The 536,491-nt window shown below is 44.8% G+C and overlaps 1 protein-coding gene across 1 annotated transcript; it reads left to right on the forward strand.

Annotated features, from left to right (window-relative positions):
- Positions 1-94,823: 94,823 nt before the first annotated feature.
- On the forward strand, positions 94,824-485,798 carry IGF2BP2 (insulin like growth factor 2 mRNA binding protein 2). Its single transcript, XM_086955447.1, has 16 exons — positions 94,824-95,578; positions 97,514-97,574; positions 239,899-239,947; positions 275,097-275,148; positions 325,905-325,968; positions 341,259-341,543; positions 343,710-343,844; positions 352,708-352,830; positions 387,025-387,160; positions 390,574-390,699; positions 394,645-394,713; positions 403,137-403,253; positions 429,877-429,951; positions 446,100-446,231; positions 476,217-476,330; positions 484,833-485,798. The coding sequence occupies exons 1-16, from the start codon at positions 95,389-95,391 to the stop codon at positions 484,929-484,931; spliced, it is 1,827 nt and encodes a 608-aa protein (XP_086811573.1). The 5' UTR covers positions 94,824-95,388; the 3' UTR covers positions 484,932-485,798.
- Positions 485,799-536,491: the final 50,693 nt, after the last annotated feature.

The raw sequence follows: 536,491 nt of genomic DNA on the forward strand, positions 1-536,491 counted from the left end.
AAACCAATACTAATGGAGAAAATGACGGAGTGAGATTCATCACTGACTATCACTCCCAAACCCAAAGAGTGAGAGGGGCACTTAATAAGTATTGGAGCACCCTTAGGACTGATAAGGATATCTCTAGTACTATTAGAGACCACCCCCAAATCACGTATAGAAAACCTATGTGCCTCAAAGATAAAGTCTGTCAAACATTGATTATGAACAAAAAGAGATCGAACCCAGTTGTGGGATTCTATGTATGTGGGAAGTGCAAGGCGTGCAAATTTAGCCACAATACTAAGGAAGTTAGACTGTCTGGAGGGTGTGAGCCTTTCATAATTACAAAACATTTGAATTGTCATACAGATCATGTGGTGTACGCACTTAAATGCCCGTGTAACAAATACTACGTGGGCAGCACCATAAAACCAGTCAAGGAGAGAATCTTGCAACACCTGAGAGCCATCAAAAATCAGGATAAGCAGTACCCTATGGCTAGGCACTTTATGTCCCACCACAGCAGCAACAACAGCCTCCTCTCCTATGTGGCACTAGACCAAGTGCCGATAAGAGAAAGAGGCGGCAATAGACTGCAGGAACTCAGACGCCTTGAGTCGAGGTTCATAATTAAATACCAACTGCTGCAACCCCAAGGACATAACTGCGATGAAGGTTTAGGTGTGCACCTGGGCTGAGCATGTGCACACAGAATTCTGTTAGAACTGCTTTCAATTCTTTTGGAATTTTAATATGAGAGTATGAAAGATGTGACATGTTTAAATTTATTTTAACATTGTTTTATTTTGCCACAGGTACCAAACAATGTGGGAGAGTTTGACAAGGCGCCAGTCCAGATTATGTGTGGAAGTATGCTTCATGATGCCGAAAATGAACGGGCAAATCACTGTGATTGATGATTATCACGCAAGAGTCAAGATTCAAGTATGGTGTTAATGGACGTTTGATATAATGGTTATGCCCACTGGGGCGTAATCCCATATTCACGTATGCTAAATGTGAAAGCACTAAAGTGTAAACTGCAAAGCCTCAGACCATGAAGGCCACTGTCAAACATGTACAGTACGATGTTAAAGAGCTAATGTGATTGAAGTTAACGCTAGCTCAAACATTAGCGCGAGCACCCAGCTATTTAGAGTGTATGCCTGACCGTGGGTTCGAGGCTGCTAAGCGGCTGCGTAAAACAGAAACCTTTGGATTCATTTATTTACTTTTAAATGACGGATGTTTAAGTATGATTTTATTATTTAAACAGAGCAGCAGTTGTTTAGATTATCCTCGCAATTCGTAATGTTTTAATTGTGAAGAGCAAAGCAAGGGTGCATTTAAGACATGAGATACAATGTTTTTACAATGCTCCGTGAACAATGATCGTCCAATGCACAATATAGATAACACTGATAGATTGAAGCATTCAACTATTGTAACATGATTAAAGCATACCAAAGCACAATAATCGTAAAATAAGGCGCAGTACATAGCTCCAGACATATGATGTGTTGATAGTCTGTTGGCTATGTTTATCATGCAAATTAAGTCATGTGATTTTCTTTAAAAGTATGGATGTAACTGACCAATGTACTCGTGACAAAGGGAAGGCTTTCCCGAAACGCGTCGAGTGGGATGTGAAATAAATCCAATTTTGCATACAACTGAGGCTTGGACATCGTTCTTTGACCTGTGGACGAAAAGTTGGAATATATACATATATATATATATATATATTCACTGAGAAAACCATAGGTTTGACACCAGTTATAGTTAGCTGGAATTTTAATGACATAAAACCATTGAAATTCCCACGTTATAGTTAGTTGGACTCACTATAACTTGCGCGCCTGCAATGCACTAGTGATGACGTCACATATTACATCACTCATGACATGGTCAGTGACATCACTCATGACATCACTGATGACACCATCCAGTGAATGTGTGTCTTTCTGAAAAATAAATATGTTTTATATATGTATTTGTAAAGGTCGATGGAAGAATACATTTTTAAATAAGTGTTTAAATGAATGTTTTTAGTAAAAAAAATTGATTGGTTAACTGGCTTATTAAGTGTATCTTAGTGAATACATATATTAGCGAGTAATGTTTAAATACTTAAATATATGTATCAGTGTTTCACTTTGTGTATAAGTGGCTGCATGGGTTGGTGAGTAGCTACATGTGTGTGTATATGGGTTATTAGATGTTTTTTTAGTATCAGTATGAGTGTCTGTGTGGTTTGGTGGGGGTATTACTTAGCACATAGATGCATCAATGACTGACTCACTGTTTGTATGTGTTTTGAAGACAGCATATGTGCAGGACTGTATGGGTGGATGAGTGTGTATATGTGTGTGTTAGTGAGTGAATGACTGTCTCACTAGTGTCTTTATCAGTAACTACATATGTTTGAATTTAGTATATGTGAGTATTGATGTATATAAGTGAGTATATGTGAGAGTGAGAGATTGTAAGAGTTCCTGTTTAAATAAGTATGTGTTTCTGTAAGTGATTGTTTTAGAGAGTAAGTATGTGTAAGTTTCCTTAGAAGTAAGGTGGTAGTGTGTGTATAGATGTATATGCAAATAAATGGATGCTCAATAGTTTATTTGCATGTGTGAGTATGTGTGTGAGTAACTTTTGGATGACTGTCGGTGTGTAACAGGATGTATAGGTGTATCACTACATATGATGAGTGAGTATATGTATGAGTGACTATATAGAACTGTTGGTGAATGAGTGGATGTGTATATAGATGGTGGAATTAATGAATTGGTTGTTGTAACTGGTATGGGTATCTCCATTTTTTTTTAAATGTTAGTTTCTATTTTTGAATGTGTGTTTCAAGGGTTACATTACACTGAAAGGAGGTCTGTCACTCTGTCACAAGGATGGTGTCATCAGTGATGTCATGAGTGATGTCACTGACCATGTCATGAGTGATGTAATATGTGACGTCATCAGCAGTGCATTGCAGGCGCGCAAGTCATAGTGAGTCCAACTAACTATAACGTGGGAATTTCAATGGTTTTATGTCAGTAAAATTTCCAGCTAACTATAACTGGTGTCAAACCTATGTTTTTTTCAGTGAATTTAATAGGTTTTTTAAATGCTAATTCCTAACTATATATAGGGCCTCAAACCTATGTTTTTCTCAGTGAATTTCAAAGTTTTTTTAATAGCAAATTTTTATTGCTATCAAATATATTTTTTATAATGAATCCTATATCATATATTTATGTAATACTATTTTTATATGTATATATATATATATATATATATATATATATATATATATATATATATATATATATATATTTATTTATTTTTGCCCTGTAGCGCTCCCGGTGCGCGTACCGGTGTGCGCACCGGAAAGCGCAGTCTTGCGCCGCGCCCCAGTGCGCATACCGGTGAGCGTCCCTTGATATTGCCACGAACGAAAACATCATCGTGATGTATCACGTAGCCGTGTCCGCGTGATACGCGCGGCATAAGCGCAACCGGAAGCACCCGAGCGCATACGATCGCGCTACGTAAGCGTGTCGGGTCATGTGACCTAAAAATAACACTTTTCATTGGTTCAGGACAGTTTTGTTTTCCAAATGATGAAAGCCCTGTTCATGTGACCTGAAAATAACACTTTTCATTGGTTCAGGACAGTTTTGTTTTCCAAATGATGAAAGCCCCCACCTTTTTTCCTCATTCTCACTTTGTACTTTGAGTGTGGAAGACCTGTTTGCAAACCTATTTGTACCTATTTGTACTGAGAAATGGCTACAGTAGCAGCAGCAGGAGCATCTCAACCACCACCACCACCACAAGGACCACCACAAGGACCACCACAACACTACAGTGGTGGAGATGAAGAAGAGGAGGAGGAGGAGGAGGAGAGGTGGTTCCTGCCTGAAGATACTACCCCCTATAGGCCAAAGGAGCACATAGTCTGGGAGTTTTTTTTAAATCCCCAGGGGCCTCAAGAAAGTTAATGCGCCAAAGGTTCCTTGTCTGATCTGTGGCACTGTACTTTCCAGGGGGAACCCTGCCAAAAAGTATTCTTTTGGCAACAACACCATGATTCGCCACATGCAACGCCGGTACCCAAACAGCTATGCTGTGGCAGAGGTCAGAGAACTGACCAGAAACCCTCCCCAATCTTCTCCCAGCACCTCCCAAAGTAAACAACCCACTCCATCAGGTCCAGAGACAAGGGAGATGGTCCCAAACATCCAACCCCAGTTTGGAGATTTTAAAATAGTTTGCAACTTTTGCGGGACTACAATTTGCTATGGAGAGCAAAGTATTAAACTCATCAACCGTGCTGGAGACAAACACAACTGTAAAAAGAAACCTTAATTTTTTCCTGTTTTTTTTGCTCCAGTTGAGCCATTTACAATTCCCTGTTTTTTGTTTGTCCCCATAAAAATTACAAAAAAATATAAAATTGTTCATAAAAGCTAAAAAAAGTAAAAAATGTTCCAAAAAACAATAAAAAAAATATAAAACAACAAAAAGAATTTAAAACAAGTTCTTTTTAGAACTACCTCCAATTTCAAAAAAATGCTAAATTTTTAAAAAACTCGGTCATTCTTTTTTCCCCATGGTACGCTCCCCGGTACGCTCCGCAGTGCGCGTACCGGGCTCTCCCCCCGCGCAAATCAAAAAAAAATGTTTTGCCCCGCGGGGCCCTTTTATGGCCCCCACATCAAACCTAGGGGGTCAGGGGGGTCTACCCTGCCCCCTTTTGGTCATTTCCCCCTTTGTTTTTGCCACCTCTTGTGTCTCGATCATACCAAGACACAAGATGGCGGCCGCTCCGGACTGTTTGGAATGTTGACAGACACCCGAGAGCCAATTAGCTTTCCGCTCGCGAACTCGCGTAGCGCGCTGGAGCGCGCCCCGGTGCGCGTACCGGGGCGTGCTTATAGATATATATATTTTTTGGAACCAAAATTACTCAAAATCCACTGGAGCACATATCTTGAGACATAGCAAAGGCACATCGGGCTACCAGTCCCTACAATCTTGCCAAGTTTGGTGGAAATCCATTCAGCCGTTCGGGCTAAAAGTGAGTCCAACCGCCCTATGGAAATTAACATGGGGAAAACACGTTTTGGGATCCCCCTTTTATCTCGGCCCCTGCTTGACGAATCCCCCCCAAACTTTCAGGAAAGGAGCGGAGCTCAGCGAGGCAAATTTAAGGAAAATTACAGGCAGATCCCTAAATCGGCGCCAAAGTTATTCCCAATAGATTGTTGCGGATTTCCTATGGAAAACAATCCTAACTATAACTACCTACTGGCGACCGCCAGTAGGTAATATATATATATATATATATATATATATATTTATATATATATATATATATATATATATATATATATATATATATATATATATATATATATATATATACATACATACATACATACATACATATATATATATATATATATATATATATATATATATATATATATATATATATATATATATATATATATATATATATATATATATATATATATTCAAAAGTACATTTCTCCATTTGGAAAAAACTTCGCCAACACACGAAAAGTTGCTGTGCACGGTAAATTTAATAGGCAGGAAAACAACGCGTTTCGCTTTGCAGCTTGATCACGTTTACAGTGAAACACCAAACAATTGTCCTTTTACAGTTTCTTCACCTCTAGAGAAAGGACAAACCACCAAGTGTCTAAAACATAGGTATTCTCATGGCAGCCATGTTTGAAAGGTTAACATTTGCTTTATGCGAATCAAATCATGCATTAGCTGGTTTAATATCAACATAATACAGAAATTTGCAGAAAAAAATATCAGATCCACCAAGCAATGCGTAGATGTTAAATGCATTTTGTAATAATTGCGTGCTAGTGTCCAATTTTATATTTGACCATGAAGAGTACTTAAAGTGCAAAGTAACCATCGTGGACCTTCATGGGTATTAAACTATTAGAACAAATAGAAAGTTTACTAGTCGAAATAAGTGCTCTTATGACCAAAGAGGCATTGGATGCGCACCTGAAACAATTGGAAACAAAAATGACAAAATTGGAGGAGGAAATCACGATGAAAAAACAGCGCAAATTTCTACGTGATTTTAAAGACTATCAATCAGGGCGCACATTAACTTTCCATCGCAAATACGACCATTTATTTGATAAATCCAATCCATCCAAGACCAGCAACCTCGTTCCGGCGAGTCCGGTGGAAGTAGTGGAGAGTGACGCATCGGAGGGTAGTCTATCTGACATCTCCCCGTCTGGATTGGATCAAAGAATTGCTGAAGATGCCCAAAAAACAAAGAAGAATTTTTTATTGCAATTCCAAGTCCTAAATCAGGGACGAACGGAGGCCCAACAGGATCAGGGGAGTCAACGAGGAAGAGGCAGAGGAAGTCGGGGAAGGCCCAGAGGAACAAACAAGCCAAAGCTCGACAAAAACGCAGAAAAATTGCCCGTGGGAGTAATGACAAGGGGCAGCAAGGCTCGAGTATGACGGTAATTAACCTTTCCTTAAGACCATTAACTGTTTGTGAAAGGGTGGTACTGTCTCTAGGACTATCCTTCTGCCCCTCAGCTAACCTGAACTATGCGCAAACCAGAATAGACTTATTTTATTTTTCAAGAAAGTTGAAATTGAAAAAATGGTTTGAAACGCATCCAGCCAGACCTCCATCTGACACTGATTTAAACATTGTGAATGACTTAAATTTGAATGATGTAGAATTGATGGAAGTAATCTCCTCAGGTTCCATTGCAACTGAGCATTACCTAAATGATGTTGAAATTGATACCAATGTAAACCCTGGGAGCAACTTTAAAACTAAATCTAGATTCCTCCCGCAAATTGCTTGTGAGTCAGTTGAGGTTTTTGAGAAATGTGTGCTAAATGATATAAAAAAACTAAGGTCCAAACGAATTCCCAATAACATGAAAAACCTATCTTGGGAACAAAAGCTGGCTGTTGACAACTTGAAAGCTGATCAAACTATAGTGATACGCAATGCGGACAAGGGAGGGAATGTTGTGGTTTTGGATAAGGGGAAATACCTTGCAGAAGGGCATAGACAACTAAGTGACACCACATGTTACCAGATATGCAATCATTCTGATCTCAGAACATCAAAAAATTGCTTTGATGATCTTTTACAAGACTTTAGGGACAGAGGATTATTGGAGTGGGAGGAATACAAATACTTGAAATGTGACCATCCCAAGACTCCCATCCTATACCTGCTCCCCAAGCTCCATAAAAGCCCCACTGATCCCCCTGGACGACCCATTGTGTCTGCCATAGGGTCACTGTTGGAAAATACATCCCAATATATTGACCATTATCTAAGACCTTTTGTTGTCGCACTTCCTGCTTACTTAAAAGACACAACCCATTTTCTCAAAATCATTGAAGGTATACACTGGGAACCCACATTTGTCTTGGTCACTCTGGACGTAAGCAGCCTATACACCTGCATTAGGCATGATCTGGGACTCAAGGCTGTTCAACACTTCCTCAAGTCCAGATCGATCTCCTACACTGGTCATTCCCAAATGCTAATCACTCTCATAGAATTTTGTTTAACCAACAATTTTTTTATGTTTGATGATAAGATGTACCGACAGTCACAGGGCACGGCCATGGGCACCTGCTTTGCCCCCAGCTATGCCAACCTATTTATGGGCTGGTGGGAGCAGCAGGTGTCCAAGGAATTGGCCGAATTTGACAACGAAGTGGCCCTGTGGCTTAGGTACATAGATGATATTTTTATGATTTGGAATGGGAGTGTGGATGCAGCCAGGGACTTTGTAAAGACCTTGAATAGAAACACTTTCAACCTGAACTTTACAGAAAATATCCAGAAAACCTCAATTGAGTTCTTGGACATTAAAGTTTAGATACAGGGCGACACAATCACTACTAGCCTTTACCGCAAACCAACTGGCGGTAATAGTCTGCTGAATGCCAGAAGCGCTCACCCCCACAACCTAGTAGACAGCATCCCATATGGTGAGCTATTAAGGGCCAAAAGGAACTGTAGTACTATGGCACATTATGAGAAAGAGAAAGGAAGTCATGTGCAACAGATTCCGTGAACGAGGGTACAAAAACAAAACAATCACTGAGGCCTGTGCAAAAGTAGATGGTAAATCTAGAAATGAACTACTCAATCCCAATAAGATCAGGGAAAATGATGATAAAGTCAGGTTCATCAGTACATACTCTGCACAATCACAAGATCTACGCAAAATTCTGAACAAACATTGGAGTATCCTTATGACAGACCAGCACCTGAAACCATATCTAGGGAAAAACCCACAGATCACCTTCAGAAAAGGTAAATCTCTGAAGGATGACCTGAGTAAAAATGTTGTGTTGGATAAAATAGAAATAAGAGACACCCCAGGTTTCAGATGCTGTAGATCTTGTAAGGCTTGTCGGAACAGCAGTAATTGTAAGGAACTTATTGTTCCGACGACAGGCAGTAGGTTTGCGATTAAAAAGAACCTTTCCTGCAACACCACACACTGTGTGTACGTTCTCATTTGTCCCTGCAACCTCTGGTATGTAGGCAGCACTATTTTAAAAGCTAAAGAACGAGTGCTGCAGCATTTGAGGGCGATCAAGAACCTCAACCTACAATATCCAGTGGCTCGCCATTTCTCTAGCCATCATTTTCAGAATGAGAACTTGGTAAGGATGGTGGTGATAGATAAGGTTGCCCTAGGCACACGAGGGGGCAATAGAAAACTGGCCTTACGACAACTTGAATCTCGATATATCATTGACTTTGAGAGTATGACCCCAAATGGATTAAATCTGCATGAAGAACTGGCAGTACATCTTGCTGAATGAACTTACAATTGTAATTAGATTAGAGTATCTGTATAGCATTTCAAGCTTTTAAATTTCCCCCCCCCTTTCTTCTTATTTATTGCTTAGGTACCTCATGACTCGCCATGAAAAGCCATACTAATCCGAGCATGCGAAACATGGAAATCAATGCAGTGCTCATTGTCCTTACCAAAGACACATGAATGATGATGAGATACATGCGAGTTTGCCCACTGGGGCGTGGACTTTATTCAGAATCGTGGTTTGCAACTTTACTTAGAATCATGGCTATTTTGCCCACTTGGGCTAGATTTGTGTATGACGCTTGAATCTTTGGTCATTGCCCACTTGGGCTAGATTTCTGCACACTAAGATCGATGTGGACAATAATTGAGTATAACAATGACAGTAGTTATAATACCCATGAAGGTCCACGATGGTTACTTTGCACTTTAAGTACTCTTCATGGTCAAATATAAAATTGGACACTAGCACGCAATTATTACAAAATGCATTTAACATCTACGCATTGCTTGGTGGATCTGATATTTTTTTCTGCAAATTTCTGTATTATGTTGATATTAAACCAGCTAAGGCATGATTTGATTCGCATAAAGCAAATGTTAACCTTTCAAACATGGCTGCCATGAGAATACCTATGTTTTAGACACTTGGTGGTTTGTCCTTTCTCTAGAGGTGAAGAAACTGTAAAAGGACAATTGTTTGGTGTTTCACTGTAAACGTGATCAAGCTGCAAAGCGAAACGCGTTGTTTTCCTGCCTATTAAATTTACCGTGCACAGCAACTTTTCGTGTGTTGGCGACGTTTTTTCCAAATGGAGAAATGTCCTTTTGAATGGATTGGGTGACCGGTAGCCCTACGCCGACCCGCCCGTGAGCGAGACTGAGTACTAACCGGAACTTGGTGTTCCATATATATATATATATATATATATATATATATATATATATATATATTACCTACTGGCGATAGCCAGTAGGTATATATAGTTAGGATTTTTTCTCTATGGAACTTTTGAAAATTCTATGTCTAATAACTTTGGCGTTTGTGGACGGAATTGGCTGAAATTTTCAGGAAAATGGCACATTTTGTTTCTGAGCAGCCCCTGAAAATTTGGGGGGGGTCGTCAAGGGGGGGCGAGAAAAAAGGGGGGTCCCAAAACGCGTTTTTCCCATTCATTTTTCCATAGGGCGGTTGGCCTCACTTTTAGCTTGAACGGCTGAATGGATTTGCACGAAACTTGGCAAAATTGTAGGGACTGTTAGCCCGATGTGCCTTTGCTAGGTCTCAATATATGTGCTTCAGTGGATTTTGAGAAATTAACGTTCAAAAAAAGATATATATCTGTAACAGCGCTCCGGGCAGCGCTCCGGTTCGCGTACTTTTCGCGTAACGGAACTTTGCGATGCGAAGCTGATTGGCTCTCCGGTGTCTGTCAACATTCTAAACAGTCCGGAGCGGCCGCCATCTTGTCTCTCGGTAGGATCGAGAGACAAGAGGAGGCCAAAACAAAGGGGGAAATGAAGGAAAGGGGGCAAGGTAGACCCCTTCTGACCCCCTAGGATTGATGAAGGGGGATATTATAGAGCGACGCGGGGCCCAAAAAAAAGAAAAATCTGATTTTTTCGCCGTAGAGACGCGTCTTGGTACGCGAACCGGGCAGCTAACCGGGAAGCTAACCGGCAGTGTAACGGGAGTCTGAGGAGTAGCTGATTGGCTGTCAACATTGTAAACAGTCCGGAGCGGCCGCCATCTTGTCTCTCGGTAGGATCGAGAGACAAGAGGAGGCCAAAACAAAGGGGGAAATGAAGGAAAGGGGGCAAGGTAGACCCCTTCTGACCCCCTAGGATTGATGAGGGGGATATTATAGAGCCACGCGGGGCCCAAAAAAAAAAAAAATTCTGATTTTTTCGCCGTAGAGACGCGTCTTGGTACGCGAACCGGGCAGCTAACCGGGAAGCTAACCGGCAGTGTAACGGGAGTCTGAGGTGAAGCTGATTGGCTGTTAACATTGTAAACAGTCTGGAGCGGCCGCCATCTTGTCTCTCTGTGGGATCGAGAGACAAGAGGTGGAAAAAAAAAAAGGTGTAAATGAACGAAAGGGGTAAGGTAGACTCCTCCTGAACCCCTAGGATTGATGAGGGGGCTATTAAAGTTCCCCGCGGGGCAAAAGAAAAAAAAATTGCGATCGCGGTTTTGTTTGCGCTGCAGAGACGATACGTCACGGTTATGCGATGCATCATGAGGCGTCTCACGGGCTACGTGATACGTCACGTAATAAAGAATATATTTTACAGCTATAGATATTAGCTTTTAAAAAACCAATGAAATTCACTGAAAAAACCATAGGTTATAGACCATATATAGTTAGGAATTTGCATTTACAAAACCTTGAAAATTCACTGAAAAAACCATAGGTTATAGACCATATATAGTTAGGGATTAGCATTTACAAAACCTTATTTTATTCGCACAAAACCATTGAAATTCCATATATAGTTAGTTGCACTAACTATATATCGCGGACCCGCAATCCACTGCTAATGATGTCACATATTACATCATTCATGACATGGTCAGTGACATCACTGATGACATCACTGATGACATCTCAAATGACATCACTGATGACATCACTGATGACATCTCAAATGACATCACTGATGACATCACTGACATCTCATTTAACATTATTGATCACATCACTGATGATATCATTTATGTGATAATACAATGAACATCTTCAGACTGTAATATAACCTTAGATACACTCAAGGTAAACAGACACTCACAGACTGTCACACATCCATGGAGTTACTCACACACCTAGTCAGTCATGCAAAGAATCAATCACACCTCCATTTCCTCAACTATACAGTTATACACACCTTACTTATTCAAACATATACTAACACATATTTACTCTCTTATACAATCCCTGATACAAGTTCACAATGATCCATACAGCCACTCTCACATTCACTGGCTCTTATGTTCAGTTATTTATATATGTCAACTCTCACATGGACTGTGTTTTACATATGTACTTACTTTGACATGTAGCACTGAGATATCCATTCACTCACCAATACACTCATGCACACAGTCAACTGTCCATACAGCTGTTTCTACATGCACTTTTGAACCCATACACCTAGGGAATCAACTGCTCACACATCTATGCACAGAGTCATACACCTCCCAGCCACCCACACACATACTCAGTCTCCCATACAAATACTTGGGCAACCATTCAATAACCCATATAGTTACTGATATATCTACTGATTTAAACATGCAGCAGTTTACAGAACAACATATATAATGATTGCCAAATTAAGACACTTTAGTCACTAACCCATGCACTCAGTGAGACACATTTAATCATTCTCTCATACAGTCATTCATGCACCTACTAAATCCTTCATCCAGATCCTACATCCACTCATTCTTCAATATGTAAGACATATTTTAACTTTACAGAAACATACAGTCACTGGGTGTTGTCATCAGTGATGTCATCAGTGATGTCATTTGAGATGTCATCAGTGATGTCATCAGTGATGTCACTGACCATGTCATGAATGATGTAATATGTGACATCATTAGCAGTGGATTGCGGGTCCGCGATATATAGTTAGTGCAACTAACTATATATGGAATTTCAATGGTTTTGTGCGAATAAAATAAGGTTTTGTAAATGTTAATCCCTAACTATATATGGTCTATAACCTATGGTTTTTTCAGTGAATATATATATATATATATATATATATATATATATATAGGAACCTGGGAGTGACTTTTGATGCGGATCTCAACTTCATTGCACATGCGAATAGAGTAGCGGCAACAGCCCATCACAAATTAAGACTGATTAGAAAAAACATCCCATTTTTGCCAAAGGTAGCTGCTAAAACATTGGTCAGCTCTTTAGTGTTATCATCCCTTGACTATTGTAATGGCCTATTTTTAAATGCCCAGGTTCAGGTAACCAATAAGCTTCAGACAATCCAGAACGCAGCAGCACGTCTGCTTTCTGGAACACCCACGTTTTCGCCCATATCAGACACCATCAAGACATATCACTGGCTGACGATCCGTAATCGGATCAAATTTAAATCACTTTGCATAGTATACAAGACACTTCATGACCAAGGACCACATTATTTTAAGGACCAGCTGATACCCTACAGACCTGCCAGACAGCTTCGATCCGCCACTCTCAACCAACTTGTGGTTCCACGGTCAAAAACAGTTTCATGGGGTGATCGCCGCTTTTTAGTCGCTGCACCCAAATTATGAAACACCCTGCCGCAGCATATCGGGACAAGCCCCTCACTTCTCCAGTTTTGCAAAAGACTGAAGACCTGGCTTTTTAATCAGTAATATTGACAATTAACCTCAGGGTCCGTTTTATCGGGAGAAAATTAGGTGAATAATCTAGCGCCGAGACACCTACGGGTATTCGTTCGCGCTTAAAAAAATAAAAAAAATTATATATATATATATGCCAATTAATTGTGTTGGACATTACAAGTTTGTACACCATCATAGAACACCGGCATGGCCTGGAGGCTCTACAGCACTTCCTGAACTTAAGACAATTAAGATTTACAAAGCATAATACTATGATCCTCGAATTTACTGAGTTCTGCTTGAACAACAACATTTTCTTGTTCCAGGATCAATTGTTCAGGCAGGTGTCTGGAACGGCGATGGGTACCTGCTTCGCTCCCAGCTATGCGAACTTGTTCGTTGGCTGGTGGGAGGAGCAGGTACCCAGGAGCTGTAGCGTGGATGGGTCAGAGGGCAGGACAGAGGGTTGGTTTCGGTACATCGATGACCTGTTTATTGTCTGGCGGGGTACATCTGAGACAGCACAGGCCTACATCAATTTGCTTAAGGAAAATGATTACAATCTGCACTTTTTGGGGACAGTGAGTCCGGTGGCAGCGGACTACCTTGACCTGAAGGTGTCCCCTGACAACAACCAAATACACACAGCTCTATACAGAAAAACCACTGCTGGCAATTCCACACTTTTTGCCAGCAGTAGTCATCCCTCGCAACTCATCAAGAGCATCCCTTACGGAGTGCTACTCCGACTCTGGAGAAATTGCTCGAGATTAGAAGACTTTGAGGCAGCAGCGGTGGAGTGTGTGAGTAGGTTTTTGGCCAGGGGATATGGTGAAGTTCTATTGAGCAATACCCTGAAGAGAGTAAGGGCCATTCCTAGAGACTCCCTGCTGACACCGAGATCCAACAGAAGGAAGGATCCGAAAGCCCTATTGGCTGACAGTGGGAAGTTCAGATTAATAACCCCCTTCTCCGCTGGGGCAGGTGACTTGAGGGCCATGCTTCGTAGAAACTGGCACATTCTCCAGACTGATAATGTGCTCAGGGAGGATTTACCAACTCACCCACTCATCACCTTTAGCAAAGCCAGATCACTTGGGGACCATCTAGTGACCAGTCATTTAGAAAAACCTCCACCCAAGAGCAACACTCTAAAAACTATGGGCGGGTTTTACCCATGTGGCAAGTGCAGGGCCTGTGCAGGTAGCAGAAGGGTGTTGTCCGTTGTGGTTCCTGACACAGGCAAAAAATTGCAGATTAAGCAATTTATCACATGTAGCACGCCCCTAGCGGTCTATTGCCTAACCTGCCCATGTGGTCTCCGCTACATAGGGAGTACCATTAACATGCTGAAACTACGGATCTTGGAACACCTCAGAGCGATTGATAAAGCAGATCCATCCTATCCAGTCGTCCGGCATTTTGCCGAGAAGCATAACAAAGACCGTAGTCAGCTACAATATTTTGGCCTGGATACCATCAAAAACAGTGCCAGGGGAGGAGATCATCTACGACGACTACGCAGGCTAGAGTCACGATATATTATAGATCTGTCCACCAAATGGCCTAGGGGAATGAATAGTGGAGAAGAAATGGTATTCCATTTAGGCAAATAATGTAACACGTCTTCTGTAGGTCCCATCTTGTGTGATTAACTTTCTGGAATTTGGATATTGCCCCAGCATGTAATATAATTCAGCACTTTGCGGCTGAAGTAAAAATATTATGCTTTTGAATGGTTGGGGCACGATGCATCATTATGGATCAACTGTATGAATTGTATGTTTTACGTGCTATGACCAACTATTGGGACATATTGTTTGATGGTATTTGATTATGTTTTCAAAGCCTCATAGACACTGTGTACATTAGTGACCATCTATGGTATAGCGTATTTCTCTATGACGAACTTTAGGTTCAAAGGGCTCTTTGATTCCTAAACAGGAGAATACTATGAACTATAGCACATGTAACTCCATTTAAGTATGACAAAGATATGCACTAATTTCCTGTTGGTTCTCTTTTCAGTTTGTCTACGCTTATACAGACATCCTTTTCTTTAATTTCGGGCATATATCCCGATTCGTGCAAGGGTTGGACTCACTAATTCTTATCCCTTAATAATGTGTAGTCTTATTTGGCTCTGGTGGGCTGTATAATATATCAGAGGACAATTGCCGATCCACGGCCATATGTTATGTGCATTTTTAGCACAGTGATGAATTACACCTTCCACTACAGCGTTTGTACCTATCTGCAGGTTGAATAATGTTACACTGCATGTGTTTTGAGTTTTGTATTATGGTTTATATTTACCATTACAAAATGGAGCTCGCAGTTGATGGGAGGGACACAGTCCTCTGTCTATGCTCACTACTGTGATGTCACCCTTACACGAATTAGATGTTGATATATATGTACCTGGGTTGTGCGTGTGGACACACACACTGAAGAAGGCAGATCGCCGAAACACGTCTGTGGTGTAGCTTTTTGAAAATAAACTAACTCTGTGACGAGGAACCTCCCGAGTGCTGTTTTCATTCTTGGTGACCAGCTAGGAATTGACGAGCGCAATATATATATATACACTTGGACTTCTATCGGAACATTCCTCAGAGTCCTGGTAGTCAATTTTACTTTATATTTTTTGAGCACTGCACTTTTCTCATTCACATCACTTCAGGATGTCACAACAAAGACTATGTCCTTGTCAACTCTTCCCGTATCGACACTATATGGTCGTACCTGGGATGGGAAGATCAGTGATTCCCAGATGACGTAAATTCCACCACATGGGTGGTCTGATGAGAATTACTTTAGCCTTTTTGTGACTAATAGTCTCAATTTTTACAACCCTTCGTCTCATGCACTCACCACTAGTGCCACACGGCCGCCATTGCAGTTACACACCGTTTCTAGACCTTGTCTGCTCTTTTGTGTGTTTTCTACCTTGGTATAGGGGAGTGAGCAGAAAGGTCATTAAATATTTCCCCTCGACCCTCCACACACCTGTTTTGTTTTTTCGGTGGCTGAGGAGGCCCATATATGTAAAAAAAAAACCTTTTTTCTTCAAATTTTCGCACGGTTAGCGCCCGGTCCGCGCACCGGGTAGCGTTCCGGAAAGCGTAACAAGGGGAAAACCAAGGGAAATAGTAAAATAATATTTTAGAGTGCTTTGAGGTAGGGTAGCTCTGAATAGAGCTGTTGTGTTGTCTGGGTGATGTAAGTACCAACATGTAGGTACCAAAGAAGAGTCTAAAATTCAATGTACACCGTCTCTTCTGTAGATATTTTGTTTGTTCTAATATGGGTTATTTAAATGTAAATGTGTGGAAAAGCACTTCATGCTTTAAAGCAATTGTCAAGTCAAGTCAAGTCAAGTCAAAAAGTGCTTTATTCGAGTTATTACTCATAAAAGCATGGTATACACAGAAAATTAAAAATGAATTCAATTTTTCAGTCAAACACAATGACAGAGCACTACATATAAAAATACATTCAATTAAAAAGATTTTTTCATTACAATAATTGATAGAGGGTTAAAAAAAGATTAATACATTTAGTAAAAAGTTTTTCATGATATAGAACGCTGGTAATCTAAAAGCAGTAATACAAGTACAGAAAAACAGATAATACAGACAGAGAATAGTATCTAACTAGCAGTCTCTGTCTGAATACAAAGTCATTAAAAGATAAAAAGCAGTGATTTCAGATTCATGGGGACCATTTTTTCAGACAGAGAATAGTTATTTAACTAGCAGTCTCTGTCTGATGGCCCACGCCCAGCCAAGATATTTTGCTGTAGCTATCACAATCCAAGTAACTGGGCTCGTACATATGATTCGCATAGCTACAGAACTACATGTTGTCCCGAGGTTCCTTCACATAGGTGCTAACCAAACGCGTCTTGGCTCGGCGTAAACCTTACAAGAAAACAAGAAGTGGCCCAATGACTCCTTCCCCGTCCCACAAGCTGGGCAAATGTTACTTCCACCTGTACCCCATTTAGCAGTCAATGTTCTTATAGGGAGTGCACCAGCTCTCAGTTGAAATAAGAGCTTCCTGTCACCTGGCTTTGAGATAATATCCCAATATGATTCCAAGGCTGGATACATTTTTGCCTCAAGGAAGTATATAGACATGGACCCAGTGCTGGAAGTGCTTATGATCTTATTAGCAGCATTTTCCCAAAAGATATTTTTTAAGACAAGCTTAGCGGGAAATAAAGCGCCTGCAGGGTCCAACCATAAAGAACTCAACCCAAGCTCAAATAATATAGCTTTCAGTGAATTAAGCCAGCTTATTTTGTGGAAGCCATCAGCCTTGATGACATCCACAAAACCCGCGGCATAATGCGAGAGCTCGGGAGTAGTCCAGAGTCTGCGCCAGTACAATATCGGGTGTAATCTGGCTAGATCCTTGATTTGTTTCCTGCCGAGATCGTATAGTAGAGGTAACAACGGAGTGCTTTTAGGAGTACCAGTGAGTGCCCGTAAAAATTTGTTTTCTGAGGCTTGCAAGGAATTAAGGTTTTCAAAGCCCCACATTTCTGCGCCGTAAAGTGCAGACCCAATAGCCTTTGCTTCATAAACCAATAGGGCTGGTTTGACAGGTTTAGTTAGGGACTTCCTGTGCTCTGAGTTGATAGCGCCCGCTATTTGCTTATGCCGCAATGTAGCAATGTTTAAGTGCTGGCTCCACCTGTTGTTATCGGCGATTTGGATACCCAAATAAGTAAATGAGTTGACTAACTCTAGAGGCCGGCCGCTCATCATAATTTTGGACTTGAAGCTGCGATGCGGCTTAGAAATCATAAGTTTAGTTTTAGTGGTATTCACCTCAAGTCCGTGTTCCCCACAAAAATTCTCAAAAATCAGCAGAGCACGTTGCAGGCCACTAGGGGTTTTTGATAAAATTAGCGTGTCATCCGCAAACATTAGTATGGGGATTTTTAGGCCTGAAAGAGAGGGAGCGTCAACTGTCGCAGGTACCAATCGGGAGACTACACCATTTATAAACAATGTAAACAAGGTAGGAGCCATTGAGCACCCTTGTCTGACTCCTCGCTCAACACGGAAATCAGCTGTGACCATCCCGTGACCACCCCATTGGATTTTAGCAAAGTTAGACTCGTGGAGGCGCAAGATCATTGTTAGTAATTCGTTCGGGACCCCCAAACTATGCAAAACTTGCCACAGCTTGGCCCGCGGAACTAGGTCGAAGGCAGCCTGCAAATCGACAAATGCCGCGTACAGGCTGCCTCCCCCCAGCACCACGGTCTTCCACTGTAGCAGTTGAAAGCGGAACACTTGGTCAACCGTGCTAGTTGCCCTTCTGAAACCTGCTTGGAAGGGAGATAAAATGTTATTATCCTCTGCCCAATCGAGGAGCCTATTAACCACCACACGACCGACAATTTTTTGCACAGTGTCAAATAGGCTAATTGGCTTGTAGTTACATGGCTGAGCACGGTCCCCCTTTTTGTACACAGGGATGATCACAGCACCTCTCCATGAATCAGGGACATCAGCTCCCTGAGCAATAGAATTGATGAGCAAATAGATATATTTGCACCAGCGTTCCCTATAATTTAAAAAGATATCAGCGGGTACTCCGTCTAAACCAGGAGCTCGCCCTCGTTTTACTGCGCAGATAGCAGACATAATCTCTTTGTGAGTGAAGAGGTTCTCTTCAGAAAACGTCATGGTGAAACTATCATCATCTGTAACCAGGGTATTAAGAGTATATTGTGAGCTAAAGAATTTTACCCATGCCTCTTGTGAGACATTATTGTTTGGAGACTCTTCAGCTCTCTCAGAGCCCCATTTTACGAGGTTCCAGAATACTCTGGAATCCTTCCTGTCGCTGGCTTTTTTCAGTTTGCACCAGTGTAGCTCGTCCCACTCCCTCTTGGCTTTTGCTATACATGCTTTATATTCCTTTCTTGCAAGACAAATAGATACACAGTCTCTCCTCTTAATTGCATGACCAAGGGCGAGTCTTGCCTTCCTACAATCAGTGTTATACCATCGTGCGTCTTTACAGACCATAGCCCCCTTTCGCTTATCAGATTTTAAAAAGTGCACCCTGATCTTGGCAAAGAGGGTATCGTGAATTTTGACCACGTCCCCCAAGCCAGAAGAAGAGCCACTAATCGATTCCATAGCTAAAATGGCTTGGTCAGTTTCATTATTGATGGTATCTATAGCCTGTTGATTATTAACTACAGTATCCCATCTTAGCCTACGCATATTATTCTCAGGGATGATCAACGGTGGAGCAAGGTCGTTCGTACAAGTAGAATTTATCTCCGTAGACCACCATTTATGAGTCACACATAGGGGGTTGTGGTCACTCTCTGGTCTCACGGTAACCTCCATGTTACAGAGGGTGGGCCACAAAGGCAAACTACAAATTACATAATCAATTCTACTTTTGTGCCTCCCATTATCAAAAGTTACAGAGCCATTTTTGTCCCTCGTTGTTCTTCCATTCATGGCTCTCAGGCCTTTTTCAAGACACATTGCATTAATGGCTATTATGTCCTCAGTCCAGCGAGAGACTGGTTTCAGTTGTAACTCAGGGACGCCCCAGAGAGAGTCCTCTTCAGCTCCAGTGAAGGCCTCTCCCGCAACCAAAGGCTCAAACATCTGGTTAAGGTCGCCTGCTATAACAATGTTATTCTCTTGGGAGTGTTCATCAAGGAAGTTATCCAAGGCTGATAGTAATTCGGATCGGCCACTTTTAGCACTCCTAACATAAATGTTATAGATATCAAGAGACCCAAGGGTGTCAGTAGTTATCCTTATCAACTGTATGTCGTTGTGGCTGGTAGCTATGCTTTTAGCTGAGAGGTTTAGCGACTGTCGGATCTAGATGGTAAGCCCCCCCATAGGTCTACCTTTTGGACCCTTTACAGCTGGCACAGAAAAGTTCAAATATCCTAATATGAAGACAGGTTCACATGCTCAAGTCTCCTGGAATATGCAGATATCAAATTGAGTAACAAAACCAAGCCAGTCCCCACAATCAAGTTTAGAGGTCAGACCGGCTAAATTCCAGGAGATTAGATTAGCAACCCCAGACACACGGCCCTCTAATACACCAGGTGGAGGTTTCTTTGAGTGGGTCTCACCTTCTACTAAGACAGCCAAGTTATTCTTTAAACCGTTATTAAGACAGATATCATTCTGGACAGGCAAGCCAAATAAAATTTGATCCACACTAGCTAGGGGTGCTGCACTTTTACCCTTGGGGAGTCAGTCACAGTCATTTAGGTTAGAAAGGGCTGAGAACCTATTTTCCAAATTTAGACCCCACTCTGTCGGCTCTGCTACCCTCCGCCCTTTCGTAGGAACAACATTCCACTTCGTCTTTAACATAGACTTATCAGAAGCCCTCCCTCTACGATGATAGAAAAAATCTAATGTGAGCGGGATGATTTCAGTAGATCTTCGCTGTGGGGGTAGGAGGTTGGGCAAGATGTTGGCCAAGACCTCCGGGTCAGAGAAATGTAAAACAACACAGTCACCCCGGAACTTCTTTACACTATTTCCTATCTACTTCACCGTCCTGGCCTTAACTAGTTCTTCGGCCAACTGATGCTTACCCCAGGGAGTTATTATCATATTATTTGTTAACCAATATAGGGCTTTAGCCAACAGGGATGAAGTAGATTCTTCTTGCCCAGGCGGCAATAGAGGAACGTTAGCTAAGACCAAAACCAAAGGAGAAGCCTCAACTATCAACTCCACCGAGCCATTTACAGGTTCTGGAGCAGAGGATACAGCGGGAGGGACATCTTTCTCCTGCACGCCATCCGATGTAGAAACCTGGGGAGCTATCAAATATTCAGTTAGAGGGAGAACCCCACCGCCTACCGAAATGGAGGAGGCCTTATTTAGCTCAACCCTGCTGGAAACGGCATCAGGCAATTTGCCTACTTCAGCTAAGGTGTGGTTCAATAAATCCCCTAAACGATTGACCTCTTTAGTGAGCTTCTCTATTCTGCCTAACAACGGCTTGACAATTCCCTGTATCTTAATGTCTATCATGTCCAACAAGTTCTTAAATTGTCCACTAGATATAGACGTACAAGCGTCCTCTAATGATCCGTCGTCCTCCACCAAGGTTTTACTAGGAGGGGATGCTATTTTTTTTCGACCTGATCTTAGCCCACCACGCTTTGGCTGAGTCTTTCTGGCACCTCTAGTAGTGCGTGGTGCAGGCACCGGAGTGGGGGCTTTATCCTCCGATAAGTGTTGGTCAGCCTCCTCCTCGTTTTCGCTGTCTGACTCTGCATAGACTGACTGAGTCATTGTGGTGTTGTTAGCGTGGTCAGAAACAGCAGCGGGAGCACTACTGGAGCTGTGTGGCTCAGGGGATTGGGCCAGGGCTGGTACCGGCGATGTTGGTGTGTTTGGGTTAGGTGGTGTACACAGCCCAAGTGAAGATCTCCTGTCATTGTTAATTTTGGCAACTACCTGGAGTAGATAGTTGTCCATAGTATTTTTAACAGGGGATGCCTTTTTGCCAGACATGACACACCGTAGAGCTATGGACAGAGCCCTCTCGGAAGCGGTTGGTAAACAAAGCAATATTCTCAAAGCCACAGAACTCCTGGACAGGAACTGTAATACTAATTAGCCCCCAGCTATAACAATGACTCACCTCCTGAAAACCTGATATCGGGCAGAGTGACTGGCCCAGCCCAGTCTCTGCCTGTCTCGGACTATCTTAGACTGTCCGCCCTTAGTCCGGGCTTCGTCCGGCGCGTCCCGCGCGCCTCCTCGCGGGGTGAGGGCCCTACCGGTGCTTTATGCGCCTCCTGGCGCGCAGTTAGCAGGCGTCGTCGTCACAGTGCCCCTAAGGATGCTGAGGGATGTGGTTCGGCCGGCGGAGCCAAGCCCGGCCGGTCGGTTGCTGGTAGCGTTGATGGCGGAGCCAAGCCCGGCCGCAGAAAAGGAAGTTCAAAGCCTCAGGTAGGGCAGCAGCGTAGGGCAAGAAGGAACAAGGGGCTCAGCCCCTACCGGTGCTTTATGCGCCTCCTGGCGTGCAGTTAGCAGGCGTCGTCGTCACAGTGCCCCTGAGGATGCTGGGGGATGTGGTCCGGCCGGCGGAGCCAAGCCCGGCCGGTTGGTTGCTGGTAGCGTTGATGGCGGAGCCAAGCCCGGCCGCAGAAAAGGAAGTTCAAAGCCTCAGGTAGGGCAGCAGCGTAGGGCAAGAAGGAACAAGGGGCTCAGCCCCTACCGGTGCTTTATGCGCCTCCTGGCGCGCAGTTAGCAGGCGTCGTCGTCACAGTGCCCCTGAGGATGCTGGGGGATGTGGTCCGGCCGGCGGAGCCAAGCCCGGCCGGTCGGTTGCTGGTAGCGTTGATGGCGGAGCCAAGCCCGGCCGCAGAAAAGGAAGTTCAAAGCCTCAGGTAGGGCAGCAGCGTAGGGCAAGAAGGAACAAGGGGCTCAGCCCCTACCGGTGCTTTATGCGCCTCCTGGCGCGCAGTTAGCAGGCGTCGTCGTCACAGTGCCCCTGAGGATGCTGGGGGATGTGGTCCGACCGGCGGAGCCAAGCCCGGCCTGTCGGTTGCTGGTAGCGTTGATGGCGGAGCCAAGCCCGGCCACAGAAAAGGAAGTTCAAAGCCTTAGGTAGGGCAGCAGCGTAGGGCAAGAAGGAACAAGGGGCTCAGCCCCTACCGGTGCTGTATGCGCCTCCTGGCACGCAGTTAGCAGGCGTCGTCGTCACAGCGCCCCTGAGGATGCTGGGGGGTGTGGTCCGGCCGGCGGAGCCAAGCCCGGCCGGTCGGTTGCTGGTAGCGTTGATGGCGGAGCCAAGCCCGGCCGCAGAAAAGGAAGTTCAAAGCCTCAGGTAGGGCAGCAGCGTAGGGCAAGAAGGAACAAGGAGCTCAGCCCCTACCGGTGCTTTATGCGCCTCCTGGCGCGCAGTTAGCAGGCGTCGTCGTCACAGTGCCCCTGAGGATGCTGGGGGATGTGGTCCGGCCGGCGGAGCCAAGCCCGGCCGGTCGGTTGCTGGTAGCGTTGATGGCGGAGCCAAGCCCGGCCGCAGAAAAGGAAGTTCAAAGCCTCAGGTAGGGCAGCAGCGTAGGGCAAGAAGGAACAAAGGGGTCAGCCCCTACCGGTGCTTTATGCGCCTCCTGGCGCGCAGTTAGCAGGCGTTGTCGTCACAGTGCCCCTGAGGATGCTGGGGGATGTGGTCCGGCCGGCGGAGCCAAGCCCGGCCGGTTGGTTGCTGGTAGCGTTGATGGCGGAGCCAAGCCCGGCCACAGAAAAGGAAGTTCAAAGCCTCAGGTAGGGCAGCAGCGTAGGGCAAGAAGGAACAAGGGGCTCAGCCCCTACCGGTGCTTTTGCGCCTCCTGGCGCGCAGTTAGCAGGCGTCGTCGTCACAGTGCCCCTGAGGATGCTGGGGGATGAGGTCCGGCCGGCGGAGCCAAGCCCGGCTGGTCGGTTGCTGGTAGCGTTGATGGCGGAGTCAAGCCCGGCCGCAGAAAAGGAAGTTCAAAGCCTCAGGTAGGGCAGCAGCGTAGGGCAAGAAGGAACAAGGGGCTCAGCCCCTACCGGTGCTTTATGCGCCTCCTGGCGCGCAGTTAGCAGGCGTCGTCGTCACAGTGCCCCTGAGGATGCTGGGGGATGTGGTCCGGCCGGCGGAGCCAAGCCCGGCCTGTCGGTTGCTGGTAGCGTTGATGGCGGAGCCAAGCCCGGCCACAGAAAAGGAAGTTCAAAGCCTTAGGTAGGGCAGCAGCATAGGGCAAGAAGGAACAAGGGGCTCAGCCCCTACCGGTGCTGTATGCGCCTCCTGGCACGCAGTTAGCAGGCGTCGTCGTCACAGCGCCCCTGAGGATGCTGGGGGATGTGGTCCGGCCGGCGGAGCCAAGCCCGGCCGGTCGGTTGCTGGTAGCGTTGATGGCGGAGCCAAGCCCGGCCGCAGAAAAGGAAGTTCAAAGCCTCAGATAGGGCAGCAGCGTAGGGCAAGAAGGAACAAGGGGCTCAGCCCCTACCGGTGCTTTATGCGCCTCCTGGCGCGCAGTTAGCAGGCGTCGTCGTCACAGTGCCCCTGAGGATGCTGGGGGATGTGGTCCGGCCGGCGGAGCCAAGCCCGGCCGGTCGGTTGCTGGTAGCGTTGATGGCGGAGCCAAGCCCGGCCGCAGAAAAGGAAGTTCAAAGCCTCAGGTAGGGCAGCAGCGTAGGGCAAGAAGGCAATTGTATTTTTGAACTGATTGTTCTTTCCTCTTAGTCCTCCTCTTTGTTTTTTTTTCCCCACACTCTTCTTCAGCATGATAGTTGATAAATTCGTTCCCTCAAAAAATTTATATACATAAAAAAATTATATTAAATACATATAAAATATATTTTTCCTTTAAAAGAAGAATACATTTTACAGCTTTTGATATTTGCTATTAAAAAACCATTGAAATTCACTGAAAAAACCATAGGTTATAGACCATATATAGTTAGGAATTAGCATTTACAAAACCTTGAAAATTCACTGAAAAAACCATAGGTTATAGATCATATATAGTTAGGAATTAGCATTTACAAAACCTTATTTTACTCACACAAAACCATTGAAATTCGCATATATAGTTAGTTGCACTAACTATATATCGCGCACCCGCAATCCACTGCTGATCATGTCACATATTACATCATTCATGACATGGTCAGTGACATCACTGATGACATCACTGATGACATCTCAAATGACATCACTGATGACATCACTGATGACAACATCCAGTGACTGTATGTTTCTGTAAAGTTAAAATATGTCTTACATATTGAAGAATGAGTGGATGTATAAGTGTCTGGATGAAGGATTTAGTAGGTGCATGACTGACTGTATGAGTGAGTGATTAAATGTGTCTCACTGAGTGCATGGGTTAGTGACTAAACTGTCTTAATTTGTGCATCATTGTGTCTTTTGTTCTATAAACTGCTGCATGTGTTGATCAGTAGCTATATGAGTAACTATATGGGTTATTAATTGGTTGCCCAAGTATTTGTATGGGAGACTGAGTGTGTGTGTGGGTGGCTGGGAGGTGTATGACTCTGTGCATAGATGTGTGAGCAGTTGATTCACAAGATGTATGGGTTCAAAAGTGCATGTGGAAACAGCTGTATGGGCGGTTGACTGTGTGCATGAGTGTATTGGTGAATGAATGGATATCTCAGTGCTACATGTCAAAGTAAGTACATATGTAAAACACAGTACATGTGAGAGTTGACATAAATAAATAACTGTGCATAAGTGCCAATGAATGTGTGAGTGGCTGTATGGATCATTGTGAACTTGTATCAGGGATTGTAGAAGAGAGTAAATATGTGTTAGTATATGTTTGAATAAGTAAGGTGTGTATAACTGTATAGTTGAGGAAATGGAGGTGTGATTGATTCTTTGCATGACTGACTAGGTGTGTGAGTAACTCCATGGATGAGTGACAGTCTGTGAGTGTCTGTTTACACTGAGTGTATCTAAGGTTATATTAGAATCTGAAGAGGTTCATCGTATTATCACATGAATGATGTCATCAGTGATGTGATCAGTAATGTCAAATGAGATGTCATCAGTGATATCATCAGTGATGTCATTTGAGATGTCATCAGTGATGTCATCAGTGATGTCATTTGAGATGTCATCAGTGATGTCATCAGTGATGTCACTGACTATGTCATGAATGATGTAATATGTGACATGATCAGCAGTGGATTGCGAGTGCGCGATATATAGTTAGTGCAACTAACTATATATGCGAATTTCAATGGTTTTGTGTGAGTAAAATAAGGTTTTGTAAATGCTAATTCCTAACTATATATGGTCTATAACCTATGGTTTTTTCAGTGAATTTTCAAGGTTTTGTAAATGCTAATTCCTAACTATATATGGTCTATAACCTATGGATGTTTCAGTGAATATATATATATATATATATATATATATATATATATATATATATATATATATATATATATATATATATATATATATATATATATATATATATATATATATATATATATATATATATATATATATAGTCTTACAAAGGCCCAGATGCTTGTTTTCCATTTAAATAAACCGGATGGTATCTTCAGCGGTGGGTGCGTCCTCATTGCTTTGGGGCACTTTGGTTGGAATAAATTACACGGCAGCCCTGCCGTGGAGGATGCACCATCTACATAATTGACAAGAGGCTGAGAGCGAGGAACTGTGCCTACGTTCTTACAGCACTGCTGAAGTGGACAAATATAAATTGCTCGGCAACATGGCCCACTGGAGGGCAACAAAGAGAAACATTCTCATTTACAAAGCGGAGCCCACTAACGGCAAAACAGTAAAGAACTCTGAAACGGACTACAAGTCCTAGCATGCAACTACAATTACGTAGGCATTAAGCACGGTCCACCAAGGGTATCCAAATGAGGCATGTTAAGAACAATCAGAGACATATGCAGAGTGAATGCTCATTTACCTATGACTAAGAGGCAGGAGCCTCGAAATGCGTTAGGTTGGAGAATCTTTCATGTAATGCCGATGCTTGTTTTCCATTTAAATAAACCGGATGGTATTTTCAGCGGTGAGTGCATCATCGTTGCTTTGGGGCACTTTGGTTGGAATATATATATATATATATATATATATATATATATATATATATATATATATATATATATATATATATATATATATATATATATATATATATATATATATATATATATATATATATATATATATATATATATATATATATATATATATATCCACAAATGATCACCTCCCAAAGGAAAAGACCAGAGGACACAGCAGGGGAAATTTCGGCAGCCATTTATTCACAAAGTGCAGGCATGATGCATTTTGGCGAGTGTGCCTTCCTCAGTTACCTGTTGCACTGAGACTCGCTCTGTGCCTCCTTTAAAACTCGGCCCTCCCATTGGCGGGAGTTCAGCTTGCTCCGCTGCTGATTGTTGACAGCTGCAGTCCCGATGTCAAAGACTCCAATTACCAGCATACTTTGCTCCAGTGAATGTCAGTAGCGGAGACATATACACTGTAGTCAGCGCTGTAGTGCCTTGAGTAAAGGAGGGAGGGGTTTGATAATAACCAAACGAGTTCCCAAAATAGACGTGTTGGTGGTCGCCTTGAATCCCCAACGCCTCAGCCACAATTCTGGGTCCAAGTACGGCCGTGACGCAAAAGTACAGTTACCGTGCGTCTCCATGCAGTGACAGACTGCTAATAGCAGCGGCCACATTCCCAAATCCTTTCATGTGGCGGGCCCGCAATCTTCCAATACCTTGGATGCTACACAACTTTGCCAGTATTCTTGCAGGCCACTTGATGAGGCGGGTCCTCTCACACGTGCTACTGGCCAGCACGCGAAAATACCCACAAACGATCACCTCCCAAAGTAAAAGACCAGAGGACACAGCAGGGGAAATTTCGGCAGCCATTTATTCATGAAGTGCAGGCATGATGCATTTTGGCGAGTGTGCCTTCCTCAGATGCTTGTGGCACTGAGACTCGCTCTGTCCCTCCTTTAAAACTCGGCCCTCCCATTGGCGGGAGTTCAGCTTGCTCCGCTGCTGATTGTTGACAGCTGCAGTCCCGATGTCAAAGACTCCAATTACCAGCATACTCTGCTCCAGTGAATCTCAGTAGCGGAGTCATATACACTGTAGTCAGCGCTGTAGTGCCTTGAGTAAAGGAGGGAGGGGTTTGATAACAACCAAGCGAGTCCCCAAAATAGACGTATATATATATATATATATATATATATATATATATATATATATATATATATATATATAAAAGCTATACCCTGCAAAACAAGAAGCAGAGAACTCTGGGTAGTTCCCAGGTTTTTGTGGAGAGCAGCTTTTGTAAAGAGCACCCTATACCACTAGAAACAAGCTGAATCTTCTCACCTCAAACATCTGTTTTTTTAGAAAAGCGTTTAAGCATAGGATTAGCACAGTGCCATCATCACCAAGCTAGAAAGGGACAAAGTATTTTGCCACTTCTACGGCAAAGCCTTAAAGCATAGGTCAATTAGCACAGTGCCATCCACGCCGCATTGTAAAATGACAAAACCCTTTTACCACTCCAGTCACAGTATTATGGCTTCAGATTGGTAAAATAACAGAAAAGTCAACCTAGAATGAAAAAAAGCAACCACTGACACGTAATTCGATGTCATTGCAGCTCTTACGAGAGAAACTCTTTACCACAGTATTGTAATCACTATTAATATGTATTATTGTAACCTCCCTCATCTGTACTCATTCTGTTGGCTCTAAAGTGAGCGATTGGTTGGCGGCAACAATATTTTATTTTCTCCTACATTACTGCGAATGAATGGAGAGCCTACTTTCAAGCTACGCCTGTTAGCCAAGTGTATTGGTTTAAAAGAAAGGCAAGCAAGATCAAGCAGTGCTTAAGTTGTGAAACAAAATAATAAGTATATGTACACAGGCCAAAGTGTATCTTAAGAGCCAGCCACCAGTATTGCAGAATGCAGGGGTTGCCAAGTTCCAAGATTGCACATCCTGCCTGTTTTCTTCACTCTGTTTACCTATTGTTCTCTGCCTCCATCTTTCTTCATTTTCTGTCTTTCTTTTTCGCTTGGTCAAAGTCTGATGACGAAAAATAAATCCTAGTCTGTTAAGTTAGTGTAATACCTATTACCCCCAACCACCTTGGTACACATTGAGAACGGGTGTCAATGGACCTGCTAAAGAGATCTATGTGTAGCCTGTAATTTTCAGCCCACAACACTACTAAAATGTCTCAGTTGCTTAATGCACCTGCTGAAGAAACCAGTCTGTAATCTGCAGGCCACAGATTCAAAACATAAAACGCTTGGAGGGTTAATGTGCCTACTCCGAGAGAACATCGTGTAACTTGCTGATCACTGGTTTGAAGTTTTGCTCACTGAGCTTAGGAGTTTGTTGCAGAGATCTCTATACAATTCATGTTCAAAGCTCCAGCTCAGTGGGTAATAAGGCAGCTGCAACCATTTTCATGCGCATATGTTTGAACGTGTCTATGGCTAACTCAAGCTATCTTTATTTTCAGATCCCTAAATAAAGAATTCTAGATGGGTAACAGTGATTTACTGGGATGTTTTAACCAATCGCCCACAAAATTATTTGGCTGGTATTCAACTTCTATGCAGGCAGAGGACTAACGGGGGAGCTATGCATAACGCGGCCTTCCCTCCCAGTCCCACGTTAAAAACAAAATATACAAGGTACTTCCACCTACCCACCACATCTACATCATCCCAGTGAACAGCTGGAATTAGACTTCAGTTATTCACACTAATGGCTCGCTATGAAAGCAATTCATAATAAATAGAATTATTGTATTGAGCAGCAGGTAACACTTATTATGGAGCGCCACTAAACAATTGAGCTTCTATTTATTTTCTATTTAAAATTATTTATACAGCGCACGTACACCAGCGGTTTCATGGCGCTAAACTGACAGAGAGCTGGACATGAGGGCGGAAGCTAAGTGGGGACAGGAGAGAGAAGTAGAATATTAGTTAAAGAATTTAGCAAAAAGATGTGCCTTGAGCTGTTTCCGGAACAGTAGGTACGAGGTTGAAGCTCTGAGCTCCAAAGGCAGTGAGTTCCAGAAGATCGGAGCAAGGGTCGCAAATTTAGAGCCTCCCCATTTCTTTCTCCGGAACCGTGGGACCGTAAGAAGGGATTGGGTAGAAGACCGCAGTTCCCTAGCGGGAACGTAGGGGATAATCTCAGATGAGATGAAAGCCGGAGCCGTGCCCAGTCGTGCTTGAAAGGTGATAGAGGCAAGCTTGAACTGGACACGGGCACAGACAGGAAGCCAGTGTAGGGACTTTAGGAGGGGAGTGGTATGGTGAGATTTAGGAAGTTTGAACACCAGGCGCGCCGCCTGGTTTTGGATCTGCTGCAACCGCCGAAGACTATATGCAGGAATACCTGCATATAGGGCGTTGCCGTAATCCAGGCGGGAGTCGGGACACAACCATGGCGAGGGTAATCAGTTTTAGTGCATCAAATGAGAAAAAACGGGACACCTTGCGTATGGTACGCAGTGCCAGAAAGGAAGAGGAAACCACAGAGCTGACCTGGGAGTGAAGGGTGAGTTGGGAGTTGAGTTTGATGCCGAGAGTTTTAACTGAGGTAGAGGGGGCAGGGGGGGGGGACCAAGGGAAGGGGGCCAGAAGATGGGGGACCAGGGGCTGGATGAACCACCCGTCAACACCAGCTCTGTTTTGTCTGGGTTGAGTTTAGGATGATTGTGGTTCATCCAGTCACGGATGTGAATCATGATAGTTTGAAAGTTAAGAGCAGAGTCGGGGGAGGAGGAAAGGTTAAAGACAAGCTGGAGGTCGTCCGCATAATTAAATACGGCGACCTCCATTTGTTGCAGTGAAAAAATAAGAGGGGAGATGTATAGGTTAAATAAAAGGGGGGAAAGGGAGGAGCCTTGGGGGACCCCGCACTGAACATTACGGAAGTCCGCAGTGAAATCACCCAGGCGGACAGCCTGGGTGCGGTCCCTCAGGAAGGAGGATAACCAGACCAACGCCGTGCCCCCGATCCCCGCCGCCCTGACACGGGAAAGCAAGATGGAATGATCCACTGTGTCAAACGCGGCTGAGAGATCGAGGCGGACCAAGGCCTGAGGTTGATTGGTGTCCATACCCTCCCTGAGGTTGTCAAGGACCGAAAGCACTACGGACTCCGTAGAGTGTGCGGGGCGAAACCCGGCCTGGCGGGGGCGAGGACCCCATTCTTCTCCACGAAAGAACTCAAGGCAGAAGTAACATGGCGCTCGAGAACTTTCGCCAGAAACGGCAGGAGGGAAATGGGGCGAAAATTGGCTGGGACTGAGGGATCAGCGCCCGGTTTTTTCAGTATCGGGACAATGACAGCGGATTTGAGTGAGTTAGGTACCACGCCCTGAGAAAGAGAGCTGTTAAGAGCGTGGAGGGGAGGGTCAGGACAGCTAAGGAAGATGTGACGGAGAATATGGGCCGGGCAGGGATCTAGTGGGGAACCAGATTTGACGAGTGGGATTATAGCAGTCAGAGATTCTTTAGTTAGAAGTGGAAGGGCAGTGAGGTGTTCCTTAGGGGGAGGGCACTGAGGGTCCGCAAAAGAGGGGGAAGGAAGGGGGATGTTAGCTTTTATAATGGCGATTTTTTGAATAAAGAAGTTATTGAGGGAGTGACAAAGTTCCTGGGAAGGAGTAGGTTTGAGGGAGGTTCTGTCCGAAAACGCCAAATTATGGACGATCGAAAAGATTTCTTTCGATTTGTTTTCGGCTGCGAGAATTTTGGAGGAGAAATAGATGGTTTTTGCCTCCAAGATGTTTTTTTTGTATAGAGTCAAGATGTTGATGAACTCTAGTCGCAAAGAGGGGCAATAGTTTTTCCTCCAGGCTCGCTCCGCTCGACGAACCGCCAGTTTAGTGGTTTTTAGATCTTGATTGAACCACTGATTGGCATCCTTCTCTCGTTTGGTTGAGACTCGCTTCAAGGGGGCAATAGAGTCACAGCCTGCAGAGAGCCATTGACCAATGGCCGTGACCTGGGAGTGGGTAGGCAGGTTTTTCAGGGAGGGAAGGGAAGTGGTAAGTAGGGAAGCTAGACTATCCGGGTCCACTCGGCCCCATGCACGCACCCAGATGTTTTTCGGGAGTGAGGGCTTGACCTGGGGGTGGATAGAGAGAGAAAAAGAAATCAAGTGATGGTCAGACCAAGTGCAGGGCGAGACAGAGGGGGACTCTACTGGGCAGTTTAGGGACCAAATCTGGTCAAGAGTATGACCCTTGATGTGAGTGGGAGAGTGAATATGAGAAATTCCCTACTCGGGCATTACGCTCAGCTGACTGCAACTTTTTAAGAGTGCCCCGATTTCAGCGAGTATGTTTGGGAGGCCAGTCGCTTGCTGTCACCGCGGCGAGGACTTGGAATACTCTCCCCCACTCCCTGAGATTAATTGAAAATGTTGTATCATTTAAAAAGGCACTTAAAACACATCTCTTCAGAACTGCTTATTAGCTTATATAAAATACTGGAAATAATAAAAACAAACATGAACTTCATCCTTCTTTCTTTTTGGTCACCTGCTTGTTTTTCTCTTCACGCGCCAGGACACTCTGGTAGTATCTGAGCGCGCTATAAAACAGCTAAAATAAATAAATAAATGAAATTAAGAGAGTGGAGGGTGTCTGAGAATTCTTTAGAAGATGGACATTCGGCTGGATCAGAGGGCCAGAAATTAAAATCACCCAAGAGCAAAATGGAAGAATTGTTGACTGTAGCAGTGGCTAAAACTTCCAGAAAGTCCGGGAGAAACGATAAAGCGGATTGAGGGGGACGATAGATGAGTATGCAGGTAAGAGGGGGCGTGATGGAGGTAGTACGGATGGCTAGATACTCCGTTGTGGCAATATCTGGTAAGGACAGGGTTTGAAAGGGAAGGTCGGTTCGAGCAATGACTGCCACCCCACCCCCGGCTCTGCCATTTAAACGATCTGCGCGGATAGCGTAATATGGCGTTGGAAGAGTAGCCAATAGGTCAGGGAGGGAGTCATCGCAGAACCAAGTTTCCGTTAAGAAAAGCAGGTCGGGGGCATGAAGATCCAGTAGAACCGAAAGCTCATGGGTGTGGGCTACTGCAGACCTAGTGTTTAAATAAAAAGCAGTAAGAGCTCTGGGGGTAGCAGGAGTGACGCTACCTCTGGAAGGAGGAGAGGGGGCAGGTTGGGGAAGAGGAATAGCGGAAGGGACGGGTGGAGATAGGCCAAGAGACATAATGCGTGAGCGAGTGGAGGCAGGTAATGGCCAAGGGCCCTGGAGGCAGCGTAGTAGGGAAGAGGAATAGCTGGTAAGGCGAGCAGAGTGGCATGCCCCTAGCCCCGGCCGGTCGCGGACGAGCGCAGACGAGCTTGCCTTAAGCGCGCCTTCGGCGCGCAATCGTCGCGCCCGCTGCGCTCGTCCGCTGCGCTTCCTGCCCAGGCACATGATTTATGATGGGTGGAAGGGGCGTTGGAGGGGGTGTGGCCAACAGAGGTGGGCGTGTCTCGTGGCGCACCTCGCCCTCGAGAATGGCGACCAGGAAGTAGGGAATCGTTGCAGCGTAGGACCGCTGTTTACAAAGTGCGAGGAAGTGCAAGAAGCTTGGTGAGTTTTAAAAGCAGAGTATCACAACAATTTTAAAAAAGCTTTTGCGCTCCCGGCTTCCGCCTCAGGAGTCGCTCGTCAATATCAGTGTCGCGCCTTAGAGCTGCGGGCACTATTTATACCATTGGTGAGGGGGCGTGGCCAACAGAGGTGGGCGTGTCTCCTGGCGCACCTCGCCCTCGAGAATGGCGACCAGGAAGTAGGGAATCGTTGCAGCGTAGGACCGCTGTTTACAAAGTGCGAGGAAGTGCAAGAAGCTTGGTGAGTTTTAAAAGCAGAGTATCACAACAATTTAAAAAAAGCTTTTGCGCTCCCGGCTTCCGCCTCAGGAGTCGCTCGTCAATATCAGTGTCGCGCCTTAGAGCTGCGCGCACTATTTATACCATTGGTGAGGGGGCGTGGCCAACAGAGGTGGGCGTGTCTCGTGGCGCACCTCGCCCTCGAGAATGGCGACCAGGAAGTAGGGAATCGTTGCAGCATAGGACCGCTGTTTACAAAGTGCGAGGAAGTGCAAGAAGCTTGGTGAGTTTTAAAAGCAGAATATCACAACAATTTTAAAAAAGCTTTTGCGCTCCCGGCTTCCGCCTCAGGAGTCGCTCGTCAATATCAGTGTCGCGCCTTAGAGCTGCGCGCACTATTTATACCATTGGTGAGGGGGCGTGGCCAATAGAGGTGGGCGTGTCTCGTGGCGCACCTCGCCCTCGAGAATGGCGACCAGGAAGTAGGGAATCGTTGCAGCGTAGGACCGCTGTTTACAAAGTGCGAGGAAGTGCAAGAAGCTTGGTGAGTTTTAAAAGCAGAGTATCACAACAATTTTAAAAAAGCTTTTGCGCTCCCGGCTTCCGCCTCAGGAGTCGCTCGTCAATATCAGTGTCGCGCCTTAGAGCTGCGCGCACTATTTATACCATTGGTGAGGGGGCGTGGCCAACAGAGGTGGGCGTGTCTCGTGGCGCACCTCGCCCTCGAGAATGGCGACCAGGAAGTAGGGAATCGTTGCAGCGTAGGACCGCTGTTTACAAAGTGCGAGGAAGTGCAAGAAGCTTGGTGAGTTTTAAAAGCAGAGTATCACAACATTTTTAAAAAAGCATTTGCGCTCCCGGCTTCCGCCTCAGGAGTCGCTCGTCAATATCAGCTTGTATTGTGCACTATGTAAATGGTCATTATTAGATTAGTTATGCATGTAGACCTCGTAGTACCACACCTTGCATCTACTGTGCATTGAATATGCACTAATGTTCTTGCCTATGCTGGAGGCATGAGGAAACATTTCTTCCACATTTGCCGCTCTTCGTTATGTTTTAAATTCCTACTACTCGTCACACACAATTTCTTTATTTTTTCGATGGAAATTGTTTGCTTTTTGAAAGAGCTTTAGATTCTGGAAGCATTTGGCTACTCCATAACTACAAGAACACATTGTAGTAAAGGAAGGACTGGGGGATAAGCAATCTTGCCTTAGGCGAGACAGGGGCACTGAGTCACAGCACTTCAAATTAATGGCCTTATAGGAAGGAGATGTGACAGGACCTCTCTGCAGCACTGAGTACTAAAATACAATTAAATTATGAGGCAGATCATATCAGAAGTAGTTGTGCTGTCTGCTCTGTCGCATCATGGAACATTTGTTAGAAAGATCAAACACATATCTGACTATAAACCAAAATAGACCAAAGTTTCTTCACTGGGGTATGAAGATGTCACCACTATGGATGTTTGGATCAGGAATGGAGGAGAGACCCATCCTCTTGACTGCAGTTCAGCACTACATCCGGAAGTAAGTGATGTGTGATGTTACTGAAGTGTGAATGTGACACTCATAATTCTTAACCAGATGGAGATTGTATTGTCTTATCTTTCCAACCCACATAAATATGCTTAATGTACTAAAAACTCTATTGACTCCATTTGCAATATGTTCTTTGCTATTGCTGTATACAAATTCTACGTTTGTGAACGATCTGCACTAGCATTTGTGCCCGTGGTAGATGTATACACTTTATCGTTTACAAAAAATAAAAATTGGTTTATTTAAAAAAAAAAAAAGAAGTTGGGGTAGCGGAGTTGGCAGAAAAATTATTTGACTCATTCTTGAGTACAGTCTCGGAATAGTATGTGTAATAGAATCCACATATTCTCCTGAAAAAATGAACTCTGAAGTACTTCCGGGCTCCTGGCAGACTCTCATCTTACTTAAAATGTATTCCAATGCACTACACTCCCTCCTTGATCGAATCATAGTGGAATTCCATAAATGTGCCTATGACATTCAAGTGGTGTTCAACAAACTTAAGATGTGGACACAGACAAGAAGAGTTATGATGGGATTTTCTACAAAATTGGAGGGACATGAATTATCAATGTTTTTATATAAGGAAAAAACTGAATTCCTAATGGTCAGCTGAGCGGTTTTGTAAAAAGGGTAGTGACATGCTACCCAAACTTTAATGGTTATTCTTGAAAAATAAACCAACAAAGTCAAAACTATCGGTAATCAAGTTAGCTCCGCTATCGCGTCATAGAAATATCACTTATTACTGAGGATCATCATGAATCATGTGTAGGCATTTTGCATCCTCTCCTATAACAATAGCAGAGGCTAAGTACAATTATAATAACATTGCTTGTTGTAGTGGCTCTAAAATAGTGGTCAAGAAGCTCTGGATCATACAAAATTAGTCAGTGACTGACACACCATCTTACACCTTACTACCCTGGTGTTTTGTGATGCCAGTTCAAGAACATAGCTACATAAATTGATGCGCAAGGAGTTGCTGAAGTATTTAATGAAAATGTTTCAAATGTAAACGCAAACAGAAATGTAATGTCTCTGCATAAGATGTTCTTAATGCGTCCTAAAACTGTTCCAATGAGAGCAGGAAAAGGAACAATTTGTGGAACAATCTAATGCACTCTGGAACTCCATTGCAGAAAATCTCAGATTTTTACTAGAGTCTACTACCTTTTAGAAGGAGATAAAATCCTTTCGACTTTGTACACAAGATAGCCCGGGTGCTCGAGGAAGAGTGTAGCACTATATACATATCTGTATTATGAGTAAATAGTAGTAGTTATGAAGATAAATGTTCATCAACAAGTGCTCTTACCAACCATCAGTTTCCCCCTTGGCGTTGAACAATACATATGTCTAAAAATTTAGAAGCACCCTCTACAACAATTTCTACTTTAGTTCATGTGTTTGATTGTCCACCAGGCAAAGTAAAGTAATGTAACACAGCAAGTATATATTCAAAGCACTGACCACAAATCCAACTCAATCAGAATTTCACAGCAGCAAGCCGCTTTCTCAAGACTAAATATCAAATGAATTCAAGAGAATGTATTACTCATCGTAGTTTTGACAAGGTATCAATGTGGCACACTCTTTCCAAATATATCAATCCAATATGCGTCTCAAGGTAAGGAGGATAATAGATCACTAAAGTGGTGACTCCTCATTTATCACTAAATTCAAGTTTATGCAAGCGGTGGAAAGGCACAATACAGTTCTGCTCAATTCAGAAACTCTGTTGGTAGAATTTGAGCTAATTTTCCACCACTAGCATGAATTTGAAATTAAAAATCGATGACATCGGTGCGCCTTAGGCTCATCCAATTTAAATACCTGCTTAGGACGTATTATACGAGGGAGAAATTGTGGAAAGCGGGTTTGATTGCGTCACCGGATTGTCTGAGGTGTGGTAGAGAGGTGGGTACCTTGTTTCATACGGTGTGGGCCTGTGAGGGCTTGCGTGGGTTTTCGAAGGGGGTGTGGGACTATTTGTCTGAAGTGCTATGGTGGGACCTCCCCCGTACCCCCAGATTAGGACTCTTACACGTGTTGGAGGAGGTAGAGGAGAATGTATCTAAGAGGCATCTCCTGCTGTTGGGCCATACTACCGCCAAGCGGGATGTAGCCCAGGCCTGGAAAGGTATGCGAGCACCCCCAATAACGGTATGGAAGAAGAGATTGGATTTTTGTATGGGGTTGGATCGTCCTGTATTTGAAGCCCGGGGATGCCTTAGAAAACACTACAAAATATGGAAGAGATGGGCAGATTATAGAGGCCTTGAACTGGATCCACCGGCGAAACCTCAGGATGTTGCTGAGGGGGAGGCTGGAGGTGGAACCTGAGGAAATGTATACACAGTATTGTTTGGTGCCATGTTTAGGAACGGAGACGTACACGTGCAACGGGCTGGGGTGAGATCCGGGTGGGGGGGAAGTTGGGGAACTGGGAGGGTAGAGAAGGGTTGGGGGAGTTCAAATGTGATCAGTGTTGTGGAACAATTGATATCTCTTGACTTGCTTGCAGCTGTCTCCTGACTGTGGAGTGCTGCACTTGTGTTGCACCTGATCATTACAAGAAATAAAGAAAAATTATGTTTTGAAAAAAAAAATCGATGACATTTCTATAATGATGATCAGAGTGGGCTTTGTGCCCTTATTCTTTCTTTCTCTAGTCATGGATCAGGTCAGTGCTTGTCTAATGTTCCAGGTGACAGACCAAAACCCATCCAGGCTTCCGTCCAGCCAGAGATACCGTATTCACATTTGTTGAGCAGGTCAACTGGATTTCAAATTTTGAGGCCAGCTTTCGGTATGCCACTCTCTACATGTGACCTGTGAACCTTTGCCTCGTCTGAAGTACATTTATGGGTGTACGCCTTTTGGTTCTAACCTCGTCTTGTCCCTATCGGAAATTTTAGATGTTCCTTTGTATACTATTGCAATTAGAGTCCCACCTCACCTGGAGACCATGCTATAGTGGAATATTGTCAACTCATTTATTCACTATTTCTACTGATATGTGCTTCACTAACAAGTGTGATCTACAATGCATTTGATTTTAATAGTGATTCCCTGATTAACTAAAGCAATGCACATGTAATACTTCCAATAAGCTTGGAGCATAGGACATTACAGTGCCTATATTGTCACTGTCCTATAAAAGCCTGAAATCAACATTTGCGCATATGCTTTATCCTGGTAGCTTTTAGCAGTACGTATTATGACAGGGGATTGGAGCGGTTTCTGGTATTGCAGTTCTCGCGTAGCATGTACCGTAGCGAAATAACTGTCCTATAGTCTCAATCCCTGCAGTATCCCAATCATGTAGATGTTGGAAGGGGGCTACGTTGCTGCAATATGATCAGGAGCACCTTCAAGGGTATTGCTGGTGCATACGCTCGAACGAGCCTTGGGTAAGAAATACTCCACCTGAAGCACCCTAGTCCTGACCTAACAAGAAGTGGACGGTCTTTCCTGGGTATATTAGGCAGCATTAACAATAACAGGGTCTGTAGCACTCTCTCATGAAGACATAGCTTTGTGATTCCTGTTTCATCTAGGTGGCAATCTGCCTACCACAGTGCTACCTACTGTAATTGAGCTGCTATATGGTATCATCTAAATTCCACCCTTGTCGTCTGCAACTTCAGCTTCGCCAGTGCCACTCTCCAGCTCCCCGTCCTCCATATTACTGTTCCCAATAGTGTATACAACTCCGTAAAATGTCTGCGTTGCGGCTAGGAGTATAAATGGTATAATTGCAAAATAGTACAATAACAGCATAAACATTACCATTATAACTGCTGATTTTCTCACCACCACGGACAAAGATAGCGTGGACCAAAAGGCTGTAGGAAGGTGGAATCTTGCTGCATGGATACCCCCACTTTTTGCCTGGTGTTTTGCTGGTTTTCGACTTAGTTGGACTGGGACCCTGCTATTCAGGGCCCCAGTCTATCTGCTTTCTCTATAAAATGGACTCCATGTACATTAGGTACATAACAGATTGGCTACTGGATCACCTTTGTGAGTCCCTGTATATGGTATCTTAGGTACCCAGGGCATAGGTAACCCAGAGGCCTATCAGGGGCTGAAGCATGTATTGTGCCACCCCTGGTTAGCCTTCCAAATTAACACCACAGGTCTGCACTTGCAGCCTGGGTAAGGTGGTGTAAACACCCCTTACTTAGATATAGTATACCTATATCTACGTTTATAGTAACCTATGTCACTCCTATGGCAGGCCTTGATAATCCTGAAGGCAGAGTGCTTGGTTTTGTGGGAGAGGGTGCCCTAGCATGAGCTGAGCCCCTCGGCAGCTTTCGGAACCATCTCCTTTTAGCTGTTCTATGATATAGCCATACAATATACTCTTAAGTGCATTATAATCCTCACTGTTAATGTTAACTTTGGTTTGGCTTTATCAAAACATGTTGTGTAAGGTGTCAAACACTTTGAAATACTACCCCACCACCCACCAGTCCTGGTGGTGGTGGTAGCATTCCACCCTTCTAGAGGGAGAAGACATGTACACACTGGTTAACCCAGTTAAAGTTAAACAGAGCCCCAGCATCACAAAATGGTTGTTGCTGCCACAGACACGAGTCTGCCCTCCTGCTGCTGGATGAAACTCCAGCAGGGGAGGCCTGGATAATAGGTTTCCTGTCCAGGGAGGTGCTAGCACCTCCAGAGACAGGCTTTAGTGTATTGGGGCAGGGTGCGTTGCATTCAGTGAATGATTTTCAGACACTGCCTGGGGCACACAAGGTGCTCCATGCATTTCCCAGCTCAAACCGGTTGCTGGGGCACTCAGCCCCAGCTCTGGCGTGAAACTGGACAAAGGGGAAGGGGTGTAACCACCCCCTCCCCAGGTCCACCCATAGGAGGGACCTTAGAGTTAGTCCAACCCCTAAACTTGCTATATGAATAGGATCCCAGTCCCTAGGACTTTAGATTACCCTGGACAAAACTCTGCAACATATATCTTGGACCTTCAACATTCCATATCGACTGCAAGATGGCAAAATCTCCCTTGTGGTCGAGGGGTGACCACCCTGTTCAAACAGGCAACAATAGCATCTTTGCTTGTCTGCATTTTCGAGGCTCCCGCCGGATCCTGAAGTATCTGTGACAAAGGACATGGACTTCCAGACATCTCTGAAGCTGAAACGAGATCCCAGCAATGCTGAGACCCGTAGCTGACATGAGAGACCTGGGACGGGAACTCCTGGACATCCTGCATTTTTGCACCTGCACCTACTTTCCGAGGTAGCCCAAAGTTGTGCATTGAAGTATTTTAAGCCCCTGCCCTGAACACCTTTTACACTGAAGTACAGAGGCCAGCACTCCACGAGTGACCCATGAGTCCCATTTCTTCACCGCAGCTCAAGGCCCCTTTGTGGTTCCTAGTCCATTGGCTAGTGAGCCCCCACGAAGGCCAATCCTTGATTTCTTACATTTTCCTGGTTTCTCCAGACGTGTTCTGACTCCCCTCCAAAGGAGGAGTCCCCCGGACCTTGCTAGTCTGAACCGAAGCCAATCTTGTCATCTTGCGTGGGTTGCTGTTGCCAAGGCTTGTTGGGTCCAATCCATATTTCGATACTGCAGCACTCGACATCCTTTGTGGAACAGCTTGAATCCAGCTCCTGGTTGTCATCGACACCTCCTGGTCCTCGTGGCTGAAGAGTCAAGCTTCACCTCTTTCACCTGAAACCACCCGACATTATTTGGCATCTTCCCATCTCCATCCTGGTCACTGGCTAGTGACCCAGACACTGTCCCCTCTGGTTTGAAGTTTCTTCACAGCTCCGATCCATTCTTGGATCCACACGGACACTTTTCCTCTGGTCGCCTGCATCATTTCTTTGCAGCTCTCCATAGGAATTGACGACGAAACCCGACACCAAAAGACTTCTATGCACCGACTTCCCTGGGTGAAGTACCACGAGTACTCCGGTGCTCCTGTGGGTCTTTACTCTCGAAGAGTCCAAGTCTAAAAGGGTTACATCATAGTTTACCTCTAAGTGCCCTTAATCTTTAAACTGTAACCTGCTCGTTCTCCATTGAAAGTCAACGGTGATCCGCTGCTATGTTTAGACACTGCACGCGTCCCCCTTGGGCCTCCTGTGTCCCTACCTTGGGCGGTTTCTGGTAGCCCCAGCGGTTCTACCGGCCCTAGGCCTGCTTTCTAGCCTTCACGTGATTCTTATACCACTATTTTAGTATATGGTTTGTGAGGCCCCTAGGGCATAACGTATACTGTGCAACTTATCGTATGCTAATTAAGTTCCTTGTATTGTACTTTTACCTCTGACCTCATAAAGAGTCCAGAGGGGTTGTGTTTAGAAAAAAATACATATATATTTGATATATACCTTGTGTGGTGTGCTTTCATTTGATCAATCAAGATATTATAATTGGTAAAACAATTAGCTTAACTCGTCTCTAAGTCTTAGCCTGAAGGCTGCTCTCCACAGCTAACACTAGGATAGCTTTCTATAAAAGTTGACTTGAAACCTACCATCAATAAAGGTCGTTTGGACTGGTGCAAGGTGCCCGCTAGAATAGTGGACATCATATGCCAGGCCAACTTCTCACAAAGGCCACCTGCGTTCTTAGGGATGATATTTCTCTGCCTATATTACCCTCTTTCACGTCCACTCCATTATGAAATATATGGATGCTAAAATAGTAAAATGTGTGAGGTCCCAAAACAGCATTAGGGTACCCATGACAACTTGGCTTTGCAGCTGCGACTGTCTCATTGGGAACTCTCAGGGCTTGCCATAATTTGCCATCAGCCCTGATACTTCCCCAAATTCTTGGATGGTATAAGCTTTGGGTGTCACATCTATCTTCACATCTCTTACATATAACACCACGTATCTGTCCCGCAAAAAATCAGACTGACCACTTGGAAAACACTCTGCAGACCCAAATTGCAATGACTCGGTGCAATCAAGACCTCAATTATCACCTCCTATAAACCTTTTAAACCCCCAGTTGCAGTCATCCTTTACACTGTGCTCATGGAACATCAGTGGTCTCCACCAGAAAATGACCAACTTAGAGACATACAACTTCATATTTGGGCACGACTTAATAGCCTTTCAGGAAACATGTGCCACCCAAAACTGTCCAGTGACAGGCTTCATTGAATACCTGAAACCTGCAATTAGAGACCGTATTTACGGCCACCCCAAAGGTGGCCTGTCGATCTATGTTTTAAACAATCTAAAAGGCCCGACCGAGCTATTGAATTTTGATGAGGACTGGTTACTTGGAGTTAAAATCAGTTAATGGAGCAAACAGCGATCGCTTTTACTTCTTAATGTTTACATTAACCCGAGCACGCGTTCGAAAAAGGAGCATTTAACACGCCTAATCAAAATCGTATGTGAAAAGGCTGTGGATTATCCTCATTCAGACTGTATGATCACCGGGGACTTTAACACCAACCTCTTTCAGGGAAACTCTGCTGACTTTGAAGAGCTTTTACCATCCATACCAACAGAAGTAGAGGCACAGTCCAAACCACCAAAGCAAGCATATTGTGGTCTAGGAGAGCTTTGTGTGTTGCAATTTTACAGTGCCGGCTTTTTGGTAATGAATGGTAGATCTATGAAAGACATTCCACCAAAGTGGTCTTGGACAAACGGTCGCAAACATTCCTATCTTGATTATACCATCTGTAACTTAGCCCTGTTCCAACACTTGGTAAACTATCGCATTCACCCCAGATCGGAAAGCGACCAACACCCACAAGTCGCTACCTTCAATGTAAAGCCAGTGTATCATAAATCCGCTTCAACAACTTGCAAAGGAACTTACACAGAAAACCTTAAACGACTAAGATGGAGTGAAGACATCTGCACTAACGTTATGAAGGAATGTTTGGTTTTTACAACAGGAGGCATTGACTTGGGGGCCTCCCCCACTGTTTCCTGGTCCATCTTCTGTTCCCATTTGATAAGCCTTTTTCTATCTAAACAGCATTCCCATAAGGTTTCTTCCAGTCCCCAGGTTTAGATCTCAAGCCAAACTATGGCACTGAAGAAATCTAGAAACAATGCCTTGCGCACATTTAAGAAATCTCCTGGGAACAGTGAGCTCTTGAACGTGTACAAAACCGCCCCCAAAAAATGTCGGCAGGCTCAACAAAAAGACAAACGACTTTATCTAGGCCAATTCTGTTGTAAACTATTATAGGAGAGCAAAAATCGCAACCCAAGAAAATTTTGGGCCCTAATCCACCGTCAAAACTCTAGATTACCCACCTCTGGGTGTGCAAATATTGCAGAAGCCGACTGGTCTGCCTTTTTGATTGACCACTTTAGGGCCACAGAGGGAACAGCCTCTACAGACATATGTGCTCTCAATCTTACAAAAGTAAGCCCGAGCAAGGGCTGGAGCAGTTCCACTGAATTTTCAGAATCTCCAAGTGAGGATCTGCAGATCTCTCAAGAAATGGTCACCAAAGTACTAATAAAAGCAAGATCAGATGGAGCGCCTGGCCCAAATGGTCTACGACAGATTTTGTTCAAAACAATCATAAACCTTTGGTCAGGATATTTAACTACTCTTTTCAACTTTGCATTAAGAAGTTCAACCATACCGGATTCTTGGCGAGGCGCAATAATCCACCCGATCTACAAGTCAGGCTCTCACGCGTCTCCAAACAACTACAGACTAATTGCCCTTCTAGACATTGAGGCAAAGTATTACGCAAGTATTCTACTGGAGGAACTGAGAACCTGGGCAGAGCAGAATACCTTGATCCCAGGGAACCAAACTGGCTTCACTGCAAATTCTGGCACCATGACTAACCTACTGACACTGTCTATAATTGTTGATAATGCATTTATTACATCTAGGGCTGTTTTTTGCTGCTTTGTAGATTTTAAAGCTGCCTTTGACCCGGTCCCCAGGGCTGCTCTTTGGGTAAAGTTAATAAAAATGGGGGATCCCAGCTAAACTTCTGGAGGCGATTATCCAACTGCACTCCAGCACATGGATACAAGTCAAGCTGGGGACTGGCACACATCTCTCTCGGAAAATCATGACAACTAGAGGTGTCAAACAGGGATGTGTGCTAGACCCATTACTCTTCAATTTGTTTATAGCAGACTTACCAGCCACCCTAGAAGAAATAAATAGCCATCCTCCCAAAATTGGCGGTGCGTCAATAAGTAACCTTTTATATGCTGATGACTTGGTCCTTTTTAGTCTCACCCGGGTAGGGCTGCAAAGGCTAGTAAACAAACTACACAGCTACACCACCATAAATACCTTGGAGGTTAATCTAAAGAAAACCCAAGTGGTTATCTTTGGCAGAAAACGCAACCACGGTGGTGGATGGCTATACAACAATATGAGTCTTACAATAGGAAAAACATATAAATATTTAGGGGTCAACTTTGACTCTAGGGGTACCTTCGCCAAACAACATAGGGAAATATCAATAAAAGCCATGAACCTTCAGGTGAACCTTTCTAAGCTCTCAAAAAAACTGTCTGGTCCGAGTCTATACCTCTGTTGGAAGTCATGAGAGCAAAAATCGGGCCTACCCTGTCGTATGGCATTGAAATTTTTAGGGGAAACTAAACGCCAACTTAAACCAATGTGTGACTAAAATTTACAAAAAAGTCCTTCACATGCCTAAAGCCGCCTCTTCCACACAGATTAGATTAGAATTGTGCTTACTAAACTATGAAATTTCAAACACTGGCACGTATTTGAATCTGTGCCACAAACTTAGGCAAGCAGACCCAGGTTCCTTGGAGTCATTACTTTGGCTAGACATTTCTCAGAAAAACCCAGGTGGCTCTTATGGCCAATTTTTTAAGGACTCCTTCCAGCCACTGTCTGCGGGCGATCTATGGGATCTCAACCCCAGCAAGGCAGTTTTTAAAAACAGCATTAAGAAACGCATTCGAATGAGGTCCCTAATCACTGATAAAGCTCACTTTGCTAAACGTAGACACGCATGGGCAATAATGAATTCTTATGGGCTGGCCTCTCCTCCTTCTTATCTGTCCTGAACTTATCCCCTGTACTTAAAACTTAGCTTTATGGCTCTTAGATTGGGTGACTGGCAATTTTTAAAGGATTTACCCTCCTGGCGCCGAACGTCAGAGGATCTACTGTGCAGAGGGTGTGGCAAGACGGCTGAAACTCTGAAGCATGTAATATGTCTTTGCCCCGCTCTACTGCCACAGCGCAGACTAAAATTGAAAATTGAGTGGAACAGGCTGGGAATCCGGACCCATAGACAGGCAATTATCGCAGCTCTGACTCCTGAAAATAAAGCTTTAAACATAGGCCTCACAATTTTTATTCGTTACGCATACCGTAATTTCACTCAGTAACCGGAAGGGCCTGCCAATGCTTTTTTAAAGAAACCAACATGGGACAAAGCTAGATTTTAGTACCAATATTGATACATTTTTCTTTTTTCTTTTTCTTCTTTAAAAAAAGCAGTTCCATCACATTTGAGTCACTTTAACTGTTTATTTATGTATATGCTTGTATGTACTCCACTTTTATGATTATATATTTTTTAATCAAATAAAGTATACATTATTATTACCACGTATCTGGATATAGGAACACCGGGTGTGTGGTGTCCTCCAGTGGTATCACCACCCCATTCTATACTAGTTAGTCATAGTTTGCACACCAAGGGTTCTATAGCCAGCTCAGACAATATTGGGATAGGGAACACCTCTGTCTCGTCCCCATAGCAATTTCATATGTGTCTGATATGTGATTTCCAGTGTGTCCTCTGGCTGTGGGGTCGACATACTAATCTATGTAGACATTTGATCACCATTATTAAAGAGGCACAACACTTTATGTAAATATTCCTATTTAATAGTTTTGAATGCCTGTTCTAGATGTATTGCCAAGCATTCTGAACTAGGTCAATCAATGAAAGCTTTGTGCCGGATTTTTCAAAACTTGTGCAAGTTGAGCTAGGTACTTATACATGGCATAATTCCATTTTGATGTAAGTTCATTAACTTAGGCGGCATTAGACTCTCTACTAATAATGTACTCAAGATTCTATAGTCTTTGTCAGAGATGTTTTAAGGCATGGACAAAGTGGGCTCTGGCCCAGGGCCCCAGCCTTTTAGGGGGTCCCCTGGTAAAGTCCGCTCTGTTTTGCGGAAAGTCTTGCCCAAATAACCTTGAATAATTCTTAAACAGGTTGTTGTAAATACTGTTTTGCTTGAGTTTATTTTTAATGTGGGTGATATTTGAGAGTCTATTACAGATATTTTGCAGAGAAATGTTGTGCGTATGTTTCATACAATATCCACATAAACGTGTCTTTTAGATTAAAACAGGACCTTACATTTCAGAAATGAGAGGGTATCCCAGAGATTATTGCAGCAACGTAAGAGAGATGCTGCTCTGTTTCAATGTTGAAAACACACACCACTATCCCTGAATATTAGATAGAAACATATTTAGAAATTGGAGGAGTGTGCCTGTGTACTGTCAGTGAGCAAACGAGGGCATGAAAGAGCTGAAATTGGATCATAAGTTCAAACTATTCTGAACAGGGGCCACCCAAAATACGTTTGGGCCAGGGCCCCGAAAATCATTAAGATGTCCAGTATGAACAATGTCATATGGGAAGCCATTTCTGATGGCTCACGGTCTAACTTCAGTACTGACATAACTACTGCCTCTCTGGTCATGGGCAGGAGGCATCTCTTATTCCTCGCTGCTGCTTATAAATAATGTAGGCAACATCGAAACCAATATTAATTCACAGGAGGCATAAACTCAAATGGTAACCCATGAGCACCCAGAGTATTCCCTCGAGCAAATGAATGGATTGCTTGTGTTTCTCTTTCTCTGTGTTAGGGACTCCCAGAGCTTCCAACTGATCACAATTATGATTGGGAGGTACCATGTCCTCCAGGAACCTATCTACGGCGTCTTAAGCAGTGGGAGTGAAATTAGCATATAATTCTGCATTGTTGTCCCTAAAAGCAATGTTAATTGCCTATTATGCATGCACTATTTCCTCCTGTTGTGTTTGGATCATTAATATGGGGGTAACTGAAGGTGTGGGTTTTAGGAGCCAGGCTATTAGCCTTCCTGCTTTATCCCACTTGTGCTGTTTCTATGTAGCTCATCTGATCTATGCACTGCGGTCTATCCAACAGGTAAGCATGTTTACCCTTTCCCAGCCAAGCTTCCCACTAATGCTAGGTCCGAGATCGCTGCCTTCTCCTAGTCTCTTCCTTGTCTCTGAGAGCTTGTTTAACATGTTTGAGGCTCGCCTCCAGTGCCTCCGTCACCCATTTCATGGTCTGTATACACTCTCCAATTATAAAAACTTTAAGCGCTTTCCATTCTGTGAATAAGGAAGAAAGCGTACTCTCACTGTCTTGGAAGTAGTTCTGAATCGCCTGTTGCAATTCATCTCTATCCAGGTCTTCTAATCTCTCACACAACACACAAAAAAAGTTAAGTTTGGGTCAGAGGCCAAAATTTAAAGACTAGCTGGAATATGTAGCCCCAAACTAACTTGTACATACAGAATATACTCCAGCGTCTAGAAAATAAGAGAACAAAAAGAGGAAGTTCCTACTAAGAATCAAAATTGTGAAGTGGCAAGTAGACATAAAAGTTTATGTATATGGATTCCCATCATTCACCAAACCTGGTGATCAGCTTCATCATTTGGGTATCCCTTGATGTGCAAAATGACAGACTAGCTCTATGAACATCAGAGCTTACGAATGTCAAGAAGGTGTATTTACCAAGATGAACAAGATAGAATATGTGGGACCAAGTTTTTTCGTAAGATTTTTTAAATGCAGTGCAAAATAGTGGGGTGCAAAGATATAAAATTGGTGCGTGAACAGACTAAAAATCCTTATTCGTGTCAGTCACGATCAAGGATTAAAAACGTGAACGCTAGGACTAGTTTTGACAAATAGCTAATCTAAGCAGTAGTGGTCAACATGTTTCAGCACTTTAAGGCAAAAGATTGAGCCATGTGCTTTCGTCAGGACCTCAAGAAAACAAAAATACAATTACTGCTATTTACAATACATCAAAAAGGATATGGTGTGAGTACAGCATCTCACAATCCCGATTTCCTCTTGATATCTTCAATTTTCTGAAAAAAATAATAAATAAAGTAAAAGCACAAAACACATGTGATTCTTAGAAAAGAACAACCAAAAAGCCCTCTCATAATATGTGGCCACAAAACGTTATGCCATCATATATGCCCCTGAATAGTACACAGCTCCATCTTACCTTTGTAATATGTAAGACAAAGCCTCACCCCACCTGGCAACGGCTCAGGATATAGGAGGCACCGCTCTAAAAAGAAGAATACACCAAACTAAAATTCTTGTGGTGTATCAGACTTTTACATTAAAATCAGTAACAATTATCCACTGCACACAAGCACAAACCAATTCGGCATTAGATACACTCTCATTATATATGTGTAGTTGGACACTGATGACGGTGGGTAAAGGCAGAGCCCAAAGATGCCTAAATGCAATATGCTCAAGAATACACTGCAATTAAGAATATGCAGGAGGTTCAACTGATAGGGTACATCTTAGGGGAGAAGCACTGTTTTTTTTCTTTATGAACAGGCAAACGGTGTTCCTCACTGTACATAGACCCCTTAGATCATATACTGCAAATGCATTAGGAAACCAGCTACTATGGTGATTTCCGATGTCAAGTCCTAGATCTTGGTAATAAGGAAGAAACTATATCTACCCCTTATCTCTGGGCAATATATGCGAATCTGGTCAAGCTCTCTCAAAAGGTACACTGTCAAAATATTAAACAGCCTGGCATTACAATTCTGTCCCCCTAATTCCAGCATGCGCTGCGTTTTACAAAAAGGTTCCCCAACATATGGAGAGGTGAAGCCTTCGCCTACCTTTCCGTTGGTACCTCGGACGGTCAGCAGAGCCGTCGGGGAGGTACCGAACGGGTGGGCGATCGGGGTTAAATGTCCTGCACAGCTACGGCAGTCTTCCGGGTCCCGTTCCGAGATCTCGCGGCACCGCAAGTACCGCGAGACTACGATCGGAACTACAGAAGAGATGGAAGTTGTAGTACAAGTATGGCCCGTGAAAGTAGGAGCTTGTTGTCAAAATATGTACACCAAGGGCCCGATGTAGGTAAATCCCATTTACCGATTTTGAAATACCGAATTTTACCGATTCGGTATTTCAAAATCGGTAAATGGGATGTAGGTCCCAACATCTGGATTCTTTTCCGAATCCTTAAAATTCGGTATTTACCGAATCGGTAAATACCGAATCGGTATTTGCTATAGAATCCTATGGGCCTTTGAAGCCCATAGGATTCAAGTCAAATACCGAATCGGTATTTACCGAATCGGTAAATACCGACTTTGGCAAGGGTGCAGGGGGTGTCACTTTGACACCCTCTAGCACCCCCAAAACGGGCATGTGTGCAATGTGGCACACAGACATGCCCTAAGGGCACGTCTGTCTGTCACATGGCACATGTGTACATGCACAGATGTGCATGTACACAGGAATCGGTATTTTACCATGGATTTGTATTCCATGGTAAAATACCGATTCTGTAAGCCATGTGCCAATGGTAAATTGGCCACCTACATTGCATTTTCGGTAATTTTACCGAATCGGTAAATATTACCGACTCGGTAATTATTTTACCGATTCGGTACATATTACCGAATCGGTAAATTTACCGATTCGGTAATGATACCGATTCGGTAAAATTACCGAAAATGTGCCCCTACATCTCAATAGCCCTTTACCGATCGGAAACGGCCGAAAATCGGTATTTTCGGCCGTTTCCGATCGGTAAAGGGCTACCTACATCTGGCCCAATATGTGTACGTAATGAGGGGACATAAGTTCGAAAAATAATTTCTCATTAATCTACCGGTCAGATCGATGTCCCGAACTCTCACGAGTATCCAAAATTTACCAAGAACAAGACATTACTGATTTAGCATTATACACAGCTTTTGAAAAACAGAAAGGTTTATAGCGATGGCCAAGGAATGTGTAGATCATAGAATCCGAATCTTTATCAGATAATTATAAGATATTGACCTCAACTCTTCATTCTTTCTTGACACTTCATTCTTTTTGATTCGCATATATTGCCCAGAGATAAGGGGTAGATATAGTTTCTTCCTTATTACCAAGATCTAGGACTTGACATCGGAAATCACCATAGTAGCTGGTTTCCTAATGCATTGGCAGTATATGATCTAAGGGGTCTATGTACAGTGAGGAACACCGTTTGCCTGTTCATAAAGAAAAAAACAGTACTTCTCCCCTAAGATGTACCCTATCAGTTGAACCTCCTGCATATACTTAATTGCAGTGTATTCTTGAGCATATTGCATTTAGGCATCTTTGGGCTCTGCCTTTACCCACCGTCATCAGTGTCCAACTACACATATATAATGAGAGTGTATCTAATGCCAAATTGGTTTGTGCTTGTGTGCTGTGGATAATTGTTACTGATTTTAATGTAAAAGTCTGATACACCACAAGAATTTTAGTTTGGTGTATTCTTCTTTTTAGAGCGGTGCCTCCTATATCCTGAGCCGTTGCCAGGTGGGGTGAGGCTTTGTCTTCCATATTACAAAGGTAAGATGGAGCTGTGTACCATTCAGGGGCATATATGATGGCATAACGTTTTGTGGCCACATATTATGAGAGATCTTTTTGGTTGTTCTTTTCTAAGAATCACATGTGTTTTGTGCTTTTACTTTATTTATTATTTTTTCAGAAAATTGAAGATATCAAGAGGAAATCGGGATTGTGAGATGCTGTACTCACACCATATCCTTTTTGATGTATTGTAAATAGCAGTAATTGTATTTTTGTTTTGTTGAGGTCCTGACGAAAGCACATGGCTCAATCTTTTGCCTTAAAGTGCTGAAACATGTTGACCACTACTGCTTAGGATAGCTATTTGTCAAAACTAGTCCTGGCGTTCACGTTTTTAATCCTTGATCGTGACTGACACGAATAAGAATTGTTAGTCTGTTCACGCACCAATTTTATATCTATGGCCCCACTATTTTGCACTGCATTTAAAAAATCTTACAAAAAAACTTGGTCCCACATATTCTATCTTGCTCATCTTGGTAAATACACCTTCTTGACATTCGTAAGCTCTGATGTTCATAGAGCTAGTCTGTCATTTTGCACATCAAGGGATACCCAAATGATGCAGCTGATCACCAGGTTTGGTGAATGATGGGAATCCATATACATAAACTTTTATGTCTACTTGCCACTTCACAATTTCGATTCTTAGTAGGAATTTCCTCTTTTTGTTCTCTTATTTTCTAGACACTGGAGTATATTCTGTACTTCTAATCTCTCAGCCTGTAGCTTCCACGTAAGAAGTTGGTATCATAAACTATTTCAACTCTACCTCCAACAGTTTGTGATCAGACAGAGTTTTACTCGTTGTGTAACAAACATCCATCCTAAGCGCACCAGAGCAGATCATTCGACCTAGCCTTACATGGAGCTTGTGTGGGATACAAAAAAGAATATTTCCGCAGGCTCTCCTTTCTGCTGCACCAGACATCTATCAGGTTTCAATTCTCCAACTATTAATCCAAAGCCTTGGCATTACAAACCGCTGGCGCACCTGGTAACAGTGGATGTGAGAGGTCTAAATCAACGTTCAATACACAGTTAAAATCACCTCCAATTACCGCCGGAATATCAACCCATGTTGCTAATCTTTGGGACAGTTCTTCCAGGAAACACATTGGGGTAGGACACCCTGCCCAGTACTATTGGCTTCCCATTCAGCTTTCCTCTAATCAAGAAATAATGCCCTTCTGGGTCTTTCCTCACCTCTTCTAAGTCAAATGGCACACGCTATCATTCAGTGTAGAATGTTTCCCTACCATCAGGAGGGTCCCTCAGAAACTTTCATTGTTTCATTCCTCCCGCTGCACATAACTTCCCTTCTCCCAACTTCTGGTCTGTTGTAAAACAAAGTTCTGACCATTCAGCAATGAGAACGCAACTTTAAAACTCAACTGACATTTATTAACCTTCTGCACTTGAGATTTTTGGCAGTTGCATAAGGGAGGGGCATTGCTGTGTTCCCCCGTTAAGGTGGCGACGAGGTTCCGCTTCCTGCCCACCCGCTCCATATTACTACATTAGCATGGCATGCCCACGGGTGCCTTTAGGTCTTTGCAGGCAGTCGAGTGTTCCACTGAGGCTTTATGTGTATTACAAAGCCATGATTTCAGAATATTCTTCTAGCCAGCCGTCTTACATCTGTAATCTAACTGTCTATTTGGATATCGTATATCAGGCTTCTCCAACGAGAAGCTCATGAGCGTAGCTCTCCAGCTCCCTGTAAGTAGTTCTCCTGAGGGCCATCACGTTTATTAAAGTAGAAGCTTTTGCTTGGCTGAATTAACAGATGTATATCAAAGCTGAAAACTGTGTATGCAAAATACGTGTATTTTCAGAAATCATAAGCTGATGTTTGAAGAAGAATGACTGAATTTCCAAATATATTTAAAACTGATATTTGAGAGATCTATCATGCAGCACCAGGGAGACCGATTACTAATAATATTACTTAGTTGCCGGAGCATAGCAACTATGGCTGCTATACATTAACCATGTAGAGGCAATTCCACATTGACAAAGCATTTTTGCATTACTGCTGGCAACCATGCCTGATGCACTGAGGAGATCAGTGCTGGTAGTCTTCCAATGGTGGCCCCTAACGTAATCTTGTCCGATGTGGTCGCTATTACAAATCTAACAATATTAGTAGCTCGGGATTATGTTCATTGGACATAAGTAGCTTTTATTACTCTAAAGTCTGGAGACTCCTGTCATGGATCATGTTGAGTGTCATGCTGTGCAGCTTTCATTTGCCGTGCGACAGTGTTATGCAGTAGAGTGATACAGCATCCTGCAGGCCTACAAATTTCAGATTTCAGATACAAGGCTAATATATAGATTCTAGCAGTATCTCAACTTTCAAAGTTACTCATATCTCAATGCCACCTTTATAGGCTGTAAGGCTTGGATTCGAATTTGTGAACCGTCCCATACCTGTGTGCCATGGCAAGCATTCTGTAACAATGGAGTTTGTGAATACACATGTAAATAACTTATAGTGTTAATAAACTCAAAGGATAGCGTCCACTGAATGTGGTGTTACTTCAGGAGAGGGGTTCAGAATCCCTCGTTGTCTCAGATCTCACGGTCATCTTCCCCTTCATCTGGTGGGGGATATTTATCAATTGTGTGCAGTGCAGCTGTCAGTTCAATAGCAGAGTGCAAGCCCGTTCACATCTGTGCCAGGGATGGCAAGGCTTTCCGGGTATGTGTTCTTCTTAAACGCAGCCTACGGCACGAGCTAGGGTGACTCTTGGATGCTGTGGCTTCCTCCTGGCGGTCCGTCTCCCCAGGTTGATACTGTGTGTCCAGAGGCTCAGCGGAGAAGTTGATGCATTACTCTGTCATCATCTTCAGGTGGGCCATAAAAAAAGGGTATATCTCTGGCCCAGTTCAATCAAATGACTGAAAGGATGCTCTGCGACGCTGACCCCGAAGGGTGTAATCTGGAAAGATCGTCACTTTATTGTACCCCTCTTTGATCTGGCTGGCTGTTCTAGATGTATGGGATATAACATCTCTCTCAGAATATAGTTTCATATTTTAGTGACGGTTGGTACACGTGACCACTCAATATAGGAGTGCATGCAATTCATCTCATTTCAATGTTGGTGACCAGGGGTCTGCTCCCATGCAACAGTTTCATTTACAGAAAGTTGTGTTACACCATGCGGTGTTAATCAATCCCCATGTGGTGTATCCATCTGCTAGACCTATTCTGTGGCATCCCACAATCTTTCCTCATTCCTCCAGGGCTCTCTGCAGTGCCCAGCACTCTAGCAGCTTGCTGCTTCTTGTTTTTGTCAGCCATGCTCCTGCAAGAGTTATCCCAATCTGTGCCTGCCTTGATGGCTATGATCCCCAAAATCTGATCTTCATATTAAAATGTATGATGTATTTGCAATTATTTATAGGTATGTAAATAAGAACTGTGGAAATAATAGTAGCCCACACGATTTCAAGAACTTCAATCTCCAGCTCTCAAAGACACCCTTCAGCCAGGACCAGATGCATCCTCCATTTAGACTAAACCCACAGCGTACTTTGTGTAGCACTTGGACACTACTTCTAATGTGGCCTATCTGTTCATGGATGCTGAGGGAAGTGTTGGGGATACAACAGCAACATTAATCTCCTACTGTGGCAGATACCCCAATGTTGGCAGCAAGGACAAAATCCAAAGCCGTTCTGTTGTGCACTATGACAATTCTCTGATTCTCTAGCTAGTATGAAATGAGTGACGATGATAGAGTGGTACAATTTGCCACCTCGTCCAAGATCCTTGTAATAGCTGAACTTCATAGGTAGTAAGTCCAGTTAAATTCTTTGGAAACAGGCAGGCAAAAATTGGGAAGTCTTTAGGTAAGCGGTCAGTATTCTTTAATGCATAAATTTGTTCAAAGTGTGGCAAATGACAAAGACAACATAGGCAGGGTACCAGATTCATGAGCAATCCCTGGGCAACATGGCATAGGCTCCGTATCCAGAGCATAATTTGTTCCAAACTGCTCATTGGGTTGATCGCGGTGTAACAGGACTCTTGAATGTACCTGGAATGAGCAGCTTTCCTCAGAGTCAGGTACAGCAGGGAGGACGATGTCGTGTTCACTGTGTACTACAAAGAGATGCCATTTTAGGAATCCCATGCGATGTTGCAGGCAGTGTCAACAAATTGGATGGCAGCAGGCTGGGTACCCTGTTGGGAAAATGAAACCCAATATTATCAGGGGGCAGTGAGACAAGGATGTTGTTGCACTAGTGAGTTGAATGTCCATCAGACAACATACCAAGGTAAGTTACTGCATGGTTAAAAGGAACAAGGATTGTCCACACATCCCTTTGGGCACTGGAGGGAAAACTAAGAACAAAGCCAACATAGAAAAGGTTAAGATATTGGTGACACCTTTCCAAGAGATTCAAAAACGTACAGCTACCGCTGGTCTCTTAGGTGGGCAGTGGTAAGAGTGCAGTTTGTTTCATGTTGCCTTAAACCCCTTTTCAACGAAGCACCACAATATCGTCCAAAAATCCAGGCTTAATGCAAACCTAGCCAGCAAGACCCAACATGGGATCTAGTAGCCTGATGCCTGCCCACCACCATGGAATGATCTGGTAATGGTGAGGATGAGGGGCTACATCATGAGATGATGAAGGCTGCACAGACACCGAACCTGAAACCCTTGCCAGCAGCTGTGGTGCTTGATGCTCAGTAGACCAACTGGACAGGAAGCGGTGGACAGCTTGGTGGCATGAGCATAACAAGTGCAGAAGGGTGGGAGCCTGGTGTTGTAATTCTACTCTTGGAATGGCAAAGTGATCCCAGGTTTCTGGAAGTGACTGTGCAGCACTTTACAGCTTGGTTCGTAGGCAAAAGGATGTCATAGGAACCAGTGGCGGCTCCTCCGCCTATGGTGGAGGAGCGCGCCGTGCTGCTTTTAAGCAGTGGCAAGTAAAAACAGAGAATAACTTACTGCTATTATCATTTTATGCTACGTGTCCTGCTGCTTGGCCGGCGGGTGTGAAGAGCTGGTCTGTTCTTGAAGCAGAGGAGGAGTGGTTTGCCCACACCTAGGTGCGAAATGACTGTTTAGTCTGCCCTCTCAGGCCACCCAAACCAGTCATGCACACTTTCCCCATTCTCCATGCAGGCCGCATTACAGCCTGCATGGAGAACATGCCCACCCCTCAAGTTCCTGGCTGAGCGCTGTGTCACAACGCTCAGACCTTGACCTCTGGTCTAGGTCAACTCTCTCCCCAGCAGCTCCGCAGTGCCGTCGCTGCAGTGTTGAGACCTCCTCCTGGTGGGGGTTCGCACCTGCAGCACGGTTCCTGCCTGCCGCTGGGCTGCTCCAGCCTTCGCCTGCCTGGGGTCCCCTTTTAGCTGTTGTTTTAAATTCACTGCCCCGCTAGGTGTCGCCTCATTCTCTTAGTTTAACTTAATTTTTGGGTTTGGTTTTCGGACGGTTTTCCTACCGATGCTGCCCCTGCAGCCCCTTCCCCCTGGACACTCCCCACTTCCGTCTCCCAGCTCTCGTCCTGCCCCCCTCCCCTATTTAATGGACCGTGCAGCGGGCGCGCCACTGGTGCGCCTAAGGCATGCCAAAGGCAAGCTCGTCTGAGCCCGTCCGTGACCCGACTGCGGCCAGCGCCAGGAACCCTGGATATGCCACCCCCCACTGCTACACCTTCGCCGCCCTCCTCGCACTCAACCCCGGAAGTGACAACTACTGCCAGAGAGCGACGCTGAACACCACCCACGGACAATTCTACTGCATACGCTTCCGCCAATCCTGCACCACCGACAACTCCCCCACGGCGCTCAACACACACCGGACACCCATACCACCAAAATCCTGAAGTGTATCCTCCTCAACGTGCACTCCTTACACAGACAAGCTGTAGACATCTGTGACCTGCTTGACACCCTCTCGCCAGACGTAGCCTTGTCCACGGAAATTTGGACCAACGATACCTTCGCCCCGACATCGCCATACCCATCCCCGATGGATACAAGATGCAGAGAAAGGACCCCCTTCACCACCCAGGAGGGGGACTCGCCATCTCTCACAAAAGCTCCCTCCAAATCTCCACCTCCAGCACGAGCGACCCCTTCTCCAACACAGAGCACCTCCATTTCCAGATGCAGAGCATCCCCAGAACCACACTGCGTGGGACCCTCGTCCACAGACCCCCCCTGGCCTCACGCCTCTTCAGCCACTACCATTGCCGACCTTGTCGCACCCCACGCCATCACCTTCACAGACTACATTCTCATTGGAGACCTGAACTTCCACCTCGACAACCAAAGCGACCCGACTCCACCACCATACTTTACTACCTCGCCAACCTTGGACTGAAGCAGCTCATCACCACCCCCACCCACAGAGCCAGACACATCCTAGACCCCATCTTTGCCGGAGGGGCAAACATCCACTTCAGCCACACCATGCAGCCCCTCTGGACAGACCACCACTGTGTACACTTCACCTCCAACACCACTACCGCACCCAAACCCGCCCTGCACTCACCGCAAAGGAGCTGGATTAAGATCACAGAGGAACACCTCAACACCACCCTCCTCCATGACCCCCCTGTCACGACCGATGCCAACTTCGCAGCCAAAGAACTACACCGCTGGATCTCCAGCTGCACAGACAAGCTCGTACCCCTCCGATACCCCCGTCAAACAACGCCCCTTGAAGGCCGCCTGGTTTACCAACAACCCCGAAGAAGCCAGGTACTCCTGCAGATGCCTTGAGAATCTCTGGAGGAACAGGAAAACCACAGAAGACCTCAACACCTACAGGAATGCCATGACTGAATACCACCAGCGCATAAGAGCCACAAAATACACAACAACGCCAGTAACGCAAAAGAACTCTTCAACGTCATACAAAAATTCACCAAACCCCCCAGCAAAGCCACAGACATCACACCATCCCAGGACCTCTGCAGCAAGCTCAGCTCCTACTTCCACCTGAAAATCAAGGCCCTCTACGACAACTTCAGAGAACAGACTCCAGACACCACCCCCCTCTCCACCACCAACAACCAGCGAACCATCACCACCTGGAAACCTGCTACCACTGAAGACACAGCAACGAACACCCACTCAGGAGCCCCCATGGACCGCACATCTACCACATAGCCGCCGCCATAGCACCTGAGCTAGGCTGGACCATTAATGCCTGCTTCAAATCCGGCATCGTCCCAGATGACGAAGTTGGCAGAGCTCAAGCCCCTGTTCAAGAAACCCTTGGCCGACCCGAAGGACCTGAAAAACTACCGGCCCATCTCTCTCCTTCCCTTTGCAGCCAAAGTCACTAAGAGATTCGTCAACGCCCAGCTGACCACCTTCATCGAAGAGAACGCCATCCCAATCCAGATTTCACAGCAACCACAGCACTAAGACCGCCCTCCTCACCGCCACTGACGACATCTGCATGCTACTCGACCAGGGCCACACTGCGGCCCTCATCCTACTAGACCTCTCCGCAGCCTTCGACACCATCTCACACAGCACTCTTGCATACAGACTCCACAACGCTGTTATAGGATTAACCACTCTCGACTGGACCCGCTCCTTTCTCTCCGGCAGAACCCAAAGGATCAGACTCCCACCCTTCCTCTCTGAACCCGCAGAGGTCAACTGTGGTGTACTCCAAGGATCCTCGCTCAGCCCCACGCTCTTCAACATCTACATTGCCCCCTCGCCGCCATCGTCAGACATCATGGGCTCAGCATAGTATACTACGCTGACGACACCCAGTTCATCCTCTCCCTCATGAAGAACCCCATAGACACAAGAGTCTGCTTCCAGGCAGGAATAAAGGACGTCACAGCCTGGATGAACAACAGCTGCCTGAAGCTCAACTCAGAGAAGACAGAGGTCCTCACCTGGTGGCCTTATGCCCTCGGAAACCCACCCACTCCATCATACCACGCCAATAACTTAGGCATCATCCTAGACTCCTCCCTCACCATGAGCCGCCAGATTTACACTGTCACCCCCGCCTGCTTCAACTCCCTCCGCATCCTCCACAAGACCTTCAAATAGATCCCCCTAAATGCAGAAAGACCGCCACCCACGCACTCATAATTAGCAGACTGGACTACGGCAACACCCTCTACGCCGGATGCAACAGAACCCTGTTACACAAGCTCCAAACCATTCAGAACACCGCAGCCAGACTCGTCCTCAGAACCCAAAGACACAAGCACATGACCCAGCACCTACGAGACCTCCACTGGCTCCACATCATGAAGAGAGTAACCTTCAAGCTACTCAACCACACCTACAAATCCCTCCACAGCATCGGACCCAAATACCTCAACGAGAGAGCCTTCTTCCACGTATCCAAAAGGGACCTCCGCTCCGCCAACCTAGCCCTGGCAGTGACCACATGCATCTGCAGAACCAGAGCAGGCGGAAGAACCTTCTCCTACGTCGCAGCAAAGACCTGGAACAAGCTCCCAGTCAACATCAGATGCTCCCCTACTCTGCACACCTTCAGGAAGAGCTTCAAGACCTGTTTTTTCAACTATCCGGAGCTGCTCACGACCCCCATTCCCCCAGCGCCTTGAGACCCTCACGGGTGAGTAGCGCGCTTTCAAAAACCCTGATTGATTAATTGATTGATTGAGACTAATCACAATGATGCATTGTGATTGGCTTAGGGGAGGGAGCCTGGCTGCCTGATTCCTGTTCCTGGAGTCGGAGACAGGAGAACAGGTGCAAAGACGCGGAACCCAGCCTTGAGGTAAGTTTATTTATTTGTTATTGACCTGCCCGTGACCCCCCCGTGATCTCCCTTCGCCCATCCCTCTCCACCCCCTACAACCTTCCGCCGGCCTGCCACCCGCATGCCATGCTGGCCGCCACTAATAGGAACCTTTCCTCCAGGGCTGCAAGGCAATCTTTCATTGGTGGACCTATATGTAGATCTAATCACCAGGCTGGAGGTTGTGGCAAGTTTCATTCTGACATTCCGATGGTGCTGCACAGACTTGGGAATGGAAACTGCTTTCTTAATCAAGCGGATAGGGATATTGCTCAGACTCATGGTGGGGACTGAGACTTTTCGCTTTACTAGAACTGCGATGATAGGTCAACTTCCAGCTGCTGATTCCACGTGTAGAGGATATTGTGGGATTCGAGGCAGTTTCTTAATGGTAATTACCCTTAATCTTAGTTTGATCAGCAGATATTTAATATCCAGCTGAATTTGCATGTTCGAATCATAAAGAAAAAGGTACTTATTTGAACAGTTTCTCTGACAAGTTTATATAACACATTTCCATTTTGTCACCCAACCCCGTCAAACCCTCGGTCAGAGAGCCAAGGGGCAAGCAGGAGCTACTAGATCAAACTGTGGGAGTTGAGGTCTTTTACTCCTGACCTCCTATGGGCCTGAGCAACAGGTCCCAGTTCCCCTTCAGCGCTTGACTGTCAGTGGCAGCGCAAATCAAGTAGTCCAAGTCTTCTATGGGGAGGTAGACACAGGGGGGTGAACACAGGTTCACAAGTCAAAATACGATTAATGATTGTCTAGTCAAATACTTGCTTTTTTGAAAAAGGAGAATGTAAATACAAACACAAAAGTAAAATACAACCTTCACAAACAATAAGCAGAGTCCCCTAATGTCGGGGTTCTAGTGTTTTAACAAGCAGGTCCCTGGGTCCCACTCCCCTTTCGCTGGTGTTAGTAGTTATTCCCCATTCACTATAAGGAACATTCAGCTTAAGCCCCACTAATATTAGTCCCACTCTCTTTGTTAAAGACAAAAGTGTTCCAGCGCTGAAGCACTATATGGCAGGCAGGATCCTCTGGGGCTGTGTGGTCCAAAAATCAGTTTTACCCACACCAGCAGGGTTTGAATGATCAGCCAATCAGGCCATGACACACGTACAGGGTGAGGACGGTGACCCTGTGCACTCACCCTTCAAGGGCTCTGAAGCTGCAGTGGCTGTCTTGAGTAAGTTCTTCACATGCAGCCTGGGATGGGCTGCGATCCAGTGCCCTTGAATTCCTCACATGCGGTTCTGCAGAGGCAGTAGCTGGCAAGTCCTTGAAGCTCCTCCGATGATGGTAAGTTTCTCGGACTCGTCCCCACATGTGATGACTGGTGTACAAACCTGGTGCTTATCCTCATTCGGGGCTTGGGCCCACTTGGGTTACTACAGTAGGCTCCTCCTCAAGTTCATGGTCCCTACAGACCTTGCTCCTTGCCTTGTTCTATTGGCTCCCCTCTGACATACAGGGTCACCGTCCTCACCCTGTACGTGTGTTATGGCCTGATTGGCACAGCAGCATTCTTCACCGTGGACCTACCTTGCATACTGGGTCACAGACTGTGCTCTGCACACTGGCTTCGCCCCAATCAACATGGCAGAAATCTTCAGGGCAGCCTCTCCAGGCACATGGGGTTGCCGTTTTCACTCGGCACATGGGCTGTGGCCCAGTCAGCACAGCAGTAATCTTCATGTCCGCCTCACCTGGCATTTGGGGTCACTGTTCTCCAATCTGAACATGGGCAATGATCCGATTGGTGTAGCAAGGTTCAGGGTTCACTTCACTCCTTTGGCATACAGCGGTCACCAACCTTTCCCTGCACATGGGCAATAACCCAATTGGTGCAGCAGCTGTCTCCTCACACCTCGCTAGAGGGATTCTGGAATACCCACCTGGATTTTGCTACCTCCAGCTCTCCCCTTCCTCACAGAGTACACTGATATTGGCAAACAGGCATGCACTGGTGCTCCAGGCTGCAGAAACAGGTGGTCTTGGATCCCCTAGGTGATGTTCTCTCACCCAGCTGTGCGACTTACGCCCTGGTTACAAGCAAAAGACTTGCAGAGTTTCTCCTCCTCACTCAGCCCAACTGGCTGCTTGATAGTTGACAATTTTGGGTGCCTCAAGCTCACCTTCTTATAATACATTTCCAGACACAAAATATTATTTACAGTTTGCGTCTTTGAAGTTTATGTTAGAGATCTGATTCCTTTTGAAGTGCCCTTTCGTCTGCCTTGCCCTTCCTCCGGAAGGCTGTATATTACAGCAGGAGCGACTCCAAATCTGATAACACCACAACACAGGCCATTGGAGCGACTATAGTTTCACACCAGGATGTCAGCCACAGTGATATGTGTATCAAAACGTTACCCCAGGGCCTCAGCCCTATTCTTTATGATTCCCATATCAGCCCCATCTCCTTCCTGAGAAGTGCTCATGGACCTTCCTAGTGGCCACTCTGTGTATCCAAGAGCACCCTTTGAAGTATACTGAAGAGCCTGGCTTTCCCGTCCTCCAGTGTGTCCCACCCAGGTCACAGGAATGCAGCAATCCACAAATCTGTCTGGGGGATTCCTCTACCTCCTCATGTTCATCCAGTTAGCCCTGAGTCTTCCAAAATAGAACCCAGACTCTTTGGAACCCAGAATGTATTGTACCATTCATAGGCACACCTACTTCTAGCACATATGCATATATCACACACTGCACCATTGTATTGTACCATCATTCACAGGTACACATACACCCAGCACATATATAGGGCAATATACAAGTTCTGTGGATTCATCTTGTTTGTCCTCATCAATGTATCTAGAAGATGGTGCATGTGGTCTGTCCCGAGTGTAAACATAGGGACTCTAGCTAGTTGGCTCACAGTGCACCTAAGACTGTCCAGGTTAATAGCCATACAGCACTCCCAAGCTGTTTGGGGTCTAGCTTAGAGTGACAGGACACAAGGTCTAAATCAGGGGAGTGGGGCTGTTCAGTCTGCCTCTCGTCTTGCACAATATTCGCTGTACTCTAGCACATGCCTTCTGGCCTTAGCATCAGTCATGTGTCTCGTTGTGTATGCTGCTGTGCTGGCTTGTGCATTGCCTCCTTATATCCCTGGTGCAGGCTAGGCAGCCAGTGCTGCCACATTTCTGGGTGCTCCAGCTAGAGCACACAAGCATTACCTGCTGCCATGGGAAAACTTAAAGCATCCAGTATATCCTCCTGCTTTCTTTCGATCTAATTTGTCAGCTATAGTTTAGGTGTAGTTAGTTTATTGTATAGTTAATAAAAACCGTAACAATTTACATAGAACAACTTTCTGCAAACATTAATTTAAAATAATTACCTTTTTTTTAGAACTCATCTTAAAACGTATAAAAGACAATTCATTAATCAGTATTTACAAGCTTAAAAAAGAACCTATAGTGTGAATATGTGTGACTAGACATTATCTGCTTCAATCTATTATTTTCTTCCTTTTCTTTGGCCAAAAATACATCCACCTGGCTCTTAGCCCTGAGTCTGAAAAATATGAATGGCAGTAGTTCAATAGGTGATGTTTTAGCTCAAGTAGTCAGTGATCACACCTGTTTCATCTCCTCCTCATTTTGTCACTTTCGTCCCATATTGAGAATATCTCATTAAAGTGCTGCTGCTTTCAATAGTTCATCATGAGCTTGTAAAAACTTTATTATTCTACAATTCATTTGGGGATCAGTTAGATCCAGGCCTCTAATGATGGCGGTTCTACAAGAGCTTATTCCTCTATCCAGGAAGTCTCTCTTTAAAAAAGTGACACGCTCTGGTTGCAGCTTCTTACAATGACATATAAGATGAGTTAAGGCTTCCTTTAGATAGCCGCAAGGATGGCATTCTTTTGACTCAATGTGCTGCCAATGTGGCTCGTCGGCCAGGGTAGGAAATTTGCCAAAACGCAATGCCATCAGTTGTTTTTTAATGTAGATAGAGAATGTAGTGTTTAGGTAAGCCGCCGTTTGAAGGGTTTTATAATTATTAATCACTGTCCATGAATGAGAACGATGAGAAAAGATGCCTTGATCCATTATCAACGAATTAAATTTTGGTGCTCTGTTTAGTGCCAGCTTAAATTATGAGAAAGGCATATTTTTATTCCAAAGATTAGTAGAACATGTTGCCTTCAGTGCACTGGTCAAAAATGTGTTGGCCTGCGATTTTTTTTGCATTTCTAATTCCAGCCATAACAATTTGTTGAGGCTATTTTCCCCTGCACTTTGTTTAATTCGATACCACACCTTTATATATGCATAAAGTCTGCCCAGTGATTCGTTCATTAGTCCAAATTCTAATCACTTTTGCGCATTTGAAGCGGTCGTGGGAATTTGAAAAACCTTTTTATAGATTCTTGTAGTTAATTTATTAAGAATTTCCGAGTCCTTTCCATGCATGGCCGCACTGGCATATGATAAGGTTGGCAGAGCTTTGCCAGAGATAATCGTCAGGAGCGGCCTTAGGGATGGCCCTACCAACTTCTTTGCCAATGATCTAAACGTAAATATTAATGCCCCCGCTCTCTGTGTCATGTAATTTTTCTGGTCACGTAGGGATAACTTATCATCTATGTAGTATCCCAAGTACTTATAGCTGGATACTTTTTCCAATTGTTTGCCTTCTAGCCAGATGTTGTGTTTTGGGGCTAGTCCAGTGGTAATGTACATTGTTTTTGTTTTAGATGAATTAAGTTCCAACTAATTTGTAGACAGAAAATCTGAGAGTTCAGTTAGGAGCCTAGTCAGACCAACTTTAGTTAAGCTCAAGAGGACAATGTCGTCTGAATAATCAAGATGAGAGAGTTGTAACTTGCCTAATTTCGGAGAATGTGAGTTGGTACTGTCCAGTTTTCCAGAAAGATCTGATATGAATAAGTTAAATAGATGCTGGCCAGCAAGCAACCCTGTTTCAAGCCAATAGTTGTATACACTTTTCTTGAGATTCTAGCACCATCGCCGAGTTTCACTTGAATCCAGGTATCTGTGTAAAATAATAACAAACCCCTCAATATTCTCTCCGGTATTTCCCATACTTTCAACTTTGCACACAGCAAATTCTGGTCCACATTGTCAAAAGCAGCTTTTAGATCTATGAAACACAGATGTAAGTACTGTTTCTCACAGTTACATTTTTCTGCTACCACAGTGATTGATAGGATATTCGAGATAGTTCCAATCCCCTTTCTAAAACCTGTTTGCTTAATTGGGATCAGATTACGTTCCCCAGACCAGTTGACCAGATCTTCAAGAATTAATGAGGCAAAATATTTAGCTTCTACATCCTGTAAGGCAATTAGCCTGTAATTAGTTGCGTTTGTTCTTTCTCCTCCTTTATAAATGGGGGTTATAATCGATCCTTGCCAGCTGTCGGGTACTTGATTATTAATCTCTACATGCGCATAAATCTTCCCTAAGTGTGAGCTCCAGTATTCAGAGGCATGTTTATAGATCGCTTGCGGAATGCTGTTTAGGCCTGGAGCCCCGTCGCTTTTGCCTTTTTTTATTATATGTGCTATATTCTCTGCTGTGGTTTGTTACTGGGACAAGGTCTTGCATAAATGATTGAGTCAAATCCGTTAGTAGTGATTGACAGTCGCCTACGTCCATTCATTTTCATTTATTTGAAGTTACTGTTGCTAGTTGTTTCTGTTGAGCGTTCGGTGACATCTGTTTGAATTTCTGCGAAAAAATGTCGACCCATTCCAGCTCCTGAACGTTTGACATTAGGATGTTTCGGTGCCTAGTCAGTTGATTTATTGTGTGTCAAAATTTGTTCGAGTTTGGGTGCCTTATGCTGAAAATTTGTTTGGTCCAAAAGCTCTCCGTTTTCCCTGTTTTGAATTCTTATATCTTCTTTTTGTATTGTTTTCTTAATAAACGAAATTTCTCTAATGCTGTCCCTTCTGTGTTTTTTTATTGTAACTTCCTTTGTGTTCTTTTTAAGTCCCTTTTTAGATCTTGCACCTCTTTCGGTAGATCTATAGTTGGATAATATCTTTTATCCTTCGCCTTGGGTTCTTTCATTTTCATCTTTAGTTTGCCTAGGAAAAGAGACCAGGCTTGAATCTTATTCATAGGTTCATTTGCCAATTCAGCCAGGATATCTTTTATTATTGAGAACCACTCTGTTTTATTGGTGTTTGTCCACTTAATACGTTTTAAATTAGTTGTGTTTATTTGGCCCTCTGGTATATTGGTGGACTGAAATCTTTCCACGTGAAAGTTGAAATTGATGTGTTAAAACGTGTGGTCACTCAAGGTGGTGTACTCTATATAAAAACAGAACAGCAATGGCATTAATGAAAGAGTTATAATTGTAAAATCAAGTATCGTTTGTGCCCTGGGGCCATAGTATGTTTTTTTCAGCGGGCGGTCTTCCTCCGTCCTTCCATTGAGCACTCGCATTCCTTGGTATTCGAGATCTGTTACTAATTGCTGGCCCAGTCGATCCTTAAGAGCCTTCACCCCAGCTTGAGATTGCTGTTGAACACACCAATATGTGTTGTCTGCTGTCAAGATTTCATCTTTATCTGGCGTGAATATCAAGCTAGAGTTAAAATCTCCAGTCAATATTAGACTCCATGTAGGCTCGGCACAGCGTAGACCTGAAATTGTTTTGCTCAAAAGAGCATTTTTTTCCCTTTTTAGTTCGAATCTTCCATTGTGTATAGTAGTTAATCAATATTATCGTTCTTTTATTGACTGTGTTTTGATCCGAGAATGTAATAAGTTGTTTACTAGGGTCAGGAGATTTCAGCTGTTCATTTTTAATTTTTAGAGCAGTAGATACGTAGACTGTCAGTCCGCCTATTGCACGGCCATATTGCTTACATTTTTCTGCTGCTACAATATAATGGATGAAGCCTGCTAACAGGAGACCTTCTTGTGACCATGTCTCTTGCAATGCAATTACGTCACAATTTGCCCATTCCTTTAGTGGGAAACCCTCCTCGAGTAGTTGCCGTGCCTCAGCTATATTCCAAGATAACATATGTATAATTCTAGATTCAGCGTAATCCTCCCTATCTTTCTTTTGTCAATTACTCCTCTTATTGCTAAGTAAGCTGGGAAGGCAATTCCATTGATCTAAGTTTGAATTGAACTCCCCATGAGGATCTTTATCTGATCTCTCTGGGGACTGGGCTGTATTACTCCTACCTTTAGCATTTTGTAAAATTGAGTAGACCTGTGTATGTGCTACCGTGTTATCTGATTTCCTATGTTTTTGCTGTGTATGAAGTTCTTTCAAGGGAAATGGATAACGGAGAATAATCGGTGCTAATATTTGTATACCCCAGGCTAAAAATGTATCCGAACTATTTAATATTATTTGCGCTAGCTCTGGCGTTTTCCATGTGGTTAATGTTTGTTCTTTAGTTACTTCATTATTCCCTGGACGAAATTGGACAGCTACGAGATCTGTAGATTGTATATTCTTTAGTTCCATAGTTTCAGCCATATGTTTCAAAATATTGCTTCTATTCAGAGTGTCGTGCCTGCCTTGCATTTCATATTCAAGTGTCCATATTATCTGTTGGTGTATCTCATTGTACTGTGTTGTTCTCCTTTTTTTATCCCTAACTTCACGATTCTTCAAATGTGATTTGCCCTGATATGAGATACAGAAGCTTAGTTGACCTTGTAACAAGATGCGTTGCTTTGCTGCATTGAGTCGTGGTAATGGGCTTTGGCATGCTTCTGAAAATCATTGGTCACTCGCTTCTTTTACTGTCTGTAGAGATGAAGAAGTCATTTTCTCTTTCTCTGCTTCTGTCATAATTTCCATAGGGGTAATTATTCGAATAATTGCATTATCGGTTTCCCTATTTACTACGGGTTCCAATGTCGATTTATGGGCATTCAGCTGGGTTTGTGGCTTTGATATTGCTTTTAACTCAGTTGTTTTTAGATGTCCCTCAATGTGGTTCCTTCCTATACCTATTTTCCTTTCTTGCGACTGCAATCTCATTGGGGTAGCTGTTGTCTGTGTTTTATACTCCTTATGGTAATGGCTAACCGCATGGTCAGCCTGTTTAGCGATCGTTTTTTTTCTCCTATTTTCCTATATTAACTAAGAGTTTACCCGGTAGCACCACCTTCTGGGAATCTTTCATCGGTTGTGAGGAACAAACCTCTCTTTCCGTTATGGTTGGACCCTTAAGTTCTTTTTTCGGAACCTGAGTCGTGTTAATGTACTTATCTCCTGTTCCTTCAGTAGAAGAAGTGGAGTTACGTAAAGATCTGTCCAGTCTATTTTCAGAGAGATGTTCTTCTTGAGATCCACCTGCTTTGGATTTAGAAAAGATAGAGTATACTCTAATGCCTTGATGAGCCTCAGAGGCAGGTTTTTTGTTTCTTGCTTTCCTTTCCTTCTTTCTTTGTCTTCTTGATCGCGTCAGCTTCATTTCGTGTTGTTCAATTATATTGTTCATTGCTATTGCATTATTAGTTACTATGTATTCCGCGTTCCCGGCTAATGGGTTTTGAGCTTCGTTCTTTTGTTCTGGTGAGGAATTTGTAAGTATTTGTGTTTGTATCTGATTTATAGATGCTCCAGATTGTTCTGTATAAGCTGTCTCTGATTTAAATGCTGTGGTGATCAAACGTTTTTTCAGATTGAGTATCTGTTCTAACATTGTTGGTAATGAGCTTAATTTATCTAAAATGGGCCCACATGTAAAGGCTGGTTCCGGTGGGGGATAAATTGTTTGTACTCGTTTAATTAGATTGGTTAAATTGTCAAGTTTCGTGTTTATTCCAGCTATATATGATGCAATTACATTCATTAAATCTATTACTATATCCAATTTGCCTGATTGCATTATCAAAGTTGCTGTTGATGTTTGCAATGCTTGCAATATCGGTGGAATGAATTTGGTTTGCCCAGCAGTATTGCTAATGTTGATGATTACCCTTTTTTGGGGAGTTCTGCCAGATCTCTCTATTTGTTTTGGTGATGAATTGTCTCTGGCATCTGTTATCCTGCATTGACCACCACTGTGACAAGTACTAAATAATTTATTCTACACTTCTTCACTTCCTTGGGCCTCCTCAATTGTCTCCTCTGTTTCGACTGAGGATTTGTTTGCCTGAGGCTCATCTATGTTAGCAAGGGATAAACATGAGTTTAGCCATAGGTGTGCGAGATCTTCAGTACTTAATTGTAGAGATTGTGAGCTAATTGTTTGATCGTGCTTAGTAGCTTGGGAAGTGAGACTCATTGTGATATTAAGATCTTGAGTCTTTTGAGTCTTTTGGATTATAACCAGACCACCTGGCGTACTTTCTCCATAATTTCTCTATAGTTTTGGAAAACAAGTAAGAAGGAGGAGGTGTGGCTTAACTCTATCCATCAAATGGTCGATTTGTTATTGGAGTCTCTATTGGGTCTGAATCATCCCATACTTTTTGACTCATACTTTCATTACTTTGCTTCCTCATATCAGTTTATCATTTTGTGATCCTTTAACTGCTTTCTTGGATTGCTTAAATGTTCTAAATCAAAGTTATCTCCTCCGGAAAAGACTTATTTCCATCTTCACCGGTGAATCTCACCCACTGCTTCAGAAACCTGCCCGAGCTTTGTTCATACTGGTGGTAAAGGGCATGGATGTGAGTCCCTTTTGCCAGCAGGCTCTTCAGTCTTATATTTCTCACCCCTGTCCTTAGCTCACCCATGCATACATTATTAGGAAGTCGTAATGGTGTCTGTCAGCCTTTGGCTGCAGCTTATCAGGTGAAGGGTGGAGGGGTTGCACGGAAAAAGGGAAAGGAGGGGTCCAATAGTTAGCCACCTAATTGCTCTCGTAGAGGGAGGACGGGAAGTATCTCACACTCTTAGTCACTGACCCTTTGCTTTGGAATTTTTCTAGTCACAGCTGTAAAGATCATGGACACTCCAGGGCAGCTGAATTAGTGAGCATCTGACACATGCACATTCATCCTTTTAGAGCCTGTGCTAGGGACGGGACACTCCTGCCCATCTTCCCATCTGTCCTATTTCCAGAGGCCCCTTGTTCTATACTGAGGGTCACATTTGCACTTACCTGAGTCCTGGAACTCCAAGAGGTACCTGCCCCAACCCACTTCGTCCCTTCTTCTCCTACCCAGACGACATCTCAAATTTGCCCAGGTTGCCCCCTCAAAGCATCAACATAAACTTTCGGAGACCTCACATACATCTTTAACCATGCTAATGATGTTGAACATGAACACGTATTGAGTGATGGTCTCTGTGCCACCCCAGTTCTCCTTGGGACATCTTTCCCTTACCTTTGGCACCTGGGGTCGTTGTGTGGAGTACAGACCGGCTTTCTCCTCACCTCAGCCAATTGTAGGTGGTTCCTGCCTGAGGCACCAGATTGCGAGAGAAAAAAAACATGAAACACCATAAGCCTATCGGGAGTCTCCACACATTTACTAGCAAGTGAAGTAAACCGCAAAATTGTGATGGAAGGCGGCAGCATGTCCTCTCTGTCTAATAGTAGCCCCACCCTAGGTTGTATGGCTTTTATATGTTTTCAACATGCACTACTTTGAATGAAAACTCACATGACAAAACCCAAAATGCAGATTAGAAGTGTACAGCTTTCTCATGAGAAGAACGAAAAAAGGCCTTGAAAACTATATAAGAGATGTAAACTACCAGAAGCCCAGCTACTCATTAATGAATCCTAGCTTAGGAGTGCCAGATATGAAAATGAGAGTGAATATACCAGAGCTAAGAAGGCAGAACAGGGCTGTTTATAACATGGGTACAATACGAAAATAAAATGGCAGCTAATGATTTAACATTGTGTTAGCTATTATGATGATTTTAAATACTTTTTGCGAGATTTCTCAATCACATAAATAACCTGATTCCATTGTTGGGAGGAGCCACAGTATTTTGAAAATTGGACTTGAAAACACAGAAATCAAGTCCTTTAATCACCTTTATTTGTCCCTTTGGCAGTTTGGCTTATTTTGTTTCAGAAGTGTGCCCCTTTGGTCTTACTTCTTCCATGGTAGTCTTACAGACGGATATATATTGGGAGACCAATAAAAGGGTCAGAATGTGTGACGTTTCTGTGGCCAGTGACAAAATGCTAACCCAGTAACATTGCCTCTGTCTCCTGTCAAATGGGCATAAATAACAATGGTAGAAACTGGCTTTGAGACCAAAGGTCCATTCAAGATTTTGCAGAAACACGACTCACTCTTGTTCTCATAGAGTTCCATTGATTGTAACCTCGAGTAACATTTGTTGATAGTTGCAGTTTTCACTGGAAGTCTTCAGCCAAGAAGGGCTTCCAGAGCACCTGGATGCTGACAATGGAGCCCATTACTTTTAAATGGCATGAAAGAATGTCAGAAGAAATAACCCATCGAACATGTCACATCAGGCTCTTTACTCAGTGCAATAGACAGGTTAAATGACTACTTTGAGGACAGTGTTAAATTGGAATATTAGAATATTAAAAGGTTTACTGTAACAGTTCTCACTGAGCTACAGAAACAAGAATTTTTGTTATCTTTCCCGAGTTAAACAGTCAGCATTGCAAGCGTGTCCATATCGGCTGGAGGAACATTATATACATGTTGCAAAGGTATCCATAGAACCTATATATGAAACAGAAAGCAGGCTGGAAAAGAAACCAATAAATTCCCATTATGATATTAGGAACAAAGTGAAAAGCAATGATGGGAGTGATTTGGTGCGCATCTTGATTCAAGCTAACATTGACAAGGGCAAAACTAAATATCTTCATCCTATGAAAGGGGTCTAAGTGTACAAAACATGTAATTGGCCCAAGATGGGACGCACTCGTACATGAGGAGACTTTCTAAATATGTTAGGAGCAGAGACAAGCTGAACTCTAAAGAACACAATTCAGAGGATGAAGGCTCAAGAGATCTGATTAGTCGACCTTCAGCTCTACCAAGACCACCCTCAGATATGCTGGTGAACTAACAGACGTTGAGGCCCCGTAAACATTGGCCCCACTGATTGGAAGGATACTGTTACAGAGTGAGTAAAAATGATGTCAGGATCAGGAAACTCTTGCAGAGAATATTCCCTGAGTGACTATTTTGTGTAGAATGTTACTGGAGTAATTGTTGTAATTTTCTTGGTCCGTTTGTTCTACTCATCTGTTAATGTTTTATTGCTTCAAGAGAGTAAAGATGTGTCATATTGTTTACCTCTTTCTTTTCTACCATGTTATTCCTTCATCTTCTTGCATTTTCTTTTCCTCCTATTCCATTTCACTTTCTCTCTTGCCCCTGCTCTGCCATTCTGTAGGAGGCCTACTCATAAAATGGTTACCTCCTGAGGATCTTTTACCTTCTAAAGTTAGCACCATCAAAGTGGCAGTACCATGACCAGGGGAGTGAGGATTCCGGAGGACACAGCGGGTGACAATTCATCTGGGGATGCTGATGAAATAGGATGCCTGTTTAACTATCTCTTCACATGAAGCTCCCGCTACTGTTTGTTTTTCTCCCTTAAGTTGTACCCATGTTCGCGTATTCCCTCTCATTGCAATATCCTGTTTATCACGGCAAAACGTTCACATGATTTTGTCTGTTCTGATCTTTTGTAAACATCTTGTTTAGCCTTGTAAAGAGCTCTTATACCCTTGGGTCACTTTCGTGCTCTATAAACCACGAAATAAATAAAATGAAGGTGAATGTTCTGCTTTTACAATGTTGGAGTCACTCACCATTTTAAAAGTTAGGTTTAGGTTAAGGGTGATGGAGTGAGAGATCATGGTAGGGTGACAATGTTGGGTCGGCTTAGAGCTTGAGTTGGGGAGTAAGATGAGAGTTATGGCAAGAGTGAAAGTTAGGCATAGGGAAAGGAGAAGGATTATGATCTGGTATAGGATTAGAGTCATAGAGTTCTTTAAAGTTTAGCAAAAGAGTTCTGATTAGTGTGAGGAATAGAGTTATGGTTAGGGTGAAAATTCGAATTAGCATTAATAATAGTGTAGGGGTAAGGTAAACAGGCTGAGAAATGATGGTCGGGCATTAGGTTATATTTGCTGAATAAGAATAAAGAAACAGTTGGGGTGTTGGTTAGGATGTAGGTAAGGATCAAGATTATGTCAATGGTAAGACTCAGAATTAGGGTTACACATAAGGGAAATGAAAAAAGGTTTAACTAAATGTAAATGCAAATCAACTGATGGCAATTATTAACCACTTCAATATTTTTCAATCACTTCCAGAATATGAGACTTTTCAATATTAAAAAAAGAAAAGAATTATTACAAAATTAGAAATATATTCCCTTCAGTGTTCCCCCTGAACTAATTAGCATATTTGAATAATGCTAAATAAATAGTTAAATGAGAGAACATCACCATCACATACTGAGGTTTACCACCATCTTGAACTGACACCTAAAATCTTAATGACTAACTAGTTTGTCCAAAGATAAATGCCTGGTGATGGCATAGGCATTCATTGTCGACTCCCAGCCATACTTCCTTTTTCCCATGTTACCTACATCCAATAAAATTTGTATCTGATATGTGCTGGTCATTATGCCCACTCAACTGTGTCCAAAATCTTGTGAACAGCCTGAAACTGAAAACAAATCTTTATTTGTTTTATTGATAAAAAATCCTTACAAGTTTAGTTCTTCATTTCTATGTATCTATCAAAACATAGTCTCTAAGTCACAACGTCCACTCAAAAATCAGAATTAATGATCACTTGCATGTAGGGGTTGGACAGCATGAAATAGAGCCAGCAGACCCATATCCTGCTTTCAGGCATCAGCATGTAAAGTGTCAGGCAGTTTGGAGCCCAAGCGCTACACTGCTAGAATTACTTTAAAGTATTACCACAGAGATTATCAGTGATACACCCTCACCAATTTTTTTTTACAATAAAGTGTAGTGCAGAAAAGGACCAACTAGAAAAAAAGAAAGACCCCTAAGAGTGTTGTTGCATCAATTCTACTTATTCGACATGGGGGATCTGAACGTGCTGTCTATATACTTAAATTGTTTTCACTGTGCATGATACCCATCTTATGGTTGTTTATTTCCATATACATACTTACCCCCCAGGAAAGAGTAGAGACACTTTCAAATCTATGCTTTACTACTCTGCATGTGTGTCAGATAATACTCAGCTTCAAAGGATGTATGCCAAATCTTATGCATCTATAAAATTATCTCCTAGGAAAGAGCAGAAATGACCTAAAGTCTATGATTTAATATTCTGTATGCACGTCAGATAGGACATTGCTTCAAAGGATTAAGGCAAAATCATACACATACAGGTCTATTGATAATATTAGTACCAGCAGTGTTCCTCCTGCTTTCCATCTGTCTTAAGTTTCCATTAATAAAATACAGAATATTTGCTCTCCTAAGCACGGACCAGCCATCTCAAGAGGGGATCGTGCAATCAACTTCTCCAAAATTGAGGCGGATTTACGTATGACAGTGCCAGAACTAATCAGAGAAGCAAGCTTAGGAGCCCCAAGTGTGTTCCCTTAATTTGTCCAAGAAGACTGTCCAATGGAGATTGCCTCACAGTTGTCTAATTCTTTAGTTGCCTAATCCATATATTTTAGCAACCTGTAGATCAGTGCTGCATCATTTCCTTGCAAACATGCTGTTATAGCTTTATCAACTATACAAGTACCAATTCTGATGTAACAAGATCTAAAGAGCATTTTTTGAAGATCCACTAGATACGGACATATACAGATGACATGTGCAAGGGACTCAAGTGATACTCACATCCTCTACAAGTCCACAACATTTACAAGACTGTGCTTTGCAAATTCCATCTGAAGTTAACAGCAGGGAGTGCAACTAAAAGAAATCTAAGTCTCAGGGACTTGGACCCTATTGTTTGTTTCAGGTTCATTCTGAACTAATGATGTGGCAAAGGAGAGGCGTATAGATCAGTTTGGTATCCAAGCCACTCCTATTTCAACCAAATTAAAGTTATTGAATTGTTTAATCGTGCTGGTCTGGTAGGCCTTCCATCCACAGGCCTTGAAAACATCCCAGAGCAGATGTATGTAGACCTGGCCACCGTGCTTACACATTGGGTTTTGCCTCCATCACCAGGTTCAATTCACTCAGATATAATGCCATAACACTTTTACTCACGTTATGTTATGTTACACTGCATTTCTAAAGCGCACAGCTACTCAGAGTATCCCGCGCTGCTACCCTGAGCCCCCACCACTAGCTGAACAGGAAGAGCCTCTAAAAGAATGGGCTCAGAACAGAAGTGTTTTTAGATTCTTTTTGAAGATAACCGGATCCAAAATCCTCCTGAGGGCGAGAGGAAGCTCATTCCAGGCTATGCCAGCCTTACAGGTGAAAGAGCAGCCACCTAGCCTATGGCGTGAAAAGTGCGGGTTCTGGATAAGGAGTTGGTCCGAGGACCGCAAAGTCCTGGAAGGAATATAGAAAGAAAAGTGCTTCTGCAGATAGAGTGGGCCCATTCCATACAAGGCCCGATGGACAATGGCCAGCATTTTGAATTTCAAGCGAGCCTCAACTGGGAGCCCGTGAAGGTGGCGGAGATAGACCCGCACGCTCTGCCTGGAAGAAAGACCCAGAAGGAGACGAACAGCCGCATTTTGGACTACCTGTAATTTCTTTATCAGATAGCCTGGACATCCCACTAAGAGTGCATTAGAATAATCCAGCCGAGAAAGAATCAATGCCCGGACTACTGTTTCTTTAGCCTCCGCAGGCAGAAGGGGGAGGAATTTACGCAGGGTTTTAAGTATGCCAAAACAGGTCCCTGTAAGTTTTTTGACATGTGTTGCAAAATTCAAATTTTCCTCAAACCAGACCCCCAAGTTTTTTGCAAGGTCCTTGTCTGATTGGGGGGGTGGAAAGTCCGGGGTCCAAAGTCTGGTTCTAAAGCCCGCAGGAAACGCTCCAAACAAGAGCACCTCCGACTTTTCCTCATTGCACTTGAGTTGTGCATTGGCCAACCAGCGAAACACCGCGGAAAGACAGCGCTGAGCCGTGTTGACCGAGTCCTCACCCCTTCTCCAGGTAAACAATAACTGTGTGTTGTCCGCGTAGGCCATCACCCTAGCCCCCAGTGACTCCGCCAGGTAAACCAGGGGAGTCACAAAGATGTTAAACAAAAGGGGGCTAAGGGAAGAGCCCTGCGGGACACCAGTGGAGAGAGGGGAGGGGGACGAGTTAAACGGGGGGAGCCAGGCTTGTTGTGACCTATCCTCCAAAAAGGATTGTAGCCAGCTCCACACCGTACCTACAATGCCGATGTCAGTAAGTCGGTCAAGGAGGAGAGAGTGGGGAACCGTGTCGAATGCCGCCGAGAGATCCAGCATCACCAGAGCTGCTCTCCCGCCGGCATCCAAACAGTCCCTAATGGCTTCAGCCACCTCCAGCAGTGCCGACTCTGTGCTATGGGCGGCCCGGAACCCCGATTGCACAGGATGTAGCGCGCCCGACTTCGTCAAATAGTTGGTTAACTGCAAAGTGACCACCTTTTCGCAAACCTTAGCCAAAATAGGCAAAAGAGAGATGGGTCTATAATTACTGGGAAGCGAGGGGTCAAGGGTGGGTTTCTTAAGTAATGGAAGTAAGAGGGCCTGCTTCCAAGCGAGCGGAACGTGTTCCTCGCGAAGCGACTGGTTGATCAGAATATTGACTTCCGAATTAGCGGTGTCGGCTAGATCAGCCAGCAGCCGAGCCACGCAAGAATCGTTGGGGGAACCAGATTTCAACGCCCCAAGGATTTTGCGAGAGGCCAAGAGATCTATGGGGCAGAAGGCCGAGAAGGAGTGATCTGGATCCTTCGCCACACTAAGCCCCTGCTGGGGCCGGGGAGGCGTCAGGTTTTGGAATCTTGGATATCCCTGATTTTCTCCCTAAAATGATTGGACAGAGTATTTGCCCAGATGACTGAGGGCATAGCCTCTATCTCCTGTGCTCGAGGCGTCACAAAACTCTGCACAATGGCAAAGATTTCCTTCGCATTATTGTTAGCCCTATCAATGCGCGCGGCAAAATGGGTGCTTTTTGCCAAGGAGATGGCTGAATAGTACAATATCTGTTTGTCCCTAAGAGCCTGTTTGGCCATATGACAATAGCCGCCGGCCCTCCATGTTCTCTCCAAGACCTTACAAGAGTGTTTGAGATCCCTCAACTCTACGGTGAGCCAAAGCTTGGAGGGGGTTTATCTCCCCAACTTACGGGGGCCAGAGGCCGAAAGGCCCATGACAGCATCACTAATCCAATTCGAAAACTTAGTAACATTCTCCGATAGTGTGCTCCCAAGGGACGGGAGCGAAGCCACCAACTTAGCACTCAAAAGCACAGTATCAATCTTTCTGACCTTCGGGGCACGGTAGCGGGGTGGTGGTTGGCGTTCTTGCAAGGCCGTCCACGAAAAGAATACTGGGAAGTGGTCTGACCATGTAACGGGGAGGGGTTTTTGGACCAAAACCGGAAAGTTGGAACAAATAAGATCCAGTATGTGGCCCCCCTTATGGGTAGGAGTACTCACCCACTGGGAGAGCATGGCTAACTGGAGAATATCCTGGAAATCAGCGGCGTCCGGCGACTCTGCCGAGTCCAGATGTAAATTGAGGTCGCCCAACAGAGGAAAGTTGGAAAACCTTAGGACTCTCTCCGCTATGGTGTCACCGCAAGTGTCCAAAAAGGCTCCCGCAGGACCCGGAGGGCGGTATAGCAAAGAGCCACCCAAGGTGAAATGGGGCGACAGTTGCAGGCTGAAATCTAAGGCCTCACAACCTACCCAATTAGTGGATGGTTCCCCCTGAAGGACCCAGCATTCTCTATAAAATGTGGCAACACCCCCCCCTCTCCCTAATGGGCGGTCAAACCGATGTATTTTGTACCCAGGGGGAGTGGCCAGCGTAACTATAGGATTGGAGAAAGCATCTAAACAGGTCTCTGTAACAAATAAGAGATCGAAGTCAAAGTCCAAGATCAAATCAGAAATGTCAGTATGGTGCCGTTTAAGAGATCTGGCAAGCTTTAAAACTGGCCGGAAGGCGAGAATTAATATACCGAGCCTCTGACCGAAGCTGCATAGTAGGCAGAAAACTACAATCTGGACAAGCCAGAGCACTCACCGGGTCAGCGGTAGACATGGGATAGGTGGCACAGCGTGGGCTTCGCAGGGACCTAAGTGCCGAGCTGGAGTACTGGATACGCGATCCAATATGGTGAAAGGAACTAAAACCGGCAGCATGGCTCGCCCTGAGCCCTGCCTTAGCGCTGACGGGCGCAGACGGGCTTGCCTTAGGCGAGCCTTCGGCGCGCCATCGGCGTGCCCGCTGCGCGTGCGGCCAAGGCACATTGAAATAGGGGGTGGCCAGAGCCGGGAGAATCAAGCAACAACTGGACCGCTGACCGTGAATAGCGCGAGTCAGGTCCAAGATGGCCGCTACCCAGCCGGAATTGGTGTCCGGAGTGGAGCGAGGCAAAAGGGAGACAAGCCCCGAGCAGGAACACAGCAGCGCAGGTAAAAGCAGAAATGCAATATTAATAATATCCCTCACAAGGTCGCCGAAAAAATAAAATCCAAATTCAGGCACCCCCCCCCCAATTCCCTTCCAAGCGCTCCCCCCCAAATTCCCTCAAGCACACAGAAAAAGAAAAATAACACGAAGGGCAAGTTTAAAAACAAATCAGAGCACCAGCATTAGAAATAAGGAGCTCACAGTAGCAGCGTTTCAAACAGAAGGGCCCCTCTATATAGGTTTGCCCAGAGCCGGGAGAATCAAGCAACAACTTGACCGCTGACCGCGAATAGCGCAAGTCAGGTCCAAGATGGCCACTACCCGGCCGGAATTGGTGTCCGGAGTGGAGAGGCAAAAGGGAGACAAGCCCCGAGCAGGAACACAGCAGCGCAGGTAAAAGCAGAAATGCAATATTAATAATATCCCTCACAAGGTCTCCGAAAAAATAAAATCCAAATTCAGGCACTCCCCCCCAAATTCCCTTCCAAGCGCTCCCCCCCAAATTCCTTCAAGCACACAGAAAAGGAAACATAACGTTACCATGTTGGTTCACAGTACACAGGCAGGCGCACTCGCTATGTTGCACACGGTATAATCATAGGTAAGTACACTTTGGTGAACTGAAAATGCAAGCATGTTCACAGAAAATGCAAGCACGTTCTCACAATAAGATTGAGCGCAGCTGGAATGGACCTAGTAAGTTGAATACAATAGGATAACACAAGTGCGTTTGCACCGAAAGAACAACATCTGTGGAATGGATAAAGGGATTTGCATGTTTCCGTAGCCATCCACTATTGATAAATGATTAGACATGAGATTGTTTGTGGTATTCACATTTTGCAGTCTTAAAGCATTTGGTTAATGGTTTCACTCAAAGGATGATTCATGGCTAATTTACAGTTTTCACTTAAATTTGCGGTTTTACGGATTGAAGTTTGGCAGAATATTAGTTTGCCAAACAAATACACATTGTTGCATGAGATGGTTACTGTTTAGATAAAGTAACACAGGCACAGCATGTATTCTATTTAACACCAGTCAGTGAGGCGACATGTATTTTTACACCATTCATATACCAGGCTTCCTCAGTTGAGAGTATGTTTTACATTTCAAGAAATATAAAGATAACTTTCCCTGATGAAGGACAGCTTGTCCAAAATGCTGTACATACACTTTGTCTTGGCTTTTTAGTAGAATGTCAAGTAGATTACTTTACAGATTACTTTTCTTACACAGTGCTGTATACCTGGATACTGCACTGGAACATTTCCTGTAAACAGCTCAGTAAACGTGTTTTGTTATTTAGTTACAGTTTAAAGGGTTCTTAGATTTTCCAACTCCACACTTAGAAACTTAGAAACTTTTCAGAGAAAACCAGTCAATGTTATCCTATGGAGGAAAATAGGGTTATCGATTCAAAGGTAAGTATTTGGTTGTGGGAGATGGTATTCTGGGGGTAGACTCAGGGGTACCCCAGGGTCTAGAATGCACTCTTGTTATACCCTCAGTGGCACTAGGGTGCAAAGTGCTGAGACCCAATGTTATCTGGTTGGTGGTTGCTGACTAGCAGGTCATTGGGTTGTGGGAGCAAAGCTCCTAGACTTAAACTTAGGGCAAATAGGGGTTCAAGCCAGCAAAAAAGGTGCACCCTCAGCGGCACAGGGGTGGCCGGGTACAGAATGCTGATTTGCCATCAGTGATTGTAGCTTTCAATTGGGAGTCTCTGGTTTGCAAACACACTGCAGGCCCAGGGACTAAGGTCTTCTGGGTGCGACCACCGCTTGGAGTGGTAAGTGGGGATGTTGGGGGTTCATTAGGCACCGTCGGTTGGGCCACCCAAGGCTGTGGGGTGTCGGGTGCAGGGGTGCCTTTTAAGGTCGGATCTTCTTACCTGCTCCGGGTCACGGTTAGGAGAACAACCGGTGTGAGGCTGCAGGCGGTAGCTAGAGGCTTGAGGCAGGTCGGGGTCATCGGATCTCGAGTCAGGATTGCAGAGGAGACCTCCTCTTGGTCACGGACCACTCGAACTCGGGCATTGGGCGTCAGGTGCAGAGTGGTGAAGACTAGTGGACTTTGCCGGACCTGGAGTCTGTCCGTGAACAAATCTGGTGTTCACAGGAGACAGAGTCTTTTCTTTTGAATTCAGGGCAGGTCCTCTGGGTTCTGAGGCTGCTGGCTTCAGGACACACACAGGAGTTTCTCTCTTGCAGGTTAGAGGTGGGGACAGGCCGGTAGGGCTGTGGCCAAGTCAGTGGTCATCCTCCTCTTGTTAGCTTCGGCACGGCTGTTCAGTCCCTCTTTTCTTCTTCTGGTTTCTTGTCTGAGGAGGCAAGGTTTGAGATGCCCCCTAAATACTAGATTTAGGGGCGTTGCAGGTAAATAAAGGTTGGGACCAATGGGTCCCTTCCTTATGGTAGGTACCTCCCCTATTATACCACCCTCCAGTGGGACGGGGGCATATGCCGCACTCTGGTTGGCTGGTTCCCCCATCTGCAAGATGGCTAGGACCGAGAGTTGTGCCTCACCTCACCTCACCCACCTGAGGGATGGAGTTGGCAGAGGTGGCACACCTCTCTTCCTCACTTGTTTTTCCCGCTGGTTCTCCCGCCCAAAGTGGGGGGTCAGAACCAGTGGGTTCCAGTTGCTGAAACCAGCAAGTGACCTGGGGAGGCTCACAAAGGCGGCAAGCCTTTGAAGCTTTCCCTTCGTGGACCCTTCCCATCCTGGGGCAGGAGGCTTGGCACCTCTTCCCCCGATGTGCATTGTTTCAGGCCCCTTCAATGGACTTCTAAGGGACACCTAGTTATTCAAATGCTTTTGTAGCCCAGTTTGAAGGCCTTCACTAATGAAGATGAAAGACTGATGCAAGTTCTAGATATGTTTACCAGATTCATTTAAGCAAATGTGAAGTTCCTCAATCATAAGGGTGAACATATCAATTTTAGTCACTGTTTTAGCAAGAAACAAGTCCCATATTTGGATGTACTAGTGACCTTACAGGGCAGACAAATCCTGACAAACAACTAAATTAAATCAACAGCAACAATATTTTTAACTATTCGTGTTCTCATCTGGAAGCACTAAACCAACAGTTACCTTACTTGCAATTTGTCCTCATTAAAAGGGTAGTTTCCAGTCCATAGGATCTGCAAGTAGCAATACAGGATCAAATCACTAGATTTACACAAAGAAGTTACACTAAGCCGATTCTTCAAAAATCCCTTGAAAGGACACAACATTGGTCTAGAGAACAATTGATGCAGAACCAGCAGAAACCTACACATACGAGAGCAACTTTTGTGTTGACTTATCAACATGCAGTGCAGGAATTAAACATATCATAAGATAGAGATGGAAAATGTTACTGATTGCATCCGACTTTGGTACATTGCTCAAAGAACCACCATTGTTTGCATGTAAACTAACAAAATATCTTAAAGAATTAGTCACCAGCAAAATCAATAATGATTTTTAAAAAGCTAGGACTTTTTCCTGCTACAATTTCATACACTATCAAAACATCATCACGGGTCTAGTGTTATTTAATCCCCACAAAGTCATCCTCATCAAACTCTAACAGTATAGTGATTGTAACACAAACAACTACATATATTCATTTAAATGCCCATATAAATTATTCTGTATTTAAACGACTTAGCAAAAGACTAAAAAACGAATCACAGAACACAAAAGCAAAATTTTTCGCCAATCAGAGAAGTCAAGAATGGCTCTACATTTCAAAACTAACAAACATAATATTTCACAACTCAAATTTCAGATCATTGAACTTATAAAGACCAAATATGAATATGAAATAAGAAAAAAACTGCTTCAAAGAGAATTATATTGGATCAAGAGACTGAATACGATACGACCGAAAGCTCTTAATGACTAAATAGAAATATCATGCTTCTTAGAAGACTAATAATATCAATTAACTCGGTAATGTACCAGAATAGAGTATCACCAAGTAGTATCGTAATTTGTATGGGTATTTTAATTTTAATATGTTTGACATTTAATTAATATGTTGAGAATAATATTTGCTTTAATTAGTTGGCCTGTCCACAAATCAATTATAATTGATGTCTCATAAATAATTGATTCCATTAAGTCTCTTTGCCTATTTAAAGATGGCTGCTATTCTCTCGTAGTTTAAATTAAAAAATATTCCCATTGTTATTTCATTTTGTACATTTGACTGTTCTTCTTACATGTTGAAATACATTTTATTTTCAAATTGTTTGACTTCTCACAATTGAACATAGCTGCTTTTTCATAAGAATAGACTTTAACGCATTTCCCTGAATGTTTAGGGATGGTTTCTATTCTTTTTTACATGTCAAGTTGTCCAGGCTGTTGATCCTTTTTTGTTGTTTGTTCCAGTGAGAATATTTGTTTGAATTCTTCATTAATTTACATGTGGCACCTTTTCTGGTTTGGCCGTTAAGTATCAGTGTTATTATGTTGATTGCTCACAACACCATAAGGAAAACGTATTTAGACATGGCCGCTGTCCTTACACATTATTTTTTACTTCAGTCACAGGTTTCCATTCACTGACATATAGCATCATAGCACCCTTACTCACACCACCATGCAGGTTCACAGTACACAGGCAGGAGCACCCGCTACCTGGCACACGGTATAATGAGCGATAAGCACTCTTTGGTGAACTGAGTATTTCACTTAAAATACAAGCTCGTTCACATGAAAAGACACACCTGGACTGGACTTTGGAGTTCCATTTGACAGAACAACCCACATGTGTTTTTGTCGAAAGACATAACATATTTGGAATAGATAAAAAGAGTTGGATAATGCCATAGTCATCCACTGCTAATATATTATTCAATATGGGTTTGTTTGTGGTTTTCAACTTTTTCAGTCTTAAAGCACTTGGCTAAAGTTAACTTAGAGCACGATTGAGGTCTAATTTTTTTTCACATTAAGTTGCTGTTTTACAGACTCGAGTTGCAGTTTTGCAGAATATTGGTTTACCTAACACATTGTGGCATGATAAGGTTACTGTTTAGATAAAGTAACACTGGCACTGCAAGCACTCTTTTAACACCAGTCAGTCAAGTGGCATGTATCTTTACACCATTCATATATCAGGCTTCCTCAGTTGAGAGTATGCTTTGCTTTTCAGAAATAAGAAGCTAACTCCCCTGAAGAAGGACAGCTTGTCCGATATGCATCAAGATTTGAATGACAACAAATGAGGACTTTAAGTTGTTAACAGAGAATAAAATATATTTGGAAAACAGATTGTAAAAATGAATTTCAAATGACTATAATTTGAATAAACAGACAACTGGAAGAAATTGGATTCACGGATGAATTATCAAAGTTGGGCTCAGCCCATCTCCTACACCGAAGTCTGGGACTAGAATTGTTGGTCTTTTATAGCTTCTGAAACAAGAGGAGTCTAACACCAGTAATAATTTACCTTGTGATAAAATTGATAATTTTTCAATGTCCTTGAAAAGGAGGTACGGATTGCAACTTTTCGAGTCAAGATCTTAAATGTACTATACTGTTTATTATTCTATTCATCCTCCAACCCCATCTCATTAAGTATTTTGTTCAGGTTAAAAATGCCATTGATAATATTTATTTTCGGCTGTTCGCATAGTTCTTTCAAAATGAAGTTTTTATTGAGTCTGGAACTGATCTTTTTCAGTCTTAAGTCTTGATTAGACCAGTTTCAAGTCTGAGTTGACTAATTGGTGAAATGCTTTAAAGAACAAAACACAAAACGCATTGTTGCCAAAAACATTATTTAAAAGTTGTTTATATAATATTGCTCTATATGTGGGAGAGCCATAAGTTACGATTGGAATAAAGTTCACCTCAAACAACTCTAAAATGGAAATACACATCAGACTGTTTAGGCTCCTATATAGTTTCCTTACATGAGATTGGATTAATCTTGCATGATCACAAGTAGCTAGCTTAAATATCCTGCCACACTCCAAACTACAGATATGAGTCAGTTAATGCTATATTTTCTGTTCCAATCTGATACGCATGGCTACCGGTCAAATTACCAAAGTGCTCTATCTTTGTTTTGTTCAGGTTCAGTTTCAGTTTTAATTAATTTTCTTCATTATATCTGTGGGGGGATGTTAACGACCCTTGTAATCAAACTGGTGTGTGGTCACCTAGTCCGGTATCATCTGTGTAGTGAAGAGATCTAAAATCTCTCAACTGGCTCCCTTACGAAGGAAGATTCGAGCAAAAAGTTTCCTGCATGGCACACAAAGCCCCAGATATCTTGCCCAGAAGCTAGAACTCTCTTTTGTGGTTCCTGATCATTTAAGAAGCTCCAACTCCTTACTTCTGAAACTTCAGAGATTCCGAAAAAAGAAAACTTTCTCCGGGATTGCTCCAAGAATTTGGAACTCCTTTCCCCCTGAAATCATATTGAATCCCTCAACTGTATCCTTCAAGAAAGAAGTCAAAGCACTCCTTCTGAACATATTGCTTCCTTGAGCCTAAAGTTTTCTTGACGATGATAATTCTGTTCTTATTGTTTTATGTCCTCTGCTCTCTGAACAATTTAACACTTGCCCTTCCTCTCTGGTCACTACTTTATCCTGCGTGTTTTCCCAAATATGATATTATTGTTATTATTGCTCCGCTATCTGTACACCTGTAAAGCACTCTGATACCAGCAAGGGTCATATTTGCGCTATATAAAACTATCAAAAATTTAAAAAGAGCAGGTATATGTGAGGTACTTAGCTTCGGAGGAAACGTTATTGTCGCTCTTAAGAGTTTAGGTCCACGATGTGCAAATTTAAAAGAAGAGGAGCGAGCATGCAGCTCTGTTTTTGCCCCCGATTTGTCTGTATTTTCCTGGTAACCGAGGAACTGCTTTAGAGCTTCATCCTCACCCACGTGTTGGTATGCAACAGATGAATAGGAGTGAACAATGGGGCTCGAATGCTCCATCCATATAATGTTCACCACAGAGTCTCTCTAGTCACTCTATCAATCGATAAGCTGTAGTTCATGTAACGTCATACATTGAAGATCCTTGCTCCATGGCTTTTTGGCCCATTAAATTGATTGTCATGATGTTGTCTAGCCTCTTTGATCACTTTCTAAAGCCTGTTTGATGAACCAATAGAATCCTTTTGCTGAACACCCATTCATGACTCCTAGTCATCTAATTCCTCTATTAATACGTGCGCAAAAACCCTTTGCATCGCCATCTAATAGTGAAATAGTTCTATATTTTTTATCCTATTTTTGAGCATTGTTTAAACTACCCTTTTTGTGTACGGCATGTAGTATTGATCCCTTGCATGAGTCGGGAATTATTTCCATCAAAAGAGATGCCTTGTACATCCATAGTAGAAATGGCCCTTTCCAAGTGCCCAAATCGGTTTTAAAAATTGAGATATAGCTCTGTTAGGCCTTTTGGAGGTGGCCGTGCCCTTATAATCTTTTATATCAAAAGGTGTCTTCAAAGATACCTGGAGAACCCCCTCTGCGGTCTATGGGGCACAGAAGAAATCAGATAGATACTGCAGCAAATTCTTTACATCTGTGTTATTGCTGGTAGGGTCCGCTTTCTGTAATCCACAGATGAACCTACAAAATGTCTTCACATCATGAGATACTACGTATTTATTGTTGTCTTTCCATTTTTGTGACTCGAACATATCTTTTTTCTCTACAACATTTTTTTGCACTTTGCTCTTAGGTTTTTCAGATCTAATTTTGAGGGAGTACCAGTCCGGGCATGCTGTTTATTCAGGTAAAAACAAATATTCAATTTGAGAGAATTTATAAAATAACCTTTAGATTAGAATTAGCTTTTCCCACTAATTCTTTTGAACGCATCACATCGAACTAAGCGCTTTAGTTCAACATGTACACATATACTGCAAAATTTGCCAGACACAATTGGCAGAGAAAAGCTTCCAAGTAGTTCTATGTGGTTAGTGATTCTTTCAGACAGCCTCAGTTTTTACACAACAGCACGTTGTATGCGGACCTGTTTAACTCTGAAGGCTTGAAGTGGTGTAGCTATCAATGGTGCAGGTGGTGCAGTGGCACCAGGACTCAGGGCCTCCGGTGCCCGCTTTAATCAATTAGGTTTTTTTTTAATTACCAAACCATGACATGAGAACAATTGTTTTCTTGCTCCAGGGGCCCTTGTGCTGTAAATTCAAACAACAAGAGAGAAAGGGTTTCAATTACCACTCCTCTACCCCTTCCAGATAGATATATAGCAATCAACATAAGAGTGTCAAACAAATATGGAAAAACAAAAACAGAAAAAGAGAAGCCAGAGATTCAGGCGGTCAGTGAGATGGTTTACACCGACAAACAATTCCCAATTAATAAGGAAAATAGGGTGCACGTGCTCGGTGTGAACTAAAAGGACCCTCAGGCCCCAACTAAAAGTTGGTAGCCAGTTGTCTTCATTGGGCCCCAGATAGTTGAAAGGAACATGAAATAGTGATTAGGAAAGTGACTTCAAAAGAGTATGGGCTACTCATCAAACAATTCGTTTTATTGAGAGGGTAGCTCTAACTCTATTAAAAACAGTGAAAAAAAGTGGACTAATAATTGGTTGGGTTAGTTTGAACCAATAAGTCCTAACAGTAGTGACAAATAAACAAAATTGGTCAACATGTTTCTGCTTAAGAGGCCAGGGTCAGCTCAGCATTCATCAGGACCAGAACATTCATTCTCACTCCCCGGTGGACACTCACTAAAGTATCCTGACCTATGGTGTAGAGAAAAAGAACTAATACAACCTGATTCGGTAAAAGTTCTTATGGAGAATTTTATCCGAATGCCTCGCCTCATTAAGGAAGACTAAAAATGTGTAATTATCCGTGTGGAAACTCCATGGGCTGGCGGCAGGGGGAATATCTTCACGCCCAGACAATTAGCTTCTAAGCGATTCCCCGCCGATAGACCTACTGCGGCCACATCCGCCGCCCGACACAACACAAGAAGTCGGTGTAAACCATCTCACTGACCGCCTGAATTTCTGGCTTCTCTTTTTCTGTTTTTGTTTTTCCATATTTGTTTTACACTCTTATGTTGATTGCCCTTGTGCTGTAGCCACACCACGGTAGATGCAACAGAGAAAGCAAAACTAAAGATTCCGGAGTACATACAACTGTTAGCAAAACAACCAGAATCAGCTCACTGGGTCTGACATGGCAGGGTGATACTTCGCAGCAATGACAATGTGGTCTGCCATACTTAAAGTAAACATTAATATCGAAAACTCAACTCAGTTGAAAATAATTTTCATCATGCGCACAAAAGTTCCAGACACTGAATGTATTTGGTGCAAATATTCTGAATCTAATATTTACACAATCAGTGATAAAATGCACTTGATGTGTAGCGGCTAGGAGCACACTCCATGTGTGTGTGACCCCTTCAACCAGTTCTGCCTTATTAACCAATAACAAATTGCATTGCGGGTATGATAACCAGGTTCTCTGTTTCATTGGATATTGCATGTATGAGTCGATTTATCAGACAAATTATTTCAGGGAGTTCTCGTGTTGTTTCGCTGGAACTGAACCAATTGGACTGAGCTCTCATTAACAAAAATTTCAAGAATGAAAACCAGGAATGGAATGTGCTATCCCTGACGATCTAATGACATGTAGTCACAGAAAAGCTTCAATTCTGGGATTTGTAGTCTCACATTTGACATCTTGTTAGGGAGATGTGACCTTTTTAGTGCAGGTTTCCATAAGAAGTATTAACCCCCGGAGAAAGAAAATAATGTGTGAAAGCTCCACAGGAAACTTATTGCAAGGGGTAGCATCATGTTTCGGCTGCGCACTTTTTATCACCGGTCTGCTTTTCCCTTAAGATTCCGTTTGGCTCTTTGCTTTTGCCCAATCATAAGAACTGCCAGAGTAGTCCAACAGAAAGGATGAACGAGGCAATAGATTCAGATATTGGGGCCTTCCCTCCTCTTTCTCACCAACCAACTATCCAAGAGAGCTCTGTGTTTGGTGATCATTATAGAAAATGTGTTTGGGACACATTCTGATCCCTACGACAAGGGAGCATCCAGAAAAGTAAAATATCCACAACTCTAAACCATATCGAGAAGGACACTGAGTAAGCTAATGAGGCAAGTGAGCCTGGCTCTTGTTTGGGGGTGCTTCTGTTTGAGAATTGAGATGTAAAATGCACCATTTGGCCATATTGCTTTCAGAATTACCTAAGAATTTGGTCATAATGAAGGGTTTCCAGGAAGCTACTGATCTTTCTCCGAGATGTTAAAGGGGTCACTGCTCCCCAAGGATTTTTTTTCATGGGGGCCACATTATGCATTTTAAACAATAACTTCAACATGAAGTAGCTAAATAAGCTATATGTTTCACAGGTAGCTGTGAAGGGGCAGTTTGTCTACCTTATATGTATGAGGGGGGAGATCCCCCAATATACGCTTCCTTCTTTACATCTTTCTCTCATCTTTCTTTCCATATGTTGGTCTTTCTTCGTCCTTCTCTGCGTCCATTAATCTCTCCATACACCCAGCCCTCCATCCTTCTCTCCTTCCCTTACTTCCAATGGTCTCTGCTTAAAGCCAAATTAGAACTAAAAAACAATTTTTGAGTTTTATGTTACACACAACTGCCCTTTGGTAGCCCAGTATTACCCTACCCCTTTCTCAAGCTGCTAAAGTGGGGTCTTCATGACCCCCTTCATTACAGGCAAAATACTTGCAAGCAGTTAAGGAAACTGAGCTTATTGAGACCCATGTTAGCCGCAGGTTTGAGAACTTTAACTTTCCTGAACTAGAGGACACATGAGTAGAGGCTAGTGCTTTGAAGTATGATGTGAGACCATTAGAGGAACGTTTCTAGTACAATAAGTTAGTTTTGAAAGTGCAGAAATTGTATGTATGCAGTCAATATGGGGTGCGTGTGAGTGATTTTGAGCAAATCAATTGAGAGTAATCTCTTTTTCTCCATGCATAGTCCCCGCCATGCTGAAGTACTCACCTGATGTACTGCTGCATTTAGCATTTGCCCTGACCTTGGTGTTTCCTTACAGAAGGTAGCCACAGTGCCCGACTCTATATGTTCTGAGAAACTGCAAAACAATGCGAGTATGTGCATTGATGCCTCACAGCAGTTCCAGACCATAAATTCATATTAACATCTTTCAAGGCGCAGATGCCTCCACTTGCATCCTCGTGCCCTGGACCCTACAATAGACATGAAAATTAGGATCTGCACACTGATGTCTGTGTGCCATTCTCTGGCTTATTTTGTTCCATAAATCACGAGGATCTTCACTGGTTTCTCTGTGTTTAATTATCTAGACCAGTGGTTCTTAAACTTTTTAGAACCATGACCCACTTTTTAGAATGACAAACGTTTTGTGACCCACCTACATTTAATGGAAATGAGGAGGGGTGATTTTTTAATGTAATTAAAGCATCATGTGGTAGTGCATTGTCTTTTACAGACAGTGTATTTTTCATTGAAATAGCCACTATTTTTGCACAGACTTACAGTTTTACTTACATAACTATACAGCACAGAAATGATTATGTGTGGAAATTGGGTTTATGTGACTATCATTTGTGTGTCTCCATTTGTTTTGATCCTATTAAACTTTGTTTCCAGCACACTTCAGTATTTCAAAACAAACGCGTCATTTTTGCTTTCCAAACTGCTGAATGTGTACAGCTCATTTACGGGTATTTATATTTTGGTGTTTTTTGCAACAATATAAAAAAGAAATCATGCAGATTTTTCTTTCACACATCCTGTATACCAGCAACATTGACCCATAATTCACTTTAAAAACTCCTTTCACTTTGCAGAGAATGAAAAGTAAACACCAATTCCATGTTAAAAGAATAAACAGCAATTTGTCAGAAGACATAGCCTGACATTTGACCTCTGTCTCCAAAGCACAACAAATATGACAAGATAAATAAAGAATTTAAAGGCATTTTTATTTACTGTTGGGATTTTCTCGAACCACCAAAAATCAGCTCGCAACCATAGACTAAGATATATATACAAATTAGAAACTGCTACAGCCATGTGAGTAGATGGCACAAAAATATACTGTGAGCCACTTTTTAAAAATAAATGTATCCAAAAGTACAATTTTAATTTTTAAAAGTACTAAAAATAGAAAATAATATAAATTTCAATTGGCAAATTGGTCCTGAAAGGCTGGAGGTGGTAGATTCATACCTTTATTTAGGGAAATTTTTAACAAGCAGCTTGAAAAATAAACCTCACATTTCACACTGTACTAGTAAAGCTACATCGCACGCCAATGGTTTGCGCATTTTTTACAGCGCTATCGGTAGAAGACATTTTTCACACTTATTGTCAGTTTTTAAGGCAAAAATCCCTCTAACCCTGCTTTATGCGATTGAATCAATCCCTGTTAAGGAATGGAGCTTTTTGGATAAGGTTGAAGGTCAGATACTACGAAAAATATGAAATTTTAACACGTTAGTTCCAACGGCAGCAATTAGATTGGAATTTGGTTTGATAAGCTCCTATACTCAAGGCTTATTCAGGGTTCTACGTTGGGGTTCTCAGCTCAAACATAGCGAGCCAGATTCACTAAGAGGGGCTCTATGCAATGAAATCTTTGATGCTAAGGCAGGTAACTATTCCTTTTACTGTGACTTCTCATTGGCACTAAAAGCCTTTAGTATACAAGATGAACTAGTGCTCACCCTTCCATCATTAGGATTTAAGTCACTCCTAAGAACTCTGAGTGGCAAAATTAGTTTCGATAGAGACATTCAATCCTGTAACTCTAAAGAAAGATTAAAACCAATAATTAGGGCAAACTCACTGAGAATTGCACAAAAATATTTATTTTGGAATTTAGAACACGGTATTTGACGCTTGCTTATTTTAGGTCATATGAATCTTCTGCCTTTAAATGACCTTACAGCAAACTGGTCTCAGAATCTTAATAATGGGAAAATGTGTAATTTGTGTATGCTGAGTACCCAGACTCTGGACGATGTTTTATTTGTATGCCCAGAATTGGCATCGAGCCGTTATCCCTGGCTTCGCCCGATGTTTTGACAAAACACTTTTAAAAATGTAGCATCAGCCCAAGTTTATCTCTTTTGTCCAAAAAACGAAGCAGTGTGCGTAAAACTATTTAATTATTTTAAGGAATTCATGTATATTTTTTTAATTTGTACCGGTGTTCTTACAGATTGTGTAAAAAATGTAGTATTAACTCGAGACTATCACTTTTGAACAAAAAACTAAGCAGTGTGACCAAAACCTTTTAATTTCTTTTGGAGTTTATGTACATATTTTAGGTTTTTCCTTTTTCTCACACTTTTTAAACAGGCGGCTATCCTCTTACCTAGCCTCTCCATCTGCAAAGCATTAGTATTCCAGTTTTGATTAATTTGTATTTTGCACATTAATAGGCAGCTATTAACCACTCTTTTTTCTTAAATTAGGGTTAGGTTGCATCTGCTTCCCACTGTGTTCCGTTGTTAATTTTAAAAACTTAAATGTAGTGGGATTTAGGAGGCATTTTGCTTATGAGCCGGCTGCTACTGAATTGCCTTTTGCACAGGTCTGGACATGCCCATGTTTTATCTTGCCTCTAATTCTAAATTGATTTTCTAGCCGAAATTGAACTGTTGGACTTTTTAAATGAACTGTCACCTTTTTAATGTCCTATGTACATCTTAGGAGTTGTAATGTGGAAAATCTTAAGTACTGTTTGATCTGGGCTCTCTGACATTATTGTTTGTTTCTACTTACAAGAAAGTTAGCTAACCTAAGGCGGGTTTTTGATAATTTTATGATGGTTTGTGGATTGTGCTTGTTATGTGTTTCTCTTTTATTTGTAATAACATGTATGCATTTTATGTGGACCTCCTAGGAGTTCCAAATCTTTAATAAATATATTGAATGGAATTGAATTGAGTAGATGGGTCTCATTAACACACATTCTCTTGGAGATAATCACCATGGTATGCTCACCCCTTCTGTCTCCCAGGAACGAGGTTTCTTTATTGGCCTTCTTCTTGCTTTATTTAAAAGCAGGGCGCCTCTAGCCTATGGGACTCCACCACCTACGCCAGCTCTAGGATGAGAGCAATAATCACTGACCTCACGAGTCTACTGAATGGTCGGGCAAGCCTAAGATCCCTGTGGTGAAGTGTGGCTGTGTAGCTGGCTGAATAGGTGTGATGGCTAGTACAGATCCATTCACACCCACGCAGGTCGGTCGCCCTACAGAGCTAACCTGCCTTGGACGATTCCTAAACTGCCTCTTACTCTGGGGATTGTGCTGTCGAGCAGCCTCTCTCCATCCCCAGCATGTCCAGGACACAGCTGGACCATAGCCGGCTCTTTCTGAGGCATGTAAAAAGACCATCATTGGAGCCGGGAAACATTACTGGAATCTTTAATTTTGTAATTTGGGACGTCAAATTCACAATCTACTCAATAAATGTGCATGCATAGACATATGTATGTGTACTTCTAAGGGGCTAACCCACCTAGGAAGCAAAAGAGCACTGTACAAATCAAGGGGCTAGGGAACAGAGCCTGGCGGCAATGAATCGAGATTATGAACCTAGGGAAGGAGGGAGAAAACCAGGCGTTCTGCTCTTGGGCCAGAAGGCAGAGGGACTAGGAGCCTTGCATCAAGAGTTGGGGAGAAGACACTCATAGACGAGGCTGGTTCCTTTCTAATTGATGATGGTTGAAGCTTGATGTGAGGGAGGATGCTGCTCCAAAACACTCTACCTAGGGAAGGAGGGAGAAAACCAGATGCTCTGCTCTTGGGCCAGAAGGCAGAGGGACTAGGAGCCTTGCATCAAGAGTTGGGGAGAAGAGACTCATGGACGAGGCTGGTTCCTTTCTAATTGATGATGGTTGAAGCTTGATGTGAGGGAGGATGCTGCTCCAAAACACTCTACCTAGGGAAGGAGGGAGAAAACCAGATGCTCTGCTCTTGGGCCAGAAGGCAGAGGGACTAGGAGCCTTGCATCAAGAGTTGGGGAGAAGAGACTCATGGACGAGGCTGGTTCCTTTCTAATTGATGATGGTTGAAGCTTGATGTGAGGGAGGATGCTGCTCCAAAACACTCTACCTAGGGAAGGAGGGAGAAAACCAGATGCTCTGCTCTTGGGCCAGAAGGCAGAGGGACTAGGAGCCTTGCATCAAGAGTTGGGGAGAAGAGACTCATGGACGAGGCTGGTTCCTTTCTAATTGATGATGGTTGAAGCTTGATGTGAGGGAGGATGCTGCTCCAAAACACTCTACCTAGGGAAGGAGGGAGAAAACCAGATGCTCTGCTCTTGGGCCAGAAGGCAGAGGGACTAGGAGCCTTGCATCAAGAGTTGGGGAGAAGAGACTCATGGACGAGGCTGGTTCCTTTCTAATTGATGATGGTTGAAGCTTGATGTGAGGGAGGATGCTGCTCCAAAACACTCTACCTAGGGAAGGAGGGAGAAAACCAGATGCTCTGCTCTTGGGCCAGAAGGCAGAGGGACTAGGAGCCTTGCATCAAGAGTTGGGGAGAAGAGACTCATGGACGAGGCTGGTTCCTTTCTAATTGATGATGGCTGAAGCTTGATGTGAGGGAGGATGCTGCTCCAAAATACTCTCCCGAGCCTGGCCTCATACAAGCTTCCGAACCATTCAATCTACCACTCCCTGGGGTTTCTCTCCTTAGCCACCAGGACCATCTATGGATGTTATCATATATATATCGGACTAGGTATAATATGCATAACATATATAATGTCTATTTTGGACTATGGATCATCTTCATAGGATGGTTCATAATAACTTTAGAGACTGTATAACCACCGTCACAAGGTTAAAAACTGTAAAGTGTCCTGCGATCTCAAATTAAATTAACAAATTGGTGGTTGAGACATTTAGGCAAAGATGTCCTGCGAATACTGAGGGGATCGATGGAGACTGAGCACAAAGAAGGAAGAAGACGCGTTGACACACAGCGAGGTCAGCTGAGAGGGACCAAGTTAGGTGTATATGTGAGGGGCAGAAAAGATGGGGTATGTTTCGAAGCCTGAGGTTCTGCGGGTGATGGGCTCAGGCCTGCTGTCACTGAACTGCAGAGGGACCAGTGAATGGCCAAGAACAGAAATGTGAGAGGCCATAAGAAAGAGGGGGCACTTATACTGAAGACACCTTAGAAGCTCAGATTTATAAACAACTTTATTTGAGGTTTCACGAGGAGCAGTACAAACTGACCTGCAGAGAAATTAAACGCTCATAGATAGTTGGCGAAGTCCAATAAGGCATGAACATGGAAGGAGCAGAGGTCACATGCAGTCACAGGGGGGAACTGATAATGACACAGTCGACAATGTCACATGCAGTGTCATTCACATATGGAGAATTTATGGGAAGGCACCAAAACCAAGTATGTTGGGTGGGGGTTCAAAATAAGCCAGATCTCCGCACCAACCCAGTGACTGGTTAGGATGTCGGGGTTTTGCGGGGGTTCCCCTGGGGACACCTGAAAACTGCAGCCCCAGACCAGCGGGTCGAAGACACACACAGCGCTCGCTGCAGGGGAGGAAGGCGGGACAGGTGTCGGTGCGGGAGTGAGTGTGAAAGGCGTGGGCTGGGCGCCTTCTTCCGTGCAGCACCCGGAGCCTGTGTCCACTGTCCCAGCCGGTGAAACGTGTGCCCACAACCCGGAGGAAACACTCTCTTCCCCGGCCGACAGCGAGGAGCGAGCAGCTTTCCTCGTGTAATATGTTTTGAGACAGCTTTTATTTAGAGGCGGCGCTTAAAATTAAAAAAGAGAGCGAGGCACGGAGCGGAGCTGGGCGGGGAGGGACATTGTCCACTCGGAGCGCCCCGTGTGTGCCCCGCTAGTGCGCATCTTCGGGCTGGAGCAGGGGAGGGGGGTCCGTGCATCTCCCCAGGGCGCATCTCCCGGAGCAGGAGGACTCCGGCGTTGGACCCGAAGCAGGGGAAGCCGCAGCACCCTAGGGCGCAGGGGGAGGCACTGCGCCCCCTCCGCCGTGCGCTTTTTTATGGTATTTGTTTTTAGTTTTAGTTTTCTTCCTGCAGGACTTTGTGCGTGTTTTCCCCGGACCGTGCTCCTGGTTTCAGCCGCCCTGCGGTAGGGCTGGTGTGTTTATTGTTTTTTTGATTTTTTTTTCTCCCCCTGGATGGTTTTTCAATGAAAAGGCTGATCATGAACAAGCTGTACATCGGGAACCTGAGCCCCTCGGTGACAGCCGACGAGATCCGGCAGCTCTTCGGGGACAGGAAGCTGCCTCTGGTCGGACAGGTCTTGCTCAAGTCCGGCTACGCGTTTGTGGATTACCCGGACCAGAACTGGGCCATCCGGGCCATCGAGACCCTCTCCGGTGAGTGCGGCGCGGGGGACCCTCTCCCCTCGGGCAGGGTCCAGGGCAGGCGGGGGTAATGTGCGCAGGGACGGGGGGTTAGCGAGCCACACCAGCCCCGCGCCTCGTCCCAGAGACAGCCCGTGCCCGTCCCTCTCTGCTGCTGTCCCCGTCCCGAGAGCCATGTCTGTCCCTCTCTCCCCACTCGGGCCAGGGAGGCGGGTGCGCTGCCCGCGCTGGGCGCCCCCGGGGGCTGGGGGAGGGAAGGTGCTTGGACCCTGGAGCAAGGGTGCTGCCTCCTCAGGGTGGCAGTCTGAGGGGGACACGGGCACCCTGGCAGCCGCGATCCCCCACCTGTCTCCTGTGTCCTCCGTTCGCTTCCTTCGCACTTCTGATTTTTCTCTGATTTTTTTATCCGATTTTATTGGGAGGCCCCGGGGCCCGTAGGGGCCCGGCTTCCCGCTCAGCTGAGCTCTGCTGCTCTTCGGCTACCTTTTTACGAGGTGCCCTCCCCCAACTCACCGGGGGGCCCGAGCTAGGGGCGGCCGAAGGAGGCGCTGGGGGCCCGGCCGGGAGCGGCAGGAGCGGATGCTGCGGCGTCCGCGGCGGCGGCAGGGCCTCCTCGGGGGGGCGAGGGGCCCCGGGCCACGGGGATTCCGCCTGCCCGAGAGACCCTGGGGGCCCCAGTGGCCCTGAGAAGGCATTATTACTGGGTAGGGGGAGCGGGGGCTGCAGCACACCAGGATGTGGTTCCGGGGGGCTGAAGGGGCCCGTGAGGGGCCCTAACTTGAGGACTCAGGTCGCCCGTCACCCCTGCGTCCGTATGTGGCCCCGCACAGGCTGCGCAGCGGGTTGTGTGCTGGCTGCACGGTGTGAGAGTTCGCCTCGCCCTTGCACCGAGGGGAGCTCCCGTGCAGTTCTTGTGCGCCCCAGCTTCATTGTTCCTCTGAGTGCAGCAGATCTTGCCCGCGCCCACACTTCTCGGGCACAAAACACCCCGACCCTGCTCGCCACAGACGCGCCTGGTATGCCCCTGGCCTCTGCTGCCCACAGAGTGGCGCGGCTGTCATGGCCCTCTCCTCAGGGGCCTTGACATGTGGTGGCCATGCTGCGTGGGTTTACAGCCAGGCCTCTACCCCACATGCATGCCTGCTTGCATGCCTGGCTGTGTGTCTGTCCTTTAGAGTGTCGCTGCCGCCAGACTTCCCTGACAGCCATGACCTCGCCCAGATCTGTTTAACAGCCATGATCACCCGCGCTACAATTACTTGCCACGGTGACCGCCTCGCCCAGGGGTGGAAAACACTTTCAGAATGTTTACATTGCCGTCTTGCCCCTTAAAATGCCTCGGGTTCACGCTTCCTGGCGTGGGACAGCCTTGACAGCCTCATCCCCCCCCCCCCCCCCCCCTCACGGGTATCTCCCGTGCTGCCCACTCTCGGGGCACGGAGGGTCGCGGCCCTCTCTCCTCAGACCATGCATATACTGCCACTTGCTGTCACACATACTGTCACTTTTACTGCCACTTGTCACATATACTGTCACTTGTCCTATATACTGCCACTTTTACTTCCACTTGTCACTTTTACTGCCACTTGCTGTCACACATACTGCCACTTCTCACACATACTGCCACTTTTACTGCCACTTCTCACATATACTGCCACTTGTCCTGCGTGAACCATGGCCCCGGCGCCTGCCCTGCTCTTCTCGCGCTCCACCTGCCCGAACTCCGAAGGGCCTGTCAGTTCACGCGCTGTGCTTTGTGTTTACCACTAGTCTGTATTCCCTCTAGGAGCGTGGTCACGTGACAGACAAAATGCACCCCCGCCCCCATTTGTATTAATTCGCGTGCAGCGGCTACCCTTTAACTCTGTAAATGCGAGTGTGGGAGAAGTATATTTGTACTGTAAACACAACCTCACGTGGTCTTTTTGTTGTGCACTTATTTTAAAGGTAAAGCTGAGCTACATGGAAAAATCATGGAAGTCGACTACTCGGTTCCCAAAAAGTTGAGGTAAATACACGCCTCTTTACTCCATTAAAGCGTCATGTTTTTTTGTATTAATTGTACGTAGATGTACGCCTGTCCGGGTGTTGTATGCCACATGTCTGTGTATGCCTTTTGTGAGGTAAATAAAGCAAAGCGCATGCGTGCTCGCCCTATACATGCACAATCGAGTAAACACACGCGCTTCCTTCTTCCCACCCATCTGTCCCTTCCAGTCGTGCAGTACACACATTGCAGGTCTCCGCGTCCTTTGTTGCACGCCGAGTGTAATAAGTGCCACAGGCTCCTCGGGTGGCGGCCACGCACCGGGTCTGCCGGGCAGCGCTCCGACCTTACACCCACCTGAAGTTTACGGAAAGTGTCATTTAATGGATGCGCCTCTCGCACCAGACTGCGGGCAGTGTTTGCAGGACCCCCTGTGCTCAGCGGCTTACACACCTAGGCGCAAAGAGATGCTCTTCACACGGGACAGCAGAATTGTTTATTTGGAGGGAGAGTGAGGCTGGTTGCAATAAACTACTCGTTCCTCAGCTGAAACGTCGGCGGAGGCTATTACACACACCTATGCTTTGTGCTGAGACACAACGTGTTCTCAAACCACCACAATGTTTTCCTTAAGGAACGTCGGTACCAAAGTACCCGGACATTGTGTGCAGCGGCGGTAATTCAGCTCTGAGCGCATTTCCGAGGTGATGTCGCCTCAGATGCGGTTTCCTTACTGTCCCCTACCAGCCCTGCGTCAGGCTAGCGACCGCATATACCTGGCAGCGAGCACCTCAAACTTTCCTTCACATCCCCCCCTTTCACCGCACGCTTCGTTGGGATGATTCAGTTAAGACCCGCATCGCAGCACTGCGCGCATCCTCTCTCTGTGACTGGCGTTACCGTGGTGTACACACAAAGTCTTGTGCTTTTTTCACTTTCTGAATATTGTTTTGTGTCGTGGACTGTTGGGCGTTACGGGTTGTCTTCTTTTGCCCTGTGAGTGTGCATGATTCACTCAGATTTTACCTGCTGTGTCCCTTTAAGCACCGACCATGTTCGTCCCGAGACCACGCGCTGGTTTTTCTTAACTGCTGATTTCCGCTGATGTTTACAAAGTTACTGATTTCTAGTTGAGGAAGCAGAGAACGTGCCTGCCACATTAAAAATGCACAACATATGTGCTGTGTTCGTTCCAAGCACGCAGTACCCCTCCTACCTTCATAGACTGCTCAGTGCCTGAATTGACCTGCAGCTAGCTAGCACCTTGAAAATATTTATTATGTTTTTTTTAAATGAATGTTGATCATGTAAACAGTGCATAATGTAATCTAACGTGTTTTGCAAACAAAAGAGTTTTTGTTGCATTGGTTTTGTTGGTATTTTGTTTAAAACGTTAAATTGATGAGGGCACTTCTCACTGTCCTTAATGAAGAAGAAATACATACATTATTTATACATTTGTGAGGGAATCTTCTTCAAGCAATTAGGTAGATTGAATTCATTATCATTAACAGCTGCTCTTGTGAAATTAATTGTGCAGTAGAATGCACTGACCTCAACAGTGAATGGTTCCATTGGTTTAAGAATGGTTTATGCTGATCACCAGAAAGGAAATGTGATGTTGCTTTTCTACTTATTTTAAAACATCGATTTTATACAAGGTTAGCTGTATACATTTTCTAGTAACATACTGGACATATTTTGGAAAGGGGGCATTTTCTTGTTAAACATATATTACGTAGCAGTTTGGTTTGGTTGGAAGTTTTGTTTCTGCGGAAAGCATTGGTTTTGAGTAGTGCTTGTGCACGTTGTAAAAGTGCCATAGAATCATTTGTTTTTCTCAGTGATTCATTGTGTTTGTAACTTTCACACCTACACACACCTGGCGATTTGGCAGTGTGCTTCTGTGTTATTTAAAATGCATCTCCACTATGGCCCTTGTTTGCTGTCAGGCTATGTTTGTTTCACCACATAAAATTACACAGAAGGAAGTAGTCTATCTAACAGGAAACTATTTTGTGCTAGCATGTGTTTAAAATGTTTTGTTTTTTGTTCTCACTGTTTTATCAAACTATTTTATAGAAAATACAACTTTTTATCCTCTTGTATCTAAATAACATGCTTGATGTGAATTTATACTAATACAGTAGCAGTTCAGAACCGGTGGCTAAATTTGCTTTGAGATCAAATGCCTGTCAGCCGGAAATATTGCAGTTTTAAAATCGGGCAGGTGACCGTCACAAAGTTAAAATACATGTTTCAAATTGATTATGTCTGAAATGTACTGTTTTCTGTTTAAAATGGACCTGATTAGTCAAGAGAAGCGTGTTTCAAATGTTGTGAATATTAAATGCAATGCACTTATTTAAATTAATTAGATGCATGATCAGATGAAACAGTTTTTCTAGGTACATTTTAACAAAAACATTGACCTCTCTTACAATTAAACCTGTCCTGGCTTATTTATTCACATTCACGCTTTTCCCGCAATAGTTTCATTTGTCATGTTAACATTTTGAAAGTGGGCATGAGTGCTAAGTTTTGAAAAAGACCATCTGTGTGTGGCCGTGCATAGAGGGTTGCGAGCTAGGCATGCGCATAGGCCCTCCATCTTAAAGGAAAACATGTGTAATGCACACTAACTTTGTGACGGTCTACGTATGGATCTGGCAAGCAGTCCAGCAGACCAACCGCAGAGCAGAACAGAGCGCGAGCACCAATGAGTGAAGGGCATGGAGGCGAGGGAGTGCAACGCGCTACTCAGGATACAAACAGGGATTCTTTAATGCTGGACAAGTGTATTCCTATTTACTTAACATTTGACATTAAAACACCAAGGGTGAAGCATGACAGTGCAGTCAGTTGTTACAACATTATTTGCCTCTTTTCACCCTAAAATTTTAAAACTGTATTTCTAACCGGTCGCTGTCCATTTCTGCAATGTATCTGGATAAAACTTTCAGAGGTGTGAGGAGTAGAACAATAATTGGTATTTTAGGGTTTCGAGAATTGATTTATTTAGTTGATTTTGCTGGGAAACAAATTAAATACATTTTGAGTAATTTGTGTTGACTTTCTTGCTTGGACACCCGAGTTAATACGTTCATTCCATTTCACAGTATAGGTACTTTTGGTTGTAATTCTTTTGTCTTCTCCGGTGAATAATACATAAGCTGTCCAGCACTTTAATTGCTTTACTTCAGCTGCAGTGAGGTAGAGGAGAAGAGGTGATTTGTTTTCATGTTTCCATAATAGTTTCGCAAGTTTAAAAGGGTGCCGTTTGTAAGACTTTCTTTTCTCGTTTTGGTGATGTGTAAACCTCAGCTCGGCACACGTCTGAGCTCTTCTTGCACATGTGTGTCAGAGTGTTGGGTTTTAACCCTCTCATTTAAATGACATTTAATACACCCAGTGAGTGTTGTATCTGATGCTGATAATTAAAACCAAGTGCGCAGGGCACTGTGATGATGAAAGCAGTGTCGAATTTTGATTTTAATAAAGTACATGACTAGCTGTCATAAACAACCAGGTTTCAAATAATTCAAGATGATCACTTTGCCATTGAATAGTAGTAAGACGCATGTTAAACTCGCATGTGACATGCTTAAAGTCCTGGTTTTGCTGAAGGTCCCAGCCTTCTCCTTCCTTACAGGGCTCTAAGAAGGCAGAACAATTATTTCTGTTTGTGCACTCTGAGAGCAGTGGATATAAAATGCTTCAATGCAATAATCTTCGAGGCTCTACATATCGGTCCTGCCATTTACAAGATTCCTGGAAATGTGGGGCTCCCGCACAGAAGTGGCAATCCTGGGTGGGTGAGGATTGTTGGGTCATGTGTGCTAGAGCGCTTGCAGCCCATTTGCAGAACACTAGGCGCGTCGAAGAGGCCAGCAGTGTGTTGCTGTTTGTGTGGGTTGGATCTGTAACAACACAGGTGTTTTGGGCCTCACGCTCTATGGAGCCGCTGTATCTGGATCCAGGGTGCGAAAATTACATTTGGCGGGCATCAAAGTATTACACGAAAGTTAATTTGATTTAACACTTAATATCTATGAGGTGCAAATTGGAGTACATGTGCCATTTATAAAAAAAGTATTTAAAAAATCCTTTGGATTGTTAGTGACATCTAACCTTTAGAACACGAGTCCACTAAGAAGCCTCAATGTTATTTCATTGGCAGGCATTAACAACCCACCCATAGCAATCTTGTGAAGTAAGCCATTCTTATTTCAGATTGGACAAGTGAATATAGTCCACTTTTTAGTTTTAAAAGATTCTACTATACATTCATTTTATTCCATCCATGAGCTCTAGCTCAGCATGATCTGCAGCGGTTGCCAGCATTGCACAGCTCATGGCTAGGGGGGCTGGCAGCCATGCTTTATTACCAGCAGCGCAGTCCCAGATAGCATTACCAGGACGGATGCTTTATGTTACGTTAATTCATCCTGGACTGCCTAGGGTAGGAGGCATCCATCATTATGATATGGGAGGTAGCGGACATGTTCTGGCTTGAGGTTTGGTGGGATGGGATGTCGATATTTCCAAAAAGTCTACAAAATGCAATGATAATTGGATGCCTTTAAAAAATGCCTGATATTTGTAAGTGTCCATTTAAGCTGGTGCTAAAATGGCTTAAGGAGTATTGGTGCTTGTGGCACCTGCATCCATTAATGGCTGGGTACAGATTGCAGTCACTGGGGTATTGCTCCTTAAATCTAAAAACATATTAAAGACTTCAGATCCTGGCCAGTGGAATTTGCATTTGTCTGTGACACACATTTATACTTTTTTCAGATCTGGGTTTTGCTAACAATATACATGGCTGGGGCTTTGGTCGTGCCGCTTTCAGCCTTTGGGCGTCTTACATCGGCCTCTTGCAGCCATTGGATAGAGTCTTTGTCACTCACATCGTGCCTCAGTCTGTCTTTCACCAAATGATGTTAGGTGCCTGGGTGTATCTTCCACCTCCACCGAGTGCTTGCACTGGACTGCATGAGGGCTTGCTTTACAATAATAGCCATCTCTCCTGGTGCACCCCTGCATGTCTGGCTGTAAAGTGCGAAATCTGCATGCGTTGCCACATTAAACAAAGACCTGTTGGCTTTGTCAGTGCTTGTTTTCTGTGTCCCTTATATGTTGCTTGACGAACCCCCTTCTTCAGCCTCACTTCTTTGAATGGGACCAAGATATGTTACAGGGACAGGGGGCTTCCTACTGTTCAGAGGATGTGCTGGAGAACATGGCAGAAATCAATATGTAATGATGAAACTGTTAGTCAGAGGCATATACATTCTAGTGAAAATTGGGATTTGCATTACTTTAGTAATATGTGGTCTGTGAACCTAGACGTTTACTTCATTTATAAGGATACCGCCTTCAGTTCTTCTGTCCACGTGTTAAGTACTGTAGCTGAACATGGATAATAGTTTAATTGTTAAGGGAGAGAATGATAATAGGGAATGTATTTAATCTGGTATGGGAAAGCATTCATATTCAGTAATCCGTATTGAAAGATGGTACACTCAGCTCATGCTATGTAGCTACGTTTGCGCGAGGAAGGTCACGCCACGTTCCTGCTGCAAGATGCGGCTGAGGGACCAGGTTCTAACGTATTGTTTTGAACATAGTTTAACCAGCTTGAAATGACTGTGTAGAAATTCCGATAAATTAAACTGAATGATCTATGTTTGAACATTTTTACATAAAAGTGAACGAATTCAATATGAATTGCTTTGTTTATTTGTCTCTGCCAGGGACTGCTGGCTGATATTTCCATATACCGTCATTTACTTTAGCAAGCAGTACTATCTGCTTTGAAAAATAATGATTTCACTAGTTTAAACGTTGTATTCCTATCAGGAATATATCATATATGGGTTAGATTAAGGCACTGCCTAAAATAAATGCAGTGCAACTAGGTGCAGAAAGTTAGAGCTAGCTGTAGACATTTGACTGGAATGATTGCTGGATAATTCTGGTGGTAAAGAAAGTCCCTCCTTGTTGGGAAGTGAGGCAGTCCTCATACTCATCTAAGTATGTCCTGAAGGTGGGAGATCACAACAGATCATGTGGGATTTGCTCAGACAATATTATCAATAAAATATTTGCTGCATGTGGTACATTGAGAAAGGTGTAAAAGGTTTTCTTATCTTTAAAGATTGAAGTGTCTTTGGGTTCTAAATGTCATTTTCGCTAAGAATCCACTCTTTTAATTCAATAATTTCTACTTGTGATTTTAGCGTATCAACGAAACAACTCAGAGAGAAACAACATAAAATAAAGCAATACAATGATTCCATCATAACAAAAACCAAGAATCCTTTTATAACCGTAACCACAGCATAAATGTTGCGTTACTGCCCACCCTCCTAAGAGCTGTGCACTAGTGGTGAAAGCCTACTTGGTTGCCTCATAATCTGAATGTTGAATCCATGTGCCCATTTATAAATTACTTCCTTTTTATGCTTTGCCAAGATTTAATGTGTAGTCAGCCCCTACTGCCTACTACACAAAAATGTCTTCTGGACCCACAAAGGGAGTGCCTGAACGTATCTAGTTTGTGGTGTGAAATTTGGAGGGTCAGGTAAGCAAAGTGAATGGTCCTGGGTGTCAGTGCACTAACTTGTGAAATCATCTGATTGGCCCCAAGTCTGGATTGTATTCTATGTTTGGAGTGTGTGGTGTGATTGTGTCACACAGATAGCATGCCACCCATCAGCTGGTTGGTTACTTGAATGCTCAGACTTTCTACCCAGTCAGTAGGTGCTGTGTTAAGTTTGCATTAAAATTTACATGGTTGGAGAAGGGGGGTCCGTGTTATTTATATTCGCTATAGTATTTTATTTTAACTTTGGAAACGAGTACTACCTAACTGGTATGGCGTGACAAAAATAAAATGTTTCTGTAATTTTCAGAAAAAAGTTTTGTAATGCAAGGCAACTAAACCAAAAATAGTGTTGCGCTTGTATAAGGTGATCATTGCTATAAAGTAATCAACCTGCTTGTTTTATGTAGTAGATGAAACAGGAGCTGTAGCAACCCAAAAAATGAGGCACTAGGAACATTTTTTTTAGAAATGATGTACATAAAAGGTGACAACTGTGTGAAATATCTGTATTTGCTCCAATAACTTTCACATGTTCTCAACCTCATAGCCCCACTTTTTTCCATTTAAATAAAAAGCATAGCTTCCACCATTTAAATGGTCTCCTCTTAAGCACCTCCAAGGGGTCTCAAATGTACTATTCCACTACTAAGATAAAGTCGTGTTACGTAACCCTGCTCTAGTCTAATGCACAATTCACTGCTTCGCTACAAATGGCTGCTTTCAACATTAATTAATTCTTAAACAGAACAGTTACATAGAATTTGGCCTAAATGAGGATAAAGCATTCTTCTAAAACACCTAACCCTGCATACTGAATTGATGGCTGTAAGATCAGTTAGGAATTGATTAGAGCATGTAGATGAAGTAATACAGTATCTAAGTAGCCTGGGCCCAGATGTCAAATCCCTGTACTTGCCATATTGAGTACCTGCTCTGAATGGAATACTTTACTATCATATGAGTAATTTACAATTGGCTTCCTAACATTGTTACAAGAATTGATACTGGAATAAAATGGCTATTGCAGAAGGTTGACATTAATATTCCTTAAGTGCTATATAATAGTAAAAGTGATTACTGTTTATGACAGTCATTCATTAAACACCCATAATGCTGAGATGATGGCGGCCAGGAAGCCAAATGCCTAATGGAAATTGGTCTGTAGTACCTTATCGAATGTGTACTCTTTATCGAAAGAATACATTGTAAATACTAGCTGGAAGTGAAGGAATAGAAGTCAAGTCTACACTGGTCGGGATACATCAAAAACAACTAGGAGTCCCCCTACAAAAGAAACTGACAAGACTACCTGAATATAGGGATTTCAGAGTAGAGCATAGTTTGATCTTCTCTACTGGATGTGGAAAATCAAATTACTATAGAAGGAGAGCAGGATAAAGTATGTTGCCAAAGAGATAAAAATGAGTGCAAGAAAAGTGGAAGTATGTATATAGAAAGCCCATCTCCTCTAGTTGAATTAATCGGGCGTGGAGAAAAAGTAACCCAAAATATCTCCACATAGTAAAAGACATACTCAAGAGAATCTTATATTGTACTTCACCTCCCTTGTGGTCAGTACCTATTTATTTCCAACATTGGGGTTTGCAAGAATGTAATGCCTTTTCTTTCATTAGATAGGCGAAATCGAGAGGCAGTAAGTATGTAAAGAGCACAATCCAACAATGTGCACATGGTTCAGGAGAAGTGCTCTTGAGCCATGATGGGCGCTACACTGGTGCTTCGCAGTACAAAATGTGTGCTGCGGTCTGCAGCACGGGGGCACACTATGCACCTCCTCTGCACCTATGCAGAGCCTTCCACTCAATGTCAGAAGGGACATCTCTCCTATTGCTCTACGATTCTGGCATTGAGCTGGGCGGGAGGACACATTTTATAAAGCATTAAATGCTAGACAAAATTTTTTATTTTACGACTATTAAAATTAAGGAGTTGAGAATTCTATATGAAAAACGGGGCATTTAATATCCATTGAGGGGCCTAACTTCTAGAGACAGTGGACCGTGTCCCCACTACATGCCCCTTCCCAAATGCCTCTTAAGTTGTCTTTATTTGGCACCCATCTAGAAAGGTGCATTTAATCTGGTGCATGCTCTGTAATGAGACATGCAATGCGTAATTATGACCTCTAAGGCACACCAGGGACCAGCAGAGAGCAGCCTTATGGGAAGAAACGACAGTGGCTGCATGTGGTTAAAGTTTAGAGAAAGGAATACCGCTTTTAATTCACAAAGCTTTTTTCGTGATCAGATATCTACTATTTCTGGTAACAAATGAGAAAATCGTATTAAAATCTGGAGTGAAACTAATGTGAATTAAACCAGGAAATTAAGTGTTAATTCACATCTAATGAGGGAGTAAGACACACAAACTCATAGAACAATCCTTGTGAATAAGGTGTGATGGGCACAGATCGGTTACAAAAGTTAGTTTTGCACTGATTTTCAAAGAAAATTTGCCGATGCTCAGATTTAAATTCACTGGGTATGACCAGACGTGGGTCCCGGGCTCACCATGCCACTGGATCCAAGCTAGCTTGGCTGATGAGGGGTGATGCTCCGTAACCGGTCCCAGGATGCTTATTTCCCTTCCAGGGAGGACCTGGCTTGGCAGTTCGGTCTGGACTGTTCCCATGAGGCACAGGGTCAAGACTGATTTGCATATGGCTGGGTCTAAACTGGGTTCCATGGTGAGCAAAAGAATGATGGCTTTAACCCAGATCTCTTGACTGGGGGAGAATGTTTGATTTGCTCTGCATTCCGTCCATCATCTGTGTGTCTTCAGATTTAAATGGGTCCGCTCAACAAATGCACCATGTATATATGTGGTAGTCATATCCCATCTTTTGATTTATTTTTGTATTATTCTATAAAGTGCAGACTACACCAACTCCGTTTTATACAGGTGGATAACAATGTTATAGTGATATTAAATTTGTTGCATCAGTTGCAGTAAATCAATAGGGGGTAGTAAAAATAAGACCGGATTGATATGTACATTAAGTGAAAGAAGGAAAAGTTGACTTAACCCAAGGGTGAGCCATTTTGAACATTAAGCAGAACAAATGAAAGCAAATGTATAGGATGTGGTGAGGCTTATCTCTCCATTTTAACGAAACGGTATATAATACGTATATTATACACACACAGAGGTGGCATGAAAGATACAGAGCCGGCAGCCACTTATTGGGATCTATAGATTAAACTGATTTGAGGATATACAACACAACTAAATCTACAGGAGCATCAGACCAATCTGAATAAACTATCAAAAGGCATAAAAGATAAGTTATTCTAGTCACATTGATGATTCCCCAAGTGTTATTTTCATATTTAGACAGCGAAATTAGGCATTTAAAAGGCTGAAAAGTAGAAAGAAAGGGGTTTGTGGTTCAAGAACGTGGAGTGGAGATTGAGCCACAGCGAAAACAGCTTGCGGTAAAAGTCCTAGAAAGCAGAGAACAGTGTACTTGGTACAAAAAAAGTTATTGAATAATGGCTACAACCTGTTAAAAAATAGAAACCACAATATTGGCATATCCAAAGTTTGGGGTATACATATGTAAGAGGGACCAGAGCACTGGATTTAAGAAAAGGAGGCGCAATAAAGTATGTAATAAGAGGGTAGGCAGATAAAGTATTAATATTAGTGCACCAGGTGCGTGGATCATGAAACTGCAATTTGATTTCTTCAAACATGGAGGCAAAAACAGTAAACAAGCACTGGACAGAAGCACAACTAAGAAGGAAAGTTTGGGTGTTTTTCAAGGAGCATGTTCTTTAGGAATGATTTAAAAATTGGAACAAATATGATATGAGGTAGGAGAGAGCTCCTTATTTTAGTTGTATTTCCCTAAAAGAGCTGTAGTCTTTCTTGAAGAGAGAAGTGGAGAGACCTTTTGTCGTTGGAACGCAGCGCAGGTGGACCTCCAGGTGAAGCTAGATTTTGGGTACAATATCTGCAACAGTGGATCTTTAAGACTATATGAGGGAAGCAAGCAGTTCTCACGGAGCGTGAAGCCTAAATATGGAGCCATTTAAGGTGGTCAAGATCAGGTGAAGTCTTTGGGCAAGTCCGGTCTCATGTGAAGGTGATCAAACCCGAGACAGCAAAATCTATCTTCACCTAATGCTTACACCATACCTGCCTCAGCTTTCTTCATACCTCAGGACCTCCTTATTAGTGGGAACTGGGTAAATGCAGGTCCTAGCTTTAAAAAAGTGCTGTTGGCCATAAACTCTGGACCAGATTAAGGGCAGACTCCTGAACTAGGCTAAAGAAGTAATAGATTCCTCACGAACAAGAAGCGGGAAAGCTGCAACTAATCGAACAAGGCCACTGATAACTGAAAACTGTGATCTCCACCCCAGTCCCATAAAGGGAAAAGCCAAGAATGGGGTGGGAGGAAGAATACACCTCTAATTCAAAAACTTTACCAGTACTGTGAAAGTTATCCCTGTAACTGGACAGGGTTGAAAGAGACTTAACAACAGTGGTATGGGTGGATAGCGAATGGGCACCCCCCCATCTTGCGTGTGCCCTTGCTATCCTAAGTAACACCCAATAACCAAAGGGCATGGAAGGGACTAATGACTCTTCAATGTGAAGAGCTAATGCAGTTAACGGTTACCTGGACATTGACTGATTTTCATGGAATAAGGAGTCTAATGAAGAAAAGTGACAAAGGGGTAGTTGAACTTTTACTCCAAGTCCCGAACTCTTCATTACTGATATCAGTAATGCATTCGACTCGTTTCAGAAGCCACTTTTGTGCATTTGTCACGTTTTACATTGATTTCTGTTAACTTTATTCCCACTACATTTTTTCCACGTACAGCACAGAGGAACGTCTGGCCCTCATGTCGCGGACAGCACCCCTGATTACTGCCTGGTTCTAGAATATCTCCTTACCTTAAGCAAGATAGCAAATCTCCTCTTTGAGAAAGCATCACTATTGAGTGACACCCCTATGGTCCCAGATTATAAGACCATGCATCGAAGTAATAACGTTTGCAAATAAAAAAGAAAGAAAGGCCCTTGAGCAGCATACCTCCGGGAAACCGATAAACAGGATTTCCAGCGAGTTTAATACAAATAACCTTTAGGCGTGGGAGGGGCTCATGACACATACAATATAAAGAGCTAATGGTTCTCAGAAATGGCCTCACCCTTCTCAAATAAGGACGGTTACCAGGAAGAGTGACAAAGTGGTAGTTGAACGTAATCTAAGCACTAAGCTCTTTTCGGTGTTATCAGTTTTGCATTCGAGGTGTTTAAGAAGCTGTGTTCATTCATCTAAGTTTCTATTAACCCCTACACCCTCCCTTTTAAGTCTCGCAAAATGCAGCATATGAGCTGTCGCTTGTAAAAATCTGTTGCTCATTTAACAAAAACAAAAAACTCCAAAAAGGAACATTTAGCTCGCCTATTACTGACCATCTTTTGCATTCATTGTCACTCTTATTTTCTTCCTTTTCACTGGTGAGCGCGTCAGCAAGTGTCGTCTTCACTTGTGCTTCTCTTTGTCTCCGTCTGCCTGTTTTCTTTCATGGAGCATAGATCAAATACTGATTGTGTTCTTGATTAGTGTTCTTCCATACTGCTTGTGCTCTGCCTGTGGTACATTTATTTATGTACTTATTTATTTGTATTTAGCTCTTGCTTTGCAAGACAACTTGAAAGCTTTAAAGTTGATGCTCACAGATCCTGGCATTTCCAAGAACTAAAAGCAAAGAAATGGCAATGCCAAAACTTTGTTGCATGAGACCAGTGTCCGAAACATACATTTTGGCTGCTAGTCGATGTGATTGATGAAGAAGTTGTAAACATACTCCCTTCGACTGCTTCCAAACAGTATGTGTTTTCAGAAGTACCATTTGTGCTGTGTCACGTTTACTATTGTTGGTTACCTTTTTTTATACCTTAGAAGATGTTTTATTCATCATCAAACAGTCTGTGTGTTCAAAGGGGTTATATTTCACCTTTACGTCTACCTATCTCTGAACCCTGAAACCATACTTACCTCCTTATACCTCTACCAATCCCTGAAGACTGAAACCATCCTTTCCTCCCTTTACCTCTACCCATCCCTGAAGCCTGAAACCACCCTTACGTCCCTTTACCTCTACCCATCCCTGAAGCCTGAAACCATCCTTTCCTCACTTTACCTCTACCAATCCCTGAAGCCTGAAACCATACTTACCTCCTTATACCTCTACCAATCCCTGAAGCCTGAAACCACCCTTACCTCCCTTTACCTCTACCCATCCCTGAAGCCTGAAACCATCCTTTCCTCCCTTTACCTCTACCCATCCCTGAAGCCTGAAACCATCCTTTCCTCCCTTTACCTCTACCCATCCCCGAAGCCTGAAACCACCCTTTCCTCCCTTTACCTCTACCCATCCCTGAACCCTAAAACCACTTTACCTTACTTTACCCACCATTTGACTATAAAATCACCTGTACCTCCATTTACCTCTACCCACCCCTAAACCCTAAAATCAACCATACCTCCCTCTACTTCCTGCATGTTTGCTTGACTCATGCCCCACCCCCTGCTGTGTTGTTGCTTGTCCGGCCCGCCCCTCCTCCTTAGTTGCATAACCCATTCCGTCCTTCCAGAAAAAAGCGACCAAAAGTCTCGCCCGAGGGCGTCTAGATTCTACAGAAGTGCAAACAGCGCTGTGCTCACTGCTCTGCACGTCAGCTGTGCACCATGGCTATAATAAATTGATAAAAAACAATAGCTCTTGAATAAGCAAGACCTGTTGGCTTTGCCAATGCTTGTTCTCTATGTACAACACATAGGAATGCCTGGCCCGCGAGTGTCAGTCAGCACCCAGGAATGGATTAATGCCTGGTTCTAGGAAATCGCCCTACCTTAATAAGTATAGCAAGCCTCTTGAGAAAGCCCCAATAGTGTGCGAGACCCCTCTGGTCTCAGAGTCTGAGACTTTACATCAGAGTAATTGCATTTGCAAATAAAAATGAGAGCCACTTAAATAGCATACACATGAAGCTCAGGAAAACAGGATAAGAGGATTCCCGTGAGAATTTGATAGGACTCACCTGTAGACGTGAGAGTAGGTAAATACTGTTACGTTTAAAGAGCCAGTGGAGATGCTTGTTCCTCTGATACTGTCTCCCCCAATCAAAGAAGGATTGCGGTTCTGTGTGGATATTGCAGTGTTGCAATCCAGTGCTTTGAAAAAGCCCTGCCATTCATCTGTCATGTGTTATATTGGTTTCACGATAAATTACAATGAAACCACTTCGAAAAGAAAAGTAGACTTTCTTGATACGTTTCCGGTTTACCAGATACATTTTATTTCAATGGCGAACTAGAAAATGCTATGTCTATAGACCACACTTAAATAACAAATGCGTTGTATAGATACCCGGAAGTGGTGTCTTGTTTTGAAAATATAAAATCTTGGAAAATAAAATACTTGAATACCTCGCACCGAACGGAGCACCAGATCAACACATTAAATGTCATTGATAAATGCTGGTATTATTTCGAATTACTTCTGGTAAAAAGTAGATGTGTATTCTAAACATCAGACTGTCTTTATGATGGAGGAAAAGTGCAATTAAAGTGGGCTATGTTTTGCTTGATGCACGCAGGCCTTTTTACTACCGCTGTTTATTTGTTCCCAGTAAATTATTTCATCATTGAGCTATTGAGTAAGGCACCATGATTCATCCTTATTTTCGGATTCCCGGGTACCGCTGCAGCCCACTTCCTACTCTTTGGAATATGCTCTAGCTTGTTTGGAAGAATGAGCCGTGGAACTGATGCAGCTCCATAGTGTGGGGGTACGTTGCTAAAGAGGACAGACTACAGAGAATAATATTGCAATAGTTCTTGTGGCTGCCTTGCATTATTTTTGCTTGCTTTTTAACCTTTTTTTAAATGTATTTTTAAATTAAGCCTTTCATTTTAATCCGGTCAGCTTGTGCCGCGTGGTGGTGGCCATTTTGTGAGTATGGTTTTGCTGATTTCATGCCGTGACATCACTCAAGTGGTATGCTCGTCTCTCTTTGCGGTGTTAGTCAGCCATTGTTAATCAGTAATAAAAAAATAGATCAGTAGTATTTATGACCGTCTCGGCTGCTGAAACATTCTACACGGGACAAGTGTTGCATTGTGTTAAACTGTCTTAGCTCACCTTTTTTCACTTTTGTTCTTGGACAATCAATGTGCATGATTTAATTGCTTTATTTTTAACATGTTTGTGAAATTTCAGCTGTAAACACAGGTCGATTTGAAAGTATTTACCAGAGCATGTGTTCAAATTTCACACGTTGTTTTTATTCCAGAGGAATTCTGCTCTTTTTTCTTTAACTATAGTGTTGAATGAAAACACTTTTTCTTGAACAATAAATATTATTTCCTACGAAACGCAAGGAGGACTTCTTTCTATGACAACTCTATTGGGCACCAAAATGGACGTTTACTCTAAGTAACTGAAAGATCCTCAGAAATTTCCAAATAGTCACAACATCTTTTTCTTCAAATGGATACAGTATTATGATTTTGTTTTTTGCAAATTCCAGTGGAATGAACACCCCCCTTTGTTTAGATTACACTTGAAAGTCCTAAAGACCACTCCAGAGGAGATTAGGAATATTTCTGCTGAGCACAGGGCAGTGTTACAGTCTGCAGAATTTCCCCTAACATAAAACACTTTCTTTTGAGGACATTCTCAAGAAAATAGATTCATAACTCTAGAACATTCCACAGACACTTTTTTTCTAATATGTACTGGAAAAATGATTCATAGCCATTAAAATTGCTACAGAATGTATAAGCATAAAATTCCTTGACAAATCCGGGAAAAAATAAATGTTCTTTTCCTGAAACGTTTTGGTTAGCCTAGACCTTTCTTGAATTGTCTGGACATTTCTTTGAACAGTTAAAGGGTGAGAAGTGGAATAGTGCTGCAAGATTCACATGAGATGTATTTCCTTGGATCATTTGATAAATTTCATAAAGCAGTTTATGGAGCGTATAGCGAATATTCTAGTATAATTTACTGAGTAATGTAATAACAATGAACATTTAATTCCACGGGTATTGCAATGGAATGCATCCTTTCTACCACATGTAATGTTTTAGTAGCTGAAATGCTCATAAGAAGTTCTAAACAAAACTGGCTAATACTACAGAGAGCAAGCCGGCTTCTACTGTGTTGTTACCACAGCAATCATCGGCTTGCCTTGTGTAGAATAAAGCAAATACTTTGTAATGTCGAGACTAGTTCGTTCCTTCTAAGCTAAACAAAAAAATTATGTTTTCTATCTGATTTCTGTCTCAATTTAGCATACAAATAATCTAACCCCTCAAGAAAAACTTAGGAGGAAATTATTGATGTTGGAGTCCTCTCGAAATTTTGCGAAATATTCATGACTGACCTTTTTCATTGCTTTAATGTTTAAGTTATATTACTAAAAGGGTACTAGGAGGAACTCTTTGGCCAGAGCATCAACATATGTATATCAGTATAACTTTCCAATGCCAGCTAACGCATGCTTTTTTACAAGTAAAATTGTTATTGTTATTGGTGTTTTGTAAATCGCATAAATCACCCAGGGGCATCTCCGCGCTAACCTAGTCCATTTACCGAGAACAACGAAAGGCCAATAGAAAATATCAAAATGAGAGGGAATACATTATGCAATCCTTTATAGTCAAGAAGCTCGCTATGGACCCACTCCAGTTGAGGTGTGATGACCCGAGTTCTAGCAAAGTCATTGCAAACATAAGCATCATCACTTAATGAAACTCAACCAAACCTTACAGCTGGTCTAGAAAAAACATGGTCTTCCATATTTAAGGCAACTATTATGTAGCTGTTAGTTGTTATTCAATGTGGCATGATCTGATGTGATGTGTACGATGCTCTGTCTAACCGTTAAACCAGCTGTGCAAATCAGTTTTTGTTTTTTTATTAGGATTCAGCAGACTGACGTTTAGTGTAATAAGAGAAAAACATCACATGCAGACATGTTGCGAATGTATTTAGAAAATAAGCTTTGGCAAAGCCAGTTGGTCTAGCTTTCGCAAGCTGGTTTGAAGGTTTCTTTTTTTGTGGGAAGCATATGCCAAATAAAACATGCTGCCTAAACGTGGTGGCGATGTGCTAGCAGTGAAAACTTTAAATAAAAATAGAAGCCATTATATATAATTCTAGTAGAATAGTAGATGTGAGTCCTAGCAGGCCAGTGTATTTAAGAACAGGTATAGAAATTATTATTAGTTTTAGTATGTAGTACAGGAAAATATGATTCTTATAGTCCAAAGAAAAGGTACTTCTGGCTTTGAATTACTTTAACTTAAAGATATAGTCTAAACCCACACAGATGGCTAAAAAATAATTTGTAGAGTGTGACTACCCACCCATGAGGGTTTCCAGGCTGTTGAGCAGGTGAGTGGGCATGTGGTCTCCATGGAGTCATTGGAAGAGTCAGGTCTTCGGCTTCTTCGGAACTCAAGTAGCGAGAAAGGGGTTCTGCTATGGTGGAGGGTGTTGTTCCAGGGTTTGGCTGCAATGCAGGAGAATGAGTGACCTCCTGCTCTTTTTTCGAGATGCCGGTGGTGGGTGAGGGGGGTACCAGAGTGAGGTGGAGTGTAGGTGTCTGACCAGCTGGTGAAAGTGTATGAGCCTGTTCAGGTATGTCGCAGTCGGTCAAGTATTGTGTAGCATTTTTTATGTGTGAGTGAGGAGTTTGAAGAAAAGGAAGGAAAGAGCATTGACCTGGTGAAGCTCACCAGTCCTGGCTCTGCCGTGCTCTTCTTGTCGGATGTTCTCTTGCGATCCTGCAAAATACCTTCGCCTACAAAGGCTTAAGTGGACTGACCAAATAACCCATGCTATATGCTCCAGGGGGGTGGTGGCAAAATATGAATGAAAGTTTCATCGACTAGTGGACTGACTTACATTCCCTCTATGAATGCATGTAGATATATCCATGTCTTCTGTTTTTTTTATTGATGCTTTTTGTGATTGCTTCACCTATCTCTTTAGTCTCATGTTATCACCAGGCCAGACCTAAAAATGACCAACAGTTTTGCAAGTCTTAAAAGAGGGCTTAGAAATTAAGTAATGTAATACAATCATTAAATCAATTTGAATTGTATGGTTACGCCAACTATTGTAATACTTTTCGGTTGAAATTAGGATGACGCTTTCCCATGCAAAAATCTAAAACCGAGGGCATAAAACAGTCTCTGTGGAGTACTTATTTGGCTTAATATGTGAAATATTTCTCTTCAGCTTGGACCGGCCAATAAGCATTAGCTGTGTTTTTGTGGCAAAGCATACAGCGTTCTTATTGGTTAATGCATTACCACTGCATAAGCTGAGATGAGCAAATCAGTTGCTGGGACTGTAGTTAATAACCACATTTATCCTTGTAAAGATACTTTAAAATCCTATCCAGTTTTGTACAATGCCTCTGGTCTGATTTCCTTTAAAATGAACAATTTGCCACAAGCTTTCCCACAAGTGAACCGCTGAGTTACTACTAAAGCAATGTCTGTTTTAGGCCCAGGGCCTCTCTCTGTTCCCAAGTGACCTATTTATCTTTTAATATGCTTTGTACAGCACTTGGCAGATGCAGGATCTGACTGTGGTCTATAGCTAGATCCGCCAATAAGCTTTGTCAAAGGGAAAACGAATAGTTTTTAATTCTGTATAAAATGGTATTACCTGTTAAATAGTATCCGTTGCATCTATGTAACAGGCATGTAATCAGAGTGAGATGTACTTAGTTTGTAAGTGACAAAAAGAGCTTGGCGATGAATAATCGGACATTCCTGTGTGTCAGTGAGTGGATTTACATGTATATAGCGCTTCCTGTGAGGTGACTCACCTCCTGACAGTTAGGAAACTTGAAATATCTGGTTTCCAATAAAAATAAAAGCACTCCTTGCAGAGGCAGAATTAAAGACAGACCATTTTCATCATTTTCTCCTAAACTAATGGGTAGTGTAATCATTTTGCGATCTCTGATGTCTGCAATTTTTTTTTTATTACTGTGCATTGTTTGTAACTTGAAAAAGGGGAATTCCGGCGGTTTTTTAATTCTAAAAATGCCCTTCCCTCGGGACTTCGTTTACATTTTTTTAAGGTCTATGTGAATAAACTGCATTCTGAAACGCCTTCCAAAGAAGGCGGTCTGTTTCTCCTTAACAGTTTCTGAAAAGAATGCGTTGTGGTTCTTACCTGAAGGTGTGTGGGAGTATTGCGTTGACTGCGGATTTGTGAGATGTTGACAAATTTTGCACTTTGAAAATGTGCAAACTTTGCACAATTTTGCCCGTGGGCAAAACTTCCTGCAAAACAATTGTTGAGAAATGCTTAATTGAAAAACATCCCTTGCTGGTTAAAGGGGAGAAGGTAGGTACTACAAATGGGTTTTTATTATTCTAATACAAAACATAATTTCAGTGCTTTAGCTTTACTTGCTTTTTTTAACTTAATGAAGTTCGCAAACTTTTCATACTATAATAAAAAAAAATGACAAAAGTGAAGTCCTGCAATTTTGCACATTGTTATTGTTCGCACAGGCTTCGGTGTTCCTGCCTCCTCCCAACCTCACCCGCTCCCCGGGGTATGATAGAAAAGACCTAGTGAAATCCGGGTTTAATGCCACATTTTGTTCACCGGTGGTCTTGCTGATGTGTCATGGCAGGATCCGATTCCTCGCTAAAGAACAGTGTTCCTAGTCACACCTTCCCATGGCATCATAATAAAATGGAAAATATAGTCCCGGTCAGGTCACAGAGGAACCTACATTCTGGGTGAAAAATCAATGTGGGATATTAGCAACAACTTGTGATAATTATCGCAAAACGCGCTTAGCACGTTTTTTTATCGCCGCCTATCGCTGGATATCGCAGAGATAATACGTTATTAGCAAGGTTTATCTCCAATATCTCCAATATCCAGCGATAGTGGCGAAATGCGTGAATATCGCTGGAAATCCAGCGATATTCACGCATTAACGCCATGGTGGACTTAGCCAGACAATCCTCCTCCCATTGAAGAAACAGGTAAGTCATGTTTTTAGCAGGTGTTTTTATCGCTTCGCCTGTGTTGCTAATAGGGGGAAGTTGTGTTAGTGACTGTTTTCAGTCGCTTTTAGTTGAGAACGCCTACCTTACATGTCATTAGCGATAATTATCGCTGGCATGCAAGGCGACATGAAAACCATCTGCTATCGCCAGAAAGCTGTCGCTAACGCCTGTTAGCGACAGCTTGCTGACAGGGCGATAAAAAAAATAACCGCTTTAGCGGCAAAAAGTCCAGCTAAAGCGGCAATAAGGCCCTTGTTAATATACCCAAAGGATTCTTAGTTAACTGATATAAGTTAATAGTTGCATGTCAGAAAATCATATACAGAAATAGTGTGACATATGCATTGTGTCCTGAAATGGTTTGCAAAAAATATTGCACATTATGTGTATTTTTTTTTTTTATTCACTTCAGTGGGCAATATTTATGTAGACTAGGATTAGCTCACAAAATTTGTTAGATGATTTATCTTTGTACGATATTCTGGTACCACAGCTACTAAATAGCAAATGTTAAATAGTAATGGACATAGTTCTATTTGATATTTTTTTTAATAGTCATCACATTTTTCTTGGATTGAAATTGAATTGATCAATTGGCAAATGTTAATCTTATGTTAGTTTATAAAGACAGCCATATAGTGTCATGAAGAGCACCTCGGTGCAATACACATTATGATTACCTAGGGACATCTATTTGCAATATGAAGTGAATCTCTCCATTTCTTAAATAAATTTACTTAGATTGTAATGGATTGTGTGACGTTGCAGTAGATGGGATCTTTTTACTCTGTGTACAAGGTTTCAGGCTGACGAAATGCTAGAATGCAGCATCCAACCTATGGCTATACCATACTACAGCATGATGGAAACATACCACAACAACAACCACCACCAAAATTACACTGATCTGTGAGCTCCAAAAGTGGAATATACTAAAACCTTTTCTTTTCTAGGGTAATACTGTGAGAGCTTTTTTCTGCAGTATGGTATGCAGTAAGAACAACGCTCAAAATAAGATTGACTGCTTATCATTTACGCCTACTCAGTCACTGGATGTGAGGAGATTATCATGACCTCCTTCACAAATCTGTGTCACAGTGTGAGCAACACAGAGTACATTCTCAAGTCTGACACAATTAGTAAGGCATGTCTGGAATAAGCTTTGAATCTCAGAAGAATGCCTGTTTTTCTTAGTATAAATTTAGCACTCTCAGAAATGGTTCCATCATTGATTTGAAAATAATCAAGGGACACAATTTCCCCATGGTAGAGCCATGGCACGAATTCAGCTAAATTCTGCGTCCCAGAGAAAGGCAGTAATCTTCAACACTTTCAAGCATAGATTGAATTAGTGCTACACATCTCTTACATCTCTTCCGGCAGATCCTACAGACTCCTGCGAATACTTCACACTCTCCATTTGCAACAACACCTCCCAACGGTGCAGACTACACATCTTTTACCACCCCGCAGGCAAGAATGACACCTTCACTGAACACCTCATGGAAATCATCACAGTAAAGGTTTCCCCTAACTCTAATGACCTTTTCCTTGGCGACTTTAACTTGCATTGGAACGATCCTAAGGACCCTCAGGTCAACACCATCAGAGACTTCTTGGCCAATCAAGCCCTTACCCAAGCCTGCTCTCTCCCTACTCATGCGAAAGGCGCCACCTATACTGGATCATTGCTAAGGATTCAGCTGTCAAACTTATCGCTATTGACCCATGTGAATGGTCTGACCACCACGCCATCACCTTCCTCCTGCCTAGCACCCACAAGACATGGACACTACAACCCGTGATTCCCAAACGATGGGTTAGAGACACCAAGAACCTTGAAAACAGGGAAACTGACTGCGCGCTGTAAGACCAACCTCCCCCCTATCTACCCCTCAGTGCACTTTGGTCAACAACCTCGTGGATCATTATTCCTCAACTATACCTGACATTCTCGATCACCTTGCTCCACTAAACTAAAAATAACCCAGTTCAAAGACAAGAATCCCCGGTTCAACGGATCCCTCAACAAGGAGAGGAGATCTCTTCAACAGACTGAACAAAACTGGAAACTGCACCCGTCAACAGCCCATCTAAAACTTCTCCACCAGGCCAGAAATGCCTACAATAAGAAAATCCTCAACTCTAAAAAAGAATTCTTCAGAACTGAACTTGAGAACGCCAAGAATAGACCTAGCAAGCTATTTGACTTAGTCAAACACCAATCCAACAAACTAGCAAAAACCTCCAAAGAAACGCCTAAACCCCTAATATCATGCAAGGAATTTTCATCCTTCTTTTGCGACAAAATCTCTGCCCTAGGAAATGAACTTAAGTCCGCAACTCACCACCAAAATCTGTCGGCTCTACCTCTTCTCTCCGCGCTGTCCTCCCAAACCTCACCCAAAAACTAAGCGCACTGGTCCAACTTTAAAATCTATGACTAACACTCTATCTCGAGAATTCTAGTCTCCTTAAGCCCAAACAATCACTTCAATGATCCTCTCCCCTCTAGCTGCCTAGCAGCCGCCTCTCAGGCTATCATCCCTTCCTGGGCTTCAATAATCAATGCCTCTCTCCTACAGGGTTCAATATGTGATTCTCTTAAGGCTGGCCAAACTGTCCCCATCTTAAAAAAAACCTACACTGGATCCTGCTTCCGCCGACAACCATAGACTCATATTTAGCATCCCCCTCTCTAGCTAAAGTTCTGGAAAAATGTGTGCAACAGCAGCTGAGCCTACACTTCACCAACTTCCACCTTCTAGATGACTTCCAATCCGGGTTCATACCTGGACACAGTACAGAAACCACCCTCCTCCACATCGTGGATGACGCCCTCCAAGCCCTTGACCAAGGCAAAACCTGTCTCCTAATCCTCTTAGACCTATCTTTGGCATTTGATATGGTTAACCACACAATTCCCCTTGAACTCCTCAAACTCTGGGTGGGCTTAGATGGCACCGTCTTTGAATGGTTAAGGTCCTTCCTCCAAAATCGCTCACAGAGAGTCCTCATCAACGGTAATCTATCCGCTCCCTCTCCGATCACGGTTGGAGTCCCCCAAGGATTAACCCTTTCCCCTACCCTCTTCAATCTTTACCTTGAACCGCTCACAGAGGTGCTACGCTCTGCCAATATCTCCTACCTTATGTACGCCGATGATACACAGATCTACATCAAAATCTCTTCTGCGAGGACATTTTCTCCCTGAATGAGGCCTTGAAGCTGACTGTCCACTGGCCCACCACCAACCAGCTTAAACTTAACGCAAATATAACTGAATTTCTACTAGTCTCCCCACCCAAAACCAATCCAGACATCCAGGAATGGATCAAGGCTAAAACAGCACTAAACTGCCCTCCTGCCATTGTAGACTCTGCGACAACCCTTGGAATAACCCTTGACGGCAGCCTGAACATACAAGCCATATCAACTCGATGGCCAAAACTGCCAGATTCCACCTGAGTTACCTAAGAAACCTGAAACCCTTCCTCGACGACTCCGACCTAAAAATGGCAATCTAGGCACTAGTCATTTCCAGACTAGAGTATGGATGCTCTACTCTCGCAGGGCTACCCAAGAACTCTCTGGCCCATTGAAAGCCTGCTTCAACGGCGCTGCCAAACTCCTAACTGGCTCAAAGAAATTCAACCACATCTCTCCCCACCTCAAAGCTCTGAACTGGCTTCCCCTGGAGGTCAGAATCAAACTTAAACTGGCTGCATTACTCACAAAGCTCTTTTCTCCAATTCCCCTACATTTCTCGCCCAGAAACTCATGATATCCGGCGGAGCCAGAAACTCCCGATCTGCCAGAGACCTTTTGCTTCAACCAGCACCCTTTCGGAAGAAAGAAACCTTCAATCGGGCCTTCTCTGCGGCCGCTCCAAGAATCTGTAACTCTCTCCCGCCCGCCATCAGAAGACTTCTGTCCTTGGCACGCTTTAAAAAGGAGACCAAAACTTTCCTAATGGGCAAATTCCTCTCCTAACGATCACATTACAATCACCTCAGCGACATGTTCCACCCTCCACTTCGGCATTATCCAGGGTTTTTACAGATGATACCTACCCTGCACTCCTGTGGATCCCACCCAAGAGTTGAGACTGCGTGCCTTCGTTTATAATGTATCTACCTGTTTTGTTTTTTATCCCAAATGTGTCCGGGACTTTAGACTGCGTGCTTTTTTTCTTGTATAATGTATCTGTAGGAGAGTAGGGTCTGCAATCCTATGATCACCCAGATTTTTTGCTTTTGTTTCACTGGTTTACGACTTTCTCTGGCTGTGGGCCTGCTAATCAGACCCACAGCCTGGCTGTTCTCTTTCTAAATTACGATATGTACCCTAGGTGCATTTACCAATTGGTACTGGGCCACCTTATCAGACCCCGTAACGCAGGGCATAGGTGTACCCAGGGCCGCCAGGGGCTGAAGCATGTATTATGCCACCCCTGGCTGGCCTCCTAAATCTGACACAACTGGCTGCACGACAGCTGGGGCGAAGACGTGTAACCACCCTTCGCTTTAGGTATAGTAGCTCTATATCTAACCATACAATGGACACCCGAGTTCCTATCAGTCACTCCTATGGCAGGCCTTAACGATCCTGAAGGCAGAGTGCGTGGGCTCGTGTGAGCTAGGTTCAGGCCCGAGCCGAGCCCGATTGCAGCTTGCGGAATCAAGACCCAATAGCTGTTCCATGATAACGCGTACCATATCGGTAACTCCGGTGTCGCGTTATCAAGGCATGTCGAGTAAGGTGTCATACGGATCGGGGTGCTGCCCTCTCACCAATTCTGGCGATGAGGTTAGCATCCCACCCTTCTAGAGGGACACGACATGTACGTAACTGTGAACCCCGGTTAAAGTTAACTGAAGCCTCAGCTCCACAAAATGGATGCTGCCACCACAGACATGAGTCTGACCTCCTGCTGCTGGGAGTCCTTCCAGCGAGGAGCACTTGGACAAAGGGTTTCCTGTCGAGGGCGCTGTTCGCACCGTCCCAGACAGGGTTTGTGTATTCTGGGTAGGTAGGGCTTTGGCGAGAAGGTGACTGCGGAGTGGCACCCCGGTGCTCACTACGCATCTGCCGGTTAGAACCAGTTCCAGGGGCGACAGCCCTGGCCTGGGGAAAGTCCGGCAGGGGAGAGGGGTGTAACTACCCCCCTTCCTGGTCCCACCCTTAGGGCAGGACCTAGTCATGTACCCACCCCTTTCTTTAGAATAAAGACCGGAGCGGGGACCCTTCCAAATTAGATCATCTTTGATTCAAGAACTACTTTCTACGAAAGGACATTCAAGACTCTTCTCAAGATTTCTCCCTTGTGGCTAAGGAGTAGTCACCCTGCATCAGCGGGCACCAACTAAGAACTCTGCGGTTTGCTGTAAGTCCTTCCTCAAGGAATCCGACGGCCCAGCTCGACGAGAACCGGCTTCCCTGGCACCTCTGACCTCTACCCACGTCATCAGCTCAGCTGTGATCTGTGGGTGCGACGAGACCTCGAGGGACCGGCCATCATCAGAACCTGCACGCTCTTAAAACCAGCACGACCATCGAGGTAACTCTCTGGTGAGTGCTCTGGGGTCCGAGAAGCCCCGACCCTGAGCCGCTCCAGCACCGAAGTGCAGTCTCCCAGCATCTCCACGATCTGCGTGGGGCCCTTCTGCTCGCTGCTCAGCACGTTGTCTGGTCACTAGCCGCTGGCTTGTGCCCTTCTGTGACGACATCCGAGAATCATCACTGCTGGTCTGGTTGCTCCAGACTGGCCCTTGCTTCCATCTTTGCGAGAAGCACCCCGGACCCTCCTGGTCCACTCAAGACGCCATCTTAGGCCCACCACGTGGCCCTGAGATCTGCCAAGGCTTGTTGCCCCATCCTGGGCCCAGCGACGCCGACAGCATCATCCTTCGTGGGACAGCTCGCACCTCCACCGTGGTCGCCGACAACGCCTCCTGGTCCGTGAGACTGCAGAGCCTAGCGTCGCCCACTCACCTGGTCGAGGTGACGGCCAACCGGTGCCTTCCTGGTACCCTCTGACTACTGGCTAGTAGTACGAACTTGGTCCCCTCTGCTTTCAGGTTTCATCAATCTCCGATCCAGGCTTGGATCTCTACGAACTATTCAGCACTGGTCGCCGGCCAGCAACTCCTTTTCTTCCGGCTCCTGGCTCGTCAGCGAAGACCCCGCCGCCTGTAAGACTTGTGCAGCCGCAGCCCTCGTGGCTAGGTAACTCGGCATTTCGGTGCCTGCATAGCCTCCTTACTCTAGGGTCCTGAGTCCCTCGCTTCCGACTTGCCTTATCGGGTCCGCCCGAGACCTTAATCTTTCCGTGTCCTCGGACACTTGTTTTAATTGTGCACTTGAAGTATTTGCTAAAGAGATTTGGTTTGTGCTTAGTACCCTGTCCTCATAAAGAGTACAGGGCTGTTGTGATTCTTAATAAATATACTGTTTATTTTCATAACACTTGTGTGGTGTCCTTTCACTGGGTGTTCAAGGGGTACATGTGTGGTAAACAGCTGGCTTAACGCGCCCTCTCGAGTCTTTAGCCTTAGACTGCTCGTATCCACGCTACTAGGATAGCTGGTCTATAGGTTGACTTACAACCAAACACCATAAGGGTCGTTCGAACGATACATAGCGGTCGCTAGAATAGCGAACGTTGCATATCGGGCCAACTTCTCACATTGGTGAGCAGCGGTTGGGATTTGAGCTTGCTGTTGTTTTACCACACGTATCCTAAGAATATCTTGTTGAAAGATCGCACAAGTACTGTTAGTACATATAACTAAAAGCTTAGAATACTCTGAGTTCTACTGAACCAGCTGTTGTAGCTCCTCAAGGCTTAGCACACTTTGGCTACAACTCTTAGCAAGGGTACAGTAGGTAAACACGTAGTGTAGGTAGGTGCATCACTTACACCACACTAGAAACAGTATGTCGGACAAAGGAGGAAACTCTGGGTCTCCCCTTGTGTCAGTTGACCCTCCACAGGTCATCCCTTCAGGATATACTGTGCTGAGCTTCAAGGAGTTAAGACGACTGTGTCACTCCAGGAAGATTCAGCAGGGGTCTAACCCCACAACGTCCTTTCTGATTGGTCTCTTGGAGACTTATGATGCCAGAAGAGCTGAGAAACTTCGTAGCTCTTCTAATCCAGAAGGAGACATGCCTCCCCTCGAGGGAACCCGAGACGATCCTGACCTCATCCACCTCGCAACTGAGAACGAAGATGTGGAGGAGGATGAGGATGAGGATCTCTCTGGGGATGAGGCAGATAAGGGACAGGTAGAAGTCGTCAGACTAAGCAGGTCCAACTTAAGCAAACATGATAGCGGTACTGGGAGACCCCTGGGGCCACTATCAGGTCAGCTTAACATTGGGAATGGACGAGCCCGATCTCTGTCAAGAGACTCTGGCAGATCCCTTCAAACCAATGGCTCTCACAACTCTTCTCAGAGAGGGATGACGTCCCCTCAGAGGAGAGTGTACGAAGCTAAGGAAAGGGCAGCCAATCTAAGGATTGAAAGGGAAGAACTTGCCCTGGCCAAAGAGAGGCTTGCCTTTGCTAGAGAGCAACAGTTAAGTGGGGCAGTCCCCACTGGTGGCAGCAATGTACCTAGTAATAGGGAAAAGAGTTTCGATACGAAACACCTTGGTAAGATAGTGCCCCCCTTTAAACAAGGGGACGACATCCACAAATGGATTACTGCTTTGGAGAGGGCCTGCACTGTGCAGGGTGTTCCCCAGAGTCAGTGGGCAGCTATCTTGTGGCTCTCCTTTGAAGGAAAAGGAAGAGACAAGCTCCTCACCACAAGGGTGGAGGATGCTAACAATTACCAAATCTTGAAAAATACACTCGTTGAAGGGTTCGGCCTAACCACTGAGCAGTACAGGGTGCTGTTCAGGGATACCCAGAAAACGCAGTCTCAAGATTGGTCTGATTTTGTCGATTGTACCACTAAGGCTTTTGAGGGCTGGTTGCTGGGCAGTAAGGTTACTGATTATCAAGGATTGTATAATTTGATGATGAGAGAACAAATTTTAAACAATTGTCAGAACCAGTTGTTGCATCAGCATCTTGTCGACTCGGATCTGACCTCTCCCCAAGAATTGGGAAAGAAGGCAGACAGATGGGTTCGTACAAGAGTTAAACAGAACCAGGGCCAGAATCAAGGTGGTCAGAAGAAAGCAGACCAGAAGGGTAAAGATTCTAAAGGGGAACAAAATGACCAGAAGTCTTCGACAGGTCCCCAACAACCCAAAGAGGGTGGGGGTCAGGCTCCCCAAAAGAAGAAAGAAGGCCAATCCAAAAGATGGTGCCAGTACTGTAAAAGTAAATCTCACTGGTTTAGTGAGTGCACCAAGAAAGGAGGAGGGCAGACTCCTGCCACTGCAGCCCCTAAGGCACCTGTGCCCCCTAGTACAGTCAGCAGTGGTAGTGCGCCTCCCAAGGGTTTAGTAGGGTTAACCCTGGGTTCTGAGGGGCGTGACAACTTAGTTGGCACACTCACTCAGGCTGTCCTTGTCAGTACAGGGGACGCGGACGTATCCCCTGACGTAAGCCCCAATACTTTGGGCAAATACCGACAGACGCCTTTCATAAATGGAAAGATGGCTCAGGCCTATAGGGACACTTGTGCCAGCGTCACCATGGTGACGCCTAACTTTGTGGACCCTGGACAGATCATGCCAGGTACAGAATTCCTGGTGACCAATGCAAGCAATGTCACTACCAATCACAGTATGGCAATTGTAGCTTTCTCCTGGGGAGGGGTAACTGGCCAAAAGAAGGTTGTAGTTAGTCCAGACCTCCCAGTGGATTGTTTGTTGGGCAATGATTTGGAGTCGTCACAATGGTCAGAAGTGGAGCACCGGACTCACATGGAAATGTTAGGTTTGCCAGCACATGTGTTCGCTGTGACTAGGTCACAGGTCAGGAAATGCCCCACTGAACAGGTGCTGGATCCTGGAACAACGGACCAGACACCTCCCAAGAAAAAGAGCAGTAGGGTTAAGGCTGTGCCTTCCCCCTTGCCCCAGGTCGAGGATCAAGTCTCAGAGGAGGCTGACCTACAGGAATTGAGGGAAACTGAGCCTAGGGAATTCGAACTTGATCAAGTTGAATTCTTGGGTTCAGGGGGACCCTCAAGGGAAGACCTGGGGAAGGACCAGTTAGACTGCCCTTCTCTTGAACCCCTCAGACAGCAGGCTGCTGCTGAGGCTGCTGGGAACGCCACAGGTACCCACAAGGTATACTGGGAAGATGGACTCCTGTACACTGAGTCAAGAGACCCCAAGCCTGGCATGACCAGGAGGCTGGTTGTACCCTTGTCTCAGCGTGGTTTCCTACTTACCTTGGCCCACGAGATTCCCTTAGCAGGTCACTTAGGCCAGACGAAAACGTGGGACAGGCTTGTCTCACACTTTCACTGGCCTCACATGAACGAAGATACCAAGGAGTTTTGCCGCTCCTGTGTCACTTGCCAAGCCAGTGGTAAGTCAGGTGGCACGACAAAGGCCCCCCTTATACCAATGCCTGTGGTGGGGGTGCCCTTTGAACGGGTGGGGATCGACATCGTCGGTCCCATGGAACCACCTACAGCATCAGGGCACAAGTTTATACTGGTGGTAGTGGATCATGCCACCAGGTATCCTGAAGCTATTCCCCTTAGGACCACTACAGCACCTGTTGTGGCAAGAGCCCTAGTTGGAGTGTTCTCCAGAGTGGGCTTCCCTAAGGAGGTCGTCTCCGACAGAGGTGCAAACTTTATGTCGAGCTACTTAACTGCTATGTGGAAGGAATGTGGTGTTAACTACAAGTTCACTACACCCTATCATCCACAATGCAATGGGCTTGTTGAGAGATTCAACAGGACCCTAAAAGGGATGATTCATGGACTACCGGAAAAGCTTCGGCGTAGATGGGACGTCCTGATCCCCTGCCTCTTGTTCGCCTACAGAGAAGTCCCGCAGAAGGGGGTTGGCTACAGCCCTTTTGAACTTTTGTACGGGCATCCTGTAAGGGGACCCCTGTGTTTGGTAAAGGAAGGATGGGAGAGACCTCTCAAAAAGCCTGCAGCCAACATAGTGGACTATGTGCTTGGCCTCCGCTCGCGGATGGCTGAATACATGGAAAAGGCATCTGAAAACCTTAAGGCCAGCCAAGAACTCCAAAAAGCTTGGCATGACCAAAAGGCTGTCTTGACTGTTTACCAGCCCGGACAGAAGGTGTGGGTGTTGGAGCCAGTGGCCCCAGCAGCACTCAAGGACAAATGGTCCGGGCCCCCTACCATCCTGGAGAAAAAGGGAGAGGTCACCTACCTGGTCGACCTGGGAACTCCCCGGAGCCCCCACAGGGTGCTTCATGTCAACAGGCTAAAAGCATATGTCGACAGGAAGGACATGAGTTTGCTCATGGCCCTAGATGAGGGACAGGAAGAGGAGAGTGACCCTCTCCCCGACCTGCTCACTCAGAATCCTGACGATGGCTCGGTAGATGGTGTTGTCTTTTGTGGCAGCCTCTCCGAACATCAACAGAGCGACTGTAAACAGGTTCTTCAGTCGTTCAGACATATGTTTTCTCTAACACCCAGTCAGACCGATTGGTGTACCCATGAGGTTGACACTGGTGACAGCTTGCCCGTCAAGAGTAAAATCTACAGGCAGCCTGATCACGTTAGAGACTGCATCAAGAGTGAAGTGCAGAAAATGTTGGAGCTGGGAGTCATTGAACCCTCGGATAGCCCTTGGGCTAGTCCCGTAGTTCTAGTGCCGAAACCTCACACCCAGGGTGGTAAGAGAGAGATGAGGTTTTGCGTAGACTACAGGGGTCTCAATGCAGTCACTAAGACTGACGCCCACCCAATACCAAGGGCAGACGAGCTTATCGATAGATTGGCTTCGGCCAACTACTTAAGTACGTTTGACCTGACAGCTGGGTATTGGCAAATCAGGTTAGCTGAGGACGCCAAGCCTAAAACCGCATTTTCAACCCCTGGTGGGCATTATCAGTTCGTGGTGATGCCCTTTGGTCTGAAAAATGCACCTGCCACCTTCCAACGGTTGGTGAATCAAGTCCTTACTGGGCTGGATGACTTCTGTGCGGCGTATCTTGACGATATCGCTGTCTTTAGCTCCACCTGGGAGGATCACCTGGTCCACCTGCGGAAGACGTTAGAGGCACTGCAAGCAGCAGGTCTCACTATCAAGGCCACCAAGTGCCAGATAGGGCAGACACAGGTTGTATACCTGGGCCACCTTGTAGGTGGAGGTCAGGTTCAGCCACTGGAGAGCAAGATACAGTCAATCAGGGACTGGGCTCCTCCAACCACCCAGACTCAGGTTCGAGCTTTCTTGGGCCTGACTGGTTACTATAGGAAGTTTGTCAGGAACTATGGTTCAATTGTGACACCATTAAACGAACTGACAAGTAAGAAAATGCCAAAAAAGGTTCAGTGGACAGCGAGCTGTCAAAAAGCATTCGATGACCTAAAGCAGGCCATGTGCACGGCGCCTATCCTCAAGAGTCCGGACTACTCCAAACCATTCATTGTCCAAACAGATGCTTCGGAGTTGGGTGTGGGAGCTGTTCTTTCTCAACTGAATTTTGATGGTCAAGACCAGCCCATTGCTTTTATAAGCAGAAGGCTGACCCCTAGAGAGAAGAATTGGTCAGCTATTGAGAGGGAGGCCTTTGCTGTGGTTTGGGCCCTGAAGAAGCTGAGGCCATACTTGTTTGGCACTCACTTCAAGATTCAGACCGACCATAAGCCCCTCCTGTGGCTAAATCAGATGAAGGGTGAAAACCCCAAACTGCTTAGGTGGTCCATTTCCCTACAGGGGATGGACTTTACAGTGGAACATAGACCTGGTACTGATCATGGCAATGCCGATGGGCTCTCCAGATATTTCCACTTAGAACAAGAAGACTCACCTGGTCAAGGTTAGCTTATTGTTCCGACGTTTGGGGGGGGGTCATGTAGGAGAGTAGGGTCTGCAATCCTATGATCACCCAGATTTTTTGCTTTTGTTTCACTGGTTTACGACTTTCTCTGGCTGTGGGCCTGCTAATCAGACCCACAGCCTGGCTGTTCTCTTTCTAAATTACGATATGTACCCTAGGTGCATTTACCAATTGGTACTGGGCCACCTTATCAGACCCCGTAACGCAGGGCATAGGTGTACCCAGGGCCGCCAGGGGCTGAAGCATGTATTATGCCACCCCTGGCTGGCCTCCTAAATCTGACACAACTGGCTGCACGACAGCTGGGGCGAAGACGTGTAACCACCCTTCGCTTTAGGTATAGTAGCTCTATATCTAACCATACAATGGACACCCGAGTTCCTATCAGTCACTCCTATGGCAGGCCTTAACGATCCTGAAGGCAGAGTGCGTGGGCTCGTGTGAGCTAGGTTCAGGCCCGAGCCGAGCCCGGTTGCAGCTTGCGGAATCAAGACCCAATAGCTGTTCCATGATAACGCGTACCATATCGGTAACTCCGGTGTCGCGTTATCAAGGCATGTCGAGTAAGGTGTCATACGGATCGGGGTGCTGCCCTCTCACCAATTCTGGAGATGAGGTTAGCATCCCACCCTTCTAGAGGGACACGACATGTACGTAACTGTGAACCCCGGTTAAAGTTAACTGAAGCCTCAGCTCCACAAAATGGATGCTGCCACCACAGACATGAGTCTGACCTCCTGCTGCTGGGAGTCCTTCCAGCGAGGAGCACTTGGACAAAGGGTTTCCTGTCGAGGGCGCTGTTCGCACCGTCCCAGACAGGGTTTGTGTATTCTGGGTAGGTAGGGCTTTGGCGAGAAGGTGACTGCGGAGTGGCACCCCGGTGCTCACTACGCATCTGCCGGTTAGAACCAGTTCCAGGGGCGACAGCCCTGGCCTGGGGAAAGTCCGGCAGGGGAGAGGGGTGTAACTACCCCCCTTCCTGGTCCCACCCTTAGGGCAGGACCTAGTCATGTACCCACCCCTTTCTTTAGAATAAAGACCGGAGCGGGGACCCTTCCAAATTAGATCATCTTTGATTCAAGAACTACTTTCTACGAAAGGACATTCAAGACTCTTCTCAAGATTTCTCCCTTGTGGCTAAGGAGTAGTCACCCTGCATCAGCGGGCACCAACTAAGAACTCTGCTGTTTGCTGTAAGTCCTTCCTCAAGGAATCCGACGGCCCAGCTCGACGAGAACCGGCTTCCCTGGCACCTCTGACCTCTACCCACGTCATCAGCTCAGCTGTGATCTGTGGGTGCGACGAGACCTCAAGGGACCGGCCATCATCAGAACCTGCACGCTCTTAAAACCAGCACGACCATCGAGGTAACTCTCTGGTGATTGCTCTGGGGTCCGAGAAGCCCCGACCCTGAGCCGCTCCAGCACCGAAGTGCAGTCTCCCAGCATCTCCACGATCTGCGTGGGGCCCTTCTGCTCGCTGCTCAGCACGTTGTCTGGTCACTAGCCGCTGGCTTGTGCCCTTCTGTGACGACATCCGAGAATCATCACTGCTGGTCTGGTTGCTCCAGACTGGCCCTTGCTTCCATCTTTGCGAGAAGCACCCCGGACCCTCCTGGTCCACTCAAGACGCCATCTTAGGCCCACCACGTGGCCCTGAGATCTGCCAAGGCTTGTTGCCCCATCCTGGGCCCAGCGACGCCGACAGCATCATCCTTCGTGGGACAGCTCGCACCTCCACCGTGGTCGCCGACAACGCCTCCTGGTCCGTGAGACTGCAGAGCCTAGCGTCGCCCACTCACCTGGTCGAGGTGACGGCCAACCGGTGCCTTCCTGGTACCCTCTGACTACTGGCTAGTAGTACGAACTTGGTCCCCTCTGCTTTCAGGTTTCATCAATCTCCGATCCAGGCTTGGATCTCTACGAACTATTCAGCACTGGTCGCCGGCCAGCAACTCCTTTTCTTCCGGCTCCTGGCTCGTCAGCGAAGACCCCGCCGCCTGTAAGACTTGTGCAGCCGCAGCCCTCGTGGCTAGGTAACTCGGCATTTCGGTGCCTGCATAGCCTCCTTACTCTAGGGTCCTGAGTCCCTCGCTTCCGACTTGCCTTATCGGGTCCGCCCGAGACCTTAATCTTTCCGTGTCCTCGGACACTTGTTTTAATTGTGCACTTGAAGTATTTGCTAAAGAGATTTGGTTTGTGCTTAGTACCCTGTCCTCATAAAGAGTACAGGGCTGTTGTGATTCTTAATAAATATACTGTTTATTTTCATAACACTTGTGTGGTGTCCTTTCACTGGGTGTTCAAGGGGTACATGTGTGGTAAACAGCTGGCTTAACGCGCCCTCTCGAGCCTTTAGCCTTAGACTGCTCGTATCCACGCTACTAGGATAGCTGGTCTATAGGTTGACTTACAACCAAACACCATAAGGGTCGTTGGAACGATACATAGCGGTCGCTAGAATAGCGAACGTTGCATATCGGGCCAACTTCTCACAGTATCTACCTATTTTACCCAATTGGTTCCCTCCCCTCCTAATTCTTTTGTATACCACCCTCAATCCTGTAAAGCGCTCTGATGCCCTCACGAGTCTGATTCGCTCTCTATAAAACGATAAAATAAATGAAAAATAAATAAGTCTGTCGCTGCCTGCGTTACATGCAATAACAATGTACACAAGTGTCCCTATAGGAATTATTCAAACAACATTCAATGAATTGCAAAATAGCCGCAAACGCAGTAAATTATTTCGCAGGAAGCAAGGTAAACAGAATTAAACTGTTTTATTATTCAAAATGTATTTTTTATCTTTTATCTTTCTTTGTACTTTTTCATATATACACAACTTAAATATGGCAACAAAAATACTACGATATTGGCAAACAAAGTTCTCAGTAGTATACGGCAACTTTTGTTATACACATGGAACAATAAATAAATACCATGTCCAAGACAGTATTAGTCACTGAATAGTCATTTAACAGTCAAATAATGAGACAGAAAATAAACAAAGCGTTGCCAAGCGTCGACGTTTCGGTCCTTAGTCGGTTAAAATAATCCATAGGACCATCTTCAGGACCACACGTTGCACATATTCATCTAAAAACAGATACATATATAAGTATATAATATACAAGATTATACCCAGTCCCTCTGGGAATATTGGGTGGCTCTGTTTTTTGTAAACATGCGTTACATGCAAGGCTGCAATTTGAGCAGACAGCAGCATAGTGCATATACCTTCTCCACTCTCTTCACCTGCCTCATGGTATGCAAGGTTACACTCTTCCCAATTATGTCACTTCCGCGGCAGGGGTCTGATTTTAAATACTGCATGGCTTCAAAGGTAATCCTCTTTGGGCAATCTTCTACAGTATCCCTGAGGCTTGATGGGGTTTCAAGGGGACCCAAATGACTTTGGTGCAAAAAAAAACCACAAAAAAGAGCCCATAGGCACTTCATGCCAATACCTCAGGAGTCCTTCTGGCCGGGCCCTGGGACTAAAGCAGTGGTGCCCCATTATTCCCACTGACATTTGTAAGTCTGAGCAACTGGGGACTTTCCTAATAACACTACGTCTCTGTACCTGAGTTCTTTTTCCTGGACTGAGACATTCAGATGTGGGATGACCCCCAAAAGGTTCAGCACCCGATGTTGTGTATTACTAGTCCTCATTGGTTAATCAGGTGGTCAGCCAGCTTAGGTTGTATCCTCACTGGCGCCCTTGGGTCATCTGTAAGTTAACTTATTACCTTTACTAATAAGTCTGCAACATAACTTTCTCCATACAAAGTTGGTGTGGTCTCAGTCTTTTTGCTTGTGGACTTTTTCTCTGTAGTATTTATTCAGTATAATCTGATTCAGGTGTGTGTGCACCTTGCTATGGGATGTCTGCGCTATGGATGAGATGCAGGCAGTGTTTGCCCTTGTAGGGCGTCTGTACTAGACAAAACTTTCAAGTTGAGTTGTGTGTTGTCGGCCTATTGTTACATTTTTATGGTGTTATTGGTACGCAGCTGTTATTGGCATTTAGATCCCCAGGGGCACTGTGTAGAGGTTTAAGATAGCTGGGGCCTACATGGAATTCTGGGGGACTCTGCAGGTGATCAGGATCGTCTTGGACATGGAGGTGTCCATGTGAATGAACTGTCGTCAGTTGGATAGGTAGGAGGAGACCCAGTGAAGGACTTTCAGCAAAACTTAGCGATAAACTCTACACATAACGGCTCTGGAACATGGGCAAGGCACATCCGACGTTCTTTGCCCTGGGCATCACCCTTTAAAGCTGCCGCCAGCAGCAATCGCCTGAAGTTACATCTGTTGCTGAGTTAAAATATTACTTGCCAACTGCTTAAATGGCTGGAAGAATCAAATAGGTCCCCATTGCTTGGGGCAAAACATATTTCTGTGTATGGCACCAAACATCCTGAATTGACCTTGGCCTGTGGCCTTGAAGGGCATAGGGACAACTTGATCATAACTTTGAGATAAGTTAGAGTCTGCTCCGAGGGCATTCAGCCTTTACAATTGTAGAACAGAGTATGCCGTAAGAAGCTTAAGTCCCAATCTCCAGCTACTCTTAAATAATGCCTATAGTCAAGACGTTGGCTTCCTCAAAAATGCCAAACCTCATTGACTGAAAGCTTAAGAGGCGTGCATGGTTATTGCGAAAGTCCAGTGTTTCAAGAAAAAGTCATCTCAACATTGTGCTCTGCTCTTCCTAAAATGAAGGCTTGGTATCTTAATGTATCATTATTTTATTGCTCAATGTGATCGCCATATGTCTGTAAAAATAGTTGTATTTGCACATTTAAATGGTAGTGCTGCTTTTTATGTGGCTTTTTTAATCCTTTCATGCAATAGAAGAAAGCAATACAAATAATGACTAAAAATAAAAAATAGACTGGCGCGCTGGGATGTTTTACTTACTTGCGAAGTTCTTAGATAACAAAGGACAGAAGAGCCCCCTAAACGATCTCAATTAGATATATATATTCGATAATGTTATAAGCCATAAATATAGGCATATTGCTACCAAACATTGTATTTTTTTGTAGCGCTACATCCGAAGAAAGGCTTCTCCCTGCTGTATACATATACCAAATGCTGAACCCTATATTCGCGCACAGGAGCTTATTACAGGTGAAATATGACAGACTGAAGGCGTCAGCCAAGAGCCGTGAACGTTTTAAAGACGCGGTACAGCACTTTTGAGAAGAAATATAGTTCGCTGTTGGATGGATAAAAGTGCTCTAGAGGTTTCGGCGTGGGGCTGAAGGGACCGGTTTCTCACCCAGCACAAACATTTAAAAGCAACGTGGTTGCAGTGCTCAGAAACGAGCTTTTATTGGAACGCGGCATGCCAGCAGCAGCCAGATGAGCGTGACTGGGAAAATGAACGCGGCTTCCTTTCCCGTCCTAGTTAGCTCTCGCGTCGAAAGCCCCCTACTTGGCGAGGAGACGCGCGAGCGGGACGAGTTTAATTCCCAGGCCTTGTCCCGGAGGATGCACATTGCACGTGCGCTCTACCGGAAGTGTAATTTTATGCCCGGAGGTTAAACTGACAAGGCAGGAAGATGAGTATGGGGGATTTCCAGCTGCCATCGGCTTTCCTCTCGGACTTGACTGGATTTCTGAGAGCGCTGCGATGTTGTACTTCTCTGAGCGTGGCCGAGCTGGGTGGGCTTATCTGGTTGGCTGCTGAAACGCGCCAGCGACAGCCTTGCTTTGCGCACATTTACTCCAGGCCCCCATAGTGCCTATTTAGCCAACACACCTCACCCTATGCAAGGTTAGCATTCACAATGGAATAAATAAATACACAACACAATTCTTTGTTGGAAAAAGATTGCTGCAGGTTTATTCCATACAAAAAGTATGCAACATGGTGGGTTAATTTACGGGCGATCCAAGGGCAGGCAGGCAGCGGTGACTGACTTACAGTGCCCTGCCCGAATGAAGTGCCAAATTGCACCGTGGCCAATCCAATCGGTGCTTCCAGTTATGAGGGGATTCCCCTCTTGAATACCGTCAAACCACTGGTCCTCCACTTTACTCACGCCATTTTTGAAAACCACAATTTTAAGTGCGTAATGCTTAATATTAAGAAGTAGCAGTCAGCAGTGGCTCGGATACTCACACTGGGCTGTACATTTCAGAAATATGTGCTAAAGTAAGCTTACTTAGGCTCTGTAGGTGCTACATTGTATAGTGAAATGTATGGAGTCAGAGAGCCATATTGTCTTTTGATGATTTGATTTCACTTTGTACGTATGTATTTTTGTGTGGTACAGGTTCTCATCAACATAGACTGAACCGAACAACAATGCTATGAGCAGTATATTTACAGGCACATGAACCAGGACATGAATGTTATAATGTGTTTATGGTAAAACTCTGTTGCAAACTGTTCATAGACGACCCCATTTGGCACCACTTGGTATGGTGTCCTGGTGTCTTTGCCCGCAAAGATTTGGTGTACTTTTCTTAGAAGTCTCTGTGCAAAAGGCAGTGCATTTTTGCTTGAGGATAAAGTGCCTGATATACAAGGCACTTAAGTAGTTGTTAATACTCCAGTTCTCCAATTCTTAAGGTTTGCGACCATAAAAGGGCCTTTCTTATTGTACAGTACCCCTTTTACGAATTGGTGAAGTCTTTTTGAGTCATTAAAGGGCTTTTGTGATCATTTACGAATTGCAGGGGGGCGAGTACAAGAAAGCGACCCACTTCTATTTTTGATTCAGCCAAGAATGTAATCTTTTAATGGTCGTATAATGCAATTATCAGCACAGCGGCTCTATAAAGATGTTTTTATAAAATGCAAGATTCATCAAGAGGTGATTTGATATCAAATGTCAAGTTAGCCTCTTTTAGTTATAGTGGTGACTGTGCCTGTATCTTGGGTTTGATTTGCAGTAATGGCTGTAAAGATTCTTACAATGCAGTGGGTTGGAAAATATTTGCTAGGAGTATACTTCTGTAAACGATTGTGAACTCCTGCAAGTAGCACTCGTGCATGGACATGTGGATGCGCCTTTATGACTTTCTTTAAGAATGGGGCCTCTCTTTTTTAGGTCTTGGCCAGGCAAAAACAGGGCACGCGCTGCTCTGCCATGCAAAGGCCTTTTGGAATCGATACGATTCCAGCGTGCACGCGGGGAGACAAACGAGACCGAAGACGTGTGCGCGGGGATTGGATGCTTTACTGGCGGCGTGATACACTGGGGACTTTTTTTTCGCCGCCATTAAAGGCAGTCCCTGCGTGCATATCTTCTGTCCATCCCATGACGGACCGCGCTTGTTTTTATTACCCCGCCAGAGGAGCCAATCAAAGTCAGCCACTCTCATGATTTCCTGCTCTTCTCTTGGCCTTCGCTGCTTACAATTCCTTTAATCTCCACTTAATCTCCCCTGCCATCCCCTCACCACCACCTCCCACTGTCGCTGTTTGTGTTTGTTTGTTTTTTAACACTTGAGGGGCGGGCAAGTAGAGTTTCCGTCATGCTCTGCTTTGGGGGGTGACTATTACAGGGATTGGTCAACCTGAGAAGCAGCACTACAGGACGTCGCACACACCGGAACTGCGGCACAGAGATGCTATTACACGGATTGGTCAACCTGAAAAGCAGCACTACAGGATGTTGCACACACCGGAACTGCGGCACAGAGATGTGGCATTGCCTCCACATAGCTTACCAGTGGAACTGGAGGGAGTAGGGAGAAGGGGGGGGGGGGGGATGAGCAACTTTGTCAAAGCCTACTGTTACTGGGCCAAAGCCTCTTTCAGGAAGTGATAAATGCCAATTTCCTTTCTGAAGTCTTCAATTTGGCAAATTAATTATTTAAAACTGTTGTCGGTCCACTGCTATTCTCTAATGGCCGAAATACTCTAATTTTAACTACAACATAAGCGTCGTCTTTCTTTAATTTCAATGTAAGGAGCGACTGTACCGCTCTCTTTTGAAATCATGTGGGTCAGGCATCTCTTTTCTCTTAAGTAGAGTGTGGAGAAGTGTGGCTCAGGGGTTAGAGGCGGCAGACCCGGAAGCTGAGATCGGCCCTGGACCAGGGTTCAATTCCCCTCCCCGATGGGGGTTGGGCTCAATAATTCCACGGACTCGATAATTCTCACTCTGGTGCCTACTCGACTCACGGGTTCACACTCTGCGACTCTGGGCAATAGCTTGCTTAATCTCCACAACGGCCCCTCGCGGTGGGATGGCTGGCTTTCACCTTGTGGATACCCTGCCGGGGTATCTCACAGGGGAATACCAGGACGGGTTCCCTAAGCAAGCGCATAGATGCCTGCGATGTGGGCGATTTGCGCTATATAAATACATGTACATTTTCATTTAAGTAACTTCTGCTGGATCGAGCTTTATATGACATCCCCTACTTGACAACACTGTGTGATTTTGGGTAAATTGATCAGTTTCCTACGTGAATATTTATTAAGTCGGCCTTCCACCTAAACTGACTACCTGCTCATATCCAATATTAACCATTGTGTGGCAAACTGGTCCGGTGTGACATTTGTCACAGTTATTTTCGCACAAGCTCCGGAGCGTCCCTCCCCCAACCTACTACGCATAACTACTTTATGGCATTGGGCTTAACTGTAGAGTGCTCCAGACTTCTAAATTAATAGAGAAATATAGTTTGGGATCTCTCACGGGCAAACTTCTTTACGCTGCGGCGTCGCTGAGAGGGGCACAAGTGGTGCTGGAGTCATCCACCGGAGCAGTTGTGTTCCTTGGAACTTCACACTCCACATGCCAGGTCAAGTTTAATGTTTCAATAAACTCGTTTATGTCACCCGTGTTGGCGGAATTCCCTCCACATTGCCCCAAATTCATTGGCAATAGTGACTAATACCCTTGTAGCACCTAACTAAGGTAAGGGGGGTACTATATAAGACTGGGTCAGTCAGACGTCCTGAAGAAGACCAATGTGACCAATTATCTGAGGGCACGCATAGGTCGAAACATGTTGAGTGTAGCAGTAAAGGAGGGTTGTTAGGGGGTCTTAATATCCTAACAAAACCAAATGTGTGTGGAGGGTCAAGGGGAATATTTAACGACCTGTCTGCTAACTCCCCTACTATCAGAATATGAAACATACAACAAAGCAGACCAGGTCAAACGATGGTGTGTAACTATACCAGTGACAAAGAAACAAGTAGGATGCATATGTGCATCAGTGCTGTTGGCAGGTATTGGCAACAGAGAACTAGAAAGAATCCCATCAGACCACCCTTTTTGGTGGAGTTTACGTCATGTGGGACTCGCTGATCATACCATACCACATCTGGCCATATAGTGCTGGTGTGGAGATGGATGTCAGTAATCTAGCAATGGTGTTTGCCATAAAGTGGACAAAATGATGTGCAGTGCTCAAGTGATAATAGTGAAGTAAAATTGACTACCCTGGTTCTGACAAAGTGTACATACGGAAACCTGAGTGTCAAAAGTTAAAAACGCCTGGTAGAGAATCTACCCTATGGCGCTGTGCAGGACGGTCGACATGTTTCAGCCTAAGGGACATTATCCCGGCTTTCTTCAGGACCTTAGATATAAGATAGCTACTGCAACTATAACCATAAGTGATATGTTGGGTAAAAAAACAGCGATAAATTTACTAATAGACTGATACATATCTACCAGATATTCAAACGTTTTGGGCGTCCACTGGTGGGAGAAGATTGTCTTCTTCCTATCAACAAACAAAAATAATTGTACAACAACACTGAATTACAAATACACAACCACCTGGATACAGAGAGACCGTATATAAGGAACACAACTGCATGAATACATTATATTCCGCATATATAGAATAAAGCATAATAGCTTAATCACCCAGAGGCATTTCCTCTGAATGATACTCACCCAGCCTTGTGTGGGTGAAGACCTCACCTCACCCGGCAACCGCTTGGGAGTATGAGGCCCCGCTCTACGGTGTAGAAAAAGAACACAGTAAGTACACAACTTTACGGTGCCCAAGCCAATCGCTCTACACACTGAACCTAACAAACGTGTGGTAAGTGCCCCTCTGCCAAACCAAAGTCCCCACAACCCATCCCTGATGACATACTAGAAATCGCATATGTTGCGAAATGTCTCATGTCGTGAGACTTAATGTAGACACTTGGGAGTGTCTATGAACAATTTGTTTGTTGACATGTAGTTTACCTTTCCATACAGTTATATAAACATCTAGCTACTACATCCCAATCATATGCTATTAGTTGGAGAGGTTAGAACTAGCCCAATGGTGACCAAATGGGCTACCCATATGTTATGTTATGTTATGTTAAAAAATTTGTACCGCGCACGTACACCGAGACGGTTTCTTGGCGCTCATAACAGACATAACAAACTGAGGCAGGGAGCATTACTCAAAGGCCAACTTAAAAAGGTGAGTTTTCAGGGTTTTTCGGAACAAATCATAAGTAGGGCAGTGACGAAAGGACACTGGGAGGGAATTCCACAAAGTGGGGCCTAGAAAGGAAAACCGGAGGCCACCGTGTTTTTTTCGACGAATCGATGGAATGCAGAGAAGATTGTCGGCAGAGGATCGAAGGTTGCGGGATGGGAGATATCGCCTGAGTTTGGAGGAAATGAACTCGGGGGCGTGGTTGTGAAGGGACTTGAATACGGTGCAACCGAGTTTAAAGGAGCACCGTTTGGCCACAGGGAGCCAATGAAGGCTCTTCAGGAGAGGGGAGACATGCTGATGTTTGGGTTGACGAAACACCAGGCGGGCCGCCTGGTTCTGAATTAGCTGGAGTTTTTGAAGCTGGTAGGCGGGAATCCCCGCATACAAGATGTTAGAAAAGTCAACCCTGGAAATGACCAAGGCCAAGATGGTAAGAATGAGTGCCTCTCTGGTTAAAAATCTGCAGATCTTGCGAATCCTGCGCAGCTGGAAAAAGCAGGATGATGTGACTGCAGAGATCTGAGATTTCATAGATAGATCCTCCGAGATGATCACTCCTAGACTTTTCACGGTACTGACTGGACGAGGGGGGGCGCCAAGGGAAGATGGCCAGAAGTTGTCATCCCAAGGGTTGGTGGGGCCGCCCACCAGGACGAGTTCCGTTTTGGACGGATTCAACTTAAGTTGGCTATGAGCCATCCAGTCAGAAATACGTAGCATTGTGGTTTGGATGTTAAGACGGGAGGTAGGGGAAGTGTCCAGGGGAAAAATCAGTTGCAGATCATCTGCATAGTTGTATATGGTGGCTGGGGAGTGACGAAGGGATGCCAGAAGTGGTTGCATATATAAATTAAAGAGGAGCGGGGAAAGGGCTGAACCTTGGGGAATACCACAGGTGAGGGGGGAGAAAGGGGCGGAGAAAGTGGAGAGGTGGACAGCCTGAGAGCGGCCTTGTAAGAAGGATCGAACCCACTCAAGGGCGATCCCACGGATCCCGGCGTTGTTGACACGGTCGATCAAGATGGTGTGATCGACCGTGTCAAAAGCCGCCGACAGATCTAACAAGACAAGAGCCTGGGGGATGTTATTGTCGGCGCCGGTTCTAAGAGTGTCCATCACTGCAGCAATCACCGTCTCTGTGGAGTGTAGTGGGCGAAAGCCAGCCTGATGAGGGTCCAAGAAGGAGGAAGTTTCCATAAAGGAGCTGAGGCACTTGGTTACATATGTCTCCAAGATCTTTCCCAAAAAGGGGAGGAGAGAGATGGGTCGGTAATTACTCATCACAAGAGGGTCTGCGCTAGGCTTCTTCAGGATAGGTAACACAATGGCCTGCTTGAAAGCCTCAGGAACAACCCCTGATGTCAACGAAGAGTTGAGAAGGGCCAGGGCAGGATCAGGGCAGAGCCTAAAGATTTCTTTGAAGATGTGAGGAGGGCAGCAGTCCCTAGGGGAGCCAGAGCTAACTTTGTGGAGGAGGCTGTGAAATTCCGTGATAGAAATAGGAGGGAAGGTGTGGAAATTCTGGGCATTTTCAGAAGGGAGAGGGAAAGAATTGGAGGGAGAGGGCGGGGAAATGTTGTTTTTGATTGTGGAAATCTTGTCTTGGAAAAAGGAGTTGAGCTCATCACACAGAGCCTGGGTGGGAGCAGGCGGGAGGGTGATACGGTCAGGAAGGGAGAGCTCATTGACGATAGAAAAGATGTCCTTGGCTTTTGAAGCCGACTCCAGGATCCTGCATGAAAAGTAAGAGGTCTTGGCCTCAAGAATAGAAGATTTGTATTTATTTAGTAGAGTAGTGAATTCAGTCTTGAGTACAGGGTCGTACTTCTGGCGCCAGCGACGCTCAGCCTGGCGAAGGGCCAGCTTATCGAGTTTGAGCTGGTCCGAGAACCATCGCTGAGCGTCATGGGGGCGAGAGATTTTGATAGACTTTAAAGGGGCTACAACATCGGCAGCTGCCTTCAGCCAGAGCTCAAGAGTGGAAGCTTGGAGGGAAACAGATTCAAGAGCAGGAGGGGTTGAGGCTGCCAGGAGCGAATGGAGAGTAGTCATATCGGCGTTTTTCCAGTTACGGGCCATAATGCCAGCAGGGCGCAGAGGACGGTGAAAACTGGGCAGGTTAACAGAAAAGGAAACAAGATAATGGTCGGACCAGGTACAAGGAGTGACCAGGGGGGGCGAAGAGTCAAGATTAGCCAACCAGACCTGGTCAAGTATATGGCCCTTACAGTGAGTGGGAGTGAAGATCGACTGCTGATAATTCAGGCTGGTAAGAGTTTCCGTAAACAGTTCTGACAATCGGCTCTCTTGGGGATCAGAAGGCCAATAATTAAAATCACCCAGAAAAAGAATTCTGGAGTGGTTTATAAGGAGCTGAGAAAGGAGTTCCCCGACTGAAAGAGCAAAGGAGGGCATATAAGTGGGGGGTCTGTACATGAGGACACAGACAAGGGAAGTGGAGGGTGAGCGAAGCAGAATGGCAAGGGTTTGAGAGTGAGGGATAGGGGTGCAATCTAGCATGGAAAAGGCGTGTTCTTTGCGGATAATGGCTGCGACCCCGCCGCCAACTTGCCCTCCGGGCCGATTAACATGCAGGATATAGTAGCCGTTGGGAAGAGCGGCTAGGATATCGGGTACAGAGTCTTCCGTCAGCCAGGTCTCTGACAGGAAGAGAATGTCTGCATTAGTGTCATCTAATAGATGGAAGATCTCGAGTTGATGTCTCACCATGGAGCGCGTATTGAGGTAAAGGATCTTAAGGGTAGCGATAGTGGGAGTGGGGGAAGGGGAGTCAGAGGGGATGGGAAAAGGAACAGAGTCAGGCGAGGAAGGGAGCGCCGTGCAGGGGAAGTTAGAAATACTGCAATCCTGAGCCCTCCTGACGGCCTCAGGGGGCAGCGGAACAGGGTGTTGTAGAGAGCATAGGTCCGCTGAAGAGTAGCGGAGCGTGGGGGCAGGGTGGGCGACCGCTAGGCGCGGCCCGGCGCGGACGGGCACGACTTTGGCTTGACTTCGGCGCGACGTCGGCGCTCCCGCTGCGCTCGTCCGCTGCGCTTCCGCCATTCCGCCATTTTATGTGGGGGGGGCGTTTAACCACTAGCCCGCTGACCTGCACTGTGTAAGGCAGGGCGGAAGTGGGGAAAGGAGGTGGGTCAATGGCGCTCTGCAGGCGACCCTCCGCACAAGCGGCACTCAGCCGAGGCGGACCGGGGTCTGGAGCGTGAGGGAGCAGGTAGGCAGCACTCGCTAAGCGCTAGAATAATAAAGCACAAAAGCGTGATAAAATTACAGTCACAGTTTAAAAACACACGACGCAAATACAGATAATGCGGAAAGCCGCTTTAAAAGCTATAAGTCAGCTCAACAGGTTTAAATCAATGAGGCGAGTAGTCTGCACAGCCTGGGTCGCTGTGTCTGTCAATGGTGACCCACGGAGCACAACAATTTATACAGGGTAGTCAACAACCACTAGCCCGCTGACCTGCACTGTGTAAGGCAGGGCGGAAGTGGGGAAAGGAGGCGGGTCAATGGCGCTCTGCAGGCGACCCTCCGCACAAGCGGCACTCAGCCGAGGCGGACCGGGGTCTGGAGCGTGAGGGAGCAGGTAGGCAGCACTCGCTAAGCGCTAGAATAATAAAGCACAAAAGCGTGATGAAATTACAGTCACAGTTTAAAAACACACGACGCAAATACAGATAATGCGGAAAGCCGCTTTAAAAGCTATAAGTCAGCTCAACAGGTTAAATCAATGAGGCGAGTAGTCTGCACAGCCTGGGTCGCTGTGGGCTGTACCCATAAGCGCGGGCTTCTTCAGTATAATGGGATGTGAATCATACGAGTCCCCCTAGGCCACCCAATCATGCAGAAAACAGGGACCATTAGAGCTCCTTTGAATCTTGTATCCTTGGTGCAGATTACCTGGTCTATATGTCACCAGGAGGGCAAATCATTGAAACACTCACCTGTCCGTCGGTGCCCCGGTGTGTGAGCCAAGCGGAAGAGGAGGTGTCAATAAGGCCGCCCCAAACATTTAAATAACCTCCTAGCGGTGGCGTGTAATATGGTAAAAAAACGCGATAAGAGACACTGCTCCGTCGCGCGTGCGCAGACGGTAGTGAAGCGCCAGTAGTGGATTCTTTGTTATTATCCACATTACTTTGTGCAGTGAAGAGAAGAAGGGTTTCCCTCTTCAATCCCTAAGGAAAATGTATAAATGTAAATACCTCCTCTGGGAGGGCTGCCCTGAATTATTATCCAGTATCTACCAGAGCGCTCGAGCGCATAGCCAACACGGGGAACGCTGTTCTCTTGAGCGTGCGCCCGGCGGTCTGTAATGCATTCAGCCCACAATCTACATAAAAGTATTGTAAAGGCACAGCGCTGGCGTACATCTCCCGGTAGGAGAGCTGCCACTGTACCAAAGAGCAGCTAAACTCACTGCGATGTTACAACAGGTGAAACTACCAAATTTAATGTGTACTCTCGTCGTAGAAATATCCACAATGAGTTTGGTGGAAAGTTCATTGTCATTGTATTGTGGATGTAAATAAGCAGTCAGCATACTGTTTGAATTAAAATGCGCATTCACATACTCACAGAGGAAAAAGACCTAAATAAGCCTGTGGCTATATTTTGAAATTAAAGACATCAATGGTCTGAAGAGCATTTACGCTAGCAACAGTCACTCAATGCTAGAAAGTGACTTGACTTTGAAAATCATCATATTCACAAGCAAAATGTCACGAGATTGAAAAGTAAATGTGAAATTGTTATCTTGAAATGTCATTTAGGGAGGGATGTGGAGGAGACTAAGTAGGCAGAAAAGGGGGACACACATGTCTTTAATTTCAAAATATAGCCACAGGCTTATTTAGGATTGTGGATATTTCTACGACGAGAGTACACATTAAATTTGGTAGTTTCACCTGTTGTAACATCGCAGTGAGTTTAGCTGCTCTTTGGTACAGTGGCGGCTCTCCTACCGGGAGATGTACGCCAGCGCTGTGCCTTTACAATACTTTTATGTAGATTGTGGGCTGAATGCATTACAGACCGCCGGGCGCACGCTCAAGAGAACAGCGTTCCCCGCGTTGGCTATGCGCTCGAGCGCTCTGGTAGATACTGGATAATAATTCAGGGCAGCCCTCCCAGAGGAGGTATTTACATTTATACATTTTCCTTAGGGATTGAAGATGGAAACCCTTCTTCTCTTCACTGCACAAAGTAATGTGGATAATAACAAAGAATCCACTACTGGCGCTTCACTACCGTCTGCGCACGCGTGACAGAGCAGTGTCTCTTATCGCGTTTTTTTTACCATATTACACGCCACCGCTAGGAGGTTATTTAAATGTTTGGGGCGGCCTTATTGACACCTCCTCTTCCGCTTGGCTCACACACCGGGGCACCGACGGACAGGTGAGTGTTTCAATGATTTGCCCTCCTGGTGACATATAGACCAGGTAATCTGCACCAAGGATACAAGATTCAAAGGAGCTCTAATGGTCCCTGTTTTCTGCATGATTGGGCGGCCTAGGGGGACTCGTATGATTCACATCCCATTATACTGAAGAAGCCCGCGCTTATGGGTAGCCCATTTGGTCACCATTGGGCTAGTTCTAACCTCTCCAACTAATAGCATATGATTCGGATGTAGTAGCTAGATGTTTATATAACTGTATGGAAAGGTAAACTACATGTCAACAAACAAATTGTTCATAGACACTCCCAAGTGTCTACATTAAGTCTCGCTACATGAGACATTTCGCAACATATGCGATTTCTAGTATGTCATCAGGGATGGGTTGTGGGGACTTTGGTTTGGCAGAGGGGCACTTACCACACGTTTGTTAGGTTCAGTGTGTAGAGCGATTGGCTTGGGCACCGTTAAGTTGTGTACTTACTGTGTTCTTTTTCTACACCGTAGAGCGGGGGGGGCCTCATACTCCCGAGCGGTTGCCGGGTGAGGTGAGGTCTCCACCCACACAAGGCTGGGTGAGAATCACTAAGAGGAAATGCCTCTGGGTGATTAAGCTATTATGCTTTATTCTATATATGCGGAATATAATGTATTTATGCAGTTGTGTTCCTTATATACGGTCTCTCTGTATCCAGGTGGTTGTGTATTTGTAATTCAGTGTTGTTGTACAATTATTTTTGTTTGTTGATAGGAAGAAGACAATCTTCTCCCACCAGTGGACGCCCAAAACGTTTGAATATCTGGTAGATATGTATCAGTCTATTAGTAAATTTATCGCTGTTTTTTTACCCAACATATCACTTATGGTTATAGTTGCAGTAGCTATCTTATATCTAAGGTCCTGAAGAAAGCCAGGATAATGTCCCTTAGGCTGAAACATGTCGACCGTCCTGCACAGCGCCATAGGGTAGATTCTCTACCAGGCGTTTTTAACTTTTGACACTCAGGTTTCCGTATGTACACTTTGTCAGAACCAGGGTAGTCAATTTTACTTCACTATTATCACTTGAGCACTGCACATCATTTTGTCCACTTTATGGCAAACACCATGGCTAGATTACTGACATCCATCTCCACACCAGCACTATATGGCCAGATGTGGTATGGTATGATCAGCGAGTCCCACATGACGTAAACTCCACCAAAAAGGGTGGTCTGATGGGATTCTTTCTAGTTCTCTGTTGCCAATACCTGCCAACAGCACTGATGCACATATGCATCCTACTCGGTCTTAATATCCTACCTTAGCACCACCATCCGTAATTTATTTTTAATCCTGACCTTGGTACCTATTAATAAAGTTATATTAGGTATCCAGGAGGAAGTTTTAATCTCACCATTCCCTACTGCAATTTTTTGTTCTATCACTGTACCCAGTCTTCGATTGTAATTTTTTTGTTTGTGAACACTGTCGTCACTTTCAGTTTTGTGTTGTACTTTGTTCTTGTATTATTTGTTCCCCCTCCCTATGCTCCGCCCGGTACGTGGCTAGGCCTGGGCATCGCAGCAGACCCGATGATGAACCTCGACGGGGTATTTTCTAATGATTTGAGACTCTCTAGCGGCTCTCCTCTGCCGTTGGTCTGGACTGATCATTTAGCAGTACCATTATATCTTGCTCTTTCTGCCTCATGCCCCACTAATCAGGATACAACTTCACTTGCTCTTAGAAGAAACCTCAGAAACATCACGGATGAGGCTTTTGCCTCTCTAGTTCCATCTCCCGAGGTCCTCTCTTCCAAAGACGCGGATGAGGCAGCTCAAGATCTGATGGATTCTATCACTAACGCAGTGGAAAAGCTTGCCCCTGCATCCCTGCGTTATGTAGCCCGACGCAAGCCGACAGCACCGTGATTCTCTGATCAGTTGAGATCCCTAAGACAGGGCTGCAGAAGCAGTGAGAGAAGATGGAGGAAATCCTGGGACCCTAAGGACCGGGAGGCCCATAAGTCTGCTCTGCGGGAGTATAAACAGAAAGTGATATGGGAAAAGCAGGAATACTTTTCCAACCTTACTAGCTCTGTCACTTCCTCTAGGGAGCTTTTTAAAATCGCTGACTCGCTATGCTCCCTTCAACTCCCAGATCCCGTAGTCAGCTCTCAGGATCTATGCAATGACATCTCAGACTTTTTTCACAATAAAATTCTTGACATCCATACCTCATTAGAAGTACAACGTCATTCTTTGGACGAGAATATCCCTCCTGTTATAAGTACTTTGGATTCTTTGGATGCAGCTCCTTTTAGCTCATTCATGAAATTTCCATCTCTGTCCCTTGAAGGACTGAGCCTTCTACTTGACAGGACCCTCCTCCCCTATGGACCCTCTACCTCTTAAAAAACTGAAAGAGTGTAGAAGCAGTCTTCTTCCCACCATGTTGGAAGTGATGAATAAGGCGATTGCCCAGGGTTCCTTTCCATCGGTATGGAAGAAGGCTATTGTGAAGCCTCTCCTCAAAAAACCTTCACTTGACCCCGGCATCCTTAAAAGTTTTAAGCCTATTTCCCTACTCCCTGCACCTGCAAAAATACTAGAAGCACATCTCAACCTCCATCTGTCTTCCTTTCTGGATGCCTCCGAGTACCTTGACAACACCCAACACGGATTTAGAAAATATCACAGCACAGAATCTGCTCTCACTCTTGTGGTCGATAACATCCGACGCAAAGTGGACGCTGGTCAAACTACAGTTCTAGTGCTTCTGGACCTCACGGCCGCGTTCGATACAATGTCTCCCGCCATCTTAACATCTCGGCTTAGGGAGGCAGGTGCTACTGGGTCGGCCCTGAGTCTCCTCAACTCTTTTCTCCTTGATAGGGAACAGAGAGTGATGCTCGGAAACCACCTCTCCCCTGCCAAGTCTCTGCAATGTGGGGTGCCACAGGGGTCGGCATTAAGCCCGACCCTGTTTAACATCTACGTGGCCCCCCTTGCTAGGCTGGTAAGATCGCAGGGGATGGAGGTGGTATCATACGCCGATGACACCCAGATCATGGTGTCACTCACTCATTCCTCTGTCACTACATCTGCCTTCAGCTTCAGGTCATGCATGCAGCATGTGGCAGACTGGATGATCATCAACTCCCTGAAGCTGAATGGCGACAAGACAGAGGTACTGGTCTTTGGGAAGGACCAAGATGTCTGGTCGAGTGAGTGGTGGCCTTCCTCTCTTGGCATCTGCCCCACCCCCTCGCAATCTGCCAGAAATCTCGGCGTGGTCTTTGACATTTCACTCTCGATGTCTCTACAAGTGAATCGGACCGTGGCCACTTGTTGGGGTGTGATCAGGATACTCAACAGAATCCGTAGCTATCTCTCCCTTCAAGCACGCAAGCAGATTGCAGTCGCCCTTGTTGGCTCCAGGTTAGATTACTGCAATTCCTTATACGTGGAGTCCAACAAGGGCCTCATACATCGACTGCAAACCGTGCAGAATGCTGCAGCGCATTTTGTCTTAGCCCTTCCTAAGACATCATCTGCCACCACCGCGAGGAGGGATCTCCACTGGCTTCCAATACAGCACAGAATCTATTTCAAAATTTTGTGCTTGACGTATAGAGCACTCGAGGATGGCTCTCTAAGGGTGCTATTAGCTCTCTACTTACCCGCTATTATCCAACAAGGTGCCTCCGTTCTGCGGGATTATTCCAACTTGTTGTTCCTCGATTCAGGCTGACCAGATGGGGAGCCAGGGCTTTTTCCGTCGTTGCCCCTCAGCTCTGGAACGCCGTTCCAATTGAGATTAAAACCCTATCCTCAATGGACCTGTTCAAAAAGGCTTTAAAAACGTGGTGCTTCTCAAGAGCCTAATCATGATGGACTGCTACGCCATGGATATGAGCTGGTATTCTGAAGTAGGCGCCTTGACGCCCATTGGGCTAAGTTTGCACAGGATAAGACGCCTTTCATTCATTCATTCAAGCATGTCACACACATTGTGCGTGAGTGAGGGCAGTTTTTCATTATACACAAATGTGTCACTGCTTGTACACTTCCGTTTAGGTTTTTCTTTCCTCTCCACCCCTTTTTGTGTATATTACATTTACTTTAGGGGGTTCGGGGTGGTGGAGTTGTGTGTAGAGCCTCTCCCCTTCCGTGTGGAACCTTTGCACTCCTGAGGCGGAAGCCGGGAGCGAGATAGCACTGTACCTTGTAACTTTTAAACTGTTTGTTCGTTTTTGTGTTTAGTCTGCTGTTTTTAAAAAAAGCCCTACTTACATTGGCATTTGCACAGGACCCGGGCCCAAACTCTGAGCACAGCTGACCTCGGGCTATCAGCTAACGCCCAGAACCTAGCGCCATTACCAGCGTGCCGATAGGCCACGCCCCCTTCGGAGGCCACGCCCCCTTCCCTCAGAACAGGTACTTAACGCTGCTCTGAAGCGCTGACTACCAGAACCTTTGCACTCCTGAGGCGGAAGCCGGGAGCGAGATAGCACTGTATCTTGTAACTTTTAAACTGTTTGTTCGTTTTTTTTGTGTTTAGTCTGCTGTTTTTAAAAAAAGCCCTACTTACATTGGCATTTGCACAGGACCCGGTCCCAAACTCTGAGCACAGCTGACCTCGGGCTATCAGCTAACGCCCAGAACCTAGCGCCATTACCGGCGTGCCGATAGGCCACGCCCCCTTCGGAGGCCACGCCCCCTTCCCTCAGAACAGGTACTTAACGCTGCTCTGAAGCGCTGCCTACCAGAACCTTTGCACTCCTGAGGCGGAAGCCGGGAGCGAGATAGCACTGTATCTTGTAACTTTTAAACTGTTTGTTCGTTTTTGTGTTTAGTCTGCTGTTTTTAAAAAAAGCCCTACTTACATTGGCATTTGCACAGGACCCGGTCCCAAACTCTGAGCACAGCTGACCTCGGGCTATCAGCTAACGCCCAGAACCTAGCGCCATTAGCGGCGTGCCGATAGGCCACGCCCCCTTCGGAGGCCACGCCCCTCCTCCTCCCTTTTGCCATAAAAATATGTGCTTCCACCGTACGCGCAGCGGACGGGCGCAGCGGGCGCGCCGTCAGCGCGCCGAAGGCGCGCCAAAGGCAAGCCCGTCTGGGCCCGTCCGGGCCCAGCCGACCCCAGGCCCTACCACTATGCCCATTTTCGCCAGGAAAAACCTGACATACTCCCGGGACAAGCTTCTGGCCTTAAAAACCCAGAAACACCCGGACTGCTCACGCACCTTGACGGGCGACAGCCCATTCACTAGATGCAACCTCTGCAACCCTGCCGGCCCGGATTCGGCTCTTAGTGGACTTCAACTAGGTCTACTCAATCGCAGGTCTCTTGTGAAGCATGCGGACGAAATCAACCTCTTAATAGGTAACCATGCCACAGATATCTTGTTCTTAACTGAAACTTGGCTCACTTCCAGCAACGGCCCCGACATAGTCCTCGCACTCCCTCCCGGATACCTTATGTGCTCGCTGAACAGACCAGAGGGTAGAGGAGGTGGACTAGCCATAATTTACAAAGACGCCTTTACCTGCAGATTCTCAGACGGCAACATCAAGGGATGTGAAAGCTGTCACTTCGCCATACAGATTTCCCCTGTCACCTCGTTAACGGGAATGCTGGTGTACCGCCCCCCAGGCCACCCGGCGGAATTTCCAAGCAAACTCATCGACCAGATCTCCATTGAGTGTACGTCCTCCTCCAACTACCTCCTACTGGGGGACCTTAATGTCCACTTTTTGGACCCGGTCAACAAGCAGGCGACAGAACTGCTTCAGGACATCACCTCCACCGGCCTTGACTTAAAAAATCCACAGGCCACTCATGAAAGAGGGCAACTGCTCGACCCCATATTTACAAACATCCCGGACCTGAAAACCCAAGATCACGTCCCCCTCCCTTGGACCGATCACTTCTTGGTCCCCTTTGTATGGGCTATCAACATTCCGCCCCCGCAACCCTTTAAAATCAGAACCCTTACTAGACGATGGCATAAATTGGATCCAGACGAATGGACAGCCAAACTAACGGAAAACGTTCCCATCCCCTCTCAAGACCCCATAGTCGCGGACATCGAATTGAACACTTGGGTCACCCAATCTCTTGATGCCATCCTGCCAAAAACCAGCTCTCTGAAACGCACCAAGAGAGTCAATCCATCCCCCTGGTACACCCCCGAACTCAACCTTCTGCGGAAGACTTGCAAGAAGAATGAACGACTATGGAGGAAGGACAAAACAGTAGAAAAAAAATACTCATTCCGTACCTCCGTAAATATATATAAAAAGGAGCTACGTAACACCAAAATCGCATTCTACGAAAGCAGAATCAAAAACGCCGCAAACTCGGCCCACGAAACCTTTGCCGTCCTTAAGGAACTCCTTCACCCTCATGACCCCCCCCTCAAACCTCTTGACCCCAAAGAAGCGGAAAGCAAATGTACCAATCTTGCTAACTTCTTTGACGAGAAAATAAAAAAAATTCTCGCGGCCATCCCTCCCTCCGAACCGGGCCTTCCGGCTCACACGGACTGGGACTCTACCAGCCCCTCTCCTTCCCTGGATGCCTTTGGGCCAGTCACCACGGAAGAGGTTCTGGTAACATTGGCCTCAATCAAAAGTGGGTCCCCCCTTGACCCCGCACCCCTCCGCTTCCTGAAAACAGTGACCAGCACCATCACCCCCCCCTTACGGCACTGATTAACTCTTCCCTCTCGCAGGGCATAGTTCCCCCCAGTAGGAAAGCGGCAGCGGTCAAAGGCCTACTAAAAAAACCCTCGTTGGACCCACAGGACCTTTCTAACTATAGACCCATCTCCCTTCTCCCAGGAACTAGTAAGATCACTGAAAAATTAGTGAACAAACAACTGTCACTTTTTCTGGAGAGTAACAACCTACTAGGGGTCTCCCAGACAGGGTTTCGTCCAGGCCAGGGCACTGACATCGCCCTCCTGGCTGCAGTGGAGAAGGCCAGAAGCACTCTGGACACGGGAGGATCAGTGGCAGTGGTCCTCCTGGACCTCAGTGCGGCCTTCGACACTGTGGACCATCTCACCTTAATCCAACGACTGGGAGAAATCGGAGTAAGGGGTACGGCTCTGAAGTGGCTAAAATCCTTTCTAACAGGCCGTTCCTTCCAAGTCTGGGAGAACGACAGCCACTCACCCGCTATCCCCCTCCGCAGTGGAGTGCCGCAGGGCTCATCCTTGAGCCCTACGTTATTCAACGTATACATGGCCCCTCTGGAGAAACTGGTCAGTCCGTTCGGCGTTTCAATTGTCAACTACGCCAACGACACCCAGCTGGTGGTAACCCTATCACACCCCCATCACTCTCCCTCTGACCTTCACAGTTGTCTCTCTGAAGTTCACCGCTGGATGAACCTCTCCTCACTAAAGCTAAACGGCTCAAAGACTGAGATACTGATGCTTGGCCACAAAGAGACCTCCCTGCCTCCTCACCTCTGGCCCAGCTGCTTGGGTGATCCTCCCGCGCCCAAGGAAGAGGTCAAAAGCCTTGGCGTCTGGATCGATAAAGACCTGAGCTTCAGAATACAGGCAAAAAAGACGGCAGGAATATGCTTCGGACTACTCAGAGCCTGTAGAAAGATCTTCCCCCTGCTTCCTGCGAACGCCAAGAAACTCCTGATTCAGGGCCTTATCTTGGCGAGATTGGACTACTGCAACGCAATCTACCTGGGAGCTCCTGAAGCCACCCTCAACACCTTGCAGAAAGTCCAAAATGCCGCAGCCCGCCTGCTCACGGGCACGCCCGCAAGATCTTCGGCTAAGCCAGCTCTCCAGGCTCTCCACTGGCTCCCTATCAGAGAAAGGGTTGCCTTCAAGGCTCTCTGTCTTGCTCACAAAACCCTAAATAACAACGGTCCCCCTCTCCTTAAGGAATTTATCATCCCCTACAAAACGGAAAGGGCCCTCCGGTCCAGCGGAGAAAACCTCATCACAGTCCCCAGAGCTAGAAAAGCCAGAGCCGGAGGCCGCCGCTTTGCGGTCCACACGGCCAAACATTGGAACAACCTTCCACGAAGACTGAGGACAGAACCAAATCTCTTCCAATTTAGGAAATCGCTGAAGACTCTCCTCTTTCCTCACCCATAATTTCCTCCTCTGCTGAAACTATAGGAGACTCAGGTTTAGCGCCGGGATGCTCCAGGGTTACTGCGCGCTCTATAAAACCTTTAAATAAATAAATAAAGTGTGTGAGAAAACGAACTTCTTTACTACCACAGTGTTAGCTAGTGAGTATTTAACGTAACTCAGTGGGTTGAGTTCCTTACATTATGTTTATTGTGTGTAGCTTTACTAATTCAGTCAGGTGGCAGGTGTTCTTCTCGTTGCTGGTAGATGTTCAAGATTTGCAGTCAGAAAATATCTAAACTATTCAAGACGTTCTATTATCAAGTGCGCATTACCAGTACTCTGCTGGGCTGGCATAACTTCTCTAAACCTCTGTCTCAAATTTAAGCGTGTGACAACCCTAATCACTTTCACATCTTAAAGTACATTAATAAGACAGGGAGAATCGGTGGGTGTAAAAAAATGAAATGCACATCAATCAATGGTTTCCTCTTGCTCCATGAGACCTCTGCTATTGCATTCATGCCTCCGCTATTGCATTCGTGCCTCCGCTTTGTAAATTTGCCCCAAAACTCCAGACATAACTTTTTAAACTTTTCATTGTAGCTTAAAATCCTTAAACCTACGGTATCCGTGAATTTGATCTGAAGCCCCTATATTAAAAAACATGATTGTACGTTTTGGCCCTCTAAAACAGCTGCCATAGCCAATGTGTTCTCTATAAATGTCAACAGTAGAATTTCGTGTACACCTGTAATGAATTGCGAAACTTTGAAAAGCAAATCTCAAGATTGCTGCTGTGCCTCGTTACATATTCTGCTAAGCCACATTTGGATAAACAGTGGCAGGTTTCCATGTGTTTTTTTTTTTAATTAACTTTCATTCTTTACTTTACCACACATTTCCATGCCACATAATTCAACAACAAATCACACAAATCAACTCAACAACACAATTACACAATGCATCACATACATCCAAACCACACAGCAGAATTCTACATCATGCCACAACATTAAACAGCACATTACATAATTAAACTCCCCTACATACCACTCCACAACACAAAATACCAATCCACATATTTACACTTCACACTCAATTCCACATCATTATTATCCACATCATTCCACTGCACACCATGCCACATAATTCCACTACACAAATCCACTCTGCACCATACTATTTGTCTATCTGTTCTGTGCAGCTCTCATCCTTCTCTATCCACCATGCCACATAATTCCACAACACAAATCCCCTCCACACCACAAAATTCCACCACACACAATCCCAGAACTAACAATCCCAATCCAACCCACACAATTCCATTCCACACCACATACATCCACTTCATTCCAAACCAAAACACATGGACAAAAGGTATTGTCATTTACAGCGCCAATAGCTCTAACTCTCACAAATGCGAGACCTATTGCATTGCAAATGCTTGTGTTAAATAACTGTGATGACGCACAGGCTCGTGACCAGAATGGCGCCAGCCAAAGCATACGCATGTTGTCAATAGCTGGGACACCATAAAGCAATGAAACAAGGACTGGCTAAACCAATATTAAATGTGGTCTTACAGCTAGATTGCCGACCTTGGTGCTGGAAACCAGCGTTCGAGCATCGGGTCGCGTCCACATCCTGTGATTCTGGGCAAATCACTTAATTTTCCCTTGCCTACTCCAAAAACAAGCATTGAAAATGCAATAGGTCTTGCCTTTTATTAAGTTAAAGCCATTTGGTTTGCTATACAATACCCTTAGCAAAGAAAATAGCTTTAACTTAATCAAAGGCGAGACCTATTGCATTTTGTTATGTTATGTTATAGCATTTATTGAGCGCACTGTTACCCGTGGGTGTCCTGGCGCTATGTGAAAACTTCCTTAAGGTTTGAAACCAGAGTCATGCTAGTCCGCAAACAACCACGTTTTTAATGCTTTTCAAAAAGACAGAAGGTTCAACATACCTCTCAACTACAGAGGAAGCTGATTCCAGGCTCTGGCTGCATTACCTACAAAGCTTTTGCCCCCATGCGGCTTTTTTTTACAAATGGCACATAGACCAGTTTGGCATCAGATGAACGTAGTGGTCTATTTGGAATATACCAGTACAGTCGCTCTTTTAGATAGGCCGGTCCTGCTCCGTAAAGTGCCATGTGAACCAGACACAACGCCTTGAACCAGGTGAGCTTCCTAACTTTCAGCCAGTGCAATTTCCATATCTCTTTCGCTATTGGGGCGTCTTTTGGAATGCCCAGCACCAGTCTGGCAGCAGTGTTCTGCAGGAGCTGCAGCCTCTGCATTAATCCTTCCTGAATGCTAAAATACAGACTCTTGCAGTAGTCCAGCCTCGACATGGTGAGGGAAGTAATAACTGTTCTTTTTTTCGGCATTCTGTGGGTAAAAATGACAGAATTTTCTTGCAGGACCTGAGCACAAAAGACGTGGCCCAGGTCACTGCATTTATCTGGTCTTTAAAATGGAGCTTCTGGTCTACCCACACACCTATGTTTTTAACCTTCCTGTTCAGGGCGGGAAGAGGGCCCAGGGTCTCCGGGAACCACTCCGGTGTCCAGAAATTAGGATCATTGCCAAAACATAGCACCTCCGTCTTGCTGGAGTTTAATTTAAGGCACTTTTGGGCCATCCAAAACCCTACGGCGTTCATACACTCTTTAAAACAGAGAGCCATACTTTTTGCCTCCGATGAAAGAAGAGACACCACAATTTGCGTATTATCCGCATAGGTAGTCAGACTAAACTCAAATGACTGAATAAGAGCCGCCAGAGAGGATACCTATATATTAAACAATGTCGGACTCAGTGAGGACCCCTGTGGGACCCCACATGGCAATGAACAAGGGTCTGATACAAATTCAACCAGCGCTACCTGTTGTCTCCGGTTCGATAGGAACGATCCTAAGAGTCACCCTGCTGCCACCAGTATACCAATCTCCTGCAGCTGGTCCATCAACAAATCGTGATGGACCATGTCGAATGCTGCAGAGAGATCTAGCATAATCAGAGCTGCCTTGCCACCTTGATCTAAAATAGTACGAATTTCTTCGGTGGATTTCAAAAGTGCTGCTTCAATACTGTGGCCCCCTCGAAAGCCATACTGCGTTTGGTCCAGAGCTTGTGTGAGTTCCAGAAATTGGCTAAGCTACGTACTTATATGTCTCTCGACAATTTTAGCCGGAATCGGAAGTCTGGATATTGGCCTGAAATTATTAGGATCTTTAGTGTCAAGGTTTGGTTTCTTTAGTAAGGGCAGAATGGAGGTTTTTTTTCCCACTCCAACGGGTAATAGCCTTCTCTGTACAGCGCATTAAAAATGGGTGTCAAGACCCGAGCGACAGGCTCTGCTGCTAACTTTAAAACCGCTTTTGGACAGGGATCCAAAGGGGAGCCAGATTTCACCTGCATCAGGTAGGTAGCAGTTTCTGTGGTATTAAGCTGAGCAAAATCGTCCAATGACCCTTTCTTATCTAGATACAGATTATCTGCTTGGCCCGCCATGGCTTTCGGAATTACATTGGTGAAAGCTGGAAAAATGATATTCACTTTCGCATAAAAGAAACTGGCCAAAGTTTCACAGAGCACCTGACTAGGTGCAATTGTAATAGCCTCTGGATTGGCCAGACTGGTGACTGGATTGAACAGTCCCCTAGCAGAGTTCGTAGCTCTATTGATCTTCATGGAATAAAATAGAAGCTTTGCCTGATGAATATGCTATTTCTATATGGCAATACCTCGTTTATACTCCTTCTTGTCGCTACCCTTGTACTCCGTTCTCCATCATCTCTCCAGATGTTTACAACTTAATTTCTTTTCCCTGAGTTCCTGTGTGTACCAAGGAGCGAAGAGTAGCCTTCTAGCATTTCAAAGCTTGTTTCTACATGCTGTCCTTAATGGCCTTCCACTTTTTCTTCTTTATTATTTTTTTAAGTATTGGTATGGCTCAGACACATTTTAATAAACGATGTAATGTAATGTATGTGTTCTTGTAAAGCGCACTGCTGCCCTGAGGCGTCATGGCGCTGTAGACCGCTGGGGAACCCGTCCTGGCTATCCCAGTGAGATGGTCCCTACTGGGTATCTCCAAGGTGAAACCAGGCATCCCGGCGAATGTGGGGGGCCGTTGTAGAGATGAGGCAAGCTAATGCCCAGAGTTGCCGAGTGTGATCCTTGGTTAGAGTAGGCACCAAGGCCAGAGTTGCCGAGTGTGATCCTTGGTTAGAGTAGGCACCAAGGCGAGAATTATTGAGTCCACTGACAATGGTCCACGACCCTGCCGCGTCGGGAATTGAACCCTGGTCCTGGGCCGTTCTCTGCTTCCGGGTCTGCCGCCTCTAACCAGTGAGCCACACCACTCCACAATGCCTTGAGACCCCCCTTTAAGATGCATGATAGGTTAACAAAACTGTCTAACCTTTGTGTGGTTTTATTTTCAACTTCCTATTACATTTTGGGTACATTTTATTTTTAAAGCAAATAATTGTCCATTGTTTAGTGTATTTGCCTATACTAAGAGTAATCTGAGAGCATTATAAATAGCTGCAAATTATTACATTATGCGTGTGGGTGCCCATTTTTGTTATTAGCACCACTCTTCATAATGCAAGTGTAGCTAACATGTCACTTTATTTCAAAGATGCTCCCAAACACTGAAAATGTTGCATTAATAAATCATATGCACCATATGGAACATCTTAGGCATATGGCTGCGTATCTTACCTGCAGAGCAGACGCACTCTATTCCCTGCGACCATACTGTTGCACTGAAATTGTCAGTCACAGGATTTGCGTGCAGGGGGCTGGGCTTGCTTTTTGAGACAAAATAAATAATAATACTTTTTGTCCTTGACCCCAAACAACATGTACTGTTTGTCGTGCGATAGGCATTCCATATACAGGTGCTTGCAAAATCGGGCCTCTCTTCACACGCCTGCTAGGAATCCTTCATCGGCCCTCTAGCATTTTATTGATCAACAGACCTTCAATTAACAGAAGCATGGAGGCAAAACTCTACAAAACCCCTAGCCACAGTGCAAACACAAGCCACCCCCATTTTAGAAAACTCCTGTTGGATGTAGGTCTAGGATGGTTTTCCTCTGAACATTGGTGATCACCTGGGAAGCAATAGAGAAATGTTGGATAGGAGTGCCGCAACCTTGCTTTGACTCTCATCTGCTTTTTTATTTTTTTATTTACTGCCACAACACTCTTGCGACTATATTCAATTTCCTGTTTCCAGGTAGAGCAATGCACCTTTACGATTTGAATTACCCAATCTTCTTGCATGTTTACACCTTGGGCACGAGCAGTTCAAAGTCCGCAACAGAGTGGTTATGCGAAAAGCGTGCTGTATTTTAACATATCAGGGAATCTTTTCACTGCAGAGACTTGAGATGGCCATCCACTGCATCAGAATGATGAGGGGTTTTGCAGTTGTGTACATATAGGTATCGCATGACTGTGTGTATATAGTCTTTCTCCTTCCTCATTCCAGCTTTGAATCAAATCAAAGAAATAATAACAGGAATATTTAATTACAGTTTAACTGGTTTTACCTGCTCATTGTGTTAAATCTAATAATTTAACACAAGTGGCCCTCAGTTCTGCTTCAGTGTATCTTTTTCAACACGGGTCATTGTTACTACTTTCTCTGAAGGTATCTAATGGTCTGGTTCTGTTGTTTGCTTCTGTTTTACTGGTGGGGCACACCCAGCTACTTTTTTGAGACTTGTTCTTTGGTGGAGCACGTGTTTAGACCATAGTTTTTTTTAACACTTAGTGTGAATTCTTTGTTAAAATAATGTCTTGGAAGCATACACTCTTTTTCTATATATCCTGTTCTGAGTTACCCAACTACGTTTGGCCTATCACCTGCAAGGAGCGGGAGTAGGTACTCTTACAAGATCTCTTTCATTGATTTCAGCTGTTCCATGGTTTTCCCTAACCGGACTGTTCTTTTAGTTCCAAGATATAGAAGAAAAAAAATGTTGTCTCACTTTCAGAGAAGAAACTGAAAAGTAGTCATGGGCAACACAAATATCAGAATGTCCTTTATCACACCATTTTGCGTTTGAAGCCAGTCTGAAGAAACCTAAGGTGGAAAAGCGCAAAATTGCAGCTGTGCAAGGCATTAAGGCACATGTATTTTCACATATACCCTGTACCTCTATCCTCTGCCTTTTGAGAGAGAGAGAGAGAGACACACACACACACACTCTCTCCCTCTCCCACTCTCCCTTCCCTTCGGCCTGCTTGGAAAATAAGAACTTGTTAGGAATCTATTAGAGACCACTTTCAAAGACCACAAGTGTGCCTAGGGGCCGGAGTTTAGCATATGCATATTTTCCACATTAATTTATACTGAAAAATATAAGGAAATCTTATTAAATCCCCATTCAAGCAGAAAGTCAAAAGCAACCTTTGTTATGATACAACTACTCATTAAAACAATACCTCACATATGCGGATTCGCTTAGAACATGCAAGAGAGCAAACCACAGCTGTGACCATATCAAATTTGGCATGTTATTTATTTAGTAACCATATTTATATAGCGCAGATATAGCCACATGGTCAATGGAGTGCTTTAAATTGACAGGAAATAGAATGAATTATGGCGTAAAAGAACTAGCCCTATTTGAGTATACTCAGCAGTAAGGGGAAGTGATAGTGCTGATGGGGGGAGACAGCAAATAGAGATATCCGGAGATGAGAAAACAAGAAGCATTCAGGGAGTCTTACAGATATGTTTTAGAAGGAGGATCATCATCACTGTCTGAATGGGTGTAGGAATTTTCTTCAGTCTTCCGATTAGCGGGGGTAGAGGGGAGTCTTTGCTCTGCGAGACAGAGCATAAGGCAATTATTAAGGCTATAGATATTAAGTAGAATGGTCTTCAATTTTCCTCGGAAGGAAAATTGGGATTCATTCAGCCTAAGATCTTCAGAGACTGTTTCAAGTTCTAGGTGCTAGACACCAGAAGGCTTGGTTCAGAGGAGGGATCCCCTAAGCAAAGACCTTTTGTAGATTAAGCTTGCTATTGTGAATGAGATTCTGGCCTAGGGGGTGGAGATCCTTCAGCAAGGGAGGTGATGTGATCTGCCTTTTAGGCTCGTATCACAAAAAGAATGGCTGCGTGTAGAGTGGCTCAATGAGGAGCTAGTGCTTTTTTGTTCAGACCCATGATGAAGGTATAGCTCCCTCTAAGTGTTGCAAAGGCTGTTACTTGGCTTGTGGCTCAGACGTTTTCAGGTGGAATGGATGACTTCAGTTTCTTTAGAAGATGGAGCTGGAATTGGGTGGTTTGGCTAGTTTAGATGCATATGTATACATGCTAATGTTCTGATCCAGTGCGAAGTCCAGTAAATTTTGCAGAATGAGCTAAGGTCTGTGTGAAATATATATCATTAGGGTTTGCAATCTGGGCTTGGATAAGAGGTTGGTGGGTGGGTGAAGTACGGAGTAAAGGAGGAATTTAGTGGTACTATGGATAATTTTCAGGGGAAAAAGCATTTGTCTAGATTTTGAGATATTCCAGAAGGGGAACATCTTTTACAACGTAACTGGTACAACGTGGTAACGTTGCGATGCAGCTTTAACAACGAAAGTCTTTACAATGACTTTCGCTGGAGTACGCTCTAGGATAGGGGATAGTTTAATTTACTATCCAACACCTTCCTTACTATCCACGGGTACTGGTGTTGGAATAGTAAATTAAACTATTCACTATCAGTGCCCCCCCCAACGCAAATCGTTGTAACGACTTGCGTTGTTAAAACTGCGTCGTAAAGGGACGCGTTGTAACGGTACGCGTTGTACCGTTATACATCCTTCTAGAAGTATTATTAGGCCATGTCCACACAGTTAAGTATAGTCATGTACATTGGAGTATCAACAGCGTATTGGTGGAAGAATATTTCTTCCATATTCAGTATTCAACCTCTAGAGTTTTTATGTAAATACTGAGCAGAAGATTGGGGTGGGAGGATCGACCCCTGAGGTGCCTTTGATTCATTGATGCTGAGATCTGATCTTGTCTACTTTTACAATTTGAGATCCACACACAATAAATAAAGGACTATGCATTCCATACCCTTTCTGGTAGAGAGTGTGCCTGGCAGTGTACTGTGGTGTCAAGTTTTGCGGATTTGTCCAGCAGTATCACCAAGCATGCATCTCTACCATCTAAGAGGCCTAGGATTAATTTGGCGATGGCAAACTTTCTTAAGTGTAAGTACCTTGAGAACTCAGGGCAAGGTCATATGCATTTATCCGGCAAAGTTTCCAGCATACCATGTACAATTGCAAAATCTCACACTGACAAACATTGCCATGGTAGGCTGCATTGTGTCTACTGATATAACACCACCCTTAGTATACAGCATAGAGTCAGTCAATCAAGGGGGTGTATGTGTGTGTGGGGAGGGGTGTTTGTGTGTGTGTCCGTCCACTGCCTAAGATGATCAGAAAAATCAATGTAAGCTAAATGACTGCCTCCATCAATACTACCTTGAAGCGACCTCATGATGGATAGGACTGTCGATGTTTTATACTGGGACTATTCCAGTGGCAGTGCTTTATGTATCTAAATGCTATCGTATGACCCTTGGCGTGGTTCTTCCCAATCCATAAATTAAAAATGCATATCTTGCAACTGCAGGTCATCAGCACCCCTGTGATTAGAGAGATGTCCGGCCCACGGGAGGCCGGGGGCTGTCCTTGAGTGGGCGGTGGGTGAGGGAAGATTGATCAATGTGGGGTTACATTTCTCGGCTGATTGTGAGGTAAGTCGCTGCTCAGCAGGCAAACAGCATGCAGGGGCGGAGTTGAAAATCGGTTGCCCGCAAGGTGCACTGTTGCGTCCTGGCAGGAGGTGGGGGGGAGGACAAGAAAGAGGGGAGTTATGGGGGAAATTACAGTTTTACTCCAGAAGGGTCTGTGTGAATGGCAGGCTGCCTCAGTGCAGGGCAGGGGGGAGGGGTGACTCGCAAATAGCCTCCCCTGAGAACAAAGCCCTGACGAAGACAACAATGATTCTTTGCTCACACGTGATAGGTTTCCCAAAGAGATGCTTACACATCCGCTCGTGTTCACGGTGGTGGAGAAGAGGATTAGCCGGCAGAGTCGCTGAACTCGTGCTTTTAGCACCTGACGTGCATTCCTAGAACTGGAGACTATAATATGTGAATAAACCTCACCCTAGGGGGGCGTGGCCTCGGAGGAGGCGCACGTGCTTTCACGGAAAGCGAGCGAGTGCCTGGAACAATCGACCAGCACAAGAGGCTTCAATACAGAAACAGCGCATTCATTCCAAAAGGGGCAGAGCCGACGCACGGGACACACCGTACAGGAAAAGCACCGTTAAAGTTGTGAATTATGCGTTGGAGAGGAAGCAAACGATTAGCAGACTGGTATTTGCTACCAAGTCGTAGGATTATTTGTTTCATAGCCAATAAAGTAGCTGAACTAGATGCATCCTTCAGAGTTAACGGAATCTGCTTGTTCACAGACAGTGTAAATCCTTTGTAATATTCAATGTTTTGATATAATTTACTGCGTATTTGAGCTTGAAAGTCACCATTTAACAATAACGAGTTTTATTTAGTTTGTCAGACTTTCATAGTCTAAGTGATAGCTCCGATGTCATATTCAGTCCCCAAGAATGCTAAAATATGTTAGTTATTTAATTAAAATCCTAGTAAATAACCTCATCTTTCAGTTCTTTCTTAACCACCAAAGCACCTTCTCCATTCACAGGATAAGCTTCGTTGTGTTTCTTTTAATGTTTTTGCTGATGAGTGTACTGCTCTCCCATGCACGTGGACCCTGGAACTTGACTGCCTTTTCTGAGAAGGGAGGGCGAAAGATTTAATTGTGCTTTCTGTGTGGAAGCGTTTTAAAATGATGACGGCACGAATTAAAATGTATGAAATATTCTAACACACAAAAATATATTTTATATTCTTCTTGAGCATGCCCCATTCCTTTGCTTACCTTCAGTAGCTTTGCCGAAAAAAATGGAACCTGCAAGTTAACCTTAAAACCTTCGTCATCAGTTATCTTTTAAAAGTTGGCAACCCATGCCTCCGCCAGCATGACCCGTACAATGGAAAAACATATCCATACAGGCGAAGTGTACACTTCTCTGGCAGTTCTTACCCAGCCTGTGAAATCTTGAAAGTGAAACCTTTCCAAACTACCTACTGGAAAAAAGTTGTCAGGTGGCACATCAGCAGCTAAAAGCATAGGTGTGTTCGTCCTAAGGTCACAACACATTGAATGTCAGAAATAAAGCAATTTTGAACACTGTGCATTGTTTGCTGTAACAGCTCGAGTATTGACATCTAAGTGCAGCCATCTGAAATGATCATTTGAAACGGTGTATATATATCATGGTGGCGACTGGATACTGCCACTACGACCTCTCTTCGCAACCGCAAAGATTGTGTTCTAAACCTGTCTGTAATTTGTGCTTTCTCGCTCTAACCTCTTCTTCCCAAACAATCCAGAACAATTTGCAAGTAAGAGATTTGTTTTGTATGCTGCTCCAACAAACCACAAAGAGACAACAGGAACTTGATGTGATAGTTTGTAAATGCATATTGATGGTCACAGAAATGTACACGTTATTCACAAATTGTTATTTCATGTTTTTAGCATGTAAATGTAAATGTACAGGAATTTATATAGCGCAAATCACCGACCGGTTTCTAAGCGCTTTCGTAGGAAACCCGTCCTGGTATTCCCCTGTGAGATAAACCCCGGCAGGGTATCCGCAAGGTGAAAGCCAGGCATCCCGCTGCGAGGGGCCGTTGTGGAGATTAAGCAAGCTATTGCCCAGAGTCGCAGAGTGTGAACCCGTGAATCGAGTAGGCACCGGAGCGAGAATTGTCGAGTCCATGGACATTTTAGGACTCAAGACCCTGCCGAGCCGGGAATTGAACCCTGGTCCCGGGCTGACCTCTGCTTCTAGGTCTGCCTCCTCTAACCAGTGAGCCACACTTCTCCACACTTCGCATGGAATGTAACATGTTGTAAAATGTTATCTGCTGGGTTTGGTATTGAATTCCAAAACTCATTTGATAAATGTACATATATAATATTTAATAAATATTAATACTTTGGATGAAGCATTCCGTTAGCTTAAATGGCATGTAAATTCATATTCATTGTCGGATAATCAAAAGAGAGTGGAACCCAACAATTCTGGTTCCAAAGTCTCAAGAACGTTTTTGATGACCCTCCCAATTGTTTTTGCCAATAGTGTAGATCACCTCCCATGGCATATCCTAGTGGTTTGTTTCATCATTTGGTCCCCTACCTGAAAAATGTCTGGGTAGGTAACACCTCCACCAAGAGGAATTGTTTCTGGAACTAGAATTAGGTGGAATCTGTGAAGACGTAATTAAAAAAAACTCCTACTCTGAAAACGAATCTTTACTATGCATTGGGGCATGGATAAGGTTGAAAACAGATTTGTAAGGGATGAACTACTGATCCTTAACATCTCACATGTTTAAGAGAATCGGTGGTCTGCATGTTTCAGCCATTTCTTCCCTGTTGGGTCAACTGGCTTTCATCAGGACCTCACTGAAACATATCCCTATATTAGATGGTGGAATAATTCCCTCAAATTCTCTAGATCTGTTGCAGTAAGTATATTTACTTACAGTTCTTCAAGGATATTTTCTGTGACCCATGATCCTAACATGGGTTTAACAGTGCTCATAGGGTGCGGAAGGAGGCGGACAGTCTTATTGTCACTCATTCGTCAAGGTCCCTGCCCAGTGTCTGCTCCTAGTGTGTCCTCCTCATCCTGCATATTATCGTTTTGTACACCACACATACTTTGGAACTAGAATTGTTGGGTTTCAATCTCTTTTGATTATCTTTTAAGCATGTTCACTAACCTACTCTTCGCATATGTTTTCTTGTGCTGGTTGCTCTCGTCCTTGAAATTGTGAGGTTTGATCTCTGATGAATCAGCTTACGGTGGCAGCATTTATTATCAAGAAATATCAAAAACGAGAATCGTGATTTTCTGGGAATAAGTGAAACAAAGTATCAAGGGCAGTGATACGCGATCTACTGATAGCTGCCTCCCTACAGCATTTTTAATATGGTTTGTTGGCACCCCACCATACTCCTGTTCGTGTGTTGTCCTTGGTTTGGCACGGCATATCAGTAGTGGTCTACCTGTGTTTGATTTCTTCACTGAGAGACTAGGTGGGATTGACGCTTGTAGAAGTTGTTTCTTAGCAAGCAAGGCCTTGGCAGTGCCTAGTTCCTTGCATTTTTTCTATGTATATTAAAAACAAAATAGATGCTGAAAACTCAAGCTACTATCACAGAATTCGATGGTGTAGGAAAACAGAAATTAGGTATATGTGGTCTTACTACAGGAGTCACATTTAGCTCCCCAGGGGCAGCTGTATGTCTTCTCAAAACAGGCAGCCAAACTGTGTGTGCTATCAATCAGCTCCTATTCAAGCGGAGAGGTTATATTGATTCACAAGATGTTATATCTTTAACTCAAAGAGGTGCAAAGAGAGCCTGAAGGGAAGTGCTCAGCAGTACAGGGAATTCTGATGGTCCTGCTAGTTACTTATCAATAAATTTGGCCCTCATACTTATTGTCCAACATGTTTTGATGGCGTGCTTGAAATGTGCCAGGAAAAATAATGCGTCTAACATTTTATGGTGAGGGAATTTCAATATTGCACTGGCTCTAGGGAAGCTAGACTAAGATGTCTTGACAGCACGGCTCATGGAAGTACTGACGGTAGTCCATATATGGCCAGAATGGCACATCAAGAGGAACATTTTCATTGTTCTCTTCACCACATGACTCCATGTAGACTGTGGAGCCTTCCAAATGGGCTTCCCCTGTAGCCCAAGCCATCACGTTTTGCCCCTAGACTTTTTCCAATCACTCCCAGTTTGTATTTGAACGGATAGTTTCAACCCAGTGCCCTCTGGGTAGATTATTAAGATTTCATACTGAGGCCTTACTAGATTCAGTATTTATAATGAGATTAGCACATGTATCACTGAATACTTCTAAACCAATGTGGTATTTGTGCCAAAATAAGCCACACTGTGGGAAATCTTTAAGGCATAGGAATTTCCATGCAGGTCTGGGCTGCTCCAGTTCATGCATAGAAAACAAATGATGGATGGAATGCTGACAATGCAAACATTCTCCCCCAGTCAAAAGATCTGGGTTAAACCCATCGTTCTTTTTGTCCACTACGCCACCCCAGTTTGGACCCATCCATATGCAAATCAGTCTTGACCCTCTGCCTCATGGGAACAGTCCAGACCAAACTGCCAAGCCAGGTCCTCACTGGTCCGGACACAAGTATCCTGGGACCGGTTTCAGGGTATGTCACCCTTCAGCCAGGCTAGCCTGAATCCAGTGGCACAGTGAGCAAGGGACGCACGTCTGGGCATACCCATCCCACTTAGGGCGAAAAGTGTTACAGCAAACAAATGATGCACGGAATGCTGACAATGAAAACATTCTCCCCCAGTTCTTGCATAAGCATTCATGGCTTGGAAGCTTGAGAATGTATACAGGCCTCGAAAAATCATAAAAATGTTATTAGACCTGCTGGTCAAGTAAGTTAAATAATTTACTCACCGTAATTTTAATGCTCTAGACCTATAAACTGGTTTCAAATTAGGTGATCCTGGGCAAATATTTTAATTCACTGAGCCACCGTTTTTTTGTTTATCACATATGAGATCACCATCAAGTACCCAGGTTCAGCATGTCTGCTGTACAAAAACACTTTTGTTTCATTTAATAAACTAAATGTTTGCTCCATACATACTAACACATCTAGGGCCAGATGTAGGTGTCCAAATACCGGTCGGAAACGGCAGAAAATACCGATTTTCGGCCGTTTCCGACCGGTATTTGGACATTGGTATGTAGGGGATATAAAAACTTACAGATTCGGTAATTTTACCAAATCGGTAAGAATCGGTAAATTTACCGATTCTGTAAATTTTACCGATTCGGTAAAATTACCGATGGGTTAAAATACCCAATCTGTAATTTGCTATGTAGGTAGCACTGTTGACAGTGCTACAGGTCTTCAGAATTCGGTTTTTTACCACCGAATACAATTGGGTGGCAAAATACCGAATGCAGGTGTACATGCACATCTGTGCATGTACACCTGGGCCTGTGCATGTACACCTGTGCCATGTGACACACAGACATGCCCTTAGGGCATGTCTGTGTGCCACATGGCACACAAGCCTGTACTTGGGGTGCTAGAGGGTGTCAAAGTGACACCCCCTGCACCCTTGCAGGATTCGGTATTTACCGATTCGGTAAATACCGAATCGGTATTGCCCATTGATTCCTATGGGCCTCAAGGCCCATAGGAATCAATGGGCAATACCGATTCGGTAATTACCGAATCGGTAAATAACAAATCCTACCGATTCGGTAAAAATTACCGAATTTTTACCTACATCTTATTTACCGATTCATAAATACCGAATCGGTAAAATTCGGTATTTATGAATCGGTAAATAAGATTTACCTACATCTGGCCCCTAGCCACATATAGGATGCACATGGCAGCTGACTTGCCTCTTAGTTCATTCATTTCATTGTTATCCGGCTGGGGGCAGGAATGTTTCTCAACTCATGTTTAAAAGCTATCAGTCAGTCAGTCAAATTGCTTTATTTCAATAACGAGTATCATAAAAGCATCAAACAAGACTTTTGAATTAAACTATATACAAATAAAAGGTACCATAAAAAGTCATATCAAGTACATAATATTTGAGGAATCAGAACATAACAACACATTTCATCGTAATAAAATGTTCCATTTTGATAAAAACATGATTTAAAAGAATTTATGATTTAAAAAGAGTAAAACTCGATGTACATTATATAAGTGACAGTGCGTACATATTAATCCAAGCAATATTTAGTAATTAGGCTTGTGCTATAGTATGTTCTCTATGGGGCTTGTAAAGTGCAGTTAGAGCGCCCTTCGTACGCCTTTATGCCTGATTATCCAGGCGCAACTCAAGAATTTGGCCACTCCGCAAACAAAGAGGGTCCTCGCATCAGATTTTAAAATGCATAATACAGTATGATGATCGAGAGTGCCTAATTGTTTGCATATTGGCGTCAGCCTTCTAGACCTTGCCTTTTCATCCGATTAGATGGGCAATGCTCTCCTTCGGCGCCCTACAATAAGGACAATCTTCAGTTGTCTGTTTCGGGGGGGCGCCATTTGGCAATCAACACATGGACCTGAAGCGACCCAAATCTGAATTGGCAATAGAGCGCCCTGTGTCTTGTTATCTGGATTATGTCCAAATATGGTCCAAGGCTTCTACTTTGATTATGTTGGAAAAGTTCTTCAGTTAGCCTTCCCACATTTGGATTGCTAAGATCCCTCGCGTCAACCCAGTCCCAATAAATACGTTTAAGTTCAGCCTTACTTGAGGTATTTAGATTGTCCCTGCAATCCTTAAGGCCGAGGGTCATCATTAGTTTCTTGACATTAGATATCCACTTGACCCCATGGTTAACATCTAGACTCATGACTTCTGCAAATTCTTTTGCATAGGACATGAGTTCCGTGGTCGCTTAAGGTGGGCCCAAAGAGCAACGGGGGTTGGTTGGCGAATTTGCTAAATGAGCGTCAGCCCATATCGTACATCAAGGGAATTAGTGGGACATTCCGGGGTAACATGGCCAAATCCCTCAGGAACTTGTGCTCTGACCTGCAGATCTTATCAACATTGTTAAAGTCCCCATAGCTTGGCTCCGTAAAGTGCAGAGCTAACTGCCTTTGCATCATAAACCATGAGAGCCAGGGCAATTGACTTGCTTTGTGAAGAGCGAGGTTCTTTGATAAGTGCGCGACCGCACGTTTATCGCTAAAGAGCATTTTATCGAGATGGACCCGCCGTTGCATTTTTTCCGACAAACAGATACCGAGATAGTCAAACGATCTGGCTCTCTCCAAGTGTATCCCATCTAGGTTGAGATTATTTTTAAAGGATTTTTGGGGGTTTGGTGTTGTAAACTTGGTCTTGGAAGTATTTATAACAAACAGAAATATTGAAACCTGTTCAACAATTTCTGTATCCCAGCTAGGGTCTTGGAGATCAGCAGTGTGTCGTCCGCAAACAGGAGAGTAGGTACCTTGTCACCCGCCAGGGCCGGGTCATCAGCTGGATTTTCTTGTAGAAAGCTAACCACCCCGTTCATGTATCAGAAGAACAGGGTGGGTGCCATCAAACAGCCCTGACGTACTTCCCTTGTTTCCGTCAAGGGCTATCACTTTAAATAAATACGTCCATGAAGGAAGAATTAGTAGCACACTTATTTGCAATCAGCATATTTTCCATTGAAATAGCCACAACATTTCCCTCTGACGTGATATTACTGATAACATTATATACTGTATAATGTTTGGAAATTTAGTTTTTTCAAATATTTGTCATTTGCACATCACCAAGTAAAATGTTCTGATTTGTTTTGCTCCTATTTAAATCTTTGTTAGCATTAATCTTTTGATTTACAAAAAAAAATCTTTCGTAATACTGGATATATTTTGAAATACTTGTACTATTCATTTACAAGCTGTTTACATGTTGTGTTAGGCAAAAATATGATGTCTTACAGCCTTTTGTTTCACCATGATTGTCAGACAACTCACTTTACAAAAACATCTAACTGTAATAAGAGGAAGAAAGGTAAACCCCATTTCCAGGATAAGATAATAAAAAAATAGTAAAAAGACAAACTGACATTTGACCTCTGTCCTTGAACGGACAGCAAATGTGTCAAGATCAAAACAAGATTTAAAGGTGTTTTATTGCTCATTCACGTTCTGAATGAACAGAACGCCTGTTCTTTCCAGCTTAAGTTCACTCGCCATGGACAAGTAGGTGCTAAAAATAGCTCGACCTGATAAAATCTGACTTGCTATAGCGAGTGACCCACCGGGTAGATTTTTCGAGGCCTGTAGGGATAGTAAGTTATTAGCAGAGATTAACTAACACTGCTGTCCTTACCCAAGGCAACGAAAAGAGAAAATGCCTTTTTGAACAAATGCGCGAAACCCCCTCACTATGATGAAGGAGAGAAGCTGGGCTGACCTCTGGTGTCGAGTCTTAAACAAACTAACAGTCAGAACATTGTGAATGAAGTCCAGGAATGCATGGGTCATAAGATAGTGGATGGTGAGAGAATGCAATATTAGCATGCATCAAGGGTGACACTGGGTACCTCACAAATACAACCGTGTCTGGACTGTCTGACACTGGTGTAGCTTGACGAGATTCTTAAATATTTTGGCGCTCATTTATGAGCCCTTGTGTCACTTTTGCACCATTGGTGCGTCACTTTTTGTGACGCACCAGCAGTGTAAAAAATGTGCCTTGTTGCGCCATATTTACAAAGTGACGCATTTAGGTAGATGCGTCACTTTGTAAACCCCTGCGCTACATTATACCTGCGCTAGTTATAATGTATGCAGGGGGGGTGTTCCCACGCAAGAAAGGGTCGTAGAAGTGACGCAGTGAAATCTACCAGATTTCACTTCGCCACTTCTAGGACTCAAATGCGTCAAAATCTTACACCTGTCTCACAGCAGGCATAAGACTGACGCAAGCCCTTTCACAAGGGGCTTGCCCCATGTGGAAGGACACATTGCTGGAGTTGCGTCACTTTTTGACATACTCCAGCAATGCGTCACTATTGTGCCATACAGATACGTCGGAAATACTGACGTATCTGTACCTACTTGCGACATGATGCGTCATACAGTAAATATGACTCATCAATCATGTCGCAAGGAGGGCGCACTGAGAAGTGACGTATTACTGCTTTCATGCAGCAATGCTTCACTTCTCATAAATTAGGCCCTTTTTGTCTTAACCATTGCACATCTCTGAAATTAACGTGGCAATCGTTAGCCTTTTTGGTAGGAAAGGGCCAGATTTAGATGGTCTTGTGACCCATTTCTAAAAGAATATAATGATCAGCAAACTCCTTAACTTTTAGCTGTCCATGAAGAGTACTGGAGAAGGGATCTCTTCCTCCCAGTTCTAGAAAAGCAGTAAGAATATGTCAGCGAAACCTGCAAAAGACATTTGGTTATGACAATCCTACAGACCCCTGTCACTCATAAATAGACATCACAAAATCCTTAATTAAGTCAAAGCTTATCGACTTAATCCTTTCAAGCAGGACTTGTCTTGGGAATGGCATTTGTTTAGCCTGTTTCCTCTACTATACCAATCAAACCTGGAACTTTTCTTAATTTGGGTGATCATGACACTGACAAAGCTTTTGACTTAAAGGAATATCCCATTTCATTTCCACAGGCTTCATTTGAGAGGAACAATCTACTTAGGGCCTAATTAGGACTTTTAGCGGTGCTGGGGCAGGCATACCGCCACCTCCGCACCGCCAAGAGGCGCTGCCACCTGCCAGATTACAAGTAATGTGGTCAGGCAGGCATGCGGTGTGGCGGTCCCGCTGCAGTGGATCTTTCTAAGGAGGCGGTGCCTCTGAAGGAGGCACCACAATGGGAATGCCACACTGGGTTACTGCACGGCATGGACTCAAAAGTCCATGCTGCGCAGGAACCTGGGTGCATGCACACAGGGGAGGACATGTTGTGCCCCCCTGCATGCATCCCCTGGCTGAGGGGGCACAGGGGACCCCTGTAGGGCCTCCTTTGTTTCAGCACCTCCAGCCTTTTTATGGAGGAAAGACCTCCATGAAACCGCTGGCTGTTCTGAAACTTGTAATATGCATGTGGTGCCGCAGTGACACCACCTGCATATTACATAGCCCTTGGCAGAGCCGGTGATTCTATTGCAGTACAACTGCCCAAGTCCTAATAGGTTGGTTGGACCCTCGGTGTGGCGGTGGCTGTACCACCATCGCTGCACCACCACGGGTCTGGTTGTCCGAGGACCTACATACTCAAAATTTGGCACTAAGGCTCATAGGCCTATTATGCTCTTGTACCTTTGTCATAGTCAGCACTAATAAGTAAATGTCTCCCACTTTGAGATTTATAGGGGAGTTTGACATGGATGCCTGTTCTCCCCCATACTTTTTGCCAGTGTGATGTACCCTCATGCACATAGAGGGATTGCTTTCACAACTAGAAGATTGTTGGTATCCATGTAGGCCGATGATGTCCTGTCTGACTAGCACCCAGAATTGAATTTGTCCAAGATATGTTGAAGTTATCGAATTTGGATACTTTTAAAATAAATTGGAAAAAGCAGAGATATTTACAGTGACTCCTGCAACAGCATGGATAGCGTTGGCATACCTGCTGCAGCGGTGCATTTAAATATCTTGGAATTAAAATCTATAGCTATTGTGAGGTAGTGGACAATTATGGCCCTGTATTTGACAAATTAGTTGACCAAGTAGTCCATTGCAGATAAAAAAACAGCATAATAATGTTGGAGCTTCTTCCGAAAATGTTTTGCCTCTTTATCAATATTTGAATACGATTATCCAGAGTTATTCTTCAATTTGCACTCAGTGTTGACAAGATTGATCTGGGCATGGGAGGACCATCGTCTCCATTGCGATGTCTTTACTCAAACTTACAGTAAATGAAGTTTTTTGGTCTTAGTAAGTGAGATGTACTTTTATGATACTGAAGCTCATTTTGATATATTTTGATTTCACTCTCTTATTCATTCGGCTGTCTTAGTTGCAGAGAAAGATCAAGTAACGAGATATACACTGCAAATGTATTAGCTACTTCACTAAGAAAGTCATCTGCACTAATAGAGCCAGTTTCTATCAACCGAGCATGGAATGACATGGGGGATATCCAGCTCTATTCATCCTCTCTAGTTGTTGAATAAACCTCTGCTAGTGTCCTGATTCATTACCTGAAATATTCCTGGTCTTATGCGGAGGCATAATACTCTGAGTTGCCTGACCTGTGCTCGCCTTCATAAGAAGCAACGGCTGGTTCTATGCTCAGAGTGTGGGTGCCGCATGCAAGGAGGCTTTGCGTCTCTGGTGAGTGCACTCTACACAACCCCTGAGTGCATTCTAGTTTAACCGCATGTCTCATGAAGCCAAATGATTCTTACGAGATGCGCAAATGGCGGCAACCATCTTGAATCCATGAAGTATACGCTTCTTGAGCTCCAGATCTTCTTTGCTAGAAAATCGAGATGCATAGTTGCTACAGCTGTAATCATGTTGCCAGAGTTTTGAAACGTTGCATACTTTTGTTCTCTTGAGAAGTCGACAAAAACTGTACTGGATACAAAAAAGTATTTTAATACAGTGCTTGTGTATTAAGGACTAGGCTTTGCGTTTTCACTATTTTCAGGAGTCATTTCTTGAGGATTATGAACTCCCACATTTGCATCTTGTAATTTCCACGAGGGGAGAGGAAAAGGTCCTCATCCTTGCACAGACTTTGAGTTCCTTACTTGTGTTACGTGTACTGGATTGCCTTGGATGAGAAAGAGATTGCCTGTTGCTAACTCCAATCTATAATACTGTTGCTCCTTATTATGTTGCCGATTCTAAACGAGTCGCGTTGAACATAATTCAAATCACAGTGAATAGTCACTTAATGCAGAAAGTAGTTCTCTGTAGTAAATAAGCTTCATGAGACCTCTAAATAGTATTTGATATATTACATAGACTGTAATTGTTTTTCAGCCGCTCTAGAAACAGAGTTTCACCAGACCTTAAGAGAGCTGGAAAGTTTAAAGGTGTATCATATAAAATAGTAGGAATTAGGTGCTAGGGCATGGACTATAAAATCACTAAAGGGTTTGCTTATGTCGGTAGATATCAGCACTCCTCCAGTTGAAGACCATGCCCCTCTGTACGACTAGGTCGATGGCAATATGCAGTGTGTGTGTTTCTTTCCTTTATCTAATTCTCCTTTCCCTGGGTCTACTCCAAACCAACATATTGTTAAGTGTATAGATGTCTGTGGTTTTGGAGAAGTAGGAAGCACACATCTCTTCTGTTGGATCTGGATTGCAAAGTTAGTGCATTCGGATCGATAGCAGGAGATGGGTATCCAAGCTGCATGGCACTCTAGTGAGCTGATGTTGAACCGGGGGAAATGGGGAGGGGGGGTGTTGGCGATTCCGACTCCTGCAGGTAGGGGGGGGGGGGGTGCAGCGCCGGCTGCTGCCCCAAAAACTCGTGCCGCTTGGGGCAGACCGCACCCCCCACCCTTCCTGATACACCACTGAATTGTTTTGTTATGTATTACTGCGGGCACACCTAATGCATCCGCATCAATATTCGGGAGTAGGTATGATGTGGATTTTGTAGTGCGGTTAGCACTCTAGCAGACGCACGTACGCATCCACGCATCCGCAGGCCAGGCGTGGCCTGCGGGGTCCAATAAAAGAAGGACGCGCGCTCGGGCACGTCACTTCCGACTGAGACGAGTGTGTGGTTTACTGGCTTACTCTCTGCGCTACCACCCCTGCGCACGTGGCCATAGCTGGTCGCTTAGGCCTACCCACACACCCTCACCACATTGGCGACGAAGGCGGGATACCGACCCTCAGTCTTTTTCATCGGGTGGTACTACCCGCACCAGCCCGCGGTGCCGACCGCGAGGGCACCGACGTGCCATCCTTCCGGTGTGCCCACATCAGCGACCATCGGAGAAAGGAGTCGATATTGCCTGACGAGGCACACGTGGTGCCAGACGCACGCCGAGGCGTATACAGACACCGCAACACCTCAGCCCGTCGACCTACCAGCATTCGGGTATCGCCGCCATGGTGGACGAGGCAGCGGCACCGATCATCAACATCCCGTTCCAGCACGCTGCTGCTGGAGTGCTGCCGCCATTCAGCGAAGCGAGTGACCCATCTACGGCATCACCCCGGTGGAAGGTGTGGCTGGAGAGACTCGAAAACTACTTCGTTGTCACAAGAGAAACGGACGACGCGGTGAAACGGTCACTGCTCCTTCATTATGCTGGGGACGAAGTCTTCCGACTCTTCAAACACCTGCCCAACTCGGCGGGGGTAACCACGTATGCTGCTGCAGTCACCGCCCTGAACAACCACTTTGACCCTCAACTGAATGTAGATTTTGAGGTCTTCAAGCTGGGGCAAGCCCGCCAACGTGAAGGCGAATCCATGGATCAATTCCACACTCGGGTCCGGGAACTGGCCAGTTCCACGGACGAAGACCAGCCCAAGGCTATCAGGCGCCAACTAATACAAGGGTGTCGGGACAAAACTCTGAGGGGCCACATCCTAAGAAAGCCTGGGATCTCACTAGAGGACATCCTCGTCCTGGCCAGAGCTCATGAACTTTCAGACGCCAGGGCCACGGCCATGGAGCAAGCATTGCATAAAATTCCCGCCAAACCGGAAACGACCAAGAGTGAGCGGGCGGATGCTGTACGGTCACGGCCACGTGGCCCAGGAAGAAAGGGAGCCCGGCGAGACGCACCACAGGGCCGGTGTGGATACTGTGGACACGAACCCCATGCGGCCAGAGACTGTCCTGCCCAAGGTCAAGTCTGCGGGAGCTGTGGAATTCCAAATCATTTTGCAGCGGTCTGCCGCAGGAGGAATAAACCCCCAAACTCGCAGAAGTCATGGGGAGCCACCAAAGCGGTTCGTCAACTATCCATAGCAGACTCATCCCCGGATAGGACAGATACATTTCTGCCAACCTCGCAGGTTGAATCGGACTCAGAGGATGAGGAGGAGGCGTATGTGGTTTCTTTTGCCAGAGAATTAAAGATCAGACGACGGCCACAACCGACCTGCGTGATCCAAGTAGGAGAGAGCGAAGTGAAGGCCGTTATTGACACGGGGGCCACCGTCAACGTCATGGGCCTACAAGAGTTCAACAAGCTGCGCCCTCGCCCGGAAGTCTTAAACTCCAAGACCAAGATATTTGCATATGGCGCCGACACCCCACTTCCTCTGAAAGGGAAAATAGTTATACCCATACGGGCCGACGACGTGGAAGTAACCGCAACAATCCACATCATCGATTGAGAGGCTGACACGCTAATAAGCAGCCACACGGCGGAGGACCTGAAGCTAATTGCCTTTGCCAACCACATACGGAACCATCAGGTAGAAGAACTCCTGGAGCGTTTCCCTGATCTGTTCAAGGGTCTCGGTTGCATCAAATGCGCACCGATAAAGCTCCACATCGACAAAACCGTCACCCCGACCGCCCTCCGCCATCGGAGGATCCCATTTCACCTGCGGCCGCTGGTGGAGAAGGAACTGGCGAAGCTCGAAAGATTGGGGGTCATTGAAAAAGTAACAGGGCCCACCCCGTGGGTGTCGCCCATGGTCATCGTCGAAAAACCCAAGCAGCCGGGCGAGGTCCGGCTATGCATCGATATGAGACTGCCGAACGCTGCAATCAAGCGGGAGAGACACCTGACCCCAACGATGGATGACATCATAGCAGATGTGAACGGCTCGAAGTGGTTTTCCAAGATCGACCTCAATGCGGGATACCACCAACTGCCCCTCGCTGAGGAATGCCGCTTCATAACCACGTTCAGCACCCACTTAGGCCTCCGGAGGTACAAGCGCCTCAACTTCGGAATATCCTCGGCCGCGGAGGTGTTTCAGAACACCATCAGGTAGCTGCTATCTGGACTGCCGGGGGTTCTCAATGTGAGCGACGATATCCTCATCCATTCCGCCACGGCTTCCGAACACTACAAGCACCTGCGTGATGTGCTGAAGAGACTAAGTGCACATGGAGCAACACTCCACAAGGAGAAGTGCCAGTTCTTTCAGCCCTCGATTGAGTTCTTCGGTTATGTATTCAACCAGGAGGGGGTCCAGATTGACCCGCGGAAATCGAAGTCTATCAAAGATGCCCCAGCACCACAATCGCCCACGGAAGTGAGGAGCTTCCTCGGAATGGCCACGTATTGCGGCCGTTTCATCCCGGGCCTGGCCACACGCAGCGAGCCTCTCCGAGCATTGACGAAGGCCGATGCCGCCTGGGCTTGGGGCCCCAAAGAACAAGACGCTTTCCGGAGCATAAAGGAGGCACTTCTAGAGAACGCCACCCTCTCATACTTCGATCCAACCAAGCGGACCGAGGTAATTGTGGATGCCAGCCCCGTAGGGCTTGGGGCAGTTCTGACGCAAGAACATGAACCAGGGAAATGGACAGCCTTAGCATTCGCGAGCAAAGCGCTAACTCCCACTGAGGCAAGATATGCTCAGATAGAACGCGAAGCTTTAGCCATTAAATGGGCCTGTGGACACTTTCACCTTTACCTGCACGGACAATCGTTTGTTATGGTCACGGACCATCAACCCTTGGTGCCGTCTTCAAGGGCACTGCCCCTCATCCACCGCCACGCATCGAAAGATGGGTGATCCAGCTCCAAACCTACGATATGGAAGTTATCTACAGGCCTGGAGCCAAAAACCCAGCCGACTACCTATCACGGCATCCATTACCCCGAGAACGGGCAGCCACTGATGAGGAGTGTGACGGCTATGTCCACGGGTGGCTCTCACATCTTGCCCCCAGTGTATGACTCTAGAGGAGGCAGCAGCGGAAGACCACCCCTACATGCGGTCGCTGCAAGCGGTGCAAGAAGGGTCCTGGACGGACTACCTCCGACCCCCTACAAGCTGGACGGCGGCGGACAAGTCAGCCCTCACAAAGTATTGGCAGATCCGCCATGAACTCAGCGCCACGGAGGAGGGCATACTATTAAGAGGAACGCGTCTAGTAATTCCAAGGCGCCTCAGGCATCGGGCCACCCAGCTTGCCCATGGGGGTCACCAAGGGGTCACCAAGATGAAGGCGCGCATGCGCGAGAAGGTGTGGTTCCCCGCACTGGAGAGCACCGTGGATGAGTATGTCAAGAACTGCATGTCCTGCCAGTTAACCAGTGACCCGGAACGGCCAGTCCCCATCATCACGGAGGAAGCATGCACGGCTCCGTGGGAAAAGGTTAGTGTGGACTTTGGAAGCTTCCCTGGAGAGGGACATACTCTGGTAGTTATAGACTCTTATTCCAAATACCCCCTTGTGGAGAAAATACCATCCACGGCCTTCGTACACGTGGGGCCAGCATTAGAGAAGATGTTCTCTTTATTCGGCCTGCCAGGTGAACTTAAAAGCGATAATGGCCCACCCTTCCAGGGAGCGGAGTTTGCCACGTTCATGACAACGCGAGGCATCACCCATCGGCGCATCACTCCCCAGTGGCCACAAGCTAACGGGGAGGTGGAGAGGTTCATGCGAACACTTAATAAAATGTTTAGGATCGCGGTGGTCGAAGAGGCCGACCCCGAACAGAGACTGCATGAATTCCTAAGAGAATACCGCGGAACGCCCCATTGCACCACACTGAGAAGCCCGTGGTCCTTAATGTTTCAAGGCCAACGTAGGGACTTCCTCCCCATGCCGCCGAGGTCAAGGCTGGAAGACAAGGAAACGAAGGAGGTGCAGGAGCGCGCGCAAAGACGTCGGTGCACGAACAACATGCGAACGAGCTGCCGCCGCAAGGCCACTCCAAGACAGCTACACCGAGGAGACCGGGTTGTTATCAAGAATCGACGCCCAGGGGGAAAGTTTCGGACATTCTATGAACCTGGGCCGTGGACAGTCACCAACACGAAGGGCACTATGGTGACCGCTAACAAAGATGGAGAAGAAGTGTCAAGGAACTCGTCCTGGTTCAAGATAATCACTCCTGCCGACAGTACAAGCGCCGGAGCCCAGGGGGAAATCACCGAAACACCCGGAGCAGCAGCACCAGAAGCGGTGAGCAGTCCTTCAGCAGACGTTGGGGGCCCAGCACCAGAACTTGAAACACCAACCTGCTCCACTCCTGTCCGGAGTCAGGCCTACAACGGAGATCGAGGATCGGGCCGCACACCCCGCTACAGTCTGAGGCCCAACCCTCGCCCCAACCAAAGACTCAATGACTATGTCTGTCAACTAAGTCCCTGAACCCAACAACCGTGGGGCACGCAAGTACCACCATTTCATTGCGAACTTTCTATGAACAGTTTGTCGAACATTTTGATTTTGCTTAGAGTTGGGTAGAGATGTAGTGCGGTTAGCACTCTAGCAGACGCACGTACGCATCCACGCATCCGCAGGCCAGGCGTGGCCTGCGGGGTCCAATAAAAGAAGGACGCGCGCTCGGGCACGTCACTTCCGACTGAGACGAGTGTGTGGTTTACTGGCTTACTCTCCGCGCTACCACCCCTGCGCACGTGGCCATAGCTGGTCGCTTAGGCCTACCCACACACCCTCACCACAGATTTAGTCATATTTATAAGAAACCTGAAGGATGGCCTTGATAGCACAGAACATCTGGGCTATTGTCCCAAGAAGGTCCTTTCCTTGCCCTGTAACATCTAGGGCCAGATGTATCAAAGGGTTTTGCCCATTTTGTGTCTATGGGAAAATGTGTTGATACATATGGCCCCTAGTCTTGGACACAATCAGACGCTGCCCTAGCTCATATTCTTCCATCGCTAGACAGTCCACCAGTGACCTCCTCACATTCTGCCATGTTCTTCCGTCTAAAGTGACGCAGACAGGCATTCAGTGGAGCCCACGTGCGAGATCCGGACATCCTGGTCCCTGTCATGGACATTTGTGCGTGCGACGAGCGCAGCTGTTCGCCTCTTTCTTTGCAATTGCTCTGTCTAAATACACACATTTAACTCGGAATGTCTTCGAGTTTGGATATGAGCTGCAAGCAAAGCACAGCTTGGATACACCAGCAGTTGCTTCTCACGGATTCTCCGTTTATTTTCGGGTTAAACATATGGCTATGTAGTCCCATAAAAAGCGGCACATATATGTGCCCTGCTCGAGTACACGCATTCGCGATCCGGCCCGCCTGAATTTTAAACAAAAAGGCCCTTTAGCAATCTCTTCTAATGGAGGAGGGGGACAGGAGACAAAAAAAACCCTCTAAGTGTTTACCACAACTCTCAAGTTTCCTCCTTTGATATTAAAAACAAATAATTATATATATATATATATATATATATATATATATATATATATATATATATATATATATATATATATATATATATATATTGTTGTGATCAAGGCCTGTGAGAGGCCGAAACGTTATGCTGCCGTTTGTTGCGCAATAAAAACTTCAACTCACGGATTTCCTGGTCCTGCCGTCTTTTCTTCAAGGTAGCGTGGCTTATTGCAGCTCTGAGTGCCTTGGTGGGGACCCGTGGTGGATATATATATATATATATACATATACACATGCTCACTGATTGCAGTCGTCGGGGTGACTTGAGGACAAATGTTGGGCAAAGGAGGCACTGTGCAAAGGAAATGGGAAGCATGTTTGTAAACTATTTTAGTAATACTCAGAGGCTCACAATGTGAGCCTAGAAAACGTGCAGAGCTCAGACAGCTGCGTGTGGGCTTCGTGTATTTGAACTGTTTTTAATTGATGAAGGGTTTGGTGTCAGGGGGACCATCTTGAGAAATCTAGATTAACACATACTACTGAAGCTTTGCTCACAACTGTAGTGCAAATGAGGAGGCCCCTTAGTACGTTTAAAAATGTAAGTGCCCATATTTCTAGAAAGAGTTGCACCTCTTCCCTCCCCATAAGCCCCGAGCATTGCAGATGCCTTTGTTTCTGGTGAGTGTGTGGTGTCGACAGGAAACCATGTGAAAGGATTGTGATTCATGATTTACTTTTTACTCCTTTTTGCAAACAAAAGAAGATGGCTGCGTGCCATAATGTACAGAAGACAAGAGTTTTGGAACACAGTTAACCACAGCATTCCTGCGTCATGTGTTTTTATTTTTGAACTGGTTACATATCAGCTTGGCTTTTAGTAAAATGCAGTAAAACCAGCAGAAAAGAAGAGAAATTCTGCAAAGGGTAAATATCCTGTGTTGACTCACTTGCAGCAAGAATGATGTCACGATGTACATTGTTTACATAGGGGAGCCCCATATGTACGTTTTTGGTGTTTCTTGCTCACCTTCTGGAAGGGCCCTGCAGGGATTCTACGTTGCTTCCCCGTGCGTGGGCCGGTGATGGTGGCTCTGTCATGTTTACTTTGGCAAATGGCAGGACAGTCATTTGACAATCGTAGACAAAAGAATGTGTGTCTGGTTTGGCGTGGCCATTGAGAGTTTACATTTTTCTGTCAATAGGATATTTTGCATCAATCCAGTGCTGTCCCAGACGAGTTCCAGATATAATCTAATAACCTTCACTTTTTAAGCCCCGTTTATAAAATGTCGGTGTAACTCGAAGCCCTGCAGAGTTTACCTCATGGGTTAGTTTCCAGGTATAAATGCGTGCCAGAAATGTACTAGGGGAAGAATGAGCATTACAGGTAATTACTGAAATATGCAAAATTCGTTCTAGTGGACAATTCAGTGCTTCCTGCTGCCGGAACAAGAGAAAAGACCCAATAAGAAGCACTTACTGGGACTGGTAAACACCTCATCCTGCTAAACTTGTGTTTACTGTGTCTGGTAAATACCACAAGCCCATTAGGCACACTCCTAGTTGGGCCGCCTCGAATTTCAGAAAGGGGTTTCAGCCTTATTCTGGTGCCCCAGTTGTCCCCTCACACTTTTATCGCTTGCCAGACACTCTTGGATACAGAAAAGCGCTTGGAGCCGCCCGTTGTGGCTTGTGTGGCACTAATTTTTACAGCCTCGTAATTCAAAAGGCAGGCCTAACATATTTCCTTCCTCTCTGTGGAGCAGGAATCAAGCATGGATTGATTCAACCAAATCAGTGCCCGTCTTCTCCCGACGTAATTGAGGTACTTTTTTGTCCTTTTTAGGTCGAGCCTAGAGCAGCGCATGTGCTGCTCGCTCGACTTTAGTAAGGGACCTTTCATAGTTTTACCCGGCAGCCACCAGCCTGCGGTTACGTGCACAAGCACGCGTGCCTCGCTCTGCCTCTCCAATCATTGCTTTCGTTTTCACCACGATGACGTGCTCAACCATGGTTTCGTTGCTGAGATGGCCGCCGCAGTGAACAATACACCGTATGAGGTTGAACTACTTCGCCTTCTGGGTCTCTTGCTATTTTTTTTAGGTTCTTGGGACAAAATTGTGTTTGAGCCACTCGCTGTAGTAGACTGTCAACTTAGCATGTCATTGCGCTCACTTTCGATGTCACCGCAATCGCGATGACGTGCTCAACCAATGGTTTCTTTGCTGAGATGGGCGCAGCAGTGAACAATACACAGTATGGGGGTGAAGCACTTCGCCGCCTGGGTCTCTTGCTATTTTTTTAGGTTCTTAGGACAAAATTGTGTTTGATCCGCTCGCTGTAGTAGACTGTCAACTAAAGGTTTCTTTTCGGAGATAGCCGCCTTTATGAACAATAGTTGTGGGTGGCTTTTCCACCTGGGTCTCTGGTTTTGTTTTCCTAAGTATACCAAACAAATACTATGATTGCAACAAAAAGATACGCATATAATGTCACCCCAGAGATCTTGGATCAATAGACACCAGTGCATTATTGTAGCCTACAGAAGGAGCTTTGATTTGAGGGCGTGATAGTGTTTTATTGCCTGCTAAGCCCATTTTATGGTTATTTAGGACACAGTATTGCTGCGAATAAAACTGCTAATGTGATTGTGGTTAGGCCGATGCACTCTGTTTAAAGAGGAGTCTCTTATTATGGTTGTGATTTGTACAACTTCAGCCATAGTATGAATGGAAATAGCAACGAGAACGGAGACAGTGGCAGTGTCTCTAACCTGCTTGGCGTTTTGACCTAACCTGGCCAGTAAGAGAGATCGAGATATAGAAATAATTGCTAGCGCTTTTAAAATTGAAATGTAATATAGCTGTGATATTGTGCATTTTGAATTGCTGTTTTTTAAAATTCATTACCCCCTGCACCACACGCCACCACTGACTGAATACCGGAGCTGCCTCCCTGACAAATCTCGTGGGGACCTGCAGGCACTTCCGGTCGGCCGGCACGAAGAGCGGTTAGCGCTCTAGTGAACCACTTCCTCAGGGCTATTTAGGCGGAGCAGGGGAGCATTTCGCTGTGGGAAGGAGACAGTGGCAGTGTCTCTAACCTGCTTGGCGTTTTGACCTAACCTGGCCAGTAAGAGAGATCGAGATATAGAAATAATTGCTAGCGCTTTTAAAATTGAAATGTAATATAGCTGTGATATTGTGCATTTTGAATTGCTGTTTTTTAAAATTCATTACCCCCTGCACCACACGCCACCACTGACTGAATACCGGAGCTGCCTCCCTGACAAATCTCGTGGGGACCTGCAGGCACTTCCGGTCGGCCGGCACGAAGAGCGGTTAGCGCTCTAGTGAACCACTTCCTCAGGGCTATTTAGGCGGAGCAGGGGAGCATTTCGCTGTGGGAAGGAGACAGTGGCAGTGTCTCTAACCTGCTTGGCGTTTTGACCTAACCTGGCCAGTAAGAGAGATCGAGATATAGAAATAATTGCTAGCGCTTTTAAAATTGAAATGTAATATAGCTGTGATATTGTGCATTTTGAATTGCTGTTTTTTAAAATTCATTACCCCCTGCACCACACGCCACCACTGACTGAATACCGGAGCTGCCTCCCTGACAAATCTCGTGGGGACCTGCAGGCACTTCCGGTCGGCCGGCACGAAGAGCGGTTAGCGCTCTAGTGAACCACTTCCTCAGGGCTATTTAGCCCTCGCAGTACCACGGGCGCGCAGCGATCGCGCGCAGCCCCGCCGAAGACCCGCCAAAGAGCTGCCCGTCTGCGCCCGTCCGCGACAGGACGTGGCCGGGGCCGGTCACTATGGCGGATCATCGAGCACACCGACTAAGCTACTCCCCACAGGTACTAATGAATATACTACATAATTCCCCTAATACCTGTCCTAACAGGATGAAGGACAATATCGAGGGCCCATTCTCCTGTCGCCATTGCAGAACTCAATTTGAAACCCACTTGAGCATGGCTCCTACCTCCAAACCTCGCTTTCACATAAACCAACCAGAAACTAAGTTTCTATCTGACAATCCCACTCATATTAAGACTAAGACCACCAGTAAAAACGCCCTCACCAACAAAAACATGCTCTGCAATATCAGATCACTATCAAAGCATGCCGTCGAAGTATGGGATCTGATCTCCAGTAAGGAGCCGGACCTATGCTTCCTGACGGAGACCTGGCTCAAACCCCACCTAACACCCGTTATAACATTGGGGATCCCTATAGGCTATAAAATAGCCAGGATGGATCGGCCATTGAAAATTGGTGGTGGGATAGCGATAGTACACAAGGAGGAAATCAATGTGAAAATTCTGGAGGAAATGTGCACCCCTGAACTTGAACTTATGATTTTTAATCTTAACTATTCCACTAAAGCTAGCAGGAAAGGAGCTTTAGTATACAGACCCCCAGGCCCATGTAAAAACATCTCCATGACATTAATGGAAGCTCTGGCACCTCATGTAAGCGATACCTCAGACTTTCTCCTCTTAGGAGACTTCAACATTCATAGTGAGGTCGAGAACAACTCCGAAGTCAACACCTTTATTAGTGATTTAGGCTCTTTGGGCTTAAAGCAGGTCAACATCGGGCCTACCCACATGGCAGGCCATACCCTGGACCTTATTTTTACTAATTCCTTATCTATCGAATGCTCCCTCCCCTACCATGTAGACTGGACAGATCATTATGTTCTGGAATTCTGTACCCCCCTTCCCACCCCTCACGCCAAAAAACCCCACACCCTACCCTGTAAAAGAAGACCCTGGCACAGATTAACACATGAAATGTTCTGTAAAATATTTGGAAAGCCGACTATGAGCAGGAATGACAATATAGACAAAGTCTTACATGAATACGAAGAAATGCTGTCATATACAATTGACAAGACTATCCCATTAAGAATTTTTAAACCTAAACCCGCCCCTAAACAAGAGATATGGTTCTCAGAAAATCTCAGACTATCCAAACAGGCCACACGGAGGTTAGAAAAGAAATGGAGGATCTCCTGCCTAGACAACGATAAACACACCTACAAAGAGTCTTTGAAAGCATATCACAAGGAGATTAGATCAGCACGAAAAAGCCACATAGCCTCACAGCTTTTGGCGGCTGGCAATAACTCCAAGACCTTGTATCAGATATTACTGACCTTCACTAAACCCACTGCTTGTGAAAGTCCAGAAGTGGCGTCGCAACATCTGTGCGACAGTATCTCCCACTTCTTTACAAATAAAATCGACGCCATATATGCCAAAATCCTTCTTTCCAACTTGCCATACAGTGCTACTAATGACCTCACAACTAACTCGGTTCGTCCCCTCCTTCCTGAAAACTCCCTTTCTGCATTTCCCCCTATCCAGATTGAGGAGGTACAAGCACTCATGTCGCAGATAAAGAGTGGCTCCCCCTCAGACATCATTCCAGCACGTATCATGCCCACTCTAGCTAAAGCCCTAGGACCCACCATCCAGGGACTAATAAATCTCTCACTTACCACGGGGCAGGTCCCACTTGGATGGAAAAAGGCACTGGTCAAACCTCTCAGGAAGAATACCACCATTCCCTGGAGTGAGCTTAACAATCTGAGACCAATATCCCTACTCCCCTTCTTGGGCAAAATCACAGAGAAACATGTGAATAAACATCTGTCAAGATACATTGAGTCGGTAGGAGTGCTGGATCCATCACAGTCGGGCTTCAGGCCCAGGCACAGTACAGAGACCGCTCTTATGTCAGTCGCAGACGATCTGCGTATGTACCAGGATGGGGGGTTTTCCGTCATCCTGGTGCTACTAGATCTGTCTGCGGCGTTTGACACCGTATCTCACTCTATTCTCATGTCCAGGCTGGAGAACATCGGCCTAAAGGAGGATGCCCTCGAATGGGTAAGAAGTTTCCTAACTAATCGGACCCAACAAGTAACCATGGGCAATTTTCGGTCAGAGGAAGTTGAGATCACTAAAGGGGTGCCACAGGGCTCATGTTTGAGCCCAACTCTCTTCAACATATATGTGGCACCCCTGGCAAACATCTTGAGAGCATATGGATTTGTTCCAATATCCTATGCGGATGACACTCAACTCCTCTTTCCCTTCAAAACCTTGACACCCGAAGTTAGGAACTCCTTCTCCCTCGGAATGAAAGCGGTAGCACACTGGATGTCTTCCAACTACTTGCAATGCAATGTTGGAAAGACTGAAGTCATGTTGTTTGGGGGGGCAAGACAACTTTGGTCTCCGGACTGGTGGCCACAAGACCTTGGCCCAGTACCGGAGCCTAAACCATCTGTAAAAAATCTGGGGGTCCGGCTGGACCAGGAACTCTCCCTCAAGCAACATGCCAACCAGGTGGTGGGATCCTGCTTCCACGTAATCGGTATGCTACGTAAGATCTTCCCCCTCCTGCCAGACGACAGCAGAAGAACTTTGGTACAGGCATTAGTCATGAGTCGTTTAGACTACTGCAACGCCCTGTTTCTGGCTGCCAATGAGGGAGTCATGGCAAGACTACAGGTGGTCCAGAACACGGCTGCCCGTCTGGTTTTAAACGCACCCCCCCGCTCACCTTCCAAACCCCTTCTAGAAAAGCTTCATTGGCTGCCTATCAGACAAAGGGCTGAATTCAAGGTAGGCTGTACCATACACAAGAGTCTCAACGGTATGGGCCCGACATACCTGGCCACCAAATTTGTCCCTTACAAACCCCCACGCCCACTTCGTTCTAGCGAACAAGGCCTTCTAGTAGTGCCCAGAGCAAGAAAGGCAAGGCAGGGCAGCAAAGCTCTCTCTATAGCTGGACCGTCTCTTTGGAATAGCCTTCCCATCACCTTAAGGCTTTGCACAGAATATCTTCCATTTAGGAAAATGCTAAAAACCTTCCTCTTCAGCCAATAGACAGCATACGTGCTCCCGTTCCAAATGTGTCAGACGTCAAAAGCGCGGAGATGCTCCCTAGGGAGTCGAGACCAGCGCTATACAAGCCAGTAAAATAAAATAAAATAAACGAAGTGACCATTTTAAATTGTATTTTCATGTTCGCGTTAGATTATCTTCAGAGATTAAAAGAGGATTTCATTTACTATTTTTTGTGCACACAGTTTTCGGGGTTTTTGATTATTTGCATATGCATAATTACATGACATATCTATAAACATAAGCATTATGATTTTATATAGCGCTGTTCAAACCCCTGATGGTCTCGCTGGGCAGCCTATAGTTATAAATTAAGACACAAACGCTATAGTAAAAAATGAGATTTACCTAATCGAGTCCTGGAAGCAGCCCTGAAACTGCTCTGTTATTTTGCTGGTGTACAAAAGCAGGACACGTGTTCCTATGTTCGTGCGTTTTGTCTGCTGGAGTAAAGTGTGAGCCATCAGAGCCCGCTAAGTGTCCACAGGTGGGGATGCATGCAAGGGTCTATGTATGGTCCAGGCTATGGGGCATGCAGCGGCAGGCGGACTGTCTGGAGCTGCCCTGGATTTGTAGCTGGTGAATCTTAATGTGAATGCGCTGGAGCTGGGAACATCTGCCATTCAGCAGGAGCACTTGTGAGAGCACACAATGCCGTCTAATCCAGGTCACCTTCTGTTGCTGTTCCGGGTAGAGTGCAGCGTGTAGTCTGTTGATACAAATCTGACATTCACTATCCAAGACCGTCAGGAGAGCAGATACAGGAAACATCTACAGCTTGCGACAGCAACGTGTCATCAGGAGTGTAACCAGGCCCTTGCATTGCAGTTGGCCCTGCAGAACTCAAAACGCTTTGCGTATCTGTGGAGTTGTCAGTTTAAGGGGCTTCGTATAGCTCCTTTGCCATATTTTGTAACAGGTTCCAGTCATTTATTAAACGCCGCTGCATGATAATGCATGCAAGCAGTATTACACAGAAACCACATGCTATGACATGCTTATGAAATGTATATCTTTTGATGGTCGGTGGCTTGTGTTGCCAAGGTAATACACACACCCATATATGTGTGAGTGTGTATATGTATGTATGTGTATATATATATATATATATATATATATATATATATATATATATATATATATGCACGGGGGAAACATGTATCTTAGGCATTAGATTAGAGGATGGGGGTGACAGGATGATCTGTCTTCATGAATAGATATTTTGCCTGGGTTAACAACCCCATCCCTCTCCAATGAGCTAGATCCTTCAAGAATTTCACTACATTCATTACCTAAGCATCACTCAACACCACCACCTCAGCACAGCACTATGTCCTCATCAGTGCACCATCTCCTGCGAAGCACCATCTCAGCCCCAACACAGCATCAGCACAGCGCCACCTCATCTGCAACTCAGCACCAACGCATCACCAGCACAGCATCACTTGAATATCACCAAAGCATCACTCAGCACCACCTCTGCATTACTCAGCACCACCCTAGCATCACTCAGCACCACCCCAGCACATCCTCTGCATCACTCAGCACCACCTTAGCATCACTGGGCTCCACCTCAGTATCACTCAGTACCACTTCAGCACCAGTGAAGTACCGCCTCAGCATAGAATCAATGCAGCACCAACTCAGCCCCACCACAGAATTAGCACAGCACCAACTCAGCACCAGTGCATCACCACTTCAGCAGCAACTCATCACCAATGCACCACTTCAGCATTAGCACAGCAGCACCAGCGCAGCACCACTTCAGCAGCAACTCATCACCAATGCACCACTTCGGCATTAGCACAGCAGCACAAGTGCAGCATCACCTTAGCACCAGCGCAGCAACAACTCTGTATCACTAAGCACCACTTGAACACCAGCACAGCACCACCAAAGTATCACTCAGCACCACCTCAGCATCACCCCAGTGTCACTCAGCATCACTCAGCACCACTTGAGCAGCACCACCTGAGCACCAGTTCATCATCAGTGCACCACCACCAGTGCAGCACCAACTCCGCATCAGCGCAGCATTACCTCAGCTGCAGTGCAGCACCATCTCATTATCATCACAGCACCATATCAGCATTTGCGCAGCACCACCTCTACATCATTGCCCCACCACCAGCGCAGCCCCACGTCCACACCTGCGCAGCCCCTCCTCAGCAGCAATTTAGAACCAACCTAGCACCATTTAAGCATCAATGCATCAGCACAGAACCAACTCCGCATCACTTAGCACCACATGAGCACCAGTTCAGCTCCATCACATCAGCATGAGTCATCACCAAAGCATCACTCAGCAACTCAATACCACATAAGTATCATTCAGCATGCCCTGAGCATCACCTCCGAACCAGCACACCACCACTTCAGCATCACCTCAGTATCATTCAGGATCACCTGTCAACACCACCTCAGCATCACTCCGCACCACCTCAATCTGCCATCGGAATCTGGCATCTGTTGATTCTCCCCTAGTGTCACTCCATTGCTCCTTTTGTAATTGAGGTACTATTTCCCAACCTCCACCCTCCCGTTGTTTATGTCCTCCTCCCCATAACAAAAAAACGATAACAAATTACCATTAGAACAGGCACAGAAAAGTTGCCAGCATTGCATGGACAAAAAACTAGAACACATTTTTCTGTGTTAATTCTGTTAATTCTGTTTTTATTAGGGTCGTTCAGTTGTACATAAAGTTTTCTTGGTTATATATAGGGTGATAATAATGGCTATGCCACTTTTTTTATCATAATTTTTCAACATGCTGCACAACATTCATAATGCTCTACAACACAGGTTAAAGGCATTAACAAAGCCAATAGCTCTGTCTAAACACTTATAAGGTCCCAAAAGCGAGACCTATTGGCTATGCCAAAGCTTGTTATCTTTTAGTACCCTCCAAACAGAAAGCATGTGACTGGCAAAAACGCGCCCAGGAGGAAAATCAAAATTGCAAAGATTTATTTTCTATAGTTATTTTTATTTTATTTTAGCAAGTCTTCTTCTTTTCTCACTTTGGACTCATGTTTTCTTTTGTTTTTGATTGTGGGTGCCGTTCTCAAAAGATGATGATTATGTTATTGCAAAGCAACATTGTTTCTTTTTTATGTGTAATTTCTGAAATGCTGCTTAGACACTTAATCCAATCTGCCCTACTCTCATCTGCCCCACTCCATTTCAGCCCCACCTTACCCCACACCAATCCGCCCCACTCAGTCCATCTCAGACCAATCCAATCCAAACCACTCAACCCAATCCAATTTACTCCAAACCACCCCACTCTAATCCTCCCAACCCACCCCACTCCAATGTTCCCAACCCACCTCACTCCAATCTGCCTCACTCATATTGGCACCATTCCAATCCTCCCAACCAGCCTTACTCTAGTCCTCTTAACCCACCCCCTCCAGTCTGCCCCACTCCAATCTAAAACAATCTGCCCAGCTCCAATCCAAAACAATCTGCCCTGCTTCACTCCAATTCAATCTGCCCCACTCTAGTCTGCTCCGCTCCAATCCAATATGCCCCACTTAATCCACCCTAATTTGCCCTACCCCAATCTGCTCATTCCAATCCAAAACAATCTGCCCCACTCCAATCCACCCATAGTCTTCCCCATTACAGTCTGCCCCACTCCAATCCAAAACAATCTGCCCCACTCCAGTCTGCCCCACTCCAATCCACCTCACTCCAAAACAATCTGTCCCACTCCAATCCAAAACAATCTGCCCACTCCAATCTGTCCAATTCCAATCCAAAACAATCTGCCCCACTCCAATCCAAAACAATCTGCCCCACTCCAATCCAAAACAATCTGCTCCAAACCAAAATGATCTGCCCCACTTCAATCTAAAGCAATTTGCCCTACTCCAATCCAAAGCAATTTGCCCCACTCCAATCCAAAGCAATTTGCCCCACTCCAATCCAAAGCAATCTGCCCCACTCCAATCCAAAGCAATCTGCCCCACTCCAATCCAAAGCAATCTGCCCCACTCCAATCCAAAGCATTCTTCCCCACTCCAATCCAATACAATCTGCCCTCTCTAATCTGTCCAACTCCAATCCAAAACAATCTGCCCCACTCCAATCCAAAACAATCTGCCCCACTCCAATCCATAACAATCTGCTCCAAACCAAAATAATTTGCCCAACTTCAATCTATAGCAATCTGCCCCACTCCAATCCAAAGCAATCTGCCCCACTCAAATCCAAAGCAATCTGCCCCACTCCAATCCAATACAATCTGCTCCAATCCAAAACAATGTTCCACACTCCAATCTGTCCCACTCCAATCCAAAATAATCTGCCCCACTCCAATCCAAAATAATCTGCTCCAATCCAAAACAATCTGCCCCGCTGCAATCCAAGAAATCTACCCCACTCCAATCCAAAACAATTTGCCCCACTCCAATCCAAAACAATCTGCCCCACTCCAATCCAAAACAATCTGCCCCACTCCAATCCAAAACAATCTGCCCACTCCAATCCAAAACAATCTGCCCACTCCAATACAAAACAATCTGCCCACTCCAATACAAAACAATCTTCCCACTCCAATCCGCCCCACTCCAATCTGTCCCATTCTAATCTAATCCACTGTGCCCTGCTTCAGTCCACCTCACTGCAATCCACCCCATTCCAATCCACCTCACCTCACCCCAATCCACCCCACTCAAATACACCCCACTCCAACCCAGAACAATCTGCCCCACTATGCCCCACACAATCTAAAACAATATGCCCCAATCTAATCCACTCCAATTTAATCTGCCTCAACTCATTACAAGCCACCCGCTCCAATCCACTGCACTCCAATTCACCCGAATCCAACCAAATACAATCTGCCCCACTCCATTCACCACCCTAATCCAATTCACCTCAATCCACCCCACTGCAAACCAATTTACTCCACCTCAATCCACTCCACCCGTGCCAATCCAAACGTTCCAATACTGTTTATGCCAACCCATACAGTCCACCCCACTCCATCCCATCCAGTCCAATTCACTCCATCCCATCCAGTCCAATCCAGTCCACCCCACTCCATCCAATCCACCCCACTCTATCCAGTCCACCCCTCTCCAGCACACTCCACTGTACTCCAGCCCACTCTACTCCAGCCCGCCCCACTCGACTCCAGCCCGCCCCACTCTACTCCAGCCCGCCCCACTCTACTTTAGCCCGCCCCACTCTACTTCAGCCCACTCTACTCCAGCCCACCCCACTCCAGTCCACTAAGTCTTCCCACTCCAGACTACCTTACTGTAATCCACCCGAAACGAATCTACTCCACCCGTTCCTATCCACCCCAATCCACTTCACCCAGTTTCAATCCACCCCACTCCAATCTACCTCATCCAATCCACTGACTCCAGTCCACCCCACTCAATCCAACCCACTCTGCGACAATTCAATCCACCCCACTACCTCAATCCACTCCAACCCTCTCCACCCTGTTACTCCTCACTGCACTCTACGACACACTCTGCCACGGAACTCTAATCTCCTCTACTGAACTCTGCATTACTCTACACCCCCTTAGGACACTTCTACTCCAACAAATCCAGTCTACGACACTTTACTCCCCCACTCCACCCTAGGACCAGCGACGGCTCGTGGAGGGAGTTACGGTGGGGCAGGAGGGTGGGGAGGGGGAGGGGCAAGGGGGAGGTTGCTAAAAACCGGCATATGGATAATTGCAGGTAAGTAAACAATTTAATTAATAAAACGAATTTCGTAGTGCGCCTTGCATCGCAAAATGCAATGCAGTGCGAGCTACGAAATTCGTTTTATTAATTAAATTGTTTACTTACCTGCAATTATCCATATGCCGGTTTTTAGCAACCTCCACCTTGCCCCTCCCCCTCCCCACCCTCCTGCCCCACCGTAACTCCCTCCACGAGCCGTCGCTGCCTAGGACACTCCATGCCACTAACTTTTAGCCACGCTAACTGCACCCACACTGGTGTACAACATAGCAAAACCACATTGCCAAAGCCAATAGCTCTTGTATAGGGGAGACCTAATGGCTTTGCCACTGCTTGTTTTTTTTAACTGGTTGCTCATTTGTAGCATAGAAATGTGCAATTGTGGGAGCAGCACCCCAATATTTCAAACATCCCAAACTTTTGCTCCAGAGGTTTGACTCCTGCATCATTGATCTAGCAATAAGACCACACTCTCCTTGATATCAGGCCCAATAAATTAGCAGAGCGGCAACCATAGTTACTAGGGCCACTCAATATCTAAGTTCTAGATCAATGAAAAAGAAAAGGGTGTTATTACCAAATCTCAAACTAGGTCATACAAAGTAATGCAGTGCCTTGAAGGCTCAGACACAGAGTACATTGTGATAATCATTATTATTGTAAGTCCAAATAATCAGCATACATCGTTAAAAAAAACGGACAACATCCCTATCTATAGGAAAATCTATGGCTCCTCCCCAAAACCAAGGACGGTTTACACTTATTTTATGAATAGGTAATAAGCAAAAACTGAAAACTCAGCTTGGCATTATTAGACAAATCAGAATCATGGTCTTCATAGAAAAAATTGAAACACTAATCCATTTCTAAGGCAGAGGAAATCTTCGATCAGCTTCCACAATAAAAGCGTAGTTCAGAGACGTATAGCACAGTATGAAATATTTAAAGGAAAGACTCAAACACCGGTGTTCTACAAGCCAACATCCAATCTTCCAGAGGAAGTGTCCTTCAAAATGCTACTTATGGGGCACAAAGAAAGTGTCATTCACAGTTCATGCTTTCTAAGGAAAATAACCGATTGCGGCACAATATTTTGTGCACCGCAAAGACTATGGGGAGAAAAGGCATGCCGGGGGACATTGATTGGGAGCGGCACTGAGCAGGAGCAAGATGAACAGAACCCCATAACAGCATAGATTTTAATAAAATGGTGTCTACGAAAATGTGGTGTAAGAAAACTACATTAATGAATACTTCTAAACCTCTAAATAAGATAAGTTCAAGTGCAATAGTATTAGTTCCCCGATTACGACTATTCACTATAAACAATAGTATTTAAAAATAATTGCTCATTTAGATAAAACACTAATGTAATCACAGTAACGGCTGCCGCTCAGCAAGGATACATGGAAATGTTCAGTCAGTAGGGATACTGGATTGGTAGTAGGCGTACAGTACATCTACATCAGATTCCAACTGAGGTGTTACAGTAGATCCTCCCTCCGGCACTTCCACACTCTGTGTCTTTTCGCCCTAGATGCAGAGTTTGTCACAAACCTTTGTAACCCCATGGACCCCATATCTTAAAAAAAAAATTGCCCACCTCTGCCCTCTTGCACATATTTTTCAGCTGCCATACACTAGTCCATATATTTTTACCAGTTTTTCACTGCAGGAAAAGCTCCCTCCCAAATAGCATAACCTCATTCCACCTTGCTACCGGATCACTGACATAATATCGAGGGACAGAATATCGACTTGCAAAAATATCGTTGACAAAATATCGACAGACAGAATATCGAGTTTGTATCTACAAACAGGTAAGTACAAAAATATCGAGTACAAAATATCGTTTACAAAAATATAGTTTATAAAAATATCGACTTTATTAAAAACAGTGTTAAATTAAAATAATATTAAAATGTAATTACTAAAATATACTTACAAATACTTAAAATAATTTATAATTATTAAATAATAAATGAAATTAATAAAAAAAATACAATCATATTTGTTAAAACATATATATATATATATAGTAACATAATATAATTAAATAATATCCAATATTATTACCGTACGATAGCAGAAGTGTAAAAAATACTATTCCCACTCCAAATAGTGCAAGCGTAGGGAAAGCGTTGGATAGCGTAGGGGTTAAAATTACTATTCCCACTCCAGTGGGTGCAACAGTAGGGAAAGCGTTGGATAGCGTAGGGGTCAAAATTAAAATTCCCACTCTAGTGGGGGCAACAGTAGGGAAAGCGTTGGATAGCGTAAGGGTAAAAATTACTATTCCCACTCCAGTGGGTGCAACAGTAGGGAAAGCGTTGGATAGCGTAAGGGTAAAAATTACTATTCCCACTCCAAAGAGTGTAACAGTAGGGAAAGCGTTGGATAGCGTAGAGGTAAAAATTACTATTCCCACTCCAGTGGGTGCAACAGTAGGTAGAGCGTTGGATAGCGTAGGGGTAAACATTACTATTCCCACTCCAGTGGGTGCAACAGTATGGAAAGCGTTGGATAGCGTAAGGGTAAAAATTACTATTCCCACTCCAAAGAGTGCAACAGTAGGGAAAGCGTTGGATAGCGTAGAGGTAAAAATTACTATTCCCACTCCAGTGGGTGCAACAGTAGGGAAAGCGTTGGATAACGTAGGGGTAAAAATTACTATTCCCACTCCAGTGGGTGCAACAGTAGGGAAAACGTTGGATAGCGTAGGGGTTAAAATTACTATTCCCACTCCAAAGAGTGCAACAGTAGGGAAAGCGTTGGATAGCGTAGGGGTAAAAATTACTCTTCCCACTCCAGTGGGTGCAACAGTAGGGAAAGCGTTGGATAGCGTAGGGGTAAAAATTACTATTCCCACTCCAGTGGGTGCAACAGTAGGGAAAGCGTTGGATAGCGTAAGGGTAAAAATTACTATTCCCACTCCAAAGAGTGTAACAGTAGGGAAAGCGTTGGATAGCGTAGAGGTAAAAATTACTATTCCCACTCCAGTGGGTGCAACAGTAGGTAGAGCGTTGGATAGCGTAGGGGTAAACATTACTATTCCCACTCCAGTGGGTGCAACAGTATGGAAAGCGTTGGATAGCGTAAGGGTAAAAATTACTATTCCCACTCCAAAGAGTGCAACAGTAGGGAAAGCGTTGGATAGCGTAGAGGTAAAAATTACTATTCCCACTCCAGTGGGTGCAACAGTAGGGAAAGCGTTGGATAACGTAGGGGTAAAAATTACTATTCCCACTCCAGTGGGTGCAACAGTAGGGAAAACGTTGGATAGCGTAGGGGTTAAAATTACTATTCCCACTCCAAAGAGTGCAACAGTAGGGAAAGCGTTGGATAGCGTAGGGGTAAAAATTACTCTTCCCACTCCAGTGGGTGCAACAGTAGGGAAAGCGTTGGATAGCGTAGGGGTAAAAATTACTATTCCCACTCCAGTGGTTGCAACAGTAGGGAAAGCGTTGGAAAGCGTAGGGCTTAAAATTACAATTCCCACTCCAAAGAGTGCAACAGTAGGGAAAGCATTGGATAGCGTCGGGATAAAAATTACTATTTCCACTCCAGTGGGTGCAACAGTAGGTAAAGCGTTGGATAGCGTAGGGGTAAAAATTACTATTCCCACTCCAGTGGGTGCAACAGTAGGGAAAACGTTGGATAGCGTAGGGGTTAAAATTACTATTCCCACTCCAAAGAGTGCAACAGTAGGGAAAGCTTTGGATAGCGTAAGGGTTAAAATTACTATTCCCACTCCAGAGAATACAACATTAGGGAAAGTAAATACTTTATATATTATTATTTTTTTTAAAAATGACTATCTATTAATAATTAATTAAAGATAATTACATTTTTATATAATATAATAATTAATATATTAAAATTACTAATTAATAATTATTTCAATTGATCACCTATTAATACTAATTAATTAAAAAATAACAATTAATTATTTAACAATTAAAAATTATTTAACAATTATTTCCAATTAAATAAATTTAAATACATTTAATTATTTAATAATTATTAACAAATTACTTCCCACCCTATTCCCCTATAAACCCACAACCCGCTACAGAAAATAAATTATTAAAATTGACATAATTAACAATTAATCAATTACATTTAATTAATTGGCAAATACCTTTTTTATAATTAGCCATAAATACTTAATTAATAATTAATTCCAAATAAATACCAATAAATAATTTAACATATTTAATTAATTATAACTTAATTACTTACCACCCAATTCCCCTATAAACCCACAACCCGCTACAGAAAATAAATTAGTAAAATTTACATAATTACCAATTAATCAATTAATTAAAGTTAATTACCAATTAAAATTTAATTAATTAACAAATATAAATTAATTAACAATTAATTAAAATGTGCTATCAATACATAAATTTACATATTTAATTAATTATAATTAAATTACTTCCTACCCTATTCCCCTATAAACCCACAACCCGCTACAGAATTAAATTACGCAATAATTATAAAAACAAAATTCAGTAATTAAAATTAATTATAATATAAATACACAATTTTCACACATATAACAAAAATACACTATAAAAAATTAGATATTATTAAAAAATCGATATTTTTAACTATCTATATTATATACTTCGATATTTTAACATTCTATATTTTTAACAGTCGATATTACATCACTTACCTTAAAAACGATATTTTGGTTATCTATATTCTGTCCTGTCGATATTTTGTCCAGTCTATAGTTAAAACTCGATATTATGTCCAGTCGATATTTTGGAGTCGATATTATGTCTGTGCACCCTTGCTACCATCAGGCCAAGAGTGCAAAACAGTTTATTTAGGTGGGATTGCTTCACTCCATTTCACCAAGGCAAACAGTTTAGTGTTCAACTCTAGGGGGATGACAAACTCGTGCTAGGTCCCCCCTCACTCACTCCTGAAAGGGTTCTAGGCTGGGGCAGGACCATAGTATGTGAAAGAAAGTAGCTGATTATCCACAACCCGAGGGCATGAGTCTGTAGTAGCCTTGCTAAACCTAACCATGTGTGTTATAAATGAAATCCGGCTCTAATAGCCACATCTCTTGAGCTCTGCATTGCTTCCCCCAATCCTTGACTTCCGGTTTGGCTGCCCATCTCTCCTTCAGCATGCCTAGAGTATACTGTGAGTTGATGGTGATTTTTCTGTAAGGGATATTGCATTTTTAGGTAGGAATTCAGACAGTATTCTGCTTCTGAATTGCAAGCTGCCTTCAAACAGGTGTGGTTTCTGAAGATGGACTGCTTAGTGTGCCAGAGTTGCAGATATTGAAATATATCAGTATCCGCCATTTTATATTGCTTCTTAGCCCTTTGACCCTAGACATCTTCAAATTTACGGAACTCACTGATACCCCATTTCTGAAACCGTTCTACATTTCTATCCTCTCAGAGTAAGTGACTCTCGCACACGTTAGTGTCATTATCTGGACTTTTTCTCAACTATATGTTTAGTTGTGACTTTCCAGACCTTCATCATTGTTAGCGTGGGAGCTGGCATACCCTGTCATCCCTTTTTGCTTTAATAGGTTGAGGTGTAGCCTTGGGCCCCATGGGCATGTCTGTCTACCCTAAAGAACGGCGCTGCCAGTGGATAAAATTCCCATTTGTTCACCACCACAAGTGAGGTTGCCTAATAGCATTTCTGAGGATCAGGGAGTGCTAAAACCCCATCAAATGTCCCCTGCGTTACCATCCATTTTGGTACTAGGGTGGTTCTCTGGGAGCAATAGCACCTCAGCCTCCAGATGTGTTTAAGAATCCTCTTGAACCTAGTGGGGCATGGTTTGGAGGACGTACATAAATGTTGGTAGTACCATCATTATAAACAGGGTGGCATGTTATAGGAGCACAAGTGTTAGCCCTCTCAAGTACCTCCCGTCCTTTCTGAATTTACTGAGCACACTTTATCGATTAAGACTAAAAAAAACTCACCAGGTTTGTGTGTTATGTTGATACCTAGGTACTTGAAACCAGTGTAGTGCATAACCACTGGGCATCAAAGTGCTCAAGCTGGGGTCCAGGTCATCAGCGGGTAAAGCTCTGATATCTGCCATTTGATGTAAAATCCTGAGTATCACTTAGAGATCTCAAAGCAGGGTGTCTATGGTTGTGTCGGACTACATGGCATACAGGAAGGTGTCCTCTGCATATAGCAATATTTTCTCATCCCAACTGCCTTCCCATCTCAGGTCCTGGACTGCTGCATCACCCCTGTTACAGAATACAAGGGGCTGTACCACCAGAGTGAAAATGATAAGTGATAGGAATTGTCCTTCTCTTGGTCCCTTCTCTAATCGGAAAGGGTCTGGAATACCTCCATAGAACTCCAATCCTGGCAAAGTGTTCCCTGTATAGTCCAAATCCGATTCTTATCAGGACTCTGAACAAGTAGGACCATTCTTAAGGGTCAAAACATTTGGTTGCATCTAGTTCTCATGACAGCTGCCGTTATGCAGCTTTCTCGGTGTATGCCATGCAACCAAATACATATCTCTGGTTCAATCTTTTTTCCCAGCCGGGTACGAAGCCCAATGTTGGGTTCCATTTATGATGTAGTCCAGAACTCCTACGTGGAGGAGTTTCGATACGCCCTGTGTACTGCCTGCCCATGTTCTCTGACTTTCTTAGGTTCAAGTGTCCTTCAATTACTAAAAAGCCACCTGGCATCTGCATCAGCAGGGGCTCAACCCTATCCATCGATGTTCAATCACCAGTGTTACCGATTTTAGTAGGGCTACATCCATAATGTCCAATGTATATCCTGAATAGACCAGTAGACTGTATCCTCCCCTACCCAGCATCCGGCAGCTGGTACCTTTTGAGGTGTGTTTCCTACAGAAAGATCACATGTGGGTTGTGCATCTCTTGATTTTACTGCCCAGCTCATTATCATCCCAGGATAGAAGTTTACGCGTGCTGTCTCTAGCCATCATAACTTCAGTCTCTTGCCCCCCCCAGCCCATTTTCTAGCCCAAAAGAAAGCATCAAATTGCTAAAAATGTCTCAGTCCACACATATTTAAATAGGAAAACTTTGAGCAGCGCCATCCCATCCAAAGTGCCCCATCACCGTGCCCTCCTTTGCTGATGGTGTCAAAGTACTCCACATCCCATTGTATTATGTTTTCGAAAACTGTATTCTACCCTCTCCTGGGTTGGGCTTTTTTTTCTTTTCTCGTGTGATCAGCATTATCTGGTAGTTGCAATAAATCACCCAGGTTACTGTTCCTTCCCCTCCACCCCCCTCAAAAGCACATTTTCATTCCAATCCATCAAACATCCAAAATCCAGCAACACAACTCAAACTATATCAATTCGGCATATCTGTCTCTCACATTTGTAATTCCATCTAGACTATGTAAATAATAAGTAGTAATATAATAGATTGTTTGGAACTGTTGCTTAGACAGATTTGAGCTATTTGCTACGGCTCACGTAATTATAAAAAAATCTAACAAGCAGTATAAAAAGAGGGGCTTTGGCTTCTTGCTTTGTTTCTGACATTTCATTGGCATAACTTGCGATGCTTCATGCTCTGCACGCCGCCTTCGAGAAATCCCCAAGACCCACCCCTCTGCCACACCAGTCTTGACCCCGGCCTAGCAAAGTATCTCTGGCGGGGGACTGATCTCCTGCCCCCGCAACTAGATTAACCCACAGGACACCAATGAGCCCCCCAAAATTCAACTACCGATCTGGCGCAAGACAACCCACAGCTCTGACGTACCTCTCCAGCCAGCATGATGAAGAAATGGTGAAGCGCATGACTGGTGGCATTTGGGCTGACTGGAATGCGGACAGTATAAGGACAACAGGTTGGTGCAAGCGCATGTGAGTGACTTAAAATCAAGGGTAGCCGCAGCCTCCAGGCAACTTTCCGGCGTCACCTGTAAAGCCCTTTAAACCCTCCCGCTCTCCTCGCGTTCAATCGCTTTGGGCGGGAACGCAGACTGGGGCTCGCTTTCTTTCAAGTTGGGATACACCCCGTCTGCTCAGCCTTTCTCGCACTGGAGGGGAGCAGCAGGGGCTGTCTTTCCAGCTATTACTTGCACCGCCAACGCCACAGCTATTAGCACGCCAGGGCCCCGCTTTGCCGGTCCAAACCCATCCTTCCCCCACCGAGGGGGAGGGGGCGCCAAACACCCACTGCAAGCCCCCACCTTTCCCACGGCACACTCCCAACTCCACCAACCACTGGGCCAACGCCGCCCCACCTCCCCTAATTCCTTCAGACCCACTGCAGCCTTATGAGAAATGCCAGTCCTCTATCCGTACCGCCCAACCGCCATCTCCCCGCACTCGACCCCCACAACCAACTTTACGCGTGAAACTTCCTTGCATACTTTGTTGTGCAGACTTTGGCACTTTCTCCCCAGGGGCCCCCGCCCTCTCTACTGCTGCAGCCTTGGATCGCTCCCACGCCTTATTTTGCCTGCTGGGAGCTGCCCAGGGAGGGGGCTTTCCTTCACAGTATTTTGCCTTGGTATGCCGTCCTGTGCTTGTGGTGAATGCCCCCCCACCCACTTCTTACCATTTGCTGCCTCATCGCCACTGGCTTCTCCACTCTGCACGCATTTCATCCATCTACTTTTTTCATGCAATTACTTCCTCAAGCACGACGACCCCACCTCCTTGAGCCGCCCTTCCGAACTCACGGCCCCAGCAAGCCCACACCCGCTCTCTCCTTTATCGACTGCACTGCAACCCGCCCACGCCCCCCCATCCACCCCCACCTCACCTCACACTTTGTCGCCGCGGCACCTCTTCTCCTGAAAAAATTCCCCGGTGTGTGTGGGTCTGTGTGTGTGTGGGGGTCTTTGTGTGTGCGTGTGTGTGTGTGGGTTTGTGTGGGGGGGTCTGTGTGTGTGTGGGGGTCTGTGTGTGTGGGGGGTCTCTGTGTGTGGGGGGGTCTCTGTGTGTGGGGGGTCTCTCTTTGTGTGTGTGTGTTTGTGTGTGTGTGTGTGTTTTAAGAAATAAAATGAAGGTGCACTTTTGTGTGAAGGTTTTTCAAAAGAACAATTGAACTAGAACAGAATTACATAACTTTGGCTCCTGGGGCAGATCCATAGAAGATTTTCAAGATAACTACTGACTGCACGCTCCTATCTGATTATTCTGTGTGTGTGTGGCTCTGTGTGTGTGTGGCTCTGTGTGTGGCTCTGTGTGTGGCTCTGTGTGTGTGACTCTGTGTGTGTGTGTGTGTGTGTGTGTGTGTGGCTCTGTGTTTGTGTGTGGCTCTGTGTGTGTGTGGCTCTGTGTGTGTGTGTGGCTCTCTGTGTGTGTGGCTCTCTGTGTGTGTGTTGCTCTGTGTGTGTGTGTGTGGCTCTGTGTGTGTGTGTGGCTCTGTGTGTGTGTGGCTCTCTGTGTGTGGGTGTGGTGCAAATGCAATAGGTCTCGTATTTGCGAGAGTTTAAGCTATTGGGATTGTAAATGACAATGCCATTTATTTAACTGTTTTCAAAACCAACACATAAATAAAGTTTGTCATTTACAATGCCAATAGCTCTAACTTTTCCGAAGGCGAGACCGTTGCATTGTAAATGCTTGTTATTCCTCTTTGTCTGTACTTGCTTTCTTGCCCAGACTTGTTTTTATTCCTCTGTGCCTGTACTTGCTTTCTTGCCCAGACTTGTTTTTCCTTTCTGTGCCCAGTTCTCCCGCCCGTTTTTCTCGCAGCTGCGTCCCTGCGGCTCTGCCCCCTGCAATCCCATTCGCCACCTCGCTCCCGCCTCCCAGCTGCTCCTCCCTCTCACATTCCCTCATATGGACTTCGTCAGCACACACACCCTCGCCTCCCTGGACTACATCCTCCTTGGGGACCTCAAGAACAACAACGACACCAACTCCACCACTCTGATCGACAACCTAGCCAACCTCGGACTTAGACAACTTGTCACAACACCCACCCACTCCGCTGGTCACATGCTTGACCTCATCTTCTCCGCAAGCCCCCACGTCTCATTCAACCACACCACCGTACTTCACTGGACCGACCATCGCTGCATCCACTTCACCTTCAAGAAACCCATAACGTACCACCGCACCCAACAGATGCCTCGCTGCTGCTGGAGCAAAGTCACCTGAAGACCAGCTAACCACCACCCTCGCCCAGAGCTCACCCGCCGACTATACCGACCCCAACACCGCCGCCCGCAACCTCAGACAGTGGATCAATGACTGAGCCAACACCCTCGCCCCGATCAAGAAACCCTCCAACAGTCACTCCAACAAGAAAGCCAGCTGGTTCACTGAAGACCTCCGGGCCTCCAAGCAAACCTGCCGAAAGCTGGAGAAGATCTGGCTCCGTGAATGAACACCAGACAGCCACGCAGCCCACAAGAACGCCACCCACAGACACCATTAACTCATCAGATCCGCCAAAAGGGCCTCCTTCAAAGATCGCCTAGACAACAACGCGCACAACAGCAAACAGCTCTTCAACATCGTGAAGGAACTCTCCAACCCCAGCTCCAACACCAACGACGTCCCACCCTCGCAATACTTGTGCGCCTCGCTGGCCACCTTCTTCCACCACAAGATTGCAGACATCCACTGACAGCTTCAATGCCACGACCGCCCCGACAACCACTGAGACCTCCGCCCCCACGACCACCATCAGCACCAACCGCTTGCTCTACTGGACCAACATCAACGATGACTACACCATCAAGATCATGAACACCATCCACTCCGGACCTCCGTCAGACACATGCCCACACCACATATTCAACAAAGCCCGTGGCTTTTCACACAGGCCCAGGTATAGCCCTCTGCAGCCCCCGGCAGATACTAGACTTAGCGCCATGAAACCTTTTGGTGTACGTCCGCTTTACAAGATACTATTAACATTAACATTAACAGCCATCACACCCCATCTCCTGAAAGTCATCAACACCTCCTTCGAGTCAGCAACCTTCCTGGAGAGCTGGAAGCACACCAAGATCAACGCCTTACTCAAGAAACCCAAGGGGGACGCCAAGGACCTCAAGAACTTCCGGCCCATCTCCCTGCTCCCGTCCCTAGCAAAGGTAATCGAGAAGACCGCCAACAAACAACTGACCCACTACCTCGAGGAGAACAACATCCTGGACCCTTCCCAGTCCGGGTTCCGCAGCAACCACAGCACCGAGACTGCCCTCATCGCCGCCACTGATGACATCAAGTCCCTGCTGGACAACGGAGAAACGGCAGCCCTCATCCTCCTGGACCAGTCAGCTGCCTTTGACACGGTCTGCCACCACACACTACGAACAAGGCCTCCACAACACCGGGATCCAAGAGAAGGCCCTGGACTGGACCACCTCCTTCCTCTCCGGCAGAACACAGAGCGTCTGCCTTCCCCCCCTTCCGCTCCGGAGCCACTGAGATCATCTGCGGCCTACCCCAGGGCTCATCCCTCAGCCCAACTCTGTTTAACATCTACATGGCACCGCTCATCCACGTCGCCCGTCGGCACGACCTCAACATCATCTCCTACGCCGATGACACCCAGCTGATCCTCTCCCTCACCAAGGACCCCCACACCGCCAAAACCAACCTTCCACAAAGGAATGAAGGCCGTCGCTGAATGGATGAGGAACAGCCGACTGAAGCTGAACTCGGACCAGACGGACGTCCTCATCCTTGGATCCACCACTTCGGCGTGGGACGACTCCTGGTGGCCGACCGCACTGGGAACCGCCCCTACACCCACCGACCACGCACGCAACCTAGGGGTCATGCTCGACTCCACCCTCTCCATGACCAAACAGGTCAACGCTGTCCCCTCCTCCTGCTTCAACCCTCTGCATGCTCCGCAGGATCTAAAAGTGGATCCCCACTGAAACGAGAAGAACGGTCACCCAGGCCCTCGTCAGCAGCAGGTTAGACTACGGAAACTCCCTCTACGCAAGAGCCTCGGCCAAACTCCTGAGTCGGCTCCAACGCATCGAGAACGCCTCTACATGTCTGAACCTCGACATCTCTCGCCGCAGCCACATCACACCCCACCAAGAGGATAACCTTCAAGCTCCTCACCCACGCACAGAAGGCACTCCACAACACCGGACCAACGTACCTCAACAGACAACTCAGCTTCTACACCTCCACCCGCCAGCTCCGCTCCGCTGACCTCGCCCTCGCCACAGTCCTCCGCTTCCAAAGAGCGGCCTCCAGTGGCAGACCGCTCTCCCACCTCGCTGCCAAGACCTGGAACACCCTCCCCATCCACCTACGGCAGACCCAAAACCTGCTGTCCTTCAGAAAACTCCTCAAGACCTGGCTTTTCGAGCAGTAGCAGTATTCCCCACCCCAGCGCCTTGAGACCCTCACGGGTGAGTAGTGGGCTTTACAAATGATATGATTGATTGATTGATTGATTAATTAATCCACTAATGTCCTTGCTTCACCGCCCAACAGCCTAAACCACCTTTTACATCCCCTCATGAGCTTCAATAGAGATGCATTGTTTATCACTGCTCCCAGAATAAGACTGCCCTGCACTCAGTCGCTCCTCATACCCCCTACTGTGGCAATGTAAGCATCAACAGCTACAGCGCTCGTTGTGGCTCAAAATGCAGCAATAGTGCAATATAGCTAGCATTGCCAGCAGGAAGGGACAGGTACAACGAGGTCTGACGTGCTGTAGATTCTCCAATACTGGGATGTTTTCAGCGCCCAGACGTGTTGAAACGTGTGGAATGATCTTTGTGGGGTTGCATGTGCAGTAAGTAAATGGCCAAGACAATGTTTGCTCCCTTTCTCTTCATCGGTTGTGATCGTAGTAAGTGTGGTTTTGAGCACTGTTGGGTTCCAGGGAACTGCAGCCCATCCATTCCCAGTGGGTCATGTCAGTGGTGGGTGGGCATTGATTTGTTGGCACATGGGTAGTCGGAGTGTTCCTGGCTGGTTGCAAACCAGCTTTTCTGTCAAACTTACTGCACTGAGCATGCATGTAGTGTGCATGTATACTTTGCTGCACAGGCTCACTTGCGTGCAGGGGAGTTGAATGACTTAGTGGCTGGTGCATTGGAAATATCGTCGACAATGGAGAGTAGCTGCTAGAAACTGATGCAGAACTTTTCATGCGGGTCTGGAGGCCGAGATACCGAGCAGAATATGGGTGTTGGCAAGCACTTAAGGGGTAGGGGTTGGGTTTATACTCTAACTGATGTAATTGGTGCTTAAAATAAATGCAGCTGCTTGTGTACATTATGTGGGGGGGGGGGGAGTCCCTGATCTGTGTGGAGGGGTTCGTGTGGGGGGGAGGCTTGCCTGCGGTCTCAGGGCAAGGGTTCACGCAAGTTAGTAAATGGGCAGCTTGGGTCATTAGTTCCCCAACCAGATTCCCGATTGTCACGTTATGAAAAGAAGATGACTACTTAGGAAGGATAGCTGCAGTGTAATTTTAAGAGTAAGATCCTCCATCCTTAAATAAGTATAATGTGTGACTTTGGCCATCACCTCAATGAAAACCAGGAGGGGCACTGTAAAAGCCCATTGGTAGAAAAAAGAAACACCTTAAAAAGAGACAGGAGTCTCAGAACACCCGTCCGTCATACACTATTAGAAGCACTCGCACCCAGCACCAGTCACATAATACTAAAAACATTCTTAAACACCTCCTATACTAGCAGTCTTACAATACTGACAAGATCCACGCCATCAATGTTGCAGTGACACTCATCAATTTCAGAGGGATAGAGGCACTTTCAATGTAAATCCTTATGAGGGACTTGCAGTCCTCAAAAAACTTGGATAATCTACTAGACTTAACTGTAATGTACTTGACCCGTAAACCGGTCTCATAAGGCAAATATTTTATTTTACAGAGCCACCTTTTTCTTCATTATCACATTTGAAAGCCCATTCAAATGTGTTCAGCATTTCTGCTTTACAAGAAACTCTCTTTTGTTTGTTTAAATAGACTAAATGTTTGCTCCAAGTATAATAAGAATCTACCCACATATAGGTTACACAATCCATGATATGCCTCTTAGATCACCAATAGCATTGCCATCAGGGCAGGAGTGTTTCTCGGTTCAATGTTTAAAAACTCACTTTTATTAAATATATTACTAAAGCATGGTATGGTAGAACACTTAAAGACCGCAAATTTCCCATTGAAATGGCCAAAATCATTTTCATTAAAATACAGTTTTACTGATAAAACTATATCGTGTATAACAAATGGGTTTCAGCAAACATATTTATCATTTGCAATTCACCAAGTAAAGTGTTCTGATTTGTTTTCTTCCTATTCAAATATTTTTTCATCCCACTGAATTACAGACAATGGGCTTTCATAACTACTGAAATATATTTTGAAATGTTTGTATAGTTCTTTTATTAGCTATTTAAATGTTTAATGTTAGGAAAAAAACTGACATCCCACGGTCTTTCATTTCACACTCTTTGTATAGCAAGACAGCCAGTTCACTTTACAAAACCCTGGAACTCTGCAGTCTGAGACAGAAACATAACTGTAAGAAAACCCAGACTGACTTCTGACCTCTGTCTCTATACACGGAGCTACTGTGCCCAGATAAAACAAGATTTAAGGGCATCTTTATGGTTCCTTCCCTTTCAGAGTGAACCGAACACCTGTTCTTTGTCAATAGCAAGTGGGCGAATAGACCTCTCCCCAGGCCTGCTTGGTTTGGGAGCCGAATTTGAAGGTGCCATCACTTGGCAAACTGTTTGAGTTCCTGTCATCTCTGGATCAACAACAGAAATATGCTCCCTCTTAGTGGGGGTAGTTTCACTTCTGTTTTAATGCATAATCAGCCTATTTCTTACAAGAATTATATGTAACCTGAAGTAAGCATATATAGACGGTTGTCTGCATGAACATTTTACCCGAGTTATGGCCTTGTGTACAAAAGGCACACTACATACCACTTCAACGTGCTGTCTTTCCATTTTCTAACACCAGCAGAAAAATACGTGTGATACACACCCCCATAATCAGGGTTTACTAACGTTTGTGTTAAAAAGGGCCTGAGTAGTACAGTGTGGAACACAATTGATATGCTTTCAAAAAGAAGCATCAGCCAATCCATTAGGTCTGACTTTGTCAACCAGGTGCGATGGTGGAATATTTTATTTTATTGTGAGCATGTTAACAAAAAGATATGGCCCCTAAACGTGACTACTGCTTGTAGTAAAAAAAAATTCAATAAAAAAACAAAACATCATTGTCTGAAATATTATTAGAACTTCGGGGAGTTATACTTAAAATAATTATATAGACTTTTATTTTGATTGAATATCATGTGATTTTAAAATAAAATATGATTTTTATTGGCTCAAATAAGCTAGTATTGACCTTGAACTCTTGTAATCTGAAGTGTTAGTTTAAACACACAAGGATGATTGAAAAAAGCATATATATTGAAAATAAACCATCATTGGCTAAGTAAAGCGTTGTCCCGTCAGTCCTAGCACTAAAGTGCACTCCTTAATAGGTGGATGTGCAGATGTTGTAGGAACAGAGCTATCAGGTACAGTGCAGAGAGCCTCGGGCGGAAGTGGGGTGACCTGCACCGCAGGCTACATTCTATTGTGAACGGAAGCAATATGTGGATATCAGACAGACCTATGGGTGAAGAGGACGACTGGCCGTCTTTGTATGTGTGTGTATGTCGTTTTTTCATTGCCTTTTTTGGGGGAGGGGAGGATTACACGTGGCACGTGGCAGTTAAAGCTACCTCTAGGCCTGACTCCACGAGCCGATATTCACTGAACAGGTCTGAGCGGAAAGATATGAAATTCCTTGCAACGGTCCCAGCCGGCATCCTTGACTTTCAGCAGAGAGGCCACGGATTTGGCGCAATCTCCCGCCTCACTGCAGAGGAGGCCGTGTTAATAACACAAATGGCAATGCTTCTTGTTTGTTATGTGCTCATAAATGTGAGACTTGGCTTTCATGACAGTGTTATCAGTAGCCACGAGTTGGCTTCCACTTTAACGCACAATATGCAGTTTTATAGTAAAGATCTTGAGAGAGTGATGCTTCCCTAAAGCAATAGGGTGCCACTGACATGTTAAAGATGCTGGCTCAATGTCAACAAAATACGAGTTGTTTCTCAGGCCTTCGGCCAGGGCTGAACATGGAAATTCAGACTGTGTGGTACTGGACTTGTTCAAAATTCGGAAACCTACAGTACTTTGGACTGGGGGTGGGCAAAATCCTTTTTTCTTTCAAGTCCTAGTTACGAGATGCAAAACTGAGGGTAATTCTACCGTTTCCGGTGCTTTTGTGCTCGCCTGCTGGGATTGGCAAAAACAAGTGAAATGCCACCTAAATGCCCTGCTGAACAAGAATTGCTCATTTCGTGGAGTAAGGAATGCATGGAACAAGGGATTTTTTTTTTCTCAGGAAACTTTATTAGTTTGTACCATCCATCAGTGTCAAGGGCCGGACAACATAATTACATTGGTGGAAAACACCAGCGCACATCACATGTAGTAACTTTTATCCTCTGTGCAGTCTACACTCTTCTTCCATTAGTATGCTTGTCAGAACACTCTTTTCCAATCCAAGAAAACCACGTTCTGTAGACAATTCAGACTTTATTTCTCTTAAAAGACAATGCTCCACAGCCAACGCGCGTTTCGCCCTATGCGGTCTTCCTCAAGGCTTATTCAAAAACATATTGAGCACTATCCTCCTAAAATCACAGGTTTACCAGTGTAAGAAATTCTCTATATAAGATTCATCATGAATGTAATACAACTCATTCAAACATGTGAGACATGTGTAATCAGGTCCTCTGTATTTTCAATTTTCGTGGAGCCATGGTAAGTTCCATCATAGTAGTCCAAATCTATATAAACTCGCTATGCACGATCAAGCCTTCCAAATTCTCTCTAGGGTTTATGTGAGAAATTGTCCCGATTTCTTTTGGGAGCCTGAACAGACGCACTATGGCCAATGAGGAGGTACCTGTTATTATTATATACCTTTTCCCTTTCCTAAGTGATTCCTACCATTTAAATACCTAATAAAAATTGGTACTATTCCCCCACCCCCTTTTTCAATACACCATACAAGTTGTTAAACGGGGAAGATTCTCGACTTAAGCCTTTTTTGATATCCCTTAACTGCTTGTTTAGTTAATTAACCATATTTTCCCAATAAAGGGGGGGGACGGGATTCTCCCTTGCATATTTGGGCAGTGAGCCCTTCAACACTATTTGCCACTTTACTGCTCTTTGACAAGTTTCACTGTGCTTAGTTGATTGGTGAATGTGTTCATGACCCATCCGTTTCCTCCCTGTTCCCCTAAATATAAACCCAGTAAGAAAATAGTAATTCAAAATTCTAGAGAAGTTTGATATAGAATCAGATTTTTTGTATGCCTCATCATTTAAATTTTTTCCCATAATGTGTGTTTTGCAGAAGTAGCAACCTATGGATTTTTTTGTTGCTTGAATTAAAATGTGTATGTGTGTTTATATATATATACTATATGTGTATGTAAAAAAAAATACATCCAGACATTATAATTATTCTGTTTTATTTTAGGGTTTTGTCATTGAAAAAGAGAAGTACTTTTTTGTGTGGGGTTCAGGGTTGGGTCGTGTAAAGGGGCAATCGGGAGTTTTATAGTTCAGGGGTGGGTTGTGCATAGAGGCAGCAAAGGTTTTTTAGGGATAAGCGGTGCATAGTGTATAGGGGGTAGTATGAGGTTTTTCGGAGTCATGGGTTGGGGTAGTGTTGATGGGCAGAAACGTTTTTTTTCTTTTCGTTTAGGGATGGTTAGTTAAAAGGGGTGTATATATAATACAGAACGGATAATTGTGTAATCAGGTCCAAAATTGCAATCCAGGTGTTATGGTGATATCAAAAACCCTAAGATGGGACTATTGGAACATATTTTATGTTACTCGTTATGCATTTTTTTATATTACATGTTTATTTAAAAGTGTACACTGACCGAAATTAATTTGTTTAGGTTTTATATATCTTTTCTGAAAAAATGGATAAATCAGTAGGCAGTGGTGAGGTTCAATTAATTTAACGTTCTATGGATGCAGTGTTTACTGTATAATAACGGATTTAGTGCCTTTGTCATAGAAAATGGGCCACATATTTTAACAAAATGTGCATATTTCAGCAAAATGTTGTTTCTAGCTCAAATAGATAAAAATAATATTGCCACAGAATGTGATGCACAATTTTTATTTTTTTCCTGCTTAATTGAGATAATCTTGATGCAAAATTTGGTTCACCATGCCACACAACCCTAATACTTATGACTTTGTTACAACTCTACTGAGAGGGTTAGGGTCTTTCATTATGAGGATAAAATACATATTTCACAGGCAGCTGTGAAATATTTCCCATATTTCATGGGTTCCTGTGATATATATTTGTTCGAGGCATATGGGCTGCAGATGGTACATTATGAATAGATCGCCATCTGGTGTTGGGCTCCGATGATTGCACTTGTTTTTCTCTTGGAGAAGTCTTTTGTCGTCACAAGACTGGTGACTCCTCCTTTGGGTGCTAGTGCGCATGGGCATCGGCTCCATCCTTAGATTGTTTTTTTCCGCCATCGGGTTCGGATGAGGATCGAAGCGCTCTGGATCGACTTCGAGAAAAAGTGATATTTCGGCGCGTATTCCCTTTCCAATTCGACGGTATTGTTATCGAACGCGATTTCATTTATTGAATTTATGCAATAAAAGCAACAGAACATGACACGCACATATTTGAATATATATAATCTATAGTTGTATTAATTTATAGTTGTATAGTTATTTAAATTTATATTGCTATATGTGTGTCATAAATTCAACTTACCTTGTAAGAAGTGTTGTATAGGTGTATCCATTGTAAAGTACAGCGTGGTAGTATATCACAGTGTAATGATCTTGTAGTAAGGTGCTGTGTTTTAACAACCCGCATTGTTATAACTGATATCCTTGTTTGCAGGTGCGTAACACAGGCCCCCGTAGCCCCTGCGGTGCGGGGGTCTCCTGAGCTGCAGGGGGCCCACTCATCACATAACTCAGGCCTGAGAGCTCCGGATTAAATCTGGAGCAGGGACCCCTCTGTGTACCTGGCAGGGCCCCCCCTCAACTTTCGTTACGCCACTGCTTGGTTGGTGTAACAATATGGAAATCACTAGCCTTATTTTAGGTATAAATAGAGAATGACAATCTCTTGTAATTACAAAATTGCTTAAAACCTGTTTAGAGCCCACCCATTACTGACCAGTATCGACTGAAAGCAAGGGTTCAAAATGGTTGTGAAAGGGTTCAAGACATATGAGAGACTGGACTCCATGCTTTAAGACACAGCAAAGGGACAGGAAGACTAGTTTGAAATAGTCTTTGGCAAATCAGCAAAATGATACGCGGGGCAATGTAAGTCTAGTAAGACAATTAGTCTATGGCGCTAAAGGCTGACGATGGAGTAAGGACCACCCTAAGTGATGTTTCTTCCAGTGCTAACTGGTGTGTGAGGAGGAGCCGCACCTGCAAAGGAGGAAGTGATGGAGGAGGATGTTACTAGAATCATCTGCTGCACTTGCTATTTGTAGCTGTAGTGTAGAGCGCAAACACACTGAGCATGTAAGAGTGAGACTGTTCGTGGTGTGTGTGTGTGTTTGTTGGACGATATGGCGGAGACCCACCTCCAGAGCCTTTCGTCTTACCAGGGTTTATGGCAAGAGAATTGCCCCCGGTAAACCCCCCACTCCCCTACAGCAGAGCATGCCAGCGCCAAGGTCTCTCCTTCCTGTTGTCATTGTTTGAACCTTACCAAAGCTCAGCCAATGAGAACAGGAGATCGTGAGCAACACTGCTGTCTGCGCATGCCCCTTCTCCCTATGTTGCCTCCTTTCTAGCTGCCTTTAATCGCCCCTTACCCGCCTCAGCATTCCTCCCTGTGTGCTGCTGGTCATGCCTATCCAGGGCCAAGAAGGTAGAATAATTCGCAAATCTGTACTTACGAGCTCAAGCCTATGTATTTACTGAAAAAGAGAGGGCTGTTGTGTGGAAAATGACTATTTAACAAGATAGTGATGGAGAAATTGAGCTGGTTTAACCAAAATTAAAAAGCTGTTTTTTTTAGGTCTCGCCTGTCGATGCGCATGCGCATCGAGCAAGGCGAGAGTATTGCGAGTTATCCACTCTTTATCTACACTGCAAGGAATCGTGGCGATTCCTTGCAGTGCCCGTGACTTTTAAGGTCAATGCGCATGCGCATTAAGCTTATGCGCATGCGCATTGACCTTAAAAGTCACGGGCGCGTGCATGTCCGTCTTTGTTTACCCGCTCCGCCCCCTCCCGCCGTGTCGCCTTGCCTACTCTCTTCCACAGCCTCCCCCAGCTCCGCCCCCTCACTACTTGATTGCACGGCCGCTAGGCCGTGCCTCCCCTACTCTCCTCCCCCCTCCTCCTCTCCTCCCCTGCCTGCCTGCCGTGTCGCACCTCTCCCCTCTCCGCCCCCTCCCCCGTTCCGCCCCCTCCCCTTCCCGCCGTGTCGCATTTCTCCTCCCCCCTCCCCTCTCTTCCCTCCGGCTTGTCTTAAGTACTTGTTTCTTCTTCAAGCTCAACAGTTGTGTTAAGCTTCATAGGGTGTCTTCTGCCACAATTAGAGAAGATCTTTGATAGTTTTGGTCTTTTAAAGCCGTTCGTTTTCTGTAAGAAGCAGTTATTATATCAGACGAGCATTAACTTGCTCTGCGGAGCTTGGCTTCTTTCAAACTATAAATAATGTATCGAGCCCAGTCTGAGCGACTCGAAGGCTGTTCTGGACAGAGATGGATGGATGGCTGCGGCTGTCCATGGAATCAGACTGGCTGTTGTGGACAGAGGGCAGATGATAGCTGCGGCTTTCCATGTCATCGGATGGACATGTTCGTTTGGCTTTTGCAGTTGCTCAGGGACCTCGGCTTTCATAGCATCAAACAACTGCTGCCCTCAAGTGCCTCAACATTGTATCTCTCCGCTATTTGCCTAAGAGTGAAATTTGTGCCACTGCTGAATACGTTAAGTTCGCCTCGTTTCGGTTTCATCTTTTGGGGTGTTAATTAAACCCTGCTTTTGGCTGCCTGTAAACTTGCTTTGTGTGTTTGTATTTCAGGTGGAGAATCTACTCTTAAACTCGCCGCACTGCCGGGTCATGGTTTTGCATTTTCTATTGCATGGACGCAGCGCTGGTTAAACCGGCTCTAACAACATTGGATGCAATTTGCGTCGCATTGGGCAGTTTTCTGACTTTGTGGTGGTCCGCACATTGGTGAATGGAAAGGACCGCATAGGGGAGATTTGTGGAAAAGAAAACCTGATACAATATTTATGCTTTAACAAGAGCTGTATACACCAGGCGCCAATCTGAAGACAGAGATTGGCTCATGAATTCCCTGCCAAATTATACAGGACTTGAGCACTTTGAAGAAACCACAGTCGGTGATCGTAAAATTAATTTAAGTATCCGTGTGTAAACAAGTTTCAATCAGTCTAATCATAATGTAAAAATTTTCTAAACTCCCTTGGGGTGATAAGATAGCCAGGCCTGCTTGCGGTATCTTAAGGCCATGAAATTAACTTGTGCCCAACACCCTCCTTTTTTATGTACTCTTTATAATGATGGAATTGTGCGGCTGCTGCGTTTTTTGCATAATTATTGATTTGCCGTGTTTGCCACATAATCCAACATCTGCCATGTAATCTTCAACGTCTCTCACCCTCACTCTCACTCATCCTCACTCACCCTCAACCCGTCACCCTCACTCACCCTCAACACCTCACCCTCACTCACCCTCAACACCTCACCCTCAACACCTCACCCTCAACACCTCACCCTCAACCCCTCACTCACCCTCACTCTCACTCACCCTCACTCTCACTCATCCTCACTCACCCTCAACCCCTCACCCTCACTCACCCTCAACACCTCACCCTCACTCACTCACACTCAACCCTTCACCCTCACTCACTCACCCTCACTCACCCTCAACGCCTCCCCCTCAACTCCTCACCCTCACTCACCCTCAACCCCTCACTCACCCTCAACACCTCACCCTCAACAGCTCACCCACCCTCACCCTCACTCACCCTGACCATCACTCACCCTCAACCCCTCACTCACCCTCAACCCCTCACTCACCCTCAACTCCTCACTCACCCTCACTCTCACTCATCCTCACTCACCCTCAACACCTCACCCTCACTCACCCTCACCCTCACTCACCCTCAACGCCTCACCCTCAACGCCTCACTCACCCTCACTCTCACTCATCCTCACTCACCCTCAACCCCTCACACTCACTCACCCTCACTCACCCTCAACCCCTCACCCTCAATCACTCACCCTCAACACCTCACCCTCAACACCTCACTCACCCTCACTCATCCTCACTCAACCACCCTCAATCTCACTCTCTCTCAACCCCTCATCCTCAATCCCTCACCCTCAACACCTCACACTCAACCCCTCACCCTCAATCCCTCACCCTCAACCCCTCACCCTCACTCACTCACCCTCAACCCCTCACCCTCAACCCCTCACTCACCCTCACTCATCCTCACTCACCCTCACTCACCCTCACTCACCCTCAACCCCTCCCTCACCCTCACTCATCCTCACTCACCCTCACTCATCCTCACTCACCCTCAACCCCTCACCCTCACCCTCACCCACCCTCAAACACTCACCCTAACTCACACTCACCCTCACTCACCCTCACCCTCACTCACCCTCACTCTCACTCACCCTCAACCCCTCAATCACACTCAACCCCTCACTCACCCTCACTCACCCTCGCCCTCACCCTCAACACCTCAGCCTCACTCACCCTGACCATCACTAACACTCAACACCTCACTCACCCTCAACCCCTCACTCACCCTCAACCCCTCACTCACCCTCACTCTCACTCATCCTCACTCACCCTCAACACCTCACCCTCACTCACCCTCACTCACCCTCACCCTCAATCACCCTCAACCCCTCACTCACCCTCACTCTCACTCATCCTCACTCACCCTCAACACCTCACACTCACTCACCCTCACTCACCCTCAACACCTCACCCTCACTCACTCACCCTCAACACCTCACCCTCAACACCTCACTCACCCTCACTCTCACTCATCCTCACTCGACCACCCTCAACCTCACTCACCCTCAACACCTCACCCTCAACACCTCACCCTCAACACCTCACCCTCAATCCCTCACCCTCAACCCCTCACCCTCACTCACTCACCCTCAACCCCTCACCCTCAACCCCTCACTCACCCTCACTCTCACTCACCCTCACTCACCCTCACTCACTCTCACTCACCCTCACTCACCCTCACTCACCCTCACTCACCCTCACTCACCCTCAACCCCTCACTCACCCTCACTCTCACTCACCCTCACTCACCCTCACTCACCCTCACCCTCAATCACCCTCAACGCCTCACCCTCAACGCCTCACCCTCAACACCTCACTCACCCTCACTCTCACTCATCCTCACTCACCCTCAACACGTCACACTCACTCACCCTCACTCAACCTCAACACCTCACCCTCACTCACTCACCCTCAACACCTCACCCTCAACACCTCACTCACCCTCATCCTCACTCAACCACCCTCAACCTCACTCACCCTCAACACCTCATCCTCAACCCCTCACCCTCAACACCTCACCCTCAACCCCTCACCCGCAATCCGTCACCCTCAACCCCTCACCCTCACTCACTCACCCTCAACCCCTCACCCTCAACCCCTCACTCACCGTCACTCTTACTCACCCTCACTCACCCTCACTCACCCTCAACACCTCACTCACCCTCAAAGCCTCACCCTCACCCACCCGCAAACCCTCACCCTAACTCACACTCAGCCTCACTCAGCCTCACTCACCTTCACCCTCACTCACACTCACTCACCCTCACTCTCACTCAGCCTCAACCCCTCACTCACCCTCAACCCCTCACTCACCCTCACTCACCCTCATTCACCCTCACACACCTTCACCCTCACTCACCCTCAACTCCTCACCCTCACACAGTGCAATAGGTCTCAGAGCATTTGAGTTAGAGCTTTTAGAATTGTTTATGGCTTTTTTCTTTAGCATTGGCTACAGGGAACAAAAATGCTAAAGATTTACAAAAAAAACCCATAAACAATTCTAAATGCACTAACTCTAATGCTGCGAGACCTATTGCATTTCTAATGCTTGTTCTGATTGATTTTACTTGGCAAAAAACTAAAAGTTAACATTTAGTCCCAAAATGTATGTACTTTTAGTAAGCTGATATTTGGGGATAGGACTGCATGTTAATAATAGGTGTTAGGTTGTATTTGAGTGGTATTTATTGCTGATGTTATTTCCTAAGTGAGCATTTACTGCTGCGACTTTATTTCATGACTTCCAGGAAGCATTTTATCATCTACATTGTTACATCTTTTTATAGCATTACCATCAACCCTTCAGCCCTGATCGTGTTAGATGGGGAAATGCCTTTTTAACCTGAATGATTGCTCCAGTGTCTTAACTATTAAGATTTGCTATCCTGGGACATCTTCATTGTCTGCATCCTGAGATTTTGACATCTGTGCGATTTTTCGTTTTTCTACCACATACTACCCAGTCGTTTGTAAGTTAATATTCTTTTGAGAATCTGCATGGAAGGAGCAAGATGCAAAAACGAAAGTAACTGGAAGATGTTACATACATCTCAATAGAAGTAAAACAAAATGCATTTTTAGATTATTTAAACTATGTAAAACCTATTGCATTTCAACCCATTTTTAGAGAAATTGTGATGACAAACGTGCTTTTTTTTACCACCACTTACCAGAGTTTTTTCAATAGTGTGAGAAGGGTTAAGGTTGGTTTAGTAGACTAAGAAGATATTCCAATATTTACTGAGTGCTTAATCAGATCCTACTTTAAATGATGTAACTTGTTATACATTTTTTTCAAATTCTGTTAAATGCAGGATTTGACCACATTTTTTTCAGAATTTTCTGGAGAGGAAAAAACGCTGTAAGGAAAGTCGAGTTCCTTAGCTTCACTCACTTGGTGGATTTAACGGTGGTTACTTACCCCCTCCCGTTTCCAAATTCACCAGCCACCTCTGGTGTCTCCCTTGTTAGAGAGGAGATCACAGGCGCCAGGAGGCAACAAGGGGGTTGTGTGCTCTGTATAAATGCCGTCAGTCAATCAACTTATCCCAGGGAAAAAAACAAGTTTCAGAAACCCATGGTACTAAGACCACAGAAGTGGCATGCCATAAAAATGCAGATGTTTATGTAGTGGCAAGGCCCCTGAAAGGCCGCTCAGAGAATTCTGTATGAAGAAAATGGAAATATTAAGGCAGAAGCGAGACACCATCTCTCTGCTAAATGCTGAAATGTAACTGAAGGCACCAGCATTTGCAGGCCTGAGTGCTTCATAATGAGGATGTTATGCAGAACAGATGTTGCATGTTCTGTACTTGAGCTGTTAGCCGGTGATTTTGCTATTCGTTTTGCTAAGGACATTTTTCACTTCACCAAAATCGTCGGATATTTATTTTGCACAGTTAACCAGATCCCTGGATTTGCAGTGGAAATGGACGTTAAAGTGAAAAAATGAGGTAACGATTTCCTGAAATTCAGATAAAAAGGACTGTAGAAAACAGATTGTTGTTTATTTGTATATGCATCTGCGCACTTAGATAACGCGATGAGGTACATGGACACAGTAGCTAGTCGAGTAAAATGGAATGCTTGTCTTCATTCCCAAACTTAGCATGCATGCTTGTTGTTCTTGAAATTACATTTTGATCTTAGATGCCTAATAACTGCTCTTATGACGACCACTAATATGTTTTACTAGACCTAATGCAGTGCTCGGTCCCTCGAACATTTGTCTGCAATAAAGGTCATGGGTTAATGAAATGAACATTACACAAAGAGACTGGTTCTGAAACCTATTGGTTGTACACTGTTCATTGGTGGGCTTGCCGCGTCTATATATTGATGGCATATTTTTGCTTCTCATGTTCTATATACCTGTGAAAGTTCAGAATCCTTGAGTCAGTGCCTATAGATAAATCTTGCAATGCAGCCTGTCTCCTCTGTATCCAATCGCAGACCACAACACATCCCACTTCTCCTACAGAAAGGGGTGACTTTTGGGACACAGTCCAGATGCTTAGTACGCGAGGCCTAGCCAAGCACATCCGCTGGCTCCTCACCCCACCCCCTTCTTGCTTCTCACCCTACACTGCCTGATTACCTTCTGGTATGGAGGAACAAATCCATTGTCGTTGCGCTGGATTTATCTTTTGGAGTTGGACTATTGTGACACATAGAAACCTTTTTTCCTAGATAACAGGTACGGGGAATAGGACCCCACAGGATCATCTTGTAAGGCAGAAATGGGGTTCGCCCTCATCGACTGGGAGTATGTATTTAAGGTTCTAGAATGGGGGGTTGCAATGGAGGTCCAGATCTATGCTAGATTTACATACATTTAATCAAAGCGGAACATGTTTACATAGTCATTGTTTTATCCTGAAAATGTGGCATGACTCAAGCCCTCCTTCACCTACTTCCAATACTTCGGAACTATAGAGTAACCATTTTGGCTTAGCAATCACATGCTGAGTTTGCTTGTTATTCGAACAAGCATTGGTGTTATCAATACATGAAAGGTAGGGTTGGATAGCTGGAGGATGCAACAAGGCATGAGATGGGTGCCTCTACATTTGGTGTTGTGATACAGTCACTAGACTATATGGGGGGGTGTCCATTTCAGATAGAAGCATGAAAATGAGATGAAGACTACATGTGTTGGTCTTCTATGCAGATAACTTGTGATGTACAAAGATAATCCTTATTATAAGTTGTTGATGATTCCAAAAGCAATTGAGAAATGTAGTCTAAACCAGGTTTAAAATGTATCCGAAGCAACATGTGCCTGTTTCCATTTAAGAAAATTAACACAAATAAATATTGGGAAAACCAGTAGATCTGGAGTTGGCAAGCTGGAGTGATGGTTGATTGTTTTTGTTTTTTAATGCAAGTATATATATCACAAAAAAGAAAATATGCTGATGACTAAATGTTGTGACCATATGCTCCAAATAACAATTAAAACAAAATTGACCATTGCATATAAGTCAGAGCAATACAGGTGTTTCTTAGAATACAGGTGAACTTAAAATGAGTTTAGAAATCCTTTTAGTCTTGATGCAGATCACAGGAAGATGATTATTTGGAAAAGTACTGTTGCTTTTGAACTATGTGTAACCTGAAGAAACAATTTAAACACACAAGGATAACTAAAAAATAAATAAATAAGAAGGAATAATAATAGAAGTATTAGTAAAGTAGAGTACTGACCTTCAAGCCCTAGCAGTGAAGTGTATTTCTTTTTAGACCGATATGCACATGTGATCAGGTAAAATGCAGAGGTAAAATGCTGCCACTCAGTGCAAGAGAGCCAGTGATTAGAGTAGCCTGACCTATTTCTCCTGGTTGCTGACATAATATCACTGAAAAAAATATTGTTTAGTGTCAAAAATATTGTTTGCCACAATATCATGCTCCACTACTTATAATAATTACAAAAATATTGGTACAAAATTGCTGACTCTAACTGTCCAAAAATAGTCAAAAAAATATATATATATTTAAATTGTAAATAGTTTAAAGTAGTAAATGTTAAATATTTGAATATATAAATGTAATATAATGTAAATGAAATATATTCTACTAATATGTAATAGTATATATAAATATATAAACACACAAGTACGTTTGTATTTATATAAGTATGTATATAGTGCAACATAATTAATACAAATATTGATCTTACATTATTCATTTCCCAATTTTTCATATGAAAACGTGTTTATATCAATAGTAATACATTTAAAATGATAGAATTAATATAATGGAACATTTAGATTTGTATTAAATGTTATATATATATATATATATATATATATATATATATATATATATATATATATATATATATAAAATACATGCACAACAAAACTGTAAAAAATCTATACAATTGAATAAAGAAAAATCTATGAATGTAGACAAGAAATAAAATAAAAAATAAAAAGCACATTTGCTAAAAGTACTATAAACAATAAAGTAAATGTAAATATTAAAACACATAATATAAAACAATTAATGCTATAACATAATTGGAGTCTAAGAATATTAAAAGTACTATTCCCACTCTAATTTATGCAACAGTAGAGAAAGTGTTGGGCTCTGAAGGACTAAGATTTAGAATTCCTCCTCCAATCAGTTCAACAGTAGGGAAATCATTGGACTTTGGAGTGTGATTAGTAGATTTAACCCCTACAAACAGCACAACAGTAGAGCAAGCCTTGGATTTCGGAGGGGTAAAATCCACTATTCCCACTCCAAATAGAGCAACTGCAGGGAAAGTGTTGAACTCTGAAGAGGTTACATTTACTATTACACCCAGGTCCCTTATGTCCCCGTCCCATTCATTACAAAGTGGAGATGACCATCTCCTGACATAAAAAAAACAAGATGAATGCTGGGACCCTAATACTGCCTCTCCCACCGGGAGTACATAAGTAGTACTTACCCAGCTTCCCTCCTGTTCTTTTTTCTGTCTATCGACAGACTGGATGGTGTGCTGGTGCTGCTCCTGCTGGGCTGGAATGGAGGTGCTTCTCTTCTCCCCCCCCGCCCGGCTGCCCGGCTGTGCGGGGTTCCCTGGACTGTCTACTGGCCTGCCGGCTATTTCAAACACATTACATATATGAGTAACGCTATGAATGTAGAACAAATATTAAACTCTTAACATAAAAAAATATTAATTAACATGAAAATATGTGTATTTAAAAAACGAAAATAATAATTTTACATAATTGCTATTCAATAAAAAAATTAAATAGTTGTTCAATTATTAATTAACTTCCCACTCTGTACCCCTACAAAGCTAGTAGCATGCAACTAAAATATAACAAAAAATATAACTATTCATTGACTTGCATATTTAAATGAAATAATTAACAAATAATAAATAATTACTAATTAACTTCCCAAACTATACCCCTATTAACTTAGCACCCCAAAAATAAAATAAATTGAAAATAAATAAGTGTTGAACTATTTAAATATTTAAACTTAAATAAATAATTTACAAATATTAACTAGTTGTTTATTAACTATCACGTCATTAACTTCCCTCCCTACAACCCTTGCTGCCTACAATTAAAATAGAAGGAAAATAAATAAGTAGTCAGTAAATTACATATTTAAAAATCAACTAAGTAAATAATTCATATTTAATTGTTACTTAATTCTCTTACGACTCAATACCCCTACAAAGCTAACAGCCTGCAAATAACATATAACAAAAATAAATCAGTATTAAATAATTTACATAATAAATATCAATCATAGAATTGAATAAAATGTATTAAGTCATTCCTAAAGAATTGTTACCTAATTACCTTCCCACCCTATTCCCCTACAAAATCAACAACCCTAATACACTATAAATTACTGTTACTATATTTAATTTAAAATAATTCATACAATTTGTATGAACCATAACACAAAATTACTATATCAACTAAAACACATATCAACGAAACCACATTAAAATAATTACATATTTATATCCACTATATTAGTGAAAGCTGTATGAAAACATCAATATTGTTTAAAGTTGCTTACCTCGAAAAATTATTTTCTTGTTAATGATATTCGTGCATCACGATATTTGTCACAATATTTAATTTCCGATATTTCGGTCTCCTGATATTTTCAACTCAATATATTGTCCACACACTGTTGCGACGTGCTGTAAGTGCTGGTTGGTAGAAGCAAAATGTGAATCACAGGTGAAATGACAAATGCATGAAGAGGGCTGACCCAATATCGGCACTATTAATTTCATGAGGCTGGTGAGACCGCTAAAGCCACCTCTAGGCTGGACCTGGAAAAAAACCTTTTCCCTTTAACCATGAGTTGCCTGAGGTTCAGGTGTATCCTCTTTAAGTTGAATATCTGCACTCAAATGGAGAGGAGGGCATTAGAGACATTAGGGCACTTTGTCCAACTTGAGTTGAAACTACCACTTTCTACGTTGGGTATGGATGAACAGTATACAACAACAAATAATATGTGGGGGTCTGAGAACAAGTCAGTAAGTTAAGCAAGAAGGACCACTATACCAAAAACATGCAAAACAGTATCAGTGAGAAATAGTAGTTAATAAATGGCCAAGTCAGGGCTCAAGAGTATGTGGAGAAAAATATTATTCCCATCAGAAGCCACACTGTACCGCCCTTGTTGTCATCATTTGGGTTCTCCTTACCCAGGAGACATAACGGCCAGAAAGTTGTTGTCGTGACCGAAATGTGATGTGAGGGCAGAACAGAAAGGTATATTAGTGGCTAATGAAAAAAGCAGTGTATGGTGATTAGAGTGAAAGGTGAGGGGTAATGATAAAATTAGGTGAATTGGGTGGAAAAAGAATTTTATTGATATCCCCCAATCCCTAAGATTAAAAGGCAGGTGTGGGTGCAGGTTTTAAATAATAACCGCACTTTTTAGTGGTCGACATGTTTCTGCATTCACAAGAAAAGAGTTTCTAATGCATTCTTCAGGACCTTGGAATTACACTACTGCTTTGTTAATACAAATTAGATAAATAATGAAAAAATATCACCTGGAAATCCAGGCGTACTCAACCGTATACTGTTAGTGCATAGTGGTAAGGGATCCGACATGTAAAACAAACAGACAGACAAACAAGGAAACAAATGGACACCAAATGTTATTCACATTGTTTCTGTTTATAATCATACTGAAAATACAATATGTTCACTCGTACTAGGACGTAGTCTCAAGTATACACTCACCCATATATGTTGGTTGAGAGGCTTCACCCCACCTGGCTGCAGCGCAGGTAAAAGGAGCACCGCTCTGGAGATAATCATAAAGTATTTATATTTATAGAGCGGTTTCATAATGTGAAAGAGAAATAAAATAAAATAAAATAGAGTTTACTTAGAGACAAGAGGTGGTCTGAACCTCTTATATATCAAGTGGTGACAGACTTCTAGGCTGCCCGCCGTGATCTATCAAAATCAAAGAGGACGAATACCAAGTATCTCACGTTGTACAAAGAATAATGTACATGTACAAGCGAGAAAAAAATGCGTGGCTTAGCATAGAGACGAGTTCGCCAATGGAGAAATACTCCGAATATATGCTCGTAGCAGGGACTCTTCTTAGATGCCAGCAAGTGATTACGAACGGTAGTTAGCTTCTCAGGGCACCACAACGTATAAAGTATTGAGATCACGGAGAGCTCTTTAGAAGCGGAGAATGCTCCGTGTGAATGTTAGCAATACGAGAGAGTACCAGCACCTTAAGAGATGCCTCGTGATTAGCGCGATGAGCGCAACCTTTAGTCTCTAAAGCGGAGTAGCCATTAAAAGCAATAGCTTCTCCGTGTGCGCGTTAAGAAAATAGTCAATGCGCGTTGAGAAGTGCGCACAGCCAAGGCACGCTCACCTTTCCGTCAGTGTCTCCGGGCAGTCTTCAGTACTGCTTGGGGGTGCACCGATGGCGGATCGCGGTGATGTTTTGTAAGATTGTGAAAAGCTCCCTGAACGTCACGTGACAAGAGGTGGTCACGTGGTGTCAGGGATTCTGGGAAATGTAGTTCGCTGCGCGTTTAGTACCAGTTAGTCAGTGAAACGAGGCCCAGATATATGTTCAGATACTTCACTCAAGGTGGTACACTAAATGGGATAAACAAAGTGTGACAGAATAAGTCCCACGTGTGTTGTTGAACATTGGTATCTAACAGGTGTGTGTGGCAGCAGGTAAACCCACTCCGTAAGGTTTTGAAATGACACTCTACAGGGCAACAATGTTGGACAATATCGGATAGGATATCTAACATGTAGAGACAGGAGTGTGTGGCAGTTGGAAACCTTACTCCGTAGGGTATTAGCGGGTGGTGTGGGATGACACTATACAGGGCGACAATCAGAGGGACATCCAGGGTATTGGCTCATTGAGGCCCTCCTTGTCGCTGTTGAGGCGATACACCCATTTTTGTTCGATTTTAAACAAGAACCGGCTAACATCCGCACATGAGTCAGGGATGTGCGGTTGTTCAAGGACTGTCCAGTAAAAATCCTCAGGACCAAGACCCTTCTCCAAAAAATGTGCTGTGAGGCGGGTGGCTTGTTTCCGACAACGCACTGTACTTTTATGTTCTTGAATGCGTGTCCGTATCTTTCTGGTCGTCATGCCGACGTACTGTAATTGACATGGACATTTAATCAAGTAAATAAGATTACTGCTGTTGCAGTTCGTAAACTTGCTTTGTATCCATGGGCGGTTGGTGCCTATGTCAATCTCAGTAGACTTGTTGGTCTGGGGACAGACGGTACAAGTCCCACACGGATGGTGTCCAACCACAGGAGGTAGGTCCCATAAGGTACCCACTTGCCTCACCTCCTTGTTACGTGGGCGTGTGTGGACTAGTTGATCTTTTAAATTGGGTCCTCTCTTGTAGGCAAACATAGGCTGGGCGATGTCGTCACCTCCAGTTTTAAGAATAGACCAGTGTTTTCTTATGATTTTTTGCAACTGGTTTGATCGACTGTTGAAGGTGTTGACGAAAGCAATGCGATCTGTCTTCTCTTTGGGAGGGAGGATTTCCAGTAGGGCCTCCCTGTTGTTATTGGAGGCCCTCTTTTTGGACTGGCGGATGATTTTTTTGGGATAGTGTTTCTCCTTCAGTTGAGCCTCCAGGTTTCTCGAATGTGTCTCAAAAGATTCCTTGTTGGAGCAGTTTCTCTGGACCCTGAGAAACTGGCCAAAAGGTAAGTTGTCTCTCAGGGCTCGCGGATGGCAACTATCATATCGCAATAGTGCATTCTTGGCCATTGGTTTGCGATATAGCTCCGATTCAATACCAGTCGGAGTGGCATGTAACCTTAGGTCCAGAAAGGCCAGAGATGTTCTACTGTACTCGATGGTGAACTTGAGATAGGTGTTCTTACTGTTCAACCATCTGTGGAATGACACTAGGTCTTCTTCCGTGCCGCGCCACACCACCAGGATGTCGTCGATGTAACGTTTCCATACATGTATTCCTTCATAGCAATTTCTGCTAGATGCATGATGAAATAGGATTTACGGTCACTTAGTTGCCGGAGGCATTCGTTTCGGTGGCTCCGCCTTTGTCGGCCGGCTTGATGGTAATCTTATCGTTGGAAGCTAGTGAGCGGACTAAAGAGACCCTCTTCATTTAATCCACCGAGCGCAGTCTTACCTCCCAAGGTTTTGACTTTTGAAGCAGCTGTGGAGAATGATGTCGCAAATCTGTACAGAAGAGAGGTCAAGCCCTTCATGAATCTCCCTAGAGATGAACAACTGGCCTTACGCTCACTAGCTTCCAACGATAAGATTACCATCAAGCCGGCCGACAAAGGCGGAGCCACCGTCATCTTAGATACCGAGATATACAGAAACGAATGCCTCCGGCAACTAAGTGACCGTAAATCCTATCTACCTTTGAGAACAGACCCAACAGAAGGATTACAATCGAAAATAAGTACCTTGGTAGAGGAAGCTACAAGTGAGGGCTGGATAACATCACAGGAAGGACAGTACCTGGTCACCAAATACCCTACGATCCCGTACTTCTACTGCCTCCCCAAAGTGCATAAGCCACAGAGGCCACCACCTGGCAGGCCCATTATATCAGGCATTGGGTCGGTCTTAGAACCACTCTCGACCTTTGTCGACTACTTTCTTAACCCAATGGTTAAAGCAATGCCAACATTCCTCCAAGACACAAAAGATGTTTTAAGACTCCTGCCAACGATACAATATAACATTGAAACTGACATCTTAGTATCGTTCGATGTTGAGTCTTTATACACATCGATCCCGCAAACCGAGACCCTAGAGGTAGTAGGCACACTGTTGGAGCAAAACAACCATCAATCTATTACTCCAACACATTTCATCATGCATCTAGCAGAAATTGCTATGAAGGAAAACTATTTTCGCTTTGAGGATACCTTTTACCTGCAAACATCTGGGACCAGTATGGGCAGTGTTTTCGCGCCGAGCCTGGCGAACCTGTACGTTCACAACTTTGAGCAACAAGACGTCCTAGTAACCACTAATCCATACTTACCATCGATACATGTATGGAAACGTTACATCGACGACATCCTGGTGGTGTGGCGTGGCACGGAAGAAGACCTAGTGTCATTCCACAGATGGTTGAACAGTAAGAACACCTATCTCAAGTTCACCATCGAGTACAGTAGAACATCTCTGGCCTTTCTGGACCTAAGGTTACATGCCACTCCGACTGGTATTGAATCTGAGCTATATCGCAAACCAATGGCCAAGAATGCACTATTGCGATATGATAGTTGCCATCCGGGAGCCCTGAGAGACAACTTACCTTTTGGCCAGTTTCTCAGGGTCCAGAGAAACTGCTCCAACAAGGAATCTTTTGAGACACATTCGAGAAACCTGGAGGCTCAACTGAAGGAGAAACACTATCCCAAAAAAATCATCCGCCAGTCCAAAAAGAGGGCCTCCAATAACAACAGGGAGGCCCTACTGGAAATCCTCCCTCCCAAAGAGAAGACAGATCGCATTGCTTTCGTCAACACCTTCAACAGTCGATCAAACCAGTTGCAAAAAATCATAAGAAAACACTGGTCTATTCTTAAAACTGGAGGTGACGACATCGCCCAGCCTATGTTTGCCTACAAGAGAGGACCCAATTTAAAAGATCAACTAGTCCACACACGCCCACGTAACAAGGAGGTGAGGCAAGTGGGTACCTTATGGGACCTACCTCCTGTGGTTGGACACCATCCGTGTGGGACTTGTACCGTCTGTCCCCAGACCAACAAGTCTACTGAGATTGACATAGGCACCAACCGCCCATGGATACAAAGCAAGTTTACGAACTGCAACAGCAGTAATCTTATTTACTTGATTAAATGTCCATGTCAATTACAGTACGTCGGCATGAGGACCAGAAAGATACGGACACGCATTCAAGAACATAAAAGTACAGTGCGTTGTCGGAAACAAGCCACCCGCCTCACAGCACATTTTTTGGAGAAGGGTCATGGTCCTGAGGATTTTTACTGGACAGTCCTTGAACAACCGCACATCCCTGACTCATGTGCGGATGTTAGCCGGTTCTTGTTTAAAATCGAACAAAAATGGGTGTATCGCCTCAACAGCGACAAGGAGGGCCTCAATGAGCCAATACCCTGGATGTCCCTCTGATTGTCGCCCTGTATAGTGTCATCCCACACCACCCGCTAATACCCTACGGAGTAAGGTTTCCAACTGCCACACACTCCTGTCTCTACATGTTAGATATCCTATCCGATATTGTCCAACATTGTTGCCCTGTAGAGTGTCATTTCAAAACCTTACGGAGTGGGTTTACCTGCTGCCACACACACCTGTTAGATACCAATGTTCAACAACACACGTGGGACTTATTCTGTCACACTTTGTTTATCCCATTTAGTGTACCACCTTGAGTGAAGTATCTGAACATATATCTGGGCCTCGTTTCACTGACTAACTGGTACTAAACGCGCAGCGAACTACATTTCCCAGAATCCCTGACACCACGTGACCACCTCTTGTCACGTGACGTTCAGGGAGCTTTTCACAATCTTACAAAACATCACCGCGATCCGCGGTCGGTGCCCCCCCAAGCAGTACTGAAGACTGCCCGGAGACACTGACGGAAAGGTGAGCGTGCCTTGGCTGTGCGCACTTCTCAACGCGCATTGACTATTTTCTTAACGCGCACACGGAGAAGCTATTGCTTTTAATGGCTACTCCGCTTTAGAGACTAAAGGTTGCGCTCATCGCGCTAATCACGAGGCATCTCTTAAGGTGCTGGTACTCTCTCGTATTGCTAACATTCACACGGAGCATTCTCCGCTTCTAAAGAGCTCTCCGTGATCTCAATACTTTATACGTTGTGGTGCCCTGAGAAGCTAACTACCGTTCATAATCACTTGCTGGCATCTAAGAAGAGTCCCTGCTACGAGCATATATTCGGAGTATTTCTCCATTGGCGAACTCGTCTCTATGCTAAGCCACGCATTTTTTTCTCGCTTGTACATGTACATTATTCTTTGTACAACGTGAGATACTTGGTATTCGTCCTCTTTGATTTTGATAGATCACGGCGGGCAGCCTAGAAGTCTGTCACCACTTGATATATAAGAGGTTCAGACCACCTCTTGTCTCTAAGTAAACTCTATTTTATTTTATTTTATTTCTCTTTCACATTATGAAACCGCTCTATAAATATAAATACTTTATGATTATCTCCAGAGCGGTGCTCCTTTTACCTGCGCTGCAGCCAGGTGGGGTGAAGCCTCTCAACCAACATATATGGGTGAGTGTATACTTGAGACTACGTCCTAGTACGAGTGAACATATTGTATTTTCAGTATCATTATAAACAGAAACAATGTGAATAACATTTGGTGTCCATTTGTTTCCTTGTTTGTCTGTCTGTTTGTTTTACATGTCGGATCCCTTACCACTATGCACTAACAGTATACGGTTGAGTACGCCTGGATTTCCAGGTGATATTTTTTCATTATTTATCTAATTTGTATTAACAAAGCAGTAGTGTAATTCCAAGGTCCTGAAGAATGCATTAGAAACTCTTTTCTTGTGAATGCAGAAACATGTTGACCACTAAAAAGTGCGGTTATTATTTAAAACCTGCACCCACACCTGCCTTTTAATCTTAGGGATTGGGGGATATCAATAAAATTCTTTTTCCACCCAATTCACCTAATTTTATCATTACCCCTCACCTTTCACTCTAATCACCATACACTGCTTTTTTCATTAGCCACTAATATACCTTTCTGTTCTGCCCTCACATCACATTTCGGTCACGACAACAACTTTCTGGCCGTTATGTCTCCTGGGTAAGGAGAACCCAAATGATGACAACAAGGGCGGTACAGTGTGGCTTCTGATGGGAATAATATTTTTCTCCACATACTCTTGAGCCCTGACTTGGCCATTTATTAACTACTATTTCTCACTGATACTGTTTTGCATGTTTTTGGTATAGTGGTCCTTCTTGCTTAACTTACTGACTTGTTCTCAGACCCCCAGATATTATTTGTTGTTGTATATTGATTTCGGGGCTTATATCTGGTCGGTCGGTAAACTTGCCCTTAGACCCTTCCTAATTGTTTGTTGAATGTATGGATGAACAGTAACATTTTAATATGTTACCATATGTTACGTGTTTCTGTAATTTGCTGACTCTGCATATTGGCCACAGATAATCATAAATGATCCTTTTTGAAAATTAGATTGCTTATTGAAGGAACTGTTTCAAGGGGAAAACAAGGTTCCAGAGCTTCAAGTAGTTTTTTCCTTGAACTAATTTTTTCCGACATCTGATGCTGCTGCTATGGCAGTGATTAAGTCTTAGGTTTTCAAGTCCGCATGAAGGATATGAAGCAGAGGAGGAATTGTACATTAGATTCAGTTTACCCATCGGGCAATTTCTAAAGTGTGTGAAGATTTTCTTACAAGTAAAGTGTAACTTGTGAAAACTCTCAGACGTGCTTCGCGGAACTGGGATTCAGTAGTCTATTTCAGACTTCAGTGTCTGGAGCAGGTTAATATCTGCAGCTTGTATGAGACGTTAAAGGAACATACAAGAAAACATCAGGATGGAATTTCACTGTTCAAAAACGATCAAGATTTCAAAATATGATGATGATGATGAAATCCTACAATTCCAATTCGCATTGGACTTGCAGCATCTCAATAACTAGATACAAAATGGGCTCCGATAAGTCGGACGAATGTGATCAAGGATTAATGTTTTGTGATCTTACGCAGGTGTTTGCAAATACACCAGAGTGTTGTGGGTTATGGCAAGTGACTTTTTTTGCATCAATAGTAAGTGCTTTTGCCCCATATTTTTGTAGTTGATAGTCCTTTTTATTTTTTTATTTATAAACCCGATTATATTTTTTTGTAATAAAAAAAAACAGTAAACAAAGTGCACTGTGCAGTCACATTATGGAAATTCATCTGCCCAATCAGTGGAGAAATCATTATCTCACATGAACTGCCTTAGAGTATTTTGGAGGGGCAGCTTTTTGCTTCATAGATAGGTTTTCCCATTTTAGTACAACTGCCCATCTCTTTCCTCTAGGCAGAAGCAGATGGAGGGTTAGGAGATTTCCTAAACTGGGCAAACTGTCTTTTCGAGATCAGTGTCCCAATACTAACCAGTTTGTGATCTCCTTTGCTACCTCCTAAGTCTTCTAAAATACCTAATATTGCAATTTGGGGTGAAGGGTCAGCTAGTCTCCCCATGATATTAGAGTAGAAAGTATCTTAGACCGGTATTGTTCTATGGCTGTGGAATTTCCAGTCCACATAAAAGATGTGGTTATCGGTTATGTTATGAAGATTTGTATAGCGTGCTAATCACTTGTGAGGGTATCCAGGTGCTCCGCAGGTGGGTAGTTGCTGGTCTCCTTTGAGATTGTTTGAAAAGCTAGGTCTTCAGCATTTTGCTGAACTTACATGATAAGGATGCACTGAGGTGCTGTGGGAGGTTGTTTCATGATTTGCGGGAGATTTATAGGAAGGCAGACCCCCTGTTCTACTTTTTTGTATGCAGAGTATGTTTACTAGGGAAAGTCCGGCTGAATGGAGGTGTCTGGAGGGTTGGTGGAAGTGTATGTCTCTGTTGAGTTAGGCAGAGTCTATGTCGTGTAGTGCTTTATGCGTGTGTGAGAGGAGTCTGTTTTGAGTGCGTTTTTGTTTGGGGATCCAGTGGAGTTTTCTGAGGTGTGGTATAATATGGGTGTGCCATCCTAGGTTGAGGGTAATTTTGGCTGCTGTATTATGGATGGTTTAGATTCTGTTTAGGTCTAATCACAAAACTTTGAGCTAAGCTTACCAGCTCTCCTTAGGTTTCTGGGAGTAAAGGTGCTGGTGTGTAGAGTTGTTATAGGCTTTAAGTGGATGGGCAATACTTGCATAATAATTTTGTGAATCTTGCTCTGGTTCTAGGTGCAATGTCGCAAGGAGGTTTCTGGGCTGGAAGCTGAACACATGTTCATGCTATGAGAGCTGGTCTGAGGACTTGCGTTGATAGGAGAGTCTTGAAATCAGTTCCATAGCTGAGATATCCCAGACCTATTTTCTTTGTCTCTAGATGTTCCCTTGGATTTTTGCTTTTTGTTGGAGTTTGGTGATGACGAATACCAATGGCCCATCAAACCCCTTACTAGGGACAGGTGGGCTGCCTGAGAGATTGCCTACCTCAAGTGCCAGTCTGATGGGTGGTGACTCTGCCGGGCATGCACACTTCACAGTCCTTCAAAATTTCTTTGTTGGTTCTTCATTATGACCATCCTTTGTGTCGTGGTTCTGCATGAAGCTAGTCTACTAGTCCGATGTTGTCTTTTACTAAGCTCCCTGTGTGCAAACACTCTCTATTTTGTCAAAGGTCGCAACTTCCCCTTTGTTTAGAAAACTTGCATACAAACTCTTCAGAAACTGTCCATGACCATGTAGCAACCCAGTGTAATGTAACTTGAATGACTGTTGCTGTAGTGTTTTTTGTGTTGTTTAGACGATAATGAACCTCGAGTGTTTTGTACCATAACCTTATTGAATCTTGTGATTTCCCTATATATCAGTATTTTGTGTTATTGATCAGGTTTCTTGACCCATAGCTGTTTGTAATCATGACGTGATCTTATACCAGTTCTGTATTGAATTGTGTTGGTTCTGTGTTTCTCCTGTTCTGGGAGTGTTTCAAATTTTGTAAATATTGGAACTTTGCAAATCAGTCTTGATCCTGTGCCTCATGGGAATAGTTCAGCCCGAACTGCCAAGCCAGGTCTTCCCTGAACTGGAAACAAGCATCCTGAGACCGGTTTCTGGGCAACACCCTTCATCAGACAGGCTAGCTTGAGTCTAGTGGCAAAGTGAGCAAGGGACCCACGTTTGGGCATACCCTGCCAACTTAGGGCAAACAAAGCAAACACAGAGATGACGGATGGAGCGCTGAAACTTTTCAAACACTCACCCCAAGTCACAGATCTGAGTTGAATCCATCATCATTCTTTAGCTCACTTTGCCACCTCAGTTCAGACCCAGCTATATACAAATCAGTCTTGACCCTGTGCCTCATGGGAACAGTCCAGCCCTGAACCGGAAACAAACATCCTGGGACCGGTTTCGGAGCATCACCCTTCATTAGCCAGGCTAGCTTGGATCCAGTGGCATGGTGAGCCCGGGATCCACGTCTGGTCATACCCAGTGCATTTAAATCTGAGCACCGGCAAATGCTCTTTGAAAATCGGTGCAAAACTCACTTTGTTAACCGAACTGTGCACTGCACGCGTGCACTGCACGTGTTATTCACAAGGGTTGTTCTATGAGTTTGTGTCTTATTCCCTCTTAACATGTGAATTACCACTTAATTCCCTGGTTTAATTCGCATTTTTCGGTGAATAGATATTGCCCGCATTCAATTCCCCGAGGGCTGTACCCAGCTCCTCAGCCGACAACGGAAGGTCGAGACTATCACGCGCCTCATCCGAAACCGCTCGCGGCGGGAGGTCAGCAAGGAATTTATCTATGTCTTCCGCTTGGAGAAGTTCCCGGGGGGCATATTGGGCCGCGTAATACTGTGCAAACCTGGCCGCCAGAGCCGCTGGGGCTGTCATGGGTGTACCTTCCTCGTCTCGTAGGCACGGCAGTGTCTGAGGGTGAAAAGTGCTCTGGCAGAGCCTATACAGTATAGAACTGGACTTATCACCCCATTGGTAGATCCTACTTTGAGTCGCCAGCCACAACTGCCTGGCTTCATCCAGCTGTAGGGAGGCGTAAGTTTGCTGCAATAGCAGTAGTTGACCCACATCCTCCTCACTCCCGTCGTCATGGCAACGTGCCTCCTGGGCGCGGACCCGGTCAGCCGCCTGCGTTAAATCCTTTCTGCGTGCCCTATGGGCAGCCGCACACCACGCAATATCCACCCCTCGGAGCGTAGGTTTCAGGGCTTCCCAGAGAGTCATGGCATCTATGTCAGGGTGATCATTATCGTTCCAGTAGTGTGCAATCGCTTCCCTCATGTGCTGTTGATAGGGTTCCTGCTGCAGATGCCACGTGGAGAGTCGCCACCTAAACGGCTGTCTCCGTCTATCTAGGAGTAGGTCCATTGCAACCGGGGAATGGTCCGATAGACCTCGGGGCAAGATAGATGTGGAACCCACCCTCCCAACCCAAGCATGGGGAACAAACAGGTAATCAATCCTAGAAAAGGACTTATGTACTGCCGAGACATACGTGTATTCCCGACTCTGAGCGTGCTGGTGGCGCCGCACGTCCACCCACCCCATCCCCCTCACCATGCCGTTGAGTTTAGTGGGTGTGTCCTGGAACTGCTCGCCTCTGAGCCTGTGTCTATCCATCTGCACATCCATCACATCGTTCCAGTCACCACCAACCACAGACATGATATCAGGCATCCCGGCCCACACACCGAACAGCCTTTCAATAAGAGCTCCTTGCAGCGGACGCGGGGCATAAACGCTCCCAAAGAGTACCGATTCAGAGCCGATCTTACCCTGAATGAATGCATACCTTCCCTGCGTATCGAGCCATTGAGTTTCATGAACGTAGGACACCCTACGGTGTACCAAAACCGCTACACCCCGAGACCCCCTTGCAAAACCAGCATGATACACCTGCTGAAAGCCATATCGCTGAAGGCTAAGGGCCTTGTTGCCCATTAGGTGAGTTTCTTGCAGCAACAAGACATCCGCCCCAGCTTTCTTCCCCTGTTTGAGGATCGCCCCCCTTTTAATCCTGTCCAGTATCCCCCTCACATTCCAGCTCACAACATGTAATGAAGCCCTTTGCAGGCCATATTCAGGGGTAGTGACCGCCATCTAAGGACCGGAATATAAGCAGTTGGAACAGCCAAAGCCACACACACACATCTCGCCTCATTAGTACAAGAAAGAACACTGTGCAAGCCAACCCCACCCACCAACCCACCCACCTCGACCCCCAACTCTCAACAAACCCCCCAACCCCCACTCTCTCCCAAGCCTCACCCGAAACTTCCCCCCTACCCCCCACCCCATACCTCAAAAACGCTGAAGTACCTGTCGCGGTATAGGTCAATTCCTGCCCCCAACGGGAGGCCGGAGATCTACTATTCCAATGGATCCCCATGAACTCCCAACTTCAGTCCCTCGCAACCCCCCCCCCTCCCCCCCCCCCCCTTAACAAACACCTCTAAGGTGAGGGTTGACCGCCTTATAGTCCATCTCCCCCCAACCAACCCGCATCCCGCAACCATAGAACCCACTCGTATGTGTCAGTGTTAATGTTACCATAGTCGTAGAGCACCGCCATTCAGGCCTGGAATCGCCGCAGCGCAGCCTGTACCATAGTCAATCAGTGGAGTAGGCGCCCCCCGTCACTGCATTCCTCACGGATCCACTATCGGAGAGTCTGGGGGCCCAGACTCCTCTACAGTTCCTGTCTTGGCCGGCGAGCGTTTCTTGGAGCGTGATCGCCAGTTACTTCTGCTGCGGGAGCGCCGGGGCGTCCGCGCGGGCGCCGCTGAAGATGACGAGTCCGAGTCTCTAGCAGGCGGCGTGTGAGGTCTGACACGCACAGTCTCATCCGTCCAGGCAAAGACTTCTTCAGGGGAATTAAAGAAGAGAGTACGGGATTGAAAAACCACTCGTAGCCGAGCCGGATAAAGCAGAGCATACTGGATCTTGAGGCCCCACAGGCGAGCCTTCGCGGCCACGAAGGACTGTCTTTGCTGCTGCACCAACCGCGTGTAGTCAGGGAAGATCATGATCCGCTGATTGCTCCACTGGAGGGGCTCTTTCAGCCGGGCCTGCTTCAGGATCGTGTCTCGATCATGATAATTGAGCAGTTTGGCTATCACCGGCCGTGGACGTTCACCGACTGGTGGCTTCTGAGTGAGTGCCCTATGCGCCCGCTCGATGATGAAGCAGCGGGAAAGGGACTCCGACGGCATCCAGCTCTCCAGCCACTCTGTAAGGAAGGCCTCCATGTTTCCCTTCTCACAGTCTTCCGGAAAGTCGACAAAGCGCAGGTTGTTGCGTCGAGCTCGTCCTTCGGCATCCTCTGCTCGCAGAACTAGGCCCTTTTGTATGCCCTCCATGTTGGCCACTCTTTTCTTCAAGGCCGCCATTTCACCTTCTACACCAGTGATCCGGGTTTCTGCTTCCGTGATCCGGGCCACAGCGTTGCGCAGGTCTTGCCGCAGCAGGGTCACATCGGCGCCAACGGCCCCAATCTTAGCGTCCAACGTGTCTCGGGACTGGGTGATCGCTGCCAGCAGAGCAGCATTGTCTGGTCCAGTGGTCGACTGTCCGCCCGAAGCACCGGAGTTTCCACTCGGCCCCGTGAATTTATCAATTGTCCCTTGTTTCGAGGACCCACCACCACTCCCGCCTCGTGTCATGATGGACGACAAAAAGGACAGCTCTTTGGTCGCACCCGCAGCCTCACCACGGATCTCGCCAACAGGCAGCAGGGGTCCGGGCCACGGCCACTGCGCACAGATTCAAAGGCTGTCTGCGGCGCCTTATCCCCTTCCGCACTAGGGACCTCCAAGTCCAGAGAAATATGGAAAGGGAGCCGGCCACCGCTGGTCCGCCAAGTCTTCCTAGGCCGTCGCCGCCCAGCCCCGTACCTTGCCAAGTGTCCACCTCAGGGGCCCAATATGCTGCTAGGTGAAGCTCGTACGCCAAGTTATTGCTCCCTGCCTGTTGCAACTGCCAGCACAGGAGACCTCGCGGGGCGGACGCCAAGGATCAAAGGATCTGCGCCCCCTCCAAGACCAGCGCACACACCCTTCAGCAGTGGGGGCCGGTGCGGTCCGATCTGACCGCCCCTTCTCCGCAGGTTCCCCGCCACTCCTCGGGGCAACTGCCCTGCACCCCCGTCCGCCCTCACCTCAGGGGCCTCCTCACTGGGCACAGGGCTGCTGTTCGGGTCAGTGTTCCAACCCCCGGGTGGCCCGCCAATGTCCCGCAATATGTGGGGCCCCCAGGCACGTACCTCCAACTCCACAGGCAGCCGTAGACCGCAGCCCTCAGCCGCCGCCCCCCAGGAGGGCTGGACCTCGGCTCCGCACAGTCCCGCAGTCCGCCGCCCAACGGCGCTCACCCCGGGCTCCTCCAAAATCGAGGTCCCGGCTTCGCTTCAAGGGACAGGCCGCTCCGCCTCCTGTGCTGACTGCACCCACGCTGAGTCACCGGAACGGCTGAAATTCACGCAGCAGCCGCCGGACCCCTTCCACCACGCTGCCCTGTCGCAGGATGGGTGTCAGCAGGGGGGGAAGGCAGGATAATCGGCCAGTAGATGAAACGGCGGGACGGAGCCACGCCCCCGGCATCATCCCTTTTGTAGTGCTTAGTGGCCCTGCATTTGAGTGCCCTGGAGAACAACCCATAGCTTGGGAAGATTGCAATGGAAATGGAGGGCATGCAGAAGTTTAGAGGATAGAGAAATGCAGGGAATCAAAGTGCAGTACTTACCCCGGTCTTGAGCTCTTTAGCTATATTTCTCCTGGCAGCTGACCGAGACACTTCAGTGGAAATTAAATTGTGTAGAACCAGTTGCCAGGATGTTTGGCCTTGTTGGCCTGCACAGACTTGGGAGACCTCTTTTTGTCCACTAGTGAAATGCTATGAGAGCGGGACTATTTCAGTCAACCAGAGCACAGGAGAATTGTCAAGGCGATGTTTGTAAGAATTTCCTTATACCTTAAATGGTACGCAGATCTCCATATTACCGCTTTTAAAGTCTATGGTTCTACAGCATCCCTTTCTTATATCTCAATCCTAGAAGTTACTAGGACTATTGTATGCTTTCTTAATGTAAATTTGAGTGTTTTTAGTTTATTGTTTAAATAAACACTTAAAGTTTCCAATCTGTAGCTCTGCCTGGTCCCTGGCCTAGCATAAGACTTGACTTCTCAACTCAGGGATTCGGTTCCGAATTCGAATTTCAAAGCTTTATTCGACATTTGTCATAAAAGCATTTCCACCCTAATCAATATACAAATAAATACTACGTACCAAATATGATGCTCTCATAGATTCAGGCGGGGTTTAATCTACATAAAACTCAGACATAATGGTAATGACGAATGTTGTGTATGGTGTACTCGAGAGGATAGTACTTCTTTGGATATGCATGAAGTCAGTTAACTCGCAGTTATAAGTAATTTTCAGTTTTAAATATTCCCAAAATATTGTTTTCAGTAATACTCTCAATCTCCTTGGGCCTTTTAACAAAAGCCCATCCCTGCCCAAGCAATCCACCGAGTCCCTTCTAGATCCACGAGCAGGTCTTTTCTTGAAATCTATCTTGTTCGTAGGCTACCCTGCATGATGGCCTCATCTGAGTGAAAAAGCATCCATGCCACTTGTGTTGTACAGCACGTTTCAAGTGCCACAGTTTACCTGCCTACAGTTGCTCAGATAGGGAAGCACTACAAAAGAGAACTTACCAGCGCCATATCTGTATGTAGAAAGTAGACATCCTGGGCACTCCGAGGCTGGGATATTTTCATTGTACTTCTCTCTACTTTTCAAAATCCCCTGTGAGCTGCATCGTATGCCTAGAAACACATTACCCCATAGAAAAACATTGAAAACTCAACATGGATCCCTCTTTATTGATGTAGTTCAGTAAAAACCTATTCATAAATGAAATAATATGAAATCAGAAGGGATAAAGGATGGTATATCCTAGGCCTCTCATTGACTTCTCTAGTACCTCTACTAGTACTTTTAGAACACGGGTACAAACAGACAACCTACATTGCAAAGTGCTCTCTCGGTCCAGACCCTTCTCTTTGTTTTATTTTGCACAACGTTTTACTCATATCTGATCTACATCCTTTGTTTGATTTATGTTGCACATTATGTCACGTATATTCGGTTCGACTTGTCTCTATTTTGTTGTATAATTTTCATCACTGCTTGTAAAGCGCTCTGATATCCGCAAGGGTCTGGTTCGCGCTCTATAAAACTTTCAAAATAAATAAAATAATCTAAGTTCAAAATGAAAGGAACTAGAGGAGAGGGGGGAGTTGAGTGTGGAATTCAACAAAAAGAACTGTGGAGTAAAATATTCTTTACGTAGCTTCAGTGGCATTTGTAAACCCACACGTTTTACCATTTCTATCAAAACTGTGGGAACAACGAATGCAAACACTTGTTTTACTTGCATTTGTTTCCCTGTGATTTTTTTAGCTATTTATATTTGTTGAATTAAATGAATTGCTTTTAATCATAATGAAATGTGGTAGTTTATGTAGTAAATTGGGTACGTTTTTTAACAATGGCTAAGTTAATGTAACTAAGGATTATTTTTACAGTGATGTATTAAGAATTAAATATGTTGTTATTGGTACATGTAATAGTTGTTTATCCCAATTGACATAAAGATCAAACAATAATTATCAATAAAAAAATTGCAAATGTGAAGGTACAATAAGTATGCCCTTAAACTAAAATGGAGATCACACGTTTTAAAGATTGCATCTGTTTTCTGAACTGTGAAGTGACGTATCCCTGAGCTTCTAATCTCATTTTAGTTTGAAAACGTTTTACATTTAATGGGTAGAAAAATCATGTGATATTGTCTTCCCATGCTTACTGACGGACTGAATATATGCAGAGAAGCCAGTTGTAATGCTTTCCGATTGTAGACCTCCGTTTAGTCAAAGGGCCGGTTAAATATACGATTTTTGAAGATCTCCATGGAAAGATAATAAGCTAGAAGGGCCTTATCACCTGCCCTTCTCGTTGCATTAGCAAATGTTAATGTGTGGATTAATGCCTGAGTTCTATTGGACTATGGTCTGACATGCTATACATTTTAATTTTTCAATTTACTTTTTTTATCTTCACAGGAGTCGAAAGATTCAGATTCGAAACATCCCACCGCATTTACAGTGGGAGGTAAGAGCGTTTGATGTATCCCCTTTTGCACGCTGTCCATGCTGCTTTTACTTACTGGCAAACTAGATTCAAAATATCAACAGTTTTTATGAATATACTGGTGCATTTCCTCAGCACTTTCATGTGACAAAGTTAATTTACAGATCCGCTCTCTGCTACCTCATTTGACAAGAAGTAATCCATTTTTGGTGTTTAGCGGTAAATATTTGTATTTTAATTTGGATCAAATGTTGAAGGTGTTTTCTCTCTTCTGGCCTCAACTCCCACATACTGTTGTTTGAGGAAAGGAATACATATATTTCTAATATTTATTATTGAAATTCCAAGGGTTCAGAATATTCCTCATGTCTCTGGCATTATTTCATGGGACGCAACAGGAAAAAAGTTAAGGTGTAAGAAGATAGGATATGGGGGAACCCCCTACGTAGCCTCAGAAGTCTATTAACAATATATTAGGAGCTTCACTAAGTAATTGTTTAATGCACTTGTTGCATAGATTTGTGCATGCTATCAAATTAGCAGGTGTTCTTCTCATCTTTATGGGATTAATTAAATGAGTCCCTGCGAGTTATGACATGTTGACCTCTGCTAATAAAGCATGGGGGAGGGAGTTGGGGAATCATCTATTCCCTACCTTCTGACAAAAAGGTTTGACTGTTTAAGGCTCTGACAGTCCTGAGGGTGAAGACCACAATGAGAAACCATGTAAAATTCTGCATATGAGAGTTATGATGGGGGCGTGGCTTGAGCGCCGATGTGAACAGCAGCGGACCTCGGAGCTCCTTTGCGGCCACCTTGTGAAATCATTGATCCTGTGACTTAATCGGGGGCCCCACTACTGCAACCGATAGCGGAGCAGATGGTGCCTGCCTGGTGACGAGTTAGGGACACTGGCGAGGTCGAAGAGGAGAGCAAAACAAGGTTTTTCCCTCCTGCGGAAGCCTGCCTGACGTGACACAAAATGGCAGCCCACACGGCGGAGCTGACACCGGACGGAGAGATAGGCGGCTACTGAGAGTGAGTGCCCCGGGACTGTCACTGCCAGAGTGCGCTAGTGGCTGGGAGGTGGTAGCGACCTCCCTTGGGCATTGGTCTGCGGCTGGGAGCAGCGGGCGAGAGCGCACGATACCTGACCAGCCGGCGGTGATTGCCTGGTCCTAAAATGGTGGCGAGCGGGACATCGCCCGCGCTGGGATGAGACCCTCAGCGTTTGAATCTAGAGCTACATAGGCCCACCTGAGCTGCCTGGAGGCGATTGCTGCACTGTGCGGCTACGTGGACGGCACCCAGTGACATTGCTGATAAGGAGCGGAGGGTTGGCCAGGTGAGAGGCGCTGTGGCTGACTGTGCACCCCTAAGCCCTGCAGGGAGGCGGGAACGCAAAGCGTGCGTAAGGCCGGGGGTCTGATGAGCGACTCTGGATGGCCTAGCACTGCCTGAGACTTTACTAAGAGCACCGAGGAGAGAGCGCCTGGAACCTGGTAAGACCCTATGAATGCTGAATGACACGGCGCGGGGGCTGCTGGTAGACACTGAGCAGACCGCGTCTAAGCTCCTTTGGGAAAGCAGACTGCTGTTTGGATGCGGAGGCCTGCGTTGGGGGTTGCGCTGCTGATGCTGTGGAGGCCTGGTGCTGTGGAAAGTGAAGACCTGGGCTGAACTGCAGCTAGGGTGGAGGGAAACCCAACTCCAGGTAATGGGAGTGCCCTGATGAGGTGCCTGAGTACGCTCCTTCACCTCTGGGGCGAGCACGGAGACCTACCCACACACGGAGAGGACGAGCTAGGCAGTGCTGTTCCTGTTTACCGATGGGGGGGGGGGATTGCTCTGGAAGGCCCTGCTCCCTGTTAACTTGAGACCCTGAGGGAATACACTTGGAGTCATCCCGAGGAGAGATCAGCGGCCCAACGGATTTCTGTTGAGGCCTAGGTGGCACTACCTTGGTGGGAGTACGGATACTACGGCGCCTATCTGGGGAAGGAGAGGCTCGTAAGCCCCCTTTATATTATTGGCTTCTGCTGTACACGGACTCCAAGATGGGCAGACTGTCCAGAAAAAAGGGTTTTGAAGTCCTGCAGATGAAGGAGACGGATCAACATACAGATGGTGATGACAGGGGGCGAGGGCCTGGCCAAACCGGAGACCCGTCACTAGGAGATATTATGCAGACCTCTGTTGCTTCGCGGGAGCCGCTGGAGTCGAGGATGGCTGCCATTGGCTCAGATCTCACTCTATTGAAAGATGATCACCGAAAACTGAAAGAGAGAGTGGCGACCAATGAAACTAACATGAAAGATGTACCGGACACTGTAGCCAACCTTCAAGCCTCGCTGAAAGAAGTGGTGAGTAGGGTCAAAATGCTGGAGATGAGGGCTGAGAACAGTGAAGGGCGCTCACGACAAAATAACCTTCCTATCATGGGAATTCCAGTGTGTGAGGAGGGGTCTGACGTGGTTCAGTTTTTGGAGACCTGGCTGAAAACGGAGGTGGCCCCAGAAGATTTATCACCCTTTTATGCGTTGGAACGTGCACACAGGGTCCCGGCTTGTGCACCGAAACCGGGAGCTCTGCCCCGCCCTTTGGTGGTGCGACTACTGCACTACAGGGATCGAGACTTTATACTACAGAGAGCCCGGGACCACCAGAATCTACAGATTGGGAATGGTAGAGTGATGATCTTCCCGGATTACACTCGGGACGTGCAGCGACAGAGGGCTTCTTTCATAGCAGTCAAGCGAAAGTTGCGCCAGCTGCGACTTCCTTATGCCATGCTGTTCCCAGTTCGCCTCAGGGTCACTGCGGACTCGGTTGTGCACTTCTTTCTCACTCCGCAGGCTGCATGGGACTGGTTGGAGGTCCGGGGCGACACTAGAGCACGCTCACCAAGGTCCGCTTTCCTTCGGGCTCGGTTTCCCAGTTAGTCGGCGCCACCGAGACGCATCTCCCCCGCTGAGCATCAGCAGGAACGTGACCGAGCGGTGCGAGCAGTGGCGCACATTAGCCAAGGTGAAGTCAGTCCGGCTAGCACTGGCACGGATAATGAGAAGGCTTGGGTGGAGAGCTGGGGATCGAGCAGTGTGCTGGGACTTTCTGAAACCGAACTTCCGGATGTTACTCCACAGACAGCAGATGGGTTGTTTGGATGAGCGAGCTGCAGGGGGGGTAGAAGCCACAAGATGATAAGCTGCCAGAAGTGACATTGAGATATAAGGGCCCGGCTGCTGTGCTACAGAGGGAATCCACAACAGATGTGGGGCCCGAGAGGTGGAGGAGACCCGGAGGGGGAGCGGGGGTTAGAGGCCATCGGATGCGAGTTACACGCTACCTCCTTTCTTTGGTTCTTTGTATGAATATCTTTGTTTGGATGGGAACCTGTTCTTGTGTGCCAGTCCTGGGGACTGGGAGTTGGGTAAAGTTTGACATTAGGGGCGGAAGGGAGGGTCAGATATGTCGCTATGGGGGCCATTTGGGGTCAGGAACTTGATTTAGAGCCATGGGTACCTCCGTAGGAATCAAAATGATGTCCTGGATTGTACGGGGGAGGCACACCATGGGACGGTGGCACAAAATTAATGCCTACCTGGTGCGTAGAGGGGTGCAAATTGCACTACTGCAAGAAACCCACTTGACAAAATCAGAAGGAGTGGTGCTACAGCGTCGCTGGAGGGGGCAGGTATTTCACACCACATATTCGGCCTATGCAAGAGAGACCTTGTAAATGAAAATGTATTGCAACTTATATAGCGCACTTATCACCCGAAGGCATCAAGGCGCTTGCCTTGGGAACCCGTCCTGGCTTTTTCCCTGTGAGATAATCCCTACTGGGCATCCCCAAGGTGAAAGCCAGGCATCCCGCAGCGGGTGGGCTGCCGTAGTGGAGATTAAGCAAGCTATTGCCCAGAGTTGCAGCGTGGGACCCCATGATTAGAGTAGGCACCGAGGCGAGAATTATCGAATCCGTGGACATTTTTGGGCTCAGGACCCTGCCGCGTCGGGAATTGAACCCTGGTCCCGGGCCAGACCTCTGCATCAGGGTCTGCCGCTCTAATCAGTGAGCCACACTCAGTATGGGTGTGAGCGGGGGTGTCATTTCAATATGTTAGGCAGATCATAGACACCGACGGCCGATTCACAATAGGCGCGGGGCGACTTGATGGCTGGGATACTACGTTAGGAAGCATATATGCTCTTCATAATGAACAACCAGCTTTCTTGGCGCAGTTATCGCAGAAATTGGCAATGGTATTGTCAGGCCCCATACTCCTGGGGGGAGATTTCAATTGCATTACTGATATAGACCTGGACCGCTCTCATCCTTAGCTCCCTGGCGCTCCTGCTCATAGGATTGCTGAAGCCCGACGGGACTGGCAAAGGCACTGGGGACTGACTGACACTTGGCGGGCTCATCACCCGGGGGAACAGGACTACTCTTATTTTTCAGCTATGCATGAGCTGCACGTCCGCTTGGATGCTGTCCTTTGCTCGTCTGATGTGCATATGACGATCATGTTGAGTGAGTACTTAGCAAGGATGACATCTGATCACAACCCGTTACTTCAGAACCACCATAGGTAATGCTATTGAGGAATACTTTCAACACAACACCAACACGTCCACTAGCCTACATAATGAGTGGGATGCATTTAAAGTCGTGATTCGAGGGCGGTGTATTGGGGAAGCAGTGGGTGTATGTAAAACCTTACTGAGTGATGTTCAGACGGCGGAACAAAGGCTCAGGGACATAGAGAAGGAAAGACCTGGACGGGAGGATAAACAAGAAGAACTTCTAGTGGCTAGAGAAGAGGTAGCGGAACAAGTGGAGCGACTCAGATGTCACAATCACAGGGCATACGCGACAAGGGCACCCACTGAGAGGGATAAATCTGGGGCACTATTAGCTTGGCTTGCCAACCCAGCGTGTAGAGGGACACCGATCTTAGAGCTGCACGGTGAGGGTGGCACAGTACACTATGGACAACAGGCTATCTACACACAATTTCTGGAATACTACACTACACTATATCAAAGTAGGCTAGATTCAGGAGTTCTAGAGGAGGGGGATTTTCTAGACATTGAACTGCCACAGATTGAGGCGGAGGATGCAGAGAGCTTGGGTCAGCCAGTGGAGTTGGGAGAGATCAGGGGAGTCATAAAGCTCATGGCCAGGAACAAAACCCCAGGCACTGATGGGTTACCGTCTGAGTTTTATGCCACATATGTGGACCTGTTGCCCCCCGCTGGTAACCCTCTACAACAGATCAAAGCAAGATGGCTACCTGCCTAGCTCAACAAGGGAAGCAGTAATTGTACACCTCTTTAAGACGGATACACCGGCGTGGGACCGCACAGCCTATCGCCCTCTCGCAATGCTAAATCTCGATTATAAGATCTTGAGTAGTGTTCTGGCCAGTCGACTGATGACTCACATGACAACACTTGTGCACGAGGACCAGGCTGGGTTTATTCCTTCTCGGAATACTGCCATGAATATACGAGGGTTGTGCCAACTGGTACATGGCTCGGTGGACGAGGGGGGAGAGGCATGCGTACTATCGATTGACATTGAAAAGGCCTTCAATAGTCTTGAGTGACCATATCTGTTAGGGTATTGAGGGCATTTGGCCTGGGTAAGGGGTTTGTGGCCTGGACGAAGATTCTATATGACTGCTCGATGGCCAGGGTTCAAACGGGGGCGTAATTTCTGAAGCCTGCAGGGTGGGCAGGGGGACGAGGCTATTTTGGAGCGTTACCGCTTTAGATCCCTGGAAAATACTTTGCCCAACTGAATACTACGGTTACAGGTTTTTGTGGGGCTCGGGGCGACGCAGAGTGGCGCTGAGCACTATGATGCGCCCTAGGCGGGAGAGAGGGTTAGCGGCTCCTGATTTTGAGGCATATTATCACGCGCCCAATTACAATGGGACGCGCAGTGGATGGCGGGAAGTTGAGGGCAGAGGAGAACCAGAGGGGTATGGACCTGGGCCTTCACCGGCTCGCTCGGACTCTTCTCCAGCTGCCGTTACGTGAAAGAGAGGTGCAGAGGGATCTGTGGGTGGTGTCTCAATGTTGGAATCGCGCCAATAGAAGAATTGGGGGGTCCTCATACGCACCTTAAATCCCATTATGGCTCTGTGAGGTGCTACTATACTGAGGGGATTGGCAAAGGTTGCGAAGCTGGGAAGACCTGGGGATCTCCAAACTCGCGGAAACAATAGATAAGTATTTCGCTCAGTCAATCGTGCATGCTTCGTTTCTTTAGAGTTGCATAAAAATATTGAGAGGGGCGTTTTCAATAAAAAGGGTTTATTGAACAGTCTTCTTTCTCATGCAAGAGAGGTGAACTGCTGCAATCGTTATGCAGACTGCAAAGTATAATGCGTACAACATAAACAGTAATATTAAATAATACTGTAAGAGCATTGTATGGTTTCTAAGCCATATAAAAATACATACTTAAATAACATTGACTAAAATACTCAACTGGTGCTTCTAAAATACGCCTACCCCAATGTACCTAACCTAAGTCTAGTACGAGGTAAGAAGTAAGTATTGTGTAGCATAGGTTTAGTTTTTGCCACAAATCTACCAAAAGGTTCTCTAGGTTCTAATCAGCTCCATAACTTGTTTAGAATGAAGGAGGTCTGGTATCTTTGTCTCGGGACTCGATTTCCCAACACCCCGCAAGGGAAGCCGGAAACACTGTTGCTGTATTCTCGGCAGGAGAAGGGCAACTTCCTGATCAATGCGTCAGCTGGAGAGTCGGCTTCCTTCTGCACTTGCTGAAGTGAGCTGCTTTGGGCAAGTAGGTCTTTGAACTGCTCTGAACCACCGCATCTTGCTGGATCAAGTGAAGGTATATTTATACCTTGAAGGTGTTTAGGAATGCCATAGTTTGAGGTAAAGTCGGGCATATGAACATTTATTTTATTTTATTTATTTTATTTAGAGTTTTCTATAGCGCGAAATTGAACCGATTAGGTTATCAGAGCGCTTTACATAGCACCAGTTCCGTTACATGTTATCACAGCACTTTGCATAGAATCAGTTACGTTATACATTTCAGGAACTTGAACCGATTAGGTTATCAAAGCGCTTTACATAGCACCAGTTCCGTTACATGTTATCAAAGCACTTTACATAGAATCAGTTACGTTACACATTACAGGAACACATTTCTTTTTGTTCTAGTGAATAGGGTTATCTCTTCACACGGGGGAAGAGATACACCTGGCTATATTCCAACAGTCACACAGGCGACTAGTCGTTAAAGCTATAACTCTAAACACAGGGAGGGGATACACATGGATACAATCTAAAAATCACATAGGATACTAGTCATTAGAGTTATCTTCTATCTACACAGGAGGGATATGACTGGAAACACTCTAAGGGTCACATAGGGGTGGTAGAGAGTACAAAGGTCCACTGCAGACACTAGTGGTATATGGTGCAAGGTCTAAAGCAAATACCATTGATTAGAGTTATTACAATAAGTCAAAGAGCAGAGTTCCAAAAGTGTGGATGCAGTCACAGAACGAGGAGGATGGGAGGGATGTAAGGGTATGGAGAGAAGGGGAAGCTGAAAAGGGAGGGAACATTTGAGGATCATCCGCGGGAACAGGGTTAACGGACGAAAGAATGGGAGGAGGGCTAGAGTCCAGCGAAACTGTCCGAAAGCAGCAGCAAATTAATGGTCAGGACAAAACAAAAAGTCAAGAAGTCCAGGAGTGAAGGTGGGAGATAAAGATGGAGGCCAGCCGCAGGCGCGTCACCATCTTGGAGAGCTTGCAGTCAGCCGTCTCGGTGGGGGAGAGAGTGCGCCAGGTGGTGAGGACCATGTTGACGCTGTTGGTACGGTCACGAGTTGGCCATGGGGCGCTGCACGGCTGCCGGTGGGTTGTGTGTGGATTCACCCGCAAGCAGTGTGGACTCCAGGAGCAGCGGCACATTCAGAACGCTGGTGCCATGCGGGGGGGGGAGGAGGGGATCAGGAAAGAACCCCTAGGGAATAGTTGTTCTTTGTAAAGTAACTGAGTTCTTGGACAAATCATATTCTGGCAAGGGGAAGTCCCTGACTGCTTAAGCTGGTATTCCAAGAAGTCGTTGTGACGTTTGGTACGGGTTGAAGTAGCCATGCCTGTATTTGGGTAGCATGGGCTATGCCTAAACAAGGGCTTGATTTCTATGCCTATATAAGGGCCATGTGAATTGTACCTATATAAGGGCAGGAGTCGGGAAAATTCACTCGGAGCTTAAAACGCCACACAACCGTAACACAGGCTTCCGTTGAAGTCAATGGCAGTCCGACCGAATGGTGTTCGGAAACGTCGTAATTGGTCGGTCAGACTCCCCGAATCCGATTTGGTCGGAAATGATTCGGAGACCAAATCGGTCGGAATGCTTTCCGACTAACATCGTAATGAGGCCTTTAGTATGGTATCTGAATGTGGTACGAATCTTTGAAGGGTAATGTCAAAATTTGTTTCTGCCAAATATTGTCTTGAAATGCGATAAACACTGAAATACACAGAAGTTACAAAACGTGATTAATCAGATGATCCAGATTGCTCAGTTATAAAACCCACTAACATTAAAAAGAAAAGAGCTGCTGCTTTTCAAGGCATACTGCTGCTTGAGCTCTAATTTTACCAACCTCACTATTAACTGGGCATTTAAGCCACCCATCGCTGAACCTCACTGATCAAGCAAATTCCAGTTTATCCATAAAAGGGCTCTAGCCAAAACTTTTGATTATTAAAAGCCATAGAACAACAAATCAAATGTGGCACGTATTCATTTTTATAGCCTGAACCTATAGATCTTGGATGCAGTTCCTGTTATTCCAAGATGATGTAAACTCCACAATTTGAACACTGTGAATAGGTATTTATCCCTGTACTTAACTCTTTCACCTCTATCCACCCACTACAATCCTTCTACAAGGCTTAGTCTTATATCTTCAGCGAACTTCGTACCAGTATTTGAGGTTGAACCAAGTTTATATAAAACACAAAGTAGATTGAATAGATTTAAAGTTTCTCTTGTAAGCAAATGCTAACAAACAGTGTACAAACAGTGTACAATGTGCCTGACAAATTAACTTTTTTTCTACCAGAGACCACTATTTTAAACTTCGCTATAATGACCTCTTGGGCTAATTGAATATTAATGACCCAGTGCCTTGCGTTAACCTTTAATCTAATATTGTAGGTTTAACATTGTAATTAAATGTTAGATATATTTTGCATTGTTTCATTACCATTACAATAGAAGTGATGTGAAGAAAATTGTCTGCCTGCCAAGCCCCAAGTGGCTGCCACCATCAACATGTTAAAGTTGATCATGGAAGATACCCATAGACATGTTTACTAGTCATATACGCTCCTGGGTGCGGGCTGTTATCCGGCTAATGACCGTGACGCCACCACTATTACTCTACAAAATTAAAAACCTCACAGACCTATTTGTTTGATGAGATATGTGGTTTGCTAAACTATGAATGCTACACACGATACATATTACGCCGCCGGGCCTCCGGGTTGTCGGCCAGACGGCTGTGTTCACCTGATACTGTTATGTATGGTTATTGATTTACGCGGCTGGCCCGAGGGGTTGTAAGCTGTAAGCTGTGTACGATGCATTTAGAGCAATAAAGGTCTTTAAAAAAAAATAAAAAAACATGTTAAAGTTTATCATTCATACTAGTGAGTGATAGTGCAGGTCTGCACATGTATGTATGATTACTGAATGGTGCTGCTAACGTGCCTCTCAGACCCAGTTTGTGGTGGCCACGGGTCCAGGAGCGGCTACAGGGTGTGAACCAATGTGGTTGGGGTCATTTGCCACTGATGTTTTGGGGCACGCCCTACTGTGCATCTGCAAACTAGGCCAGGTTCAACCCTTTCCTCACTGGACTCTCGGGTTAACAAGGACAAGCAGTCACCGACTTCGCAGGGAGGTAGTGTAGCGGTGCTTGTGCTCAGAGCTCTGCAAGCTATCAACACATTAAGGTGAATATCCAAACCAGTGCTTACCTTTTTCCGAAAGAAACAACTTTATTTACATAATGGCGCTCCGTACTACACACTACTTGCAACAAAAGCAAGCCAGTGTCCAAGAGGGCTACTTTGGCAGGTGCTGTGCCCACCCTGCTCCCTCGAAGTGCCACTGTCCCCAGGCTCTCTCCCCACTTCTAAGTGGTCCTTTTCATCTCTAGGGGAAATCCGGAGTAGCTGAATTTAGCATATGTGCAGTTCAGTCGCCCTGAAACATGTGTGTTCAGTCTTAATCTCTTACCCGGGTGAAAAGGTCCTGCTTAGGCTGCCTGGTATTCTGGGGTATGCTGGCTCACCCTGAGGCACACCTCTCTCCTCGGGCGCTGTGCCGCACTCCATGCGGGTACGGGAAGCAGCAGCATTCAGATGGTGTGATATCATCTGGGCTGGGCTGTAAGTGGCATCCCTCGGGCTCCAAAGTGGGCAGTTCGGGCCAGTGCTGGGGCTGCTTGGACTACAGGTGAAGACCCTAACAGGGCCTAGAGACATTAGGAAGTTGCAGCAGCATTACAACTACCAATGGTTCCAGCATTGGCAGTTGTAGTCCCTTTTGGGCTGTTGACAACTTGGGGTAGATGCAATACTCACATGGGCTGAATAGCAATACGAATTCAGAGCCCTGAAAGGGCCTCAAGAATCACTTTGTTGCAGAGTCGTTGTTTCCACCTGAAGTCCTTGGCAGAATCAAGGGGTGGCGGGCATGGACCTTTGATGCTCGGATCCTCCTGCATTGCTCTCCAGCAGTGTTCTCCTCTGGGCGACCCACATCCACTAGTGACACGCTGAACCTCAAACCTTCTTGGATAGTCTCACCTCTTGCAGGGTAAGCTTAGTAGGCACAAAGGCTCCTGGGTGCTTCTGGATAGGTAGACCACTTCTTTATCAAGAGTCCAGGTGATCTCCCCTCATCCCTGCAAGCCTGTCTTGCATAGCAGCCATCTGAGTACTTTGCAGAGCACTCCCGTCCTTGACTTGGACTTGGAGGTGGGGTAGTTGGTCCTACCAACTCATGGTGAACTCATAAACTTACCTCCCTGCTTCTAATATAATTCCTGGCAACCCTTGAGAACCAAAACTCCTTGATGAAACAATCCAAATCAAGTGTACATTTCACTTTAGGAACTGATCATCTCTGTTTCCTAAATTCAATCTTCCTCCCTCGTCAAACCGTACTCGTTCTAATACCCCCTAAAATGTACTCTTCCCCATGAATACGTCTGAAGCTACAATGTAACATCTGGCCCCTGACACCAGACCCTAAAAAAGCTAACATTTCATTACCTGATACAAGATTGTCCTATGTTGTCATGTGGTTTTTGTACAGCACAAGCCCAATGGTTGAAGCCCATATTCACTGTGTGGTGAACACTGACTCGCTCTTGATGCCGGTATTTGACCCATGTTGATTGCCACTTTCTTTTATTTTGCCTTTTTGGGCCAGTGTGACTCCCACATCCTCCCCCCTTGCCTTTTTGGGCCAGTGTGACATTCCCCTGTACTCCTGCTCCCCTTCCCACCCTGCCGCCAGGCATTTCCCCACCTACAACTGCAGCGCTATTTAATTGGGGGCTGCAGTGCTGGTGGAGAAATGCCTGTTGGCAGGAACAATGCATGCGTGCAGACTGGCCTTACCACACCATACTATAAATGACAAGCCATACCATATTATACAATAACAGACCATACCATACCACACTATACAATGACCGGCCTTACCATATCATACCATACCATGACAGGCCATTCCATGCCATACTATAGAACATAACTTTAAAACAAAATACAAAATGAATGGATTTCGCATGGCTAATACTTGTTTTTACCAGCTATTATACAGAGGAAAGCTACATTTCCAGTTCGTGTCTGCTCCCCCTGGTGGAGAGCGAGGTTTACAATTTACACAAGTTCCTCAATTGGGCAGTTACATGTGCAGTTTATGCTGACGCCCTTACAGAGGAGAGCCAGGCACACCTACAAATTTGTAGAGATGCAATTATAGGGTTTAAGTGAGCCTTGCTTGTGACGCTGACTAGGCAGTGCTCAGGGCAGTGGGCATGCAGAAGATAAAAGGAAGGAGTCATTTGAAAGAAAAGGGGTTAACTACTGGACGTTTTTTAAGTCCATGTTGGTTTCCATGCAGGGTTTATAGTAAGGCTGTCGAGGCTTTTTGAGACTGCATGCAAGCTGTAGAAAGAAACATATTAGCCTGTGTAGCAATATCACTGTAGGCCTTGAGAACACAAGCAATACCACCATCATGCACGGGTAAATAGACTTAAAATAAACATGGTTTCATTTTCACATGAAATCGAATGGAAGGAAACCGCAAAACAGGAATGTTGTATTTTAAATGTTTGTGCTAGAGATACTACACAAAATATATTATAAGGACATAGCAAAAGGATTGTTGCAGTGTTTGTTGTTTTCTGAGCCCCAGGAGCTTCAAGTACAAGCATTTCCTTTGGAAACCGCAAACATTTCTTTGGAGAATTTGTTTTCATCCATATAGTTTGATATATTATAGCAAACAGAAGTAAATAGAATTGCAAGATACATTTTAACATTTTAGCATGTGTTGTCTACAGCCTTCTGAAACACCAAGGTGACTGATACAAGGCTTTTTTTTTAATTTATTTTTTAAAGCACATTCTGATGCTATTGTGATACTGTACACACATTTTTGGTGGGATGTATTTTTTATGTTAAGAGGTGCAGCTATAATTTCACCATATTATTGATGTGAAGAGCAAGATGTATTTTTGAAACATGTTAAAGATTAAAGTGGAAATAATGCTCTTCTGTCACTGTGGAGAGACAGTTATGTGCCATGAATGCAGAAAGGAAAATGCATAATACCATAAACTCTACACTTTGTAGCTTCATTTTAGATATTTTTTTAGGTCTTGTCTGCCTAACCGCTTTTAGAGATTTCATTGTTAAAGACCTTGTGGACCATCCCAGCTACTGACAGTGGGCTCAGAGCCCATCAATTGCTTGCATTGCTTGGCTTTGTCATTTGCTTGCTTCTTATTGGCTTGCCTCCCGTTCTTGTGCTAGTCCGTTCGCTGTAGCATAGCCTCTTTAGATTGGTTGACTTATATCCTTCCACTGTTCACATTTGAGGAACTACCTTTTTACTTTTTCTTGCAGCATTCCATGAGGTGCATCTGTTTTCTAGCTTTCTCTCATATGTGCTGTTTCCCCTTGTAAGCACCACGTTTGTTGCTACGTTGTCCTGCTGTCCTCCTTCCTTGTGTGCTGGTCCATTGCTTTCCGCGCTCTTCTTCGATCCACTTCCAGTTGCTTCTTCTCAACTACTTTCCTCACTCTCTCCTCCATTTCTGCCCCACCCCTCGTAGTCCTTGAAATATTTTTATTTTAGTTTTTTTTTATGGCTCAGCAGCTGCCATTTGCTGGGGGGCACTCAGCATGTAAGCTTTTAAATATGTGTAATTAATGAGCTAAGAGGCGTCAACATTGGATCAGCAACTAAAAAATAAAATAGCAACCGCGTCATTCTGCAGGGGTGCTCATGCGTAGCGACACATTCACAGGGTATTGCAGACGCATGCGCCTATGGCAAAACACTGCAGCCAGTGGTGACTGCATCATCGTGCCTTTTTTCGTTGCACACCCCCTCCTCCCCCCATGCTGCACTGCATTAGCTAAGCCAATAAGTCAAAAAGACGCAATCTATTGGCTTTGCTAATCCATCTTTTCCATGTAGACTGAATAGTGTCATAGCAATAAGCCACCTATAATGAAGTATAGGCGGAAGCTGTGGAGAGGTACAAATGTCAACAGAAGAGATGAGATTTCAGAAAATGTATTCTCTCAGTCTCAATGCTTCGTAATCACAGGTGTTGGTATACAACTCCATTGCACTTATTTATTTTATTGACCATGGAAGGATGAAAGTCTGAGTTGACCACTGGTGAGGAACCGTAGAAGGAACTGATTCTCAGAGCATTTCCATAATTCATGCTTGAACATTGTAAGCGTGCCACCTCCACCATTCCCGTAGACTGAAGTGAAACTACTCTGACCTCGAAGTGGTGGACAAGCTCAGAATACCAGTTGCTTGTGTACGTAAATCTGCATAAACGCCAATGCAGTGCTCTCACCTGCTGCCCTGCATCTGTCAAGCACAAGCTCTGTTTCTGAGAGGCTCGTGTCCAGCAGGTCCACTGACGACAGAACTCGGATGATTCACGTGCTTCCCTGGCTCTTCTGGTGAGTGACCTTCTCATATGGCTACACCTCACAGCAGACATTATTCATAAGCTGCTGTGAGTCAGTGTGACGTGATGAAAGCTCCAGCTACTGCTGTCCCGAGCTTTTGTTGGTAGACCGCCTCCGGGCTCTGTTGGCCACAGTGAAGTCAAGCATGGGCATCTTGCCATCCCAGCTGGTGCGTTTTCAGATGGTGGTGTGGCAAAGAGCGGTGCCCTGGCAGCATGAGCAAAGCATGTGGTGGTGCCCTGCACAAATGACTGAAATGCAAACAGATCGAGTAACTTACAGTAAGCAACCCATGCACATGTATTCACAAACCTTGAGGCGACAAGGTGGCGAGCAAATGAAATGCCTGGGACACATGCTTTATTACCAAGCTAAGTCACAACAGAGCTCTTATTAGATGCCACAAAGTCCACTTGTAACATCTTTGTTAAACCATTGCTCTACCAAATTCTCCTGTATATCCGATGTGCTCTTATCTTGTGGCTCTTGTGAAAGCTTAGCTTGTATATGTATGTATATATATATATGTATATATATATATATATATATATATATATATATATATATATATATATATATATATATAAATTAAAAAGCTATTGGAGAGCAAATTACATTTATGGAACTAGATATTTCGGACTGTGCTAAAGAGCCATAGCTTGTCCACTTTTGAGTGGACAAGTTAGCAAAGCACAGACTACATGCTTAACTGTGCACTGGGTCCTGTGTGACTGTACACACACACTCACTCCTACACACACACACACACACACATATAATATATATATATATATATATATATATATATATATATATATATATATATATATATATATATATATATCTCTCTCGACAGTCACTCCTGAAGAACCACCTCCGAACCAGCAGGAACGGCGAAGCAGGAGACAGACCACAGCTTTCAGGAAAAAGATTTATTGTTCCAGATTATTCTGTGAGTAACCAGACATGACGCGTTTCGAGCTAAACAGCCCTTGTATATACACAGTCACACAGGACCCAGTGCACAGTTAACCATGTAGTCTGTGCTTTGATTTCCTCTCCAATAGCTTTGAATTGTTTTGCTTAAAGTTCTAAACTGTAACTCCTGATTTTATTGCCTGTCTTCTTTTTCTATTAGTGCACAACTACACAGCTTCTTTGCCATTATCTCCCCAATACCTCCCTTATACCAGAGCTAGCCCGCCTCTTCCGCTCCCAAGCTATGTTGCCTGAGTGCCGAGAAGTGGTTGCAGCTATTACTTTTCACAGGTTAATAACTTTAACTCAGACCTATAAAAAGAACAGGAAATTCAGTAGATCACCAAACGGGCAATTCAGGGTTCTTTTGAAACGATTCTCCCCAGTTTAATTTGTACATGGAGCAGTCTGTCACCTTAAGAAAAATCACAATTAGTAAATGTATTTTAAGATGTCCCACACAGGTTATATGTGGTGACCCATAATGTCTCCTTCTGTGTGCTAATACTTTGCCTCCTTCAGTGCATGCGAAAGCCTTGGAAGCAATAGCTTGCCTCTGTGACAAGACATGGTTGTTTGGTTGACATTGTTTCCAAATAAAAGCATTTGCACCATCTTCTATATTCGCTAAAGCGAGTTTTCTACAGCTCGCTTGACAAGTCGTCGTTGGTGACTTTCCCTAGAGCTACAAAGGGAATCAGTGCTTTTTCACGAGTCTGTTCCAGACAGAATGGTTTAACTGAAAGATTAACATTTCCCCAATACTGAAAGTTTATGAACATTAGCCACTGTCATGTGAACAGGGCACCCTATAATAAAGAACAACCCAAAAATCAAACGCAAGACAGGTCTTTTATTGTATTTATTGATGCAGAAAAGCCTATCTCATGTACCAAAGAACAGGGAAAACTGAGAGAAATAGATTGGGCAGTACCACAAAAATACCAATGAGAGACCCGCACAGTCAGGGAGTGGAAAGACGTAACAAGACAAAAAACTTTTTTACCTCCTACACAGTCCATCAAGGACAAATGTAGGCTCCGACTCATGCTCCTAGTTCTGTGAATGGGCTCACTGTACACGTCTTTACTAGTCTCCCTGTTCCCTTACTCACAGGCATGCCCTGTTGCTTGGTCATTCGCAGTCTTGGCACAGAAACCTACCATCTTTGTTCTTGCACTGTCACTGTCCATGTGATGCCTGTTTCAAAAGATATTTTATTGCACTGTATCCAAAAAGGTGGGTTGCCAGTGCTTGTGATGCTGCGGCTGCACTCTGCACATTATGGTGTAATGCTGGCGCTATAAAATGCATTCACTAAAACAAAAAATCATTTTAAATGCATTCTTTACTTCTAGTATTTCAGATGCAACTGCATAAGCGAGTAGAAAACTCTCCTTCCTCAACACCGTCCCTGTAGGCATTCAGTGAACAGTCGACCCTAGTGCAGACCTTGTAAATGTTAGGAAAGCCTTGCACCAGTGGTATTTTCACAGATGGCTCCTATAAGAATCTCTCCTTTCTCCCTTCAGCGTGCATTGCCAGCCCACAAATCCAACTACAAGCCAGTGTATGTTGTGTTAACACGGCCCATGGTCTGCGTTCCCGCTAATGCTCTGTTTTTGAAGGGTTGTACCGTAGAGAAAAATACACAATCTCCATTTTGTAAAAGCCTCCTGAGCCTGTGCGTTCGATGCTTATCTGCCGTTCAATGTTCAGTTAGTCCCTTGTCAATGTTCAGTTAGTCCCTTGTCAGTGTTTGGACCACAGCAGGGACAGATATCTTGCTGAAGAAAGCCCTCCGAGGGTTGAATTGGATGGCGGCGCCCAGCACCATGACCATTCTTGGGTTTGGAGCTGGAAATTCGTAATGAGATCTGGGCGTTCCCCATGGTGACACAAACAGAAAAGTCGGCAAACCATTGCTAACGTTTTCGCTAGCCCACCTAACGTGTTCTTTTGAGTTGCAGGTTTCCTTTAAGTTCATCTGCCGGTTCCTCTTACGGCACTCTGGGAAGGTTGACCATATTATATTGCCTGCTCTCCAGTATCCGACCCACTGGTTTGAGGTTCTGATCTGGGTCATAAGTGACTGCAGCCGACTGGTCCCCCATAGAGGCATTTTCTTAAACCACTAATGGTCCAGCGTTTAAATGTTTTAAGCTAAATCTGGACGAATGTATTCTTTGCTGGCTGCTCTGTTGAAGAACTTTAACAGTGGTTCAATTAAATTTCAAAATGATTAGATTGGTAAAATTCCACATAATCTATACAATATGCATATTTACATTTCATCATGCATTTCTCTTAAAACCCAGTAAATCTTTGAAAAAAATTAAACTAGTGCCTCATCACATAGTGCAAGATTGCATTTGAAAGTTTAATAGAAATTCAGTTTCTCATGGTAGAACCAATACATCTTGTGTAATATCCATAGTATCACTTCTCACGCCTGCCAGGCAAAGGGTCATGAGTGATGTAATGTGTGAAGTAATTAGCAGTGGCTGGCAAGTGAACAAATTATACTTACTTTAGGCCATGAGCTATTATAGTTATTTTAGGGCATGAGCTATATATTACTATAGCGGGTGAATTTCAGTGGTTCTGTGGCGCAGCGGGTTAATAACATGAGGAATAACAGATGTGAAATGTGTGCGTTACTGATAAAAGTCAACTGAAGATTGTGGTTTAAAGTGGCTCCTGTGAATAGGATGCTCGTCCACTGCCCGTGTCACAGGGGACCCAATCTTCCTTAACCAATACCCTACCCCCCCGAACGTTTGGTGGTCCAAGGCTCCGCATACCTGCATGCATTCCCTACTGCTCCTCCAATAGGGAATCCAAGAGGCTTGACGCTTTGGGGAAGACATTTTTTTCCACCAGCCTGGCATTGCAGTTTGTGAACACTGCATGCCTTTTGGGCTCTTCTTCCCACACTCTGTGGGACACTGTTGCGCAAGTGCTGCCACAGGTCTCGGAGGAGGCCCAGGCTGTACTCTCCTAAGCTGTTATAGTTGGTATAGATGCAGCAAAGTTCACAATCGGATGCGTACTTGACACGACTGACTCACTGGACAGAGGTGTTTCCTCGACAGTGGCCCTGAAGCGCCATGTCTGGTTGAGGACGACTGGCTTTTCTGGGGATGTCCAGGTTCCCCTCATGGACATGCCCTTCGATGGCAGCCACCTCTTTGGAGATAAAGAAGATTCTGCTTTTGAGTGCTTCAAGGACTCCCGGGCTATGGCCAGGTCCTTGGGCCTTTTGGCGGCCTCACATCATCCAAATCTGCTTTTCACTCCTTTTTTGGCTATGGAAGGGGCTTCCGGCCGCACCAATTCCCTCACAGCCACCATGCCGCACATACTCCTCACCCTCTGTATGGACAAGGGTGCGGTACCCACAGACCAAGTGGGTCAGGTGGCCAGCGGTCCCTGTCTGCCATCCCCCCAGCAACTAGCCTCCAAACTCTCCTAATTTGCCCTCTTACTAGCATGAGCACCCAGTTGGCGGCAGGATACGCCATCACCTGCCCCCTGGCAGTCCATAACACAGACAGGTCGGGGTTTGCATGTTCTCCGAAGGGTCTACACTCTCCCTTTCGGGGCTACCTCTCCCTCCATGCTGCCATCTCATGACCGGCTGACGGAGGATCATCTGTCCCTTCACCACCAGGAAGTCATGGCTCTTCTCTTTGCCAAAGGGGCAGTAGAGAAGGTTCCAGTTCCAGAAGGCGGCTGTTTGCTATTCCTGCTACTTTCTGGTTCCCGAAAAGGACAAAATCCTTTGTCCTATTCTAGATCTGCGAGCGCTAAATCTTTTTCTCAAGAAGGAGAAATTCAAAATGCTTATGTTGGCTCTGGTCCTGTCTGCTCTAGACCTAGGAGACTAGATGGTAGCATTGGTCTTGCAGGACGCCTATTTTCACATTCCCATCCTGCCTGCCCACCGGTGCTATCTGCGGTATACGGTAAGCCACAAGCACTTTCAGTTCTCTGTGCTTCCCTTTGGCCTTACCATCCTCCATGGGTGTTCAGCAAGATGATGGCGGTGGTAGCAGCTAATCTGCGGAGATCAGCTGCGGAGATCAGGGGTGCCAGTCTTCCCCTATCTCAACGACTGACTGCTGAATGCCCCAGGCTGTTGTCTCCCACCTCCAGACAACGGGAAATCTCCTGCACTCACTGGGGTTCATTATCAGCATGCCAAGGTCACATCTGATTCTCTCTCAAACGGTCCCTTTCGTCTGTGTTGTTCTGGACACAGTGCAGTTTCTGGCTTATCCTCCAGAGCAGCAAGTCCAGGATATTCAGGCAGTGACACAGATGTTTCATCATCTATCCTGGGTTTTGGTGAGTCTGATACTGAGCCTGGGCCTCGTGGCCTCCTGCTGGCGACACATGCCTGATGGCATATGTGGGCTGTGCAGTGGGACCTGACGTTCCTGTGTGCGCAAATCATGGGTATCTCTCTGACGAAGTCCTGATCTTTTAGGGAACTCTTCCTTCCCCAGCCAGAACTGACAATGGTTACAGATGCGTCTCTCCTGGGATGGGGCGGCCATATTTGGCAGCCATCTGGGCTAGTTGGAGATCAGAGGACTCTGGTCTTCAATGGAATCCAGATGCCACATTAATATGCTGGAGCTCTTTGCGATCCAACTGGCAGTGAAAGCCTTTCTACCCTCCATCAAGGGAATGCTAATGCTAGTGTTAACAAACAACACCACCACCATGTAGTACTGCAACAAACAGGGCAGTGTGGGATCATGGACCCAATGAATTAAGGGTCCCCCTACTGGGAGGGGAACGCTCCAGTGCACAACCAAAAGGACCGTAGTCTTATTCCATCGACAAATTGATCAACAAGTCTATGTATATGGTTTCACGATTTTAATTTTTTCAAGCTGAATATTTTCTTGTGTTCATATTCATCTTTGTATGTCAAACCAAAATTGTGTTATGGCACACTTGGTACATCCATATTTATAATCCTTAAATATGGATGTACCAAGTGTGCCATAACACAATTTTGGTTTGACATACAAAGATGAATATGAACACAAGAAAATATTCAGCTTGAAAAAATTAAAATCGTGAAACCATATACATAGACTTGTTGATCAATTTGTCGATGGAATAAGACTACGGTCCTTTTGGTTGTGCACTGGAGCGTTCCCCTCCCAGTAGGGGGACCCTTAATTCATTGTTAACTCTACGCTGCTTGGTCAGACAGTGTTCCACTCTGGTTGCACCCTACAACCCTTCACTTTGATTACCATCTGGAATAAATACGCTGTGCGAGCTCCCTTTCTCTGTTTAATCATGGACCCAATGTCAAGAGGCCTTGTGCCTCTGTACATGGCTGGAACAGCAGGTCATATCCCTGGTGGTTCAACATCTGGCAGGCACTCTGAATGCCAGGGCTGACTAACTCAGCTGTTGATGCCTAGTGGATCACAAATCGCATCTCCAATCGGAAGTGGCACAAGGTCTCTTTCAGCAGTGTGGAGAGCCTTGGTTAGATCTGTTCACGTCCACAAGGAGCTTAAATGTCAGCAGTTTTGAGCACTGGAGTTTCCAAGGCTGCTCTTGTTTAGAGAGGCTTTTCATCTTGAGTGGAGTTCAGGCCTCCTTTACACCATTCTGCCCATACCACTCCTGCCCAAAGTTCTCAAGAAGATCAGGAACGACCAGGCCCAAGTCATTCTCGTGGCTCCAGATTAAGCGGAGAGTCCGGTATCCTGAGCTACTGAGCATGGCCATCAATCCTCTGATCTGGCTGCCCCTTCGGGAAGATCTTCTGTCGCAGCAGCAGGGGAGGGTTCTTCACATGAACCTGTTCACTTTGCGGCTTCTTGCGTTGAGATTTAGCGGAAACAGTTGACAGATTTTGACCTTCCTCCTGAAGTCGGTAACGTCATCTTGGCAGCTAGGCGTCCCTCCACCAAGACTGTATATGCCTGCCGTTGGTGAAATTTTGTGGCATGCTGTGCAGAAAAAAAGTGTGCTCCCCATTCTTCCCCTCTTTCTGAAGTCTTACTCTTCAATCTTTACCATGCCTGGAAACTCTTAAGGGCTCCTGTCTGTCCTTTTTACCTTCTTGGGAGCTTAATTTGGTCTCAACTTGGTTGATGTGCACTACTTTTAAGCCGCTACATAATTGTCCCCTCAGGCTTCTCACTCTGAAGACGGCCTTCCTTGAGCAAATTACATCTGCCCGTAGAGCGAGTGAGCTGCTGGCCTTATCATCAAAGCTGACTTACCTCTCAGTATAACCGGACAAACTGGTGCTTCGCACTAGGGCCTCTTTTCCACCAAAAGTGGTCACATTCTTTCATGTAGGTCAATCAATCACCCTGCCTACTTTTTATGCAGCGCCACATCCCTCTAGAGAAGAGGAGAGACGCCACCTCGCTGCTTTTATGGTTGTTTGTGCATATCGAATAAAGCTTATATTGAATTGAATTAAGTGTTGTTGTTCTACCTTGACCGCACAGGAGAGTTCAGGGTGGATACCAACTCTTAGTTGGGTATGTGGGTGCAAAGAAAGGTTGGGCGGGGCAGAAGAGAACCATCTCTCATTGGGTTGCACTCTGCATTAAAATCTGCTATGCACTAGCCAAGAAGCAACCTCCTTGAAGGTTGGCAAGCTCATTCCAACTGAGCTAAAGATTTAACCAGTGGAGGTCTGGTCCTGGACATCTGCCAAACACCAGTGTGGGCTCCCTTGCACACGTTCACCAAACATTACTGCCTGGATAGTCAGGTCTGTAGGGATTGGCACTTTTGTCCCGCAGGACTTCCTTGTGTGAAAATGGTTCACAGACCCTCCTCTGGGCATGTATGGCATGGGAATCTATTCAAAGGTAAAGAATTTGCGGCTAGAAATATCTATCAAAGGAACAAGTTATTTACCTTTGGTAATGCCTTATCTGGTAGAGACTATATCTACCTCATATTTCTTACTGACCCACCCATCCTCCACCCCCCTGCCCCCCAGTGAATGGATGTCTAGGGATAGGGATGACCCCTTTCAGGGCCCTAGTGGTTAGTGTCCTTCTTGGCTCTGCGCTTCTGCATGGAAAGTCATGAAAAGAAACTGAGGTCAGCACACCGAGGTGGCGCCTATATTAGTACCGCAATGGCACATCCGGCGTGGAAAAAGTCACGCTGGAGCTGATCGACGCCACCTACCAGCTTGCAAGCGTACTGTTCTCGAAACATAGTCTGAATCCAGTTGGATCTTGTGGGGAAATCAAAGGTAAGGAATTTGTGGCTCAATATAGTCTCTACCAGTTAAGGCATTACCGAAGGTAAGTAACTTGCTCTTCACAGACAGCACTTTTTTGTTGAAATGGTCATGAATATGCATGGACCTGCAGTTTTACTGATAATATTATACAGCACACAAATAACATTTTGAAATCTGGTTACAGCGAATACTTATCATTTGTGCATCACCAAATCAAGTGTTCTATATTTGTTTTGATCCTATTAAAATATTTGTTTCCATCTGACTTCAGAATGTGCAACTTTATTTGTCCTTTCCAAATTGCAGCTATATTTTGAAATGTGTATAGTTCATTTACATGCATTGATATTATTGTGTGTTACAAAAACCAGTTTACAGCCTTTCCTTTCACTTCCTGTACCCTAGCAACATTGTCACCTAGGTCACTTTAACAAAATCCTTACACTTTGCAATCAGAGAAATAAAAGTACACACCAGTTTCCGAAAATGCAGCAATTTGTCAGAAGCCATAGCCGGACATTTGACCTCTCTCTTTGAATTCACAAATGTGACAAGATAAACACATATTTTATAGGTATCTTTTTATTCACCTCTGAACACCAGCATGGTTATGTTGGGGGGTGCTGCAGCACCCCCTCCCCTTTTGCACTTTTGGCACCTATCGAGGTGACCAGACAACTGAACCAAGACTGGTCTTGCAGCTCTTCTCTGTGACGTGCTAGCCGCAGCCCGTGCCGGTGATCTCTCAGCACTCCTGTTGGACCTGTCTGTGACATTCAACATGGCGGATGTCCGCCTGTTGCTTCTAGGCTGAGTTCAGAGGCTGCCAAGTCAGGTGATGAACTCGGATTGCTTGAGCCTATGTCATTCAGCCGTTTCAAAGGGTGAAGCTTCGTAATATTCTTTCATCTGAAATTAAGGTCCCACGAGGACCTCGGGGTCTGCTGATGTCACCGTTTTTTTTAAACATCTTTTTAAAACCTCTGTTTACTGTAATCAAAACAATGGTCAGCTCTGCCATCTCGTAAGTAGTCTGATGACACATACAGTGAGTTATGTGTCAGATGCCCAGGAGACAACTTCAAGGGCAAATGAATGAGTCAAATTGGAGGTTGTTCTGCTAGACTCTAGTAGGAAGTTACAGCTAAGCAGCAATCTACCAACGCCCAAGCTTTCTAATAAAACCGCCTGTATCACGGCACACCTTAAACACCTTCTTCAACATTTGCCATTCCAACATGGCTGTATGCATAGTACTTCAACTTTTGAATGTGTTCCGACATGACTACTTAGACGGATCCCACCTTAATAACCAGACATCTCTAAAATGGAGTATCAAACCTTTGCTTCCGTTCTTGTTTGTTACCGCCTACGTCATGGGCGAGTGACCCAAAAAGTGTGGTGTGACCAGACTTCAACCGGCTTCGGGGTAGGAGAGGTAGAGCGTGCTGTTTATGGTCTTGTCCTGCTTGGCCTTGAATCTGTTGCGTTTTGTGCTCGGGCCTTGAGCGAAACGGCGATAGTAGCTCAAGGCCCCGGACAAAGGAGTTTGAGCAACGGTGGAATGGGGAAGATGAACAAACTACATGAAAGGTAAGTTCAGTTTAACCATTTGGGACAGGCGAGGGGCACGATGTATAGGAATGGAGTTATTCGGATCTAAAGGCGAGCGGTTAAAATGTAGATGGGTGTAGAGATGAAAGGGATGTTACCAGATGGAGATTATGCCACAGTCATGGATTTTTCATTTTCAAGTCTTAATTTTCAACTTTGTTATATTCCCTGAAGTTAAAAAGTATTGCTACTCGTCCGCTGCGTCAGGTTGGTAAACGAAAATCCACACAACATGAGCTCTGCTTCTTTGGCTATGAGCTCTCGGATCATGCCTGTGCTTCAACAAATGCCACTTCAGTTCATAGGAATGCTATGAACACTACCACGACGCCTTTCTTTAATGTAAGTAGGTCGTCTCTTGATCCCACCTAATTGAAATCCCCGATAAAAATCAACCGGCGCTATTTTGATCTTAAAGCTACAGTGCCTGTTATGTGCGTGGCCTGGGAAGGGCAATTGGAGTTACTACTTAGACAAACATACAATTTCTAGAACGCATACCAGCTCCAATAAGGGGTTTTATGACTACATGTTGCAAATGCGTCACCTACTGATGAGGCAGTAACAGCATATCGCACCCGCAAACATAGGCAAGGAAGAGCAGGTAAGGTCTGTGCGGCCAACATTCGGTGTTTTCTCTGTATTTGCATATCGAAGCCTTTGCCGTTATCAGGAGAGTCCCACGTTTCCAGTGACAGTTGTACTTGGATTGTTAAAGCTTTTGCTTTGTGAGGTGATATTCTCCGAGAAGCATAAAGGAAAACTATGCTGCCAATTTCTTGTACGTGGGTGCAGTTTTAGTGATTTCTCGTCGCGTGCACGATTAATGATTTCCTTAAAGAATGTCAAGTGTAATGATAAATGTTGTCACACTGCTGAATACAAGACGAGCAAGGGTCCTGCAGCTCCGATAACGCAAGTACTAAAGGAGGGTGGTGCGATGTTTGGCCTAGCCTGAACACCCCTTTGAGTTCCACTCCGAACTAAGGTCCACATGCATCAAATGTGAGGACTTTGTGCTGTCCAGTCACCTCTTTGAACTCCGTGGCCATGTTTCTGTGTGTTGTGCCAGTGTGGCCAGGAGAGACACGCCTCACCTCCAATCATCGGGATCTCGATGAGTTCTCTCTAGACTTACTCCAACGCTGTCTCGTGCAGCAGAGCCACAAAGGGAACCCTCCTTAAGCAAGCAGGGATGACTTCTCTGGCCAGCGGGGAGATTCAGTTGAGAAGTAAGCAGGATTTCACATTTTTTGCAGTATTTAAAAATGTGCGCTATTGCTATTGACTGTCAGAATTGCTACGGTAAAACATCAGAGAGAGGAATAGAAGAGGAAATCGTACTTTCCGTAAACCTTTATGTATATGCATGACTTTGTGTGTGTGTGGCTCTGTGTGTGTGTGTGTGTGTGTGTGTGTGTGTGTGTGTGGCTCTGTGTGTGTGTGTGGCTCTGTGTGTGTGGCTCTGTGTGTGTGGCTCTGTGTGTGTGTGTGTGTGGCTCTCTGTGTGTATGGGTGAAAATGCAATAGGTTTCACATTTGCGAGAGATTAAGCTATTGGCATTGTAAATGACAATGCTATTTATTTATCTGTTTTCAAAACCAACACCTAAATAAAAATGTTGTCATTTACAATGCCAATGGCTCTAACTTTTGCAAAGGCGAGACCTGTTTTCTCCTTCAGCCAACTAAAGCTGACCCATTTAATCTTACATTATTGTGGCATCATTTATCAATTCCAAGATAGGTTATACCAATACTAACATGGGGGAGGACTACTAACTGCCATATTGAGAGGCTGATTCATTGTGTGTAAAACATGGCAGCCAGGCTGATGCTGAACCTTGACTTATGACAACAATATGGCCGCTCGAATTTACCCCCTTCACTAGTTACTGGAATCAAAACTGATATTCAACTTAGCATGCGTCATTTTTCAAATTCCTCAAGGCATTAGTCCTCCATAACTGACATAGTGGTGACATATGACATGTCTGCTTTGTAATTAATTAGCTCAATGGCACTTGACTATAAGCTTTGTAGGTCGTGGCAAATAAATAAAAGGGAATGAATACCGGGCTATGAACCTGTGGTCTATAGGGCACGTCGGAGCGATGAGCGATTTTGTTGAGAGTTGAAGAAAAGGAGGTTTAAAAAAGATGTGGAGCACAGGAAAAAGGGGAGAGCGGGGATGTGGCTATTTTTTTTTTATCTGCAAAGGCCCAGCTAGATGTATGCTTCAAAAATGTGTGTATATTAGTTAATTTTTTAAAAATCTATGAGGGCCCAGCATGACACATACTTCGTGTATGCTGTGTATATTTTGTATCGTATCGTTATGACGGATGCAAGACACAACTACTAAAATGTCAAGTTAACTCTGGTGAATAATGATCCTGCTGGAGAGCAATATTTTGCCTGTTCCTAATTTTTAAATGCAGATAAACTGTATTTATGTGGATAGCTCAGTGGGTTACTTGCAGTACAGAAGTTACAATCCTAAAATAGGACAATGACCTATGAACTGACATCAAAGAGCTGCATACAAACCTGAATGGTATAATTAGAACTTATTTTATTTTGGTGTTACAATATAGTGAGAATTTACCCTGTCTTTCATTACTCTAATGTTGCTATTAAGAGTTTGTTTGGCAGATATTCATTTTAATCAGTAAAGCCAACCCGCAACCACTGGGGTATGCTTTAAGTCCTGTGTTTGTGCTTCTCCAGATCAAACCCTCTTAAAACATGCTGCCCACCAGTATGGCTGACTTGTGGTACCTACACCTTGTAATTCTCATTGGCTTAATTGACATTCCCTATAGACTGATTTACATACTTGTATGATTCATTGTCTCTGCATGATATAAGTACTGTGACACCCTACACTATGAGCGCTATACAACAAATGAAATCGAATATGAGAGGGGGGCAATGGAGAGATAAAGGACACTGTTGAAGGGTGACAATTAGGGAATCCGAGGAGGAGGTCATGGGGGACTATGGAAAGATGAAGTGCACTGTTGGAGGGTGATAGTGAGGAAGTCTGAGGAGGAGGTGATGAGGGGGAGAGGCTATGGAGCGATGAGGGGCACTGGTGGAGGGTGGCAGTAAGGGAGTCTGAGGAGGAGGTCATGAGGTGGCGGGGCTACAGAGAGATGGAGTGCACTGTTGGAGGATGGTAGTAAAGGTATCTACAGAGAAAGAGGTTAATGGTGAGGCACCAATAAATAACTCTCCACATGCTCTGTATACACACAGAAGCAATCCTTGTATCTTGGTGACTGTTTGCAAGTAGATATGATGTAATCTATGGCTTGTAGACCACCTCCAAAAGCGAAAAATTGGGCCGGTAGTGGCCCATCCGAAGGCACTCTTGGCCCACCCAAATAAAAATTCCTGGAGCAGGGCCTGGACCACACGCTATCCCGCTATCAAACCCTTGCCTCTTGCCCTGTCCTACTCGAAGAAATAACATTAGACGTATTGGTAGAGATCTCTACGCCAAGGTCACTTTAACAATGCACACACAAATACTAGTTCTCGTTCAGTTATTGGCTTGCTGTGCATGACTGAAACTTCTGTGAAGCCAAACTTGTCACCAAGAAGCGTAGCGAATTCCCCTCACGGAAAGAAAACTGACTGCTTTAAAATCGGAAATAAAAAGCGACACAAGATGGCAGCAGAGGCTACAAAATCATAGTTTATGATTGCAACTAGAAGTCGAGCGTGCACAGGCCCTGTCTGCTTCTGCAGTCGCTTTAAACAAGCATATGCGCTTTCGTTTTACGCAGAGCTATTGAAGCGGAAATAATGAATGAATCCGTACATATCATTGGAGACACCCTCGGACACTCTTTCTCTCTGAATTGTGAGCGCAGACGTAGGCCAATCAGACATCCTACTAACATTATGCAAGTTACCTTTTAAGTTTACTATGTTACCCTAGATCACTTTATTTTAGTTTAGCAAAACCAACAAACATTTAAATAAATACGACCTCCAAATACACCCCCGGATGTAGCTTGTTACAGTTGCGTCATTTTCTTTACAGTTGCATCAAAACCAAAGTTTTTTTTTTTGCAAATTTTTTTGTTTGCAAATTCTGAATGTTGTATACAGTGTTGCCTAAATTCTAAGTGTCACTCTAAATTCAACCCATGGTACCGTTTTCTATATTTTTCCAGACGGTGTAGGACATCACACTTCCATTTACCACACTCTCTGGCCATGTACACCAACAAGTTCATGCTTCACACCATCTTTTTACACCTGGTACAACAAGCTGTCTCTCCACCTTTGAGGAATGTTTTTAGAAGCTACAGCTAGTCCCAGCACAGCCAGAGCTACGCTATTCCTAGCTAGTGTGTGTTCTTTCCGAACATAACTCTGCTGTTATCAATGTCAAATACATACATTTAGATACTTTTGTGTGTGTATATATATATATATATATATATATATATATATATATATATATATATATATATATATATATATATTTCTGTTCTAATTTTAGCAGATGCAATGTTGATATTTCTTAGCATAATTCGTTCATGCACTATGTATGTATTTGGTTGCACTATGTACAAATTAACTCTTGTTAGAGCCTGGACTTGCTGACAATTTCTTGTACTGAGCATTCGCCTTTTACTACCAACAGCCGTGCCAAAGTCTGTTGTCGAGTTTTATTCGCATTTAGCCTTGTTTTTTGGGCTACTGTGATCCCCACATTATATATACCACTGCAGAGAGCCTCCAAGGAAATCCTTGCCTTGGTGGCCTCCGATGTATTGAAAAAATCAATAGAGAGTTCTGCAGAACAAGTAAGAACCTGGAAAGAGAACTTTAAATAAGGTTGCCCTTCCTAGTAGTGACAAGGGGAGCTGAGCTTTCTCCAGTGCCATATGTTATATTCATTATTATTTTGAGTTATATGTAGCGCTAGCTAGACTCGAAGGTATCGGAGCGATTTACATGCTATGTGATAATGTTTACAGGAGGTACATGAAGGGATTTATAAGTCGTAGTTGATCAATTCAGCATTAAGTGGCTATAAAGTCACACAAGTATAACACAAGGACACATTGAGGAATGGCATTGGGGACATCATAAGCGACTTATTTGGCCTGTGCTGGGATGTCCTCCCTAAAGAGAACCCACCCACCCCTACAGACCACGCACGAAACCTCAGCATCATCCTTGACTCCTCCCTCTCCATGAACTGCCAGATCAACTCCGTCGCCTCCACTAGTTTCAACTGCCTTCGCATCCTCCGCAACACCTTCAAATGGATTCCCCCGACTGCAGAAGGACCGTCACAAACTCACTCATAAACAGCAGATTGGACTACAGCAATGCCCTCTGCACCGGAATCAACAAAACTCTCCTACACAAACTCCAAACCATCCAGAAATCCGCAGCCAGACTCCTCGGTACAACGCGTCACAAGCACATGACCCAACACCTACAAGGCCTCCACTGGCTCCCCGTCGAGAAGAGGGTCACCTTCAAGCTCCTCACCCACACCTACAAATACCTCAACAACATCAGTCCCAAATAACTCAACGAGAGAGTCTCCATCCACATGCCCATGAGGAACCTCCACTCTGCCGACCTCGCCCTGGCAGAGACCCCACACATCCGCAGAAACAGAACCGGCAGGAGAGCTTTCTCCTACATTGCAGCCAAAACCTGGAAAGAGCTCCCTGTGAACATCAGAGACTCCCCGACCCTGCACACGTTCAGGAAGGACCTCAAGACCTGGCTCTTCGACTGATCCGGTCCACTGGAGCTGCCAATCCCCCCCCCCCCCCCCCCCCACACGCCTTGAGACCCTCACTGGTGAGTAGTGCACTAAATAAACCCCTGATTGATTGATTGAAAGAGCTGAAGCAGCTCTTAAACTACACTCCCAGAACCCCTTACCTTCTTTGGGAGTTTCCGTCCCCAGGTATTTGAATCAGTCTCTGGGTATTTCAAGGAATAGCCTCCTCACCCACCTAACCGACAACAGGATCAATTTATTAGATAGAATTCAGTGTGTATTCCCTATTCCTTAAACATGTAAAGCAGCCTAAATATAATAAACAAAGGTTCTGCTGCATGCATCTGCGTATGACAGGCTCCTGTCGGGCAGCGCATCGTTTGATCCCACACCAGAGGGTCCAAAAAGAGTGCAAAATCAGGTGGGATAGAGAGGCATCCTAGCTGCGTCCCTCTCTAGTTGTAATTATTTGGGCCAAACTTCATTCACCCATGTACGTGTGATGGCGTTGGTGTGCAAGAGTTTCACCCTATCCCATGTACTGAGGGCTAAAGTTCATCAGCTCTGACACCCTAAAGATGATATGCCAGTTTATGGAACAGATGCTGATTGACAAAGTGTGTCAGCCCTAATAACCAATCAGTAGTGGCTTGTTCCCGCTCTTAGCGAGAGGGCAGGCGACAGAATAAATCTCATCAAATGTGAGGCATTAATCCGGTTTTATCCAGATGGATCAAATCCCCTGACTATCAAGAGTCTGTTAGCCTATATATTCACCAGGGCTTTCTTTTTGAGTGATCTGGAGGGATATGTCGAGTTATGACACACACTTGCTGCCTCGTTTCCTCACCTTATGTATAATCAATGGACAGTTTTCTTATTTACTTAATGATTCTTTTGAATATGTGAGGGTTTCCGTGGTTATTAGCGAACGGATTGTGATGTAGTGAGCAGGCATCCTTTGTATTCCGTACAGAAGAAAGTGCATCATTTGCTGTTGTGATTAGGTGTGCAGCTGAGTTACTGGACATAACTACTACCTTCACTAGAATTAGAAACACATTTCCTCAGCCCCTTGGCTGCTAAGCCTTTCCCCCCTAGAATGCCAAGCCCTTTTTCTGGCTATTTGCTTTAGTTCTTAGGTAAGCCTCTAACCTATTTTCCACATAAGGTATCCATGCCAAATTTGTGTCCTTTTTTTCCAACATCCTAGAAATTCTAAAGGCACCCTGAATTTGTGGATATCCCTGGTAGGACCCATAAAATAGCCAAAATAAAGCGATAAGCTTTTAAGGAAAAATAGGAAAAACTATATTCCATAAAAAAGCATTGGTTTTCTTTCCTAAAAATGGCATCAACATAAAGTTTGCTGTGCTAAAGACACCCTCTTCCCGGCTTTCAGGAACATGCAGAGCTGAATCAAAAAACATATTTGTTTTACCACAGTTTTGGCATTTTTAAAGAAGTAGCCCATTTTTCCTAATATATTAGTTTTCAGCCTACTTCCAGTTTGTGCTGGAAACCAGGGGAAAACCATAGATGATCCCAGAAATCTATAGTTTTCTAAAACATAGTCCAAATTCTGAATTCAGCAAATGGTCTTTTGTGTAGATCCCTGAAGGTTTTCCCCAAAAAATGAACTGTTGAAAGAATTTTTGTTTTTTTAATTGAGTTGGACAAAACTACCATTTTTGACAATGTTTTCATTTGTAACTTTTTGTCACGATGGCCAATTTACAAAAGCAATCAACCATTACATCTGCTAGATCCTTGAGGTTGCTGGGATATATAGGGCTTCTATGTTTTTAAAGAACCCAAGGCACCCAGTGCCAACAACTGAACTGCACCTTACAATGAATTTTCATTGTGTACCGGGAATAAAGAAATTCATATGGTAAAATATAAAGATTTAAAAATGGGTACCAAGGAAACCTAGGTGCTTCTTAAATGAGCACAAGATAAAGAGTTTAGGAGCAGTGGTTATTTTTACATTTCCAAATTTGTGGGTACCAATATCTGCATGTGTCTCAGAGGGCATTTTTCAAAAAGATTTCTTTCTTACACGCTGTCTTACAATTGGAAGGCACACATGTTGAAAAATATAATTGATAATAACAAATCTACTATTCTGTATTCCCACATGTCTTCGGATTAAAAAATGATACCTCACTTGTGTGGGTAGGTTTAGTGTTCGCAACAGGAAAGGGCACAAAACATAACATAGACACAGCACATTTTATCTACTGAAGATAGAAACCTTTTTTTCCATGTGGGCAGCTGTGGATTTTGGGCCCTAGCTCAGGTGGCACCTAGCAAACCTTCTCATTTTTTTTAAAAGTAGACACAAAAGGGAATCCATGTTGGGGTAACTTGTGTGGCTCTCACTAGGCATTCTTACCGAGAAGCCTTTGCAAACCTCAACACATATTTTCTTCACATTCTGTTAGGAAAATGTCTGGAATTTATGAGTAGCCACACATTTCCTACCACCCAGCATTCCCTCAAGTCTCCACATAAAAATACTACCTCACTTGTTTGGGTAGGGCTAGGACCCAGAACAGGAAAGGCACCAAAATGCAACATGGACACTGCACATTTTTCCACTCAAAATTAACTTTTTTTTTAATGCGGATAGCTGTGAAGTTTGGGCCTTAGTTCATCAGATCCCTTAGGAAACCTATCAAACTTACACATTTATGAACACAAGACACCTAGGGGAGTACAGGGTGGGGTGACTTACATGGCTCTCACCAGAAGCCATTGAAATGCTAAAACATAGACTAAAATAGCACATTTTCCTCACATTTGTGTGATGGAAAGTTTTGGAATCTCCAAGGAGCCACACGTTTCCTATCACCTAGCAGTCCCCTAAGTTGCCAAATAAAAATACTTGTGTGGGTAGGGCTAGTGCCCACGACAGGAAAGGCCCAAAAACGCAACATGGGCACGTGACTTTCTTCCACTGAAAATTTACCCTTTTGGTTTTTTTGCAATGTGCTGGCTAGCTGTGGAGTTTGGGCCCTAGCTCATCCGGCATCTAAGGAAACCTACCAAACCTGCATATTTCTGAAGACTAGACACCTAGAGGAATCCAGGGTGGAGTGACTTGTCGGGTCCCTCCAAGTTTTCCTACCTAGAACCCTTTGCAAGCTTCAAACTTTGGCTAAAACACACATTTTCCTCACATTTCTGCCAAGATGATGTCTGGAATCTGTGGGGAGCCACAACGTTTTTACCACTTTGCATTCCCCCAAGTCTCCCGATTAGAAATGGTATCTAATTTGTGTGGTTAGGCCTAGTTCCCGCAACAGGACAGGCCCCGAAATACAATTTGTAGAAATCAACATTCCTGTCACAAAAATGATCAGATTTGGCAATGGGGTATCTGCGGTTTTTGGGCCAGGGCTCGACGGCCACCCAGGGAAAACTACTAAACCCAGACATTTCTAAAAACTCGACATGCAGGGTGGTGTTTCGCGTGGATCCCATAAAGGTTTTTTTACCCACAATGCCCTGCAAACCTAACAATGTGCCTGTAATCACACGTTTTCATTGCATTTCTGAGATGATCAGCTCGAGCAAACTGTATAGCTGGTATTTTGAGGTTTACAACTGTAAGCCATGCATCCCAATTTGAATGGGGGTTTTGTGGGTAGATCTCTTAATTTCAGAGACTAGTATGTCATCTGAATGCAAAATAACCTTGAGTGGGGACAGTGTTCAAAGTATAGCCTTGTGAAAACTTAAGCCTGAACGGCAGTTTTCAGGTGGTCATGCGAGTTGAGATTCTTTATTTTTTTTTGTTTTGATGTGTGGAAAAAGTCATTTGCACACTTAACAACTTGGTTGATGTGAGGTAGAATGGTGAGGGAAGATTGTAAGGAAAAAGCTCACAAATGTTACTAAACAGAGTGATAGTGAGAAGCTACTGCTGTCAAAACGCTTAAGAGAGGAGTCAAATTTTTGCTACGAAGAGATGAGGTGGGAATCTGCTTTCTATCTGTTCAGGCCTAAAAAGTATTTAGACATCCAAGAGCAACAGTCTCTGTGAGTAGTGCAAAAGCATCATTACAAAATTTGTAAAATTGGTTTTGCACTTGTAAAAAAGGGCCACATAACCTGTTCAAGCAAATGTACACATTGAAATAGGTTTGTGAATTGGGCACTGCGTGTCTAAATCAGATGCGGATGTGTATTTGAAGATTTCATCTTTTTATTCTGGTTGCTCCGCGGGCAAAATATTTTACCCCATGGAGAAACCCTCTGTCTCCAATAAAAAGGAGGCGAGAGCCACCCTTTTTCTCGCCATGATAACACTCTTACTCCTGCCTCTCAGAAGAGTACATTTGTTATTATCCTAGAATACTACTTGTAAGTGGTATGTAAATAACCTCAAACTTAGCAATTTGTTGATATTCATCGAACTCCTGCAGGTGGGCCACCCAGAAGTGCCCACAATCTCACTTTGACTCTAAATTCGTAAAAACGTAGCATACTGGCAGCATTTCCCTATTTGCAAATGCCCTTTCCTCTTTTAAAATTCTGACAGTTATTTTGTTAAAAACATTTTTATTCATTATAGAGAAATTAATCACATAACATATACACGCCCATCTGAAAAGAGATTATATGCAATTCTTACATAGACTTGCCTGTCATTCCATTACCATGAGCAACCTACCAAACAGCTACCTGTGACAGGCCTGAGTAAAGAAACCCATGATAAACAACACCTAGAACACAATGACAGAATTAGTATGGTTGTTATTTTCCTTCAATCAGGATTGGGGATTTAAATTTGCAAACTGTTCATTTTATGCACCTAGTTAAATTCCAATGGTCAATCATGCTCAAAGATAGGACAGCCCATTGGGGCATTGAAGTAGGCTAAAACATAAGGATGGGGTAGTGCATAAAATACACTGTGAAAAAAAGGTAATGAGGCAGAGAGTGGAGATGGGGTTAACTTAAGCCAAAACAGCTGCAGTAACCTCCTCCCTTGCGGTGAAGCTGATCAACCACACGCCCTGCAAATAGAAGGCAACCTGCAGAATCTCTTGTAAAACCAACACTAACAGCAATATGGCAAGTTCACCATTAACCATGCAAATGATATGAGGTTTATGTAGATAATACACACAGTGATGTACGACTTGAATTGGCAATTAATTCTTGCAGACAAGTTGTTTCAATTTACTGTTTTTGTGTTCACCCGGAATGATGCATATATTTATTTTTTAGGTTTTAGATGGACTATTAGCTCAGTACGGGACAGTGGAAAATGTAGAACAAGGTAAGATAATAATCCAACTACATACAAAGTATTATCACGTATCACTAATCTTTAATGACACTCCAATTTTAAGATGTTTGTCTCGTGAATAGATTCTATTATCAGCAATTTTACAGAGGCCTTATATTTCATAGTCTACTCTTCTGAAATGAACTAAAAAAATGTTAGTTCAAATGATCAAGTTCAATGTGTGGTTTAACCATTTTATTTGCAGTATTGCCCTATCGAATTTCTTGTGTGCCCTTCTGCAGTGTAAAACATTCAGAAAAACCTGTTCATTATTGTTGGTTAAAATCACGATTTCATTTTTCTTCTCAAAATTGCATTTTATTACCCCGATTCCACTTTCGTTGCACAATTGTAGGGCACCACGCCTTCAAACAGCAGTACGTTATATGTTTTATACACCTACCACTACCTAAAACATGTTCTAATAGCTCTGTGCATTGCTTCATTGTCTCCATCATGGAGTGGTTTACCCTTTTTTAGGCAGGATCTCAATATATGAATCAAGGTCATATATGAATCAAGGTCCCGAATAAAAACATTCAGGCAGAGGTGTGGCGCGCGCCACGGTCAGGGTGACTGACTGTGGAATCTGGGGATCACGGTTCGATCCCCAGGGCCGGCGGCGGATTAGCCCAGCACCATGTGACTCTGGGCAATAGCTTGCTTAACACCTTCGCTGCTAAGGCAATTCCCCTCCTGTGCTGGAAATTGCTATTTTCATTCTTTTATGACGAGCTGGGCTCGTCATCAGCACACGACCACTGTGCACCATGACGAGCCCAGCTCGTCATCAGCATCGAAAGGGTTAATCTTCCCAACGGCCCCCAGCGCCTAGAGACCCTAACGGGTGATGGTTTGCGCTTTACAAATGTGGATTATTATTATTATTGCTTTACGACCATCTTCTTTCAAGGGACGCCTTAGGAACACGAACTGGTGCGCACAGTTAAATGGTATTTGATAAAAAGGGTCAGACTGTTCCAAGACTTGCTATAACAAAAAGTCCTCTCTATGATGAATGACCTTGTACCATTCCATTAACCAGTTAGACTCGGTCTTGATTTAGCAGACTAATACAGTATATACACATCAAAAGGCAAAATGTAAAATTGACCATTTTAAAATGCTATGTAAATGTGAATGAATTTGAAAGTGGAAGCTACAAATGAAGTTGGTACATTTACTGCAAAACAACATGCTAAAGTTTAACATATCGCTACCCTTTAGAAATAAAACCACATTTTAAATAGGTCCAACCTTCCAATTAAAAAGAAAATGTTTATTTACATATAATATATACTGGTTTCTGTCTTTTTGTATGTTGTTTTTGAGGCTCAAATCATAGAAGTTGGTAAGGCTAGGGACCCTGCTTCCAGGAGTGAATCGTGGTCGTTCTACAAAAGTCAGAAAGTTGAGCACCGCAGGGGCAGAGAGGGCCTTCTTGACTCTGATACCTTTGCTAAGTCGTGACAATTATAGGTCTTGCTTTTCCGTTTTCAATTTGTGCACCTCTGTGATAGTTGTGAACCCTTCAGTTTGCACAGTATAATCTGTAATCATCTACTTGATCTTTTAATAGCAACAGCTAGGAATCTTAACTGACCCACATAGTACTGTTCTTACCAAATTCAGCCTGTTGATTATCACACTGATCTCTTCCCTTTCACACTGAATCCTGTCTACGATCCTTATCGCAATAAGCAGAGATTAGAATAACTTTGTTATTATGTAGCAGGTTTGGCCAACTCTAATTTTGTGCCTCCTATTACGTGTATAGCATTGTATATGAATCACTGTAGTACGCTTGTTTTTTTTAATTCGTCTTCTCTTCACTGACACTGGGTACCCCTATCTGCTTTATTCAGTAAATATGCATGCAGTGCGACTGTAAATTCTTTCCAAAAAGCATTCACAAGAATTACTTATAAAACTGTAAATTACTGTGGAACCTTTGTATTCATTCACATAATCCTAGATACCATGTGTGCAGAAGCACATCAGTGCATGTGCTGAAGCTCTCTCGCTCTCCCAGTGTTCCATCAGCCTCAAGGCGGAGCCATCTTTATGCAAGTAAGCATGCATGTGGCGTATTCTGTGCCTAATCCTACACATCATCTCTGTGTAGATGGAATAGTGTTTCTTAGAGAGATGTCTCCTCCACAGATTGGGAGGGTAGAGTAGGTGAATGAAGCGTCTGTCTTTTGGTTGCTGAAGGGCCGACCAGCACAGGTAGGGTCTGCCCACCTTTCCTGGCTCCTGGTAATTCTCCAGTATTGAGTGACATGTGAACCATTATCTTTCAAGTAGTAGGGGGGTGCTGAAATTCTACTACCATAAATTTTCTGTCCCTCAAATGTGCCCCTTGTCTTTCTAAGAGGGACTCCTAAAACTCAAATCTCACCTCCTGTTCTGTAACTCTGATAACTATTGCACACTGGCCGTCTACCCTTTGTCCAGCAGATAGTTACTGGTTTCATATTTGTACCTAAGGGCAACATTCCAGGTCTGTTGATGGATCCGTTTTGGGCCAATCAATTGACAGGAAAGCAAGGAGACATTCCAAAGGGAGCGTGAAGGACCACAGTTGACAGGTTTGCTCTCTTTCTTTGCCTTGCACTAGCTCTGCTCCAAACATACTATGTACACCCAACTTGAAAATAGGTAGAGGTTCTTTCTAAAGCCGATTGCTTTTACAATCTAACTTTTCTCACTGTTGGCAGAAAGGTTGCAGAATTTTAATGGTCTCAGTTAAACGTTGAATTCAACTGGTTTGGGACAGTCTTCACGAGGGAAGAACATAATTTGTGAATTTAGTCATCCGTGAAGCATACCATCCCAACTCACACTTTTCTATCCTGGTTGCAAGAAGTTAGAACTAGTTATATGTTCAAAACGGGATTGTTGCTGTAGTTATGACACTCTGATCCTGTTTAGAACTGCTATTAATGATCCAGCATTATCAGAAGCAAACAAGTAACATATTTAATCCCTGCAGTACCCAAGAACCGGCCAATACGCCATCACATGTAGATTTTCTGCAGATAACCAAATCACCAATTACGAATAACGTTTTCTTTCTATTGTTTGTAATTTATTCTCCTTCTCAACTTTCTAGCATGTCTCTAATGTGTGTTTGTTTTCTCGTTAGGCGGGTTTCCTCTTCACATCTATATATGTGGTCTGTTTGTAAGCTGGGCTCAGTGGTGCAGGGCTAGCTCAAATACGTTGAGACTACTGTGTAGTGCATGGAACTTTTCTGTCTACCCCAATAGAGGTCATAAAATATTAGCATATTATTTTAGCCTGTCCTCAGATTTCTTCTCCAGATAGTGAAGCATTTTTCCACTGGGCTTTTTAAACTTCTATGATATGATTGGGTGACTGGGGAAGGCATTCATCTGATTGATCTCTTGTAAAACATATGGTTGCGACTTTGTGCTGAACCAGAAGATTTCTTGATCTTGTGATTTCGTTTTTCCATTTTAGATCAGATGATATTTGTAGCCCAGTTATATAGAGTATTGTATCTCTTGGGTCACGAACCATCAAACATGAGGATATTCTTGAATATGTTAGGTTCGAGCATCATCAGTCTTGTTTTGGAGGCATTGTTGTCTAACCCTTTAGGTCTGCATACTTCTTTGATTTTTGTAGGAGACCCTGTAGGCTGTCTGGTGTTTTCAAGACCAGCAGGGCTTTGTCTACACAAAGTAATGTGGAAATTCTGGAGCTGATCAGTGATGGAGAGTCAGAAATGCCGGTGCCCAAAAACTCCTCTTCACCATCACTGCTTTCTTTTTGAAGTGCTCCGTACTTACTTAAAGACCTATTTCTCATCCTTTCCTTTAATGTTTTCATCTGTTTCTGGCTATCACCCTTTCATCCCTGTTCTTCAGATCTGCCTTGTGTTCTTCATCAGGTTCTTCACTCATTATTTCAGGGTTTTCTTTCTTTCTTACATTCCTTACTTTCTCTATTTCCAACTTCATAAAGCTGTCCCTTCATCCCTTCAGTCTGATACTTGTCATCATCTCTCTCCTTCCTTTATCTCTTCTATAGAAATCTTCCTGAAAGCTTCAAGGTCTAAAATCCTTCTGGCTACCTTAGGCAGTTTTTTTCAGATTCGAAAACATTCCTATGACTATCTTAATTTAATTATAGTAATAGTCATTATTAGCCCATAAATATAACATTTGCAGTATATATAACGTACAGATTTACGTACTCTGTTTTATGCCAACTGACATGACTTGATAAAACGTAGCTTAACTTTAATTTAGCTTAATTTCATGTTACACTTGTTCTAGATAACAGCAGAGGTGCCCGGTTAGAAAGAACAAAGCCAATTTTGAAGGGCACCAGACATCCTCCATCCTCCTTATAGGAAGTAGTTTGTGTGGACTCCAAGCAGAAGGAGTGACACAATTATGACGTCTGACTGAGTGGGCTGCTCGCCGCTCAGCTAGGACAGTGTTTGTACAGCCAATCTGGCAAACGCCTCCAATACTGAGGGCTTTGCAGAGGACCCTTTGCTTGCACGTCCACACTATTTGGAAAGGCAGGGATGTAAGAGAACCCTGTCGGGGTGCCAACATTGAGAACCACCAACACCTATTGCAGGTTGCAGCTGTTTATGGTTAGTATCAGGGGGAAAGGAAGTCGGAAGGGAACACTGGACTGGCGACGAGCGGTTCTACTAGCTAACTGTAGCATTTTCTTTTGCTTATCGTTCTGGATCAGAATTTAAGGGGATTTTGATAAAACATTTGGTTTCAGTGTAAATATATGTTGTGTGATTGTCACAAAAATAAAAATAAGGAGCTCACAAACAAATGAAAAAGATGAGTGAGTTTTAGCAGCTATAGTTATCTTTCACAAACTGTGGACAATTGACACTCTGAAGTGTGGCATCAAGACATGCTTTTCCCGGAAGCACAGTCTGTCCTTTCTCAACATAATCAAGTCCGTCAGTACTCTGATGACAAATGCAGTAACTATCACTTTGCTTGTGAGATAGACAAAAAAACGGTACAGACAGGTTGAAATGTAACTAAAAACCCATTGATAAATATTCCAGAATATAAAACCAGCGTTGAAACAAAAAAGCACTGAAAGGGATTTAAATCCCTTCTCGGTCAAAGCAAAGGACCTTTCATTACCTCAGGCGAAGCCTCCTTGTATGGTTCTTCTCCCAGGAGATTCTTCTGAAGGCTTTTGAGGAGTTGCTATTGTTGAAAGACATTATAATGATGGTAGAGAGAAGTTATTGCTATGGCTCCCTTAAATCTTCAGGTACAGGTAATCACTAAACCTTTATAGATATCCTGGGTTCATGGGGGACTACCAAATGAGACTGACCATTGAAACAAAACAGGGTTCTGGGTGCATAAATAGGATAGACGTTACCATCTAAAAAAATAATTAGAATTATGGCAAAACTGTCTTAATCAAAAGTCATTCTGATCACGATATTAATACGAAATGAGTGGTTGTGATGCAGTAGCCTTAGAATAAGGGCAAACTGATAATTTCAGGTCGACAGTTGTCTACAGAATATTGAGACTTCGAAAAACCTTTAGAGATCTGGCAGCATGGTACTAGAAGTTGGGCACAGAAATGTGTTCAAAGTGTCTTTACTCGAAGGTAAATATTTGTAAAGGCATGTAGCAGAGTTAACATTTTAACCCGGGTGTAGAGCCTAGCTTGAAAGACATTCACAATTTGAAGAAGACAGTCTGCTGATTAAAGTGATTTAGATAAACCTGTCCCCATCTACCCAGAAAATATACACCAGTGAGACCAATTGCAGGATCCAAGGTTCACTGGACACATTTTTACAGTTTTGTCAGTTTCCAGGTTTTCTGGAGGGAATGAACATCTCTCATGTCATTGTCTGCCACACTGCTCAGCCAGATAGAATCTTTCGGGGATTGTACAGGGTTTTGAGAATGATGAAGTGAAGACTCTTCGTCACCGGCAGCAAATGAGTGATCCTGGTGCATGTTTTATATCCAAATCTCACATCATGACCGACTTAAACTAATCAGTATTAATAACTTTCAAGTCATCGCGGTCCTAATAATTACTCAGGTTGTAAAATATTCTGGGCAAACAGGTGAGTACAGCACAGACTGCAACCAGCTTGTTAGTATGAAAAAGGGCGCTTTATTGAAGTCAGGTGCACCTTACAATCAAATACCTTGGCCTGTGCCGTACAAAACTAAACCTCACGAAATATTTTCTTTCTAGCTTGTGGAGGAGTGTGGCTCAATGGTTAGAGTGGCAGACCCTGATGCAGAGTTCTGGCCAGGGACCAGGGTTTGATTCCCGCCTTGGCGGGGTCTCGGGCTCAATTTCCTCAGACCTGACAATTCTCGCCTCTGTGCCTATTCTAATCACGGGCCCCATGCTGCAACTCTGGGCAATAGCTTGCTTAACCTCCACACCGGCCCCAACAGCGCTAGGATGCCTGGCTTCACCCTGGGGGTGCCCAGGAGTGGACACTTCACAGGGAAAGCTAGGAAGGGTTCCACAGCGGTATGAGTAATAGCGCCAGGAAACCGCTTGGTGGCAGTGCGCTCTACAAATACCTTGACATTTACATTTTAGCTTACCCCCACCCCCTCCCCTAAAGTTTCCCCTTTGCAACCATTTATAAAACCCCCAAACTTGCAACTCCATAGCCTTTCCTAACCTAGTTATTGTAACCTACTTATGCTACTTCCCCTTCCTGCGTGCTCCCGGAGTGACCTTTCCCAACCAATAAACTGTAACCATAAAAAGACCTACCAACTAATACCCAGGAAAAAACGCCCCCAGATAACCATTTAAGACACCAAGCACCTGCTCCAAGCGACAACCAGAACATACATATTTCCCCCACCCAGTGCACCTCTTCCCAACAAAACCGGACCATCTCTAAAGAAAATGACCCTCCCCCGGACATGCCCAGCTACTACCAGGTATTTCCCCAAAAACCCACAAAACAGGGAGGGCAAAAACGCTCCCCTACCCATCCAGACGGCTGTCGTGTCACTACCACCTAAATGGTGGCAAGTGACACAAAATGGCCGGTTTAAAATTTCCCCAGCCCAAACGTAGCCCAAGGTGAGCCCAACAAGCCCAATTGGGCTCTGGCTGCACCCCCCAGCCCAAAATCCCCCAGGAGGGGCAGGCCTCCCGATGGTCGGCCGCCCCTCCCACCCCCCAAAGCCCTATTGGGCAAACAGAGGGGTACAGCACAGACCACAACCAGCTTGTTAGTGTGAAAAAGGCCACTTTATTGAAGTCAGGTGAGGTACACCTTACAAACAAATTGCTTGGCCTGTGCCGTACAAAACTAAACCTCACTAAATATTTTCTTCCTACCTTACCCCCCGCCCCCTCCCCTAAAGTCTCCCCTTTGCAACCATTTATAAAACCTCCAAACTTGCAACTCCGTAACCTTTCCTAACCTAGTTATTTATGTAACCTTCCTATGCTAATTCCCCTTCCTGCGTGCTCCCGGAGTGACCTTTCCCAACCAATAAACTGTAACTGTAAACAGGCCTACCAACTAATACCCAGGAAAAAACGCCATTCAGATAATTCTGGCCCCCAAACTAGGGATCCTGTTGCCTCGGATATCTCCTGACACCCTGTCCAGAACCTCTTTCAACTGAATGATATACAACTCCATTCCGTACCGGGACAAGTGCACCCCATCTTCCCTAAAAAAGTAAACAGCCGCATAGCCCAGCTCTGGATGTTCAAACCTCCCAATACCTTCCTTGTCACAAAACAAACGCATATCCCGGTTGATCTTCCTCCTTGCTCTATCTATCGCAGCTGGCCGCTCCCCTCCTCTCCACTGTCTCCTGGGAATAAGCTCCGACCAGAACATGTAACAACCTGCCCATTGCTGTTTAATCTCGAGCAGTTGCCTCTTCATTTGTTTTAACAGGGCCAAACCTTTACACTGCACCAGGTAATTTTCTCCCAAGTGAATAACCAACACATCAGGGCAAATCACTCCTCTTATTGCCCCATTCAAAACTGGAAACATTTCGTGCCATTGCATAACCCCTTTTCCCTACCAATGACACCTAAACAGCTGAGGGTCCAACCCAGATTCAAACCATTTCCTTTTCCATACTCGTGACTTTCGGCTCTTCTTACAAACGAGTGTCCTACAATGAAGATGGACAGTGCCGCTACAGCATGCCCGCCCATTGCACCTGAAAAAACACATATATGAGGAAGGAAATACACATCATGCGTCCCCCTCCCCAGGGCCCCTCAGCCGGATGTATGTTTGAAAACAATCCGATTTCCACTGCCCCAAGCGCATAATATCCACCCTCACCCACCCCTTCTTAGCTGCGTCTGTGGCCGCCTGATGCAGAAGAGTGTGTCCCATAGTGCCTAGGATCTTCCCCCAAGCATTGGAAGGCTCGCCTCAAAACCCAAATCAGCTGAGACACTGACACCCTGCCGCCCCCTTGTCGCTGAAAAATCTCCCTGTCACTGCGCTCCAATCCCCCAGCCATCCCCCCCTACCCCCCCACCCCCCAGGCTGCGGGGCACACCACCTTGTCTCCCACTGGTCTCATGACCGCCCATTTTCCCAGCCCCCGCTTGTCCATCTTAGAGTGCTGTATCTGTACCGCCCCCTCGTCAACCCTCAGTTCCACTTCCCCCATCAAACCCCTCGTGCCCCCCTCGCACCCAGCAACTCTGACACCCGAAAGGCCCCGAATTAATGTGGACAACAAAACCACCTCCTCCGCACTGCGGCATATGTGTGGCAAAAACTAAATAATGCCTGCCAGAAGATTGACTGATAGAGGGTTACGATGCTAATGCCTGCCACCCTTCTCCTGCGCCCAGCATTCCAGTAACCACGTACCCAATTCCCAGGCCGAAGGCGCATAACTCCACCACAGTTTTCCCATGAAAGCTATAGCCGACAGCTTGCCCGCTATCGTCATTCTGGACAAACCCTTGTCAACCATGGCCAACATGAATTGCACTACCTGCTCCTCCCGCTTCCATTGCTGTCCACGCCGCGATGCGCCACTGTCCAGGAATCCCGCCACGCCGGTTCGTACGCCCTCCACGTGGAAGGGGCCAGTGACCCTCTTACCAACTGAACGACCCTCTGTCTCCTACCGACCACAGCCCTGCTGGAAACAGCGTCCTGTCCTCCACGCCTCTGTGGCTAGCCCATGGAACCTCTGCCACTGTGAACGAGACAAGGCGTCCGCAATGTCATTGTCCACAGCTGGCACATGCCTGGCTTGAAACAAGATATCATGCTCCAAACATCGCAGTATAAAAGCCCTCAACAACTTGAGAACGTGGGCATCCCTGGTTGATTGTATGTTCACAACCTGCACGACCGACATGTTGTCCACCTTAAAGATCACCTTCTTGTGCGCTAAATCCCGCATCCACACCGACACGCCCACAAACAGTGGAAAGAGCTCCAGAAAAGCAATACTCCTCCCAGTTCTTCAAATGTGGTAGCCATTCTTCTGCGCACCACCTCCCTTGCCAGTAGAGACCAAAGCTCCTGCCTCCTCCGCAACCGAGGAAATGGTAACATCCCACTCCCACTCTACAGGAGGTGCCATTGGAATGCCGTTGAAATGCTCCAAAACGGCTCTCCACACGCGGAGGTCTTCCTTAGTGCCTGCTGAGATGCGCACATGGTGATGTGGGAGGGACAGACCCGCCAAAGACAAACCCAACCGTCTGCAGAACGTGCGCCCCGCCCGCACCACCCTGCACGCAAAATTCAGGTGACCCATTAGGCCCTGCACTTCCCTGACTGTTACCTTCCGTTTAGCCCGCAAACCATCAACCAACAACAGCATGTGCACTTTATTGGCCCCTGGCCCCTGGCAAACGGGCTTCCATTGCTACCGAATCCAGTTCAATACCCAGGAATGACAACACCGTACTGGGACCTTGTGTCTTGTCTGGCGCCAGGGGCACTCCCAGGTAGCCCATGAGCTCTTAAAAACTAGCCAGCTGCTGCTGGCAGTCCGCACAACCGGACGATCCCACCAGAATAAAGTCATCCAGGTAGTGTGTCACCGTCTCCTTGCTGGTGCGCCATTAAAGTGCCCTCTGCAGGAAGGTACTGAAGCACTCAAACAAGGCGCAGGATATGGAACAGTCCGTTAGCAGTGCTTTGTCGACGAAGATAGACCCTTCGAACTGGATCCCCAGTAACTGATAGTTCGCAGGGTGTACTGGGAGCAGTCGAAATGACGATTTTATGTCGCATTTTACCATGAGCGCGCCCGTCGCTACCGCTGTGACCAGTTGCCTCGCCACGTCCACCGAAGAGTAGGATACGGACGGCAACTCTGCCGCTATGAAATCATTAACCGACACCCCCTCCAGCCAGGACAGGTGTTGAAGCAACCTGTATTGTCCCGGTTCCTTCTTCAGCAACACTCCGATTGGTGAGATGATCAGGTCCTGTATGGGGCTCCTCCCAAAGCGACCCGCCATGCACCCTTCTCAGACTTCTTTCAACAATTTCTCCCGCACCACCGGACCATGCGACTTAGCGGACTTCAAATTCTCAGCCCACCTCGCTGACCTTGGGCCCTCATAACCCAGCCGGAAACCCTCCTAAAAACCCCGCTGTCACAGTAGCGTGTCCACGGTCCGTGGATAGGACGCCAAAAATTCCTCTAAATGGCCTTGTTTAACCGCATCCGCGCTAGCGGAATTCTGCTCCTGCGCTGAGATATTCAAAAGCGAATGTTATGTGACGAGCTGGGCTCGTCATCAGCGTGTGAGGAGGCTACGCCATGACGAGCCCAGCTCGTCATGAGCGTGGAAGGGGTTAATGGGAGTACGAGCCTTTGTCCATAATCCCCTGTCCTCCACTACCACCCCTACCTCCAGCCTGCTGTTGCCCTGCCTGGACAGCTGACCCTGTCCGCCCCGTCCCCCAGCACTGCACCACTGGGTGCTTCCCTGCGCACTTGGAACATTTGTGCTGAAACTTGCAGTGTTGCCTGGCGCACGTCCCTTTGTTAAAATCCCAGCACGCTCCGATGGTGCCGCCGGTGCCGTTGCCTGCAGATCCCACCCCTTCAGGGGTGGGGCGGTTCTAAAAGGTGCTCGTTCTAGTGCGACCATGCATACCCTCCGTAGGTGGCCTGCGCCCGCCAGACTATGTCCAACGCGATAGACAGTATACAAAAATTGGAAAACCCGCCGACTCAATGTTCAATGCTCTTTTGTGGCCAAAGTAAGATGAGCCCCAAGGGTTTCGCAACTTCCATTTACGTCAATTTCTTAACCGGAACATTGAGACTCTCCTCCCCCCACCACCATGTGCGCCCCTCGCTGTCCTATCCGCCCCGCGTGGTTCCCCCCTCCCACCCTACCCGATGACCCCGCCCCTAGTCCCTTCGATGGGCCTGTTGCTGAGGCCCTGTTGGTTTCACCCTCCGGTCGGGTCGCGTCTGTTCCCACATCGGTGTCTTTGACATACGCCCCCTTTTATAAGCGCCCCTCCCCGTCCTCCCCATCCTGAGCGTCGGTGCCCACCGATACCATCACGTGAGGTCCCGCACCTGAGAGCTCCCTATCTGCCCTGTCTTTTATCCCCCAACCCCTCCCTCCCCTTGTGTGCTCCCATTCATTACCTGGCGTCAAGGTCGGCGTCCTGACGGGATCCCTCTGCCTAGCCAGTCGTGAAGGGGGTGCTGCCATGCTATCCACCTTGTTCCACCTGGCCGGACCGCTCTGAAAGAGACTGGACATAACATTACTCACATCCCCCCTCCCGTCCACCTGCTGGTCCCCCTCTCCTACAATCTCCCCCTCTTCTACGCTCTCCTCATCATAGTCCAGCAGTAATGGGCCGTCCACTTCGTACTCCAGCCCAGACACCCATGCACCTTCCCTGTCTACTCGGCTTGGCAATGGCCCGCCCACCGTGGACTCCAGCCTGCTCAAGCCTGTCCGCTCCCTGCATGTGCGAAGTAGTTTTCCTAGATCAATGCTCCCTTTCATCTGCTCTGCCTGCTTATCACTGAAATCCCTAGGTGATGTAGAAGCAACCTGGACCTGTTCCTTGGAGGCCGCATCGACCCACTGGGTTTGGGACAATAGCGACCGTTCGCCGCTCCTCCTGCGCACCACATCCTGTGGGAGCGCGGCCATCCGCATGAGGCAGAGCCGGCCCATCCTCTCGGTGAGGTGGAGCCATATGCAACTCTCCCGAGCACCTCACCTGCCGTCCCTGCCAAAAAAACGGTGGAGTCCGACATGCCGGGGTTAGTCCTGTGCTCCAACCCCGAACTCCAGAGTCCCCGACCCACTGCCTATCTGCCACCCCCGCACCCGCCGCACCCGATGAATGACTCCCCGCTGGCCCAGCACACCCCCCATGCCCAGGCCCTGTCCCCCCCGACCGGGGCACCCCACGTCCACACCTCCGGGCCCACGTCCTCCCCCTCCCCCTCACTTCACTCCAACGTGTCCACCACCCTCCTGCCTGCGCTGCCCTCCCCCGCTCGGCCAGCCTGTGCCAGACCGCTGTGGTCCCCAATGCCCCCCCATACCCTTCCCCCCCACCGAGCCCCACCCACCTCACTCCCTCCACCTCTTCCTGAGCCCCTCCGGGGCCCTCTCCAGCCAACCCCCTATCTCCAGGGATGACATTGATCCCCATTGCGGGCCCCCTGTTGCTGCCCCTCGCCACCGGAAATCCCTGCCCTCCGTCCCCTCACCACACCCGACCCGTGGCAAGAACCCCCCTGGTGTCTGCCAACCGTATATATCCCCCACCTTCCCTCTGGGTACCCTTTCCCCCCTCCTCACCCACGTTCCGCTGCCTCCCTCAATCCCCCTGTTTGTCTTGCCCGGCCACTCCTCCCCCTTCCTCGTACGGGGTCCTCCTCTCCGCTGCTATCTATAATCAGGGGGGAGGAACGGCCACTACCTGCATTACTGGTAGCGGCCCCCCCGCTGGCCTGGCCCTTCCCCACCTGGTGCTGCCCCAATGTGGCACCCCCATCCCCTGCTTTGAATGCTAGCGCTCGCTGCATTTGCGCGACCCGCCTCCCACCATGTGGTTTTCTGGAAGGCGCGGTCCACCTTGGCCGTGCGGCTGCGCCCCCCCAATCCTCTTTGCATTCGCGGCCGCCTTGGCAGTGCAGCCACGCCCTCCTACCTCCCTCTGTCTCTCTTTCTGGGTCTGTGGGGGAGAACATGCTAATATCACCACCATGACTCCACTCGCCGCCCTCCTTGCAGGACTCACCGTAATCGCGGGCTGCAGTAAATCTGTGCGGCCTGCTTCCGCTAGTAAGTGAAGCGTTTCAGCAACACGTGGGTCCTCTGCCTGGGCCGCACACATCTCCAAATCCGCGCACACCACCAAAGTCGCCGCGCTGCACTGGACTGCACCACTGCCCGCGCCAACTCGCAACCAGCAATACCGCACAATCCAATTCGCTGCAAAATGCCGATCCGCTGGCCCACGCCAAATCGAAACCAGCAATATCACAAACCAGCACAAAAATGCTCCCCTACCCACCAAGCCGACTGTCGTGTCACTACCACCGAAATGGTGGCCAGTGACACAAAATGGCCGGTTTTATAATTCCCCAGCCCAAACGTAGCCCAAGGTGAGCCCAACAAGCCCAATAGGGCTCTTGCTACAACCCCCAGCCCAAAATCCCCCGGGAGGGGCAGGCGTCCCGATGGTCGGCCTGCTCCCCAAAGCCCTATTTTCACACTCTTCTTCACTACATCACATAGATTAATTTCCTCGCATTTGTCTTCGGTGGAGCTCCTGATACGCGTTTTATATTTTTATGAGCTCATTGGAGGACTTTTTTTAAATTATATTTTGTTAGCAGAGTGTCTCAGTGAATGTACTAAAGTCTTTTCTGCAAGGTAATACTCTCAGCACACACCAGTGCAACGCCAGCAGTTCTTGGCAATCATCATAATAAAGCCTGTTGAACTCAACAAATGTATTGTTGGTGCATTATAAAATCATATATTTTTCTGCTGAGTTTCTTGAGTTTTAATAGGCATTCGCCTCTTTCTGCTGTCTTGTCTTTGTGGATCTTGTAGTTCTAGTTTTGCAGTTTGTCTTCTATATGACAATTATAGCCCCACCTTGGCTATTTTTCAATGCATTATGTAAATTGTGGTTATTTATGTGCATTTACTTACATTTTGCTTCGTTGCAACTCCTGCTGAAAAACTCCAATCTTAGTTACATTTTTTCAAAGGTTTTCGTAGAGCAGCAGTGACCAAGACCATTGGGAACACTCTTAGGGCCAGATGTAGGTCACCAAATACCGGTCGGTAACGGCCGATTTCGACCGTTAACCGACCGGTATTTGGTGATTGAGATGTAGGGGGCCTTAAATTTGCAGATTCTGTATATTTACAGAATCTGTAAATTTACCGATTCTGTAAACTACCGAATCGGTAAATTTACAGAGTCTCAAATTTGTGATGTTGGTGGCACTGAAAACAGTGCCACTGGCCCTTAAGAATTCGTTATTTACCATGGCATACTATGTCATGGTAAAGAACGAATTGCTGTGTACATGCACATCTGTCCTTAGGGCAGAGGTCTTCAATCTGTGGGGCGCGACCCCCAGGGCGGTCGTGGAGACTTTGAAAGGGGGGTCGAAGATTCTTTCAGAGTGCAGTTCCTGGCTTGGGCTGATCGAGGGTGCTCACTGTGGAGGCCTAATTCACACCGAGGTGTGAAAAACATCAAAGCCTCATTAACAAGTAAAAGGTCTTTTAAAGACCTGTTAAGTACTCGGGTGTGGTTGTGTGTGTGTCCCTGAAGCCGTTTCGAGCTGGGGGAGGAGGGGCAGTGGGGGGGGGGGCGGAGGGGGGCTAGGGGAGCAGGCTGTAGTTTAGCCCTTTGAGGTCAATGTACATTGCGCGCCAGGAGATGTGGGTCCCGTGACACATCCCCCGCCCCCAGCAGGGAGGCACAGAGATGCCCTCCCATGATCGGGAAAGAAGGAAGAAGACGCAGAGAAATACTGTACCCCCATGAGTGAGGCACAGAAAAGGTGGGTGGATGAATGATGGGTAGGTGGATGGATGTAAGGATAAAGGATGGATGGATATGTGAAAAGGTGGGTGGATGAATGATGAATAGATGGATGAAAGGGTGGATGAATGGATGAAAGAGTGGATGGATGGATGAAAGGGTGGATGGATGGAAGGATGAAAGGGTAGATGGATGAAGGATGGATGGATGGATGGATAAAAGGTTGCATGGATGAATGATGGATGGATGGATGTGTGAAAAGATGGGTGGATGAATGATGGGTGAATGGATGGATGAAAGGGTGGATGGATAAAGGATGGATGTATGGATGTAAGGTTGAAAGGGTGGACGGATGAAGGATGAATGGATGGATGAAAGGATGGATGAATGGATGAAAGGGTGGTTGGATGGAAGGATGAAAGGGTGGACTGATGAAGGATGGATGGATGGAAGGGTGGATGGATGTATGGATGGATAAAAGGTTGCATGGATGAATGATGGATGTGTGAAAAGGTGGTGGGATGAATGATGGGTGGATGGATGGATGAAAGGGTGGACGGATAAAGGATGGATGGATGGAAGGATGAAAGGGTGGATGGATGAAGGATGGATGTATGGATGGATAAAAGGTTGCATGGATGAATGATGCATGGAAGGATGTGTGAAAAGGGGGGGATGAATAATGGGTGGATGGATGGATGAAAGGGTGGGAGAATGAAAGGATGGATGGATGTATGGATGGTTAAAAGGTTGCATGGATGAATGATGGATGGATGTGTGAAAAGGTGGGCGGATGAATGATGGGTGGATGGATATAAGGGTGGATGGGTAAAGGATGGATGTATGGATGGAAGGATGAAAGGGTGGATGGATGAAGGATGGATGTATGGATGGAAGGATGAAAGGGTGGATGGGTGAAGGATAGATGGATGAAGGATAGATGGATGGATGGAAGGATGAAAGGGTGGACAGATTGGATGGATGGATAGATGAAAGGATGGATGGAAGGATGAAAGGGTGGGCGGATGAAGGATGGATGGATGGATGGATAAAAGGTTGCATGGATGAATGATGCATGGATGGATGTGTGAAAAGGTGGGGGGATGAATGATGGGTGGATGGATGTATGGATGAAAGGGTGGATGGATGAAGGATGGATGTATGGATGGGAGGATGAAAGGGTGGATGGATGGATGGATGGATGGATAAAAGGTTGCATGGATGAATAATGGCTGGATGTGTGAAAAGGTGGGTGGATGGTTGATGGGTGGATGGATGGAAGGGTGGATGGGTAAAGGATGGATGTATGGATGGAAAGATGAAAGGGTGGATGGATGAAGGATGGATGGATGGAAGGATGAAAGGATGGATGGATGTGTGAAAGTGTGGGTGGATGAATGATGGATGGATGTGATGAGGTCTAACAGGCGCATGTATGGTTGTCAAAAGTTGATGATGAGGAGTACTAGGTTCTAGAAACTTTTGTCGGAAGGGGGTCCTTACCCCTAAAAAGGTTTTACAAGGGGGTCTTGGCATCAAAAAGTTTGAAGACCTCTGCCTTAGGGCATGTATGTGTGCCACATGGCACACAAGCCAGAATCAGGGGTGCAACAGGGTGTCAAAGTGACACCCTGTCCCCCTTGCAAATTCGGTAATTTTACGGAATCGGTATTTACCGATTCGGTAATTGACATTGATTCCTATGGGCCTCAAGGCCCATAGGAATCATTGGCAATTACAGAATCGGTAAATACCGATTCATTAATTACCTAATCATACCTATTCTGCAATTAATTCGGTAAAATTACCTACATCCCGATTGCCCGTTCTTAAATACCGAATCGGTATGATTCGGTATTTAAGAATTCGTAATCTGGGATTACCTACATCGGGCCCTATGGGGCACATGCATCAACCTATTTAGGAAGTGCAAACGGTGCGAATCGGTAAATTCGGCCGTTTGCACTTCCTAAATATGTGTTTGGGATGCATCAAGCATTTTTGAGTAATTCGGTATTTTTACCGAATTCCAAAAATGCGATTGCTGTTAAGGAATTGCAAATTTGCGATTCCTTAAAAGCTATGCATCATTTAAAAAAAAATTGCGATTATTCAAATTGGAAGTGCAAATTACCACGAGGTTCAACCTCGTGGTAATTTGCGAAATTGTTTAAAAATGCTTAAAAATGCATTTTTTAAACTGTCCAGTTACAGACACACATGTCCTTAGGACATGTGTGTGTGAAACATGCACTTTCAAATGCATTTCAGGGGTGCAGGGGGGGGTCCTTTGGACCCCCCCTGCACCCATGAAATTTTCTAAGTGCCACTCGCAATTTGCTACTGCCTTCCAATTGACTACATTGATTCCTATGGGCCTCTAGGCCCATAGGAATCAATGTAATGCCATTCCTTAATTGCACTTCGCAATTAAGGAATCGCAATTTCCGAAAATTAAGAAATCCTAAAAACTTTTAGGATTTCTTGATGCATAGCATTTTGCATTTCCTAAATAGCGATTCCTTAATTTTCGCTATTTAAGAAATGCAAAATCCTAGATTGATGCATGTGGGGGTAAGTCTCTCTATAAGGTGGGGCTGTATTCAAAGTCTGCATGCCTGATCTACAAGGATCTTCTCTTAGTTGAAATGTTGCTGATTTTTACTAGGATAGTTTTGAGCTTAATATTTCCGTCTGTTGGTGGCTGAAATTGAGACGCATGATCTGTTCTCTTTGGGTGATGTCCTGCAGGCTAATTGTGCTTATTAATGGAATGCACAGCTCTTTACATTCTTGATTTAAGTTCTTTATTTGGGTATAGCGCCAACCTGTTTTGGCAACTATATGGTTGAGTGAGGAAAAAAAGTGCAGTGCACAATCCCTCTTCAAAATGTGCAAATTCTTTAGCAAAGACTGCCTACAATTGGTCCCCCGACCAGGTAAAAATATATATTTTTAAACTTTTCAGAAACCTTTTTTAAAAAGAAAACTTTGCAGCACAATAAAAAAGTAATAAAAAATGTAGTATACAATTTTTTTTTTAAACAGGTCATTTGATGACTGCCTCACGGTGCAGTCTCTCATCCACTATGCTCCCGCAGCCCCACCATCTTTTATCTTTGCCAAAAAGCAACCAGTAGTGCATCAACCTGTATCGGCAGCTCCATGGTTGAGCGAGGACTGAAGTGCAGTGTGCAATCCTCCTTCAAAACATGCTAATCTTTTCGCAAAGAATGCCTACAGTCTGTCCCCTGACCAGATTAAGACCATTTTTTTAACCTTTCTTAAAAAGGTTTTTTAAAAAGAAAACTTTGCAGCACTATAAAAAAATAATTAAACATTCATTATAAGTCACAAAACGGGCCATTAGACGACTGCCTCACGGTGCAGCATTTGCACGTTATCATTCTTTTATGTATTCCATTATTACACTGTTATAGCTAAGGATCTGATAACCTAGGCAAAATAATGTCCCTTGAATTTATTGCCTCTAAGAATAATGAAATGTCAAATGGACAAGCTTTCTGCGTGCTGCTTCAATTACTCATCAGTTTTTGACAGTAAACCAGGCTATCCTATTGGTACAAATTTTAAAAAATGGGGATTTCTTCTTCTCTCTTTAGAGCAATACAACTCATCCAGTGGAACATTTGAATATGCATTATGATGGGTAGTGGCACCAGGATTACTAAAAATATACTAATCCGGCGAGGATTGAAGCAGGGGTACATGCAGGCCCATGTATTATTCAATTTATATACAGCTGATGTGGATTTGTGAATTGAAGATATGAAGTACAGGTTTGTGGATGTTTCAGTTGGGGATCACCAGCTAAAGTTCGCAAACACCGACACAGTTGTACGTTTGTGGGAAAATCAAGATTTTTAAGCTACTTCTCTCACTCCACTACTTTACACCTAGAAATGACTGCTTTTGGAATGTGAGAAAAGGGAGGAAACGCCCAGAATTGGTGATGGTGCGTGTAGTTGAAGGAATTTGTCAAATGTAAAAATATTTACTCATGCAGAATTGAACACTGGTTATAATTTTGCATGTAGAAGTGCTAGATGACTATAAATGCATTACCTTTTCCATAGCTTTATTTATTGGTAAATTTAAGGCGACACAAAATAAGCTAATTTCAGGGCCATCTGTCCATGCAGAACATGATCAACATATTTTGTGAATTTCTATAATTGATTATAGAATTAAACATTAACTTGCAGCCCTTTCTATAGAAAATGAGGATTGGCATATTTTAAGAATCTCAGTGCTGTGTGAGACATGACCATATTTCCACACAGACAGCTGACCCCCTCTAAAAGTTCACAGTTGTTTAATCGTGTTCTAACCTCGCTGCATTGCCTTTTCTCGTGTCTATCACATTAAAAAGCAGGAGGCATAAATAGATGCCTTAACTGGAACTGTTCCCTGAAGATAGGAGGTCCACAGGATTTAAAAGACGTAGATTTTTTGGGTTTGGTGACTCGATATAAGGGGATGATCTAAGGCGGAAGGTTAAATTGAGTAAGGGTATCATTCAAAGCCCCCATGAGCGGCCCATTTCATTCTGGTCCCTGCGCTAATAACGTTCTGTGCTATTTGTAGAAATTACTGCATTCCCTAAGTATATTCAGCAGGTCAGCCTGCCAAAATTTACTAGGGGAAAATGCATGTTGAATTTCGAGACGTGGAATTTGGTGGGAAAACCACAAATATTGCATGCCACTCCCAGTATTCAGTGGTGAAACTAACATTATAGGTAATTATCGCAGCTGGTAAATTCCCAACCCTGAAGTATTTAATTTCACCTTGGGCAAGGATGACCTCAACCTCATCCGGGACACTTATAATTTGGGCACACAAGTTCAGCGTCATTTTGCAGGTACTGGTTAAGTTGGCTATGGGTTGGGGGATCTGATATGTGATTTCATGTTCAATCTACACTTGCGTCTATATATGCATACAGGAATTGGGACTTGCGTTGGATCGTCCGTACCAAGGCAGTGGGTCTTGTTGCACTCTTGGGTCCTCCATGTTGTCTAATCTCCACAGTTAATTCCCTTACAAAGCCATATTTAGGACCGCTTCACCTGGTGGTGTCCCTGGTGACTTCTGGTTAAATACTGTTCAATCCCTCTGTTTTTATGGTCTGTCCTGACAGCGCAGCTGTTGCCAGATTATTATGTGAGCATCATTAGAGAGGAGTTTTGGCTCTGCCCACATGTTGGGAGCCAGGAGTACATGTTTGATTAGGAAGTCGTTGAGTGATTCTACAAAAAAGGGCTTGCCATCCACCAGCTGTGATCATTTACTTTACCAGCTTTCTGAGTTTTACATTTCAGGGGCAAACACACATGACATTGTAATGCTGCATAAGTGCACAAAGGCATAATTTATGGAGTTTGTCTTCCTCTGGCAGCAGCACAGATGATAGGAGGTCATTAACCTACATAGATTTTTGGGGTCTGGCTTGACAGTGCAACTGTCACATTACCTTTTAGCCTACACCCAAATTATAATACAGTTCATTGCTTCCACACAAATACATATGCTAATTACTTGAAATGCTTCAAATTATCATACAACATTCCTTTAAGGTCAGACCTATTGACATTGCCAAGGATTGTTAATCTCTTGCTTGGTTTACCCTTTTTAAATCTCCACACCTAAGTTCGTCGTGGCTTTGCAAAATTCAGTTCAGAGTGTTCCCCTCTATTCCACAACTTCTTTATACTGAGTTGGAGCATTCCCTGAACTGTCCATCTTCCTCAGTGCATCCATTTCTGTATTAGAAGACTCCTTATGGAGGAGTTGTCAAGAGCACATGCAATTGTTTTCCTCATGGGCAGATCTTTGATTGTTTGCGTTCTCCACTGGATTACCCTCCACTGTGTGTTCTTGTTATGTGGCCTTGTCATCTTGGTTTTGGCCTTTCCCTCCTACTTCAAAACACTGGTGCCACTTATTCCTCTCTCTGTACACCTCTCCACTGCTTCCCCTGGAAGGCAGGTAAAATATTGGTATTAAAACACACAAAATGAAAGGTTAAGGCACCCTAGACCTGCACTGGTACATATATAGTTCTATAAGGTGTGGGCATTAATGGTAGTGCAAGAGCTGGGAACCTGACCTCCCTAGTTCCCTCAAATTTTGGATAACCAAAAATACAAGAGTCAGAAAAACTCAGCGAATACCCATATATTAGATTATCCTAAATAATGTAACAGATTTAAATTAATAGTTCTCAACATCAGAAATCATTGTCAGTCATGGTCAGAAAGGATAAGCTCCCGAGAAAGAATTTGTCAGAGACTTCTTGTTCATGAAAAATGTTCTTCTTTTATTTTATATTTGATTGATGATATTTCATTCAATTAAAAACACAGTGCAAAATCATAGCCATCATAGCCGACGCATCGCGTTTCGTCTCCACGAGACTTCTTCAAGGCTCTTTGGTTTGTTCTTTGATAGAATCCAAAAAGGTTCCATAAATTTAGATCAGATTTTCTTATTAATAATTAAGATCGTATTCAAAAACTCCACTTTATTTTCTTTTGTCGTTTTTATGATATTTTTATGATATCCGAATCTGTCGAAAACACGAAGTGTTAGTGTTTTCGACAGATTCGGATATCATACTGCACGTCCCGTCTGGCATATCATAACCTGGGGTGACTACATTGCCTTGGAAGGACATTCACTTTCAAACTTTTAAAAAACAACAAAAGAAAATAAAGTGGAGTTTTTGAATACGATCTTAATTATTAATAAGAAAATCTGATCTAAACTTTTGGAACCTTTTTGGATTCTATCAAAGAACAAAACAAAGAGCCTTGAAGACGTCTCGTGGAGACGAAACGTGCAGCGTCGGCTATGATGGCTATGATTTTATATAGTGTTTTTAATTGAATGAAATATCATCAATCAAATATAAAATAAAAGAACATTTTTCATGAACAAGAAATCTCTGACAAATTCTTTCTCGCATTTATCATTTCTGACCACGAATGACAATGATTTCTGATGTTGAGAACTATTAGCTTAAAAAAATACTGGTATTACACCAACAGATACCACAGCAAAGGTGCGAGTTTGTCTCTCACCTTTGCCTTCTTAAGGGCCATGGACTCACCCTCGGAATGTATCCATTCTGAGTTTTTGTAGGGTGTGGACTCTTGGACACCTGTTTTTTTTCTCATCTTTTGCATCTGCTGTTAGCATTGTGCTGGAGTTGGCAATCACTTCCTGAGTGCTCTCTATGATCTGTCACACTCGGGCCATAAGAAGCAGCACATACCACATGCTCACTTTTAGTGTGAAAAAGGCCGCTTTATTGAAGGCAGGTGAACATCTCAAACATTTTACACTTGGCCTCTATGCTTCACAAAACTAGACCTCACTAAATATTGGTTGACCTAATTTAACCCTACCCCACCGCTAAATGTATCACCCCCCCCCCCCACTTTAACACCTTATCTTGCAAATGGAACTCCTACCCCGACTTGAACTTTCACCCTTTATATTGGTAAACACTGCCCTACAATTATCATCTAGCTAAGTATTCTGACTCTAAACTTTTCCTTCCTCCAAGTTTAACTTTGACTACTCCCCCTCGCCCCCCTCACCCTCCATTGTTCTGCTTTCCCTATGTTCACAACCATTATCTTAAGGTATAACCATGTCAACTGCAATGCCTACTGCTTGCACCTGCTTCATGCAACAACAACTTATTTAAAAAATCATTCTTTGTGCATCTGTACCCCACCAAACTGCTTAAATGTCTTTAAAGATTCCGAAAAGGCACCCTGCTTTATAAAAATCCTAAGCCAAAATTCCTCCTTCTTTGGAAGGGTGGGATGGGAAATATTGCCCTAACAGCTAATGACTGTCACTGTGTCACCAAAACCCAGCACAACCCAGCTCAAACAAAGCCTAAACAAGCTTAATGCAGCCCATGTTCCAAACTCCTGGGGGAAGGGGGGCACAGGCACACCTCCCTGCGGTCAGCTGCCCCTCAGAACCCATTGATACAGAGGTGGTCATGCATGTTTACCCCCTCGGTCGTTGTCCGTTGTTCCATTTGAAATGTTTTAATAAGTTCGAAGCGTGTGATCCCTGCGTGCCTGCTGTAAGCTCCATCCCAAACCCCGCCCCTTCCTAGGTACATCTACGACCTGCATAAATGTAAAGGATAGCTCAAAGAATTATTTCTGAATTCCCCTCTAAAAAAAAACAGTGATTTTACTTTAAATTCTGGAGTGACACAGTGGGGTATATTGGCCTTTTTTATTTAAAACCTTAGTGGATCTTACCCTTTGAGCTCAATGTAAGCATGTGTAGGACAGCATGACACATGAACCATACACACTGTCTCTCCAAGGGATGAACTCTGACCTAAGTGCAACCCGAGACATGTAGTGTACACGTGCTAGCTTAAGGGCAGCATCCAACTGCCATCACTTTAGCCTAATAAAAAAAAACTAAGCTGCAGGGGAAACGATGAAGATTACAGCACTGGTCCAGATCAGGAGGAGTTAGAACAGTCTGTTATCACCAAAATAGCTGATTTCATTCTGACTCACAACTGTGCCTTCCTGGCATCACTGCCAGTAATTCAGCTGCACTGGGACTTTTCTTTCAAATCCTATTTAGCAGCCCTGCTTTTTTGACATGCCTGCTGCTTACTCTTCGAATTGCTTTTATGCTGTATTACATTTTTTTCACTTTCTATTGCTGCTCAGATGACTGATTAAAATAGGTCACGTTTTCTGTTCCAGTGCCTTCTGTTTGTCCCAACGAGCCACATCTACGCCTTCATTTTTATTTTTCAGCACGATTTCAAGTCTGGTTTTCAAACCGCTGCCAAATTTATTTATCTAATCCAAGTGTTCATTTTACTTTATTTTCAAAACTTTAAAAATTTATATTCCGTTTTCTCACTACAGTTTTATATTATGAAAAGATCAATCTACCTCTTGGCCAGTAGTTTCTTCTTCCTTTCTTTCAATATCGTAGTCTTTTATGCTATTCATCGCATTTAGTGTTCATTCCCATTTGCCTTTTTTCTTCTCTGACAAGTGCTTAATAGTGGCACCAACCAATCTTTGCCTGTCTTGGGTTTGTTTACCTACTTTTATGCTAGTGTTTTAGCCAGGAGAATCTGCCAAGATCTCTTTAAGGAGCAGTAGGATCTAGATCATGGGAAGCTCCACCATCCTTCTCAGTAAAGTGAATGGTAAGATCCCTCAAGCAACTAAATGCATGACAAATACCTGAAATGGTGATAGGAAAACCTAAGAAAAGAGGTTTGACAAGGAACTCTTGATGGTAAATGTGGATTCATAACTTACTCAAGTTTTTTAACAACGTTTATTGATGTATATAGGCATGTTGGTGTGTGTGTGTGTTTATTTACATATAACCTCACATATTACATCACTCATGACATGGTCAGTGACATCACTGATGACATCCCTGATATCATCTGATGAATGTGCGTGTTTTTAAAAAGTTTGAGTGTTAAACATATATACCAAGGTGTATTGGTGAATCAGTGGGTGCATGAGTGCCTATATGGATAATTCAGTGGGTGTATTACTGAGTGTATAAATGAGTGATTAGGTGTCTCAGTGAATGTATGGGTGAGTGACAGGCTGTGTGATTTTCTGTATCAGTCTGTCAGTTAGTGTCTAAGTGACTGCATGGATGTGTGAGTGGGTACATGAGTTACTGTATTGGTGGGTGATTGGTTTTCTGAGTACCTGTATTGTGGCCTTGGTGTCTGTTTCGGTGGGTGAGGGAGTGTGTGACTGCCTGTATGGATGCGTGAGTGGGTGAGACAGTGTATGGGTTAGTGAGTGCATGTGTGATTGGCTGTATGAGTGAGTGTATGGCTGTGTGGGTGAGTAAGTGGATGTGTCAGAGGTATATGGGTGAGTAACTGGGTATGTGAAAGGCAGTATAGGTGAGTGATGGCATATATGAGTGACTACGGGTGAGTGAATGTGAGAGTGGCTGTATGAGGGGGTGTTTGCTTATGTCAGTGTCTGTATAGGTGAGTATGTGTATGGTATCTGTATGAGTAAGTGTGTGTGTGTATCTGTTTGGGTGAGGAAGTGGCTGTGGGATTGGCTTTATGGGAGTATGATTAGATAAGTTAGTGGGTGTATGAGTGGTTGAATGGGTGAGTGAGTGGATGTGTGTGTGTGTGTGTAGATCTATGAATCAGTGAGTGGGTGTGTAAGTACAGGTATGGGTCTGTGAATCCCTTTGTGAATAGCTGCGTGCAAGAGGGTGTATGAAAGGTTCTATGGAATTTCAATGATTCTGTCGATGTCATCAGTGATGTCATTTGAGATGTCCTCAGTGATGTCACTGACCATGAGTGATGTAATATTTGAGGTCATAAGCAGTGCACTGCAGGTTTAGCTCAGCTAACTATAACGCCTGACTTTCACTGGTTTTGTACAAGTGAAATCTGAGCCTAACTAATTGTGACCTTTGTTTTTTTCAGTGAATTTCTATGTTTCTTATGTAGTAGTTGCATTTGCAGAGTTGTAGTGAAAGGGGTCAGGCCTCCGACCAGCTTAAAGGAATCCCGCAGTGTAGGACTTCCAGGATGTACCAGGATGGCTTCTTGGTACTCAAGGTCCCTCGGGAGTAAAGTGGACTTCATCCCCAAATCAGTAGTGCACTGGGACGCGCTTTTGCCGAGGGGTGGAGAAAGGGGACGTTGCCTCTTAGCAATCCTGCTCAGTGGGACTTACTGGAAGCAACAGGAGGGGTAGTTTCCCCCCAAGGGAGTGGGCCATTTTCGGCCCAGGGACCACATCCCCTGGGGCCTGTCCCTTTATTAATATTTTCTTTTAAATAAGGGAGGGGGTAGCACGGCCTCCCCGCCTGGGCCGATTTCAGACCTGAGGACCCCATCCCCCGGGGCTGGCCTGTATTGCCGGCTCCCCGCCTCCAGTGGCAGATGGCATTGCTTTTACACATAGGGAGCTACTAGCATGCAGCTCCATGTGTGCTAAAGCAATTCTTCTATACTTCTAGTTAGCACAAGCATTTCTGCTCTCACTTACTAGAAGCATAACAATGTTTGCTATGGCTTGGTGTGAGCGGTGCTGCCCCCAAGCCATAGCCAACAGTAATGTGCTGGGGGTGGGCACCCAGGACATTGATGGAGCCGGCCCTGGGTGGTGGCTAGGGCTCCAGGAGGGGTGTCGTGTAGTCCCCCTCTTGTCTTTAAATATGACCTAGGAAGGTGGTGGTCCCTGGGGCTGTGGGGGAGGGTGGGCGCATGGGCCCCCCACATTTTTCTAGTAATTGCCCCGGGGAGGTAGCGGTCCCCGGGGTTGGAGGGGGTTGCCACAGCCCCCTATTATTGAAACTGAAAGGAGGTGGTGGTCTCCGGAGCTACAGGGGGGGTCCACGCGGCCCCCTCATTATTTAAGTTTCAAGCCCCGGGGAGGTGGCTCCCCACTATATCTAGGGCATCAGAGTATTCCTACTTTGCCCGCCTTTTCTTTATTTTTTTACTATTTTTGTGGGACTCGGTTTGAAGACGACGCCCAAGATGGCTGCGAACACTTCCTGGTTGAAATGTTGGCAGCCAATCAGATTTTAGTAGGATCCATGATTCCACTGCAAGGACTCTCGTCCCCAGATATCTATATTTTTTAGAGTGAAATATCTCAGAAACTACTGAACAAATTTACACCAAATGACAACAAACATTTGCAATGCAATAGGTCTCGCATTTGCAAGAGTTTGAGCTCATAAATGACCATGCCTTTTTTTATGTATTTTGAAAACCAACACATATATAAAAGGCATTGTCATTTCAAATGCCAATAGCTCAAACGCTTGCAAATGTGAGACCACTTTAATGGTGGCCACACCCCTTTCTTTAGACGATGCTCACCATTTTCAGGTAACAGTGAGCTTTGTCCAAAAAAAGGTGCGCGGTCGCCTTTAAAGTGAAAGCACAGCATGGGGCGCTTTTACCAACAAAAAAAATAATTTTTATTACTTGAATCAAAGCAATGACTAATAAGTGTCATTTTCGGAAGCAACATATGGAAATATTTGACTTGTGCATCAGATTTGCCTGGAGCAACAGTGGGTAAGGTTTGATAGCTGTCATTTGAAAGAGGGACTATATATGGATGGATGCCCAGGTTACGAACACTGGCCAATGGAGGGGAGTGCAAGACCTCTTGCCAGCATGCAGAGTTACGTTTGGTTATAGAATGAAAGAGGAGCTCTGTAGATTGTCGGGTAAAGGGAAGCTCAGTTTGGTTGGGATCAGTTTATGATGCTTTGGAGTCATCCAGTGACAGATTGCGATTAAGGCATTAACCAGAGTGTCTTGCTCATTTACAGATGACTAGGCAGTGACTTGTGGAGCTCTCAACCCCCAAGTTGTGTTGGCATACATACAGGATTTTATATTCATGGTCTTTAGCAGAAAAGCTAAAGGAGGTATACGCAGACTGAACACAACAGGGACAGCCCTGCATCCTGGGGAACGCCACAGGCAACTCAGTTGGCCGCAGATTGGAAAAGTTGGCAGAAAGTAGTCTGAGAGCAATTGATCACGAAAGAGACGCTTCATTTCGAAGCAGGAACATCAACTCCAGTGTTCAATGTTATCCAGCAAGACAGGGTCGATGGTTTGAAATTCGCCAAAAGATCAAAGAGAACCGCAGAGGTTTGACCATTGCTGTTTCCCACTGAAACTGAACAACAACCTGTTTTAAAGAAAGATAAACAATGTGACAATGCGAGTGACTGTGATGGTGCATAACTGCTGTAATATAGTCACCTGACAAATGTTAGAGGGAGAAAGTAAGGGACTGGAAAAGAATAGCTTACAGCCTCGCAGCGATTTCTGCAAGGAGTCTGCTTATTGTGATGTTGCCTTGATGGAACTGAGGGACAGATAGTCGTAAACATGAACATATCTGTCTGAATCTAGGACACAGTAGTCTTGATTTTTGAGTGAAAAAAGTACCCTTCGTATCACAAAGATCTTCTGAGGGTTTTATTTGGTTTAGTTGTGCAATGAGAGAGGATAGATTTTCTATAACTTTGAAAAGTTCTCTTGTGTTGTATGGTACTTGCCATATACTGGTTGTGTGAGTTAAAAAGATAATTGAGGCGCTATAGATTTGGTTTGATACCTCTAAAGGGCCATTGGTACGGCAGAATAAGTGGTCCGGACAGATTATGCGGGCTGTGTAGGTATAATAAGTCTTTTTGATCCGCTTTCTGTGAGTTTGTAATGACTTTAATTGATCATACAATAAATGACCTTGATATTTACTGGTGTGTAGTAATTTTCTTTGGCTAACCAAATTTGGGAAACATCCTTTACAACGAAACTTTTACAACGCAGTGCTTTTACAACGCAGGTTTTACAACGATAACCATTACAACGCATTGCACTGGGGGCGCTCTAGGATAGGGAATAGTTTTAATTTACTATCCAACACCTTCCCTACTATCCACGGGGACTATCTAGCACCCCAAAGCGCACTGCATTGTAACAGCATGCGTAGTAAAAGCATGCGTTGTAATGTCATGCATCCACCAAATTTGTGAGTGTCTAAGGAGTATGTCCTTTTAGCTTTGTTATTGTAGTTAAGGTGCAAAGCCCTTCAGCTCTCTGTGATTTTATACGGTGCAAAGGCTGTCAGCTATCTGTGATTCAACTGTAAGGACTGGCGCTCGTATGAGAACCAGGTTTCGTGTTTGTGGTGAGAGCACATTTCATGGATGTGGGTAATGATGCATCACAAATTTTGGTCATTTTATGGTAATAAGTTAATGGGGAGTTGTTTAAATTATTGGAAGAAAATAAGGTACACAAACAGACATAAAAATTAAAGACATACTGTAACAATATTGTCTCGAGTGTGAATTTGTGAAATGACATTTCATATCAAAATATGCTTCTTGTTATTTTAATTCTGTATAATAAAGAATGACCCAATTTAGATTGTTCGCTATGATAGGTATACAGCCATTTTCAAGGAAAAGAGGTACTTTTTTTATTTTTATTTTTTTACCATGACTCTTCAGAGCCTAATGCATCAGTCGCTTTGCCTAACCCAATAAACCAATTTTATCACAGTTTTTCCGCCTCTGAGTGCTTGTCATATCTCCTTCAGAGCAGCTATTAAAAACCTTTTGCTGAAATAATGACTCAAGAGAAATAACATGTCATCAACCATATATGCCCATGTAAGTTTAATCTGCTGTTTATTATGATTGGTCAGGGAGGAGATGGGCACTGTGACTCACTTGAGGCTTTAGCTCATGAATCATGGTTCCTCCCCACACTCCACAATGGTAATTGACACTAAAATCCTTTCCTAGGAAGATAATATGAGAGATTTCATGTAACAAAATACAGGTCTGCAGGTTTAGCCACAGTACAGTAACAATCTACCCTTAAAGTCGTACTGGCTTTAGCATATGTGTTTCTTGATAAATAAATTGGGCCTATTTCCTTTTTCATAACTTTTCATGGTCATGGGGTTTAAGGAATCTGGCATACCTTCTCCCAGGAACCATTCATGACTATGGGCCAGATGTATCAAGATACACATTTTCAAATAGCGATTTTTAAGGAATCGCTATTTGAGAATTGCAAAATGGTATGTATGTAGAAATTCGCTATTTTTTAGCGATTTCTTAAAATTCCTTCATTGCGATTACCAAATTTCTAATCGCAATTAAGGAATAATTTCCCATTCATTTCTATGGGCCAGGAGGCCCATAGGAATGAATGTGAAATTATTCTCAATTTGCGATTCGCAATTTGCTAATCGCAAATTGAGAATAATTTCAAGGGTGTCCAAAGGACACCCTGTTGCACCCCTGAAATAGGCATGGGTGCACATGTGGGGCACATACATGCCCTAAGGGCATGTATGTGCATCACATGGCACTTTGAAAAATGCAAAAATTGGCATTTTTCAAGAAATTCGCAAATTACCACCAACTTGAAGTTGGTGGTAATTTGCGATTCCTTAGGGACAATTAGCAATTTATTTTGCATCATACATTGCATTTAAGGAATCGCAAATTTTGAGATTCCTTACATGCAAGCGCAAAATAAGTAATCGCAAATGTGCGATTCCTTATTTTGCACTGAAATTTGCTACATACATACCATTTTGCTCCAATGAGTTCTCAAACGCCGAAATGTGAATTTCGGCGTTTGCGAACCCATTTGAGCCTCATACTGCTGGCTCTATATCCTTTAACGCTGGTATGTCACCAAGACCATCTCAGACCTACTGTATTGAGCATAAGCTTTCTCGCAAGGCAACCTTCAGGTGTACCGTAATAAAATTACATATATGTTGAAATTACAATATAAAATCCCTCCTTAAAGGGCCTACTAAGGATTATCATAGTTCAAATCTTCTGTGGTTTGTTGGAGTGGGTCACCAACACCAAAACCCTTGTGTACCGTGGTAATCTGTGAGATTCTGTGAACATGATAGAAGCTAGAGCCTTTAGAACAGGGTAATACCAATCCTCCCTTAAAAGCCTGTTGCCTTTAACACAAGAATGACTTTGTCATAGCTTTGCCTAATAAACTGATTACATTTGTGTAATCTGACATAACTTTCCCAATGGACCAATAAGGCATATGGCTTGATACAATAATCAATACAGACCTACTGAAGTGTGTATACAGGTATAACATTGCAGATATGAACAAAAAAAATGACATTTGGCAAAACAATATATAACGCCTGTCAAAAGAGCATAATGATTACCACAGGGGAACTATTCTACCCCAGGGTTTGTCGAAGGGTGTTACCAACACCAAAACTGTTGCCTATTGTGTTAATCTGTGGGATTTCAAGTAACAAAATACATTTTTACAGCCTGCAACAGAGTAATAGCAATCTCAGTTAAAAGCCTGTTGACTTTACAAATGCTTTTCACAATAAATAAGCTAGGCCTGCTTCCTGTGTCGTAACTTTTGATACTAAGCAGCTCAGACCTATGTGATCGAACATATATTTTCCCAAGGAACCAATCAAGCCTATAGCTTTATAGTAGGGTTGTACCATAACAACTCCAGACTACTGTCGTGAATGTAAGCTTTACCACAAGGTAATCATCAGGCATAACATTATAAATGTATAAAAAATTACAGTTCTCGTAGTAATGTTGTAAAACCTTTTGAGTCTTGATGATGCAGCTAAAATAGCTACAGTTTTAATATATATCCCTTTCATTGCATGAATATTTCAGCAGTAATAGAATGAAATCGGCTCCAGATATGGTTTTCATCAAATTCAAAAACAGTAAAGATCAGGTGGGCCCTCACAAGTTGGCAGCAGTGTGCCAGGTCATGTATTTGACGGATACCTATAGAGGCTTGTTAGTTTTTGTTCTGCATTTGTATCTTAAGAGATAATGGGGTAACCTACCTAACCTAATTCATTGGATGGTTTAGCCCCTGCGGCATTCCCTGGAGCGGAACAAAATGCATGCCATCTTCGAATGTAACAGGCCAGGGCTGTGAAAGACACCCTAGACTAGGTAAAAAAATCCTGCTGCCTTTGCTCGATTGTGAGTCTTTTTCACAAGTCTAGATATTATCTATGTCATGCTCTCTACTGGAATGTGGAGTCAAAGCTGAGGAGCTTTTTTACAGATACAATTGCACTAATAGCTGGAAAGAAGCAGTTTAGTAGTCCTCTTCCAAGGTTAATCAAGCTCCTTCCTGCAGTCAACTTCTGACACAGAACTGAATACGGACACAGGTGATTTGTTTTATGAAAACCCTATAAATAGGTAAAAAGACCTTGCAGGTTCCTTCGCGCTCACACAATCTTCCCCGCATCTTCCGCGACACCAGCAGATATCGCACAGTATGTTTTGTGGCAAATACCAGATCAGCATCATCCAGCCATGCAGTAAGTATTCATCAGCTGACGTCACTGTGTCAAACAACTAAATACATGTATTGTTTCGTCCAAATCGTGGGAGAGCACGTGGCATTATCGCCAGAGCTGCTCACTCTGGAGCAGGGGACCGCGGTTCTAGTCTTGGCTCAACATCTTAAGAGTCGGGCAAATCACTGAATCTCCACTTGCCCCAAAAAATGAATCTGACCTTGTGTAATGGAAATGTAACTGGTGCTACGTGCTCAAATGCTTTTGGGCCTAGTTTTGCTATATAAAAAGTAACTGCAAAAACTCACCCAAATCAACCCACTCCCTTCAAAACACGCCAAGAGATGCTAGCCAGCCGTAGAAAAAACGTTCACCTGTGTGTCCGCTTCGGTGTATCGCACTCTTCAAGCAACAACAACTATATGCATCAGGGTTGCGGGCATCCGAGGACGCAGACATTCCCAGTATTTTCGTTAGACTAAAGACATTCGACAGTTTCACCGTCTCCACGTGGTTGGTTGATTGTGGGTGAGAACTGTTAAAATCGTTAGTCATGGTGACTATAACACCAGAGTTCATTACTTGTTAATTTATACATTTTCTGTGATGACAATGCGGCAGCTTTAACACTTTTAAAAACACAGTTGAGTTATTTGCAACCCAATACCATGCATGCCAATAGACCCGAATCCGGCGGGAGACTCACGATTTGTGAACCAACAAACATGATCTGAAATTGACTCTGCTTCAGTACAAGGCACGCGCAAAATACATTTCCTCGATTTTGTTTTCAAAATCTCCCACTTCCCAGGTTGAACGTGATGTCATATATGCTATACGTAAATATACGAAAGACTGGTTTATCAAGTTAGTTGAAGAAGTCATTCTCAACAGGCGCATAGTTCTACGACCATACATGGGAAAATAGCGCCACCTTGTGATCAGTTAACCCATGCACAGCATACTGAGACGCAAGCATCAACTTACCCAGCGCTTACCCCAATTATTAAACATCACTCAAAGGCAGCCCTACGAGAAATATAATTACTAATGTTACCTTGATGCCACACATTCCAGCTATGACTATCGTTTTACCCATGGCGAGGCATTCCAAATTGATAGACCATTTGTGACATTACTTCTAATGCACCAAGGACCTGGCCACGGACGGTTAATCTTGCATAGAGTTTAACAACTAAGGCTTATTTTGTGTGATCACTATTAGAGCACAGAAATATTTGTTAGTAGCTAGGGATGATTTTTATAGAATGTAAGTAGCTTTTATTAAGCAAGCATTTGCAATACAATAGGTCTCGCATTTACGAGTGTTTGAGCTATTGGTATTGTAATTGACAATAGCATAAACTCTGCGAGAACTATTGCAGTGCAAATATTTTTTGGTGACAAGCGCCCTGTGCCGTGCTTTCACGTTAATAGAGGTCGCGCCCCTTTCTTTAGACAAGCCTCATCTTGAAGGGGCGCAGCCGCCTTTAAAGTGAAGGCACGGTAGGTATGGGGCAGTTTTACAAAAAAAAAAAAAATTGTTTGTCAAGTTTACAAACAAATGTTTTTTTTGGTAAAAGTTCCCATGCTGCGGTTTCATTTTAATAGAGGCCGCAGATCTTTCTTTAGACACGGCTCGTCTAAAGAAAGGGCCTCTATTAACTTGAAAGCGTTTCACAGGGCGCTTGTAAACCGCAAAAAAAGAAGTGAATAAATAGTATTACATTTTTTTAAACATGTGGCCGCATTCAGCGCCGCAAATAAACCAAAGGTTCGGCCGCCGCTGTGGCGTGCCGTGCTATAAAAAAAAAGTGTTAGGAGAGAGTGTGTCTTGCCTGCAACAGCAGGCAGGTGAAAACAATTTAACTAAATGGAACATTATGGCCTGGACGTGTGTGGCACACTGGGGAGTATGAAGCGCACCAATTAGGCTCTGGCAATACTTATAGAGCCAATGCCGAGGCTTCTGGATAGACCAGCAAGAATGTTATGTTAATTTATTTTGTATAGCGCATGGCTACCCCAGCAACGGGGCGTCCCAGCGCTTGTGGACATGTCAGAGGATGTAACTGCGAGGCAGATGGAAGTGAGTTAAATGGAAGAGAACAACCAGGTTTTGATCTGTTTCCGGAAAAGCATGTGGATTAGTGGTAGCCCGAGCCTTTAGGGGGATCGAATTCCATAGCTTTGGGGCCAGGTACCTGAAGGAGCAACCACCAGCTCTTCTTATCCGGATCTTAATTGTACTGGCGAGGGATAGATCCGCCGAGCGGAGAGCGTGCGTGGGGGCATAGAGAGCACAAAGTCCCTGCAGAATTTGTGGACCGGAACCATACAAAATTCTATGGGTTATGCACATAATTTTGAATTGGATGCGCTGTTTAATTGGCAGCCAGTGCAGGCGTCTAAGAATCGGCGAGGTATGACAAGTTTTTGGCAATGCAAACAGAATACGGGCGGCAGCATTCTGAGCTCTTTGTAGCCTATTTATCACTGTCAGGTTAGAGCCAAGCATAAGAGCATTACAATAGTCTAGATGGGATAAGACTAAAGCCTGGACTATAACCTGACGAGTGAGAGGCTCGAAGAAGCCCAGAATGGGTTTAAGGGAGCGTAGGCGACCTTAACAAGTGCCTGCCACTTTTTTGGCATGTGCCTCCAGAGAGAGTGACTTGTCCAACATCACCTCAAGGTTTTTGACTACCTCCTTGGGAATGGGTGGAGGTCCTAATAAGGAAGGCCACCAATGACTGTCCCATCTCTGAGTTTCATTGCCTATTACAAGTACCTCAGTTTTGGAGGAATTTAGCTGAAGACAGTTCTGGGACAGCCAATTTGATATGGCCAGAATGTCTTCTTGGAATTTGGTTTGGTCCAACTCGGTGTTTTTGGAGAAGGTGAAAATAAGCTGTGTATCGTCTGCGTACGATATTAGCCTTATCTTACGATCTCGAGCCAGCACAGCCAGGGGGCGGACATACACATTAAACAATGTGGGGCTGAGCGCAGAGCCCTGCGGGACCCCACACTCCAGAGAGTGCCTGCTGGACGAGTGCGGTGGAGCATGCACCTGGAAGGAACGGTCAGATAAAAAAGACACGAACCAGTCCAAGGCACTCCCTCTGACTCCGACACCCCAACAGTCGCTCAAGCAAGATCCTGTGGGAGATTGTGTCAAAGGCCGCACTCAAGTCCAGCAGAATCAAAAATGAGGTCTCGCCCTGGTCCTGCACCTCCCTTGGATGGTCCGTAACGGCCAATAAGGCAGATTCCGTGCTGTGTTTGGCACGGAAACCATTTTGGGACTCGTCCAAAATTCCGTTAGTTTCCAAGTAGGTGGTCAGAATGGAATTCACATGGGATTCCGCTACCTTAGCAAGGTAAGATAGTAGGGAGATAGGTCTGTAGCTATCTGGCCTGGCGGGGTCCAGCGTTGGTTTTTTTAAGAGATGGACTACCTTAGCATGCTCCCAGGATTTAGGGATGGTAGCTGACTGAAGAGAGTTGTTGATCAGCGTCAGCCCTTCCCGCAAGATGGAATCCTGGAAAGTTCTAAACAAATCAGGTTTTACAGGGTCTTCCGGGGAGCCACACTTTACCTTTAAGGCCAAAGATTCCATCACCGTCAACTCAATTGATGGCAGGACTTGAAGTGAACATGGAAGGGCAACTGGACCTATCTTGAAGAAGAAGGGGATAGAGACTCAAGGCGGTTGTTCGTCATCTTTTCCATAATCCTTTTCTGCGTGGACTCTGGCATCCCAGTAGGTTGCGATTGGCAGTTTGCGCATCCCCCTTTTTTTATTCTCTTTCAATAGTTTTACTCTTAACCTCAGCCTAACATTCCAATGCCTTCTTCCATGCGAGAATTGCTGAAGCGGAGTGGGATTTCCCTCACATTGCCTGGTAAAGTAGGCCCTCAGTAGAAGGTTAAATTGGATGAATTTGAAATGTGCATTTCGGGAGAAGTTCTGTAGATACCCAGGACCCTCTGCCATTTTTTCTGAATGTATGGCCTCCCAATCTCTCCTCCCACCAGTCCCCAAGTGGTTGTAGGGCTATCCCGATGTGATCTAATAATGCTTTATAAAACCAAATGCTTAGTCTACGCCCTTCTCCTGTGGTATTTAGGGTTTGAATCACTGCATGTGGTAGATGCTGTCTTTGTGTGTGTGCATAAGCATACCATAAAGTAGAAACTTGCCCTCTTGTAGCCCTGTGCTAGTGGCTAGCGCTTGGAAGGTCACAGAGGCCTCCAGGTGCACCAGAAAGAGCCTTACCAAACATAAGCAACTTCCACATCTTATTCCGATCCTCATTTTCTATTCCTACACATCCAAAGTTAGTCTCAGTGCCACACTTGTAACATCCTTATGCAATCCTCCTCTGCACTGTCCTGGTGAAAACTGCAAAGCTCTGTTTGATTAAATGTCCAAAACAGTTGTGTTTGTTTTGAGAAATTGGAAATTTCACTCCACACTGCGGTGTATGTACACAAACTACAATTCTTTCTTCTAAGAAATTATATTCAAGGGACCGCCAGGGCCGTAGATATCCCTTAGTTGTTTGTCAAATGTCTACTCTGCACTTGAGCAGTGAGGAGGGTGTCACAAAGTATACAACTCCTAATATGATTTAATGTGAGTTATTACTTGCATTTTTATCCAACTGTGAAGTATAGTGTTTCATGCTAGCATGCAAGTTAACTTCTGGATCTCTAATAAGGAGTCCCCTCCATTTTGGAGGGTTCAAGCAAGCATCTCCATGTAAAGTAGCTTTAATTTAAGCTAGTTAGATCATATGAAGACCAGAGAGTAAAACATTTCCATAATCCTTTCTAGGACACACCTTCCTACCTTCACCTGACTTTTGATTTGTGCCATTTTATTTGTGCCATTTGTACCAATGCTATGTGTTCGAGTGGAGCAGGCTTAGGAAGGGTGGGTAGGGGCTGTTTGTGAATATCTATTCAAATTTGATAACATTATTGATAACCTTATCGTATTTCACAGCCAATAAAAATAAAAGAATCCTTTTTATGAAGCACTAATGTTTGGACTATCACTTCTTCAACTTTCAGCAGAAAGTCCTTGATGAATTCTAAACTGAAACTGGGCAGTTTTGGCCATATTGTTTACACTTTATTTTTAGAATTATCTATAGCCAGAGTAAAACAAATACACCGAAGCACACCACTCTTAAGTTGCTCTAATCCTTTGTACGTAATCAACAGCCCAGCCAATCAAAAGGTTTCCTTTGAAGACGTTCAACACAAATGATGAGTCAGGTCACTGTTGGTGTTTTAATTCATTACAAGTGCTGTAAACATGCTCTTGTTTAAAGACATAGTTATTAGATCTTTAAGCAAATAAAAACAGATTAAACTGAGCAAATACAGCAGTAACCATGTGTCAATGAAAAACATAACAAAAATATCCACCAAGAAACCGATCAAAAAGCTGAGGAAACCAAAGCATGAAATGTGAAAAAGAGAAAAATAAATCTTGAAGTGGAAAAATACACCCCAGTCTGTGATTGCGATTTTTTTAAATTAAAAAGTTGTTTAAGTGACGAACGGTGTGATCATAGAACCTTAAATCATCAGGGCCTCTATATACAGGGGTTTGGAATTTATTAAAATATCTACTTGTCTATGGGGCAGGTTGCTTCATAAATCTACTTGTCCTGTAACAAAATCCACTGGTCCCTTTGGTGCCATGTAGTGCTCCCACAAATTATGGCAGCAATCTCATTATATAAGAGCTCTTATATAGCCTCTATGATAATGCCAGGGCATATCCCATAGTAGTGTTTGAATACTAGTAATCATTTTATGTTGCCACGTTTCCGCAGCTCCACATACTGGGACTGAAGATGGTGGTAAGCAGTAGTTCCAGGCATGGAATGCCCTATTGAGTCTGTGCAAACCAACTAACTTGCATTTTTAGGGTTTTCAACAAATCTTCTCTAATCTTTCCCATAATGAGAGATGTTGGAAATTTACTCCTGAGAGTGTCATATGTAAACCTTCTTTCAGAGTTGGGAAAAAAGTAGTTGGAGGGAAAATGAACTTTCAAACATCCAGGTTTTCACATAAGCAAATGTACACATGCATATTTGCTCATGATAAAATGCAGTTCACAAATATTTTGTAGAAGAACAATTTCTTGCCCTACTAATGTAAATTCTTGTGAATTCACGAAAGCCATATACCAAAGGTGCACTTTTGAGAATTTCTTTAATAATTGGGCCCCTAATTTGGTCTGGCGTTAAGCATGACCTTTTGTGTTTATTAAAATTCTCTGTCTCTCTGAATCGGCTGGCTTCACTGTGAGTGACAGAATTCTGCTCTTTCACAAGGAGCATATCGGTACACAAAGTAGTTTTGTTCAGTACCAGTAACTAATGTGGCAGTGTGTGCTCTTTAAGACCAAAAACTATTTTTGCGTTTGCCAATGTTTGTTATAATGGTGAGGGCCCAGCAGCTCTCACATCAGTAAGGTTTTACAAAAGCCATGCCAAAACAAGTCACGCATTACCAAAACTAAAAAGCTGACCACCAATGTCAGACCTACTGGCTTTGCCAAGGCTTGTTTATTTTTGTTTCCCATAATCTTATTGAAACTGGTTACACAAATTTTCCAATATGAATATTTTTGGGAAATTCTGGCATGCATCAACACATTTTACTAAGTGATGCTGCAAAGAAATGGTACTTGAAATTTTACAGTAGTTTAGCAAAATGTTATTTCCCTACTTTAATTTTTCAGGAATATTTTATATTGAACGCAAATAAAAATGAATCTTGCTTTCAAGCTTCTGAGAATATTTGTATCTAATGAGAGAGCATTCTGTGAGCATCATGCATAGCCTCATGTTGCTAAACTTTTAAACCGTGTGTACACCTTTTCATACCGGAACCACTGTCAGTAGTGCAGTCAGAACGTACATTTACTTAGAGCGCTCTCCCTAATAATAAAGGCTTTCAATTAATGAACCATAAATACAAGTTTGAACAGCATTTACACATGCACCCAAATATTAACTAAACTACAGGCAGTACCCTTCCCTGATCCTTAATGTGGTACTGCAAACTGGCAGCCAAAGGGTTTGTGCTGCAGGGGTTGGGCCCAAGGACAAAATACACATTAAAACCTGTTGCCCTTGACCCCAAACAATATGTCCTGGGCGTCGGGCTATAGGAATTCCACATCCCTGATATACCCTAAGCAACCTAGTGATGGCCATGGGTAAACATGTCTCACCGTGAGTTAAAATAGCTCATTGAGAGTTCTTTCAATATCCTATAGTTAGTATAAAAGTAATCTGTACTAAAACTTCCAGTATAATTCGAGTCAAAATCTGTATATTCTGCATGGGATTAGATATATAAAAAAAGGCAAAGCACAGAGTCAACAAAGTGAATAGAACTAATCTCCTGACGGTTAATACCAATAGAAAGGAAAGTAATAGGAGAGAAACGGCCTTCATTACCAATTATACCACCATGAGCACGGATGTCTTTAAGATTCTAAAAAAACATTGGCATCTACTGACACATGATGCCACTTTACAAGGAGTGGTTGGCACAAAACCATGAATTGTCTATGAAAGAGGCAGAATACTGAGACAAATCTATGCCCCAGTTATAAACCACCCATGTTTATTGCAACATGGTTACGATCACCACCAATGGGTTTTTATAAGGGGTGACATTGTAGCATTTGCTGTTTCGCAATGGATAAAATCAAAACATATAACCCCTTCGCTGCGGCGGGAATTTCGCCGCAGCACTAAGGGGGTGGGGGGGGAGGGCGAGCAGCGCGCGCATGCTCGTGACGGAGCCGCTCCGTCACGAGCCGCGGTTGAGCTGTGCTCATGACGGAGTGGTTCCGTCATGGCCCCGCCCGCTCAATGGAACGTCCAGCGCAGGCGCGGAATTCGCGCGGCGCAGGCGCGTCGAGCGGGCCATGACGGAACCACTCCGTCATGAGCACAGCTCAACCGAGGCTCATGACGGAGCGGCTCCGTCATGAGCATAGAAGGGGTTAAATACAATACGAGGAAGACTTATCAATACGCAGTTTCATAAATTGTAATACTAAATTTGCAATTTATTGTATTAAATGCATCTGCGAAAAAATCTTTTATAGCAACACTATGAGACCCCTCAGAGAGAATTCAAGAACATGTATGGGCCATACGCAACAATAACACACAATATCCACTGGCGGTACACTTCAACACAACACGCAATCCAAATAAATTAATCAAAGTTGGGCTTTCATGGCATTGATGTAGCGTGCCCTGGTTTGAGGGGTGGTAACAGACCTTCCAAATTATGCAGAACAGAAAGTTAATGGATCATTAAATTGAGGGCGGTTGAACATGGTTTGAACATTGATAAGGAGATGTTTGAATTTCTGTAAAGAAGGTTTCATATATCACCATTAATGTACATTTGTATATAACTTTGAACCATGCGTCCAGCCATTGCTTATATGCATTTTATCTCTCTACATGCTACACTTCAATCTCACATTACGAAATGAAATGAAAGTGTTTTTTTTGTATAGCGCGATAGCTACCCTGAGGCGTCCTAGCGCTGCGACTAGCGTGTGTGATTGAAAGGTGGGGCTGAGTTTATTTACTGAATAATAGGGTTTTTAGCTTTTTACGAAATGATAGCAGGTTGTGCTCTGATCGGAGGTAGAGAGGGAGCGAGTTCCAAAGTCCTGCTGAATTAAAGGAGAACGTACTTCCCCCGCACCTGACCGTCCGAATCTTGGGTACTGTGACACAGAAGGTATAGGCAGATCTAAGCTGCCTGTTAGGGTGGTAGGGGGAAATCAGGGAGTGATTAATAATGGCCCCCTTACTCAAGAAGGCATGGTGTGCAATACACCTGCTCTTAAATTCAATTCTTTTCCTAATTGGAAGCCAATGGAGATATCTTAGCTCTGATTTTACAGGAAGGCGACTAGGAATCTTGAGGAGGGTTTGTGCAGCACAGTTCTGGGTGACTTGAAGCTTGTTTAGAGTTGTTTGGGGGGCCCCTAAATAGAGGGCATTCCCAAAGTCCAAGTGGGAAAGAATGAGGCCCTGGATCATGATCTGTCTTGCCTTGAGCGGTACGAGGGGGGGGATTTTACAAATGAGCCTGAGTATACCAAAGCAGGTAGCCGAAAGTTTGACTACTTGGTGGTTAAAGTTCAGTGACTTGTCCAGGCAGATTCCCAGGCTCGTAATAGTATCCTTGGTTGTAGGGGCAGGTCCAAGACAAGGCGGCCACATGGAGTCAATAGAGTGATGTGGGGAGTTGCCCAGAACCATAAGCTCGGTCTTGTCTCCATTCAGTTTGAGACAAGACAATGTCATCCATGAGGTAACTTCTTCTAAACAGCTCCTCATCTTACTGGGTCTGGATTGGGGGTGGTTCAGAGCCACCACTAGCTGAGTATCATCCGCGTAGGAGATGATTTTTAGCCCAAATGGGCAGACGATCTCAGCCAGGGGGCTCATATACACATTAAAGAGTGTAGGGCTCAGGGAGGAGTCCTGTTGCACACCGCAGTTGAGCGGATTTCTGAGGGAGGTGATTTTGACCTGGAAGACTTGGAAGGAGCGACCCAACAGTAAGGACTCGAACCATGTGATAGCTTTTGTTGATATTCCTAGAGTGATAAGCCTGCGCAGCAGGATGTTATGGTTTACAGTGCTGAAGGCGGCACTGAGGTCCAAGAGTATAATGGCAGCAGTACCTCCTTGATCCGTAATCATCCTGGCTTCCTCTGTCACGGCGAGGAGAGCGGTCTCTGTCCCGTGCATGGGTCGGAACCCTGTCTGGGAGGGATCTAGCAGGTGATTAGTTTCGAGAAACTCTGTCAAGGTGTTGTTGACGTGTTTCTCAGTGATTTTAATTAGCCAGGACAGTAGGGAGATGGGTCGGTAATTCCCTGGGTTTTCTGGGTCTAGGTTAGTTTTTTTAAGGAGGGCTTTGACCATTGCCCGTTTCCAAAGGGGTGGGACGATGCCTGTAGCTAGAGAGGCATTAATCAAGTGAAGGATTGTGGGGAGAATATGCGTGGAGACAGTCCGCAGGGAGTGCGGGGTGCTGGGTCGTTGGGGGAGCCAGATTTAACCTGAGCCATGATGGATTGTAATATGATGGGGTTCAGCAGGGGAAGGGTTTCAAGGGAGGCTGAGGTTTGGATCCCTGGCTCGGTGGGCTCAGTATGTGAGGAGGGAAGTTGAGCGTGGGGGAAGGAGGAATAGATGGTGTGAATTTTGTCTTAAAAAACTTGGCTAGATCGTTGCAGCGTGATTGGGCATTGTGGGGGTTTTGGGGGGTTTTCTGGGAGTTTGAGAAGGGTTTTAGCGATTTGGTATATTTCCTTGGGCCTGGAGGCTGCTGCACTGATTTTATTTTCAAAAAAGGTGGCTTGTCCGCTTCTGATTTCATTTTTGTATGTTTTTATGGCAGTTCGGTATGCAATTTTTCCGGAAGGTGAGTAGTCTAAACGCCATTTTCTTTCCAGTTTTTTACATTGGCGTTTTTTTCTCTTAGATCCTGGGAGTACCAGGGGGCCGTCCTGGTGCTGCGTTTGGATTCAATGTGATTTATTGGGAGTATTGAGTCTAATGATTATGTTATCCATCTATTATAGTTCCGGTTGCTTAAAATGGGGTCGGGGTTGCAGAGTGGTCTGGAGGATTCAAGGGTTGCGGCCCACTCGGTCCGGGTGAGTTTTGACCAGTTACGGTCCCTCCGGGGAGCTGTAGAGGGAGAAGGGTGTGGGATAGAGGTCACCCAAGAGATGGGTATCAAGAAGTGATCCGTCCACGGTAGGGGGGAGGGTGTTCCAACTAGGAGGTCCGTACAATTACTAAAGATGGGATCGAGGAGGTGACCCTTAGAGTGGGTAGGTTTCAGTACTAGTTGTAGGAGTTGTATTGCCTTGAGACTGGTTGTTAATTCTATGGCCGTGTGGTCTGTGGGGTCATCAAAAGGAATATTAAGATCCCTTAGAAGGGTGAAGGTAGGTAGGCAGCAAGCTCTATTGGCTATAGAGGGGGGCAGACAATCGAGAAATTGGCCAATGGTCCCGGGTGGGTGGTATACGAGTGTTCCTGAGAATGTGCTGGTGGGGGAGAAGTCTAGGGAGAAGGAAAGGCTTTCGCAGTTGAATATTGGGTTGGGGGAGCTGCGGCAGTCATAGCATTCTTTATAGATGATAGCTAAGCCACCACCTCTTCCTGTTGAGCGATCTTTACGCAAGATTTGGTATCCTCTCGGTAGAGCTTAAATGATGTCAGGCTCTGACTCTGAATGGAGCCAGGTTTCTGTTAGGAACAGCGCATTGGGGTTAAGTTTGTCTAAGATTAGCGAGATCTCTAGGGAGTGTTTAGGGAGAGATCTGCAGTTCACAAGAAACGTGACGCTGTATGGTTGTAATTGGGGGGTCAGGGTAGGGCTGGAAGCCGCAGTGTGGGCAGGTGTAGCTTTTTTCAACTGGGTTCCATGAGGATAGGCAAGGGGCGGGAATCTTTCCTCTGAGTTTGAATAGGGAACTGGGACTGTAATTTCATACCCGGGAAGAAGGACGACCAGGGGTCATGGCCCCTGGCCGCAGACGGGCTTGCCTTTGGCGCGCCTGCTGCGCGTAGCGTGTGACATTGGGCTTTAATGGAATGCAGTAGGTGGATCAGTAGGCTCCGCCCTCCTCCCCTCTAGCCCGGTAGTGTTGAATATGTCGCACCTCCCTCCACAACAATCGGGAATAATTCCCGTGGTGGACCGGGGAGAATGGAGGAGTTTCCAGATGTCAGAGGGTGCAAGAGTGCAGGGTAAGTCCTACTGGCAATAGGTTTATGCTTCTTCAATTTGCAATTTTTAGGTTTCGCCTGGCGTCGGAGCTCCTAGCTTCGCCCAGGAGAAATCTTATGTCCCTACAGTGTAGGGCTTAGTCTCGCCCTCTGTTCCATTGGCTAGCTCCATAAATGGAGGCTAGCCATTGGAACAGAGATCTGTCCGTCATGGCCGGACCAGATTCGTGGGCGGTCCCGAGATTTTTTCGCTCTCCGCCTCTGCGATGTCGTCATCGCGGCCGTGGGCGGGGTTTATTTTTGTTTTTGTCGAGGTTGCTTTTCGTCATTCCGCCGCCGGAGGAAGTCCAGGTGAGTGCTTTCTGTGTGTTCCCGCACCCCCCTCCAACGGAGGAAGCCTTCCCGACCCCACCCCCCCCCGCTGTCCGTTCCCGCCCCCCCCTCTGTCCGTGTGCTTCTCCCCGTCCCCCTCCCCCCACCCCCCCCCCGCTGTCCGTGTGCCCGCCCGGCCCCCCTCCTGCTGTCCGCGTGCCCGCCACGCAAGCGGCAATTAGTAATAATAATGTTCCATCTATTGTATTTTACAAGCCGGCGTCCATTACTGCTCTGCAGTGAAGTGTTATGGCCACGAGGCATTAACGTCTGCGGGTGCGGTTACATAATGCAAATCTAGTGGCAATGCAAAGTGGCGCTGTACAGGGGTGGGGGCCGGAGGGTGTACGCCACAGCTAGCTAGGAACATAGGAAAAGGGGGTGCTATCAATCCACGAAGTGCAGCTTAGGGTTCAAGGAATCTCGAAATAGCTTTGCGAAAACCGTTTCTAAAGGATTTCGGAACAAGGTTGGTCAGGAGAACTTCAAGCTGTAGAAATAGGTGCAGTTTTTGTTTACTGACAAAAACATCAAATTGTTGTACAGTTTCAGTTTTCAGTACTCTCATTTGATGGAGCAACACAATTTTATAATATTGATGTGATCAATATAAACACTAATGTACATCCTGTTCTTCAGTCACTCGTATGACAATGATGTGACTTGGGCACTTTGATATTTGTTCAAGCCAAATGAATGACACCTACTACAGCCAACACCCGTTTCATTCCAAGGATCTTTTTCACGGCTAGTGATGTTTTGAAGGGAAAATGCAATGTTCAAGTCTTGCACAGGGATAATAAAATGTATATTAAACAGCAAATTATTGTGTGAAGGTTTTATCTAATATCCAATCAAATGAAACTGGAGTGATTTGAGCGCAGCAGCTGGTAGCAGTGAATAAGATTGGTATGGGAGCCCGTATACCCGTTAGTTCTAGCTGTTCCAGTGGGCAGCAATATCACCAGCCTCATGTGCTTTGAATTGACATCTGCAGAAGCTACTGTTTACTTGTCAGTTCACGCTTTGCCCTTTTTAAAGATGTGGGTCAGTAGCCTATAAACATGGTCAACTCCCTCAAAACATGTTTGCTGTAATGTTATTAGCTGCATTCAGTGTGTTTAAAATGCTGAATTATCACTCTATCTTCTGGTGTTGGCTCTAGGGATGGCTCCGCCCCATAGTTTGAATTCATAGCGGCACCTTCATTAGTTGAACTGAGTCCCCTCCTAAAAAAAGTTCTGGCCTATTTGCCGACTTGCAATAACACACCCCCCCCCGCCACACACATGGTACCCACCTGGAATGATCCACGGGCTCATGGAAATGGTCTGATAGAGAAGCTGAGATGGAGAGAGGCGCAGAGGTTGAAAGGGGGAGCCATGAAAGGAGGTGACAATCAACTAGGAGATGGAAATAGGCTGAGATGTGAGTGGGCTGAGAAGAAAGGGGGTTGAATTTTAATGCAGATACATATACATGCGAGAGATGAGGGGGCTAGAGGAAAGAGGGGTGTGTGAGCAAATGAATGGAAAGAGAAATAACACAAAATAGAGACGAGTCAGGAGATACGGTTAAGGAGGGAGGTGCATATGGCAGAGATACAGGGGTGAGAATAAAGAAGAGATGGGTCGAAAGAGAAAGCAGCAAAACAGAGAAGATGGGAGCCTGGAAGTGGGGGTGGGGGGGGTGGTATGAGGTGAAGAGAAGACGTGAGAGGAAAGAAAGGGCAAAGGAGACATAGCCCCCCAAGAACTGTGGTGAGGGGCCCCTGAGCCTGTCCTAGCTCACATAGAGGGCGGAACGTGGGGCCTTCATTGCTCCGGAGAGTGCCAGTGAAGCTATTGCCATTGTAAATGACAATGCCATTTATTTATCTGTTTTCAAAACCAACACATAAATAAAACGTTTGTCATTCACAATGCCAATAGCTCAAACTTTTCCAAAGGCGAAACCGTTGCATTGTAAATGCTTGTTAAAAAAAGTTACGACGATTTTAAAATAGAATGATGGCAATAGCAGCAGTACCGTAATAGAGTCAGCTTTCAGTAGCAGCGCGCGTCCCCTGCGCGTAACGAGTGACTTGGGCTTTTATGGAATGCAGTAGGTGGATAAGTAGGCTCCGCCCTCCTCCGCTTTAGCCCGGAAGTGTTGAATGTGCCGCGCCTCCTTCCACAACAATCGGGAATAATTCCTGTGGCGGACCAGGGAGAATGCGGGAGTTTCCAGGTGTTAGAGGGTGTAAGAGTGGGGGGTAAGACCTACTGGCAATAGGTTTATGCTTCTTCAATTTGCAATTTAAAAAAAAAGTTACGGCGATTTTAAAATAGAATGATGGCAATAGCGGCAGTACCGTGATCGAGTCAGCTTTCAGTAACTGAGTGGGCTAAAGAACGGTGATGGATTAAACCCAGATCTTTTGACTGGGTGTGAGTGTTTGATTGATTCAGATGCTCCGTCCATCACCACCCCCTTTTGAACAGCTTTCAGTAACAGTGCGCGTCCCAACTAATTCTGAGATTAATTCTTTTTAAAATTTCTTCTCTATCAAGGACATACTCATGATTCATCTGGTATGCTATTTCCTCTCACACCCGGTTCCTAACGCATTGATTCGATATTCAGTTATAATTGTGTGGGAGCTAATCGTCCCGACCAAGGGGGGATTTTGTGCTGCTTACGCTATATTTAAGGCGGTGTGAGTGGGCTTACAATGGGGAGATTAGACCCAATGGCCCCTTTAGTTGATTTGATTCATTTCTTTATTATACAGAGTGGACTTATCAAGGTCCTCACTCATTGAAAACGGAGCTCATCTGAAATGATTGTAAATTGAATAACAAGCGATCTTAGACACGGACAACTACTTTAGAAGTACATAGCGGCTGCTAACTGGATTTACCTTTCGTCCATATTCTTGGTAAGCCATATAACCTATTTTCAAATTTAAATAAGACTATGGTAGCTCGAATGTTGCCCTTTTTACTTAAATACTTGATATCATCAAGGAGTTAAATTATACTTACAGTCCCTTATTTTTATATATCTAATCCCATGCAGGATATACAGATTTCGACTCAAATTATACTGTAAGTTTTAGTACAGATTTGTTTTATACAAACTATCGGATATTGAACAAATTCTCAATAAGCTTTTTGAACTCAAGGTGAAACATGTTTACCCATGGCCATCACTATGTTGCTTAGGGTACCTGGGCACTGGGGCAGCCCCGACACCCACCGACCACGCACGCAACCTAGGAATCATCCCCGACTCAACGCTCTCCATGACCAAGCAAGTCAACGCTGACTCCTCCTCCTGCTTCAACACCCTCCGCATGCTCCGCATGATCTGCAGGTGGATCCCAACAAATACAAGAAGAACAGTCACCCAGGCCTTCGTCAGCAGCAGACTCGACTGCGGAAACGCCCTCTAAGCGGAAGCCCCGACCAAGCTCATCAAACGACTGCAACGCATCCAAAACGCCTCTGCACGACTGATCCACGATGTACCACACCACAGCCACATCACCCACCACCCGAGAAACCTGCACTGGCTTCCCGTCAACAAGATGATATCCTTCAAGCTCCTCATCCACGCACACAAGACCAGCCAAGCCTACCTCAATAGACGACTTTCCTTCTACATCCCCAACCGCCAGCTTCGCTCTGCCGACCTTGCACTCGCCACCGTCCCTCGCATCCGAAGAACAACCACCGGGGGAGATCCTTCTCTCACCTCCCCGCCAAGACCTGGAACACCCTCCCACTGAGCCTATGACAGACAAAAGACCTGCTGACCTTCAGGAGGCTACTCAAGACCTGGCTGTTTGACCAGTAGCGCCCCCCCCTCCTAGCGCCTTGAGACCCTCGAGGGTATGTAGTGCGCTCTACAAATGACTGATTCATTGGTTGATACGGGTATATAGAGGCACTGATGATTTATGGTTCTATGATCACACCGTTCATCACTTAAACAACTTTTCAATAAAACATTTTTTTGCCATCACAGACTGAGGTGGCTTTTTCCACTTATGGTTTATTTTTCTCTTTTTCACATTTCATGCTTTGGTTTCCACAGCTTTTTGATTGGTTTCTTGGATATTTTTGTTATGTTTTTCATTAACACATGGTTACTGCTGTATTTTCCCAGTTTACTCGTTTTTTTATTTGCTTAAAGATCTAATAACTATGTCTTTAAACAAGAAGCATGTTTACAGCACTTGTGAAACATACAGTATGATACAAATGTTTTTTACATATGATTTTGGCAACCTTGAGGAAGTCCATGGAGGACAAAACGTGCGTTGGATGTTGCTTTTTGTCTGTAATGGAATGAATTAAAACACCAACAGTGACCTGACTCATCTTTTGTGTTGAACTTCTTCAAAGGAAACCTTTTGATTGGATGGGCTGCAGATTACGTACAATGGATTAGAATAATTTATGAGTGGTGTGCTTCGGTGAATTCTTAGACTTTGGGTCTATATATTCAAAAAGGAGCACAGAGGGAAAAGAAACCGCACTCAAAAATCATACCCCCACCAATACCTGGTCGTTGAGGCATTTATTTGTAGATTAATACCTGTAAAACGTGTGCATATTCCTGTAGTTTTCTACATTACATCTGCTCCTCTCTTTTCATGCTTATGAGGTAGTTGCAAAACGTTTTCCGCCTCTCATTAAGAACACTTTTTTCCAAAAGACAGTCTACCAAAAAGGTAAATACTGAAGTCTCGTTGCCTAAATTTCGAGTGCATTCAGTACCCAAATGATTTCCTGAACAAGCAGGACGCCATAATAAAGAAGACAAAAAATGAGGAAAATGTGAAAGGACAAAATTATCTCTCACGGGCACACTATCAAAGGGGTCACTGGTAGGTACTCACAAATAGGTGCCTTAGAGACCAGGTCTTGGTGCGTGTAAGACTTTGGTCTAGACTGTTCTAGCGGATCTACACCCTAGTGGGCGAGTGTTGTGACACCATGAGAACACCCAGATGATATGTGACTGATCTGTAACTGGTGAAGAATTACAAGACTGCATGATAGTAGATGTGCAGATCAAATAACATACCCACATTTTCTTTATGTGTAGCCAGAGTAAAGCGTGTGCATTGGACATTATTATTGATAGTTTGAAGCAACACCAAACCATGTGGTGTGGTTTGCCCAAGCGTTATCAGATGAGATGGAGGCTCTGAAAAGATTTGTTGAAGTTCAGTGTTCTGTGTGTTCAGTGTAAGAAATATGCGATGAATACAGGTTTGAATATAAAGGCTTTAGATAGCAGCGAGATGTCAAACGTGATATCATTATTAGGCACATCGGAGTATCGTCAGCATATTGATTGGTGTTACTTCATGCTAGACGTATTGTCACTTTGTTGTCCTGAAAATTTCCATAAACAAGTTGAACAAGATAGGAGCTAGCCAGGAATTGTAAGATACACAATGGGGATTTCTAAATTATTGTAAGATTTGGGAATCAACTTCATTAAGAGGGACAAAATTAACACCTAGTCACTTATGCTCGGGTGGACATTCACGGTATTAAGGATAATACTGTGGTCAAAGGAAGAAGACAAGGGCGAATCAGGAGACACAATAGACTTTTGTCAAGAATGAAGAGAAGAGAGCATCATTGTTTTGCAGCATAGCAGTCTGTATTCTAGCCAGGCCTGGCCTGTAACATAGGACCTGGTGCAACATTTCCAACTAGCATCAGACCAGCACCTACACTTCTGCACTACGAACGCTCCCGATAGGAACCGACTTTTCATGTTGCCTTTTTTGTAAATGATTGCGAATCTAGCCACTGGGTTTCACTTCTATGTACATGCCTCCATTGCTCCCCAACTAGGCCTGCTCTTTACAAATACCTATACACACGTTCTTTTCAAGCTATATATTGGTTTCTATTCTCACCCAATGCAACATGTGTATTTGAGTATCAGCTTTGTCTTTTGGCTTTGTAGGTTGAAATCTTCAGTCCTGCACAAGAAAATATCTGTATACATTCTGTGATTCTTCAAAATTGTTGTCACATGTAGACTATATTTCTAACATGAGACAGGTCTTTAATGCTGAACACCTTTTTGACGTTCTTCGGTCCTTTTTGTGCAGAGATGTTTTCCATTTTAGAAACAAAACTCCGGGGGCCGTGATAACGTGCTTGGTCTGTAAACAGGAAATGTATATCCTCCCTTCATTGCCTGTTATTACAAGCATAGGGAGCTAATTTCAAGCTTGTTTTGTGAAATCACTGTTTTCCTTTGGTAGAAAGAGTTTATGGATAGAAAGATGTTCCAGATGACCTCTGGTTGCTCAATAACAAGCAGATATCACTTCACATTTCAAAACAAGCATGTATCCAGAGTTAAGCTACAGATTCTGGATCAGCTTTTACTGTGTTTTGGAGCTAAAGAGAAAGCAATATGAGGCTGTACTGCAACAATCCAACTGTAACCAAACTTTGTTTTTGATCAGAATCTGTTACTAAGATGTACAGTACTGCTGGGCACTCCCACTGCACCACACTCTTAAAGTGCTGTTGCTTTCTGTCTTCCAGTGAACACTGACACAGAGACGGCGGTAGTGAACGTGACGTATGCGTCGAAAGACCAGGCAAAAGTGTAAGTCCAGCCTTTGTTTCTGTAAAGTAGAATGCTGGTGGGTTTGGGAATTTAATTACCAACTTCACATCACAACACTGCAAAAGTATATTATTTCATTTGATATGTTATTTCTCTATGTGTCTTAATGCTATTGTAAATTTTGCTGCTCATGACTAGTGTCGCTTACAACATTTTGAGCTACTCCGACAAATATTTGAGACAACTTTGATTTTGGTTTTAAGTTTATCTTCTCGCAAAGCCTTGTGCCTATTTGCACATCTACTTGACACACAGTGATGTGTTTTATTTAATTGGGATGTGTTTGCCACCCAAGGAATTGTTATGACACCTCTCAAAGGAAGAGCAACATTCAACAACTTAAGAAACCAAAAATACATTGCAATGTGATTTGCAGTGATAAAAGTATTAATGATTCTAGTTCCTGTTGTCACCCTAATAGGTGCCATCTGACGGTAGACCACATACAGTACAAAGGGGGCTTTATTGGTACAGAAGGTGCTTTAGGGGATATTCCTTTGCTGAAAAAGAGAATTAAATTCAAAGCATATCCATGTGTTCAAAACAGATGTAATAGGGATTTGAAGTCAATTTACGTTTTCTCTTCTAATAGAGGGCCCTATCCAGTGAAAAGTATAAAGCGCTTCTTAACCAATCTTACATCAACAATCGCCAACAATAAGGTTTCCAGAATGTCCCTTTATTTGACTTCTTGTTGTGTTCGAAAGTTTGTTATACCCTCTTTCACTAGATGGTCCCCTTTAACTAATAGCGGTACAAAAGGGGGTGGTAATGGACGGAGCATCTGAACCAATCAAACACTCACACCCAGTCAAAAGATCTGGGTTTAATCCATCACCGTTCTTTAGCCCACTCTGCCACCCCAGTTCAGACATGGCTATATGCAAATCAGTCTTGACCCTGTGCCTCATGGGAACAGTCCAGCCTGAAATGCCAAGCCATGCCTTCCCTGGACCGGAAACAAGCTTCCGAAGACCGGTTTCTGACATTCCAGCCGTCTTTATTTTTAATTAGAGGGAAACATTAGCATATACAGCCGGTAAACCTTTCCCACAAGGTAGATTGAATCCCAACAGATGTCACCATCACAATGCGCTGTTTCTACAGTCAGAATATTTCACTTACAAAGTGGCCTACACCATGACCTTGTGTGGAGTGCTGGTGGTGTGTGCATCGAGCACGATGCAAGCCTTTCAAAACATTGCAGTGTATATGGTGGTGCCTCTGCTTAATCTAGATTTCTTAATTCAGATGATTCGAACCCCAGGTAACAGCCACAAAAAGTATACAAACTGTATACTACAAGAGCATTTCGAATTTAGACCGACGAAAACAACTGTAATCTGCAATACAGTTGAAAAAAGCTGCATAGATATGTGACATACATGTTGGATTGCAGCAGGTTAGCAGCCAGCTGACGTGTTCCATGCACACCTTCAACCTGAGTGAAAACTCTCCTCTCACTATTCAAGGCTAACATACTTCCTCTGGTATGTAGATCAGCAAACTGAGTTGAGAAAACACATTTTTAAAAATCCCTACTGCTTTAGTTTTTATGTAAGGCTCTTTTGTATTGTAATGGTGCTGCTTTTTGAAACAAAATGCATTAAGAGCAATGTTTACAGTTGCTTCTACTTGAAACCCACCTCCGCTGTGTATTATTCTACACTGTTATGTGGTCCTATGTCAGGGTGACCCTGCTAAAGGGTATTCACAGGCAGCACTAGTATGCAGGTTATTGTCACTTCTAGATTGATAAGGGACCCACGCAGTTACATAACACTTGAAATCCTACAGCGGCTTGTGTGCACCATGAGTCTCTTCCTCTTCACGACTCTTGTCCACATCACATCGCAGAAGAGATAACAGAAAACCTGATCAGTGGCATCTCCAAAGCAATCATGAATGGTATCACTGTCTACATTTTGTATACCAGTAACAATATAGATATCACATCAAGTTAACCTTTCCAAAGTTGGACATTTGCTGCACTGATGATTGTGGCCTTCAGAGACAGCCCTGGTATTCAGATGGCCTAGGTGGATATGGATACGCGAGACCTGTGATGTTGTACGATTCTCCATCTGAGATATAATTCCGACCTGTGACGCTTTACAATAATGTATCAATGCGAGTTGCAGTCGCACATCTGTAACTGGACTAGGGTTTGAGAGAAGAGTTACTACTTTCAAAATGAATTATTCATGATGTACTGTGATGCAGCTAGGGATGAGTGCTGAATTTGGGATTTTGTTTGCCATTTGCAAGATGAACTTTGAATTAGAGTAATGTAAAGCCTCTGTACTTCCTCGATTTTGAAAGAAACACTCCTGGAAAAAAACCTGGTGGTCCCTGGTATTCATTTTCGTTTTGATCTAGAAGCAAGTGCCCTATGAATCCCTTGTCTAAAAACAACTCTATTTGTCTGTACTGCTGTATTGTTTGCCAGAGACAGCAGTATAACAAATGGTCAGCTAGTAGTATCCTTTTACAGTGCAATGTGAGTTGTGTGGCATATTACCGTAAACCTCGGGACCTGTAGTAGAGGTAGCGAATGTACTAAATATTCCTGTCACAATCCTAAATAGATCATTGCAGTGATGCATCATATTAAATCACTCCGAATAAGTTTAAAAACAAGATATGGGTTCGCTAATATAACTAAAAGAACTATGTCGCCATCTGCAATCTGTCAATGAAGTGTGCCCAACCATGGACAATCATCGCTTGTTGCATTTAATTTTAGACTTCTAAAAGGGCAATAACGCTACAAATTTACCAGTTAACCCAGTTTCAGTATGGATTTTAAAAACGCGGCCTAATCTGCACCTTCAACTAGGTCAGTTATTACTGAATAATTCAAAATGTGCTTGATTTTTTTTTTGTAAACTTTGGTTCCAAAGATAGTTCTTTCTTGTGTCAACCTCATATTAATTCTGGATATAAAAAATGTAAACTAAATACTTGATTCACAGCGGTGTACTGTATGTTAATTTTTTAGACAGTCATTTAGAGCCCTGTGCAAACTCTGAAGGTAATGGATGCAGTAATAACATTACCACCGAATTCAGCATTTTGTGTAAGTGAAGGATTACTATGTTGGCACACATGTTGGGTGGTTTATTACAGTAAAACTCTTATGGGTCAAAAATACTAGAAATGTATATTAACCCTTATTACACATTTCTGCAGTTGCTGTTGGACTAAATGAGCTGGTAGTGGTTAGCTTTCCCGAAGGAGCATGGAGTATTATTAGATTTTTAAAACAACCCTTTCATGTAATAATTGCTGCTATAGTTCCTTGAAGGTACAGATCATTTACTCAGATTTGCTATTTTCCTACTACTGTTGGAAATTAACCATTAAAACAACGCCACCACATTGAGTGAAAGAGACAGTCATAAAAGATAGTTAGAAATGACCAGGGATGGTTTTTGTGGGTGATTGTGGGACAGGATTTTTGTGTTACCTGTGAACATGCTTGGATATTTTGTTTCTTGTTGAGTATGTGGAGTTTAAATATATTTTATATTGATTAGGGGACTTGAATGTAGTAAGTGAGTACCGTAGAATGTGTGCAATGTGTGAATGCTGTGAGGGGTGAAGCATGTTCTGCAGGTTTTGCTTGAGAGGAATGTGTGTAGTTGAGTATTTTGAGTGTGAGCAAATGTATTTTGTGTGTAGATGGAATGTGTGTTGTTAATCTTGAATGTAGCTGATTTTAATGCATTTGTGTTGAATCGAGTTTATGAGCTAAGGGATCTTTTGTTGAATCTTGTATATTTAGTGAACATGACTATTGATACATTTCATTTATAGTTGCATTTTTCTGTATATCCCTGTTCAAATAAGTCCCATAACAATCTAAACCGATCCTGCAACATTACTTGGTCTCTTTCGGAGAGCAAGTGCAAGCGTGCAACTAAAATCATAAATATCATGTTCGAGGCATATAATCTGTAGATCATATGCTTTAGCATAGATCGCCATCTGGTGTTGGGTCCGCACTTTGTTTTTGTTGGTAGAAGTCTTGTAGTCACGAGGTAGGTGTCTCCTCATTTTGGTGACAGTGTGCATGGGCATCGACTCCATCCCCATATTGTTTTTTCCGCCATCGGGTTCTTATGTGTATTGCTGCGCTGCGGTTCGGTACCATTTTTAGACCCCTTCGACGCGCAATTGACTACCCTCAACGGTACTGTTATCGATCGCAACTCATCATTAGACTTGCATCATCTTACTTCGGAAAGCTTCCCATTGGAAAACTCAAGACAGGCCGTCGGGCCTACCCGTGCTGACCGCGTTAGCAGTTGATGTAACTGACTCCATTTAAACTGTGTCCCGGGTATTGTGCTAAATTTCCACACACCGACTTGCACGAAGTTTGTAACCTCTGCTTGTCCCCGGCACACGACGAAAAGGACTGCAATGCCTGTTGATCCTTCCGGTCGGAAAAGACACTTTGTGATCGTCGGGCTCGGTGCAACGAAATGCAGCACCAGAGTGACTCCATTCCGGACATCTTCGGAGAAGATTCCTGTACCCAATCTCCAGCTACGGAGCCAGAAGAAGAAGAGCATGTCTCCGTGTCCAAAGCCAACTCTGACATGAAGGAAGAGGAAGACATCACACGGGACCGTGAGTACAGATCCCCCTGTGCCCAATCCACAAAAGACAAAGGCTCCAGTGTCTCCTTTACCCTCGGGTTCAGGACGGCACCGACAACACGTTTCCGATGCCCCGCCCTCCGGCTCTGCTCCGAAACAAAAAGAAAAGCCTTCAGGGTCAGGCTCGAGCCAGCCCCGCTCCGATGGCGAACGGACACCTTTGGCTTCGAAACTTATGAGCAAGATACCTTCGGCACCGAAGATTCCACCTTCTACAGTGAAAGGCTCGGAGCCGAAACCCTCCAAACCCAAACCCAAAGCCTCGGAGCCGAGACATCCCAAGTACAAAGACAAGAGCCAAGACCATCCAAGACCAAAATCTTCCAAAACCAAAGGCTCCGAGCCAAAATCCCCGAAAACCAAGGACTTGGACAAGCCCAAACACACAGAGCCGAAATCACGAATGCCCAAGGGCTCAGAGCCGAAATCTTCGGCCCCTTAATCTCCAAGGAAAGACGAAAACACTTTCCCCAAAGAGCTTCCATCTGATGAGCCAATTTTGTTTGTTTGCTGCCAGTAGGAGTGTACGGTGTAGGTTGTCATCCACAATTGTCGATGGGTCTTTTCAACACCTGAAGTGCCTAATCCACATTGAGAGACCTGCTGAGGTCATGCACACGCTGCAATGCTGAACATGCTTAAATGGAACATTAGAGGGTTAAATGATCGCAGGAAGTCCAGACTTGTGCATACTTACTTATTCAGGCTTAACATTGATGCATGTTTATTGCAAGAGATGCATTTAAATGTAACACTATTGAAACGGCTAACGCATAATAGATGGGGTCACATGTACTCATCCATTTACTCCAATTACACCCGGGGAGTGGCTGTGCTGGTCAGGAGAGGGGTAGATTGGCGCAAGGGGGCAGTGCATAAAGATCCAGAGGGGAGGTTTGTTATTGTGTGTGGGTTGTTCGGAGGAATGTCTATAGTGATTGTGGCAGTATATGGCCCGAATGTTGACTTCCCTGAGTTTTTTCTCTATATTTGGTCTAGAATTAAAATGACAGGGTATGACTCTATACTATGGGGCGGGGATTTTAATGCAATCCTGGATGATACAATGGACAGGAAAGGAGTGGCTCGTTCCTTACACCCGGCCGCAACTACTGCTTTACAATCTACAATGGCTGAAGGAAATTTAGTAGGTATCTGGCGTAGCAGACACCCCTTGGTGAGGGAGGGTACGTGTATATCTGATCACCACAGTGCGTGGTCCCACCTGGACTTCTGGTTGGTCTCTAGGGACAATGCTGCCAGGACCATCGACACTTCACACCTAACACACACGATGTCCGACCACGCCCCACGTCGGCTGCAGCTGTCTATTCCAGGGTCCGTCCCCAGGGCATTTAGCTGGCGCCTCCCACTGCATGCCTTACTTGATGAGGCCTTTAAGGAGGAAATAAGGGTGGATATTATAGACTATTTCACTAACAATGTGGGATCTGTAACTACTGAAGCATCACTGTGGGAGGCATTCAAGGTGGTGATAAGGGGTCAATGCATTGCGAGACAGGCGGGGGTACTGAAGGCTGTCTGGGGCGCACTATCATCTTTAGAAACCGAGATCAAGACACGTTTTTTTCCACAAATGAACCCCACATTGCACAAAAGCTGAAAACTTTGCTACTAGATTATGCCGAGGAGGCCCAACATGAAACGACATTTGCACATGAGATACTAACTCTGCAGGGTGATATGGTTAGGGGTTAGGAGAAAGTCTCCAAAGAATTCTCCAAGTTTTACTCTTGCCTATATACCACTACTCAGAAGACATGTACGGAAGAGTTACAGCCCTTTTTTAGACTCACTAGCGCTGGTCTGGTGTAATAATGACTACAGAACGTAAATGGATCTCCCGTTTACAGTGGAGGATGTGGCTTATGTTATTAAAAGTCTACCACCGGCCTGACACCGGCATTCTATAAAGCATATGCAGAGGAATTAGCTCAGAGGTTATTGGCTGTGTATGAGGAAGCGCTAGAGGATGGTATCCTGACCCTGTCCATAAGAGAGGCGACCATTCTGACGCTGTTGAATCCTGGGAAGCCTGAGGAGGAATTGGACTCCTATAGGCCACTTTCTATGATTAACGTTGATGTTAAGATTCTAGCAAAATTGATTGCTAATCGGTTAGAGCCCCTGCTGCCCAAAATAGCGCTGCCGGATCAATCAGGATTCATTCCGGGAAGATTAACGGCCCATAATTTGAGGACAATATTCTCGGCGTTGCATTACCTACACCCGGATGTGAAGGCAGTGGTGGTGTTTCTAGACACCACTAAGGCTTTTGATACGCTTGAATGGCCATACCTTTTCTCCATCATTGGGCGCATGGGCTTCAGTCCGCTATTGATAAATTGTATTAAGCTGGTATATACATCACCCATAGCAAGAATCCAAGTGAATGGCATAATATCTGACCCATTCCCGATATTGCGAGGCACCAGCCAGGGGTACCCATTGTCACCTCTGCTATTTGGGATTGCAATGGAGCTTCTGGCAGCGTGCATAAGACAACACCACACTGCGTGGGGTGTTGATTTAAGTACTCGTAGTTTGCTAATTTCCCTGTATGCAAATGATGTCACTGTCTATATTGTAAACCCCGAGGAGAATCTATATCCTTTGTTGAGGTAGTTTATCCGTTTTGGTGGACTCTCTGGTGTGTTTATAAATTGGGCTAAATCAGTAATCTTCCCACACACGGATGTCACCTTCCAAGTAATGTCAGAATTCCCCTTGCGATGGGAGCCTGATGAGGTTAAATACTTGGGCGTCTGGATTAGCCGAGACACGCAGGAGGTATGGAGGCTGAATTATGGCAGGGCTATGATGTGGTTGGAGGAGGAGGTAGCGACCTGGGCCAAATTGCCCCTGTCATTGGCCAGTAAGATAGCTCTGGCTAAAATGAACGTTCTGCCAAAATTCCTATACCTGTTCGTTAATATTCCACTCCTACTTACCCGGCACTTTTTCAACACTCTTAAGTCACACCTGCTCACTTTGGCGTGGGGCCAAGTCAGAGCTTCTTGGGGCCTACTGGCACTCCTGCTACGACAGGCCGGTCTAGGGGCTCCGGATATTCAGCTATATGCACTGTGCGCCCAAGCACAATTTTTACATTTTTTGACACACCCGACCCCTTTCCAGCCACATGTGGCAGTAGAGACCGATGAGATGGCCCCAATTCCGATAAAAGTTGCACTTTACCAAAAGGCGCGCCGCTCTCGCGGGGACACGGATTCCGCTGGAACGCTGTGCTGGGCATGGGAAGAATTGTGAAAAAGAGCTGGGATTCCGTTACTATATGCTCCTTCCATTCCACTGCCACAAAATCCAATGCTGCCTTGCATACAGTATAGTATGAGTAAAAAGTTGGCCCTAAAAATGAACCTCCAGACCTTTGCTGACCAGTTTAGACCCCCCCCCCCTGAAGCACCTGAGGGGCAGGCAATGCCGTTCACTGAGATTTTTCTATATCACAGGATACGCACAGCATGTAGCGCCCTCTGGGGGGACTTCCCGAAAGCGCCCCATCCTTGCCTGCATTGGATAACTTGCTAAAGTCTCCATCTCCCCGTAAACTCATTACACCCACATGCAAAACACTAAACTGGTGGATACTCCAAATTCATTTAGACACTGGAATGATGAACTGGAGGTTTCATTAACTGAAGCTCAATGGGAATATTGTTGTGAACAACTTACCGAACTTTCTCCGAATTACAAATTGAGGCTGATACACTTCAAATACCTGCATAGATATTACAGAACCCCAGTGAGCCTTCAACATAGGGGTATCCGAGACAACGATAAATGCTGGCGCTGTGGTTACACCCCAGCCACATTCTTACATGTTGCATGGAACTGTCCTGAGATAGCTGACTTTTGGGTTCTGGTTTTCAAGACAGTGGACAGCATCATGGGACTGTCACTGGCTCCATCTCCTATCTTGGTTTGCTGGGATATGTTAGGGACATGCCGCCTAAGCTGCGTAAGTTGCATGCACTTCTCCATTGGGGCAGGCGGTGGGATACCCTCCGTAAAAGAGTGGGTTAGAGATGTTACCTATGGGCACACGCAGTTAAGCACATTTTTGGAACTAATGCCTCCATCTTCTAGACCCCGAAATATATGGGAGCCGTTCTTAACCTGGATTCGAGTAGCAAAGCCTGCGACTGTGGAGATGGATGCTCAGTCACTCGGACTGCACCTGGGACGTGAAGCATCAATGCCCGGTTCTTGCCCAGTGTACCTACTCACTTGGCATGATATACTTGCAATGTAACTGCTTAAAAAGATCACGGAGGACTTAAGTGGGTTGCACGAATGTACTTTATGCCTTCTAAAGGGGGGATATGTGCAGCACTGTCATTCTTGTATTATGCCCTGTAATTCATGCAACTATATGTATGATTATTATATGTTTATTCCTTTGCTCATAGAGGGCATATATGATGTGGATTAACATGTACAATATATTTTTGATATTGTGATTGGATGGACCCAATATCGATTCCTACTACACTGGCCTGTTGAAATGTTAAAACATTTTTTACAAAAAAATAAAAGTATGACCGTTTCATAAGAGTTGAGGATCTTATGACTCAAAGGTGCCATAAAAGTGCTTTTCTTTTTAAGACCCATAGTAGTGTCTTGGCTCACGGGTGTTGCAGCGGTGACCACATTCTTAAAAAAGTGCTTCAAACGCAAGTTCCTCATGAACTTGAATACTGCAATTTCCGATTCAAGTTCATTAGAATGATGTGTAGGTACAAACGATGTGCCTTTTTGCAAGGTGTTGATCTGGAAGTTGGTCAATGTGGTGTTCGAGATGTTGATGATCAACGTTGACTCCGAGTTGGCTTGGCTATTGGAAGATGTTTGTTTTTTGTTCCCTTTTCCCCTCCAGGTTCAACGCTTATGCTTTGGCCTTTCTCTAACAAATGGGCCCCAGTAGATGGGCTGGTTGACTGTGTGGTGTCATTGGCATGTACAGTGGTATCTTTACTAGTGCGATCCTTATTAGATCCTGGTTTGTTAGTTGACTCATTGGATGTTGAACTTTCCCCATTGGTGGATCTGGTGAAAAATGAACGCTGTTGTCTCCGCTGGGCATAGATACCTGCCCAACTATAAACTTTGCTGAGTTTATAGTAGATTGTGTCTCTTTTATATTTTCTTATTTTTCTTTCATTAATTTCTTTGGCATATCTGTCCAATTGTTTGTTGAAGTCATTCAAGACAGTGTCATGTTCATCAGCAGAGAGTTTGGTGTTTAAATCTCTTTTGATTTGATTAATTACCTTTTCTAGATCTTAATTAACTTCTGCCAATTTATTGACTATCGATAAGATTAAATCGAGTGAACATTTGTTGAGAATAACGTACCATCGTTCAATGAATTTAGGATTGTTCTTGCATAACATTGACTTCAAAGAAATTCATAGCCCTCTCGGGATCCTTTGTGCTCTATGATATCTGATGAGGGTACTTGCGTGTAACTGATGCTTTATTTCCCTTTTAGTAATGGTAATGTACAATAATTGTTTGATCATATTTTGTGTAGATGCTGGGCTGGAAGTGGAGGGATGAGCTTCTTGGATTAAAGAATAGATGCGACTAGTTTCTTCAGGTGAAAAACCCCAAAACAATTCCAAGCTCTGACGTGGACATTTATAAACACTGGTGGTGGCAACTACTGATGTTTATTACTTTAACGGCTCGGCATTACACCTTTTGTCTATTTGTATCCTACAACTAACTGAACAACTTTACATAGATACGAAACTGGAGGTGTCCAGCTCTTGACATCATACTTTCTGTTTTCAGAGTAATGACTACCCTGATGAAGGGTTAATCCTGAAATGCATTGGGAATGGTATTATGGCAATGTCCTGGTTAACTGCAAAAAAGATAAGTTGTTTTTGAAGGAAAACGTTTAAATTCCCGTGTGATGTTTAACATTGTGAGTTAACAAGAAGTCAATAAAACCATTGAAAACAAAAAGAAATAAATCTGATTAATGAAATACATATATACATATTTTCTTGAAAAGGGTCTCGCAACCCTCCAGTGTCCAACCAGGGGACGCTAGATGATGGTCACCAAGCGTTTTCCTAGTAATATTTAATTCACGCCTTGAAGTCAGAGGGCGTCACCCCATTTGAACCTAAATGGATTAACAGCAAACAAAGTTTATGAATCCTTGAATAACAATAGTGTGCCTCACCACTTTCAAATTTATATTATTTGAAAGGTATGATAAAACATACAGACAAGGTCTTTAAGGATCCTGTAAGGGCTAGAATTATCACTCCTAAATACAAATCAGCTCCCACCGATCCTTTTTGTAGTAAAGGACAGCTACCCTTAGACTCTCTTGTAGTCTCCAACATGCGCACGAGAGCTAACTCCCAAGCCACAGGAGACATCCCTCCTTCTGACAAGGAGTCCAAGCTTATTGATGCCTCAGGCAAAAGAATAGCTTTGCAAGCACCAAACAACTGGTGCATTGCTAATGCCTAGGCACTGCTAGCCCGTTATGGCAGGGCTCATTACTATGAGCTAGAAACACTCATACTACACTTGCCTGACCAATCCAAATCAAAAGCTAACGGCCTTATTCAGTAAGGTAAACTTATTACTACCACCGCCATTAAATGTGCACTAGAGGCAGCAGACACAGCATCTTGTGCAATTAACACAAGTATATTGTTCCGCAGGCACGATTGGCTCAGGATCTCTAGATTTAAGCTGGAGGTGCAAACCTCCATACTTAACCAACCATTTGATAATGAGCATCTTTCTGCCCAACTGTTGATACGATGCTGCAAAAGATGAAGGAGGACACTGAGGTGGCAAATTCCATGGGATCATTACAGTTACCTGCTAGTAGAGGTTCCTTTTGCCGGTCCTTTTACAAGGTTGGCTCAAAAACTATGTCTATGCTTCCTTCTCTTACAAGGGCAACACTCAATACCCACCACCCAGAGGATATTCTAGAGGAGGTTATAGAGGGAACAATAATAGAGGAAGAGGAAAGGGGTAATTCCACATGCTCTTCCACCGCAAACAAACAATGACCTCCCTCTGCTATCCCCGATCATCCCACTCCTGTCGGGGGACGTCTCTTCCAATTCTTACCTGTCTGAAATTCAATCACCTCAGACAAGTCGGTACTACAAATTATACAATATGGTTACTGCCTAGAACTTACAAGCACTCCACCGAATATTCCTCCAAGAGCATATGCAATGTCACCGGAACATCTCACTCTTTTAAAACAAGAGGTTCTATCTTTGTTACAAAAACACGCTATAGAACCTGTTCCATTAATACATCAAGGGACTGGGGTATACTCAATTTATTTCTTAAATCCCAAAAAGGACGGCTGTCTCAGGCCTATACTAGACCACAGTCTGCAAATCCTCTACATACAGTCGGACCACTTCCACATGCTCACACTCCAACAGGTGCTCCCACTACTTTACCAAGGAGACTTTCTGACTACTCTAGTCTTGAAGGACGCAATTTTACCATATCCTTATTCACCCTGCTCACAGAAAATATCTCAGGTGTGTAGTGGATGGACAACATTACCAATTCAAAGTCCTCCCATTCGGAGTAAATACAGCACCCATGGTTTTCACCAAGTGCCTCGCATTAGTCGCAGCTCATCTAAGAAGACAGCACATTCATGTCTTCCCTCACCTAGATGACTGGCTGATAAAAGCCAGATCACAACAAAGCTGCATACATCATGCTCTAAGGACAGTCCAATTGCTTCACGACTTGGGATTCAGCATAAACCTCACCAAGTCTCACCTCCAACCATCCAACATGCAAGTGTATCTAGGAGCCACAATAGACACTCGCAAAGCGCCAGTGTACACCAAACCCAGTCAGGATTCTCAACATGCAAGCTCTGATTTCACAGTTTCAACCTCAACACTCACTACCAGCCAGAGTGTTCATTCAACTAATTGGAATGATGGCTTCTTGCATCCTAATTGTTTCATATGCAAGACTTCAAATGTGTCCCCTACAGGAATGCTTAGCACATCAGTGGAACCAGGCTCCAGGTCAGTTATGAGATCTGGTGTTGATAGATGGCCATACTCATCGCTCTCTGCAGTGGTGGAACATACAAAACCCTTCCAAGGGATGGCCATTTCTCAATCCTGTTCCACAGATAGTGATAACAGCAGACACATCCCTCACTGGTTGGGAAGCACATATGGGAAAACATACCATTCAGGGCATGTGGACTCTGCAACAAAAACAATTCCACATAAACCATCTAGAACTGCTAGCAATTTTTCTAGCATTAACAACCTTTCAACATCATCTAATAGGGAAAGCTGTCTCGCACAACAACATGACAGCCATGTACTACATACAAAAACAGGGGGCACACACTCTCTACAGCTGTCACAGTTAGCACAGAGCATCTGGAGATGGACCATACCTCAAAAGATATATCTCCTTGCAGAACATCTTCCAAAAGTACACAACCAAGTTGTGGATCTGCTCAGTCGTCAATAACAGCAGATACACGAATGGGAACTTCACCCTTAACTTCTCCTCCCATTCTTCCAAATGTGGAGCTTCCCAGAGATAGATCTGTTCGCCACCCACATCTGTTTGCCACCCACATAAATGCCAAATGCCCAAACGTTGTGTCCTGACATCCACACCCATTGTCCAAAGGCTATGCACCATGGATGAATTAGTCAGGGATATTTGCTTACGCTTTTCCACCCCTCCCACTCATTCCATTAGTGGTTCGGAAACTCAAACAGCACTCCCTGACACTTATCATAGTTGCCCCAACATGGGCCCGACAACCCTGGTTCACAATTCTGTTGGAACTATCAGTAGTTCCACACCAAAAACTACACCTCTCCCCCAAGTTCCTTACTCTGAACCATGGAGAGATAAGACATCCAGATCCCAATCAGCTCAACCTTACGATTTAGCACCTGAAATCCTAGAGTTTGGCTATCTTAATATTCCGTGAGACTGTATGAATGTTATTAAAGAGGCTAGACACCCTACCACAAGAGTATGCTACGCAGCAAAGTGGAAGAGATTTGTTGTTTATTGTAATAACAATCACATCTATCCACTAGATGCTTCAATACAAAACATAATTTTTTATCTATTATACTTGCCACGTTCTAACTTAGCATAACATCCATACTCTGCAATAACTGCATATCTGCAAAATAGACAGAACCTGTCTCTTTTCAGAGTTCCCGCTATTAAAGCTTTTATGGAAGGACTCTAAAGAATCATTTCTCCCAGACGTCCACCTTCTCCAGTGTGGAACCTTAACATAGTCCTTACAAGACTCACGGGTCCACCATTCGAGCCGTTGCACAAATGGGAAAAACTATTTCTCACTTGGAATGTAGCCTTCCTTATAGCCATCACTTCTCTAAGAAGAGTGGGTGAGCTTCAGGCACTAACTATAGTGGAACTATTTTTGCAAATACACCAAAGCAAAGTCGTCCTTAGAACTAACCCTAAATTCTTACCTAAAGTCATCTCTGCCTTCCATATCAACCAATCTGTTGAGTTGCCTGTATTCTTCTCTCAACCAGATTCAGTGGCAGAATGTGCCCTTCACACATTAGATGTCAAAAGAGCAGTGCTTTACTAAATAGAAAAAACAAAGCCATTTAGGAAAACTAAACAAATCTTTGTTGCTTTTGCTCCGCCTCATAAAGGCAATCCCATTTCAAAATCAGGCATTCCAAGGTGGATAGTTGAGTGCATTCAAATATTCTCAAAGCTAAATGCACACTAACAATTCCCCCCTAGGGTGCATTCTACACGCAAACTAGGGGCTTTTATGGCATTCTTGGGAAAAATACCCATAGATGACATCTGCAAAGCTGCAACATGGTCTACACCACACACATTCACAAAACACTATTGTGTGGATGTGTTAGCAAAACAACAAGGTAGTGTGGTCCAGGCAGTTTTACGAACACCATTTCAAACCACGGCAACAGCTACAGGTTAGCCACCGCTTCAAAAATAACTGCTTTATATTCTATGCTAAAGCATATGATCCACAACTCCTATACCTCGAACGGAAAATGCTACTTACTCTGTTCTTGGCATATAGAGCTGTAGAGTCATATACACCCACCCACCTCCCCGGGTACCTCTCCCTGTTGCAGTGATATCTTACTTAGATACAATTTACATGGACATCCCTTCTATTACTTTACTAACTCCATCATCAACCTTTATGGCAAAACAATCTAAGGATGGAGTCTATGCCCATGCGCACTATCACCAAAAGGAGGAGTCCCCTACCTTGTGACTACAAGACTTCTTCGAACAAAAACAAAGTGCAAACATCCGGACACAACACCAGATGGCGATCTCTGCTAAAGCATATGACTCTACAGCTCTATATTCCAATAACAGATGCATACTGGGTAAGTAGCATTTTCCTTATTTTGCTTTGCTATGCAGTGTTGAAGATCTTATACTGGTGTTTTTCCATTTGTTTAATTTAGTGTAGTTATTACACTTTTTGCTCCTTTGTAACATAATTTATTTTCTCCTATGCAGAGCAATTGAGAAGCTCAGTGGGCACCAATTGGAGGACTGTTCTTTTAAGATCTCCTACATCCCGGATGAAGATGTAACGAGTTCCCCACAGCCTACTCCTCGGACTCGTCGTAGTGGTGGTGGCGGACACTCTTCCAGGGAGCAGGGCAATTTTGCTTCAGGGTCTTCTCAGTCAAAGCAGCCGGAGTATCCATTGCGAATCCTTGTACCAACCCAGTTTGTTGGTGCTATCATAGGAAAAGAGGGATTGACCATAAAAAACCTGACCAAACAGACCCAATCAAAGTAAGTCTAGTGCACATTAGGATTTACTTTACTACCTACAGTGAATGCTACCATCTCAACGCGGCTAAAAAATGGTTCCATTTTCCTGTTTAGTATGTTCAATATTTTAAAATGTTGCCTACACAGTAATCCACTATGGCACTATAAGAATATTAATAATTATTGGTAGAAAACAGTACTTGTAAATTAGCTCCTTTGTACGCAATGGAAAATATTAGGGTGAACTATGTGCTGCCAAAAAATTATGCAATATGAAAGAAAATACTGCTTTCTCTTCCTCATGTGTTTTATGTACCCTGTAGCAGTTTCTATCCATCAGTCTATATTTGTTTGAAAAATCATTGATATTGCCACACAAGCTTTGCTGTACGTTTTCATGGTTTAGTGATGATGTTACCTTGGGCAACGGGAAGACCAGTGGCCTGATTTAAAGGTAAGTTGATGCAATTTGCATCTGGCATTCTGAAAGATTTAGGTCCTCCTTTTCCCTAGGGGTGAAAAACCTACCAAATTTAGGGCTCCATTACAAATTCCTCATTATCTCTGCGGGGAGATACTGGTGCCAGAGGCAAATACACCAAGTGGTAACTCCCGGTGTGATAACTTGGATTACAAGCTATTTTCTCCGGAATAATTAATAATATTTACATGGCATATGAAATACTTGGTTCAGTTGCACAAGTTTTTCCTCGTTCCGGGGAAATAAGAGTCCCAAATCTACAAATGTTTACTGCTGACTTGAGGCAGGTGGCAATGTTGTAGAGTCTTTTATGGGGTGATCGGAGGGGGCGGAAGGGGAGGTTCCTTCTTTTTTAACCTGGAAGGGGCTTCTTCTGTTTCACCTCTTCCCCTAATCCCCAGATGAAGGATGCAGACTGGCAGGAACCGGGTGCAGCACTGCAGGAAAGTCCAGGAATGACATTTTTGGGTCCGGAGTTTGTGGACCTGATAATTCTGGCCCCAGAACCACCAGGAAAGATGTAGTTGCCCTGAGCGGTTTGCGTGACCACTGAAATCCTAATGGGCGACTACCACCGCTGAGGCATTGCAATCAATGAGGCTGTTTCCTCCTTGAGAAAATCAAGTGTGTGGTGGAGAAGTGGGCTTTTAGCAGAAATTCTGCATTGACCTAGTTAAATACTGACATTTCCAAGGGTAAATGTGGGAAGTACAACTATGCTCCTACATAGTGGTGTAGTGTAAGTGCCTTATATCTTGTCTTCCTGACATGCCGGGGGATGTTGAATGCCATGATATCCATTATATGGATTGCTTTCCCTTCCATATAATACCGGCATTGGCAGAAAATCATAAATCATGATTTTGTTCAGTGCTGCATGCTTGCATCGTAGTGTCAATTAACCTCATCTAAGCATGACATCTGTTATTCAGTGTAAGACTGCACTGTGACAAACTAGTAGTGCCTTCACTAATTTATCATAATGCTATTGTGCAGTAATTTCCCACTTGCATATGTACTAGGGAATGAGTGGACTGTGCCATTATCAGTGCAGGGATATTGTTAAATCTATGAACTACCTTTGCTCTGCTGACTGTCACTCCCTGCTGTAGTATGGGGTAAAGGGTACTGTCCTAATTTGGAGAGAACCTTTCCTCAAATGGTTATTCTATCACCTTACGAATCTATGGCGAAGAAGGGGAAATAGATTTTCACACATTACTCGGACATTTTGAGATTTTCTTCTTTCTATCCTCAGACCCGAGCACCTCTCTTGCTTGCCCAGGGGATTACATTTTCATAAACAGCAATGCTAACGCTGAGAGCAAGTAGGGTCAAAATCTGTATTTATAGATAGCTCCTAAGTTTTCTTCAGTGATAGATGGCAAATAAATTGTTATAACTGAGACCTTTCTTACCAGCATGGGCCTGTCTCACTGGAATTCATAATTCGTTCCCTTCCCCATCCTACATACTGTTGCTTCCAGTTGTGTGTAACTTGGGGATTTTGATTTCTCAGGTCTCTGAAAAAGGATGTGCGTGACATGAAAATTTAGTTGAAAATTGCTTATGGCTAACCTTTCTAATTTGTAAACAGACAGCTCTTCTTCACTCCGAAAACAGCATCTCTAAAGACATCAGTTATTTGAGGGTCACTGAAAAATCTTCTAATGCCCTAATGCTTGTTTTGCTTTGTTTTTATATAGGGTGGATATTCATCGAAAAGAGAATGCTGGTGCTGCAGAAAAGCCCATCACCATCCACGCCACGCCAGAAGGCTGCTCGTCAGCATGCCGAATGATACTGGAGATCATGCAGAAAGAGGCAGAAGAAACAAAGTCGTAAGTGAGAACCGTTTACCTAAATTGTATTGTGTTATAGTATTCGAATAACTCCTCCTACCCCTGCATGGTCAGGAAAAGCTTCGATGCCAATGGCTCCTGTGGGCAGGACAGCAGCACTCACCACTAAGTTGAGGAGCCAACACTAGCACTCCATTGCAGTAGGGGCCGCCGCCAAATGACCCATGCTGTGACTTGTGGTTCTTCTTCAGACAGGAGAAAGCACGAGTTGACTCTGGCATCAGATAGCTGTCCTAGGCCGGAAAGGGTGCCAGCCCTTTTCTCTCTAAACCCTACTCACTACCCCAAGACGTACCAGGAAAGCCTTAAAAAAGGCCTCTTAACATCCACCTGGATACAGACACCACACAGAAAGGAGGCTCAAATAATGGCCCACTTATTTATAGGGGTCAGGGCTTTGGCAGACTATACAATAAGACCTTCCCATTTATAGTTGGCAGGATCTCCCTTCAAAGCACAATTCCAAGAGTGGGAAGGAGAACAGGCATGGGCACTCCCATCAGCCTTCCCTTTATAATCCCCAGAAGGGAAGGGAATTAGTAGGAAGGTACAGAGGCCTGAAATATGCCTCTTCTTTTTTGCAGGCGGCAGATTTTCTTTTAAACCTTCAGTGACCTCTTGGGAGGATTGCACAATCAGATCTTCGATGGACTATGTACTTTTTGTGTGGGGATAGGAAAGACTCAATTCCTTAGGGTTAAGAAACCTTAACCACGGACATACATATACGATTACACAATCTCAATAAAATCTTTCTATCACACACCGCCTCCAGTGTTCCAAGAGTCGCTGGCATCGTCACATGCCTTTTACTTTGAGCAAATTCATTTACGATGTAGAAGCAGACCGAGTTTAGTGCTGGTTCCCCTGGGTCATGGTAAGGAGTTTATCTGGCATCAGCTGGGTCTATAGTGCTTTTGTAAATTCCAAGAGATCATTCATTTTCATTACCTTTCCAGCTTGAATTTAGCGGCCAGAACAGAGAAAGTAATGCCACTAATCCATATTTTCTTGATGTACAGTACAAACGGGGATGTCTATTTGAGTACCAAATCCTATATTGCATGCATTATCGAGGTTTCACATGTAGGAAGGGTGATTTAGGGCCATTAAATACAGTCATTATGCTGTGACTACTGCCACAGGTTTACTGTTTGTAAGTGCAGTAAATAATTGTGACATTGATATCCTACATCAATGCTATCCATTTATCATATATGGATGGATTACAGGGTTACTGGATCTGCAGGCTGTGGGAACGTAGTAGAACACTAGTTAGATGTAATTCAATTTAACACTCTCAGATGTTGTTTTTTGTGCTTCGCGATACTTGGAGAATATGCAAGAGTTTGATAACTAATATCCCAAGTATCTATAAAATAGCCCATACCTTCTGTGAGTTAAATTCACCCTTGCCTAAAAATAAAGGCACAGTCGGTATTATATCCTTAATAGACTTGCGTTCGATTTAATGGGACATATTTATGACTTTTGCGATCTAGCACCCTTGCCAGATCACCATAATAATAATACCTGATTACTCAGTGACACTGTGATATTAAATACTACAACAATAAAGGTGTTAAAATGTTTTTAAACGCCATCGTGTGTCTTGGATGCTGCAGTCGAGTCTGCACTGACCAAACATCGAATGGTGGACAGACAAATTGTTCATGATGTCGCCTCTGCCTACAGAAATGTGGTTCAGTGGCTCCTTCCTGGTTTGGGAATATGGAAACTTGGTTACTGGCCTCCAGTTTTGACACTTTGCTAAACGTTCTGTGATACTTGGCAGCTCACTTTTTTCTTCATCACCCTGTGCCTCAATTGTTACATATCTGCAACTCCATCAGACAACACCTTGTGTACAGTTAGTTTTTACAACAATATATTATTACAATTACATATTGCCCCCTCACCCCTTTAGTTTTCTGTCATTTGTTGTCAAGCAGACCCCATGCCTAACGTTTCTAATATCACAGTGGAGGTGTGCCAGGAAACATGATTAATCACACACAAAGCAGTGGGGCTCCTGTGAAGGGCCCCTTTATCCTGCAACATCCTAAACTAAAGCAAACAACACTGTAATGAAAGGAATGCGTGAGTTTTAATGTCATCCACTGGCGATCATCCAGGCCATACCCCAGACCATCTCTTTTTGCTCGATTGTTGCTGTTGGTGCATGACCAGTGCTGATTTGTATAAGACTGGTTCCTGTCTGAGGTGGCAGGGTGTTATGCTAATTATAATGTATTAAGCGCAGGCTTGCCATTGCAGCACTAAGAGTAGAATTGGAAGGTAATGCTATGTTCGAGGCATGTGTGGCTGTAGATACACATAGTTTGCGTACTCCTGCCATCTAGTATTGGGTCCGAACGTCTGCATGTTGTTTTTCTTCAAAGACGTCTTTCGGGTTACGAGGTAGACTGACGCCTCCTCTTGGTTATAATGCGCGTGGGCATCGACGCCACAGTTGGATTGGTTTTTTTCTGCTGTCGTGTTCTGATGTGTGTGTCTGCTCTCTGGTTCGACGCAGTCACAGTGCTTTTTTTGGTTCATGTAACCCTATTCGTCTCAACAGTATAGTTCTGATCGTGCATCCATTCTTCGTATCGAGGTATATCTGAATCGCTTGTCGAGACGCTTCGACCGTGGCCCCTAGAGGGCCTTGCCCTTTGGGGGCCTTTCTTGTCTCCATAAAGTTCTTAAGGGAATGCTTTGCTGGTGATGGAATGGACTCCTTTCTGTTACTGCCCTCGCTGCTATGCAAAGTATCCCTGAACCAACCTACACCAGGTCAGCAATCTGCGTTTATCGCCAGAACACAGAGAGGCCGATTGCTACGCTTGCCACTCTTTCTGCTAAAAAAAACCCTTCAAGCACATTGGCTCGAAGGGTTGTGGAGGATCATCGAGGATACTCAAGACATCTTCGGTCATGAAGACATTGAAGAAGAGGAGGAACACCCTCCGCATTCGGATGTGGAGGAAGAGTTGTTATCCATTAAGGGCAGGTCCTGCTCTGACCTTGAGGTCGACCTGGAGATGGAAGAAGTTACGCTGGATCAACAGTTTCTGAGTACTGTGGCCCTGTCCCTCAATAGCGTATTGATCAACCCAAAAGACATTTGGTCCCTCTGGAGCAACATGCAGAGGCTCTCGGTCCACCACTGCCTTTTGGCCATGGTCGGCACCAAGCATCTAGTTTGAATGCCCTGCCTTCCGTCTTGTTGCTAAAACACCAACCAAAGCTGAAAGAAGCCTTCAGCATCAAGCACGTTGATCCCATATCACCATTTGGCACCTGCCCAACCCTCAGTGCCAAGCCAACCATCACCATTGAAGGCAATTGCATCAATGCTGAGAGAAGGTGGCGAAACCAACACCTGGGTGAGACATGAAATCTTCTAAACCAACTTCCAAGCCAGATACCAGTAGGCCAGTGAGGCCAATTCTTCATAGACTCCAAGAGCAACTGAATGCCAAACAGAAGCAAATCCACATCCAGCCTCACACTGACTGTATCCTTGCCAAACCTTCGGCTCTGATTCCTCCACCCCCAAAAAGACTGCTGTCTTTCCAGGAAGCTGTGGATCTACTGGTATCACCAAAACACTGGAAAAAGTCAGACAAGGCCACCAACCCTTTGCCTCCTGCGCCACCCTTACCACCTCCTCCACCACCACCACTAGCTTTGCCTTCTCCACCTCTATCTATAGAAGACCCACTAGATATTTCACTTCAGGGATCTCCACAATGTGATACAGCTGGGTATGGTGGCGAGCAAGACACTTTTGGAGGAAAGTTCGAGGGGCTATTCTAAACACACACGTAGGACTAGCATATCAATACTGCAAGAATCAAACATTTTCAAGTGTTAATACCCCAATTCTAGACAAATCAACAAGTCACAGTGAAGACAGTCATGCTTCTCTTGGGTATGATGGCCTCCTGCAGTGCCATAGTACCTCATGCGCGATTACACATGTGTCTGTTACAGGAGTGCCTAGTTCAACAGTAGTCTCAGTCACAGGGTCACTTAGAAGATCTAGTGTTGATAGACTGTCACACTCATTCTCTCTGCTCTGTTGGAACACCAACAACCTATTACAAGGGTCTCATTTCCTCGACCCTGTTCCAAACATCACTGTCACAACAGACGCACCACTTACGAAATGGGGTCCACACTTGCAAGATCTCACAGTACAGGGTCTCTGGGACATCAAACACCTAGGTCTCTACATCAACTACCTAGAGCTTCAAGCGGTTCACCCAGCATTGAATGCATTGCGTTCCTGCCTCACCTGATTGGCAAGGTTGTCGTAGTCCATACAGACAATGGCACCTATGTATTATCTGCAAAAGCAGGAGGGTAAAGGGGAGGACATATTCTCCACAATTATCTCGCCTATGTCAGACCATTTGGCGATGGGCTTTACTGCACATCATTTATCTGTTGGCGGAATAACTCCCGGGAACAGACAATGATTTTGCAGACCTCCTCAGCAAGGATGCAACAACAAGTCCACTAGTGAGAACTCCACCCCCAAGTTGTCCTCCCATACTTTTGCAGGTGGAGGTTACCTCAAGTAGATTTGTTTGCAATGGCAGACCACGCCAAATGCCCAGACTTCACTTCCAGGCTCCCACACCCACCATCCAAGAGCAATGCACCAAGGATGACTTGGTCATGGATATTTGCCTACGCTTTTCCTTCTCTCCCTCTCCTTCCATTTCTGGTTCAGAAGCTCAGGCAACAATTTCTCCCACTCATAGTGGTAGCTCTCACATGGGTCCGACGGCCCTGATTTACATTACTGGAGCTCTGTGGTTCCCCATGAGAAGCTCCCAACAGGCCGGACCTTCTCATTCAAAACCATGACGAAATCTGGCACTGAGATCCCAAGGCTCTCAACCTGCATTTTTTATTGATATTACCTCACTAAGATGTGTTAGTGAGCTCCAGGCATTAACCTTGGAACAACCTTTCTTCCAACTCCACAGAGACAGGGTGGTCCTCCTTACCAACCCTAAATTTCTCCCCAAAGTTGTCTCTCACTTTCACTGCGATCAGTTGATTTTACCATGTTTTCCCTCAACTAGACGTAGTTGAAGGGAGGGCTCTCCACACTTTAAATGTCAAGAGCCCTTCTGTCCTACATTTATCGAACTAAATTGTTTAGAAACACTAAACTATTTGTTGCTTTCTCCCTACCTTATGAAGGAAAGCCTATATCCAAATTAGGTATTGCCAGTTGGATAGTCAAGTCCATTCAAACAGGTTACGCTAAAGCCAAAATACCTCTACTTATACCTCCTAGAGCACACTCCACTCAGAAAAAAAGGAGCATCTATGGGTTTCCTAGGAACATTCCAGTAGCTAACATGTGCAAAGCAGCTACATGATCTACACCTCACACTTTCACTAAACATTGTGTGGATGTTCTAGCACGCCAACAAGCTAATCTAGGACAGGCAGTGCTACGTATACTTTTCCAAATAACTGCAAAACCACAGATTAGGCATCACTTCTGAGGAAGCCTGCTTTACAGTCAATGCAAAGCATGTGTATCTACAGCCATAGATGCCTCGTACGAAATATTTTACTTGCCATGTAATGTAGTTCTGTAGATTCACATGCGCCCACCCTCCTCCCCGGACACTTGTGGCCGCTGCAGTTTACTTTATATATACATGGCTATCTCTTTACTTACACTTATTTTAAACTCCATTCTCACCTGCCTGTGGGAAAACAATATAACAATAGTCAATGCCCATTCACATTATCACCAAGAGGAAGAGTCACTGTACCTTGTGACTTAAAAGACTTCTTCGAAGACAAACCTCTTGCACACATCCGGACCGAACACTAGCTGGCAGGAGTATGAAAGCATCGGAATCTACTGCACTATCTGCCACAAACAGATGCTGACAGGGTAGGTAACATAGTCCATACTTTTTTTATTCAGAACTGCACAGTTATCACAGTACATGTGATCTCATAAAGTCATAAAGCATTGAGAGACAAGATAAAGGATTATCATGCATATCAGACTAACATTCCAGCCGATCACACAACACTAGGGCATGCCCATGCATCCAGTCTTGGAGTAACATGATACATCAAACTTCTTTATGTTTAACATGCAGTCAATTCTCATAAAAATGAGTTGTACATATAAAGTACAACAGCGAACAGAACAAAACAAAAAAACATGGCAGCAATTGGCAGTCGGGTGTTAGTCCCTATAGAATCCCCTGATCAGGGAGCTGTGTCTAATTATACATTCATGTCTTCTTCCCCTAGCTTCCGGGGTAGAACATATTCCATACAGTTGAAAAGCTTGCCTAAACAGCCAAATCTTTATTATATTCTAAAACTCAAAACTTGTAATAACGCAACGAAGGAGGCAGAGTTCCAGATTATTTTGGGCTTGCACAGAAAGCCTGCCACCACCCATCTGTTTCCTGAAATATTTTGGAACAGTTAATACTTTTAAGGTTGAAGGAGCAAAGTTCCCAAGCAGGAATGTTGTTCTAAACTCTTGATTTTAGAAATTGGGGGGTTCCTCACTTAGAAAGACCTTTAAGATGATACAGCAGACCTTAAATCTAATTTAAATGTCTGAGGACTGATGAGATCGCTCGCATTGTAAAGTACTCTTAATTTCTTCAGAGGTATAGGTGGCTCTTCCAGCATAGTAACTGGCCCCTGGCCTGGTGCAAACTGGCTTGCCTTTGGTGTGCCAGCATCCATGTCACGGCCAAGTTTAAACAGGCCGGTGGAGAAAGATTGCAATCAACTAGAGCACGTTTTCAAAATGGCTTCTCTAAGATGTGCTTTTCCTTAAAAGAAAAATTGGCCACATACTCCTTCTGCAAGGCTGATGAAGAAGCCCAGCCTTAAAATAATCAAATGCTTGGATAAAAATTACAGGAGGAGCGGTTAGTCCAAGATCAATAGTTGAGGCATTAACATAAAAAACAGATTTAACCACAACAACACTTAAAACCGATCTTTCATGCAAAACAAAACGTGCAAAAGTGTGAAATAGCAGTGCTTGTATTAGATCAACTTCAAAATAGTACCACTGAGCTAAAAAAAGATCGAGTTAAATGCGTCCCTGCATGATTACCAGTGGCTGTGATAATTCAAGCTTTCTACCTATCACTTTGTTTATAGTCCTCACATGCTGAACTACATCAACACTGGATCCTTTGTTCAGTATTTACAGTGGAGTTGAACAGTTCAGCACATAAGGCCAGAAAGTGGTGATCAATTCACTCCTGATGGGTGTGAGTAGCTGCTGAACTGAGACCTCCACTCCACCCCTACCATTCTGTGGTACCCCTCAAAGTGCAGGGGGCAAAAAAATGGCACCTGATCAACGCTGCAACCTGAGCTGAGGCAGAGTGCTTCGTTTGTCCTTTCATCCTTTACTGGTGGAGCTTTGGGTCACTGCTAGTTCAGCCATGTTGCCATGGTGGAGCTAGATGGGTCTCAGCCATCAGAAACCCAGTGGTTCCTCCTCCACTGCATGAGACGAGGGAAAAATAGTACTAGTGGTAGATGCAGAACATTCCCCTGTTTACATATTTAGGTATATATATTTGCAAGGCGGAAACATAGCTAGAAAGCAACAGAGCGCTGTGTAATATGGGGGTGTTGACAGATTACCTACATCAAATAGACATTCACATCTTTGAATTACACAATTAAATTTCACATACTTACAATTGCATTTGCCTAAATTCATACAGCTTTCAGTCCGGTACAAAGACTGCGTTACAAACTCAGATGCCAAAAGAAGCAGCTTAGCCTCTGGGCCACATTTCTTCCCTCAGCCTCATGTTTAGATTTCAGTAACATCCTGCTGACAAATTCTCAAGCTAATTACAATGATATGAAAATGGTACATGACTTGGATCATCTAGTATTACTATTTATTTATTTATTTATTTATTTTTAAAGTTTTATATAGCGCGAACAAGATCTTTGCAGATATCAGAGCGCTTTACAGAAACAGTAGGTCGATATAGTTAGAATAGCAATATTGTTGTACAATGTAATATTGTAGCAAAAAATGTTCTTAACCAGTAAAAATGTTAGTCCTTTTATAGCTACAAATTCACACTTTCATCATGGTTGCTGCAATCCTTTGTCAATCAGACCCCACAACCCATATGTTTCCACCTTGTATATGTTTTACACCCTCATATCCATTTTGTGTTCGAGTAGACCCTACATTTACAATATATCAATACACTGACTTTAGAAATTTCAATAACACTAACGGTGATAGATTACTTTAGAAATACTGAACATTACCTAATTAAATGGATCTCATAAAATGGCCTACTTTACGATGATTTTGTTAATTCTATTTAGCAGCCAATGTGGTTTTTAAAAGTTCTCAGTGTTGGATAAGGTTTTTAACCATGGCTAAACTTATTTGGAATTAGAGGGCACGGTATTGCCAGTGCCGGAGCTATTTGACATAGAGACCTTTAGCAGGTCTGGTGTTTTGGAGCATTGCTACAGCCGGTTTCTTTTTCCACAGAGAAAAGTAAAAACCTTTGAAAACTCTTTCATTTTTGGAAATGTGCCATGACTCCTGTTCGCTTTAAATTTAGACCATGTAGTAACATCCTTTGCAGGCATTTTTAATATGCATTGCAGTCCACCACCATGAATGATAAAAATTCAATAGTCCCGATGAGGTTAATATTTCCCTTTAGTGGAAAGATGTTGAGAATGTCTCAACACCCACCAGGCCATTGTGTCTTTGCATTAATACATTCAGGGAGAGTTCCCTTTTTAATAACTTGAATTTTTTTTTTAGCCCTGAAGAAATACTTCTAAAAATCTTGGCTCACAATACCTTGGTTGGGAGACTGATCGGTAAAGAAGGCCGAAACCTCAAGAAAATCGAGCAAGACACGGGGACCAAAATAACAATTTCACCGTAAGTGTCACGCCTTGTAACAACATGCTTGTTGTTCTTGTGCTTGCATTTTAAACTGTACTCATCGGCCAGTGTGCCAATACCTATCTATCAGTTTAAATGTTCTAAAGTTTAATAAATGCTGTTTGACAGGTTTGTATTTTAGTAAAGAAATTCACAACTGCCTAAACTAGTGAAGGCAGTCGCAGCGTTAAAATGATCTCTTCTGTATGTTCATGAAAATATCAGAAACCTTTTACAGTGTACAAACATTTGTAAAGAATTGCCAAGGTGTATTGTGTTCCGGGTCACAATCTCAAGGAAAAGTTTTATCCTGCCATTTCAAGGTGGTCCTGTCGAATTTCTTTTGACTTGGCCCAAAGAACCTAGATGTTATAAAGTTAGCACACTAGTAGCTGGGAGTGGGAGGAGCTAGGGGGCGAGAGGAAGAGGAGGAGTGGACGCAGGATATAGTTAGTTAGAGCAGGGACGAGGTAGGAGTAACATGCAAATAATAAAGCTCCAGTTGATACCAGAATAGTAGTTGTATTTATTGTAGCTGGACGCTACAACTGGCGACGAGGGTGGGATTGAGCAAACCCCACTGTGCAGAGCCTCGAGAAATCGCCTTGTCCCCAGCAGTTGTCGCGCTGAAAACGCACTGCACACTAGAAGCGTGTGTCCCAAGTGCAAGACTGGCAAACAGGAATCGGGAGCCCACTCCGACCCCGTGGAGTGCCCCAGAGGCGTGGACGACACTCACGACGCGCTGCCAGCAAGCGCTGCTGAGAGCGCTAAGATTTGAGTCCAAGCGAAAGTGGACATCGGAAAACCTCACGCCCGATGCGTGAGGTTTGGGAGGCCATCGGCGGAAGAACGCGGGAACTGCTAAGGCAAGTCGGGAGCCCACCCCGATCTCACCTGATGTCCGTGGTGGTGGTGGAGAAGTGAATCCTGGCGTGGACTGCCCCAGAAGCCGACCGCCGGTGAGTTCTGAGTGCCCCCGAGTGAATGAGCCTGGAGAGCCAGCCTCGTGTGTGCCTGCAAGGACGGCGGCCATCTTGAAGTCAGGCGCCTAGTAAGGACAACCCTGTGCAAGTCAACGGCGGCCATTTTGAAGTCAGGCACTGGTGAGAAAACAAGCATTGGCAAAGTAAACAAGCATTGGCGACTACAAGGAACAAGCATTGGCAAAATAAACAAGCATTGGCGACTACAAGAAACAAGCATTGGCAAAGCAAACAAGCATTGGCGACTACAAGAAACAAGCATTGGCAAAATAAACAAGCATTGGCGACTACAAGAAACAAGCATTGGCAAAATAAACAAGCATTGGCGACTACAAGAAACCAGCATTGGCAAAGTAAACAAGCATTGGCGACTGAAAGAAACAAGCATTGGTAAAGCAAACAGGCATTGGCGACTACAAGAAACAAGCGTTGGTAAAATAAACAAGCATTGGCAAAGACAAGTGAGATCGCTGCAGAATGGCTGACGAAGATGCTCAACCTCCACCCAGTGGATCGCTTTTGCGAGCACCCGCTCCTATCAAGGTAACAACGGAAGGGAGCATGGGCCCCAAATGGCAAGAGTGGCTGGAAGAGTTTGAAGACTATATTGATGGTTCGGACATCACTGATGAGAAAAAGAAACTGATCATTCTGCGCAATCTGGCGGGGCGAGAGATAGTCAAGATACTCAAAGACCTGCCTGCTGCCGACGTAGATACTTATGCTAAAGCGTGTGAGGTCCTGAACAAGAAGTTTCTTCACAAGAGAAATGTAGACTATGAACGACACACATTTCACTCCGCCAGGCAAGGGAAGGATGAGCCCATGAGTGCCTTCATGGTGCGTCTGCGGAGACTAGCCAAGTACTGTGAATTTGATTCTTTCTCTACTGACGCTGCCATCAAATCCCAAATAATAGACGGATGTCATTCGGATCAACTTAGGAGGCGACTACTGAGGAAACCGCATGGATTGGATGAAATAGAGGAGATGACACAAGCTTATGATCAGGCGGAGAAGTACGCCGCCGTCATGGAAACGGAACACAAAGGGAGTCATGAACAGGCGCGACGCGTACACGCCCGGAGTGACAGTCGAAGAAGCTCCAGAGACAAACAATGGAGGTCGCACACATCCTCCCGTCAAGAGCAATCAGGCTATCAACGTCAAGAACCATGGAGGAAGGAGAGACGACAGGAAAGAGTGAGAAAGTGCTACCGATGTGGGTATGATTACCCTCATGTGGGCAACTGCCCGGCCATGGGCCAGAGATGTCGAAAGTGTGGTCGCACTAACCACTTCAAAGCAATGTGCGGGGAGTACAACAAAGAGAAGCGAAGTAGCCACTCAGGTACTACACGATCTGACACACGAAGCAGAGCTCCAAGAGTGTCGCGGTCCGACACTCGAAGACATCATGTGCGAGCTGTCCAAGATCAGAAGGAGCGGTCCCCTGAATCGTCACACTCCAGCAGAGAGTCACGTCGGTCTCGGTGGGAGAGGAGGTCACCTTCCAGAGAATCCAGACCTTCGTCCCGAGACTCTGTTTACACCATTGAATACCTGAATTTGGCAGCAGACCCGGACCAGCTTAAGAGATACCCTCGGCTGGACATCAAAGTTGGAAATCACGACTCAAAGTTTGTACTAGACTCTGGTGCCTCCTTAAATTACATTCCAGTTACTGAATATGAAAGGATGAGTCCGCGACCCCCCCTGACATTTGCACCTGTGAGAGTCTTCACGTGGATGGCTAAGAAGCCACTTCCCTGCCTAGGGAAGTTCTCAACGACGCTTACACACGAAGGCACAACTATATCAGCAGTCATCCATGTTATCAAGGGCCCTGAAGCAGACTGCCTTTTGAGTCTACCAACTGCTGAACGACTCCACCTGGTGGAAATTCTTTTCAAAGTCAGCGACATCTGAGACGTGACTCGCCTATTTCCCAGGTTGTTTCAAGGTCTGGGCAAATTGAAAGACTGTCAAGTACGACTACACATCAACGAACAAGTCAGGCCTGTCGCCCAACACCCTCGGCGGGTACCATTTCACCTACAGGCCGCTGTTGAGGAAGAACTCCAAGATCTATTGGCTGCGGACATCATCGAACGCACTGATGGCCCGACCCCATGGGTTTCGCCGGTCGTCATCGTTCCCAAAAAGGGCACGGCCAACAAAGTCAGACTCTGTGTGGACATGCGCTTGCCCAACACTGCGATAGAACGAGAGCGGCACCCGGGGCCACACCTGAGTGACATGATCGCAGCACTTAACGGAGCCACTGTGTTTTCCAAATTGGATCTGAATAAAGGTTATCATCAACTGGAATTGGAAGCGGGGTCTAGATATATCACTACTTTTGCAACTCACATGGGGTTGTTTAGATACAAAAGACTGAGCTTCGGTGTGTCCTCGGCAGCCGAGATATTTCAGGAAATGATCCGGCAAGTCATTCAAAATATTCCAAACACGCTCAACTATAGCGATGACATCCTTGTCTATGGTTCTGACGTCAGAGAACACGACATTGCACTCAATCGTGTCTGCCATGCCTTAGTGGCAGCCAACTTGACTTTGAACAAAGAGAAATGCGAGTTTCACCAGGCCACGCTGAAGTTTTTCGGTCACATCTTTTCTGGTGCTGGCATGAAACCTGATCCTGACAAAATCATGACTTTAAACAACACCAAGAGTCCCCGAGATGTCAGCGACCTCAGATCGTTCCTGGGAATGGCCAGCTATTGTGCTCGCTACATTAAGGATTACGCTACGATCAGCCACCCCCTCCGCATGCTAACCAAGCAGGGTCAGCCGTTTGAATGGACTCCCCAATGTGAGCAGGCATTTAAGGAAATCAAGAAGGCGGTGGAATCGGCGAATCACTTGTCATATTTCAACCCACAGCGAAAAACTGAAATAACTGTAGATGCAAGTCCGGTGGGACTGGGAGCGATCCTGGCACAATATGAAAATGACTCAGATCAACGCCGCATCATTGCCTACGCGAGTCGTAGTCTGACTGAGCCGGAACGAGCCTACTCCCAACCTGAAAAAGAAAGCCTAGCCGTGGTATGGGCATGTGAACATTTTCATGTCTTTATTTACGGAAAACATTTCACTCTAATTACAGATCATCAAGCTCTCATCACCATCTATGGAAATCCAAGATCCAAGATGCCCCCGAGGATCGAAAGGTGGGGCCTACGGTTACAAGAATATACCTTCACTATACTTCACAAACCAGTGAAGTCTGAAAATCCAGCGGACTACATGTCCCGGCATCCTCTCCCATCATCAGCTTCCAGATCCTCCATTGCGGAAGAGTACATTCATTTTGTAACAGATCAAGCTCTTCCTCCAGCTATCCCTATGGAGACTATTCGGGAGATTACAGCACAGGACGTCATCTTGCAGAGAGTCCTTCACAAAATCCGCAACAATCGATGGAGGCATGATCCTCAGGACGATGAAACTGATTCATCGACTCAACGTGAACTACAAGCCTTCAGGCATGTGAGTGGTGAGCTTTCCGTCACGACTGATGGCATATTGCTGCGTGATCAGAGGATTGTAATTCCTACTCAACTGAGACAAGGAGTGGTTGCTCTTGCACATGAAGGACATCGAGGAATAGTGTCGACCAAACGAGCACTAAGGGAACGAGTATGGTTTCCGTTCCTTGATCAACTAGTGGAAGCCACTTTGAAAGATTGCCATCTCTGCCAACTCACCAGCAAGGGTGATCCTCCAGCTCCTTTACATATGACCAGCCTGCCTAGTGGTGTATGGCAAGAAATCGCCATAGACTTTTATGGACCCCTGTCATCTGGCAAATATGTGCTGGCCATCATTGATGAGTATTCCAGGTACCCCATTGCCTGTTTTGTGTCGTCCACGAACACTGCCAGTACTCTCAAAGTCCTTGATGACGTCTTTGCAGCGTGGGGAGTTCCCAAGATCGTCAAATCAGACAACGGACCTCCTTTCAACGGAAATGACTTTGCTGCTTTTGCAAAGCACCTGGACTTTCATCACCGCAGGATAACGCCTCTCTGGCCACAGGCGAATGGGACAATTGAGAGGTTCATGGCCACCCTCAAAAAGACCTTCCAACATGCTACCGTGGAAGGGAAAGACTTACAAACAGCACTCAATGAAGTCCTTCGAGCTTATCGTACAACTCCTCATGCTACGACTGGCCAATGCCCGGCGACCCTCATGCTGGGACGTCCCATGAGGAATCGCATTCCCACGTGGGATGGAGCCCTGGAAGCATCATTATCTGAGATGGACTCGTGGGAAATGAGAGCCACCGATGACCGCAACAAAAGAAAAATGAAGGCCTATGCCGACAACCGGAGGAGAGCACGGTCATTATCATTAAATGAGGGGGACAATGTTATCGTCAAGCAAGAGACGCAGAAAAAGACTGACTGTCCATTCAAGGATGAACCGCTGGTGGTCACCCGAAGGAAAGGGACTATGGTAACTGCGGAGTCTGAGCAGCGGCGAGTTACGAGAAATATCTCGCACTTCAAGAAACTGCCAACAGACACCTCGAGAACCATGATGAGTGACATAAACAATCCCCGAGTTGAAGAACCACAGCCAAATGGTCAAGAGAACATTGCTCCGATCACTGAGACATTGAGTACTGATGGTCTGGGGGCCAGGTCGCCACGACCTCATCGTGACATACGTCCACCCAAGAGACTGATCGTGGAGATGGACTAAGAAGTCAGTATGTTCTGTTTGTTTTGTTACAAAAGGGGGAGATGTTATAAAGTTAGCACACTAGTAGCTGGGAGTGGGAGGAGCTAGGGGGCGAGAGGAAGAGGAGGAGTGGACGCAGGATATAGTTAGTTAGAGCAGGGACGAGGTAGGAGTAACATGCAAATAATAAAGCTCCAGTTGATACCAGAATAGTAGTTGTATTTATTGTAGCTGGACGCTACACTAGCTTCTACGTTTGCTCTGAATGGTCAGAGGTTTTTCATATTTGCAACACAGGTACTGACTTTGGATATGATTGGGATATATACAAATTGATGTTTTAAAGCACGAATCTGACCTTATATAGCCATTACAATTGCAAACATTCGCTTTACGGTCACTTCTTCTTACTAATGATTGTTTTCACATTTCAGTAAACGAGGCTACTAATTAAAATGTTAGTTGTCACATCTCTTGGATTTGAGGATTATCAATTTTAAATCCAATCCGGTTGACTTGGTAGTGTGCTACATGTACAGTCTGGGTAAATTCAAAACCTCCAAAGCAAGTTGCACACTGCGAGATTGCTAGTCAGTTAACATAATTTTGTTTGATATCATTCTAAACCGCTGTTTGGGGTCCTGAGCCTAATATCAGAAGCAGTCATTCTTTTGACAGTTTTTCTATTTTAATTGTACTTTTTTCCTTTCAAGCCTACGTTCCAGATTCTGACTAGTTTTACAATTCGTTAGCTTCATTTTGAGCTCCCCTCACACCAACTCTAATCAAAGCATTTGCTGTTCTAGGCTTGTTGGTCTTTTTAGACTGCAACCCTATCCTTCATATAAATAGGCTGAAAATATAGATCATTTTGTAATTGTCTAGATATACTGGGAAGAAGGTCTTTAGGTGCCCCTTGGATGAATGTAGAGGTAGGTCCAAATGCTACATAGGGTTCAAGAAAGTATGTGGACAGATTAGAAGGAGGCAAGGACAATAAATAGAGGAGTTTGGGCTAACCTGAAATAATTTGATTGAGTGCCTTGAGAAATGTCCTCCATAGAATGCAGGGTTCTGAGCACTGAGCCTATTCATACTGGAGGGGTAGGTAGTTGTGACAATTACTAAAAGATGTGGCACAGTACTCAACTAGTCGGGGTAGAAATTCTAAAGAAAGAAAACTTGTTCAAAGACTGGTGCTACCACAGTAAATGCCCCTGGTACCTGCAAGAACAAAGATGGCGTTACTCCAACGAATAGTAAACCACTAAATCCTAAAACAATATACTGGAGAACTCCAACAATTTGGTTGAATAGCACTGTTTGAGAGCAAAAAAACAGAAATGTCAGTCCATAAGTCTAAGGTCATGTGATATATTTTCGTCGTCTTTATTGTTTTTACACACTTCCAACCAGTACATGATCATCAGCCGGCATGTTTTTCGTCCACATGGGACCTTTTCAAGCTTGTGACTACAAACTGTATTTCTTATTCCGCTACAATAATAGGTGAAGTGAAAAGAAATAGGTGCCAGAGAACGAGTTTCTTCTAGGTGATCTCTGCTGCACCCTATTGATACTTCCTAATACCAACACTAGTTATTCTCATCTGTTTATCTTCAATAGTTTCAAGCTCACAATGAAGTGGTGTTGCTATTCAGTCATGGGCGACACCGGCGTAGAGCCCTGATATACTCTGCCCTGTCCTTCGCAAAATGAGATGTGAGACAAAGCTAATCCTTTGCCGGTGTTGCCCATGGCTGAATAGCAACACCACTTCGTTGTGAACTTGAAAATATTGGTGAGGCCTTTTGATAAAGCAGCGAGTATTGCAGCAGGGAGCGCTAGCAGCTAAATTTTCAAGATGGACAGACCCACGCAAAGAGGAGGCTCTGAGCTCTGAGGATTGTTGAGGAAAACAAGATTGGAAGGCAGCTACAAAGTTCTATGACAAGCGCGGAGAATCACGCCGCGCGCACTTAGGACCCGGCCTCTCCGGACCCCGCCCGCCCCTGGTCTCTGGTGGTTGGTCGGGCGGACGGGAAAATCGGCGTCCGGCCGACCCATTTCCGGTCCGGCGATATCACGTGACCTGGGGGTCAGGGGGTGGAGACTCTGGGCCTATTTAGGGTCAACTCCCTGTGACTGGGGTCTCTGTTCCCGCTATCACTCCTGGATACCTGACTGCTCACGCCGGCACCTGGCCATTCTCGTGATCCAGGCCGGCTTTCCGAAACTCCCACCCACCCGTCCCTTAGATAAATGGTTTGAGGGGTGTTCTGCGGAGAAGAGACCTGCGATCAGTAACCAGAGGCTAAACAAAATGGATGGGAGCCCGCCTGCCGGGCTCCATAGGCCAGCTCTGAGGGGGGATATGGCAAGCTCTCCACTGGGAGGAAGTGACCACCGGCTGGGGAGGCTAGGGCGACAGATTTTGAGCCTCCCGGGCGACCCTGGGTAGCCTGGTGGTCGAGAGGTGGGCCCCGGTAATGGCGGACAAGGATCAAAGGGCGGGACCCACCACTCTAAGGGGCAGGTGCACAGCACTTGGCGTAGGGTACCCAGTTGCGAGATGCGAACCAGATGGTGTTCCTCCCGTAGGGTTGGGAAGGTGATGGAGCATGATATGCTCATAAATGTAGTTATGAATATAACTTGTAAATATTAGATATGCATGTTCTTGCTTGTCATGTTTATACAATGTTGTGAATAAACATGGCCTTTTTAACCCCACTTGAATCTCTTGGTGATTTCAAAATGTGAGGATCTTGCATGTCTAGGGAAGTTGGGCGGCGGGGGAATATCTGGAGGGTACGGGTCCTATGCTTGGTGAACTCCCCAAACATTGGGAGACCCGCATGGCAAAACCAGACTGACAGAGGAGAAGAGTTACCTATGGAATTTATGGAGGCTTTACACATGCTGAAAAATAGACACAGTTTAGTGAAAGTAACCATGTTTGATATGGAAATGGGGTGCTACAGAACAGAATCCACAGAACGGAGCAAAATATTGACAGAATTTCCCAGGAAACATGCAACTAATTAAATCGTGGAAAAAGCTATGTGGGTGCAAATAAAGTTTTCTTCATTCCGGAGTGTACTGCTTCTACCACATAACATGTGGAGCTGAAAGTCAGGAGCCAAGGAAAACAGAGGTATGGCTTCCATCCTCTTCTTTAGCTCTGTTCTTGGGGTCACTACCTTAAGGTATATCCTAAATAACTCTGGTGTAGCCCTGCATGAGTATGCTGACTACACCGAGGTGTACCTAAAAACCTTGATAAAAGATGACATCAGCATCCTAAGAAACTGATGTTTGCAGGAGGATTTCCTTCTCCAAACCTCAGAGAAATCTGAACTCTTTGGCCTCTCAACATCTCGCAAGAATAAATTTGACCCAAAATGTAGGACTTGTAAACGCGGGAAGCCTTGCGCAAGTACCAGCCTTATTTACCAAATCATTAGAATTCACACTAGATTCAGCACTCACAAATATCCCTCACACAAGCAAGGTGACAAAATCAGCTAACGTTCAACTCCACACTCTTCTCCCTAATCATCCCAAAGCAGCCATCAACATTCTAGTTATCGCAAGACTATGCTCCAATAACCCCATACTAGCAGATGCTCACCAAACATCCAATGTTCCATTCAAAGCTTTACTAGTTTACTGCCGTTATATCGACTGGTATGTTGGGCAGGGTATTTTGGGCAACAACGAAGGACCTCCACTTCTGTCCGTCTCGGGCAAGGGTCTGTATGGCAGTTCAGGGTTTTAATTTCTGTTTCCACTGTTCGCCTTCAGGTGTACTTTGTCCTGCCTCTCTCTCGTTTGGTTTTTGGGGTCCAGTGGAGTGGCTGTTTTTGTGATGAACGCTTCTTCTTTTCTGATGGCGTGTCGTATCCATCGCCATTATTTTTCTCATAATGATGGTGACCACGCTCTCTTGCATGCACCTGGTGAGCAGTTCCTGGTTGGAGATGGTTAGCGGCCAGAAAATATGGAGCATTCTTTACAGGTTACTGGCATTGCTTTTGTATTCCTTGCGTTCTTTTGTTGAATATCTATGCAATATCCAGTGAGTTTTGTAGTTTTTCAGTCTGTGCTCTTGGTTTAAGTGTGCTTGTTGAGATTTCAGCTTTTGATCTCCGGTGCAAAATTAAAAAGGTATCTAGGCACTAATCCCTACACGAGTTTGTGTTCCCCATCAGCGCTGCTTTATTAGGTCCCCCAGTGGGTTTCTCATTCTTAAAACGTTTTACTATACTTCTCTGAACAGTTCTGCATCTATTAATTTAACGTCTCTGTTGGCTTCCAAGTTCATTTAATTAGTTATTTATTTCATTTTGTGCATTCTGTTTTTCCTCAATCAATAATGCGTTTAGTGTCCTCCTCCCCCTATAGCATTTTTGACATTATGTGGTCCTTCGTCAGTGTGGTGTCCTGTTACACACTCAAAAACAATAGATTATTACCTATAAACAATATATCTTCACTTAATCCAAACATGGAAATATCTCCATTTAAATTCATATTGCTTATAAATAGTTCACTGTTCTATTATAATGTGATGCCATAATAATCTGGAAAAATAATCACGGTTGTAAATACAATAAAATAAAATGTTGTAATCCGCCAGCATTCCTGCCAGACTTGGTAGACCACTATCTAAACTGCAAGAATCTAACTTTATTGTGAGTTTACTAGGGTCAGTTTGTACATTTTTATCTTAGGTTCCTTTTTCTTTTTAGGAAAGCGAGATGTTGTATTGTTGCACGTATATAATCCCTGCACGTGCTATGCAATTCTTGTATACAATAACGCGCTATGTGCTTCTTGTAAACCCTTATGTTTGCTTTCAATATTGTTCATATGTGTTCTGTTGCCCTGGTTTCTACCGTTGACCGGCTGACATTCCTACTTGATTATCGGTCTGGAAGTCACCGTTTCCAGAAGCTGCTGCCTGCTCTTCGTGGGCGCTTGTATCTTACTGAAATACAAAACCTGCACTTTCAAGGACATCCTATATTGTGGCTTCTTCGACCTTTTAAACTCCACACCTGCCTTGTGGTATACAAGGCCTACATAGGGATGACTATTAATATATAAAAAAGGGTTTATTTTGACAGGTCGAAATGCAGTATTTACACTGCTGCAGTCAGGATACAATGGTAGGCCTGGGGCCAAATGTGCCCTGCTATTTTTTGGGGTGGACCAGTCGATGCTGCAGTCCGCGAATGCATTTAACTTCAAGATCCTGAGTACACGTTGTACCATATACTAGGGACTTGTAGTCAACTTAAATATGCCAATTTGGAGTTTGCCAGATTGACCATGTTTAATGGCCGAAGCAGAGGTACTTTTCATACTGGCATGCGCAAAGATCTAAAGCCAGGAAAAATATAGGGCCCAGCCTAGGACAAATAAAATGTGCTGGTCGTGCAGAAATGCTGAGTTCCTACAATCATTGTTTCACTTGACTTGTAAATGACAGCATTTTCTGATTCCTTGTGTACATCCACTTGAAAACTAGTATGCTTTAGTGTCAGGGCTTCTTGGTCAGTCCTTTAGTTTTAATTTTTCCCCTTTTATTTCTTTGCTTCTCTTTTTATTTTAATGTTCAAGAGAATAATACAGTTGTCCAGGCAATGCTCGCTTGCCGCTCATTTCATCTGCAATGCACCACATTCCACATGGCCGCTTTCTCTCAACTAAGAGACCATTATGAAATGTTGTTGCCCATAAAGTAACACTGGGTCACCTTTCCAAGATGGCCAGCACGTTGGTTCTAATTGTGTTGGCCATGCTAGAACTTTAAAGCAACGACAGACTATTTAGAATATCTCTGCTAGATGGACACACACTGCTATTTTTAATTTAATTATTGCAAGCATATGCGCGCCATGTCCAGACAGCAGCATGTTTTCGGGGTTTTTCTACTTGTATTCTGTTAACGTATCTTGCATATGTTGTTGAGTTTGTATGTGTTTTATCACAGGTTTGTCATAAGGGTGAATGCAAGAATGAAGCAATGGATGGATGCATGAGTGCAACGGTGATTGACAGAGCGCATGCATGGTGACTTTGCTGAGTGCTCAAACCCATAAAAGGCACATAGGCCCCTTTATTTGTAAGCCAGACATATTAGCATTACCAGTGCTTGTTTAAAACTTTTTCTTGACACAGGCCTGGGTCCCTTAGTCCTGTAACGGAAGTTGCACCATTTTCTTCAGCTGTTGTAACTGGCAAATCAGATCACAACTAATGTGTTATGGTCCTGGATACTGTATTGGCTGGCTGGAGAAAAGCCTCTCCCAGCCAATGGAATTAGAGTACTTTTTAATTTTTAGTACCATGGGTGTCTGCCAGTACACAATGGTCCAGATGTCACTAACCTTTCCTCAAGAGTAACCCATTTATGACCACCTCGAACTTCTCCTTAAACTCAAATTTTCTCTGAAAACCAGATTTACACCAAATAATGAAAAACACCTTTTCTGGGTAAAGTTAGGTTTCTGCCAAATTTGGTGTTATTCCGTTCACCTATTTTCTCTGCATCAGCGGCGAGAGGCTGAGGGAAGCATGTAGACAATGGAGGTGGGTGGAGGGGCTGAGGAAGCAAATCAAGAAATACACACACAAAAGAGGATGGGCAGGAGGGCCAGGAGAAAGCACATGGGCAAATGAGGGTGAGTGGAAAGAGAATGGGAAGAACACAGTATGGGGCAAATACACTAGGAAAACAGCTCGAAAAATGCATGCTTATAAAGTACTAAAATAAAACGACAAGCATTTGCAATGCAATAGGTCTCGCATTTATGCAAGTTTGCGTTATTGGCATTGTAAATAAAGCCTTTTTTTAATTTTGGTTTTTTAAACATAAATAAAAGGCATTGCCATTTACAGTGACAATAACTTAAACTTGAGTAAATGCGAGACCTATTGTATTTCAAATGCTTGTTCCGAAAATCCGAGGAAGTCCTAGGAACCACCAGGACGTCTTAAGTTTCAAGAAAGGTGTGGAACCAAATCAGATCTTTAGAAAATCGTCTGGATGCCCCAAACTTATAACTTCAGGACAGCAAAGTAACCCGGGCTAGGACTGGCCCGATCTCAAAGGCGTTGAACCCTAGGCGTTCTGTAGAGTTCTCAGTATGTAGTAGTCTTAACGTGTAATTGTCTTTTATGTAGTAGCGTTGACTTCTTTGGGATGTGCAAGCAATTTGCTATTACCACTGCCATCTTGTTCTTCTTCTGATTTATAAAGTGCTTTAACCACTTCTGGTGTATAACAAAATCATTAATGACACACGACCGATCACGAGTGGCCCCATATCAAGGTGCATGTTACTGCTTCCAGCATTACCGTTACAGAGTAATATTACTGCCTGTGTAATACCTGCTGTTTGAGTGTGGGTATGTTACCGGAAATACCAGGACATTTATAAACGTCCCTACAGCAGAATCATTATTATTGCAGTGCAACATATTCATTTCTTAATCAGCAAGCAACACATTACTAAGTTTTAAGCCATTCTTGCTTATCTAAATGTCGGCTTGTGACACATAATTTAGCTTTATTTTGCTTCGTTTGAGCTGCGTGTATGTTGGTCTGTGGCGCATTCCTCATAAGCTCAAATGCAGCAACGATTTCCATACACTTTTCTCATTCCTTTATAACTCCCTCAAATAATTCCACTTTAATGGCACAGATCACAGCTCAAAAATATAACCCAGTAACACAAGCTCACACTTTATGCTGTGATAGCTATGCCCAAATGACATTGTCTCTTCCCCGGGGCTAACTTAAGTGTGGCTTATTCTGATTTATGGTATTTGCTTCCCGTTTATGCAGTGGAAATACCTCAAACGAGTAGGGTAATAAAACGGACCTGTGAGTGTCTCTTTGGGAATTTAACACTGCCATTCAAATCTAAATTTAGCTCCCATACAGACTCGGACGAAAAATAAACCAGCAGGGGCAAAGAAAAACCTAATGCTTGAGAAAAGTTGGACAACGTAACCAGGAAAACAAACCTTAAGTCAACAAAGAGTGGCTTGTGCAAACAAGAGGGATGATGAAAGCCGGTATGTCACAAGAAGTGTGCATTAGCAGAAAGATGGAGGCTGCAGTGTGAGCCACATTTCGCCTCTATTGCCGTTTAAACGCAGACGACTCCTGGCCTAGTGATAGCAGAGTCCCTGTGACTCAGGTACACCCAGTGAGTGACCAATCACTGCTCTCCAGACAGGGTCTGCCTAATGCCCAACAGCAGTGCACGAAGAGGATTGCCAACAATGGGAGGGGTCCAGTGGTTGTGGGGTCTGTCGGGCGGATGTAGTCAGGGGGAGGGAACTGACACTCTACCACACCAAATGAATAATTAATAAGTGTAGTTTGTTAACTTTGCTGCAGTATTGCATACAGGGTTGGACTGGGACCGAAATTGGGACTGGGCAATCCAAAATGAATTGCCCAATCCCTTAGGTATGGTTTGCATTATGAGTCCTGACTTAAAGACTTGTAAAACGCCCAATGTTTGGAAAAACACAAATACTGGTGTCATGTATACAATGCACTTGTAAGATAAATGATTTATTGTCTGATGATGATTCAATCAACTTCTGAGAAGTGAAATAGTGCCAGATGCAGTGCAATGCAAGCACACCATGGGATGCAATGACACATCAAACAGAATATTAGCACATTCTGTGGATGGTGGTTTGTTAACGTTTCATTCACCGGCTGCCACTGTTAAGGGGAAATCTACGGTGCTGAGAACAAGGCTGTGCAGGCTCCTCAAGTGCCTCCCATTGTGAACAAGCGGTATTTCCTTTTCAAGCACTTGTGCTTGAAAAGGCATCCACCTTGCGGGAGCGAGCAGCGGCGCGGTCCCATTAATTACAGACAAATGGCCCCTGCGCGCCGCTGCTTGCTCCCGCAAGGTGGACGCCTTTTCAAGCACAAGTGCTTGAAAAGGGATGACCTATTCCTAAAGGCCCTCTCCTAGGGCAGCGCATGCGCGCTGCCTCGGCGTGACCTAAAAATTTGCACTTGAAAAAGGGCACCTGTTTTCTCCGTATCAGAGAGCAAAGTTTACCATGGAAATTAGCATGGGAAATCAATGTTTTGGGCAGCCCTTTATTATTAGCCCAACTTAACAGATCAGTATGAAACTTTCCATGAAGTAGCCGAAGAGAGTGAACTTTTTAATTTGAGAAAGTTTCATGCATATTCGCTAAATAGCATCAAAGTTATTTGCAATGCAATAGGCCTTGCATTACTAAAGGTTTGAGCTAATGGTGTTGCTAATAATAATACAGCGCCAGTAGCTCAAACATTCAGTAATGGAAGACCTATTACTTTTCAAATGCTTGTTTTCACTATTTCCCTGTTAAAATGGGAAGGTAGACCGCAGTCCTACCATCTCTATCACTACCAACAAAGGAACCAATAAAGATAAGTCACTCGGAGTCACCAAATGTCTGGTGTGCAGAGCCGCCCATTCCTAATTGCTCTAAGAGACGACTGATAATACAAACTTTGAAGTGAAAATCAGTCTAATGGGCGCCACTCTAGGAGGGGAGATCACATGTCAGAGCAGTTTGCAGATGATCGGGGGCAAACAATGCCTGTTTTCCTTAAAGAGCTATGAAACCTACTGTAATTCTAGAGTCCGGATTCCAGCACAATGACAGAGACTGGCGCACTGCAGGAGACCGCGGTCTCCTGTGAAATGGCAGTGCCTGTCACTCTCCCATATTCTGAATAGTCTGAAAAAGCCCTCGAGGTCTAATATGGTGTCCAAAGGAATGAGAGCATATCCTGTAAAGTAGGCTTGCGAGAAGTCCATTAAAAAAAATGGCAGGTGGCAGATTTGCATCAGATAAGGGAGCTTAGACAGCAATTCAAGAAGACCTGTTAAAAAAACACTCAATGCAGAGGGCATAAGGGAACTGCTCGGTCACAGGTCAAAACAAACACCAGTCTACAACACAACATGGTCAATATGTGCTTTACTAACTAGTACATTAAGGGAGCTTGTTGCTTCCCGCATGCTAATTAAGGAAAAATACGATGAGCCAAGCTTAAAGAAAGGTATGCAGCAGCAAGGCGTGCCGCGCTTGCTAAAAATAAAAGCTGTTTCGGTAGAGCATGTCCTGCATACAGTGGCAGGCAGGAGAAAGTAATTTAAGAAAATAGTGCTCACAGACTGTAATTAAAATATCCTGAGTCACAACACATGTAACAGGGGCAGTCCTCATGGGTGGTTACAACAGGAGAAAAGAAGGTACTAAGGAGGGACTACTAAGCCTATTCATGAATAAAAAACCACCATTTACAAAGGACAGTAACAGGAGCCAATTGGGGGAATGGGTGGAGCTTAAAGTCCGTACCTGGATACACCATGTCTCGAAGAGACAGCGCAAGCGCTGCCGAGGTGAGACCTAAAAAAATTCCTTTCCTATGGAAAGTCAGACCTAACTGCAAGTACACTTGTGCTGGCACGACCAGTCAGCCGCAGCCGGCAGTGGGAATACCGGCAGGGCGGCGACGTGGGGAGGGGCAGGGTGGGGGGTAGTAATATATGGATTACGGAGCTTCCCAGGTAAGTAAAAATTTAAATAAATAGAACGAATTTTGTTGACTGCACTGCGTTCCCAAATGCGATGCAGTGCGTGCATCGAAATTCGTTTTATTTATTTAAATGTTTACTTACCTGTAAAACTCTGTAATCCATACATTACTACCCCCACCCTGCCCCTCCCCACTTCACCGCCCTGCAGGTACTCCCACTGCCGGCCGTGGCTGCAACCAGTGTGCTATATTCTCCCTGAATGAAAATGTCTAGCCTCCTGCTTTCCTCTTGCTAATAAAACCGTTTTTTCCAATCTACTGACATTCTGCATCCTTTCCACTACTCTTATGATGTAGAGAAAGTACAGAGGAATGCGCATGAACCCTGGCAGTAAAAGGGGTAAAGAAAGGAAAATATGTCTAGTTACTGTTCTGAATACCAGGCAGCGGTGAGATGTTGACATATTATGTATTTTTATTCACTCAAGTATACTTACAGCAGTTCCCCTTTTACCTTTGCGTACATAGCAGCACACTGAAGAGCATCAATTTCAAATGTTTAATGTCAAATGAAGCATTTTAAACAACGAGTTCAGCATGCTGCTGCTTTCTAAAAGGGAAAAGGGAGAAATAGCTGTAACTAACTTACAAATGTGGTTTACCCGAGATAAGCATCCACAACTTGGAAGCAAACCACGTTGTGGGGGAAAGATGTTTTTTTTTGTCCGTGATCGACTCCAAAAATTTGAAGAAGATGGTAAAGAAGTAACAACGGCAAAAAGTGTCTGAATTTCACAGAGCATTGGTCAGATGAAGAAGGGAATAGTTAAATTTAAGTAAATCAGGGAAGATAAGTTTTGTTGGAATTATTTTTGACAGTGCTGATTAGCATGAGCATGAAACCTAGAAATCACAACTATGCAGTCATTGTGGCTAGTGTAATTTAAATAATGTTTCTATGCAAGCTAATGCTTTAAAAAGTCTAACGTAATGTGCGCATTTGAAATAACAAGCATTGTCAAAGCCAATAGGTCTAGCTTGTGAAAGCTATTGGCTTTGGCAATGATTTGAAGTCACAGCAGCATGACTGCTATGCAGTAGGGCTAAAAATAGTTTGTAAAAAAAAAGCTGTGACGCAGCCAGCAGCGACCCATCATAGCACTTTGTATTATATTATTTTTTTTGGGGCATGTTATCCTGGATTCCCCTCTTGCCTGTGCTTTTTCCTCCGCCCCATCTTTCTCTCCCACTCTCCTTTCTTTCTGTGTTACCTCATCAACCAAATGACCCCTGAAACAAATGGGGAAGTTGGTTGGGGACAATGTAACATGAATAGAGAAGAGTGCGTGTGGGGGAGAGGACAAACAAGGGATGGGCTAGCACACAGGTGGTGGGTGAGAAGACCTAGGGCAAGCACACGGAAAACAGTAGGTGGGCAGTAGGGTCTAGGGTAAGTTCACAGACAATAGAAGGTGGGTGCAAGGGCCTTGGGCAGGCACACGGACAATGGAGGGTGAGTAGGAGGGGCTGGGGTAAACATATGGACAACAGAGGGTGGCAGGAGAGAGTGGGCCAAGTACAGGGGCAATGGATTGTGGGCGAGAGAGGCAAGGGCCAGCACAGAGACAATGAAGTGTGGGCAGGGGGGATTGGATCAAGCACTCAGACAGCAGAGGGTGGGCAGAAGTGGATGGGGATGCACACCGACAATGGAAGATAAGCAGGAGTGGCTGGGCAAGCCGCCAGACAGCTGAGGGTGGGTGGCAGGGGCTGGGGAAGCATACAGACAACTGGGAGTGAGCAGGCGGTGCTGGGTCAAGTACTTGGACAATGGCGGGTGGGTGGAGGGGCTGAGGAAGCAAACTAAGAAGTACGCAGACAACATAGGATGGGCGGGATGGGTCTGAGGAAGCACATGGGCAAATGAGAGTGGGTGGAGAGGGAATGGGAGGAACACAGAAGAGAGGCAATACACTAGGAAAACAGCTGGAAAAAACATGCAGTCTTGTAGGGTGGTAAAACAAAAAAAAGTAGCGCCTGAAAAAGTAAACAGTGGAAGGACACAGTAATGCATCCATGCACCAGTGGAGGAGCAAACACAAAAAGAGAAAAGAAAGGAATTAGAAACAAGCAAATGAAAGCAACAATGAAGCCAAGTAGTGGTAAATAACCAGCGGGTGGGCTCCGAGTTCAGAGGAAGGTAACAAAATATTTCACAACAGATAGCACATGCACTTTCTAAGGTCAGATTTAAAAGGGATCATAGAGTCTTTTTAAATGAAATCCCACTGAGTGCAATTAGAAGCACAAGTGCTGGGTCGGATGCATGAATTGATCTCATTGGTAAGTATTCAGAAGCATTCCAGCCCACTGTTTTTGTTTTGTTTTTTGCTCATTCTGTAACTCCAGACAAGTACCAACCTCATTCATCAGAGAAGTGCAGTTTGTTTTCTATGGCATAGTGATTATTTTTCCCCACTGTTCCATTCCAGACAGGAACCAAAATTGTGCAGATCAGCCTCAGTTGCATAATTTGGTCCCGCTCTCATTAGATCAGTCCAGCCCTGAGTCATGACACTTTCCATTTGTACAGGACACAATGAACTGCAGACAGGTTTTTCTCTGTTAGGCCTCATCAGTGAAGCGCAGCTTAAGATCTACAGTGCAGTATCAGAGAGATCGCCTCTCTTTCTTAAAGTTCCAAAATACTGCTTTCATTGTTCCTATGAAAACTTTCTAGAGCCCTTTATATGTACACATGTGTTTTGTATCATTAGAAACAAATTGAGTAAAGGACTTTCGAACATTCAATAACTCTTATGTTCGAGGCATGTGGGCTGCTGAATTCATATCTAAGCATAGATCGCCGCCTAGTGTTGGGTCCGGATGTTTGCACCTTGTTGTCTTGGAAGAGTCTTCGAAGTGTCACAAGATAGGTGACTCCTCCCCTGGACTACAGTGCACATGGGCATCTTCTCCATCTTCAGATTGTTTTACTCCGCCATTGGGTTCGGATGCACTTTGACAACTCTAACTTCGAGACCGAAGTTTTCCTATTTTCTAAGGCCAAAAACCTCATAATTTCGATGGTATTGTTTCCGCTCGGTATCCCTCGACTCGACAACTCTTTCCATCCATCTCTGGTAGTCGACGCGGGCCGTTGGGCCTTTTCGACGCCACGTGGGCCTCCCGCCGATGGAAAGGACCCCGTTCAAAAGATGCCCACAAGGTCGATCCAAGTTTCCACATAGCGACAAGTATACAGTATGCAACAAGTGCCGGTCTCCGGAGCACAACGAGGAAGACTGTCCAGCTTGTGCTCAGTTCTGATCGATGAAAACTATACGGAACCGAAGAGCTGCTCGGCTAGAGATGCAGCAACAGGCACCTGAACTGGAAAACATTTTCGACGACGAACATAAACTTCCACAGGCAGCGGACTCCGACCTAGAGCTCGTCACAGTAGAAGACCATTCGGACTCCGATGACAACATCCCACCGGGGCAAACCGTGAGTAATAAAGCCCCTACCCTACCTACACCTCCAGACAAGGCTCCGGTCAAAGCATCGCCAAGAGGCCTTAGCCGCGACCGAAACACCACTTCAGAACCCCCGTCTTCTGGCTCAGCTCCGAAGACCATTACCAAGCCTTCCTGTACCCCGGGACTGAGCAAGACTCTTCCCAAAAAGAGCGTAGACTCAAAAACGGCCGCACAACCGAGAACGGGCCCCGACATAAAAAAAAGTCGACGACCCAAAAAACACCGACCAACCAAAAAAGGTCGTCGATCCGAAAAAGACTGTCGACCAGAAAAAGGGCGTTGATCCAAAGAAAAGTATTGACCCGAAGAAGGCCGTCGATCCAAGAAAGACCGTCGGCCCAAAAAAGGTCATTGACCCGAAAAAAGTCGTCGATCTGAACACTGCCTCCGACCCGAAAAAGGCAGTTGAACCGAAAAAGGCAGTCGAGCCGAAAACAGCCGTCGACCTGAAAAAACACATTGAGCCGAAAAAGGCTGTCGACCTGAAAAAACAGATTGAGCCGAAAAAGACCGTTGAACATAAGAAGGTCGGCGAGTCGAACAAGGCCGTCGAGCCAAAAACAACCATCGAGCCGACAAAAGACGTCGAGCCGAAAAAAGCTCAAGACAAAAAAAAAAACAAGCAAGCAAGTGACCGAGTCAAAAAACACCGGTGCCGAAGCCACGGACAGTGGAAGAAGAACTCTTTCATCCTGGTCCAATGAGCCAAGACCAAAATAGACTGTTTATAGAACCTAATACAGGACATATAACAGTTTACAATAAGAACAAGAGAAGACTGGACACTGAGGCTCTTTCTCCTGTTCCTCCTAAGAAAAAGGACTTTGGGACATCCCCTTCTAGACCTTTTACACCTCCTCCTTTCATTCCTGACATGCCTTATGTTCCATATTCACCTACAACTCCACATTATGATGAGGGAGAAGACATGGGTGAAGACCCTCATCAGGACTTTATAGACCCTGATGATTCGGGAAACCAAGACCATACATGGGATGATCAGAATGAGCCTAATGACCCATATGATACACAACCCATACCAGATCCCTCTACATATCCCACAAAACCATCCCCTACTGACAACACGGTTGCATTTAACCAGCTAGTTGACAGGGCAACTCAGTATCATGGTGTAAGCATGCACACTGACCCTGTAGAGAAGGATTTCCTATTTAATACCTTCCCAACATCAGAGAAGAGTATACGTACACTCCCTATGCTAAAGGGAGTACTTAAGCACGCACCAGACATCTTTAAAGACCCAGCCAGAGCGCATGTCCTCAATCCAAGAATTGAAAAGAAATATAAACCAGCCCCTACAGACCTCTCTTATATAAAGTCTCCGTTACCACTAGACTCTCTAGTTGTTTCTAATGCCAGAAAGAGAGCGGATGAGCCGATCTACGGATCGAGGAAGGCTGTTGCAGGACGATTGGAGCTCGAGGTGAACAGGCAGAGACAAGGAGACAGCCGGAGGAGTCTTTGGTGCCGTTCCAGAGGTGCACTTATCCTTCGCGCCGGAGGACCGGTGTGCTGGAGTTTTCTTACAGCTCGGACTGTGAAGGCTTGCGGTAAGGAGGTTCGGAAGGGGAGGGCCTGCATGGAGGCAGCACTCCCGAGGGCAGTGCTAACTGTGTCCGGTCAGTGCGCTATCAGTGGGACAATCGGCGAAAGTGAAAGAGAAAGAGAGGGGGTGTCACCTAGTAAGGAGGGGTCCCATTGCGTCCTCAAAAACCCTGAGGCCCTGATCAGGAATAGATATCAGCTCAGGTCTAGGCAGGCGGTCTGGGACCCAACAGAGCTAGCTGAGAGAAGAGGTCTGATCCCCCTACAAACAGAAGAGGAAGGGTGGTATAAGGAAGGGGTTGGCTGCAAAAGTTGTTAAACAGTCCCAGGCATATAAAGGCACCCCCTCACTCAAAAGTTACTTCAAGATAATGGAGCAGGCAGCAAAAGCAAAGGAAAGCTCTGCGGCTAGATCAGGTGCAGTGCTAGGAGTAGAAGCTATCAGTTCAGGTGATACGGGAGTAGGAGGGGGGTATCAGCTGAAGTAGAAGTAGAAGTGGGGGCCCCCTACCCAGACAACACGTTCATCTCCCCATCAGTACCTCTGAGGAATAGGTACGCAGTGCTCGAGCCTCCCAATGGGGAGGGTTTAGAGGCTTTAACACATCCACATCCCGATTCAGCATATAGCTCTACTCCTAGTCCTAGTCTCTCACTACCACTAGAAGCTCAGAGATCTCATGTTTCGAATACTGCTACAGCCTTGGAGAGCTTAATCTATGTACTGCCTTTGGCTCAGGATCCGCTGGGCACAGAGTCTCATAATATCGCTCTTCACCCCCAAACAGTTTGCACTGCGTTCCAATCCCAGTCTTTTCCTCTTTCAACCTCCGATAAACAAGTCTTTGTCCAGCAGTCTGGTAGTTTGCTGGCTGAGCCAGTTGAGGCAGAGATTGTAGGAGATAGATTGGGTCTACTATTCCAGACATTGAGAGGAGACCTGCTTGATAAATTTGAAATATCAGAGAGCAATCAAAAAGGGTTGCACAACAGATTTGATGCTTTGGAGGCCAAACTGGAGGGACTAGCAACTCGAACAAGCATGTTGGAGAGTAAAGTCAACTCATTGGTAGAAGTATCGACAGGAAATTCCAAGGACATTGACGCTATTAAGGCACAAAATCGAACTCTTACTATGGACATGGAGAGATTGGAAATTGCGAGTCGGCGGAACAATCTAAGAATCCTTAAGATACCAGAGGGAGCAGAGGTTGAAGATATCAAGGGATTTGTTTGCAGATTATTACGAGAAGACATACTAAAGGACCGGCTAGACATCGATCTAGAGGCTGAGATCCAGCGTGTGCACAGAGATCCTTTTAGGTTGCACCCTGATCGTAAAGCTCCAAGAAAAATCTTAGTCTACTTTCAAACATATAGTGTTAAGGAGCAAATTCTGAATAGATGTCTTGCACGCTCCTCCTTCCATTATCGTGCCAACCCCTACCAAATTAGATCAGATATAGGGGGGAAGATGGCCCACAGGCAGTGGGAGTTGGGCTCCAGGATGCTAGAACTTCGTTCGTTAGGAGCTCAGGTCCAAATGAAGTTCCCTGCTTTACTCAAGATAATGTGGAACAATAAGATGTTTAATTGCAACCACCCCGAGGAAGTAGATGAATTACTTTTAAAAATGAGAAAATAGTTATTTTCCGGGTCCAATCAATCTTCGGTCCTAGGGTAAATGAGAATTTATTAAAACGTTATAGCCCTTGTAATTTCACTTAACATGGGAAGCTAAAATGCAAGTCAATATGCACACGTAGGTCACATACACGTTTTATTTGCCCAGAGGGTCTGTGGCTTGTTATGGATTGTTTCCGTAAGGCACACTTAAGAGGTAAATCATTCTTATTACCAGTGTTATTATAATAGAATGGGACTGACTTATCTCCTTAAAAAAAAAAATACACAGAAATGTTTTTACTTAATAAAACAACAACAAATGGCTATATGTAATATAAAAAGGGGAATCAGAAAAATGGGGGAAAAAATACACAGATAAGGGTCAGATTTAGCACTGAATAAATGGGTAAACTGTTCTAAATATTGTTGGTGTCTCAAGGGTGTGGGGCCCCTTAAGGCGTGATCACGCCGGAAAAAAGGGGAGGGTTAGAGGGGGGTACAGGGAAGTGGGAAAAAAAACACATAAAAAGGTCCTTATATGCCATAAGTTTTTATTTTGTAAGACAGAATATAAACAGAGGTCTCCATTAGCTGCAGGTCTGGTTACACTATGCGATGGCTCCTAGCACGGTATCCAGTAATAAATTCCAGTCTTGGAATTTGAATGGTATAAGAAGCCTGAGGAAACAACAAAGAATATGTGAATTTTTCAAAAATACCGAGGCACATGTATACTTCTTACAAGAGACTCATCTTGAGGCAGAGGTGTGTGGCCAAATATTTGGAAAACTTAGTTGCGTACAGGAAGTTCTCTGCTCCAAACAGAGGGGTTCCACTAGAGGAGTAGCTATAGTAGTGCGCGCAAATAGGGGGATTAGGGTCCAGAATTGGGAAACTGATCGATCTGGTCGATGGCTGGTGGCCGTCCTCTCTATTGGAAGTTTTACTTTTCAGTGTGCTGTCTACTATGGTCCTAATGAAGACAATCCGGGCTTTTTTCGAAAGTTAGAGGAGTATATTATTCAGCACCCAGCTCCAGTCATTTTAGGAGGTGACTTCAACCTTTTATTAGACACACAGCTAGACCGTACCTCAAACGCTAAATATAATTCCCCAAACAAATCCCTTTTAGCCCTGAGGAATATCATGAAGGATTTTTCCTTACTAGATGCTTGGAGAGTAAAACATGGTAACCTTAGGGAGTACTCCTTCTATAGTCAGAAGTATAAACAATACTCCAGAATAGATCTCTTTCTTCTGGATCGAGCCTTTCTGCCTGACATTATTTCAGTCTTATATATTCCTACAGGACTGTCTGATCACTTTGTTGTTGAGTTAAATATCAACTTTAAGGTTAGCCCCTCAGAGTATAGGTGGACCCTGGACAGAACTATTCTTCTCGACGATGAGATTAAAACCAAAACTAGAGCTAGTCTCTTAGAGTTTATTTCATTTAATGTTGGGACTGCCTCAGAACAAATAGTCTGGGACACTCTTCAATCTTATCTGAGGGGTATTCTTGGTTCATATATGGCACTAAAAAGAAAACTTAGGAAAGAAGAAAATACCAAGGTCTTAGATTTAATTAAAAAGAAGGAATCACAGTTGCAGTTAGCTGTTATAGAAGAAAAGGACAGGATTCCGTTACTTGAAAAAGAGCTTTTGCAGCTACAGACAGGCTTCAAGGCACGAGCTGATAAGATAAACAAGGATAAGTGGGAAGTAAGCAAGCTTTGCAATTTTGAATATGGAGAGAAGTGCGGCTCACTCTTGGCATGGAAGGCTAGGACCAAGAGGACCAGGAATAACATCAGCTCGCTAATCCAGAGAGATTCTGGGATGCCTCTAACAAAGGATGTCGAAATCAGGAGAGAGGCTAGAGGATTCATGGAGGAGCTTTATCATGAAGAAAATAGATGTGGGTCGGAGGAGCTTGAAAAGTGGTGGGATCTGAGAGAGCTACCCCAGCTGAGTGAAACCGATATAGCTTTCCTAGGTACAGAGATTACTGAAGGGGAAATACGGGCCCAGATAAAAAAGATGTCTAGGAATAAGGCCTCTGGTCCGGATGGATTGCCAACTGAGGTGTATAAAGATAATTTGGAAGAAGTCTTAACACCCTTACTGACGCTTTTTAACAAACTTTTCCTGTTAGGGGAGCAAACTCCACCTTCTTGGTCAGAGGCTACCATTACCTTGATAGCAAAGCCCAACAAAGATCCCAAAAAAATAGAGTCATATAGACCTATTTCCCTACTCAACTCTGATCTTAAAATATACTCCGGCATACTCGCATCTAGATTGGCAAAAATAATTAAATCTATAATTAATCCGGACCAGAGGGGGTTTATACCTGGCCGTCAACTTAATGAACTTACGTTCCAAGTTTTAGGAGCGATAGATATAGCAACAGACAGGGGACTGCCACTTGCCATCGTTGCGATCGATGCAGCAAAAGCCTTCGATCAAGTGAACTGGTTATTTCTATGGAAAACTATGGCGAAGTTTGGGTTTCCGGATATCTTCATCGAAGGCATTGTAACATTATATAGGAGTCCTCGGGCCAAAGTCTTGGTCAACGGTTGCCTTACAGACTGGTTTAACATCTCAAGGGGAACGAGGCAGGGTTGTCCCCTATCTCCCCTCCTCTTTGATATTTATATTGAGCCCTTTGTCTGTTCCTTAAGATCAGATCCAGTAATCTTACCATTTAAAATAGGGGATCTGGCGCTTAAGACAGCGTTATATGCTGACGACCTCCTCCTATACACATCTAACCCGGCCGAGGCTATTCCTAGGTTGTTCGATCTGGCTGAGGACTTTGGTACTGTGTCTGGATATAGAATCTACAAAGACAAAACAGACATTATGAGCTGGAACAACCCAACCCAGATACCAGAACCTAAACCAAAAATCAGATACCTAGGAATTTATGTTACTCACAACCTGGACAACGTTTCGAAAGTAAGTTGGGAGATGGTGGTAAAGGAAGTGAGGAAATTATTGACCAGATGGAATACCATACCGCTTAATATCTATGGTAGAGTTAATCTGGTCAAAATAATTATCTTGCCTAAAATTACCTTTCTATTTAATTCCATCCCCCTCAATTTCAATAAAAAGGACATTGCGAACCTCTAAGGAAGGATTGGCTCCTTCATTTGGGCAACTAAATCCCCAAGGATCGCCTGGAGGAAATTGAGAAGGGGACTGAAACTAGGCGGGTTGGCTCTTCCTGATTTACTTCTTTATTGTTATGCCTTTCAGTTCAAGAACGTTAGACTCTTAGCAAATAAACTAGACTCTTCATCTCATGGTAGACTTTTTCAGGCTATGCTTTTAGATTTGCCACACGGTTTAGACTTTTTTCTCTACAAATTCGGGGATCAGAAGTTTTTTTAAAAGGTTCGACTGAAGCTCTTAAAAACAGCACTTAACATCTGGCAATCAATACGCATAACACTTGATATACCCTATTACCATTCCCAAGCCCCAATTTGGGACTCCCCAGGTACACCAGAATGCCTATTAGACCAACTGGCCCTACCATTGAGAGCGGCAGGTATTACAAAATGGGGGGACCTGTGTAATAATTTGGCACTATTAAGCTGGGAATCCCTTTCGAACCTAACAGAGGGCTCCATCACAAGGTTTAAATTTTATCAGTTGTCCTCCTGGTGGGGGAGGCAGCGCTGGGCCAATGATAAGGAAATACCTCTGTTGGAATCTATTGATAGAGGCAGGGGATGGAAAGGTGAGGTTGCGCATTGGTACAATACATTTGTGGGGGCTAAAGACAATCTAGGAGCTGAAACCATCAAGCTATGGGATAACTTTCCAGACCCTAATGCTGGGGAGGTACTGAAGGTTTGGACAGACTCTTTTACACTCTCCCAAAAAATTATAAAACCATCCAATCTCAGAAGAAACCACCTATTCACATTATATAGGGTCTATTGGACTCCAGCGAAACTATCTAAGTTGTCAGCAGAAGTATACTTCTGTCCAAGATGTAAGTCTCCAGCTGTGGATGACAGACATATGTTTGTCGATTGCCCGGCCATTATGAGCTACTGGAGTGAGGTGTGTGAATTCTTAGAAGAAGTTGTATCATCCCCAATTGTTCTCAGCCCTAGATTGATTCTTTTTGGTCTCCCCCAAGATTATGATATTCGAAATTGTACTTTACAGTTCATTTTCTATGTTATTGTTATTGCTAGGAGAGAGATGTGTAGGGAGTGGAAGTCTGTAAACCCCCCCAGATTTGCAGACTGTCTAAGAAACATCATGGCGGTTAGTCATTTAGATATGCTGTGTGGTGGAGAAAGCGCTAATAAGATCTGGTGTGCCCTGAATGCATGGACGGAGCGATAACATCCAATGAGTCCAATGATTAGGCCAGAGGTTAGTGGTCCTGTCCTCCCAAAGTGGCAAGTTACATCGTGAATGGGAGATGGCTCAGGAAACAACCTACCTCTGGGTGATCTCCATTGGCTATCCAAAGACCCCAGGGCGGAAACAACTGGTCTGTGTCAGTGGCCTGGAGAGAGCCTATCTAGAGTTGACATTATCTGGTGGCATTTATGAGGACAAAATAGAAAATTAAAAAAAAAAAAAAAGAGAGCAAACTCTCAAACAACAGGTGATGCCCCCCTCCTGACAAGGAGTCAAAGATCTTAGAAGCCTCATGAAAGAGAGTGGCCTCTCAGGCAGCAAATACCTGGAGAATTACCAATACACAAGCTCCCCTAGCACGCTATGACAGTGCACACTATGATGAACTGGAGGGATTACTGCAAAACCTACCAGAACACTATAAGGCAAAGGCTAATGACCTGATTCAAGAAGGGAAATTCATCACTAATGCATCTATAAAATGCGCCCTTGATGCAGCCGATACAGCCGCTAGGTCTGTCAACTCTAGCGTGTTGCTACGCCGGCTTTCCTGGCTACGCATCTCAGGTTTTAAAAATTAAGTACAGTCTACCATACTTAATCAACCCATTAATCAGGATTTCTTGTTTGGCCCAGCAGTTGATACCATCTTAGAAAAGATGAAAAAAGATACTGACACCGCAAAGTCCATGGGTGCACTTCAATTTCAACAGTCTAGGGGCTCCTTTCGCCTCTGCCTCTGCCTTTCGAGGCTCAGGCAGAGGCAACACATCACAAACCTCTTCATCATTTAAAACTAATACCCAAGGCACCTTTAATAAAGGCTCCAACAGAGGAGGTTATAGAGGAAATAATAACAAAGGCAGAGGACGTGGTGGTAATAACACCGGAGCCTCCACCACCTCCAAATAATGACTTGTTCACACTCCCTCCAGACCACTTAACACCAGTCGGAGGCAGAATTACACAATTCCTACCAGTCTGGAATGCCATTACCACAGAAAGGTGGGTGAGACAATTTATCCAGTATGGTTACTGCCTGGAACTCACTTCTACTCCACCCAATATACCACCCAAACACCGTCCAATGTCCAAAGAACACATCACGCTGTTACAACAAGAGGTGCTAGCCATGCTAGAAAAGGGAGCAATAGAGCCAGTCCCTTTTCAACACCAGGGCATAGCAGTATACTCTCTATACTTCCTTATTCCCAAAAAGGACGGCTCCCTCAGACCAATATTGGACCTCAGACCTCTGAACCGAGATATACTTTCAGAGCATTTCCATATGATCACTCTACAACAAGTACTCCTGCTACTCCAGCAAAGCGACTTTCTCGCTACATTAGACCTCAAGGATGCATATTTTCACATACCTATACATTCAGCTCACAGGAAATACCTCCGGTTTACAATAGAGGGTTGCCACTATCAATTCAAAGTTCTTCCCTTCGGGGTAACTACAGCACCAAGGGTTTTTACAAAATGCCTAGCAGTAGTAGCAGCACACCTCAGAAGGCAACACATTCATGTGTTCCCCTACCTGGACGATTGGCTCATAAAAGCCAACTCATACGGGGAACAGCGTTTACAACGCAACTTTTACAACGCAGTACCTTTACGACGCAACCATTACAACGCAAGTCATTACAATAACTTGCGCTGGGGGGCGCTGTAGGATAGGGAATAGTTTTAATTTACTATCCAACATCTTCCTTACTATCCACGGGGACTGGAGTTGGAATAGTAAATTAAACTATTCACTATCCAGCGACCCTCCGACGCAAGTCGTGGTAACGACTTGCGTTGTAAAAGTTGCTTCGTAAAGGCATGCGTTGTAAAAGCATGCGTTGTAATGACGTACATCCACTCATACGTACAGTGTACAAACCATATGTCTCAAACTATCCAGCTACTGCACAGTCTGGGATTTTCCATAAATTACCAAAATCACATCTGCAGCCCTCCCACAAACAACAATATCTGGGAGCAGTAATAAATACCTCAGTGGCGAAGGCATATTCAAATGCAGCCAGGATATCCAACATACAGTCTCTTATTCAAAGATTTCAACCACAACACTCTCTGCCAGCTCGAGTGTTCATGCAACTTATAGGCATGATGGGCTCATGCATATTCATTGTCCCTCATACCCGACTTCAAATGCGTCCATTGCAGGAATGCCTAGCACGGCAGTGGAACCAAGCTCAAGGTCAACTGAAAGACCTAGTGTTGGTAGACAGTCGCACTTACAACTCTCTGCAGTGGTGGAACCCACAAAACCTTTCCAAGGGGCGACTGTTCCAAGAGCCGGTTCCACAAGTAGTATTACCAGCGGACGCATCACTGACAGTTTGGGGAGCCCACCTCCTTCAATACACAGTCCAAGGTCTCTGGACAGTCAAACAAAAGACACTGCATATAAACCACTTAGAGTTACTAGCATTATTTCTAGCAATGAAAGCCTTCCAGAAATACTTGTACAACAAAACTGTGTTAATCCGAACGGACAACATGACAGCCATGTACTACTTACAGAAACAAGGAGGGACACATTCTCCACAGCTCTCTCACCTAGCACAGAGCATATGGAGGTGGGCAATTCCAAAGAACATCTTTCTCCTGGCAGAACTTCTCCCAGGGATAGACAATCAGATGGCAGATCTACTAAGCCGACACAGTCAACAAATACATGAATGGGAGATTCACCCTCAGGTTCTACAAACATTCTTCCAAAAGTGGGGACATCCAGAAATAGATCTGTTTGCCACAAAAAAAACTCAAAATCTCCGTCCTTTGCCGCCAGGTTCCCACACCCGTTGTCACAAGGCAATGTGGTATGGATGAACTGGTCAGGCAGATTTGCGTACGCTTTTCCATTAACCCCACTGATTCCATTAGTGGCACGCAAACTAAGGCAACAGTCACTCACAATGATCCTGGTTTCTCCCACATGGGCAAGACAGCCATGGTACACGACCCTTCTAGAACTCTCAGTAGTTCCGCACCAAAGAAAATGCCTGTCGCCACAATTGCTAACACAGAACCATGGCAAAATCAGGCACCCAGATCCCAATCAGATGAACCTAGCGATCTGGCTCCTGAAGTCTTAGAGTTCGGATACCTTAACTTGCCTCCAGACTGCATGAACATTATCAAGGAAGCAAGGCGCCCCACTACCAGAGCATGCTACGCAGCTAAATGGAAAAGATTTGTAATCTATTGTAATAATAACCAAATCAATCCATTAGATGCCTCCATCCAGAACATAATCTGTTACTTGATACATCTTCAAAGATGTAATCTGGCATACTCATCCATAAGGCTACACCTTGCTGCTATAGCAGCATATCTTCAAAACAGGCAACACATGTCCCTGTTCAGAATACCACCTATCAAAGCTTTTATGGAAGGACTTGAAAGAATTATCCCTCCAAAGCATCCACCTTCGCCAGTCTGGAACTTAAACGTAGCACTAACCAGACTCATGGGGCCACCTTTCGAACCACTCCATTCATGTGAACTACAATTCTTAACATGGAAAGTGTTTTTTCTAATTGCCAGGAACACTTCATGCAAATACACCACAATAAGGTAGTGCTTCGTACTAACCCTACATTTATGCCAAAAGTGATATCCACTTTCCACATCAATCAGTCCATAGAATTGCCAGTTTTCTTTCAAAACCTGCAGTCGGTGGCTGAAAGACCCCTACACACACTAGATGTCAAAAGAGCTCTGCTATATTACTAAATCCTTCAGGAAGACAAAGCAACTTTTTGTTGCCTTTTCTCCACAACATAAGGGTGATCCCATTTCAAAGACAGGAATAGCCAGATGGATAGTTAAATGCATTCAAATATGCTTTCAAAAGGCAAAGCGCACTTTAACAGTTCCCCCCAAAAAGCCCACTCAAAACGCTAAATGGGGGCATCCATGGCTTTCCTAGGAAATATTCCCCTAGAAGACATATGTAGGGCGGCTACATGGTCTACCATACACACTTTCACTAAACACTACTGTGTAGATGTGCAAGCCAAGCAACAGGCTGCTGTAGGTCAGGCTGTCCTTAAAACTCTTTTTAAACCACTGCAGCTGGTACAGGTGACCACTGCTAGAGGAGAAACTGCTATACAGTCTATGCTAAGATATGAATTCAGCAGCCCACATGCCTCGAACGGAAAATGCTACTTACCAGTATGCATCTGTTCTTGGCATGTAGGGCTGCTGACATTCATATCGCCCACCTTCCTCCCCAGTGCCTGTCACAGCTGCAGTTATACTTTGCATACATTTACATGGTCATCTCTTACTTTCCTATACTCCATCATTGCCACAATGGCGAAAAACAATCTGAAGATGGAAAAGATGAGCATGCGCACTGCAGTCCAGAGGAGGAGTCACCTATCTCGTGATACTTCAAAGACTCCTCCAAGACAACAAGGTGCGAACATCCGGACCCAACACTAGGCGGCGATCTATGCTAAGATATGAATGTCTGCAGCCCTACATGCCAAGAACAGATGCATACTGGTAAGTAGCATTTTCCTTTTCACATTTTAGTATATCAAAGAAACATTTTTTAGATAGGATAGTCATACCATTTTACAAAACACCCATATTTAGAAGCACAATACCTATAATGCCGTTCATTCTTGTTCCCTCGCATCCTCATGATGACCTTTCTTAACAACCACTCTAGAGTTATTTGTGTATTTCGAGGACCCCTATTCTTAAAAAAAAGAATATATAAATATATATATCTATACTACTATTATAAAGTAAGAACTGGGAACCTTTGAGACGGGTAAACTCGGGAACCACAGCGCCAATCCAAACACCCAATACATCATTGGAATTGGCAGGGTCTGCAGAGTGACATAGGCTATATACCCCCAAAAAATAGTCCCTTGGAAGTAGCGCCGACCGTGTGCGCAAACGTGCTGACATAATCAGGAGCGCGAGGAGTACAGCCGTGGGGAGGAAAAGTAAAGACGGCGCTTAACCGACATACGGTTCACTGAAATGTGCGGAGCCGTGGGGAGAAAAACTAATGCGGCGTTCGGCGGGAGGAGCACGGAAGAGAGCGGCGGCTATAGTGGGGACGCGAGGTAAGGGACTTCCTGGAGCACGGAAAGGAGCAGACAATTTGTTAAATTTAGATAATTCCTCACTTTGCACCTAGCGGCGGCGACGTGAGGTAAGGGATTTCCTGGAGCGCGGAAAGGAGCAGACAATTTGTTAAATATAGATAATTCCTCACTTTGCACCTTAAATAAGTGTTTTTGCATAGAATGGTGATAAAAATGCCAATGCCTCCGATACCCTCTTCGGGTGCAGTGCAACCATTGCAACTCTTGAGTTGGTAGCTGTTTCCTTTGCTACGTGCCCCGATACAGAAAAAAGTCTACATAATGGAAGGACGGTCATTGAAGCCGTTCCCTTTTTTGCTGGTGTTCACTCATTGCAACCCGGCCTGGCAGCACATTCAAAGACGCAATGCCGTGTGAGCGTGGTGATTGTTTCCAGGCAGCAAATGGGCTCCATTTTTTAAAATTATTTTTGGGGGAGTAGTATTGCCAAGCCCCTTTTGGTTTAAAAGCAAGACGGAGGCGCGACGCTGCGTTATTCAAGGTGGTCCTGTCCCCGCTGCTTAGTTTGTTATGGCATAATTTGGTGGCAGGCACAATTGCTGCACGAAATCAAAACTGTGACGGGTGTCAGTATTGCAGGGGGCCCTGAAGCAGCCTTAATGTCGGGGCGGGCGGGGGCCCGGAAGCAGCCTTTTGCTCCCAGACAACGGTGGGACGGGCTGCTAGTATACATATATATCTCCAAAATCGACCCCTCCATGAAAGAGACCAGAGGAAACAGTGGGGAGCTTTGCAGGAGTTCCTTTATTGACAGCTTGTCTGGCATGATGCATCTCAGCTTGTGTAAGCCTTCCTCAGATACCGTAGCTTGACGAGGTTGCTCCAACTCCCTCCCTTATATTTCTGTGGCCCTCCCAATGGTGGAAGGTCAGCTGGCTCCACTTGATTGGTTGCAACTGCAGTCTGGTGTTGTGGACTGCAGCTCCCAGAATCCAATGTTCAGGTGATAATAGATTGTGAAGCCAAACTAAGGTCCTTCAATGGACGCTGCAATACCAAGTAAGGTTGGGGGTTTAATGTTGTGGCGAAACCGCGTGAAATTAAGTCCAGGACTCCCTCGAGTCCCCACGTTCTGCCCCAACATACAGAGAGTCAACCCGGACCGTGAAGCGGTGATGCAGGGATCCCTCTTCCCCGTGAAGTCACAGGCTATCGCTGACAGCGGCCTCTTGCCTGGCCTGATCCTGAGGCGGTCCTGCGGGGTTCGATACCTCGGAGAAAACTTGCCACAATTCCAGTATGCCACAGGACTCTTGGAGAACGGGTCCTCTCAACTCGCACTGAAAAGCGCGTAAAACATCCAAAATGTGTTATTGTAGCTAGAAATTCTGTCATTTTAAATGTATTTTGTAATTTGGATAGTATGCAAATGTTTTAGGAGTTAATATTTTTGTATTATTTGGACATATCCCAATGAAATACAAGAGTAATGTATGCACTGCATAAAACTTGGAAACAAGATACAGCGGATCAGTCAAGTAAATCTGGTTTCTAACATGGGTCACTTTTTGTGTTATCTTGAAACTAAATATATACATAATCACTTTCATTCGTCATTTAATGGCTAAAATCTAAAGTATATTGAAGGTTAGAGCAAGGCTCATATTTGTTTTTTTAACATTTAGTTTGCAGGATTTGACCATCTATAATCCTGAAAGGACCATTACTGTAAAGGGTAGCATCGAGGCTTGCTCGAATGCCGAGGTAGAAATCCTGAAGAAACTCAGAGAAGCCTATGAGAATGATGTTTTGGCTGTAAACGTAAGTTATTCAGATAGTTTGTTTCTTGTTTATTCCTTGCTCTGTCCACCTTCGTTAACTATGTGTTGTGCTTGCCTTGCTTCACACACTAACATCTTCCTTGAACTCTCAAACTTTTGAGCGCAAATTTTTTTTGTGTTGAAACCTGCACTTCGGTTAGTCGCTATGCCTCTCTTGCTTATGTTTTATTGTGTTGATTTGTGATCGAAATTGGCAAATAAAGGGGACATGTAATTAAAAACAGCAGGCAAAGTCGAGATGTGCTCCCAGTTAAATTAGATTATTTTTCTGCACTTCACTTCACGTCTAATTGGAATCTAATGAAGCTTTGGTGACTAGTCATCCACAACAGGTACTTAAATAAGTCCTGGTATTGAGTCGCTTCTTATCTTAACAAGGCATTCTCCCTGAATCCCACCGCCTGCAAGAAGTTCTGTGAAGTCCAGCATTTATCATTCATGTGCTCAAAGGCAGACCCAGCTTGCCTGGTATTGAGTTTACTTCGATCTAGTCAACACAATTCAGAATGTAAGTAGTATGAACATCTTTGTGGCAGTACTCTCAACACAGACTGGGTGCCACAGCACCCTGAGGCCACTCCTGTTTCTTGCGAACGTAACGTTCTTTGTGACACAACTTTGCAGTTGTGACGCCACTATACGGGCATTGGATTTAAGAGAAATGCAGTTTCCTCCCACTTAAGAAAATCCTTCAAATGAATCTATTCACTAAATAAGCTTGATTCACACAGTAACAAAATCAATTTAGAGGAAATATGCATAAATTAAGAGCATACACTGAAGGACATCTTTGTGCACCTGGCCATGTATATCTCCGGACAACATTTTGGAACTCCCCATACATCAGAAGACCTTCATTCCTCATACCTATTTCGATTCTAGTGCATGGCCTCAAGTTGCTTCAACATCACAGTCTCACTTTGCCACACATGTTCCCAACTCTGGCCTCTGTTTTTTCCTCTTCTCTCAGCATACTATTGGCCTGAGGCTCTGTCTGTTTAAATAGATTAGCCCATCTTCCTTCTATTCCTAGTGATGAGCCATTCCAAGGTAGTCTCCAAAACTCTCCTCTGGAATGCTCTTAAAGTAGTCAGTATTGCAACATTTGGACACAATCCATGGTGCTCAGGCCATTATAATGAGTGGGCCAGCAAAGGATGAGATATTCACTGCATCAATTAAACACTGATGTCATTTGTGTGGTATTTATTGGTAAGGACTTTCTAGTCCGAGTTTTCCTAGGGAAAATAAGTAAAATTGTGGGGAACTGGTGTTTACCACACCAATTTACAGATAAAAATAGATTTACTACAAATTCACCTCAAACAGTTTTTACCAATGTTTTCCTGTTAAAATCTCCTTCAGGAAAATTGTGGGTGTTTCAGCAGTCGAAAGTTATTCTGCATGCATAATCAAGGTCTTTGTCACCCTGAGGCCTCATGTTCATGTGGCTGGGACGTTCCACCCATTTGAAGAGGCCGAACATGTGTCGAGCCCTCTACTACCTCCAGATCTCAACAGTGTTAACACTAGAAGCAGAGTCCATGGCCTACATGTCACTCAGGAGAGAGGCCATTTAAGTGTCTCTTTCCGGGGCTGTAGCCTGAGCCAGCGAGTCCCTTCTTTATTCCATGGGCACCACTATCTAGGATTTGCCTTCGTGATCTGGCAGTAAAGCTGCCACTGTTCCTCTAGGGTCATGTGATATAAAGGCAGCAAGCAGGGCTGGCTTCTCAAAGGTGGCCTCAGAAAATGACAGAAAGACACAACAATAAGCCAGTGCCAGAGAAACAGAGAATTGTGCCCATATGTGCCTCCCTTCTGGCTCTATGCCCTCCTTGAAATCTATTTTACAAATCTGTAAATAATTTTACACAAACCATTGTAATTTGCAAAGATGTGTGATCAACAGTAGTCAGTTGTATCTAAAAAAAGACAAAAAACCTTAATCACTTCATTATTCAGTAAACTCTTGCTCTCGTGCAGCTGTTCCCAGGCTTGATTGCCCCATAGGAATATTTGTAAAAACTCAGTTGTAGTGTTCCCAGATGTGAAACTCTTGACACCTTCTCAAGGGTAACCACAATTATTTACAGTGTAGATGGATCCGGTAATCCTTCCTCTTACAGTAGCTACACGAGGGGGCTCTTATATCTCCCTGTCGTGTAACCACTGTAATGTGGGCTGAATGTCCACATTTTCACTCAAAAAACAGGTGGGGGATCTCTTTGGTTGGGATTTGGGATTTCACCATTACTTTGTTGACTTTTGTGTCATAGCTGTGAAATGATCTAGGCCACGAGTCCGGGCGAATGCTTAGCAAAGTTAGAAAGCATGCAACTCAAATTTTAAGGGCCCAAGAAATATTTAACCAGGTCTCAGGGTGTGGCGCGGCCTTCAGAGATTACACAGGGAAGACGTAAATAGCCTTACAATCCTGAAGTAAGATTTCAGCTTGAAGCTGAGTGTTCAGAATAACGCTCCTGAAGTAAGCCACTGCGAACCGGATTCCACAGTACCTAGAGTGGATCAAACATACACCTTTTGTGCCTCAGAAATATGTGCTCAAGGTAATTATTTAGAACTAATAAGTTAACGACTGTGAGCTGTTTAGAAGGTCCTATCACAATAAATAGCAGGCATGTTTCCAGGATGCTCAAGAACAGTGGTTCTTAACCTTTTGATTTATGTGGACCCCCACTTGACCATTACTATAATCTGGGGGATTCCCACTGAATAGTAATTGGACACAGGGAACCCCCACCAATTCATTCTCTTTGATGCTCTTGCATTGTTCCGCGAATCAAACTGGGGATACTACGTAATTTTCTTGTCTCTAATTTCTTATTCTTTCACATTTACTGAAAATTTGGCTTTTTTAATACAGTTTATTAATATTATTAAACTTTCAATGCAGTCGCTGACCCCCTATGCAGGATTCGCGATGGCCCACAGGCCCGCAGACCACAGGTCAAGAACCACCGCCTAGAACGTAAAATATAATTAAAAAAACACAACAGGCCTTCTTCGTGGTGCAGAAGGAGTTAGCTGAGAGTTTATACTTAGTTGAAGTTCCCCCAGAGCATCCACATCCTACTACAAAAGATGCTTTGGAGAAGATGGAGGAGCCCTTGTTCCCCCTCCCTAAGTTAACCGAAGCCTCTCTTGAACCCCTTAGCCTGGTCTGCATGCTTTGTCGTTGTGCGCCCAGGCTCACATATACATCTGGGCCTTTCATCAAATTGTACCCTTTGACTCCCTCCCTAAAGCACCTCCTTCTTCAGTGTTGGTAAGGGGTGAGAGTTTGTGTCCTGTATCATTTGGATTGCTCCGAGCAGTGTTATGGCTTTCTCATAATGTTATCATAAAGTCATTTTATTATGTTATTTCCAGCAACAAGCAAACCTGATTCCTGGGCTGAATCTGAGCGCTCTTGGGATCTTTTCGACAGGACTGTCCGTGCTTCCTTCCTCAACTGGGTCTCGCGGGGCCGCCGCTGCTCCATACAGCCCCTTTTCTGTAAGTACTTCCTGGTCGTGGTGTGCTGTTGTAATATACTTCCAAGAAAATCGGGTATACAGTCTGTTTTAAGTTGGAAAAATGCTTATATTTTAGATGTCAATAGCATAAGGTATATAATGCACTGGAATCTGTTATCTTCACACCACCACACCGCCACAGCTACACTACAAGACGTTTACACTACCACACTGCCACAGCTCCAGTACAAAAAGTTTACACTACCACACCATCATGGCTCCAGTACAAGACGTTTACCATACCACTGCGGCTCCAGTACAAGAAGTTTACACTACCACACTGCCATGGCTCCAGTTCAAGAAGTTTACACTACACACCGCCATGTCTCCGGTACAAGAAGTTTACACTACCATATTGCCACGGCTACAGTACAAGATGTTTACACTTCCACACTGCCACGGCTCCAGTACAAGAAGTTTACACTACCGCACCACCATTTCTCCAGTACAAGAAGTTTACACTACCATACCACCACGGCTACGGTACAAGATGTTTACACTTCCACACTGCCACGGCTCCAGTACAAGAAGTTTACACTACCGCACCACCATTTCTCCAGTACAAGAAGTTTACACTACCATACCACCACGGCTACGGTACAAGATGTTTACACTTCCACACTGCCACGGCTCCAGTACAAGAAGTTTACACTACCGCACCACCATTTCTCCAGTACAATAAGTTTACACTACCATACCGCCACGGCTACAGTACAAGATGTTTACCCTGCCACAGCTCCAGTACAAGACGTTTACACTACCACACGGCCGCTGCTTCCCTACAGGACGTTTGTCCACACTATCAATGATGATGTTAAGTTATGCCTGTTAGCCATGTGTGCCTCAGAACTCCTTTTCACATTGTGTTAACCCTGAACCTCATCCGATGAATTCTCCAAGTCTTAGTTTATTTGTCTTAGTAGCTTATAATCCATTAGCCGTGCTATAGCTATCATATTTTCCCTAACACTTAAGTGAACGTAATATGGGTGCGTAGGACAGGATTTAGTACACAACCGTCCTTGCTCTAGGGGGTACCAGGCGGAGGGTGATGTTGTCTATATGCCCAGAAAAAGTAAGTACGAGATACTGCAGCAATGTTTCTACAGCACATATAATGGAGTAGAAACGAAACAAAGAAGGGTCACATGTTTTACTTTGATTGTACAGGGCACAATTTTGTGTGTTTGATGTAGTGCCCTACATGACCAAGAGTATGGCCAGACATGGGTCCTTTGCTCAATGTGGCACTGCAAACAAGCTGCGCCCAATTGGAGAGCCCTAGATAGGCCTCAATCGGTCTTGGGTTGCTTGTCTTCTTGTTCAGAGAGGACCTGGCTTGGAAGTTCGGGCTGGGTTGTTCCTATTGGAGCAGGCCCCGACTGATTTGCATATAGCTGGGTCTAAACTGAGGTGGTAAGGGGGACAAAAGGAAAATAGGTTGTAATGCTACCCTAAGAAATTGCCAGTGGTTAGACTATTTGCAAGCAGCCCTCTCCTCACCTTGTGTGTGTTTGATTGTATCGGTGCCCATCATAACATGCAGTTGCCAATCATTCCTTTGAGGCATATGTTGATTCTCATTTATATCTGTGGCTTATTTTTTCATGTACTATTTATTGTATGACCCCAAGTGTTACACGCATTTTGAGTTTGATAGTGTGTCTTTAGCTTTTTGAATGTACTTGTTTATTTATTAGTGTGGAGAGATGGTATGTGGAAAATTGTGAGGCAATTCTCATAAGTCTTCTCACATTGCTTCTCATATGACGTGGATTATTTCTCACAATAGTTTTGGGATTCACAATAAAAGCAATAATGTATCCCTCGCAGGTAGACTGGGACATGTCAACTCGGGCGATGTGTTGCCTCCTGTCTGGGCTAGGTCCTGGCTTGTCATAAATCTAAACTGTTCTTGCAGTTGTCTTTAGAGATCAGAAATCCAACAAAGAATATGCACACCTCACAATGACGAACCTTTCAGTGCTAATCAACATTAGCTAGGATTTATATAAAAAAGTGTGTGCATTTAATATAGAATGTTGTATGTGTTTATAATATTTACTCTTTGCTTATTTATGATCTGTAATTTATTTTAATATTGGCTACAAAAATGTTAAATATAGTTCTATTTTTCCATGGACTTTTATATAGCGCAAACCTGTGTAGTCGCGTTGCATAAGGACGCGTTCATTTTTGTTAGGCACGAGGAGATTAAGTGATTTGCCCAGAATCACAGGATGTTGAACGTCGTTGCTGAGACTCGAACCTGGTTCCCCAAATTTGAGGTTGACCGCTCTAGCCGCTAGGCCACATCCTCTCCCCATTGCATTAAATTAGCTTCAAATGAAACTTTCTAAAGTAAAGCTTCATACTCTTGTGTGTGTGACCATGTCGGTTTGGTTTGGGAGTAGTTGTATTTAGCCCTGACTGAGCTTAGAAGTGCCATCTGAACTCTTATGGCATTCTGGTTGATAAAATGGAGGATTGAAATATCTGAGCCATCCATGCCAAATTTAGGAAAACCTTAGATGGAGATTAAAGCATACAAAAAATGTTTATGTATGCTGTAGCGCGTTGAGGTGACTGTAGTGTGACAACTGGCACTCCTACACTAAATTCGGTTCCCTGGAAAAGGAAAAATTAAAGTGGCTCGGTACCATTTATGTAAGGCTTACAGAGGAAAGAGTCCAATGTATGTGCAGGAAAAGTGGGTCCTTTGTTGCACCCCTGCCACATTTTTTAAGTTGGTTCACACGCTTGCAAACCCGCAAGTTCATAAGCATCAAACCTTGACATATTTCTCTTATGAAATAGTCCCCTTGTTCAGTTGCTTAGAGCACTATAGTGCTATTTCTTCATCACTAAGGACCTTACCAACACTCTCTTCAGACAAACCTTTGTATCTGGGTCGCTTTTGATATCCCTCTAAGAGAAGACCGGGTGGCAGCAGAATTAATTTGCCTCCAATGGTCCTCATCTAAGCCTCTTATTGCATAGATACAACACTGGGACATAAATGCCAAAACCCACAGGAACCTCTAGGACAAGAGAAACATTCTACCACTGAGAGCAACAATCTATGCCTCTGCAGTGTGCAAATACCCTGAATTGTGACAGGTTGGCATTACATCAAAAAATGAAACAGTTATGTAAACAAATCACCATCGTACTGATCCAGATTAGCCTGGAGCCTTCTTTCAGTAACTGATGGAGATGGCCCTGCACTCTACATTGTTGTCCCGCTGAGCCCAGGAAGAGTACCCCCATGAGACTTACCTTTATATGTTAATAAGAGATGCAATGAGCAGGAAAAATCTGCAATGATAAAGATCAAGATCCTTCTTCTCCAGAACATGTGGAATTTCTTGTGCAGCAGTTTTTAATACAGTATATTTGTGACAGTTTTTTTATTTAGAATATTTGCATGACATTGTTATATTGATCCTTTAAGATAAAGACCAAGTTGTCCCGTTGGAGATTTTAAGTTGTGGCCTACTGATCACAGTGGTCATCAGCGAGTAGTTAGCTCAGTGAGACATCCTACAGTCTTGTGCAGTGCGAAACACCATTAAAATCCACTTATGGGTGCAAATAAAAAAAAACGGGGGACAAATATTTCCATTGTTGGGTATATTGTTTTGGGTACCATACCGGTAGGCATGTAATCAGTCATATTATAAGGTATGCTCCTGACAGTTGAAATATGGAGGTAAAGCAATTACTTATGTTTGTATGAATAATACATTTGAGACTACAGAGACCGCTAGAAAGATATAAAGAAAGAAATACCGTGTGAATACCGAGTTAATCTCCACTTAAAATAGTCACACCTCCTACAAAAGATTTCCTAGTGTGAATAACATTAATCATGAGTTATTGATTTGGTGATAAATGTATACTTTTACTTTCTTTCCTGCAACAGAGTCACTCGTCCTATCTACCGGGCATGTATGGAGCCTCCCCGGTCGGTGCATTCCCACATCAACACGCAGTAAGTACAGTACTCTTAGGTGTCTCAGTAAACGGATCACTTTGCCGGTTTGAACTGAGGGTATTAATACATTGTCATCATAGTTGCATACATTTTTGTATTTTTTTAATTAGAATATACTAAACAAACAAATGCCTGTTAAAACTAGTGTTACATTTTAACCCCACATTTGTGGTTCTTCATAGACCCCCAGGTGTTTCCAAATGAGAACTTTAAGATTGTTTTGAAAGATGTACTCTAGATTTTCCGAAGAAAATCACTCTAGGATCTGTTTTTCAATGGATAAGCTCTATATCTGAGAGACTGACTCTCCCTTGGCCCATTTGGAATTGAAGCTAAGCAAGGACTTTGTTTTAATTTAATCTATTTTTCATTTCCCAAAGGTTTCGTAACATTCCTAATTGCACTATTTCCTTTGAGATTAATTTCTTATCCTCTTTGCTTTCTCCATAGGCATAGCCTTACAATCCTGACACACCTAAAATCAGTGGTTTTGCCAGCAACTTCTGCCATACCATCCTGCTACAATAAACACAAATGCAAAATATATGAAAGCTGTTACCAGTTCAGAATTTAAAAGACACATCCACCCCACCCACAACCCAGATACATCCAGCCAGTTGAACTTGTTGTTTGCGGTCTGTCTAGCAGGCAGCCCTCCACCCCCTATTGTGGCACCTGCCTTCATTGTGGGAGCTATTTTAATGGGAAAAAAATGTGATGCCAGTTCCATGTGGACTGACAGCTGTGCCGTCATTTATGTCATTGTCGAAGATCTAGTTCAAGCGAGGTCTTTTTCAGACAGGACAGTGAATTTTCCCCAACCGCTTGAAGTGTTCTCCCAGAATGTGGGTGACGATTTTAGGCCTTACCGCCATATATTTGTTCGTCTGCGTATCCTGATACACCATATGGTCCTGTGACCCTCCAATTTCTGTTTGAGCACCTGTGCATGCAACCTATGTTGCCAGAAGTCGCCCTGCTTTGCTGCCCCTGCGTAATATTTTTGTTTAGCGCATATTCCGTCATGTCCATGTCTAAGGCCTTAAATTGCTTTTCGGGTATCATAAGCTGGTGCCATACATTGTGGCCGCCAGACTGCTTATGGGCCTCCTCTAGTTCCTCCACCTGTCCTTCTAGCCTGAGTCGTTTGTCCTTTCTATCTCTTTTTTTTTTTTTGTTCAAAAAGAGAATTTAATTTGGTAAAAGGAGAGTAAAACAAGGTGTCAATACAAAGTACAAAAATAATATAAAATGTAGGAAACATTAGTAAGCAGTAAAAACAATGCAGTTATAAACAATAATGAAAACTAATCATGGGCATTAGAACTAAATAAAGGAGAGACATTAATTGTAGAGATATGATTGCGCAAAAGGAAGTACATATAAGTGATAACGAAGGAGAAAAGGAATGCGAGGGACATTTAAGGGGGTTTGGGACCTCTTGCTGTGAAGGTAATGGGTGAAACAAGTGCTTAGCACATACATCAAGGTAAAGCGTAATAGGGAGCCATAAGTCCATGCGTTTGACTGTATCCAGTCTATGATTGTGACAAACATTATACCACCATGCTTTAAAGGAGATGTTAAAGAAGTTTTTCCAATTGACTGTGATCTGTTGAAACGCAACAGCTAACAGTAAATCAATGATCTGAATGTTAAGTTCAACATCCTCCCAACAGGGAGAAAGAATTCCTAGAAAAATGTTAGTGTAAGAAAAAGGAATGCAAGTGTGAAAAATTACATTAATTTGAGCCCAAACCTGCAACCAAAAATCATGAACAGATTTACACATGAACAACATATGAAATAAAGTTGCTTGCGGGGAAGAACAAGATCAACAAATGTGTGGAGTGGCTGGAAAGTGTTTATGAAGGTCAAATGGCGTAAAAAGAAGTCTATTGTAAATGAAGAACAAGGATTGTGTCAAGGTCGCTGCTCTAGAAGATTTGCAAATCTTATTCCAGATCTTGTCCCATAGAGGAATCGACCAAGATGTGGCAAGATCATGTTCCCAGTATTCCTCCACTTTAGATTTGGGTCTAATGGAGTCTTTAGTATGGAGATGCTTGTAAATAGAGGAGGCTTTAGGAGTAATGCGCAAAAAAGGAATGAAGTAGTGAGGTGGGGGCAAGGGAAGTAGAAGAGGGATGTGTTTGTAAAAGGCGGGTGTAAGTTGCCATTACTGTCTCTTTAAGTAGGAGGTATTTGTGGATAAAAGAAGCAGGCAAACCATAGATGGTGCGAAGAGTTGAGAAAGGTAGAAAAGAAGAGTGTGAAAATAATTGGGAAACCCAGATTAACCCTTTTTGTCGCCAGGACTTCCAGTAAAAGGGTTTGTCACGAATCAGGAGGGGGGTGTTATGCCAAATAGTGGACGTAAGGAAATCAGCAACGGTCGTAGGGGGAGCAGGAGAATAGGATAAAAGTAGTTTAGTGGTGAATTTATGAATGGGAGTAGGAATAGAAGAGGGTTTACGTGAAAAGGAAATATACTCAGCGAAGGAAAAGGGGGAAAGAAGAAGGCGTTCAAGTTTAGCCCATAAAGGGCAAGGAGAGATCGGGTCTTGCAGCCAAAAGGAAGCCTGTCTGAACAAAAACGCCTTATGGTAAACTGGGCAATCCAGGAAGTTGACTCCGCCTTCTGACTTGGGGCGTATAAGCCTAGCAAGGTATATTCTAGGTTTTTTGTTGTTCCAAAGAAAAGATATCAAGATTGAGTTAATCTTCTTGAAAAATTTAGAAGGGATGGATATAGGGATGTTAGAAATAGTATAAAGGACTATAGGAGATAACATCATTTTGATTGTATCGAGACGACCCCACCAAGATAAATAAAGGGGATGCCATCTAGTTGTTAAGTCTGATAGTTTTTGAATGCACTTATTCAAACAAAGGGAAACCGTATCCGAAATAGAGGGAGTAACATGTAGGCCAAGGTATTTAATGTGTGAAGAACTCCAAGTAAAATTGGAGGTGCTAAAATCAGGTTTGAAGGTAAACTTCGTCAAGGGGAGAATCTCACATTTATCATTGTTGAGCTTGTAGCCAGAGATCCGGGAGTAATCTCTCACTTCAGCAAGGAAGGCAGGAATAGACTCAAGGGGGTTGGAGACAAATAGCAAGATATTGTCAGCATACGCGGCAAGCTTGACTTGGGAATCTAGGACTTGAAAGCCATGAATGTTGGGATTTTGACGAAGCTTGGATAGAAAAGGCTCTAAAGCCAGGTTAAAAAGAAAAGGAGACAAAAAAACAGAATTGACGAACGCCTCTCCCCAAGTCAAAAAAGGAGGAGACTAGTCCATTGGCGCAGACTGCCGCACGGGGATTGGAATACAACAAAGAAATCAAAGAAATAAATTTGGGACCAAGCCAAACCATTTAAGGGCATGAAAGAGATAGGTCCACTAAACCCTATCAAATGCTTTCTCAGCATCTAGGGCAATCGCTGCGAGGGAGTGGGGCAAGTGGTGGGACTTTGAGAGGACATTAAACAAAAGCCTAGTGTTATCAGTGATAAATCGACCCTTGACGAAGCCTGATTGTTCCTCACCTAGGAGATCTGGGAGTAGAAGGTCAAGACGCTGCGAGTGATTTAGCAAAGATTTTGTAGTCGATATTGACCAGACAAATGGGTCTGTAATTTTTGCAATATTGAGCATCCTTCCCTTCCTTAGGTATAAGGCAGATGTGGGCATCAGAGAAATAACCTGAGGAGGAGGATCCTTTTTAAGCCTTTTTGTGGTGGCTTTCCCTGAAGACTGCACAGGGTGCTCCATGCTGGAGTGCGACATGTGGTCGGTAGGTGTCTGAGAGGCTTCCAACTGAGCCAGTTCAGAGAACAATTTTGAGTTCTTGATAAAGGTGCACCGCGGAGTCTTATTAACACGGTCCGTTGCACTCCTATCCATAAGATAATAACCACCACAGGAGAGAGAAGCTTGCACCCGGACCCCTGTATCTTTGGGAGCAGCAGAAAGTCAGATGGCAGAAGACAGGATTGCTGAGTTGCAAGAGAGGCCAACGAGGACTGCAGGAGGATGCAGGGAAAAAACCATGGAGAGGAATATCAGATAAATACACAATGGCCACCAAAAATTAAGAGAGGCGAAACTGGCTGTATCATGAGGATGAGAGGTGGTAATCACAAAAACATGTGAAAAGGAAGCAATTGCCAGCTTTGTATGAAAAAAGGAGGGCTCAGCATTGTGTTCAGCTGCTCAAAATATGAGAGCCTTACAGAGTAAAGCACAGTCCAAAATGGCTGCCGAGTTGGAAAATGCCATAAAAAAGCTTATTGTAGAAGCAGTAAAAGCATGTAGGTCAGTTGAGGCATTGAATGAAGAAATAATGGTCAACCTTGACTGAAAAAGGAGGAGGCATGCAATTATAACCTCTGCCGAGGGGAAAGGAGCGCCGCTCGGGAGACGTGCTTCAGAGCTACAAAATGGCGGTCGCGGCCGTCATGAGCCGCGACTGACAGGAATTACAGCAAAAGTCAAAAGGCAGTCACCATAAGTGTTGAAAACGGCGTCGGATCATTCCCGGATCCCTCCTATAGTTATTTCCGCCGTCTCCGAAGAAAAACAGGTGCGTGAACCGCTCGCTCACCCCAGCGACCACGGAGCGCTCACACAAACGCCGCCATCTCCGCCGGGCGCTAAGCCACGCCCGCTCCTTTCTATCTCTGAGTTGTGCAGCGACCGCTATGAAGCTGCCTCTTAGCTCAGCCTTCAGAGTATCCCAGAGGATGGCAGTGGGGGTCTCCGGCATGTCATTGGTACTGAGGAAAGTGCTAATGGTGTCCTTAAGCTCAGTTAAAGTCTAATTCTATGTCATTAGTTTATGATTAAGGCACATTGTACGAGGATTGGATCTTGGACCTAGGATGTGAGTGTGAGATGGACGAATGAGCAGAAATGGCGGCCACTCCAATGTCGACTGGCGTGGTGGCTGCTGTGAAATGTGGAGATGTCGGAAAGTAATCAATTCTAGAGTATGTTTAGGGGGCTGCTGAGGAGTAGGTTTAATCCTACACTGCTGGATGGCGTGGTCGCCACACGCCCACTAGACCCATGTCCCCCACCCCCTGAAGTCCTGTCGATGTGAATGCCCCTGTCTTCCCCAGCCTCTGAGCTGATCGTTCCAGAAGTGCATCAGGGACTAGGTTCAAATCACCCCGAATAAGAGTTTGTGCCTCAGGGGTAGCCACCAGCCAACCCACAGCATACATGAGGAAAGCCTCCTGATGTTCATTCGGAGCATAGACGTTAGCAAGAGTAAATGTGTGAGTGTTCACCATAATGCGGAGTGAAAGGAGTATGCCTGCTGTCTGGATAACCTGAGCCGGTAAGTGCATGGCCAGGAGTACTGCCATCCTTGCCCACTTCCCCAGACTTAAAGAAAAGTATTGACGATCAAACCAGCAGGACCGCATGCTTTTCTAGTTAATCTTATGGAGGTGAGTTTCTTGTATGAGGCAGGAGTTCCATGTAGAGTCTCTGAGCATCGAAAATGTGCCAGATGCTTTACTGGAGCATTAAGGCACCGGATGTTCAAGCAGAGCATAGCACTCTCCTCCTGGGAGCACAATGAAAGAAGTGCAAGGGGACCATGTCATTATCAAGTGAGTATCTCCGAGCTTAAGGTGGAATGAAACGGAGCGCTGCCACATTTGTTGAGGATGTATTGGTGAAGAGAGGGTAAGGCAGCCCAGAACCTCAAATTAGAGCCAGGGGTGAACACAAAAAAGCTTAAGCTGTTCAAGCAGACGACTGGTGGGGAAAGTATATTTGACCCATCCCTCTGCTAATTGCTTTCATGGTCCGACGCAGTGCCCTGGCATTGTAGTTGTTGTAGTGAGGCTGTTCTCTCCTTACTGCATTCCGCGTCCATGGGCTTACCAGGTTGTGTGTTCACCACCCGTGAGGTACGCCATGACACACTGGATGAGTGTGCCAAGCTCCGCGACATCGAGTGGCTGGCCTCTTCCTCTAATGATGCCTCCATGCCCAGCACCGATCAGGCCTCCTACATGGTGAATATGAAGATGACCTGAAAGAAATGGGTCCACTTATACAGGATCCCCTTCTCCCGCAGAGATGTGGTGTATGGGCAGAACGCCCTGCGATGCTGTAGTGTAATTGGGACTAGTCTCGGAACAAACACACTTTCACGACTTCAAATGTGATTGCGTTCTGATTGCACATTACTGACATGATGGATTCTTTTTAGCGGTACTGATGCACGTAGGTCAGGATATATTGAGGCATGCAAAGGGATTTGGCTGGGCAACCCTCCCTGTGAATGTGATCTAGAATGATGTCCTTGTCTGCAAGTACTGGTGTGATATGAACAGACGAGTGACATAGACCTCCAGTTTCCCAAAGTCCACCTGAAGAGGAACCTATTTAATTTTAATGTTGGATCGGCGCGATCTGTGTCCTACATCTTCCAGGTGATATTGCGAGTCCTCATTCTTGTCGCACAGTTCCAGTAGTTCACGTCTGTGCTCATCAAGTTCCTTCTCTCTTGAGTCACTGGTTTGTTCCAGGGTGGTTATCTTTGACCCAGATCTCCCAGGTCTCTCTTAATGTCCCTGATATTTGTTGCCATTTCTTGCTTCAGGGCTGCTATATCGTCTCTCAGAATCCTGATGAGGGTATCTAAGAAGGCAGGGGTGACGGGGGCTTCTTCCTCCGGATCAGCCACAGCAGTGCGAGTGTTCAAGGCAGGGAGGTGTCTCAGTGTTGGTCAGAAGAATTTTTTGGGTGGTGGGCCTACTGAGCCTGTCCTTCAATGAATTGTCCTTTTTGGTGCAGTGAGTGGTCATGATGGCACCATATCAGCCCCACGTAGGAAGCTATGCCACCAGCAAGCGTCCGGCTACAGCCCACTTTGATCGGAGGTTCCACCTCTCCATTGTGGGTGCTCCCACGTAGGTCCACGTGAGGAGCAAAATGAGGGTGCACAACCCCAATATCCCAAAGCACAAGAGCCACTCTAGATGATCCCAAAGCACAAGAGCCGCCTAGATGCCTTTCCTTGTAGTGGGACCCTTGAATCTGCCTTAGCGTGTCAAGCCCCCTTGTGAAAGCTCTCACCTGTGTTGCTGGAGGTAATTTGGGGTGTCTCTTTATTTAGTTCCTCTGGGGGGCCCAGCCTGTCGCTGCCCCCAGAGGTGTGCCATCCGCTGAGCCGCTCACCCGGGGCTATTGGTTGGCAGCAGATCTGCCGTTCATTGCGGTCAGAGCTGTGTGTCTCATGACGACCTGAGACCCCGGAGCTGCTAATCTGGTGATTGCCCCTGTGGCCGGAACAGAATTGCAGCTTTGCAACAGGGCCACCCACCCTAAGGATCCTGCGATAGGACCCCCAGGGTCACACCATCTATACTGCTATCCCCCATGTGAAGTACCAACACCAATGGGCCTAGTCCAGGCCGTTGTTGCTACCGCCAGGGCCGTTATCTCCGCATATAGCGCTGCCGCACTCCGCTCTGCACATTGCCTGGATTCTACAGCTCACGCTGTGCTGCATCGCAGGCCTGACATCCAGGAGCGCCATATATCGTCTTCCAGTGCATTTAGGAGGAAGGCCTTGTGTCAATTGCCATTTTGCATGTGCTGGTGTCGCCACAGCCTCCCGCCCGCCTGCTCTGAGGATCTTATCGCAGAAGCCCCACTGCTGCCAGAAATCGATGCGCTGTTTGTGGGATAGAGTGCCGAGTTTAATGGGTGGATTCCAGCCTGCCGCTACCACAGGGGCCAGTGACGTAATCAGCAGTGCTCTCTCTCCACGAGGCGTGCTGTTTGGTTTCTGCGGTGGGGACACAGCCAGGTGCCTTACCTCATACTTTTCACCACTCTGGATCTCCGTTTCAGCAAGCAGGAGCCCTGCGGCTGTTCACTGCAGGGCCATTAGAACTATGGCACCATGATGGCTGCCATTTTGACCATCCCAGCGCCTTCACAACTCAGGCCCGGAGTCTTGTTGGCGGTCGCTGCCGCATTCGCCGAGGTTCACTGGCGCTGTCCATCATAAATGTATGGCTTTTTCCACTGCCTGGAGCTTCTTTTGTGACCCTGGAACATGACAAAATCACCACTTTGCGAGGGCTGACAGCGGAGCTCTGTGAGAGCGCAGCTGCTTGGGCATCATCTGGACATTCTTTTTTAGCTGCCTGTAGCTTGGAAGATGAAACACTAGACCCCGTTTTGAATATCACAATAAGTACACAAAATGAATGATGCATACACAGCTTATTCAGTGAGAATTTGTTATAAAATGTGCATCAGTTTTTATGTTTTTAAATTGTGTTTAGTAATGTTTTAAATCTTTGCAATAAGATAAACATATGTATACAATAATACGGAACGATTCGCTATAAAATCTGTTGTTTGTCTCTTTGTTTTCTTCAGGCACCAGAACAGGAGATTGTTTACTTGTTTATCCCAACTCAGGCTGTTGGAGCAATCATTGGAAAGAAGGGTCAACACATTAAACAGCTAGCAAGGTTTGCTGGAGCCTCAATTAAAGTAAGACTGGCTGTGTTAGTTTAGTAGCTAAACACCCTCTTTTTTGCTTCCTTTTGTTATGGTCTTATAAATACTGTAGAATTGTGTTTCTCATTCCTGATCCCACCTACCCATATATTCGAGCAGACATTATTAAGCATGAGTGCTTAGTTGCTCAGAACAGTGTGAGAAAATGTGGTATCTAGTCTCGTGTTCTAGCCTGGTGTGGAATGCTGAGTCATGAGGAATGTGTGATATCATTAGTGTGAGTGTCCTGCCTAGACAGTTGGGAGCTGAGCTGGTTACATTCTAGCTCTTGGTGGGGTTTCATTATAATTTGTTTTTTAAAGTCTCCTTGCCAGCCTACTACTACAAACATAACCAAAACCTATCCGGAGTGCTCAGATCAATTTAATTCCCTATCTTGGTCTTCAAATGAAGAGCCAACTTTCTCTTTTTTCATGGTTTAGAACAGTGTTGAGGTAGATGTGTCAATTTCTCACTCCAAGTGCCGTTCGAAAGCAGAATCATTGCAATGTCTCACTGCTTACCATATGATCGCCATTATACCTTTGGGAACATCTCTGGTTGTCAGGCCTTAAAATAACCACCACAAGACTTGCAACATTGTAAGTAAAAATTATATTAAAAGTCCAATATAGTGTTCTCCATCATGGCATCATCATTGACAGGCTAAAAAATGTACAAAAATATATGTTCGAGGCATATTAACTGTATATCGTATAGTTGTGCATAGATCTCCATCTGGTGTTGGGCTTGAATGTTAACACTTTGTTTTTGTTTTGGAAGAAGTCTTTGTAGTCACGAGGTAGGTGATTCCTCCTTAAGACGATAGTGCACATGGGCATCGACTCCATCTCCAGGTTGTTTTTTTCCGCCATCGGGTTCGGATGTGATTTGCTGCGCTCCGAGTCGGTTACGAACCCCCCTTCAACGCGCAATCCCTCTCCACTCTACGGTATTGTCTCGATCGCATTTCCCTTTCGACGTGCATCTTTAAAACAAACTCCTCGACCTCGATCTTCGACGCGGGCCTTTTAGCCTATCTCCGCCGACCACTCCAGCAGTCAATGGAAAGGACTCCTTTCAAAAAATGCCCCGGGTGTGGTGCTAAGTTTCCACTCATGGACTTGAATTAGGTTTGTAATCTAAGCCTCTCCCCAGAGCATGAAGACAAGAACTGCGAGCCTGTGCATTGTTTAGGTCGAAGAAAACCATCCATGACCGTCAGGCTCGACTTCACAAAATGTCTTGCGGAAGCAGCTCCATTCCAGACATCTTCGGAGCAGATCCCATGGTCCACCCGGAGCAACAAGGTGATGAAGAAGACATCTCCATCTCCGAGGCCTACGACTCCAATGTCGAAGAGGAGACAGTCAACCCTGGCTTAGTGCTCCGTGAGTACCGAAACCTCTCTCCCAAAAAACAAGCCTAAGGCTCCAGTAACACCCTGGCTCTCGGGCTCAGGTCGACACCGGCAACATGTCGACACCCCACCCTCGGGCCCGGCTATGACACCTAAGGACAAGCCTTCCAGCTCGGGCTCGAGCCAGCCCCATTCCTGTGCCGAAAAGTCACATTCGGCACCAAAGCACAAGACCAATGATGTTCCACGCCCTTCTTCGTCAGCACCGAAGACAGCCTGGACGGCAAAGTCCTCGGCATCGAAACATACCAAGGACAAACATTCAAAACCAAAAAAATCTTCGGAGCCGGAAATGGCTTTGGAGCCAAAAACAATTGTCGGAGCCGAAAAAAAGTCTGAGTCACAAACTCCTATAACAAAACCTAAGGAGTCCAAGGCCCCGAAGAAAGCCTCAGAGACTCAGTCCAAAGAACATTGTGACCCAAAATCTTCGGCACCGAAAAATACATTTTACCCACACAGTCTGTACCTGATTTTTCAGATCCAAAACAAAAAAAATCTTTTTATTGACCCAGGGACTGGCAAAGTTGTAGCCAAGCCTCCAAAAAAGCGAAAACTGAACACTTCTGAGGAATCTGAAATACCCTTGAAACGAAAGGAGATGAGTACTAACACCTCTCCACCTCCTTCTCCTCTCCCAGCTGATCCAAAACTTTTAATTTCTCCACCACACTCCCCACAACTTACCTTTTCACCTCAAACACTAGATGATGAGGATGATCATACCGATGGGGATGGGAATATAGATCTAGATCGGGATGATGATGCACATACCATTCCACATGACTTAGACCCTTTGAAAGAATACGACACAGATCCCGACCCACATAATGACCCGGACCTCTATCCATCTAGGGCATCACCACCAGATGACAATATTGGGTTTGCTCAACTAATCAATAGTGATTCAGAAAAGGGGGTGGTGATGAACAGAGTGTCTGAATTAAGCATACCACTCTTACCCAGTCCAAAGATCAGGGCTTGATCCATCAACGTTTTTCAGCTCACTGCACCATCCCAGCTCAGAACTTGGCTATATGCAAATTAGTCTGACCCTGGCCCAGTGCATCATGGGAACAGGGCAGACCAAACTACCAAGCCAATTCTTATACTGGGAAGGAAACAAGCTACCGGGGACCAGTTTCTGGCATTTCAGCCGTCTTCGGCCCGGCTTGCTTGAATCCTGATGGTGCAATGAGCTAGGGACTCACATCTGAGTATACCCTTCCACGCTTATGGTGGACAAAAATGATTCAGAAAAGGGGGTGGTGATGAACAGAGTGTCTGAATTTTTTGGCCACTATAGGTGTGGCAGGGTATACTCAGACATGAGTCCCTTTCTCACTGCACCATCAGGATTCAAGCAAGCCGGGCCGAAGACGGCTGAAATGCCAGAAACCGGTCCCCGGTAGCTTGTCTCCTTTCTGGTGAAGAATTGGCTTGGTAGTTTAGTCTGCCCTGTTCCCATGATGCACTGGGCCAGGGACAGACTGATTTGCATATAGCCAGGTTCTGAGCTGGGATGGTGCAGTGAGATAAATAACGGTGATGGATCAAGCCCTGATCTTCGGACTGGGTAAGAGTGCTCTGCTTAATTCAGACACTCTGTTCATCACCACCCCCTTTTCTGAATCGTTTTTGGCCACTATAGGTGTGGCAGGGTATACTCAGACATGAGTCCCTTTCTCACTGCACCATCAGGATTCAAGCAAGCCGGCCCGAAGACGGCTGAAATGCCAGAAACCGGTCCCCGGTAGCTTGTCTCCTTTCTGGTGAAGAATTGGCTTGGTAGTTTAGTCTGCCCTGTTCCCATGATGCACTGGGCCAGGGACAGACTGATTTGCATATAGCCAGGTTCTGAGCTGGGATGGTGCAGTGAGATAAATAACGGTGATGGATCAAGCCCTGATCTTCGGACTGGGTAAGAGTGCTCTGCTTAATTCAGACACTCTGTTCATCACCACCCCCTTTTCTGAATCAACTAATCAATAGGGCTGCCCAATACTACGGGGTACAGTTACATTCTGATCCCTTAGAGGAAGATTTTTTACTTGAAACCTTTGCACCCTCGCAAATGTCCACGCACACCCTGCCAATGTTAAAAGGCATGCTCAAACATGCCCCAGAGTTTTTAAGGACCCTGTCAGAGCCAGGATTCTCAACACCAGGGTAGACAAAATAAGGTGGCTCCCAATGACCCAGTTTACATTAAAGGTCAGGTCCCTTTGAATTCTCTTGTGGCGTCTAATGCACGCAAGAGGGCAAACTCACAGAGTACAGGCAACACCCCCCACCTGATAAGGAGTCCAAACTAATAGACGCATCTGGTAAACGTATTGCGTCACAGGCTCCAAATCATTGGCGGATTATTGGCCAGGTATGACAGGGTCCCACCTTCCTGACCAGTACACACAAAAAGTCAACGACCATATACAGGAGGGGAAATTGATCACAAACACCTCAATTAAATGTGCACTCGACGCGGCTGATACTGCATCTCGTGCCATTACCACTAGCGTTTTGTTGCACAGGCACGCTTGGTTCTGAGTCTCCGGATTCAAGCAGGAGGTGAAATCTGCTGTTCCTAATCAGCCCTTTGATCAAGAGCATCTTTTCGGGCCCTCAGTTGACACATCTTTAGAAAAGATGAAAAAAGAAACAGTCCATGGGGGCCTTACAACTGCCTTCCCCAGAGGTTCTTTTCGCCGCTCCTTCTTCAGGGCTGGCTCCAAAACCATTGGCTCAGAACATCCCTCTTCTTTCTATAAAAGCCCCACACAAACATCCTCCAGAGGCAGCGGCAACGATAACCGCAACTCCCCTACCACCAAACAGTGACTTCTCTGCTTTTCCCCCAAATCATCCCTCTCCTGTCGGGGAACGTCTCTCACAGCTCCTACCTGTCTGGAATTCAATCACAACAAACAAGTGGGCAAGACAAATGATCCAGTATGGTTATTGCTTGGAACTCCCCTCTACTCCCCCAAATATTCCTCCCAGACAACGTCCAATGTCCTCTGAACATCTGACACTTCTCAAACAACAGGTTCTCTCTCTATTACAAAAACATGCAATAAAGCCAGTCCTCCTGCCTCATCAAGGCACAGGGGTTTACTCACTCTATTTCCTAATTTCAAAAAAGGATGGCTCTCTCAGGCCCATATTGGACCTCAGACCACTAAACCTCTACATTCAGTGGGATCACTTCCACATGGTCACTCTTCAACAGATGCTCCCACTGTTTCAACACAGCGACTTTCTCTCCACTCTGGATTTCAAGGACACCTAGTTTCATATTCCCATTCATCCCGCTCACAGGAAATATCTCAGGTTCGTGGTAGATTGTCAACACTACCAATTCAAAGTCCTCCCTTTCATTCGGGATGACTACAGCACCCAGAGTCTTCACCAAGTGTCTCGCAGTAGTTGTGGCAGCACATTCATGTCTTCTCTTATCTGGATGACTGGCTCATAAAAGCCAAGTCACACAGCAGCTGTGTGCCAAACACACACAAAATAATCCAACTGCTTCACGACTTGGGATTCACGGTAAACCTCACCAAGTCCCACCTCCAACTGTCCAGCATACAACAATATCTAGGGGCTATGATAGACACTTCAAAAGCTCTAGCATACCCCAACCCAATCAGGATAAGCACCATACAGCTCTAAAATATCAGCCTCAACACTCACTACCAGCTCGAGGGTTCATGCAGCTAATCGGGATGATGGCCTCTTGCATTCTCATCGTCCCTTATGCAAGGCTCCAAATGCGTCCCTTACAGGAGTGTTTGGCACGTCAGTGGAACCAGGCTCTTGGTCAGCTAACAGATATGGTGTTGGTGGACGGCCGTACCCATCGCTCTCTGCGGTGGTGGAACACACAAAACCTTTCCAAAGGGCGGTCGTTCCTCGACCCGGTTCCACAGATAGTGCTAACAGCAGACGCATCGATCACCCGGCTGGGGAGCTCATATTCAAACTCATACCATTCAGGGCATGTGGACCCCTCAGCAAAAACAATTCCACATAAATTACTTGGAATTGTTGGCAATCTTCCTAGCATTGAAATCTTTTCAACTCCACCTCGTAAACAAAGCTGTCCTGGTCTGTACAGACAACATGACAGCAATGTATTACATACAAAAACAAGGGTGGACACGCTCTCTGCAGCTTTCACACCTAAGTCAAAGCATATGGAAATGGGCCAATCAGCAAACATATATCCCCTTGCAGAACACCTCCCAGGAGTACACAATCAGATTGCAGATCTGCTCAGTCGTCAAAGACCGCAGACCCACGAATGGGAAGTTCATCCTCAAGTTCTGCTTCCATTCTTTCAAATGTGGGGCCACCCAGAATTAGACCTGTTCGCCACACACCAAAACGCAAAATGCCCAAGTTTTGCATCCAGGTATCCACACCCATTGTCCAAATGCAATGTGCTATGGATGAACTGGTCAGGCAGATTTGCTTACGCTTTTCCGCCTCTCCTGCTCATTCCACTAGTGTTTTGGAAGCTCAAACAGCATTCCCTCACAATGATCCTGATTGCTCCAACATGGGCCTTACAGCCATGGTTCACAAACCTCTTGGTGCTATCAGTAGTTCTTCAGCAAAAGCTACACCTCTCACCCAAGCTTCTCACTCAGAACCATGGAAAGATAAGGCATCCAGATCCCAGTCAACTCAACCTTGCGATCTGGCACCTGAAATCTTAGAGGTCGGCTACCTCAATCCCAGCGAGACTGCATGAACATCATTAAAGAAGCTAGACGTCCTACCACTAGAGCTGCCACAAAGTGGAAAAGATTTGTAATTTACTGTACAAATAACAAATTCAACCCACTAGATGCTTCTATTCAAAACATCATCTGTTACCTTTTGTATCTACAATGTAACTGTTGTAAATAAAGCCAGGTAGTCCAGGTACTTTCTTGATGCTCCTTTATTAAGGTAAGATGTTACTTAAGATATAAAGGAGGAAAACCCCACCAGGAGTGGCCTCCTGCCACTCAGCCCACATTCAACTGCCAGACATCCACACAGAACATTCTAGCAGGCTCTTACATCACACATTCCAAGCTGGGCAGCAGGGACAAGTATAACACATCTCCCTTCTTTGATTTGATGAATGAGAGAGACGAATAGAAATTGCGGAGAGTAAATGAGATAGGAAGTCACAACACGCAATTTCCACATAAATGTAAAACAAGATAAGATTAGCAATTAACAACTTCACAACCCAATCTCACAAAGTAATAAACAACATTCACACCACCTTCTCTCTTCCTTAAACAAACATCACTGACACAACGAAACAACCAACACACTATCACGCCCACGCATCACAAACTCAACCCAAAAACCAAACAAACCGACTGGCCAGGTCAGTAAGAGGCAAAAAGGTCCCAACATACGGCGTAACAGCACAGTGGAACTCCAAGCTCCCACAAAACTCCACGAAAATAAAAATATTTCAAAGTGGAACTCCAAGTTCCCACAAAACTCCATAAAAATGTTTAAAGATGGAGCTCTAAGCTCCCTGAAACTCCAAGCAAATATTTAAAAATTGGAACTCCAAGCTCCATTAAACCTCAAGTAAGTATTAAACTTATCACTACACAACCCAAAAGCAACAAAGCACATAATGCCCTGTGACATTTCAAACAAATAACACTCTTAACATATAGTCCTGCGATATTTCAAACACAAAACTCCCTTAAACTCAAAGACCATCCTATGCACAAAACACATGGCACTTAACAAAACACAGAGCAATTAGCTCCTATCACAACCCCCACCGCCACCTTCACAGAACCATTTAAACAGAAGTAAATTGTACACATAGGAAAATATAGTGCAAGTACAAGTAAATAGCAATTAAGTAGCTCCGGTGAGCGATGTCTCACCCGAGGTCCTCACAGGGGTAGATGTCTGTCCATAAACCTCCGGAATACACAACCCAAAACGCAATCTAAACCATAGAGTGCATTTAGAAGTTTGCTGAGAAACACACCCTGAACTGGCAGTTTCATCTTCTTCACATCATGCCAGTGCATATGATTAATAACAGCAGCAGAAGTCATTACAACAGTACCTTTTCCTGGAGTGTCCCAGCTGAAACACGAAGCATTTTGACATTTCCTCACATTTCCTTGCTGTCTCCGTGAAATGCGCTGCAACCCTGCTCCAAAATATAGGTGTAAACTAAGCCCCATGGCGCTGACTAGAAAACATAGCGTTTCCATAATTTCATGTAGTTTGACTAGAAAACGTAGCGTTTCCATGGTTTCATGTAATTGCAGCAGACTAAAATGGAAGCACGCAGTTCACGTTCTGCCGGATGGCTACCGGCACGTTAAAGCAGCAAGGCGTCCATAATCAGCATGACATCCTCGAGCCACCTCACGTAGGACCAGACGTCACACGGAGAACAGGCAGGCAAGGTAAGATGTGCGCGTGTGAAAACCGAACCTTCACGAAGGTTTAAACATCGCACACGTTCAACTGTCTCCTGAATGGCTTGCTTTCAGCTCCGTGTTATGAGAAAACGAAATACTTATTTTCTTGCTCGGGGTTATAAACAGCAAAGCACGAGTTAGTCACTAAGTGCACTTGCCGACAGTGAAGCTCCTAGGCGCAATACTACACACGCTCATGTTTAAATTGTTCAAAACGTTGGGCACTTATCTGTTCTTCATGACTGATGAAAGCACGCATGCAGGCAGGCTCTCACTTTGACACAGCAGATTTATGCTTCAATAAGCGAAGGGTTGTTTCCTCTCAGCTGCTCTCTGCCACATCGCATTCCTTAAACATGTTAAGTTAACTACACCAGCTGAATTATGCTCCAGTAAGCGAAGGGCTTTCTCCTCTCAGCTGCTCTCTGCTACATCGCATTCAGTCACAAACTTCTCTTGAGTGCAGATCGTAAGTCAAGTGCCTGACAGTAAACAGATGGCTTCAAACACACACGAGCACACGAAGAAAGAGTTGGCAGTTCTTTTACTTAAATGCTCTCTGTCATTTCTCTATGTAAGGCGTTTTTCCCAATTGTCATGAAAGTTTAGTTCAAGGTGGTAATTTGACGCTATGAGTACTTTTACAGAGTCAATGACATTAAGCTTAAACTGGCACTCCTGATTCTTGGGGCGACCGATCTCTTGGTCACTGGTGGGGTTTTCTAGTGCCAGTAACTTTAAACACGCATTAGAAAAGAGAGTTTTTACCTTTTAAACGTTCTTTCTCAGTTCTTTTCCTTGGATACTCTTAAATGTTCATTCTCTGTTCCTCTTAGATTTTCTTTTCTTCTTTGAGTTCAAGACTCTTGTCTCCTTGTAGGTTCTTCTGTTTTAAATTGTAGATTCCTGCGCACTGTTGGTTCTTCCTTCTGTCGCCAAAAATGTTGTAAATAAAGCCAGGTAGTCCAGGTACTTTCTTGATGCTCCTTTATTAAGGTAAGATGTTACTTAAGATATAAAGGAGGAAAACCCCACCAGGAGTGGCCTCCTGCCACTCAGCCCACATTCAACTGCCAGACATCCACACAGAACATTCTAGCAGGCTCTTACATCACACATTCCAAGCTGGGCAGCAGGGACAAGTATAACAGTAACCTAGCGTAAACATCCATTAGACTTCATCTCGCTACAGTAGCAACCTATCTCCAAAACAGACAACACTTGTCTTTGTTTAGGGTACCAGCTATCAAAGCATTTATGGACTGACTTAAAAGGATAATTCAACCTAGAGTTCCACCCTCTCCAGTATCTAACTTAAATGTGGTCTTTACCAGACTCATATTATTAGCATAAATTCTAATAACAACTTCTCCCCTGGAAAGTAGTTTTCCTGGTTGCTATCACCTCTCTCAGAAGAGTCCGTGAACTCCAGGCATTAACCATACAAGAACCATTTCTGCAAATCCATCATAACAAAGTGGTTCTTAGGACTAACCCAACATTTCTACCTAAAGTTGTGTCTGCTTTCCACCTTAACCAGTCTGTAGAACTCCCAGTGTTTTTCCCTCTACCAGACTCAGTAGCAGAACAAGCTCTTCACACGCTAGACATAAAAAGAGCAATACTTTACTACATTGAAAGAACATAATCCTTTAGAAAGACAAAACAACTTTTTGTGGCTTTCTCCCCACCTCATTAAGGCAATCCTATCTCAATAACAGAGATTGCAAGGTAGATTGTTAAATGCATCCAAATATGCTATGCTAAAGCAAAATGCACGTTAACTATTCCCCCTAGGGCTCACTCAACAAGTGAACTAGGGGCATCCATGGCATTCTTAGGGAACATTCCCCTAGATGACATCTGCAAAGCAGCAACTTTGTCTACACCACACACGTTTACAAAACACTATTGTGTAGACGTGCAAGCAAAACAACAAGCTAGTGTGGGCCAGGCTGTATTAAGAACACTTTTTCAAACCACTGCAACAGATACAGGTAGTCACCGCTAAGCAACGAACGGAAAATGCTACTTACCAGTATGCATCTGTTCTTGGCATGTAGAGCTGTAGATCGTATACGCCCACCCGCCTCCCCGGATACCTCTATCTGTTCCAGTACTATCTTACTTAGATGCATTACACATGGACATCCGTTTCTATTTCTCACTAACTCCATCATAACCCTCTATGGCAAAACAATCTGGAGATGGAGTTGATGCCCTTGCACACTATCTTCCTAAGGAGGAGTCCCCCTTCCACGTGACTACAAAGACTTCTTCCAAAACAAAAACAAAGTTCAAACATCCGAGGCCAACACCTGATGGCGATCTATGCACAAGTATGCACATCTACAGCTCTACATGCCAAGAACAGATGCATACTGGTAAGTAGCATTTTCCTTCTTTCTCTTTTGGATTGTCATCTCAATCTGGAACGCACATAATGGTTGTAGGATTGGTAGACTGTAGTGGTAGAGGTGCAGTGCAGGGGAGGCTGATAAGATGTATTGGACAACTTCCTAAACCTAGTGTTCGAGGCATATGGGCTGCAGATGGTACATTATGAATAGATCGCCATCTGGTGTTGGGCTCGGATGATTGCACTTGTTTTTCTCTTGGAGAGTCTTTTGTATCTTGGTGACTCCTTTGGTTGCTAGTGCGCATGGGCATCGGCTCCATCCTTAGATTGTTTTTTTCCGCCATCGGGTTCGGATGAGGATTGAAGCGCTCCAGATCGACTTCGGAAAGAAGTAACTTTTCGGCGCGTATTCCATTTCCAATTCGACGGTATTGTTATCGAACGCAATTTCATTTCCATTCCGACGCGTTTCGACTCCAACATCGAAGAAAAACTTTGATCTACGTCGACGAACGGAGGCCTTTCTCGACGTGGTCAAGCCCGGAGTCCATGGAAAGGACTCCATTTAAGAAATGTCCAACGTGTGGTGCTAAGTTCCCACACAAGGACCTACACGAGGTGTGCAATCTCTGCCTATCGCCTGAACACGAATCCAGGGACTGCGAAGCCTGCGCAGCATTCTCCTCCAAGTCGACGATTAGAAACCGTCGAGTTCGAAGACACGAGGTTTCCAGAATGCAGTCGGAGGCAATCCCGGAGCTGTTCGAAGACCAGCACCTCGATTAAGAAGAGGATCATGAAGAATAGTCGGGGTCGGAAGGGGACGAGTCGGATGTCGAGGAACTCGACGTGCAACAAACCGTGAGTGACGACGTCCCCTTACCAAAAAAACGACCCCGTGCGGTAACGACCCCGCCTTCGAGCCAGGTCAAACCGCAGAAGAAAGTTTCTGACGCCCGAGTTCGGGCCCGGCAACGAAACCGAAACTCTCGGTCTCCCACCATGTCGGATCCGAGAAGCGGTCGACATCGACTTCGTCACCGAAGCTTCATGCAAGTGAAAGCTCGGCATCGAAACATTCCATGTCGAAACCGAAATATGCTTCGACGTCAAAGACTCACTTGACACCGAAAAAATCGGAATCGAGCAAATCCTCGGTGCCGAAAACAACGAACATTGACGATCGGAAGCAAAGGCACCTTTCGGAACCAAAAGCTTCCGTACCGACACAGGAGCAGCAAACAGATCCAAAACAAAAGATTTTGTTTATCGATCCACAAACTGGCAAAGTAGTGACGAAGAAGAGGAAGAATGAACAGCTAGAAGACAAACCTCTTCCTTCTAAAAAGAGAACAATGGGGACAAATACAACTCCTCCTACTTCTCCTCGACCTAGAGTCACACCCTCTTCTCCTATTCCTCACACTATGCCAACTATTCCTCCACCTTCTACACCAAGACCATCTACACCTCAGTCAGATGTAGACAGTGATACAGGGGAGGGAGAACCTCATGGGGATGATGACACTATCCCAGACGAGGATGACCCATGGGAACATTATGACGCAGGGTCAGATGATGACAACGACCCAGAGTTATATCCCTCAAAGCCTTCACCACCTGATGATAACACAGGGTTTGCACAGCTCATTAATAGGGCAGCAAAATATCATAAGGTAGATCTACATACAGAACCTCAAATAGAGGATTTCCTATTAGAGACACTACCTACTGCACAAAGAACATCAGGTACTCTACCTATGCTAAAGTGTCTTCTCAGTCACACAGCAGACATATTCAAAGACCCAATGAGGGCTAGGGTGTTAAACCCAAGAGTTGATAAAAAATATAAGGCAGCTCCAAAGGACCCAATATTTATCAAGGGACAGGTACCTCTGGACTCGCTTGTAGTTTCAAACGCTCGCAAAAGGGCGAACTCATTATCTACAGGAGAAGCCCCTCCACCTGATAAGGAGTCAAAATTAATAGATGCATCAGGCAAAAGAGTAGCATCACAAGCGGCAAATAGCTGGCGCATAGCCAATACACAAGCGCTACTTGCACGTTATGCCAGGGCACATTATGATGAGTTAGAAAAACTCATCACACATCTCCCTAAAGAACATCAGAAGAGAGCAGATCAGCTAATACAGGAAGGAAAGATAATAACTAACACTTCCATTAAGTGCGCCCTAGACGCGGCAGACACTGCAGCAAGATCCATCAACACCAGTATCATGTTAAGGAGACATGCATGGCTTAGAGTCTCAGGGTTCAAACAAGATGTACAAACATCTTTATTGAACCAACCCTTTGATCAGAAGACACTTTTCGGCTCAAGCACAGATGAGACTTTAGAAAAGATGAAAAAGGACACAGAAACGGCTACGTCAATGGGAGCATTACAACAGCCAACACAAAGGGGTTCCTTTCGTAGATCCACCTATAGAGGGGGCTCAAAAAGTACAGGAACAAGTCAGCAATCCACCTCTTTTACACCAACGTCACCCAGAGGTAATTCAAGAGGCAGTTACAGAGGTAACAACAACAAGGGTAGAGGTCGCGGAAATAATAACAACCGCAACTCCCCAACCCCAAAACAGTGACTTAATACAACTTCCCCCAGACCACATAACACCGTCGGGGGACATCTAGCACAGTTCCTACCTGTCTGGGAAAACATCACATCAGACAAGTGGGTGAGACAAATTATCCAACATGGTTATTGCCTAGAACTCACTGCTACCCCACCAAACATCCCCCCCAAACAGCGTCCAATGAGTCAAGACCATCTAACATTGTTAAAAGAAGAAGTACTATCACTGCTACAAAAGCATGCCATAGAGAAGGTTCCAAAACATCAACAAGGGACAGGAGTATACTCTCTATACTTCCTAATCCCCAAAAAAGACGGGTCTCTAAGACCAATCTTGGACCTCAGACCTCTCAATGCATACATAAATTCGGAACATTTCCACATGGTCACGCTCCAACAAGTACTTCCTTTACTGAATAAAGGGGACTTTCTTTCTACACTGGATCTAAAAGACGCTTACTTTCACATCCCAATTCACAAAGCCCACAGAAAATACCTAAGGTTTGTAGAAGGACAACATTATCAATTCAAAGTCCTTCCGTTCGGGGTCACAACAGCACCGAGAGTGTTCACAAAATGCCTAGCTGTGGTGGCAGCACACCTAAGAAGACAACAAATACATGTCTTCCCTTACTTGAACGATTGGTTAATAAAGGCCAAGTCACAAGAAGAATGCCTTCACAACACACAGAAGACCATTCAATTGCTACACCACCTAGAGTTTACGGTGAACTACAAAAAATCTCACCTACAACCAAACAAAATTCAACAATACCTGGGGGCTACTATAGACACAGAAAGAGCCAAAGCATACCCCAATCCAATCAGGATACAAACAATGGTCAAGTTAATACAAAGATTTCAACCACAACACTCACTACCAGCACGAGTGTTTATGCAGCTGTTAGGCATGATGTCCTCCTGCATACTACTAATACCACATGCCAGACTACAAATGCGCCCACTACAGGAGTGTCTAGCGACACAGTGGAATCAGGCTCAAGGTCCGATTACAGATCTGGTGTTGGTAGACGACCGTACGCATCGCTCTCTGAAGTGGTGGAACACAACAAACATTTCCAAGGGACGGTCGTTCCTAGAACCAATTCCACAAGCGATACTGACAGCGGACGCATCGCTCTCCGGATGGGGAGCGCACATGGACAAATACACAGTGCAGGGGAAATGGAGTGTGCAGCAAAATAAACTGCACATCAACTACTTGGAACTACTAGCATTATTTCTAGCACTAAAAGCTTTCCAAATGCAAATAACCAACAAGGCAGTCCTGATCAGAACAGACAACATGACTGCAATGTATTATATTCAAAAACAGGGGGGACACACTCTCTCCAACTATCCAGACTAGCACAGGACATTTGGAGATGGGCCATTCCTCAAAAGATCTATCTGTTAGCAGAACACCTACCAGGAGTTCAAAATCAGATAGCAGACATCCTAAGCAGAGAGTCAGAATAAGTGCACGAATGGGAGCTGCACAACCAGATACTGCAGCCATTCTTCCAAAGATGGGGGCAACCAGAGATAGATCTGTTTGCCAATCATCAGAACGCAAAATGCCAAAACTTCGCATCCAGGCACCCACACCACCGGTCCCAGGGCAATGCACTATGGATAAACTGGTCCAACAAATTTGCTTACGCTTTTCCCCCTCTCCCACTAATTCCATTAGTGGTTCGGAAACTGCAACAGCACTCAATGACAATGATACTAGTAGCACCCACGTGGGCAAGACAGCCGTGGTTCACCACGCTACTACAACTCTCACAGGTGCCACATCAAAAGCTAAGATTATTACCCATGCACCTTACACAGAACCATGGAGAAATAATGCATCCAGATCCCAAACAATTGAACCTAGCGATCTGGCTCCTGAGGTCATAGAGTTTGGATATTTAGATTTACCACCAGAATGTATGGAAATCATTAAACAAGCAAGACGTCCTACCATCAGAGCATGCTATGCAGCAAAATGGAAAAGGTTTGCTGTACACTGTAACAGTAATCACATCAACCCTCTGGACGCATCTACTAAACAGATTATTTGCTATTTACTACACTTGCAGCAATGTAACTTAGCATATACCTCTATCAGAGTTCATCTCGCAGCTATAGCAGCGTACCTACAAAACAGGCAACATCTTTCCCTGTTTAAAGTACCAGCAATTAAAGCTTTCATGGAAGGACTCAAAAGAGTCATTCCACCAAGACTGCCACCTTCCCCAGTCTGGAATCTCAACATAGTACTTACCAGACTAATGGGACCACCCTTTGAACCTATGCATAGGTGTGAAATACAATTCCTCACATGGAAGGTGGCCTTCCTCATAGCTATCACTTCACTCAGAAGAGTAAGTGAGTTACAAGCGTTTACAATTCAAGAACCATTCATGCAGTTACACCAAAACAAGGTGGTTCTTAGAACAAACCCAAAATTCTTGCCTAAAGTAATTTCAGCATTCCACATCAATCAGTCAGTGGAGCTACCGGTCTTCTTTCCAAAACCACAGACGGTAGCGGAAAGGGCCCTACATACATTAGATGTCAGAAGGGCAATATTGTATTATATAGAAAGAACACAAACTTTCAGAAAGACAAAACAGCTATTGGTAGCTTTTTCTCCTACACATAAGGGCAATCCCATCTCTAAAGCAGGCATTGCCAGATGGATTGTAAAATGTATACAAATATGCTACTTAAAGGCAAAGAGGACATTAACTGTTGCTCCTAGAGCTCACTCTACACGTAAACTAGGAGCATCTATGGCATTCTTGGGAAACATTCCACTAGATGACATATGCAAAGCAGCTACCTGGGTTACACCGCATACCTTCACAAAGCACTATTGTGTAGATGTGCACACAACACAACAAGCTAGAGTGGGACAAGCTGTACTAAGGACTTTATTTCAGACTGTTGCAACAGACACGGGCGACCACCGCTAGGGAGAGAACTGCTGTATAGTCTATTCATAATGTACCATCTGCTGCCCATATGCCTCGAACGGAATATGCTACTTACCAGTATGCATCTGTTCTTGACATAGAGGGCTGCAGAGTGGTACATGCCCTCCCAGCCTCCCCGGAAACCTGTGTCTGTTCCAACAATATCTTATTTAGATACACTTACATGGGCATTTCTATCTGTATTCTATCATACTACTCCATCTAAACCTACTATGGCAAAACAATCTAAGGATGGAGCCGATGCCCATGCGCACTAGCAACCAAAGGAGGAGTCACCTAGATACAAAATACTCTCCAAGAGAAAAACAAGTGCAATCATCCGAGCCCAACACCAGATGGCGATCTATTCATAATGTACCACTCTGCAGCCCTCTATGCCAAGAACAGATGCATACTGGTAAGTAGCATATTCCTTTTGGTGTATGACAACTGGGTGTCATCCAATATTCGCACAATATCCATTTTTTTGCTTGTAAATCCTCTCTTGGCTGCAGAATGTTTACATGTGTTGAAACTCTCCCAGGAGAGGGATCAGGTGGAGACTGAGATAGTACAGGAGGTTGTATATCAGAATATCAAGCACAATAATATAGTGTCAAAAAATACTGTAGCCAGAATGTCGTCTACAAAAATAGTGTGTAGATGAGTATAGCTTTACTTATTAACTTATACGTCTGTGAATCATAATATACATATGTTTATTGTCAAGGTACCTATTTTTGCAGTTGGTTTTCTAGGAAAAGTATATTTTTCACTATATATAAAGCTCGATATTCTGCCACTGTACCATACAGGAAGTGTGAGACGCAAGAGGGAGACAGGGACTCTGTGGCAGTGAGCTTCAACTGCAAGGTTGTGGAGACAAAAAATATGGAAGGAGACAGACTCTTGGAAGACTGGGACAGGGGCTGAGAAATTGGAAGGTTTCGTACTTTGTTTGATTTACCGGGCTGTAGATTTAGAAATGGTTAATCCATAGGGAAGCCAGAGATTGGTGATGCAGCACACACCTAGCTCTAGTGGGTGAGTGAGGCAGGCATTTCATCTGCCAAATGAATCTTCCAGACATTGGCCTTGTCACTTCTCTGGATTCTGTCACCTCTTCCTCACTTCCCCAAGTGGGCACCGGTCCAGACCAGTACACTTACTGCATCTGTGGCTTCCTGTCACATGTTCTACTTTCTAACTTCATTTTTACTGTAGATTGCTCCACTCTAGTAATGTGAACAGGATATAATTTCTGTGTTCTGGTTTGTGAAGTTTTTTTTTCAGGACCTTTGCATCTAATGAGTCGCTAGATATCTGGGTCATGCTAGGTCGACCGATGAGAAACAGTAGCTTTGATCCTTCTCAACTTCTTGGCAGCCTTCAACACTGTGTCTCACCACACACTGATTGAAAGATTCCCTCACTCCAACGGGACACGCTCAGATGGATCACCTCTTTCCTCACTGGAAGGATCCAAGGGATCGACTTTCCAACGTTCACCTCTGAACCCAAGAAGATCACCTGCGGTCATCCCTTAGCCCTACATTCTTCATCGCATATATGATACACCCCTGGCCCTACATCGTCGGATCCCTTGGTCTCAACATAATTTGTTATGCAGACGACACCCAACTCATTCTCTCACTCAACGACGACCCCACAACTACCAGAACCATCTTCCACAGATGCATGACAAACGTCGCCGACTGGATGAAGAACTACTGCATGTAGCTGAACACAGACAAGAATTAAGCACTGATCTTTGGCAACAGCAGCAACACACGAAACGACTCCTGGGGGCCATCAAACCTAGGACCTGCACCTATTCCCTCCGACCGCGCCAGAACCCTCGGAATCGTCATTGACGACAAGCTCACAATGAAATCACAAATTAATGCCATCTACTCCCCCTGTTTCCTCACTCTGTGCATGCTACATAAGATCTTCAAGTGGCTACCCCTACATACGAGACTCACTGTGACACAGGCCCTTATCACCGCCAAGACACTACGGCATTCGTGCGCTCTATAAATATTTCAGTCTATAAATATTTCAGTCATCACCAGTCGACTGGACTATGACAACACCCTCTTTGTAGAAATATACACACACCTCCTACAGAAACTTCAGACCATACAGAACGCCGCAGCCAGAATCCTCCTCGGCTTTCCCCCAACGAACCCACCCCACACGTCAACTCAGGCTTCTCCACTGACTCCCTGTACAGAAGAGATGCTAATTCAAGTTGCTGACCCACGTACACAAGCCTCTACACAACCAAGGACCTGCCTACATTAACCACCGCCTGTACTTCCACCAACCATCGAGAAGACTACTCTCTGCCTCCCTTTCACTTGCCCATACTGCCAGCATCTACCGTAGCAGAAGTGGAGGACGCTCCTTCTCCAACATCTCAGCAAAAATTTAGAACAGGCTCCCCACACACCTCCGGACCATCTTCTCACTTTCGGAATTCCGAATGGCCCTTAAGACCTGGCTGTTCGAATAAGCCTTTGGATCTACAAGCACCTAGATACCCTATCACGCTTTTTAAATCCTGATTGATTGATTGAACCCAACCATCCCCTGGTTGTCATAAAAAATGTGAAGAAAATCTGAGTTATTTTACCTGACTTATTTGAGGAATTTAAGAAGCACTGGGAAGCTCCTCCTCAATGTTAGTACAACACACCTTGGCAATAATGTTCAAAAGAAAAGTTTCACATTTCTTGGCTAAAGCTTTTTGGAAGATGCAAAGCTTAAGGTTCCCACATTATGAAATGCTAATAACTAGCCAACTTTATTGCTGAGAATCTGTATTATTTAGAGTGCACAGCATTGAGACTGATATGCTCAAAGATATTGATAATTGCTAGACAAAAGCAATGCATTCCTTCAAATCCCACTAGACTTGTCTGCAGCATTTGATAGAGTTCACCAATACCTACTACACCGCACCATGTCCTTCAACTTCAGGGTAAGAGGAAAAGTATCAAAATGGTTCAAATCATATCTTAGTGAATGCGTCTAGGTTGTGTAGATAAGCAACACTTTCTCTCATGCTAGAAAAGCTCATTTTCGGGTCTTACCAGGCTCAGTACTAGCATCCTCTTTCTTAACTTATACATAGGCTTGCCAGTGGACATCATGAAAATCCATACCGGTTTTACTGCCAATATGCTCATGATTCACAGTCGTATGTAAAAATCAATATTGCCTTATCAGTTGCCTATATCAAATACTGCATATCTAAAATATGAAACCGAATGTCCTTTTTCGCAACTCAAGCTAAATCAAAATAAGATGGTCTTCCTCATTATCAGCCATGGACCTAACTTCCACTTTGCAATTTGTAATCAATATTAATTGAATCAGGTTTACTGATTAATGGCTTAAAACAATTTCCAATTCTTTTTTTTATGAATTAAATGTTTTTATTGATTTCAGTGACAGTCATACATATATCAGTAAATAACAAATTTCCAGGTTACCTATACCAGTACTTATAATACAGGGTCCAGCATCACATATATGTTAATCAATCACTTCTCTGTCCATAGTCCTACACATTTCTAACTCCACCATCGGGGATATACATATTTCTCCACGATATACATTCCATTTGGACCATTTCCTGTTCCATTTTTTGGGGCATCCCTGGGCTTTAAAGACTTCCGTCTCCACGATCATGCACCCATCCAATTCTTTCATCCATGCAGAGGTGGTTGGTGGAGTCGCCCCTTCCCATCCTCTCGCCAATTCCCGTTTGACCAGTGTGTATCCCAGTGTCACTAACTGCTGTTCGATGTCAGTGAGGTCGGTTGCAGCCCAGATGTTTAGTAACCCCAGCTGCGGTGTCAGGACCACCTCCTTTCCCAATGCTGTCTGTATGTGGTGTGTGGCTTCCTCCCATAGAGGACGAATAGCTGCCCCCCCCCGGATAGTGTGATAGAAGGTGGCTTGTTGTCGGCAACCTCCCAAGCATAGGTCATCAGGTCTGGAGCCTATTTTAGCCAAGGTTTTCCTGTCCTGTTCGATCGGTGGAGGATTCTGAGCTGTATTAGTCTAAATCTGAGTGTGATGGCTGCTTCTCTTGGGGACTTAAGGGCCAATCGCCAGTCTTCATCATCAATCGGACCCAAGTCTCCCTGCCACTGCTCTCTAAGATCACCAAAGGTATCAGGCAGATTATTGCTAAGTTTTTTATAAGTTAGAGATATAGCTTTGGAGTGCAGTGGCCCATCTAACAAGCGGTCTTCTAATGGTGATGAGTCCGGCATATCTGAATAGTTTGGAAAGGCCGCCTGCATTGCTTGCCGTATTTGCAGGTATCTGAATATCTCCACTTGAGTCATTTGGTGCTGTCTCTGGAGTTCCCCAAACGTAAGTATCGAACCCTTCTTAATCAGATCCTTTACTGCTGAAATTCCTATCATATCCCATTTATCAAACCCAGTTTGGTAACACAGCATGCCCAGTCTCTGGGTGTACAACAGCGGCGTCGCCCCGGTGAGAGTGTCTGCCCAACCCATGCGAGAGTTTGCTTTATGCCAGATTCCCAGTATGTGCAAGGTGGGCCCAAAAAACCTCTTTCTTCTATTGCGCGAGCATAGGGCGCCCAAATAGCTGGAGCGATCTGTTTGGTACCTATCCAGAGCATATGCCGGGTCGGTAGGGGGGGTGATATATCCCATGATTTACAGCTACTAGTTGTGCAGCCCAGTAGTAGAGCTTAAGGTCTGGTAATGCTATGCCTCCGTCATACCAGCCTTTCATTAGTTTCTTCATTGCCACCCTGGAAGCCCCACCATCCCGTAGCAGCACTCGGACTTCACTCTCTACTGCTGTAAAATATGAATCTGGGATTGGATTTGGGCTGTTCTGAAGGGTATATAAAAAGCGTGGAAGAACTATCATCTTGAAGAGGGCAGCAAGACCCACCAGGGAGAGAGGCAAGGACCGTCAATGTTTCACATCCACTCTTAGCCTGTTGAGCGGGGGTGCCAAGTTCAGATTATGAAAAAGAACCAGGTCCAACGTGACAAAAACGCCTAAGTATTTGAAACTGTCCCTGGCCACTTCAATCGCACAGTTTGCTGAAAGTCGCGGTACCGCTGTCAGGGGGACAAACAGCACTGACTTGCTCCAGTTGATCGCATATCCAGAGTACTTCCTGAAGTTTATGAAGATGTTCAGTACTGCGTGTATAGATTTATATGGGGAAGCAAGATATAGTAGTATGTCATAGGCATACAGAGGATATTCGATCTTCTAGGTCCACCACCCACCGCAGCCCCGTACCATCGCGTCTCGACGCACCCACGCTTCCAGGAGCTCCAACTTGAGGGAGAATATAAGTGGGGACAAGGGGACTATTTCCAATTCTTAACGCCTTTGCATCATAGTCAGCAGCACATTGAGTTTTAGATTCATACATAACAAGCATGTAGAAAAGAGGGACAGTCCAACTACGAAAAGTACTGCTATCGATTTCGTGATTTGCAAAACAATAGTGAAATTGGCAGTTTTGTAAAAAGCCTATGCTTTTTTTATTCCGTTCAATGGCTGCTTGGGAGACGGGCACGGGCACGTTTCAATTAGTTTCATTCGACATAGAACGTGTTAGTCAGAAAGTCGTGAGTAAGTCTCACCCACTTCAAAAGTAAGACACAATTACTCCTGTACAAAGCGTTTTGGCTTGGTCTGTACTTTTTAATTAAGATTTTATTTGAGATTCGGTTCTGGCCACATTCACTTTATTTAATTTGCTAAAACCAGTGGTGTATCTTAGATCCTTACAGATTAGGTTTTTACTGTCGTCCTACTATTTTAATTACATTTATTTTGAAACACTTTTAAATGCATCAAATAAGGCAGTAAAATGAGGTCACAAAACAGTTAAACAGTTTGTTAATTGGAATGACTCAGAGCTCTCAATCACTAGATTTCTATTAACTACAGCGCAGTTTAGTATTAACGTTTGTAGGGAGCCCACGCTATTGTCATTCGGCCAGATGTAGCACTTCATTACATGAAGTGTGGAGGGCCCTGTGCCTCTGCTTGTTTCCTCCAGGCTTTCAGACGTCTGCAAATATATTTACAACCTCCTTATACCCGGTCAGCTTTTCTTTGTGGCGCTGCACTGCTGTCAGACATAGAAAGGGGACGAAAAGTAATTTTAGAATAGCTTAGTGTGCCACAAAGGAAAGTAACCAACATCTGTTTTCCCTTTAACTGCATCCAAAATGTTATCCCCTTTTCTCTCCTCGTCCAACCGCTCCACAGGCGCTCTCACATGCAAATCCCAATAAGGTTCAATTAGTATTTTCAACCTTATATCTAGTTTAAATTAAAGAAGTCATTTAAACTTTGGGCCATTATCTGTTTAATATCGGAGTCAAATGAAACTGCAGTAAAACGAGGAATGCGGTTCTCATATGGAGCCCCCGACATAAATGGAGCCCCTTTCTGCCTCCTACCGTACGCAGAAAAGTAATGAATCTTACTCAAGTACCCTCGCCTGACTGGGTTGGCATATATGTGACTAGTGCACTTCCACACTTCTGTTCCGAAGTAATAGCAGCTTGTTTGATATATATTTCTTGCTGCCTGGGTTGGTTGTCTTTGGCTGTTATAACGGGTTTTGGTGTTACCAAGTCTTTAGAACTTGTGTTTTCAACCTCGGTCGGAATATAACTTCCTACATATTGTTTACAGAAATATTGTCCCAAATGGCATACATTCTCTAATATTACCTCCAAATAAATGATATTTTTGTTAGCGGTGTTTTCCATGGAACAGCGCTGGTTTTTCAGCGATGTTCTATGGAAAACGGCGATAACCTTGCTGATACGACCCTGTGGTCGTATCCGCATAATCCACCCCCAATGGTAAGAATAACGAAGTCAGCATTTTTGCAGACGTTAGTTTCTGGCGAAAAAACGCGGTTTTCGCCAAAACTAACATCTGCAAAAATGCATGGGCCTCCTGATGTGCACATCAGCGATAATTTACAAGGAGTACTGCCCAGTGACGCCCACTTGATTTGGAGACAGTGCTTCACAGTTCTGATTCCAAACTTTCCCATTCTCAATACTAACCATTTTCATAAATCCTTAACTCAAAGATAAGTAAAGATAGAACTTCCTTTTGCATGTCATCTTGCAATGTAATCCTAAGCACAGCTCACACTTGCACAGTAGCCTATTACAAGCTTTACATCAGTCTAAGTTTCTTTATGCATTTTCCTTCAAAGCCAGCTCTTGTCCACGCTACACAGTCATACCCTCTTCACGCATCTCCCTTCTCAAACAAACAAGCCAGTACACATTATGATATTGTTTCTACCCTGTTAAAATCTCAAAAGTTTGAATCTTACAGTTATTTGGCATTATGTGAGGATTGTTTCCGTTCATACGCTACTCCTGTCTTCCCAATTCTTCACACTGTTTAGCCCCAGCCTGCAGAATTCTTAATGTTACCATTCATGTCTGGATCGAGTAGATCTCATTGTATCTGCTACTTTTATTTCCTATGGGATCAGCCGTTTACCATTGTCATCAATTCACTTAGGTATAATTCTCTATTGAATTCACTCTCCAAAAATGCAGTCACTTGCATACTCAACTTGTCATACACACCCCAGGACAGTAGAGATCTACTGTTGCCAGAAAACACGTAACATAGCTAGTCTACAAATTCACAGGCGTAGTGTGTTAAAACCAGCCTTCTCCCATGGTCCATTACTTAATTTCACAAGAACAAAAGGTGTTGGGGAGACATGCATGCCCTTGTCCCGTTGTAAAGACCTGTTATTCCCTCTCATCTTTGTGAATTATACTAGGTTGCATCTCATGAGCTGCCTACACCAATATCTCTCCTACTCCTCAGGGGAACATGATTATCCTCTCATTAATGTGCAGTCTTGAATGCAGGGCTTCTCCTTTTCTAATTAGGACCCCGTAACTCCTTCCTGAATTCTTCTCTTCTCTGGCCTTCTTTACCTATATACGTCACTACTTTTTGTATACATTGTCTCCACTCTTCTTTCGCTACCAGAGCCTCACACAGCTAGAAACATTTCACTCCATATTCATCATCCATACAATCCTTCACGCCATTTTTACTAGCGGCTGAAAGTCAAAATAATCTATTGGCTTCTAGTAGACTTTGAAAATCTTGGGGCACAATAGCATCAATCCCGAATAGTATCAACCGAGCAAGACCAGCAAGCCAATGCCAAATGGTCTTATGCAGCTCAGTTTTCATGTAACTTGGCTAAAAGTTCTTGTTATCTGAAGGGGCGCTTATAAAATATGTCTATATATTCTAGGCCCACTAAAGGGGTATTGTGGGTCATCCTTCATAGAAATACTTGAACATATGGTGATAAAATGGTGCATTTCAGCACAGTTTCCCTGATGTTTCTGAAAAAAGTCATCGGTCTAAAACTCTGGGTCAATAATTTCACATGGCCTATCTTTTTTAAACAAGCATTGGCTTAGCCAATAGGTCTCGCCTTTGGAACCTTATACGTGTTTAGTTATCCAGCACAATATCCTGGGTGCAACAACATCAACTGTTGCATGGCTAAACACTTATAAGGTCCAAAGGTGAGACCTATTGAAGGCTGCAGCCTTTTTTACGTTAGTTTTAAATGATAAACTATGTTTCACTGTTGAAAATGCACAACGTTAGAAAGTCTGAGGAAATGATCCAAAATCAGAGTTTGGGGGGCTGTTAGTACTCTCCTTCGTTTGCTATGCTGCATTGTTGACTTACTTAAAGATTATAGTTGCTTAAGTGTGGCAGGTAGACAGACAGACAAACACCCTGCCCTCTACTGCTAAAAACCCAAAACGTAGGCATGGCAACCAGTCTCTGGCATCCCCAGAGAGGGACAGCAGTACACAGTGGGGTGGATATTCGGCTTGCAAGTAGAGACATGGCACTTTTGAAGATGCATGCACTTTAAAGCAAATTAATTGTTCGTGTAGGTCATTTCGTTTCAATGTGTCATTTTCTCTCCAATCTACGTGCCTCACAGAAACACGTTGAAAGTTTATTCTTCATAAAACTAAGAGAAATGGGGCCATGGCACTGCTTGACTCTCAGCAGGTGATCATCCTTACACCAAGGAATTATTAGATCCTCCTCACACTTAACCAGCTTGCACACCACTAAACCTAGATAAAATATTTCATGTCACCCTTTGATTCATGTACACTGGACTTCTTCCAATATACCCGCAAGTACGGTTTAAAAATACTATTTCGAAAGCATGTTTGCTCGGATACCTTTATTGTAGTGCCAAAAAGATTACACGGATGTTACAGCATTCCACCTTTCAGTGTAGCTGACCCCTCGTTCACGCTGTCATGATTTGCAAATAAGGGCAAGTGAGACATTTACATACCTGCCCTACAGCATCCCCTTAAATAACACATACTGTACGAGTTTGTGTACACCTTATAATTATTTAAAAAAGACTCATAGAAGCACGAAAGATGGAACCAAGAAAAGGAATGCATTAAATCTACGGCTAGCAAAGTAACACTGTGCTAGCAAATAAAAACAGCCCAAAGCATTTCACCCAAGCAAAATCAGTCTCAGCTGCAAATGCCTCCATAAAAATGAAAAAAATAGAATGCATTTCCCTAAACTGTCTAATATGAAAAATCATGCGTCTCCATGAAGTTTCCTGGTGGTATAACAAACAGTAAGAGATAAAAGAGTGGAAACACCTGCCTTACCTCAGCCCATCTCAGAGCGACAGCTGACCGTGGATGCTGGGGCTGGAGTCAGCGGTGCTGTGCGCGGATCCTGTAGCCGCTGCTGCTACCATAGCGCGCAGGTGAGGCAGGTATCGGAGGTGGTTTCAGAACACAGCAGGGCTCGCAGACCATAGAGACCGCCTGGGCGAGGGCCATTTACTCACATTGTTTCTCTGCTGCAAAGGAGCTCTATGGTTTCCGTATGATAACATGGCAGGGAATGTTGTAAAATTGTTGGAAAATAGATGGACTGAAGCGCGGCTACGCTAATTAGAAAAACAGATGGCCCCTGCGTGCACCGCTGCTCCAAAAAGCGCGACTGTAAAAGCTATTTAGAACAAGCCTGGGAGTGGTGCGCCCACGAGATAAACAGTTTGCACACTACACTCTGCTGCGCGCAACCGCAAACTGTAGGCAGCTACAATTCCTGGCAAAGATGGGACATGCACCCGCCTTTCCCCAATTGTGTGCTGCCTTCGCACTCAAAGACTAATAGAAAGAAAGCAACAAAAAAACATACACACACGAGCGTGTGAAAAGTACAGATTGATTCCAAGAGGTAATTTTCCTAGAGTAGCGCATGCTAGGATCGACCAAAAAAACAGTATACAGATATTTATACTTGAACATTCTACCTCCTTTCTTTTTTCCAACCTTCTTCTTCCATATAATTTCTCAATAATATGATGTGATCGTAAATATACTCAGAAGCGACACAAAGGAGGAATTAAGTTACACAGATTTAACAGTCTAGAGGCATACACAGCAGCTATTTACAGAAGCGAACTAGCACTGTAGTTAGGAGTGTGTAGCGTTCACATTTTCTTTTTTTTCTTCTCAAAGATTCTTTAGCCTGTCTAATAGAAAGCTATCTTTCAATTCGACACGACTCTGGGAAACGATTTTGGGATCATGATAAAAGATTTGTGAAGCTTCTTTTGTGCCTTAGTAGTATGCTGCCAATTATAGGGTAGCACTTTTACATAATGGAGGAGTTTAACAGTAGTTCTTTCTGCTTATGTGTCCCCAGATTGCCCCTGCCGAAGGTCCTGATGCATGTGAAAGGATGGTAATCATAATTGGACCTCCAGAAGCCCAATTTAAGGTGCATGACAACATCTTGTTTTTTTGTTTTTTTATATATATAGAAGGTGAAAGTCTTGATTTAATTCTTACAGTCCTTACTCAGGAGAGATCCAGCATTCTAAGATAACTATAGGGACGCTTGTGTACAAGAAATGCATTATTAACTAGTCTACGGGGAGGAATAATACATCCTGTGGAGGCACGTGTGACATGACTGTCTGGAAAGCTTATACAAAGCAAATACAAGGCAGGTTTAAGAGGCAGCATGAATGCCATTGCCAAAGCTACAAAAAAGAGATGGCATTCAAGTATCAGAATTGGGTTAATGGATGAATCCATGCTCTGAGATCAGGCTGTAAAGACTTGGTGATTACCCAGAAGGAGTCTCAAGTGCACCAACAATAGAATAAGATCTCTTGCTAACTCGAACGACTTGGTGCCCGTAAGGTATGGCTATCTAAACACAAGTATATATTAAACTGTAGAAGGACAACACATTTCAACAGTCTATCAAGCAGGAATGGTGTGATGTTTGTGCATATGTACATCCATTCCACCTTATTCCTGACTTGTGGAATGTATTAACAGGATTGCTGGGGATGGGAGCATGTCTTTACACTGTATATAAACATCACAGAAATAGGAGTCTAATGCACATGTGTGTTAGTTACCTGGTTCGTCTCCTGATGCCTCATTCTTTAGTGTAAAACCTCCCTGCTCAAGCCGTGGACCCCAAAGAAGTAAATGAGACTTCTTGCCCTCTGTTGAGATCATTGGAGATTGTTTGATTTCCTGTGAATCATTTCTTCCTTTACTGAAGTTGAAGATGATGTGTTACCTGGGCTTGGGACAAAAATGACACTTTTCTTGAAAGACTGAAAAATAATACATGAATAAACGTTTTGCTGGCTCCGTACTGTCTTATAGCTCCTTCTATGCATCACATTATTTCTATATTTAAGCCCAGCTTAACAATAGTGTCTATCCCTCCGTTGCAATCCCATTCTGCAATGTAGCCTCCATCAGTAGCCATATTCTGATAGTCTCATATTTCTGTACTATTTACATCTTACTGGTGCACTTTTCTTCCTTAGATGGCTACCTAAAATCTTTAACAACTAATAATAATAATCTTTATTCGGAGTTTCAAAGTTAGAAATCCATAAAAGCAATGATAATGCATAATAAAACAGTTATACAAAAAAGTCTTTAAAAAAAAAGTGCAAAGTGATTTCATATAACAAGTACGTTTCACATCTGACTTACAAAAACGTGATTTTGTTTAGGGAAATTACTTTAAAGGGTTTTTCTGAGTCTATGTATACACTTCAGAAAATTAAGAACATGGTAGCAAGTAGCTTCAGTGTCCAAAAGCTGTAGACACAGCATGGCAGGGCGACATTGCCTGAGACCCCAGGATTTTAACAAAGTCAGTAGCCAGACTTTACGATGTTCATGATAAAACTTGCAAAACAAGACAGTATGTAAGGTAGTTTGTATTGACTTTTCGTCGCAGGGGCATAAGGGTGGGTTCGGATCCCAAACATTTGCTGTTGGAAAAGCTACCAGTCTGTGAAACATGTTTAATCTGAATCTTGTCAAAAGAAAACGGTCAAAAATACCAATATTAAGATTTAAATAGGGCTGAATTGAAAGAGTAGATTGGACCATTATCGCATGTTGAACGGACGGTTTGCCTACTTCAGATTGTAATCTCAGGTTTTCCAAATGTCCCAGGGCTAATGTTTTTAGTTGTTTCTTTGTGAGTTCTCTAATTTTTTCAGGATTTGTATAATATTGCTCTGCCCCAAGGTCAATAAAAAAGTTCCTGATATAGGCTAACCATTTGATTTTTAAGGCGTGGTCTAATGTCATAGCGTCTGCCACTATCATCTTGGTGAGGTCATTTTTTTCCGAAGTCCAGATGCGGCGCCATAAAAGTAGCGGTTGTATTTTTGCAAGTTCCTCAATATATGGGACGCCTAATTCAGCGTGGCAAGCATAAGTTGAGGATCGCTTTGGGGCCATCAGAAGGAACCTTAAAAAGTTGTTTTCTGCTATTTGCAAGGAAGTGACATCCGTGTGACCCCATAAACTTGCTCCATATAGTGCTGTTGATTGGCATTTAGCCCTATATATCGCTAACAGTTCCACGGGCGGTCGTTTTCCCAGTTTTTGTGAAAAAGTCACCAATGCCGCTAACGCTCTTTTAAAGCAGTGTTTCCTCGCTTCCACTGCCATTTTCCAGGACAATGTATTGTCTATTGTAATGCCCAAATAGCATTATTCAGTTGCAGAGTCTATTTTTTGGTTATTGAGGGTAATGTTTTTCAGATGTTTTCTCCCAGCCCCTGCCGTCATCACAAAAGTCTTTTTCACGTTTATGTGAAGGTCTAAGGTGCCCATAAACTGAGAATACCTGTTAAGGGTCTTTTGGAGTTCACAGGGAGTCCGTGCCAGGAGGACAGCGTCGTCCGCATAGAGTAGAGCGGGAATCGGGCGTTGTTTTGCCTGTGGGAGGTCCCGGGCGCCTTTCAAGAGCTCGACCTCCAGGTTGTTAGTGTAGAGGGAGAAAAGGAAAGGCGCCAGGACACATCCTTGTCTGACTCCACGCTCCACTCTGAAGGACGCGGTCAGCTCTCCCTTTGTGCCAAAGCGGACTCTAGCAGAGGGCTTGGAGTACATTTCCCTTAGAAAGTTCAGGAGTGGCGGATCTACCCCCATTTGGGCCAAGAGGGACCATAATTTGGTGTGAGAAACACAGTCAAACGCGGCGGACAAGTCCACGTAAATCATATAGAGTTTATCTTTTTTGGCGTGTATGTGTTTTCCAATGATCACGGAAAGGTTTAGGGCTTGTTCCACAGTTCCAAAGCCCTCCCTGAAACCAAATTGTAGTTCAGACAATATGCCTCTCTCCTCCACCCAGTCCTGAAGTCGCTCCAGGATCACCCTACCTGCTATCTTTCCCAATGAGTCCAGCAAAGATATTGGGCGGTAGCAAGCGGGGTCCTGGCGATTACCCTTCTTGAATATCGGGACCATCACGGACCTTGTCCAGGACGCCAGGATTCCTTTCTTTGCTGCTGCCGTACACACCCTGGTAATGATCGGGGCCCAAAGATCTGCGTTATACTTGAAAAAGTCAACCGGGACTCCATCCGGGCCTGGTGCTTTTCCATTTTTGCTTGTGTTCAGGGCCAGAAGGATCTCGGAGATTTCAAAGTCTATTTGAATGGGGTAGGGCGGAACTTCTGAATTCTCGTCTTCAGTTTCTTGCTCTGACGATTGTTTTTGGAAGATTTTTGAGAAGTGTGATACCCATTCTGACTCGTCTATAGCAACTTCGATTTTTGGATTTGTGTCATCAGCCAAAAAAGGGTTTCTTACTACTCTCCAGAAGGCCTGGCTGTTTTTTTCCTGTGCACTAGCGTGGAGTTCGTCCCATAAAGCTTGCTTTAGTTCCGTTTTTCTCTTTTTTCTAATTGTAAGGTATTCCTTTCTCAGAGCGGATATAGTATGGGGATCCCTTTCATCTTTGTTTAGTGCTGCTTTGAGTTTTGAATGAGCCTGGGTACATTCTTGATTAAACCATCCTTTTAGTCGGCGTGGTGCAGCTTTGTGTTTTGCTGTAAGTAGGGACTTTATTTTTTCCATAATTTGAGTGATGATATTAAGGAGTTCTTCATCTTCTATCGGTGTATCTAAACATTTCTTAATTTGGGGGTATACCGATTTTATCAATTCTTTGGTGATTTCCTCTGGATTTATCTTCCCCCACTTTATTGTGTACCCATTTAGTTGGCCCAGGTTTATATTATCCTGTGTCAGTGCACTAGCTATCGTCACAGGTAGAGATTGTTGGTGGTTTGAAGTCATTTTCATTTTAAGAATAGCATGGTCACTTTGGATGTTGGGTAGGACTTCAAAGCTGTTTACTCTGGGTTGTAGGCTAGCTGATATTATAATGTAATCAACCGTAGTGCTGAAACCTCTTCCTATATAGGTCGGTTCTAGTGAACTAGTTCTGTGATCTGTAGTGTTTGCTATTTGGAGGTCCAGATCTAATAGAAGATCGTTCATTATTCCGCCCGCATTATTGTGAGAAAAATGGATAGGGGAATCACCTTCCTCTGTCACCATACCTGGACATTTGTGCTCTGGTTGGGTACAATGATGTAGCTTGAAATCTCCTGCCCATGTTATAGATAATACACCCTTTGCTCCTTGTTTCTGTCTAAGGGTAGTTAATTTTTCATAAAGGTGGGCCAAAACTCTCTGGAGCTGTGATTCCTCAAGATTGTTCTAAAAATTGATGAGGACTACAAACTCCTTTTTGGGTAAAGAGAGACCAATGATCTGGAAATTAGAATCCAGTTCAATGATGTTTATTTTTATATTTTGGATGGTGTTGGCTATATAAATGTTTAGTCCTCCCTTTGGTCTACCCTTTTGTCCCACCAGCGCAGGGGAAAAATATGTCTTATACCCCTGCAAGTGGAGTTCTGATTGTGACCATGTCTCCTGTAGACAGACTACTTGGTGTCTGTGTACATGGTGCATGATGGTCCCGTCCTCCACTTTTGGCCGTAATCCCGCGATGTTCCAGGAGATCACGGTCAAAGTTGGAGGATTATTTTTGAGGGTATTATCTATTTGTAGATTGCTGGGAATAACTAGGTCTTCAGGGATTAAAGGGTTATCTGGGATTGACGGGTTATCTGGAGTTTTAGATGCCTGTTCTTCTGGCTGTGGTGGTCAGTCGACACACTCTAGACCACTGTACATATTTGTTAGTGGTAATCAGTTCCAGCCGTCCCAGCGTGGGGGTTCTCTGTAATTCCTCCACTGTTCTTGCCCTCTCCATTCATCCCTTTCTCTGCCTCGATAATGAGGGCCCACTGTATACCAGGGTCCATCTATTTGCGAGGGGCCATCCTGAAATCTGGGTGGGTAAAAGAAAGGAAGACGTTTTATTCCTATCCCCCCATTTAAAGTTAGGTCCTCTCCTGAGCAGATGTATTCTACTATTCTGGGGTCCTCAAAGGTAATTAGAACGCAATACCCCTGTATTGTTTTTTTACCATGGCCGACCCATAGGGCTCTTCTAACCATCAAAATTCTAGTGGAGCAGTAGGGGGGTGGTGGACGATTTATGATAAGCCAGTGTTGTATCTTGTTTTTTAATGACCAATTTGGTTCGTATTTTTGGTCCGTCAGCTCTGGTACACCGGTCAATATAGCAACAAAGGGACTCGCTTCTGGTGGAAGTGTTACTGGTCGTGTTTCGCCCTGTTGTTGTCTTTCCCTCGCTCGATATGTTTGCGGTTGTTTAGTTGGGGGTTGTTTGTTTTTTGTGGCTGTGGTAGTGCTATTACAGGGAGTGCTATTTTTTCCTGGTGGGATTGTTGGGGCTAATGTATCTGGTGCTTTTTTCTTAGATGGTATTGTGACTGGGGGTTTCGGGGCTATAGTGGGTACGGGTGTCGAGCTTTTTGCTTGAGCCACGGGGATTATATTTACCGGTTTTGATGCCCCAGGTTTTGATGCCCCAGGTTTTTGTACTTTTTGTGATTCTTGTACACGGTTTGAGGCAGGGTTAGCTTTCATCGAAGCTGAGAGTTCGACTACGGCTTTTTCTAGTTTTGCCAGGGTATCTTGAATGGGTGAAAGGGATTTATATAGGAGATTTCCAATTTTTTCTAGCAAGTCTAGATTGTAATTACAGTCAGTTTCATTTATTAGGGAGTCCTCAGGTACTATCACTAAGTTCGTGGTAGGTGAAGCATCATGGTGTATACTCACAGTGTGCCTACCCTGATTTCCCAACAGAGGGGGACTAAGTGTATTTCCTATTTCCTCTGTAGCGGATGGAGTTTGTTTTGTCATTGATGTTTTATTTGTCGCTACATGGTTCTTTTTCCTTTTTATAGCTCCCTCCCTCCTCCCTCTTGCCTGTCTTACCTCTTCTGGTGTAGGGTGTGGAACTAAGTCAGGAGTTTTTTCTAGGTCAGAGTCCGCTATTAATTGAGATTCTGAGAGTTGTGACACTGATAGGTCAACTATGTTTGGGAGGCTCTGCCTCTTGTTGGTTCCGCCCTCACTATGTCTTTGATCTTTGGTAGGGACTGGCGTTCTGGCGGTTGCTAGATGACCCATTGAGGATCGTCGAGCCTCCAGGAGGTCTTGGGATACTCTCCGTTCTATAAGTGAAATACTCTGATCTATAAAGGTGTTAGCCTTTGTTATAAAACTGTCTATGGGGCCAGTTAGTTGTCCTTTTTTTGCAGCAGTCTTACTTCTGCTTCCCCTTGGAGACATGTTTATGCAAGTGGGGATGTTTATGATGTGTTTTTGAGCTAGGAGTTAGGGGGGTAGCCCGGCCCGGCTCTATCCGGCCTCTAACGGCCTAAAACGGCCCGCTCTTTGCCCGGTCTTCGCCCCGGGGTGCGCCCCGCGCGCGTCCCGCGGTGCGCGTCACTGGGCTTGCTGATATTCTCTTGGGTGGAGAGGGGGCGTGGCACTGGGAGGGGGCGCGGCTCACCCGGGAAGAGGACACAGCTGTGGATGTTGTATGCTGGTCCTCGCAGTCCCGGGGCCGCACCTCTCGCCTCCTCTGCGGCCTCGCAGCTGACACCTCCTCACGCCGGCAAGAAATAGAGCTGGAACAGTTGATAGCTACTCCTGTAGCACGATCAGAGTGTTGGCAAAGGAACTCCTCGGAACGAGCGGCTCCCGCGAAGCGGGGGCCGCGAGGAGTGAAGAGCGCTTTGGTGGGGGCGGGCACTGGGAGGGTGCGCGGCTCACCCGGGAAGAGGACACCGCTGTGGATGTTGTATGCTGGTCCTCGCAGTCCCGGGGCCGCACCTCTCGCCTCCTCTGCGGCCTCGCAGCTGACACCTCCTCACGCCGGCAAGAAATAGAGCTGGAACAGTTGATAGCTACTCCTGTAGCACGATCAGAGTGTTGGCAAAGGAACTCCTCGGAACGAGCGGCTCCCGCGAAGCGGGGGCCGCGAGGAGTGAAGAGCGCTTTGGTGGGGGCGGGCACTGGGAGGGGGCGCGGCTCACCCGGGAAGAGGACACAGCTGTGGATGTTGTATGCTGGTCCTCGCAGTCCCGGGGCCGCACTTCTCGCCTCCTCTGCGGCCTCGCAGCTGACACCTCCTCACGCCGGCAAGAAATAGAGCTGGAACAGTTGATAGCTACTCCTGTAGCACGATCAGAGTGTTGGCAAAGGGACTCCTCGGAACGAGCGGCACCCGCGAAGCGGGGGCCACGAGGAGTGTAGAGCGCTTTGGTGGGGGCGGGCACTGGGAGGGGGCGCGGCTCACCCGGGAAGAGGACACAGCTGTGGATGTTGTATGCTGGTCCTCGCAGTCCCGGGGCCGCACCTCTCGCCTCCTCTGCGGCCTCGCAGCTGACACCTCCTCACGCCGGCAAGAAATAGAGCTGGAACAGTTGATAGCTACTCCTGTAGCACGATCAGAGTGTTGCCAAAGGGACTCCTCGGAACGAGCGGCACCCGCGAAGCGGGGGCCGCGAGGAGTGAAGAGCGCTTTGGTGGGGGCGGGCACCGGGAGGGGGCGCGGCTCACCCGGGAAGAGGACACAGCTGTGGATGTTGTATGCTGGTCCTCGCAGTCCCGGGGCCGCACCTCTCACCTCCTCTGCGGCCTCGCAGCTGACACCTCCTCACGCCGGCAAGAAATAGAGCTGGAATAGTTGATAGCTACTCCTGTAGCACGATCAGAGTGTTGGCAAAGGGACTCCTCGGAACGAGCTGCACCCGCGAAGCGGGGGCCGCGAGGAGTGAAGAGCGCTTTGGTGGGGGCGGGCACTGGGAGGGGGCGCGGCTCACCCGGGAAGAGGACACAGCTGTGGATGTTGTATGCTGGTCCTCGCAGTCCCGGGGCCGCACCTCTCGCCTCCTCCTGCGGCCTCGCAGCTGACACCTCCTCACGCCGGCAAGAAATAGAGCTGGAACAGTTGATAGCTACTCCTGTAGCACGATCAGAGTGTTGGCAAAGGGACTCCTCGGAACAACTGACACTAGTTAACCTTGGTTGTCCAGGTTTCTTCTTTGTTTAAAAATGTTTTTCATGAATCCCTTAATGTCCTTTTCTTCTGACTCTGTCATCAGCCCCAAGAGCCCTAAAGAGGGAATGACAATGATGCAAAGTATTGTGCTTGTTTCTTTGATGCATACAGAAGAGAGCCAAAGGGGTATCCCAGTAGAACCATATAGCATTCTTCTATACTAAGGTACAACTGGCAATGAAAATTGAAGATTGCTTTCGAAGCTACTGGAGAGAAATAAAAATAGAGGGAATTGGAGAAAGAACCACCAAGATAGAACATTATTCGACCTAATTGACTGAAATTAAAAAACTGAGGTCTCTTTTAGAGGCTGTCATGGGACTCATCTGGGTACAGGAGGCCCTCCTTCTTGCTGAGTACTAACTTTAACAATACAATTTGGTGAAAGTGCATCTGCCAGTACAACAGACACTCTCTGTGAAGCTGAATGCCGAGCCAGCCACCATTATAATGCAGCTTGCGTGGAATTTTATTCTGCTTTTCAAAAACAGACCCCCAAACTGACAGTTCTTTTCTTAAAAAAAAAAAAAAAATGTCCCCAACATGCAGGGATTGTTCTTTGGGACATTTTTCTCTTTTCCTGCCCATGTCGAGAACAATCGGTGTCCGGTGCAATGTCGGAAATAGGACAGGGTACCTGCCTTGGTGACCTGTTTTCTGACCGTCAAACCAACTTCAGGCTTCCCTGTTGTAAACTCAGACATTCCCCCACCTCTAAATGAGGTGGGGATCCAGGGGTTCGGTAGAGCCGCAGCCATGCCTATTTATGGTTGCGCTCCGACTACTACAAACGCTAAATGACACACTGAGTCATTGTAGGAGTGTTTGGAGCACACATAGAAAAATAATGTGTGAGCAGCGGCCGTAGAGCATTAAAAACAAGCATTTGCAAGAGTTTAGACTATTGGCATTGTAAATGACAATGCCTTTATCATTTATCTGTTTTGCTAATTAACACATAAATAAAAGGCATTGTCATTTACAATGCGGATAGCTGAAACTCGTGTAAATGCAAGACATATTCAAAGAAGCGGCCACCATTGTCCCGGAAACTGAAAGCTCGCTGCAGGAAAGCATGTTGTGCATGCAATAGGAGAAACCCATTAATGAAACTAGTTCTTACAGACTAAAAAAGACATACTGTGTAACAACCGAAGTAAAAAGGCCAGTCCTCATGGGAGGTTACAAATTAAGACAAGGCGGTACTAAGGAGAGACTAACAAGCCTATTACCGAATCAGAAGCCAGCATTTCCGAAGGACGACACAAGCGAATTACAAATATGGGCGTAGAGTGGGCAGGGCTTCTATTCCATAAATCAATACAGCATTCCAAAGAGCAGCGTATGAGCTGCCCGGGCCCGACCTAAAAATTATGGGAATTGTGATGCTGCATGCAGTGGGGTGGAGTCAGTGAATGTGGGAGTGAAGTCAAAGGTGTGGCTTAAAAACCAAAATATTCTATACGTTTTATTGGTCTTTCACCTTAAGGCTGCTACATATAAAATAACACATAGCTCAATTGGGAAATACATAAAACAATGTTGAGTTATCAGTGGGAAATGCTCTGTAGTACATTATGAAACCTCTGTTAGTTAATGCACTGCAGAGGTCTGGGTGTACCAGAGAGCCACAGAATTAAATCTTGATTTGTGCAGTGGAGAATAGTGACTTGTGTAGTCTTAGTGCTACAAAGTCTCAGCCTGTGACAGAAAGCACTGTGAATGTTTAAGTCATTCATTATTTTAAACTTGCATTATAGACAGTATAAGGTAGACTGCTATAAAATCCGCAAAAAGCTTTAAGATAAAATGGTGCTTTCAAGACAGTACGTAATGCGATTTTTTTTTATTTTTATAAATTGCCCCTTGAAAAAAAGCATTTCGCAGCTCAGCTGGTAACTCCTTTGCACTACAACTCATAAATCTTTGTCAACACAAAGCTTCAAGTGATTCCATCAATTAAAGCGAATACTGTCTCCCAAGCACCATATACATTTGCCGATTAACCATTTGAGCGCATTTGCATTTCTTTCAGGCAAGCAGGCACCATGGCAAGATGGCTCATTTATTGTTTAGCTCTCTGCCCAACTTTCGATTTCACTTCACATGAGACTCCCAGAATGACGCTTCAGCTGAAATGTTTAAACTATCTGATTTGACCGTCGTGGGGCAGTTGTCTTTTCTGAAAAAATAGGGGAATGGTTTTTCATGAATAAAAAAAGTATGAGCACCTCTTACCCCTCCAATCCTACCCATTATGACCTCTGCTTACAAGCGGCATTACAATCGGGGCATCTCCCAACAGATTCTTTGTCCTTGCAGACACTCTGTAATACAGGTCACGAACTGGGGTAAAGGCTTGCCCTAATTTGGAGTGGGCCACCCTTCCATGCAAAAGAGAGAATGACCCCTTGGCATCGTGCTAGCGCACATGTTGTGTCACCATGATTCATATTACAGAAGTGGGTGTACAAGGATCTAGGACCCATTCTAGAATACTAGGATTCCCGGAAGCAAAAAGTGATCTATCTGGGACATGGCTCCAGATGTATCTTGCTGGTAGTTGCCTGGGCACACATGAGTGAGTTGGCACTGTGACGAGAGTTTAATTGTTGGACCTTATTCTAAATTTTACAATCGTTGGCCATAAAAGTTCGATTTTCAGTGCTAAATTGGTAAAGTGACATGGGTAGCTGCCGCATTCCCGCCAGACGTTGCATGACACTGTCTGAATTTTTCCAGTGGCATTGTATTTTTGTTTGTGTTAGCTTCAGTTTAGTTGTTAGATTGTAGCAGGACAGGCCTGAATTTTACTACTAGACGCTAATAACCACTATATATATATTTTTTAATCATGGCCGCTACTCTCGTACCATGTTCCTCCTGCTGTTCAATGGAAAGATTTTTAAATAAAAAAATAAGCTGATTACTCTGCTGGTCGGTAATGGGCAACTTCCTTGCCAGAAGACTCTTTTCAAGATAAGAAACTGTTGCCTGCTCCTAATTCCTATTAGCAATCATGGGTCTCCTTTGAAAGAGAGAGTTTTCAAAATAACCATTATCGTTGGGGTAGGGTCTCTTTATTTTGGTTGGTAACTGTTGAGGATGAGCGCCGTGTGATTATAAGGATCACCCCATTAGCACTTTTTCAGTTGTCTAGTCCTTAATTTCAGTTTAAAACTCTGAATAAGACACACATCCAAAGAATAAACTAGCAACCAGAAAAAGAGAACACACTTATGAAAAGTGCAATGTTTTCACAAATAGTACGTTTAACCACAAACATATTTTTGGTTCCATAAAATATCAAACCAACCAGGTAAAAAATAGGTCAAAACAGTTTCAAAATTGTGAGCTTATAAGCCTCATACATTCTTTAAAAAAGAAAAGTCTGGTGTCCACAGATACGCCTTTGATGGTGAAAGTAAAGAAAACTTAGAAAATAAACTCACAAGATAGCGCCAGTTTAGGCTTCCATGGTTCCCCTTAAAGTCCATAAACTCTACGGGTACATTTGAAACATTCCAGGATCCCTCTACCAACACCACCTTTTTTTTTATCCTAACAGGCAAGTATCTTGTAGACAATCTGATTCTCTTACTATATGCCAAGTAACGTTAGAACTGTTTATGTTGTATGAAATTAGCTTGTTGTGCCGCAGAAGGAACAATAGCATTGATTGTGACTCCTACCATAGCAATACTAACAGGAGCCTACCAAGAGCCACACGATCTGACCAAAGTAACCACAACAGGACTTGCAAGAGAAGCTGGGATCTTGGCAGTGATAGCAACTCCCATCACACCTGTGACCCCTGTAAGGATCACAGATAGCAGCATGACATGGACAGCAGCCACACTGACCTGAGCTGATACCATAGAAAAGATCGTAGCTACTACCAAGCCATGGGCATTAGCAGCAACAGTAGTTTTCAGAGCGCCCCGCCATGGCAGGGACAGCAACAACAGCTGCAGTAGCAAAATCAGTGACCACAGTTGTAATCACAACACAGAAAACGAATTGATGAGAGCGGGTGCATTAGCAGACATAACAGCAGCAACCACCGCAGTGAGCACTGTCACCATTACATCGGTGACTACAGTTTCAGCCTCAACAGAAACAATGGGATCAAACGCAAATGCCAACACAGCACATCAACATTAGTGAAAAAGCTTCTGCCACAGCAGTAACAATAAGAGCCCCAACACTAGGCACTACAGCACCACAGGAGGATAGTAAAGGATACAAGGGCACTAAATGACTACAACAGTGATGACCACTTCTACCACATCAATGGCCACTGCTGTCACAATTGTAGGGCCAACAGAAACATCCTCAACTGTACCAACAGAACCTACTAATGCTGCCAGAACATCTTGAACCGCAGCAGCAATCACAGCAGGAGCTACAGTCAGCAACAATCCAATGTAAATGTAAATTGATACTTGTATAGCGCACTACTCACCCGCAAGGGTCTCAAGGCGCTTGTACGAATACTGCTGTGGAACCCGTCCTGGCTTTCCCTGTGAGGCATCCACTCCTGGGCACCCCCAAGGTGGAGGCCAGGCATCCTTAGCGTTATTGGGGCCGTTGTGGAGATTAAGCAAGCTATTGCCCAGGGTTGCAGAGTGGGACTCCATGATTGGAATAGGCACCGAGGCGAGAATTATCAGGTCTGTGGAATTTTTGAGCCCAAGACCTGCCGAGGCAGGGAATTGAACCCTGGTCCCGGGCTAGACCTCTGCATCAGAGTCTGCCACTCTAACCATTGAGCCACACTTCTCCACCTACCACAACGGTAGCGACCATAGCTGCATCATTTGCACTGACAACAGCAACAATCACAGCTGCCACTGTAGCAGGAGCCACAACAGCTGCTAGCATAGAAGGGACCACGACAACAGCTGTAATGAATACTACTTTGAACACAGCAGGGATCGCAAAAGCAAAACACTACAGCTACCATGACATGAACAACAAAAGCAGCAGCAACAACAGCTGCAAGTAACACAGGGTAAACAGAAGTGATCACAGGTGCTGACGCACCAGTCACAAAAGCAGGAACAATAGCAGCAACAACAGCTGCCACTGCAGTAGCTGCAAGCAAGGCAAGGACCAAAGCATAGACACCAGTTGACACCATGACATAGGCCAAGCATTGATGCCTCAGTAGAGACCAGAGCTGCCACCATTGCAGCAACAATAGCAGTGACAGTAGCTTCTGCAAGAGCAGGGAACACAGCATTAGTAAGAAGAGCTGTGCTCAAAGCCACCACTACGGTATCAAGCATTGCAGGGACCATACCAGTGACAAAAGCGTCCACCACAAGGATAGGAGCAGCTGCTGTAACCCATCTGCCACCGTAACAGTGGCCACAGCAGCAACTACAGATGTAACAATTTCAGGGTCTGAAGCCGCAATCATCAGGCAGACCAGGAGCCATCAAAGTAGGGATAAAAGCAATAACTACAGTTGTAACTGCAGTGGGTAGCTGCCTCCACTGCCAGGCCGACGGCAGCCCGCAGCAGCCATTAAAGACAAGCAACAGCTGCCACTTCTCCAGTATAAGCTGTAATCACATCAGGGACTACAGTAGCAAACAAACCTACCACCACAACAGGGAACAGGGCAACAACAGATGACGGCTGCCACAATAGGAGGAGCGACTAAAAGCTGATGCCGCACCAGGGGGCACCTCATCACTATGGCAAAGAAAACCAGAGCAATTACAGCCATCTGCAGAACAGTAGGGACCAAACTAGCTACTTGTCCTGCATACAACATCAGGGAATATAACTGCCAATATGGCAGACTCAAAATCAGCAACAAGAGCCACCAGCAAGGCAGGGACATCAGCAGTGAATTGTAACAGCAGGAACAACCGCTTCAGAAATAGCTGCCACCACATTGATTAGTCATACCCACAACAGCCTCAATTGTAGGTTCCAGGGCAGCAGCAAAAGTATAGATTACATCAGTCGCCATAGTTTGATTTATAGCAGTGATTACAGCTGCTACAACCAGAACCAGAGCAGATACAGCAGGAACCACAGTATCAGCCAGAACTCTAACCATGACAACAGCAGCAACAGTTACTCCTACCACAGTTTGGGCCACAGCTTCCACGATGGTATCAGCAGCTGCAACAATAGTTGCAAGCACAACAAGTTCGCTACAGTGACAACAGCGTCTATCATAGCTGCAACAACAGCAGAGACCGCAATAGCAACCTGAGCTGTAACTTCTGCAATGACAGCAGCTGCCACGATGGCATGGACTACAGTAACTTTCAGCACAGCACGGTCAAGGTAGTAAAACTACTGCCAGCACTGTAAGGACTACTGCAGCAACAACAGCTGCGACATCATCCACAGCAGCAACCACAGATCTTACCACAGCAGCAGCCACATCTGCCATCACCAGGGAAACAAAAGCTTTCACAGTAGTAGTAATCACAGCTTCCACTGCACCAGAGCCACTGCTGTCACCATGACAGTCAAAAACAGCTAACAGCAACAACATTGACAACAATTGTAACCATAGCAGGGACAACAGCAAAAACAGTTGCCACAACAGGAGCAACCACAAAAGTGATATCAGCCGTCAGCACGGTAGGGACAACAACTGCAGCTAATAGCAAGACAGGGACAACTGTAGTGACCAAAATTGAAACTACTAATAAAAACAGTGGAGGCATGAGTGGATGAATGCTTACATTATTTTAAACTGCAGATTATTACACTGGACCATATTCCAGTCAGTAATTCATTTTTCTGTCTGTGCCGCAACACATAAAGGCACCACCAGCCCATGTGCCTTGGTTCTGCTACAAAAGGAACAGTCCACCCCAAACTGCTAAGCCATGTTCCATTTGAATGGGAATACCAGCAATCCCAACACATTTCGGCTCTAACTCTTGAGTAAGCTAGTGATGTATATAAAAGTGGCTGGATTTTATGATGATTAAGTGTGATTTCAGTTTTAATAGAAAATCAGTTGTTGGCTTTTGCTATTAGAGTTTTTACTGTATGTGTAGTGGATGATGACACATGGTTTGGTGTAAGAGGACTTTATTAATGATATCTGAGCATCTTCAGTGATATGTGGAGATGAACAGTGGACATTCTGTTCTGGAGCTACCTAATGGCAATTTAATTCTACCTAATGGCAATTTAATTCTACCTAATGGCAATTTATGCAATTCAGGCTTTAGTAAAGGGCTTTCAGGCCATTTGTTTGCCAGAAAGTCCTGAAGTTGCTTGGCATTAAGGTTGAACAGAGTGAGTGCTTGGGCCAAGGTTTGAGTTTTAGAACTTTCCTTCGAAGACTGAATGTGTTATAGTGAAGTAAGGAGTGAACTAGATAATTGTATGTTGAGAAGTTTTGGCACTGGCTGAAAGTCAGTGTGACATTAGAGTGTTCGAGACTGGGGATGACAAGGACTGGTGATGTTGAAAATATCATGTAATGGTGTGTGTCTCTTATGCTCCGCATGAATAAAGGCTGATTGCCAAATTTAATTGAAAAATGTAGTGCTAAAGTTGTTAAATCAATTGCTGTGTTAAGGTTGTCTGAAGTAACCTGATGAATGTAAGGAGCGAGGGATTTTTAATGTTTTTGTTTTCTTAATTCAGGTATTCAAGACTTTTTTTTAGCTTTTAAAGGTTCACATGTTCATAGAAGAAGGCCTTTATTAGGTTTAGGGTCAAAGGATTTACCCGAGCAGAAAAGAAACATTTTAGGTCAGGGTAATGAACAACTATATTTGTCTCGGACTAAATTTCAAGCAAGGCTCTAAATTTGTTGGTTACTTAGTCAATAGTCATGTCCTATTTTCATCGGGGCCTATATTGCGTAGCAATATCAATTAGAAGCTTATCAATAAAAGTACCATTACTAATTTAGTTGTCAGCAATGCCACTGCGGGTGCGTTCCAGAGACCTGTGCATCTTGAGGAGCAGTATGAGGCATTGATATTACTTAATGTGCTAAAGCTCAGTCTGGACAGATTGTGTCATAGAACATTTATATCAAATTGTTCATTGACCGGCGTTTCTTGTACTTCCAGGCACAGGGACGAATATTTGGAAAGCTGAAAGAGGAAAACTTCTTTAATCCAAAAGAAGAGGTAAAACTCGAAGCTCACATCAAGGTGCCTTCATCTGCTGCTGGCCGAGTAATCGGGAAGGGTGGAAAAACGGTATGTTTCACATGATTTCTTTTTTGTGTTAGACAGAAAAATATCCATGTTCCAAACCTGCTTCTTGTAGCCTACTTGCATTCCCACTTTAGTACTGCAGTGCTAACTCAAATCACCAGAAAAAACAAAAAGTTAGTTAGCAAATATTAATAGACCACATAAAAAAGCAGACAAGACTAAAAAATATTTAGATTTACCCCAAAAAATGTTCAATGTACACGCACAGCAATGTTAGATTTATCAAAACGTGTCCTGTTCGAGGCATGTGGGCTGCTGAATTCATATCTGTGCATAGATCGCCGCCTAGTGTTGGGTCCGGATGATTGCACATTGTTGTCCTGGAAGAGTCTTCGAAGTATCACGAGATAGGTGGCTCCTCCCCTGGACTACAGTGCGCATGGGCATCGCCTCCATCCCCAGATTGTTTTTGTCCGCCATTGGGTTCGGATGTGTTTCGGTTCCCTCTGTCGGAATCGATAGTTGTTTAACTTTCCTTTAGGTTTGGCGTCGGTATTGTTCATCGTTCGGGTCTGTTTATTCCTCAGCTCCGAACACTTGCTGCCCTTCCGCGTGCTCTCGGCGCGGACGGGCCTACACGACGCTCCAGACTACTTAACATGGAACGAACTCCGTTTAAGAGGTGCCCGGTGTGCACCTCAAAGTATTCACACCTCGACGTGCACCCAGTGTGCAACAAGTGTTTGTCGCCGGACCACGATGAGGCCAGGTGTATGGCCTGCTCCAAGTTCCGGTGTAAGAAGACTCTCAAGCTTCGTCGGGCCGCTAGACTCCAGGCCCAGTTATCAGCGCCCCCGCCAGACAACATCTTCGAGGAAGACATTGAGGACGACACCGTCTTACAAGTTTCGGACTCCAGCCCAGCGTCGGAAGATGACAACTACGACGCAGGGGACGAGGAGTTTGAGGAAGTCGTCGGAGAGGTAGGGGACGACGACGGGGCCATTGCCACCGTGGAGGATAGCTCGGAGGAGGAGCATCCTCAGACTGACTCAGGGGTCAATCCCCATTATACGGCCCAGGTCGAGGGATCGCCTTCGGGCCTTACCCAAGATCTCAATACTCGTCCCACGACCCCGCCTCCGGGCCAGGCCACGGACATTGGTGATGCGCCACTCCCGGTAAAGAAACCGAAAGTGAAACCATCAGGGTCCACACCGACGGTATCGAAACCGAAAGTGAAAGTCGCACTGGTGGGACAGAGGGCTCCAGAGGCCTCAGCGCCTAAGAGGTCCAAAATGGGCGCCGTCATCAAGAGCCACGCCAAGATGGCCGACCCGAAGACCCCGGTGTCGAAGCCGAAGGCGAAGACGACCGACGCGGCTGCGTCGGCGCCGAAGATGGTCGAGGTCGATGACCCAAAAAAGGCCTCGAAGAAGCGTCAAGACGACCCCAAAGCTCTGGCTGCGCCGATTCCGGTCGTCAAGGCCAAGGGTGGTGATGTGTCGGCTCCGAAGACCGTGCCTTTGATCGCCGACCCTATTCCGGACTCAGGGGGAATCGCTCGGGCCGGGCCAGCCCTCCCCGTCCTTAACCAAAAAGGTCACGGAATCCCTTCAATGTATTCGGAAGGACGCATCGGCTCCCGAACCGAAGGATGTGGTGCTGAAGCCTTCACAGAAACCGGCAAAGGCGCAGGCGCCGATCCACTTCACGCTGCCGCCGAAGACGACGCCGAAGGCTTTCGCTCCAAGACATGGGGCCGGGGTGCCCTTGAAGCTGGTGTCGACACCTAAAGCGTCATTGGTGGTACCGAAGCCTCGTCTCCAGCCACTCGCGGACGAGGAGCGTCGAGAGGTTGTCATCGACGCCAACACAGGCAAACTCTCTCTCCTTAAAAGGAAGATCACCTCAGAGCCAGTGTTAGAACATTTTCGTATCCCACTCAAAAAGAAGTTGGACTCTGCGGGTACTTCTGCCCCTATAGGGCCTGCATCTCCACAAAATCTAGAACTCTCACCAACTCATTCTAACGCTGGGGAAGGTGACAGAGATGAGGAGGACGAGTACAATTATCCAGCGTACTCGGATCCAGAGGAGGTCAATGAACCTTGGTCTGCTGGAGGCGACACTGAGGACCCTCAGTCGAGTCACGAACCGCAGCTTTTTGCTGCGAAAACTTCTCCAACAGAGGACTCTGCAGCCTTCAACGCTCTAATTGAGAGAGCTGCAGCTAATCATGATGTAGACCTCCATGCGGACCCAGTGGATGTCGATTTTCTGTTTGACACTTTCTCAGTGGCTGAAAAGTCGATCAAGACATTGCCTATGCTCAAGGGAGTGCTGAAGCACGCGCCAGAGGTTTTCAGGGAGCCCACTCGGGCGCGAGTCATCAATCCTCGTATTGACAAGAAATACAAGGCAGCGCCCACTGATCCAACGTACATCAAGGGACACTTGCCACTGGATTCTTTGGTTGTATCCAACGCACGCAAGCGGGCAAACTCGCAGACCACGGGTGATGCTCCTCCCCCAGACAAAGAATCGAAAATCTTTGAAGCCTCAGGAAAACGTATTGCTGCGCAGGCAGCTAATATTTGGCGCATTTCAAACACGCAGGCCCTACTTGCACGCTACGATAGGGCGCACTACGACACCCTAGAAACACTTCTTCAGCACTTACCTGATCAGTACAAAGAGGGAGCTGAAATGTTAATTCAGGAGGGGAAGCTAATCACCAACGCTTCCATTAAGTGTGCACTGGACGTGGCCGATACCGCCTCCAGGGCTGTAAACACTAGCGTGTTACTGCGTAGGCATGCATGGCATAGGATATCAGGCTTCAAACCAGACATACAGACAACCATCTTAAATCAAACAGTTAATCCAGACCACCTGTTTGGCCCTGAAGTGGATGCAACCCTTGAAAAAATGAAAAAAGACACGGACACTGCTAAGTCTATGGGGGCCCTCCAGTCCCAGCAGTTTCGGGGTGGTTCCTTTCGCCGCTCCAATAACAGAGGCACCTCAAGGGGTCAGGCATCGCAATCCACGCAGTACTATAAAAGCAACACCCAGACCTCATACACCAACAAGGGTAGAGGTGGTTACAGGGGCAACAACGTCAAAGGCAGGGGACGTGGAAACAACAGCTCCAGGTCCTCCACCACCAACAAACAGTGACGCCTTGTCACTGCCCCCCGACCACACAACACCGATCGGGGGGAGACTCCAGCAGTTCCTGCCCGCGTGGAAATCCATCACCACGGACAGGTGGGTCAAATCTCTTATCCAGTACGGTTACTGTCTGGAACTTACTTCCACTCCACCAAACATACCTCCAAAAAACCGTCCTATGTCCGGCGAGCACTTGCACTTGTTGCAGCAGGAGGTCATAGTCATGCTGCAAAAAGGGGCAATAGAGCTCGTGCCACTGCAAGAAAGGGGAACAGGAGTTTACTCTCTGTACTTTCTAATCCCCAAAAAGGACGGATCCCTCAGGCCCATCCCGGACCTCAGGCCCCTTAACTGGTACATTCTGTCAGAACACTTCCATATGCTCACGTTGCAGCAGGTTCTCCCTCTGCTTCGGCAGGGGGATTTCCTGGCTACTCTGGATCTCAAGGATGCATACTTTCACATTCCCCTGCATCCTTCACACAGGAAGTACCTCAGGTTCACAATTCAAGACCAGCACTACCAGTTCAGGGTTCTGCCTTTCGGGGTCACCACAGCGCCCAGGGTCTTTACAAAGTGCCTGGCGACTGTGGCGGCGCATCTAAGACGTCAAAACATCCACGTCTACCCCTATCTGGACGACTGGCTCATTCAAGCACAGTCGGATCAACAGTGCGCCGACCACATGTCCCGCACCATTCCTCTCCTGCACGATCTGGGATTCTCACTGAATTACCCAAAATCCCATCTCCAGCCCGCCCACATACGGCAGTATCTGGGCGCGACAATAAACACTCTGGCAGCCACTGCGCAGCCAAATTCAGTGAGAGTCGCCAGTATTCAGACGCTGATCCAACGATTCAGACCTCAGCACTCGCTTCCAGCGAAGGTGTTCATGCAGTTGATAGGCATGATGGCCTCCTGCATCTCCATTGTCCCGCACGCGAGGTTACATATGCGTCCGCTTCAGGAGTGCCTAGCACGTCAGTGGACTCAGGCTCACGGGCAACTAACAGACCTAGTGTTGGTGAGCGGTCGGGCGTACAACTCTCTGCATTGGTGGAATTCACAAAACCTTTGCAAGGGCCGACCGTTCCAAGAGCCTGTGCCACAGATTATCCTGACGACGGACGCTTCTCTCCAGGGATGGGGAGCGCATGTACTCCACTACACAGTGCAGGGACTATGGACACTACAGCAAAGGAAGATGCACATCAACGTATTGGAACTGATGGCGATCTTCATGGCCTTAAAGGCATTCAAAGTACATCTGTGCAACAAGGTCGTGTTGATCCGGACGGACAACATGACGGCCATGTACTACATTCAGAAACAGGGGGGCACACACTCTCCGCAGCTGTCTCATCTGGCTCAGAGCATGTGGAAGTGGGCCATTCAAAGGAACATTTTCCTGATGGCAGAACATCTCCCAGGCAAAGACAATCAGATGGCGGACCTGCTCAGCAGGCACAGCCACCAAATGCACGAGTGGGAGATACATCCATCAGTACTCCAACCGTACTTCCAAAGGTGGGGTCATCCAGAGATAGACCTGTTCGCCACAAGGGAGAACGCAAAATGCCAAAGCTTCGCCGCCAGGTTCCCACACCCGCAATCGCAGGGCAATGCGATATGGATGAACTGGTCAGGCAGATTTGCGTACGCTTTTCCCCCAGCACCTCTGATACCGCTGGTGGCACGCAAGCTCAGTCAGCACTCGATGACTCTCATCCTGGTTGCTCCAACGTGGGCTCGCCAACCATGGTACACCACGTTTCTGGAACTTTCCGTGGTACCGCATCAAAGGCTTCATCTCACACCCAGCCTTCTGACGCAGAGCCATGGCGACATTCAGCACCCAGATCCGCAACAGCTCAACCTGGCGATCTGGCTCCTGAAGTCCTAGAGTTTGGCTACCTCAATCTTCCCCCCGATTGCATGGACATCATTCGGGAGGCAAGAAAGCCCACTACTAGAGCATGTTATGCGGCTAAATGGAAGCGGTTTGTCATTTATTGTGCAAACCACGACATTAACCCGCTAGATGCTTCCATTCAGAACATCATATGTTACCTGTTCCATCTGTACCAATGCAATTTGGCGTATTCTTCCATCCGCATTCACCTGTCTGCGATGGCCGCATACCTCCAGAATAGGCAACACCTATCACTTTTTAAGGTTCCTGCTATCAAGGCATTTCTGGAAGGACTCAAAAGGGTCATTCCACCACGGACACCACCAGCTCCAGAATGGAACCTCAATGTGATTCTTACAAGGCTGATGGGTCCTCCTTTCGAGCCACTACACTCTTGTGAGCTTCAGTTTCTGACTTGGAAGGTGGCTTTCTTAGTAGCAATTACATCGCTACGGAGGTTTAGTGAGTTGCAGGCTCTCACCATCCAAGAACCTTTTTTCCAAGTCCATGCCAACAGGGTGGTGCTCCGCACTAACCCTAAATTTCTACCCAAGGTTGTATCTCAATTCCACATAAACCAGACAATTGAGTTGCCAGTGTTTTTTTCAAAATCCTGAGTCGCTGGCGGAACGGATGCTCCACACCCTTGACGTTAAAAGAGCGTTAATGTACTACATTGACAGGACAAAGGATTTTCGAAAGACCAAGCAACTTTTCGTTGCATTTGCCTCACACCACAAGGGTAACGCTATTTCCAAAGCTGGTATCGCTAGGTGGATCGTAAAATGCATTCAGATCTGTTACGCTAAGGCTAAACGCACTCTCACAATTCCACCAAGAGCTCACACCACCAGAAAGTTGGGGGCCTCTATGGCTTTCCTCGGGAGCATTCCCTTAGAGGATATTTGTAGGGCAGCCACATGGTCTACCACACATACATAAACATTACTGTGTAGACGTGCACTCTAAACAGCAGGCAGCTGTTGGTCAGGCTGTTCTCAAAACACTTTTTCAAACTGCTGCAGCTGGCACGGGCGGCCGCCAATGATAGGAGGACTGCTATGCATTCAATGCACAGATATGAATTCAGCAGCCCACATGCCTCGAACTGCAAATGCTACTTACCAGTATGCATCTGTTCTTGGCATGTAGGGCTGCTGACATTCATATCGCCCGCCCTCCTCCCCGGCGCCTGTAGCAGCTGCAGTATTCATATTTATATATGCTCATAGCATGGGCATCACTCACATAGTTCACTCCATCTCGGCCAATGGCTAAAAACAATCTGGGGATGGAGGCGATGCCCATGCGCACTGTAGTCCAGGGGAGGAGCCACCTATCTCGTGATACTTCGAAGACTCTTCCAGGACAACAATGTGCAATCATCCGGACCCAACACTAGGCGGCGATCTATGCACAGATATGAATGTCAGCAGCCCTACATGCCAAGAACAGATGCATACTGGTAAGTAGCATTTGCATTCTGACCTCTGATATGGGAGCCTTTTGTCTCTAAGCACATGATTTGATAGATTTCACTGGCACTGTGGGAGCGACTTGATTGCCTCCCCTCATGATTTATTAATTCGGAAATCTTTGTACGTAGTCTAAAAAGGCAACATTTTATTCTATATGATTCTTTAAGGTTTGAGTGACTGTATGCTAAGCGGTGATTATGGAGATTAACAAATGACCATTCCTGAAATGTCCAGAATGTCAACAGATATGCACCAGTTTCTCTGTAGAATAAAACACACCTGCTCCTCTTGCACAGCTACTCGTGTTACTGTTGTGAAGAATTCATTTATTCTACAAGAGCCAGGTAATGGAGCAGGTTAATATATTCTTTGTGAATAGTATCAGCAGTTTCTGAATCCATCAATGCAAGAAGTATCCATCGTAGCTTCCCCTGGTTCAGAAAAGTGTGGCGAGCTTGGGTGAGAAACCACACCCAATTCGCTTGTGTTTTACTGCACATTATTTCATTTTCAATCTTTATTTCGATCTATTTAGATCATAAAAGAAATACAGACAATTTAAAATCAACTTAGAATGATACCAAGTAAAACAGGGATTAAGAAGCATTACAATTAGCCTGTTTAAATCAGTACATTACATTTAAAAGTCATCAGTACATTTCATTTATCGCAAGTCTATATCTGACTTTATGTAGCGGGTACGGGTGTGCCACATCGCTGTTAAAAATGTTGCCACCGCAAACACAATCGGGGGTGATAGTTCCGTCTTTAATATTCTGTAAGCTGGGAGGTAGTGCCTGACACCTAGGTTTTTAAGAAGTGGAACAAGCCAATACTTCATAGATCTTTGATAAGCATTACAGAAGAATATGATATGCAAATCATTTTCCTGGTGGTGTGGGCATGCCGGGCACTGTTCTGTAGGCGAAGGCTGGGCCCAACGGTTAGTGAATGCCCTAAGAGGGAGTGTACCGTATCGCCACTGCATAAATAATTTTCTAGTCAGAACGGGACTAATGCCATCGAGGACGTGCTCTAGATAGTATGAATCTTTAGATTTAATAAACAGATTTGTAAGAGACCCCTCCCGTGTGCTCCCTATTGAGGCAAGTAACTTTAGCTCATAATAATCCCTCGAGAGGAGTTTGCGTGGGATCCTACAACATGCATTTCCCGGATCTAGCCATAATTCTGGTCTTTCTAGGCTCTCACATGTTTGTTTTATGTATCTCAGCCATGGGATATGTGTTGCATTTGGTAGGCGTTGGATCTCTTGGAGCTCAGTCCTGTAATTCGTAAGTTCTGGCATACTCCAGATTCGGCGCCAAAAGGTTATTGGTTTTAGTCCCAGCTCTTCTGTAATTGGTCTGAGGCCCAGGTCTAGTCTCATCGGGAGATGCGGAGTGCTTGGGGGTAAGGCTGCCAGCTGCCTAATGAATTTGTTTTCAGTGGTCAACAGGTTTTGAGCAAGTGTGTGACCCCACAGTTCCCCCTCCATATGTAACTGCCCCTCTTGCCTGCATTTTATAAATTTGGAGCACAGGACCAAAAGGTTTGTAGGTCGACCTACTTGCCATCCTACAAATGCCACCCGTTAGGTGGACCAATTTCATGTTGGCCCTGGTCCGATGCGTTTCCCAGATCATATTTTGGTTGATAGTTACCCCGAGGTATTCGAAAGTGAAAACCCTCTCTAGTCTCAGTGTGCCTATAGTAGGGTAGGGGCGTGTTGAGGAGGGGGGGTTGAGAATCATATATTTAGTTTTCAAGGCGTTGATCTCAAGCCCCCGCTCCACACAAAAAGTCGAAAACTCGTCCAAGACCCGTTGTATACCCATGGGGGACTTGGACAGCAACAGGGTGTCGTCCGCAAACATAATAGCGGGCACCCTGCTGCCCTGCTGCCATTGAGCTTGGGAGCATCAATGTCGCCCATCCTAGTCAAATGGGCGATTACCCCGTTGACAAAGAGGCAGAACAGGGTCGGTGCAAGCACACAACCCTGTCTCACCCCCCTGTCAACGGGGAATCTTCCAGAAAGTGCCCCATTTCTACCGCACCTGACACGTGCAAAATTCCCTTGGTGTAATCCTATCAGAATGGTCAAGATGTCGGCCGGGATACCCAGCTCCGCCAACACGGTCCATAATCTGGCTCTTGGCACTAAATCGAAGGCGGCTCGCAAGTCCACAAATACCGTGTACAAACTGCCGCCCTCGATTACCGCGGTCTTCCAGAACAGAAGATTCAGACGGAAGATCTCGTCCGTAGTTGAGACCCCCCTTCTGAATCCTGCCTGGTAGGGACTCAAGATGGCAAATTTCTCTATCCAATTTTTGAGGCAATCGAGTATCAGCCTATCAAATATTTTCTGGGGTACATCGATGAGGCTGATGGGCCTGTTGTTGGCTGGGAGCAGAGGTGATCCCTTCTTAAATATGGGAACAATCTCTGTGCCCAGCTAAGTACCGGGGACCTACATACCCCTCAGGACAGCATTGAATATCATCACCAAGTTACTGCACATTAAATCACCTTACAAAGCCTGACACCAAGGTGAATTATTTGGGTGCGATAGTTAGAATTCATCCTAATTCAAGTCTGAGTGCTTGACCTCTACGCACTGTGACTAGTAAGCATTTGCTACCAACATTAACCCTTTTACAACATTATTAACTCAAAATATATCCAGCTTTGTACCAAGCTCTTTTTGAATTCAAATAAAACAAGCATTTATTTCAATGTAAATCACATAAACTTCATTGTTGTTCAAATTAAAAAAAACATTCTTGTTGAGGCCCATGAAGAAATCTTTTAATGCACATATATATCAAAGATTGCACAAGCACGTTCTGTGTTTCCCTGTGAACTGAAAAAAACTATGAAAATAAACTGTGCTCAAACATAAACAAAAAGTGCCCACAAGAACGACTTGCTTCAGAATACCATTAAGTGACCCGAGTGAAGAGTTCATACCATAACTCCACACATAAATTGCGTTCTTCGTTGATAGCCTCTGAATTCTGCTCCTGCTGAGGACGTACGTATCTGCAAGATCATTGTACCGTTTAAATATAGAAAACGAAAAGGTAATCCTAGTAATACACCCGAAACGAGAACTAACCTTGTGTGAAGATGCCTTCGAAACATAAAGTAGATTTAGGCTTTTTTTTGTGATGGCACCAGTATGAAAAGCGCATGAGGCGCTAAGAGAAATCATGTACATTTATTCTGCAAGAATGGTGTCGTACAATTGTAACAGAATTTAAGGTATTTAAGGCCTTTTCTCATTTTTAAATTGTTTTGCACTTTAAATTCATTAATTTATTTAATTTATTTTTGTATTTTATTTATTTCTTCATTTCTGTTTCTGCACCATATTCATCTTACGTATTGAGGAGACAGCAGTAGATCGTTATTACTGTACCTTTGCCTCATACAATATTTATTTATTTCTTTAACGCACTTTTTTGCAAAAGCACATTGGAACATGTAGTACAAAGCGAGTGTCAGTCATCCCCTCGCAAACTGGTCTCAAGGCTCTATGCCACCACGTTAGCAGCATCCTCAATATCTGCTGATCGTGCTCGCATTGCCTGGAGCGAAGATCTAGGTATTGATCTTTCTCAGGAGGATTGGCTTTACTGTTGTAAGCAGACCAAACTTGTATCTCCCAATTACCGCCTGCACCTCATACATTTTAAATATTTGCACAGATTGTACCGCTCCCCCTCTCAGCTGTACAGCAGTGATAGATGTCTCTGGTGCTCGTCCCCCGCGGCGGACTTTTCTCACCTTGCCTGGCTGTGCCCCTTGGTTTCTGCATATTGGCGCGACGTGTGTACCGTCATCACTGAGATTACCTCCTTTTCTGTCCCACCAGATCCATTGACTTGCCTTCTAGGCTTGGTGAAGCACTGTCCTGACACCTCCCGTCGTCTCACAGCTATGCTGCTCGTTCTCGCGCGTTGCAGAGTTGCCATGCACTGTAGTCGGAGGCCTTCACCCAGGGTTAGTGCTTGGCTCGAAGATGCTGTGCGTTGCCAGACGCTCCTGTCAGAATTTTGGGAGCTAACGCCGGCTACTGGTCGACCACGATATATCCGGTGCCCTCTTGTCTCATACCTCCTACGTCGGAGTGCCTCTCCCTCTGAGACCTCTCCTGCGCTCCCTGCCGGCACTCCGCGGCGGTATGTGTAACATCTTCATTTAATCCACCAATTCTATGCACTAGACAATAAATACTAGGTCAAACATTTGTGCATCCATTGCAAATTACACTGTAGGAACTAGATATACAACAAGGCCTCACATGTGATTGCCCCTCTGTACACATAACTCGCCCACTAAATTTCAAATCGGGAATCGTCCTAAATATATTTATAGCCATCAAAGATATATGGATAGCCACCAAAAATAACATTGTTCTTGGAAAAGAAAGTTGGGCTTACCAGCTAGCATCGAGCATCATACCTCAACTTTACTCTGGCGTGGTGCTCAAGGTATCATCTGTCCTAAGTAGTGGTAGGAGGACAAAGACCAAACAAAAAAGATTGGCACAAGAACCAAAGAAAAGCGAAGAGAGACTTATGGAACTTCATAATTCTTTACAGCATCTGTGACCCATATATACACTCACATGGTTTGTATATAGTTAACCACTGTCTGAATAGACATGAGGCAGGTGACTCATAGGTAACCGAGATAACCTGTGGTGATGAAAAGAACAGCATGGATGTTCATAGGCAGTGATGCCTCTGTGTTAAACCAGGGAATTGATAATTTCTAACTAGACACGGTAATATGTATTGAAAGTGGTGTCAGCATGGGTTGTGCTCCCCCTTTTATATACAAATGAAGGAAGGTTACATGAGGGCAAAAACCAAAAGTTTAGTAAGTCGTTTTAAGGAGGTGTTTGTTACATGAGGGCGCAGAGGGTCTACCAGCAGTTTTCGGATTTTTTTAAGGGTATAACTGCATCAAGGGTTACCATGATACTGTTCTTAATTGCATTATAGTTTCCATCCACTGTGCTGTCAAGATCACCTAAATTGGGCAGGATAAAGCACCTTCCTTGTATTGGTTTATTAAGTTTATACCAGGCTGTACCAAAACACTGTTGGGTGAACCCGGACCCGGAGGGAGACCTGAGATCGCTTCCATGAAGATAAAAGATTACAAGTGCGTCCTGCTTTGTACATGTGGGTATTTTTATGACTCCTGAAAGAGGGGCTTTGGGGGCAACCCAAAAATTAATTTCTTTGAGTACAGATTTTAATTGGGCAGAAGTTGTATGCTTCCACTGAACGCTGCACGATTTGCCTTTTAAGAGAGGCTTAGTTGGTTATAATGACAAACTTTTGATCAAGGCTATGGACTGTTCTGTTTATTAAGAAAAGGGTCAACAACAGCAGTAGGTCTAACTTATTCATTTTGGTAAGCGCATGTGTTAAGGCTTGGATCAGGCTATGTGTGGAATGTCATGTATGTCACTTTGTGATGTCATGGTATTCCATGCACCTGAAGGTTCCAAGGTTTGAATAAGGACCAGTCAGTTGGAAGATTGTTTGCTGCCTCTAAGGGTTGGTGGACTTATGCTGTAAGCTACAATAAACACTTCAAATCATCTCTTGGAAGTGTTCTCATTGCTGGAACTAACCGGCATGTTAAAGTCAATATGCCTAGAAATGTAGATTGTCATTGAACTGTGTTAAATTTTGAAGACCTATATTTTGCTATAGGAAGTATCACACATTATCATAGTAAGCAAGGCTTTTGGTGTTGAGTACTCCATGTAACAACCCTCAGAGTAGAAGATTTGTACTTTGAGAATCATTGCTATTTTATTTTAGGAAGGGTTGTGTATTGTGCAATGTTTACTGAACTGCTATCTTGGAATGGCATTGTACATAGTGTAGTATTTCTTTTTTTTGCAGAGTTTTATATAGCGCGAACTTGACCTGAACCGGGTATCAGAGCGCTTTACATAGCACCAGTTACGTTACATGAGAACACACATTCATTTTGTTAGGCACGGGGAGATAAAGTGATTTGCCCAGAATCACAGGAGGTTTAGCAACATTACCGAGACTGGAACCTGGTTCCCCAGGTCCGAGGTCCCTGTTACTTCTAAACATGCTGACAAAGTTGGAAAATTGTGATACTCTATGGACAGTACTGTTGCAGGATGGCTGCCCGCTACTATGTCGAATTTTATTTTTGTTTCCCGCCAAGTGTAGATGGCAGTAGGTTTCCTTTTGCTATTTCGATACACTTGTGGGAGTGTGTGTGTCTGTTTTATTGTGGCTGGGTAAGTAGGAGAATTCAGAAATGAGTTAGCGTGTGGATGCAGTGCTTAGTTTGTAAACATATATGTGCTAGAGTCCAAGGTATCCTTAAGAGCAGTGATACTCAAAGTACAGCCCGGGGGCTGCTTGTGAGTACCCATGCTTTAGAGGGATACTGCAGCTTGCACCGCCCACTGCCCACCAGTGCTGCCAAATGATAGTGCCAATAGTTTAGACGTGCTCCTATAAAAAAATATTTAGTGTATATTAAATTGCTAAACTACTGTGTTCTGCTGAAAATAGTAGCACCCCCGTATTGTGGAGTATTTATTAAAGAGTTCAAGTGTTAAGAGTTAAGTACCCATGCTAAGCACAGGCAAACACAGGCCTAAGGTAAGCCCTGGGTGGATGTGTTTCAGAATGAGTGACAGAGTGCATGTATGATTACTAAACGCATCAGTGACTGAAGAGGCACTTTCAGTTATAAGCCGGATCTCTTGCCATTGGCAGTGCTGGTTAAGATAGAGTCTCTATTTCAAATGTGATTAAAAAGACGGTTGCTCCTTGAAATATATGTTTGAGGCATATGAGCTGCAGATCACACACTATGCATAGATCGTCATCTGGTGTTGGGCCCGGATGTTTACACTTGTTTTTGTCTTGGAGAAGTCTTTGGAAGTCACAAGATAGGTGACTCCTCCTTTGGATGATAGTGCGCATAGGCATCGGCTCCATCTTCAGATTGTTTTTTTCGGCCATCGGGCTCGGATGTGTTTATCGCGCTCCAGTTCTGTGCCGTTACCGATTCAACTTTCGACGCGCAATCCTTCACCATTTCACCATTTCTACGGAATTGTTTTTGATCGTGAACCCCAGTCATCGCCCATCTCCTCAACTTCGAAGTCCTCGATTCCGATTGTCGACGAGGGCCTTCGGGCCTCCCTGTGCCTTGGCATCTGGTTCTTGGAAAGGACTTTATTCAAGAAGTGTCCTCGATGTGGGTCGAAGTTTCCCCACACCAATCTGGATGAGGTGTGTAACCTCTGCCTTTCACCGGAGCCTCTTTCCACTCAATGAAGCTATTCGGGATCGTCGAGCTCGAAGAACAATGGCTCGCTCGTCGACATCCATTCCCGACGACATCTTAAAAGAGGGCATCGATGTACAGGAGCGGGTCAAAGAACACCTCATCAGCGCCTCTGAAGCCGAGGACTCCGACATCGAAGACCTCACTCTGGTGCAGTGGGTCATAAGTAAAGACGTCGACCCTGACCCCCTCCATACACCATCCAAAAAAGCTTCAGTCACATCTTCACCTTCGAGCCCAGGTGCACAGCGAGAGACTGCTTTCCATGCCCCGCCCTCGGGCTCGGCAAAGAAGCCTATGAAGCCTTCAGGTGACTCGGGCTCGAGTCAGTCTGCTATCGGTACCAAAACACGGTCACCGGCACCGAAAAAGAAACCACCCTCCTCCTCCGTGCCGACTGCTGCCTCTCATCCAAGCACTCGGCACAGAAAACAACAAGCACCGACCCTTCGACTCCGAAAAAACACACAGAGCCAAGCAAAAGACCGCTTCCTAAAAGTTTGGAATCACACACTTCGGAGCCAAAAAAAGCTTCGGAACTGAAAAAACAACTGGTTCCAGAGACAAGCACAGAGACTGTAAAACATCACGGTTCCAAGCCAAAAGACCACAAAAACGTTCCAGAGCCGGTGCCGCGTAAGGCTGCAGAACCAAAAAAGTCGGCGCCAAAAGACCATCCTCCTATAGATGAGCTTTTTACACCAGATCCTAAACAAAAGATTCTTTTAAAAGACCCTAAAACTGTTCAGCTCACTCAAAGTTCAAAGAAGAGACCATTGGATACGCCTGCCCCGGCTCCACCACCTAAAAAGCGGGACATTGCCACATCTCCCCTCAGGATCCCTTCTCCATCACCTCCTCCACCACCTTCTGCTCCACCTCCCCCACCACAACATTCTCCTACACCATCCCCTCCACCAAGGGATGATGATGATAGGTCTAATGACACAGGGGGGGGATGCAGATGATGAGCCACTAAGGGACCTTAGTCCAACTTCTTCTCCTGATTCCTGGGACAATTACAACACAGCAGATGTCCCACAGGAGGACGTATACCTCTCTAGCCCTTCCCCTCCAGAGAACACAACAGGCTTTAATCAGCTACTATATAGAGCTGCCCAATACCATTGGGTTAACTTACATACAGACCCTGTGGAAGAGGATTTTCTAATGGACACTTTTGATACCTCACAAAGGACCACCTTTATCTTGCCTATGCTAAAAGGGGCCAACAAACATGCACCTGAAGTGTTTAAAGATCCTGTGCGGGCTAGAGTTATTAACTCCAGGATTGAGAAAAAATACAAAGCTGCCCCTGCAGACCCAGCCTACATTAAGGGCCCGTACCTTTAGATTCTCTAGTAGTCTCTTCTGCTAGGAAAAGGGCCAATTCTCAGACATCAGGGGATGCTCCACCCCCTGATAAAGAGTCCAAACTCTTGGATGCCTCTGGAAAAAGAACAGCATCCCAAGCATCTAACATGTGGCGTATCGCCAACACTCAAGCTCTGTTAGCCAGGTACGATAGGGCACATTACGATGAGCTAGAGACCCTATTACAGCACCTCCCAGACAAATATAAAACCAGGGCCAATGACCTCATACAGGAGGGAAAAATCATCACTAACACCTCGATTCGGTGTGCTCTGGACGAAGCAGATACGCCTCCAGAGCCGTCAACACAAATGTCCTTTTGAGTAGACATGCGTGGCTACGCATTTCTGGGTTTAAACCTGAAGTACCAATTTCTATATTAAACCAACCATTTGATCAGGAACACCTATTTGGGCCTAATGTCGATTCATCACTAGAGAAAAGGAAAAAAGACACAGACACAGTTAAATCAATTGTAGCATTTCAATCGCAAGCTCCCAGACGTTCTTTTCGTCGCTCCTTCTACAAGGGCACCTCCAGAGGTTACTCCTCTGACAACCCCTCCACCTCTTACAAGGCTCCCACCCAGTCTACATTCACCAGAGATTGGCTACAGAGTTGGCTACAGAGCCAACAATAACAAAGGTAGAGGCAAGACCAACAATACCCGATCTGCTTCCACCCCTCCCAATGACTTCCCTCCGCTCCCCCCGGACCATTCCACTCCGGTCGGGTAAAGAATACAGCAGTTCCTTCCTGTCTGTAACAACATTACCACAGTCAGATGGGTGAGACAAATTGTTCAATCAGGTTACTGACTGAAACTGACCTCTACCCCCCCCGACCCCAACATACCACTCAAACAGCACCCAATGCCGTTAGAACATTTATCGCTGCTCAAGCAGCAAGTCATCTTCCTCCTACAAAAGAGTGCAATAGAAACAGTTCCCCTGCACCAACAAAACACCAGAGTTTACTCTCTGTACTTTCTTATACCAAAAAAGGATGGCTCTCTGAGACCTTGTCTAGACCTCCGATCCCTAAACCTGTACATACAATCAGATCATTTCCACATGGTCATACTTCAGCAGGTTCTTCCTCTTCTTTCACAAGGCATCTTCCTTGCCACTCTAGATCTCAAGGATGCCTACTTTCATATTCCCATTCACACATCTCACAGGAAATACCTCAGGTTTGTAGTGGACGGTCAACAGTACCAATTCAAAGTACTCTCATTCGGAGTCACCACAGCACCCCGAGTATTCACCAAGTGCCTGGCAGTAGTTGCAGCTCATCTCAGAAGACAACACATTCACGTCTTCCCATATATGGACGGCTGGCTAATAAAAGCCAGCTCATACAGTCAGTGTGTACATCACACTCACATTTTATTAACAACACATTCACAAAGGACAAGAATCTTAGGGAATGTTTACCGACCACAGAAACCAGATTCAATCCCCAACTCAACTAGTCAATCTACAAAAAATCTGGTGGTCCATACTAATATACAAAAGAAAAGAAAGAGAGCCTAAGTAAAGCGTGCCTTATAATGTTAGTTAGGGTAAATCTATATACAGACCAATATAGAGACCAATACGGACTAACCAGGTCTCCATCAACTGCCCCCTGTGGCCAGTGTCATCATGTGGATATCTCATTGTCCCTTGACACTCAACACTCTTTATTCAAAAGGGAGTGATAGGGTACAAAATCTGTATGGATCTCTATAACCGGTGTACGTAATATCAATGGTACTCAAGTCAGTACCCTTTGTCATCCAATTGTTGTACACCGAGTCTACTAACTGTGTGATGGAGAAAGAGAACGAAGAAAGTGCAGTGCATGTGATAGTGTGACTTAAAAAGGATATGGAGGAGAAAACATTCTTTATTTTAAGGTATCTCTCCCAAACCTGATAAAATAGTTGCAGTGGTAGCATAGAAACAAATAAACTGCAGCTCTTAAATAAAAAATCGGTCGACTAGTTTCAGCCTCATGGGTCACTGACCCCGGCTTTCTTCAGGACCTTGTTCAGCTACTGCATATGTGAATACAATTGTTAGTATATAATTCTCATATTACCTCCATGTAGCCATGGTGAATTTGGCACACCTGTCCTATATGTGGTATTGGCCTCACCTCACCCGGTACACACACAGGTGTATGAAACCCGGCCATCTCCGTCGGTGCCTTGGACTTCACCACTGTGTGTTGACCTCCCACACACAGTGATAAAGGCCGAGGCACCGACGGAGAGCCAGTTCCACAGATGGTCATGACAATGAATGCATCGCTCTCTGGCTGGGGAGCTCATCTTTTGCATCATACCATGCAGGACAGGTGAACTCCTCAACAAAAGTTACTCCACATCAACCATTTGGAGTTACTAGCCATATTCTTGGCCCTAAAAGCATTCCAGAAACAAATATCAGGCAAAGGCTGTCCTAGTCCGCACCGACAACATGACAGAAATGTACTACATACAGAAACAAGGCGGGACACACTCCCTACAACTCTCCCAACTAGCACAAAACATATGGAGATTGGCTATTCCCCAGAACATTTTTCTCCTAGCCCAACATGTTCCAAGAGTACAGAACAATATAGCAGATCTGTTAAGTGCGAACTTCATCTGCAAGTTCTTCAACCGTTTTTCCACATGTGGGGACAACCAGAGATAGATCTCTTTGCCACACACAAAAATGCCAAATGGCCAAGCTTTGCCACCAGATATCCACACCCACTGTCCAAAGGCATTGTGACATGGATGAATTGGTCAGGCAGATTTGCATGCGCAAACTGCAGCAACACTCACTAAACCTCATCCTAGTTGCTCCAACATGGGCCGGACAACCTTGGTACACCACATTACTGGAACTATCTGTACTCCCGCACTAAAAACTACACCTCTTAACCCAGAACCGTGGAGAGATAAGTCACCCGGACCCAGCACAGCTCAACCTAGCGATCTGGCTCCTAAGGTCTTAGAGTTTGGTTACCTTAACCTTCTCCCTGACTGTATGAAGCTTATCAGAGAGGCTAGATGCCCCACCACTAGAGCATGCTATGCAGCCAAGTGGAAAAGATTTGTAATATACTGTTACAACAACAATATCAATTCACTAGATGTGTCTATTCAACACATCATATGTTATGTTACAACTTCAAAGGCCTATTCTAGCATACACATCAATTAGGTTACACCTAGCTGCCATAGCAGCCTACCTAAAAAATACAGAAGAGAAGGTGTCCCAGAACAGAGCGAAAGCACAATAGTAAAACTGGTTTACAAAAATAATAAGAAAGATGATTCAACTTAAGAGTAACTTTGTTATTTAATCACAAAGTACTAACACACATATTCAAGTACATAGTATGGTTTCATAAGATCACAATTCATAGTGCCCAACATGTAACGGGGAGGGAAGTGAAAGTGATAAGCGGTGGTACAAGGTAAGGACAGGGAAACAAGTCAAGTGTACTAATTAAAAATAGAACACTTCACAAATGGCTTCAAAAGAGAGCCAGACAAAGGTACAATAAATGATCATGTAGTTCAAAAAGCCAGACTTCTAGAATAAGCAGTATAATTCGTGCTAGGGATAGAAGTTGACAGTGAAGACAGTTGTCTACGTTTCGACCCAGAGAGCGTAGGGTAAGGTGGACCCTTACGGATGGGTCTTCCTCAGGACAGGGGGGGTGGGCAAGCTTCTGTGTGGGCGTAGTCTCACACGGAGATGAGGACAAAGCATGCGACCATGATTGAATAGGGAAACCGTGTTGGTGTCCTTGAATGAGAGACAGGATCTCATAGAAGGAAACTGCTGATGGGCAATGTCCTTTATTATGGAGTTGTAAAGTCGCCAGTGTGCTGTCGGCAAACCCGTGGTCTCCTAACCAGCGAGTGAATCTATCAGAGGCCTCTGAACCAGTGAATGAATCAGTCAGAGGCCTCTGACGGATTCAATTTGCAACTGCGGCCCTGGCGGGATCACAGTAATTTCGTATATCAATATTACATTTAAGAGTGGCAGCCCATATGCATGTAGTGCACAGCACAGAACAGTGACTTTAGCAGTCCAAGATTTCTGTCCAATGGTAAGTGCAATTCTTTCTTACCTTAGTAACTGCCCAGCCATACACTAGTGAGCATGACAAAAAAACATAATTTCTCCAGCAGTTTTCTTAATCACTGTGTCTGTAACAAATGTTTTCAGATACCTACATGCTATGTATCATTCCAGTCCTGAGTCACCAATCTCTCGTTGAAGGAAAACTTAAACTAATTCCCATATAGATGTATATAGTAATAGTAGCTCAAGTAAACACACTGTTATGCCTACTCCCCCTCAATCAAGCTCTAAAGAGATTATAGACAGAAATACCCTCTAGATCTGACCTCAGCATCATTACCCCCACAGGAAACAGGACCTGAGATGCCATAAAGATAAGACCTCACAGATCAGTTCGTTCAGAGAGCATACCTGCATTCAGAGAAGCGGGGCTCATCTATACCTCTCTGGGACAAAGGTAATCAAGTTTACCATTTAAAAAGAATAGATGTTGGGGAAGTAGACACAATGAATGGGTTAATAATACTGATAGGCATCCCTTGTTTGCTTTCTCATAGATTACCATATAATGACAAAGGTACAGGTGACTACAAATTATCCTCAAACACACCAAGATATTCCGGTCTATTCCTGTTCTTCCCATTTCCCTTTCTTCTTCCCCCTCTGCCTTCCCTGTGACACTAGTCGACTCTGAAATGTATTTCCGCTCAGTCACTAGTTTTGCATTTTGCATCATTTATTGACAGACATGTTATGAGGAGATTCCCTCCTAATTGCTTGCTAACTCTATCCTGACGAAGGCTCAGCTCTGCTAGCAGAAGAGCTGAATGCATTGATGCTAACTAAGCTAATATACTTAACACCTTGTTAACTATGTAATGAATATTATCCATGCTTTGCAGCACACTGGTTTGGATATAGTGGTACTATGGTCTTGCAATTATATGTCCATCATAAATGCATGGCATATGCCACATAAACATGATCACATAAAGTATGTGTGATTTTTGTATTGAATTTATGCCTGTAATGCACCGTGGGATACAGAGTGGCACCCTTATTCCATGCAGTCTTATGCTTGCGAGATAGTGAAGTACAAATCAACTGTAGAAATTACATAGCCACAGTACCAACGACATATTGTAAAGTCCAGGGCATAGTAATAATTTGCAATAGAACAAGCCTGTATTGATCGCATTAGCGCCTGCAGAAAAAATCTATGGTATGTAGCCACTAAAATCAGCAGCAAGGTGGCAGATGCTAGCATGAGCAAGTCTCTTGAAACCACCCTATTGGAAGTCATACACACTAACTATGAAGATGTGACTGCAAGGCCAATGACCATCATTTCTGTGCGATTAATTTGAGCCTCAGGTGATTCGAAATACTGCGCCTATCTGAGAAACCATTTGTTTCCACACAGAAACATTCACTTCTTTAAATGCTCTACTGCATTCTCCCCGGGCTGTGGCAAGTAGCATGATAATGGACCTCAGACGCCTTAGTGCTCAAGCCCTATCATACCGTGTTCCTCCCTATGTCCCTCTGGTCCCCCAACTGAATGGCCACATTGTATACACAGAGGCTGGTCAAGAACCACCGGCAAGTGGGGAATGGAGGACATTTGGCTTCATGTTCCGGGGTAAATTGAGTATAAGTTCCATAACAGCAGTGTTTTACATATCGTAAACCATAAAAACAGAAGCAGCTTTGCATGTTGGCAATGAGCGTTACAGGCATGGCAGCGCTTCTTTACAGGATGAAGAGTGATTGTTGTTCTCAGCATGACAACTGGGTTTTACGTGTTTAGGCGAATGTGAAAACTGGAATAGCAATCGTGCTTTAGGGGGTGAGGGTAATTATGGGTTGCTGCTTGAAAATTCTACTGCACATGCTGAATGAGCATTATTGTGGACAGTGGTAGAGGAGTGAGATGTTGAAAAACATTGTGGGTAGCGGCAAGGCTATGTTGCCGTCAATGCAAGGGTTCAGAATAGATACAGGAATGACAGTGGTGCTCTACATGGTCATTCTAGGCGGTCGGTAGGAATGGGTGCATGCCAAGGGTGTTTCGCTTACCAGATTGTGGAATGCAATGGTGCTTTACATTTTGGAAGCCGATAAGAATAATGCAAGGGCAGTAGCGCTTTAAATGCTGGGAAAATTGGACATGTTTGTAGATGTAATTAACATAGTGTATACGATAACGGATTCTGAATGATCAGTAACCTCGGGGTAGTAAATAAACCGTAGTGTGTCTTTGAACCCTGAACAACAGACCTACTTCCCTGCCACAGTAAGCAGACATGTGTTATGCGAGTGTTGAGTTTCCCATAGTGCTATACCTATGCATAACATGTTCTGTTTGGCTCAGTCTTTCTCGACCAACTGAAGGTAAAATATGTCTCTCCAGAATGGCTGTAAATTCCTTAGTCTTTTCTTTGGGCTCCTTTCTAAAAACTGGTCTCTGACTTCAACAGGATAAAGATGCATACATTTTTCACCTTTACTCTCACAAGAAAATTAAACACCTATTTTCAACTGTTAACAAATATTCCAATAATTTCCCACGTTCATCTTGGCATCACTAGGTAACTTCGACGCACCAGAGCTCGGTGGAGCACTGCGAAAAATTGGCAGAGTTCTTTCTGGAAAAGGTTAATGCCATTTATCGAGCCTTTCCGGTGGCCACTCCCTCGGCTAATCCACCTCTTAAGCCGTTATCATCTGAGGGGTTGCATTCCTTTCCTATCCTAACACCTGATAGTCTCGACATTTTGGCTCGTCAAGTGAAGTCTGGGTCCCCAGAGGACCCGCTTTGCCCAGCTGTGTTCAAAGACCTAGCGGTACATGATATCTCGCCGCTATGCTCTCTGATCAACTCGTCACTCACATCAGGCGAGGTCCCACTGAAGTGGAAGCGAGCCATGGTTCGTCCTATCCTCAAGAAACCTAGCTTGGACGGTAGCAAGCCTGAGAGCTATCGGCCAATTTCACTTCTGCCGTGGCAGGCCAAGGTGACTGAGGCGCATGTCAACGCAGTCCTCTCAGAACATCTCCGCCATGCAGATATCCTCGATGCTACGCAGAATGGGTTTAGGGCCGGTCATAGCACGGAGACGGCTCTGCTTTATATGGTGGAGCATCTTCGCTCCGTGCTTGACGCGGGACAAACGGCAGCGCTGGTGCTATTAGACCTGAGCGCTGCCTTTGACACCGTCTCGCACCCGATCCTTCTGCGGCGCTTAGAGGAGGCTGGTGTCACCGGCATTGCTCTCCAGTGGTTCCGGTCGTTTTTAGCCAATCGGGCCTTTAGCGTGACCGTCCCACCTTACCAGTCCAAATTCCATCCGTTGAACCTGGGGGTCCCCCAAGGCTCCTCGCTGAGTCCTATGTTGTTCAATCTTTACGTAAGGCCGCTGGCTGAGGTTGTCAGGCAATGGGGTATGACGATGGTGTCATACGCCAATGACACCCAGCTAGCGGTTACGATCAGCGGGGATGCCGAAGTCGATGCCCCCAGGTTTCAACAAGGACTGCGGGCGGTCGCCAGCTGGATGACGTCCAACTGTCTCCAGCTGAACGCTAGTAAGACCGAGGTCATGGTCTTTGGCAAACAACCGGAACTTTGGGGAGAGAGATGGTGGCCACGGGACCTGGGTCCTGCTCCCATCCCAGTCGCCGAGCTTAAGAACCTCGGGGTCTGGCTGGACCCTACCCTTACGTTTGTGTGTCATACCAAACGTACGGCGGCCTGTTGCTTTGGTATCCTGCGCGGGCTTCGTCCAGTGCTTAAGTTTTTCGATGCCCCAACGAGGCAGCTCATGATCCAAGCCACTGTCATCTCTAGGCTGGATTATGCGAGTTCCCTACTGGTTGGACTGAATCAGGCAGAGATTGGGTGTTTACAACGGATCCAGAACGCCGCAGCAAGATCGGTGGTAGGCTTACCAAGATTCTGCCCTACCTCTAGCACTTTGCGTTCACTGCACTGGCTCCCGGTGGCCCAGCGGATCCAGTTTAAGGTCCTCTGTGTCGCTTACAAGATTCTGAAGGGGTCCCCAGCAACGATTCTTATGGCTCTTCTAGCCCATTACACCCCAACCCGAGCCTTAAGATCTGCGGACTTGGAACTGGCTGTTGTGCCACACTTTAAACGGAGTAAGGCAGGAGGGCGTTCGTTTCAAGTTCGCGCGGCGGTTCTGTGGAACTCCCTGCCCCCGGCGATTCGTGCTGAGAGGGACCTGCTCTCCTTTCACCGTGCGGTGAAAACTTTCTTATTTCCTTAGTTTTTACACTGTTTGATTATTATTTCGTTGTGTTGTGCTGCTGCCTTGTCGGGCGCCAGGACGCTCCTTAGCTGGAGCAGCTGTGCGCCAAATAAAAACGCATAACATAACATAACATAACATAACTACCTTTGCAGGGTTACCTGAACTTGCTCTCCACCCCCCTCTTTTTTAAGGTAATATTGCATTTTCCTCTACTAGACTTATTTAATCAATGGTAAATCTTGACCAAAGTACTCCAATTCTGTGCAACTTTCAATAGCTCCCCATCAAAGCAAACATCTAATTTAACATGACTGCCTAGTCTATATAGTTCCACACATGAACTAATGGAGCCAAAGGTGGCTCAGAAGGAGGGATTCTTGGGATTGGGAAGTGCCAAGATTTAAAATAGTCCAAGTCGAAACCAGTGGTTCACCTCTGCTGATGCTTTCTTCTGGAACTCCGTCCCTGTGGATCAGTCTCGGAATAAAATTGTCCTTCAGACAGCAGTTAGAAATTAGCACTTTTCATGTTGGGCATATTGTATCAGATAGACATTCAATATATTTTTATTAATACTTCAGGTTAGCCCTAATTGACTTTACTTACAGAAAAAGTCAAAAATCTCAAACAAGTATGAGACAAATTTTGAAGAAGGGCGCAAGTTTAGGAAAGAAATGTGGTTAGGAGGAGTTTGAGAGTAAGAACTTCTTTTATAGTATCCGATTGAAAATAACGTACACCCCATCCTGAAAATGGATAAAGCGGATAGAAGAAAAGACCTAAAATAATACACTCATAAATGCCAAGATGTTGCAATGGGAAGGCGGAAGGAAGCAAGGATATGAAGAGTAGATTATTGAGGAAATAGAGGATGAAGACAATTTAAAAATGTTCCAAAGAACGAGAGGACTGTTGAAGGTGAGTAAATAAAAAAACCTACAGTTTAATCAGTTAGGACCGTTTTAATGCAAGGATAGAAAAGATAGTGAATGCCAGATTTAGAGTTTGGCGGATAAGGCATTCTGTAACAAACGTGATGGATATCGCGTTTGCCTTATTATAAAATTCCACGGGATATAATGCACTTGTAATAAGGTGGACGGGATATCCGTCACATTTGTGACAGAGAAACCCATTTGCCAAATTCTAAATTGGGCCCGCAGTGCATTAGAGTCCTCCCAAATACCCATTGTAGTGGGGCTACCTCATGCAATCCAGTAAACAAAAATAGAACATATTCTCTCAAAGCAAATAAGAGCAAGTGCTTGAGGAGAAATTGAAGTAGAACAGGATACTTGGTGAGCAATGTATGGTACAATAGTGACTATTGGTGTAATTTAGATCTTGGTCGGCGGTGGTCTTTGTCTGTATGACCAGCCATATTGAGATATCATGTCTAGTATTGGGGCATGCCACAAGTGATCTGTCCCCATGGTTGATTTACTTTTGGCAAAGATAACTGTCGAGCAGGGCTAGGATTTATTTCTGAATAAAATGATGTACCTGATGTACATGGAGTTTTCTCCCTGCCCACTGAGGCCCGCCCCCAAGACTCCACAGAGCCCTAGGGAGGGTCCAGGGGATGTATAAAAAAAGAATAATAAAACGATTAAAAACTCAATTTATTATCGTTTTATTTGGTGGTGGTGGGGCAGCTCTCCGCTCTGATGGAGCGGCCGCCGCTCCATCAGAGCGGAGGCATGTCGTTTTTTACCATTGGATTGGCACTATACCGGCACAGGTCTACTGAAGTGCATATCAACTGGCAACCATCATGCATACATTTCAAATATGGTGCAAATATTTACAAAATTACACTTGGCAAAAAAATATTCAACCCTCTCAACAGGGCCTAACAAGATCATCCCAGAGCTAATCTTGTCAAATGTCTACATCCTGTACCATGGTGGGATAACAATTCACTATTAAAGGGTGATTGGCTTTAACCACTGCTTCTCACAAAAAAACAGGCCTACAACATTTATCATAATTTTTCTTGATAAACAGACCTGACCTACGGCTTCTGCTACAACTTTTCCCTACACCTCAATCAGGCCAATAGCTGGTAACATCTATGTGCCACCATAACCACCACAGGCCTACTGTACTGAGTGTAAGCTTTCCCACAGGGAATCACCAGGCATACTGTAGTAAAATTGGAATTGTATAGAAAATTACAATAGGCAAAGAAAAATACTGTCTCTCCTTAGAGAGCCTAGCAAGTGTTATTGCAGTGCATATTTTCTATCCCCAGGGTATGTTCGGGTGGTCACCAAGACCTTTGCCTACTACGGTAATCTGTGAGATTCCATGTAACAAAATACCTGTATACTGGCTTTAACACAATATAATGGCAATCCATTCTTAACATGCTAATGCCTTTAACACATGGTTTTAACAATAAAATGGTCAGTTCTGGTGCCTTTATCATAACATTTCTTAATAAACAAATCAAACTTTTGGAATCTGGCATGACTTTTCCCTTGGAACCGATAAGGCCAATGCCATTTAACATTAGTTTTACACACGAGTCAACATAGGCTTATACCAGAGCACATAAACAGGCAACCATCATGCATAGAGTTATAAAATGACCAATATGTAGAAACATAGTTTACAAAACTCATTGATCCCCTCTCAATAGGGCCTAACAACAAACATCTCAGTGAAATCCCCAGGGTTTCTCGGAGTGGATGGCCAGTGCCTAAACCCATGCAAACTACGGTAATCTGTGAGTTCACATGTAACAAAATACCAGTCTGTAGCTGTCAACACAATGTAATAACAACCAACTCTTAAAGGCTTTCTGCCTTTGGTAAATGACAATAAATAAGCTAAACCAAGTGCCTTTGTCATAAATTTCATAACAAGCAGATCAGACCTATTGAATTCGACATAATGTTTCCCATTGCACCAATGAGGCCTATAGTTAGTCACCATACCCAACTAACGTATGCTGTTTGAGGGTATGCTTTTCTACAAGGAAAACCATCAGGCACATAGTTATAAAATTAGAAAGGTATAAAAAATTACAGTTGGCGTAACAAATTACTATCTCTCCTAAGAGGGTCTAACAAGGAACCTCACAGAGCAAATCTTCTAAACGCATAGTTTGTCACAGGGGAAACCAGAACCCTTGCCTGCTATGGTTGTCGGTGAGATTTCATATAACTAAATACCCATCTGTAGTCTTTAATATAGAGAAATAAGAATCCATCCATATGCTTTTTCATAATAAATAAGTCAGGCCTACTGACTTTATCTTAACATTTCATAATAAACAGATCAGTCCGATAGCCATGATCATTGGCTTGCCACCATAACAAACTCAGCCCTGCTGCATTGAATATAAGCTTTACCACAAGCCGAAAAGTGCAAAGTAGTCGTTTTAGTGGAAGCACACAAATTAGACCCAATCAAATCCTGTATTCAGGGCACCCAACATATGGGTGAAGCCCTAGCAACTCGCAGTAATACTCTGATAGCTCCTTTTTGTTGATCACATAAAGCTAGGCAACAGCTGTGCTGTCTGGCCAGAGCTAAACATCTATGTAGATTAGCATTGCCTGGGATAACACCAACTGCCCTCTGAAGTTTAAAGTTAATAATGGGAGGGGAGAGTGATGGAACTAGAAAACCCAATACATTCATTATGACTGCCCTCCTCCCATCTGCGCTGTTGCCAGGGAAAAACAAACACCATCAATTATGTACTTACCTAAGAAGACACTGTAACAATATTACCGTGCCGTGCGTGCTCCCCTAAAAGTTCCCAATCCGTCCCATTGTAAGCTTGAAACTTTTTATACATGTTAATGAGACTTCTCTAGGAGAGCCATATACTGCTCCTAGCTCACGCAGCTGGATAAACAAACAAACAAAATCACAGCTGTGTGGAGTGGAATCACGTTTCTCTGTGGATGCAAAACCTCTTCTGTCCAATCAAACATTGTAATCTTGTCCACCCACATAGCTGCAAAGCCTCTCTCTGTACTACTCCAAAAAGTTATTTTAAGTTGATCACATAAGATCTGCCAACATCTAAAATGATGGAGAGAATTTTCAAATGCCCTTACTCAGTTGTTTTATAGTAGCTATATCCATACAAGGTGTGCTGCTGAGGATAAATATTGTTCCTGTGCAAAGACAGACTGTTAACCATTCAAATATTTCATTAGTTCACTTTCTGAACTACCTGTAACCCATAATGATGTTGCATGTTTGTAAAGATTTGCCGAGAACCTTTACAAAGTACCAATAAAGAATAATGGCCTGGCCTATAATGTGGGATTAGTGTGAAAACACGTAGCAGGAAAGTACCAGGTAGTAGGTTCCAAGAGTTTCCATGCAAAGTTCTAATATGAGTTGGCATGCCTTTGTCACTGTATCAATGTCTCTAGGAATTCCTTAAAATCACACCCATACTTCATTTCTGCTTTTATTTATTGATTTAGATGTTTATATAGCGCTTGAATCGACTCCCGAAGGAGTATCTCTGCACTTAAGCGGGCTCTGAGGAGGGTTGAGGACACTAGCATGCTTAATAAGTGTGAAACAAAAAAGTCTTTAGCAATTTCCTAAATTTTGTGTGTTCTGTACAAATTCTAAGAGAGTCAGGGAGTTCAATCCAGAGGCGTGGGCCGAGGTAAGAGAGGTCCTTCCCTCCCAATCTTGCCCTCTTAATGATTGGTATTTCGAGAAGGTTTTTACTGCTGAAACGCAGAGCACGTGAAGGAGTGTGTGGTACAAATTTGTCCGCCAAGTAGGAGGGGCCCATATTTTGGAGTGCTTTGTGAATAGTGCAACAAGTTTTAAACTTGATCCGTTGGCGGATGGGCAGCCAAGGAGCTTCACCAACAAAGGGCGCGATGGCGACCTAGGTGGCGCGTTCTGGACCAGTTTGGCCGCTGTATTTTGGACTACTTGAAGTCTGCTCAGTAAACAGTCATTAGCGGAAATCAGCAGCCCATTACAATTATATTATACTAATAATAATAATAGTATATTAATTATATTACAATTATTAGTCAATTCTACTTAAAAAATGAACATAATTTAAATGCAGCATTACAGAGGATTAGTGGTTCTCCCCCAAAGAATACGAGTGCCAAATTTTAAAGCACACTGGGTGAGGAGCCATGGCAAAATTGGATACAACCTATAAAACAACTTCTCAGGGTGTTTCTCATCAAGCATTTATATGGAAATTATGGGGTAAATAGTTCATTTTTTAAGTAGAATTGACTAATAATTGTAATATAATACAATGTTGCTTAAAACAAACCATTTTCTACAAATGTATAGATTTGCCACATTTTTAAAAACAATTCCTAGAAGGCGACGCCCTTACCAAATCTTGTCCACTTTGGAATGCTGGTCATTGTGCTTAAAATGGGTAATTTTGTACTGTTTTTTCTAGATGTTTATTGGCTTAGGGAATTTTAATGCAGTTCTCTAATAATTACCACATTGCATTACAATCATGACATTTTGAATAATCATGGTTTAAAAAAACACATTCCAGGCACAGGCAACCCATACGCTGGAAGGGGAAAGACAAAACGGGAGATCAAAAGCAGGAGATAATGCACAAGGCTGAAGTTTTTGGGAGATAATATGTCAATATTAGCATTGCTTTCAGGAGTCCATATGCAGAGACAGAAGGAAACTTGATCATGGACTGCTTGAGCAAAGGGAAAAAGCATGAAACAGTGCCCAAGCCATCAGCATAAAAGTGGCATCCATATCCGCAGGGGGAGAGAATGCTTGAAACTCCACAAATGGGAGTGTGTGCTGAAAAGACTGAAGGGCACCTTAAGAAAGTAGGATTGAACCTGAAACAGCAAACTTAAGGAATTCAATAAACCCCTGATTAAACTCTGAAACTTGGGCACAGACTGTCCTTACACCTGATTTCGATTCCACAGTCAGCAATAATTTTGCTCCAAACCCACGACAATATCCTAGGTGTAACATGGAATAATTTTTGCTATGACTTTCTTCCGAAATACAGCTTTCACCTGTCAGTACTGAGGAAACATGTGTAATAAAAAATAAAGCATTTTTAAAAGAATTTTCCATTCCAATATTCGAAACTCTTAAAGGGGAGGAGAAATCATACAGGAAAAAAGCTACAGGCTTAATAGTTTTTCTCCTATTCAATTGTAAATCCTGCTGTTCCCAGAATGCATGCTGTAGGCAGAAGTAAGTATATAAAGAGTGTTGCATGTTTTTATCATCCAGTACTTTTTTGCTGATTTGAATATTTCTATTATCTTTAATCATGTTATCATGATTTAATTCAGTTTAATATATTTCTAATCGCCTGATAAATTAAAGTTGTTTTCCTTATTTTGTAGGTGAACGAATTGCAGAATTTAACAAGTGCTGAGGTCATAGTACCACGAGATCAGATACCGGATGAAAACGAAGAAGTCATTGTTAAAATATTAGGACACTTTTTTGCCAGTCAGGTAAACACATTTTTGTTCACAGTGTGCTATTGTGATTTGGCTACATTAGGAGGTTTTTGTAAACGTTTTGTAATTCCATATAGTGGAATTGAAGCATTGGTTTATTGCAAATTGTAATTCCCAGGACTACTTTTAATGCTGCTAAATAGTTACCTCTAAATAATGTGACAGCAAGAAATAACCCTGAAAGTACTTTTATTAATGAACTGGTTACAACACTGAGTATTGCTTCATTACCATCTTAGATAGGCCATAGACTGTTCTGAAGACCCTTTTGTTCCATGTAAATTGTTTAGTATTTTCAAGAGACATAAAATAAACGTTCAGCTGGAGTCTAAAGAGCCATGTAAGAATTGCGCTGTTTGGACATGGTTACAAGACACTTTTTCAGCACATACATAACACTAAGTCATCCGCCTGTATGCACTCACAAATGTATTTTCTTTCCGGCTTTACCCATTGTATCATCACAATGATGTCTTCATTGTCAGCGTCTAGGCCTTGAGAATTGAATAAAGTAAATTTGATGTTTCCTACTACTCTGTCTTTCAACAAATTACAGACAAACAGCCTTGCCTTTCGTGCTGTTTTAGCGGTATGGATCTTTAATTTCCATGCTTCCTTTCTTTTGTAACCTTGTATGTGGATGCAGAACATTCTTTACAATAATACAAACTGGTCTGTGGGCATTGCTATTAGAGTATTTAATGACCTCCCGCAGGGCTTTAAGTGGGAAAAACAAACTGGTGGTGCTCTAAAAGGGGCGTGGCAAATTTCTTAAAGGGGTGTGGCCTATCCGAGTAGGGGCATGGTCTAAATCAAGATAACTAGCATTGTGTGCTTAAGAAAATCAAATCATGAAGTCGCATCCAGCAAAGGATAATAAAATAGGCAAAAAAGTATATTTATTAAGTATAATAATCTATAATCTATTGTTACTGGGGCTCCAGTCCTACTTTTATACCCCAAAAGTCTTTGTTCTTCTTGTGTGAGGGGTCCTGGACCCAATCTAAACCACTTCTGGGTGCTCTCTGCCAGTGCACCTCTTCTTCCTTTGTGAGTGTGGGCCAGGGCCATCAGACGGATGGGAGCAGGAGGATGAGCCAGCATTGTGGCAGGCAGGCACAGCCCTATTGAGACCCAGGTGCTACTCCTCCCACCACTCAGATGGGTCTATTCAGCCTTGTGATGACTCAGTCAGCCTCCTGGAGCCGCCCCCAGCCCCTGTCACTCTCAAAATAGACAGTACACAACCAGGCAGAGGCACACAGAAAGGTTGAACAGGAAAATAGCCACTTTCTAAAAGTGCTATTTCCAAACTTAGAATTTAAAAACCACCTTCACTGAAGGATGTGTTATTAAATTCTGAGTTCAGGATAGGTGCAGGTTCAGACCTTACCTGCTCCATGGCAAGTTGAGGACATTTGAGCTATGATCCTGATGTTCCAGCCTCCATTCTAGGGCTCAGTGAGAATGGGTCTGAAGCGTTCTGATACCGTGGCATCCTTCATCCTGCCCATCAGGTATGCCAGGTGGCATATGTAGGCTCTGCTGTGGAACTGGAACTCTCAGTGCAGCCAGTACCAGGGTAACCTCTCGGATGCCAGCCAGTTTTAGAGGAGACTGTAAAAGACCTGCAGAGGTGGCTGCTCAACCATAATTTGACCAGTGGCTGACACTTTCCCGCTCTCCATCACAGCTGACGGTGGTGACTGATGCATCACTGCTTGGTTACAGAAGTCTTTGGGAGAGGTGGAGATCATAGTCCAACTCCATATCAGCCTGTTGGAGTTTGGGCCATTTGCACAGTACTGAAAACCTTCAAGTGGAAGCTGGTTCAGGTTCTCTTGGACAATGCCACCACCAAGTGGTACTGCAACAAGCTAGATGGAGTGGGGTATTGGGTCCTGTACTAGGAGGCTGTTCACTTTTGGAGTTGGCCGGAACGACTGGGCCTTTTCCTGGCCGTGAAGTACCTGGCACGATCTTTGAGGGTGAACGAAGTCAGCTGTTGGTGCCTGGCAGATCATGAGTGGCAATCGCACCTCAAGGTGGAACAGGGAGCATGCCAGCAATAGAAAGAAGCCTGGCAGGATCTTTTCATCACCGTCATAAAAGTGCAATGTCGAACATTTTGTGTGCTGGAGTTTCCATGAAGTCTCAGTCTCTCTGAGACGCTTTCCAGATACAGTTGAGCATGGGGACTCCAGTACTACTTTCCACTGCTGCCTCTCCTGCTCAGAGTTCTGAAGAAGATTAGGAAGGACTTGGGCGAATCATCCTTGTGGCTCTGGATTGGGCAAAGAGAGTTTGGTACTCGAAATGTCTGAGCATAATCATCTGTTCTCTGATCAGGCCATCACTTCAGGAGGATCTCTTGTCACAGTAGCAGTTCAGGGTCCTGCATCCGAGCCTGCACAATTTGCACCTCCATGCATGGAGATTGAGTGGCAGCAGTTAATTACGTCTGACCTTCCTCCTCAGTTGGTGGATGTCATTCTTGCTGCCAGATGTCCTTCTACAAAGTCTCTTCTGGGCGATCGGGCAAGTTTGGGGCCAGGTGTGGAACCCACAATGCGTACTCTTTACAGTCAAAACTGTCAAATGTCTTGTTGTTTGTTTTATACAAAGCCCAGTAAGGACTGGTAGTTGGCACTGTTAAAGGTTATTTGCTGGCCCTTTCGTCCGTTTTGCATTTGCCACAGCCAACCTCTCTGTTCTAATCACCTGCTGTGATGAGGTTTCTGAGGGGGTTGGCACTTGCGTTTCCTGACCAATCTTTTATGATGCCTGTGATACCACAGTGGGACTGCAATTTAGTCCTCGTGTTCATCATGTGCACTCCCTTTAAACAATTGCACAGTTGTCCTTTACGTATGCTGACTCTGAAGACTTTGTTCCTGGTCGCGTTAACTTAGGTTCTAAGCATGAATTCATTCAATCTCTTTCAGTGCAGTCACCATATACCATATTTTATAGTCTTTAAGGGCTAGGGTGGGCTTATTGCCAAAAGATGTGACAGCTTTATCCCTTGAAGGAGTAGAAGAGACTCGATCGGCTGGACCGCCTTTAGCTCTTACATCAGTTGCACCAAAGACCATTGGGTGGACAATCAGATTTTTGTTGCATTCTCAGGGGTAAAGGATGGAAAGACAATTCATAACAGGACACTGTGAAGGTAGATAATCCTATACATTAAAATCTGCTAGGCACTGGTCAAGAAGCAGCCTCGGGAAGGACTGATGCCCCATTTCTACAGGGCCAAGGCTGCTACTACTGCGCTGGCCTGCTGAGTGACTATCCTTGACATCGGTCAGGCCGCGATATAGGTGTCAGTGGAAATGTTTTCGCAGCATTACTGCCTTGACAGCCAGGTCCAATGGGGAGATGGTGTGGCTTAATGGTTAGGGCAGCTGACTTTGAAGCTGGGGAACCAGGTTTGAGTATTGAGGGGGGCTCAAACATCCTGTGACTCTGGGAAAATCACTTAATCTCCTGGTGCCTAAAAAAATGAATGTGTCGGTCTGTAATGCAACTAGTGCTCATGTAAAGCCCTCTGATACCTTCGGGTCAAGTTCGCATTATATTAAACTGCAACAAAAAACAAAGAAAAATGGGAAGGGCATTTTGGCCATTCAGTCCAGGAGTTTTTTTTGGTCTGAGATTTTCCACAGGCCCACCACCTTTGGGAAGTACTACTTAGGTACTACTTTGGTATCCATCAGAAGAAGAATCTACTTACTTGCAGTAACTCTTTTTTTTCTCAGTTAGTACTGGAATGTGTTTTTTCGGAATGATGGTCTCATGCATTTCTATTGTACAGCACACCAGGCTCAACTGTTGCCCCTGCCCCCCCTCTGTCCCCCCCCCCACCCCATCCTTCCAACAAGAGTGCCTCGCAAGGCAATGGTCACAAGCAGATTGTTACTGAGAATATCTAGTGTTAATGAAGGCCGGCATTCAAGCATTCATCGATTTCTGCACTGGTGTAATAGCAACAACTTATTGTAGGTGAGGTCTTTCTCAGACCTATTTCTGCAAGTGACCATTACCACAGGCACCTCCCTCATGGTGCTGGGGAGCATATCTCAACACCTTGACTGTGCAGGCAGTGTGGTCCCTCAACACCTCGGTCGCCACATCAACTACCTAGGACTACTGGACCTGTGCTAAACCCTCAAAAACATCTTCAAGCTCATCCGAGGGAAGGTAGTCGTCCTTTAGGTAAACAATATGATAGCTATGTGTTTGTTGCATGAAATAGGGTGGCACATGCTCCTCAAACCCCACCCACTCCCAGGTCTCATTGCTAGAGCAGGGGCTTCGATATTAGGTGATCTGCCATAACATCCAACCCCTAGCGGAGCATTTTCCTGTGTTGGACAACAGACCTACTCAGCATGGCGCATCAACAAGTCCACAAATGGGAACTTCATCTACAATTCATACACAAGTATTTCCAGCATTGGAGCACCCCACAAATAAATCTGTTTGTCACCCCAGAAAATGCTAAATGCCCAAACCTTGCCTCCAGGTTCCCCACACACAGTCCATTGGCAATGCCCTATGGATGATCAGGTTAGGTAGGATCTACACTTTTCCTACTCTGCTATTCCTACTGTACGTAGTGAGGAAAATGATACAACTGTCTTTGTCCCTCTTCCTGGTGACTCCTGCCTGTGCCAGGCTGTCATGGTACTCCATGCTTCTAGAAAGTCCCACACCCTCCATGAGATGTTTTTGCTTAAACCGGACTCTCTCACTCAGAGTCACACCAGATCAGGCACCTGTACCATATACACTGCATCTGAGGTTCTAGAGTTGGGATATCTAAATTTCCGCCAGGTATGCATGACAGCAAAGGGCCTCCACGTGGGCCTATTACATAGCTAAGTGGAAAAGGTATGTTCATTACTGCCTTCCCAAAAACCTTGACCTCCCAACCCCACCCCAAAGCTAAACATTCAGAACATTGTCTGCTCTTTTACATCGGCAGAAATCGGGACTTGCCTACTCATCAATATGCCTACACTTAGCATGCAAAATTGGGAAAATGTATCCCTCTTTAGAATCCCAGAAGGCACCACTTTAAAAGAGGGTCTTTAGAGGGTAACATCTCCTCAAATTCCTCCTGCTCCCATGTGTAAACCATAATACAGTTCTCATGGGGCCACCCTTCAAACTTGTGCGGCAGCCCCTTACAGTTCCTTTCCTGGAAGGTGGCCATCTTGGTGGCCGTACGTTTCCTGAGGAACATTAGCAAGCTACTAACATGCATTCATGTTTAGATCGAGGTGTTCTCAGGACCATTTTCAAATTTCTCTCAAAGGTAGTTTCACTGTTCCACCTCAATCAGACCACAGAATTCACAGTCTTCTTTCTGCAACCAGATTCAGTAGGAGAAAGAGCTTTGCTAGATGTCAAAAGAGCTTTTATGTACTACATTGAAAGAAGCAATCCTTTTTGTAAGTCTGATCAACGCTTTGTAGCCTTCACAAAACCGCATAAAGATCATTCCACCTCTAAGGACGATATGGCAAGTTGGATACTAAGTGCATCCAGACCTGCTACCACAAATCATACCTGTACCCCCAGGGCACACTCCACTCGTAAGAAGGACTGTGTTCCAGACACGTGCATCATCTACTCACTAGCTACCACAAGGGCACTGCTTTACAGCAGAGCCTGTGTATCTACAGCCACACATGCTATGAATTAAAAATGTTACTCACCCTGTAAGCATACGTTCATTGCTGTACATTCATATGTGCCCACCATCCTCCCTGATAGCTTGTGATTATTGCGGATCTGTTTATTACTCAGTCGATACTGCACAATACATATGGTTCAACACACTAGGTTTGTTCGACACTCTAAATACATTCTCGCCTGCAGTATGAAAAAGAATCTAACATGGAGTTGGTGCCCATATGCATTGTGGACCAAAGGAGGAGTCACAACCCATCTTGTGATTCAAAAGGCTCTTTGAAAAAAGACAAGTTGCAATGTTTCACCCCAACACTTGATGTCACCAATATGAAAGGATGTGCATCTGCGGCACTACACTCAACGAACAGATGCTTACAGGGTAAGTAGCATTTTCCTTCCTTGTGGAGAAACCTTTTTCCCCACACCCACACCAATGTGGATGTTTTGATTTCCTCCATACCTGGAAGATTTACCCTTCCCGTTGTTGGGATTAAATCTCCGATCTTTTTGAAAATTGGAAGGGGTCACATAGGAGAAGGGGAAAACCAACACTACGTTTGTGAGTGTGAAATGCCCACTCACCCATAAATCTATTTACTCTTACGAATATTTGAGTGAGTAAAATCCTTTGTTAGTGCAAAACCACATTAAAAAAATTAATAAAATGGTTTTGCGCTCATAAATAAGACTACTTGCCAAGGTTATGCTTACACTTAGCTTTGTGAAGTGGGCCCTATTTGTTTGTCTAACCTTGGCTACTATATCCAAGCAATTTTCAATGTAAAAACAAAAGTAAAAGCTGATTACCCAACAACAGAAGAGATTGCAGGATCATTCAATTGGGAATTCTTGAATATCTGGGTCACAACCTTGCTTAAGTGGTCTCCTTATTTATTGTACATTGATGTAAGTTGGGAAATAACTGTTTTTTTTTTCAATATTGGTGATAACTCACTGCCTGCGGCGCATTCAGATAACCTTGTCCCACCCTGTCTTGTAGCACATAGGCCCAGGTCCAAATCAGTGTTGTCTTATGTGAACCCTTTCCTGCCGAGAGTGGCACCAGGCAATGGTGCCTGCTCATGCTGTTGGTCTTTGCCTTTGACAATCAACTTGCTGACAGTCTGGGTCAGAAGGGATAACCTGGCGCAAGGCTTCCAGTGGGAGGCTGGGCTAGAAGACCAGGTGTCACTGATGGACTGGCAAGAGATTTATGGAGATCTTCAACCTCTATGGCCTACTGGTAAACTGGGACAAGTTGGTAATTGTCCTGGTACAAGAGGGAGACTCTGTAGCGGGTTTAGGGCTGCAGCTGTGAACACATGTCCGACACTTCAAATACTTAGTTAGAGAGGCACATCTCCGCTGATACAACATTGTGCTGGAGGATTAACATTGCCCATCTTTTGGCTGACCTGCGGGTGACTTTAGACTTAGGACACCCTACACTGGTTCAGGATGTGCTTCCTAAGAGGGCTGTACTCCTGATCGATTCTTTGATACTGTATGGGCCGTGTCAAGATTCTTTTTATACTGTAGACGACTATGAATTTCCAATGGCAAATGTGTCCAGGCAGTGTTTCGACAGCAGCTTATCTATGGCCAATTTGAAGTTCTAGTAATAAGCCACTCAGTTGTCTGTCATAAAGGACTGACTTTGTGAGTCTAGGGATGAGCCAGCAATCCTGTTAGAACCGGATCTGTTTAATGGATCATCTCTGGCAGGTTGTTTATATGGCTCCCACGTTCGGAGGTTCCCTGACCGCACCTTCCAGAGTCACACTGGGCTGTTGTAAAAAAGTACTATGCTTGAGTGGTTGGCATAGAGCACACTGTTGGCACAGGTGAAGCCCTGCTGATGAGACCTCATTAGTATATCTAAGTTGAGGGATGTATGGAGCCCTGGTCCCTGGAAATCCTTCAAAATGCAATTGGAAGAATCAAAGCTTCACCAATCCCATTTTTTCAGATACCTTGCTGCATGCCATGGACCATAACCATCCAAAGTTTAGCCCTCTCAAGACTTATATAGTAATGCAGCCACTAAGTAGGCACTGGTTCGTTCAAATCTGTTTCTTACAAATATTCAACACACCAGATTGGTTCACAGTGCTGCTAAGAGCAGGAGGTTAGTGCCCTGGAAGACAAAGAGGGGCAGAGACTAGGATGGTGCCTTGTGAAATCAAATTCCAGACATGCCTTCACCTCATCCAATTCAAGTTCTTGAGTAGGTACTACTATGCCAGAGATGGGGGGTGAAAGAAAGAGACTTCTTCCATGTGACTTGGGGCTGCCTGGTGAGCCATCACTTTGGGCGGATAAGTTCAATCCATGCCGAGGTGCTGGTACCTCATGTAAAGCTCTCCACAAAGTTAGGACTTTTTGGTGTTGGGGAAGTGGGGAAGGGTACCCAACATACATCCATCCCACTGAGACTGGGGTGCTTCCTGACTAATAAATATTTGGGGGTAGAGACCCTCATTTTCTTTTAAATGTTTTGCTTTAGTTGTTGAGTTGTTTGATGTGATCCACCATTCATCCACTGTATGAATGTGACAGGTTAGTAAGGGATACCAATTGAAAGCAATCTAAATAACTGAGGGTGTTGTTACTGGCTGGAGATACTGAACTGACCCAGGGTGCACCGATCAGACTTTTCAAGTCATATAATATTTGAGTTGAGTTGTACATATGAAAGTAAATGATGGTATGGTAGTCCATGTGTATTTTGTGCAAATATATTTCTATTTTTGTCTTTCACTACAATAAATGTGTGTATTTCTGTCACAATAGACTGCACAACGCAAGATCAGGGAAATTGTACAGCAGGTGAAGCAGCAGGAGCAGAAGCATCATCAGGGAACGACCCTTGCATCACATCGCAACAAGTGAATTATAAATGTGCCAGCGAGCAACAGCCTATGAATGTAGCCCTCCCAATACCAAGACAAGATACGACAGACTGGGAAACAAACCAAAGACTATCCTGAGTCAGCCAAGGGCTGGAGCTCTGCCTGGACCTGCAGGGCAGAAGAAAGTGGTTCTCACCATGCAAGCAAGGGCTGCAGCAAGAGGGCCCTGCAGTCCCTCGATTTCTCTTCTCCGATTACATTGATGACATGTTATTTCTAATCAAACTATGTGTGACGCTATCCCTTTAGTTTGACTGACATAGGCTTAAGTTACAAAAAACGAACGAGTTATGGTAAAAAAAATGTATCTGATTTTGTATTTGTATGTACATTTTAGAGAACTTTTAAAATACAATCAAGTGATTTGCAATGCAAACTAAGATAGCATTTGCAGAAGTAATATATTTTAGAAATAATTTATCACATAATGGAACTAACAAAGTTTTGTTTTTGTTGATTTAGATGAAAACACTAGCTGTTTGGGTCTTATTTAACTTGGAATAGAGTTGAGGATATCATTTTTAGGATTACCAGCCAGCAAAGTATACAGGATTAATGAGATCCTTTTTAGGACTACCAGCCAGCAAAACTATATTTAAGGATAAATATAAGGCATAGATGATGATTTATTTATTTAGATTGTTAAAACACAATGCAAAACATTGCAGTTTTAGTAGCCTTTGTGAGTGCCAACTAAAGGGATATCGTCCCTTAGTTAAATAACCTTTTTGTATCTAACTTGCGGTTTATATTTTTTCCCTTCTACTTCACAGGTTTCAAACTGGCTTTTGCATACTTTAGAAGAAACATTTTTCTCTTTCTCACTTTAAAGTGGTTTAAAATCTTATAGCAGGACATGGCTTCCACTTTAGATACATACCTTAAAAGTGTGTGTACAGGTGTGTGTGTGTGTGTGTCTGTGTACATATATATCTGTGTACTGTGTTTTAGGCACACAAACTTCCATTCATTCATCCACTGGACAATATCTTAATTAGGCTTAAGTAGCCTCAAAATTGTATTAATTGGTTTATTTCTTCTGCTGGATGTTATATATGTATATAACTATCATGTGTGTGCTTTTTCACATTTCCCAATGGTTTCAAAATGTATAATCCACATGAAACATACAGATGGATTGTCAGTATTTACTTGGTGATGACGAGGCTTCATGCCACTATGTCACCAGACTCTGGCCGTTAATGTATCGAGCTTTATAGATTATTTTGCCTTGGACCTCCACTGAACTAAACTAATTTGACTCAAATACCAGAACATAACAGTTTCTTAAATGTGGTCTCCCACTAAATAATGTGCTTTGATCGTCATTAAGGATTCCATGAATCCACATAACGTATTTCAGTTGCCTTAATGTATTCGAAAAGCCCCTGCACTTGCCTGTTATGGTAGCTATTCTTCCTTAAGCCCCTAATGCCCTCATTATAAGGTAAATGTTGACATGGTGATATCACCAGTGACATTGCACTTTACTTCAATAGTGGCGCAGTGGATTCAACTAGAGCATATCCCCGAACTCCTCCGATATCAGAATGCATTTCCCTAGGATATAATGGCAACATGAGGAATACATTCAAGTCACCAATTACTTTCAGAAAGGCAGGTGTCTTCCAAGACTGTTCACTGAGTCCAAGGATTGGGTTTTTATTTGCTTTGAATCCACACATCTAGGTAACTTTCAGAGTTCCATTTTGAAGACCTATTTTCAAAACTCCGTTCTTGATGCTCCTAGAAACCTATACTGTGAGTGGCCCTTGTTCAACACCTGAAAAGCAGATTCTTGGTAGAAATTAAATCAAGGACTATTTTCTAAGTAGTGTGTATTACTAATGTTTCAGTACATGGCTCTTAAGTCTCTGGTACAGTGAAAGGACTTCCCCTCCCCCCTATTTTCTATTCTACTAACACATCAAGTTGTATGTTCTACTGGAGATGAAATACTGTCTGAAACCTTGAATATGTTGTATTTGACACACGGAATGCCTTGTACCTCAACAATAAGGGTCTTCCAGCGTACAAAAAGCTGATTTCCCTGCCCAGTCATGCATTGCTAATAATCAAAAACAATGGGCATTCCAGGGGTCCCTTTATTTGCTGCTGCCTTTAATGTGAGATCTAATGTGACATCGTTCCCTAGATGGCCTCTTTAAAACAGCCACACCTCCTTTAACAAAAGGTGATTGGAGTGATGAACAGGAAGTAGTTCTTTGAACTTCAGCTGTATTTTTAATTCTACTTGTCAACCCAATCATATCTAATCCAATTGCAGAAAATGGTAAATACTTTTTTTTCTCTTAGTTTGTCAAGTTCGATATTTTCGAAAACATTTGTCTGCTGAATCTGTCTGTGTTTTTCAACACAATTAGGTTTATTTTGAAAGGATTCTTAAATTATTTCATAGTGCCATAATATTGTGCATGAAGATGTTGTGCCATCGGTGATGCTGCAAGGGAGCATTTTCCAAACGTTTTTAAGAGAGGCTTTTTTAGCAAATGCCACATTACACTTCTTTGTTTCACCCTTAACGGTGTTATCAGGGCAGTGGATTTCCAACCACCTTGGCATTGTTTGCTGCTTAGACATCTTCAAATCTGAATGCCTCACTCTAAACTGGTGGTTTAAACAAAAAAAGAGTAATAATGAACTACATGACTTTGCAGATAGCCCCCTAACACGAGCTGAAACCCACATATCTGTCACATGCAAAGAAAACAAAGATCCCTTCTAAGAGTCAATACTTATTCTTATTCCAACAAAAAGCTACATCAGTAGTGTTCAAAACGTTATAGTTATTTACTATGGACCAGATGTATCAAGGCTTTTGCGACTCGCAAAGGCCGAAATTCGCAGAATTTCGGCCTTTGCGACTCGCAAACGGCCGTTTTGCGATTTTTGATATGTAAGAAAAAATCGCAATTTAAGGAATCGCAATTATTTGCGATTCCTTATTTTGCCATAGCATTTAAGGAATCGCAAAGTTTGCGATTCCTTAAATGATATGTATGACACATTTTTGGTTTGCGAATTTGTGTTAAGAAATCGCAATTTACCACCAACTTGTAGTTGGTGCTAATTTGCGATTTCTTTTAAAAATGCCCTAATTGGCATTTGTAAGGGTGGCATGTGACACTCATACACGCCCATAGGACATGTATGTTTGCCACATGCACACACATGTAGATTTGAGGGGTGCAGCAGGGTGTCTTTGAGACACCCCTGCACCCTTGAAATAATTCTCAAATTGCGATTAGCAAATTGCGAATTCGCAATTTGAGAATTATTGCACTATCATTCCTATGGGCCTCCTGGCCCATAGGAATGCATTGGAAATTATTCTTTATTTGCGAATTCGCAAAATGCGAAATCGCAAATAAAGAATAATAAGGAATCGCAAAAAATTTGCGATTTTGTACATACATACCGTTTTGCGAATTCTAAATAGCGATTCGCAAAAAATCGCTATTTAGGATTCGCAAAACGGTGTCTTTCACCTCTTTGTTTCTGATCCAAGTGTGTAAATTGGTTACTGTATTCTTTAATAAAACTACAGGCACAAAGAAAGAGAACACCCCTCAAACAGAACCAAAATATACAACAGTGAACCAGAAAAACACTCCATAAGTAACCCAAACAAATTTACCAAACACTCTCATCAGATATAATCTAACCAGCAATATCTACAATCAGTCTTTGCTGAAGTTAACACTGTAATACAGATCTTCATGCTGAACTGAAATTGCAGGCCATGTTTGGTGATGTGTACAGTAAAGGAAAACCATATCTTTTTGCTGTGCTCCATGTTTTGTGTGCCCGGATGACAAACATGGTCCGATAGCAAGTAGTCATGGTTGAGGTGCACTGAACAGTTCCATAAAACAGGAACCATGGCATGAGGTCATAAACGCTGCTTCATGAATCTGTGTAGAGAACGTATCCTCCGCATTTGGGCAGAGTCTGTGTTCTGTAGATGTACTTGTTAAACAAAGACCTGCTTTATTGACCTTGTGCTGAAGTTAAACCAAGAATGAAATTCATATTTGATGCACTTGAATCGCAAGCAGATATTACAGCTGCGACCTTTGTTTCTTGCTTCTGGTTTTTAGATGATTTTTAAATTGTACATAGAAATACAGAGGGATGCCCAAGGAAATGTGATAGTAACATGGAAAACCAAGTCTTTTTAAAAAAGAAATTCTAGTTCCCCACTAGCCACCTGCTTACTGATGTTTGAATAATTAGATTTGTGGATCGTCTTGAAATACACAAATGGATTTTTAGCAGTTCAAAGACCAGTAGGGGGGCATCTAACTTAAAAACTTTTCACACAGTGGTTGCAATGTACCAATGATTTCCTGCCTAAAATATTTATTCTCACTCTTCAAAAGATGCGCGATTGTAAATTAGAAACTTGTATCAAATTCAATTTAAAGTTCACTGATCAAGCAAGATTTGAATGACCCTGTTTACAGAAAGATGAGTGAGCTTGTTTGCTAAGAAGGAAACATTAGTGAAGTGAAAAAAATCAACCCTCACTAATAGTTTTATTAAATCATCACACAAGATGTTGCTGCTCAAGGGTTATGTAACACTATAGAGCGTCTGCAATAACATTAATGACAGTGATCTGTTGTTCCCCTAGACCTTGGCATGCACAATATTACTAACAAGTTACATGATAATGCATATGTAAACTAAATAATTTTTTAGAGTACTTTGTTTCAGAATTTAAGACACTCTATACCTACAAATGTAGCTTTTTTAGCCCAGAGTTCCATGTCATGTCCCGATCAGCTAAGAAAAAGCTAATTTTCAAGTGGAATGATGTAATAAACGGTTGCGCCTCATATTTCATACCGAAATTTAAGTGGTTAAAATAAGTTAGAAATGCTTATGATCATAATCCCAAAAGTGTGATCTGGAAACGTATAGAAAGATAAAAAAAAGAAAATTATTAAAAAAATGATTACATTTGGGCTAACACCCACCCTAATCCCTGGCCCTAAACTTACCTCGCACCTTAAGCCTAGCATCACTGAGCATAAAACTTGACACTAGCCCTAACGCCAAACCTGGCTCCGTACACTAAGACTAACAGTAGTCCTAAACCCTAAAGGTATGCCTAATGTTAGCATTAGGCCTAACGGTAATCCTCTATATAATCCTATCCTTCATGATCATTTATGCTAGCTATAAAATTAAAAAATGAATAGCCCTGTGCCTTGACCCTAATATTATTTCTGATCCTAAAAACTGAACAAAAGTGTATTGCAAGCGTTTAGATAGATAGATAGATAGATAGATAGATAGATAGATAGATAGATAGATAGATAGATATATATATATATATATATATATATATATATATATATATATATATATATATATATATATATATATATATATATATATATAGAATTGACATTTTTCCTCTGGACCATCTCCTTCAGCTCCTTGATCATCTGCATGGTTTCACACACTTTGTAGCTAAAAGATAGTGTTTCTCCATAGCTTGGTTCTGATGCTTCTAGTGTGCCAGGAACAGGTAGCAGTGGCCCCATTTTCCCCGTAGCTCTTCGCAATCAGTGGTGACCTCCTGAATCTGTTCAAAGAGCAGGCACAGCATGAAAGTCTCCAATGCTCCAGGACCCCTGGTAAGGAATATTGCATATTGGCACAGGGTGACCTGAAGTTTACATGACAAATAGATTCTCATGGATTTCGGGATACTCGTAGATTGACAGTCAGGCTGTCTCTCAGGCAGTTACTCTGGGCACACCGGGCACATGTTTGACTGTTTGTGCCGGCTGAGCAGTTTACCTGGGCCGGTTTCTGTTCCCAGTCCGGCCCTGGTGTAGGAAGACACATAATCTGCCGCTAAAGCAGTGTCTTTTTGTGCTGGGTCCTGCATTCCGCTACTGGTCTCTGTAGCTGGAATGGATGGATGGATGATCAGTTCTGCATTTCCAACTTGGAGCAAAGCACTGAGGAAAGGTTGAATCGATAAATGGTGGAACTGGGTCAAGTCACTGTCATGAATTGGGCCAAGATGAAAGGTAAAAGTCTTTCAGCTCAACACCATCCATGAAACCCATGCTGTCAACAGCTCCAGACCCAAATCTGTATTCCACCTTGCATGTCCATATGAACAGAACAAGTGTAGAATAAACCACCCAGTCTATATAAGACGTGCATAAAGAAAGGGGAGTAGGGGATATAAGGCATTGTGGCAACATCTTGGCGAACTGGATGTGCTCGGCTGGGGAGCTGGTGGTTAGTGTTTGAGTGTCTATTTTTAGTACCCCAATATGATAGAAATGCCCTTTGGTTGTCGCCTTATTCCATGTATCGCACCTTGAGTCTGGCACCCACCATCAAAGAAAACTCCTTTGGAGAAAAATACTTTTTGCGGCATATCTTAACTCTACAGTAAAATAACCTCAGCAGACAAGTTGTGACATTTTATGCAACCTGACCAGTTATGGTCACACCAAAGACCAATGCTTCTTTCAATTCACTTTTACATGTTTTCAAGACACAAAAAATCCTAAATCTCCCCATAATTTCAGCTAACATGAAGATCTCCATAAACTACAAGGTGTGTGTAGAGACTAAACCTTCAGCTGTGTAGGCTCATATTTTTTTAACAGGTTGACGGACACTTTTTTTCCCTTTAATGTCTCACTGAAGCCTTCTTACCACTCCATGTGCTAGTTTTATTCTGATTGGCCTCTCCGTCTTACATTTTGTTCAAATTCTAAGAAACTCCACGCCGGTTGATTCTGCCATACACCGCACTCAACTACTAATCTTTATTCTTCATGGGAGCGATTTGACGCCTAACTCTTAAGAAAAAGTTGACAATGGTTCATTATAAATTTGAGCAATCGGTGGAGTTTAATGCCAGGTCTAGTGACTCCGTTACTAATACCTTCTTTTGTGACCTGTGTTTGACCTCAAGGTCAAAGGTGTGCATCCCGACTGTTCACTACCTTTCAACACCTATAGAATGAGAACCATTGAGTTGGGCAAGGAAACCCATGATATTCAGAGCCATGAAGTCTCAAGGGGTGAACGTGTTATTTTATAAATGGACAGTATGTTCGTTAGGTACGTAAACCATTACAAGAGAGTCTGGATTGTTATACAATTTTTAAGTATGTCAGCAGATACATTTTTAGCAAGTGTATTATTAGAATATGTAAACAAAAATTAGAATTCATAATTGAGTGAAATTAAAAAGACAGACATTTTAACTGCCAGATTAAATAAATTGTACATAATGGTGAAAGACAAAGCTTTTCTAAGATTCACAGGTTATTTTGATCTACCACACTGAACCTTTTTTGTGCCAAAAGAGCTTCCTTGGACCTTTAAGGGTGTGTGAACTTTCAAACCTCGACCGCTTGCAACTCCGTTTTCCAGGTGTTCTAATGGCGCTCCTGACGAGTTTCTCCAAAAAGAAAAGCAAAATGCCAAAAGTGCAGGGAGGGGGACCTTTTGATGTAGATGGAAAATCTTCATTCTTATATGCAGAGGCAAGTACCTGGTAGTCGGTGACACTCTGTACTTCTCCAGTCCTTCATTCTAGAAGTTCCGGAACAACGGACTTCCAAGATTGGGGAAGGTGACTTTGCCCGAGTAGCAACAATTGCTGTCCAACCTATAGGTGTGAAAAACAATGTCAGCGAGGAAGTACAAGTCCAGCTGCTGAGTTGCATCCTCCCTACCCAACCCCTGATCCCAGTATCCAGGCCCTGAAACCTCTGAAATCCAGGCATGGCAAAGGTATTGTTTCAAACTACTGAAATTTTCTCGGCAGCCTAATTGGCCCCTACATACTGATGTAGCACATCCAACTGCAGGGATTGGATGGATTGGAACTAGGCCATCTCTGTAAATTGGGGGAATTTTCTACTTCTTTATGAAATCCAAGCTTTCCCACCATGCTTTCTTTGTACAAAATACAAGAACAATTATTCTAGTAACAGTTGGCTCGAGCCTCAAATGGACAGTGAACTGGCTCAGGAGGCACAGTAAACATAGGTTCATTACAACCAAGGCAGATTTTTTCATAGGTTATCTCCCCTGCGCCCCATTTTAAATTAACGAAAATTGTTGAAAAATGTGTTGGTCCTTATTCTAGAAGCACCAAAAAGGTTGCAAAATCTCTGCTTTTTTTACGATAAAAATTCGATATGGTCGAATTATCCGTCAATCACACTGAGACACTTGCAGGATTTGTCTTTTAATTTTAAGGTATTATAGGGTCTGTCAGACAGATTACAAGTATGTCTTCTGTTACAATATAATTATTTTCAGCCTGTATTGATTTAATTTATGTAATGAACACTAGTAATGTAGAAAGTTTAAAAAAACTTTATTTCTCAAGCTCTCCTATTAAATCCTCCATGGTTAAGTGTAAACCAGCCTATCTGTAAAATTAGAACAGCCATTGAGAAAGACAGAAAGAGCACACACATGTCCTAACTTCAAAATGTATTATCCAAGATGTCATGAATAGGGAAATGGGAAACGTACTGATCCATTTTAAGGTAATGTGTCAGAAATGAGTGTGTGCGCATGCATGTGTGTGTGGTACGGAAATGCTTTCTGGTGTTTGTGGTCCTATATTTCCATCTTTGGGCTAGGTATTGAAAACAAAATTCAAATATATTGCTTTCAGGAGTAGAGGCTACAAATGCAAACCCCTGAACACACCCAAGTACCAGATTGCTGTGAAATAATGATTGGTTTAGCCTGGAAACTTCTAGGATCATAATAAGAAACCATGAAGCAAAATGCATAGTGCTTTGAGTTATCACCACAACCCAAAGGTGGCAGTTTCGGACCATGTTACAGTATAGTATTTTTATATAACTTAGCAAAAACATTACTAGTATTCCATGGTTTGGAAATGTGTGATTCACAATATGGCATATTTTATGTCAATTTAGGAACTGGTTATGTGAGTAATTCAAGAACCAAACTTGTAATATTTAAAATGCAAAAGAGTTGACAATGTAACATAATGTGAATTTCACTACTTCTGTTCATTGATGGGGAGTGTAACGGCTCATGGGCAGCCAGTGCATGGCCAAGACTGAACAAAAATAATTGTGATGACATCTAGCTATAGCCTTTATGGTTAATTCACATTGTTTTAAATGGTCAAATATGTTGCAAAGCAATGTTATAATGTTTGTTGCACATGTTGCTATACATTTGTTCAGACCTGTATGTGTATATATTTGTACACACACACACACACTTATATATACATTTTCTCTCTCGCACCCACACAGGTATTATCCAAAAACAAAATTCAAAAACTGGGAAACTGTTTATTTTTTTTACATTATGTCTGTGGGACACTGCCACCAGTTTCAAGAGAAAAGATTGTTTTTTTTTAAAGAAAAAATAACTGCAAAGAGGTTGTTGGCGCAGGGCATGAACAGTGCAGATTTTTAAAAAACTTTAAAAATGAAAAAAAATCAAGCAAAAAATGAAAAAGAAGAAAATCTACCTCAGGGTGTTGTCGTACCTCAGCACTTAGTTCTTTTCTTTTGTTTCCCTTTTAGAGATTTTGTATGCTTTTTAAGACTTACTAGTCTGAGCAATTTTTTTTATTTTTTTAATAAAAAAATGAGTTGGCAAAAAAACTACAAAACAACAATTTACTTGCAAACTGCGGTTAGTAAGTAGAATGCAACTTTGCCGAAAGTATTTTAAGAATATATATTGTAATTTTATCACATTCTGCTAGCTGTGATGCAATTGAGGGGGAGGGGGAACTCTTCAGAAAATTTTTGTTTCATTTTATTTTTTTTATAAACCTTAAAAATGTTTATAAAAAACTGAAAAGTAACAATAAAAAGGTCTGAGAAAACATTGGACAGCAAAAATGCAGAGTTTCACAGTAGGTTAAACAGTTAGTGAGTTTCTAAAGCTGAAGGACGAACATGTACCAGTTTTCTTGTAAAACATGCCATTGTACCAACAGACTGCAATGCCAGTTTCCTTTTACTGCAAACAGTGTTCTGTGAAAAAAAATATATCCAGCTAACAAGAATCTGATGTTATTTTTTATTGCGCATTGCAAGTAATCACAGCTGTTCTGAATCTATGCTGCAGGGCGTAAAGACATGAAATGCATTATAGTTGTCCAGTTTTCAAATTGCTTGTGTGACATTTGTATGGTTTCAGTGAACGCATGAGTGACATTCTACTGCCAAATGTGTGACACTTCGAGTGACACTTTCTCATAAGTAAAAACAAGTGATGAAGTGCATGTAAAGAGATAAATATGATAAATGAATAACTTTTAAGCAACGAGAAGCTGCAAAAAGGCCATAGAGCTATTGTGAAACCCTTGAAATGGAAGGTCAGTAACCTACTTCCCCTTTCCTAGATGATCTGGGAGGAGAGGGGAGTTACCATAGTAACGCAGTTTAACAAACTAAGCCGGTCACAGAGCAGCTTCCTAACAAAAGTGGACATTCCTTTTGTTTACAGTTCCGTTTAGAAGCTGAGGGCATGTGGGTCCTGAGTAGCGATTCTGGATAGAAAATCCACAAATGAATAAAAGCAGTCCTTCATCTCCCACCATCTGCACTTTGAATTTCAGAAACCTAAATAGAGAAGGTGAGTTCTACAAACCACTCACCAATAAACCCCACCTGCACTAGCCGCCTGCCCCGAAGATCATCCTCCAGCCCCTGAGTCACCCTGGTGCTGCAGTAGTCCTACCTTCTCCCAGGCTCCAAGGGTTGACTAACCTGTTTTGAATTCCTGCAGATCAGAGTAGAGTCAGCTGCTCTGTGCTCGGTGTGCACATGGTAAGGGACGTCATGTAATCTTGTGGTGATTTTGTAACCACTCTTACTACGCTCCCGCTCCTGAAATCCTCTCTCTGCCCCCCCCAGCTTCCATGATGCTTCAGTGTTAGCCTCATCCACAGCACATGGCACGGTCCCAATGTTGCTCTGCTCTCATGCGATCTTGCCATGATTATGCTTCCTTGCCCCCAGGGCCCATTGTTGATATCTTCAGCTGCAAGTGAGAAGAAAGTTACTTGTTTATTTCTTTAAGGAAGCGTGAGCATAATGAGCCCAAAACCGCTTCTCTGATGTCCCTGGTGCCACTGTTCCTACAAAAAATGTTCCAGCAGAAAACCCAGGCCGCAAACACGGAATGTGAGCCACACTTCAAAAGAATACATTCGTGCTCCCGAGCGGGAGCACACAATGACATTTGTGCTCCCGAGCAGGAGCATGGGGCAATTAGAAGTTGTCCTTAACAAAGACAAAGGACAACTTGTTCACATAACATCATCCTTCCCTTTTCAAACAGCTGAACATTAAACATATAGGGGCAGATTTATGTCGGACTTGCGCCACGTTTACGCCGCCGTTGCGTGACGCAACGGGGCGGAAACGTGGCACATCCCTGCGACCTATTTACAATGTGACGCATCTAGGCAGATGCGTCACGTTGTAAAGCCCTGCGCCACATGGAACCTGCGTTAGGTTTCATGTGGGCGTTCTGTCTCAGGGTGGGCGTTCCCTCGTAGGAAAGCCCCGTAAAACTGACGCAGGGAAATCTACAAGATTTCACTGAGTCAGTTTTACGACGCTGCTGCTGCAAATCCTTACGCCTGCTTGAAGCAGGAGTAAGGAGTGACGCACCACGTTATGTATGGGTGGCCTCCGTACATTGCAGGAGTTGCGTCGCACTTGCGACGCTACTCCAGCAATGCGCCGCCCGTACACCACAAGATGCGTCACGCATCTGCCCTTCCTTGCACCATGGTGCGCCGCATTGTAAATGCAGGGCATCTGTGGTGCCGCAAGGAGGGAATTGCGTGACGCATCAGTTCTGGCGCATCCCTGCTGATTTGCGCCAGAACTCATAAATCTGCCCCTTTGTATGGAGGGAAAATGCAATTAAAACATTCACAAAGAAATACAGTATCACATCATTTAAACATTCTTGAACTTCGGACGAAATGAAACATTTTGAGAAACTCTGTAGACAGCTCTAGAGCTAAATACAGTATTACATCAAATAATCCATAACTTTTGGAGGAAATGAAACATTACGAGAATCTCTGTAAACAGCTCTTTCAATTAAAGGCCTTGACTCTATTAGATGTACAAAACTTCCCAAACTGGAACTAGATGGAAGACTCATCATTGAAAGGCATATAAGAATAGGTATCATCAAACAGATGAGATACCTCACTGGATGAAGTACTAGCACCACCAGTGACAAAGGAACCACACGCAGAGTGATGAGCACCATCCTTCTAAGAAATATCTCAGAAGGAACTTCCCACATTATTCTCAGTAAGAACAACGCCTTTGTTTTGGCAGCTGTAATTATTTTTGAAGCTTGATCCTGAGTAATTTTCACCAGACTCCTACGCCACCATCCTCTCCCTTCCAAAAGAAGAGCACATCTAGACACTTTGACCACTCTAACAGGTAGAGTAAAGTTTGATTCTCCTTTCCTGACTCTATTAAGTCTTTTAATGAGAACCTAGTCTCCAACTAAATATTCAAACTCATTGGTATCTTTTTTTATCATCAAAATATTTTGTGATCACTTCCAGTTTCTTCAATACTTTTTCTCAAATTGTCATAATTAGTATTACCTTCAGTGTCCTATGAAAACTCTTCAATACATTCTGGACACAATTTGCACCGAAGTTGTTTGTTGCGTTACAATTTGAACAGAGATACAGTAGTGGTACGTTGTGGTGTAGTGTGAGAACTCCTAACTTTCTCTCTAAGAAATTTCTCAACCTGCATGCCAAAAGGTAAGGCAGACTTTACCCCTTCCCCTGGCACGTCCTACCAAACCATTTAGTGGTTGGAGAGTACAAAGCCACTTGCAAATGTTTTTTTTTTGATTTTCAAAAACCTTTATTGAACAAAATTGCATAACAAAGTTTCAAAATTGCCCCAAATCAGAGCACCATGTACATGAATACACTTAAATTTAGCGAGGTTAACCTAGAATACATATCGTTGAAAAGCAAAGCACAACAGATATGTATGTATGTATGTATGTAGTGTTTTTTGTAAAGCGCACAACTGCTCCAACGGGGCTTCCCGGTGCTGTATAACGCTGTGGAACCCTTCCTGGCTCTCCCTGTGAGATGCCCCTCCAAGGTGAAGCCAGGCATCCCAGTGTTGTAGGGGCCGTTCTGGAGATTAAGCAAGCTATTGCCCAGAGTTGCAGCGTGGGACCCATGATTAGAGTAGGCGCCGAGGCAAGAATTATCGAGTCTGTGGACATTGAGCCCAAGACCCTGCCGCGTCAGGACTTGAACCCTGGTCCCGGGCCTGATCTCTGCTTCAGAGTCTGCCGCTCTAACCAGTGAGCCACACTTCTCCACTTATATAGTGTAAGAGCACCAAGACAGTGGGACGAGTGACGGTGAGAGGCACCGTATACGAGGGAAAGAGATTAAACAAGCTGGGGGAGTAAGGGCAGGGGACGAGCTACTCACTGACCTTCACCGGCGGCCGCCGCGGGCGGAGCAGCGGCTGGGAGCGCCGGAGAGATCGCTGGACTCTGGGAATTACGGCTTAGGAGGTAAGACACAACGGGCCCCATATGTGAGTGGACGGCATCTAGCTGACATGAAGTCCCAGAATGTGGCCAGGAGAGTCTGGCAGCGTGATCCATCCTCAAGCCAAAGGGCAAACTTCGGCGCCGGTTTGCGACCCCAGGACATAAAGACCCTACGCCGTGCAAGGACCAGTAGCATGGCGATCAAGTGCGGGAGGCAGCTGGGGAAAATTTAACAAAGCCTAACAGGCAAAGAGGAGGATCAGGCTGGACCGGTGACGAAGTGATCTCAGAGATAACGGCACAGACCTCACGCCAGTAAGCGGAGACCTGAGGGCACAGCCAGGCAAGGTGGGAGAAGTCTGCCGCAGGAGCAGAGCAACGCAAGCATCTATCATTGGGAATAAGTCCCATCTTGTGCAGTTGTACAGGAGTGCTATAAAGCCTATGTAAATATTTAAAGTGAATGAGGCTCAGACGATAACTTGGGGACAGGCGCTTAATCTGATTGCAACAATAAAGCCAGTCAACTTGAGAAATTCCCATGCCAAGGTCCTCAATCCATGCCACGTCCGCCTGGTCTGTGGAGATGGAGGAGGCTGCCAGTGTAAAGGTGTCAATTTTAGTCACTAGCTTCCGAGGGGAGGTGGACGAATAAAGGAAGTCAAGAGTGGCCATCGAAGGAGGGGGCTGGGGAAATGAAGGATGCAGCTCCCTGCAGACAGCCCTAAGTTGATAATAGAGTAAGCTGTCCATAAGACCAGCAGCAAGAGAGAAGAATGTGTTCCCCGGACATAGATCCGCAGCTGTAGTCAGCCCTAAACAAGTGGCGTGTTTAACCATCCCCGAAGTCTGGAGTGGAGGGAAAACCGGATGATGAGCGATTGGCATCGTATTTGCAGAAAACATATCGGCATCGGCAAAGCCCCTCCCAGGCCCAGCGCATGGTCTCCACCATATCAATCTCAGTGCGTGGGAGTTTCGCTTGGGTGAACAGGGCAGTCGTAAGCGGCCACGGGGCAGCAAGATCGGCTTCCACCGCGACATGTGGCTGGAAAAGAGTGGGATGGAGCCAAAAATGCAGAAAACTGGCCTGAGCGCAGAGAGCTTAAAGTTTGAAATCTGAGGCACCAAGAGCGCCGCGCGACATCGGAAGAGTGAGAATGTTATACGCAATCCTGGGCTGTCTGCCGGCCCAGACCAGAGAGATGAGCAACGTGCTTACTTTGCGGAAGAAGTGGGCAGTGAGGGGGATGGGTACGTTGGTGAATAAATATAAAAATTGCGGGAACACAACCATCTTGGCAACTGCTATACGACCAGCCAAAGACAAAGGCAGCCGGCTCCAGAGAGGAATCTTGAACTCAAACCAGTCCACAGAACGGCCAAAGTTAGCTCTCCAGAGTTCGTTCACGTCCTTGCTCAGCCAGATACCCAAGTAACAAGTGGGACCCAAAGCCCACACAAAGGGGTAGTCCGGGGTAAAAGGAGTTGTGGCATCAGTGAGAGGAAAAGGAATGGATTTATTCCAGTTCACCTGTATGCCTGAGTAGCTGCCAAACCATATAACCTTGCGTACCGGGGGGCTGAGGTTTTCTTCTGGGTTGCGGAAATACAGAGTGACATCGTCCGTGTACATGGAGACTAAAAGGGCGCGAGCCGAGAAGCTGATGCCTCTCTTGGTGTGATGTTGCCGTAGTCTAGCCGCAAAGGGTTCCATCGCAATGGCGAAAAACATAGGTGATAGCAGGCACCCCTAAGTGTGCCACGGCCGATGGAAATGGGATCAGATATTTGACCGTTGATCCAGAGACGGGAAGTGGGGAAGGTGTAGAGGAGTAAAATTTTGCGTATAAAGACCGGGCGGAAGCCCAGGCGAGGAAGGAGATAAAAAAGGAAGGGCCATTCTAGGGTATAACCACCTGCTAATGTTTAATTCTCAATTTCTTAATACATTGTGTCATTTGATGAGACTTGAACTAGGCGCCATTATCAGTTACAAGTTCATTTATTTATTTATTTATTTATTTATATGCTTATATAGCGCAGGAATTCGACCCCCGAAGGGGTATCTCCGCACTCTTGTTCTTACCAAAGCTATATCCAGAGAAAAGATCATCAGGCAGTGAAGGATGTCTACATGATCAAGAACAGGTGGGTCTTTAAACATTTCCTAAAGGCAGCTAAATTAGGATTCTGCCTAAGGGTAAGGGGCAGGGAGTTCCAGAGAGTGGGGCCTCGGTACGAGAGGGCTCGGCCTCCCTGTCTTTCCTTCCTGATCCGTGGTACTTGAAGCAAGGACTGGGTCTGAGAGCGCAGAGAGCGACCAGGCTCATAGGGTCTGAAAATTTCAGATAAATACTTGGGGCCAGTGCCCGACAGGCATTTATGGATTATACAGCATATCTTGAACTTCACCCTCTGGCAAATAGGCAGCCAATGAAGTTTGTTCAATAAAGGGTGTGAGGGGGTTCTGGGTGGAACATTCAAGATTAGTCTGGCCGCTGTATTTTGGGCTACCTGTAGTCTGCTTAGTTGTTCTTCATTGGTAGAGATGAGCAGTCCATTACAATAGTCCAGTCTACTGATTACCAGTGCCTGGACTAAAGTTTTCCTGTGACAGTCCGCAAGATAAGGGAAAACCCTTCTCAGAAGTCCAATGACCCCAAAGCAGGATCCAGTCACCTGATTAACCTGGTCTTTAAGTGTCAGGGACTGGTCAAGTCGGACCCCCGGGTTTTTTACTACCTCTTTGGGGATAGGGACAGGGCCTTGTTCGGGGGGCCACCACTCAGGTGACCATAGGAGCGGGGCCTCTCCAAAGAGCATGACTTCCGTCTTACCTATGTTACATTGTAGGCAGTTAGAGGTCATCCAATGGGATATAGCTCTCATCCCAGCAGCAAAGGTATTTTTAACTGCTGCCGTTAGTGTCTGAAAGGGAAACAGCAGCTGAGTATCATCTGCGTATGATATTGGTGTGAACCCATATTCTCTCACAATTTCAGCCAAAGGGGCCACATACACATTGAACAATGTGGGGCATAGGCATGAGCCCTGTGGAACCCCCTTGGTGAGCTCCCTAGAGATGGAAAGATGGGAGCCCAAGCGAACACTTTGTGAGCGGCCAGTGATGAAGCTTTCTAGCCAAGCTAACGCAGTTCCGCCTATCCCTACCCTCTTCAGACGACTGATAAGGATATCATGAGACACTGTGTCGAAGGCAGCAGACAAATCCAACAGCACCAGAATCATGGATCCTCCTCTATCCTGTGACATCCGGATGGTAAAAAACATTGCACAGAAAAGTAATAACAGATGTGTCAGATGTGGAAACAAAACTGAAATAAATCCATTTGAAAAGACAGTCCACAAGAACTATCAAATACTTCTTATTGTTTGGGAGCAGTTCATAGGGAACACCAAAATCAAGCACAGCTTAATCCTAAGGTGCATTAGGCAAAGGAACCATATGTATATTGAATTCAGTTGTCTTCCAATGTTTGTCGGAAACCAAGCAAGTGCTATAACCTGACACCCATCTATTCACTTGTTCATCAAGTACAGGCCACCAATAATATTGTTTTAACTTCCACATAGTAGCCGTGATACCCAAGTGACCTTCATGGGCCTTATGAAACAACAATTCTCTTAACCCGTTGGGTGGTTCCAGCAATTCTTGACAAAGTAAAAATTCCTCCACTACCGATAACTCACCCGAAACTTGTGCAAATACTTTGAGCCCACCTTCTAGATTCCTTTCCTTAGGCCACCCATACTTGACATGGTAAACAACCTGTTTAAAAGTGAGATCATCACTCAGAGCATTCAATCGCACTTCCCAAGAAATAAAATATTGTTTTTCTGCAAAATTTAAGAACCACAACACACTCTGTCTCCTCTTCAGAGCCATTCAAGGTACCACAAAACGGCTTCTTAGACAGGCAGTCAGCCCTGCTGTTCTTACCACCCGGTTAATAATGTATTGTAAAATTGTTTTCCTTGATTTCGATAATATCCGAACTATCATGGCAGAAGCTTTGCCAGTGCCATTGCTAATAGCAGGTGAATAAGGTGTTTGTGGTCTGTTAAAACTTAGAATTGATTACCCCACCAAAACGTCTTGAATTTTTCTATTGCCCATGCACCTGTTAGAGCTCCTTTTTCGATTGTGTAGAAGTTAAGTTCATCTGAACTCGGCGCTAAAGAAGCAAATGCAATTGTGTGTTCCTTTTTATCTGCCCATTGGGCTAAAATTGCACCTAATCCTAATTGACTGGCATCCACAGTAAAAAAAACAATGGTGACCAGCTGTTAAGGCCGATAAAATGGGTGCTGTGGTAATAAAAGACTCAATCTTACAAAACGCCTCATTGGCTGTATTGGACCATTTAAAAACTTGCCTTTTTCTCAAAAGATCTCATAAGGGTTGTACCACCAAAGCATTCCCATGTATGAACTGAGAGTAGTTTTCACACACAAACCTATAAATGAGCGAAGTGTCTCTTTGTTGCATGATGCTGTTGAGTCCTAAATGGCGCAGACCAGGGACATTTTGGGTTTTATACCCTGATCTGAGATGTAGTGACCAAGATAATCCAACCGATTAACCATGAATTTACACTTTTCCTTCCTGAGGGTTATTCCTATGTACTCAAACACTCTAAGTATCCTTTCTAAAATTAAACTGTGTTTTCTAGCACTTTCAGCAAAGACAAGTACGTCATCTTGAAACGCCTGCACACCCTGAAAGCCTGACTTGAAATGAAATGAAATGAAAAGGGGTTTTGTTGAGCGCAGCAGCTGCCCTGAGGCGTCCAGGCGCTAAGAACTAGATTGGTACCTTCCAGTGTAGTCAGTTCGGGGATTAGCCTAGCTTAATTAAAAAGAAAGGTTTTAAGTTGTTTACGGAAGCTCAGCCTATTAGGATTAGATCTTAGATGGAAGGGAAATGAGTTCCATAGCTTAGGCGCATTGTAGGAAAAGGACCGGCCTCCAGCTCTAGAGCTCCGGATCTGGGAGACTTTCGCTAGAAAGGCGTGGGATGAACGAAGCTGTTTATTGGGTTGGTAGGGAGTAATCAGAGAGTGACTGATTGCTGGACCAGACTTCCAGTATGCTTGGTGAGTGATGCACATAGATTTGAACTTAATCCTTTCTCTGACAGGGAGCCAGTGTAGAGCTCTCAGCCCAGGCTCTATCTGGATTCTACGTTGAATTCCAAGCAATGTGCGTGCTGCACAGTTCTGAATCCGCTGAAGTTTTTGCAGATAGTATTCAGGCACCCCTAAATACAGGGCGTTGCTGAAGTCAAGTCGGGACTGGATTAGGCCCTGCATAACTACCTGTTTGGCCTCAAAAGGTAAATCACGTTATCCATATTCCTTTGGAATACACTTTCTGCGGAGGCCAGAGTATGCACAAAAACTTTAAAGCAATAGAAAGTGTTATAAATTTAGTAATGTCCTGGCTCTCCACAGCAAGTGGTATTTGATGATCGAGGTCGAGCAATGAAAAAACATTGCCCTCCCCAAATTGGCTAAAAGTTCTTGTACTTTGGGTAACGGGGGACAGTCAACATTAATGGTTTTTTTGAGAGTGCAAAAGTCATCACAGAGATGAATATCGCCTGTTTTTTTCTTCAGGATAATAATTGGACTGACCCAGTAAGATGAATCAGTTGGTTGAATGACTCATTCACTACATATCTTGTAAAGTAGTGTTTTGAGATCAGGCCTAATGCTTAAAGGTACAGATCTGACCATGTTTTCGACGGGAAGGGCTCCTTCCTCGACCTTGATTAAATGCTCGAACTTAGAAATGTTTCCTATCTTATCACTGAAAATATTTTGAAATTTGTTAAGCACAGTATCCAATTTTATATCATCATCAGTTTCAATAAAAGAGATGGAATGGTCAGCTAACACAATGGGATTTTCCGCACCTGGTATTAACCAAGTCTGGCCAAATCCTGCCAACCTGTGATGTTCCTGCCTTTAATTGCAACATACGTTTTAGTATTTATTAACCTCCCTAAATAAGACACGGTATAAAGTTCCCTAGCATGTCGATGTCTTATTCACCAAAGTCTTTGGGGTCAGCAGCAGCCTCCATAAACAAAGGTCCCTGTGTCCCAACAGCCCCTAGCACCCAGACTCCCATCCAATCCCTACGTTGCAGAGCAGCGTAGAGATTGGTTTTAGCAGACAAGAAAGACGCCCAGCTCAGACCAGGGAGTCCAAAGTGCCCTTGTGTGCCCTGCCGCGCTTCCCGCCACCTCCCCGCCGCTGCCCCCTGCGGCCCCGCCCCTCCCCTCGTCAGCCCTTCCCATTCGCCGCCCCGCTCCCGCCTCCCAGCTGCCCTTCCCTCGCTCCGCCCCCCACTCTCCACATATGGAAGAGCGGTCAACGAGCAGCGTGCCCGCGCAGCGGGCGCGCACTAAGCGTGCCGAAGGCGCGCCAAAGGTAAGCCCGTCTGCGCCCGTCCGCGACCGGACCGCGCCCAGCGCCAGGACCCCTGGCCCCCGCAGATCCCAACCCACCCGCCGTACTTACGACAACGCCACCCTCAACGCACTCAACACCGGCCGAGTCCCGGGATGCTACCGAGCCACCCCGAGACGCACCCACGGACCCTTCTGCTGCACCGCCTGCAAGTTCACCTGCATCCGGACCTGCCTCGCACCAGCACCCGCCAAGACGAACACCAGCAGCAACATCCTCAAGTGCATCCTGCTCAACACCCGCTCCGTCCACAGACACGCCGTTCAACTCTGGAACCTCATCGACACCACAGCTCCTGACGTTGCCTTCCTCACGGAGACCTGGATGAACGCCTCTTCAGCGCCCGACATCGCCATCGCTATCCCAGAGGGCTACAAGATCACCCGGAGGGACCGCACCGCCAACCAGATGGGAGGAGGCATCGCCATCATCCACAGGAACACCATCCGCATCACGACCAGCACCGACGACATCCTGACCACCGCCGAACACCTACACTTCCAGATCCACACCGACCCGAAGACCACCCTCAGAGGCACCCTGATCTACCGACCCCCGGGGCCACGCACCCAATTCAGCGAGGACATCGCCGACTTCATCAGCCCGCATGCCCTCCGCTCCGCTGACTACATCCTCCTGGGGGACCTCAACTTCCACCTGGAGAACAACAACGACCGCAACACCTCCACCCTGCTCGACAACCTCGCCAACCTCAGACTCAAGCAGCTGGTGTCCACCCCCACCCACCTCGCCGGACACACACTCGATGCCGTCTTCTCATCCAGCAAAGACATCGCCTTCACCCACGCCACCGAACTCCACTGGACGGACCACAGCTGCGTACACTTCACCTTCAAAAGAACGACGATCCACCACCACCAGCAACAGGTTACCCGTAGAAGCTGGAACAAGATCACAGCCGACCAGCTCGCTTCCTTGAGCCAGCACCCTCCCGCCAGCTCAGCGAACCCCAGCCAGGCCGCCGACAACCTCACGAAGTGGATCAGCAACTGCGCGGACGAACTCGCCCCACTGAGGACCCCGCCCAGCAGACCCGGCAGCAAGAAGGCCCCATGGTTCACCAACGAACTCAAGAGCTCTAAGAAGAACTGCCGAGCCCTCGAGAAAGCCTGGAGAAGGGAGCCAACACCGGACACCATGACCACCCTCAAGCTCGCCACCCGGAAACACAACCAACTGATCCGCGCCACCAAGAAAACTGCATTCAAGGACCGGCTGGACAACAACGCACACAACAGCAAGGAACTCTTCAACATCGTGAAAGAGCTCTCCAACCCCGAAGCCGGAAACAACGACATCACCCCATCGCAAGAACTCTGCAACTCCCTCGCCTCCCACTTCCACAACAAGATCGCGGACATACACAACAGCTTCAGCACCCAACCGACGAACGCCACGACCGTCTCGACCAAACCAACGCCCCCCACCACCACCCTCCGCGCCTGGACCCCGATCAGCACCGAAGACACCGTCCGCATGATGAACTCCATCCACTCCGGATCTCCGACCGACCCCTGCCCTCACCACATCTTCAACAAGGCCGACGATGTCATCGCACCCCACCTGCGGAACATCATCAACACCTCCTTCACCACCGCCACCTTCCCCGAGAGCTGGAAGCACGCCGAACTCAGCGCTCTACTCAAGAAACCAACAGCGGACCCCACCGAACTCAAGAACTACCGCCCCATCTCGCTGCTCCCGTTTCCGGCCAAAGTCATCGAGAAGACCGTCAACAAGCAGCTAGTCGCCTTCCTCGAGACAAATGGATCCCTCGACCCCTCACAGTCTGGCTTCCGGGCCAACCACAGCACCGAGACCGCCCTCATCGCTGCCACCGATGACATTCGAGCCCTGATGGACAACGGAGAAACAGCGGCCCTCATCCTCCTAGACCTCTCCGCGGCCTTCGACACCGTATGCCACCGCACCCTAGTGCAGCGCCTCAACATCGTCGGAATCCAGGAGAAGGCACTGGAATGGATCATCTCCTTCCTCGACGGAAGGACCCAGAGAGTCCGCCTACCACCGTACAAGTCAGAGGCCACCGAAGTCATCTGCGGCGTACCCCAAGGATCCTCGCTGAGCCCAACCCTCTTCAACGTCTACATGAGCCCCCTCGCGGCCATCGCACGCCAACACAACCTGAACATCATCTCCTACGCCGACGACACCCAGCTGATCCTCTCCCTGACCAACGACCCCGCCGCCGCCAGAGCCAACCTTCACGAAGGTATGAAAGAGGTAGCCGAGTGGATGTCGACCAGCCGCCTGAAGCTGAACTCGGACAAGACGGAAGTCCTCATCCTGGGAACCTCGCCCTCCGCCTGGGACGACTCCTGGTGGCCCTGGGCACCGCACCCAAACCGACAGAACACGCACGCAACCTGGGCTTCATCCTGGACTCCTCCCTATCCATGACCAAACAAGTCAACGCCGTCTCCTCGTCATGCTTCAACATCCTGCGCATGCTACGTAAGATCTTCCGGTGGATCCCCACCGAGACCAGGAAGACGGTCACCCAGGCCCTCGTCACCAGCCGACTGGACTACGGCAACGCCCTCTACGCCGGAACCACCGCCAAGCTCCAGAAGAGACTCCAACCGTTCCAGAACGCCTCAGCCAGACTCATCCTCGACGTCCCACGACACAGCCACATCTCCGGACACCTGAGAGACCTGCACTGGCTTCCGGTCAACAAGAGAATCACCTTCCGTCTCCTCACCCACGCACACAAAGCCCTGCACGATCAAGGCCCGAGCTACCTCAACAACCGCATCAACTTCTACGCTCCCAAACGTCACCTCCGATCAGCCAGTCACGCCCTTGCCGCCGTCCCCTGCATCCGAAGAGCGACGACAGGAGGAAGGTCCTTCTCCTACCTGGCCGCAAAGACCTGGAACTCCCTCCCTCCCGACTTGCGCCTGACCCAAGACCACCTCGCCTTCAGGAAGAAGCTCAAGACCTGGCTGTTCGAGCAGTAGCAGCACCCCCCCCCCCCCCCCCTAGCGCCTTGAGACCCTCCGGGTATGTAGAGCGCTATATAAATGTCTATGATTGATGATTGATTGATTGATTGTGTTTTAGTCGGCCTGGGACGGCTGGCCAAAACACATTTTCGCACTTGGGGAGTGGAGTGTACGTAGCACTCCTCCCTCCTCCCATCTCCCATGCCTATGTCCCACCCCTCCCAACACCATTGGCTAAGAGCCGGCAAATGCATGATAAAATAATGCAAGAACATCATTTTATTTTACATTTGCTGGCTCTGAACCAGGCAGTGGGGCGATGCACCTCCCCCAGTGCGGAGGAGCCACCCCTACTTGGGGTGAATATCAGTTTTATCCAGGGATCTTGTAGCCCATTTTTCTGTGGAAAGGACATCTGAAATGATGGTAGTTATAGCAACAGAGTCTGCCCTCTTGTCTATAGACACTTCCACCATGGTCCTTTCTCTTCAGACTGAGAGGCGTTATTAGAGGAACCAGTTAATAATACTTTTGAAAACTCTTGTGAACATGAATCAGTGTTGAGATCAACAGTACTTATTCTCATCTTATTCCTGCACACAGACATAAAGTGGCCAATCTTGCCACATTTGTTGCAACGCGTGTTACTAGCTGGGCAATTCGGATTGTTTCCAATGTGTGACCTTGAACCACATCTAAAGCAATAGTTCTGTATTTTTCTGAGAAACAACTGTACGAGAATTGTTCACGTATACCTATGTCCGGAGCATTTCCAAAATTGCAGGTAGGATCAGAAATGTACTCCTCAACAGACTCTGTTCCCTTCTAAAGAAATGAAATCATTCAAGCAAAACACTTGGCACCTCGGAGAACTTCTTTGTGAGCTAAGACACAGCTTTCGTGGAGACATTCCATCTTTCTTGCGCTCCAGCTGGTGCATCCACCTGTGACAGAATATTAAAAATTTGCTTCCCCTCATAACTAAAGTCACCATTAAGAAAAGCAAGTTTACTTTTTGCATCAAATTTGATAGCATCATTGGCAACCAAGTAATTTTCAAAAGATTTAAACCAGAATTTCCATTGCATCACTGATTTACCAGGAACAGTTAGACAATGTGATATTAAAAGCAACTGATTGCTAGATGCCATATAAGGAAAGTGAAGAAAAGGAGAAAAGAATGCCTAAAAACAAAAATATATCTTAGAGTAGGTAATTATTCAAATTGGCTACAAATACGAACAAGATACATTAGGCAACCATCATAATGAGGATTGAATGAGCAAACCATACAGTCAACAGTCAATGTATAAAAGTAAAACAATTAATGCCATGTAGAAATCTAGATGGTGTACCTGTCACGAGTGTGTAGGCTCACAGACAGATATCATGCTGAGAAAGGCGAAATCTTTCCTGAGTCAAGATGGCTGCCTCTGTGGACGTGTGACGTGCTGACACTCTGTTTGGGTGCCTAGCAACAAAGGCGCACCAGAGGTACAGGCATGACCGGAGCAGGGGCGGCTCTAGGCGGCCCTGGGCAAGGAGCGTAGGTAGGGGGCCCCGGAAGAGGGGGTCCGGGCAGGGTGGAGCGCGGAGTCCAGTGAAGGGGGGGGGGTTAGGGGGGGATTCATGGTGTTTGGAAGTGGAACAGAGCTGGAGGCCGCCAAATCCCTGCCAGGGGCCACCACGCAAATATGTATCCATCCTCAGAGGATTATTATATTAAGGATATATATTGGTGTGGTGGCCCCTGGGGTTTGGTGGCCCTGTGCAGGTGCACAGCTTGCACATGCCTAAGGCCGCCCCTGACCGGAGGAGCGTGATTTGCAGTGCTTGAGGCAAAATTTTAGAGATACCTCCAGAAGATGCCGAAAGACTTGACGGAGCTGGTCTATTGTCCTCACTGGGGGGAGCAAACCCAGGAAGGAGGAATGTAGAAATTCTCCAAATTCAGAGAAAACAACGTCCTTGATAAGTCTGTGCTGGTTGGTGGGCTCAATTACGGGTCATTCTTGTCACCAAATATTAAAGTAGAATAAACACGATCTCATCCGCAAGTGAGTAGAAAGTTACTTGTTTATTTCTTTAAGTAAGTTTGAGTGTAATAAGCCCATGACTGCACACACAGAACGAGAGCCGCACTTTAAAAAAATGCTTTTGTGCCCCCTAGTGGGAGCATATGGGCAATAACAAGTTGTCCTTAACAAAGACAAATGACAACTTGTTCACATGCCACCCATCTGCAGTAGCCTGCTGCCTCTGAAATCATCTCCCACGGAGTCCCTTCTGCCCTGATGATGCACTGCTGTGCGAACTTCTTCCAGGTCAAGGTCTCTGTGTTGAAGTGACCTGCGCAGTATTAGTTCCCAATCTGATAGCCCAGCCAGACTCACCGCGCTCTGCTCTCTTCAGCTGAGCTTGATAAGCAGTGACTATCATTTTATTGACACTTAGTACTCTCAGGCCCCAGCGGCACTTTGCAGCAGGTGGAAGAGCTTTCCTTGTTGTGCACTTGCAGCAGCACTTGCTCCTTGCTACTCTCGGTGCTTAGAGGCTGCTTCCGGACCCGTTTCACTCCGCAGCCAGTTATGAGCATCCCTAGGTGCAGACACTTGAGTGAACTGCTTTCTCCTTCCTTCGTGATCTGGAATCCAGGGGTAGGACAGAGACGGTGTCCCTGACCACATCACTGGCTGCAGAACGTTAGTGAAGTCGAAAACATCGCCTCAGCATGGCACACCCGCTGCCACAGATTCTCTGGAGCAAGACCTCACCTGTCCACCCAGAGAGCCAGCCTAGAGGCTGATTACCTTCTGCCACCTGTCTGCATACAAGCAGGAAACAATTTTGGAGCCAAATTAGGGCACACTGGGGCAAGAACAGCACCGGATCAGTAATATGCAGACCTGGCTTTTAGCTAGATTGAATGAGCTTGCCCCTTTACAGCCCCCCCGATCCGATACTAAATGGGTCTCGGCCCCCTGGTTTACGGCGGAGCTGGCCCACTCCCGTAGACAATGTAAAGTTGCCGAACGGACATGGAGAGCCCAATATGATGCCGAGGCAAAACGGATTTACAAATCCATGATGAAATCTTATCATGGATTAATCCTTCAGGGAAAGAAGTGTTATTTTGCTAAAAGAATTGAGGAAGCAGCTAACTCCTGTAAGGAGATCTTTTCGCTCGTTAAGGAATTCACTACCCTGCGATCGAATTCAGCACAGGAAGTTCCGACTGAGACCTGGGCCGATACCATTGCGAATTTTTTCACTATCAAAATCAGGCAGATACAGGACTCCTTTCCTCCGAGACCGATAGCTGTTCTTTCGACTTTATCGAATGAGATAGTTCACCTGCCCACCGCTGGCCCTGTCCTGTTGGACTTCCCGCCCCTCACGATAGCCTCATCTTTAGCTTTGATGAGGAATCTCAAATCTGGCTCACCACGTGATCCTTGCCCGGCGAAATTCTTAGCTAGAATGGCAGATGTTGTTAACCCTATAGTCAACCCTATTCTTAATCTTTCTCTGAGTCAGGGAGCCCTGCCACATTCCTGGAAACAGGCCATGGTTATTCCTCTCCTTAAAAAGCCCAACCTTGCCCCGGAAGTCCCGGCCAATTATAGACCGATCTCGCTCCTCCCAGCACTCACTAAAATCCTGGAGAAACATGTTCACAGCATGCTCTCCAACTTCCTGGAGTCCAATGAGCTTCTCCACGCGTCTCAATCGGGTTTTCGACCCAACTTAAGTACTGAGACTGCGCTCTTGGAAGTTTCAGAGATTGTGAAGGAGGTGCTGGATGCCGGAGGCAGGGTGATGTTAGTTATGTTAGACTTGTCGGCGGCTTTTGACACCGTCCCCCATGAGGATCTCCTCACAAGACTACATGACATCGGTCTAGGGGGGACGGTGCTCAACTGTTTTTGTTCTTTCCTAGCCAACCGCCGACAAACGGTCTGGGCCTCTTCTGGATCTGCCGAAATGCCGCCATTGGGAGTTGGAGTTCCTCAGGGCTCAGTATTGAACCCTGCTCTATTTAACATCTTCATGACCCCTCTGGCGACATTGGTGGAGTCCTACGGGGCCCAGATCGTCTCATATGCTGACGACACCCAGCTTCTCTTCACCTGCCGCAAGAGCGAAGATTTCGATGGGGAAAGTATCCGTGAGTGCCTTGGGGTTGTTTTCAACTGGTTCCAACTGAACAGCCTCAAGTGTAACTCGGATAAATCCGAGATACTTTTCTTTGGCTGCCCATCGGATCCGGATTGGCATGGTTGGTGGCCTGCCGACATGTTCCCTCCAGCTCAGTCTTCTGAATGGGCTAAGAACCTGGGAATTAAAATTGATAACGGGCTTACGCTCAAATCCCAGGTGTCAACTCTTACAGGTACATGTTTTGGCATCCTCAGGATGCTTCGAAAGTTTTTTCCATTGCTTTCTGAGGAACATCGGAGAATAACTGTACAGGCCCTCATTGGATCCAGACTGGATTACGCTAACATTCTGTATCTGGGTCTTCCGGAATATCTTTTACAGCGTTTGCAGGTGACCCAGAATGCTGCGGCACGAGCCATTTTTGGCCTGCATCGTCGAGCTAGTGCCTCGCACTTGCTGCAATCTCTCTATTGGCTCCACATACGGAAGAGGGTAATGTTCAAGGCCCTGACACTAGCCCACAAAGCCCTGCACGCTACAGGTGCAAAATATCTACAGAAGAGGCTGGATTTTTACCGGCCGACACGATCCTTAAGATCGGAGTCACGGGCACTTACTGTAGTTCCTTGTATCAAGAACGCTCGTGTGGGGGGTCGGTCCTTTAGATTCCTGGCCCCTCAGCTGTGGAATTCTTTACCGCTGTCCTTACGGTCCACATCCAATCTGCTTGCCTTTAGGAAGGGTTTAAAGACTTGGTTATTTTCTGGTTAGAGTTCCTCTATTCCTTGGGTTCTGTTTTCTTTTTATTGTTGTTATGTTCTTCAGTCTCCTTTCTGGGTCAGGAGCACAAAGCGCCGGGACACTCCTTTGGAGTAGCCGTTGCGCTATAGAAAACCCATAAATAACATAACATATAAATAACATAACACAGGAGGAGATGAGCATAAGCATGTTTTTAGATTTGGTTTCCAAACACCCATTGAAAGGGAGAGGCAGTGTCCAGCTTGGAATGTGGTCTGTAGGTTGTGTAACAAGCCATAGCACTTTGTTAAGGTGTGTCAAAATATGGAACTCTGGGCCATATTTATCAAGAGGTTACAGCACTTATGCAACACGCAACGTGATGCAAGAGGGACGCAACCCCTACGATGTGATTGATAAAGCTGCGCAAAGCCCTTTGCGTGGTCCTGAGTAGCTTGAAAAATCAGGACTGACGCCACCTAGCGCAAATCGCTGCATTGCATTACTCAGCCACAGGGAGGGGTTCAATGGGCACTGCGCGGGTGTTCCCACGCAACACCCATGGATTTTGATGCATTCCTAGATTTTCCATTACTGGAGTACGCCAAAATACTACATTTTCCCAGGGCGAGGCATTACGAGGAGATATAACTTTATTTCTCAGATGCCTTAGTGAATGTTTTTGTGCAGGAAGTTGACCCTTCCTGCACCAAAGCAATCCAGCTTACAACGCCGGCACCCTTGCACCAGGGTGCAAAAGTGCCTGTGTTGGTACTAGGCAGCACATTGTGCACCAGCACTGGGAAATGGAAGAAATGTGCCATATTGTGAAAATACAACACATTCTTGCCCTTCCCCTGTAACGCATCACTGCAAGGTGACCTCTGCCGTGATTAAACCCCTCCTCCAGCCCTGTGGAGTAAGGGCTGTAAGTGAAAGACCTCTAATTCTGCCCACCTAATTTAGATGGGCAAAATGAGAGGTTAGTTTTCACTGCCTGTCACCGCCTTGAAATCTCTGGTGGTAGGCGCAGTGAATACTACTAAATGCTCCCCTCACCATGCGAGAGGACACCCATAGAAAGGGGAGCATTTTCTTTTTCGAAAGAAAAAAGAAAACAGGCGGGTACATTGCTCCGTCATGTTGACGTAGCCCTGCACGAAACTTCAAAAAGCATTGACAGGAACAATGGTGACGGCAGTTCCTGGCACTGCTTTAAGAAATGACCCTTTACTCATTTCTAAATCTGGTGGATGCTACCTCTGTCAGAGTGACTGAGTCATTAACTCTGTCACTGTGGTGGAGAAATGGGCCATCTGTCAGATTATAAATGTGGCCCTTAGTTCTCTTTCTCAATGCGGATGTTGTGAAAGACTGAACATCTAAACTCTTAAATGTACACAGTAAAGGGCGAAGGAACAACTATTTGCACCTGTCTTCTACCTGTCCAGGTTGATTGAAGGATTGGCAAGTTTGCATAGGTGGTGCTAAGGATGGTTAAATATCATGAATAAGTTGATGATTCGATGGGTCGAACATTCCATGCATGCAGTGATTACATGTTCCAATGATCATGTGAGTGGAGGATTGGACCGGCTCAAAATAAAAGAGGCAACTAAAAACATAAGTAAAGCTCCTAATCGAAAAGACTCATGGTATAAATGAAAGCTTAGGAGAGCGCACAGGTGCAGTTTAGGAGTGAAGTGCATTCCACAGGAAATGGAAGAGTGAGGAATGAATCAATTGATGGAAGACTGGTATGAAAACACATAGAGAACCAAGAACTGTTCAAATTTCTTCTCTGTTCAGAGAGTATTTAGGATACCACTGTCGCGGATGTGAGTTCCTCCTCCTGCATAATATAAAATCAGTATGAGGGGACCACAAGAAACAATGCTGCATAAATTGCTTTCTTAAAAAAAAAATAATAATAAAGCTTTAACATGAGGCATAACCTTTGTAACTAAGAGTGTAGTCTCATACATGCGAAATAAAAAACAGTGCTTGACAAATCAAGACTCATTGGAAAACAATGACCAAAATCCGCAGGCAACAAGATAATTATTGAATTAATTATAGAAGGCCACCATCCTTGGCAGTAGGCAACAATACACTTGACAAGGTAAATTTATGAGGAGCATTAACTTGGTTATTCACTTGGAAGTCAATAGTTTCTTAATTAGGGGTGGGCGGAATTTGCGTAGTCACGCAAAGCTCTGCAAAATGGCACGCAAAAGTTCAGCGAACACACGTAATTGGTTCTTCCGCCCGTTCACGATGCTTTTCTCCTGTCGTGAACGCTGTTTGTGTGCTCGGGGCGAAATATCTCGCAAACACACATTTTGAAAGCACAAATATGCAAAAAATTCCGCGAAGCTGCAGATGGCGGAATTTTTGGTAATTCACACGAAATTACCCAAATTCCGCGAGCAGAACGGAATTTAACATCCAGGCCTGATCTTAATCCTAGGCAAACGATAGTGTGTTCTATGTCACTTCATCCCTATGTCACAAATCGTTCTTCCAGTGATGCTGTGCTGCTGCTTCAGCATATGATTGTCATTCAGGTAGAGTTTTATTTTCTTCCGCCTGCAAAGAACAGAAATATGGCCCTAAAAATGCCTGATCAATTGCTCAATGTCTGTTTTTGTTGCTTGGCCAGTGCACCACTGCGATTTTTGCATAATTATATATTTGCCACATAATACATCATCTGCCGCATACTTTACAGATTTAAATAAAATGTGTTTCATGCTCTAATGGCTCATCTATACTACTATTATAAAGAGAGAACTTGCACATTTTGGCAAGGTGAACTCGGGAACTACAGTGCCAATCTACACACCCGATACATCTATGAAAATGTCAGGGTGTGTAGATGGACATAGGCTATATAAATAAAAAAAAAAGTAAATAAAAAAAATTACATTTGTAAACAAAGTAGTCCCCTGAAAGTAGCGCCGGCCGGGACCTAGTGCTGGCAGTGACGCGACGCGACGACGTGCGTGATGACGACGTGTTGGAGCGGCGGACATGGAGCTGAGGAGCGTAATGTAAACATTGAAATCGCAGCGGACATGGAGCTGAGGAGCGTGGGCGCGTTATGGCGAAGAGGAGCGGAGCTGCAGCTAAGGTAATGTAAACATTGAGAGAGAACTTGCACCTTGGCGCGTCATGGCGAAGCGGAGCGGCAGCTCAGGTAATGTAAACAAACATTGAAATCAGGGCGGGAGGGAGTCAGGGCGGGAGGGAGTCCGGGCGGGAGGGAGTCGGAGCGGGAGGAAGTCGGGACCGGAGGAAGTCAGGACGGGAGGGGAGCGGGTGTGCACAGAGGGGCAGGCGGGAGGAGTGGTGGCGGGAGGGAGTCGGGACGGGAGAGGGTCGGGTCAGGACGGGAGGGGGTCGGGCGGGAGCGGGTGTACTGCCCCCAGCCCCTTTCTGCCCCAGGCAACGCTGGGGCGGGCTGTTAGTAAGTTACTAAAAATGCAGCAAAATACGTGTTGACACGCAGTGGAAGGCCCTTTGCAAAGCTGGACTGGTCACCTTACGGTTTCTTATTGGTATATTTGGGTGTTCAGCTGGTACTAATGAGGTGCAACAAATGCCCAGACATTGTTACCGAGTTTTAAAAATGACAAAATAATGAAGCAATATAATACTATTACAAAATGTGCTGCATTATGGTGCAAAACTTGCCTTTTCTTGGTGCATAATTTACCCAAACCTGCAACATATTTTACCCTCTCCTGCCACATAATTCCAGAGGCCCTGGTCAACACATACAAAAATGCAAATATCATAGTGTTCCTCTATTACAAACAACAAGTGCAAAGGACCCGTTTTGGTGGAGTTATGCAAAATTAGTAGTGACGCGATTATGATCTTCAAGCAATGAACGATACCATCTGAAAGTGGCAGAAAAGGATTACATTAGACTTGGATTTTGTAAAATGACATGCTGAAAGAAAGTGTGAAGGATCAGCATGAGGGACATGTTTTTTCTTTGCTTACTGTAGTCCTGATTTTATAATGGGAAAAACACGACCAGAAGACCCAAAACCTGGACTGGAAGAGCTAAACATGTATGGACCTGGGAAATTTGGCTGGGCTGATGTTTGAAGACTGAGTGGCTGCAACCGCTCTTCGTGTTTTTGCACAATTTTTAGGTCTAGCCTGGGCAACGCATGCGCTGCTCTGTGAGGCATGTTGTATTCGAGTATGGAGTTGTAGCTCTGCCCATATTTTTCATTGGTGTGTCTCATTGTCCTTTGTAAATGCTGGCTTCTGATTGATTATTAGGCTTGTTAGTCCCTCCTTAGTGTTGCCTTGTCTTCATTTGTAACCTCCCATGACGACTGTCCATTTTACCTCTGTTGTTACAGAGTAAGTCATATTTAGTCTGTAAGCACTCTTTAATGATTTTCTCCTACTGCAAGAAGACATTGTTTCCTGCAACATTCAGTGCGCCATGCACACTTTCACTTTTCAAGCAGCTCTAAACAATGGTGGCCGCTTCTTTGAAATGAAATAGGTCTCGCATTTACCAGAGTATCAGCTATTGGCATTGTAAATGACAATGCCTTTTATTTATGTGTTAATTATAAATGCAGATTGATAAAAGGCATTGTCATTTACAGTGCCAATAGTTTAAACTCTCACAAATGCAAGACCTATTGCATTATTATACCAACTGTTGGGTGATAACTTAATATTCCTTATTGGTATTAAAAGAAATGCAGACTCTAGCTCCCGACATTCAGCAGCTAACTCAAGCAGTGAGTCTGTCTGATGCCTGACCCAGGCACAGAGAGGTGTATGGCCAGATTCACTAGCACCTACAATCCGACAGATTGTTCATGGCTGTGGAAGTCCCAGGATTCTGACGTGCCTAGGTGACACCCCATTACTGACACTTGGCAGCATGTTCCATACTGGTAGCCCTGGGTGCTTTGGGCTTAAGGCCTTAGGTGATTGCAGCCATCAGTGTATAAGGGAAACACTTCATCCTCGGACCCCTACCCATCACTTTGTGACAACATGGGATAGAGTGAGGTTCAAGAACTAGAGACTAAACGCTGAAGTTGTCCAGTGAATGTTAAGTACTGTTCAGGCCACCTCTGACAGCTTTCCTGCTTTTGAGCCTGGTGTGTGCGGAAACTGTGTACCTGCCCTGATTGTCAACAAAGTGGACTGGCACAGGCAGCTAATGGTACATTGAAATGTTCTTATATGTTGTGTGTGAGTGGATTAGAGACTGAGTGAGTGAGCTTTTTAAGTGACCGAGCATATGAGCAAGACAGCAGTGAGTCTGTGAGTGAGCAAAACGTGAATGAGACTGAGACAGGATGAGTGAGCAAATGAGTAAGACAGTGAGCATGTAGGTGACTATGTGTGAGCGATGGGAAGTGATTGAGAATGAGTGAGTTAGATTGAGGCTGAGTAAGACTGAGCATGAGTGAGGGAGAATGAGTGTGAATGAACATGAGCGAAGGGAGGGGAGTATGTGTGTTTGTTTTACACTTGCAAATCTGTTCACTGGCACAGAAATATGGGAGGGCCTGGGGCAGGCAGGGACACTAGTTCAAGACTTGCCGAGTATCTCTCGGCAAGTGCAACAAGGGGACCGATCCTGCTTGCAGGGCAAATATGAAGTGATGGTGAGACGACAATCTGGACCTCACGTGCTCCACCATGACCCAGAGACCCCATTGAGCCTGAGTCGGCCCTTGAGAGGTGGTATCCACATAGCATGTCCCTAACACCCAAACAAATCACACAGACACCCCTCCTGCACAAGTGCCTCTGCATGTGCTCATGCATTGTCCACACACAAACACACACCGGGGAGGGACAGTGGGATGAACACGTAACTTGCCATCAGTAATGTTTTTCTGGTAGAGACTCTATCCAGCTGCAGATTCCTCACCTTTTGAATTATCCCCAGGTGTCCAACTTGATCCTGAAACTTTTCAGCAGTACCTTTATATGCCAGAAGGTGGCACCTTGCGGTGCCACACTGACGCTGTTCCACTCTGGAAAGGACTCCATCGAAGGTCTCTCCTGCGAAACCTGAATACCTGAAAGAAGAAAGACAGAGATTGTAAGCGCTTACAAAAACAAACAAGGTAGAAAAATAACCACAGATTTTACGTGCAACAGGCAATAACAACTTACCATAATACAACGAACCAACTCTTAGAGTTCTAACTCCTGCATGCAAACAGACTTGATATGGTATCATGGATGTTTCAATGGGTGGAAAGACAACCCAAACGTTTTTTTGATTTCATACTCTCCATGCAATACAACGAATCAAGAACTTCGCTATAAAACAATTAACACTTTAAGAACAATTTGTGTGATATACTGATGCTGATAATGCACATTGCACAATGGAATTATTTGGCAGAAGTGATGCAACTTCTGTAGGACAATCATGCATAGCAAACCCAGAGATGTTTAAAGTATGTAATGTGTTTGTGGTAATGAGTATTTAGTGTAATGGTACAAGCATCACTGTATGTGTATGGGATTGTGATCTGTATATCTTTCAGTAATCTACCATAGCTGCACTTCCCAGCCCGAGAAGTCTTGTGAACATCACAATCCTCAACAAACAGTCTTCCAGTTGATTGCAGGTACCACTCTACAGTCATAGATTATAGTTCATGGTGGGTGGATGAGGGTGTAGTTCACACACAGAACATTCTAGTAATTTCACCTATTTTTTCAAGGTCGATAACAGGATGATGTGGCCTACACGATGTGACCAGGAACACGAACTCCTGAAAGGCCCTCCTTTCTGAGCCATGCCCGTAATTTCTGGAGTAAGTTATAATTCCTGAATGAAAGGTAGGGAACTAGGAGGTGGGTCTCTATAATCTCTATAACACTGTGGTGCAAGCCAACAGGTAAGATTGCATCACTGTACCCTGTTAAAAAGCAGAGCCCAAAACCTTAACATTGCACAGACGATATGGACCCATGGATAACCCTGCAAGATTTAGCTAACTTGTAAGCAGCCATTCTGTTTGAAATCACAACACTAAAGCAAAAAATGATTTCCATCAAAGATTAATTGGCAAGAAGATTTCATCCTCCCTCTCATGAGAAAACAAACATGCTTTTAAAACCTCCCAGTTTCTCTGGTTTGAGTGGAGCCTCAGCATCCGCTGATGTTGCTTCTCCCACATCACCTACATGGATACAAGTTGTAACCCCGTGCCTGGTCCATTAGCCATGCCAGAGCGGTTTCATGGAGATAGTGAGAAATTTGGCATTTTCATGAACCAATGCCCCTTGCATTTCATGGCAAGACCAACAGTGTTTCCCCATGACCGCTACCAAGGTGGCTTTTATCCTGTCTTATATAGGTTGTGACGCTGCAACGTGGTCAATTCCGTCAGTCAAATGTGATGACCCTCTATTATATAATTTTAGATATTTCATAGAGGAAATGCGAAAGCCATCCGTTTGTCACATCTTTTTACACACAGCCGAGAATAAGTTATTGAATCATGAAATAAAGGATCTCCGGATCTGTTAAATTATGTCACACTCTTTATTTGACTTGTTGTAGAAGGAAACTGGCCGGAGGATAAAAGTATAGCTGTCTTTTATTGGGGTCTTAAGGACAAGCTGAAAGATTTATTCTCAGATATTAGAACCACATGAAAACTGTGCAGAATTATTAGATCTGGTGGTCAAGTTAAATCATCTGATTTTAGTAAGAAAGGTGGAGAAGGAGAAACATCCCGATCACAAGGTTATAATTTTTCAGAGTAGACATAGAGGCGGTTCTCAAGCTAAGACCTCGAATGATTCCACTAAACCAATACAAATTGTTTCTGACAGAGGACCATTGTCCAAAGATGAAAAGGATAAGCGTAGATATTGAACCAGTGTGTCTATTGCGGTAAAGCAGGACACTTTGTTAAAACCCCTTCCCAAAACTCGAAAGTGTCTTCTGGTGTTTCCAGAGCACCCACTTCCCAAACAGAAAACGAAGTAACTCCGTAAATGATAAGGTCCGCTTACCGAGTTTAGCACTTAAGATAACCTTTTTAAACCACTGCCTTATCATATGAACAATATCTGTTTTGTTGCATTCTGCTTTCTGTCCCGTCTGAAAGGTAGAAGACGCAGTTGATTACGTGGTCACAGGTAACATTATTGACATCCAATTGACAGCAACCTTGGGCATTAATGTCCTTGCCAAGGAAAAACCTGAAAAGGTACGAGTTCTAGACGGCTCAGAACTGACATCCGGTCCCATTCTATCACACACAGAGACATTGCTCATGAATTGAGAAAATAACCATAGAGAACAGATCTATTTTGACATCATAGATGTACCACAATTTCTCATGATTTTGGCCAACCCTGGCTGGTGAAACATAACCCAGATATAAACTAGCACACTCCACTTGTGATAACCATAGTATAAAGATGGAACATCCCATCCTCGTCACCAATATAAAGATGGGCTGCAGACGGTATTGTGGTATAAATACAGTTTATTTAATTCATAAACCATAGACCCACAGGAGCGGCAGGGCAAACATCACCAACTCTTCCAAATCCAACCGTTTTCTCTTCAGTAAGCAAAGCTCAATAATTTTAAGTTACATCATATGATTCTGAAGGTGACACAATCATATTCTAAAAAATGAGCTAACAATATACAGACAAACATAGACATAAAAGAAAGAAAAGTAACCTACTACCACATGTATCTTTTTACAAAAAACAATAAAATAAAATAAATCAAACATCCAAAATAAAATCATCAAATTTCTTAGGAATCCTAGAAATCCTTTTGTGGGAAGAAGGATTAACTTGAGAAGAAGACTCAATTGACTCCTGCAAGTTAGAAGCAGGAACAAAAGACGCTTCAGAACAATCAGAAGAAACAACATTTTCAGAACTAACATCATGTGCAGAACTAACATCATGTGCAGATCCATCCGTAAACACATCTGCAGCACGAAGCTCCTTTCCTTGAACAAGATCATTCCAAATGCAACCACCATCCTCATCTTCAGCAAAGAAACGTTCTTGCCCAGGTTTAAGAAGAATAACTGAACCCTTGCTCCACCAACCCTTCTCAGCTAAAAAAAACAGCAGAATCAGTTACTCTTTCAACCTGAAAAGAATTGGAAAACTTAGAAGAACCCTTGCTAGACAGAGCGGGTTTCAAAACACGAACCCAATCACCAACCTTGATGATCTTATCTTTGGACTTAAGGGAGGCATCATGATAAATTTTGCCTGCAATGCGAGATTCATGAATGTTTTGTTTGACTTCATCAATAATACCTTGCATGTTGACATCATGCCTAACACTCTTAACAAAGTTAGGTCTTAAAACAGACTTTGCATGTCTACCTCTCATCAGTAAATAGGGGGAAAAACCAGTAGAAGAATTTGGAGTAATGTGGTAACTGCACAGTTTCTCTTTCAAAATTTTTAAAACATCCAATTTACTCTCTAATGCAGCCTGAATGCCCTCCTTAATTAATCTATTGGCCCTCTCAACTTGACCATTGGCCCTGGGACAATATAAAGGAGTGGTTTCAGACTCAACACCAAATTTTGCCAAAAAACACTTCATTTTCCTGGAAACAAATTGCAATCCATTATCAGATAAAATGAGATTGGGGGCACCTTCCAAACTAAAAACAAAATCCAAAAAGTCAATGACAGCATCGGTATTGGGATGTTCCACAAAAGTGTAATAGATCCACTTTGAAAAATTATCTACCACCACAATAGAAAATCTCTTTTCCCTACCTAAACATTCAAAGGGACCAGAAAAGTCAATAGAAATCTTATTTCAAGGACCAACAGCACCTTCTCTAAGAGACAAAGGTTGAGTCGAAACCTTCCAATGCTTATCAGCCCTAACACAAACAGAACAATTATCAATCACTTTCTCAATTCCAGCATCCATGCCAGGCCACCAATAATGGTTCTTGAGTCGGAGGGAGACGAGGAGGAGGACTCAGAGGGGCGGGAATCCGGAGGAGATGGAGAGAACAGCCGTGCAGAATCAGTCCACCCCTTGGTCACCGAGATACAGCTGCTGGAACAGGACTCCTCGGGCCTAGGTCCTGCGACAGACACTCAGGACTCGCACTCATGAATATGGACTTCCGGGGGACACTGAGATAGCAGCCCGGAACCGGGAACACGCAAGTTGACACGCCTTCCTATGTTGTTTTTCTTGTTTTTACAGTTGTTTGGTAGGTGATGGGGGGGAAATGTGGGAGGGCGACAGGCCTTCTCCCGCGGATGGTTAGGTCCCTGGAAGGGCCGCGACTGGAAGGGGAGGGAGGTGGGGTGGGGGAGGCAGGGGGGACATGGTTTTTTTGCAATTGGGAGTTGGGGGTTCAAGGGACTTGGGGAGGGAGAGGGACACAAGTTGAGAAACAGCGACTGCATGCCATAACGCACCTTACACTACACCACTTCAAGTGCCATTCCTGGAAGTACGGAAGAAATACACAATGGCAGACCCACTAGATCACAATCTCACTGGTGACACAGGCGTCACGATACTCTCTTGGAATGTGAATGGTCTTGGGTCAAAAATCAAAAGGGGCCTGGTGAATGCATATCTTAAGAGGCTAGCGCCAGACATTATATTACTCCAGGAGACTCACCTAAGAGGCACTCAATGCGCCTTTATAGCACGGGGTAGGCACGTGGTACTAGCGCACGCAGGATACACGGCAGACTCCAGGGGGGCGGCTGTCCTCGTTAAAAAATCCACACCGTTTGCGGTCACTCGTACTTGGTTGGACCCGCAGGGGACATATGCAGGAGTACAGGGTACATGGAGGAGGCGCAGGTACACAATCGTCTCAGTATATGCCCCACCAAAACTACAGGCACGCACCCTTAATGCAGTCTCTGCTATCCTTCTAGACACAGCAGATACGATTCAGATTGTGGGGGGGGACTTTAACGACGTAATGTGCGCCATGGGGGACAGGTCGGGGGCCTCACACGCAGCGGGACATGGTACGGCGCTGGCAAGACAGATGCACACTTTGGGCCTCACAGACGTCTGGAGATGGCTCCACCCGACTCAGGAGGCCTACTCCTTCTACTCTGGGGCTCACCGGGTCTTCTCCAGGTTGGATTATATATTTACTTCTAGGCAAGAAATCACGGTCAATGACTTAGCGGACTATAAAGCACGAGGAATTTCGGACCACTCCCCCCTATATGTACATTTGGGACGTGGGAGGAGGGTAAAAACCATGGAATGGCGCCTCGGGACATGGGACCTGCAGTCACCAGATCTATTGAAGGGAATTAGAGCAGACATAAAGGTATACGTGGCGGAGAATGAGGGCTCAGTGGACTCAGGGATCACGCTCTGGGAAGCATTAAAGCCAACCCTTAGGGATCGTATAAATAGCAGATTGGGAGCGGCAAGGAGGGAGTTACATCATGAGGTGGCGAACGAGGAGGCCACAATCTTAGCCCTCGAAACAGAATATCACCAGCGAAAAGAGGAAAGATTACTTAGGAAACTACTAGACACACAGAGGCACTATAGAGAACTGGTCACTGGGGAAGCACGCACACAGGCATTGGCGACACTCCACCGCCTATATGACGTGGGCAAACTTCTAGCATGGCTGAGCAGGAGAGAAAGGGCGGCGCGCTGGGTTGATAGGATTGAAGCGATAGGGGGCAGATCAGCCTGTACGGACGAGGCTATAGCGGAGGCCTTTGCGGCATATTACGAGGACTTTTATAGAGCTAGGGACTTGGGTGGCGAGGCGGAAGCCAGCCAATATCTGTGCGACATGGAGGTCCCGACGCTGTCCCAGGAGGACGCCACGGACCTGGAAGCAGAGATCACACTAGAAGAAATAGAAGAGGCAATAGCGTCCCTGAAGCCGGGGAAGACACCGGGACCCAACGGCTTCCCGGCGGAATTTTTCAAACGTATGACGGACCTGCTGCAACGCCATCTTAAAAAGCTATTTGTCGAGGCATTCCAAAAGGCGAACATGCCGCCTGATCTAACCACGGCCACAATTGTCCCTATTCACAAGGAGGGTAAACCCAGAGACAAGTGTGCCTCCTACCGCCCGATCTCCCTCCTTAATATGGAGACGAAGATTCTGGCTACGGTACTTGCCCGGCGCCTGCGGGGGGTAATTTCTGATTTGGTGCATGCAGATCAGTCTGGGTTCCTTCCAGACAGGGCGACCAAATTAAACCTTCGCCGCACCCATAACTGGCTGCAGGAAGTCAGAGGGAGGAGCGAGCCCCACTGGTTCCTCTCTTTAGATGCCGAGAAGGCCTTCGACGCAGTCCACTGGCCCTTCTTGTTTGAGACGTTACGGAGGTTCGGCTTTGGCCCTAAGTTTTTACAATGGATTAGACTCCTATACTCAGCCCCGAAGGCACGAGTGCGCGTGAATGGACGACTGTCGTGCGAATTCCGCATTAACAGGGGAACACGTCAGGGGTGCCCACTGTCCCCCCTCCTGTTCACATTGACGATTGAAATACTGGCAATCCGGATCCGACAGAATCAAGGGATTAGGGGGTTCACCTGGGGAGGCTCGGAAGCTGCCCAGGAAAAAATCTCATTATATGCGGACGACGTTCTGCTGTTTGTGACGGACCCGGATGACACGATCCCGGTCCTGTTCAAAGAGTTAGATGATTTTGGGGCGAGAGCTGGTCATACTATCAACTGGCATAAATCGATTCTGTATGACCCGCAGGGCCGAGAGCGGAGGGAGTGTCTACCTGAACTCCTTATTCACACCACAGAGGGATTCCAGTACTTGGGGGTATTCATAACGATAGATGAAACACTCTCCCTTACCAACAATGTGACGCGCGTCGTGGCAAGAGCGAAGCTAGAAATGGACCGGTGGAGACAGCTTCCGCTCACCCTACTGGGGCGCGCAGCTCTGTACAAAATGGTCCTGCTACCAAAGTTCCTCTATGCACTGCAAAATGAGTACTACCCACTCCCTCCCACAACCTTGCCCAAAATTCACAGTGATTTGCGAACTTTCTTATGGTTGGGGAAACACCCGAGAATAGCCTTGGCCACACTACAACGCCACCAATACAGTGGTGGGATCTCCCTTCCCAACCTGGAGGCATACTACTGGGCAGAGCACCTTGCCCCGATAAATGAATGGTTACATGCAGCGATAGATCACCCTACTTATGCCCTAGAAAGATCACAATGGTCTCACACAAACGTTCTATACTACTTATACGGTGGTTCAGCGGGGAGACACCTTCTGCCGGCTACTAAAATCACGCTGGCCGCGTGGAACAGGGCGACCAAACGCATGGGATGGGACAAACGACCCACCCGACAGACCCCGCTATGGCACTGCAAGTGGCTGGGTGAACTCAACAAACTGACAGGCTTTAGACAGTGGGATACCATCGGCATCTCCACCGTAGGAGACGTGATTGCCAGGGGAGCACTCAAAACATTCCACGCATTACAGGAGGACTTTGGCCTACACAACACTCAGTACTACAGATACTCACAGCTCAGACACGCTTGGAGGGCACAGAACATCGATCTGACAGACATCCCAGAATACACCCCATTGGAGGGTAGATTACTACAGGAGCAGATTGGGAGAGGGGCGGTGTCCCTTACATACAGAACACTGACCAACAACACATTAGGAACCCTACAAGACTTGCGTCATAGATGGGAGGCAGACACGGGGGAAATGGAAGATCTGGACTGGGAGCTGATTCTCATGCACCCTCGTGAAGTCGCGATTAAGTCCAGACTCCGTCTCATACAGATGAAAGTGCTGCATAGAGTATACTACGATAGGGTGAGATTGTACAAAATGGGGAAGGCCATGGATACGACATGCCTTAGGTGCCACCAGCCGGAGGGAAATTTCTACCACACACTTTGGGGATGTAGAATCATACAGTCCTACTGGGAGGACATATTCGGGGAATTAGAGGAGGTCCTGGAAACTACTCTACCACGTGACCCAAAGCTAGCGTTGCTGGGGTTGACGACCGAAGTCGACTTGGCCCGCCCTCTGACCATATTTCTAGTGCTGGCCCTAGTGGTGGCCAAGAGAGACATTGCTCGCCGCTGGGGAGGGGCCGAGCCACCAGAAGTGGAGGAGTGGAGGAGGGGGCTCGACCTCTATATGGCGGCGGAGAGAGTGACATATAAGGCCAGGGGTTGCCCAAAGAAGTTCCGGAGAGTATGGACAAAGTGGAGGCAATACCACGGACTAGAGTGAACCTACAGGAGCTCTAAAAGAGGGTGCTCCTTTACATGATGATCAATCCATGCATGATAATGGGGGCTGAGGTTGGGCCTCTTAAACTGTGACACGGTGGTACCCTGTGTTTGTTCGACTGTGGTAATTTCATCAGGAAAGGGGGGACGGACTCTGGGGTGGGGGTGGGGGGCGGGCAGGGCAGGAGCTGTTGGTTAGGGGTTGTTATCTCTTCATCATCTGCATTTGTAACATGCTTTGGTTTGAATTGCAATGTTGCGGTTGATTGGTGGGCGATCCTCATGGGCAAAAGAAAAGTTGCGGATCCGACGGATACTGGCTGAATGTTGAAGCCAGCCCGTGTCCTCATGTATTCTCCTGTGATGCGCCTTGTGCAACAATAAAAATTTATTTGAATAATAATGGTTCTTGAGAATCCTTTTGGTACCAGAAATACCTGGATTACCAGCATGAGCAAGCTCGATGAGTTTGTTTCTTAAACCAACAGGAGGAACAAACAAATCTTGACGCAACAAGATATTCCCCTCAACACTAAGTTCATCAGCAATCTGGGCAAAACTCCTCACACCATCTTCCAAGTTTCTAATAGGAGGCCAACCTTCACCAACAAATTCCTTGACTTTATTAAGCACCAAATCCTTGTCCATAGCCTCAACCCAATCTTTCTCTGAAATGCTCAACTCAAAAGAACTCACAGCATCGACCAGAGCTACAACACATTCATGCTCATCTAAAATTTCATTATTATCTTCTTCAAAGGGAGGAAGCCTAGTCAAACAATCAGCAGTGACATTTTTACCACCAGGGATATGCTGCGTCTCAAAGTTGTATTCTTGTAATCTAGCAACCAACCTAACAATTCTAGATGACGCTTTACCACTGATGACACCACCCATCATGAAAACAAGCGGTTTATGATCAGTAACAAGAACAAAAGGCCTACCCCACAAAAAACTTTTGAACTTTTCAACAGCCCAAACACAGGCTAAGGCCTCCTTCTCAATGGTACTATAGTGCTTCTCAGCACCACAAATTGCCCTGGAAATGAACGAAATAACTCTTTCTCTACCATCCACAATTTGAGTAAAAACAGCACCCAGGCCAATTGTACTCGCATCCACGGTAACAAAGGATTTACCCTGGGGATCAAAAGTCTTAAGCTCAGGTGCTTTGGAAATAAGTTTTTTGACACTGACAAAAGCATCATCATGAACCTTGCTCCAAATAAATTGGGCACCCTTTCTAAGTAACTGTCTGAGAGGTTCCACTACTAGCGCATACCCTTTCACGAATCTCGAATAGTACTCTCCCAGACCTAAGAAAGAACGTAAAGAATCTTTGTCCTTGGGTGTAATAATATTATCCAAAGTATTGACTAAATCTTCTTTAGGAAAGATGCCATCAGCCGTGATTCTGTGTCCTAAATAATTAAGCTCTTCAACTAAAAATTTGCACTTCTCCTTGCTGACAGTCATGCCTTTAGAACCAAGAATGCCAAGAACCTTATTGAGAATAACATTGTGTTGATCACATGTTTCAGCAAAAATTAAAATATCATCCTGGAATGACTGAACACCTGTAATACCATGAAACAAATTCTCAATAAGTTTCTGAAACACGCTGGCAGCTGATGCCAAACCAAATGGCATCCTTAAGAATCTATACAATCCAAAGGGCGTAATAAAAGTGGTAAGATCCTTAGAAGATTCATCCAAAAGCACCTGATGATAGGCAGATTTGAGGTCTATAATAGAAAAAAAATTGGCACCATTCACAGCTGACAACATATCCTGAATACGGGGTAAAGGGTGCGTGTCAACAACGATATTCTTATTAAGAGACCTCAAATCTACACATAGCCTCTAATCTTGATTCTTTTTGAGTGCCAAAACAATAGCCGACACCCATTCAGAACTATCAGTTGACTCAATGATACCTTCTGAACATAAAGTATCAAGATGGACTTTCAATTTCTCACGCATACCAAGTGGAACCAAACGTACTTTATGTTGAATAGGAGTTGCATTTTTCTTTAACTTAATTTTATGCATATAGCCTTTGACTTGACCAACAACATTTTTGAAAACATTTGAATGTCTTTTGAGAATCATTTGTAGACTATATTTGTCCATGTAAACATTGTTAACATCAAATTCTCTAGGTTGCAGAGGGCGTTCAGAACCAGGACACAAAATTACACCCAGCCTACCTAGATCAAATCACCCAACAATATTCTTTCCATTGATGGCAACATAAATCTTTGTAAAGATTTTCCTGGATTCAAATTCTAATGAATCTTCAAAATAACCTAACATGGTAATATCAAAGTTACCAAAAGCTTTAGGATTAATATCAGATTTACGGAGATTTACATTTTTCCAATTTTCCTTGAAAAACACATCAGACAAAATGGTAATCGGTGAGCCCGAATCAGCCATGGCTTGAAAAGAAATATCACCAGCCAACACAGTGCCTTATGGTGCCTTAAAAGGCATATTGATGTTGTTCACAGAATATTCAAAAATATTGTCGTAGATAGCCAATAACATGTTCTGCAAATCTTCTTCAACAACATCAACATTATTGACAACAGAATTTGAAGAAGTAGAGCTTTTTTAGGTGCATGGCAAACAGAAGGAAAATGGCCAACTTTACCACAATTAACACATTTCCTCTTAATAGCGGGATAGTTGACATTATTGGCTAAATGTGTTTTGGAACCACATCTGTAACAGGATAATTTATTATTAGGAACTTGTTTAAAACCAGACCTTCCTTTGTTGGTAAATTGCACTGCACAAACAGGTGAAACCGCAGATGAGTTGAAAGTTTTAGAACTCTCAGCAGAAATGACTCTTGAAGATAAAATGGATCTCTCAATCCCTTTGGCCAAATCAACAGCCTCACTTAATGTCGGATTGCGACAAGCTAAAAGTCTTTCCTGAACTTTTTTAGATTCACATTCAAAAATTAATTGATCCCTAATACAATAATCAACAGTTGCTCCATAGTCGCAATTAGCAGCTAAGACTCTTAAGGCCGCAACATATTCTTCAATGGTTTCATCAGGAAACTGCTTCCTTTTATGAAATGCATGTCTTTCAATAAGAACATTAGGCTCATCTTGAAATTGTTTCTCAAGTCTGGCTACAGCTTCCTTATAGACATTCCATCCTTCACCACCACCACTAGGTGGTGCAATAGGAATTAGGTTTTTGAAAATTTCAATGGCAGCAGAACCCAAAAAACTGAATAAGATAGCCTTTAATCTTTCAGGAGAAAATTTGGATCCGTCAATAGCTACAATATAATTTTCAAAACTTTCAAACCACTTTTTCCATTCCAATTTAGGCTTACCTGGAATTTGCAGAAAAACTGTGGGTTGATTACAAATTTGCGCATTGGCCATGTCTAGACTCTGAATAAACAAAAGAAATGAAGAAAAGTCAAAGACAAAATAAGTAAAACTTTTCCAGAAAATGAATGAAATTTTAAACGTGCAAGTTTAAAAGGTGCCCATCACTGAGGAGCAGAATAAAGAATTAAGCAGTTGAGCTCAAATGTCAAAAGAAAGGTGTGCACTTCACAAGAACAGGAACTAAGAATGAACTTTCAGTAAAGAATGCCTTCGATGAAGTAACAACAAATTGAAGTGTGCGCACCACTGAAAATGCGCTTAGAACAGAAAGCCTCCGATGAAGTAAGAATGTAATAAAGTGTGCGCTCCACTGAAAATGCGCTTTTAACAGAATGCCAACGAAGAAATAATAATGAATAATAGTGTGCGCATCACTGACGTTGCGCTGTAGTTTGAAATAGATATTTGTATGATGGAAAATCTCACCAGCTTTCCAGATGGATGATGAAAATAAGCGGCAGATTTGCGTAATGAAAATACGCACAAAGTGTAATTTTAAAATGGCCGCTCTTACGTAGATGCGTAGATGTCACTGGAACGCAGAGTAGAAGAAAGATATTTCGATTAAAATGGCCGCCAAAACGTAGCCACGCTCTGAGGTCACTGGAGCGCAACATCGAAGATGAGAGGAACGCACAACAGGAAGCTGATGACGTGAAGCAGACTCAGCAAGACGATTTCACGCGCTGGAACTCAGAGGCAAGGTTGAATATAACGGAATCATCTAGCCCTCAAAGACACTTTAACAAGGTAAATTGAGGTTACAGTACCTTAAATTCCGTTGAATCATTAATGGAAGACTGTGAAAAACAAAAATTAGAAATCACAGGAGAGTCTTGGGTTTGATTTCCAGTTCGAAATAAAAGTGAAAAGTCCGAAAATTTCAATTCGCCGAGTTATCCAGTGGGTCTTTTCCAAATTTCCCTTGTCGCCAATATAAAGATGGAACATCCCATCCTCGTCGCCAATATAAAGATGGGCTGCAGACGGTATTGTGGTATAAATACAGTTTATTTAATTCATAAACCATAGACCCACAGGAGCAGCAGGGCAAACATCCCAACTCTTCCAAATCCAACCGTTTTCTCTACAGTAAGCAAAGCTCAATAATTCTAAGTTACATCATATGATTCTGAAGGTGACACAATCATATTCTAAAAAATGAGCTAACAATATACAGACAAACATAGACATAAAAGAAAGAAAAGTAACCTACTACCACACATAGGTTCTGAATTCTGTGAGTAGCTCTGTTATGTAACTGCAAGCCACACTTAACCCATTCAAGCTCAAGAAAGAACTAAACCTGGGGGCGTGGCCAGCAGCATGGCCGACTAGACGTGCCTGCAGGAGCTCCGGCCGAGCCGCATAAATATCTGACTACACATATCCCCCACGATCCAGAAAAGACACCAAATGAGAGAACCGACGCCCGGGTACCTGGCACGAACTGCTGCGGTGGCGGTCCGGCGTTGATCTGGCCTCTAAGCCGTGAAATACGGCAGCTCCAGTGACTCTCGGCGACCATGACGGCGGCCGCGGCGCTCGGCGGATGGATGCGCGCCTCAAGATCCGGCTGTGCCCTATATTGCTGAATCCAGCGGACAGAGGCTCCGCGACCTGCCTGGCCGCCAAGAAGAACCACACCGTCTCCACCGGAGAGAAGGAGGTAGACCGCAGTGCGCGCCGACCGCCTTTCCCAAGATGGCGGCCAGCGTTATCGGCGGAGGTCAGTGACGGCGGAGTGCCCCCTGCTGCCCCCCACCCAGGACGGGGTGTGACCGGGAGCTAACTCAGAGGCAGTGCGGCGGTAAGGCTGGGGCGGAGGAGGCGGGAACCGAACCTGAGCGGCACCGGGAGCGGGGGCCCAGCTCACACGCAGCGCCCGCCTTTACCAACATGGCGGCCGCGCTGTAGAGACGCCCAGAGAGACGGTGACCGGCGGGAGAAGCGTAGCGGAGCGCCGAGACCTACTGGGGGCGAGAGGACCCGGCCCTGCTGTGCTGGAAGCCCCGGCGCCCGCAGTGGGACAGAGACGGCTGAGTGGCACTTCAGAGCCATACACACAAAACACTGCACCGCCCATGGCTACTCCCTGGGGCTCGGGGCTGAGGCGGTAGAAACTTCGGAAGAGGCCGCGAAAGAGGCACAGGTGGAAGAAGGTACCCAGAAGTGCTACCACTGTTCCCAGCCCACGGCCAAGCTCCGCAGCCACGCAGAGGAAGAAAACTTATGCAAGGAGCTCCAGGCTTACAGACTGAGAAACCATGGGAAAGAGAGACACGGCCCCCAAGACCACGAGACAGGGCCCAATGGACAACTTTGCGGCACCACGTCCTGTAGTGGAACAACAGTCCATGCAGCCTGGCACGCGCAATGATACGCCCATGTTACTGGAGGCCATCCAGGCGTCCAGGACGGACATCCAAGCATCACGAGCAGCTTTGGAAACGAAAATTGGAGAGGTAGGGTCCGAGGTGACGCTACTGCGGCAGGACTTCCGAAACCTGACTGAAAGGGTCACGGCGGCCGAATCGAGATTGACCGACAATGAGGAATTGATTACCACACTTAAGAAGGACATGGCGGAGCTGCAGGCCTCTCACCGTCAACTGCTGTGGAAGGTTGATGACGCCGAAAATAGGTCAAGGCGCAACAACCTACGCTTTGTAGGCTTTAGAGAAGGGATCGAGGAAAGGAATATGTCCGCCTTCCTCCTTGACTGATTGAAAACTACCTTCCCGACGGCGCGGTTCTCCCCATGCTTCATCATCGAGAGGGCGCATAGGGCACTCCTGGCCAAACCACCGGAGGGAGCAAGACCGAGACCAGTTATAGCGAGCTTCCTGAACTTTGCCGATAGAGATCTGATTCTACGAGAAGCCAGGAAAATGGGAGAGATCCGCTTTGAAAATGCCACCATAATGATCTTTCCGGACTACAGTCAGGAAGTCTCAAAACAGCGCCGCTCCTTTGACGCTGTAAAGGCAAAGCTGATGTCCCTGAACATTAAGTATATGCTCCTCTTACCGGCCAAACTCAAGGTAATCTATAAGGACAAATCCGTCTTTTTTGCACACCCGGAAGACGCGTGGCAGTGGCTCGAGGAGCGCCCCATCCTGAATAGTAGAGAAGCAGCGGGCCGAGATGCACTGGACAGGTCGCTGCGGGAACGGCCGAGGTGGGAGATGCCGAAACCACAGCGACGGAGAATGCGGAGGACGCAGCAGAAGACACCGGCGACTCCCTACAGAACACGAGGTATGGAGGACAGGAGAGGAAGTAGATCGGCGTCCCCGGGTAACGACTCTTTGGCGGGCTCGAGGTTCAGTTGCCTGAGGAATGGAATCCGTTCTGAAGAAAAAGATATGGAGGAATCGGAGGGACGCACGTCCGGAGGAGAGGATGAAGACAAAAGGAGTGATTTGTTGCACCCGCTGTCCAAAGAAATCCAGCAGCTCGAGCAAGACTCTACAGGTCAAGGGCTGCATATGGACACACAAGACTCACTTTCGTGAACATTGGTGCACAGGGATCGGGAAAATATGGCGGCTCTGCGATGCGGAGCAAGCAAGTTGACACACCCCCCCTACTGTTCTTTGAGTTCTTAGCGCTGGTTATTGCTTAGTGGGGGTGGGATGTGTGGGAGGGCGACAGGCCTTCTCCCGTGGATAGTTTGGTCCCAGGTTGGGATGCGACTGGAAGGGGAGGGAGGTGGGGAGGGGGGTGGGGGGGCGAGTTGGTTCCTGTATTGCCTCATGTTGGGGTTGTTGAAGGTAACGGGGGGAGGGGGGAGTTTGTCAGAAAACAGCAGAGCCATGCCAGCCCATACCTAGGGTCTATCCTACTCCAAGGTCCCACACGGGGGAGACGTTGTGATACACGATGGCAAGTACACTAGATACTCCACACAGGAATGGCACAGGGGTCACGGTGCTAACGTGGAATGTAAACGGCCTGGGGTCAAAAATCAAGAGAGGTCTAGTTAATGCCTACCTCAAAAGACTGGCACCTGATATTATCCTCCTCCAGGAAACTCTCCTTAGACGGAATCACTGTGCATTCATAGCAAGAGGGCGATACGCTGTCCTAGCACATGAAGGCTACACAACGGACTCCAGGGGAGTTGCGATTCTCATAAAAAAAGCAGCGCCATTCACGGTTACACGCACCTGGCTAGACCCACAGGGCACATATGCGGGAGTTCAGGGGATGTGGAGAAGACGTAGATACACATTATTGTCAGTATATGCCCCACCCAAACTACAACCACGCACACTGAAAGCAGTCAATACCATCCTGCTGGACACGGCCGACACGACACAAGTAGTGGGAGGGGACTTTAACGATGTGATGTGCACCATGCAAGATAGATCGGAGTCACCACATGCAGGGGGACACACAACAGCCTTAGCACGGCTCATGACTACCATCGGCCTCACTGATATATGGAGATGGCTTCATCCTACGCAAGAAACGTATTCATTTTACTCGGGGGGACACAAGGTCTTCTCCAGGTTAGATTATGTCTTCGTATCCAGGCAGGAGGTCTCGGCGGAAGATCTAGCGGAATACAAGGCGAGAGGGATATCTGATCACTCCCCGCTATATGTACACTTGGGGCGTGCGAGGGGAGGCAGGCGGGCTCAATGGAGATTAGCAGCGTGGGACATCCAAACGCCGGAAATATTCTGGGGCATGCGAGCGGACATACGGGTCTACATGGCTGAAAATGAGGGATCAGTAGACTCCGGAGTTACCCTCTGGGAGGCGATGAAACCAGTACTCCGAGACCACATCCAGAGTAGGTTGGGAGAGGCCAGGCGGGCACAACAGGGCAAGATAGCGAGTGAGGAGGCGAATATCCTGACATTAGAAGCAGACTACCTCCAGCAGAAAGGGGAGGCGCGCCTCAGAAAACTGCTCGACACGCAGAGACACTATAGGGAACTGGCCACAGACGAGGCACGCACCCAGGCACTGGCAACACTACACAGGCTATATGATGTAGGCGATAAGTCAGGTAAACTTTTAGCCTGGCTGAGCAGGAAGGAACGCGCAACACGATGGGTGGATCAGATCACGTTAGCAGGGAACAGAAGGGTGAACACGGATGAAGACATAGCGGAAGCCTTTGCGACCTACTATGAGGACTTCTATAGGGCCAGGGAGCTGGGCGACAGAGAGGACGCCCAATACTACATGGGCGATATGGAGGTGCCTACTTTATCCACAGAAGCTAGTGTAGTCCTGGAGGCGGACTTAACGCTGGAGGAGCTATCGGAAGCCACAGCGGCGCTGAAACCAGGGAAAACACCGGGACCTAATGGCTTCCCGGCGGAATTCTTTAAACCAACTGCGGACTTGTTGCTGCGGCACATATAGGCCCTATTTACCGAATCATACCGGGCAGGGAGTCTCCCTCCTGACCTAGACTTAGCCATCATTGTTCCAATTTACAAGGAGGGAAAACCTAGAGATGAATGTTCCTCCTACCGCCCAATCTCCCTCCTAAATATAGAGACGAAACTTCTGGCCACTGTCCTAGCCAGGTGCCTGCGACAGGTCATCACAGAGCTAGTACATATGGACCAATCCGGCTTTCTTCCTGACAGGGCGACCAAACTAAATCTCCATCGCACCCACAATTGGCTGCAAGAGGTCCGTGAGAGAAGTGAACCCCACTGGTTCCTCTCCCTGGATTCGGAGAAGGCGTTCGACGCAGTCCACTGGCCTTTCCTGATGGAGACCCTCCGACGGTTTGGGTTTGGACCTAAGTACTTGAAATGGGTTCAACTCCTTTACTCAGACCCGAGAGCGAGAGTGCGGGTTAATGGGAGGCTGTCCCGCGAGTT

Source organism: Lissotriton vulgaris, chromosome 2_1 (assembly GCF_964263255.1).
Source record: "Lissotriton vulgaris chromosome 2_1, aLisVul1.2, whole genome shotgun sequence".
Taxonomy (NCBI): Eukaryota; Metazoa; Chordata; class Amphibia; order Caudata; family Salamandridae; genus Lissotriton; species Lissotriton vulgaris.

What these genes read in the sequence shown, in the direction of transcription:
- IGF2BP2 (XM_086955447.1), top strand. Translation starts at nt 95,389, where the DNA reads ATGAAAAGGCTGATCATGAACAAGCTGTACATCGGGAACCTGAGCCCC. An exon ending in CTCCAGAAGCCCAATTTAAG is followed by an intron (nt 429,952 to 446,099) that starts GTGCATGACAAC and finishes TTGTACTTCCAG; the next exon opens with GCACAGGGACGAATATTTGG. An exon ending in GACACTTTTTTGCCAGTCAG is followed by an intron (nt 476,331 to 484,832) that starts GTAAACACATTT and finishes CTGTCACAATAG; the next exon opens with ACTGCACAACGCAAGATCAG.